At 40.9% G+C, this 576,716-nt stretch overlaps 3 protein-coding genes across 10 annotated transcripts; 1 reads left to right on the forward strand and 2 right to left on the reverse strand.

Annotated features, from left to right (window-relative positions):
• Positions 1-39,942: 39,942 nt before the first annotated feature.
• Positions 39,943-165,434, reverse strand: pygl (phosphorylase, glycogen, liver). Its single transcript, XM_072568688.1, has 20 exons — positions 165,176-165,434; positions 156,561-156,662; positions 149,994-150,072; positions 147,437-147,544; positions 129,863-129,990; positions 115,827-115,938; positions 104,475-104,557; positions 99,108-99,248; positions 97,763-97,855; positions 97,089-97,235; positions 90,820-90,983; positions 82,831-82,945; positions 73,384-73,485; positions 73,140-73,287; positions 71,981-72,039; positions 58,837-58,978; positions 55,555-55,762; positions 51,351-51,485; positions 42,239-42,305; positions 39,943-41,264 (listed from the first exon to the last, which is right to left on the reverse strand). Exons 1-20 carry the CDS (start codon positions 165,425-165,427, stop codon positions 41,109-41,111), a joined length of 2,541 nt encoding a protein of 846 aa, XP_072424789.1. The 5' UTR covers positions 165,428-165,434; the 3' UTR covers positions 39,943-41,108.
• Positions 165,435-178,909: 13,475 nt separating this feature from the next.
• Positions 178,910-281,394, reverse strand: trim9 (tripartite motif containing 9). 7 transcript variants are annotated; one of them, XM_072568691.1, is made up of 11 exons: positions 280,476-281,394; positions 240,833-240,928; positions 236,240-236,362; positions 223,471-223,581; positions 222,472-222,625; positions 215,516-215,661; positions 210,330-210,468; positions 209,837-209,860; positions 195,342-195,645; positions 191,021-191,183; positions 178,910-187,947 (listed from the first exon to the last, which is right to left on the reverse strand). In XM_072568691.1, the coding sequence occupies exons 1-11, from the start codon at positions 281,253-281,255 to the stop codon at positions 187,849-187,851; spliced, it is 2,139 nt and encodes a 712-aa protein (XP_072424792.1). In that variant the 5' UTR covers positions 281,256-281,394; the 3' UTR covers positions 178,910-187,848. The 7 variants fall into 7 exon arrangements, with proteins under 7 accessions (XP_072424792.1, XP_072424791.1, XP_072424794.1 ...); XM_072568690.1 differs by having other exon boundaries at positions 215,516-215,673; positions 280,476-281,393; XM_072568693.1 differs by lacking the exon at positions 209,837-209,860.
• A 135,080-nt stretch (positions 281,395-416,474) lies between these two features.
• Positions 416,475-443,356, forward strand: tmx1 (thioredoxin-related transmembrane protein 1). 2 transcript variants are annotated; one of them, XM_072568698.1, is made up of 9 exons: positions 416,475-416,665; positions 417,047-417,162; positions 417,972-418,017; positions 420,236-420,364; positions 427,862-427,907; positions 429,258-429,359; positions 430,400-430,469; positions 432,443-432,674; positions 437,722-443,356. In XM_072568698.1, exons 1-8 carry the CDS (start codon positions 416,499-416,501, stop codon positions 432,652-432,654), a joined length of 888 nt encoding a protein of 295 aa, XP_072424799.1. In that variant the 5' UTR covers positions 416,475-416,498; the 3' UTR covers positions 432,655-432,674; positions 437,722-443,356. The 2 variants fall into 2 exon arrangements, with proteins under 2 accessions (XP_072424799.1, XP_072424798.1); XM_072568697.1 differs by lacking the exon at positions 437,722-443,356 and having other exon boundaries at positions 432,443-434,942.
• Positions 443,357-576,716: the final 133,360 nt, after the last annotated feature.

A 576,716-nucleotide genomic window follows, 5' to 3' on the forward strand; every position in this document is an offset into this window, starting at 1 on the left:
CAAACGAATGAGAGTGTCAGTGGAAGGATACTGTTGGGGACGTCGGGAAAGGAAGAAATGGAGGGCTTGGAGGCCTTGGTCATGACGGATGGAGGTGTAGAGGGATTGGATATCCATAGTAAAGATGAGGTGTTGGGGGCCGGGGAATTGGAAGTCTTGGAGGAGGTAGAGGGCATGGGTGGTGTCTCGAATGTATGTGGAGTTCGTGGACTGGGGGGGAATAGGACAGTGTCGAGGTAGGTAGAGATGTGTTCAGTGGGGCAGGAGCATGCTGAGACAATGGGTCGGCCAGGTTGGTCTTGTGGATTTTGGGAAAGAGGTAGAACCGGGCAGTGCGGGGTTCCCGGACTATGAGGTTGGAAGCTGTGGGTGGGAGATCTCCTGAGGTGATGAGGTTTTGTATGGTTTGGGAGATGATGGTTTGGTGATGGGGGGTGTGGTCATGGTCAAGGGGGTGGTAGGAGGAGGTGTCCTCGAGTTGACATCTGGCTTCAGTGATGTAGAGGTCAGTGCGCCAGACTACCACTGCACCCCCTTTATCTGCTGGCTTAATGTTGAGGTCGGGATTGGAGCAGAGGGAGTGGAGGGCAGTGCATTGTGAGGGTGAGAGGTTGGAGTGGGGGAGGGGTGTAGATAGATTGAGGCAGTTAATGTCCTGGCGGCTTTTGGAAATGAAGAGGTCGAGGGTGGGTAATAGGCCAGCCCAGGGTGTCCAGGTGGATGGAGTGTGTTGGAGGCGGGTGAAGGGGTCCTCGGAAGGTGGGCGGGAGTCCTGATTGTAAAAGTAAGCTCGGAGGCGGCGGAAGAAGTGTTCGACGTCACGGCGTGTATTAAATTCATTGATGCGTGGATGGAGGGGGATGAAGGTGAGTCCTTTGCTGAGGACTGATCTTTCGTCCTCAGTGAGGGGGAGGTCTGGAGGGATGGTGAAAACTCGGCAGGGCTGGGAGCTGGGATCTGGTGTGGGTGAAGAGCTGGGAGTGGGGGCGGAACCTGTAACTGGAGTGGATGTAGGGGTAGAGTCATGAGCAGGAGTGGTGACAGTGGGATCTGCAGGGGGCATGTCAGCAGAATGCAAGTGAGTGGCGTTGGTGGGGGTGGACGTGGTGGCTGAGCCTTTTCTGGGACAGAGGTGGTGGCCTAGAGCTCGGGTTGTGTGCTGAGCCTGGTCTCGGATAGGGGGCGTGGCCTGGAGCGCGGGTTGAGTGCTGAGCCTGGTCTCGGACAGGGGGCGTGGCCTCTAGCTAACGTTGTGTGCAGAGCCTGGTCTCAGATAGGGGGCGTGGCCTGGAGCTCGGGATGTGTGCTGAGCCTGGTCTTGGGTAAGGGGGCGTGGTCTAGAGCGCGGGTTGCGTGCTGAGCCCGGTCTAGGGTAAGGGGGCGTGGCCTGGAGCTCGGGTTGAGTGCTGAGCCTGGTCTCGGACAGGGGGCACGGCCTGGAGCTCGGGATGTGTGCTTAGCCTGGTCTCGGACAGGGGGCGTGGCCTCTAGCTAACGTTGTGTGCAGAGCCTGGTCTCGGATAGGGGGCGTGGCCTGGAGTTCGGGTTGCGTGCTGAGCCCGGTCTAGGGTAAGGGGGCGTGGTCTAGAGCGCGGGTTGTCTGCGGAGCCTGGTGTCGGAAAGGGGGCGTGGCCTGGTCGGTCTCGGTTAGTGGGCGGTGCAGCTGTCGGACTGCTGGCAGTTTGGTGTGGTCCGGATTCAATCTCGGCGTTCAGTGGTGTTTTGTTTTGAGTTGAAATTATGAATGTGGCGACCAGGTCAGTTTAACAGCGGGATGGAGATAGGATGTTCAACCAGCCTTTGTATTTTCCAATGAAAACCCAGTTTGACTGTTGTGACCAGGCCTCAGCCTGGTCGTGAGGGATTGGGTGGTAACTATCATTATGGTGTTGGGTCCTCTGTTTGTGGGTAATATTTTAAATTCTGAGTTTCCATTTTTAAAGATTGTGGGGCTGAATCTTCGCCTGGAACAAGAAATCCCAACTGGTGCACGTCTATGGCTCACACTCCCAGATAGTATAGTACAGGCGAATTTGCATTGCATTTTGAGGGCCGTGTTGGAACTTTTTCATTAGTTCGTGGGATGTTTATTGCTTAGATTGTCAGCTACGTAGAACAGTCCATCTTGTGTAGTTACAACGGCACCATTCCCCACCTTTTACTCTGCTACATTGATGACTGCATCGGTGCCACCTCATGCTCCCACGAGGAGGTTGAACAGTTCATCAACTTCACCAACACATTCCAACCTGACCTTAAATTCACCAGGATCATCTTTGACTCCTCTCTCCCCTTCCTGGACCTCTCCATCTCCATCAATGACAACCAACTCAACACCGACATTTTCAACAAATCCACCAACTCTCACAGCTACCTGGATTACACCTCCTCCCACCTTGCCTCCTGCAAAAATGTTACCCTGTATTCCCAATTACTCTGCCGCATCTGCTCCCAGGAGGACCAGTTCCACCACAGAACACACCAGATGGCCTCCTCAATTTTGAAGATCAAAATTTCTCCTTCCACATGATTGAAGATGCGTTGGCCGAGTCCTGCACCTCCACCCTTGAACCCCACTCCTCCAACCACAACAAAGACAGAATCCCCCTGGTCCTCACTTTCCACCCCACCAACCTCCGCATAATTCACATTATCTGCCGATGTTTCCACCAACTTCAAATGGACCCCACCACCAGAGATACATTTCCCACCCCACCCCATTCGCTTTCCATAAAGACCGTTCCCCCTGCGACTACCTGGTCAGGTCCACGCCCCCCCCAACAAACCCCCCTCCCTTCCTGGCACCTTCCCTGCCACCACAAGAATTGCAAAACCTGCGCCCACACCACCTCCCTCACCTCTGTCCAAGACCCCAAAGGAGCCTTCCACATCCATCAAAGTTTCACCTGCACTTCCACCAGTGTCATTTATTGTATCCATTGCTCCCAATGTGGTCTTCTCATTGAGAGACCGGACGCTTTCTCGCAGAGCACTTTAGGAAACATCTCCGGGATATCCGCAGCAGTCAACCCCACCGCCCTGTGGCCGAACAGTTCAACTGCCCCTCCCACTCTGCTGAGGACTTGCAGGTTCTGGGCTTCCTCCATCGCCGCTCCCTCACTACCTGACGCGTGGAGGAAGAACGCCTCATCTTCCGCCTCGGGTCCCTTCTACACCAGGGCATCAATGTGGACTTCACCAGTTTCCTCATTTACCCTCCTCCCCCCCCCCCCCCCCCCTTTCCCCAGTTCCAACCTTCCAGCTCAGCACTGTCTTCATTACCTGTCCCACCTGTCAAGATTCATATTCTTTGCGTGCCCAAATTGTCCTTGAACTGAATGTCTTGTTAGGCCATTGTAAAGGGTAGGTAAGATTCAACAGCACTGGTTCTGGAGTCAAATGTAGGTCATATCAGATAAATGAAGGACACATCAAAACATTTTTCTTTAAACGAGAGTTTAATGGTCACCATTATGACATTTCTATTTCAGACTTTTTAATTGATCAATCTATTAACTAATGAAACCAGAAACCATGTCAATAGAACATTAGCCTCTTTGTTACTCCTCTGGTAACATTACTATTAGGTAATTATGACATCGGTTTGTTGATACACTACATACATTTCTCAGGATCCGGTTTGGTGGTGCTGAAAGAGCACAGCAGTTCAGGCAGCATCCAAGGAACTTCGAAATTGACATTTCGGGCAAAAGCCCTTTTGCCCGAAACATCAATTTCGAAGCTCCTTGGATGCTACCTGAACTGCTGTGCTCTTCCAGCATCACTAATCCAGAATCTGGTTTCCAGCATCTGCAGTCATTGTTTTTACCTCATACATTTCTCAGGAGCCATGCAATAAGTATGGGAATAATTTTAAACTCATTGCAATGACATTAAACCTCTTAATCTGAGAAAAAAAAACTTTAAAAAAAATTTAATGATAGTATCTGAACTTGAGTGTAAACACTATTGTGGACAAAAAAGAAAGAAAAACTTTACATTCTTTAAATGTCTATTAGATTTATTTTGCTATATTCCAGTAACTGAGCATTTTGATATAATGTTATTTGGTGCAGTGCACAGTGGACAACGACGAGGCTGGGATGAAATTTTCTTTTATACCTCATTTGAGACACTTAAAACTGAAGGACATTGTGACATGCTTCTGAATTCCCAGAGTTGATATTTCGGAAGTTTGAGCAATTTGTAGGGTTGCTTTATGTGTAATTTGTGTTAATGTAAATGCAAGGTAAAAAGAAAGCAAGAAATATCACATATTATATTTGGGGTCATAGGGGGATTTCATCTTGACAAAGAGGGCAGATGTAATTACAAACAAAAATTTCACTTTTGGCTGAAAGTTATCAAATTAGATGTGAATAACCATTTTCCTTGCTATAATAGCGCCAAATGCTTTTGAAGTTTTTAAATGTTTGAGAGACTCAAGTTCAATGGGGTATTCTAAAATCCTGTAATTCTGGACTCGTATTAGGGAATTGAGATTCAGTTGCATTCCATAAAAGGAAGTAATAGCCAAAAGCTGCAGATTACGTTTTCCAATTAAACAAATACTCTCATAACTGTAGGTATGATCCAAATTTAGTGTGATATTTTTAGGAGGTCTAAAAAAAATGAAGTCCAACTCAAGATTTTAGGCAGAGACAACAAGCTATGTGGAAGAAGGTCTGTGATGAGGACAAAGCTGTGGGAATGACAGAAAAAGATCATTGTAAATTGTAAGGAAGTTATTTTCCTGAATTGGCAGAGGAAGTTCAGCATGATCCAGGCCATATCAGCCAAGTTTGCAGCCTCAGAGTCAGAAAGTTAGCTGCTACCATTGCCACGGTATCCACCAGTCAATTACCTGTCTGTTTCCAGTAAATGTGCTCTGCCACAGGAACATTGACCATATCCAGAGGGCTTGCAGGAGTAGAGGAAACAATAATGTTTGAGGTTGTAGTAAAGCTCCAGCTAATGGCCATGCTATAGATCAATGTCCTAGTACATCTAAAGCTTGTTCAGAAATCTGGAAATTCTCAAATTTGCAGATGATAGAATTGGAAACAGAAGTTGCTGTTATTAAGCAGGAAGATCAAAATTTGTATTTGGAGTGCAGGAAAAAAAAACAGCATGTGGAAGATAAAAGGGCTGAAAATGAAATTCCAGCACACCCATTACAACACAAATAAAATGCTCTTAAAAAAATACAAGTGAGATTCCTAACTTAATTTCATAATTGATGTAACTGCAGAAGTGTGTTATCTTGGAAGGAGATCTAAGTCACATTTTAATTCATTTAAAGCAGAATTTTTTTTTCAATAACAGTATTCCAGAGTTAGGGTGGAATACGTATCCATTTAATTGCCATTAGAAGGATTAGACTGAAAATTACAAATAAACTGGGCTGAATTATTTGCAGTATGAAAGTAATCTGAACCCTACTGGTAATAGGAATTGCAAATAATTGCAAGTTTTGTCATTGAGCAAGTCTTAAGAGAGCACAAAACAGTCTTTCAACATGGAAGACGACATGATAAAAATAGATGTGATGAAGTTGAAGTCAAAATAAATGACAGGGTGGTGTACAGCCAACATGATGTGGAGTTGAGGTCAGTGTCATCTGCACACTTCGAAGCTGTAAGTAGAGTTGGATAGATTAGATACAACTGGGGCAATGAAGCAAGTGTAGAGGTATAAATAGTTGCACCCATTATGTTAGTTCAGAAAGGAGATGAGTCCTTCCGTGTAGCAATTACCTGCCTACCAGTGAATATTTGCATTGTAAATTAGCCAATGGAATGATGGTCAGTAAGAGATTTTTCAAATGCAGTTCAGTGATTAGAAAACTGCTTCTCATTCAGACATACAAGGAGTTGTACCAGAAAGAAGGATTTGCCACATAGGATGGCTACTGCTCCCATGTTGTTCTAGAAGGGAAAGAGTCAGGTATTAAGTCTGATTAAAAGGTATGCTGCTTGTTGGATGATATTCTAATCAGTAGCTAAACATAGAAATAGAACATTACAAGGTTGAACAAAGCCTTAGATTGATTTCTGGAGTAGTGTCTCAAAAGCACAAATGTTGCTTCGTGGTGTCAAGTGTAACATACTTGGACCACCATACCTGAATGATGTAGGTATTACACAATGCAAGAGATGTATGAGGCAATAATGAAAACAGACCAGAAATCAATGAAGAACACAGAATATTCAGAAGGACCATTATTTTGCAAATCTACGGAACCATCAGAGAAGGACAACTGAGAAGCAACATTCTGACCAGCAAAAGAGTCATCTGAGCAATCACTGAACTGCCTATCCAGTTTTTTCATCTGTCCATAACCCACGTTTTATTTTCTTATCTACATCTGTGTGTGTGTGTGTGTGTGTGTGTAAGGGGGTGTATATTAAGGAAGTACAGTTTTAATTAGTAGAATTAAATGCTGACAATTCATAACTTTTACCTGTGGTTAGAGTGTATTTGCTTGCAGTAAATGGTAGTTTTTGTTTAGTTCAGAAACCAGGTATGTGCTTTCTGTCAACATGAGTTTTAAAGATAGGTAATTTGAGGAATTATGCACACATTTTAAAACTTTGTGATGATTCTGGGAATAGTGGAGCTTAAGTTTCCAATGAGGCACAACACCATCAGTTCAACAGTAAGTATAAAGTAGCAAATCATGAATATATGGGCATTCTTTCACAACTTCCCATAAAGAATGGTTCATTTCTAGCCACAAAGTCACCTGTGAATGATTTTAAATACTTTTGACATGTCTGTGTCTGCCAGAGAAATTAGTAAATAAATCCACATTGATATTGTTCTTAGTAAAGTGCTCAATTATGTCATGAATGGATGACCTAAAAAGTATGATGTTGAGAAATTGCAGGAGGATTTGTACAAATTAACTGTTTGTTTCTCAAACTGTCCTAGATTGAGAAATGATCCAACAAAATTCCTTTCATTTTATCAAATAATAGCAAAATACTGCTGATGCTAGTTCTGAAATAAACAGAAAATGCTGGAGAAACTCGGCAGGTCTGGCAGCAGTTTTAATGAAGTCACCAGGGCGCAAAGCATTAACTGTTTCTCTTTTTTAATGCTGCCACAGTTTCTCCAGTTTTTGTTTTTATTCCTAGGTCAACACAAGAAAATAGTAGGAATAAGAAAGCAGCAGGATCACACGGCTAAGTGGTTAGCACTACTCCCTCAGCGCCAGGGACCCAGGTTTGATTCAGCCTTGGGTTTGCGTGGGCTGCTGTTTGGAAGCTCAGTGCAGACTCAATGGGCCAAATGGCCTCTTTCTGCATTTTACATATGAATGAGTACATGGTGCTTTCTATGAATTGGGAAGAAAAGACAACCTTGTTTTGGTCAACAACAATAGAAATAATATTTGGTCAAATAGAATCATAGAGCTATAGAGGTCTACAGCATGTTGATTCAGTGTCCCAGTACTACAGGTGGTAAAACTGTTGAGTTTTGAATAGTTGGTTTTCAATCTATAGATTTTCAGAGGTGCTGGAGTCTTTCCCAGTATACATAAGACAAATTTGAAGTTCTTCTGACTAAGAATGGAGTTAAATGCACACTAATGGTGTCAAGCACATTCTGACAAACTTTACCATGATATAACCCAACATCGAGCAGTGCTGCAGAAAGAAGCATACTGATTGTTTTCAAGAATATTTAACTCATGATTTGTATGTTCAACAACAAAAGAATAGATTAGGAATGTAACTTTTAAGTTGAATGGTGAAAGACTAAATGTAGATATGTGGGCATGTCTGGCTGAGAAGCTGATAAGATGCCCTGAAGTAGATTTAATTCATTCAAATTGATATTATAGTAACTACACATAAAAGCTAATTTTTTTAATCTTGCAATGTCAGAGAAGGCATAAACACTTAACCAATGGATTTCTCCTTCTCAAAGCTGGAGTATAGCTGAAGGGTCTCTACTTACTTTGATAAAAATAGCTATATGATGTACAGAACTTTGAGAAGAAAGCTGAAATAATTTTTTTGTGAGTCAGGTAGTCACTAGTATGGGCAATTACATTCACTAGAAATATAAATTACTTGTATAAATGCCAGAATTGAAGAGTGGTTCACACGCAGGTTATAAACAGAGAAGACTAAAATCTGTTTACTAGTTAAAAGTTTTTAAATTAAGGATAATTAACCTAAAGATCTGATGACATTCCAAAACCCCTCCCATTATTATGGAGATAGACTGTGGGAGATTGGAACTCATTTTATTTAATTCATCTGCGTATTTGCTGCAAAGGGAGTTTAGTTGCTGAAAGGGTGTAAGACTGGTAATTAAATCATTCCTTATGGAATATGGATAGGACCTAATCTCTCAAGTTAGATCTTATGAAGGAAAAGCAGCTGTAAGATTTATTCCTGCTCAAAGCTAGCAGGAGAAATTGACAGTTGATCTGTGGCAAAAAAGCAATGAACCAAATTACCAAATTAACTGGGAAGAATTCAGAAGGCAACTGTAGCGAGGGATTAAAGTATCCATAGTAAGAGATATAAACAAAGGGTCTTACTTTAGAGAATAGCTGGAACCAAGGAGAATAAAAGTAATTTCCAGAGGACTGTGGAATGTTTTTGAGTGGTTCTGACAATATTAAATAACTCTAAGATATGAAATATAAGATTCTCAGGGAATAAGAATCTGAGTGCCTAACATTTGTAACTTTAAAGCATAATGTTATATTAAAGTTTCTGTTGAAAACCATGAAATCTTGTAGCACAATACTAATAATTAAAATAAGCTGTTTGGATTTCTCTTTAAATGTTAATAGTTCTGAAGAGGATCATAATATTGTGATGAGATCTTTGTAGAAGTATTAGTTAGTTAACTGGCTGGGCAGAAATTTCCATGTTTCTCTTCAACACAGGTTTGACAATTTTTTGTTCTCTTGCAGAATAATCCTATAGTCTACAACAGGTTGCTCACTTTAAGAGTTTGTGTTGATCAAACATGCTCACAGGTCAAAGCATAGATTTCTTAAACCTGACACCAACAGCAAAATAAAAACAAACAGAACAACAGTCAGCCATCAGGCATGAAACTTAGAAAGTTCAGTGTTGGTCAGAGTCAGAAAATATGGTGGGAAACCACTGAGGTGATAAGGAAAGTAAGCAATTGAAGGGAATTTAACACATGGAGAGCAGTGCAATTCAAATTCCACTTACTGCCCAAAGTGACAATCAGGAACAAAGTGGAAGTCAAAAAGAAACTGATAATTTTACAGAATCAACTGGTAGAGTGAACTTGAGCCAGTAACTTTGATTAAAATAGTCCCATCCATTAAGTGCAACTGTCTGTCAAAATTCAGACTTGATACAGTTAGATATATTGATAGAACAAACTCACACTAATGGAAATAGAAAATGAAGGAAGTTGAAAGAGGCAGCAAGAACAAAAATAGGTATTTTTATAAATTATTGCTAGAATCTTGTCCATTGTATAATGTTGATAAGCTGCAATTTCCTCCAATTAAGAGTTGTGAAGACTAAAATCACAGGAGTGGCATGGTGAAGAAAGGCCATCCGGCCCACTGCTTCATTAAATGGCCATCATTACCTAGTGCCAATCTTCTACTTTTTGCCCATCGTCCAATGCTCTCTTGAATGCTTCAATTGAACCTGCCTCCACCAGACTTTGAGGGAGTGCATTCCATAAGTCACTGAGTGGAAAGGTTTTTGCTCACTTTACCCTTACTTCATTTTGCAATCACATCAAATCTCTGCCCTTTTAATTTTTTTCCTTTTTGAACAGGGACAGTTTTCTCCCTATCTACTCTACCCAGCCTGCTCATGATTTTGAAAACATCTTTCAGATATCCCCTTAATATTATTCTCTCTGAGGAGAACACTTTTTCAATCTACTGTTATAATTGAATTTCCTCATCCCTAGAACCATTCTTTTAAATTGTAACATTTGTCCCTGAAATTATCTATCCCCATTTTTATCCTTAACAGCTGTTTTAGATTGAACCAGATTATCTATGGAACTCTATTTAACCTTGAACTGAGTTTCCAACTCCTTATGCATTCATTAAAAAAACTGTTAACTTCAGTCTGTCACAATGTATGCCATAACAGAGCTATGACATTTTACTTTAAAGAATGTTAGCTTCAATTGCTTTAATTATCCTCTAATTTTGTGTGATGATGCAAATACAACTTATATCCTGTTCTGGAAAGCATTATTTGTGATGAACACAAATTCAGCTCATGTCAAGTTTATTACTAACTTGGATTTTAATGAAGTATCATGGTTGATGAGTGAAATTTTGTACAAGCTGCCCTTGAATTGTGAACAAAATGGGAAGAAATGTCATTTGACTCTGCATTGAAACCAGAGAGAATATTTTGAGTTGTGTAACATATGGTTACATTTCTAGTGGTTATAGCTGTCACTGATATCAGCAGTGGTGTGAGCACGTAAGGTGTTGTTTTCATTATTACCCATCAATAACAATAAATGCAATATGACTACTGATATAATGTAACTTGTGTGCAAAGATTTTTCTTTTATGCTAACATGTGTTGGAGATCTATGATAAATGTTCTTTTTTGTTGTTAGGATGTAACATTTTTAAATTAACATTATTCCATGTAGCAGTCAAACTTGTTTTAAAATGAATCTCATGTGATCCTGAAAATATCAGATTATATTCATTTTAAATCATGTGAATAATTGAAGATGCTGTTGTTCACATAAGGACTTATCTTTTTAAAACCGGGCACTTCGAAACCGTGGCTCCGAACTGAAATTGATTTTTTTTCACTTTTGCCAGTGTTTATGTCACCATTCTGTTTGCCTTCAAAATGTGTCCCATTATAGTGTCAAAAATCGTATGTCTTAATTTTTGTAAGTATTAATTTCATAAGTTCATCAGTAATCTTTCTACAGTGTAAAATAAAAATGCTATTTTGTATGTACTATTTCTTTCCTAAAAACATTGATGCAAAGCTACATTTTATATAGTGCCTTTAATGCAGAACCATGCCTCAAGGTGTTCCTTGAAGCGCAATCTGATAAAATTTATCACTGCAACAAAGAAGAAAGTATTAGACCAAAAACTGTAGTTTTAAGCACGGTCTTGAGAAAGAAAAAATGAAGTGTAGAGGCAGATTGTTGATGGAGGGAATTTTGCAGTGTAGAACCTTGATTGCTGTGACCCAGAAGTATGAAGAAGGAGAGAGCACAAAGAGCCAAAGAGAGTTTACGGGACAGGATTTTGGAATGCAGTGAAAATTGTCAGAGATTGGAGAAGGTAAGGAGGTCATGAAGGTATTTAAACAAGAAGATGCAACTTTTTAATTTGTTGGGAACTGTGAGGGTTGGGGCAGATAGAAGCAGGTAGAATAAATAAGGAGGAACAGGAAACTGAACTGGACAACCCTTATATATATAGTGGCTTTAAGAGCAGGTCAGAGGTTCAGAATCCTGCTGCAAGTAACTCATCTCTTGACTCCACAAAGCCTGTCCACCAACTACCATAGATAATCTGGTTCCACGATTCAGGAGTGGAATACCCATCTCTTGCCTAGATGAATACAGCTCCAACAACACTCAAGAAACCTGATACAGTCCAGAACAAAACAACCCACTTAATTGACACAGCATCTACTCCCTCCACCACTGACGCTCAGTAGCAGGAATGTGTGTACCATCTTCAAGGTTCATTGTAGAAATTCACTAAGGCTTCGTAACGTTCCACATCTAGAAGGATGAGGGCAGTAGGTCAATGGGAACACAACCACTTGCAAGTACCCCTCCAAAACACCATCTTCACTCGGAAATCTATTGTCCTTCCTTTAGTGTTGCTGGACCAAACTCCTGAAACTCCCTCTCTAATGGCATTCTGAGTCTGTCTGCATCACAGAGATTGCAGCTGTTCAAGAAGCCACCTATTCAGGGGAAATTAGGAATAGTTAATAAACGCTGACCCAGCCAGCAATGCTCTCATCCCATGAATGAATTAAAAAACTGCAGCTGAAAATGGTTAGGCTTAGGATACTACTTGAGGAGTTCTGAGGGTCTTATGGCCCTCTGGTAATATCCCTGCCTCTGAGTCAGAAGGATAGCATTCAAGTCCAACCTGCTTCAGAGGTGTATCATCAAATATTTTAAAAACCTGGGGAACTCGTGCAGTGTTTTTTTCTGGTGAGGACAATAATGATTTTCAACTGCAGCAAGTGTTTTTCTTTATACTAGATATGGCTCCAACCAGTGGAGAGATTTCCCCTAATTCAAAACGACTTTAGTTTTCTTAAGGATCCTTGATTCAATACTTGGTCAAATGCAGCCTCGATGTCAATGACAGTTACTGTCAACTCATCTCTGGAGTTCTGTTTTTTTTTCATGTATGGAGCGACCTGTAATTAGGTCAGGAGCTGAATGACCTTGATAGAACACAAACTGACTCAAGCCAGAAGTTGCCCTTCAAAATGCATACAGTGGAAGGAAAACCAGGGCACTTCTCAGGGCATATATGTGGCATAGCTGACCCTTCATTGCAAATATAAGCACACATTCATAAATATATTGCTATTTTTAAAAAAGCTGCACACTACCCAAGCTTATTGTCATCCCTCTTAGAATCTGTGTAAGGCCATGCTAATCCTCCACAGTGCCCAGGGTAACCTAACATCTTATTATAGTTCATTGTGGGACCATCAGAAAATGGAAAGCATTTAAACAGTTTTATTCAGCAAAAGCAAAAAAAAACAAAAACTGCATTTGCTTAGGGGACCAGGTAGTGACACCTTACCTGATGAACAGCAATAAATTTACAGTCAAGGAGTGATCACTGCACCAAGCTTGCATCTATTGGAATCAGCTGTCAATTAAGTCTGGTCTGGTTTGTTGTACTCAATGCTGCACCATTCTATCATGCCGATGGTTATGTTCCTCTGGTTCAATGTCCTCATCTTTCTCCTTCAATATAATTGCTGCTCTCCCATTCTTTCTGAGGCTATCACATCTCCCGTTTGTTCCAGTTGTGTAGCACACAGCTTGCTAGAATTATATACGACATGTCTGTAGCATCATGCTCCTGTGGGGAGCCAGTTATCCTGGCAAAGTCTCCTGCCCAGGCTGTGGCAATGTACTCATCGTGGGGAAATGAGGTAAAGTTATGTGATTTGGCACAATTGCATGAGTTGCAGCTTTGATACATTTATGGGTTGAGGATTGAGAGATCCTTCACAGATTCCCATAGCTTTGTGAAAGCAGCTAGTTGCATATACATTTAGTGCTACCTTGACAATCGCTGGATAGGGAGATCATTCACCTGTTCAGGTCGCAGGTCCCACTCCAAAATGCAGCATTGAAGTGCAGAACTGTATTGTAAGTGGGTCAGACATGTGCCACAAAAATGTGGTGAAACTGATATGTGTCTAATGTCCACCTTTGTGGGTAGATGAGTGTGCAAGTAATTGTTAGGCAAAAGTGAGGACTGCAGATGCTGGAAACCGGATTTAGATCAGAGTGGTGCTGGAAAAGCACAGCAGGTCAGGCAGCATCTGAGGAGCAGGAAAATCGCATTTCAAGCAAAAGCCCTTCATCAGGAATCAATTGCAAGCAATTGTTGCCCATGGAGCATGCCCTGATACATGATAACTGCTATTCAAGATGGAGGCCTAGAGGAGCAACTAATAAGCAGTAGCTGCCAGGAACCTGCTGTGATTTTCATGTCATGGATTGTCACTGTCTAGTATCTATCTGATTACGAAATTGACTATCAATGAGGTGCGATCATGTACTAATGGAGAATTAAACTTTGTTTTTCCTGACATTGAGAATCTGATTTCTGTGTAGGGTTAGGATATCATCTGTTTTGCCAACTGATTGGCAATGACATGTCACTTCCAGGCCTGTGAAGACTCTACCCATTGTAGAAATTATTTGAAGCTTGAATTCTGGCTGGCAATCTCTGTGGAGAGAGAAACAGTGTTAAATCACTTTGCTTCAAAATATCCTAATCCCAGTCTCAGTGTAGGAACAATATTATTCAGTTTGAATTTTCTTGCTTGTTTGCATCAATCTTGAGTGATTAAATGAAAATAGGGATGACATTCGTTATTTGTTAGAGAAGGGCTGAAGACCACATGCATTGTTTATTAAAATAACTCTCTTTGATTTGGATCTAGGACTCAGAAGTAAAGACAATTTGCACGATCCAATTGTGTTCCTAACACTTAAAAATATTGAATAACAAAATGTCATTAGATAGACCAGTCACTTTCTTCAGTGAACGTGAATCATCTATCTCATTTTACATATACATTTACAGTTTTATAATATTGACTTCCTCTTGGAAGTATAATTCCTGAAGATAATTAAGTGAGAGTTCAGAATATCAATTTGGCACATCATTGTAAGGAAAAATGTTAATGTTGCTTATCCATAAAGCTGGTTAGAGGCTTATAACAGCACATTCTAAAATCAACATTCTTCATTGTTATTGGGATTTTATATTTTTATTATTATAGTGAGGCGACCATTTATTGATTTTAAGCAGCCTTCAAACTATTTGCTGAACCACACTCTAAATTTATATCTCACTCCGGAAGAAAGAATTACAGTAGGGGTTTGGTAAGTTCCAATACTGAAATCCTCCAGTAAAATCTAATAGATCAGTGTACTTGTCAAACAAAATCAACTTGTCTTTAATCCAGTTTTTTTTATTGCTATAGAATATTATTAAAATTGCACAAAAATTATATTTGTAAAGCATTTAATTCATTGATTCTAAAAATATGTTTATTTTAATGTATGAATTATTGTAATGTTGACAATTGTGACAGATATTTTTGTATAGGATCATCCAAAAACCAGGAAGAGTGATCTATCAAATCAAAAGATTTTTATGCTCTATCTCACTTATTATTTTGAATCTTATATTATCAGAACCATTAGAGACTAAAGACATTGGTCTTAATTTTAATATTTTCTCTGACCTTTGGGTTGTTCTTCATTTCATTGAGTACTACTCTGCACCCTATCACTGCAATTCACCCTGACTTTACATCAACGTAAATATCTTTTAAACATTTATCCTTTTTGTGGCAACCTTCAAATGCAGGCAACCTTCGGAAACTGCATGATAGACTTAGTTACCCTGAACTCAGTGGGCCATGCATTTCAGGAAGGGATACTTAAATGGGCATTGGACTCCTTATTTGCATATGCAAAGAGACCTATTCCTGTATTATCCATGGAGCCTGATGTTTATACTTCAGCCTTTTCCAATATGGCAGGTGTTGTATTTCCTGCTTGGAGAATATGACCACTTGTTGTACACTATATTGGGCACTTAACTATCCATTTTATATTTATAAAACTGGTACATTGTCTATAAATTTTTAAACTTTGATCTGTTTAATCTGGAAACAATCAACTTGAATAAAAATATTAAAAACAACTCAGTGTGCAATTCAAAACATAAATTTATGCAATCAGTTGGAAATGAAATCAAATGGAAGCTGATCTCATCATAAATCACAACTGAAATCAATTGTATCCATCTTCATCTTATAGGAAGCAGTATTTGTTTGGATGGATTTGGATAAATTATGAAAAAAACTGTCTTCCCTCTGTCAAGCAGTGCCTAAAAACAGATGCTGGGGTCTTTTATTTCATCATGTTGTTAACATCACCCACAGTGTTTCCAGCATTACAACCATGATTACACTTTTAAAATATACCATTGGATGTGAAACACTTCGGGAAATTTTGGCTTGCAAAACGTGCTACTTAAATACATTTTCTCCCTTCTTTTTTCCTACTACTTTCAATATCCTTATGGCTTCTTTTATGATTATATAATCCTGGTTGTTTCAAAGTTCCACCTTTGACCCCAACCTATTCTTTTCTATGTTGCTTTTATTGATGTTATCCATAAGGGTGGGATATTGTTCCATTGTGTAAACTGAAAACTTTTGAACTTTGCCTTACAACAACCATTCTGGGTTCCACATACCACGGCATATAAGTCAAACTGGTGTATAAAACTATCCTATTTTTCAGTGCAAAAATGCAAGTTTAGGCCCATAGTCAGTGTATAAATTGACCACTCCAAAATATTTTCAGCTAACAAATGCAAATTTAGGGCTATACAGTAGCGCCTCGACATACAAACAACCCCGTTCACGAACAGGATTGTACGTAAAATTTTGCTTCAACGTAAGTACGAAATTCAAGGTATGAACAAATGGAGTGAAGTGCAGGCTTTTGTTGAGAGGCATCACCCTAACAAAACTGTGACCAACAGAGCTGTGAACATTTTAAATGACAATGTGATATCCTGTTTTCAGAAAATTCTGCAACAAAGGAAAAAACAAGTTTCTCTGGATCATTTTCTTGTGGCATCACCAACCTCCAAGAGACAAAAAAGAGAAAAGACTCCGGAAATATCCGAACAATGGAAAAATTGATTCAGTTCGCGCATCAGGTCCCGGAACGAATTAAGTTCGTAAGTCGAGGCACTACTGTACTCAGAAATCATCAACAATTTTTCAGCTTAGAAATAAATGCCTAGGATTACATCCAACTTTTTAAACAGATCAAGCAGATGATATGGGCTGTATTGTCAAGAAATGCATGAGATTTGAATGCAACCATTCATGGTAATTGACAACCAGAAATGCATCTTCCTGCAAAAAAAGTATTGAGTGTGGAGGTAGTTTCCAGCAAAAATTTGTAACATTTATGCTAACTTGTGAAATAACTGCAGTGAGGGAATTTGTGAAAACTGGTGGAATAATGGAGTTACCCTGTTAAGTTTCAAAGAAGTGGTTCACTTACACCCTTAACTACAACCAACCAAACACACACAAGAGAAGCTGCATTAGGACCCAGTTCAAAAGAGCTACAACACACTTCAGCACTACGACCTGCGAAGAGAAGAAGAACGCTTCTACAAAGTCTTTGCCAAGAACGGATACCCCCGCAACTTCATCTGCAGATGCCTAATAGACAAAAAAACGTGATGAGGCAATGCCATGACCTTGCACACTAGCCACACTATCTTATATTAAAAAACCTCTTGGAGCTAACAGCCAGATGTCTGTGACCACTCAGTTTCATGACAGCCCATAAACCGACGGCCACACTCAGATAACAACTCACCAGAACAAAAGACCAAATACCCATCATGTGCAAGACATTTTGTTTACAAGATTCCTTGTAAAGACTGCATGAAACACTATATAGGATAAACTGGCAGATAACTAGCAATCCGCATCCATGAACACCAACTAGCCATAAACACAATAACCAGCTGTCTCTGATAGCCATAAACACAGATGAAAAGGAGCACAAATTAGACTGGGACAACACAAATGATAATGGGACAAGCTAAACACAGAACAGCCACAGAATTTCTAAATGAATAGTACTCATCATTGGACTCCATCAATAAACACATTGACCCAGACCCAGTATACAAACTACTGCAATGAGCAACAGGAAGCAGCAGGAATGAAACCAAATAAATTACAGAAAACATTACAGCAGTGCTTCACAGGAGGCTCCAAAGCACTAAGGATGTCATCTCAAAAGGGGACAACACGTCTGCAAATCAACTTCCCAGCTCAGCAAACGTACCCACAACTATGGCAACTGGCACCTGAGCTACAAATCTTCATGCAAATCCTAAATCTGTCACATTTGCGAGCATTTTCTCTGAGCCCTTCATATTCATATATCCATATAGATGCCTTTTAAATATTCTAATTGTATCAGGCTCCACCACGTCCTCTGGCAGCTCATTCCATTCATGCACCATCCTCTGTGTGAAAAAGTCACCCCATAAGTCTCTTTTAAATCTTTCCCCTCTCACCTTAAACCAATGCCCTCTATTTTTGGATTCCACCATCCTGGGGAAAAAGACCTTGGCTATTCACCTGATCCATTCCTGCACAACAGCCCTAAACAAGAAGACAAAACACGCTTAGATATTCAAGCCATCCTGTCATACATCCAAGACATCTTGGAGATGATGACCAGACTACTCCGGCTGCTAGGCATCATGGTAGCCCACATACCTACCACCACACTGAAACAGCTCTGATGAATTTAAAGGACTCCATACCAACAACTAGCAGAATTAACAAGACAGATAAATAGCAAGCAGGTCTGAATACTAATGTTTTACTGGAGGCTCACTGATGATGATGATACCTAGCATAGTGATGAAAAGCCTGAGAATAAATCTACCAGTTCAGCAAGCAAACTTACAATCTGATACAGAATTTGAGCTACAAATGTTGTCCAAAATCTCATGATACAAATATCTCAGCAAGAGGCCCAGCAATCATTTCCCTAGCTTCTCATAGAGTTCTAGGGTTTACCTGATCAGGTCCCAGGGGTTTATCCAACTTTATGCATTTTAAGTCATCCAGCACCATCTCCTCCGTTATGTGGACATTTTTCATGATGTCACTATTTATTTCCCCACAATCTATATCTTCCATATCCTTCTCCACAGTAAATACTGATGCAAAATACTCATTTAGTATCTTCCCCATCTCCTGCAGTTCCACGCATAGGAGGCCTCACTGATCTTTAGGGGCCCTATTCTCTCCCTAGTTACCCTTTTGTCCTTAATGTATTTGTAGAATCCCTTTGGATTTTCCTTAATCCTATTTGTGTAAGCTATCTCATGTCCACTTTTTGCCCTCCTGACTTTTGTCTTTAGTATACTCCAACTCAGGCTTTTCCTTTATTTGATGTATTTTAGGAGTTGGAGGTGATTTTCTCGACTTCCAGGAGCAGCAATTACAGCATTGTTTTGGAACTTTGGAGAAAAAGAAAGTCAAAACACTTTTAAAAGGGCGAGAAGAGAAAAAGACAGCATATGGTGAGGTTAGTGCAGGAGAGAGAGGGTAAGAAACTCACACTGCTAACTGACACAGCAGTGAATCTGCACAGTTACTCCCTTTGCTTTTGGAATCTATGTATCACTGGACATCGGTGTGCATCTGGGAAAATTAACAAACAGTGAAATTCACAACTGATTTTGGAGGAACCTGTTTGGGAGAGGTCACAGCACAGAGCCAGGTAAGTGAATAGTTTTAAGTGTAACCGTGGGGCCTTGCTGTAAGTCTGCAGTAGTGAATAGAGTGGGATCATTTTTGATTGTATGTTTTATTGATGTATGTCTTTTGATTAAACTTTTTAAAAAGCCATAAGTATTAAGTTAACCTGGAGCAGTGTTTTGTAGAGGAATAAGACAGTGCTATTTTCTGGGTCTGGGATTGGAAGAAGCAAAAATGGCCCAGAGTAGAGTGATGTGCTCTTCTTGTTGGATGTGGGAGTTTATGGACAGTTTACAGGTTACTGAGGATTATACCTGCAATAAATGCCATTGGTTGTGAATCCTATCAGACCGAATGGAATGGTTGGAGCAACAGTTAGAGGCAATGAGGAATCTACAAGACCTAAAGGATGTGATGGATGGCAGTTATAGGAAAGGAGAAAAGTCGCAGATATAGTCACATATGTGGATTAACTCCAGGAAAGGTAAGAGAGGTAGGCAGGTAGTGCAGGAGTCTTCAGTGGCTATCCCCATTTCAAACAAGTATACTGTTTTGGAAAATGTAGGGGATGATGGATTCTCAGGGGAATGTAGCACGAACAGCCAAGTTTCTGGTATTGAGACTGACTCTGATGCAATGAGGGTTATGTCGGGTTTCAAAAGATCGATTGTGTTAGGGGAGTCTCTAGTCTGAAGCTCAAACAGATGTTTTTGTGGCCAGCAGCAAAAGATCAGAATGGTATGTTGTTTCCCTGGTGCCAGGATCAAGGATGTCTCAGAGAGCGTGTAGAATGTTCTCATGGGGGAGAGGGCCCCGCAGGAGGTCATTGTACACATTAGAACCCATGACATAGGAAGAGAAAAGGTTGAGATTCTGAAGGGAGATTGCAGAGAGTTAGGCAGACATTTAAAAAGGAGGTCCTCAAGGGTAGTAATATCTGGATTACTCCTGGTACTATAAGCTAGTGAGGGTAGGAATAGGAGGTTCGAGCAGATGAATGCATGGCTGAAGAGCTGGTGTATGGGAGAAGGATTCACATTTTTGGATCATTGGAATCTCTTCTGGAGTAGAGGTGACCTGTACAAGAAAGGCTGATTGCACCTAATTTGGAAGGGGACTAATATACTGGCAGGGAGATTTGCAAGAGCTGCTTGGGAGGATTTAAACTAGTCAGGTCGGGGGTGAGACCCAGGGAGATGGTGAGGAAAGAGATCAATCTGAGACTGGTACAGTTGAGGAAAGAAGCGAGTCAGTCAGGGCAGGCAGGGTCAAAGCAGAAAACAAGGTAAGACTGATAAATTAAACTGCATTTAGGGGCCTAACAGGGAAGGCAGATGAACTCAGGGCATGGTTAGGAACATGGGACTGGGATATCATAGCGATTACAGAAACATGGCTTAGGGATGGACAGGACTGGCAGCTTCATGTTCCAGGATATAAATGCTACAAGAAGGACAGAAAGGGAGGCAAGAGAGGAAGGGGAGTGGCATTTTTGATAAGGGATAGTATTACAGCTGTACTGAGGGATGATATTCCCGGAAATACATCCAGGGAGGTTAGTTGGATGGAACTGAGGAATAAGAAAAGGATAATCACCTTATTGGGATTTATTATAGACCCCCTCATAGTCAGAGGGAAATTGAGAAACAAATTTGTAAAGACATCTCAGTTCGTTGTAAGAATAATAGTGTGGTTATGGTAGGGGATTTTAACTTTCCAAACATAGACTGGGACTGCCATAGTGTTAAGGGTTTAGATGGAGAAGAATTTGTTAAGCACGTACAAGAAGATTTTCTGATTCAGTTTGTGGATGTACCTACTAGAGAAGGTGCAAAACTTGACCTACTCTTGGGAAATAAGGCAGGGCAGGTGACTGAGGTGTCAGTGGGGGAGCACTTTGGGCCCAGCGACCATAATTTCATTAGATTTAAAATAGTGATGGAAAAGGATAGACAGGATCTAAAAGTTGAAGTTCTAAATTGGAGAAAGGCCAATTTTGATGGTAATAGGCAAGAACTCTCAAAAGCAGATTGGGGGCAGTTGTTCGCAGGTAAAGGGACGGTTGGTAAATGGGAAGCCTTCAGAAATGAAATAACGAGTGTGCAGAGACTATTAGGGTGAAAGGAAAGGTGGAAAGGTTGGTAGGTATAGAGAATGCTGGATGACTAAAGAAATTGAGGGGTTAGTTAAGAAAAAGAAGGAAGTATATGTCAGGTATAGATTGAGTGAATCCTTAGAGTATAAAGGCAATAGGAGTATACTTAAGAGGAAAATCAGGAGGGCAAAACGGGGACATGTGATAGCATTGACAAATAGAGTTAAGGAGAATCCAAACGGCTTTTACAAATATATTAAGGATAAAAGGGTAACTAGAAAGAGAATAGGGCCCTCAAGGAACAGCAAGGTGGCCTTTGTGTGGAGCCGCAGGAGATGGGGGAGATACTAAACAAGTATTTTGCATCAGTGTTTACTGTAGAAAAGGACACGGAAGATATAGAATGTAGGGAAATAGATGGTAACATCTTGAAAAATGTCCATGTTACAGAGGAGGAAGTGCTGGATGGCTTGAAACGCATAAAAGTGGATAAATCCCCAGGATCTGATAAGGTGTACCTGAGAACTCTGTGGGAAGCTGGGGAAGTGATTGCTAGGCCTCTTGCTGAGATATTGTATCATCGATAGTCACAGGTGAGGTGGCGGAAGACTGGAGGTTGGCAAACATGGTCACTGTTTAAGAAAGGTGGTAAGAACAAGCCAGGAACTATAGACCGGTGAGCCTGACCTCAGTGTGGGCAAGTTGTTGGAGGGAATCCTGAGGGACAGGATGTACATATATTTAGAAAGGCAAGGACTGGTTAGGGATAGTCAACATGGCTTTCCTTTCCCAGCAAATGTCTACCCCCACCCCAGTCAATGTATGAACGTTCTTGCCTAATATCATCAAAATTGGCCTTCCTCCAATTTAGTACTTTAAGTTTTAGATCTGTTCTATCCTTTTCTACCACAATTTTAAAACTAAGATAATTATGGTCACTGGCCCCAAAGTGCTCCCTCACTGACACCCCAATCACCAGCCCTGCCATATTTCCCAGAAGTAAGTCAACTTTTTCATTTTTTCGAATAGGTACATCCACATACTGAGTCAGAAATGTTTCTCGTACACATTTAACAAATTCCTCTAGCTCCAAGCCCTTAGCACTGTAACAGTCCCAGTCTATGTTTGGAAAGTTAAAATCCCCTACCATAACCATCCTATTATTCTTACAGATAACTGAGATCTCCTTACAAATTTATTTCTCAGTTCCTGCTGGCTATTGGGGGGCCTATAGTACAATCCTAAGAAGGGGATCATCCCTTTCTTATTTCTCAGCTCCAGCCAAATAACTTCCCTGGACATATTCCTAGGAATATCCTCCCTAAGTACAGCCATAATGTTATCCCTAATCAAAAACATCACTCCCCCTCCTCTCTTGCCCGCATTTCTATTCTTCCTATAATAACTATACCCAGTCCTGTCCATCCCTGAGCCACGTCTGTGCAATTGCTGTGATATCCCAGTACTAGATTAGGTTAGATTACTTACAGTGTGGAAGCAGGCCCTTCGGCCTAACAAGCCCATACCGACCCGCTGAAGCGCAACCCACCCAGACCCATTCCCCTACATTTACCCCTTCACCTAACACTACAGGCAATTTAGCATGGCCAATCCACCTAACCTGCACATTTTTGGACTGTGGGAGGAAACCACGCAGACACAGGGAGAATGTGCAAACTCCACACAGACAGTCGCCTGAGGCGGGAATTGAGCCTGGGTCTCTGGCGCTGTGAGGCAGCAGTGCTAACCACTGTGCTACCATGCCGCCCACCAACCATGCCCTGAGTTCATCTGCCTTCCCTGTTGGGCCTCTTGCATGAAATAAATGCAACTTAATTTATCAGTCTGACCTCATTCTCTGCTTTGTTCCTGCCTGTCCTGATTGTTTGACTTGCTCCTTTTCCCAACTGTACTAGTCTCAGATTGATCTCTTTCCTCACTATCTCCTGGGTTTCGACCATCCTCCTTACTAGTTTGAGTCCTTCCAGTAGCTCAAACAAATCTCCCTGTCAGTATATTAGAATACTTTCAATTCAGATGCAAACCATCCTTCTCATACAGGTCATTCCTATCACCGAAGAGATTCCATTGATCTAAAAATGTGAATCCTTCTCCCTGCACTATCTCTTCAGCCACACATTCATCTGCTCAATTCTCCTATTCCTACTCTGACTAGCTTGTGGCACCGAGAGTAATGCAGATATTACTGCCCTCAAGGATATTATTTTCAAATTCCTGCCTAACTTCCTATATTTTCTTGTTCAAATCTCATCTTTTTCTCTTCGAATGTCATTAGTTCCAATGTGCACAACAACCTCTTACTGGTCACTCTCCCCTTTGAGAATATTCTGCAATTTCTCTGAGATATCCTTGATCCTGGTACAGGGACGAGAGTGTGGCACTGGAAAAGCACAGCAGGCCGGGCAGCATCTGAGGAGAGGAGAATCAAGTTTTGGAAGGAAGCCTGATGAAGGCCTTATGCCCGAAACGTCGATTTTCCTGCTCCTCAGATGCTGCCTGGCCTGCTGTGCTTTTCTAGCATCACACTCTCAACTCTGATCTCCTGCATCTGCAGTCCTTACATTCTACTGCCTGGCACCAAGGAGGCAACATGCCATTCTGATGTCTCGCTGTTGATCACAGGAACATTTGTCTGTGTCTCTGATTAGATAGTCCCCTATCACAGTTGATCGCTTGGGACCTGACGTTCCCCTCCCTATGTTAGAGTTCGTCTTGGTACCAGAAACCTGGCTGTCAGTGCTACAATCCTCTGAGAGTCCATCACCCCCTACATTTTCTAAACCAGCATACTTGTTTGAGATGGGGATAGCCACAGGAGACCCCTGCACTACTGGCCTCCTATCTTTCCTGGAGGTAACCCATCTACCTGTCCATATCTTCAATTTATCTCCATTCCTGCAACTGCCATCCATCACATCTCCGACTTCTGTAAATTCCTCATTGCCTCTAACTGCTACTCCAACTGATTGCGACCTGATAGGATTTGTAACCAAACATGTTTCCTGCAGACATAATCATCAGTAACATGGAAACTCTCCCTCATCTCCTACATCTGACAGAAAGAGCACATCCCTCTACTAAAGGCCATCTTTGCACCTGAACAATTTATAGACCTAGAAAATAGCATAGTCTTACTGCTCTAAAAACTCTGCTCCAGACTAATTTAGAATCAATGCTTTGTATTTTTAAAGTTTAATCAAGAGACAGATCTTAATAAAACATATAATCAAAAAAGAACCCGCTATACTCACTATTGTAGATTTACAAACAAAAGTAAGGTTACACTTTAAAAAGCCACTTAGATTATCCTCTGCTATGAGCTCTCCCACACAGGTTTCTTCAAGGTCAGCTGTGAATTTCGCTGTTTGATTATTTTTCTGAGACAACTCCGATATCCAGCGATACTTGAAATCAAACAGAAGATTCACCCCTGGGTCAGACAACATTGCAGGTTTATTTCTCCATTTGATTCACTTCTCGTGTGGTCACTGCTTTTGTCTCTTTTCCTCATTTTTAAAGTGCTGTTGTTTTTACCCCAAAGTTGCAAAACAATGCTACAGCTTATAAAACAGTAATTACTGCTCCTAGAATTCAAGGAAATCAGCCCCAACACTAAAAATACCCCAAAAAAGAAGCAGCTCTTACAGCCACAATATTTTCCCATCCCTTCATCTTGGATTATCCTAGTCTTCATCTATAAATCAACACCCAAATTTCAGAAGGATATTTGAAACACCAAAGGTCAGCTTTTATGCCAGTCCATGGAATGATACTTGCTGCTTGATTGCCTTCCCACATGATCGAGAATTTCTGCAATTTAACGTACAAAAGATACTGTCTGTTAATTTGCATATTTTCCTCAGTTACATTGCAGTTTTTAGCCACTCACATGCTTATGGTGTACAATTTTGGTGTCCTCTTTGATCCTGACCAGAACTTGAAGGCTCAGTCAATCTATTACTAAAACTGATTCATTCACACCTGGCACAAAATTTTCTGCATTCCCAATTCTATCCTAACCAAATGTTGTGCACCAATTCTCTTGCATTACCCCATCCTAAAACTAAAGACCGTTCACTTATTGTTGTTGTTGCCTGTCTTCACTATCCCTTCCAAAGAATCAATATCAAATCTACTGTCATTATTTATAGGTCCTACCAATATTATATCCCATCCTAATACTGTAAATTTCACGCAGCTTTTCATCCTTCAGCCTCCAATTAACTGTGTTTCCTTACCATTGATAATCAATTTTCTGGCTATTATAATCCTACACCTGCATACCATTCTTCAACCCTACTGCATCTGTGGCCTCTACAACATTTTTCTCAAACCGTATGTCTTTGGCCATATTCTTTGGCTTCATTAAAAGTGCTACAATTATGTGAAAGTAGATGTTGTTGTTGTCATCATCAAGAAAACAGTTGTCTTAACATAATTAATGTATGAATTTTAGCAGAGTTAGATACTTTTTCTTTCATTATGAATAGGATATTCTTTTAGGTTTACAATACCAGATAGGAGATGGCAAGAAGCTAAGGGGAAGGACCAGCAGTGGTATGAAGCTGCACTGGCAGATGATAATCCAGTAATTGTTTATCTTCATGGAAATGGAGGCAGTAGGTAATGCCATTTTTGAAAGTACATATGATTATTTACTAAGTAGACTATCACCAGAACCTGTATCACATTTAATAGTGCTTAGTAGACTCACATATTGATGTTTTCATTTATATTTCTGTGTAATAATTAAACATTTTGTTGATTAAATTTAGAGCTGCAGGACACAGAGTTGAACTGATCGAGGTAAACACTACTTTGCTTTCAGCAGTGCATATTTTCACAGGCGCTCTATCAATTCTGGGAAAAAAAATCTTTGCTTGTTTACGTCACATAATATATACTTTAAATCTTTAGAGTTCTATTGTTAAAAGTCAAACATATTGAGCTAAAAATGTCAGTGTTTTGTAGATGTCTTTATTTCACATAAAATTTCCAGACTTTATTTGACTTAATAACTGTATTGTTAGAAAGAGAAACACATCAGGCTCCAGGTAATGTAGAACTGTACTTTCAAAACTCTCAACTTTATTTTGACTTTATGTTCACTGCAATAACTTGTAGTAATCTGTCTGCTCAACTGCTCCCTCACTTCAATTTTTATGTTCTTGTCCTCATTAAAACCTTTACTCCAAGTCTGCTTGATTCCAAAATATTGGATGCATCTTTGCTTCCTCAAAGCCAAAGTGCATAGGCTGATGATATCAGGGGCTGATTGTCTTAGCCATCTATTATGAGATCTGGCTGGTTCACACTGAATACTATCAGGCCTCACTGTCCTCACTGAAAATTGTTCAATAATCTTAGATCATTTTGATTTGGAGATACTGGTGTTGGACTGGGGTGTACAAAGTTAAAAATCACACAACACCAGGTTATAGTCCAACGGGTTTAATTGGAAGCACACTAGCTTTCGGAGCGACGCTCCTTCATCAGGTGATAGTGGAGGGCTCGATCGTAACACAGAATTCATAGCAAAAATTTAGTGTGATGTAACTGAAATTATACATTGAAAAATTGATTGTCTGTTAAGCCTTTCATCTATTAGAATACAGTGATAGTTTCACTTCTTTCATGTGTAAATCACAAAACTTTTTTTTAAAGTTGTATTCTCGAGTTAGCTGTTAACAATGGTGATAGCTAGACAATATGTTGAAGGTGTTAGCCCCCTGTGTTCTCTGTCTATGCCATGATGTTTAGATTGATTCTAATCTAAAAAGTGAGACAACAGAGTTTTACATAAATTCATGCAGTTTTTGAGCTCAGAATTCTACATGAATGCATGCAGTTTTTGAGCAAAGTACAATGTAACTCTGCAAGTACAAATTCACCCCACAAAATATATGTGTGCATGTGGGTCTTTGTCTGTGTGTGTCTGTCTGTCTGGGGTGGGGGTTGTGAGTGTGAGAAAGTGTGTGTATGTGTGTGTGTGTGTGTAGTGAGTGTAGAGTGCCTTAAGTCTGTGAGGGGGGTGCATGTGTGAGTGTGGGAGTGTGTGTGTCTATAAGGGTGTGTGTGCGTGTCTGTGTGTACCTGTGTCCGTGTGTATGTGAGAGTGTGTGTGTGTATGAATATCTGTGTGTGTGTGTGTCGTTCAATGGTGATCACCTGTAATGTGACATGAACCCAAGGTCCCGGTTGAGGCCCTCCCTATGAATACCGAACTTGGCTATCAGCCTCTGCTCGGCCACTTTTCTCTGCTGCCTGTCCCGAAGTCCACCTTGGAGGATGGTCACCCGAAGGTCCAAGGCTGAAAGTCCTGGATCACTGAAGTGTTCCCCAACTGGGAGGGAACCCTCCTGTCTGTTGATTGTTGTGCGGTGCCCATTCATCCGTTGTCGTAGCCTTTGCTCGGTTTCCCCAATGTACCATGCCTCCGGGCATCCTTGCCTGCAACGTATAAGATAGACAACGTTGGCTGAGTCACAAGAGTACCTGCCATGTACAAGGTGGGAGGTGTTCCTACACGTAATAGTGGCATCTATGTCCACAATCTGACACGTCTTGCAGCGTCCACCATGACAGGGTTGTATGGAGTTGTCCTGAGAGCCGGGCAGTTTGCTACGAACAATGATCTGTTTGAGGTTTGGTGGTTGTTTAAAGGCAAGTAGTGGGAGGTGTGGGGAAGGTCTTGGTGAGGTGCTCATCCTCATTGATAATTTATTGAAGGTCACGAAGAACATGATGTAATTTTTCAACTCCTGGGAAGTACTGAACAACGAAGGGTACCCTGTCAGTTGCAGTACGTGTGTCTATCTCCTGAGGAGGTCATTACGGTTCCTTGCTGTGGCACGTCGGAACCGGCGGTCGATGAGTTGAGCATCGTACCCGTTCTTGTGAGGGCATCCTTGAATACTTCCAGGTGTCCGTCACGTTCCTCCTCATCTGAACAGATCCGGTGTATGTGTAGGGCTTGTCCATAGGGAATGGCTGTTTTAATATGTTTTGGGTGGAAGCTGGAGAAGTGTAGCATTGTGAGGTTGTCTGTGGGTTTGCGGTAGAGTGTGGTGCTGAGGTGTCCATCCTTGATGGAGATGCATGAGTCCAAGAGTGAGACAGATAGTCGAGAGTAGTCCATGGTGAGTTTGATGGTGGGATGAAACTTGTTGATGTGACTGTGTAGTTTTATCAGTGACTCCTCGTCATCGGTCCAGAGGAAGAAAATGTCATCAATGTACCTGGTGTACAATGTTGGTTGGAGATCCTGCATAGAGAAGAAGTCTTATTCGAACCTGTGCATAAAAATGATGGCATATTGGGGTGCAAATTTGGTCCCCATGACTGTTCCATGTGTCTGGATGAAGAACAGGTTGTCAAAGGTGAAGACTTTGTGATCGAGGATAAAGCGGATGAGTTGTAGGATGGTGTTTGGAGACTGGCAGTTGTTGGTGTTGAGTACTGAGACTGTTGCCGTGATGCCATCCTTGTGGGGGATGCTGGTGTAGAGTGCGGAAACGTCCATTGTGACGAGGAATGTTCCCGGTTCGACTGGTCCGTGCGTGCTGAGTTTCTGTAAGAAATCCGTAGTGTCGGGACAGAAGCTGGAGATCCCCTGTACAATAGGTTTCAAGATGCCTTCCACATAGCCGGAGAGATTCTCACATAGGGTCCCATTGCCCGACACGATGGGACGTCCTGTGTGTTGGCTTTGTGTACCTTTGGAAGGCAGTAGAAGTCGCCTACACGAGAAGTACGTGGGATGAGGGCACGTAGGGAACTCTGAAGGACTGGATCCAAAGTTCTGATCAGTGTGTTTAATTCACGGGTATGTTCTTTGGTCGGATCAGCTGGTAGTTGCCTGTAGTGTTCCTGGTTGTTCAGTTGTTGGTACACTTCCTTGCAGTAACCTGTTCTATTCTGAATGACAATGGCTCCTCCGTTATCTGCTGATTTGATGACAATGTTGTGATTGGCTTTGAGAGCCTGTCTGGCATTGCGTTGTGAACGGGTGATGTTTTGCTCTACCTTGTGGGTACGCCTGATGAATCTGGCATTTATATATTTCCTGACAGTTTGAACATACATGTCAAGCCCAGGGCAGCGGCCCTCCGGTGGAGTCCATGTTGACACCTTCTTTGGTCGCTCCTCTACAGATCCCTGTGATGACTGTTCCAGTTCATCAGTGGGCTCACTGGGATCAGTGCAGGCATCTTGAAAGAATTCCCAGAGTCTCATTCGTCTGATGAATTCCTCTATGTCTGCTGCCAGAACCAAAGGGTCCATTTTGGTGGTAGGGCAGAAGTTGAGACCCCCTGCTCAGGACTTCAATCTCTTCCGGTCGAAGGGTGTGGTCCGATAAGTTGACAATAGACTTTCCCGCAGTGTCTTGATACAACTTCTTTTGTGTGTGTTGGGGTGGTTGCTTTCGTAGTTCAGGACTTGGTCTGTGGCTTGTATGTGGCTTTCCTGTAAACCTTTGTGGTGAATTCTCCATTCGGTGTTCTCTGTACCAGCATGTCTAGGAATGGGAGTTGGCTGTCTGTTTCTTCCTCTCTAGTGAATCGGATTCCTGTGAGTGTGTCGTTGATGATCTGGTGTGTGTTCTCTATTTCTGTGTTTTTAATGATTACAAAGGTGTCATCCACATATCTGACCCAGAGTTTGGGTTGAATTTGTGGTAAGACTGTTTGTTCTAATCTTTGCATTACACTATTCAAAAGGGACACAACACACTGCAGTACACCAGAACTGCAAAAAGAAGAAGAAGATCTTTACAATGTATTCGCCAAAAACGGATACCCCCGCAATTTCATCAACAAATGCCTAAGGGAAAGACAACGGAACGAGGACATGCCATAACCCAAAGGACTAGCCACACTACCATACATCAAGAACATTTCTGAACTGACAGCCAGACTACTACGACCACTAGGACTCATGACAGCACACAAACCAACAGCCACGCTCAGACAACAACTCACCAGGACAAAGCACCCGATACCCAGCATGAGCAAAACCAATGTAGTATACAAAATCCCATGCTAGGACTGCACAGAACACTACATAGGACAAACAAGAAGACAGCTAACGATCCGTATCCATGAACACCAACTAGCCACGAAACGACACAACCAGCTATCCTTAGTAGCCACACACGCAGATGACAAGCAACATGAGTTCGACTGGGACAACACCACTATTATAGAGCAAGAGCTGAAAATGTGTTACGGCCAGAAACGTCGATTCTCCTGTTCCTTGGATGCTGCCTGACCTGCTGCGCTTTTCCAGCAACACATTTTCAGCTCTGATCTCCAGCATCTGCAGTCCTCACTTTCTCCTATTATAGAGCAATCCAAACAGAGAACAGCCAGGGAATTCCTAGAGGCATGGCATTCATCCACAGATTCAATCAATAAGCACATCGACCTGGACCCAATATACTGACCACTGCAACGGACAGCTGGAACTGACAACCGGAAGCGGCAGAGACAGGCCACTATAAATGCCGGATGAAATATCACAGAAGTGCTTCACAGGAGGCTCCCAAGCACTGAGGATGTCACCTAGACAGGGAACGAAACGTCTGCAACACAAATTCCCAGCTCGGCAAACAGAACCACAACATGGAAGACAATAGTTAATCTGGTGCAGAAATTACAAGGAATGTAAGTAGAGTTCCAACGCAGTTAATCTTTAGTTATTATCAATAATTCACTTGATCAAATTATAATGTGGGTAAGTCCAACTGCACAGGAAATATTTAACTTCAATGAACAGAATTCATTTTGTTTCCAAAGATAGGGTTTCAAAACATGGATTAAATCAATAGCGCAATTTCCCAATAATCTCTTTTTTTTTGGCAATTGCAGTTTTTGCAATTTTTGCAATTGCTTGCCAGTTATTGAATTGGGGCGGCACGGTCGCACAGTGGTTAGCACTGCTGCCTCACAGCACCAGAGACCGGGGTACAATTCCCGACTCAGGCAACTGTGTGGAGTTTGCACATTCTCCCCGTGTCTGCGTGGGTTTCCTCCGGGTGCTCCGGTTTCCTCCCACAGTCCAAAGTTGTGCAGGTCAGGTGAATTGGCCATGCTAAATTGCCCGTAGTGTTAGGTAAAGGGGTAAATATAGGGGAATGGGTGGGTCGCGCTTCGACGGGTCGGTGTGGACTTGTTGGGCCGAAGGGCCTGTTTCCACACTGTAAATAATCTAATCTAATCTAAATAACAATACTGCATATAAGCAAATCTGCAGTTCAAGAATGTGATTGCTTTTCAAGTTTTGGTGGTTTACTTAAATACAGACCAAACTGATGAAAATCTTTGCTCTGAAAGATTCTCTGTCAATAATTTGTCATAGTTTCAATTCTGCTGCTAATAGGCATGGATCTGCAGCGAAGGCAGTTAATAATTTTATCATAACCTAGTATTAAATAAGGAAGCCATAAAGAATGTTGCAAAGGTGACAGATTTAAGATGGTTGAACTGAGATGCTCTTCTGAGACTGGGTTCAGGCATACAGCAGGGCATAGCATTTACACATGCTGTACTAAAGGTGACAGAAATTGATCACACTGCGTGCTTGATCTGAGTATAGCCCACTACTCATTATTAACATCATAGAACATAGAACATAGAACAATACAGCACAGAACAGGCCCTTCGGCCCACGATGTTGTGCCGAACTTCTATCCTAGATTAAGCACCCATCCATGTACCTATCCAAATGCCGCTTAAAGGTCGCCAATGATTCTGACTCTACCACTCCCACGGGCAGCGCATTCCATGCTCCCACCACTCTCTGGGTAAAGAACCCACTCCTGACATCTCCCCTATACCTTCCACCCTTCACCTTAAATTTATGTCCCCTTGTAACACTCTGTTGTACCCGGGGAAAAAGTTTCTGACTGTCTACTCTATCTATTCCTCTGATCATCTTATAAACCTCTATCAAGTCACCCCTCATCCTTTGCCGTTCCAACGAGAAAAGGCCGAGAACTCTCAACCTATCCTCGTACGACCTATTCTCCATTCCAGGCAACATCCTGGTAAATCTTCTCTGCACCCTCTCCAAAGCTTCCACATCTTTCCTAAAGTGAGGCGGCCAGAACTGCACACAGTACTCCAACTGTGGCCTAACCAAAGTCCTGTACAGCTGCAACATCACTTCACGACTCTTGAATTCAATCCCTCTGCTAATGAACGATAATACACCATAGGCCTTCTTACAAACTCTATCCACCTGAGTGGCAACTTTCAAAGATCTATGTACATTGACCCCAAGATCCCTCTGTTCCTCCACCTGACTAAGAACCCTACCATTAACCCTATATTCCGCATTCTTATTTGTTCTTCCAAAATGGACAACCTCACACTTGGCAGGGTTGAACTCCATCTGCCACTCCTCAGCCCAGCTCTGCATCATATCTAAGTCCCTTTGCAAACGACAAATGCCCTCTTCACTGTCCACAACTCCACCTATCTTCGTATCATCTGCAAATTTACTGACCCACCCTTCGACTCCCTCATCCAAGTCATTAATAAAAATTACAAACAGCAGAGGACCCAGAACTGATCCCTGCGGAACTCCACTTGTAACTGGGCTCCAGGCTGAATATTTACCATCTACCACCACTCTCTGACTTTGACCGGTTAGCCAGTTTTCTATCCAATTGGCCAAATTTCCCTCTATCCCATGCCTCCTGACTTTCCGCATAAGCCTACCATGGGGAACCTTATCAAATGCCTTACTAAAATCCATGTACACTACATCCACTGCTCTACCCTCATCCACATGCTTGGTCACCTCCTCGAAGAATTCAATAAGACTTGTAAGGCAAGACCTACCCTTCACAAATCCGTGCTGGCTGTCCCTAATCAAGCAGTGTCTTTCCAGATACTCATAAATCCTATCCCTCAGTACCCTTTCCATCACTTTGCCTACCACAGAAGTAAGACTAACTGACCTGTAATTCCCGGGGTTATCCCTATTCCCTTTTTTGAACAGGGGCACAACATTCGCTACTCTCCAGTCCCCTGGTACCACCCCCGTTGACAGTGAAGACGAGAAGATCATTGCCAACGGTACTGCAATTTCCTCTCTTGCTTCCCACATAATCCTAGGATATATCCCGTCAGGCCCGGGGGACTTGTCTATCCTCAAGTTGTTCAAAATGTCCAACACATCTTCCTTCCTAACAAGTATCTCTTCTAGCTTACCAGTCCGTTTCACACTCTCCGCTTCAACAATACGGTCCCTCTCGTTCATAAATACTGAAGAGAAGTACTTGTTCAAGACCTCTCCTATCTCTTCCGACTCAATACACAGTCTCCCACCACTGTCCTTGATCGGACCTACCCTCGTTCTCGTCATTCTCAGGTTTCTCACATACGCATAAAATGCCTTGGGGTTATCCTTGATCCTATCCGCCAAGGATTTTTCATGCCCTCTCTTAGCTCTCCTAATCCCTTTCTTCAGGTCCCTTCTGGCTATCCTGTATCCCTCCACTGCTCTGTCTGAACCCTGTTTCCTCAACCTTATGTACGCCTCCTTCTTCCTCTTTACTAGACATTCAACCTCCCTCGTCAACCAAGGCTCCCTCACACGACCATTTCTTTCCTGCCTGATAGGTACATACATATCAAGGACACGTCTTATCTGCTCCTTGAAAAAGTTCCACATTTCCACCACATCCTTCCCTGACAGTCTATGCTCCCAACGTATGCTCCTCAAATCCTGTCTTACAGCATCGTAATTTCCCTTCCCCCAATTGTAAAATCTACCTTGTTGTGCACACCTATCTCTCTCCATAACCAAGGTGAAAGTCACAGAATTGTGGTCACCATCACCAAAATGTTCACCCACTAACAAGCCCAGCACTTGTCCCGGTTCATTACCGAGTACCAAATCCAATATGGCCTCCCCTCTGGTTGGACAATCTACAAACTGAGCTAGAAAAGCTTCCTGGACACACTGCACAAACACCGCCCCATCCAATCTACTTGATCTAAAGAGCTTCCAATCAATATTTGGGAAGTTGAAGTCGCCCATGACTACGACCCTGTGGCTTCTGCACCTTTCCAAAATCTGTTTCCCAATCTGTTTCTCCACATCTCTGCTGCTATTGGGGGGCCTATAGTAAACACCCAACAAGGTGACTGCACCTTTCCTATTTCTGACTTCAGCCCATACTACCTCCAGAGGCAGATCCCCCTCAAACTTCCTTTCTGCAGCCGTTATACCATTTCTAATTAGCAATGCCACTCCCCATCTTTTTTTACCACCCTCCCTAATCTTACTGAAACATCTGTAACCAGGAGCCTCCAACAGCCATTCCTGCCCCTCATCTATCCACGTTTCCGTGATGGCCACAACATCGTAGTCCCAGGTACCGATCCACGCCTTAAGTTCACCCACCTTATTTCTGATACTCCTTGCGTTGAAGTATACGCACATGAGCCCATCTCTGTGTCCGCAAGTATTCCCTGTCAGTGCTACCTTCTCCACAGCCTCCCTACAGTCTTGGACATCCTGACACACAGCTAGCTTACTTGCTGGACTACAAGTCCGGATCCCATCCCCCTGCCAAATTAGTTTAAACCCCCCCGAAGAGTGCTAGCAAACCTACCCCCCAGGATATTGGTGCCCTTCTGGTTCAGGTGCAACCCGTCCTGTTTTTATATCAGAAATATAAAATAAGGGAGTGGGACAATAGAGTTACAAAAGAGAAATTCTTCTAAATTTTCAGGATGGAGAATTGAAGGAGCAAGGAAAATGGTTTGACTGGTTTTGAAAACCTAATCTGTGTTGGATCAAAGCAATTGTAGTGAAGTTAAATTTATTCATGCGCTTTGCTTTTTCAGTTTTTATTACTATTTAAAATTATTCTTTAAGTGGAAATATACCAATTTTACTTCCTAGTTATTTTCTCTCTCATCCTAAGACAGTGAATTGTGGTGATGCATAAAAATAGAAACTTCCTCAATTGTCTGCCCAAATAGCCACTTTTACATTGTATAAGGCAGTCAATATTGACACATATACAAAGTACATATTAAAGCGTCATCAAGGGGCAGCACATATATAAGACTCATAACATTGAACATATTGTAGATGTTAATTATACCAAACATACACTTTTGCTTGGTAATGCATTGACATATTTAAACAAATCCCCGCTAGGTTATGGCTACGATGGGCTTGCTCTCCATCACTGTCCTTATATCTAATCCCACCTTTTACTTCTACCTCCTTAACTTTAAATTGACTTTCACTTTTCAGTTCCAACTTCTGAGGTTCAAAATTTCTCTTTTTCTCCCTTTTTCTCTCTCTCTAACCCTTTCTTCTTTCTTTTTCTTCTGCTTTCAACTGGAAACTCAAACTGTTCCATTTTCTTTTCAAGCTGTCTTAATTCTTTTGCTCATTGTTCTGCAACAGTTGTCTCTCTCTCTTTTGCTTTTACCTTGAATTTAAACTGCTGCATTTGCAATTGAATTTTAGCCATTTCCAAAGATTCTAAATGCATTTCTGGCAATTGTAAAAGCTGAGATATTGCTGCAATTACCTTGCCTTTCCTCACAGACAAAGGCAACCCCAACTCCATTTTGCCTGCCAATTCTGAGAGCTTTACCTTACTCACCTTCTGTAAATCACTCCAAGTGAAAGAGTCATTATTCCACAAGGCATACCCTATTTAAATCAACCAAATGAACACCAACTGTCACCACTCATGTCTTTGAGTCCAATAATCCAAAACTCAAACTGGCGTTAGAGATTTTGACTCCAACAAGAGCCCCAAATTGCTATGGACAAAACCCCCTCAAAATATATCAAAGAGATAACCTAGACCCCAGATTTTATCTTCTTTTAAGGCAAATGGATGATGCTGTGTTCCAGATGAGACTTAATTGGTCACAAATTAGGCTTTAAGCAAAACACTACAGTTAAAAAGAAAATGGCACTTTATTAAAATGCTCAATGAAGTGATGTATTATTTAACTACGGTTCATCCCTTGTTCAAATATTGCAGCAACCCATAAGTACACCCTTGGCAAGACCAAATTTAGCAAATTTTCTCACTTGCTATCTTCTCTAGTCTAGGAAAAAAGGACACTGACAGAAAGAACCTAGCAGTAGAGAGAGAGAGAGCTCCAACTTTTTGCAGCAGCAAAATAAAGCTGCATTTATTAGGTTTCACTCCATAAACTCCCATCTTTAACAACTGAAATCAAAAACTAAAACACTGGGCCTCTGTGAGTCTGACTCCACCCATTCATGCTTCTTTTATCTAAGTTTAAAAGAAACCCAAAGCTATTAACACTACTTTCCTTGGTACAGACAGCTTGGCACCCGGTTGACAACACATCTCTTCAAGAGAACCAGAAGTCTTAAGTGTATTGTACCACTAAAATACAGAATAGTAATCTAATAGGTAGGGTCACAATAAGGGTGTAAACAATAAAGTTTAAATCAGGGTTACTGTGATTGTATTTGAAAGCATGAAGTCTGATATAGTGCGAAAGATGTAGGGGAACAAATCTGCAAAACAAATTGGAGGAGCAAAAATTGTAATGGATATCTTTAATTATCCAAATATAGACTGGGATAAATATTGTAAAGGAAAGAGAGAGACAAAAGTTCTTAGTGTGTGTTCAGGAACATTTTCGATAGTAGAATGTTTGCAGTCCAACAAGAAATGAAGTATTGCTAAACCTAGTTCTTGTAAATGAGATGGACAAGTAGATCAAGTATCAGTGGGAAAATATTGGGGGATAGTTATCACTATATTGTAAGGTTTAGGGTGACTATGGAAATGGATAATTATCAATCCAAATTAAGAGTAATTAATTGACAAAAGCTAATTTCAATGGGGTAAGAAAGGTTCTGGGTTGAAATTGTTCAAGTCAAAGGCTGATCGAAAAAAATGGTGACTAAACAAATGAGAGATGATTTGAGCACAGTTAAGGAATATCCTCTTGAAAGGCAAAGGTAGCACAACCAAATCCAGAGGTTCATGACATAGACCTAACTTAGAAGTGAACCCCAAAATTTTCTACAGACATATAAGTACTAAAACAGTGATAAGAGGAGAATGGGGATGAAAAACAGGATTTTGTATATGGAGACAGAGGCCATTGTTGAAGAATTGAATAAATGAATACTTTGCATCTGTCTTTACCAAGGAAAAAGTTGCTCTCCAGACTATGGTGAAAGAGAAGGAAATTCAGTTATTAGAAGGGTTTAGAATTGATAAGGAGGTGATATTGAATAGGCTATTTGTATTTAATATTGACAAAGTACCAGAGCCAGATGAGATGTATCTAAGAATACGAGGAAATTAAGAATGAAAATTGCAGGGAAATATAGCATTTTCTTTAGTATTCTTTGGCTCAATTAGTGCCAAAGGACTGCGGAATTGTGATTTTACACCCTTGTTCAAATAAAAGTGTAATAATAAACAACTACGGACAAGCCAGTATAACTTTAGTGTTTGGAAACTTCTAGAAAATGTAATTTGAAACCAAATAATCAAATGTGAGTTAATTGAAGAGTGTGAGCCAACAGATCTCTTAAGACCAATTAATATTAATAATGGAGACTTTTGAAAGGGTATCAGAAAGGGTTAATCAGGGCAATACTGGCTGTGACAAGAAACACAGCGGGTTAATGGATATTCTTTGGGCTGAGGGAAGGTTTGTAACTCAGTTCTCAAAGATCAATGTTGGAATCCTTGTTTACTTGATATAACTGAACTTAACATTGGTGTACAGTGCACAGCTTCAGAATCTGTAGATGGTTAGAAGCATGGTAAACTGTGAGCAATGTACCACTTGAAAGGACATGGACAAGTTAGTGGAATCGGCCTGTAGGTGGGAGGTATAGTTCAATGCCAAGTGGTATAACGTGATACATTTTAGTAGAAAAACACAGGGACGCAGTGTCAAATTAAAGGATACAACTCCAAACATCTTGACACCAAAAACAAATACATAAGAATCCTACACATTGACTACAGTTCAGCGTTCAAGACCGATTACTAAACTTAGTGGTTTTGGACTAAGCCCTACTCTCTGCAAATGGATCCTCAGTTTCCTGATCCACAGGCCAAAATCAGTGAAGCTTGGGGACAATATTTCATCCTAACACTCAACACTAGAGCCCCCAGGGGTGCGTACTCAGCCCCCTACTGTACTTACTGTATACCCAGAACTGTGTCACCAAATACCAGACTAAAGCCATTTACAAGTTCGCTGATGACACCACCATAGTCGGTCAAATCTCAGATGGCGACAAAACAGACTGCAGACGGGAGGTGGAGGACCAGAGAACAACCTAGCACTTAATGCTTGCAAAATCAAGGAACTCATTATTGACTTTTGATGGGATGTTACTCATGCCCCCCTACACATTAACAGCACAGAGATGGAACAGGTGGAGAGTATCAAATTCTTGGGAGTGGTCATCCACAACAAGCTTTCTTGGACTCTTCATGTGGACGCACTGGTTACAAAGGCCTAACAACGTCTCTTCTTCCTCAAGCAACTGAGGAAATTTGGCATGATGGCAAAAACCATGCCAACTTTTATAGGTGCGCCATCGAGAACATTCTGTCTGGATGTATCACTACCAGGTATGGCAACTGTACCATTCAAGATTGGAGATGGTTACAGAGAGTGGTGAACTCGGCCCGAACAACCACAAAGGACAATCTCCCATCTATAGAATCCATCTACCAGGCCCACTGTCAGGGAAAGGCAGCCAGCATTCTCAAAGATCCATCCCACCCTGGCATTGCTTTTCTACAACCTCTACCATCAGGGAGAAGGTACAGAAGCCTGAACACACGCATCAGCCAGTTTCAGAACAGTTTTTACCCTACTGTTGTTTGAATACTGAATGGATTCTCACAAACTCTTACCATTCACCTATACCTATGTTTTTGTTTTTGCTGTGGTTTACTTATTATTTACTTCTCTTTACTACTTAACTATGTGATCGGTCTGTATTGCTCGCAAGACAAAGCTTTTCACTGTGCCTCGGTACATGTGACAATAAATTCAATTCAATTCAAGTGTGTCTTCATCTTCAGTCCAGTACCAGGGGACACTCTTTCAAAATTAGGACCTCTCATTTCAAGACAGAGATCAGAATTCCTTTCTCTGAGTTGTCAACTTTGGAACCCTATTTCAGAAGGGGTTGCCTTTTTAAGACAGAGGTGAATAAATTATTTTTGGCAAGGGAGTCAAAGGTTATCAGGGGTAGATGAGAGTGCAGTTTTGAAATACTGACAGATCAGCCAAAGTCTTGCTGAATGGTGGAGCAGACCTGAGAGATCTGAAAGTTCCACCTCTGCTCCTATTTCATATGCTTATACGTTAATTTAAGTGTAATGAATTCAGTTAATATGGAAATTTATGTTTTTGTAAAAGTAGAAATAAGTAAATTTAGCAATGGTCTCTGTACCTAATTTAAAGTTTGAGGCTTACTGTGAATGGTTTAGGCCTCATACTAGTATTCCTAGATGAGTTTCAAGGATTTTGCAAATTGGAAATCTTCCCATAATTTAGATGTGCCCACATGTTCTCCCATAATTTTGGATAAAGCATTGAAAATTACTCCAATGAGATGAGACCAACTATAAGCTGATTTATTTCATATCAAATACACAAATGATTAGAAAACAGTTTTCACAGAGAGATTTAATCAATTAACTATCACTTTGCATATCATAAAATTAACAAAATTTGTGACTGCCATTATTATAAGTTAAACCCATTTTATCTGTTCCTCTATAGAGGCTGTATTTGTTCATATGTAAACCTGTGACTGTCATTTAATTCTGCTTTCAACTCTAGAGCTGACAATTAACTTGCTACTGCTGATGCAAGTAAAGAATGATGGGAAAACTTAAAGCAAGTGGAGTAGCCAATTTTTTTTAGATGTAGGGCTGGAGGATACTCCAAGGCACAGTAGAGTTTGTGGGTCAGGATGAAGCATGAACCTTGATTTTTCTGCTTGAAACCTGGAGTGAGATCGGCACCTTGTGATTCAGATCTGACGATGCTACTGACCGAGCTTTGATAGACAAGCAAATAAGCATGCAGCTAGTCTGCTGTTTCTGTTGAGAACAGAGCAGGATCACTATCCCTAAATTCTGACTCATTCATGATCATAAAGATCTCATCTTTGCCAACCTACTTGTTACACCTGAATGGACATGCTGTAAGGCTGAATATTTCTTCGCAGATGTAAGGTCAATGATTCATTAAATAGACTGTTGAGTATAGACTTCTCAAAATGTATTCAATAGAAAAGATTGAAACATTTTTGCAGTGGAAGACAACACAAATCTTCACTTCAAGAGAAACAAGAACAAAAGGGCAGGAAAGGTCTTCAACAGACAGAATTGAAAATTATCTTTTCAAGGTAAGAATTTCTCAAAGTGATGATAACATCAATTGTTTTACCCCGTGAGATAATGACAATACTCCATGTATATGGCAATTGAAAACTAAATTTAAAAATGTTTTAGGTGTCTATGGAATTATGTTTTGAAAAAAATCACCTTGACCTGGTAATGCTTATGCTTGTAACAAAATTATGGTGTTGCAACAGCAGGTTAAAACAAAATATTCTTTTAGATAAAAATATGGCTGGATACCAATTTTTTGCTATGTTTGAAGTTGAAACTGCATTTTGTAAAAAATATAGAATATGCTTCTTTGGAAATTAAGTCCTGCAATTACTAAATGGTAAATTGTAAACGATCTCAGGCATTGCGAAATATTAAATTATGAACTTAACATGTTTTATTTGGTTGAAACTGAAAAAGGCTAGCCAAAATGCTGCATACTCCCTCTTTACACTTATAATTTTGTAATAATTTTGTACAAAGTAATGTATTTAAAATTCACACTGAAGTTCTAGGTATCCTTTGATTCGGTAGGAGCAGGAATCTTCAAGAATTTGGGTTCAACACCCCAGATATCACGGGCATACTCTGTAATAGCTCGATCGCTGGAGAACTTTCCAGAAGAAGCTATGTTTTTAATTACTATTTTGGTCCATTCTATTGGGTTCTGTAAAAATATACAGATAAAACATAAAATGTGCTGATTTTTTTTCAAACAAAATATTATCCAATTACTTATGAACTTTCATCACAGTTTATCACAGAGGATCCTACTAAATGAAAATATCAATTCTTCTAGTAACCTTAGCTCAGTTTTCAACTTCTGTGAAGGGGAAGTAGCTCACAGGATTACTACATCCCAATTTAGCTGTACCGCTGCAAATGGATGTAACTATGACACATATAGGCCAAGTATTGCATAGGAATTGAGGAGAAGTGGCTATCCTAGGCCTTTTACTTCAATTTCCTCCTCATGTGTTCCAAAAACACTGACACTTCAAAAATTTAATGTTAGGGCAAATATACCTCAGACAGGTGTGGGCCAGGAACAATCCAAAAAACAGAGAAGCTGTTTTTCAAGTGTTTAAAAATGCTGTTCTCTAAGGATGGTGGTGAGATCCACAGTTGCAAGTGTCGCAGTTTAAGCTGACATTTGAAATGCATATTATCTGTACTAATAAATGTAAACTTTAACCGCTGATGTTTCAATTCTTCCCGACACAAGGAAACTGTAGGATGGGTTGTCTGAGTGCCAAAACCTTTGCCTATATTGTAATGGCTGGTAAAGCATATCCAGCTTGCATACTTCCTGTTCCCCATATTAGAAACATAGGCATCTGCTTATTGCTTGAAAAACAGTCATACCTCCATGATATGCTCCTTCCTCCAAACTATCTTTCACTATTAGTTAGATGCCACCTACGTACTTGAAACCAGCACTATTTCTCCTACGCTTTACTTATTTTCAAAAATTAACTTGAATATAAGCTAAAACATAATTTCGAACTGCGAAACGTGCATGTTATACGACTTAATGTGAACAATGCTGAAATAAAGGCTAGGTCTAGATTACTTAAATGCTTTATGTAGAGCTTTACATTAAAATGTTTGAACAGTATTGGAGGAGTACAATATTCTGACCTGGTATAATTGGTTGACATTTTCTTGAATACTGATATAGGATTCAAAATCAGCAAACACTTTGAACCTGGGATAAAAAGTAATGTGAAACATTGTTAAAATATAGAAGAAGGCTATTAGAATTGAATTATAAATTACAAAGTTGAAATTTCTCAGCATTTTAACAATTATTAGGAAATCTGGAAATAGAAAAGCACCCTTTTTAATTCCACTTCTGAAATTGTGTAGAAAGTGGGACAAGATTGTCACTTGCATCTACTTTCCTGTTAAGACATTATTGGTTGAAGCACAGCTGTTGAGATCATATTAAGCATCCCAGAACTTGCCTGTTACTCCTAATATAGGATGTTGGAAGTCCTAAGCAAGACTTAATTGCTCCATAAAACACCTCCGAATAGGGTGATTAGGGAATATCAAGAGTGAATTCCAGGATTGAAATCTGGTGGAGGTGAGGCTCAGAAGCTTAAATATCAGTTCCTATGAACACTGATCATGAACAAAGGATCAAGTTTAGTTTTTGGGCTGTTTAATATTTCCACTTCTAATTTTGTTCAGTTTGGCTGCAAGCAAAATCCCTACCTTTCCCACATTGATACTGGTGCCTCAATTTTGCTAAACATATTGGTGAACTCCACGTGAAATTTGATGACACTGTGAATTCAGACCAAGTCAGCACTGGGGCCAGTCAAGAGGTGAAAGTTTAGTTCTTGCCCAAATTCCAGTGAGGAACTTTTGTGGTCACTTGACTAAATATGTGGTAGTAACTAGAAAATGAAATAACGGCATACATGAAGCTTCAATTATAGTAACACTGTTAACCTGTTATTTGATTATAATGGCCCAAAACTTTCTAGATGTTTGATGTAAGATGCACATCAGAACCTTGTGAAAGTCTTGACATGCTGACCACCGTGGAAAGTGAACTTCTGACAGGCAATTCCTCAGCTCTCTGGGTCCCTCTATAAAACATTCTCATTCAGTAGAGTAATCCTGGCTGACCAGAAATGTTTTCCCTTTAACAACCTCACTATCCGTCTGACTAGACTGGTCCCCAATCTATCATCACATCCATCGACTAACTTTATCCACTTGCGTCACCAACCCTACCTACTGACCTTACCCATCTACGCACCCTTAGTTTACAAGAAATGTTAGACATAATATAGATTACCATGTCTGTGTTGACCATGATCCCATTTGTCTGTACATGGTTTATATCCCTCCATTCCCTGCCTGTTCATGTCTCTGTATAAATGCCTCTTAAAATTTGATGCCTTATCTACTTCTACCACCTCCCTTGAAAGCACATTCCAGGAACCTACCACACTATGTAAAAAAACATTTGGCTCTCACATACATCCCTCTCACCTTAAACATATGCCCCTTAATATTTGACATTCCCACTCTTGGAAAAAAGACTTTGACTGTCCATCCTATCCATGCCTTTCATAATTTTTAATAGACAGGCAGGAGGCAGGAGGCAGGAAGAATACAGCAAGCCAAGGAAGTTGGCGTTTCGAGTGTAACCCTTCTCAGGACTGGGGATAGGTGTGGGGGGCGCTGCAGATAAAGGGGGTGGTGGGGGCAGGGTGGTGAAGTGGGGATAGGTGAAGACAGGCAGAGGGTATGACCTGGTTGGTCAATGGAAGGAATTAATCCGGTTGGTGGCAGAGAATATTGAAAGCGATAGGGAGGGGCTGGGAAGGGAGCCGGGCGTGGGGAGGGAGATTATTTGAAATTGGAGAACTCAATGTTGAGTCCTCTGGGCTACTGGCAGCCCAGGCAGAAGATAAGGTGTTGTTCCTCCAATTTGTGCTATGGTTTGTTTTGGCAATGGAGGAGGCCAAGGATGATCACGTCAGATAGGGAATAGTTGGGCGAATTGAAATGGGCGGTGACTGGGAGGTCCGATTGGCCCCGTGGACCTGGCTGAGATACTTGGTGAACCGTTCCCTAAGGTTATGTTTGGTCTCCCCAATGTAGAGACCACATCAGAAGTACTTGATGCAGTAAACTATGTTGGAAGAGAGACAGGTGAATCTCAGTCTCACCTGGAAGGACTGTTTGGGGCTTTGGATGGAAGTGAGGCGGGGGGGGGGGGTGGTGTACAGGTAGGTTTTGTTTCTTTTCTGATTGCAGTGGGAGGTGTATGGGGTGTTTGCGGGGATTGGTGGGGAGAGTGGCGCAAACCAAAGACTGTCGAAGGGAATGGTTTTTGCAGAGCGGGTTGGGGAGGGGAAGATGTTCTTGGTGATGGGATCTAGTTGGAGTTGGTGGAAGTGTTTAAGGATGATGCGTTGGATGTGGAAAGTGGTGGGGTGGTATGTGAGGACATGGTGTCTTGTCTTTAGTGCATTGGGGGTGGGTTTAGAGCAGTGGAACAGGGTGTGGAGATGGTGTGGCGGAGGGCCATCTGGATGACGGGAAGAAAAGCATGTTGTTCAAAATAGGGGATGCTGGCAAGTGAAATGTCTCCTCATCTGAGCAGATGTGGCAGAGGTGGAGGAACTGGGAGAATGGGATGGGTGGGGGTAATGGAGAAATTGATGCGGCTGATGTCATTTCAGCAGTCTGCAACGAAGAGGTACAAGGCTGTCAGGTCGTGATCAAGTGGAGGAGGAAGGTTGAAGGCATGAGAAGGGGGTCGTCCAAGAGAGGTTGGCAGTTTTTTTCAAAGAGGCATGGAGGCGGAGGCGGTGGAAGAAAAGCTCCATATTGTGGTGGATCTGGAATTCGTTGAGGTGGGGGCGGAGGAGTATGAATGTGAGCCCTTTCCTGAGGAAAGTCACCTCAATTTCTCTACCACTCTCACCCACTGCATCCTTACCCCTCCGAATGTGCAGGACTCCACTTGTTCTGCAACAAACCTCGGTTCACCATCAAACCGCCTCCCCCATACCCACTCCCCACCCCAACAAAGGCAGGATGGTGGTTATCTGGAGAATGGTCATCAATGTTGCAGAGGCCGAATGCCAACTCTCCAACACCATGTCCTACCTCCCCTTTGCCCACAACCCTATTGCAATCCATCAGGCCAAAATCTGTCAGACCACACTGTCAGAGCAAAGACAATTTTGGCTATTGTAAAGCCAAATGGACTGTATCAGTTTAAAGTCATGCCATTTGGTATGAAAAATGCATCAGCCACATTTCAGAGACTAACCAATAAGGTCATTGCCGGATTAGCCAACTGTGTCGTATATACAGGTGACCTAGTGAATTTTAGTCACACATGGAAGGAACATTTGCAACATTTATCAGATTTGTTCATTCGACTTCGGAAGACAGGCTTGGTGATAAACATGGCTAAAAGTGAATTTGCCAAAGCTGAAGTCACCTTCCTGAGCCATGTAATTGGACATGGACAAAGAGCCCCATCTTCTTGTTGTCTTCTTACAAGACTACAGCACCAACATCCACATTACTTGCATCGATAGCCTCCTTGAATGCGTAAATTGGTGTGGCTAATACTGGGGCAGCGGTTAACACAGCTTTCAAATGCCATCTGACAGTCCACTGTCCACTGAAATCTCTTCCCTTTCTTTAGCAATTCAGTGAGCAGAGGAGCCACACTGCTAAAATTTGGTACGAAGTTTTGATAAAATCCACTCAATCCCAGGAATCATGGTACTGCTCATTTTGTCGATGATACGTGATACTCCCCAATTACCTTTGTTTTTGCATCCCGTGGGGCATTTGTCCATGTCCAATAAAATGGCTCAGGAAGGCGACTTTGGCTTTGGCAAATTCACTTTTAGCGAGGTTTATTACCAAGCCTGCCTTCCAAAGTTGATTGAACAAGTCTGATAAATGTTGCAAATGTTCCTTCCATGTGTGACTAAAAATCACCAGGTTATCTAAGTATATGGCACTGTTGTGTAATCCGGCAATGACCTTATCGGTTAGTCTCTGAAATGTGGCTGGTGCATTTTTCATACCAAATGGCATGACTATAAACTGATACAGTCCATCTGAAATTATCTTCACTGTTTCAGACAAAGGTACCTGCCAGTACTCTGTGAACAAGTTCAACTTAGAATTATAAGTTTCTTCTCCCACCTTTTCAACACAGTCTTCCAAACATGGAATTGGATGTGCATCAGTCTTTGTAACTGCATTGACTTTGTGATAGTCCACACACAACCGTTGGGTACATCTGGTTTTGGCACCATTATTATTGGTGAGCTCAAGTCAATTTAACTCAATTCCATAATGTCATCTTGGAGCATGCATTCAATTTCCTTTTGAACCTGTGCCTATAAGAATGTTGATTAATCAGAACAGCATCTCCTATATCTACATCATGCATAATTAGGTTAACACTTCCCAGTTTATTTCTACATATCTCCCTATGTGATAGTAATAACTTTATCAGGTAATTTTGATTTTCCTCTGGAGAGTGCATCGGAGGCTGAGGGGTGACCTTATAGAGGTTTACAAAATTATGAGTGGCTTGGATAGGGTAAATAGGCAAAGTCTTTTCCCTAGGGTCGGGGAGTCCAGAACTAGAGGTTTAGGGTGAAATGGGAAAGATATAAAAGAGACCTACGGGGCAACTTTTCCATGTATGGAATGAGCTGCGAGAGGAAGTGGTGGAGGCTAGTACAATTGCAACATTTAAGTGGCATTTGGATGGGTATATGAATAGAAAGGGTTTGGAGGGATGCTGGAAGGTGGGACTAGATTGGGTTGGGATATCTGGTCGGCATGGACAGGTTGGACCGAAGGGTCTGTTTCCATGCTGTACATCTCTATGACTATGACTATGACTCTATAAGTAACTTAATAATTTATCCCAATATTTGACAAATTCCTCATTGTCCAATTTAATTTGAGGAATGTCCAATTCAGGATCCTCTGAACTTGGTTCTTGGTGTTGTAACCAATAACACAGTTTCCTTTGGATTTCCTTCCCTGTCAAAATACCTTTTGAGCATATTCACATGTTACACTCAGTGAGATTTCTTTCTGTCTGCAGTCCTTACCAAATAGTTCACCTCACTCAATTTCCTTTTTACTTGATAAGGTCTACTAAACCTTGCTTTTAATGGGTCACCTATCATTGGAGGTAACACCTTATCCCCGATAGCAAAATTGTGAAATTTTGATTTCTTGTCTGCTTCCTGTTTCATTGTATGCTGTAATACTTATAAATGCTGTCTAGCCAACTTCCCCACTCATTAAGTCGTTCCTGAAAATTTGACACACAGTTCAAATATGTGGTCTCTGAATTCTGACTTACAAATTTCTCCATTATCAAGTCCTCTCACTTTATGCCCAAAAACTAATTCAAATGGACTGAATTTGGTCAATTCATTTGGTACATTTCTGATCACAAAAAGCACAAGGGGAATTCCCTCATCCCAATCATCTGGATAGTCCTAACTATAAGCCCTCAACGTGGTCTTTAATGTCTGATGCTGCCTTTCTAGCGCTCCCTGCAACCCTTGATAGTACACACTAGATTTGATTTGTTTTATTCCTAAGCTGTCAAATCTCCAAAAACCTCAGAACTCTCATTTGAGACACACTGGTGGAAAATGTAGGGAAACAAACAGGATTAAGAATCAGGATCTGATCACGACAAATGCTCATTACATTTAAATAACTACATCAGAAATTCAACTACCTGCTACTGGGAGAGAATAAGATAGCTCAAACACTGTGAAGTTAACCAAAACAGAGAGCACCTTATGAACCATTTTTGCTGAATTCTTTCCTATAGAATTAATATGTCACTGAAGGGCATCAGCTGGACAAACATAAAATGTGGACATGGACATCTTTCTTCTTCCTCTCCAAATTAAGTTTACAACAAACAGAAAATCTGATGAAATGCATGTAAAATATTATTCAGTCCATCTTTTTTCTGTCCCCTCACTCCCTTCTACTATTTTGCAAAAAAGACATTGTATTCCAGCAACGAGCATTCAATTTAATTTGGTCAAAGATTAGTTCGAAGCAAATGCTTTACCTAGGTAATACGGTCTCCTTTTGGTGGTTATTGGGATTACTTAAAAATTTACACGTGTTCAGACAGTAACACAAGATGGTTTAAACAGAAGACAACAATTTATTTACCTCATTATACACACAAGCATACTGTCCATAACTTTCTTGAATAATTTCGATGTGAAGTTTGACCCTTGATCTGATTGTAACTCTATGGGTAGTCTGTACCTTGTGAAAAATATGAGTAACTCCTCTACAATCCTTTTACTGCATAATGGGACAGCCTCTGGAAATATAGTGACACGTCCATTATTGTTAACAAATACTGATTCCCACTTATTGTTTTAGATAGGGTTCCTACACAATCAATTAAGACTCTTGTAAAAGATTCCTCAAATGCAGTATACATATGAAGGATGTGGATTTTAGTACTGCTGTGGTTTTCCAATGACCTGACATGTATGACATGTCTGGAAAAATTCAACTACATCCTTGTACAGTCTAGGCCAGTAAAAATGTTTTTTTGACTTAGTTTGCGTTTTCTCACTCCTAAATGAGCCCCTAGACATAGCTCATGTGCTACTCACAACACGTTCTTTCTATAACCCACTGGCAAGGTGATTTGATGAACTTCTGCCTATTTCTCATCTGCCTGAATACGTGATGGTGTTCATTTCCTCATTGAGACATTATTTTCAAGATAATGACATTCAGGGATACATTCTGATTCTCTGTGTATGCTTTTTGATACAACTGCTTTAAATTTTTATCTTTCTGCTGTGTCAATTATCTGCTCCTGGTTTATGTCAACCATCTGATGAAACAAGGTGTCTGCTAATTCCACTTCAACTTTCTTATCTCAATTCTTTGAGCTCTCCTGTTTCAACCGGTGACTTTGTAACCTCTTTACCATACAGTCAGGAAAAATCCCAGGATATGTGTCCTGTAATAGTTCAGTTCCTTGAGTTTCCACTGGCTTTTCAACCACAATAGGCAGCACTCCTACCTGTGAACCAGCTATATCATTAGCAAGGAAAAATTGTGTTCTTGGAGCTGAGAGTTTGTCCAGTAGTCCTATCACGACTTCTCCACTCTTCACTGAAATCTCTAACCTCACTTTAGATAACTGAGTGCTTCTTGTCTCACCACAAATTCCTGGTATTAGTACCTTTTCTGGCAATAGTCCTTCAGAGGTACATATCTCCTCATCTTTCAACATCACAGATTGAGAGAATACTGTATCCCTTTTACCTGCTGCTCCTGGCCTATGCGAGTAAACTTACCTTCACAGGCATATGGTTTAAGGAGATCTGGCACTTGCTCCTTAACCAATCTCCAACCAGTTTGTATATTCTGGTGCAGTTTTCTAGCCTCCACTGCGCTTTTCATTACTACTCCAACAAAATTCACTGGCTTATCCTGTTTATCTACATCTGGCTTCCCAGTGCTTTTCCTAACCCACCAACACCGTGATTTTATGTGGCCTACTTTATTGTAGTGAAAACACTGAAGCTTTTCAACTTCTCTGTCACGTTCAAGGATTTCCTTTTTACCCGGCAGTAAGTTATCCTTATGATCTTCACCAAGATCTTTCCCTTACCTTTTCCATGTGAGGATTCCTCTTTTATCAATTTCTGTTCTTTATGGATCGAAACTGATTTTGGAAGCTAAACTTTGATTTCTGACCAATGCATAATCGTCAGCCATTTCTGCTGCTAATCTTGCTGCTTAACTCTCTGCTCTTCCACATGAGTTCTCACTACTTCAGAAAGTGAATTTTTGAACTTCTGTCTAAGTGCCAATTTTTGAAGTTCAAACTCCCTTTCTTTCTTCCTTTCCTCTCTCTCCTTTTCTCTCTCTTCTGTCTTTTTCTTTTTGTTCTGCTAAAGCAATTTGTTCTTTTACTCTTTCCTCTGCTTTTAATTGCAATTCAAACTGTTAAATTTCTATTGCCCTTTCCTTGTCTTTTGCCTCTAATTCAAGCTGCTTCATTTTCAATTGAGCTTTAGTCATATCCAAAGATCCTGATGGTGTTTCCAGCAAATTTAAATGCTGAGCTATTACTGTAATTATCACGGAAGAGGCGGCTCCAGCCCCTGCTTGTCTGCTAATTGCAGCAGCTTGGTCCTAATCATTTTTTGCAAAACTCCCAAAGTCCCTTCTTCCACCCCCAGAAAATTCTTGGTGACTGAAAGAGCCATTGCTATCCCAAACATGGTTTAAACCATCTAAATTCAACACCTAGAACAAAAAACACTAACACTTACCACTTGCTGCTTTCGAGTCCAACAACACTAATCCCAATTTGGAACTACAGAACAAATCCCGCAAAGAGCCCCAATCTGTTATGGACCAGGCCAGACCTCCCTCACCACCCCCAAACACATTTCAAGCAAGTAGCCCAGACCCTAACTTTGCTAGTTGTTTTAAGCAGGTGTAACATGGGTACTCCAGGAATAATGCAGCTGGCCAATCCACTTAGTTTTAAACAAACAGAATTTATTTACAAGATTACCGAATGAAACATAAACAAAAGAGAACAGAATACAGAATAACATAACCTATCTGAAAACCCAACAGATTATCTCAACTTGATGATGCTGTTCCAAATACTTGCATCAATAAACACCCCTTGGCACAAAAGGTAAAATCAAACACAGGGTCTCACAGGAGAGATGTCAGAGAGAGGGTACTAGCATGGACCTGCTTCTTTGGGTCTGCCGCCTCAAATGACTACTGTACTAAAACCAAACCAAACCACAGAAAATCTGAGCTGGGACAACTGGCCATTCCCCTTTCATTGTACAAGTGTTTTCCTTTTAAAACTTAAAAGCCTTTTACCTGAGGCAGTATTTGTTAGCTATAATCAAATTGGCCCTAAAACTCTTCAACTTAGACTTTTTGCAGTCTGTGTCTTTTACAACCTTGCTGAAAAAAAAACAAGGACAGCATAATCTTGTTAAAGGAGCAGCATCGTCACAGAATTCAATCTGCTCCAAAACACGTTAGGAAAGGAGAAGGAGGAGAGCTGGGAATGAGTAAAGAGAATTGGCTAATACTAAATCATTGGGAGAGGTAGAATTGAGTATTCATATTTGGCAGAAACAGATACAAAAGATATAAGACATTAATGACTTCTAAAAGTCATTAGAATTGTTACCTATCATGATGAAAAAGCATATTCAGAATATCTCGGAAAAGTTCAGGTTGATTTGGAGAAAAATATCCACTTGCAATCTGATCGATCGCTTCTTTCAATTCTGGAATTTTTTCATAATATTGGGAAGCATTATATCTGGAAACAATATTAACATAAGTTAACAATGAATAATCTGATATCCTGAAGCAGGATAGACCATCAAATGCAATTGAGTTTGCGGAAATAATAACTTGAGAAATAATAATAGATTTTTAACAAAATATTTTATGAAATTGGTTTCAGGAAGAAAATCACATTTCTCCCATTTAGCAGTTAAATTTTGTAGTGATCTTAGTACAGCATCTTGTGTACTTCTTTTCAAGATTAGCCTTTCGCCATCACTACTTATACTTTCCTGCCAAACTATGATAATAAGTATTTAATTAAATGTTAGGTGTTACTAAGAAAATTAGGTATTAGAAGAGATTCAAAAACTGCCAAACACACTGAGGTTTGAGACAAAGGGGTAAGCTAATCATAAATGACTCTGTCCTCCTCACCATGTTTTCCTTTTATGATTTTAACTATAGTAATACTAAACAAGTCAGACATCAGAATGGCAGGTTTTATTTTTCCTTTTTGATTACTGTGGAGGTCAGTTGTTGAACATATTCACATGAGGCTGTCAATGTACTTTTAACAATAAAACATAAAAGCGTATCACTGAACAAAAACTATATTGTGCTGTACAATAACTATTTGAAACATAGGAGAAAGTGAGGACTGCAGATGCTGGAGATCAGAGCTGAAAATGTGTTGCTGGAAAAGCGCAGCAGGTTAGGCAGCATCCAAGGAGCAGGAGAATCGATGTTTCGGGCATGAGCCCTTCTTCAGGAATGAGGAAGGGCTCATGCCTGAAACGTCGATTCTCCTGCTCCTTGGATGCTGCCTGACCTGCTGCGCTTTTGCAGCAACACATTTTCAGCTATTTGAAAATACCCAATATAAATATTGGAAAGTATTTTGTCCCAGCAATAAGTACAGATACCCAAACCTTAGAGAAGATTCATACCCATTTCCATGCTAATGCTCCCTGTTTAGCTGGCACAGTTGTAATCAGCTTCCTTATTGACAAATATTTTTGCATACAATTGATGGTATTTTCTTCAACCGATATCTTTCTGAGACTTTTAAACAAGCTGCAAACTCAGCTCACTTTTACTGTTGAACATTGGTGCAAGACTCAAGTTTTCAAAAGCCTCGTTGGATGTCTTCCTCTCTGATACTTCCAAAACTTTCTCCATAGACCAGCACTGTGTGATTTGGAAAACTGCTACTATTAACACCACAGCTGTTATGGACCCCTTTGAATGAAACTGTTTCTCTGTTCCCTCGCTTTTGCTTACTCTCTGGATTGCAAAGCTCAGCAACACCTTAGCAATTATCTCCCAGGCAGGAGGGAGGGTAGGGCTTTTTAGTCATTTTGCTGAAATCACATGATTTCTCGGAATTCTCGTTTTATCTCTCTATTCAAAATAATTTTCTGGCCTTGTATTTAAAAAAGGTCTGACATTTACAGAACTGAAAACTTAAATCTAATTTTCCTCTCATTTTACTTTTCTTTCCAAAGAATAATATTATGAGGCTTCATCACAATTTCAAATCTCAGCCTGTGCAGTATTGTTTGAAACACTCCTGTAAATGAAGGGGAAATAAAAGTTTTAGGAATGTACAAAGAACAGGGATATTAAAGAAAGCAAGCAGTGCAGAAAAATTCATTTGCAATTGATGCAAGGAGTATTTTATGCTTTGTTCTTACTCATACTAAGTTATTTTTATGCTCTTTCCAATGCAGTTCTTGAATATGAGACTTCTTACTTTCTCTTGTAGGAGTTGAAGTATTCTCATTTGACCATCTTCAAAACTAGTCATGATAATTTCATAAATGGCAGAGAAGTAGGAAAATAAGGCCATATGGGCAATCTATGGCACACAGCTATTATTTTCTATTTTCTAACAGTTGTCAAGATAAATCTGTTCATCAGTTTATAGCCTAAATCACGATATGCTGAACCATTAATCTTTAAGAGTAAAGACAAGAGTTTTAAAAAGTCCAAAAGGTAATAATTCATTGCTCCTTTCTTTCATTTTGCTTGCCTCTAGATTTTAAGACCTGCTGCCCCTATTAATGGGTATATTTTGACTCAGTTTACAAGTTCAATTTACATCTAACATATCATGTTTTGATCCACTTGTTCCATGTATTTGTCTGTGTTCTGAGCTGAAAATCACTTTTGATTTCCTAGGCCTTTGGACTTGTTGGTTTGATCGGCTTTGGTTACTTTGATTCTATTTCAATGGATTCTAGGCTTTAATGTGAGCTCCAACACTGCTTTCTACTGAGATTGTATTATCTGCCAGACTACTTTAATTACAATACCTGTTCTGATACAGCTTTCTACACCTTCACTGGGATTAAACTCTGTCAGCTTTATGGTTTCCTCCAGATTCCCTGTAGCCACTAACTGCACTGATCCAATGGCACTCTGGATTCCTGCAACATCCTACATTAGACTGGACTAGTTCCTTAAAACCTCAATGCTGTTCTCAATTAATTTCTCTTCCACCCAACTCCCTCATTTGCACTCCTCCCTTCTGGACTGCCATTGATTTTGGTTCCTTTATTTAAATCCCTTTGCTCCTCTGCTATTATAATAGATTTGTGGATCACACTTAATGCTAGATGCTACTATGCACCTCTGCTAGGCATCAACATCATTTATCTTGAAAAATGGTTTATTTTCCAATGTTTTCATGCCCTCTGAACAAATCCCACAAGTATACTGACGACAACTTTGTATCTTGAATACTTCCTGGGTCCATTTACTCTCATAATTCTTCTTGAATATAGGCATTAGTTCAAGCTGATTTCACTCCATCTATAAGTCAACTTCATACCACTACAAAATCTCATACTTGATCTTTATATAAAAGTCATTTCCTTCTTGTCATCTCTTTACAACACTGACTTGACTGCTGTAATTTCTGCCATGCCAATAAATTCTGAAATTGCTCAGTGTTAATTTGCATAGCACATTTTGGTTACTGCTCCATTACTTTTATATCTCCTTTTCCCCTCAGTTCCTTCTCTTCTGCTTCCTACCCTTCCTCTTAGATAGTCATTGCGTCTTTATTTAAACTAACATTGATTGTTGTAAATACCTACCTTGTTCATCCATGCCCTTTAGGAGTGGAAATCTGCCATACCTATAGTCTGGCATACTTGTTATTCCAAACCCACACCAATGCAGTTGACTCTTAACTATTCTCTGCAAAGGGGCAACTTTTTCACAGAGAAGGTGGTACGTGTATGGAATGAGCTGCCAGAGGAAGTGGTGGAGGCTGGTACAATTACAACATTTAAGAGGCATTTGGATGGGTATATGAATAGGAAGGGTTTGGAGGGATATGGGCCAGATGCTGGCAGGTGGGACTAGATTGGGTTGGGATATCTGGTCGACGTGGAAAGGTTGGACCAAAGGATCTGTTTCCATGCTGTACATATCTATGACTCTATGTCACTCAAATGCAACAAACTGGTTCAGAAATGGAATAAAACCAGACAGACCACCAGGCACTGACCTTGGCATTGGAAATGACATTGACACAGCCAGTCTTGTCAACCTTGCAAAGTTCTCCTCACTAAATTTGGAGGCTTGTGCAAGAGCTGTCCCACAGACTAGTCAAGCAATGGCCTAACAGTCATACTCATTGGATTAGACCTCACAGACACTACCACCATTGTAAGCTGGTATGCCCTTACATTGACTGCAGACCTCATGAAGTCCCAAGGCATCACTGAGTCTCATGATGATTAAGTTTAACCACCAGCTTGTAAACAAGACCTACTGTTAATTTCAGCTGATGGCCAATAAATTATTAACAGTGGTACCAGTTTTAAGTAAGCAGTTGCTCAAATGTATCCATTGTGATGTTATTCTTTATATATCAAGATAATTGATTGGAATTAGTAGCAATATAGATCAATAGTAATTTAAAGATAAATATAAATATTAAAGATAAATATTTGTGTTGCATACGTTTGCTGCTCTGCCCACCTTTGTCTTCCATTATTATTTAACATTATAAGTAATTTCTCATGGTCACTAATGTTCTCATGGAACCAAAAGTTAACAATATTTGTTAACTTTTATTACAAACATACCCTTTCTTGTCCAGTTCCTTCACGTCTTGAACCCTCATGCCAAAAATGAACATATTTTTTTCACCAGCTTCCTCAGCCATTTCCACATTTGCTCCATCCATAGTACCAATAGTCAGGGCACCATTCAGCATGAACTTCATATTTCCTGTGCCAGAAGCCTCTGTGCCAGCTGTGGAGATTTGCTGTGACAGGTCTGTTGCTGGAATAACTGTAAATAGATCAGTTAAAATTGATTAATATTGCTATATAGAGCAAAAAGCATCTGAAGAACTCAAAAAGGAAAGGGCTGAAGGAAATAATGGCCTAATAATTTGATGGCACACACTCATTTTTTGGGTTTTATATAACCCAGTCCTTCAATACCAGGAGTAACAATTTACTCATTATGAGCTGGAAGATCTAAGTTCTCTTACAAGGAGTGGAAGGTTATACTGCTAGACTTGCTAGGTATCAACATCCAGTAATGTTAGCTTGTCAGCATTGTAACCTCTAAGATGACTGATGATTGATATTACTTGCACACATCAACACACACATATAATATCAAAACAGTTCACTGGCCTGACAAAGGTTGTCATTGTAAAATCCCCCTGGCACAGTTGGAACTTCTGAATACATTTGTAATTTGACAACTTTTCAAAAATTTATTCATTTATGGAATGTGGGCATCGTTGGCTGACCAGCATTTATTGCCTGTCCCTGGTTGCTCTTGAGAAGGTAGTGGTGAGCTGCCTTCTTGAACTGTTGCAGACCACCTGCTGTGGGCTGATCCACAGTGCTATTAGGGAGGGAATTCCTAGATCTTGACCCATCAACAGTGAAGGAACAGTGATATATTCCCAAGTCAGGTTGATGAATAGCTTGGAGGGGAACTTGAAGATGGTGGTGTTCCCATATTTTTGCTGCCCTTGTCCTTCTAGATGGAAGTAGTCGTAGGTTTAGAAGGTGCTGTTTGATGATCTATGGTGAATTTCTGCAGTGCATTTTGTAGATAGTACTCATTACTGCTACTGAGCTTCGGTGGTGGAGGGAGTGGATGCTTTTGTGGATTTAGTGCTAATCAAGGGCTGCTTTGTCCTGGATGGTATCAAGCTTCTTGAGTGTTGTTGGGGCTGCACCCATCCAAGTGCAACTCCTAACCTTTAATCTTGTGGAGGCATTTAACAATGTACTAACATACTAGAACAGTCTGTTTCAGTCTTCCATTTTAAATGCAAAGCTCCACACTAAAATATTCTTCATACTTTGAAGATACCTTGCTTTTCTACCAAATTATAAAATAGGGAAATTACATAAAGGAATGACTCATTTTATTATATTGTCATACAGGCATTAAGTAATGTCCCTTATATAATTATATATTTGTATGTTCCACGTTTTAATAAATATCCTTATTGGATATGCAAAGGTTAGACTATGTCTGCAAAGCTTATTATGATTGGAAGAATATGTTTGTAAAGTTTGATCAAAACTCGTGCAAGGCATAAACAAGTCTATGTTTTGGAAAATTGATAAATGTACATGTAGACAGTAATACTTAGTGGCATAGGCCTTGGTTAGAAAATTGGGCAAATTAGTTTAGATCGGTGATAAGGAGATTCCTGACATTGAGAACAAAATATCATATTTTTCAACAAATTATTGAACAGCGAGATTCTCACAAGTGACTGTTAAGGCTTATTTTCATGTATTAACATCCTAATTATTACATTGTCTTACTTCATGGATCTGCAGTTTTCCATTTTCCTAACTGCCTAAAAGAAACTAGATGATGCGAATTTCTGACATGCAAGTTGGAGGAATAACCTGGTGACAAGCTTACTGCTTGCTCCTCTGGCCTTCCAGCTTGGACACCAGACACCAATATTTCAAAGCATGTTCTAATGCAGTGACCATACTATATCCACCAGAATGTCCAGATCTCCGTCAGCAAAGCAGGGTGCCATTCTGCTCTCTCTGACATGTCTTGATCAACTGACCAACAGGGACCATGCCGAGAAGCTACAGACTGCCAGTGCTTGACCAGATACATGGCTCAGTTTTAAAGAGAGTGCCAGTGCTAGAAACCCTGGACATCCTGGCAGTAGCCAGTAATTTTGGCTGCGGCAAATAGGGAGGGGAATGCCATAAAGACATGGTGCATAGGTAATATGATTAGTTTGAGAAGACAGCATGAGAAGACTTGTAAGAGCTCATGATGAGAAAGCCTCAATGCCAAAATTGACACTTAGCTGATTTTTGGCAAAATTCAACCTTTTAGTTAAACACATCAATAAAGATGCTGTCATTGAAAAAGCAATAAGTGTCAAATCAAAGATTAACTGTTATGAGTGCAATCAAAACACACATCTTTGACATATTTCAGTAGTCATATTAATAACTTGGTTGATTATACAGAGATTTTTCTGCTTTGCAATTCCCACACATAAAGTAAACATGCTGGGAAATCCCATATTATCAGCTCTTTCTTTTTCTAAATAATTTCTAAAGTACAGGAAATCATGAAGTCAGGAGTTTTAAGTGGAAAATTAACCTTTATATGTTTAAACAATAATACTCATAAAATAAATATTTGAAACCTACAAATAATTAAAGTCATAGAGTTTTTACAGCATGGAAGGAGTCCCTTCAGCCTATTGTGTCTGCACTGGTCATCAAACAGCCAACTGTTCTAATCCCATTTTCCATCATTTGGCTCAAAGATGTGCATGCTATGATGTTCCAACTGCTGTTCTAAGTGGTTCTTAAATTCTTGAGAGTTCCTGCTTCTACCATCCTTTCAGATAGTGAGTTTCAACAACCACCCACAACCCTCTAGGTGATTTTTTTCCCTCAAATCCTCTCTCTAAACCTCTTGCTCCTTACCTTAAAACTGTGCCTCACGACTATTAGCCTTCCTACGAATTCATACAAAAACTTCCCATGTTATTCATTAAATTGTAAAAAGATGAGCTATAAAGAGAACAGAACTAAGATTGGATATGAAAGAAGGATGGATGGAGTTGGAATGAGAAAACAGAAATAAGAATGATAGCAGATTTTGAAAGCGATCAAAATTGATTGTGAGTCTGTTGATAGTGAGTCTATACCAACTGCTCTTAACTCAAGTCTGTGGCTTATTTTCTTTCCCTATGCCCTCTATTCTGCTTTTATTAATATGCTCAATTTGTCTGCACTTTAAAAGCTCAATGATCATTTCTACAGCAAGTCTGCCAGCTTCTACCCTAACCTTTGTGGCAGTGTTAAACAAAGCTATTGTAGTCTTTTGCTTCTTAGCAGTACCTTTTTCAGCCAGTGAGACTCTGTAGTTTTCCAAGAAAATAACCTTTAACTTGTTACCAATTATAGGGTCATTGTTCACTTTTTGTGCCACAGATGTGATGAGTTTAATAATCAATTTAGCCATATAATAACCAGGAGCAGCCTAGGAAAGAAGCATGTTTAAACTTAGAAAAGAAACACTGATAACATTTGAACAGACGTATTTTCATCAGGAATAATAGTAATTGCATCAGTTTAAGACATTCCACAAAAGGAACAGATTTATAGAGTTAAAATTAGATTTTGAATTTTGATTGACTTTTCCATGACACAACTAATTTATAAATGGTACAGACCCATAAGTTTGAATGAAAATAAATCAAATGTTGAAATATTAGGCTGTGTTATGACCAGATGAGCAGGGACGAATCAGATCTCTTTTTAACCCCATCGGTTGGCAATGGCTATTGTTTCAGATTTTTTGATTGCTCGACAGTCATTATTCCAGCATAGGTGGGAGTATTAACATGGGCACCATATAGAATCCCCATCATAGCACACTCCAAAGGAACTGCTTGGGAAATTGAATCTTCCATTTGGCAATTCCTCTATCTCTGAAACTTTCTGAAAGTCTCCATTTACTTTGGTGACTTTGGAGCGTTTTGATGAATTTAAGTATAGTAAATCCTCTGTATCCTTGAAATCGTGAATTGTGAATTCACCTATCTGCACCAAAAAATAAGTAACAATAAAAATCAACATTTGCGGGCAAAAATTGCATATCCGCAATTTTAAATGAGCTTCGCACTCATAATTTTCATCATTGCAGTTTCTCAAGATTGGATCCCTCCCAGATACGGTAGAATGACTAAACTAGTCACTCAGAAGAAGTTAGATATTAAATACATAGTTTAATTCCTGAATAGCTATTTAACAGACCCATTATTATCCCCAAATACATTCCCGCCTCCTATCCTGTACCGGATGCCCCTCCTGCCCAACCGAACTACCGTAAATGTTACATCACTTATCTTGCCACCTTGCATTCTGGCATCCTAGCCACTTGGCACCCTACCCCTCTCACTCTTGACATTCTATTGACATGAAATCCTATTGTCTACCCAACTAGTACTCTACCCCCTCAGCCAACACCCTAATCTGGCTTGCTCCCTATATCCAACTCATAATGTCTCTGGCACCCTACTTAGCTGGTACCTTAATCTCCTGCTGCCTTTCTGACAATCTATTCTTCCCCCATCTCCCCAAACAACAACCTTTACATTTCAGAAAATGCCAGGAAAAGGGATTGTGACTTGCTGTCCTCTGACAGTTGATCACTATGAAAGAACCGTCAGAAAGGAAGTACAATTCTGCATTTATGAAGGAGTCCTGAACAGAATCTACCCTCAGAAAATACGGAGCTCCTTTTTTTTTGTAAAATAAGGGCCAAAGTGACAATTTGCATGAGATTGTCACTCCTTGCAAATACCAGCCCAAAGATTTTAAATTCTTTTTAACATGTAGCTGTATCTCAAATAAAAATTTTGTTTGTTGGTTCATCAGATTCAATTAAAAATCCAATTATAAAGTTTTTGTAACTGAAAAGAAAAGCAATTTTATTTATCGCTAATACTCAAAATAATAAAAATGTGACATCAAACACACAGATGAACTCAGGTATAAAGATTTGCAAAAGGAGAGTGCCCAGTACAAATTAGATGATTTTTAAAATTCGTTACTTGTGGAACATTATTGTCGCTGGCTGGGCTTGTTCCTAGTTGCCCTTAAGAAGTAGTGGTGAGATGCCATCTTGAACTGCTGCAGTCCTTGTGCTGTAGATAGACCTACAACATTGTTAGGGTGGGAATTCCAGGATTCTGACATGGCAAAGATGAAGGTAAGGAGATATATTTCTGAGTCAGGATGGTGAGTGGCTTGGAGGGAAACTTGCATCCAGTGCATCTGCTGCCCTTGTCCTTCTAGAGAGAAGTGGTCATGGGTTTAGAAGTTGCTGTCTAAGGGTCTTTGGCAGTACATCTTGTAAGTAGTACACAAGGCTGCTACTGAGTGTCAGTGGTGGAGGGTGTGGATAACTATGGGGTGTGGTGCCAATCAGGCAGACTGCTTTGCCCTGGATGATGTCAAGCTTCTTGAGTGTTGTTGGAGCTGCACTCATCCAAACAACTAGACAATATTCTATCACACTCTGACTTGTGCTTTGTGATGGTTGACAAACTCTGGGGAGTCAGGAGTTGAGTCACTTGATGTAGTACTCCTATCCTCTAGTTTTTAGATCAGAGTGGTGCTGAAAAAGCAAAGCAGGTCAGGCAGCATCCGAGAAGCAGGAAAATCGATGTTTCGGGCAAAAGCCATTGTATTTATATGGCAAGTTGAGTTGAATTTCTGGTCACTGAGAACCTTCAAGATATTGATTTTGGGGTGGGGGGGATTCATTGATGGAAGTGCTATTGAATATCAAGGTGCAGTGGATATATTGTCTCTTATGGGGATAGTCATTGCCTGCTATTTGTGTGATATGAATACTGTCCAGGTCTCGCTACATTTGGATATGGATTGCTTCAGTAACTGAGGAGTCACAAATGGTGCTGGAGATTATGCAATCATCAGTGAACATCCCTACCTCTGACCTGATCATGGAAGAAAGGTCATTGAAACAGCTAGAGATGGTTTGGCCTAGGACCTATCATTAGGAACTTCTTCAGAGATGTCCTTGAGCTGAGATAAATGACCTCCGAAAACCACGCCCATCCTCCAATGTGCCAGGTATGACTCTAACCAGTGGAGAGATTTGCCCCGATTCCAGTTTTGCTAGGGTTTCCCTGATGTTAAGGGCAGTCACTCTCATCTCATTTCTGGAATTCAGGTCTTTTTTCATGTTTGAACCAAGCTATCTTGAGATCAGAACATAGAACATAGAAGAATACAGCGCAGTACAGGCCCTTCGGCCCTCGATGTTGCGCCGATCAAAGCCCACCTAACCTACACTAACCCACTATCCTCCATATACCTATCCAATGCTCGCTTAAATACCCATAAAGAGGGAGAGTCCACCACTGCTACTGGCAGGGCATTCCATGAACTTACGACTCGCTGAGTAAAGAATCTACCCCTAACATCAGTCCTATATCTACCCCCCCTTAATTTAAAGCTATGCCCCCTTGTAATAGCTGACTCCATACGTGGAAAAAGGTTCTCACTGTCAACCCTATCTAACCCTCTAATCATCTTGTACATCTCTATCAAGTCACCCCTAAACCTTCTTTTCTCCAATGAAAACAACCCCAAGTGCCTCAGCCTTTCCTCATAGGATCTTCCTACCATACCAGGCAACATCCTGGTAAACCTCCTCTGCACCCGTTCCAGTGCCTCCACATCCTTCCTATAGTATGGCGACCAAAACTGCACACAATATTCCAGATGCGGCCGCACCAGAGTCTTATACAACTGCAGCATGACCTCAGGACTCCGGAACTCAATTCCTCTACCAATAAAAGCCAGTACGCCATATGCCTTCTTCACTGCACTATTTACCTGGGTGGCAACTTTCAGAGATCTGTGTACATGGACACCAAGATCTCTCTGCTCTTCCACACTACCAAGTATCCGACCATTAGCCCAGTATCCCATCTTTTTGTTACTCTAACCAAAGTGAATCATCTCACACTTAGCTACATTGAACTCCATTTGCCACCTTTCTGCCCAGCTCTGCAGCTTCTCTATATCCCGCTGTAACCTGCCACATCCTTCCTCACTGTCTACAACTCCTCCGACTTTCGTATCATCCGCAAACTTGCTCACCCAACCTTCTAACCCTTCCTCCAGGTCATTTATAAAAATGACAAACAGCAATGGTCCCAAAACAGATCCTTGCAGAACACCGCTAGTGACGGCACTCCAAGATGAACCTTTGCCATCAACTACTACCCTCTGTCTTCTTCCAGCCAGCCAATTCCTAATCCAAACCTCCAACTCACCCTCAATGCCATATCTCTGTATTTTCTGCAGTAGCCTACCATGGGGGACCTTATCAAATGCCTTACTAAAATCCATATATACCACATCTACCGCTTTCCCCTCATCTACCTCCTTAGTCACCTTCTCAAAGAATTCAATAAGGTTTGTGAGGCACAACCTGCCCTTCACAAAACCATGCTGACTATCCTTGATCACATTATTCTTATCCAGATGTGCATAAATCCTATCCCTTACAATTCTCTCTAAGACTTTGCCCACAACAGAAGTGAGACTCACTGGCCTATAGTTACTAGGATTATCCCTACTCCCCTTCTTGAACAAGGGAACCACGTTTGCTAGCCTCCAGTCCTCTGGCACTACTCCTGTCGACAAAGAGGACACAAAAATCAAGGCCAATGGCTCTGCAATCTCCTCCCTTGCTTCCCAGAGAATCCTAGGACAAATGCCATCAGGCCCAGGGGACTTATCTATTTTCACCCTTGCCAGAATTTCCAACACCTCTTCTCTACATATCTCAAAGCCATCCATTCTACTTATTCGTGCCTCAGTATTCATATCGACAACAATGTCCTGTTCCTGAGTGAATACTGACGAAAAGTATTCATTCAGTGCCTCCCCAATCTCTTTAGCCTCCACACGCAACTTCCCATTACTATCCTTGATTGGACCTATTCCTACCCTAGTCATTCTTTTATTCCTAACATACCTATAGAAAGCCTTAGGGTTTTCCCTAATCCTACCCACTAAGGACCTTTCATGTCCCCGCCTTGCTGCTCTTAGCTCTCTCTTCAGGTCCTTCCGGGCTACCTTATAACTCTCAATCGCCCCTATTGAACCTTCACGCCTCATCTTTACAAAGGCCGCCCTCTTCCATTTAACAAGGGATTCCAATTCCTTATTAAACCACGGCTCCCTCACACGACCCTTTCCTCCCTGCCTGATAGGTACGTACTTATCAAGGACACTCAATAGTTGCTCCTTGAACAAGTTCCACATATCAATTACGCTCTTGCCTTGGAATCTACTTTTCCAATCCACACATCCTAAGTCATGCCTCACCGCATCATAATTTCCCTGCCCCCAGCTGTAACTCTTGCCCTGTAGTACACACTTATCCCTCTCCATCACTAGAGTAAAAATCACCGAATTGTGGTCACTGTCCCCAAAGTGCTCACCTACCTCTAGTTCTAATACCTGGCCTGGTTCGTTACCCAGAACCAAATCCAGTATGGCCTCACCTCTTGTTGGCTTATCTACATATTGTGTCAGGAAACTCTCCTGCACACATTGGACAAACACTGACCCATCTAACGAACTTGAGCTATAGCTTTCCCAATCAATATCAGGAAAGTTAAAGTCCCCCATAACAACCACCCTATTACTATCACTCTTCTCCTGAATCATCTTCGCAATCCTTTCTTCAACGATTCTAGGACTATTAGGAGGCCTGTAAAAGACTCCTAACAGGGTGACCACACCTCTCCTATTCCTAACCTCAACCCAAACTACCTCAGATGGCAAATCTTCGTCCATCGTCCTTTCCACTGCTGTAATACTATCTTTGACAAGCAAAGCCACACCCCCCCCTCTTTTACCCCCACCTCTGACCCTACTAAAACATTTAAACCCTGGAACCTGCAACAGCCAATCCTGTCCCTGATCTAGCCATGTCTCCGTAATAGCCACAACATCGAAGTCCCAGGTACCAACCCACGCTGCAAGTTCACCTACCTTATTTCGTATACTTCTGGCATTAAAGTATACACACTTCAAGCCACTCTTCTGTTTACAGGCACCCTCCTTTAAGATTGATGCCATATTCCTAACCTCCCTACACTCCAGGTCCTGCACCCTAAAGCTACAGTCTGGGTTCCCATGCCCCTGCAGAGTTAGTTTAAATCCCCCCCAAGAGCACTAGCAAACCTCCCCCCAAGGATACTGGTGCCCCTCAGGTTCAGGTGCAGACCATCCTGTTTATAGAGGTCCCACCTTCCCCAGAAAGAACCCCAGTTATCCAAATACCGGAATCCCTCCCTCCTGCACCATCCCTGTAGTGACCCTGGCAGAGTCCAAACTGGTATTAGTGAACAATAATAAGAGGTATTTTAGAAATCCTTATGAGTGTCTTTAAGGTGTTAAGTCTTAACCTGAGACAACAGTTATTTAATTTATGTCTTGTATCCTAAGCAGAAACTTGCAGATACACAGAATTGTAGAAGGAGGCTATTCATTCCATTGTGTCTGCACCAGCTCATTAAATGAGCATCATTACCTAGTAGCAAACTCCTGCTTTTTCCCCATTAAACCCTCCCAGAAGTTTGCCAGTACTAGAATATTTCACTCAGTGGCTGCACTATCTCCGAGCCCATATCCTTTGAAACTCTTAATAGCAGGTCGTCAGGTCACTTGTTTGTATTTAGTCCCAATAGGTTGTCAAGTACTTTGTCCCTTGTTATTCAAACTGTTACAAGATCTTTCCTCCAATTTGCACCTTGCTTATCTGTTATCTTGAGGTGTTTATTGTGTCTTCCACTGTGAAGATTGGTTTAAATCAACTGTCATTTCCCAGTTTTCCATTATTAATTCCTCAGTTTTCATCCAAGGGTGCCATATTTAATTTAGCTACTTGTTATTTTTATATAACCATATAAGTGCTTTTTGTTTGTTTTTATATGGCTTGACAATTTACTTTCATAATCAATTGTCTCCCTTATCAGGTTTTTAGTCATATGCTGTTGGTTCCAAAAACAACCCCAATCCTCTGGATCTAAATAGTTATAATTGGATTTAACTCTGAAATACCAGGAATAAGGGAAATCAGGGCCACATAATAAAGTAATTCAAAGTAGTGTTAATAGAAGGGTAATTTTAATATATGGCAATGCAACTTGGTTGAATGAAAGATGTCATCTCTCATATGTGAGAAGTCATACACCCTACTGGTCTCCTAGATAACCACACCAGCAGTAAATGTTTTCAGCTGCTAAAAACTGAGCTCCGGGTTTTCATAAGACCATAAGGAATAGGAATGGGAGTAGGCTGTATGGCCCCTCAAATTGGATCTTGACTGATCTGACATTCCTGACATCAACTTTCTCGCACTTTCCCCGTAACCCTTGATCTCTCTACTGAACCAGAATCTAGCTATTTCAGCCTTAAATATACACAAGGACATTGCTCCCGTTACTCTTTGCTGCAAAGGGTTCCAAAGATGCATGCATTGGCTAGGATAAACTTGGAGAAAGTGAGGACTGCAGATGCTGGAGATCAGAGCTTAAAAATGTTTTGCTGGAAAAGCGCAGCAGGTCAGGCAGCATCAAAGGAGAAGGAGAATCGCCTGGAGGAAGAGCGACTCATCTTCCACCTAGGAACCCTCCAACCACAAGGGATGAATGCAGATTTCTCCAGCTTCCTCATTTCCCCTCCTTTCACCTCTTCTCAGTCCCAACCCTCAGACTCAGCAGCACCTTCTTGACCTGCAATCTTCTTCCCGACCTCTCCAGCCTATCACCCTCACCTTAACCTCCTTCCACCTATCACATTCCCAACGCCCCTCCCCCAAGTCCCTCCTCCCTACCTTTTATCTTAGCCTGCTTGGCACACCCTCCTCATTTCTGAAGAAGGGCTTATGCCCGAAACGTCGATTCTCCTTCTCCTTTGATGCTGCCTGACCTGCTGCGCTTTTCCAGCAACACATTTTTAAGCTAGGATAAACTTGCCAAGGATACTTAAGGGGTTGATGGTGGATAGGCAATGGCAGACATTTAAAGAACACATGGATGAATTTCAGTAATTGTACCTCCTTCTCTGGCGTAAGATTGAAATAAGGAATTTGGCTCAACCATGGCTTACAAGGGAAATCAAGAACAGGTTAAGCCAACAGGGTTAAGCTAAAGAGGAGGCATAGAAATTGGCCAGAAAAAGCAGCAAATGCAAGGATTAGAAGAAATTTAAAATTCAGCAGAGGAGGACAAAGGGTTTAATTTGGAAAGGAAAAATAGAATATGAAAGTAAGCTTGTGGAAAACATAAAAACTGACTGCAGAATCTTCCACACGTATGTGAAAAGAAAAAGACTGGTAAAGACAAGTATAGGTCCCTTGCTGTTAGAATCAGGTGAATTTATAATGGACAACAAAAAGATGGCAGACCAGTTGAACAAATATTTTGGGTGTGTCTTCACTAAGGAGGACACAAATAATCTTCAGGCAATGCTAGGTGATGGAGGATCAACCATGAAGGAGGAACTGAAGGAAATCCTTATCAGTCAGAAAATGATATTGGGCAAATTGATGGGATTAAAACCTAATAAGTCCCCAGTGCCTATGCTCTGCATCCCAGAGTACTTAAGGAAGTGGTCTTTGGAACAGTGGATGCATTAGTAATCACTTTCCAGCATTCTGTAGATTCTGGAAGAGCTCCAATGGACTGGATGGTAGCTAACATAACTCCACTCTGTAAAACATGGAGAGAGAAAATGGGGAAATGTAGGCTGGTTAGCTGATAGCAGTAGTGAGAAAAATGCTGGAGTCAGTCATTAAGGATGTCATAACTGAGCATTTGGAAAGTGGTGACAAAATTGGTACCTGTCAGCATGGACTCACAAAAGGGAAATTATGCTTGAAAAATCTTCTGGACCTTTTTGGGGATGGGACCAGTTGAGTAGATAATGGTAAATCAGTAGATGTGTATCTGGATTTTCAAAATTTGGAGATGCTGGTGTTGGACTGGGGTGTACAAAGTTAATAATCACACAACACCAGGTTATAGTCCAACAGGTTTAATTGGAAGCACACTAGCTTTCGGAGCGCCGCTCCTTCATCACAACCACCTGATGAAGGAGCGGCGCTCTGAAAGCTAGTGTGCTTCCAATTACACCTGTTGGACTATAACCTGGTGTTGTGTGATTATTAACTTGGATTTTCAAAAGACTTTTGACCAGGTTCCACACAAGAGATTTGTAAGGAAAATTAAAGCTTATAGCATTGGATAAAATGTATAGACATGAATAGAGCACTGATTGCCATGATGTTGAGCTGCCAATGTTGGACTGGGGTAGACAAAGTTAAAAATCACACAACACCAGGTTATAGTCCACCAGGTTTATTTGGAAGTACTATCTTCCAGAGTGCTGCTCCTTTGTCAGGTAGCCAGTGCAGGGATTGGAAGGAAGTTCCCAATGTTGGGGAAGTACAGAACTAGGGAGTCACCATCTAAGAATAAGGGGTAAGCCATTCAGGACTGAGATAAAGAAGAATTTTTTTTTCTCAGAAAGTTGTGAACCTGTGGAATTCTCTCCCAGGAAGCTGTTGGAACCAGTTCATTAGATATATTCACAAGGGAGCTGGATGTGGCCTTTGTGGCTAAAGCCATCAAGGGGTGTGGGGCCAGGGCAGGAATGGGATACTGAGATTGCATGATCAGCCATGATCGCATTGAATGGTGGTGCAGGTTTGAAGGGCCGAATAGCCTACTCCTGCATCTATTTTCTATGTTTCTATGCACAACCCTCCCAGAGAAGAAATTCCTTCTCATCTCAGTTTTAAATTGATGACCCTCTATTCTGAAACTATGCCCCCTAGTCCTAGGCTATCTGAAGAGGGGAAATATCCTATCAGCATTTACCTTGCTAAGCCCCCTAAGAATTCTATATGCTTCAATTAGATCATCTCTTATTCTTCTAAGCTCCAGTGAGTTAAGTTCCAACCTGTTTATTCTTTGCTCATAAGTCATCACTCCATAGGAGAGATCATCCTTATGATCTTCTCTGAACTCCCTCCACTGGAATAAAATCTTTCCTTAATTAAGGGGACCAAAACTGCACACAGATTAGGTTTCACCAGCATCTTGTCCTGCTGCATTAAGATTTCCCTACTCTTATACTCCAGCCCCCTTGAAATAAGGGCCAACATCCCAATAGCTTTTCTGATTACCTGCTGCAGGGATTGGAAGGAAGTTCCCAATGTTGGGGAAGTCCAGAATTAGGGAGTCACCATCTAAGAATAAGGGGTAGTTTTCTATGTTTCAATACAAGAATCCCCAAGCCTCTTTTTGTTGCAGCTTTGTGCACTTTTGTCCTTTAAATAATATCCTGTTCTTTTGTTCTCCTTTCCAAAAACTCTCCATTTGACAAATAATTTTTCCATTTGCTTAAACTATCAATATCTCTCTGTAAAATGTTTGTATCCTTCTTCCAACTGCCTCTCCACCTATTTTTGTCATCTGCAATTCTGGCTACAGTATACTCACTTCCTTCCAAGTCATTAATATATATTGCAAACAGTTGCGGTCACAGCACTGACTCTTATAGAAGGTCACTGTCATGGGTCACCATCATGAGAAAGAACCCTTATCTCCAGACACTATTTCCTGTCCATGAACCAGGTCTCTAATAATGCCAATATACATGCTGACTGTGGAGTTAAAGAATGATCTCAGAGCTGGGATGCAGTGACTGCATTGGCAGTGGCAAATGGGCCCAGCGCGGACTCATACCAGCAGCATTGGAGGCAAATTTGTGTTCCTGGCAGCTTCTTGATTGACGAGGCAATCCTAGCACCAACTCATGGCTGCTGTGGTGGAGGCAAGTTTGGTTCCTGGCAGGGTCTGTATCCAGTGCAGATTCATGGTGGTATCGGCAGTAGCTGGATGGGCCCAAAGCAGACTCATAGCGGTGGTGAGTTTGAGCCAGTGCATTGCTGAAATCCCTCAAGGACTTATAGTGGTAAGGGTGAAAAGGAGGCAAGATGGTGCCAAAGAGTGGCAATTTTCATTCCAGCGGTAGCGGCATGGCAAAGGGGAACAACAGGAGGTGCAAAGATAGTGGAGGCACAAAGTATACTGCTGAATTCTGTGATATCCACTTAATACTGAAGTGTTTTGAAAAGGCACGTGGTAAGGTGGGGCAAAAACCAAAGGTGAGAGAAACTACAGGAGCATGGTAGATAATTAATGAGGTTAAGATTTGAGAGTATGGTGCTGGAAAAGCACAGCAGGTGAGGCAGCATCCAAGGAACAGGAGAATCGATATTTCAGGCAAAAGTCCTTCATCAGGAATTAATGAGGTTAGTTTGCTAAGATCTGGGAAGAGAACATGTTAGGCCTTCCCCTCCAAAACTCTCCAAACGCTCTCTGCAACTCATACTTAGTCAAAAAATAACCATAAGATTCAGCTCAAAGTACGCTACAGGTACATCAATAGTAAAAAGCTGGTTGAATGTGGAGTAGGAATGAATAGCGAGAGGGCAAGGAAACCTCAACGATAGGGGATCTCCGTACTGCTGCAGTTTTAATCTTCCGTCAGGTCTGTTGAGGACTTGTTTTGGCATTGTTTGGTTCCTCCATTTTGACTTTACAATTATGATCACCTTACCAGAAGTTGAAAACTCCTGACAGCATCGTTCTCAGGATCAACGGATCACTTAAACTTCTCCATCCCAGCAAGATGGCAATCATGGAAAAGGGTGATCAAAGGAGATTTAATAAGGAGTTGATTTATAGCTGAAAAGAAAGTTCAATACTTTGGGAGGAGAGAGAAAGGCACTCAGTGAATTGTTCCTTCAAAGAGCCAGCACTGACATAATGGGTTAAATGGCCTCCTTCTATGCTGTGACTATTGTGATTCTACGGTAATACATCATCAAATTTTTGAAAGTTAAAGCCTACAAAAAATTGAATTTACAGCTTTGCTATCAAATCTTAATTTCAAAGCATAACATTTTCCAGGGAGTGCCAATAAAATCAAATGCTCCCTTATTATATCATGCTTTGTGCCAACTAACTTAATTACTCTATCTTTAAGTTAGTATTCCTACAATGTGCTTCCTAAGTTAGATAAGGTTGCCAGGTCCTTTCCTGGCACAAAGGAAGGAAAAGTGATGTCTGATTCTAAGAGACGCCAATTTATCCATTCAGTGTCTTCTTCCTGTTATCTGGAATACTTTGAGCAGAACTGAGTAAAAGTGTTAAAACAATTCCATGGGTAGAATTACACCAGATATACTGGCAAAATAACACAAACTTTCAGAGGTAGCACGCAAAAGAAACTCATCCATGTCATAACTGCATTAGGGATACCTTAAAGCAAATAATTAATCAAGGTAGGTTTGGGACTGAAATGAAGAGCTTAAATGGGATGAAGTGGGATTCTGGCAAGTTTTAATTAAAAATTGACATGTTTGGGGTGGGAGGTTTTGAGAGGTGAATTTTATTTTATGCCATAGATTTGTGATGGCACCCTAAATAATACATTTTATCTTTTTGATTCTCAAAATGAGTGCAAATTCCAAAACAACTATCAGTACCTCTAACATTATAACAATATTTTTCATCAGATACAGTAAACAATCAGTTTTTGAAATTAAACTACAAGCGTACAAGTTGTGGAGGGTACTTAAAGAAGAATATGCATGTCCCAAATTATGTTTCTCCAACAATCTGATAATTTCCACTTAATTTTAACGTTGATGAATTATAAATTCCAGTGCATGACTGAGCCTCATATTTGGACTGATCCAAATATGTCTTTGTCAGCTAGGTGGCTGGAGTCACAACACATTTGTTATTCCCTGATGGGAGGGGAAAAAGGTGGAAAAGGACCAGGGTTCCTTTTATCAGGAAGAGTACTTTTCTGGATCTTGAGTAAAAATGGATCTGAACAGCTGTCCATCAAACAAATGAAACAAAAGACAACTTGCATTTACGCTGTGCATTTCATGTCCACAGGGTAACTGCACCCAAAGTCAATGAAATATCTTTGAAGTGTGATCCATGCTGTTTTGTTATGAAATAAAATAGGCAATTTGTGCACAGTATGACCTCTCAACAGTATTAAGATAAATGGTCTGATTATTTGTTTTAGTGATGTTGGGTCAACTTCTACATTGATAGTGAAGTTTCACCACTGGGGCCAAAAGTGAGAGTCAACATCACTTCAGTGGGTTGCAGGAACCTGAATTAAGGTATCACTGTTCCTACAGCTCTTCCTCAATTCAGCACAGAACTGTGATTCAAGGTGCACTCAATCATCTGATGCAGATTCCAAAACTCATTGTCTGAGCTTGCTCGTAAAGAATTAAAATTTGAACAATGTACAATGCATAACTTAATACACTGCTTCATTTGGAGATAGGGAAGAAGCTGCAGAAATAAGGAAAGGAAATAAATCTTACCTTGCCACCTATCATAACAGTTCTTGGAACAAAACTCTTGTTCGGTTCTTTTCTAATTCCTTACATAAAATGTAAATCAATATTAACAATGTAAATAGAGAAAAACATCACTGTTACGTTTAAGAACTTGTACATGATTGTGTTAGTTATATAGTCATAGTAACCATATCAGGTCTTACAAGTCTTGGAAAATAACATTATTCATATTTTAAAACCATTGCATACACATCTGTTGGTTAGAGGCTGCTCACACATAAAGACAATAGCTGTGAACTGGGGTTACCCGAGCCCTAGCTACTGGCTTGAGACATTTTGAGCTGGTTCAGCTCTGAGGGATGACTCAGCTCATTTGGTGGAAGACTAATGAGGGTAATCCAAAAGGTGTCCTTGCAGTGAGCCTATAGAGGAAAGATACCAGTCTCAGATGAGCTGAGAATCATTAGGAATAAGATGCCACAGTTCAGGAAGATAAGGAAAAAGGATAAAAATGAAGAATTTTGGCGTGCCATCAGCAAAAACTCTGGAAAGCAATGTTTGCAAAGTGTGGAGAGGACCCCAAGACCTAGGAGGAAAACATCTGGCCAGCATAATCTGCTATTCTTGGGTATTAGCTTTTATTTTTGTTGACTGTTCCAGGAATATCAAACTTTGTGGGTTGTGCTTTTGAATTTTAGCCTTGTTTGAATTGCATGCCTGCTGTTAACCTTTTCCTAACCAAATGGTGTGAATTGCACGTCTGTTTTAACGAAACTAATAAACGTGATACAGACTCGACTCTTGTCTTCCTTATGCCAAGTCAATAGTTGTTGTCGAGGGCGGTAACTGGGCAACACATCAATATGGTAAACAGTCCACTTCTGGTGCATTTCAATTGTGTGATTTAGGTCAGAGGTTGAAATGTTCTGCACCTTTTTCATGTCTGAATATTATGGGGAAATTGGATTACATTTCACTACTACAGGATTAAGAGAACCATTCAAATTTGACCATCCTATAGTGTGTGGAAGGTACATAAATTCAGGAAGATATTGACTTCACAATTACATGGAACAAGGGTACTTCCAAGCATGAACGACCCCCTAAGAGCTATTAAGAGCCGAAACCACAACTAACATTTCAACAATAAAGACATAAATTTGGCTAATAAATTAGGACTTACGGTTGTACATAACAATAACATAAAGGCAGTTCATCAACTGCCTTTTATATTCATGGATTCGCTTCACATGCACATCAAACATGGAAGATACATTGATCTGGATTCCATAGTCCTTTTCTAGTAGAGAAGCAAGCTTGACTTTATTCTCCTGTTGACACAGTATGGAAAGTAAAATTATTTCTGTTTATGCAGTTTTTAAAAAATTGTGCAAAACACAGAATTTATAACATTAAAAACACTCTACCTGTTTTACTGAAGCAAGGTCACGAATGAACTGATCATTATTCATATAGGCATGTAACTTCTGCAACTGGCTCAGATCCTTAATATAGTCCCCTCCTATTTTCTGTATGATATTAAAGCTGGTTACTAAGTTGCTTCTAAGTTTATAATACATTCGTATATTCTATACATCCCTAAAAAGACACAATACAATTCATTCAAGCGGTTCCTTTGCTTTAAATATGCTATTATGAGGTAGTGTTATAAACAAAAGTTTAAGTTTATGAATTTAATTTATAATTAATTGGGCTGGAAAGTGATCTTAATATGGACAGCTCTTTTTTTTAAACTGCATTGACATGACAAGCTGAATTGCCATCTTCTGTGCCATAACCTTTCATTTGAAGACTTCCTATTGGTTCTTGTCATGCTCTACCTTTTGCATATGACTGTACAAAAATTGAGTTGGGTGGAAGGAAAAGAAGTTGGCTGTGGGGAGAGAAGAGACTACACCTACTGCCACTGACCTTTCAAAATTAGTTCAAGGAATAATGTTCTTTGGGGGTATGTGCAATGCTGTAAGAAGTGGTGTTTTGTATGTTTCACCTGTGTTTGCTATAAAGATGGCCACCAAGTGTTTTTATACAAGGAGTACTTTGTTAATGGACAGGTAGTTCAGAGGTCTTGACTAATGATGTGAAGGTAATAATGATGTGAAGATCTAAGCTCAAGTCCTACCACAGAACCTGGAGAATTAAAATTCAGTTAACTGAATTAATCTTGAATAAAAAAAAAACTACATCCAGTAATAATGACTACATAACTATCATGATGTTGTATTAACACTACTAGTTCACAGACATTCAATTTGGAAGGAAATCTCACATCACTTAGGGGCACAGAGTACAATGGGTGAGTGGGGGAGGGGATGAAGGAGATAGGCCAAGGAGGAGAGGGTGGAGTGGATAGGTGGAAAAGGAGAGATAAGCAGGTAGGACAAGTCCGGACAAGTCATGGGGACAGTTACTGAGCTGGAAGTTTAGAACTAGGGTGAGGTGGGGGAAGGGGAAATGAGGAAACTGTTGAAGTCCACATTGATGCCCTGGGGTTGAAGTGTTCTGAGGCGGAAGATGAGGCGTTCTTCCTCCAGGCGTCTGGTGGTGAGGGAGCGGCGGTGAAGGAAGCCCAGGACCTCGATATCCTCGGCAGAGTGGGAGGGGGAGTTGAAATGGAGGTCCTGGGCCTTCTTCACTGCCGCTCCCTCACCACCAGACGCCTGGAGGAAGAACGCCTCATCTTCCACCTCGGAACACTTCAACCCCAGGGCATCAATGTGGACTTCAACAGTTTCCTCATTTCCCCTTCCCCCACCTCACCCTAGTTCTAAACTTCCAGCTCAGTAACTGTCCCCATGACTTGTGCGGACTTGTCCTACCTGCCTATCTCCTTTTCCACCTATCCACTCCACCCTCTCCTCCTTGACCAATCACCTTCAGCCCCTCCCCCACTCACCCATTGTACTCTACGCTACTTTCTCCCCACCCCCATCCTCCTCTAGCTTATCTCTCCACGCTTCAGGCTCACTGCCTTTATTCCTGATGAAGGGCTTTTGCCCGAAACGTCAATTTCGAAGCTACTTGGATGCTGTCTGAACTGCTGTGCTCTTCCAGCACCACTAATCCAGAATCTGGTTTCTAGCATCTGCAGTCATTGTTTTTATCTCACATCACTTGTCAGCCTGCATGTAAATGTGACTCCAGTAATGTGATTGACTCTTAACTAAACTCTGAAAATGCCTTGCAAGCCACTCAAGATGGCAACTGCCAGCAACCTACATCCCATGAATAGTGAAAAAAAAATCTTGTTCTCACTCAGTCCTTCGGTTTCTACTGCCAAGTTCAATCTAAAAGATTGCTAAGTGCCACCAGCTACTTAACTAGAATCAATTTGAAACATGTTTATGAAATTAAAAAAGATTCACTGACAATTGAAAAGTTAAATTGCAAAGTATAAAGGGTTAGAAACTATTGAGCTCTGGTTTTTGGCTGCAGAATTTATGATTTGCAACCTACCCACATTGATTTTAAATTAAAAGGGTAGCAGATAAAACCAATGCACCCACTTCAATTTCATGAATCGTTGCCAAGCTGCATTCCTCCCTGTAGCATTGTTGGATGCTATTGAACACTCCAAGGCAGTCTTCCCCCCACCATGAAGCAGCATTACACCAGCTATGCTGCAGTCACTGCTGTAGCACTGCATAGAAGCAGTAGATTATGCACTAGACCATGCCCTCAAGTCATGCATTAAGGAGATAGACATGGGTGATTAATTTTTACTTTATTGCTGATGTGACACTGAATAAAGTTTTTGAGTGAAGGCTTTTTCTATTAACCTTTATAACAAGGGAAGGGGTCATCAGCTAGTGTAAAAATCAACTAGGAGAAAGTGAGGACTGTAGATGCTGGAGATCAGAGCTGAAAAATGTGTTGCTGGAAAAGTGCAGCAGGTCAGGCAGCATCCAAGGAGCAGGAGAATCGAAATTTCGGGCATAAGGCCTTCTTCAGGAATGAGGAGGGTGTGCCAAGCAGACTGAGATAAAAGGTAGGGAGGAGGGACTTGGGGGAGGGGCGTTGGGAATGCGATAGGTGGAAGGAGGTTAAGGTGAGGGTGATAGGCCGGAGAGGGGGTGGGGGCGGAGAAGTTGAGAAAAAGATTGCAGGTCAAGAAGGCGATGCTGAGTCCGAGGGTTGGGACTGAGATAAGGTGGAGGGAGGGGAAATGGAGAAATCTGCATTCATCCCTTGTGGTTGGAGGGTTCCTAGGCAGAAGATGAGGTGCTTTTCCTCCAGGCATCGTGTTGCCATGGTCTGGTGATCGAGGAGGCCAAGGACCTGCATGTCCTTGGCGGAGTGGGAGGGGGAGTTAAAGTGTTCAGCCACGGGGCGGTGGGGTTGGTTGGTGCGGGTGTCCCAGAGGTGTTCTCTGAAACGTTCCGCAAGTAGGCGGCCTGTCTCCCCAATGTAGAGGAGGACACATCGGGTGCAGCGGATGCAGTAAATGATGTGTGTGGAGGTGCAGGTGAATTTGTGATGAATATGGAAGGATTCCTTGGGGCCTTGGAGGGAAGTGAGGGGGGAGGTGTGGGCGCAAGTTTGCATTTCTTGCAGTTGCAGGGGATGGTGCTGGGAGTGGAGGTTAGGTTGGTAGGGTGTGTGGACCTGACGAGGGAGTCGCGGAGGGAGTGATCTTTCCGGAACGCTGAACCCCGAGGTAGCGCGACCACGAGGAGGTTGAACAGTTCATCCACTTTACTAACACTTTCCACCCCGACCTCAAATTTACCTGGACCATCTCAGACTCCTCCCTCCCTTTCCTAGACCTCTCCATTTCTATCTCGGGTGACCGACTCAACACGGACATTTACTATAAACCGACCGACTCACACAGCTACCTAGATTGCACATCTTCTCACCCTGCCCCTGTAAAAACACCATCCCATATTCCGAATTCCTTCACCTCTGTCGCATCTGCTCCCAGGAAGACCAATTCCAATACTGAACAACCCAGATGGCCTCCTTCTTCAAAGACCATAATTTCCCCTCAGACGTGGTTGACGATGCTCTCCACCGCATCTCCTCCACTTCCCGCTCCTCCGCCCTTGAACCCTGCCCCTCCAATCGCCACCAGGACAGAACCCCACTGGTCCTCACCTACCACCAACCAAACTGCAGATACATCGTATCATCCTTTGTCATTTTCGCCACCTCCAAACAGACCCCACCACCAAGGATATATTTCCCTCCCCTCCCCTATCAGCATTCCGGAAAGACCACTCCCTCCGCGACTCCCTCGTCAGGTCCACATCCCCCACCAACCCAGCCTCCACTCCCGGCACCTTCCCCTGCAACCGCAAGAAATGCAAACCTTGCGCCCACACCTCACCCCTCACTTCCCTCCAAGGCCCCAAGGGATCCTTCCATATCTGTCACAAGTTCACCTGCACCTCCACACACATCATTTACTGCATCTGCTGCACCCGATGTGGCTTCCTCTACATTGGGGAGACAGGCCGCCTATTTGTGGAACGTTTCCGAGAACACCTCTGGGACACCCGCATCAACCAAGCCAATTGCCCCGTGGCTGAACACTTTAACTCCCCTCCCACTCCGCCAAGGACATGCAGGTCCTTGGCCTCCTCCATCGCCAGAGCATGGCAACATGACGCCTGGAGGAAAAGCGCCTCATCTTCCGCCTAGGAACCCTCCAACCATAAGGGATGAATGCAGATTTCTCCAGCTTTCTCATTTCCCCTCCCCCCACCTTATCTCAGTCCCAACACTCGGACTCAGCACCACCTTCTTGACCTGCAAACTTCTTCCCGACCTCTCCTCCCCCACCCCCTCTCCGGCCTATTACCCTCACCTTAACCTCCTTCCACCTATCGCATTCCCAACACCCCTCTCCCAAGTCCCTCTTCCCTACCTTTTATCTTAGCCTGCTTGGCACACCCTCCTCATTCCTGAAGAAGGGCTTATGCCCGAAATGTCGATTCTCCTGCTCCTTGGATGCTGCCTAACCTGCTGCGCTTTTCCAGCAACACATTTTTCTGCTCATCAGCTAGTGTGGCAGCCTTGTCGCTGACCAGCAATCCCCAATTTGCCAGACATTAGGTATTGGAGAATGGCTTCAGATAAATACATCCCCGATGCTGTCAAGCTAGCAGGCATTCATCAAGATTACTGTCTTAGTATGGTTACATACCAAGAGGAATGTACAGGACCGTATAATTAGGGGGTAGATACTGTTCTCTACAACCATGAACAGTGTGCCAAGTCTATGTTGCCTGCCCAGAATTAAGGACATTTCCTCAGGGCTGGAGAAGAACTGGAAAGGGTGGGGACGATCCAATAGTTATCATCCATGTTGGTACCAATGACGTTTGTAGGACTAGAAAGGAAATTCTGCTGAAAGTTAGGAGATAAATTACAAAACGGAATCTCTATGGTAATAACCTCTGCATGAATATATGAGCCAAAGGCAAACTGATGTAAGGTAAGTTAAGTGAAGGAGTTAAATACATAGCTGAAAGATTGGAAAGGCCTTGATTTGAACTGTGCCAGGATCAGTGTCCTGGCGAATTCAATAACTAAGGCTGGATACAGAGCTTTAAACTAATTAGTGGGGGAAAGGATTTGGGAGAGAAGAAATGCCAGCTTGCAAAGCAAGAGGATATGGCAGCATTAGAGGGTAGTTATTTATATATAGGGAGAGTTTCCAAGAACAATGTGTTATGGATCCAACCGGAGATCCATACTGTCTTTGTATGTTAATGTGTAATAAAACAGCCTTAATAAATGGTCAGAAGGAAAGATTCCCTCAGAAATAGTGACCATAACATGGTAGAACTTAGCATTCAGTTTGAGGAGGAGGAACTTGAGTCAGAAACAACTGTGCTGAGTTTAAATAAAGATAATTACAAAGAAATGATAGCAGAGCTGGTTAGAATGGACTGGCAAAGGAATTTAATAGTAAAGTTGGTTGAGGAACAATCGCAGAAATTTAAGAAGATAACTTATGACTCACAGCAAAGACATATTCTAATATGGAAGAAAGGTTCTAGGCAACAGGTAAGCCAACTATGGTTAACCAGGGAAGTAAAGGATAGCATCAGATTGAGAGAAAAAACATAAAATGCAGCGTAGATAGATAGAGAATTGGAAACATTTAAAAAACAACTAAAGACAATCAAAAAAAGGGAGAAATTAAGTTTTGAGGGTAAAGTTACAAGGAATGTCAGGATGAATTGCAAGAGCTTCTTTAAATATATAAAAAGGAGAGAAGCCAAAATGAACATATATTTTAAAGGGCCTGAGGCTGGGGAAATTATAATGGGAACCAGGAAATGGTTAAGGAATTGAATAAATACCTTGCATCTAAGTTATTATGGTCAACTGTATGTTCAATAGGAAATACTCCTTGTGGTTTATGTATCACTCCTAACTGACATGGTGGGAGGTGGGGGAGGGATGGTTGTAGAGCCACTTGCATTGAGTGGTGCCCTGCACCATTCGAATGCCTGCTATGTTGAAGAATCAATGTTATTATTGATCCTGCTGCTCCTCCCTCAGGATGATGAAGTTCCGTCTACTTGTGTACAGCATCTTTGTGACCTTTCTGATGCATGTATGAGTGAAGAACAATGAGAGATCACTATTGTCACCTGCCTCTGCTGAGAATCTACTGTGATGTACATATAGGGAGATGTTGACTGTCATGGCCACTGAGAGGGCTAACCTCACACTACTTTGAGACTCAAGATCAGCGTAAAGGAGATGATACAATGCAGTAACGACTCTTTGATGAGGTTTGGTTTCCTCCTCCTTCGTGGCTCATAGCTAATTAGGGATGGCATTCTGGAAGGCTGTTTGTGTTCAAGGCCTTAAATGGAAAGTCATCTTCTCTTCCCTTCACAGAAAGTTCTTCCCTCTGCTGCCTCCTTGCCACATTGCAGACCAATTGGCAGTTCAATAATTATAGTTCACTGTCCCTATTTCCTTTATAAATACAGCAAATACATCCAAATTGCTTCAATAACTCAAAACAGTGCTTTGAGGTTGACATTTTGTTCAGAGGCTCTTTGAAAAGCCCAAAACACGGCTCATCTTGTTTTACAACTAATGAAAATATTGGTCTGCACATGTATTGATCTGATTTAGTATCTTGGTGTTGCATCAGCCCATTAGCCGATATGTCAATGATAGCATTCTTTCGGCATCATCTTGTAAACTCAGGGTACCCACCAGCAATTTAATTCAATAATAGAAAGGCTGTGAGTGCACGTCCCACATAGAACAATTTTACTCAATTTCATGCTTCAAGATTACAAGAAAGTAAACTCTAGATAAAAGTTGAGTTAGCATAGGTAAACTCTTCCCTAGCTTTATGGACTTCACTCTGGAACAAAGTCAAATTAAATATTTGAATTCTCCTATGGAGTTACCACACCCAAAATAATTCAAACAAGTTTAATGACTAGATGCAGAGTTGAGAGTCAAAACGTGTGCTGCTGGAAAAGCACAGCAGTTCAGGCAGCATCTGAGGAGCAGGAGAGTTGATGTTTTGGGCATAAGCCCTTCATCAGGAACGTGGGGGGTGTGGGGTGTGGAAGGGGAGCTAAAAGATAAAAAGGAGGGGGTGGGGTAAGGTAGCTTGGAAGGTGATAGGTGGATTTAGGTGAGGAGGTGATTGTGATAGGTCATTGGGGTGGGCAATGCAGATAGGGTGAAGGAAGACAGACAGGTAGGAAAGGTCAAGAGGATGGTGCTGAGTTGAAGGGTTGGATCTGGGATGAGGTGGGAGGAGGGGAGATTTGGAAACTAATGATGTCGATGTTGATGCAGTGTGGTTGAAGGGTCCCAAGGGGAAGATGAGACGTTCTTCCTTCAGTCATTGGGTGGCTTGCATTTGGCAGAGGTGGCAGCCCAGCATTTGCATGTCCTTGATGGAGTGGGAGGGAGAGTTGAAGTGGTCAGCCATAGGTTGGTGGGGTTCTTTGGTTTATGTGTCACAGAGATGTTCCCTGAAATGTTCTGCAAGTTGATATCCTGCCTCCCTGATGTAGAGAAGACCACATCGAGAGCAACAGACACAGTGGATGAGGTGTTTGGATGTGCAAGAAAATCTCTGCTGGATGTGAAAAGATCCTTTGGGGCCTTGGACGGAGGTGATAGGTGCGGGTGCAGGGTTTATACCTTTTGCAGCAGCAAGAGAAGGTGCTGGGTGTGGAGGATGGGTTGGTGGGGGATGTGGACCTAATGAGGGAATCACGGAGGGAATGGTCTCTGTGAAACGCAGATAGGGTGAGGAGGGAAATATATCTCTAGTGGTGGGGTCTGATTGTAGGTGATGGAAATGGCAGAGGATAATGCAATGCAAACACATTGACTTGGATCGCATTTACCACCTCCTGAAGAAAAGAACAGGAAATGACATCGCCACAGAGAATGACAACACCAATCCAAGGAAACCCAAACATATCAATAGAAAGCAGGCTACACCACAAGTCTACATCTGGAGGTTCACTGAAGATGTTACCTAGTATGGTGATGAAACATCTGAAAATAAACCTTTCAGCTCAGCAAGCAAACCTACATCCAGATAATTCACTGTATCCAGAGATTAGTGGGATGGAAGATAAGAACCAGGGGGTTCTATACTTGTCGCATATGGAGGCTTGGGGTTCAAGGGTGGAGGTGCGGGAGGACATTGTTGATCACATGGGAGGGCAAAATGCGGCCCTTGAAATAGGAGACCCTCTGGGATGTCTTGGGAGCAGATATGGTGGAGGCGGAGGAATTGGGAGTAAGGGATTGCTTTTTTGCAGGAGGAGGGTTGGAAGGAGGTGTAGTCCAGGTAGCTGTGGGAGTTGGTGAGTTTAAAATAGATGTCCGTGTTGAGTCCGTGCAGAGTTGAGACCATTGTATTCTTCTGTGCTAAACAAGGAAATGTCTAAACAATATCTTGTTTGGCAGATAACAGAGCCAAACTTGAGAGTACACAAATGAATCATTTTAGTAGCACTTGGAAGAGTAGCAGATGGATAAAGACTAGGAAGTAGAAGCAGTAAAACTGAAATGATACCTTGTTTCATTCTCATCATCCTGAAAGCCAGCATATTTTATTTTAATTGGGGTTCAGAGACTGTGAGTTATATGCCATGAGCAGTGTTGCTTTGTGGCCATTGTGCCATTACATTAGTAGTAAAGGCGAAGCTGGACTGCCAATGCTTGTCCAGCTGCACAGTCGTGTTTTAAAGATGGAACTGGCACCACTAGCTTCACGGGAGATATCCACTGAGAGATGCATTTGCAGGAACAGTGCACACCCAAATGAGTGCATTGGGTGCTAGAGTGGGATGATAGGGGAACCATGGGGGTGGGGTAGGCAGTTAATGAGGCAAATTTGGTAGGGTACGTGAGAAATGTTGCAAAGCCTCACAGCAAAAATGGTCCAAAAAGCTTGAAGCAACTGTCATTTAGCCACGCAACTGTTAAGATTCAGCCTTTTGTCTCCTAAAAATCCACCATATGAAACTTCAATTTAATATTTGATATAGCACACCTTCTTCACAACAAATATTCTCAAGATTATCTGACCCTGAGTTAACTGCTTTACCAAAGTGACAAATATAGTTAATGGTTTTGCAGCTAATGAGTAATTACCAAGTAGAGAAACGTTCAGCATCTAGTCAAAAAGAGTAGCAACATCGAACATATAAGAAGTAAAAAAAACTAAGTGCCAATCACCTGGCAATTATATTCACCATCTTACTTTCAATTAAGTTCAGTGAAACAGAAAATTGGACAGAGTGCATAATGAGTGGCTAATTCACTGGCATTTCTTGAGATTGAAACTGAAGTTAAAAATAAGTTAAGCTTCTATTGTAGTTGGATGATACACTGCATACCTCAGCTATAAGAGCAGCCAGTCCTGGATTGCAAAGCAAAAGCCAACGTCTTGGTGTGATTCCATTCGTTTTATTCTGAAATTTTGCTGGCTCGATATCACTGAAGTCCTTAAATCTGATTCATGGAGAAAAGAACAGAACATCTAAAAAAATACCAATAACAAAGCAATTTGATTTTCAATTATTTTCAAATGTAATTCTAAGAAAAAGTCACTAATAAAGACAAATAATGGACTAAGTATCAATTAAGGTAATCTCTCAGAGTAAGTACAACATTGATCTTATCCCAAAGCATTGCTTAGAAAAATACAATGACCAAGATATTGTTGGAGTGGGGCACCTTGCAGAATGGCTCGGTAGACATATTCATGTATGTTTAGTTTTTGAAACATTTTTGCTGTAGTTGCTGTAAGTGTATTCCTTGCCCAATTAAAGGATGGTAAATAAACAGAACATCAATTGATATAGGAAGTAAAATAGAAAGACAAAGGAAAATTAGATTCAAGAGGCAATGACAAAAGGAGAGGAAAGCAAAATAAATACATTTTGCAATAATTCAGAACCTGAAAAAAATGGGATCCCACATTTTCTGTGCAAGCGAGGTTCATGAGCAGTCATTAACAACTAATGTGTTGTTAAAAAACTACTGATATTGTTAATACCAGACTTACCTTTCTATGATGAATTAATGGGTAATAAATCTGCAAATACAGGAATGTTATGAACCTCTCAGGTCCAGATGTAATTTTTGCAGGGTGACTGGTTGAGAAAATTGGCCAACAAATTACAACTCATAGGGTACCTCTTCCTCCAATTTTCATTACCAATACTGTATGCTGTTCAAAACTATTACTTTACCCGCAAAGGCACTTAGCACCTGATGGAGGAAGTTGGTATTTGTGAGGGGATTTGCTACTGAGGGCCAATTGCCTGTCTTACTGACAGCTCCTTTCCAAACAGCACCACCCTGCAAATCCTTATAACTCCCCCATGACTTCTGGCATGGATTCTAGGCCTTAGGTTGGTGTTGTTCCACCAGCAGCCACTGCCTTCTTGATAAGGTTGTTCTACAATAGAAGTACTAACCCCCATGGATCTTCCACCCCTGGGGTCTTCATTCATGGGAGGAAGGTCCAATGCTGTCCTGCCAATGGCTGATTAACCTTCAACGCAGTGGACCTGCCAACTGCGACAGGATTCCACCCAAGATATTGTATTCCATTCTTGCATATTTTTAATTAAGTAATTCATATTTTCATATGCCAACTTCCTCAATTGTGTTATTAGTGCTTAACAAGTGATACAAATGTATTAACTATATATAATAACTGGGTGATGCTACAATTCAATTTCATTAATTCTACAATTGTGGTGGAAAATCAGAAGGGGCTTATTCTTCATTTTCATCAATATCCTCTGTTGGAAATCTTTGTATCTGGTGTTCAAGTCAGATTCAACTAAAATATAATTTCTCATCTTGCCACTCCATCCATTCTGTTAAGATGTCTGGCTATGTCAAAGCCTTGTAGGTGAAAATCACATACTTGCTTAGGTAAGGCACCAAAAGATGATAATAACAACAAAATAATCCTTTTTAAGGGATGAGGAGGAAGTCGCAATTGCAGGAAGAGAGAAATGTTTTAAATAAGTGATGCAAAGTCAATTTAATATTTTCATGAAAGAATAGACATGTGGATAGGAAGACTTTAATAATGGATTTCCACCTGGTGAGTTACATCACTCTTTTGGCATTGAACAATGATTTGTGTCTGCCTTTTTTTTCTGAAGAGGAAATTCAATGTGAATTCCCTGCACTAGCTTACTTCTACAATATTGAAGCGTCAATTTACATGACTAACTTAGGAATATAGAAATTACATTTAGATTTAGATTAGATTACATTACAATGTGGAAACAGGCCCTTCGGCCCAACCAGTCCACACCGACCCGCCGAAGCGTAACCCACCCATGCCCCTACATTTACCCCTTACCTAACACTACGGGCAATTTAGCACGGCCAATTCACCTGACCTGCACATCTTTGGATTGTGGGAGGAAACCGGAGCACCCGGAGGAAACCCACGCAGACACGGGGAGAATGTGCAAACTCCACACAGTTAGTCGCCTGAGGCGGGAATTGAACCCGGGTCTCAGGCGCTGTAAGGCAGCAGTGCTAACCACTGTGCCACTGTGCTGCCCATTTCAGCCCTTTAAAAACACAGTTCAGGTTGTGCACACCAGTAACAACTGGGAACCACTAGGTAAGAAAGAAATGATGCTTTGCTCTCATATTTCACTATTAGATAATTTGCTATACTACTTATCAATTTTCACAAACTTTCCAAGAATCATGTCTATATTAGCACTATCTGGAGAGCAAAGGCAGGAAACAGCACAGGAATCTGAGAGACTTAGAACTGTTCTGATGTAGAACTCAAAGCCCTTCATGTGAAGTTGAGAGAAAGCAGGAATAACTGAGTATGGGTATCTGTAAGCTGCCGAGAGATATCATATGTGCTACCTGAATAGAAATGGCACTGAGAATTAGTTCCTTACCCCAAAGATTAAGTAACATGTCTCAAACAGTTCAATGGCATCTTCCTACTCCAAGGCTGGCAACACAATCTACTTGTTACTGTCCCTCCTCATGTACACTTTCCTCCCTCTTAAACATTATGAACAATTCACATTGTATTTAGGTTAAAGGTGGCTCTAAATTGGTATCCTTTACTATGTTCTATTCAATGCTATAGAAAATGAGGTTGGCATCTTTCCAAAACACTACACAGGTATAACTATCAGCCTTTTTGCTGATTCTTTAATTTTAAAGAGGTATTTTTCACTATTTCTTAGCTCCAAACCCCATTTCAATAGGTCTACTATAAGAATGGGAAGGAAATATGGGGAGACAGATGACAATGCTACTTACATTGGTAATCAAGAAGAGAAACAAGGAAGTTATTTCTCTCATCGTTTCTAATAATGATAAAGAGGACGACAATGGGTAGTCACATGTGAAATCCAGCTGTACTACATTTCCCCGTGCTCCTTTGTTCTAAATCTCTGCAAGTCAGTATCTATGACACTTGTTCCCCATTCATAGATATCAGCTTAGATGCTTTCTCCAGAGGTGATTAGGTTGGGATACAGGAACAGACATAGATCATTCAACTTCTTTAGCCTACTTCACCATTTTAGATGTTCATCTAGCTCAATGCCATCCCTTATGCTATATTCTGATGTCAGTAGTATCTAGAAATTTATCTAAACCCCAGTCACAGGAAGCATCCTTTCTGCATTCGAAGTCATGAAAAGAAGGAATCTTGTCCCTACACACTGATTCTGACATCAATCACCGAGGATATGAAACAACTGAGAGGTGTGATTGTTAAGCCGACAAAACATTCTTTCTGGTATCAGCATGGGAGATTCTTTGTTAGAAGCACAAATACAACAAGTAGCAATCAATCATTTTTGTTATCTCCTCAAAAAACTCAATCAAGTTTGTAAGACATGACCTTTTCTGCACAAAACCACCTAGCCTATCACTAATAAATCAATATTTTTTCCAAATGTTAGTAAGTCCTATCCTTAAGAATCTTCTCCAATAATTTCCCTATCACTGACATAAGGCTCACCTGTGGTAACATCCAGGGTTATCCCTGTTGTGCTTTAAACCAAGGAATAATATTGGCTATTCTCCAGTCCTCTGGGAGCTCTTCTGTGACTAAACAGGATACAAAGATTTTGTACAAGGCCCCAGCAATTTCCTCCCCGGCTTTCTCAGTATTTTAGAATAGATTTCATCAGGTCTTGGGGCTTTGTCTAGTTTAATGCTTTTAAAAACAATCAACACCTCCTTTCTTTTTAAATTGACATGTCCTAGAATATCAACATATCCTCCTGAGACTCACCATCCATCATGGCCTTATCCTTTGTGAACACCAATGCAAAGTATTCATTAAGAACCTCACCTACTTCCTCCAGTTATACGGATAAATTCTCTCCTTAGTCCTTGAGTTGACCCATCTTTCCTGAGCTATCCTTTTGCTTCTTTTATACATATAAAACATTTGGAATTTTCCTTAAACCTGTTTGCCAAAGTCAGAAGTCACATGATACCAAGCTATATGCCAACATGTTTATCTGAAATCACAAGCGCATAGGCAGAGAGATCATTGCAAGTTAATTCCAGGTAATTAAGAGTGTCAAAAGTAGTACAAATAGTGTGAGTGGAATGTTGACAGAATGAATAACAAGTCTCTGCAGGTGATCAAAAGTGTCAAATGGTGAGTAAAATGTCAATAGCTGAATAGCAAGTGAAGGGATGAAGTATGATCTGATTAACTGAGGCAGAGAGATAATTTAAAAAATCAAAACTAAAATGGTGTTAGAGACAAACCAAATGACTCGAATAACAATGTATAACCTGTTTGCCAAAGACATTTCATAGCCCCTTTTAGCACTCCTAAGTCCTTGACTGAGTTCTTTCCTGCTACATTGCATTCTTCGAAGACTCTCTCTGTCTTCAGTTTCCTAAACCTTGTGCATGCCTCCTTTTTCTTTTTGACTAAACTCTCAATTTTTCTTCTTATCCAAGGAACTCTAATCAATTGGCCTTTAAAAGATCCCCATGTGCCAATGTGGATTTACCCTCAAACAGCTGCCCCCAGTCTGCATTCCCTCATTCCTAATGTTGTGGTAGCTAGCCTTCCCTCAATTTAATACTTTCACCTGAGGACTAATCTAATCCTTATCCATAAATAACTTAAAAATTCAAAAATTATGGTCACCGTTCCCAAAATGCTCCCCCATTGAAACATTGATCACCTGGCTAGGCTCATTCCACAATACCAGCTCAAGTATGGCTCCTTCTCTAGCTGGACTATTTACATATTGTTTCATTAAGCCATCCTGGAGACACCTAACAAATTCTCCCCAACCCAAGCCCATTTTTCCATAATCTGTCCACATATCTGTTCATCTATCACCTGCTGGCTGTTGGGAGGCCTGCAATACAATCTCAAAGTGACTGCATCCTTCCTAGCCCTGAACTCTAACCACGTGGCCTCACTGGATGAGCTCTCCAAGGTGTCTTCCCTCAGTAGAGCTGTGATATTCTCCCTAAACAGTAATGCAACTCCTCTACCTCTTTTATATCCCTCTCTATCAAGCCTGAAACATCTAAATCATGGAATGTTAACCTGCCACTCTTGACCAAGTCTCTGTAGCAGCTACAACATCATAGTTGTATGTATTAATCCAAGCTTTAAGTTTATCCGCCTTACCTATATTTCTTGCATTAAAACAAATACCCTTCAGACCCCAATCCCACCGTGTTCAGTAACCTTTCCCTGTCTGTTCTTCCTCTTGGTATTACTGGTCTTAGTCTGAGACTCCTCCTTGATCATTTTACTTGCTGACCTACTGCACTTGGTTCCCACCCTCGGTCACACTAGTTTAAACCCTCCTGAGTGGCCCTAGCAAATCTCTCTGCCAGAATATTGATGCCTGTCCACTTTAAGTGCAATTTGTCCTTCTTGTACAGTTCCCACCTGCCCTGGAAAACATCCCAATAATTGAAATATGCCCTTCTATATCAGCTCTTTCACTACTTATTTAACTGTACTTTCTTCATGTACCTTGTGTAATGGCATGTCACACAGGAAATAATCCCGGGATAATAACCCTAGAAATCCTGCTTATCAACTTCCTACATAACTCCTTGAACTCTATTTGCAAGGCATCATCTTTCTTTCTGCCAATGTTGTTAGTACCAATATAGACCACAACCTCTGGCAGCTCACCCTCCCCCTTCAGAATATCCTATGCCTGCTCAGAAATATCTTTGATTTTGACAACAGAGACAAGACACCATCCTGGAGTCTCACTTGCAGCCACAGAAATGCCTGTCTGTCCCCTTGACGACAGAGTCCCGTCACCTCTGCTCGCCTACGTTTCAATCTCAACACTGTGACCTGTATACCTGTTTGAAAGAGAATGGCCACTGGGGACTTCTGCCTGCTCACACTTATTCACCTTCCTGTTGGCACCCAATTCTTCTCTGGTGGAGTGACCAGCTCGTTAAATGTACTATCCAAGACATTCTCAGCCTCATGGCTGCTCCATAGTGAGCCCATTTGCATCTACTGGTGCTCCATCCGACAAATCAGAAGCTGCAACTCAACACACTTCCTGCTTATGTAGTCACTACGGACACTGGAAGTGTCCCTGATTTCCCACATATTACAGGACAAGAACTCTGTATGTTGAGTTCTCCTGCCATTCTGAACTATATCAACTAAATCAACCATATCAACTACAGACAGTCGTCCAGAAACTGATTGCACAACCTAATCCACTAGTCACCAAACTCAGGTCTCTCACTCCAGCTCTCTATTCCTAGCAGACTACAATTACAAAAGGTTAGTACTTTATCCCACACTGTAGGTAATCTAATCTAATCTCTCTCCAGACACTACTCCCTCAGTCTGCAAACTTGATTCCTGAGCAGCCATGTCCAGGTCACATTTTGAATAGTGATGTCACCTTCAAAGCTCTGCCCCTAGATACATTTCCACATTCACTCTGACTGACCCTAATCCTCAGGTATTTGTCCTGCTGCCACTCCTGCTGTTCATCCCAAGGTTCACTCTCTTTCACTCTGCTGTAAGAACATTAATGAACCAGATGGGTTTTTCACGACAATTTCCAATAGATTTTATGGTCATTATTAGACTCTTAGTTCAATCTACTGTGGCAGGATTCAAACCTGTGTCCCCAGAACATTATCTGAGTCTCTGGATTAACAGTCCAGCAATGATACCACTAGGCCATTGCCTCCCCAAATGCATCTGCATCCATCTTCAGTCAGAAATGCCGGGTGATTGGCCCTCTTGGCTTTCTGCTGAGGTCTCCAAAGTTTCAGATGTCAGCCTTTAGCCAAGTGGACACACTATATAAAATCAAGAAACAGTTGGACACAAAGGCTGTGGGCCCTGACAACATTCCTGCAGCAGTACTGAAGGCATGTACTCCAGAAGTAGCCACACCCTAGTCACACACTAATCAAGTTGTTCCAGTCAAAGTACAATATTGGCATCTTCCTCACCATGTAGAAAATTGCCCAGGTATGTCCTGTTCACAGAAAATAGGATAAAGCTAACCGGTCAGTTATCAGCCAATTAATCTAGTCTCAGTCATCAAAGAAAATTCTATAGGTTACACAGTAAAAAGGATCCACCAAAAGTCCAAACAGAAACAAAAAAAGAGAATGCTATTGAACAGTGAAATATGAATTCTGAAATATGCCTTTAAGAAAACAGCAGCACACAGACCAGAAAAAAACTCTTTAAACAGAATGCTAGAATCAGAACTGAATTAGAGTTGAATAACTGTTTCAGCCAACACATGTACAATGGACTCAATAATCTTCTTCTGAACTGAAAAAGTCCTACATTTCTATGGAGGATAAGATCAGGTAGCAAGCAGTTGCAGCATTTTTCTGGGGCCTTTGAGGGTATTTCTGCATCTTGTATGTTCATCTATAGGATTTATCCGATGGGATTTTCTTTGGCTGGACTGTCAGTTGATATTGACGATAAACACAGTCCACGTCATTCTTTGCAACTAGTACTCTCTTAAAATGAGAGTGTTTTCCTGTGTATGTCAATGAGTAGCACACTACTCATGGGAAGGGAGATTGCAGAACCTTCAGCTGCCCATTGAACTGGGAGGATTATCTTGGCTACAGTGTCAGCAAGAATGGGCAGTAAATCATTTTGGGGCAATTTGTTCCACTCCCCTGCGATTGCTAGAAATTAGATCCTGTCATCATGACTTTTGAATGTATTGTTCAGTCAACTTTTATGATATACGAATGGTGGTTCAGTCTCTTGCAAGCAAGAACAATTATATAAAAGTTGGCGAAGATCATTCAGAATTATTATAGGCTAAGAATAATTTAAACACATTCAAATATATTCTTACACTTGATCTTTGATGATCTTGGAATGAATCTTGGCTACGCCATTCACTGTATGAGAACCAACAATACAAAGGTGTGCCATATTTATCTTCTTTTCTCCATCCTCTTCTATGAGTGACATTCTTCTTAAACGTTGGTTATCTTCAGGATAAAAAGTTCGAATTGCCTATGGAAAAGAGCAATTGTATGAAGAATGCAGAATTTTAAAAAATAGACCAGTTAGAGTCATAGAGTCATAGAGATGGTACAGCATGGAAACAAATCCTTCGGTCCAACCCGTCCATGCCGACCAGATATCCCAACATAATCTAGTCCCACCTGCCAGCACCCAGCCCATATCCCTCCAAACCCTTCCTATTCATACACACATCCAAATGCCTCTTAAATGTTGCAATTGTGCCAGCCTCTACCACATCCTCTGGCAGCTCATTCCATACATGTACCCATCCTCTGCGTGAAAACGTTGCCCCTTAGGTCTCTTTTATATCTTTCCCCTCTCACCCTAAACCTCTGCCCTCTAGTTCTGGACTCCCTGACCCTAGGGAAAAGACTTTGTCTATTTATCCTATCCATGCCCCTCATAATTTTGTAAACCTCCATAAGGTCACCCCTCAGCCTCTGACGCTCCAGGAAAAACAGCCCCAGCCTGTTCAGCCTCTCCCTGTAGCTCAGATCCTCCAACCCTGGCAACATCCTTGTATATCTTTTCTGAATCCTTTCAAGTTTCACAACATCTTTCCGATAGGAAGGAGACCAGAATTGCACGCAATATTCCAACAGTGGCCTAACCAATGTCCTGTACAGCTGCAACATGACCTCCCAACTCCTGTACTCAATACTCTGACCAATAAAGGAAAGCATACCAAACGCCTTCTTCACTATCCTATCTACCTGCGACTCCACTTTCAAGGAGTTATGAACCTGTATTGCAAGGTCTCTTTGTTCAGCAACGCTCCCCAGGACCTTACCATTAAATGTATAAGTCCTACTAAGATTTGCTTTCCCAAAATGCAGCACCTCGTATTTATCTGAATTTCAATTTCAATACAACAGAATTTGAGAGTAGGAAGTCATTTTGGTCAAAACAATCGATTAATCCATTCCAAATTGTTACAGCACATTTTTAAAAAAATGAATGCACAATTAATTAATGAAAATAAAGAATAAATTGACCTCACTCCATTTTAGTCCCATATATTAGATGCAATGTCCTATGACTAAACAAGTTAGTATTTCTTTGTCAATATAGACAACTGTTCAGCTACTCGCCTGAAACATAATATGTTCCTTAACTATATGAATGAGGTCTCTTAATCCTGTTTCAAGAACTGCACACTAATGTAGGTTTGCTCGCTGAGCTGACAGGTTCATTTCCATGGAAATGAGCCTTTCAGCTCAGCAAGCAAACCTACATCCAAAACCTCAACCTGGGCTATAAATCTTCTCAAAACGCTCAACTCCACACTAAATTGGTGTAACCATTCAGCACTTTTTAGTGGGCCACTCCTTCATTATCTTATACTCTCACACCATACCACCTTACATAATACTAAAACTTCCTTCCTCTGTTTCCTATTCCTCTTGGAAACAGGCCCTTCAGCCCAACTCATCATTCCAAGCTGTTTACCTCTACAACTCTCTGCCAGTCATTATTAGGAGATAACTGCTCTTCTTTCTGATTGCACTTGCATGGGGAGCTTCTACTGTCCTCAATATTTCTCTCTCTTGCTAAGATTAACAATTTTGTCCTGCTAATTTATACGTTGTGCTATTCTGCTTCAAGTGTCTTTAAAACGTTTCAACAGAGTACAATCTAACCTACTAGAACAATTCTTGGAGAAGTGAGCACAAATTAAATGACAGAATTGCAAGTCCAGGAAAACTCATACTAATGACAGAGGCTACCTTTGCATGATAAACAACACTGTGGATGGTTGTGAGAATATGATGGGGTAATGGATCAAGCACCAGTAAAGAAACACTTAGGAAATTGTGATCTTACTGTTACAATATTTGAGATAGCTTTCGAAAAGAATTATCCAGAGTGAAAAATAATTAACTGGGGAGGAAAAATATCAACAGTGAGAACATATGGGCCAAATTGATTCAAATGAAATTTTAGCTGGAAAAATTGATTTGAAGAATGGCCTGATTGTAAAGAGCAGCCAGTTTGGGCACAGTAGGTATATGTCCCCATGAAGGATGAATAAAGGCAGAACTCTCTGGATGACAGAAAAGATACAATTAGATGAATCAGAAAAATTATCTAGATGACTGATGTCAAATTGATAATTCAAGAAGAACCAGGCTGAATGCAGAAAGTTGAAGGGAAGCAAAAAAAAAGCAAAGGGAAGTATAGACAGATTGGGTAGAGACTGGTAAGCAACACAAAAGGGAATCCAAAAATCCTCTATAGGCACCTAAATAGCAAAGATGTGATGAGAAGAGGAGTTGGACTGATTCGGGATCAAAAAAGGGAATTCGCATATAGACATAGAGGATGTGGCTGAGATAGTACTGATGATACTGTAAATCTGTTTTTATCAAAGAAAATGCTGCCAAAGTCATAATGAAGCAGGAGATAGGTAAAATACTGAATGGGCTAAAGATTCATAGAGAAACATTATATAGAAAGGCTAGCTGGATTCAAAGATGTTGTTATCAGAAACAGATGAAACATCTCTAAGTATGAGGAATAAGAGTAGATGTGGACAAGATGAAAAATCAGAGTGCTAGACTTTATTGTCCCCCATGCTACAAAATAGTATCTGGCCCAGGATCATTGCAGTGGTCCCAACCACCTATTTCACCCTGAATTTTTCTCTTAATCTAAAATAGGTAGAGTCATGTCAAATCCCCTAGCCTACCTCCTTTCTGACCTCCAACTTTTATCATGATTTCTTTAACAGACTGACATTGATAAATTATATGAATGAATATGGTGGGAACAAGTCTGAGGGAAGCAGATGGTACATGAGACCCAGTGATGGATAAGGGCAATCAGCATGTCCTAGCGTTACCTGTTTTTGTGTCGTCTTTTTTAAAGAAAGATGTTGCCATTGTCCAAGCCTCTGGAACCTTTCCATAGAAAGATAAAAATTAGGAGCAGGAATTGACCATTCGGTCCTTTGAGCTTGCTTCACTCATTTGATCATGGCTGATAAAGCAACTCAATATCCTGTTCCCACCTTCTCTCCACACCCTTTGATTTCTTTAGCCCTAAAAACAATATCTAATTTCTTCTGGAAAACATTCAATGTTTGGCCTCAACTGCTTTCTGTGTCAGAGAATTCCACTGTCTCACCACTGAATGAAGAAATTTCTCATCTTAATCATAAAAAGCCTACACTCTATCCTGAGACTGTGCCCCTGTTTCTAGATTCTCTGTTCATTGGGAGCATCCTCGCTGTAATTGCCATGCCTAGTCCTGTTAGAATTCATAGATTTCTATGATATCCCCCCGCACTCTTCTACACTTTAATAAATCAATTTCAACCAATCCAGGCTCTCGTCATATATTAGTCCTGACATTCCAGGAATCAGTTTGTTGCACTCCTTCCATAACCAGAACATCCTTCCTCAGGTAAAGAGACCAAACCTGCAATCAGTACTCCAAGGTGTGCTCTCACCAAGACCCTGTATAATTGCAGCAAGACATCCCTGCCCCTGTATCTCCTTCGATGAAGGTCAACATACCAATTGCATTCTTCACGCCTACTGTGCATGAATGCATACTTTCAACTGTTGCTCTACAAGACACCCAGGTCTTGTTACATCTCTCCCTTTCTCAATTTATCACCATTCAGATACAGATATCCCCCGCTTTTTGATCGTTCGCTTTACACAACTTTGCTTTGAAAGAGCTACATTAGTACCTGTTTTCATGAATCCAAGAAGGATTTTCGCTTTTACGAAAAACAGTGACACTTTTTTCCACATCAATCATGCACCTTTGCTTTACGCCATCTTCGGCTTGCGAAAGGTTTCCTGGGAACCCTCTACTTTCGGATAGCAGGGGCTACCTATAATAATTTGCCCTTAATTTTGCTACCAAAGTGAATAACCTCATAGTTATCCATATTGTACTTCATCTGACATGCATTTTCCCTCTCATAACTTGTCCAAATTACACCGAAACATCTCTGCATCCTCTTCACAGCTCACCCTCTCACCCAGCTTTGTGTCATCTGCAAACTTAGAGATATTATATTTGGTCATTTATTATATTTTATCTAAATCATTAATGTATATTATGAATAGGTGGGGTCCAAACACTGACCTCAAGCATAACCTAAGGATTCTTGGAAGGTTACTACCAGTGCATCCACTATCTTCGTAGCTACTTTGTAAACTTTTCTCTGTACTTGAGCACATGTGATAATAAAAGATATTCTGTTCTTCCATTCTATTTTTCTACTTCTTTTAATACACTACGATGTATCCTATCAGGTCCAGCGGACATATCAGTCTTTAGTTCCATTAGTTTCTCTCATACTTCCTCCCTCGTGATAATCATCATACTTATTTCCTCTCCTTCTTTTACCCCTTGATTATTTCATATTTGTGAATTGGTATTCATGTCTTCTTCTGTGAAGACTGATGCAAACTATTTATTCAATGTCACTGCCATTTCCTGGTTCCCCATTATTATTTCCCCAGCCTTATTCTCCAAAGGACTAACGTTAAGTTTGGCAATTCCCTTCTTTTTCATCTTTTTAAAGAAGCTTATTTTATAATTCAACCATGGGATGTGAGTGTTGCTGGCTGGCCGCATTTACCACCTATCCCTAGTTACCCTTGAGAAGGTGGTGGTGAACTGCCTTCTTAAACCACTGAAGTCCACATACTGGAGGTAGACCACAATGCCCTTGGGGACACAATTCCAAGACTTTGACCCAGTAACTGTGAAGGAACAGCTATTTCCAAATCAGTATAGTGAATAGCTTGGAGGGGTATCTGCAGGTGGTAGTTTTCCCATATATCTGCTGCCTTTGTTCTGGATGAAATTGGTTGTGGGTTTGGAAGGTGCTGCCTAAGGATCTTGGTAAATTTTTACAGTGCAGCTTGTAGATCGTACACACTGCTGCTGCTGAGCATCAGTGGTGGATGTTTGTGTATGTGGCACCACAAAATGTTCCCACAGAAATTTTAAAAATGATTTTAAATACTGGAAAATCAAGAGACATTTTAACACTTTTTAAATTCTGAATGTTTCAAATATATCTTTGATTTAAAAAAGCTAAGTTGTTACTGATGCAGAGTCCCTATAGTGCAGACAGATGTCATTCTGCCCATCGATTCCTTACTGACCCTAAGAACATCCCAGTCAGAAACCCACACAGATACAGGGAGAAGTTGCAACCTTCTCAAAGTCACCCAAGGTTGGAGTTGAAACCAGGTCACTTGTGCTGTGAGGCAGCAGTGATAACCACTGAGCCACAATGAGACCCTTAAAGGAACAAATGTTTTTAAACAAACAAATATTACATTTTAATTAATCTACATAATATCAACTGCGGGGGTTAGCATGTAAAATGGTGACTGCTAAACTCCATTAGTCATACTTTTTTGTATTTTAGTTATCTGTAATGCATTTCCCTCCCTTAGTATTAGATGTGTTACATGTAATGTTAAAGTATTACCGTTCCAGTGTAAGTCGTCAGCAGGGATTCTGCTGCTAGTAAGCTCTTGCTGTCTGTCATAATATTGATTGCAAATTTACCTTGAAGGTTTAACTTCTTTTTTTTTAATCATCTTTTGTTTTTTTTTTCAAACTTTTCCAATCCTCTCACTTATTACTAAACTTCACCACAGTGTATGTTTTTTCATTCAGTTTGATGCTATCCTTAAATTCCTTGATTAACGATGGTTGGCTTATCCCCTTTCTAGAAATCTTCTCTATCACTGGGATATATCTTTATTGGAAGCCATAAATTATTTTCTTAAATGTCTGACATTGTTAGAAATATCATAATGGTAAATTAATACCAAGAAGATTGCAGTAGTTCAAGAGGTTCACAACCAGCTTCTTAGAACAAATGAATGTCATCTTTCCTGGCAATCCCAATATTTCATGAATAAAAGAATATATATGCACTGAATTTATATCATTACCCAAATGTAAAGATAATCTCTCCTGCACTGCACTTTATCATATTCATCTGTGCAATTCATTATGCTCACTTATGTTTCTGCATTTTTCCCATAGCATTTAAAAAACAAAATAAGTGAATAAATATTCCAAAAATGTAGTACTATATTACACACTTACATTTAGATGCCTCTGATTAATCTCATAGATAATCTCCAGATGCCTGGGTAAGAGTTTCTCAAAGAGGCCCACGGGCCAGCGCTCAAGGGCTTCAGGTAGAATTGTGTGATTAGTATATGCAAATGTTTTCTTCGTGATAGTCCAAGCCTGAAAAATGTTAAAAATTGTTATTGCTTAAGATATCATTTCAGCTTCTAATCTGTAGTGTACTCATTTTATGTTCAAAAAAATACTTTTAGCATTTAATGAGCTTTCACCAAAACCTCTATTCTGCACTGCTGTTTCATTTTTGTGACATTAACAAGTGAGATGGTAAATTCACATCAAACATGAACACTTTTGAGCTTTGGAACCAGATTCAAGTTGAAATTGAGTTGACCCTGCAAAGATTCTTTTCCATTCGGTTATTTTTAGTCTGAAGAACTGAGTTCAACATTAGCCACACTTCTGGTTTAGATATTCAAATTCAAAATACGCTTTTCTGTTCTGTACAATTCTTTGTTACTTTTCCCAATTTATCATTATCAAAAGAGATATAAGGGAGTCCAGTTTAACCAAATGGAAATTTTCTGACTGGAAAACAACTGAATACATTGAGATGTTTAAAAGTGCTTTTGTGATTTGTTCTCTTGCATTTCAGAACTGCTATGCTTAGAATAAGTTATTTTCTTTACCTGATCCCAATCAATTTTCTCGATGTCCACTAAAATCCTCATTAATTCTGGAATTGCCAAAGCAGGATGAGTGTCATTCAGTTGAATTGCCACCTACAGGTATAAATGGATTAATTAATATAAAATCATATAGAACAGCATCTTTTTTTCATCATTTTACCTCTTGTATGTCAATTGATTTAAGAACAGTTCACTTCAATTTAGGATTAAAATCAGTCCACTAGACATTTTAATTTTCTGGTTTCAGAGCAAGTTTAATATCTACAGACCTTATCCGTTGTTCTCAGTTAACCCCTACAGTAGATGGTAATGTAGAAGGGATGCACAAAAGAAGCTTGTTATAGGTACAGGCTTGTGCTTAGGATGGGAGATTCTCCACACGACATGGCTGTATGGGTGCTCTGCATTCTGGGTGACTACCTGCCTTTCTTTTTAGACCATAAGAAATAGGAGTGGAAGTAAGGCCATTCGGCCCGTCGAGTCCACTCTGCCATTCAATCATGGCTGATGGGCATTTCAACACCACGTTACCACACTCTCCCCGTATCCATTAATTCCTTGCGAGCTTAAGAATTTATCAATCTCTGTCTTGAAGACATTTAACGTCTCAGCCTCCACTGTGCTCTGTGGCAGTGAATTCCATAGGCCCAGCACTCTCTAGCTGAAGAAATGTCTCCTCATTTCCATTCTAAATTAACCCTCTCTAATTCTAAGGCTGTGCCCACAAGTCCTGACGGAAACAATTTCCCAGAATTCACCCTTTGTAAGCCATGCATTATCTTGTAAGTTTCTATTAGATCTCCCCTTGACCTTCTGAATTGTAATGAATACAATCCTAGGATCCTCAACCATTCATTGTATGTTAGGCCTGCCATTCCAGGGATCATCTGTATGAATCTCCACTGGACATGCTCCAGTGCCACTATGTCTTTCTTGAGGTGTCGGACCCAAAACTGGATACAGTATTCTAAATGGGGCCTAACCAGAGGTTTATAAAGTCTAAGTAGCATCTCACTGCTTTTACATTCCAACCCTCTTGAAATAAATTACAACATTAGATTTGCTTTCTTAACCACGGACTCAACCTGCAAGTCAACCTTTGGAGAATCCTGTACTAGCACTCCCAGATCCCTTTGTACTTTTTGCATTATTTCTGCTGTGACCTATGTGGAATAGGAACTGAAATGGCATTAGTTTCATTGGAAGTAATTAACCTTGTTAAATACATTTTCATCCCACCAATATGAATTGGATTAAAGGATATTGCCCTAAATTGACTGCACCTACCTTTTCCCTCCTAAACAACAAGGTTTTGATGTTTCTGTTCCAAGTTACGCACACTTACCTTGTCAGAGAAGGAATCAAAACAATTCCTAGTGTTCTTGCAACTAAATTTAGAAGACTTGAAGCGACGGATAATGTCTTGAAGTGAGGCAGCAACAACAAAGTATTCCTGCTTTAGTCTCAATTCTTTGCCCTCAAAAAACTGAAGACAAAATATAATTAAGATTATTCGAACCTTTGGAGTAATACAATAAAAGGTATCAATACAATTAAATAAGAAAAGGTTGGTATAGTTTCCAAAGTCAACCCTTTTAATGTAGTCATTGAACAATATTTTGTTTTAGTTTCTTTTAAGATGGAAGTTTAATTTACATGGTGGCAACTCATTAAATTGTTTCAGTCATAGTTTTGAAGAGAATGAAAAAGTGACCACATCTTTGCAATGCTGTTTAATCAGAAGAAACAAATGGGGGAAAAATGGTGGGCCTGGAAGAGATATAGAGGGTGAGGTAATTGAGATATTTGAAGACAGGGATAAGAATTTTACAGCCATGGTGTTGGCCAACTGGGAGATAATGTAGATGAGTGAGCATCAGAGAAATGGGTTAATGAGACTTCCACAAGAATAGATGAAATCAGTACATGATCAGGAGTAGACCAAATGACATGTCATCTCTATTTCACTATTCATTATGGTTATTTGGCTCATGTGTTGGTTTTTTGTTTGTAGAACTGGACATTAGAAAACATCTTGATAAGAAGAAAACCATTCAGGAGTTAAAAACTGAACTAAGTGGTTCAGAGTTTGTTTTGAAAATTGAAAACCCTGTTAGCAATTTATTGCCCAGCTTTAAAGAAGAACAAAAGAAATGTTTGAAGCCGGGGTCAAGAAACATTGTGACGGGATTTCAATTCCTAGCTGTCAGTATCCAAAAGCTAGATGGATTGCCAGCAATGACTGTCTTGACAAAATTAAACAGACCAAAAAATTTGAAAACTGTCATGAATACAAGTATGTCCCAAAGTCTAGACTCTATCCAGTTCAATACAGAGTTTAAAAAAGCAACATGAGAGTTGCAAAACCACAGTTCAATCTTGCAGTCAATGACATGCAAATGGCACAAAGAAAACTTGAAGGAAAAAAGGAGATAATTTACAGTGATTGACAATAAACTGGGGTAGCACACTGGAAATCAAGCCCTGCTATTCCTGGAGCTGTCACAAGAGTTAAAGCCTTTGAAAGAAATACTAAAAAATTCCCAAACCATTTAATTTTCAGACCCCTGTTGATAGAAAGCATGGACCAGTTTTCTCTGAATAAGAATTATTCTTTCTGACAGGTAATTAGATTTTAGCTACAGGAAACCATTAAACTTAGTTAAACTCTATAAATTAAAACACTAAATCAATCTCTTTCTCACTCTTACACACACACACAAACACGTAAATAAAACTAAAGGTTACTAGGAACACTGGAGAAAATTGTTCCATTGTCTTTGTTCACAAGACTTTTCTTGTTGATTTTTACTGATCCGAAGGTTTCTCCTGAACTTTCCTTTTTCCAAATGCTTCCACTGGTTTGCAAGAGACAAAGGGTGCCTTGTTCACTTATGAAAGATCTCTGAGTAATCCAAATCAAAGTCACAACTTTTGGCATCTGCTGAAGGAAAGATACGCTGGTTGTCTCAGGTTTAAGATGACTTAGTGCAGAGAACTGGGGGACAGAGCTTTTTGTCTGCTGCAGACTGTCTGGTTTACTTCTGGTGTGCCTGGCTTCTCTCTGTCTTCTTCATAGCCCAAGCCATTCAGCAACCTTACAAACAATCACATAGCTGTTGGCAGGTAGAGATCTTTGTCATCAATAACTGGTCTCAAGTCCAGAAACCAATCAGTTTCGCTTCTAAACAACCCTACAAGACCAGTTTGTCCACACATTTCTGGAACCACATCTACACAAATGGTCTCACAACAGGTGTTCACAACATGGAGCCAACCTTGTAAATCCCTGATTTTTAAAACGGTTCTTTCATTTTTTTCTTACATTCACTTGTAAGATGTGGGCATTGCTGGCTGGGCCAGCATTTATTGCCCATGTCTGGTTGCCCTCGAGAAGGCAGTGATGAGCTGCCTTCTTGAACCGCTTACAATCCATGTGCTAACTTTAAATGTGTTTCAGTCCAGAGTTATAAAAATCAATTATTACATTTGTTGGTTTTGTAACAGGTAAGCTTAGAATTTTACTAAGATAGAATGTTGAAAAGTGATATGTGACAAAAGGAGAAATGAATGTTACCTCTACTGTGTGTACTATGCTTGTTGTTAAAACATTTACAATGTTCTATTTTGATAGTATTATGAGGAAGTGTGATAGTGTAATTGAGACTGAATCAGGCTGTTCTTATTCAAAAAATAATGTCCAACTATTTACCTGCACCATCACTAAGATCACCTATTTCTTCCTCTGTAACATGGCCTGCCTCCACCCCACCTCAGCTCATTTGCACCTAAAAATCTCATCCCATTGAGATTTAACAAATCAACTGCACTCCTGGCCAATTTGTCATTTTCTGTCCTCTGTAAACTTGGGGTCATCCAAATTCTGTCTGCTGATATTCTGCATCATACCAAATCCTGGTCACATATTACCCCATACATACTGACCTACATAGGCCCTGGTTAAGTAATACTTTTGCTTTAAAATGTTCATCACTATTTTTGAATCCTTACCTGTTATAATAATCTACATCAGCTCAAAAATCTGAGATATCTTAAAGCATCCTTGATTTTAATTGCTGAACCATTAGTGCTTTCAGCTTCCTATGTCCTAAACTAAGGAATTTCCTCCCAAAACCTCTCCTCCTCTCTAGCTCACTTTCCTCTTTTAATTCAGTCTTTAAAGCCTAGCTAATTGATGAAGCTTCTGCAGGTCAGACTTAATCTTATGTTTTTGGGTTGTGTTTATTTTGTCAAGTTTCACAAAGGGTTTCACTTTGTGAGTCCTAGAGTTTTCTCACCATATTGTCCCAGATTTACCACATTAACTATCCAACCCACCCGTATAGCAACACTCTTGTCCAATGCTAGCCCTACTGTACCACTCAATGTACCCAGAAGAACTCTACTGCCAGAATGGACTAGCATCCTACATGCCGATATCATTTGTAAAAGGTTGTAGTGCTACTGGACAAGCACTGTTAGACTGGAGCTGCCCTGCACAGTTTGTGATACTTGTCCTGGACATAACAGATAAAGAGAAATTGGTGCTTCACTTTGTGGACAGGGATCTGGAAGTCCTGGTGGATGCAGAAGAACCCAGCCAATGTGGTCCATGTTTGTCACCAGGTAGTCTCAGTTGTCTGGAGGAATGCCCAAATGTTCAGGAAGGCCAATGACCTTTTATTTTCCATCACCACGAACTACTGCCATCTTCTCTCTGCTTTCTTTTACTGACTCCATTACTCTACCTTCCAATTTCCCACCAAAGTTCATGCTCCACCACTCTCACTATTGCTTGGAACTCCTTCCCTCATTCACTCTCACATGCCTCCCATATCATTAACCCTACATGGCCTCTATGTTGCTTTGGCCAATTGACCATCTCCACCACCCAGGTTTTTGATCTCAAGATGATATTCTTTAGTTAGTGCCATCAAACTTCTTTTGCTATCATTCAGGGAGAAAATGGGATAGAAAGAGCCAAGATGATTGGTGGGCTGTCCAACATTCAGCTCCTCACTCCTTACAAGGAGAGGATCTTATCTCTGACTGCCCCAAGTGACTGACTAACCGTGTTCAAGTCCTGGATGTTTATCAGAGGCTGCCCTTGAATTACCGTATTGGGACCCCTGACTGAAGGCTATTTAATTTGGCTGAGGACTGCTGACAACCACGACCAGTTTCCTGGACCTGTCTGTGATTGTGCTAAATAACAGGATGAGACAGAAATGCTCTAAGCCTGGGTATCTCTGGCTGAATGTGCAAAACACAGAAAGGCAAGACAGGGCTGTGATGCTGTGAGAAACCAGGTAGGCTCAAAATGAGTAAATGCTAAGGAAGCAGTGAATGGCCCAAAATGCTGCCTGATCCAATTTTTAAGCTGGGTGCCTGCCTCTGTACATATAGTATTCTTGCAGTAGCATTGCAACAATAGTTGTCAGTGCACCCCAATGTGCAGTTTTAAAGTGCAAAAGGGTACTGTAAGTGGAACAGAGATGTGCCATGATGACACTGGGAGACTGGCAAGTCTCCAGTACCAAAATCTGTGGATGTAAGTGTGTACATCTGTGCCCATGAACATGCCTTGGATTTTTTTGCCAGGTGTTTTTAGCATCTAATTCTTTTGTTCTTAGTGCCCAGTATGTACCTAGTAGGTGGTAGAATGGGACTGGCAAATTAATATGATTATATTTGGTAATAATGAAGGTAATAGTGAGTAGGTAATCCCTATCAATAGATCTCGCTCCACTAACTAACAAGAATATCATTTGGAGATCAAACACCTAGTTGGAAAATGAGACTTGTTGATCCTGACATCGAGAAAAGCCTCCTTTGATTTTACATATGATTTTCGCAAACTTCACGCCATAGCCCACATCATTCAGAGCCTGGGAAGATTCTGCCAAACAAGAGACTTTTGCTTATTAAAACCTTATAGATTGGAAAACTTCTTTTTCAGCTCACAGATGACCTGGCTGGCTCAGACAGAAGAATAGTTGTTCCTAGAAAAACAGTTACAAAATACGATTTGGAGACGCCAGTGTTGGGCGGGGGTGTACAAAGTTAAAAATCACACAACACCAGGTTATAGTCCAAAAGGTTTATTTGGAAGCACTAGCTTTCGGAGCGCTGCTCCTTCATCAGGTGATTGTGTTGTGTGAGTTACAAAATAGGTCAACTGAGTGTAAGAGTTTAGTTTGATAATTCCAGGCTAGAAGTGTTTGGTTAGAATTCTGAAGGTGTTATTTGAAGCTAAGAAAGTTTTTAAGCTCATTCATGTGAATAATCAAGAAAAAGGTTAGCAACCTCTCTAGATTGGAAATTGAAGGAGATAGTTAGGTCAAGCCAAAAGGTGTGATGGAGAAGGGAACTCTCTCTCTGGTCAGGACACAACGCAGGACAATGTAAAGCAGCCATTTGTAAGTACAGAAAATGTTCATACCGTCTTTAAAATTACAACCCTGTAATGAACTCTGTGTTCATAAGAATGAGCGATCATCAATCAGATGTTTGTAAATTGGAGATCCCATGTAAACTTTTGTTTTCATTTTAAATCAAATTGACAGCATAGCAGGTTTCTGTTTCGTTGAAAGAGCACCACATTAAAAATATCAGCTGGGATTATGACAATTAGCAAAACTAAAATGACCAGTACTTAATTGTATAATCACAGGCACATACAACACTTCTAGAAAATACTTTTAGTGCTTACATTATCATTCGGGTAGAGAACTCTGCTAATATTTTCAGCCAAATTTCTGTCCAACACTGCCTGGATATAGTCCCCAACATTAACTGTTGAAAAATAAACAAGTATGTTTGGTATATAGTGTAACAACATAGACATCTTTGATAGCAATTCCAAAACAAGAATAGAAATGTCAGCCATCAGTAAAACTAAATTGCAGTTACTGTCAAAATTAATGTATAGATGATGTATCACAGTTAAGGATTCTTGATTGTAATGTTTTGGCAGTTTCATTCCCGAAGCAACAACTTTGATTCACTCAACTAAGTAACAAAACATCAAACTCTTTAACTATTACACCAGTAATTGTGTAGACTTGGGAAATCTCCTACACCGAAAAGCCGACTTGTCAAATCACTCAGGACATTATTTAAAATCCTTTCGGCTCCCAATCTTTATCAAGTAGGTGGAAGCTTTGTAACATATAATTTTTCTTTTTCTTTAGTTCTCTGTCCATGGGCAGCCCCCCAGGGAGTCATAATCTCCACCTCAGATAGATCAAGGAGAGAGATCCCAAATCCACCCAGCTGGTATGAGGATTGAACTCCTTGCTGTCAGCACCAATTTAATCTACACTGGCCACCAGGCATTCATACCTATTTAGCAAATGGTTGCAGTGAGGTACAGTACCTTGCTGAATAATTGACTGTAAACACAAGATAAACTTCAAATTTCAAATGTTCTACAACTGCTATAGGAAGGATGTTGTGAAACTTGAAAGGGTTCAGAAAAGATTTATAAGAATGTTGCCAGGGTAGAAGGGTTTAGCTATAAGGAGATGTTGAATAGACTGGGAATATTTTACCTGGAATGTTGGAAGCTGAGAGCTGACCTTATAGAGGTCGATAAAATCATGAAGGGCATAGACAGGCTGAATAGCCAAGGTCTTTTCTCTGGGATAGGGGAGTCCAAAACTCGAGGGCATAGGTTTAAGGTGAGAAGAGAAAGATTTAAAAAGGACTCAGGGCAACCTTTTCACACTGAGGATAGTGCGTGTCTGGGACAAGCTACCAGAAGAAGTGGTGGAGGCTGGTACAACATCAATATTTAAAAGGAATCTGCATGGGTATATGAATAGCAAGAGTTTAGAGGGATATGGGCCAAATACTGGCAAATGGGACTAAATTTAATTTAGGATATCTGGGTTGGCATGGATGAGCTGGACTGAAGGATCTGCTTCTGTGCTGTACAAGTCTATGACTCTACGATTCCAAAATCTTCGGAGGGGTTGCAGGCATTTGCAAAGGAAATCAAACCTTTAAGCCTAGGCAGAGGCTCCTAAAGTGTCCTTAAGGAAGCAAGTGATACCTCTGATTGGATATTCTACTTGCCAATGTGCTGGATGGTGTATAGCTTTGGGAGAAGACCAGAAACATTTGTTGTTCTGATGCTTGTAGACTGGATTGAGGATGCATATCTGGTTATGGCATCCAGGGGCCTCAATACGAATAACCAATTGAACATTTGTGCAGGTAGATCCTCCAGGAAAAACTGGGATGAGGTGCAGAAGTTCAAAGAGGCCTGCAGTGGATCATTGCATACTGACAAAGGTTTTGGGGAGAGTGGTAGCTTGACAGAGACACATTATGAGTATGATAAATGTAAGCAAGCTAAAGGAGAGGACTGATCTCTCATGTTTGTGGAGCTGAAGTTATTCAGCTTCACCCTTAACTGGTCCTCACCCTTAACAATTTCTCCTTTGAATTCTCCCACTTCCTCCAGACCAAAGGGGTAGCCATGGGCACATGTATGGGCCCCAGCTATGCCTTTCTCTTTGTTGGCTACGTAGAGCAGTTGATCTTCCGTAATTACACCATCACCACTCCCCACCTTTTTCTCCACTGCATTGATGACTCCATTGGTGCCACCTCGTGCTCCCGCGAGGAGGTTGAGCAATTCATCAACTTCACCAACACATTCCACCCTGACCTTAAATTTACCTGGACCATCTCTGACACCTCCCTCCCCTTCCTGGACCTCTCCATCTCCATTAATGACGACCAACTTGACACTGACATTTTTTACAAACCCACCGACACCCACAGCTACCTGGATTACACCTCTTCCCACCCTACCTCTTGCAAAAATACCATCCTGTATTCCCAATTCCTCTGCCTCTGCTGTATCTGCTCCCAGGAGGACCAGTTCCACCACAGAACACACCAGATGGCCTCCTTCTTTAGAGACCGCTATTTCCCTTCCCACGTGGTTAAAGATGCCCTCCCAACACATCTCGTCCACATCCTGCACCTCTGACCTCAGACCCCACCCCTCCAAGCGTAACAAGGACAGAACGCCCCTGGTGCTCACCTTCCACCCTACCAACCTTCGCATGAACCAAATCATCCGCCGACATTTCCAAACAGACCCAGTGGTGGAACTGGTCCTCCTGGGAGCAGATACGGTGGAGGCAGAGGAATTGGGAATACGGGATGGCATTTTTGCAAGAGGTAGGGTGGGAAGAGGTGTAATCCAGGTAGCTGTGGGAGTTGGTGGGTTTGTAAAAAATGTCAGTGTCAAGTTGGTTGTCATTAATGGAGATGGAGAGGTCCAGGAATATATTTCCCTCCCCACCCCTTTCCGCCTTCCGCAAAGACCGTTCCCTCCGTGACTACCTGGTCAGGTCCATGCCCCCCTACAACCCACCCTCCCATCCTGGCACTTTCCCCTGCCACCGCAGGAACTGTAAAACCTGTGCCCACACCAACTCCCTCACCTCTATCCAGGGCCCTAAAGGAGCCTTCCACATCCATCAAAATTTTACTTGCACATCCACTAATATCATTTATTGTATCCGTTGCTCCCTATGCGGTCTCCTCTACATTGGGGAGACTGGGCACCTCCTAGCAGAGCGCTTTAGGAAACATCTCCAGGACACCCGCACCAATCAACCACACCGCCCCGTGGCCCAACATTTCAACTCCCCCTCCCAACTCTGCCAAGGACATGGAGGTCCTGGGCCTCCTTCACCGCCGCTCCCTCACCACCAGACGCCTGGAGGAAGAACGCCTCATCTTCCGCCTCGGAACACTTCAACCCCAGGGCATCCATGTGGACTTCAACAGTTTCCTCATTTCCCCTTCCCCCACCTCACCCTAGTTCTAAACTTCCAGCTCAGTAACTGTCCCCATAACTTGTCCGCACTTGTCCTACCTGCCTATCTTCTTTTCCACCTATCCACTCCACCCTCTCCTCCCTGACCTATCACCTTCATCCCCTCCCCCACTCACCCATTGTACTCTATGCTACTTTCTCCCCACCCCCAACCTCCTCTAGCTTATCTCTCCACACTTCAGGCTCACTGCCTTTATTCCTGATGAAGAGCTTTTGCCCGAAACGTCGATTTCGAAGCTCCTTGGATGCTGCCTGAACTGCTGTGCTCTTCCAGCACCACTAATCCAGAATCCACACTTTTCATAACCTAGGGTGATAGTTCATGACCTAATCAATACTCCAGTGGAAATAGGAAAATTCAGAATGTGTGTGATGTTGGGGTTGAAAGTTTAAGATATTTCTGAGTATCCTTGGGAAGCATCTTTAATGGCTAATATAAATAAACAATACATTACGAGGTTGACAGATGGGGCTCAAGGGTTTTTGACCTTGTTCCATGCATTCAAAGTGTACCAGCCTTTAGAGCAAGGTGTCATCCAAACGTCATCAAATCCGTGTACGCCAGCCCATAGTCCTCATAATGAAGAAAAAGGACCTATGTTCATTAACAGCCACTCAATACAAAGGCTGAAAAGGAAGAATCTCCAAGTTCTCAAAAGGTAGTTCTCTGCAGTCTCAATTTGGCCATAAATTAGAAACCAGCTATCTATTGTTTGATAAGATTTTGAAGACGTTCTATTCTGAATAAGCAAAAAGGTACTTTATGAATACATTAGAATTCCATTTGGGACCCTGCCACTTTCATGTGTGTGTCTGGATGAAATATTCACCTTTAGCTCAACGTTTGAACAGACTTTTGGAAGACTAGACATCATCTTAATTTGCTTTTCAAAATTGAAAGTAAAGCCTGTTAAGTGCCAACACTTCCAAACAAAAGTATGGTAGCTCTGACACTTATTTCCGAGTAAGATATTACTCCTGATGAGAAAATCCGACCAGGATAGAAGTGATGGTGAGAACTGCTTGGGTTCCTTGGTCTAGCTGTTCACGACTGGAGTCGAGAGTGTGGTGCTGAAAAAGCACAGCAGGTCAGGCAGCATCTGAGAATCAGGAATCATGAAGGGCTTTTGCCCGAAACATCGATTCTCCTGCTCGTCCGGATTCTGCCTGACCTGCTGTGCTTTGCCAGTTCCACATGCTCGACTCTAATATCCAGCATCTGCAGTCCTCACTTTCACCTTGTTCATGATTGGAGGTTTGCACAAGGCCATCTCTCTCCATGACTTGCAGAAGAAATCAGAAAATGATGAAGGAGCCAGTGGGAATAGATGTACAACACCTGATATGTCATGGAGCATCATGGGCAGGCCCCCAGCATGTGAAGACTCCTTTTGCGCCTTCAAGCAAATGCTGTCTCATCACCTGCTTTGGGTTACACTGTTTTCCATATCCTTTTCATATTAGAAATCAAAGCCAGCTTTCTTGACCTTGAAGTGGTGCTCTCACTTGTTCAAGGTCAGAAAAGAATGGTAATTGCTCATGTCAGTTTGAGTCTCAAGTTGAATGACAGCAATATGCAAAATGACCTCAAGTACGAAACTTAACCTGCTAGCTTTGAGAGGTCTGTTTCCCAGACATTCAGAGACATTCTAATCATTGCAAAGTTTGAACTGTTTATGGACAAGAACCCACTCAGCTATTTCCATATGTCGACCAAGCTTGCAAGAAGAAAGACCAATAGATCAGAGTTTCAAATCTTGATTCAAACAGTGCAGACTGAAGTATTGCACATGCAGATGCACAAAGTCATAAGACTGGCCCTGGGTGAAAACCAATCTCTGCTTAGGTGGAGGGAGCTATTTGCCTTTGCACATGCCCCAGGTGAAAGGGCACATTACAACTTTGATTTCTTATGCCTTTCAGACTAAGATTCATCCAACTCTCACCAATTAACTTATGAGTGAGATCCAAACCAGATCTAGAAAAGTAGAGCCAGGCATGGGTGTTACCTGAGCTATCTATCTTAAAAGAGGACTTTAAACAATTTCAGCTGATTGACACAGGCAGACTACACCAATGGAATTCTCAACACCCACTACCTGGCCCCAACTGATGAGGAGATAAAAACAGGCATGAAAACTGTTGAAATGCTGGAAGAGGACCAGGGAGAGGGATAGAGTACCCTATCAGCTGATTCATGACAATGAGAGAGTTGTACCAACTCATTCTTCCCAAGTGCCGGTAGTGGATCATGATCAGGTGTGACACCAAGCAACATAAAATTTGCCAGTAATGACCAGAGAACAGTATTACAGACCCTGGATAGCTGTTGATATTGATGACTATTATCAAAATTGTGAGAGATGTACTTTGGCCAAAGTAGGAAAGAAACTTTACACCAGCGTGGGATTTCTGGTTGCCATGGGACCTCTAAAGATCTTGCAATGGATACTATGGTCTGAGCCATTTTGAACTTATCATCGAGCTTATGCAGGTCATTCTCACCCCGGCCAAAGGCCTCAGTTATAACCAGAAGGTTAGTACATTATTGGTTTATCTGTTTGGGTGCTCCATGTTGGATTCAGGTGATCAGGGGTGCAACTTTGGAAGCAAGATCCTACAAGACTGTTGTAAAGACTAATGCATTGATGCTGATTGTATGCCTCCTAGAGAACTGACAGATCTAAATCCCAGTGTAGTTTATCATTCACAGAGGCTGGATCCCATGAAAAGTACTGGTGTAGACAAGGAGCTGAGAAAGTGCCTCCCAGCAAATGCTGGAGACCACGTTAATCCTTACCATTTGCTTAGATCAGTGATGCAGGAAGAGAATGTTGTCCAAAGGTTCCAAGCATGGCATAATCAAACCTGTTGAGCACAAATCTGCTTAATAAATGGTCATCTCGCTAAGTGTGTTTCAGGATGGTGATGGTGATAAGGGATGACAAGAGCTAAGGAACTCGAGTAGTCAACTTTTCCTCACTGGAGAGAAGGGTGTCTTCCTCACAAGGAGGCCTGATGTAGAGAGTATGGGACAGCCAAAGAATTTCCTCAACCAGATGTGAGCTACAGAATTATTTCCATGTACTCTTTTTGTTACAGTAACTTTAATTTCCCTTCATGTTTGCAAACTGATGCAAGTAGAATAAAGAATTCTTTCTTCAAGATCTTTGGCTGTGCATGTTGTTGAGGCCTACTGAAAAATGTACTGGAAATCAAGCCCCACTATTTCCAGAATCACCACAAATGTTAAAATTTAATGAAACTACCAACAATCAAATTCGTTTCCAACTGCCGTGTTATTCAGGATAAAAGCAAGCCATAAAAAAACTCTCAACATTGTAACATTCTTACTTTAACAAGAACAGTAAAAAAGACTTCTAAGCTATGTAACTTAAATTTTACCATCTTTTAAAATTCACTCTACATACACAGACACACAAAGAAAAACACCCATACAAGATGCAAATGTTAGGAGTGGAGAGAAATCAATCATAGGAAGAACACAATTCTTTTTTCAATCCTTTTGATTCTTCAAATTATGCCTTAATATTATCTGATGAGTCTGATCTGATTAGTTCACTGGTTACTTGGCCTTTCTTGTTGTTTATGGGCTTTCAAATTAATTCCTCCATCATCTCCAAATGTAGTTTTTTGGCTCTTCTGGCAGAATTTCAAGAGACCAACTTTATTGCTGTTACAACACAGTGGTGAATCCTTCTGTTAATTAAACCAAACACCCAGAGAAGCTCACCTCACCTCATAATCTATTAAAATGAGTGACAGAGAGCTCCCACATTCCACTATTTAAAGAAAATAATATCAATTTATTTTTAACTCTAAAAGTGAACATTAGAGTTCAACAACTATTCACAACTCTAAACCCCCCCTTTCTCTTAACTGCTTATTACCTGCCTCCAACTCTATAACAATTAGTTGTTCCAATAAGACACTTATTAAAATTACATCAACTTAATTTCAAAACTACACAGCCATTGTTGTCTTCGCTATCTGTCTTCTTCCGGCTGAAGATCTCTGTGGATCATCTTTCTTTTTACTGCGAATATGTTTCAAATGAAAAGGTACCTTTGATAGAGTGTTCCCTAATTTCTTGAATCTCTCTCAATGGCAGTTGCTTTTTCTCCAATTTTCAAAACCTCTGTATTTTTATATCCCCAAAAAGGGGCAACACGGTGGCTCAGTGGTTAGCACTGCTGCCTCACAGCGCCAGGGGCCTGGGTTCTATTCCTGCCTCTGGCAACTCTCTGTGTGGAGTTTGCACTTTCTGCGTGGGTTTCATCCGGGTGCTCTGGTTTCCTCCCACAGTCCAAAGATGTGCTGGTCGGGTGAACTGACCATGCTAAGTTGCCCACAGTATTAGATGTCTTAGTCAGGGGTAAATGTATGGGACTGGGTTTGGGTGGGTTGCTCTTCGGAGGGTCAGTGTGGACTTGTTGGGCCAAAGGGTCTGCTTCCATAACATCGGATCATCTCATTGGTTCAATGTTGGCAAATTCAAACTTGATTGGGTTTAGTATTCTGGGGCATAATTTAAACTTATTGGTTAAATTTGAATTTTTGTCAAAACAGCAACCAACTCAGGTATCCATTTCACAACCAAATGTTACACTTTTTCAATTTTCCAGTACATTCTGGGAGTGCCATCATAATCAGGTATACAGGTGCTTGTAATCTTTCAGTTCTGAACAGTATTCACTCTCTCTTAAAGGAACAGTACATACCTTCAACTTCATAACATAGAGGAACAGGGAAAAAAACTGATGCAGCTAGCTTTTTGGAGACTTTCTGCTTCTCTCTTTTTCAAACCCTTCACAGAATCTGTGTTAGATTGCAACTTGCTCAATCAGAGGGTTATTATTATGCTGAACTCTCCTGAGCCCAATAGCAAATGATGCCAATTTGTCTGGGCTCCATGTCCCAAAAAGATAACATGAGGCGGAATCTGAATGACAGATGGCAAGAAATCTAGAATCACATAAGGAATCCAGCAAGGCCTTTCTTGACAACACGAATAACCAGCTGCATTTTCTAAATAAGTCCGGGACATCAAAGTGAGATTCTCAACAGGCAAGAGTGAGATGCCTACTAAGGGGAGTGACTGCTTGTTACAGGCCTCATTAACTGCACAATGAAAAAAAGACTAATTGATTCACAACGATCTTCAGCCAGAGGTGCTGAATGAATGATCCATCTCAGTCTTCAGACACTCACAGCATTACTGATGCCAGTCTTTAGCCAATTTAATTCACTCTGTATAATATTTTAAAAAGTTTGGATGCACAGGATGCTGCAAAGGATATGGCCCAAACAACATTCCAGCAATAGTACTGAACTGGCCGCGCCCTCTGTCAAGTTGTTTCTGAACAGGTATAATACTGTACTTACCAACCATGTAGAAAATTGCCCAGGCATGTCCTTACCCAAAATACAGGACAATTCTTACTTAGCTAATTACCACTCCATCAGTCTAATCATGATCATCAATAAAATGATGGAAGGTGTCATAAACAGTGCCATCAAGCAACACCTACCTATCAATAACTTGCTCACTGACATTTTGTTTGGATTTGATCAGGACCACTCAGTTCCTGGTCCAAACATGGACAAAAAATCTAAATGCCAGTGCTGAGGTGAGAGTGACTGCCCTTGAAGTCAAGGTTGCATTTGATGGGAGTGTGACATCAAGGAACAATAGTAAAACTGGAGTCTATGGAAATTCGGGAACGCTATCCACTGGTTGGAGTCATAATTGACACAATGAAAAATGGCTCTGGTTGTTGGAGGTCAGCTATCTCAGCTGCAGGACATCTCCGCAGGAGTTCCTCATGGTTGTGTCCCTGGCTCAACCATTTTAAGATGCTTTATCAATGGTTTTCTCTTCATTAAAAGGTCAGAGGTGTAGTCACTCATGGATGGCTGCACAATGTAAGCATTATTTGTGACTTCTCAGATACTAAACAGGCCATGCCTAACTGTAGCAACATATTGACAATATCCAATTTTGGGCTGATGTGGCAAGTAACATGTGTTGCACACATGCTGGGTAATGACCATCTTCAACAAGAGACCGATCTAACCATCATCCTTTGATATTCAATTGAATCACTAAATCCCTCAATATCAATATCCTGGGGCTACCATTGATCAGAAACTGAACTGGATTAGTGATCTAAGCACTGTGGCTACAAGAGCAGGTCACAAGCCAGGAACCTGGCTGTGAGTTGCTCACCACCTCCCTCCCCAAAGTCTGTCCACCAACTACAAGGTACAAGTCAGGAACATGATGGAATACTCCCCACTTGCCTGGATGGAGATCCAATAACATTCAAGCAGCTTAATACCAACCAGGACAAAGCAGCCCGTTTGTGTGGCACCACATTCACAAGCATCCACTCCCTCCACCACTAGTGCTCATAATAGCAGTGTGTACTATCTACAAGATGCACTGTAGAAATTCATTGAGGCTTCTTAGCCTGCAACTTCCAAACCTCAATCATTTAGAATGACAAGGGTAACAGTTTCATGAGAACACCACCACCTGCTTGATACTCTGCAAGCCATATATCATCAAGACTTGGAAATATATAATCGGTTCTTCAGTGTTCTGGGTCAAAAATCTTGAAATTGCCTCCCAAATAGCATCATGGATGTACCTAAGCCAAATGGTCTGCAGCAGTTCAAATACTCACTACAACCGTCTAAAGGGCAACAAGGGATAGCTAATAAATACAGACCCAGCCACCAATGCCCCAATCATATGATTGAAAAAGAAATTTATCTCACTAATACCACCCATGAAGAGGAAACCAAACACCTAAATTCCTGACATGAAAGTCCGAACAGGATGTATCTGGCAACTCTAGCTTGCAGACTTGCTCCTCTGAACCAACATCTTAGATAACCGGCAATAAGATCTCAGGACACACTCCAAGGCACTGGCCACACTCTCACCGCTTGACAAATGCTAGCATCCGACATCTGCCAGTCTCTCCGCACCTGCATGGCATCTCTTGAATCTACTCACAGGATGATTTAGAGTGTGTATCAGCTTCCAAAAAAGGAGAGTGCATAGCACGAGAGTGACCAAATAGAGCCCCAAGGCAAAGCAATTTCCTTACTTTAAAACTGTCTTTTGTTTAATTTGGGTCATGATTAATATGATGTGTGATGTCATAGGAAATAGAACCATTAATAGCTGCAGACTGCATTTGGCTGGTGTTTACATGGAAAATGTAGCCCTTGTGTTCCCTAGCCATCCTCTTCCTAGTAATTTGTTCTGAATATGCTTCACTCCCTTCATTTCACCCACACCAGTTCCTCCTACCCTAACATTTTAATCACTCCGGTCATTACCTTTTGCCTTTTCCACTCTAAGATATTGACCCAATTCCTGTGTACCTTCAAGATGTTTGTCATTCACCTTATTCATAGTTGTCTATTCATTGCTTCCCTAATACAACACTTCACCAAGGATAGGTAGAGAGACTAAGGGCTCCTAGTCCTTTATCAATCTTCTTCCCTCCTTATTACTAAGTTTCCTTTGTGTTTCTGCAAAAGTCTTTGTACGATTCCAAAATACAAATTTAGTATTCATTACTTAAAGAAGGAGAGGAAAGATATTTCATTTTGTGTATCTCTTTTTCTTTGTCTCATAGCTCTCAGAAATTGGAACCTCTACTCAGATGTAAAACAGTTACAGAATTTACGTTTTCTTCAAGAAAACATTGATCAGAATTTCAAATAAGGGTCAGAACAGTTACTAAAATATCTTTCTTTAGCTCAACATAATCTTGTTGGTTGGCTTGTTATTACTTACAGTAAAAATACCTAACTGCATTTTTAATTGGAGAGGGGTATAGCCTCTTGCAATAATCAAAATTAAACACTTTGCTATGGTCAACAGAGGAGGTTGTTCAGAAGGAAGCCAATTCACCCCTTTGCACCTGGTGATAACAGTAGACAAAACACAAATGGCTCAACATAGCTTATATTTTGAAGTCGCAGACTTTTAGAAGGTAACAGCACAGAAGTGGACCATTCAAATCATCAAGTCTCTGTCGTGGTTTATCTCCCTGTATTTTAATGCAACTACCAATATTCCTTAATATACTTGTGAATATCTCCTACACATAATGATTACTTTTCTAATATCGGGGCTGTTCACTTTCTAGAAATACTTACAGTGATGCAAGTGGAAGTCATTTGGTGCTTTGGCAGACCACAGCCTCATAGTGTTCACAGTGTTGTTCAGATATCCTGGCACTGGAGTATCATACGGTATGGCAAGAACTACCTGCAGGTTTAGCAGCAGCACAAAAAGCATTGTAATTTCAATACAGGAATTATTATCTTCCTGCTGAAATGAAGAGTACACATGTAAAATGCGAATAATTTATATTTTTCTTTATAGATGTATTTTCAACATTTTCCATTATCAGTCAAATGTATAGATTTTCTATGTTTTCCTTTTTGATTTTGTTTGCTTGTCATAAATTATAACACACAGAAATTAAAATTGCCCTCATATTTATTCTTTCATACTAAAGTCCGGACCTCATACTTCAGCAGAAATAACAACTTTATTTTTGATGAGGAGGTGCTGGTGTGGGGTCTGGGGTGGACAAAGTTAAAAATTACACAACACCTGATTAGCTACCTGACCAAGGAACAGTGCTCCAAAAGCTAGTACCGTACTTCAAAATAAACCTATTGGACTATAAACTGGTGTTGTGTGATTTTTAATTCTATTTTTGTGAAATTAGTCTTAATTCTTGATCTCTATCATAAAAGTTTAAAACATGTACTGTTGTCTCATCAATGTGTCACTGTTTAATTATCTTACAGTGAAAGACTTGTAGCAAGACTTTTTTATTCTTGTGCTCTGATAAAGTAGTTGGTACAAATGATAAATAACATTACTAAATTAAAACTGAACTATATAATTCCAGAAGTTCAGACATAAAATTGATGGGTGCAAAAACCTTTAGGAAACATCTTTTAACCTATAGCTTTAAATTTAAATGACTTAAATCTTTAAATTTTCCAGATGCTCCATGTCCACCTATGTGTATTTAAAGTAATTACATTATAAAGGTGTATGCAATTAACAGTTATCATGGCTAATTCTTCTCTGCCTCAATTCTGCCTACCTTCTACATTTCCCTTGATTCCCTGAGAATAAAAATATAGCCATTCCAATCTTGAATAGATCCAATGATGGATCATTCACCATCCTCTTAATGAAAAACATTCTCCTCATCTCAATTGTAAATGATCAGCCCTTACCTATAGACTTTGCTCGTCCTATATTCCCTAGCCAGATGAAAAATATCGTCAATAGCCACCCCATCGAGTCCATTCAGAATCTTCAATTTTACAGTGAGCTAACCTCGCATGCTTTTAAACCCTAAACAGTAATTGTCTATTTCCAATTTATTCTGCCTCTCATCACACAAGTCTCTTATTGCATGAACTAATCTGGTCAACCTTGGATATATCTTAGATATCTCTTAGATATATCTCTTAGATACAGACCAAAACTATGCACAGGTATTCCAGATGTGATCTTACAAAAGTTCTATACAAATGTAGCAAAACTTTGTCATTCTTGTGCTCTGATAAAATAGTGGGTACATATTATAAATGATATGACAAAGACTCAATAACATGAAAGTTGTAGAACACTGGAAATTTAGACACAAAATACACAGGTACAAAAACCTACAGAAAACATATTTCAAACCATAACTTTCAACTTAAAGTAATGTATTGAAAAACAGGACATTTATCTTTAAATTTTTCAGATGCTCAATATCAACCTACATGTGTAAAAAGTAATTACAGGTAAGTGTCAAATGAGTCAACAATGACAATATAACAGGATTAACCATTAACATCAAGCCACTTTGCATTTTTTATTCATTCATGATTGGCTCCATTTAAGGCAAAATGTATTGCTCAACCTGAAATACCTTTGAAAATGCGGTGCAAAACAGCAACTGTTGCCTTTCATAGGTAGTCACCGGCAGTGCTGTTAGGGAACCAATTTGAGGATTTTTCCCCAACGACAGAGAATGGTGAATAGTCAGGATGGTGTGTGGCTTAAAGCGGAACTTTAGGTGATACTCCCAAGTACATACAAGTCAGGAATCCTTTATCACGAGAGAAGATATTTTCATTTTTTTGGGTCCACTGAAGCTCGTTTGGTTCTATTTGTGCCTTTGGGAGAAAACTTCACTTCGCCTGAATAGGCTTAAACGTAAAATTCTTTTCCAAAGGGGCCCGAACAGACCAACAAGCATGCTGAATTTGGAAACAGAATTTGCTCCACAGTCTGTTAAGGTCAAGGAGTTTTTTCGAACGAATCTAAACTCAGTACGTCAACAAGAATACACTGAAAGACCTTTGATTTTTAAGCCTTTTCAGTTTTCAGATGAATGCATAGGCTATTGACCTTGTCTATCTGAATGATAAAGATTGTTGGTTTGAAAGGTGTTGTCAAATGAGACTCGGTGAGATACTGCAGTGCATCTTTTCGATAGTATGCACTGCTGCCACTGTGTTGGTGGTGAAGGGAAGTGTGAAAAGTAGTGGATAAGGTGCCAGTCAAACAGGCTTCTTTGTACTTAGAAAACTGATTAAGATTAATATTAAAATGGACATTAATAGCATTAGAGAAGTCAAAATATAGATATGAGTACCTTTCCTGAGCGTAATGTGAAATGTAGCCAATACTACAGCAAGGTGGGATATATGGTCAATTCTGTGGGAACTTAGCTAAAAATAGAAATTGTTAAGCTTAACAACCTTCACCAAGTTGAATCCCTTGAGGTGATAAGTGAGCAATCAGGAGGGGCCTCAGAGATAACAACACTTCACTGGGTTAACGAGAGCTAAGTGTCTCTGGTGGAACCTAAACTTGCTAAGAGTTAGCAGAGAGTTTCCAAGCAACTGTTATTTGAAAGCAATATTGACAACTTCTTCCCACTTTGCTGATGATTGAGAGTAGACTGTCAGGGCTTTAATTGGTCAGGTGGATGCATCCTGTGTGTGTGGACAAGTCATACATGACAACTTTCCCCATTGCTGATGCCAGTGTTGTAGCTGTATTGGAACAGCTTGGCTAGGGGTACAGCTAGTTCTAGAGCACAGGTCTTTACTCCTATTGGCAGAATTTTTATCAGGGCCCATAGCTTCACAGTAATTAATGCCTTCAGGTGTCTCCTGAGATCATATGGAGTGAATTAAGTTGGCTGAAGACTGGGATATCTGCTGATGTTGCTTCAGGAGGAGGATAATTCAGTGACCACTTCTGGCTTAAGATGAGCATAAATGCATCAGGCTTGTCTTTTGCACTAATATGGTGGGCTCCCCATCATTGAAGGAGCTATTCATGGAGATTCCTCCTCTTCTTAATTGTTTAATTGTCCACCACCATTCATAACTGTATAGTTTTGACCTCATCCGTTGGTTGTGAGATCTCTTGGCTCTGTCTATTGCTGTCTGGCATTCAAGTTGTTATGTGTTGTAGCTTCAGCAGGTTAACAGCTCATTATTAAGTATGCCACAGCTACTCCTGTTATGCTACCTAACACTCTTCCTTGAACTACAATTAGCGCTTGGCTTGGTGATAGTGATAGTTTGAGAGGAATGCCAAGTTATGAAGTTACAAATTGCAGTTGAATACAAGTTAGCTGCTGCTGCTGGCCTATAGTGCCTCATGGATGCCTAGTTGCTAGATCTATTCAAAATATATCAATTTCAGCATGGTGGTAGTACCACACAACATGATGGTGGGTACCCACAATCAGAAGGTGGGACCTTGTATCCACAAGAAATGTATGATGGTCACACCTACTGATACTTTTCATGGAGAGATGCATGTGTTTGAGGTGTTCAGGACAAGGTGAAGTACATTTTCAACACCTTCAAATTGTGAACCCAGTCCCACGTCTTTCTTTTCTTTTAGCTTTACTTATTACATTCTCTGTTACCACGTCAATCTCCCCTCACCCCATCCTAGTGGGGCTGCCTAGCAGTTCGACACACCATTGTTCTGTCATTCTCACATTCTGATCACTTAATCTGAGCTATCAACATCCTTTCTCCCCCACACTCCACCCTTCCCACCCCCTCCAACAATTGCATAAATACTGCCCACTTCACACTTCACATAAGCTCTGATGAAGAGTCATCTAGATTCGAAATGTTAGCTTGCTTTCTCTCCATGGATGCTGCCTGACCCGCTGTGATCTCCAGCATTTTTTGTCTCCAGTACATTTTCCCTTCTATTGGTTCCCTCACCACCTGCTGCAGATCGGTCTTAGAGTCATACAGAACAGAAATAGGCCCTTTGGCCAAACTGATCCATGCCAACCAGATTTCCCAAACTAAACTCGTTCTATTTGCCTGTGTTTAGCCAATTTCCCTTGAATCACTTCCTCTCCATATACCTATTTCATAATTTTCTCAATACATTACTTTAAGTTGAAAGCTATGGTTTGATTGTTTTCATTCTACCCACTTCCTCTGGTAGCTCATTTTATTTAGGCACCGACATTTTTCCGAAAAAGTTGCCCCTTAGGTCTGTTATGGATCTTTCAAAATACTTTAAGAAGGTAGCCCTGACCCTAACTTTTTCTTATTTCAAAGGCAGATGTGAAGTGGATATTCCAGAAGTAATGCAACTGGTCAAAACATTCAGCTTTAAGCAAACCTGAGTTTATTTACACACTATGAGCAAAAGAAATCAGAATTTAGAACAATTTGAAAACCCAACCGACATGAAATCGCAACTTAACGAAGGAGCTGTTCCAATACCTGCATCGTTGCAAAAACATACCCCTTGATAAAAGGTAAATTCAAACTCAGGTTCTTACAACCAAGAAGATTCCAGAGAGAAAATTCAGGCAAGAAACATTTCTTGAAGCATGGAATGTTTTTTCACAGCAACAGCTTCTTTGCTACCTGCAGTTTCTGACTGCCTGCTAAAAGAAACCAAACTAGAAAAAAAACCTGAACTGGGAGAACTGGTCACTCCCCTGCCATTGTTTAAAGTCGCCACTTCCAGACTTAGCAGCACCTCTGCCTTTACAACCCTTCTTGAAAAAGACCAATGACAAAATAACCTTATTGAAGGGGCAGCGTTGGCACACCCTTAAAAATTTAATTTTGATAAATGCTGCAAATGTTCCTTCCAAGTGCGACTAAAAATTACCAGTTCGTCAATATACACCACAATTGGGTAAGCTAGAAATGACTTTATTAGCTCGTCTTTGAAATGTGGCTGGTACATTTTTCATACCAAATGGCAGGACTTTAAATTGATACGGTCTATCTGGTGTTACGAAAGCCGAAATTATCTTCGCTCTTTCGGATAAAGGTACTTACCAGTATCCTCTGAGTAAGTCCAACTTAGAAATATAAGTTATTTCAATACAGTCTTCCAAAGGTAGAATTGGGTATGAATCAGACTTTGTAACTGCATTGACTTTGCGATAGTCCACACATAACTATTGGGTATCATCTAGTTTTGGTACCATTAGTATGGGTGAGCTTTAGTCACTGCAACTCACTTCAAGATTGTTTCCTTGGAGTATGCGTTCAATCTCTTTTTGAAACTGTGCCAACATTAGCGTGTTGCCTCTATAAGGATGTTGCTTAATTGCAACTGCATTTCTTATACAGGTTTTTCGCTTTACACCAATTCGCTTTTACAAAAGACCTACTTTAGTACCTGTTTTCGCTAACCGAAAGAGGACTTCACTTTAACGAAAAAGCATGTGCAGTGAGAGTGATGCCCCAAGCGCCTTCCCCGGGAACTACACTCAGCATTTCAGTATCAAGCCGCCATAGCTTTGAACTGTGTCTGTGAGCATCTGTACTTTATCTCGATTTATTTTGTGCATCGGTTAGCAAGATGTGTCCTAAGGTATCCTGTACCTCCCACCATCCCAAATTCTGATGTTAGTGCTAGTTTAGCTTTTATATGTTATTTGGTATAATTTTGGTAGGTTATTTTTTGGGCCTGGGAATGCTCAAAAGTTTTTCCCATATAAATTAACGGTAATTGCTTCTTCACTTTAGGCCATTTCGGCTTTTAATGGTTTCATAGAAACGCTCTACTTTCGGATAGCAGGGTACACCTGCATCTACATCATGCATAAATAAATTAGTACTTCGCAGTTTATTCCCACATATTTCCCCATGCGTAGCAATAACTCTTTCAGGTCATTTAGATTTTCCTCTGGGAGGTAACTTAGTATATTATCCCAATTTTTGACAACTTCCTCATTGTCCAATTTAATTTGAGGAACATCCAAATCAGAATCCTCTGAACTTGGTTCTTTACTCTGTGTTGTAACAAGTAATGTATTCTCCTTTTGCTTTCCTTCCCTATCAAAATATCTTTTGAGCATATTCACAAGACATACTCTCTGAGATTTCTTTGTGTCTGGAGTCCTAATCAAATAGTTCACCTCACTCAATCTCCTTTCAACTTGATAAGGTCCATTAAACCAAGCTTTTAAAAGTTCATCTATCACTGGAAGTAACTTTATCTCAATTAGCAAAATTGTGACTTTTTGATTTCTTGCCTGTTTCCTGTTTCATTGCACAGTGTGATATTTTTAAATGCTGTCTAACCAACTCCTCTGCTCTATTTAACCATTCCCTAAAATGTGGTACATAGTCGACATATGTGGTCTCTGAATTCTGCTTACCAATTTTTCCTTAATTAATTTTAGTGGTTCTCCTACTTCATGCCCCAAAACTAATTCAAATGGACTGAATTTGGTCAAATCGTTTGGTGCATCTCCATTAGAAAAAGTACAAACAGAATTCCTTTATCCCAATCATCTGGATAGTCTTGACTATCAGTGCTCAACATGGTCTTTAGCATCTGATGCCACCTTTCTAGCAGTCTCTGTGATTCTGGATGGTTCGCAGTGGATATGAATTGTTTTATTCCCAAATTGTCCAAAACTTCCTTGAATAATTTTGAAGTAAAGTTTGAGCCTTGATCTGACTGTAACCTCTGTTGGTAGTCTGTTTCTCATGAAAAATTTGAATAACTCTTTTACAATCCTTTTAGCTGTGATACTGCATAAAGGAATAGCCTCTGAAAATCTAGTGGACACATCCATTATTGTTAACAAATACCAATTCCCACTTTTTGTTTTGGGTAGGGGTCCTATGCAATCAATTAAGATTCTAGTAAAAGATTCCTCAAATGTAGGAATGGGTCTCAAAGGAGCAGGTTTTATTATTGCCTGCGGTTTACTAAATATCTGACATGTACAACATGTCTGGCAAAATTCAACTACATCCTTATGCAATCCCGGCCTGTCAAAATATTTTTGTATTTTAGCTTAAGTTTTTCTTACCCTTAAATGACCTCTTATTGGAAGTTTGTGCACTACCCGCAAAAACTCTTTTCAATAGCCCACTGGTAATATGACTTCATGAACTTCCTCCCATTTCTCATCTGCCTGAATATGTCTCCATTTTCTAATTAAGACATCATTTATAAGATAATAGCACTCAGGGATATATTTGGATTCTTCTTTTGTGCATGATTTTTGATACAATTGCTTCAGTTTTACATCTTTCTATTGTAACTCAGATATCTACATTGTCCTCCACCTGTTCCTGGTTTGTCTCAACAGATATGGTCTCTGATAGTTCAACTTCAACTTCCTTATCTGTATTCTTTGATTCCCCCTCCTGTTTCAACTGATGACTTTGTGAATTTGTTACCACACAGTCAGGAAAAATCCCAGGGTATGCTTCCTATAGTACCTCAGTTGCCTAATTTTCCACTGGCTTTTCAACCACAGTAGGCAGCTCGTCTACCTGTGACCCAGCTATATCATTAGCAAGGATAAATTGTATTCCTGGAGCTGAGAGTTCTTCCAGTGCTCCAACTACCACTTCTCCATTTTTCACTGGACACTCTAACCTCACTCCACATAATTTAGCAATTCTGGCCTCACCATGAATTCCACATGCTAGTACCTTTTCTGGCAATAGTCCTTCGGAATTACAAACCTCTCATCTCTCACTGTCAAAGATTGGCATCATCCTGTATCTCTTAATACTGTGGGGAGAAAGTGAGGACTGCAGATGCTGGAGATCAGAGCTGAAAATGTGTTGCTGGAAAAGCGCAGCAGGTCAGGCAGCATCCAAGGAACAGGAGAATCGATGTTTCGGGCATCAGCCCTTTTTCAGGAATGATGTGACCTTTTTACCTGCTGCTCCTGACTATGCAAGTAAACCTTACCTTTGCAGGTACAGAGGAACCTTGATTATCTCAATGGGATGGGTGGGCACTATTTTGTTCGGATAATTGATTATTCAGTCAATTGATTTCCTCTGGGGCTCTGAGTTTTCTGTGAAGTCTGCTCCCCATTCAGGAGACTAAGCAGTAGCACACTGTGCGCTATAGATCAAATCCTCCAACCCTGGCAACATCCTTGTAAATCTTTTCTGAACATTTTCAAGTTTTACAACAGCTTTCTGAAAGGAAGGAGACTTACTTCATGGAAAACCTTCAGACTTCGGAACTTTTCGGATTTTGGGATTTCGGATAAAGGGTTGTTTACCTGTACATCCTTCTCATTAAGTTGAGGCAATGCTAGGATATATTTAAACAGATCCCCACCAGGCTACAATGTGTTTGTTCGTCCTTACTACTTTCTTCACTAAGCTTACCTTCTATCTTTACCTCCATCCTTTGAAGCCAATTTTCCTAAGCGCCAATTTAAATGAAGTTCAAACTCTCTCTCTTTCTCCCTTTTCTCTCTTTCCTCTTTCTCCTTTTGTTCTGCTAAAGTGATTCTGTTCCTTTCTTTTTGGCCAACTTCTTTAGGGCAACTTGTTCTTTTTCTCTTTCCTCTGTTTTCAATTGTAATTCAAACAGTTTCATTTCTTTTTCTCTTTCTTTTTCTTTTGCCTCTAACTCAAGCTGCTTAATTTTCAATTGGATTTTAACCATTTCCAAATATTCTGATGGCATTTCCAGCAAATTTAAATGCTGAGCTATTGCTGTAATTATCTCTTCTTTTCTCATGGATGAATGGAACTCCAACCTCAGCTTGTCTGCAGATTCCAGCAGCCTTGCCTTATTCACCTTTTCTAAAGTCCCCAAAGTCACTCCTTCCACTCCCAGAAAACTATTAATGACTGAAAGAGCCATTACTATATCAAATGTACAATATAAATTCTACCAAGAACCCCCAATCTGTTGTGGACCAGGCCAGATCCCCTGAAAACATTTTGAGAGGGTAGCCCAGAACCTAACTTTTTCTTAAGTCAAAGGCAGTTTTCCAGGACTGATGCAACTGGTCAAAACAATCAGCTTTAAGCAAAACTGAATTTACTTACACACTACAGTTGAAACACGAACAAAAGAAAATAGAATTTAGAATAACTTAATTTTTTGAAAACCCAACCGACTCAAAATCGTAACTTAAGAAGGAGTTATTCCAATACCTGCAACATCACAAAAACACATCCCTTGTCAAAATGTAAATTCAAACTCAGGCTTTTACAGGCAGGAGAGATTGCAGAGAGAAGATTCAGGTAAGAAACATCTGTTGAAGCATGGAACCTTTTCTCATAGTAACAGCTTCTCTGTTACCAGCAGTTTCTGACTGACTACTAAAGCAAACCAAACTAGAAAAAAACCTGACCTGGGAGAACTGGTCAGTCCCCTGCCATTATTTAAAGTAGCCACTTACGGACATATTGGCACCTCTGCCTTTACGACCCCTGTTCAAAACAAAAGGACAAAATAACCTTATTGAAGGGACAGCATCACCACAGGTCCCCTTTAAATCTTTCCGCTCTCACCTTAAACCTATGTTCTGTAGTTTTGAACTCCTCTACCCTGGGGGAAAATCCTTGGATATTCACCTTATCTATGCTCCTCATGATTTTATAAAACTCTATCAGGTTACCCCTCAGTCTCCTATGCTCCGGGGGAAAAGTCCCAGTCTTTCCTTATAACCCAAACCTTCCACTCCTGGTAACATGTTTGTAAATTTTTTGCACCCTTGCCTGTTAAATAACATCCTTCTTATAGTAGGGTGATCAACATTGTATGCAGTATTCCAAATGTAGCCTTACCAATGTCTTGCACAGCCAAAAACAAAAACTGTCCTAACTCCTGTACTCAATGCTCTGACCAATGAAGGCAAGCGTGCCAATTACCTTCTATGCCACCTTGTCTATCTGTGGCACCACTTTCAAGGAACTATGAACCTGCACCCCTAGGTCTCTCTGATCAACAATAGGGCCCTACCATTAACTGTGTAAGTCCTGCCCTCACTTCTCTTACCAAATTCAACACTTTGCATTTATCTGAATTAAACTCCATCTGCCATCCCTCGTGAACCTGCTCTTGTTAAAATAGTTGAGGGCTGAAATTCTGCTTGCCCTACTCAGTGGCCAATTTTTATTCTGGTCTCACTTGCTCGTGGTTTATATTTGGGACCATGACAATCAGGGTCAGAGTGTCTACCAGCCAGGGACATTTTACATTCCACCAAACCCATTCTGCTCCACTGGTGTTTCACCATTGTACTGCCACATCTAAGGACTACCAAACTAGAATGGGACTACCCCAAGTTCCCAAAGGTTTGGGATCAGAGTGCAAAAGAAAAATCACAATCTGCCATCTTTGGAAAGAGAAGTCCCACTGTTTGGAATTTCTCAAAGTACAACTAGTGGCTATGGTGTTAACTCTATCCTTTAGGACTTAAGCAAGCTCAGTCAATTGTGCTGCTACCAAGCTATTCTCGGTAATGGACATTGAATCCAGCCACCTAAAGTACATTTTGTGCCCTTGCTACTACCAGTGTTTCTTCCAATTGGGATTCAACATATAGAAATATTGATTCATTAACTAAGGAGGCTCGAGGCAGTAAAGTGGGTCCTTCATAATTTTTGAAATCAATGTTGAGGGCTCCCAAAGCAACATCCTCCTGACTGTCTAGCACTGTGCTGCCACCTCTGCTTATGGAACAGGACATACTAAGGTTGCTGATGGTGGAATCTGAGGTATTGCCTGTAAAGTATGATTATGTTTATGCCAGTCTGTTGCTTGAGTAACTGGCACAACTCTCTCAATTTTGGTATGAACTCCTTAGCAAGCAGGATTTTGCAAGAGTGACAATGCTGGGTGTGTCACTGTAGCTTCAGCTAACTGGGTTACTGCCAACTGGTCTTTCTGGTTTCATTCCTTGATTTAGCCCCTTTAGCAATTTTTGGCACAGTCACCTTCTTAGCCCAATTTTAGAGTCAACAACACTGCTGTGTAACTTCAGTCAGATATAAACCAGACCCAATAATGTAAAGACAATATTTTTTATATAAGCAGATACACTTATAGATCAATGGAAATAAAGCAAGGGAGTGATAAATTTTGGACGATTCTGCTTAAAAATCATCACAAAGGACGAGTGATTTCTTTCTATGTTATCTAATTATTTGGACAGGCTTTTTTGCATCCTGAAGGTTGAGGTAGCCCATGAAGTAGTCTCCCTGTTCCAAGCAAAGCCCTGTTCAGGGTGTCCTGCTAGGTTTCCTGCCTGTTTCTGAATACACTCAGCCAGGCCAAATTGAAACTGGGGGGGATGAAACAACTGTGAAATGAGAAATAATGAATTACTTAAGGCCCTCAACTGAGACAACAGTTGGAAGTTTCTCTCAGTTTTGCCTGCCTTTGGCATCCCAAAAATAATAGATAAGTTGGCGCCAGGCGAACGTTGAGTGGGAAGGCCACAAGGGGAATTTTAAGGGGCACACCTGGCTGAAAACCAAGAGACATGATTGAGAACATACAAATTCTGGCTCTGAACCCAAGACTTTTAATTATTTTGAGAAATTAAATGCAATTTGAATGTATTCTGTCTATTTTCAGTACAACTACATCAACATGCTTGGACAATGGATCTTGCAGCGTTAGCAGCACAACGTAGCATTGAAAGGATTGGAAAATAATGTAAGGAAATGGTTGAATTCTTTCTCCTAATTATTTCAGTTAGCATGTTCAATTAGTAAAATAAATTCCTACCTGATGTTGTTTTAACTAATAAGGAAGTCACAAAACTTTTTGTAAGCTCTGATTTAAAAAAACAGACATGGCTTAGGATCTAGAACATTAGGCAATCTGGCAAAGGTTTGGTGAAGCTAAAGTTCAGCTAATTATGGGTTAATATTTTGCAACATGGTTTCTCACAAAGCAAAAAAAAGGTATAAAGATCTTTTAAAAATAAGAATATGTATTTGAAAACTGAAGAAGGCTTGGGTACCCAATTTGTTCAACTAGTAATCTTGATCTGAAGTGTAACCCTTAATGTATATGTAAATATTATTAGAACTGATGGAAGATCATAAGAATTAGGAGCAAGAATAGGCCATTAATCCTGATCTGCCATTCAACATAGTCAGGGCTGATTACCCTTCCACCTTTACCGAGCTTCCTATTTTTCTTATATGTCATATGCCCCTCAATATTCAGGATTCAATCTTTGTAAACCATCAACCACCTTTCTGTAATGGCTATCAGATCGTATTTGTTTACTTCAAAGTGTGCTGTAAACTTGTTTGCTTTGTTGTGAATGCGACATGTGTCCAAAGACAAAGTCTTTAATAGTCCAGCCTAAAATTAACCTTTGCAGGTTAATTTGAGAAAAACATGTAACTTTAATTTAAATTTAGATTTTGTATGTTAAGATGTGGAAAACATGGTTTGTAATTTTTCTGAATTTCATTGTAAGCTCAGAGCAGGGTTGCCAGAAGTCTGGAGGTTTGTTTACATGCATCTTAGTTTTACAACCTAAACTTGAAGAGTTGGGTGATCGATAGATCCTTGCATTAGTGAAACACAGAAATAGAACAATCCAGAAGATCATTCAGTTTATGTGTCGGTGTGTCCCAGAGTGGAAGCAAGACAGCTGAACAGCTGAATTTGGGGAACTCATGTGCATTTCCTCTAAGTTAAGCATAATTGTGAATTTAGTATGGAGTTTGTTTCAGGTGTCTTGGGGCCAGACATCAGATGAAGGGTAAAAGCATTTAGTGACTGAAGAGAAATTTACAGTAAGGAAGCCAGTTACAACTGTGCTTGCCTGAATCTGACTAAGAGGCTATAATGTGCATGAACGTAGTGAATGTTCACTAAGGTTTTGGGTGTTTTTAAGGAACTTACTGCAGTAAAAATGGATAATGTGTGGTTGAATTCCCCTTCTGAAGACTGTAATGAAGTATTTCTTATTGCCTAATTTAGCATAGTTCTTATTTTTATCATTGTTTAATAATATTTTTAATATTAAAAGCACACTGGCATTCTCTTATGAATGTGTTCAGTAACTGAACTACACAATTTAAAAAAATACAAAGTTAAGATCTAACAAGCCAGATTTTACTCTGGTATCTGAATTGTATCTAGATAACATTCTCCCTTCCTGATGCACCGTAGGATCTGAGTGTGAATGCACTTCATTAACTCCAAGCTCAAGTTCTATCAGCTGACGACATTTCAGATGCAGTTGACATGGATCATTCAATCAATTATACCCAAATGGTACAGTTACAAATATCATCTGCACTGCCATCCCTAACACATGTTACATAATTGAATTTTGACTTGAGAAATATCATTCAACAATTACTTATATTAATATGGTTAACTAGCTAAAATACACAATTAATACAATATTTGTATCTCTGTAATATTCATATAAATTTCTGCCCAATCTAGAGAGGGAAAAATTTCTTCAAAATTCCTCAACCAATCAACTAGTTGTTTAGCTAACTTATGTCTCTCTTCTTCCATTCTAAAGTCTAACTGTCTCTGATTCTCTCTCAGACTACTCCTTGTTTGGGCAATCAGGCCTTTCTATGAATTTTCTTTTTTTTTCACTTCTTTAAACTCGAGTGGTTTTGTGTTCTCTTAAGTTTGTTCCTGCTTCTTCTCAAGTGTGTCCCTGCTCCCAAACCTCCAAGTAAGTGATAGGTTCCAAGTCTAGGTTTCAATTTAACCTGTTCCTTCTGCTCCTCCTTCCTCTCAAGGTATGCTTCTTGTCCTAGCTCTCTCTCCTGATAAGTGACAGTCCAATAGCCTGGAGTTACAACTTGTTAGAAGAACGCTCTGTTTTGATTATGAATAATAAACTAAATTTGATTAGATAAATATCAAATAAAAGAAGTCATACCTCTGCATCAATCCACTTGACACCATCTTTGGTATGCAGTACATGGCCATAGAAGTAAACGGGCAGTACATATTCTGGACGAGCCTTTTCCCAAGGGTTACCATGTCGTAGCCAATCATCAGCTTCCTCTACCTTTAATCATACAGAATAAAACTCACATTTATTAGATTTAATTTATTATTGTCACATGTACTGAGATAGTGAAAAGTATTGTTTTGTGTGCTATCCAGACAAATCATAACTTACATAATTACATCAGGGTAAAACCATCATAAAAGATGTGAGAAGAAAATGTGCTGAGGTCAGCTTGCAAACTGTCACTTGTTCATATATAAATAATCAATCACAGTCCATACAGATGCTGATTTACAGGTTTAGAAGCAAAGTGCAAACAATTTGAGAACAGATCAATTTTATCTGCACACTTCGGTTTTGTTATTGATGGATTTTTATGTTTTGGGTATTCAACTTTATACATGGTTTCCATAAATTATCCCAAGCCCATTGTGAAATGTTGTATTTTTTATTTGCATAAAATCGACATATTTGCAAATCAGATTTTAACTATACCTCCTGTAGTGATGTGAGCTATGGCAAGATCTGTGGCAGAATTAAGTGAGGAGTCCATGAGGCCAATTTTGACATCAAGATCACCTTGCTCCACTTCGTAAATAAAAAGAGGTCCCCAATTTATGAATGTCAGACTGACGAATGCTCATACCTATTAATGCGATCTCATAATTGTTTTTTATATTTAAAGACCCAACCTACAAACATTTCTGTATTTAAGAATAGCTGCTTCAAATTGTCCTGCGTTATGCCCTGACTTGCGAATGGCCTCCAGAAAGCAATCTGAACAGATATGTTATGACACACCTCTGGAGCAGGTGGAAATTGAACTTAGGTCTTCTGGCCACAATTTTCACAAGCAGCATGGCATGATTGATAATTGATAGCAGTTAATGCTTATTTACCTCTTCATTGATAGCCCAGCTCACCTCATTCATATTTTGTTTCCAATCTTCCCAAACTTGCCCAACAAACTAGCCATCAGGAAAACCGAACATGGAAACCAGAGCGGGTGCCTAGCAGATTCAGCTCACCGCTTTCTCCAAGCAACTACTGGCCACACAAACCTTTTCTTCACAGACATTCAGCAAACCCTCGCGAACATCCTAGCATCTCATCAATGCACTAGCAGTGGAACCTGGAAGTATAGACTTGCATATCAAGACATAATGGCAACCAGTAGTGCCTGGTGCATCAGAGAGTTACCATACAGGGACAGGCATCCAGCCACTGGCTTGGACCAGGACTGCTCGCTTGCTCCCTCGGTATGTATTCTTCTGACACCTACCAGCATGCCCAAAGTATTCGCGTCTTGCCTTGCAGTGCTCGTTTGAACATTTACCCAACCAGGCAGCTGGTTGTGCTGTTCAGTAGTCCATGCCATCATAAGACAGTGTGCTATGTCACTGTCACACTTGTACCATGTGGTAGCAGCTTTTGCACCAAACAAAATGCACCTGCCCATCAAGCAGTCAGCTGTGTCTCAATGTTTTCAGGGAATACTCCACAGTGAAGTCTATGGGGATACCCATCAGTTGTGGGTGGGTCTGCATGTTTAGTCTTTGGACCTATCACTGTCATCTACTAATGTAAAGCAAATAGAAATAGCACCACGAGGAAGAAAATGGTCACCACTACACTCGGTATGGGTGATGTAAGTGAACCAATGAGTAAGGGAGATGGCTGAAGTTACCACTGGTTATTGGGCTCCGAGGGGAAGAAAAGGTCGATTCACTGATTGCGACACAGACATGCAGGGTGCCTACTCCATGGCCATCTGATCTTTGATCCTGTGTGTTTATCTCCCTGGCTAGGGATCTCACTGACAGCTACACTCCTAAGCTCACAGACAGCTGAACAGTGGGGAATGTTGAATGGGGTGTGCCTAAGGTGCTGAAATGTCCCAATGCCATGTACATGTAATGTTCCCCACTTTTCTAACATGATGTAGTCAGTGCTCAGTCAACATGCTCATTTATTGCACCTTATTAGTGCTCAATAAGTAGTGCCTGAGGGTGCAATGAAGTTCTTGGGTTCTACAACCCCATAAGAAACAAGCATTTATGATGCATTTCTCAACTGTTTACAGAAGTTTTACCAATGTGACTGCAATCTTCCTCTCCCTCCTGTTGTATTGTATTGAGCTCTCTGGTCCACAGATGGGGTGGAGAGAATGTGTTGACTCTAGAGTTTTGGTGGTTCAACCCTGGGGGAATTTGTATCTGGATGACCTACGTATGCCAAGAGTCCTATTGCCAGAGGCAAGCTGATTCTCCTTGGTCTGAACTTCCAAAGGTTGGAGCACAGACAGGTAGGATTAAGATGGAGGGATATCACCTTTGCACTGCCCTTAATGGAAACTGCTGATGGGCCTGTTTGTGGCTCCTCCTCTGGCTAGGTATCTCTTAGGACAGTCTACTTCCATGTGAGATTGGGGCATCTGGATTGGGTCAAGGTTTCCTGTCCCGACCTACACTGTTAAGGACCCAAAGGCTGGGATGGTGTACAGGTCTTTCATTTCTGCAACATTCCATGAGGGTGCTGGACCTAGCTCTCCATGTCAGCCACCAACCTGTCCATGGAGGTAGATATGCTGTTGCAAGATTTGCTGTATGGCTGCAGCTTTTGGGCAATGAGGACCATTCCATCTCATATGCCTAATGTAATTCCTGATCTGCCTTGTGCATGTGGATGAAGTCCCTCAGTGGTGAGATTACAGACCTCTCCTTCCAGGGACTAGTAATTGTTTGGTGTCCAGCAGTCCACTTAGTGCTAGTTGCTTGGTGTGTTTTTCTCTCTAGGAGAAAGTGAGGACTGGAGATCAGAGTCAAGAAGAGTGGAGCTGGAAAAGTACAGTTGGTCAGACAGCATCCAAGGAGCAGTAGTCACCCTTTCGAGCATAACCTCCTTATCAGGAATGCAGATGTCAAGGAGGCTGAGAGATAAATGGGAGGCTAGTGGGGCTGGGAGATAGGTAGCTGGGAATGTGGTAGGTGATGGTAAGTGAAAGTGGGGGTGATGGTGATAGCTTGGACCGGAGGGTGGAACAGATAGGTGGGAAGGAAGATGGACAGGTAAGATGCTGTTTTTTTCTCTCTCTCATCTACTGTACTGTCATTGTATGGTGCTCACCAATCTGTGATATCACACTGTGCCTATCGAGCTTACAGACGGGTCAGTATAGAAGGTAATGGGGTGGATGAGGTAGCCTTCCTGTTGCTTCCTTTGGAGCCTAAATGCTTCTCAGCAACATTCCCCTAATTTTCTTTCTGGCTGCACAGGCCTCCAAGGTTGGTGTGTGGCATTGACTTCCAAAACCACAAGAAGTTTGGCACACCGTCGACTGCCTTGTGCGTAACCTTGGAGTGGCTGCGCATGAAGATGGTTGCACTCATAAGATAGAAAAGTTGTAAGGCATTGTGGCCAGTGGTTAGAAGTGGAATTCAATGCATGACAGTGATTGCCTGGTTAATGTCACTGTTGTAGTGAAGCAAGAAGTGGTACTCACTCCGTTGCCAGGACAGTGATGTCTCTGCAACCCTGCAGGACAGGTCCTAGTCTTGAACTGCGTGGGCATAAATTCTGTCCTCATAGACGGTGGAGACATGGACACAGGACTTCCCTACCCCAGGCATATAGTATTAATCTGCACTGTTATATGATGTCTTCTCCTGTAACAAAATAAAGAGGACACAAGAGTAAGATGCAAGTTGATAGTACAACTATTAGTGCTGGTGCATGGGGGAATGGTGTGAGTCGTTCTAGGGAAGTGAGGAGACAATGAAGAGAGGATGCAGGGTTAGTTGTGTGAGCATGGACTATAATGAATGTGAATGAGGGAAGGTGTTGCATGCAATAGGAGATGTCACAGCATGAGCAGATAGATTAAGAGTGAAGTAATAGAAAATAGAGTATGGCACAGTTTGAAGCAGCATAGAGCCATTGACTTTCTTTTGGCAATGCAGATGGCCCGCAACACCTTTGAGATGGCACTGACCCAGGTGGCAATGTCCAAGTTAGCTGGCACCAACTGGGATGTTGCAGTCTTCTCTGATGGTCCTCCAGGAAAAAAGATATCTATTCATTGACACCACACTGTTGATCAGGTTCCCATTGGAAAAATGCAATGCTAACTTTCCCTTTTCAGTCATCTCTTCTCACAGATACCAAAAGCAAGCAAGACATCTGCCAATTGTCTGCCCTGCTTCAGGTGAGCAGTCCAGTGGACTTTCAAAAGTTTTGATTTTATTATCAGGTGTATTTTGCAATAAGAATACAAATGCAGTGAAAAGCTTTCATTTGTCGCCTCAAAATGGTGCCATTTTGAATAATTTATGAATAAAGAAAAAAAAAGAAAAATATAGCTTGGAGAGTCCATCAGGCCTGAGCCAACTCATTACCATGAATGACACCTGTGCTGCCATCCCTCTGCCTTGACTTTGCCAGTGCCAGCACTGGACCCAAACAACAACAAAAGTCACCAATCCTCAGGTGCCATCTATTGCCTCTGGGCCTACCTCACCTCTGACGATGTAGCAGCCACTGATTCCAGGTCCTGTGCTTGCTCCAGGAAAGTAAGTAGGGACTTACTGTCCTCTGCGCTGGGTCCACTTGAGGTCCACGTGCTGGCCTTTTGCTGCTGCTGATGCCATCCAAACTCAGGACAAGGTAGATAAGTAAAAGTAAAAGATGAAAAAAAAAGAAAAGCTGTCAGAGAGGACGAGCTCTGGCATAGGAACCCTACACAGTTGCCATTATGGACTGGGAAAGGTGGTATGAATGCAAGGAATGCTGGTCTTAGGGCTGATACCTGCTGAGTGTTGAATTCGTCCTAGACCAGTATGTGGTAAGATGTGGCAGGTATTGGACATGAGAGACACCATAGGGGTAGGGTTGGCGATTATTGCAGCGAGTTTGGTAAGATAAAGTGAGAGAACTCACTAGGTCTCGTGGTGAGATACTGCAAATCCCTGGCAACTCACAAGTAGTCAAAAAGTGTAAGACTCAGCCTTCTGTTTTTAACATTGTTATCCACAACCAGTCACACAATACCAGTATAAGAAAAGCAGCTAAGCTTTATTTGCTTAAGTCTACCACACTAAAAAAAAGAACAATACCATTAAGAACACAAGAAATAGGAGCACGAAACTATACAGTCCATGGGCCTGCTGATGATTAAAAACATAGAAAACAGTAGCAGGACAAGGCCATTCAGCCTTTAAGCCCCATTGACACAAAATGAATTCATGGCCGATCTTCTATCTCAACATAATTTTTCCATATCTTTTGATATTTTAGTTTTGTAGAAATCAATTAACCTCATGCCTAAATATACTCAAAGACTGAGATTCCATAGCTGTCTGGATAGAGAATTGGAAAAATTCTATGAGTAAAGAAATTCCTCCTCATCTCAGTCTGAAGTGGTCTGCTTGTTATCCTTAGATTGTGCCCCTTAGTTCTACATAATCCAATCAGGGAGGAAATAAAACAAATCACAGTATTTCAGGTATAGTTGCACCAACACTCGATATAACTGCAGTAAAACATCTTCTTTGTTCAAATTCTCTTGTAATAGAGGCCAATAAACAATTTACCTTTTTAATTGCTCGCTACCTGCAAGCAAGGAGATTTTACTACATCTCTATAACCATTGGTCAGACTACATTTGGAGTACTGTGTTCAGTTCTGGGCACTTAATTTAAGGAAAGATGTCAAAGCCCTGGAAAAAATGCAAAGAAGATTAACTCAAATGATACCAGGAATGAGGGATTTTAGATTAGGAAAAATTAGAGAAATTCAGCTGATTCTCCTTGGAGTAGAGAAGATTAAGAGATTACCTTATTGAGACATTCAAAATTATGAACAATTTTGACAAGGAAAAGAGGGATTTTCTTTTCCACTAGTTGCTATTTCAGCAACTGGGAGTCACAACTTCAAAACTGTCAGCAAGATGGCTAGGAGTGAGACAAGTGAAACTTGTTTACTCAAGAGAGTTGTTGGGAGTCAAAATGTGCTACCTGGGAGTGGTGGAGATTTTAAAAGAGAGCTGGACATACATTTAAAAGAGGTGAGTTTACAGAGGTAGGGCTGGAGAATGGGACTAGCTGGGTTGTTCTTTTTGGAGCTGGTACAGACACAATGGGTCAAATGTTAGCTATTCTATGTTAACTTTCTTTGGCTCATGAACAAAAGCACCCAGGTCACTTTGAAATTCAACACTGCACAGTCTCTTGCCATTTAAGAAGTTTCTGTATTTTGTTTTTCCCACCAAAGTGGACAATCTCATGTTTCTCAGTGGTCTACTCAATCTGCCAAATCTTTGCCCACTCACTCAACCTCTCCAAATCCCCTCGATGGATCTTTGCATTCTTCTTACAACTAATGTTTTCACTAATTTTGTTTGCAAATTGAAAATGTTACATATAATCCCCACATTCAAATCATATGAAACAGATTGTGAATAGCGTGTACCCCACTAGTCACAGGCTGCCAACCTGGGAATGCCTCATTTATTCCTACTAGACTGAAAGCTGGAATAAGTGAGTTGTCTTATGTGGAAAGGCAGACTAAATGAAACTTGTTTCCATAGACTTTAGAAGAGTAAGGGTTTTTTTTATTTAAGTATATAAGATCCTGAATGGTCTTGACAAGGTAGATGGGGAAAGGATGTTTTCTCATGTGAATGATTCCAGAACTAGGGGCCACTGTTTAAAAATAGTGCATATATGGGACAAATATGAGGAGACTTTTTTTTCTCTCAGAGGGTTGTGCAACTTTGGAACTCTGCCTCAGAAAATGGTGGAGTAGGATCATTGAATGTTTTTAAGGCAGAGATAACTAGATTCTTGTTGAGTCAGAGAATCAAAGGTTACAAGGGGTAGATAGAAATATGATATTGTAAAAACTGACAGATGTGCAATGATCCTACTGAATGGCAGGGCAGGGCCTAGGGGCTGAACAGAGTACTTCTGCTCCCAAATCATATTTATGTGCACTGTATGTATGCTAAGTCTGTTTACTGTCTATTAACCCAGTTCTTGATTAATGGTGGTTTATTCCCCATAATCCCATGCATTTTGATTTCATTTACTAACCTCTTTTATAGGATCTTAAAGCTTTTTGAAAATCTAAATAATATACATCCACTGGTTCTCCCTTATCTATTCTGCTAGTTACATCCTCAAAAACTCCAACAAGCTTTGTTAAACTTAATTTTTCCTTCATAAATCCAAATTAATTATGCCCAATCCTACCATTATTTGCTAAGTGCCCTATTATCACATCCTTTATTATAGATTCTAACATTTTCCCAGAAGTGATGCTAAGCTCACAAGTTCCCAGTTTTCTCTCCCCGTTCCTTTCTTGAAAATGGCATTACATTTTCTATTTTCCATCTGCATGTATTATTCTGGTATGTATAGAACATTTGAAGATGATCACCAACACATCTGCGAACTCTTACGCCATATTTCTCAACACGCTGTTATGTAAGGGTAAAATAATTTATCTACTTTAGCTCTCATTTTTCCTCATGAACATTAATTTCTGGAGTATTTTAGTATTTTCTTTTGAGAACACAGATACAAAGTACTGAGGGCAGCACAGTGGCACAGTGGTTAGCACTGCTGCCTCACAGCGCCAGAGACCCGGGTTCAATTCCTGCCTCAGGCGACTGACTGTGTGGCGTTTGCACATTCTCCCTGTGTCTGCGCGGGTTTCCTCTGGGTGCTCCGGTTTCCTCCCACAGTCCAAAAATGTACAGGTTAGGTGAATTGGCCATGCTAAATTGCCCGTAGTGTTAGGTGAAGAGGTAAATGTAGTGGAATGGGTCTGGGTGGGTTGCGCTTCGGAGGGTCGGTGTGGACTTGTTGGGCCGAAGGGCCTGTTTCCACACTGTAAGTAATCTAATCTAGTTTCTTTGTCAGTTCCTTATTCATCATTATAAATTCTCTTGACTTCACTTGTAATAGATTCAGGTTGGTTTTGCTGATCTTTTCCCTTTTACTTTCCTGTGTAAGCTTTTGCGTCCATTATAAGGTTTTCAACTGACAGTAATAGAGTCATAGAGATGTACAGCATGGAAACAGACCCTTCAGTTCAACTCATCCATGATGACCAGATATCCCAACCCAATCTGGTCCCATCTGCCAGCACCCAGCCCATATCCCTCTAAACCCTTCTTATTCATATACCCATCCAAATGCCTTTTAAATGTTGCAATTGTACCAGCCTCCACCACTTCCTCTGGCAGCTCATTCCATACATGTTCCACCTTCTGTGTGAAATAGTTGCCCCTAAGGTCTCTTTTATGTCTTTCCCCTCTCCCCTAAACCTATGCCCTCGTGTTCTGGACTCCCCGACCCAAGGGAAAAGACTTTGTCTATTTTTCCTATCCATGCCCCTCATGATTTTGTAAACCTCTATAAGGTCACCCCTCAGCCTCTGATGCTCCAAGGGAAACAGCCCCAGCCTGTTCAGCCTCTCCCTATAGCTCAAATCCTCTAACCCTGGCAACATCCTTGGAAATCTTTTCTGAATCCTTTCAAGTTTCACAACATCTTTCCAATAGGAAGGAGACCAGAATTGCACACAATATTCCAACAGTGGCCTAACCAATGTCCTGTACGACCGCAACATGACCTCCCAACTCCTGTACTCAATACTTTGACCAATAAAAGAAACCATACAAAACACCTTCTTCACTGTTCTATCTACCTGCAACTCCATTTTCAAGGAGTTATGAACCCGCACTCCAAGGTCTCATTGTTCAGCTACACTCCCTAGGACCTTAACCATTAAGTCCTGCTAAGATTTGCTTTCCCAAAATGCAGCACCTCGCAGTTATCTGAATTAAACTCCATCTGCCACTTCTCAGCCCATTGGCCCATCTGGTCAAGATCCTGTTGTAATCTGAGGTAACCTTCTTCGCTGTCCACTACACCTCTAATTTTGGTGTCATCTGCAAACTTACTAAGTGGACCTCTTAAGCTTACATCCAAATCATTTATGTAAATGACAAAAAGTAGTGGACCCAACACCGATCCTTGTGGCACTCCACTGGTCACAGGCCTCCAGTCTGAAAAACAACCCTCCACAACCAGCCTCTGTTTTCTACCTTTGAGCCAGTTCTGTATCCAAATGGCTAGTTCTCCCTGTATTCCGTGAGATCTAACCTTGCTAACCAGTCTCCCATGGGGAACCTTGTCGAAAGCCTTTCTGAAGTCCATATAGATCACATCTACCGCTCTGCCCTCATCAATCCTCTTGGTTACTTCTTCAAAAAACTCAATCAAGTTTGTGAGACATGATTTCCCATGCACAAAGCCATGCTGACTATCCCTAATCAGTCCTTGCCTTTCCAAATACATGTACATCCTGTCCATTAGGATTCCCTCCAACAACTTGCCCACCACCGACGTCAGGCTCACTGGTCTATAGTTCCCTGGCTTGTCCTTACCACCCTTCTTAAACAATGGCACCACATTAGCCAACCCCTAATCTTCTGGCACCTCACCTGTGACTATTGATGATACAAATATCTCAGCAAGAGGCCCAGCAATCACTTCCCTAGCTTCCCACAGAGTTCTAGGGTACACCTGATCAGGTCCTGGGGATTTATCCACCTTTATGTGTTTCAAGACATCCAGCACTTCCTCCTCTGCAATAGGGACATTTTGCAAGGTGTCACCAGCTATTTCCGTACATTCTATATCTTCCATATCCTTTTCCACACTAAATACTAATGCAAAATACTCGTTCAGTATCTCCCCTATTTTTTGCGACTCCACACAAAGGCTGTCTTGCTGATCTTTGAGGGGCCCTATTCTTTCCCTAGTTACCCTTTTGTCCTTAACATATTTGTAAAGACCGTTTGGATTCTCCTTAATTCTATTTGCCAAAGCTATCTCATGTCCCCTTTTTGCCCTTCTCATTTCCCTCTTAAGCATACTCCTACTGCCTTTACACACTTCTAAGGATTCACTCAATCTATCCTGTCTATACCTTATATATGCTTCCTTCTTTTTCTGAACCAAACTCTCAATTTCTTTGTCATCCAGCATTCCCTATACCTACCAGCCTTTCTTTTCACCCTAACAGGAATATACTTTCTCTGGACTCTTGTTATCTCATTCTTGAAGGCTTCTCATTTTCCAGCTGTCCCTTTACCTGCGAACATCTGCCCCCAGTCAGCTTTTGAAAGTTTTTGCTTAATACTGTCAAAATTAGCCTTTTTCCAATTTAGAACTTCAACTTTTAGATCTGGTCTATCCTTTTCCATCACTATTTTAAATGTAATGGAATTATGGTCGCTGGCCCCAAAGTGCTCCCCCACTGACACCTCAGTCACCTGTCCTGCCTTATTTCCCAAGAGTAGGTCATGTTTTGCACCTTCTCTAGTAGGTACATTCACATACTGAATCAGAAAATGTTCTTGTACGCACTTAACAAATTCCACTCCATCTAAACCCTCAACATTATGGCAGTTCCAGTCCATGTTTGGAAAGTTAAAATCCCCTATCATAACCACCCTAATACTCTTACAGATAGCTGAGATCTCGTTACAAGTTTGTTTCTCAATTTCCCTTTGACTATTCAGGGGTCTATAATACAATCCCAATAAGGTGATCATCCCTTTCTTATTTCTCAGTTCCACCCAAATAACTTCCCTGGATGTATTTCCAGGAATATCCTCCCTCAGCACAGCTGTAATGCTATCTCTTATCAAAAATGCCACCCCCCTCCTCTCTTGCCTCCCTTTGTATCCTTCCTGTAGCATTTGTATCCTGGAACATTAAGCTGCCAGTTCTGCCCATCCCTGAGCCATGCTTCTGTAATTGCGATGATATCCCAGTCCCAAACCATGCCCTGAGTTCATCTGCCTTCCCCATTAGGCCCCTTGCATTGAAATAAATGCAGTTTAATTTATTAGTCCAACTTGTCCCTGCCTGCTCTGACTGTTTGACTCTCTTCTGTTCTCAACTGTAAAAGTCTCAGATTGATCTCTTTCCTCACCACCCCTCACCTTACTAGCTTAAATCCTCCTGAGCAACTCTAGCAAATCTCCCTGCCAGTATATTTGTCCCCTTCCAATTCAGGTGCAATCCGTACTTTTTGTACAGGTCACTCCTACCCCAAAAGAGATTCCATTGATCCAAAAATGTGAATCCTTCTCCCATACACCAGCTCCTCAGCCATGCATTCATCTGCTCTATCCTCCTATTCCAGCCCTCACTAACTTGTAGCAGTGGGAGTACTCCAGATATTACTACCCTTGAGGACCTCCTCTTTAAATTCCTGCCTAACTCTCTGTAATAACCCTTCAGAATCTCAACCTTTTCTCTTCCTATGTTGTTGGTTCCAATGTGGACAATGACCTCTTGCTGGCCCCTCTTCCCCTTGAGAACATTCTGCACCCTCTCTGAGACATCCTTGATCCTGGCACCAGGGAAACAACACACCATTCTGATTTTTCACTGCTGGCCACAGAAACATCTGTCTGTACCTCGGACTAGAGAATCCCCTAACACAATTGATCTCTTGGAACCCGACGTACCCCTCATAGCATTAGAGTCTGGCTCAATACCAGAAACTTGGCTGTTCGTGCTACGTTCCCCTGAGAATCCATCACCCCCTACATTTTCCAAAACAGCATACTTGTTTGAAATGGGCATAGCCACAGAACACATCTGCACTAGGTGCCTACCTCTCTTACCTTTCCTGGAGTTAACCCATCTATGTGACTGTATCTGAGACATCCCCCCCCTCTGCCTTCCTATAACAGCCATCAATCACATACTGTTGCTGTTGCAAATTCCTCATTGTTTCTAACTGTCTCTCCATATTCTATTTTCCTTTTCTTAATTGTTGTTGTCCTCCTTCGCAGAATTCCAAAATGCTCCCAGTCATCTGATTTACCATTTTTGTTTAGCAACTTCATAGGCATCTTCCGTTAATCTAACACAATCGTTGATTTCTTTATTTAGCCATAGTTGGTACATTCTTCTTGCTGATCTTTTGTGCATTAAATGAATGCATTTTTCTTCTAAACTATATATTGGTTCTTTAAAAGTCAGATATTTCTTGTCTACCATCATACCTTTTAATGTAGTTTCCAAATTCACCACGGCTGACTTTGGGTTTTAACACTAATTATCCATTCGTTCTCCATATTCCTTGTTTACCTAGAGAGTAAAAATCTGTCTTTCTCAGCATTAACTATATTCAATGAGGGGACATCCACAATTCTACAGAAATAAAGAATTCCAAAGATTCACAGCCCTGGGCCAGGCTATTTATTTTAATACAAATTAACATAAAACATGAAACAATACCACAAATCTGACGAGCCTCAAGTAAAGGATTAAAGTAACTGTCAACTAGCAGCAATTCATACTAAATGATTTTTAGGCTGTGCAAGAAACAAAATGTCTGTTAGGTATCACAAAAGACTTTATTAGATGCATAATGGACATAACTATTCCAAAAGCCACAACCATGCATTCAATTTTCTGCTGTATCATGAGTAGTTTTGCACCACTTTTTCTTCTATTTTAAGTCTGACAGCAGAGATGACGCAGACCTTATAGCATTCCCTGGAGAAATCTAATATTAAGCATTCCAGTTACCTTGGTACTTAAAATAAAATAACAGCTTCTAAAATTGATTCATGGCTATCACTGGCAAGGCCAACACTTTATTTCTTTAACACTCTTCTTTATTTGCCCTCAAGAAAGTAGAGCCAATCCACTTTCTTGAATGCAACTAAGTAGTTTAATTGGCTACTTCTAAGGGCAGTTACAGCCAACGATATTTTTTGTGGAGCCACATATAGAAAGGCTTATGCAGCTCCTGTTCGTCGACCGTGACGGTTTGGAGGTCTCCCTCAAGACGCTGCCTGTCTTTTACCAGGACCTGATCACTGTCTGGAACATGGTCAAATTGCGCCGCGCCTACCCTCCAGCTGGAGTAGCGGCTGTTGTCAGGGAGCCGTTGCTCAGGAATCCACACCTCCGTACTCGTGGCTTCGAGTGGCTGTCGGAGGGGAGGGCCGTGGCGGCGAGGGTGACCAGGGTCGGGGACGTGCTGGGTGCCAGGGGCCTGGGCTGGACGCTGCCACAGGACAAAGTGAGCAGGGCAGCGGTAGACGTCCGGTACGTGGCCACCGCCATTGGACGCCTTAAAACGGCGGTGCTCGGACCCGACGTAGTGCACCAGTTGGAGGACGCTCAGGTGTGCAGTGGGATCCCATCCGTGCTCACCCCAGCCCGGACGGAATTTCACATTGGCCCCAAGGTCCCATACTTCCCGCGGGAGCCTGTGCCCCACAACCTGAGCCGCCTCCGCAATTTTAATTTTGTCCCCTTAAGGGATATAAAAAGGAAGGCCCTGTATCGACTGCTGCTGCACACTGTCCACCTCTTCTCCCTTATCCACCGTCCAGACACGCCTTGGCGTGCCCATTTGCCACTGGGCGGTGGGGATCCCCAGTGGAGGGCTCTCTACGCGGGAGTCCTTCCCTTTCTCTCGGGGATCTGGGGTGGAGGGTGCTGCACGCAGCAGTCCCCTGCAACCGCAGATTGCGGTGGTTCATGGACTCCCAGCCCAACTGCTTGTTCTGTGGTGCTGTGGAGTCCGTGGATCACGTGTATATTGGGTGTGGGCGTTTGCACTCCCTTTTTGATTTTCTTAAAAACCTCCTCCTCTGCTTTTGGTTGCACTTCAGTCCCACGCTCCTGATCTTCGGGCACCCGGTACGGAGGAGGGAGGGCAGGTCTGAAGACCTCCTCGTGGGTCTGCTCCTGGGCCTGGCCAAACTGGCCATCAACAGGTCCAGGCAGCGGACGGTGGAGGGGGTAGTTAGGGCCGACTGCCTGCCCCTCTTCTGCGGTTACGTTATAGCCCAGGTGTCCTTGGAGAAGGAGCACGCGGTGTCCACCAACACCCTGGAGTTGTTCAGGGAGAGGTGGGCGCCGCAGGGAGTGGAGTGCATTATTTCCCCCTCCAACTCTATTTTGATTTAGTCCCTACCCTCCCCTTCACTGTTTTGATCACACAGCATTGCCCTTTGATGTGAAGGGCAGTGCTTGTCACTGGCCATTTGGGTGTATTCCTGTCTTCCTGGTGGTGGAAATTGAATAAAGATTCGCACACCTTGTGTCTTTTAAAAAAAAAGGCTTATGCTGAGATTTCACTGAAGTTTGAAAGCAATTTTACCCTTTGCTTTACAGAATTTTCAATATCTAACTTCAACAAACCCTTGTTATGCATATACCACACCTTAAAGGCCCTGCTTTCACACTAATCTGAGTTCTCTAACTGCAAGTGTTTACTATTGCCAGGACCTTCTGTTTCCCATTGCAAGTGCCATAGAAGCAGACAGCGTGGACCCTGGTCCCGGCCTGATGACACCGGAGGGGGCAAATGGACCGAGTGAGGAGCTGGACAGCCACCTCTGCCCTGCGAGGGTCCAACAGTTTGTGTTCTGCGTGGGCATGCAGACAGCTATTCCAAAGGGGCAGGACCAGCGGCAATTGGACACGGGTAACCTCACAACTTGTTAAAAAAATGGGGATAAAAATTGCAAGTATTAATATGCGCAGCATAAAATCTGCTGCGCGATGTGTTTCAACGCTGGCCTTCCTGGCCAACGTCAAAGCCAATGTCCTGTTTCTGCAGGAGTGTGGGATACCGCACCTCCACAGTCACATGAGATAGTCGAGCTTGTGGGCCCATGGGCCGTCAGTGTGGTCGGGGGGCCACGATAACTGCTCCTCAGGCCTGGGTATCCTGTTGTGGGGAGGCAACTTCACCATCTCCGAGGTTAAGGAAGTGGTGGGCGGGCGCCTCCTCATCGTGGATGTTACATACAGAAACGCTCCCATGAGACTAATCAACGTGTATGCCCCAGCGGGTAAGAGTGAACGGTTGGCCATCCTGCAACAGCTTCCACTGTTGCTGGCTACATCCAGGCCGGTCATTCTGGCCGGAGACTTCAACTGTTTAATTGATGCAGATGGACGATCCGGCGGGAGATCAGTAAACTGGATGCTACGTCCAGAGCCCTGATGGAAACAGTCAAAGATGCCAAGCTGCACGATGTCTTCAGCACCCCTGCAGACGGAGCGCAGCGTAGATACACCTGGTCACGGGCAGATGGGTGTATCTGCTCAAGGATAGATTACCTGTTTGTGTCCCGAACGCTCTCAGTCAGAACCACCAATGTCAAGCCGGTGTTCTTCTCTGACCACTGCCTCCTGCTGGCCAACTGTCACCTACAGGACGAGCAGCAAGCTGGTAAGGGAATGTGGAAACTGAACACTAAGCTGTTGACCCCGGGAAACATCGAGAAGCTCAAGAGGGATTACGCAGGTTGGAGAACCGTGAAGCCCCTCTTTGAGTCTCCAGCGGACTGATGGGAACCAGTAAAAGGGAACATCAAGAGGTTCTTCATCCTCAAAGGTGTTCAGGAGGCGAGAGAGAGGCGGGGAAAACTGTCCCAACTCCAGGAAAGTATGCAGAACCTGCTCCTGCTGCAGACGTTGGGGGTCGATGTCACGGAGGACCTCCAGGAATTGAAGGGCCAGCAAGCCTCGCTCTTTGCCTCGGAGGTCTCCAAGATAATCTTCCGGCCTAGAGTCCGCTCCGTGGAGCAGGACGAGACGTGCTCACGTTTCTTCTTCCAGAAGGTGCACAAAGAGAGCTCCGTGCTCAGCAGCCTGAAGGAAGAAGATGGCTCGGTAACGTCATCTCAGGCTGACATCATGAGGATCAGCAAATCCTTCTATGCCAGTCTGTATGACTCAAAGCCAACCGACAGCGCAGCCTCCCAGTCGTTCCTGTCCTCTATCACGGAGATCCTAGACGACGGAACACGAGAGAGGCTGGACCAGCCGCTATCTCTGGATGAGCTGACCAAGGCCCTCGAGTCCTTCGGAAAGAATAAAACTCCCGGAAGCGACGGCTTACCGGTCGGGATCTATTCTGCTCTTTGGGACTTGATTGGCCAGGACCTGCTGGAGGTGTATGTCAGTATGCTTCAGGCAGGTACCATGAGTGAATCCATGAGGAAAGGCATCATCACCCTCATTTACGAGCAGAAGGGGGAGAGGGAGGAAATTAGAAATTAGAGACCGATCTCACTGTTAAACACAGACTACAAAATCTTGTCAAAGGTCATCGCCAACCAGGTCAGGTCTGCTCTGGTATCGGTGATCCACCCTGACCAAACCTGTGCTGTACCGGGCAGGAAGATCACTGAGAGTCACGCACTCCTCAGAGATCTGATTGCCTACGTGCAGGACAGGGGGGTGGACACCTGCCTCATCAGCCTGGACCAGGAGAAAGCCTTTGACAGGGTATCGCATACATATATGAGGGATGTCCTCTCCAAAATGGGCTTTTGGAATGGAATCGGTAATTGGATCAGACTGCTCTACACCAACATTGTCAGTGCAGTCTCAATCAATGGGTGGGAATCAGATAGCTTCCCAGTCAGATCTGGAGTCAGGCAGGGCTGCCCTCTCTCACCCGCTTTGTTTGTGTGTTGCATAGAGCCATTTGCCGAATCCATCAGGAAGGATGCGAGCCTGAGAGGGGTGATTATTCCTGGCAGCGGGAGCCTGCAGGTTAAGGCCTCCCTGTACTTGGATGATGTCGCCGTTTTCTGCTCGGATCTGCTGTCCGTGCACAGACTCATGTGCATCTGTGACCAGTTCAAACGGGCCTCGGAGTCCAAGGTAAACCGAGGCAAGAGCGAGGCCATGCTCTTTGGGAACTGGACCGACCAATCCTCTATCCCCCTTCACCAGCAGGACTGACCACCTGAAGGTGCTGGGTATTTGGTTTGGGGGGGCTGGGACGCGTGCCAAGACCTGGGAGGAGCGGATCAGGAAGATGAGACAGAAACTAGGCAGATGGGAGCAACGGTCGCTCTCCATCGCCGGGAAAAACCTGGTCATCAGGTGTGAGGTACTCTCAGTATTGTTATATGTGGCACAGGTCTGGCCTATCCCCAGAACCTGTGCCGCCGCAGTCACCCGGGCCATCTTCCACTTCATGTGAGATCAAAGATGGACCGGGTCCGAAGAGACACAATGTACAAAGACCGGTGCAACGATTACTCTGTTTCGGTATGCAAAGAAGTGGAATGTTTACATATGTATGGCATGTCCAGTTGTATAGATCATCAAAGTATTTATGAAGTGTTGTGCTATGCATCAGTCAAACAATGCTAGCCAGGAACATTCCTTCTATGATTATAGGAAAAGCCCTTTACAGTAGATGTAATGAGAAGGAGATAAAAAAGGAAAGCTTCTGAGAACACATTAGTGACACTTTGGGGAAAATTCATCCCGTTGTCTTTCTGTTGACAATAAGTGGTCATGGAAACTTCAACACTGTGATTACAAAAACGTTAAGTCTGTGAAACTAATCATGAAACAGAACTAGGTTATAATACATTTGAGAAGACAATGAAAAATGAAGGATATTATTTAATCCAAAAACCTGCCTGCCACCCATCTTTGATCTTCTGATTGAAAATCCCATATTCATATCTTATACCATACCCATAAGCAGCCAAGCCCAGTGTTGCCATGGAATCAAGGAAACAGGCTGTTGGAAGAGTAAAAGCAAAAAATCAATTTAAATCACTTATGAATGGTAATGATTTGATCAGTAAAAATTCACATATGAAAGCCTTGCCCCAACTAAATTGTAAGCATTAACTTCAAATCTTTTCTGTCATGCCTCTATGGTTACTCATTTAAATATGGTATTGTTAATTTACTGATGAAACTAGCACTCATGAACATAAAGTGTTTTCAGATTACAAAACAACACTACAGAGTTCCATAGTTCATGTTAATCAGATACTTACAGCATCAGCCACACATAATGTAAAAGGAAATAATTTGTCATTTTCTTAAAATCTTTTACAGAAATTTGAAATGTTCCATTTCTGTAGAAACTTGTTGTTCTGCATTTGTTTTCCTTTCCAGCCAACCCAGAAATTCTGCTAATTATGCAGAATAGCAATGTGTACTCCAAAACAATTATATAACTTAAAATGGGAATGTACATTTGTACTGGCCTAGGATGCAAACTAGCTGCCATTGTCCCAAATAACCCTTGTATTAAAAAAATACATAGGGTGAAATATTATTGGGGTCTGAATAACATGGGCTGTGGTGAGATTGATGTCAGAATTGGACAAAACGTCTGGCGAGACAGTTGCAATGTCAAGAACATCTTGCTCCATCTTTAATGCTTTTCAGCAAATGGAATAGCTAGCTAATGCAGTCGGGGAAATGTCAGTTAGGGATCTGGGCACTTCTTATCCAGGGCTGTCTAATTAGTTCACTCAAGGGAGTGGACCACAGTCTGTTGGCTATGTCTGCAAAAACTAAGGTGAAAGGAAGGGCAACTGGGGTTAATGCTGGAGGAATGAACCGCACTAGATGTTCTTTAGGACTGGGGGCTGCAGGCTGAGGGTGATGATAATCATGATGTAAGGGGCAGCAGTATCTGCATGGAGGAGGGTAACAGTAAAGCATGAAAAGGAACAGAGTCATGCAGGCGTGGAGCTAATTCATGGTCCAGAGTATTATGATTTCAAGGGAAGATACCGTGAATGACCACACTTGGCATGGTCAACTCAAACAGGCTGGGTGGAAAAGGTGGCCAGTTGCAGACTCATGTAGAATCTTGGGTGGGGACCTGGGGAGGTGTGGTGTCTATTGCATTTACAAGAAGAGTTACCAGGAAAGGGATTTAGATGTTTGGGGGCTCACTGAAATGCTGAAGCAGTGGGTGCAAGATTCTGACCAAGGAGTACTTACTGACTGTTGCTAACCAGCTGGAATCAAAAGTGTGTAATAGTGAAGGAAATGGCTAATACTACATTCAGGTCAGGGTAAGTGACTCAACCTGTGAAGCAGGGGGCCTTCATGTTAGGGCTAATTAATGTTAGGGCTTTTAAAGGGAAATATTATTGCTTACAATCCCTTGTACTTCACAGGACATAGAACTATGACACCCCTAATACCTGGCTATCCTAATGCACGTTCTTGTCCTTGTGTTGTACCTCCCTGCCACAGACATTGCTGAACAATACATTCATGTTTAAATTTTTGATATGAAGGCTGTAAAAAATAGGAATGTTGTACAAGGAAGTCAGGGAGATGAACAACCAGATGTAAGGTGGAATCAGTGAAGTTGATCTTTAAAAGTGCAAAATTATGCAGTGTATTGTTATACATGCCACTAAAGTGGCTTCAATAAGCCTTCTTTTTCCTTTCCCTTGCTCTATGTCTTAGTCATTTCCTGGTTCCACAGCTGGGATAGCCAACTTGTCCATGGAGGTAGCCAGATAGCTACATGATTTGCTACAGTACTGTAGTTTCTGGGCAATGAATGCCACTGGGTTGCACATACTTGTATTCCAGTTTATTTCCACTCTGCGCATGTCAATGAAGTCACTGACTGCCAACACCATAAGCTCTCCCTGTTTCACTGGGTCTTCATATGGCACTGCTGGCCACCCCTGCAGAATTTGGATATGGCACTGACCCAGGTAGTGACCTCAGAACAGGCTTCCAGAGGCTGGTGGTGTGGCCTCCTTTGCTGTTGTTGCTCCTTTTGGAAAGAGGACTGCTCTCCTCTGAACCATCCCCTCAACCAAAAGCTTCAGATCTGTCTGTCAATCATGGTGCCATTTTCACCTTCTTCAACATGTTTAGACCTTTGACTAAGCAGGGCAGGTTTGGAATGCTTGTGCTCGTCCGAGTGGCCTTTTAAAAACGGCAGGGGTGCAAGAAACGATGGTATTTGGTGGATATCTGCTGAATGTTGAGCTATTCTGGGAACAGTGTTTGGTAAAGTGGGGCTGAAATTAGACATGCTGGATGCCATGAGGCAGACTATAATAAGGTGAGCTGGCAGGATGATGCAAGATCATCCCTCCAAAAAACTGGAAGCAACTTGACTTAACCAAATACACACAAGATTCAGCCCTTTGTGACTCCCAAGCTGCAGTATATTTTTCTAGGGTGTGATGTCTTACCTGCAAGCCTTCCTAAACCTCCATTACCAAGCCCAGCATCATCTTCAATTTCCTCTAGTTCTTCAATATCTAAGCCCAGCTGATGTAAACAGAATGCAATAAAATTAAAATTGTTTCCAATTCAAGTTTTCATATTTCAAACTGCATGTTAGCTAACTCTAGCCATGAAATATCAATTACAGGTCTCCCTTCTTTTCATTCTTTATGTTGGATACTCACTTTCAGAATTTTTTCCTTCAAAGATCCAGTTTTATTTCTACCTTCATGGTATGTAACTTACCCAGTTTAGACTTAGTTGAAACTTTCAAATAATTCACTGTTATGTCTTTTGCTCCACGTACCTATTTCTTTGAAAGAGACCTAGAACCTTTTAAATTCAATGAATTCAAATCCATACGAGTGTTTACTTGTTATGATGAAACTACTGGATAAATCAGATGCCAGAAGAAAACTTGGATTGATTGATATTTTAAAAATTTTAATGAACATAGTGGCCAATTACTGAATCACAGTCACACAAACCTAACAGTTTTTATTTTAAACAAAAGAACGAAAGTTTATTACACAAAGGTTAACTTGAGAAAAAAAGGCGAGGAAGAAAAGGAAAAAGAAAAGAAAAAAAGCAGAGAATGAGGACAAACCCAGGCACAGGAGCCTGGACACTGCCTACTCTGCCGCTGTCGTTATAGACAACTGTAACCTCCAGTGGCGACCATGGGATAGCAGGTAAAGATCCCCCAAGGGAGCATACTGAATTACCAGACTCTGAATCCACCAGCTTCGCTGTTATTATCTACAGCTCTTAGAAACAAAACGCAGGCATGGACTAAGAATATCCCAAGTCATCATCACTGAATGTGTCATCTGCTGGAGCAAGACTAGTGTTCAGAAGGAATGACAAAGGGTCCTGGATACAGAGGAAATTGGGGATAGACAGCAATCACTGAGAATGAAAATCAGAACATTGAAGGGAAATCCAAGAAACTATGATAGATCTATGCACCATTATGCATGAGAGGCCAGACAGCACCTAATTGAAACTGGCTTCCAACACAAACGAGGCATATTTGGATTTCTTTTTGTCAGTTTATTTTCTGTTGGTTATACGGTGAGCCTCCTCTGCTCAAACTACAGATCATGTGGGCATCCTTATTTCTGCACTCCTTGAACTTTTCTGCTAGTGAATAATTTATTTATTTAGTTTATTTATTCATATGAATGTATGGGTGGTAACTTTGGCTAATTCTACCTTAAAGTATTACAGGTCCTTTTCCATGCAAGAGAAAGCAGCAGTCAGTGTGACAGGGCAGTAACATCACATGGCATTTAGTTTATGTGGCTTTTAAGGATTCAGTCAGAATGTGATATCAAAGTATTGTACAGTGCACTCCTTCAAGATAGGCAGTAGGTTGGAAGCAATCCTGAGGTGCTTCCTTTTCACCCACCCATCTTCAGTTAATCTTTAACATTTCAGAGGGCACACAGACTGCTGAATTACCCAGAAATGCTTAAGCATCCTTACCCTGAGAGGGTCAAAACTTTTGCAGCCTCTCTCAACAGGTTACAGAGTAATGAGAATGAATAGAGATGTGAACTTCCAACTGTACATGTCCCAGCCTTGAATAGCTGTGTGCTTCCTTGAAAAGCTGAAAGGGAGAATAAAATGTTACCGCTGGAAATGAGTTGAATCATCACTGATGCTGTGCCCTCATTCATAGGCTAGGTGTAAGTCTGAATGACCCTACGTAGGGCAGGGCCCTACCTCAATCCCTGCACATTGATTTTAGCGTCAGTGGTGTCCACATTAATGTACAATACCTTGTTGTGAAACTTGAAAGGGTTCAGAAAATATTTACAAGAGTGTTGCCAGGGTTGGAGGATTTGAGCTATAGGGAGAGGTTGAATAGGCTGGGGCTGTTTTCCCTGGAACATCGGAGGCTGAGTCTTATAAAATCATGAGGGGCATGGATAGGGCGAATAGACAATGTCTTTTCCTTGGGGTGGGGGAGTGCAGAACTAGAGGGAATAGGTTTAGGGTGAGAGGAAAAAGATAAAAGAGACCTAAGGGGCAATTTTTTCATGCAGAAGGTGGTATGTGTATGGAATGGGCTGCCAGAGGAAGTGATGGAGGCAACATTTAAAAAGCATTAGGATGGGTATATGAATAGGGAGGGTTTAGAGGGATATGGGCGGGTGCTGGCAGGTGGGATGAGATTAGGTTGGAATATCTGATCGGCATGGACGAGTTGAACTGAAGGGTCTGTTTCCATGCTGTATGTCTCTATGACTCTATGACTGTAACTATGTGCTCATTCAAGGATCCATGACATTCAAGTCTGAGGTCAAACACCCAGTTGCTTGTGTAAGAGGATCAATGCCTGGCCATTAAACGTCTTTCATCCTTGGCATGTATGAAGTGGATAACCATCTCTTAATGACAAAAGTATTATTGCAGACATTTTCAGAGTGTAAGTGAAGATATATTTACAAAAAGAAATTATTGACAATGTCACTTGTGTCACCTATGTGCACTGAGCGGGTTTTTTTCTTCTTTCTGCATCTAAGTGCAGTCTCAGCTTCTGTTACATGGGTTGACAAACCATGCTCTGTAGTTGGTCCTGTTAACCTGGAAGACTTGACCTGAGTAGTTTGGGCCTAGAGGGTCCAGGCCTGCTGGGAATGACCTGCCCTGATACAGATTTACCATTCCTACTAGGAATGTCCTGTCAGAGTTTACCATTCTTGGCTTGAACTTGTGAAGGTTTTAAACATCACAGGCAGGGGTGAAGTGGAGTGTCCCGAGAGGAAGCTTATTGCAGTTCTGTATATGGCTCTTCCTCCTTCTCAGCAGTTAACATCTACTAAGCACCACTGACTGGAGTGATGGAAGTCAAGTTTATGCATATTTCTGGAAGACATTGCATATGCTGGACCAAGGACTTCATGGTGTTGGTGCGCCTGTCCATGGAGGCAACCACTGCATGATTGCCAAGCCAGCACAGCATTGATAGTGCTGGTGAACTTCTCCATCTGTTGAATCTGACGAACCTGCCTAAGGCTCCTGAGACTCTGTGCTCTGACAAAGTCATTTAATGGTCAAGACCATGGAATAGTCTGTGCATGCATTGCCTGATCTTTGGCAGCCTGCTAAGTGTCAGAGACTTGAGCATTTCTTCCTTGACTACCTGTAGAAACATGCCAGTGATTGGCTCAACAGATTAAATTCCCAATTCTAACACAGAAACAGCACTCACTGAGCAGAAAGTCTGATCTGATGGAGGGTGCAGAACCTTGCTGATACATCCTCTAAGGGTTGAGTGTCTTCCTCCTCAGACATGGAAGTGGAGCTAAGGGTTTCCAGTGCTGGCTTCATTCTCATGGTGGTTATCTGGATCTTACTACTGTCTGCAAAATGGTAAAGAGGGAATTAGTTATGTAAAATGGCTGAAAGCTGACCGGGACAAGAATGAGTTGCACTGGCGAGGTCAGTGAAGCATAGCGCCACAAAGCTTACTCATTTGTTTGCTCATGGAGATTTTGTTGCTTCAAAATGAATGCTCAAACACTTCTCCAGCCAGCTGCAGAATGTTTCTTCATATAAGGCAGTGAGTTTACGGTTTGTTACCCTGCTGCCGATCTTTGCTGTCTCTGCTTGATTATGACACTTTTTTTCTGGCATGAGACAGAGGGAAGACTGATTATGTTAGAAGTGAATGGGGGAGGCTTTAGTGGTGGTGCAGGGGTAAGAGTAACGAGAAAGCTCAGAGGGCAGGAAGGGCTAATATTTTGGGAGGATGAGGTGGCGGAGAATGTGAAGGTTGCAATTCCATGAGCCTTGGTGAGAGATGTTTGCAGTGGCAAAGTTCAAGTGAGTAGTGGTGATCCTGTGAGTATGAAGCAGCAGAGAGAAGATAACAGTATGTAACCTTGTGCGGTGCAGAAGGTCATTCATCTTCTTCCCTCACTACTGGACATTTGTTTTAACCTTAGCAACTGACTGTCCTGGGCATCCACCTCAGACCAGGCTGGCTGTGTCCAGTGGAGAACAACCAGGAGAACAACCAGGAGAAAGTGAGGACTGCAGATCAGAGTTGAGAATGTGGTGCTGGAAAAGCACAGTAGCTTAGGCAGCATCCAAGGAGCAGGAGAATCAACGTTTTGGGCATAAGCCCTTCATCAGGCACTGCCTTTCTTAAAGCCATCCTGTGTATGAACACCTCCTGGTGCCTGTCATTAAATCAAGGAGGTAACTTGCCTTTCTGGGCTATGTTATTTGGGATATGATTGCCGGACTGGAGCAGTAAAAACAGCTCATGGCTTGCAGCATCTGAAGTGCTGTGCAGCTGGGGTTTAAATATGGTGCTAGTGGTAAGAACATCACAAAGTGCCAGCACTTCTGCCTCTTCTTCCACATAATCCACAAGCAGGCACTGTAGAGGCTGGATGCCCAAAAGTAATGAAAGTCAAAAGTGAAGGATTACATGAAAAAGTCAACATGGGCCATTGTAGGATGTCTGTCGTGAAACTCACTAAAAACGAACAGGCAAAAAATGGAAACATGCAGGCTATTGTCTTGAACCAACAACTCAACAGCACGTTTCTTCTTCTCCTAAAGTACATGGACAATCCCAATGCAATATAAATTTGACATGGCTGATGTGATCACCTGATGTACAAGCTGCAACTCAAAATCTCGACTGTTTGTGACTGTGGAAACTCTAGTCAAATCATGGAGCGTATAATAACATTTTGAGGATGACACCTTGGAGTTACACATGTTTTCCAGAAAGGCATTGTACAGGTTAAGGAACATGACAGGAAAAGTATGCCGACAATCATGATCCATTGTTTCACAAATCATCACAAAATGTACAACTGTAAAAACTCCTAATGAATCACTGAAATGCCAATTTGCTTGACTGCCATGCAGAACACAAGCAAATGACATCAGGTTGCTTTAGTAACAGAAAATAACTCTACTTACTGGTATACACTTAACTTTAACAAGAATGTGAAAATAAAGGATTTCTAATTTATGTTACTTGAACTATACCCCTTTGAAATCCCAAATACACACAGTCACAATTAAGACAGCCAAAAGGTTTTAACATCAAAAATTACAGGTGTAAAAATAACATAGACAGAGTAAAAAATCCAAAGATCTAAGGTCCACAGGTTGTCACATCTTGCTGGAAATCAAGCCCTGCTATTGCCTCAGTTGTCACAAAAGTCAAAAATGTTCAAAACTGCACAAACTTTAACAATTTAAATGACTGTTAGATCCGGGTTTATAGAAAGCATGGACTAAGTTTCTATGCTTAAAAAATTCCATTCATTACAAATAATTCAACTCTAGCAACAGGTAAACAAATTAGGAGCCACTGACATATTACTCTGCTGATTAAAACTCTAACCCCATGTAAACTCCCCCTCTTATATGCACGGAGACAAGGAAGCAAAAACATGGGTGTTATGGACAGAGGGAAAGGCTAGGAAGCCAGTTTAGTTATTTCTGTTCACAAAGTTCATATGATTCTGTACAGATCAGAATGTTTCTTTCTTGGTTGTTCTTCTCTAAGGTGCTTACACTGTTTGACCAGGGTGGCTGGTTAACTGAGAAAAGATCTCTGATTTATAGATTGAAAGTCACAGCTCACAGGAACTGCTGAAATGAAGATTAATTGATTTTTTTTGGCTTCAAGTGGCTTTTATTGGAGAGAAGAGAGTGAACTCCTGAGCTGGTGGAGATCTAATATCATTTCTAATTCTTGTTCACAGACCCAAATTATTCAGCTAGGTGAAAACCAATCACAATCTTTCTGTCTTTTCACACTTGGGGAAAGAGATATGAATGCTTTCTGTTTGCAGGTTCTGCAGATTTTTCTCCTCTACTGCTCTTGGCATTTATAGAGTCATAAAGATGTACAACATGGAATCAGACCCTTTGGTCCAACTCATCTATACCGACTAGATATCCTAAATTAATCTAGTCCCATTTGACAACACTTGGCAAACATCCCTCTAAACCCTTCCTATCCATGTACCCATCCAGATGCCATTTTAATGTTGTAATTATACCCATCTCCATCACTTCCCCTAGCAGCTCATTCCATACACATACCACCCTTTGCATGAAAAAGTTGCACCTTAGGTCCCTTTTAAATCTTTTCCCTCTCACTCTAAACCTTTGCCTTCTAGTTCTGGACTCCCACAACCCAAGGAAAAGATCTTGTCTATTTACCCTATCCATGCCTTACAACTTTTTAATACTCTGTAGCTCAATCAATTAAGGGGTTTGGTGAGGAAGAACTTGAAAATCTCTTGGTGCTGCTCGTCTCAAATTCTGCTTCTCATTGCTTCCAAACAGCAACATTGTATTGCATGGATCAAAAATATACAGAGTATTTCATTTTCAAGTTGCAAAACTCTCCTGGTATTTCAGTTACAGCAGTCCAACTTCCCTTTCAGTTTATTGTTCCAAAACAGAAGATATGTTGTCTTGTAACAACTGTGACAATTGCTAGTTCTCAAAACTATACAAGATAAGTAAAAATTAGTCTGACTAACCTGGTACATTGCTTCATCACAAGAACTTTCTATACCTAAATTAATCATCGTATTTTGCAGGGTGCGGCCTATGTAGAACTCCAGAGATAGATAATAAATCCGCTAAGGAAAATAAATCAGCATTTGTTATTCTGCATAGGTAACTTCAAATTGTACAAATTACTAAATAGCAATCAAAAAATCATAAACTTTGCATTATATTTGCAATACATTTCATTGAGTCATACAGGATTGAAGACCATTTATCCATTGTGCTGTACTGATTCTTTGAATGGGCTATCTAATTATTCAGCCAACACTGCTCTTCCCTGTAGCCCTGTCATTTCTTTTTTCCATTCCAAGTATGCATCCAATGATACTGGATGCTACTACTGAATCTGCTTCCACCACCCTTTTAGTAGCGTATTCCATTGCTGAAAAAAGTCCCCCCTCCCCATCACCATCTTCTCATTATAGCTATGTTCTCTTCCATCTAGCTTTGAACATTTCAATTAGACTATAGTCTAAAAATTAGGGTGAGGCCATTCTACAGACATGTTAGGAGGCACTCCTACACATAAAGGATGGTAGAGGTTTAGAACTCTTCCACAAATGGCAAATGATACTAGATCATTTGTTAATTTTAAATCTGAGATAGATAAATTTTTGTTCAGCAAAAGTATTAAGGGATTTGAGCCAAAGTCAGGGATATGGAGTTAGGCAACAATCAGCCACAATCTATTGATTGGCAAAAAAAGGCTCAAGAGGTTGAATGGCCTACTCTTGTATACCTATGTTTCCTGCATAAAGTTCTCTGCTCTGAGAAGAACAATCCCAATTCTCTTGACATAACTGATGCCCATCACCCTTCCAAGCTGGTAAATTAGCTCTGAGGCCTTAACATCTTTCCTCAAACATGGTACGCATAATTGAATATTATACAAAGATTGACTGTAGCTTCATTGCTTCTGTACTCTTTATAAAACCAAGGATTTTATAAACCCTTTTAACAGCCTTGTCACTTTGTCTTGTCATCTTCAAAGATGTGTGCATGTGAAATCCCATTTATTTCATATTGGTTGTCCTTATTTTGTCTTCCATAAAGCACTGTTTCATAACTTTCTCTGCAATGTATTTGATCTTCCATGCGCCTTTACCAATCTATGTCACCTAGTCGCATTCTATTTTCCTCAATACCTATGTTTCCAAGTTTAGTGTCATCTGCAAATTTAGAAAGTATTCTCTCCAAGTACAGGTGAATAATATGTATCAAAGGGTCAATAGTTCTAATATCAAACACTGGGAGACATTTCCACTAGTCTGAGGTACAGTTATTCTCTTTTTCTGTCTTTTGGCCAATTTCATGTACAAAATACCCGTTCAATTCCATAGACTTTAATTTTGCTAACACATTTCACATAATGTTTTTATTCACTGGGGATTGTACTGGACTGGCAGAGTTTGTCAAGTCAGTTCTTTAAAGTCCCATTAATCTGAACTGGGATAACAGAGAAAAACAAATTAAAATAATCAAATCAAAATACAGAGAAATTAAAAATGGCAGAAAGAGATTGATTCCTCATAGGTAGTGTGTGTGTGTGTGTGTTTGTGTGGGGGGGTGGGGGGAGAGGGGAAGAATAATTATAATGTTAGAGTCAGTGGAGGTTACTTCTACCACTACAGATGAAAAAGGAATCAAAAATTGACATGGTAAAGTTGAGAAACAAATATACATTTGTCTTTTTTTAAAGAGATTGCTTCCAGTGTTCATGGTGACAAAGTATGCAGGAAGTGCGTTTAGCTGCAGCTCCTAACTTGCCATATGGAGCACCTGGAGCTGCCGAGGGACACACTATGACACATGCATGAGGCTGAGAATGTTCTGGATAGCACATTTAGTGAGCTGGTTACACCACCAATAAGGACTACACAGAAAGACAATAGTAAGATGACCACCAGGAAGACTAGTTAAGCATAGGCAAGCAATGCAGGAATACCCTGTGGCCATTCTTTTCTCAAACAGGTATACTGTTTTGGATGGGGGGGTGGGGTTGGCCTGTCAAGGGATAACAGCAGCAGCAACCAGTGGCACCACGACTGTCACTGATGTGCAACAGAGAGGGTCGAAGTGTAGGCAAATAGTAGTCAAGGATACAGATAAGCATTTCAGTGGCCATCAGCAAGTCGGGTTGGTTTGTCCTGATATTTATGAATAGGACATACTTGGACAATTTTCCACATCATTGGATAGGTGCTAGTGTTGTAGCTATACTGGAACAACTTGGCTTGGCACAGGAAGTAATATCAAGATTACAACTTCCTATCTAACTCCCTTTGCAGTTCTGAGGAAGAGTTACTGGACCTGAAACATTAACTCTGATTTCTCTCACAGATGGTGCCAGACATGCTGAGCCTTTCCAACAATTTCTATTTTTGTACCTTTGCGGGACCTTATCTTTCTCTCTGCTAATGGTGTTAGTATCAATATGGGCCACAACCTTTGGCTGCTCACCCTCTCTCTTCAGCATATTCTGTGCCCGCTCAGAGACATCTACCAGGGAGGCAACAAACCAACCCAGTATGTTACCATCCCACCAGTTTACACATGCTCATCAATAAAGTGATGGAAGGTATCATTAGCAGTGCTATCCAGCAGCACCTACTCAGCAATAACCTGTTCACTCATGCCATTTTGGCTTTCCCATGACCATCCAGCTTCTCATTACAATCTTGGTTGAAATACCGACAAAAGATCTCAATTCCAGAGCTGAGATGAGATTGGCTGCCCTTGAACATCAAGGCAGCATTTGACCAAGTGTGCCATTCAGTAGTCTCAGCAAAACTTGGTAAAGTTGCCATCGCCCTACCAAATCATTGGGCTGTTCTCTCTTTTGACAGGGATGACTTATGGTGGTTTAACCAGAGGGTCACCACGCCTCAGGAGAGGGAGAAGTTACGAGAGTCCTTCGTGGTGACCTCAGTCAGTACAGGAATTGAACCCAAGTTGTTGTCATCATTCTGCATCGCATATCAGCCATCCAGCCAACTGAGCTCGCCATCCAGGACAAAACAGCCCAACTGATTAGCACCACATACATCTCCATCCACTCGCTTCTGTTCAGAAGCAGCAGTGTGTACCAACTGCAAGATGCACTGCAGAAGTTCACCAAAGTTCTTTAGATAGTACCTTTCAAACCCACAACTACTTCCATTGGCAACACATGCATAGGAGAATCAACCACTTCCAAATTCCCCTTCAAGCTACTCATCATGATGACTTGGAAATATATTGCCATTCCTGTGTCGCAGGGTCAACACCTTGGAACTCCCTTCCTGACAGCAGCATCAGTCTACCCCACCTAAGAAAAAGACCTTGGCTATTCACTTATCTATGGTCCTCAAAATTCAAACCTTTATTAGGCCATCCTTCAATCTCCTACAATCCAGTGATAAAAGTTCCCACCAATGCAGCCTGTTTTCTTTATAACTCCATACCTCCAGATAACATCCTGGTAAATATTTTCTGCACCGTCTCCAATTTAATAATATCCTTCCTATAGCAGGGCAACCAAAACAGTACACAGGACTCAAAAAATGGCCTCACCAGTGTCCCGTACAACCACATGACATCCTAACTCCGATACACAAAGATCTGAGCAATGAATGCAAACGCGCGAAATGCCTTCTTAACCATCCTGTTTACCTGTGACACAAACTTCAAAGAATTACATGCCTGAACCCTAGGTCCCTCTGTTCTGCAAAACTACTCAGGGCCCTACTTTAATTGTTTAAGTACTATCTTTGTTTGTATTCTCATATACAATCACTCACACTTATCCAAATTAAATGCTATCTGCCACTCCTCAGCCCACTGACCCAAATGATCAAAATCTCTTTATGACCTTAGATAACTTTCTTCACTGTCACCAAATTCATCAATGTTGATGTCATCTGCAAACTAACTTATCATACCTCCTATAGTCTCATTCAAATCATTTATATAAATGACAAACAGGCTTCCAATCCAAAAAAAAACAACCTCCCACTACCACTCTCTGTCTCTTAGCATCAAGATTTGGAGATCACGGTGTTAGACTGGGGTGTACAAAGTTACAAATCACAGAACACCAGGTTATAGTCCAACAGGTTTAATTGGAAGCACTAGCTTTTGGAGTGGTGCTCCTTCATCAGGTGACTCTACAACCACTTGATGAAGGAGCAGCGCTCCGAAAGTTAGTGCTTCCAATTAAATCTGTTGGGACTATAACCTGGCGTTGTGTGATTTCCTACCATCAACTCAATTTTGTATCCAATTGGCAAGCTGTCCCTGAATCCCACGTGATCTAACTTTACTGACCAGTCGACCATGCGGAATCTTGCCAAAGGCCTTACTAATGCTAGGCTAAAAGCAGCTATCTAGTCTAACCCCATCTCCTTGTAGGTAAGGGCATCTCAAATATACATTAAAATATTTTTTTAAATGTTTTCAGTGTGTTGGCTTCTGTCAATCTTTCGTGCAATGAATTCTGACCCCAGAACTTTTTGGATGAAAATAACGCAACTCTCTTCAAATCCTTCCACCAATTACTTTAAAAGAAGCTCCTGCTTAATGACTACTCTGCAAACAGAAATAAGTTTCTTTCGATCCATTCTGTCAAGCTACTCAAAAATATATGCATCTCAATTAAACTTCTTCTCAGCCTCTGCTGTTTCAAAGAAAATCTTGGCTATTCAATATTTCTTCATGATGAAAATTCTTAGTTCTAGGCAAATCTTCATAGGTCTGTTAAGTATTCACTATGTGGTCACATTCTGCCTATATTGTAGAATATGCAATACTCCAGCTGTAGTTTACCAGTGTATTATATAATTCTAATGTAACTTCCCTGTTCTTTAAGCTAGGCCTCAGCCAATAAAAGAAAATATCCATATAACTTCTTGACTATTTATCTACCTGTCCTTGTATGTATACTTGCAAAGACCCACTACACTGCACAGAATGCTACCACCTTTAGTTTTTCCCTCACTTTGTTTGCCATTCAAAAATACATTATCATACTTTTCTGGATTAAATCCCATTTGCCACTTTGCTGCCTACTTTACCAGTCCATTGGTATCTTTCAGCAATATACAGCTTTCTTTTTTTTATATTCGTGCCATATGGGCACAACAAAGATGTTGTCAGGAAGAGTGTTCCAGGATTTTGAGTCAAAGACTGAAAGTATTACAATAAATGTCCAAGTTAGCATAGTGTGCAACTTGGAGATGCGGTGATCACATGCATTTTCTGCTGTTCTCTTCTAGGTGCTAGAAGTCACTGGTGTGGACAGACTTGTCAAAAGGTCACTTAGTGACAAGTTGCAGTGTATCTTGTAGATGGAACACATTGCTACAAGTACATGTGGAGGAAGTGAATGTTTATGATAGTCAACTGCATGCCAATCCAATGGGTTGTTTTATCCTGAATAGTGCTGAATGTCTTTAGTGTTGTTACAGCTGCACTCATCCAGGCACAAAACTATTCCATTACAAGTCCCCTGGTTTGTGCTTTGTAGATGGTGGAAAGGCTATGCAGAATCAGGGAGTGAGTTACTTTATGCAAAATTCTTAGCCTTTGATTTGCTCTTGCAGCCACAATGCAAATAAATGGTTGATGTAGTTAAGTTTTCGGTCAGTCATAACCCACAAATTGTTGACTGTGAGGGATTCAGTAATGACAGATACGAACATATAAATCAAAAGCAAAAGATCATTCAGGCCCTCAAGCCTACTCTGCCTTTCAGTAAATCAAGACGTTCTGACTGTAACTTCAAAACCACATTCCCACCACCCCCGATAACTTTTCAATTCCATGCTTAATGAGAATCTATCAACTTCTGCCTTAAAAAATATTCAAGGATGGCATCCACCACTTTTTCACAGACTGTTCCAAAGACTTAGCCCTCAATTTTTTTTTGACTAATTTGTGTTAAATGGGATTTCTAAATCTTTAAATATTCTTTATTGTCACATGCACTGTAGGCGTACAGTGAAAAGCTTTTACAATGTCTGCCTTCTGATAGCGATATCTTAGGTACAAGTACCTAGGTACATTTCTTGGATACAGCAGAGAAATAAAAGTAATTGTATTAGTTTACAGATTCAAAAAGTAAGTTAAAAATAGGACATCATTAAAAGGTTGACGTTACAGTAAAGTTGGAAATTTCAAATAAACATTACATTGTAGCAATTCAGCCCAGGACTTCCACAAGTTGTCTGACCGCCAGCGCCAGACCACAGTCCAAGAGCCATCCGTGCTCCACTCCAAGCCTGCACTCATCTGCTCAAGGTAAGTGCCAGGGCTGCCTCCCCTGTGCCGGTCTCCGCATGGGACTTGCTGCCCATGCGATGTTCCCCCGGGTGCACAGCCCACATGCTGCTCCAGGGCTTGCTGCTCTGGGGATTTGGTGCTGGCACCTGCCGTTGCTCAAGAATTCGCTATCAGCGCTGTTTATTAAAAGGAAATAATTGTTCCAGATTCTCCAGAAGTGGAAACATCCTCTCCACATTTATCATTTCAAGACAATTCAGGATTTTAAATGTTTTGATTAAGGTACCTCTTAACTCTCTGAACTCCTCTGGCTACAAGCCTGCCCATCCTTTTCTTATAAAACAATACCTTTGCAGGTATTAGTCTGCTAAACCTTATTTGAATTGTCTCTAAAACATTTACATTGTTCGTTAATATTGTGTAAGGTAGTCCAGGTGTGGTGTTCTCATATCTGAATATAGTTTCTAGGGTTAAAGGAAGAATATGGAGCAAAAGTGGGAAGAAGGTACTAAGTTGGAAAATCAGTCATGATTATACAAAATAGTGGAACAGAGACAAAGGGCTGAAGGCATACTCCTGTCCTTATTTTCCATTGTTCACACCATTGCCCAGTACAACTGAAGCATAACCTCCCTACTTCTGTATACAATTCATCTCACAATAATATGCTATTATTAGCCTTCTTACTTACTTGCTGTACGTACATACTAACCTTTTGTGATTTATGCATGAGAATAGCCAGATCCCTTTCCATCCCAAAATTCTGCAATCTCAAACCATGTCAATAGTGCTTCCATTTTATTCTTTCTACCAAAATGGACAACTTCACATTTTTCACACATTGTACTCCATTTGCCCTATCTTTGCCCACTCACTTAACTAATCAATACATTTTTGTAACCTCATGTCCTTTGCACAGCTTATTTTCCTGTCTATCTTAGTCTCATCAGCACATTTGGCAACTACACCTTCTATCTCTACATCTAAGTATTTTACAAAAATTATAAACATTTCAGGCTCTAATCCCTGTTGCACCATACTTGTTCCATCTTGTCACCCTGAAAAAGATCCATTTACCCTTACACTATTTCCTGTTAGCCAACCAAACTTCTATTCATGTTAAATGCTAACTTCCACACCACAAATATATTTTTCCAAAGTAATCTTTATCATATGCTTTCAGAAAATCTCAATACAGTACATCCAACATTCCCCTTTATCCACAGCATATGTTACCTCCTCAACAACTGTGGTAAGATTGGTCAAACATGATTTCCTTTACAGAAAATCATATTGACTCTGCCTCATTACCTTAGCACCCAATTATAACTTCTTTAATAATACCCAACGTCTTCCCTACCTTACATGTTAAGCTAACTAGCCTACAATTTATTGCTTTCTATTCCCAATTCTTTTATCTCCTTTCACTTCCACAGCAGCAGGGAGTTAAAATTAAAGTCATTTTGCCTCATTCAATAAATAAAAGTCGCAATTTGCTTTTAAACCTATTATTTGTTGTATTTTAGTAGCTGGCTCTCTTCCTATTCTGACACTCTGCACACTTTCAGTTACACATTCCTTAATGTCTTTTTCCCACTTCTTCAGTTCTGAAAAAGCCCATATTTTCAGCAGTATCATTCCTGACACCATGTTTCAACTGGTCACTTGTTATAGCTCCCACATACTTACTGCAGAGGTATAAGTTGATTACTACAGCAAAACACCCAGAAAATTTAACATAATTGCATTTCTTCAGCCACACTGGATGTTGTTTTCAAGTTGTAGAACTCAATCAAAGGCAAATCCCCATTTACCTGGTTTCCCTTTTTGGTGATGTGGAACTGTTTGCAGGAAGGCTCATCGCCACTATTATCACCTATTGCTATATTTTAAACTTCCATACAGTACTAATAGTTACTGGCAGCCCTTTACATTTCTCCCCAAGATTACGCTCATAATATAAGGAGGATCCCTATCCATTTTTACCTTGAATCCCCTTCTTATTATAATAAAGAATAAGCCCTACTATTTATAACAGAACCTGGTCAAAACAGTGGTCCCTGACATTGTTTTACCTTGGGATCCCATTAAAATGATTAAATCTTATTAAAAGAATGGAAGAGAAAAAGGACATGCACTGAGTATCATGTTGGGCTCTTGCTCGTGAGATTAGTCGTGAGAGCTTTCCCATTTATGTAATGACCCTCTGCCCTGGGCAAAACAACCACGAACCCTCAGGTTTGGGGAAGCTCCAGTTTACAAAGCTTTTGAAGGTTGTTTGTGTAACTTCGGGATGCATGTGCCGTAACGTATGACCCCAATCTACCTTGGGGTCCTTATCGTAATAGTACTGCTGGGTTCGTATCCAGCGGCCCACCAGATGATCACGCACAATGTGTGCTAGCGCCAAGTAATAATCCCTCATGGTAGCCACATTACGGTCTTTCACCAGAGTGAAGTGCAGGTGCCGATTAAATCCTAACTTTAACCCCGGAACATTTTCTAAACCGACTAATCGGCCTAAACCACGAATAGTGATCTGTTTCTTTCGCTCGCTTGCTAAGACTTGTTTTGCCATGTTGCTGCTCACATCACCGGGGGCTCGAGCGCTTTCCGTTTGGCCGTTTTCTTCAAACTGCATCGCTTGGTCCCGCCCCTTTCTGCTGCACCCAATCATTTCAAAGCACGTTCTGACCTCACCCAATCACCACAGCTTTCCTCCCCCCCAGTTATTTTGATAATCACTGCCCTGTTCGAGTGCTCCTGCCTCTGCAGCTCATTAAATAACATTCTCCTATTTTTCCCAAACATTTTTGATATTCTCTTCCTTTGAGGCTCGAGATCAGGTTTGCGATTCTTCCCTACATTCTCGCCATGGTTTCATTATTTACTTTTAGACATTTTAGAGGCACAGAGATGCACAGCATGGAAACAGACCCTTCGGTCCAACTCATCCATGCCAATTAGATATCCGAACCGAATTTAGTGCGATTTGCCAGCACTTGGCCCATAACCCTCGAAACCCTTCCTATTCAAATACCAGCCAGATGCCTATTAAATATTGTACCACCCTCCACCACTTCCTCTGGTAGCTCATTCTATACACTCACCACTTGCTGAGTGAAAAAGTTACCCCTTAGGTCCCTTTTAAATTTTTCCCCTCTTCTCCCACACAAGAGAAAATATCTTGTCTATTTCCCTATCTATGCCTTTCATGATTTTATAAACCTCTCAGGTCACCCCTGCAGCCTCCAATGCTCCTGGGAAAACAACTCCAGTCCATTCGGCTTCATCCTTGTAGTTTTTTTCTGAACACTTTCAATTTTCACAACATCCTTCCACTAGGAGGGAGACCCAGAATTGCACATAATATTCCAAAAGTAGCCTAACCAATTCCCTGTACAGTTGCATCATGACCTCCCAACTCCTATACTCAATGCTGTGACCAATAAAGGAAAGCATATCAAACATCTTCTTCACTATCCTATCTACCTGCAACTCCACTTTCAAGGAACTATGAACCTACACTCCCAAGGTCTCTTTGTTCAGCAACGCTCCCCAGGATCTTACCATCAAGTGGATATGTTTTGCTCTGATTTGCCTTTCCAAAATGTAGCATCTCACGTTTATCTAAATTAAACTCCATCTGGTACTCCTCGACCCATTGGCCCATCTGATCAAGATCCTGTTATACACTGAGTTAACTTTCTTCGCTGTCTACCACACCTTCGATTTTGATGTCATCTGCAAACTGACTAACTATACCTCCTATGTTCACATTAAATCATTTATATAAATGACAAAAAGCAGTGGACCCAGCACCGATCCTTATGGCACACCACTGGTCACAGGCCTCCAATTTAAAATGCAACTCTCCACCACATCCTCTGTTTTCTACCTTTGAACCAGTTCTGTATCTCTCCCTGTATTCCATGAGATCTAACCTTGCTGACATGTTGACTGAATCATTACTCAAGACAGCCCAAATGGGGCACTGTGCAATTTTGTTCTGCCATTTTCAAATTATATCAAATTGTTTATTCAAAAAAAATCATTCACAGGATGACTTGACAAGTGTCCATATTACAGTCAGAAATCACACAACAGCAGAAATCACAAGTTTTCAGAGCGTAGCCCCTTCATCAGAACACAGAATTTATGGCCAAAGAGATCAAGGGCAGAGAGCGGAGTGTCAAATAATAAGTCTCTGCAGGATACCGAGGGTGTTAGATGGTGTGAGTAAAGTCAATAGCTAAATAACAACTGAAGGGATGACCTATAATCCAATTAAATGAGGCAGAGAGAGGTAATTACAAAAAATTAAAAATAAGGTGGTGCCTGAGATAAAGCAAATGATTGGAATAACATGGAACAAAAACAGAAGCTGCTAGAAAAGCCCAGGAGGTCCAGTACATCTGTAAAGAAAAACCAGAGGAAGGGTCACTGGACCCTAAACATTAACTCTGAATTTTTCTTCACAGATGTCACCAGACCCACTGAGCCCCTCAGCAACCCCTACCTCCGATTTACAGCATCTGCAGTTCTTTCAGTTTTTATTCAACAGGAATAACCTGATAGGTATAAGAGTTGATATGTCGAGGTGATGTGTCAAAACAGGACAGTAAGGAAGATTTTACAGATACTGTACACAAGTGTGGTGGGGTCACACGTAGTGTGACATGAAACCAAGATCATGTGAATTTTGGATTGGAGGCCTGTGACCAGCGGTGTGTCAGAAGGATTGATGTTAGGTCCACTGCTTTTCATCATCTATATAAATAATTTGCTCGTGAATATAGGTGGAATGGTTATGAAGTTTGCAGATTATACCAAAATTGGTGATGTAGTGGATAGATAGTAAAAAGGTTATTTCAGAGTACAATGGGATCTTGATCAGGTGCGCTGAAGGGCCGAGGAGTGGCAGATAGATGTTAATTTAGGTAATTGTGAGGTGTTGCATTTTGACAAGGCAAATCAGGACAGGATTTATACACTTAATGGTAGGGTCCTGGGGAATGTTGCTGAATAAAGAGACATTGGAATTGAGGTTCATAGCTGCTTGAAGCTGAAGTTACAGGTCGTCAGGGTAGTGAAGAAGACATTTGGTACACTTGCCTTTATTGGTCAGTGCATTGAGTATGGGAGTTGGGATGTCATGTTGTAAATGCACAGGTTAGGCCACTTTTGAAATACTGCATTCAATTCTGGTCTCCCTTCTTGAGGAAAGATGTTGTTAAACTTGAAAGGGTGCAGAAAAGATTTACAATGGGTTGGAAGGTTTGAGTAATATGAAGAAGCTGAATAGGCTGGGGCTATTTTCTCTGGAGCAATGGAGGCAGAGAGATGATCTTACAGAGGTTCATAAAATCATGAGGGGCATGGATAAAGCCAAGGTCTTTTTCCTAGGTTAGGGGAGTCCAAAACCAGCAGGCAAAGGTGAGAGGGGATAAAAGGGACCAAAGGCGTAACATTTTCATGCAGAGGGTGGTGCATGTATGGAAATGAGCTGCCAGATGAAGTGGTGGAGGTTGGTACAATTACAACATTTAAAAGGCATCTGAAAGGGTTTAGAGGGATATGGGCCAAGTGCTGGCAAATGGGACTAGATTAATTTAGGATATCTACTTGGCATCTACAAGTTGGACGAAAGGGTCTGTTTCTGTGCTGGACAACTCTATGATTCTACATGAGCATCAAAGGTTAGGCCAACAATTTTTGCACATTCCTAATTGCCCTTGAGAAGGTAGCCTGAGCTGTACTTGAATCGCTGCAGCCCATGTGGTGTAGACAGAACCATAAAACCATTAGGGAGGGAATTCCAGGCATTTAGTCAGGCTACAGTGAAAGAATGGCAAGATATTTCCAGTGGAGTGCCGCAAGGATCGGTGCTGGGTCCTCTACTTTTTGTCATTTACATAAATGATTTGGATGCGAGCATAAGAGGTACAGTTAGTAAGTTTGCAGATTACACCAAAATTGGAAGTGTAGTAGACAGCAAAGAGGGTTACCTCAGATTACAACAGGATCTTGATCAGATGGGCCAATGGGCTGAGAAGTGGCAGATGGAGTTTAATTCAGATAAATGCGAGGTGCTGCATTTTGGGAAAGCAAATCTTAGCAGCACTTATACACTTAATGGTAAGGTTCTAGGGAGTGTTGCTGAACAAAGAGGCCTTGGAGTACAGGTTCATAGCTCCTTGAAAGTGGAGTCGCAGGTAGATAAGATAGTGAAGAATGTGTTTGGTATGCTTTCCTTTATTGGTCAGAGTATTGAGTACAGGAGTTGGGAGGTCATGTTGTGGCTGTACAGGACATTGGTTAGGCCACTGTTGGAATATTGCATGCAATTCTGGTCTCCTTCCTATCAGAAAGATGTTGTGAAACTTGAAAGGATTCAGAAAAGATTTACAAGGATGTTGCCATGGTTGGAGGATTTGATAGGGAGAGGCTGAACAGGCTGGGGCTGTTTTCCCTGGAGTGTCTGAGGCTGAGGGGTGACCTTATAGAGGTTTACAAAATTATGAGGGGCATGGATAGGATATATAGACAAAGACTTTTCCCTGGGTTCGGGGAGTCCAGAACTAGAGAGCATAAGTTTAGGGTGAGAGGGGAAAGACATAAAAGAGACCTAAGGGGCAACTTTTTCACGCAGAGGGTGGTACGTGTCTGGAATGAGCTGCCAGAGGATGTGGAGGAGGCTGGTACAATTGCAACATTTAAGAAGCATTTGGATGTGTATATGAATAGGAAGGGTTTGGAGGGATATGGGCCAGGTGCTGGCAGTTGGGACTAGATTGGGTTGGGATATCTGGTCGGCGTGGACAGGTTGGACTGAAGGGTCTATTTCCATGCTGTACATCTCTATGACTCTCAGTCAGGATGTTGCCTGTTATGGTGTCAGCTTAGGTACGAAGTACCTATGTACAAATCTTAGATACAAAAAAAGGTTTAAAACAAAGTTGTATTACTTTACAATGGTTCATAGTGTAAGATGGAAAAAATTAAAAAATTATACATCAGGTTATAGTCCGACATGTTTATTTGAAAGCACTAGCTTTCTGAACACTGCTCCTTTATTAGGTGGTTGTGGGGAAGTAAGACATGGTTAAAAGAATAAATATTACAGTCAGATAAGTAAATTTCAAATAAAATTTACACTGCAGTAGCTCAGCGCAGGGCTTCTACGTGTGGTCTGACCGCCCTTACCAGACCACAATTCAACAACCATCTCTGCTTTGCTGCAAGCCTCCAGTCGGCTCCACACCAGCTCTCAGCTTGCTCCAAGGTAAGTTTTCCCAGGAATTAGTTCCCCACGCTGGCCTCCACTTGGGGACTCCTTCCCTTTGCCAGCCTTGGAGGGGAACTTGCAGGTAGTACTATTCCCATATACCTGTCATTACCTTCTAGATGGTAGTGGTCACAGGTTTCGAAGGTGTTGTGGAAGGAGCCTTGGTGAATATTTCCAGTGCATCTTGTAGATAGCACACACTGTTGCCACTGAGTAGGTGGTGGAGGGAGTAAACGTTCTTGGATGTGGTGCCAATCAAAAAGGCTGCTTTGTCCCGAATAATGTCATGATTCATGAGTGTTATCCAGGCAAGCGGGGAATATTACATCACATTTCTGACTTAAGCCTTGTAGATTGCAGACAGAATTTGAGTCAGGAGGTGAGAAACATGTTGCAAGATTCCTAGCCTCTGACCTGCTCTTGCAGTCACAGTACTTATATGACTAAAACAAAAACAGAAATTGCTGAAGAATCTTAGCAGGTCTGGCATCATCTGTGAAAAGAAAGCAAAAATCAATGTTTCAGGTCTCGTGACCCTTCTTCATAATGGTGGCATATATGCTGAAGACAGGTGCTGAGGGGGAGGGAGTAAATGATAACTGGAGATAGAGCCCAGAGACAACAACAATTAGGCAAAGAGATGGATAATGGTGAGCCGGGGAGAAAAAAAAGCTGGTAATACGGACTTTTGATGGGTGAAATTGGGTTGGTGGTGACAAGAACAACCCGTGTGATGACAAGACTAAGGGTGTGAAGATGGGTAAAGGACATGGAAGGAGGGGTTCAAACTCTAAAATTATTGAACTCAATATTAAGTCCTGAAGGCAACAGGTTCCCAAGTGGAAAATGAAATGCTGAGTGGCATATGTGTTGAAGACCTATGTGAATAGTCCAGTTCAGTTTCTAGTCATTGACAACTCCTCGGTTATTGATGCAGGAGGATTCAGTGATAGGTATGCCATTGGATATCAAGGGGTGATGGTTAGATTCTTTTTTGTTGGAAATGGTCATTGTCTGCTCCTTGAGCAGCACACGGATGTTATTTGCCACTTGTCAGCCTGAACATTATCTCAATCTTGCTGCATTGGGCATGGACTACATCAGTAGCTAAGGAACCCTGAACATTGTGTAGGCATCAGCAAGCATCCCCACTTCTGACCTCATGATGGAGCTAATTCCAGTAGATGTGAACAGAGAGCAGTGATCGCTCATTGACAGTAAAATTGTTGTTGGTCAAAAGCTTCTGTGTGTTCCCAGTGCTTATTTCTGTTTCTTTTTAACCTTTGCTTTTGCTGAATAAAACAGAATAATTTGAACCACTTTTAAGCTTTCCTGTATGTTATGCTCCGACATTGAATAATGAGAAGGTATTGAACACTGGGGAAGCAGTAGCACTCCCTTTGACAGGATTCTAAGATAGGATGAGGTTAAGTTTGGGTAAGCTATGTTGCTCGTATCTTAAATACTAATAGATGTCTGAATGTGAACTTGTCAGTGCAATGATGTTTCAGCCATGTCACCTATGCGTCCTGAGAAACATTTGTTTTTGGTTGCCTCCCACTGTCTACCTGTGAAGGGCAGCTCTGGAGGGACAATGCTCGGCTAGGTGCATGACCAGGCTTTAAAGATGGTATGAAGCCAGGAATCCTTGGATATCCTAGCAGTGGTAAGTATTTCTGTCCAAAGAGAGTGGGATGCCATAGGGATATGGTACATTGGTAAGACAGCATGACAAAACCTGCCAGGCGTCATAGAGGGGAACCCATCATGAAACTTGCTAAAATTAACACTAGACAATTGCTGACAAAATTCAGCCTGCAATCTTTGTTCGGGGTCTCCTCTGCCTTACATCACTGAAATCAGGATCATTATATTGGAAGATACAGTGGAAAAATTATATTCTACTTTAATATAGGGTGCAGCACATTGCAGAACCACTATGCTGTGCTGCTGCCCTATGAGAAATGTGTGATCATACTTTTTAATATTGTAGTGTCATACTTCTTCAAATGTCATACACTTCAATATTTTAACCACCCTAAAAATAAAGCTTATTTTAAATTTATTTCCCTGCTTAGGATTAGATTTTTGAGCAAAGAAAGAAAACACATTGAATCAGACACAATAATCATGCATGAACTTTAGGGCTCTTGTGATGCAGGGCTAGTGCCCCTACCTTTGGGCCAGAGATCCAGGTCCAATTCTCACCTGCTCAAGAGGTGTGAAAAAAATCTCATGAACTTCATATGGACTAGGCTTGATAATCCATCATGGTCTTTGCTCACTAAACTTTATTTTATTCGAAATATATTCATTCATCCATATATCTACATTTAAACTGTTAAGTAATCACTGTTACCTTTATCATATCACATATTAATACCATACAAAAAAACATAAAACTTGCACATATGTGGTGTGCACTTTCACAACCTCAATTTACTGTTATTTGCAAGAAGACTCCTCTGAATGCTGTATTGCAGTTTTAGCCTAGATTTTGGGATTAAGTGTCTGAAGGGGAATTTGAATACCACCTTCTGAGTTAGGGTAGAATGCTGCCACTAAATAAAAATAAACACCACTGTGTCCTCAGTTAATGTCTGAAATTCACTATTAACTAGCCCCTTTTGTGGTAACAATCTGTTATAGCCAATTGAAATACAGTTTGCTGATCCAAGTCTCAGAGTTTCCATGCGACGCTCAAGCAAAGATCAGGAATTTAGCTTAAGTTACAGACTTACTTATGGGACTGCTATGTTTGAGGTAAGCCCTAAAACCTACACTTCACCTTACACAAGAAAGCTCACAACTTAAATGGACATGCCTATTAATACTGTGTTGAAGATGGGGAATGAAGTTGTTTGTCCCAAATGAAATGTAGATGATTAGAAAGGATAATCCTTTGGCCATCTGTTTCTGAGGAGTTGATGAAAAAAATCTGCAACTGTCAACCCTGTTTAGTGCCCAACAATATAATTTCTCTTCCTGCAATAGAAGAATTCAGCTTCGTTATGTAACAATCACCGCAGTTAAAGGACTGATTATATTTGCTATAATTTTTGATAGTAGTGTTAAACTGTGGCTTATTTGAATTTTAGTTGGATTATTTAAAAAAGTTGCACAAAAACTTGCATTTCTGTTGCAATGGAATAAAAAGTTCCTGTGTGTTTCAAAGATCGTTAGCTAAGGAAGTATACAGCTTGCGTTGTGGCTAGTATTTTCTTTGTTAATCAACAACCCCACAATCTGATCACCTTCATAACCCTTGTTGCTTGTGGGAATTTGTGAGCAAATTTAATTTTGCTTCCAGGTAAATCAGAATATTTGTGGCTATTTTGCTGCTTCTCTAAGGCATCAAATGTTGTTTGTCTCACAGGTACTGTAAGCTCTCCAGGATCTTGCCAAGATGCCATTGACAGCAGAGCTCCTGAATTTGGTTTAAACTGATTATCTCTGATATCATCTCTTTTAAGTCCGTTTAAGAAAACCAGTGATATATCAAGTGAACTTTCCTTTTCACTGCCCTTGTGGCAGAATAGTACAATAGATATATTGCTCAATATATATTTTATTGCTTTATTGTTCAATACTTTATTTGATTTCAAAAAAAGAGGTCTTGCAACCTGGTCTTTTATATATGTTGTAGATTGGCTAGTGTCAGGATTATCAAGTAAACTGGCTACTGAATACTGACAACCCCAAATTTTTCTGCTCTTACATCTTTGAAATGAATCATTATTTTTGTCACTTATGATTTTCATTCCAGAGCCACAATCACATTAGACATCATCATGTCATTCTTCCTCTCTCTGGAATGCAGTACTCTCTTTCTACAATCACCTGGCTGTCAAAAGATGTGCACTCAGCCATTCACTTCACCTAATCCGACTGTTGCAACATGTTCCTCCTATTAAATATACTAAAGTGTCAGTTTAGACTGAGCTCCTCATACAATACTACCACCCATACCAGATGATCTGGGTTGAAGTGATGCACTCAGAAACAAATTTAGTTGTTGCCTCTGATTGGGATATATTTTTCAGTGACCTAAGTCTTACCTTCTTCAGTATATGAATGATAGCAATAGAGTTTAAAAACAGTAGCATGTTACTACCTTGTAGTGTTTATACCGAGATCATCTATCTTCTTCTAAAAAGACACTGGATCAAATCTAGAACAGTTAGATCCAGACTGAAAATTAAATAGTTAAATATATTCAACTTTCACCCAATCCCTCCATGCACTTACAATAGAGTAGTTACCATTATGCACTTTTGGTCTTGTTATGCCAAAATGATATTAACAAGAAGATTGCACCTTCTCACCATAACACTTCCACAGGGTATCTGCTCAAATCTAACTCACACAATACGACACAAATTTTTCCTTTCCTGCTTAATCTTAACTCAAGGCTCAGGAATACTCTCAAACCCCAATGACCAATGTATAGTTACTAAAATACACAAAGCTATGCAAGTTCTCAGAATGGATGAGTAAAGATACTGAGGTTCAAGTCAAGAATAAAAAAGAATCATGTATTAGATAAAGACAACTGGGATCATCTGAATCTCTTGAAGAGTATAAAGAGTACAGGGGCATTTGTAAGAAGGAAATCAAGAAAGCAGAGGGAATATGAGATAGCCTTGGAGATAAGGTTAAAGATATTCCAAAAAGTTTCATCATATATGCTAAGAGCAACAGAACAACTAGAGAGAGAGTAGGACCCCTTAAAAATAACAAGGTCATCTTTGTACTGATGGAAGACATATTGAATGAATATTTTGTGTCTTTTTTTTTACTATTGAGAAAGAAATGGAAGCTAAAGAACTCAGGGAAATAAAAATTGATGTTTTGAAAACAGCTCACATTACAGAAGATGAAGTGGTGGAAGTCTTAGAAAACAAAGTTGATAAATCTTCAGGATCTGATCAAGTATACCCCAGCACATTGTGGGGAAGTTAGGGAGAAAATTGCGGGGCACCTGAGCAGAAATACTTGTGTCCTCTATAAACACAGGTGAAGTACTGGAGGACTGGAGGATGGCTAGTGTTGTGCCATTATTTAAGAAAGGCTGTAAGAAGCTTGGAAACTATAGACCTGTGAGTCTGACATCAATGGTGGGTAAGTTGTTGGAGGTGAATTTGAAAGATAGGATTTATATGCATTTGGAGAGGCAAGAATTGATTGAGAAAGTCAGCATGGTTTTATATGAGGAAAATTGTGTCTCACAAACTTGATTGAGTATTTTAAATAAAATAAGCAAAGAGATTAATGAGGACAAAGCAGTAGACATTGTTTACTTAGACTTTAGTAAAGCCTTTGACAAGATTCCACTTGGTAAGCTAATTAGTAAAGTTAGATCACATGGGATTCAGGATTAAGTTGGCTGCCCCTCCCCTGACTACACGGCAGGTACTCGTGTGACATGGCCAACGTTGTCTATCTTATACACTGCAGGCAAGGATGGCCCGGGTCATGGTACATTGGCAAGACTAAGCAAACCTACGTCAATGCACACCCAGCAAAATTGCCAGATAGGGATGTTCCGTCCCAGTTGGGGAACACTTCAGCGGGCAGGGACATCTAGCATCAGCTCTTCGGGTGACCATCCTGCAAAGTGGACTTCGGGATACGCAGTAAATGCAGAGTAGCCGAGCAGAGGCTGATGCCAAATTTGGTAGCCATGAGTGTGGCCTTAACCAGGACCTTGTGTTCATGCCACACTACAGATGGTCCCACTACACTTTACACTCATACACACACACAAACACTCCTTCATGCTCACATACTCATGCAGACCTTCTCTCATACAAATAGACCCCACACTTTCTCTCATGCACATACCCACTCACAGGCTTGGACTCTGTTACACTCACGCACACACTCTGCCAAGCACGCACACTCATGCAGACTCTGTCTCATGCATATGCTGTCTCTCAGACAATGGCATATACATCCCACATCCTCTCACAGGCTTATACTCTGTCACAATCATGCGCGCGCACACACTCATGCATAAATCGATAGGGTGAATTAGCATTTGCAGAATTGTATTTGCAGATAAATCCTTTGTTTTGAAAAAGCACACACTGTGCAGGCAGTCAATCCATGTGACATTTTATAAATTCCTACTTTGGAAATAGAACCAGTCTGACTCAAGATTGGCATACGACAGACTCGAAACTCACATCTTTAATGCATTGTCTGAGCTGAGATGTCACCATTTTTTATATAAAACCTTAAGTTATCTCAGGAATGTGGCTTAAAAGAAGTTCTAGAATTTACATATGAATGAATCATTACCTTCAACCCATTCTAAAAGATGAAAGACTTAACAGCAATCTAAGTTTGTTCAATATAAGGTATCAGTTGCAAGACATTTGGATAAGTTCATGAATAGTAAAGGTTTGGAGAAGAATGGGCCAAGCACAGGCAGGTGGGACTAGTTTAGTTTGTGAATATGGTGGGTATAGACTGGTTGGACCGAAGGGTTGTTTCCATGTTGTATGACGCTACCTAAATGCAAACTTCATGTAAACTACCCATATATCACAATCCAAGGAAGGGTATATTTTGCTGATCAATACAAATAACTTTAAATGAATTAGTGTAAGCAACAAGCTGTACAATTGTATCTTAGCATGTTCTGATTGTGGTCACACGTTATAGGATTTATAGCAGACATATATTTGGTTAAAGTAGCTAGCTTCTACTCAGATTTCCATTTGCTAATTTTTTTATTGTTATTCTTTTTCTCATCTATATGCTCCAGGTTCATAGTGTAATCCATTTTCCACAAAGTAGACACATTGTGTTCAATCTTATATTTTTTGGCTAAGGCCAAGTTGGGCAAGTTTTTTGGAAGGTTTGTCGTTGTAAGGACTAGCAAGTTCACTCATTGTATATTGCTGTACTCACCTCATTAATAACTTACCACCCCATAGCATCTCTCAGGTCTGATTTCACCCCATCTTACCATGCACTGTTCCAAGATCAACTCGCCACTCAGCAGATATCTCAGAATTCTGGCATGCCATGCAGCTGCACCATCTTTTAAAAAACTGCTGTGCACCTGGATAAACATTGTCAGTCTGTAGCTGCGTTGTATGGTTCTTGACATTTGTCCCAGATATGAAAGACAGGAAGAAATCAGCAGGATTTGTGGGCAGGATTCAGGTGGTCCTACTGGATGGAATGATACACACGCAGGACTTCCACTTCCCCCTGAATGAGCAACAAGCCAGCTAGTTTGAGATTGAGACCCAGGTTAAAGCAATCTCAGGCATCTGGAGAAATGCCAACTACAGTAGGAGCAAGCTCAAAGTCCTTCTCTAGTCTGCTAATGTAATTTCCACCACCTTTTCTCTGATACCTCATGCTCACTCTAGCTCTGCTGCTGTAACCCACCTCTCACAAAGGCTCATACTTCACCATGCTTTCTGTTGTCTGCAATATCTTCCCTTCTCACTCACCCCAACTCCTAACACTAATGATCCTGCATAGCTTTTGTACTGTCTACTCATTTTCTCAGGACAGCTTTCCACCTCCATCAATAGTAATCACTGTGTCACCCACTTTCAACTTCTGTAATACCTGCTTCTGTCATTCCAGGATTGCACCCACAACACAGCAGAAAGAGTCAAGATGGGTGGTCTGCTTCCCATTCTTCAACTCCTCACCCCATTTGAGAAAAGGATCCTGATACTGACTACCTGAAGCAGGGCCTGGACTGATGTTCGAAGCTGCCTTTAACTTACTATGTGGAACACCCTGAGCGAAGCCTATTTTTGTTTCTTATATGCAGAAGTGCTCTTACACACAAGTGACCACTTTTTTTTCCATTACCAAATCCCTAAGTGAAATCTATCCCCTTGATTTAACTGAGATTGACTGAAATCTGTGACAAGATTCCTAGCTTTCTGTCTGTGCTAAATGGCACAGCAAAGCAGCAGTAATGAGAGTTTGGTATCTGTGGCTGAGGGGTCAATGTACAAAAAAAAAGCAATGCAAGGCACAGATGCCTTGAGAATTGATATAGGCTCAGAATTGTTAGGTTCTAAGAAGTCCAGTCCATGAGCTGAAAAGTATCCTTGAGCACAAAGTGTCCTTGCTGTAGCATTACAATGATAGCTGCCAATGCAGCTCAAGGTGTGTCATTGAATATTCTGCAAGTGGATCGAAGATGTAAAATTAGTGCTCTTAGAGGCTGTCACATCGGATGCCAATGATTGTGCTCATGGAGTGTGTGTGGTCAATGTGCATAGAATATGTCCTCAGATGTTGGTGCTCTGTGTCCAACATGGAGGTTATTTGGAGCCAGCGTTGAGCCAAGTCTGACAGGTACTCACTGGTTCTTTTGTGAAGCTTTTTCAATGTTGAGCTTATTTGGCGAGTTTGGGAGGATGGGAGGCTGAAAATTAATGAGGTGAGTTGAGCTTTGTAAAACAAAAATCAATGTCAATTGACAAAGCTCCACTGCCTAGTCAGAACCTATCTTGCAGTTTGTGAAAAGCAAAAAAGATGGTACAAGTTGGTCCTGAAGTTCAGATGGGCCTCACTGCACTTTGTCACTCGTTTCTGTCAAGCATCTTGCCACAGTCCATGTTGTTCAGACCCCATTAGAGCCTGTCCATGAATTAACTCTGGATTATTGAAGTTTGTTCAATTTTAGCCCAACCAACTTTTGGAAAAGAAAACTCTTTAAGTGTACAAAAATATGCCTTTTTTAAACTTTATGTACCTTACATCCAAAATCCAGTTATGCAATTTAAATGGAATGGCACAATAACTTATAAAAGTTTATTAGAACAGCAAACATTAGCAATTTCATCATTATCCACAACAGTAAGCAACATAATCAGCTTGCTGTACGGTCATGGGCTCCATATTACAATATACTACAAATCTAACAAGCTTGATGAGCACTATATTGGCCACCAATATCATCACTATGAAAAGTGGGAAATTTGTGGTCCAGCCACTTCAAACTGCTGAATTACAGACTGATGTTGCTCAGCAAAAGTATCAATGAACTTTAGTGATGATCTTAAATGAATCAACATAAATGTAATTAGCAAATAAATTAAGTCAAAATTCCAGAATTTGGCAATGTATCAAAGTTGAACAAATATAACATTCAAAATTATATTGAACACATATTTTCAGTTTCTTTTAGTTAGCACAGTTTTAATGAAGTGATGCTATGACCTCATGTATTGATTTTAAATTCCTGCCCTCCTACAAATAGCTCAAGATTGGCACGTCAAGGATTTTAGCAACTAAACTCATCACCATTTTGTCTATAAAGTCTTTTAAGACAGATAAAAATTAACTACTTAAAATTGTAGCATGCAGCATGCATATGTCATCAACACTTTGATACAAGACTGATTATAATCAAAGTTAAGGTTCTGAAGGTTAAACACAGTATTGCATTGTCCTTTTAAATTGATACCTAGTTGTTTGAATTACCAACAAGTTGACCTGCACCTTTAAAGACTCACTTACTAACACTGTATTGGTAATGATCTGGAATTTCCTGAGCAGACAAGTTGAGTATTTCTTTTAAAAGAAGATGCAATGCAAATCAGCCACTATTGTTCATACAAAGTTATAAAGGAAATTTAGGCTTGTAATTAACCAGGAGAGTGAGCATGAATGAAGCTTGGTATCATTTGAACCCTGAGATTAGAATATTTGAAAAAGGCATTGTCAAAGCAAAATAGTGTAGGACATATAACTTTTTCATTGTCAGATGTCTTCTAAATGACAATAAGAAACTGATTAAGTTTAAAGTCTGAAAACAACGTTGTAAACTTTGTACAATAGCAGATAGAGCACACTTCTGCTACATTGCTGTTAGTGGCCAATCTTATAGAGTATGCCATAAAATAGTAATATGAAAAAATGCTCTTTCGGAAACTAGGCCTTTCTGAAAGTTTCTCGTCAAACCGCCATCATTTTCACAGTTTATCTTTATTACAGCACTTATTCACCCTGTGAGCAGTATGATGACAGGCTGGAGGTCACAATGAATCATAGCTAGATTAGTTACATTGGTGTGGATCCTCACAAAAGCTACAGCTTAGATGGACAAATGAGAATCTGTCCCTTATATCTGGTGCCTTTGAAATATTGGACAGAATCATATTCTTTTGATAAGTACAAGCCACATTGCATTTGATGGAGCAAGACTAGCCATGAGACCTAGTGAGTTTTCTTGCTGTACCTTTACCAAACTCACCACTTTAATTTCTGATCCAATGGCGCTTATTACCTTATATCTCTGTCCCATCCTATCACACCCCATTCCCAGAAGAACACACTACTCACTAAACATCCATCATAAGACAAGCATTCCTTATGGCTGTGTTGTCTTTAAGTACCCACAGTGCATCTGAAATAGTAGTAGTATTAAAATACAGACATTTGCTAGGTGGTCAGTGTGCTGCACCAAGCACTGCCTCTAACCATTGGCTCTGGTGTCTTATGCCATTTTATGTTACAGCTGCAACCAGAGTTGAGTACAGTAGCCAAAACCATCATCTCCCCTGGAGGAGATCACCTTATGGCTGGGGGAAGAAACTGTTCAGGTTGTGGAGGAAACATTGGCAAGGCTGCCCACTGCTCACCTCCAACAACCACCCCCACCCCTGCCATAAGCAGCAACATCGCATAGGTGAACAGAGTGTGGGTTGGGGAACTGCTAAAGACTTCACAGCTACAGTTGCACAGATGGGTGAGGGAGAAACACCCCAGGCCACTGACATTCAAGGAGTACTTGCAACTAGGCACCTGCTCATCCCATGGCAGGAGGAGATGCTGTGGTCCTGTCAATAAGAAACTTCATGGACATGTTCAGAAATAATCAAAATTGGGAAACACGTGTTCAGGAAGTTTTGGAGGTGCTATTGCTCCTACGGAGAAAAAGGACTGACTGTGATCATTCACTGAATCATAATTTGCAAAACCAACCCAGTCCAATGCCTGTCTGTGGTGATGATTGGGACTGGTGTGGAAAGTTGCGATTAACTAACTGTTGCTAACATCCCTGACTGATGGGTGCCCTGACAGAGCTGAGTGCAGACCACTGTCCAAAAACCTTCGGGCATGTCCAAGTGTTTGCTGCATTGCCCCGAGTTTGGTGTAAATGCTGCTGGGGTATAGATAGTAGCCTGATGTTGCTCACTGACATACGCGATGTAGTAGATGCCCTTTAATGAGCACTGCTTACAGCATGGTGACCTGCCTGGTTATGTGTCAAGGCATGGCATCACAACACATGGCAGGCTAAGGGCTCCATGCTATGGGCATGTTTGTAGGCACCAGGTGAATGTGCGCTGAGAGAGAAAGGGAGCAGCCTCAGTTTGCAGCCTGATTCACACTTTCAACCTGGCGTCACTTCCTTAGTGGCCAATGTGTACTTCAGGTTGCCAGTCGTGTACTGCTTCACAAGTGTTGGATTGTAGGATGCAATGCAAGGGCACTTCATTTATGCCAGGATAGTCCAATGGCTCCCTGAAAGTTGGGTGCTACTGCCATTGGTGAAAGGGTGCAAGTGGCGGCTGCTGCTCGTGGGTTACGCCCTGTACTGCAGTTTGACTGTGGGTAGCGTGAAAGTCATTTGGAGCATGTAGCATGTAGCATGTTAAACACTCTAGGTACCCACTCGGATTTCTCTGTTGAGTTTTCCTGGCAGCTAGTTTGTCTTGCTTATTTGGTAAGATTGCAACCTGTGGCTAGTTGAGCTGTTAGCAAGCAATAAAGAGCATTAATCAGGAACATTCTTTCCAAATTCTTGTGCGAGAATCCCACCATGTCATCTGAGCAAAGCAGGGAAGTTGACTTAAGATGATATTAAAATTGAGACAACAATCTCGCCTGTCTGCCACACATCTCACGACAGCCCATACCTTCAGTTGCTTATTAAATTCTACCTGTTGTTTTAATTTGGTAATGGCAGTTTCTTATTAGGTTGGTAAATTATTTGTACTTTGTCCTTTTTTCTCAAGGCCTAATTATTGTGACTATTAGGATTCATATAATGAAAGAAAGTAGTGTTTTAAGTGGTGCTTTTAATTTTATGAATTGTCCCAAGGCACTTTAGAAATAGTCATAATAAATATGGATGTGCACTTAGGGAGAAGTAATTTATATGGGTATTAAACTTTCTCAAAACTCATTTACATTTTTAAAAGGATTGACCTAGGAAAGGGTTTAAAAAAAAACACATTTTGCCTGTTATTTCTGCTATTGCTTGTACAGATGGTTAGAGTTGGAAGAATAGATTATTGAAGATGGAAGAAATTAGAGATAGGAAGAATAAGGCTATGAGGGGCTTTATAAATGAGGATAAGTATTTTAAATAAATTGTATGGAACCATAGAGCCAATGTAAAATAGTATGAACGAGGTTGACAACATCATGGTGGGAAGAATTGACGTAGCCTTAGATGCCTTGAAGAACATTGCACCCTCCAGAAACAAGGGCCAAGAAAAATTAAAACTCTGGAGGTACACAAATATTTTATATTCGGAAGGAAGCTGAGGTAGGAATGGAATAGTTAGTTGGGCCAATGTTGGAGAGGTGAAAGTAAGTGTGTGTGATTGGTTGTAAGAATACAGAAAGATAGTTAAAGATCAGCTCAAATCAAATGATGTCAAAAATATTAATGTCCTGGTTCAGTTCTAGCAAAGCCAGAAATTGTAAAAGAATTATGACCTAAAAATGTAGTTCAATGTAACACACCAAAAATAATGGCCTTTCTCTTCCTCAAGTTGAACTAGAAGAAGGGGACTCACTCAGATCAACAATCAATCAATCTAGTAGCACTGCATTCAGAGTCAAGAAAAATAGCAGAGGTAGAAACTTCTCCTCAGCCTGGCAAGACTGAACTGTAACATTTTAGGCTACCTTATTAAGCAATCATTGATGAGGAATCCTTTCCTTACCCAACTTCTCTCCAAACTGTACAGGTTGAATTTTGGTTACCAGCTTACATTTAAAATTAGTTGTGAATACACCACAATCAAACTAAATCTTGTATTCCAAGGTGTAGTCTAATTAATGCCTCAGTGTAATCTTCATTTTTGGTTGTGTCCAATATTCAAAGAATTTCCAACTGTGATTCCTTTGCTCACAATATAATCTGTACTCTGTTTAAAATGTAATGTTAATTCTTTTGTTAACAGACATGAAAGTGTAGATGGTGGGAGAATGCTTCCTCTGTCAAATTAGGGTGTTACAGTTTCAAAATAATGAGCTGGCCATTCAGGATTGAGGTTTGGAGAAACTTATTCACTCAAGGAGGTGTGAATTTTTATTATTCTGTATCTCAGAGCTGTGAATACTTAATCATTGAGTATATTCAAAGCAGAAATCAAAAGAAATTTGAATACTAAGTGAATCAAGGAATATGGAATAGTATAGAAAATTAGAATTGAGGTATATGATCAGCTATAAGTTTACTGTGTGGCAGAGAGGCCCAAAGAAGTACTCCTGCTTGTATTTTTTACATGCAAAAATTTTATGTCATATACTTTATTCATATCATAATCTGTTCAATGAGACAGATCTCAGTGGAAATAATATTTTTGATAAAAGTACTAATTGTATGTTTATCCACAAAAATATACCAAAGCGTTTGACTCAAGGGAATCGCAGCTTGGTCCAAAATTCTAATTTAAAAAAAAATGATTTCAATTTTGATTTGTTTTTCCAGGAACAACTCTTAAAATTACATCAAAAATAATAAGTGAGCAGTAAAGTCAAAAACCTGGCAACTAATTTCCACTGATCAGATGTTCTATTTGATCCTAATTTATGTCGGAAATTAAAATTTCTCAGTTACTTGTTGGAACTGTTAAATATGGCAGAGATTGCAGCATGATGACTTAAGGGAAAAGAGATTTCAAATGTTTGATTTGAAAGTTTGTAATTGTATTCAAAGCATGAGCATTCCTGCAGACGAATGACTTCCCATTTTATTGTGGAACTGGTTTAAAACAAATATCCAAAACAAGTGGGATACTATTATCTTGCATAAAATTTAATTAATTCTAAATCCCAAATAAAAACATGTCTGCATACCTATTTACAAGTTTAATTTGCATTAAGTGAGCCGAGAATACAAGTGCTTCAATTTTCCAAAAAAGAATGAAAAACAGGAAGCAAAAAAGTAAGAACTTAAGGAAGAGGGACACATGAAATTTAAACACACAGTAAATGCAAAAAAATTTTGTATTTTAAGTGGAAGACTAAACAGAGACAATCTAACCAGAACGGTACAATTTACAGGTCAGAAGAGTGGATGTTTATTAACACAAAACCTTGAAAGTAGCAGGACAAATTAATCAAGCACACAATACTCTGGGCTTGATAGGTAGAGGTAGAGTGCCCAAAAACCAGTAAGTTCATGCTAACTTTATAAATTACTGCTTAGGCTTCAACTGAATTATTGGCTCCAATTTGCCTTTCTAGGTTGGGAGCACAGAGACAGGAACATTCCTGGCTCCACAAACTTAACCTTTAAAAATGGTGGCCTGCAATTTTCATTTTGGTGCACAGTGGTGGACTGCTCACCTTTTTCATCATTGGATGAATGTGAAAGCACTTCTCATTCAGAGATAGCAGGTCTGACCAAGACCTCATCCTCACTTATTTGGATCTTCCACTCCACCATGTATGCTGCATGCGGCATGACAACAGTTATTTATGAACTGTCACAGCGGCATGTCACTTCTGAGCACCCAAGTCTCATTTTTTACAATGCCAATTGTCACTGTATCCTGTTTGTGGTAAAACCGCTGCTGTTCAATTGCACTTTGCATTGGATTGTGGATTTCTAAAGGCTGTCATCAGGCAAGAACTTTGTCCCCTCAAAACTAATCCTGATGTGCATTAGTTACTGAATTATATGAGGGACTTGAGAATTCATTCATATAAAGTAGTCATGGTAGCATTCATAAATGTGAACAAATACATTATTGTGATAACAGGGCCTTTATTGCAAAACGAGTGCAAATCAATAACATTCTGCAGCTGGGGGAGAGCTATACTCAGACAAAACCTGTGGATCTCTGACTTTGAATAGCCAAAAAGAAATTAACGTATTACGGGACATGAGCAAACAGGGTTTACATAATATCCATTGTGCTGCTGAGTGGGAAATAATAGCTAGATCATCTGATATGCTCTAGAAAGAGTCTATAGCACAGAAATGTATTGAGACGGTTAGCTTTACAGTCACTGTCGAGGTATGGTGGTCAGAGGAGTGTGGTTCCATTTGGTGCTATACTATGCGATAATCTCTCTCAACTCTATTCAAGCCTCCTGTGGCATGGGTTTTCCATCAGATTAAAATAGGATATTATACTGTAGACTCTCCCCACAGAAAAAACTTGATTAGCCATCATTCTCCTAGTTCTTGGTGCTGCTGGTGCAAACTCTTCCTCCTGATCTTCGGCCCTCTTTCTTGACTCCAACTACTTATAGTTAATTATTGAATTGGCCTGTATGTGAGACACAAGCCATACATATGTTCTATGCTCCCTTGTATGAAGTTCAATATGCCCTTCAAAAGGAAGAATATTTTCTTTTCACCTGGGTGCAACTGTTACATAGGAACAAAAAATAATTGCCTTGGCAGAGCATCCCAGCCTCACTCTTCATTCATTAGGTCACAATAATACAGTGTGGTTCAAGTTACTGACTTTCCTGATCAGTTATTGCAAGTACCTCTATGGAATTCTCCAAAATATACGGTGGCTATCCAAAGGGAATCCACTGAAACAGACCTGCTCTGGTTTGTTCTGCACAGACCTGCTCTGGTTAGGTTTGAGACAGCAGGGAAACCAAAACCTAGCTTAAGTGGAACAGGTTGAGTATTTAACTGTTCAGCAGTTTCCAGGAACTGTGGCATATCTGCCAAAATAAGAAGTGATCAGTTCTGGGGCAGGACTTCTGATTAGCTGCAATCTCTTAACACTGTGGACAGGGCCTCTGATGCAGTGAAAATTTGGCCCATTATATCCAATTCTAGGTGTCATATTTAAAACATAGGTTAAGACCATGGGAGGGCAAATATGCAGCTTTAGCAGATTGATAGGGATAAGGGATTTCAGTGACGTAGAGAAACCAGAGATACTGGGATTATTCTCCTTACAACAATTAAGGTTAAGGAGAGATTCAGTAACTGCTCAAAACCGTGAGAAATTTTAATATAAAACAATAGGGAGTAAACATTTCCACTAGCTGCAACGTCTGTAAACAAAGGGCATTGATTTAGGATAACTGGTGAAAAAAATGCTGGCAGGGATTGAATACATAGAAATAGATAACAGCACCTTTCAAAAGGGAATGATATATACTTGAAAAATCAAATATCTGCAGAGTTATGCATAGGCTCAATGGGCTAGAAAGCCTCCTGTTGTGCATTTCAATTCTATAATCTATCATATCATTTTCCTATCAGGTAAGGTATCAGGCTTCATAATGAGCATTTATTTTGTTACACAAAACTATATTCAGATTTAAATAAAATGAAGCACGAAGAAAATATTAAAAAATTTTAACTAATTGGTCAAGCAACAGAAAATCTACAAAGATTTTCAAAAATTCTTTGTAAGAATGTTGTGCTTCCAATAACATTTTCTTAATCGCAAATTAAAACAATTCTTAAATCCTTATATCTCTTTCTAAATAATAACCTATTGTTCAATTTTTATCATAAATGTGCGTAAGCTATGTTAAAATTTGAACTGTGTAAATCCTTCCAAAACTATTCTACCATACAACCAATGAAACACATTCACATTTTTGGTTCGATATCAGATACTGCACATACATAGACAAATGCTGAATCAATTATCTCACTAGTTTTGAGAATGCCTTGAAACCTACCCAATTGCGTTTATAAAAGCACGAGATTTATCATCTGAGTCTTGGATTTTGTCAGCACAGACCGAATGGGCTAAGCGGCCTTCTTCTCTGCTGTAAAGACTCTACAACATGTGTTGTAACACATCCCCACTCTTCTTTAGTTCTCATTAAGCCAGCATAGTGCCCAATATTTTTCCAGTTATTGAAACAAGATTAAACAATACCTGACTGAGTATTTCCTAATTCTTGGGTGTTCCAGCTTTGTTACTTATTGCAATCTTTCCCTTTCAATGTCTGAACAGGAATCTTATCAGTTTAGTGAAGATGTGCAGATTACTTTTGGTAATTCAAACAGCTGATTTGGAATGGTGTTGAATATAGATTCAAAGGCAACAGGAAAGAATAAATCCTGGAGGTTAATAGCAACTGTGAATACCTTGCAATGTAATTGATTAGAAATATAACACTTTCTACAATTACGTTGCACTGCAGTTTTTCTTTCTGCGGCAGCTAAACCTGTATGCACGACAATTTTAGTAGCATAAAAAATAAATCAGTAAACAGAAACTATGCTTGACATTAAATTACATTTCAGGCTGCATTGATACTTTTACAATTTTAGTTAGCACGAAGCGTCAAAACGAACACAAATGTTCTGATATCATGACTGTAGAAACTTCAACTATTTTTGGTATTCCTCCAGTCATTAAGCACCAACTAGCAAACTTGTATCAAGAGATGTTGAATCTTTTAAGAATCTTAGCAGCAGGCAGGGATTCCTGTCACTTGGATCCCAAAAGACAATACAGCAGGTTTTTGGAGAATGACCTGGATTAAGATGCTGTTGGGTCTCTTGCTGTAGCACAAGCAGCAGCAGCGGCAGCAGCAGCAGGAGGAGTTTGAGGAATTTCCAAACCAGTGTGGAGTGTCACCTATAGAGAGGTCGAGAATATAACTGATGAAAAATAACTATTTTTCAGTTATTTCTAAGAACCAATTAACACTCCGTGCATCTTCAGTGACACTCAAATTTAGAAAAAAGGTAAATAAATTTGCATATCCCTATAATTCCCTATACTGATTCCTCATTCAACATTGCTGAAAATGTGTTGCTGGAAAAGTGCAGCAGATCAGGCAGCATCCAAGAAGGAGAATCGACATTTCGGGCACGAGCCCTTCTTCGTGAAGATGGGCTCATGCCCGAAATGTCGATTCTCCTGCTCCTTGGATGCTGCCTGACCTGCTGCGCTTTTCCAGCAACACATTTTCAGCTCTGATCTCCAGAATCTGCAGTCCTCACTTTCTCCTCATTCAACATTCCTAATGAAGAGCTTATGCTTGAAACGTCGACTCTCCTGCTCCTCAGATGCTGCCTGACAAACTGTGCTTTTCCAGCACCACATGTTTTGACTCTCCAGCATCTGCAGTCCTCACTTTCTACCTGTGTGTGGTAGCAGCCCATGTGATGACAGGACTGGGTGTGTGGGGATGGGAGAAAGCATGGGGAAAGGTTCTTAAGCTCGGACATTATTGAATTCAGTATCAAGTCCAGAAGGATGAAAGATTCCCAAATTGAAAATTTGAACAATGAAAATGGAATTTGAACCCTGGACCTTGATGGACCCACCATACCAGGTGAAGAATTCAATCAATTCCCTCACCACTGTTTTGGTGGTTATGGAATAGCTTTTAGAAACTGGGTGCCTATGTCTATGATGGTAAGGATATACTGGAAGCCTCTTTTTATTTTGGGCAGAGGTCTCACACAGTCCAGAAACCCTTACAGTCAGAGATTACAGGGCGACATGGTGGCACAGTGGTTAGCACTGCTGCCTCACAGCGCTAGAGACCTGGGTTCAATTCCCGCCTCAGGCGACTGACTGTGTGGAGTTTGCACATTCTCCCCGTGTCTGCGTGGGTTTCCTCCGGGTGCTCCGGTTTCCTCCCACAGTCCAAAGATGTGCAGGGCAGGTGAATTGGCCATGCTAAATTGTCCGTAGCGTTAGGTAAGGGGTAGATGTAGGGGTATGGGTGGGTTGTGCTTCGGCGGGGCGGTGTGGACTTGTTGGGCCGAAGGGCCTGTTTACACACTGTAAGTAATCTAATTTCAGCACGGGAAAAGTCCCTTCAGTTCAACCTGTCCATGCCAACCAGACATCCTAAATAAATCTAGTCCCATTTGCCAGCACTTGGCCCATACCCCCCTATACCCTTCCTATTCATATACCCAAACAGATGCCTTTTAAATGCTGTAATTGTACAAGCCTTCACTACTTCCTCTGGCAATCCATTCCACACATGCACCACCCTCTATGTGAAAAAGTTTGCCCCTTAGGTCCCTCTTATATCTTTCCCCTCTCACCCTAAATCTATACCCTCTAGTTCTGGAGGGAACCTGCATCCCAGGGAAGAGACCTTGTCTATTTATCCTATTCATACCCCTCATGATTTTATAAACCTCTATAACGTCACCCCTCAGCCTCTGACGCTCCAGGGAAAACAGCCCCAGCCTATTTAGCCTCTCCTAATTACTCAAATCCTTCAACGCTGGCAACACCCTTGTAAATCTTTTCTGAACCCTTTCAAGTTTCACAACATCCTTCCGAAAGGAAGAGGATCAGAATTGCACACAATATTCCAACAGTGGCCTAACCAATATCCTGTACAGCTGCAACATGACCTCCCAACTCCTATACTCAAAGCTCTGACCAATAAAGGGTCACTTGCTGAATGGTTTCACAAAAACCGATGTAGGTGCAAGTCTTAGTAGGGTTTTCCTACAACCTGGCAGGTGTGGCATGTTCTGCAAAATATTACCTGTGGAGCTGTGACCAGTAAAAGGATTCCCTAATTTGTGCTTGGGTTTTCACGTATGCAAACTTGCCCAGCTATTGGAATTTAATGAACTAGGCATAATATTTCTCCACAGTGCCTCAGCAATACCACTGCCCGGTGGATCACTGACCACTTTTTCTTGCAGATCTGTAAGAGATCTCCATTTCCTCATCAGGACCTCATTTTGAATTAGAGGATTGCTTTTCCCTCAGTTCAATATGAACAGTCTGAAGTGGTGTTATGTTAAACAGTGGGTCAAGTTTATTAGGCTGCTACCAAGGAAATTCTATTTATTACTTACTTGGGTTCTATTACACTCCCACAATAGGTTTCTGGTAACTAGATCAAAGGGTCTTTCTCAGTTGGTGCTACCTCAGTTGAGTTTGTCTGGCTTTTGTTTGTGTGATCATAGCTCAAACCAACTATTGCAGGAAATGTAACTGGTTGTCTTCAAGTTTAAACAGAGTTTATTTACTGTAGAGAACAGGTAGCTTCTGCTGGGGACAACAATTGCACACACTTCTGTGTCATTCTCTCTCCAATTGTCTGTGTGTCTGTAACCTATTTCCAGTTCCAAATCAGCTGAGAACCAAATCAGGTGCATTTGTTGAGAAAGTCTTAATTCCTCATTGGTTGCATATTGTAGGAACCTCTTGCTACAAAAGCATAGTTCACAATCAATATCCTTGCTGACAAATTATGTAGCCAGTGTAGTAAATCTGATTTTTTAAAACCGTTTTTTCTCATTACAATCCAGCTACTAATGACAAAAATTTAAAAACTTGATTCTTACAAAAGACTCACTTTCGAACTGCACAATAAAAATGACATTATTTGGTCACGGTCAAAAATCACAGAACACCAGGTTATAGTCCAACGGGTTTAAGACTAACATCTGATGAAGGAGCAGCGCTCCGAAAGCTAGTATTTTCAAATAAACTTGTTCAACTATAACTTGGTGTTGTGAGATTTTTGACCTTGTCCAACCCAGTCCAGCACCGGCACCTCCACATCATCATTTGGTCATGACACAGGGAGAATAAAAAAGAATTCAGATACAAATTAAGGGATTATTAGAGTACAAAATCTGAAACATCCAGTAAAACTATCATAGAAGGAACTATGTTTTTTGAAAACGTATAGAATTAAGTATTGTACCACAGAACACACCTGTACGTTTCTATTCAGGCTTACTGCTGGGAACAGGAGACCTTCCATATCTTCAAAGGCAACAGGTCCCTGTTGCTCATCATTAATGGAAAAGTTAAGTGTTCGTCTGTTGAAATCCAAGAGCACACCAACAGTGACTCCTTTGGTAATACCTCCCTCAGTTCTAGAACAAAGAAGTAAGAGTGCTCATTTGTTACATGTATAAAATAATAATCTTAATGTTACAATTTCACATTTTACAGACTACTGTATTTGCCAAACCAGGACCTTTGCTCCATAAGCCTTCAACTCCTTTGAGTTCACTTGATCAGCAAAACTTCTTATTCATTTTTCTCTCATGTACTTGACCAGAATCCACTAAAAAAGTATTCCACTGCCAAATTAGTATATCTTCACTTGAAGGAAGCACTTTGTTTTCAAGGGATATGGGTGTTGCTGACAAGGCCAGCATTTGTTGCACATCTCTAATTACCCCTGAATTTAGTAGCTTGCAAGGCATTTCAGAACCTAGTTAAGGGTCAACCACATTGTATCAAGTCTGTAGTTACATGTAGGCCAGAATGGGTCTGGGTATTTTCTTGCTTTAAGGACATCAGTGAACCAGATAGGTTTTTAGTAATAATCAATACCAGCTTAATGAACACTATAACTAGTCTAGTTTTGCAATTCTAGATTTTTTTCTAATTTCAAATTCCACCAGCTGTCAAGCTAGAATCATAGAATCCTTACAGTGTTGAAGCAGGCCATTCAGCCCATCAAATCCATACTGACCCTCCAAAGAGCATCCCAACCAGACACATCCTCCTACCCTATCTCTGTAACTCCCTATTTCCCATAGCCAATCCACATAACCTGAGCATTTTTGGACAGAGAGGAAACCAGAGCACCTGGAAGAAACCCACACAGACATGGCCAGAATGTGCAACTCAACATAGTTGCCTGAAGAATCAAACCCAAGCCCCTGGTGCTATCAGGCATCAGTGCTAACCACTGAGCCATTGTGCCATTCCAGCTAGGATTTGACCCCATTTCCTCAGAACATTTGTAGGTCAACTTGATTATTAGTCCAGCAACATCAATATTACACTGATATTTTGATACATGCTAAAGATTAAACATAAAATACTGTAAATACTCAGTGGATCAGCTAGCATCTGTAGAGAATGTTTCTAGTCAATAACTCTTCATCAGCACTGCATCAAGTGTCCTCCCAATAACAATTTATCTGCCCAGACGCTGCCTGAAGTGTTGGGATTTAAGATTGTACAGTTAACTCTGGTAAGATTACAATTCATAAATAGAGTTACATAATTAAAAGTTAGTTTAATAAGTGCCGAGAAGGAAACCAACTATGTATACATAGCACCAATGATCTAATGAAACATCTCACGGCACTTGTGTGTCCCTCTCGCTGTGTGCACGTCCGTCCGCGTGTGTGTGTGTGTGTGTGTGTGTGTCCCTCTCACTGTGTGCACGTCCATGTGTGTGTGTGTGTGTGTGTGTGTCCCTCTCACTGTGTGGATCATCAATTAACTTTCACAATTTGACTTTAAAATACCAGAAAATTTCATGGACTTAAATTTAAAAAGGACAAATCTTTAGCTAAAACAGATGGTGTAATCTCCTGAATAGGTTGAGCCAAGCTCAGGAGCCCATCAATAAACAGGGGCACCCTGAAAAGAACATTGAAACTCAATGCATATCTTCCAGTTTATTCAGATCTTTCCGGAAACTTTACATTGGGATGAAAGGTTATATGCAGAGTACTCAGCTTGGGAAAGCCAACAGCAGACTCAGGAAAATAAAGATGGACTGTTATCAAGTTTGAATGAGCATTTTCTTTCATTCAATAACACCTTGGAATTGACTCTTCATTTTTGACCTGGAGAACTAAGTTTAATTGAAGCTTGTCAAGCTCTGTGCTAAAACTGGAAAATAACATGTTTATTGCGACTGATTGCAATTGGATTCTGAGCAATAGGAGAGAGACAAGGAAGAAGAGATTTTTGAACAAGAACTGAAAGCCTCTCTTTAAACCTCAAGTTCAGACACTAGCTGATTAAAAAGAACTTGAGATAATAGCAATGATTCAATTAGGATAGGATTTTGAGACACCTGCAGTTTTATTATTATGGAGAAAATAAAATCACAGCTGAACAGTTGGACTCAGGTCTTTTTATTCTTACCTCACAAAGACTCTAAACCAAATTGCAACTGCCTTTACCTGTTATCTGTACCAAATACCTGCCCCCACCATGCCCATTACTTTGTAAACTGTGTTTTTGTGTTTGCTGTCACATTTTACCTTTTTACTTTCAGGTAATAAAACTGCATTCTCTTTCTTCAATGATACCTTGGAAATGATTCCCCTTCATTTTTGATCTGGCTTACTAAATTTAATTAAAGCGTGTTAGCTCTGTGCTAAAGGGGAAAAAAGAAGACATTTGTTGCAACTGATTGTAATAGGATTTTGAAAAAAAAGACCAGCTGTGATCCCCCCTCAGCTGGTTGAACCATAGGAACATAATAAAACAAAATAGGAAACTGAACTACATCAGGCATTTGGTCAGATGACCAGAAGCACAGATGTCATTGAATCGTAAAGGAGGACTTGTGTGTGTGTGTGTTTGGGAGGTGGGGAGAGAAGAGCTGTAGGAAGGTTATTCCTAGCTTTGGAACTATGCAGCTGAATATCTCTTAAGTTATGGGGCTTAAGGAGGCAATATAGATATACTGGAGCAAGTTGGTGAAGGAATTTAAAATAATGATCAGAATTTTAAAATCAAGATACTGTTTTACTAGGACTTAGCGTAGAGGAATGATAAGGAAATAAATCTCAGGCAGTTAAAATGATGACCACAGAGATTTAGGTAGCCACAAGCTTACTGAGTGTAGACTGTGAAAGACCAGCCAGTAGCAGATTGGAAAAGTCCACTCTAGAGATTACAAAGGCACAAGATGTTCAGAAGCAGACAAACTGAGACAGGGCCAAAGTAGGGCATGGTTACAGAAGTGGAAATAGGCAGACTTAGTGATGGCACAAATGTAAGGTCTGTAGCTAATCTTGCAATCATATGTGACAATCAGGAGCAGGGGTCAAAAGCAGCATCTTGAGCTGTCCCATTATTTAATTGGAGGATATTTCTGCTCATCTAGTTTTGATTGTTAGATAAGCAACCTGATATTTTAGCAACAGTGTGGTGTCATGAGAGAAAGAAATAAACTCAAGGTGGCTTTAGAATCCTCAACAAGTGGGTTGTAGCAGAACTTTACAAAATTGTGTTTTAATAGATAAATAATTTGAGTTATTCTTTTCATTTTTCCATTTCAACAGTTCAAGATCTTCCTAACCTCTTTTCTAATATACCCACTGTACCTCTGGAAAGAATTCAAAACAAATTCTTTGGAATGAGAAACATTTTGCAATGACTTGATGAGTATTGGGTATTTCATATCATTAATGAAATACATGTTATTGCTGAAAAAAAGGCACATATTGTTAAAGTTTTCATCTTGCACTGATCAGGACAATTTACAATCAGCACTGTCATCTCATACAGTATCAATGTTGTTTTTCCTTTAATCTAGCATTTATTATTTAGTCCTGATGCGTGCAAAACAAATCGCTTCAACAAATATATATTTCTTTAGCAATACTCAATTCTGAACTACTGGTCGATAATTTAAAATACGTAATTCAACATGTGTGCACAGTGATTATATATATATAATATTAAAGGAATGCGCTTTACTGGGCTGAATGATAATTTTTCAATCCTACTTTTCAAATTTTTCTAGACAACTCTTAAACATGTTAAAATACATTCTCAAGTTTGTGTACAGGAACTGAAATTCTCACTCTTAATCAGTATTGGAGGGAGGATATGTAGAAAAGATCAAAGAGGGACTGTCACTGCAATGATTGCAATGGGTTCAGCCAGGTGGACCTCATAGAACTTGACTTCCTGACTAGACCAAATTAACAGCCTCAGTCAGGGTTCTCTGGCTGACAGAGATAAACATGAAAGTCAAAGGTTTTGTGCACTCTTGAGACGTGGCTCTGAGGAAGCTGGATTAGTGACAAGGACTTTCCACACGTGAATAATGGGTGACTTGGTGACAGGATGCTGCCTCTATGGAATTATTTCACGGACTCTTCAATTAGACTTGTTAAAAATCAACTGGAAAGAATGAGTATCTAATTTTTGCTTACATAGTGAAGTTTGAATAGGCAGGATAAATTATGCAGTTTTTCTGATGCAAAGGAATTTCAGTTGAGTCCAGCATTGAATAGCTTAATAATCATCATTTTTCACTTTACCTGTTAGTGTGAGAGTTGTTATGCATAAACCAGCTTCGATTGTTGTCAACATACATTGCCCAGGCTTTATCATCCTTTCCTAACATGACATCTTTCAAGACATCTATACGGGCCACACCAAATGCAGGGTCAGGATGGTTGTCATAGCGGTCAATACTCAGCTCCCAGTAATGGATACCTCGGGAAAATCCAGTGTTTCCTAGTACTACTCTGTCATCATAGCTGTTGCAGGTAACAGTGAGGTTGTCATTAGAGAACAGAATGTCAGGATGAGCTGAACCTGAATCAAAACCAAACCAGGCAACTGAAAAAGAAAATAGAATATTATACTTAATATGAATACATCATATAGAATAAGACAAGAGACCTTTTGGTAAATTTGCATACAATCTGACAAAACAAGAATCTCACACTTCTAAAAGAAACTAAAAACCACCAAAAGACCAAGATTGAACCTTTCCTTTATGGAGGTAAATTTAGGCCATTTCTTATTACTAGGACGAAAGTGGTATTGCAAGAGCACAGGAAACCAGTATTATGGTAGTCTTTGTTCTAATTTTCCTAACAAATAATCAAAGCAACCACATACATATTTTCATTACTTCACACACGTCTGATTTGGAATCATATTGCCAGTCTTTCATTCTTGAAGTGCAAAAATCCTGGCACTCTTCATAACAGCACTGTCCTTGTACTCACTGGTTTGCAGTGGTTATGGAGGTGGGAGAGATAGGGCCCAGTCAGACAGAATGACAGGAAGTCATAGGGATGAATAACACTATGCTCAGGAGAAAAATAAAAGAAAAGCTGATAAGGGCAATTAAAGCAACAAAGGCTGGTCTTGTTCCTGACGTCGACATCCCAAAGAAGGTGGCATTCCAACCTGGTTTCAAAACCATCAACTCAACAACTTATCTATTAGCTTTCTGTCTTTGCAATCTACCAGCTACTAGCCCCATAGAAAGTTCTTGACCAAATTGTCAAAAATCTACTGTTATGTTCTTATTCTTTTTTGCACACCAACTTCCTCCATGCAGAGCCCCTATCCCTCCAATCTAGGGTCTATCTTTCTGTATCCTGCCACATTTCCAAACATCCTTCATTCTGACTTTCCCAACAGCCTCTTTCCTGCCTGACCTCTGATCTTTCAATCCCCACACCCTACCCCAGCCTTTCACTTTTCCTAATCCCCATTTAATAATCCTTCTCTTGTCATAACTCCCTCTGTTCCAACTGAATCTATTGTCACACTCCTGAATTCCAGTTTCCTACAATCTAGTCCACTGATCTGGTAGACGTCCACTGGAAGAATTCCCTGGCTGGGAAGTGTAGAAATGGGGTTATAAAAAGTATGGGTGCAAGCACCACCCACAATCAACAATAAAATTAATACAACTGTCCCCACTCAGCTCAGCAAGAACTTATTGGCAAGTTTGGACAGGTCTGTCAGTGAATTACATGCCTCAATATTGGCATCCCAGATTGCCAGAAGCTACAGGCCAATCAAAGCTTCTGATTCCAAAAGTCCTCTGGCTGAGGCCTATTCCTCAGAGGATTAACTTAAAAATCACACAACACCAGGTTATAAGTCCAACAAGGCTATTTGGACGAAGGAGCAGCGCTCCAAAAGCTTGTACTTCCAAAAAACCTGGTGTATTATAACTTGGTGTCATGAGATTCTTAACTTTATCCACCCCAGTCCAACGCGAGCACCTCCACATCATGGCAACCAGTTCTCTATCAATGTCAATACATTACCTCAGATATCATAGCTTTAATTTTCCTTACAAATCTCCTGTGTGGAACCTTGTCAAAAGCCTTTTGAAAGTCCAGATGCACAACATCTACTGATTCACCATTGTCTACTCTACTGGTCACATCCTCAAAAAAGTCCAGAAGATTTGTCAAGTGTAATATCCCTTTAGTGAATCCATGCTGACTAGGACCAATTTTGTCACCGCTTTCCAAATACTTAGTTATTACATCCTTAATGACTGACTCCAGCATTTTCCCCATCACCGATGTCAGGTTAACCAGCCTATATTTTATCCCATCTCTGGTATAATTCTGAAACAGCTTTATCCAGAACCACAAAGGAGATGCTCTGTAACAAACACAAGGGGAACTCTGAAGAAAAGTCACAATGGACTCAAAACTATTAAGTTTTTTCCTCCACACATGCTGTCAGATCCACTGAGTTTCTCAAATATTTTCTGAGTTTGTTTCAGATTTCTAGTATTTGCAGTATTTTTATTTTATTCAAATGGCATCTTTTGTAGCTGGGATTGTGATGATATATCCCTTCTTGTCACCTCTGCAGCCTTTGACGAAGTCCACCATTCTATTCCAACATGTGTTCTCTGTTATACAGCTGCTGTCATTTGACTCCATTTTTACAGCCACAGGATTGCTAGCAAAAATACATATTCTTATCTCTGCCCAATTTCCTCTAGAATACCCCAGTTATCCTTGACCTTTTCCTCTTTGTACAAGTTTCTACAAGTTTCCTCTTCACAAAATGTGATGAAATAGGGCAAAATGTTTACTGATTGGACCTGCATGGACGTTTCCCCGTATGGTGGAATTTTCAACTCCACTGCAGTGCCAATGATGACTTGACAGTCACCTCAGCAGGTAACTATATGACAGGAATGTTAGTGCCAATGAGAATTAGGCATGGTTAGATCAGGGAAGATGATCACAAAGGAACATACTGTCTTCATTAAAAGAAAATTGAGAGCTCATAAAGCTAAGTTCTCACATTATGCTTAATCGGAAAATATGACTAATACTTCACAATACACAGAATTATGACATTTCATGGAGATAATCCTTTACTAAAGACTGCATCAATATATATACAATGTTTAAACTGAATATCACAAAATAAACATAATATGTACACTTTATGACCAGAGGTTGTCAAATATTTTACATATTTTCTTTAATTATTGACTACTTCCTATAATTGACTTAGAATTATGAAGCAAAAACACTATTTTCTCCAGCAAACCACTTCCTTCAAGAGATTTTTTGGCTCGTCCAAGTGATTTTTGCTTATGACAATGACAAGATGATGAAGGAGAATATATGATGCTTTGTAAAGGGCAGATCACATTTCCTTGTTGTAACAATTATAGATGTTATGATTAATTTTGGTGTTTTAGATCAGTATCATTTTGACCTTCCTTGTATTCTAAAACTGACATAACATGGAATGACAGGCTGTTTCCACAATTAGTATTATAAGTTTTAGCATACATCTCACACTTGAATTAAATATTTGTAAAAACGTATGGAATACAAAACAGAAATCTGAAGCCCACAAATTAAAAATATATCAGTTTTGTACAAAAGGTGGCTAATTAGACTAATCCAGGAAATTGAAATGATACAAAGGCAGTATTTCTAGTGCGAGGGGGTAAAATAAGGCCATGTAATAGAATATAAATTAGCTTAAAAATTAGATGTATCTTGAAAATCCCTAGAGATGTTACATTTCTCAACATGGAGAGAGAGAACAAGAAGTGAAAAGAATCACACATGGAACTCAGAATACCAGGAGTGTGGATGAGAATGGAGGATATTTCTTTCCTCAATAAGCAAATTATCTACTTTTATGCGCAATAGAAAGTATAAAGTGAAACAACTTAGATTTTCATTGCCCGTTTAATGTAGTAAAACATTTTAATGTGCTTAACAAGATTCATTATCAATAAAAATATTTTTTAACCAAGCCACATGAGAACAAGGAATACTGAATACACTTTTATGTATTCTCATTTTTCCTCACCACAAACCCTTACATTTTCCACAGCAAATAAATTAGTTTATCTCCCAATGTTGCTCTGTTTGGAATTAGCTTTTTTTATTCCGAAAGTACCAATCCATTAACTGTGATTCTCCTAATACCATGTAAATTACTGGTGTGAATCTGAAATCCTACAGATTCACCATAAAACACTAATTTGTGTTGCGCTGCTGCATCTGTCTTACAGTTCTATGCTGAGATGCTTCCAGTTAGTTTATGTTTTAGATTCCAAAACAGTTATCTTAAGTTTTATGTCTCATTAAGCAAGTGACTGATCACAAATGTTATGCCACAAAAGATATTTAAGACTTACATTTCAGCTTAACAATTTAACATTTTTTTATTTGTTCATGGGATCTAGGCTAAGCCAGCATTTATTGCCAATTCCTACTTAGGATTGAGAAAGTGGTGGTGAGCTTTTCCTGAATTGCTGCAGTCTTTTGGATGTGGGGACACCCTACGATACTGCTCAGAAGGAAGTTTAGGATTTTGACCCAGTGACAGTGAAGGAACAGCAAGATAGTTCCAAGTCAGCTTGGAACTCAATTGTTAACAACACAGTGAGTTTTGAGAAGATTTATAGCTCAGGTTGAGGTTCTGGATGTAGGTTTGCTCGCTGAGCTGGAAGTTTCAGTTTCAGACAATTTGTCACCATACTAGGTAACATCATCAGTGAGCCCCCGGATGAAGCACTGTGGTATGGCCCACTTTTTATTTATGTGTTTAGGCTTCCTTGGGTTGGTGACGTTATTTCCTGTGGCAACATCATTTCTTGCGGTGACATAATTTCCTGTTCTTTTTCTCAGGAGGCAGTAAATCCTAGGACAAGCCAAACAGAGACACACGCGAGAACTCCTTGAAGCATGGCATTCCAACTGGAACTCTATCAACAAACATAATGACTTGAATCCCATTTACCGACCCTGAGAAAAAGAACAGGAAATGACGTCACCACAAGAAATGACGTCACCACAAGAAATGACGTCACCAACCCAAGGAAACCTAAACACAAATAAAAGGTGGGCCATACCACCGATGCTTCATCCAGAGGCTCACTGATGATGTTACCTAGTATGGTGGCAAATCGTCTGAAACCGAAACTTTGCTCGCTGAGCTGGAAGGTAACAACACAGCTAAAATTAGCCAACTTTAACTTAGAATTCTACTAACTGAGTGGAATTAAAATAAATATTCACATAACTAAAATAATCATAATCAAATAAAATAATCATGGCATTGATGCCTGATATCACAAGTAGTTCCTTGGGTTTTAAGTCATATAGATACAAGGGCAAAGGACAATAAGCTGTACATTTTACAACCAGCTATCAGAATAAGTTTAATATCAGGTTTGAAAGATGCTCTGTTTTAACAGCAAAATCCACCCACAGATTAAATTTATAACAGAACACAATGCTTCTTTACTGATGTGACACCATCTGTAGAAATCTTGCCTGCAGGAAAAGTTTTAATGAATATATAAAATGGAAAAGGTGGGCTAAAGTGGACGTAGGTTCCTTGCAGGATGAGTAAGGGTAATTAATATCGGCTAATGCTAAAATGGCTGAGGCCTTGAATAATTATTTTATATCAGTCTTCACAATGGAAGATGTGTCTAACATGCCAAAGAATGATGTTAAGGATACAATGTGAGGTGAGGACCTCAATTCAATTGTTATCACTAAAGGGGTAATGTTGAGCAAATCTGAGGGGCTAAAGGTATATAAATCCCCTGGTCCTGATGGAATGCACCCCAGGGTGCCTGTGCAGAGGACGTGGAGGGTCTGCAGAGAGATTTAGATAGGTTAAGTGAGTGACCCAGGATCTGGAAGATGGGAGTACAATGTTGGTAAATGTGAAGTTATCTACTTTGGAAGGAAAAATAGCAGGTCAGAGTATTATTTAAATGATGAACGATTGCAGCATTCTGTTGTGCAGAGGGACTTAGGCGTGCTCGTTCATGAATCACTAAAAGTTGATTTGCAGGTGAAACAGGTAACCAGGAAGGCAAACAGAACATTGGCTTTCATTGCTGGAGAGATTGAATATAAGAGCAGGGAGATTCTGCTGCAAATGTACAAGGTGTTGGTGAGGCCGCATCTGAAGTATTGTGCGCTGTTCTGGTCTCCTTATTTGAGGAAGGATATACTGGCTTTGAGTGATACAGAGGTGGTTCACCAGGTTGACTTTGGAGATGAAACATATAAAATTATGAAAGGGATAGGTAAGATAGAGGCAAGCAAGTTATTTCTGCTAGTGGGTGAGACTAGGGCTAGGGGACATGGCCTCGAGCTTAAGGGGAGTAGATTTAGGACAGAGATGAGGAGGAAACGGCTTTCCCCAGAGAGTAGTGAATCTACGGAATTCTCTGCCCAAGGAAGCAGTAGAGGCAGCTTCACTAATATATTTAAGACACAGTTAGATGGGGTTTTGCATATTAGGGGAATTTCAAGTTACGAGGATAATGCAGGCAGGAGGAGCTGAGGCGATGGATAGATCAGCCATAATCTTAATGAATTGCGGAGCAGGCTCAACAGGTCAAATAGCCTACTCCTGCTTCTATTACTATGAAACGATGAAATCTGGCAGATTACCAACCTCCCATCAGTACACTGGCTCAGAAAGACAAAGTAAATATTGTTCTTCAGGAATTGAATCCATAGTTAGTTTCTTTGTATACAGTGTAAAGGAGGCAGTTATTGGCAAGTTATGCAACCATATTTTAGCTACGAGTTTTGTGGCAACTGAGGATCAACAATTTGCACATTGTAGAGCTAAAAGACAAGAAGCCTCCAGAGGTCGTTAGTGCTTAAACTGCTGCTCTGTCACAAGCCAATGCTAAAATCATTTTGAAAAGCTTCTTCCTTCTTCTGTTGAATCATTAAATATTATTTTTTGCACCCAATGTTTATACCAACCAATTTTACATCAAACAAATCGGAGTAAAACACTTCAAATATTGTATGATGAACCTCAAACTAACCTGAGAAAATCATACAATTTTAATATTTCTAGTTCCCAATTTCTACCCTGATCAGAGAGAACAGCTAGGTGGTAGACAGTATGTACCAGAGTTCAGAAAGACATGCAATACTGTCACAAAACATTACACAGGATACTCCCATATGATTAATGGCAAACAGTTAGGTAAGCCTGAATTGTCATTGGAATATTTCTTTGCTTCTACAATGTTTGTTTCTTGCATATCTCCAATTTTCATTGCTCCATCTTTCAGGGCCACGCCTTTAGCAGACAATGGTCTAAGCTCTGGAATTTTAAATATGATTTATCCTCACCTTTACAGATTTGATAAGAACGATTGTATACATTATAATGGCATAAAATGTTCTACTGTAACACTGCAGTAAAGGATATTCATTTTTACAATGTTTGAAGTTAGTTTCTTATGATTTATTTGACCAACAAACTACATTGATTAATTTTCAGATTTACTTACAGGTTGCAAATACATTTACAATTTCTTGACGGTTACATGCCGAAACAAAAAACAATTAATCAATCTTTCACTTTACTCACTTTTAGAAACAAAAACAGTTGAATTCATGCTTAGTCTCTCGGTGCAGCTACGTAAAAATATACTTAGTAGTTCTTTGTAAGGAACTCATCTAATACATAGCTTTTGTTTTATGAAGCCAATAGCAAAGAATAAATCATAACAACACCTTCATATGCAATATACACCATGACCACAGCTTTTACTTTGCATAAGTACTATTCTTGAATAAAATAAGTCTTTTTTCAGAACAGTCTCTATAATCAAACAATGATATGAACTGGAAAAGTGACTGTAGATTACTGTTCAATAACAACTTAGTAGCAACAACAACAACTGTCCATGCATTTTAAGAGTAATGATATTAAAAATATTCTAAACATCTTCATATTTCTCTTTAAAAAATTTAAACAAAAAATTATTAAGCAATGAAAACATGTAATGATTTCACAAGTGAACACTGAGGAATGTAGTTAAAACCTGCAGTTTCACCTTATGATGCCTATTAATAATGTGACAAAGTTTTGACAAAAATAAACAGCAAAACCTAATTGTAAAAATCATGAATAGTCTGTCTTCTATATCCTGAAATTACTGCTTACCTTCTGGATTTAACGTAAGCATGAGAATCAATGCAAAACTTGAATTATTCTAGTACACGGCAGATAAATTTGGTATCCAAGAAAAGCCGAAACAAAATGCTATCTTTAAAAAAAGAGCATAACATGTCAGAAAGTAAATGATATAAAATAAAAGATCCCCTTTTCAGGATATACTTTAGATTGACAGTGTTTTTCAGGTATTGCATTTATTGAGTGATGCGACATAGGCTATTTTATATTTGGTCACAACATTTCAAGTCAAACACATACAGGCAACAATACTATGGGATAGTGTAAATGCCTAAGCATTTTTGGAAGTCATATAACATAATTTGCACTCCTAAAGCACAGGAGAATCAAAAACAAGGAATGTATAGTGTTTTGTTTGCAATTTGTTCTTGGAATGGGAGTGGCTGGGCAGGTAGCATAGTTTGAAACAGCAAAATTCTAGAGATCAGATAAGGTAGGGATGGCAAATTTTGAGTGTGCGTGTTTGTTTATTTATTTGTGTACGCACACATAGGGAGGGGAATGTCTAGGGTTTAGTCGTTGGACTCTTAATCCAGAACTCAAGTAATGTTGTGGGTGCCTGGGTTCAAATCCTGCCATGATAAATGGTGGAATTTGAATTCAATTTTAAAAATCTGAAATTAAGAATTTAGTAATGATCCTGAAACCATTATCGAATGTCTGAAAAAAACCATCTGGCTCCATTAATGTCCTCTGGGGAAAGAAACTGTCATCTTTACCTGATCTTATCAATACCTTGGTGGCAAGGTGGCTCAATAGTTAGCACAGCTGCCTCATAGCCAGGGACCCAGGTTCAATTCTACCCTTGGATGACTATATGGAGTTGCACATTCTCCCATGTCTGCGTGGGTTTCCTCTGGGTGCTCCAGTTTCCTTCTCAGAATCCAAAAACGTGCAGATTGGGTGGATTGACCATGCTAAATTGCCCATAGTATCTAGGGATGGGCAGGCTAGGTGGATTAGCCATAGGAAATACAGGGTTACAGGGATTGGGGAGTTGCTGTGTGGGTATCCTTGGAGGGTTGGTGTGGACTCGATGAGTTGAATGGCCTGCTTCCACATTGTAGGGATTCTATTTCATGATTCTGTATGTGACTTCAGGACCACAGCAAGGTGGTTGACTCTTAACTACCCTCTGGGCAATTAGGGATGAGCAATTAATGCTGGCCTAGCCAGCAAGACCCATATCATGCAAATTAAGTTTTAAAAAGTTGGGTTTACAATCTTGGCTTTTGCTTTCGGACAATGCATGTTGGTCAGTCCATTTAAACATCCAAATGTCAATATTGTATTGCAACGCAATGCACAATAAATACTGTGGAGCCTACAATGGCTAGTTGTAGCCTTTCTTAGTTAAAGGATTTTAATCTAACTTCTATTTTTAGGGTCTGTCATAGTTGTGTTTTAATCACTGGCTGTAGTAACCTGGATACAGAAGGGCTTATGTCTGAAACGTCAATTCTCCTGCTCCTCGGATGCTGCCTGACCTGTTGTGCTTTTCCAGCACCACACTCTCAACTACATAGTGATCTGTTTGCTTCACAACATAGTTTTGTTCTTTTTGGCATAAGTGTTAAAAACCGTCTCATGTAGACTAGCACTCATAGTATCAACATAGTCCATGGCAGAACTTTCCATCTTACTTGGTTTCCAGTGTGACAATACTATGGCTTTGAGAGGTGTATTTTGTCCTGTTCTTTTTTTTAAATGAAGTTGAGACAGAGATTATGAGTGGTCTGTTCCAAGCTAATAAACAAGCTTGGGGTTTTAGAAAAAGCTGGAACAATAGAAGCAGCTTGAATAGGTGAAATCAGGTTCCCACAGAACCAAGGTTTTAGTTCAGCTTTTGGAGGATGTTAGATTTTTTTGGAAGCTCATTGTCAAAGCTGCTACATCTGTCTCTCTTTGCTATAACTAAAAGCTGGAGTTCTCTGTTGCCAGAATTACATGTGAGACAATCTCTTTTACTGAATTTGCCTTTGTCAAAAGTGGTGTTTATGGGATGTTGCTGTTTAGTAGTTAAATAATCTATTATTCTGTTAAGTTTTCTAATAGAGTTAAGGTATTCCAAATTCTTCTTTGTTTTGTTTGCATTTTAATTAGAAGGTAAGAATAAACTATGTTTTGCTTAAAGCCACATAGTGCAATTAATCAAATTACATCTGGATATACAGCACCTTACACTTGCCTTTAAATAAACTAAATATTAGGGCCTAGGCTATCTCTTTGATATATTTGAGGGGCGTCCATAACACCAGATGTTGTAAATTAGTTTTTCCTTTATCATCACAAGGAAAAAAAACTAAAATCCATGTGGCAGTACCCTAGAGTAGTTACACCATGTGGATATACTTTTGGAAAGCTTTGCATATGCAAAGATTATTTGACAGAATATTTATGAAAGTTGTCTTATTTCATTTCTTACTTCAAGTGTGTATGCTATTTTCAAGATGACACGAAGATACAGTCCACAAATGTCTCCACTGTCAATTAACTGACCAATGTCAACAAGCATTATTTTTACATATAACTTGTGAAAACACTTTCTCGAGAGGGGCAGAAGAGAGGCTTATTGGAAGTAAGGAATTGCCAGGCAGGAGAAGACCAAAATTTGCTGGTTATCTAACATCCTGTAGTCATCGTGTATAATAATTGGGTTCCGTTGATCAGATCAATCAAAGAATCTGCAGAGGACTTAAACATAAGTTGAGGAAACACCCCCAAGTTGTGGCAAGCTCTGGGAATCATATGTACAAAGTTGTCTCTTTCTCGTATGTACATTATCATCTTGAACTTGAAATCAGTAGTTGTGCATCAAATTTTAAAAAATGTAATACTCTACATACACAAGCAACTTAGATTTCTGTATGGACTCTGGAGGCAAGACTCTCCAGAAAGCTTACTTTAATTTGAAAATTTCAACTTTTTTTGGACTATCCATTTTTACATACATAAAATATGTACACAAAAAAACATGCTCCTACAATGATTGAGCTCATCCAATGAGTAGCTAAGCCATACAGACTAAGACACTCAGTTAAACTGCCACTCTGCAGTCAGCTCACAGCTAGCCAAAACCAGTCAGCCAGTAACCAGAAGCTAACAATCTGCCACAAGCCAAAATGCAGTCAGCCATCATACACCACCAGTCAACGAAAGCCATAAATCAGACAGCTTGTAGCCAGCACCAGGAATTACCCAATCATTCTAGAAGCCAGTTAGTCATCTACCAGTAGTCATTTGCTACGCTACAGCCAGCAGCTAGTTAATCCATGATCAGACTCTTACTATTTTGCCTCAGGCATGGGGAATCACTGGAATTCAAATGCCCATGTCACTGAAGGACTGAGGAAGATTCACAACCAAAGATCTGAGTGCATTGCCAATTCTTGCATTTTATATATTGTCTTTCATAACATCAATAAGTCCCTAAATACTTGACAGTCAATGAAGTACTTTTGAAATTCAGTCAGTTTTAATGTGGAAAAAGCAGAACCACGAAATGCTGCCACATCCATTTCAAGCCCCCATCCAATCAACACTTTAGCACAAACCAAAAGAGAAAATGCTGGAAAATCAAAGTAGCTTTGACAAAGGGTTAGTTAGACTCGAATCGTCAGCTCTTTTCTCTTCTTACAGATGCTGCCAGACCTGCTGAGATTTTCCAGCATTTTCTCTTTTGGTTCCAGATTCCAGCATCCGCAGTAATTTGCTTTTATCCAACACTTTAGCACATATGAGCAATTTATTTGGTTAGCTTTGTTGTCCTCGTAGTCTAAATGGTTATCACACTTCTGAGAGGTTAATAGCTCTCTAATACTGGCAGTACCATTGGGAATGGTCCAGTTCTGGTACTGCAGGGAGCCTGAGCTATAAGATGTCTGGCAGGCACATTGCAGTCAGTCAGTGAAGTCCTATTTGTGGTTGGGGAAAAATTGTTAATATTACGAACAGATGAGTCTCTTCATCAGTTTGCAGCACTTGCCTCCAAGGTTTTTCTCATAAGCATGGCTACCCTTGTAGGAGAGGGTCACCTCACAAAAAGACCACAGGTATACCTGCTGGTTTCTCGCATGATAGTAGCTACATGCATACTGGGAATGGTAGAATGAGGCCCTTATGTGACCATTTATGGATCTCAATTGACTTTTAGGCAGGAAACCAGCCTTGATACTTCTAATTCTGGATTTAATCAGGGGAGTCACCACTCCACAGTTTTGTGCCTGATTAAACATCAATTTATTTGCTAAAGGCTCTAGAATAGGACTCGAAGCTCAGAACCTTCAGACCTCAAAGGGGGCAACAAAAATGCAAATGAAAACCAGGCTTTTCTGATTTTGCTTCAAAGCCAATCATCTCAGTTTCATTTTATCCGGCTGCTTTTGAAAACCTGTTCCTTGTTTTGGCTGCATTCAAACAGCATAAAATATGACATTTTAATCTGCTTGTTGCTTTCGCTGTGGTATAGCTTTTGGCCATAAAGTACTTAATTCCAGCACATTTGCATTTAATTCTTTTCATCACCCATTGCTGATGGTGGTATATGTGTTGAGCTTGGTTATAAATCTGTTGTCATACGTGGTGGGCTGCAGTCCTCTAGGGAAGATGCCTTGACCTGCAGAACAGGGCTAACCTCCGCAAATCCACCTTCTTCCCATCAATTAGTTGGTCAGGGTTTGCATCTCCATTGTGATTCTGCAGCACAGCTTTGTTTTTCTCTGAGTGGGGATCCTTTGACTTTCTTTTTATTGGAATTTTCTCCTTCTTCCCTTCCCTGTCTTGGCAAAGGTATACAAACATTTAAGAATAGTTTTGAAAGCATTTTAAGACAGTATTGTTTGTGTAAGAGTTAGCATGCTACTTTAATTTAAAGGTGATGAAAAGAGCCAGCCTGCTGTTTAAATAAACATTTGGTTGGTTAACCTCAAACATTTGTTTGCTCCCAAGAATACAAATGGAAAACAGATAGAGAACAGACGAAAGTCATAACTTAGACAACAGTCAAGAAAAAATTACTTTGGCAGACACTACTCCAGGATAATGGTGTTGTTAACTTGCATTTTGAATGGTATTCTTCAGTTGTTAATATTATTTAGCTATGTTATTTAGCATGGAATTAAATGCTTAGCAAATCTGGGACTGGACTTATGAGTATTTGTTACTCAAATCTTGCTGTTGCAAGACCAATAAAGAAAGTTCAGTTTGGTGCTCACAAAAGGCTGGACGGCCCCATAACTGGCAGGACCAAAGTTGTGATTGCATGTTGGTTCGATAGGTAACAGTACCCATGTTAATTTTATATTGTGAAGCTTCTGTTCATTTTGTTCTGAACAGATAATTTAAACATCTTTAATTTCTCTAAATTTCAACTGGCGTTTTTGCAGCATGTGCTTTATGCAAATAGGAAACAGTATTATGTTTAGGAATATATATTTCTTCATTATATTTAAAAATCTCATCTGCAAGAAGTGCTTACATTTAATATTTTCTTTGCTCCTTTGTGGACCTCCTTGGTCCAAATAACAACAATCATTGTATTTCAAAAGTACTTTATCACATTAAACATGGGCAAAATTTTGAACAATGTGTTAAGACAATTCATAAATGCAAGATGTGTATGCTTATGGATATTCATGAACATACTTAAAAAAGCATTAGCTAGCTATTTCGTTGCAAGGGCAATCTATAAAATCAAATTTTTCCTTACTTGATATCCACATGACTAGTTTCCAGTAAGGATCATAAAACTGCAATTAAGAATAGAAATCCTGACTCAATTTCCTACTTCTTACTATTTCTTAATTGGAATACATTAAGAGTAACTGCACCATCCTTATTGCTAGCCTGGCTGCAGCTAACTGAGTCAGCACAGATCACAGTCAAGCTTGAAACCCTTCAGCACAGTAACACCACTGAATCATCAGGAGTATTCCCAGAGAAACAACTTTCTCAATGCATTGTTAATTAAGATTGTATTAACTCCATTCTCATCTTAGTTCTGATCACAAAAATGAGCAATCATTCCTGCATTTGAAAACTTGGCTAAAGATATTTTTAATCATCCCATTCAGCCACACCTCTGGAGCAGGTGGGACTTGAACCCGGGAGTGTTGGCTCAGAGGTAGGGATATTACCACTGCTCCATAAAAGCTTTAAGACTTGGCTTATATGCTAACTACATAACATTTGATACATTTATTCTTAATGTGTCACAAGATGGCTTACAACATTTCTAGCTACCTGCACAGTTTGGTCATAGAAAGCCTGCAAACAAAATGCTTAGTATAATCTAACAAGTTATTAACAAAGGAATGAAACACACAATTCAGGATCGCTATGCACTTGCAAGCTCCAAAACAGTACAATCTTGGAATTATACAATATTTTATTTTTCTATTCCACTACACGTTTGATTAACAATATTCCTATGTCCTTTTCACATTTAATACCTGTAATTACAATTCAACAGCAGACAAACAAACAAATAAGCAGTGACCAGGCCACTGAAGCAAGACATTTAGAATAGTGACTAACTTACACTGATTGTATGGACAGGTGGTATCTGCAAAATACAACAGGGATTTCTTTAGAAAAAAGTCTTCCAACGCTTAGCAAATCAAATACACGAAACTAATACATTTAGCTTTGCAGAGAGTTTAAGAAAAGATGTTGTAATGTTAAGTGTCCGTAGCATAAAATACATAATGCAACTGGTTTCATTACACAGTTTAACTTTAAAAATATTTTACATTTGCAAATACAATCAAACCTACAGGCTAACATTCCTTAAGTACAAGGCATTAACTTTCTAAAACTTTACAAAGCTTTCTATACAATCCATGAATACCTGGGAAACTGTATATGATAATTTATCATAACCTATATTTTGCAAAGATGTGTATTTTAATAATTTTATACATTAATATTTGACTTTATAAAACACAGCTTCCTATTTATTTTAGAGTGCATGTGTCTACAAATAAAAACATAATGTTTAAGATATTCTTAAAGTATCTGTGATGAAGCCTCACCCTCTGAAGTCTGCAGGACAAGTGTCTTGCTGTAAGGACCCACTCCTGACTTGTTGAAAGCTTTCACTCGGGAACTGTAAGTGCTGTTGAAATGTAGCCCATCAACAGTGCACATGGTTTCTTTTCCTACATACACCTCCTGTTCATGAAAATCAGAAACAAATTAATTTTGGCCTGTGTACGAAGAAAACTTAATTACCGATTGTGTGTGTCTTGTTCTCTGCCCATTATGTACAATGAGTGGATAAAGTTAGAAATATGTTTTTGAGAAATTTCAGTAACCCAATGTATATCATTAACCATGATTTTGAATTTTGTACCTATATCTGCTATATTCTTTCTCATGCTGTCAGCAGCTTTATTCCGTGTACAAATAAGTAACAGCTCTACAATACAGACATATTTAAATTCAAATGTTACATTTCAATGGATCCATTAAAAAAGAAAAACTGTCATAAGTTCAAGTACAACTTTCAATTGCCTTTGCCATCGTGATTTTAAAACCTTCCTAATACAAACGAAAGAGTAGAAATATGAATGTGCGGTACTACAATATAAAGCAGTTCATATCCTAAAGATATTTGAGTGCATAAGCTCCAAATTAAAGTGAGGTAACTTTCCAGAAAAGCAACAAACGGTACTTACCTGATCTCAATAAGAACATTCAGTAGACTTTTGATAAGGTCCCACATAAGAAATTAATATGTAAAATTAAAGCACATGTGTTTGGGATAATGTACTGACACAAGTAGAGAACCGGTTGACAGACAGGAAAGAGTAGGAATAAACGGGTCTTTTTCCCAATGGCAGACAGTGGCCAGTGAGGTACTGCAGTGGGCAGTGGTTGAATCCCAGCTATTCATAACAATCATTTAGAGAAGGGCAGTTAATGTAATATCTCCAAGTTTGCAGACGAGATGGAGGGGTGAGCGGTGTGCAGGATTCAGTATGATTTTGACAAATTGAGTAAGTGAGCAAATGCATGGCAGATGAAGTATGTGGATAAATGAGGTTTATCAATTTTGGTAGCAAAAACAGGAAGACAGATTATTATGTGTATGGCTGTAGATTGGGAAAGATGGCAATGCACTGAAATCTGGGTGTCCTTGTATACCAGTCTCTGAAAGCAAGTGGTGAAGAAGGCAAATGGGCTTTCATTTGAGAGGAATTAGGGATGTATTGCTGCAATTATACAGGGCCTTGGTGAGACCATGCCTGAAATATTGCGTGTAGTTTGGTCCCATTATCTGAGGAAAGATGTTCTAGCTATGGACAGAGTGCAACAAAGGTTTATCAAACTGATTCCTGGGATGATCAAACTGAATTATGGAGATACTGGATCCTCTAGACTTTAGAAGAATGATTGGGGAATGTCATACAAGCCTATAAAATTCAAACAGGACTAGACAGGGTAAATACAGGAAGGATGTCCCTGATGACCAGGGAGTCCAACACCCAGGGGTCACAGTTCAAGGATATGGGTAGGCCATTTAGGACTGAGATAAAGAGAAATTCATTCACGCACAGAATGGTGAGCCAGTGGAATAATCTGTTACAGAAAGCGGTTGAAGCCAAAGCATTGAATATTTTGAAGAAGGGTTTTGAATGGCCCTTTGCCATTCCTAGTTTCTATGTTTCAATGTAATTTTTATGGTAAATATTATCTGATCAGTTTTAATTGGTAATTAATGTCTCTTTAGTTACATCTAATTTCACATTAGTTGTAGTTATGGTACGAATACAAAATTACAATATGTTGGATTTTAATTCAGAAAATGCCTTGCTTAGTATAACTATAGTATGGCATACATAGAGAATCTACCCATAATCATTCCCAACAAAAAAGAAATTCAACCATTCAGAAATCGAAATGTCTGGACTTTTGCCAAACAAATAAACAAAATCAATAATTCAACAGTAATCGACTATCTAAATGTTATAAGAAAACGATACATAAAAAATACAAATGAATAGAGAAATTATTTGCAACTGGTTGTAGAAAGCAATTACAGGTTTCAGTTCTGAGACTGAAAAGTGGTTACATGTGGAATGTAAATAAAAATCAGTGATTGCTGTTAAGACAAGGTTGTTTAAAAAAAAAGACTGTTTCTCTCTCCACAAAGTTTGCCAGATTTTCTGAGTATTTCAGGTAATTAGTTCTTTTTTCAAAAAACACCTTGCCTCTATTGCTATACAATACCTAATTAAGAACTGTATTGATTTGTTGGCCTTTTAGAGAAAAGCAACTAAAACCATCATCTAGTAAAGTCTGCATACAAACCAAAGACTAAAGCTTTTATGAAAAATCTTCAGTTTGTCCCTCTGATTCCATATTCCCTCTGTAACTTTTATTGCATGTGTTCTGCATTATAACAATTCACACAAACTCAAACAAGGACTGAGCATGGAGTAAGATGAGAATAAAAGATAGCCCAAAGCAAGGTTGTCTACTGTACTATACTGCATACACTGAAGCTACAAATCTTTACACAACCTTTCATCTGTATTATCCTACTGATCAATTAGTATTCATTTAAAGCCTGAGAGATTTCCTTTTAACATAGTTTATTTAAATAAAATGCTGAACCAAGTCCTTTCTCAGCCATATTTTAATTTAGTAATGATTGCTGTTTGCATCACAAGAATTACTGAAGGACATATCCCTTTGAGTTTTGCATTTTTATTCAACAGGTACCTTTTCACAGTGGAGAACATAGAATCCCTATACTGTGGAAACAGACCCTTCAGCCCAGCAAGTCCACACCGAGCCTCCGAACAGTATCCCACCCAGATCCATTCCTCTATTACTGTACATTTACTCCTGACTAATGCACCTAACCTACAGAACCCTGAACACTATGGGCAGTTTAGCATAGTCAATTCACCTGACCTGCACATCTTTGGACTGTGAAAAAAGATTGGCGCACCTGGGAGGAAAGCCACGCAGACATGGGGAGAATGTGTAGACTCCACACAGACAGTCACCCAAGGTTGGGATCAAACCCAGGTCCCCGGCGCTGTGCGACTGCAGTGCTAACCACTGTGCCGCCGTGGTAATATTTACATTGCACAGAACATATATGTGTTGTGTTAATGGAAAGAGTTTGGCATATTAATTTTGGAGAAAATTGCATGCTTACTAAAAAGAAAAGCTTAAACACATTTACCTTGTTAAATTTAATTTATGCTTTGCATGCTTTAGGAGAAGGAGCATATTTAGTATGAATTCTGAAGAGATATGTAATCCTGATTAATTTTTGAATGCAGCACTAGTTTGGCATTGCTGCTAATCTATAAAAATCACTGGTTATTTTCTGGAGTCATGAAGATATACAGCAAGGAAACAGACCGTTTAGTCCAACTTGTCCATGCCAACCAGATATCCGAAGTAAATCTAGCCACATTTGTCAGCATTTGGCCCATATGTTTCTAAATCCTTCCTATTTGTATACTCATCCAGATGCCTCTTAAACGTTATGATTGTACCAGCCTTCACCACTTCCTCTGGCAGCTTATTCCATTCACTCACTACCCTCAGCATGAAAAAGGTGCTTCTTAGATCCCTTTTGAATCTTTCCCCATTCACTTTAAACCCATGCCTGCTAGTTTTGGACTCCCCCACTCGAGGAACAGACCTTGTCTATTTATCCTATCCATGCCCCTCATGACTGTATAAACATCTAAAAGGTCACCCCTCAGTCTGACGCTCCAGGAAAAATGATCCCAGTCAATTTAGACTCTCCCCAGCCCCAGCCTGTTCAGCCTCTCCCTATAGCTCAAACCCTCCAACCCTGGCAATATCCTTGTAAATCTTTTCTGAACCCTTTCAAGTTTCACAACATCTTTCCTATAGAAGAGTCCGTAGAATTGTATGCAGTATTTTAAAAGTGGTATCACCAATGATCTGAACAGCTGCAATATGACATCCCAACTCTTGTACTCAGTGGACTGACCAATGAAGGCAAGCATGCTAAACATTGCCCTCACTATTCTAACCAGCTGCAACTCCACTTTCAAGGAACTATGCCCCTGCACTCCAAGGTCTCTTTGTTCAGCAACACACCCCCAAAGCCTTACCACTAAGTGTATAAGTCCTGCCCTGATTTGCCTTTCCAAAATACAGCACCTTACATTTATCTAAATTAAACCTCATCTGCCACTTCTCAGCCCATTGGTCCATCTGATCAAGATCCCATTGTACTCTGAGATAACCTTCTTTGCTGTCTACTACACCTCTAATTTTGGTGTTGTCTACAAACTTACTAACTCTACCTCTTATGCTCACATCCAAATAATTTCTATAAATTACAAAAAGCAGTGGATCCTGCATCGAACCTTGTGTCACAGCGCTAGTTACAGGCCTCCAGTCTGAAAAGCAACCCTCCAGCACCACCCTCTGTCTTCTATATTCGAGCCAGTTCTGTATCCAAATAGCTAGTTGTTCCTTTATTCCATAGTGATCTAACTTTGCTGACCAGTCTACCATGAGGAACCTTGACAAACACTTTACTGAAGTCCATATAGATCATATCCACTGCTCTGCCTTCATCAACTTTCTTTGTTACTTCTTCAAAAAAACTCAAATCAAGTTTGTAAGACAATTCCCCACACACAAAACCATGTTGACTATTCCTTGCCTTTCCAAATGCATGTTAATCCTGTCCCTCAGGATTTCCCATCAACAACTTGCCCACCATAGAGTTCTAAAGTACACCAGATCAGGTCCCAGGGATTTATCCATTTCTTTGCATTTTAAGACATCCAGCATGACCTCCACTGTAATATAGTCATTTTTCAAGAGGTTGCTATTTATTCTCCTATGTTCTCTATCTTCCATATCCTTCTCCACTGTAAACACTGATGCAAAATACTCATTTAGTATCTCCCCATCTCCTGCAGTTCCATACAGGTGGCCTTAAGAAAAGCAGTAAATAATTACAGTCCAAATTCTTTGCTCGGCTTTAATTCAACAGCATCATTAGCAAAAGGCCTCACCATGTAACTTTATAATGACGAGGGCAAAGTGAAAATAGTTATTCACTGGAAGTACTACCTCACACTTGAATACAACTCCTCTGCAGGCAGGTGGTCAGGAAAGCACTTTGGCTTATTCGAAAGAAAAAGGATATCACAAGCTTTTTGGTTCTTAATTACTTTCATCCATTAGTACCTTTGACAATACTTACTCTAAATTGACCTCCATTTCCATCATCTAGTTCCAGTATGTAACCTTCTGCTTGAACCAACGAGAGTGGTGGCTGCTTCCATGACAACGTAACACTGTTGTTGCGAGTACAACATTCCTCCAGCTGCAGGATTGGGGCTGATGGCACTGGAGAGGGAACTAAGTATAAATGAGTATAACTGGTGCTTCTAGAAAGCTACAATGTGCTTCTCAACTTAAAATATAAACGTAATTGAAATAAGTGCACCAAGGTCAGTATCCTGTCACCAAGTCACTCTTTATTTACTTGTGCACAATACACTGGCTCTCCTAGCCAGCTTGGAAAGTGTCCCCTGAACTGAGGAGATCTAATCTCCTGGTTATATTGATCAGCTAGCGCTTTCATAATCAATAACTCCAATCAAACAACCTCGTAGTCAATGAGGTCAATCTGGTTTCAATCACTATATCTCTTGCTCACCCCCCAGCCCCCAAAGTCCAGGGATGTAGGCCTGGTCTTTGACTTGTAGCTTTTTGCCCCAAGTCTGGTTCCTCTGATTCAGACTCTGGCACGGGCGGTATGTATCAGACCATAGCCCGGCTCTTGCGTTCGGAGTGTCTCAGGAGAGTTTCCTCCTCTTCTTCCGGCGGTAATGGTATCGAGGCCGCATCCATCTCAGACTCTGAGGTTTACTTGTCACTAAACAGAGAGGGAGAACCCAAGGTTTCTGGCAAGTCTTCTGGCTGTTCTGAGGGGCCAGGTATGTTTTGCTCCTGCCCTGTTTGCGAGGTAATAGCTTTCAGGTGATCCACATGTTTGTTCAGAAGTGTATCACCTACCTGAACTTTGTAAATGACAGGTGTCACAAAGCTAGTACCTTTTTCTTCTAAAAGTTGTTCCTTGGCTCAAGGAGACTCTGTCCTTGATTTCTTTCAGAGGTGTAATAAACTGGGCCAGGCTCTGATCAGTCTGGTTTGGTACAGAGATGGAAAGGATCTTTACATATAAACAAAAGGCCTCTAAACAGATGAGACTTCAGGCCAAAGTGGTCATATTTTAGAAGTGACCTGTATAATAAAAGGAGTGGTCAGCTCTCTAGCTAGCTGAGCAGTTTTAGTTCAGTCTTGAACTGGTTGGAAGTTCAACAGGGAGCTGTGTGGAATCACTCTCTCTCTTTTCTGCCCTTCAACTTCAACCTGTCAGCATGTGTTGCATTTATACTGGATTTTAAAGGGAGTTTGTTTATTGGGACTGTTGTGTATATTCAGAACAGCATAATTAAGTCTAGTTGGATAGATTGAGTTCTGTAGGGGTTTTTTATTCTGTTCTTTGTGTTTCATTGTGTAATTTTGTGAATAAATGTTTGTCTGTTTTAAAATCTATTAGTCAACCTAGCTAACTTAATCCGGGTAATTTTCACTGTACACTCACTGAAACAAATTGCAAAGTTATGGTCTGAGCTGCCTGCTCAAGAATGTTTTGAGTGGTCTGGCTTAGTCCATTACACAGGACCTGACCTTGCATCAACCTTCACTCGTACCTATGCAGGGCCATTTCCATAGTTCCAGCACAAAATTTTGTCCCCTGAATTAAATTGTCTCTCTTGCTTAGAGTCAGCATGTGGCTGGCATTGGTGTTCCTGCTGCTATTTCACATCCCCCTTCCAAAAATATCAGGTATAACCTGGTGCGGAATCTTTTCCCAATCAGCAACTCTTTGGGAGCTATCTCTGTTCTTGTGTGTAGGGTGATCCTATAATCAAACAGTAACTGGGACAGTTTGGTATCAATTGACATTGTAGGCTGCTTCATTAAGCCTGCTTTCAACATTTGGACCGCTCTTTCTGCTAGACATTGGATGAGGTGTGGTTTGGAGTTGTCCTTATGTGCTGAATGCCATTGGACTTTAGGAAGTTTTCAAATTCCCAGCTGGTAAAGGACATCCCATTATCCATGGCCAATATTTCAGCGGCTCAGTGTATTTTGAACGATGCTCACAGCTTCACAATCGTCATCTGAGTTTGCCAAATGAACTTTATGCACGTCCAACCACTTTGAATGGGTGTCCACAATGACCAGAAACATTGAGCCTGAGAAAGGACCAGCATAGTCAACATGCAAATGAGTCCAGGGTTTTCCCAGTCTTTCCCACAAATGTGGGGGTTTTGCTGGGCGGCAGTTTTTGTCTATGTTGGCACTCTGGGCACTGCCCCACCAACGCAGCTAAGTCATCATCCAACCCCGGCCACCAGACATAGCCTATTACTAGCATCTTCATCTTGAAAATTCCTGGATGACCCTGATGGAGTTCAGACAGTATCTGACCTTTACTCAGGCCAATCACCCATTTTTACCCCACAGTAATATGTCGTCCTTGATGATGATCTGATCTCACCGGATCCAGAATGTTCCAATCTGTTTCCCTGCTGTTTCCACGATTACCACCAGCTACTTATCGTTTCGCTGGGACCGGATCTTTTTGTGTCCACCGTCAGGTATTGTCAGCGGTGACTGGAAGGGTGTCCAGGAAGTTCAAAACCAAAACGGGGAGGGAACACTAGTTGAATAACTGCCGACAGGGTGCGGCTCAAGGCATCTGCATTTGCTACTTGGCTTCCTGGATGGTGTTCTAATTTGTATGCGCTGAGAAAAAAGGGCACAACACTGAATTCGACCAGAAGCTATGGACTGCATCAGTAGCCTTAGCAAAGATAATTGATCTGTTACTAATGACAAATTCCTGTCCATTAAGGCACTGGTGAAACGTCCTCACACCAAAGATGATCACCAAACTTTCCTTCTCTATCTAGGCATATTTGCATTGGCATTAGACAAAGTCCGAGAAGCATACACTGTTGTGCGTTCCTTTCTACTGGTTCACCAGTGAGCTAACATTATCTCAATTCTGAGCTGGGAGGCATTGCATGTCAGCACTACCCCTCTCTTTGGATTGTAGTTGGCCAGTACCTTAGATGACAATAGCTGCTTTTTCAATTCCCTAAAGGCTGTTTCTTGGCTATGCAACCATTTCCAAGACTGACACTTTTTCAATAGCAGGTGTATGGGTGCCAAGATGGCAGCCCAGGCCATGCATGAATTTTCTGTAATAATTCACTAACCCAAGGAAAGGCCTAAGCTCTGGTACAGACATGTACCGGGGCTCTTTCCATCACACTCTCTTTCTCTTCCAATGGGTGTAACCTGGTTTTGTTGACTCTGTAATCCAGGTAGGTCACTGTGTGTTTGTCTGAAACAAGTATTTTTTCCTTCTAAGGCTTATACCTGCTGGAGAAATATTTAAGCACTATGTCCAAGTTCTCCAAGTACACGTTATTGGTCTTCCCTGTCATTAATACGTCATCAAGATAGATGGCAACCTGAGGTAGCCCCTGTAAAATGCTCTCCGTGGTCTGCTGGAAAAGGGCACAGGCTGATGATACCCAGTCTTGCATATTGATATAAACCCTTCTGGGTATTAATTGCAGCATACTTCTGGGACTTGTCATCCAGTCACAATTGCAGGGAGGCGTGGCTCATGTCCTGCTTCGTAAAGGATAACCTTCCTGGCAACTTTGTGCATCATGCGAGGGATCGGGTACTTATCCAGCAAGTAGTTTACCATTTGCCTGAAGCCCCCACAAAGACGAACTGAGCCATTAGCTTCACAATTGGTTCAACCAGTGCTGCCCATTCTGTAAACTGGACTGGTTTGATGATTCCTGCACTCTCCAGACTCTTGATTTCTGCCTCTACTTTTGCCCACAAGGCAAATGGCACTGGGCAGCCCTGCAAAATCGTGGAATTGCCTACTAGTCGACATAAAGTGGCTTTGGTTCTTTTGATAGTCACAAGCTCTTCCTGAAATACTCCTGGGTATTTCACAAGGACTTCATTGAGGCAGCCATTTTCTAATCAAAAAATGTTGAGACAATCAGATGAATCTTTCTCAATCAATTCTGCCCCAACAGGCTTGGGCTCGAGCCTTTGCTACTACCAGTGGTAACTGCACCAACTGCTTCTCATGGGAGACTGGAACCAAAATCGCACATTTAATCTGCAATGAGTCCCCAATGTATTGTCACAGTCTAGCTGACGTCTTGTGCAAACTTAAGGGTTGGAATCCTGAGCGAATCTTGTTAAAGACTAATTTCGCAACCACATACAGTTGCGCTAGCATCGACCTCCTTAAGAGCAGGGTGACCATTTAAATAAACATTCATTTTAATCGGCTCAGATTTGGATGCCACTAAGCAATTTAATTATTCCAAGCCACATGAAGCGGGACATTGCATGGTTCGCATTCTCCTGGGTACTGGCTGACAAATTTTCTTTCTCAAGTCAGGCTTTGTAGGACTCCTTTGGTGTCCACATATGATGGCTTGCCGGCCCAAATTCTGAAGAATTTTTTAGCCACTTGGCTGAGGCTCAGCTTTCTTGTGGGGTTCTGCTTTGAGCTGGCCAAAGGTCCCTCTACCAGGATATGCCCTATGTGAGGCTCTGCGATTGTCTACACTGAAATGGTGTTTCCCAAGCTCAGAAGGAGGTGAGGGAATCCACTTCTATTGGGACGCCCTATAGCTCCCATGCTCCACTGCCACAGTTTTTTTAATGACAACACTAGTCGTAGCGCCAGTTTGAAGTCCAGGTGGGCTTCAGCCAGTAAGCTTTACACATGGTTACATCAATAATCCCACATACCAAATGGTCTCTCAGCATCTCATTCAGTGTTAACCCAAAATCATGTCTCTGCCGGTCATCTCAACCTCGTCAAAAATCCCAATACGGATTCCCCGAGTTCTGTAACAGCTGAATGAAGTCTTTGAATTAGTGGAGTTTTGGGGTCGTAATATTCTTTAAATAACTCAATCAATTCTGGAAGGTTTTAGTGTCCAGTGCCTCTGGGAAAGTTAAGCCCCTTATAAGTGGAGAATGCCGCGGGTCTGCAAGCAGCCAAAATAATTGCTCATTACTTTTCATCTGCCCCAATGCTATTTGCATGGAAAATGTATTGCATTCTTTCCACATACTGGGCCCAGTCTTTGGCAGCAGGATTAAATGAACCTAGCTTCCTAAATAAAGGCATGATGCCAGAAATGTTTACCCCAACTCCAAGATGACTGTAGCAAGCAAATGATCTTCAGGCACATCTTATTTTCTTTCGCCGCTACTGAAATGACTGCACCGAGGCTGGTATCCTGTGGCCAGCCAGCTTGAAGTCAGTCAGTTGAACTGAGGAGATCTCAACTCCTAGTTATATTGGTCAGCCAGGGTTTTCCTGATTAACAACCCCAATCAACGACCTTGTAGTCAGTAAGGTCAATCTGGTTCCAATCACTACAGTAATTTAATGTTCACCTCTATATATACACTCAATTATGCGGAGCTAGTAGGCAGAACTGTCACATTTTGTGAAATTGTCCTTTGTTACTGAACCTACATAAGAACTATGCAAAAAAGTCAAATACTTCTTCTCCTTTCCCTTGGAAACACAGCTCATTACTCAAGCACATTGGTGGAAATAAAAGTACATCAAAACTGACCCAAGAGAAGTGTTTGTGGCACTATTCCCTCATGTGTTGATCTCATGTATCTCAGACTTTAGCTAGACTGTGAGCATACACTAGGGACCCATTGCAGATTAAAGGTGAGATTTTGGTTCCAGTCTCCCATGAGAAGCAGTTGGTTCAGTTACCACTGGTAGTAGCAAAGGCTCGAGCCCAAGCCTGTTGGGGCAGAACTGATTGAGAAAAATTCATCTGATTGTCTCAACATTTTTTTGATTAGAAAGTGGCTGCCTCTGTGAAGTCCTTGTGAAATACCCAGGAGTATTTCAGGAAGAGCTTGTGACTATCAAAAGGATCAAAGCCACTTTATGTTGACCAGGAGGCAATTCCATGATTTTGCAAGGCTGCCCAATGCCAGCTTCAAATATAACATTTACAGGATTAGCTGAGAGAAGCTACCAGGAAGAATCAGGGAACACAGTCTTCCTGATGACTGATCCTAATAAAATCAATGAAAATTACACTAGGTTACTGTAGATGCAATGTAGGAAGCTTAATTTTGATAACTGAATTTCTTATTCATACTCACATTCTGTACTACGATGTATTACTTCAAAATAGCAACTACATTTCCACATGCTAATGCAGAGAGATTGCTTTTATTTTTGTCTGCAGCTACAATTCTAGTTATACTCCTTCACTAAAGGAGGAAAAGTGTCAAATTAGCTGCTGCATTAACTTTCAGCATTAAGTATAACTTATAATAATTTTATTACCCATCCAGCAAAAATTAAACCAAAGGAAACACTTTATTTTATTACAGCTATTGACTATTCAAATATATTGAAACTTTTATGACTTTGTAACATTAGAACATTTTTCATCAAGTTTTAATGCTATTGCAAAAGTAAAGATCATTGAATATATTTAAGGTTGCGATAGATTTTTTGATATCTCAGGAAGTTAAAGCATGTCAGGAGTGGACTGGAAGTTGGAACTAAAACCCAAGGTCACCACAATAATAGCAAATGGGGGAGAAAGGTTGCTAGGCCATGTGGCCTACTCTTGCTGTTATTTCTTGTATTTTTGTACAGATTGTCATAAAACTAGAAAGACAATTGTGAACTCTTAGCAAACTGTAAATCGTAATCTGCAAAAACTGCTTTACGGTTTATTTATTACCATGAAGCAAGAGATCCCAAGTTTAGGAGGGCTTGTAAATTAATTACGGCAGCTTTCAAAGGCTGAGAAGTCATGCCAAAACATAGATAAGACTGTTTACGTTCTCCAGAGAAAACAAAAATTGAAAATGTCATTCAATGGGCCTAGCAATTAACAAGCTCCTTAAGGAGCTTCAGGCATCAAAAATTCCCTGTATTCTGCCACACAATCTCTGGTGTCATAATTTTTTAAAACCTGCCCATTCCTCATCCTTTGAAAGTTCTGGGTCAAATCTCTGTGGACCAATCCCTACCTTTCATTTGTACAAAGTCCAACTGAAGAATGGTTTGTAGCAGTGATGCATTATCCAGTGTTAAATCAAAATCAGTATTCATGCGAGGTTGAAGTATTCCTTTACCCCATTGTTCATCAGTAAAATGCACACGCCTTATTAAAGCATCCGATATCTGAAAACAAGAATTTAGATTAGATTACTTACAGTGTGGAAACAGGCCCTTCGGCCCAACAAGTCCACCCCGACCCGCCGAAGCGCAACCCACCCCCCTACATTTACCCCTTCACCTACCACTATGGGCAACTTAGCGTGGCCAATTCACCTGACCTGCACATCTTTGGACTGTGGGAGGAAACCGGAGCACCCGGAGGAAACCCACACAGACACGGGGAGAATGTGCAAACTCCACACACAGAGTCGCCTGAGGAGGGAAATGAACCCGGATCTCTGGCGCTGTGAGGCAGCAGTGCTAACCACTGTGCCACCATGCCGTCTTTAACAAGTCAGAAATACACATCATTAGAGACACAATAGCAGGCTTTAAAACTAATGACTGACAACCTCGGAAAGTATATGGTAATTATGATTCTCATCTAGCATAATACAGTATATTTTTAAAACATTACCATAGGTTGAAGTTGCATGGAGAACTGTGCCTTTCAAGATAACTTTTTTTAGACATGGACACCCTTTTGTTCCATCTGTGGTTACTGTCAATAATCTATTTGGGATTTGTCAGTAATATGGCTAGAATTAAATCAAAGAGACTGAATATGCACTTTGCAAGGTTTTAAAAAAAAAAGGGGTAAACAATGGGCCCACATTTCGCTACACAAATAAATGGAATTATTTCTACATATTAGTTTAAACATAGTCCACAATCAAGAACAATTCTCCAAGCACTTGCTTTATCTAGCTACCAGAGACCGAGCCAAGAATAAAATCAGGGGAATGCATGCAAATTGTTGAAAATCATTAAACAGTACAATTAGTAAGTGATATGAGTTCTGCACTGACCTGTAAAAAACCACTGGGGTCATTCTCCTTAATTACTTCCAAACAATATTCCATCAGGCCAGTAGTTTGGCGCAGTTTAACTGTGCAATGACTGATTTGATCTCTGACCACCTGAAGTAACAAATATCAAAAAATCTTAGGATACAGTATCAAACATTTGCAGAATGGACAATCCAACAAGAGCGACATATCAAATGTTATAATGTGCTCAGATATGCAGCTGCAGAAATGAAGGCTTGACAGATCTCCTGAGAAACAGTTTTGACAGAAAATGTTTTAGGATTGGGATTGCAAGGATGGAGTGGTAAGTTTGCATTTCATTGGTGATTTGATGTCAAGTGGAGATGCATGGGTCATGCAGCATAAGGTTTAGAGCCGATTGGTTTCCAAAGGTATTATGTTTGCTGAAGGGGTGGCACGGTAGCAAAGTGGTTAGCACAGCACCTGGAACCTGGGTTCCATTCCACCCTCACCCCGCCCCGCCAACCATAACAAGGACAGAATGCCCCTGGTGCTCACCTTCCACCCTACCAACCTTCACATAAACCAAATCATTCGCCGACATTTCCGCCACCTCCAAAAAGACCCCACCACCAGGGATATATTTCCCATCCCACCCCTTTCCGCCTTCTGCAAAGACCGTTCCCTCTGTGACTACCTGGTCAGGTCCACGCCCCCCTACAACCTACCCTCCCATCCTGGCACCTTCCCTTGCCACCGCAGGAATTGCAAAACCTGCGCCTATACCTCCTCCCTCACCTCCATCCAAGGCCCTAATGGAGCCTTCCACATCCAATGTTTTACCTCCACATCCACCAATATTAGTTATTGTATCCGTTGCTCCCGATGCGGTCTCTACATTGGGGAGACTGGGTGCCTCCTAGCATAGCGCTTTAGGGAACATCTCTGGGACACCTGCACCAATCAACCACACCGCCCTGTGGTCCAACATTTCAACTCCCCCTCCCACTCTGCCAAGGACATGGAGGTCCTGGGCCTCCCTCGCCACCAAACGCCTGGAAGAAGAATGCATCATCTTCCGCCTCGGAACACTTCAAACCCAGGGCATCAATGTGGACTTCAACAGTTTCCTAATTTCCCCTTCCCCCACCTCACCCTAGTTCTAAACTTCCAGTTCAGCACTCTCCCCATGACTTGTCCTACCTGCCTATCTTCTTTTCCACCTATCCACTCCATCCTCCTCCCTGACCTATCACCTTCATCCCCTCCCCCACTCACCTATTGTACTCTATGCTACTTTCTCCCCACCCCCACCCTCCTCTAGCTTATCCCTCCACCCTTCAAGCTCTCTGTCTTTATTCCTGATGAAGGGCTTTTGCGCGAAATGTCGATTTTACTGCTCCTCAGATGCTGCCTGAACTGCTGTGCTCTTCCAGCACCACTAATCCAGAATCTGGTTTCCAGCATCTGCAGTCATTGTTTTTTTCTTTTTACAAAGAAAACAGGCATTCAGTTTAGAAGGTCAGATTTTGATTGTTTTTCTTTTGATTCGAATGAACACCCATAGCTTGAAAAAATAAAATTAGGTTCTGTTTAGGAGTTTTGCTGAAGTCATGGCTAGAGCTGGATAAGTAAAACAGTTTCTCCTGATAAAAACAAATTGGCTTAGAACTGTTAAGAAATAGATTACCTCAGTGTAAACTGTTTAATATGGAAGTTCCAAGCCAGAAGTGTTTGGTTATAACACTGAAGGAGTTATTTGAAGCTGAGAAAGTCTAAATTCAGTTCTATGAAGCTTCTATAAAGAAGCCATCAGGATCCCAGTAAGGGGAATTGAAGTAACTGTTAAGTTAGCTCTAGAGGGGGTAAAAGGGAAGGTAATTCTCTCTGGTGTGAGTGCTGTGAAGTAGTATTTTTGGGGTAAATGGGATTACATTTTCCTGGGTGTTTTAAAGTCTTTGAACTTGTGTTATATATAAGTAGTTTGGTGTATTTATATTTTATCTTTTTTTAGGCATAACAAAATTTTGTTTTTATTGTTAAACCCAAATCTGTAGCATTGCATGCTTGTGTTTCAGTGAAAGGCCACTTAATTAAAAAGACATATCTATCAAGGCAGATGTGAGTCGACAATTGACTATTCAGTGAAGACATGAGCTGACACTAACAACTTTAGCAGGTTTGAGCATTTTGGGAACTGTAAGCACAGATACAGTTCAAAAATTCCATGAGATGACAATGAGTATTTTTTGATGATCAAGACTATTTAAACCAAAACCCTCATCTGAGAAAGCCCGATGTATCAATTAACAAAAGTAGTCAAAGATATTAAATATATTTTGTCTTCTCTTAAACAAATCTTAATATTATGAATTTTAGTTAATATGATAAAATAAATCAGCATTCCTAGGAAATATAAACAAACTATTTCAGTTTATGTACTTAGATTGCCAGCACTTCAGTCAGAAGTTTTGATTTGCAATCAAATGGATTGATGTTTTTCTCCATTTTTAATAATTGTAATTGGATTGTTAAGATTTTTCTTTGAGCACTGAATAGGAATCTGAATAGGAAACTGATGCCATTAGGCATGAGTTTTTGCTTCCAGATGAGGTGAGGAGAATGACAAATATGAGAGTTTATATGGTGGGAGTCCAAAAATCAGATTCTGCATCAAAATAAAATTTAACAATTAACTTCAAGAGGAAGAAGAAGGTTTGTGAGGATGAGGCATGAAGGCTCAGTTAGGGGGCTTCAGAGCTATAAGTTAGCCAGAAAAGATCTAAAGAGAGGGCTAAAAAGAGCCAGCAGGGGACATGAGAAGTTGTTGGTAGATAGGATCAAGCCTCAAACCCTTCTATAGGTATATCAGGAATAAAAGAACGATTAGAGTAAGATTAGGGCCAAAGGTAGCAGTGGAAAGTTGTGTGTGGAATCTGAGGATACAATGGAAGCGCTTAATGAATACTTTTCGTCAGTATTTACATTGGAAAAGGGCAATGTTAATGTCAATATGGAGATACAGGCTATTAGATTAGATGGGATGGAGGTTGACAAAGAGGAGGTTTTCGCAATTTTGGAAGATCTTAAAATAGATAAAACCCCTGAGCTGGATGGGATTCATCCTTGGACTCTCTGGGAAGCCAGGGAGGAGATTGCAGAGTCTTTGGCTTTGATCTTTATGTCATAATTGTCGGCAAGGATAGTGCCAGAAGACTATTGGATAGCAAATGTTGTTCCCTTGTTTAAGAAGGGGAGTCGAGACAACCCTGGTAATTATAGGCCAGTGAGCCTTACTTCGATTGTTGGTAAGGTGTTGGAAAAGGTTATAGGAAAGATTTAGGATTTCTAATCATCTGGAAAGGAATAATTTGATTAGAGATAGTCAACACAGTTTTGTGAAGGGTAGGTCGTGCCTAACTAACGTTATTGAGTTCTTCGAAGATGACAAAACAGGTGGATGAACGTAAAGTAGTTGATGTGGTGTATATGGACTTCGTTAAGGCGTTTGATAAGGTTCCACACAGTAAGCTATTGCACAAAATACGGAGTTTCTGGATTGAAGGTGATTTAGCAATTAGATCATAAATTGGCTAGACGAAAGAAGACAGAGGGTGGTGATTGATAGGAAATGTTCATCCTGGAGCTCAGTTACCAGTGGTGTGCCACAAGGATCTGTTTTGGGGCCACTGCTGTTTGTCATTTTTATAAATGATTTGGATGTGGGTGTAGAAGGATGGGTTAGTAAATTTGTGGATGACACTAAGGTAGGCAGAGTTGTAGATAGTGCCGAAGGATGTTGTGGGTTACAGAGGGACATAGATAATATGCAGAGCTGGGCAAATGGAATTTAATGCAGAAAAGTGTGAGGAAATTAACTTTGGAGGAAGTAACAGGAATGCAAAATACTGGGCTAATGGTAAAATTCTTGGCAGTGTAGATGAACAAAGAGATTTTGGTATCCAGGTACATAAACCCCTGAAAGTTGCCACCCAGCTTGATAGGGTTGTTAAGAAGGTATATGGTGTGTTGGCGTTTATTGGTAGGGGGATTGAGTTTCGGAGCCACGAGGTCATGCTTCAACTGTACAAGACGCTGGTAAGGCCGCACATGGAGTATTTCGTACAGTTCTGGTCATCGCATTATAGGAAGGATCTGGAAGCTTTGGAAAGAGTTCAGACGAGATTTACTAGGATGTTGCCTGGTATGGAAGGAAGGTCTTACGAGGAAAGGCTGAGGGAACTGAGGTTGTTTTCGTTGGAGAGAAGGCGGCTGAGAGGTGACTTAATCAAGACAGAAACATAACCAGAGGGTTAGATAGGGTGTACAGTGAGAGCCTTTTTCCTCAGATGGTGAAGGCTAACACAAGGGGACATAGCTTTAAGTTAAAGGGTGAAAGAGTTTGGAGAGATATCGGGGTAGTTTCTTTACTCAGAGAGTAGTTGGGGCATGGAACGACCTAACAGCAACAGCAGTAGACTCGCCAATGTTAAAGACATTTAAATGAGCATTGAACATACAAATGGATAATAATGGAATGGTGTAGGTTAGATGAGCATCAAATTAACTACACAGGTCGGCGCAACATCGAGAGCCAGAGGGCCTTGACCGCACTGTAACGTTAAATGTCCTAACTACTATCTCCTCAGAAGGCAAGCTGATCTTTGACTATTCTGATGGAATTTCACATTGGGCTGGTACTGAAACCTCCATTGGAATCCTGCTCCCCACAATTTGAACAGTCTGGCAGAAACTCCATCCGTAGCATGGAGGGCTTGTATGCTGCTGCATATCCTCCACTTTCTCAATCAAGTCAATAGTCTGTTACATTCCATCTGTCATCTAGAGGTGGCAGGGAACTTCAGCAAGAGGCTCTCTGCATGCAAGTCCTCCCTACTTTATCAGGGTTTTGGCAAGGACAGTGATGAACACAACAGTCACATGCAATAAATATTTAAGGTCATTTATGGAATCGAAGGCTGCCTGTGGGTTTTTTTTTGTGGCCTTGAGAAGTCAGTGTTCCACATGTACATTGGTAAATTGCACCTCTTTTTCACTTTAAAAGGGTTTCTCCTTAATTTTTGTTTTAACTGTTCAGCCCCACACTTAGTTGTTTAGCTACCAATGCAGAGATGAGGTAGGCAGATCAGAGGCCCTGCTCATGAGTCAGCTCCTGGCCCTTGCCACAATGGTCATGAACTGGTCCAGGCAGCAGATGGTTGAGGGGTTACTCTGTCTGACAGCCTTCCCCTCTTTGTTGTCGTCATGTACAAGTCTGGGCATCACAAAATCACAGAAGTCTCACATTTGAACTTTTGTGTTCTTCAGAAAAGCATTATTACTCAGTGCCAATCACCTTCTTTATCTACATACCTTTGCACATTCTTTTTATCCAAATAATCATCCAATGGCCTCTTGAATATCTCAGTTGTATATACACTTACACACAATGCATTCTGTCCCCCAATTACTCGTTGAGTGAATCTGGTGGGTGTTTTCATATCACTCTTGCCTCTTGCAAATCACTTCAAATCTATGTCCTCTTATTCTTATTTCATTCACAGATAAGAACTGTTTATCCATAGCTGCTCTATTCAATCTGCTCAAGGTGTTGAAAACCTCTCTCATATCTCTGTTTAGCTTTTTTAGCTCTAACCTTATAACTGAAGTTCGTCATCCTTGGAAATGTTCTTGTAGCGTGTTAGGAGAGGACTGGCATGGTAGAGAAGGGGATGGGCAGGGGTGCTTATGGTAGCTGTTTCACGCAAGGGTCAGAATGACTTTTTTTTGAGACAATGTAAATTTGGTCAGAATGACTACTGTGAAAGGCCAGGTGTAATGCCATGCTGAAAAGTACTCCAGTAGCTATAGAGTTGTATTGGTGGCAAAGAGCTATCCTCTCAAGCCACACAGCAGAACAGAATCATATAAAGCACATGCCAGTGGGGGACAAAGAGAGGTGCTTGAAACTAATCTCTGAGGACATAACCTGCAGTTTTGGGGCAGGATATCAAGAGTGAAGCATCCCAATATTACAGCTGTGTGCTTTCACTTACTGTTCTCAGATTCCTGAAAATGGAATGCTCAAAGTGAATTGGCCAAGTCCAGAACATTGTTCAATGGAAAGAGACAGAAAGGGTGGAACAGTAAGTAAGCAGAAATTGATGCAGAAGCAAAATAGGATCAGATATTACAAGTGCATGACAATCAATTTTCCTCTTTCCACCCCCACTGATATATGTTTCTGATTAACTTCCATAGCTAAATTTTCTTGAAATAGATCTTTAGCCTGTTACAAGAGGCGATGCCAAAATCTGTATCAAGCATGGCTGAACAGGAGGCTCTCCCACTCTTCCCATCTGCCATAGATATACTGGAAGGAATTATAATTTAATAGTCAACCTGTTTATCCACAAAATGAACACTTTCTATAGCCATCAAATCCTGGAGGGGGACTTGGAGCTTCTAAATCAGAGGAGAACGCTACCACTGTGCCACAAAACTTCCTTATCCTACACACTAGCAGAGAGTAAAAGCTTAACTAAATCTTTCTTAATTCGAAAGATTGATTTATTTCACAAGTGAGAAGTTTGAGTTTTGGATTAAGCAATCTGGGAATGTGTTACAGTTTTTTCCTCTGAAAATTCCAGCAGTTAATTGGAGTAAAGATACGTTAATTAATATCTCCCTCTACAGATGCAACTTCAACTGTTAAGAGTGGTTCTACCATAACACAAAGACCAAATTGTGGATTCATGAATGAAAATGTGGTAGTCTTCTGGAATGATTTCATGAATTGGAACAGGATAACTTTTATGCATCATTCCCTGCTAATCTGGAGACAATATCAGACTTACACCAGAAATAGTTGCCCTCCACTACACTTAGCAATGCCATCATTTTTCATATCCAAGTCTAATGGGGATATGTAAGTAAGTCTTAAAAATCTGCACTTAAAATGGAGAGGAAAAATGTACATCTTTACTTCATTATAGTAACAACTTTCTGTTAGTTAACGAAACCAGATGATGATAATGAATCATTGTGTTCAAAAATTCAGATACTCACTTGCATAAGACATCAACTTTCAACAAATGGGAATTTTTGTTTACCTTGTGTGCACTTTTTTCTTGATTCAAATGTCCAATTTAGCAATAAATTATGAGTTTATGTTGCGCACTAAAATGCATTTGTCTAAACCTGTAATTATTTCATTGCGCTGCATCAGTAATTCTTATTTGCTTTTACTTTTTCGAAAACAAAGATTGTAGCAAAGAGAGTTTTGTAATTGTCTCCAATTTTTATGACAATTCTGGGACAGTTACTAAATTGGAGAAAGGTCATCCCTGATGAAAACTGGCCTGTGAACAGTGGAGTGCCACAAGGATCAGTGCTGGGCCTCTACTTTTTGTCATTTACATAAATGATTTGGATGCGAGCATAAGAGGTACAGTTAGTAAGTTTGCAGATGACACCAAAATTGGAGGTGTAGTGGACAGCGAAGAGGGTTAGCTCAGATTACAACAGGATCTGGACCAGATTGGCCAATAGGCTGAGAAGTGGCAGATGGCGTTTAATTCAGATAAATGCGAGGTGCTGCATTTTGGGAAAGCAAATCTTAGCAGGACTTATACACTTAATGGTAAGGTTCTAGGGAGTGTTGCTGAACAAAGAGACTTTGCAGTGCAGGTTCATAGCTCCTTGAAAGTGGAGTTGCAGGTAGATAGGATAGTGAAGAAGCTGTTTGGTATGCTTTCCTTTATTGGTCAGAGTATTGAGTACAGGAGTTGGGAGGTCACGTTGCAGCTGTACAGGACATTGGTTAGGCCACTGTTGGAATATTGTGTGCAATTCTGGTCTCCTTCCTATCGGAAAGATGTTGTGAAACTTGAAAGGGTTCAGAAAAGATTCACGAGGATGTTGCCAGGGTTGGAGGATCTGAGCTATGGGGAGAGGCTGAACAGGCTGGGGCTGTTTTCCCTGGAGTATCTGAGGCTGAGGGGTGACCTTATAGAGGTTTACAAAATTATGAGGGGCATGGATAGGATAAATAGGATAAAATTTTGCCCTGGGGTCAGGGAGTCCAGAACTAGAGGGCATAGGTTTAGGGTGAGAGGGGAAAGATATAAAAGAGACCTAAGGGGCAACTTTTTCACACAGAGGGTGGTACATGTATGGAATGAGCTGCCAGAGGATGTGGTGGAGGCTGGTACAATTGCAACATTTAAGAGGCATTTGGATGTGTATATGAATAGGAAGGGTTTGGAGGGATATGGGCCAGATGCTGGCAGGTGGGACTAGATTGGGTTGGATATCTGGTCGGCATGGACGGGTTGGACGGAAGGGTCTGTTTCCATGCTGTACATCTCTATGACTCTATATTAACATTCCCCGCGAGCTTCCAACAGGAAAAAAAAATTGCTGTCACAAATTAGGTCAGGTTCTCCCAGGCACAACTAATGTGACAGGTCTGCAGATTTCTATTTATATGTGGGTCTCTGAACACCACTTCCAGTAAAGATATCACGAACAGAAGTTAGCCTATATGAGAAGAAAGCAATCATTCAACCTGTAGAAATAAAGTGGGGAAAATCAATTATGTTGACTTTTTAACAAATCATTTGGAAAATCTGTTCAGAGATGGAACGTTTCATTGTGTGGAACATATAAAGGCAAGGACTATCACACATCAGTGGTGTTTAAGTGAACTGTGTTACAACCTGTAAAGTCACATTTCAGAAATAACATTTCCACTTATTGTGTTACTGGATTAGTGACTTCTTACACGATTGGATATGAAGTTGAAATTATGGGTTCAATTTCTTCCTGATTACAAACTAGATTTGTGTGTCCTGTGGTTTGGACTTGCTGTATCACTATCCATAGAACATAGAACAATACAGCGCAGATGTTGCGCTGACCTGCGAACTAATCAACACTATCACTATCCCATCATCATCCATGTGCTTATCCAAGGATTGTTTAAAATCAACCTAATATGGCTGAGTTAACTACATTGGCAGGTAGGGCATTTCATGCCCTTGCCACTCTCTGAGTAAAGAACCTGCCTCTGACATCTGTCTTAAATCGATCACCCCTCAATTTGTAATTATGCCCCCTCATACAAGTTGACATCATCATCCTAGGAAAATGTCTTTCACTGTCTACCCGAGCTAATTCTCTGATCATCTTGTATGTCTCTATCAAATCCCACCTTAGCCTTCTTCTTTCCAATGAGAACAGACCCAAGTCTCTCAGCCTTTCCTCATAAGACTTTCCCTCCAGACCAGGCAACATCCTGGTAAATCTCCTCTGTACCTTTTCCAATGCTTCCACATCCTTCCTGTAATGGGGCGACCAGAACTGTACACAATATTCCAAGTTTGGCCGCACCAGCGCTTTGTATAGTTGCAGCATGACATTGCGGCTCCGGAAACCAATCCCTCTACCAATGAAACCTAACACACCATATGCCTTCTCAACAGCACTGTCATCCTGGGTGGCAACTTTCAGGGATCTATTTACATGGTGGTACGGTGGCTCAGTGGTTAACACAGCTACCTCATAGCATGAAGGACCCTGGTTCGATTCCAGCCTCGGCTGATTGTCTGTGTGGAGTTTGCTTTGGTTTCCTCCCATAATCCAAAAAGGGTAGGTGCATTAGTCAGGGGTAATTATAGGGCAGGGGAATGGGAATGGGTCTGGGTGGGTTACTCTTCAGAGGGCTGAAGGGCCTGTTTCCATACAGTAGGGAATCTAATCTTTATGGGTGGCACAGTGGTTAGCACGGCGGCCTCACAGGACTAGAGACCCGGGTTCAATTCCCGCCTCAGGCAACTGTCTGTGTGGAGTTTGCACATTCTCCCAGTGTCTGCGTGGGTTTCCTCCGGGTGCTCCAGTTTCCTCCCACAGTCCAAAAATGTGCAGGTTAGGTGAATTAGCCATGCTAAATTGCTCATAGTGTTAGGTGTATGGGAATGGGTCTGGGTGGGTGCACTTCAGCAGGTCGGTGTGGACTTGTTGGGCCAAAGGGCCTGTTTTCACGCTGTATGTAATCTAATCCCTCTGTACATCCACACCACCAAGAATCTTTCCATTGACCCAGTACTCTGCCTTCCTGTTATTCTTCCCAAAGTGAATCATCTCACATTTAGCTGCATTGAACTCCATCTTCCACCTCTCAGCACAATTCTGCAGTTTATCCAGTTCCCCTGCAACCTGTAACATTCTTCCACACTGTCCATTACTCCACCGACTTTAGATTAGATTAGATTAGATCCCCTACAGTGTGGAAACAGGCCCTTCGGCCCAACAAGTCCACACCAACCCTCCAAAGAGCAACCCACCCACACCAATTCCCCTACATTTACCCCTGCCTAATGTACCTAACACTATGGGCAATTTAGCATGGCCAATTCACCTAACCTGCACATCTTTGTGATTGTGGGAGGAAACCGGAGCACCCGGAGGAAACCCATGCAGACACGGGGAGATTGTGCAAACTCCACACAGACAGTTGCCCAAGGCAGGAATTGAACCTGGTGCTGTGAGGCAACAGTGCTAACCACTGGTGTCATCTGCAAATTTACTAATCTAGCCACCTATGCCTGCATCAAAGTCATTTATAAAAATGACAAACAGCAGTGGTCCCAAAACAGATCCTTGTGGCACTCCAATAGTAACTGGACTCCAGGCTGAATATTTTCCATCAACCACCACTCACTGCCTTCTTTCAGAAAGCCAGTTTCTAATCCAAACTGTGAAATCACCCTCAATCCCATGCCTTTGCATTTTCTCCAACAGCCTACCATGTGGAACCTTATCAAAGGTTTTACTGAAGTAGATGTACACCACGTCAACTGCCCTACCCTCATCTACATGCTTCGTAACCTTCTCAAAAAACTCAATGAGGTTTGTGAGACATGACCTACACTTGACGAAACCATGTTGACTATCTGAAATCAAATTGCCGCTTGCTAGATGATAATAAGTCCTATCTCTTATAATCCTTTCCAAAACCTTTCTGACAACAGAAGAAAGACTCACTGGTCTATAATTACCTGAGTTATCTCTACTGCCCTTCTTGAGCAAGGGCACAACATTTGCAATCTTGAGACAATGACGACTCAAATATCAAAGCCAACAGCTCTGCTATCTCCTTCCTAGCTTCCCAGAGAATCTCCTGACAAACCCCATCCAGCCCAGGGGACTTGTCTACTTTCACTCCTTCTAGAATTGATAACACCTCTTTGTAACTAACCTCGATCCTTTCTAGTCTAATATCTCATATCTCATTCTTCTCCTCCTACAATAGTCTCCTTTTCCTGAGTGAAAACCAATGAGAAATGTTCGTTTAGCACCTCTCCGATCTCCACAAGGTCCATACTCGACTTCCCACTTCTGTCTTTGATTGGCCCTATTCCTACCCTAGTCATCCTTTTATTCCTCACATACTGAAAAGTCATTAATAAATAATGTGAATGATTCAGGTCCTAACACAGATCCTTGAGGGACACCACTGGTCATATTCTGCCAATTTGAGTACATACGCATTATCTCCACTTTCTACTTCCTGTCACTGAACAAATTTCCCAGTCATACTTGTAATTTAACGGTAATACAGTGGGCATCTACTTAGTTAAAAGTCTCTTATCAAATGCTTTCTGGAAGTCCATATAAACAAGATCTGCAGACCCCTGTCTGCTACTTCAAACACCTCTTCAAGTGATTCAAAGAGGTTTGTCAGGTATGATCTACGTATCACGAATCCATGTTGGTTCTCCATGATTAACGGAACATTTTCAAGATGTTCAAGTACTCCATCTAGGATTATAGACTCCAACAGTTACTCCACCACAAATGTGTTGGACTGGGGTGGACAATGTTAAAAATCACACAACCCCAGGTTATAGACCAACAGGTTAATTTGGAGGTATGAGCTTTCGTAGCTCCTTCATCAGGTGGTTGTAATTCATAAGACAGAATTTATCGCAAAAGATTAGTGTCAAGCAACTGAAATGATATGCTGAACAAACCTGGATTGTTAAGTCTTTAATCTTTTAGAATTGGTGGCATTAATATGTAAATGGGTTGTATTAATATATTAATCCCAAAACTTCTTTTAACTCACTTCTTGAGATAACTTAAGGGTTTATAATAAGAAGTGACATCTCAGCTCAGACATTAAAGGTGTGAGAGGTCAGAGTCTGTCTGTATCTTTTTTTTTAACAAGGCTGTAACATTTGCAATTCTCCAGTCCTCTGAAGCCACTTGAGTGAATACTGTGAAGTTATTGCCTATGTCTCTACAATTTCCACTCACTTCTCTCAGTTTTCTCAGATGCATATCATCCAGTCCTGGATGTTCATGACCTGTGCAGAACTTTCTACTTCTTGGTGCAAAATATTCATCTAGTGCTTCAACTTACACCCCCACCTCAAATTGTAAATCCCTTTACTAGTCCATAACTGGCCCAAGTGCAACCACATTTTTGCCATTTATATACTTAACTAAAACATGGACATGCAAAATTTATTCAATTGTATGGAAATTGCCCACTACAATATCGAAGTATAATGGCCTGATGCTTAGTGGCACTAAGTGAGATTATCAATGCTCACTGTTATTATGGACTTCAATCAAATAGCAATCGTGGAAATGACTCAATATAGTAATGTATAGAAGGATGTGCAGTTGTGGTATTTCGCTACTAAACATGGAAGAAAAAGATATCCACTTATTACTATATTGTGCGAGCATTAATTGGACAACACTAAGTTTGGAACACTGCAGAAAACTGAGAACTAACCTTAAGTTTATGTTCATGTTCTTTGGTCACCCGTGAAAGCAACTGTCCCTTCCTTCTGTTCAAAGCTTCAATGAGGGCATCACACTGGGCAACAAGACAAGCTTCAAACTCAACACTGTTTTCCTGTATACAATAAAGAAATACAAACTGATGGAATCAGGCAAAGATAAACAAAGCATAACAGAGGCCTGCTGGAAAAGCATTCATAGCAGAATCAAGCTAAAATCCTTCACTACCCAAAACCGAACATATCCCAAATTAATACCGTGTTGCAGATGTGGGAGATCTGAAATAAAAACAAATAGATAAAGTTCCATCAACACTTCCAGTTTCCACTTCTTTGGGGGTGTCAATAATGGAGCCCCAATGAGGTGCTGCACAGCATCTTGCAGATGCTACAAACTGCTGCTGTATGTTGTTGAAGTAGAGTGTGAAGGTAGTGGTGTGGTGCCAATCAAGCAGGCTGCTTTGGCTTGGACACTGTCGAACTTCTTGACTTGTTGGAGCAACACCTACTCAGACAAGTGGAGAGTATTTCATTACACACCTGATGTGTGCCTTGTAGATGAAGCATGAGTGTGGAGGAAACAGGAGTCATATCTCATATTTTTCAGTAATTAGATTACTTACAGTATGGAAACAGGCCCTTCAGCCCACCCAGACCCATTCTCCTACGTTTACCCCTTCACCTAACACTATGGGCAATTTTGCATGGCCAATTCACCTAACCTGCACATTTTTGGACTGTGAGAGGAAACCCACGCAGACACGGGGAGAACGTGCAAACTTCACACAGACAGTTGCCTGAGGCGGGAATTGAACCCGGGTCTCTGGTGCTGTAAGCCTGCAGTGCTAACCACTGTGCCACAGTACCGCCCACAGTTATATTGTCAGTGTGCAGCTTCATTACTTCTGCAAAACTGACAGTAATGTTTGAAGCCTGACTTGGAAAAATTTAATTTTAGGTGCTGCAGTTAGCGATTCATACTTCTCCATTGGGTGTTCAGCTAAAACCCTTACAAACTGCAGTAAAATAGAAATCACTGAACGGAGGAGAACTTGTGCTTTTAAACTATTAACTCTCAATGGAAAGTTACACAACGAAGCTGCTTTTCAAATGGACATTAAGTTCATGAGCACTGCTGAACATCCTTACTGCACTCAAAAAAACTCAAGATTTAAAAATCTACATTAAATAAAATGAAGTTTGTGAAAACATTGCTTCTATCTTCAGCCTAGGAAATACCCTGATCATTTATTTTATCTCTTGTAAAATTTAATTAGAAAGATAAGAACCAATCAGGACATTTTACTATTTGGTTTGCTGCTGAACCTATTTGGTTTTGAAGTGATTGGTGACGTACCCTGCTTGGTTGTCAGAAACTTGGAGCTCCCCCTGTCATTGCACCAGATTCATACCAACATTGAACAGAAGGAAAGATATAGATCATAGAATAAAAGGAACAGTAGCAATATGGAAACAACATTGTTGAGGAATAGCAATCATGGTTGGATATTTTTTGGACTGAAGGACTCTGAAATACAGTGTCTAGAAGTGTATCAGACCCTGTTTAATTGAAGCATTCGTGGAGTGGCGGCGGGGGGGGGGGGGGTCAGATGACTATTTAAATAGAAGCAATGTTCTGAGGTACAGGGAAAAGGCAGGACACTGGCATTAGGTCGTGTAAATAAGAAGGACCAATTAGAAAACCGAGACAGAGAAAGATTGCTGGAATATTTGGGGCCAATTTCTTAAAAGTTGGTGGTGAATGTAGTAGCCTCAATGTTGGACATGAATTGAGGCCATAAAACCCAAATAATTATCTTTGAAGATAGAATTTCTAATACAAAATCCAGACCTAATTATATCTACAGTGAGTATAGTCTCAGTGGCTCACAAGTCCCAGTTAGGAAATTAAAATCTAAAGGATTTTGTTTTCCTTGGAGAAAACCTTCACTAAAACTGAATTCTGGGTAGATTAGTCAGAAATTTCACAAAGTAATTGTTATCCAGCTGGTGCCAAGCAGTATAGACTTGATAGGCTGAAGGGCCTCTGTACTATATGATTCTATGATACATATCATGTGAGATTTATGGAAGGAGAAATTGAGTATTACAGATGCTGGAGATCAGAGTCGAGAGTTTGGTGCTGGAAAAGCAAAGGAGGTCAGGCAGCATCCGAGAAGCAAGAGAGTCGACGTTTCGGGCAAAAGCCCTTCATCAGGAAGAATATATGTAAGCAATGGATGCTGACACTTTGTTAATGCACACATCTCAGACAGTTTGTTGAATGTCTCAGCAATATTTTTCCTACAGTGACCTAAAAGGAACAGGAATTCTGAGTAATAAAGACATTTAAACCAAAATAAAAATATTGACAAAAGTCCATGCTTTGTGCTATTTTTACTGACTCTCTGCTTTGATTCAGTGCAGTAAATATCTGTTTCAACTTTCAACTGCTGTGTTTGTAAGAATACACTACAGAGCTACAGAGCAAGGCTGGGACAAGCTATAATACGTAATTTGTTAAAAAAAAGGATGGATAATGAGAAGCTTTGAGTTGGGGTGTGCCCAGGCATAAGTAACATTAGGAGGAAAGAGAAGGAAAAAAAAGTAGAAATGACAATGAAAAGCAAACAAGCATAAAAGTCATGAGATTACATATGTTCTAGAATTCAAATGGCCTGAAAACTAAGCTGAAGTTGTACATATCCCCTGGAGACAGGTGGAAGGCAGAGGCTGGTATTATGATGGTGGGTAGGTTTCAGAAGGGAAGCCTGATGTCTTCCTACTGCCATAGGATGTATCAAGAGGCGAGAACAGCTGTGGCTGAACTACTGATGGGTTTTAAAAATTCATTTGTGGGACGGGGGCATGACTGGCTGGCCAGCATTTGTCGCCTGTCGCTAGCTGCCCTTGACAAAGTAGTGGAAAGATGCTTTCTTAAACTGTTGCAGTCCACTTGCAGTGGGCTGACTCAAGTGCCCTCAGGGAGGGAATTCCAAGATGCTGACCAAGTGACAATGAAGGAACAGCAATATATTTCCAAATCAGGATGGCGAGTGTCTTGGAGGGGAATTGAAGATGGTGGTTTCCCATATCTGCTGCCCTTGACCTTTTGATGGAAGTGGTCCTGAGTTTCAAAGATGCTGTTTGAGGATCATATAGGCCATAAGTTAATCAGCTTTTTAATGGGTTTTTAAAAATGTTAGAACACCACTTACTATATGGAGAAACTACAAGTCACATCAAGGCTAGCTCACAACATCTTTCTGAGGACTGGTTCCTTTCTAGAGACTCCCCATCTCGTGGAGGAGTTCCCGGATATCAATGGGCATGTCCGCAGCACCAGCACTACCACTGGAAGGTTCATCCCTCTAACTGTCAGCCTATTTGCTTGGTCCTGACATTTAAAAATAAACTTCTTATTGGCCCCTTGAGTATGCCTTCACATCTCAGCAGCAAGCACCTCTACTGGTAGTCTTGCTGGCCTAGATTCAGGCCACCATCCTTAAGTGGACAAAAAAAACCAAGCAGAGGCCTCTTAATTTACTACTTTAGGTAAAATACCCTCTATGTCCTGTGATTCAGTTGCACGCTGCCACCTGTATTTGGTGTCAACAGTAAGACCTACAGTGGGTCAGTAAAACTAAGACCAATGGACGGCATGGTGGCACAGTGGTTAGCACTGCTGCCTCACAGCGCCAGAGACCGGGGTTCATTTCCCGCCTCAGGTGACTCTCTGTGTGGAGTTTGCACATTCTCCCCGTGTCTGTGTAGGTTTCCTCCGGGTGCTCCGGTTTCCTCCCACAGTCCAAAGATGTGCAGGTCAGGTGAATTGGCCATGCTAAATTGCCCGTAGTGTTAGGTAGGGGGTAGATGTAGATGTAGGGGTATGGGTGGGTTGCGCTTTGGTGGGGCGGTGTGGACTTGTTGGGCCAAAGGGCCTGTTTCCACACTGTAAGTAATCTAATCTAATCAATGTTTCTGTGTACACCAATGTTGCCAGATCTGAATACTTTCAGCATTGTCTCTTATTATTTCATATTTCCAGCATCTGCATTTATTTGGTTTTTGAATTCACCTTGATTATTAGTTAGAATTTTGGAACATTAGGATAGAAAACCAGAGTCTGGTTTCAAAATTCTTGATTAGGAATTCTAGCATTACTTCAAAAGATTTCCAGAAGTATGAAAAACTTAGCCTGAGTGACAGTACAATGAATTTTCAGTAGCCAAACCAGAGTATTTCTTTTTCCATAAGAAAAGATCTCAGACTGAGTGGTTTAATAAACCATAACAGAAAACAGAAAATGCATCTAAGAATGAATATTATTCTTGAAGTGCACCATGTAAATTTTGAGTTTCTTTTGTTTATTATCTCCTGACCAGAAATACCGAGTAGCTTTTGCAGTTCCCTTACAGTTTACAATAACAAAACAAACATTCCATACTTACTTCTTAGATATTAAATACATTAAAGGTAATTAAGTAAACATCTGAAGTAATACATGAAGTAATAAAAAAAATCTATACCAAAGTGAGTTTAATCACAGGCAAATCAAATAGTAATTCAGACCATAAGACTTATACCTGGATTTGCTGCACCATACTCCTTAGCAATGACAAGAACTCTTTGGCATCCTTTGCCTTTTCTGACAACCCATTCAATGCTTGAGAAAGCTGATTCTAAAATCAAACATAAAAATCAGCATAAGCAAATGAATTATTTTTAAAAACAAAACATAACAGCCAAAATAAACTGACCATAGAGCACTCTTAATAACTTTACTGATATATAATTTTAAGTAAATCTGAAATATGATGCTGAAGTTTACTTTGTTAGATTTTATATACTGCAAAGCAACTATTTCTATTTTTAAAACAAACATCAGAAGTTTCTTTCAAGTATTTTAAATAAAATTCATTTTTGTACTATAAAGCCAAAATATATATTTTTAAAATTTTTTAGTCTTCAGAAATTGTATTATTGATTTAAGGTGAAAGTTAAGCCTATTTCGTTTCTGCAAACATACTTAAAGAACCATTAAATATCTATGAGGCTCCTTCACCCACTTAATTGTATATAGGTTCAATGGTGCGCAAGGACAAATGAGAACTATGAGGTTACTCATAGATTACAGGAAGAATCAGAACGATCCTTGCAACTTTTCTCCAATTTCAGGCTCACAAAGCTACCAGCTGGAGATATGGCAATTAGCCATGTCAATGGAAATAGAAGTGATTTATATGATGAATCCAATAGCTGAAGAAAAAGAAAACGAATAATAGGTTGCCTGAACACTGCTGTGCAGACCATTTTAATCAATAAGACTCCCTCAGGAAGGGAGTAGTTTATACTGGACAATCACTCCAATATTCAATCTTTGTTTATTTCTCTAACAACTATGTGAATTAACAGACTAAATGAGTCTGTTGCTGATGAGTAGAATTTTCTAATCATTATTGTCACTGCTTACAAAAAGTCACATGGTTTTTTTTTGCAAATTACATCCTCCACATTGCCACTTTCCTGGTTGTTGGAATCAAAAAGCTTCTCAAAGTGTTGCCCACACATCCATTTACTCTCAAGATTTTATGTTCATTCTGAGTAACAGGATGAGAACACTAGTAGCAGATGATAAGGAACCAGTTTCAATCAAGGTGGAATCTTCCAGACATTCATTTGATGTGGGCTACAGCAAGATGTGTAACAGACCTGGGCGACAAATGTTGTGTGGCTGGGAAGCTTTGTGCACACTAGTCATTGTACCAATGTACTGCTTCCACTTCCAAGAAGCCCTAGAACGCATGAGCTTACAAGTCCACAAAGCAGCAAGAAAAACTGCAGGGATCATCTCAGCATCAAGATCATCTTGCTCCAACCCTGATCCTTTCCACAAGTGGGTTGGCGAGATATCAACAGACAGGGAATAATGCTTGTGAAATGTCTCACTAATAGCACAACTTGCCTCATTAATATTCACCCTCCCATTTTATCAAATTTGCCAAACAATCTAGACTTGGGAAAACTCACCAAAGAAACCAGAGTAGGATATTCTGGAATTAACCAGCATCCCTAGTGATGGCACTATCTTTGAAAGGTCCTTGTGTACTTGGACAAGCATGATTCAGTTCCTGAGTCATCCTGAAATGTAGTGTTACATCTGCCAGAATACTCTCCACCTTTAGTGGAAATGAGTGGAACAAACCACCAGTGGACTGCTCCACTATCAGAACTTGAATGCTAAATTTAGTCATTTTAACACCTCTGAGCAAATTCAATTATGGTGATCAGCAATTAAGTCCAAACATTGTACATGAAATCCAGACTTTCAATCAGGAAGATCTAATAAGCACAATGTGTACTCAGCATCTAATTTCATCTCTTCACTAAAATAACCCCATAAAATTCAGCAGAGAAAGAACTCAAGCCTTGAACCTCTTGTTCAGTGAGACCCCTGCACCCTAGTTAACATTCGGCTCCTACCTTCACTTGTCCCAAAATTCATTCTTCCCCTCATTCCCAAATTTTATAATACGTACAGCTGAAAGAAACATATCAATGAGCAGATATGGTGACTGATTGGAGTACTAAAAAAGATTTGATATTATGCATTAGTATTTTATATGCGTGTAAAATTGGTGTTTTACTGTGAGCTGAATGACGTCAACTTAAAAGCATAATCAATATATTACTCAATGGTTTTAGTATGACAGTTGAAAGGATGTAAGTATCAAGAATAAAACTGTTAGATGGTACACAAATCAAGATGAGCAGTTATTGTGATCATAATATCTGTGTAAAAAATCATTCAAGTGCTGGAAAAATATCAAAGGCAGCTATCAGGCAATACCTACAGCCAGAGATTTATACTGGATCTCAATATTTTGTACCATAAATACTAATGAAAGCGCATTAAAAATATCAATTGAAGTAAAAATAATCATGGTCAGAATACATTGTAATTGCTCAGTCATGTTAAAGTGATGACAGTCTAATCAATGGATTGATTCAAGGCTTCATATTCATGGAAGATTTCATCTTCAATTGGACAGTGCTGATTACAACCCTGCAATCAGTTAGAATATGAAAATAGCACAGGTAGAAAGAAAACCTTAATTTTTATTCTTTACACACTCTGCTTTTCTAATTTTTTACAACTTAAATTAGAAAGGAGGTGAAAGTGTTCGAATGCCTCCAAATTTATTCCACTGCAATTGACTGTAGGAAATGCACTACAATAGACAGGATTCGCACCTTTCAATTTTCTCTCTTTCCCTATTTGAGACAGCTATATAGCACAACAATGAACAATAGTACATAAGACTTTGGTAGGAACATGCCAGGCATGCATATTGAAGTCAGTGGTCCCAGTAATTCCCTACTGTTAATTTTAACAGATGGAATTCCTGATTTGTTCTCAACATATACCTGGAGAAAAATATTAATTGTCTATGCTAAATGTTTAAACTAATTTGGCAGGGGAATGGGATCCGGACTTGTAGTCCAGCAAGTAAGCTAGCTGTGTGTCAGGATGTCCAAGACTGTAGGGAGGCTGTGGAGAAGGTAGCACTGACAGGGACTACTTGCGGACACAGAGATGGGCTCAAGTGCGTATACTTCAATGCAAGGAGCATCAGAAATAAGGTGGGTGAATTTAAGGCGTGGATCGGTACCTGGGACTACGATGTTGTGGCCATCACGGAAACATGGATAGATGAGGGACAGGAATGGCTGTTGGAGGTTCCTGGTTACAGATGTTTCAGTAAGATTAGGGAGGGTGGTAAAAAAGGAGGGGGGGTGGCATTGCTAATTAGAAATGGTATAACGGCTGCAGAAAGGAAGTTTGAGGGGGATCTGCCTCTGGAGGTAGTATGGGCTGAAGTCAGAAATAGGAAAGGTGCAGTCACCTTGTTGGGTATTTACTATAGGCCCCCCAATAGCAGCAGAGATGTGGAGAAACAGATTGGGAAACAGATTTTGGAAAGGTGCAGAAGCCACAGGGTCGTAGTCATGGGCGACTTCAACTTCCCAAATATTGATTGGAAGCTCTTTAGATCAAGTAGATTGGATGGGGCGGTGTTTGTGCAGTGTGTCCAGGAAGCTTTTCTAACGCAGTATGTAGAGTGTCCAACCAGAGGGGAGGCCATCTTGGATTTGGTACTCGGTAATGAACCGGGACAAGTGGTGGGCTTGTTAGTGGGTGAACATTTTGGTGATGGTGACCACAATTCTGTGACTTTCACCTTGGTTATGGAGAGAGATAGGTGCGCACAACAAGGAAGTTTTTACAATTGGGGGAAGGGAAATTACGATGCTGTAAGACAGGATTTGAGGAGCATACGTTGGGAGCATAGGCTGTCAGGGAAGGATGTGGTGGAAATGTGGAACTTTTTCAAGGAGCAGATACGACGTGTCCTTGATATGTATGTACCGATCAGGCAGGAAAGAAATGGTCGTGTGAGGGAGCCTTGGTTGACGAGGGAGGTTGAATGTCTAGTAAAGAGGAAGAAGGAGGCGTACATAAGGTTGAGGAAACAAGGTTCAGACAGAGCAGTGGAGGGATACAGGATAGCCAGAAGGGACCTGAAGAAAGGGATTAGGAGAGCTAAGAGAGGGCATGAAAAATCCTTGGCGGATAGGATCAAGGATAACCCCAAGGCATTCTATGCGTATGTGAGAAACCTGAGAATGACGAGAACGAGGGTAGGTCCGATCAAGGACAGTGGTGGGAGACTGTGTATTGAGTCGGAAGAGATAGGAGAGGTCTTGAACAAGTACTTCTCTTCAGTATTTACGAACGAGAGGGACCGTATTGTTGAAGAGGAGAGTGTGAAACGGACTGATAAGCTAGAAGAGATACCTGTTAGGAAGGAAGATGTGTTGGACATTTGGAACAACTTAAGGATAGACAAGTCCCCCGGGCCTGACGGGATATATCCTAGGATTATGTGGGAAGCAAGAGAGGAAATTGCAGTACCGTTGGCAATGATCTTCTCGTCTTCGCTGGCAACTGGGGTGGTACCAGGGGACTGGAGAGTAGCGAATGTTGTGCCCCTGTTCAAAAAAGGGAATAGGGATAACCCCGGGAATTACAGGCCAGTTAGTCTTACTTCTGTGGTAGGCAAAGTAATGGAAAGGGTACTGAGGGATAGGATTTACGAGTATCTGGAAAGACACTGCTTGATTAGGGACAGCCAGCACGGATTTGTGAAGGGTAGGTCTTGCCTTACAAGTCTTATTGAATTCTTCGAGGAGGTGACCAAGCATGTGGATGAGGGTAGAGCAGTGGATGTAGTGTACATGGTTTTTAGTAAGGCATTTGATAAGGTTCCCCATGGTAGGCTTATGCGGAAAGTCAGGAGGCATGGGATAGAGGGAAATTTGGCCAATTGGATAGAAAACTGGCTAACCGGTCGAAGTCAGAGAGTGGTGGTAGATGGTAAATATTCAGCATGGAGCCCAGTTACAAGTGGAGTTCCGCAGGGATCAGTTCTGGGTCCTCTGCTGTTTGTAATTTTTATTAATGACTTAGATGAGGGAGTCGAAGGGTGGGTCAGTAAATTTGCAGATGATACAGAGATAGGTGGAGTTGTGGACAGTGAGGAGGGCTGTTGTCGGCTGCAGAGGGACTTAGATATGATGCAGAGCTGGGCTGAGGAGTGGCAGATGGAGTTCAACCCTGCCAAGTGTGAGGTTGTCCATTTTGGAAGAACAAATAAGAATGCGGAATACAGGGTTAATGGTAGGGTTCTTGGTCAGGTGGAGGAACAGAGGGATCTCGGGGTCTATGTACATAGATCTTTGAAGGTTGCCACTCAGGTGGATAGAGTTTGTAAGAAGGCCTATGGAGTATTATCATTAATTAGCAGAGGGATTGAATTCAAGAGTCGTGAAGTGATGTTGCAGCTGTACAGGACTTTGGTTAGGCCACAGTTGGAGTACTGTGTGCAGTTCTGGTCGCCTCACTTTAGGAAAGATGTGGAAGCTTTGGAGAGGGTGCAGAGAAGATTTACCAGGATGTTGCCTGGAATGGAGAGTAGGTCGTACGAGGATAGGTTGAGAGTTCTCAGCCTTTTCTCGTTGGAACGGCGAAGGATGAGGGGTGACTTGATAGAGGTTTATAAGATGATCAGAGGAATAGGTAGAGTAGACAGTCAGAAACTTTTTCCCCGGGTACAACAGAGTGTTACAAGGGGACATAAATTTAAGGTGAAGGGTGGAAGGTATAGGGGAGATGTCAGGGGTGGGTTCTTTACCCAGAGAGTGGTGGGGGCATGGAATGCGCTGCCTGTGGGAGTGGTAGAGTCAGAATCATTGGCGACCTTTAAGCGGCATTTGGATAGGTACATGGATGGGTGCTTAATCTAGGATAGAAGTTCGGCACAACATCGTGGGCCGAAGGGCCTGTTCTGTGCTGTATTGTTCTATGTTCTATGTTCTATGTTCTATATTCAAACTTTGCATCAAGGCTCATAATCCATTTCTGTATTATGGGATTAATTTGGTTTTGCTCAAGATGCAAGCTATGTCCAAAGATGTGCAGGTTAAGTGGATTGCTAAATTGCCAACAGTGTTCAGGGATGTCCTGTCTAGGTGGATTAGCCATGGAAAATGCAGGGTTTCAGGAATTTGGTAGGGGGTTGGATCTGGGTGGGATGCTGTTTGGAGGGTCAGTATGGATTTTGACAGGCTGAATGGCCTGCTTCAACACTGAAGGAATTCTATGGTAAACCCAAGTGTAATTTAAATCAGAGCTTCTGGCCTTCAAACAGTGCAGTTTACATGTATACTGCATGATTTGCAAGCTCTCTCACTATTCCAGTCATTCTACTCAGCTACTTTATATTTCTAAATCTTTGACATATTTCTGCAGAGCTCACAATAACCTAGGACAGTTAAACCATGCATTTTGTCTTTGTTGAGAAAAAAATGCAAATTCCATGTTAAAAAGCAATGATTAAACAGGCTGAAAATTATGCTGCATTAGAATGTACAGATTGAGAAATACCTATCAAATTCTTTTTACCATTACAATTTTCCCAACTTATTTTTAATCCCTTGAGGCCATAGGATGCTGAAGCAGAGGTAGGCTATTCAGCCCATTGAATCTGATCCAACGTTCATAAGGTTATGGTCGTTATGGATATCCTCAGCTCCATTTTGCTGCCTTATCCCCATACACTTGATTCTATTATTGCTTAAAAAACCTGCCTGTCTATCTCAGCCTTAAACATAATTAATGACACAGCGTTGACAACCCTCTGCAGTAAAGAACTTGTAGATTTACTACCCTCTAGGAGAAGAAACACCTCCTCACCTCTGCCTTAAATGGATGACCACTACTCTTAGATTATTTTCTCTGATCCTTGACTCTTTCATGAGAGGAAACAACCTTTCCACATTTACAGTGTCAAACTCGCTAAGACTTTTCTACATTTTGAATGGATTAGATTACTTACAGTGGAAACAGGCCCGTCAGCCCAACAAGTCCACACCAACCCGCTGAAGCGCAACGCACCCAGACCCATTCCCCCACATTTACCCCTTCACCTAACACTATGGGTGATTTAGCATGGCCAATTCACCTAACCTGCACATTTCTGGATTGTGGGAGGAAACCAAAGCACCCGGAGAAAACCTACGCAGACATGGGGAGAATGTGCAAACTCCACACAGAGAGTCGCCTGAGGCGGGAATTGAACCTGGGTCTCTAACGCTGTGAGGCAGCACTGTGCCATCGTGCTGCCCATAAGGTTTCCTCTCATTCTGATAAACCTCAATGAATACAAATCCAATCCATCAGTATCTCATTAGAAAATCTCTCCTTCCCCAGAATCAACCTAGCAATCCTTCTCTGGACTACCTCCAATGCCAGTGCATCGTTCCTTAGATAAAGAAACCATTATGATTCAGAGTATTTAGGTATGGTCTGACTAGTACCTTGCATAGTTTTAGGAAAATCTCCCCATTTTCAAACTCCATTCCTATTGTAAGGCCAATAATCTATTTGGCTGCCCAATTACCTCATGAACGTGAATGTGTTTTATGACTCATGCACAAGAACTCCTTCTAACCCTGCGCTGCAACGTATTTGCAGTATTCTACCATTTAAATGACATTCAGCTGTTCTGTTCTTCCTAGCCTCACTTTTTCCCCACATTATGTTCCATCTGTCAAGTTTTCCTCCACCCTCCTAAACTGTCTGCATCCCTCTGCAGACTCTGCGTTATCCTCAATACTTTCCACCTAACCCTTCAGTGATTTTCACTACTGCCTCAACCTTTATTGGACTGCGGTAAATGTGAAGGAGATGATGTGTGCTGTTGAATTTCCCAATCGTTCATGAAATAACAAATTCTTCATCTGCGATCTGAGGGGAAATCCGTCACTCATGACAATGCTGAGAATGCCATTGTAGCTCAAGTGTGATTTTAGGCATTTAAAAATCTTAGTGATAGCCACTGAATTCAAATCAGTCAGCTGTTGTAATAGTAGTCTCCTGCAACAAGATATGAAGTTCCTTCAAGGGTGAAGAGGTCTACTCCCCACGTCATCAGTGGTCTATCTGGGATGTGATGCATCATCAGCAGGTCTCCAGCTTGTTTGGCTTGATACTCATTATAAAGCACAGCTCTGGCTAATGACTGGTTATTCATGTTTGACCAGCCCAGCACATTTCTTGCCTTCTTTAGGTTTGATTCGATTTGTTGGTGATTTAGCTTCTCTGCTCTCAACTCCTTCAGGATGATTCTATTTCCTTTGTATGATATGCCATGTCAACTCACCTTTATATGCTTATTATGCTCTTATATCCTCAACACAGCACAGACGTGTCCTTGATGTTCTTTGGCCATCTGAGGAAGGATTGCTCGACCTGAAATGTTAACTCTTGAGTTCTCTCTGCAAATGCTGCCAGACCTGCTGAGCTTTTACAGCAATCTCTGCTTTTGTTTCTCAGCTTTTCATGTTGCTTCACTACCACCATGTTACTAACCTAAGCAGTAGGAGTTGTCACTTTTTTGATTACCCCCTTCTTTTTCAAGCTGGTCTTGTCATTCTCATCTATTTCAGATCATACTCTCTTGGAAATCATCCTAACCTTGTGAACACATCTTTGTACTCAGCCATGGTCAATCATTTAGTGTGCTGTGACACAATGCAAATCTCTTTTGGCACATTGAGGGTTACTAGTCCAAGACTTGTTCCTGACTATATAAGGAATTCTAAATATTTGCTCATCTTATTGCAATTGATTTGCAGTGTGATCTGTCCTCTCGTCATATAGCCTTAACCTTACTTTTGAGACCTTTATTTTAGGATCATCATACTGTGCCATTTTGCACAGGTCTATGATAGTCATGATGTTGCATGGCACACCAGTGTTTGATATTTTATATTGACCTGATGTTATCCTTCTGCAATCCTCATCTCAACAGACACAAACCATGTTTTACCTATTGACTGAACAATGCTGAGGGTTGGATCCTCACCTCCAGGCTGCATGCCAACACTGGAATTCTCTAACTCTCTGCTAAATGACTTGGTGCAAACCTGGAATCACCAGCTCATTTCTTTTACAATGTTCTCCTGGGACGGAGATCCTTAAAATGAATCACTTATTTTTAAAAGGTCATTTGTGCATTGCCTGCAGTCAATTTACAAGCACTTCTTATTTCTCAATAGAAAGATGATTTTGTCAAAATGCTCTACAGATTGCTTTGAAAGGTTTAATAAATTCCTTATAAATTACGTAATACAATCAGTAATCAAACAGTAACCAGTTGTGATTAAATCAATGTATATAAAGGTACAACCAAATTGCAGCAATTATCCATCACTTTTGCATCGAATGAGCACCCTGCAAGTAATTTCAGTCTCCTGTTGCGTTAAAAGAAAATCAGTGAAACTGAAAACAGTTCTTTGTGATGCCCATATGAATCTTATACTTAGTTAAAGTACATAAGCTAGCTCACTATTTTCTAGCAATAGTGTCCAACCCTGGCCTGAATTAGAACATAAACCACATAGGCTTCACTGTTCCCAAAATCAATAATAAAGGTTCTAAGATTAGATTAGATTAGATTAGATTACTTACAGTGTGGAAACAGGCCCTTCAGCCCAACAAGTCCACACCGACCCGCCAAAGCGCAACCCACCCATTCCCCTACATTTACCCCTTACCTAACACTACGGGCAATTTAGCATGGCCAATTCACCTGACCTGCACATCTTTGGACTGTGGGAGGAAACCGGAGCACCCGGAGGAAACCCACGCAGACACGGGGAGAACGTGCAAACTCCACATAGTCAGTCGCCTGAGTCGGGAATTAAACCCGGATCTCTGGCGCTGTGATTGTTTCAATCAGAAGATTAAATGCAAAATGCTGGAGTTTCAGAGTGCAATCATCCATGGATGGAACTTTACCCTCCCTGGTGTAGGGTCAGCAATGTCTGCATGTATATTGTTTGGAAATACAGTCCAGAAAATGCAAATTTGGATGATCAGATATTGCTTTCACAACTCAAAGGCAAGGTGGAATTTTGGTCACTTAAATGATTACACAACAGCATATACCATTGCTGAAAGTTAGATTTTAATACTTTTGTGGAATACATTGACAGAGGTCTTAGGGAGGCAATGTAACTGCTCAGTAACAGGGTTTGAATTGGCTGCAAGTAGCAGCTGGACACTAAACTGACATATATGCTATCAGCATCTTTTAGCAGAGAGGGTTATCATGTTCAGTTAGAGGCTGCCAGACCCTGTGGCTTGCATTATGTATAGAGGGAGAGACAGGCAGTATGTCATACTAGGAAGAACTGAATAGTCACTGTGCTGCACCATACAACGTTAAGCACATTCCAGGAGCTTATATGCCAAGCACACTGCATATGCTTCAAGGAAACTGTGTAATTTGAAGGGACAGTCCTTAGTGGAGTCAAGGAAGCGATGGTTAATCGGGGGTAGCACCACAGTCAGTCACAGGTCTTGTCCAATTTCAGTCCCGGAGGCTGTCTACGGTCAGTCAGGTGTGTGGTGCCAGCAGAGTCCAAGGATCAACATCTTTGCAGTCCAGGGATTCAACCCCACTCAGTTCTGCAGTGTAACCTGTCAGGGATTGCAGGTAGGTAATTTGGATTGCTGTGGAGACACTGGTCTAGGGCTGGGCAATGCTCAGTTGGAACTGTCTTCCCAAGTTAGACAGGGCTGGGGAAGAGAGCTTGCACATATCTGGGGGCTTTGGTTCATAATGCATTTATCAGAAAGTCCATGGATTTCTTGGGAAGGCAGGTTACTCAAGTATAAGGATAGACTTAACTGTATTTGGTCGCAAAGGGAATGGTGATAATTTTAGTTGGAGGGTGGGATCTCAGTCAATGAGCAGAGGGTGTGAGCTCTGAGAGTTCAGGGCGGGGGTGCAATTTGCAGAGGTCATAGTCAATCTGACCTCTACATGGGGTGGGTTTTGAGTCAACAAGAAATGGGAATTAACAATATCATGGGCTCAGGGAGGTAAAGTAACTATTATATGATGATAATTGTCATATGAAAGCACAAGTGGAAATGGGGTGGGAGAGGAAGGCTAAAATGTCATTGGGGCCACGGGGAAAGCAACACAAAAGGGAACATGAAGGATAAGAGAAAATGATCTGATGGAGACTGCAACTCACAAATACACTCAGTTAAAACAGTGCCATGCCAGATCTGAAGTTAACTGCACAATTACTACACAAAATGGTTGACACAGCATGCAAGGAGGTTGTTTGGGAGCGGAGTAAAACTCTTGGAATTGGAGGCCCTGCTTGGGACACTGTAGCAATGATACATCCATTGATTCAACAATGTCACCTATCTGGCTTCCATTTTAACTTTATCAGCAGGCTATTCATTGCCCAAGGATGTGCTTTCAAAAGCTTGGCCTCAGGAGCATCACATTGTCAGATTAATTGTCTCTGTTTTACATTAGCAAGGTTACTGTAATCAGTCAAAGGCACTTAAAAGCCGACTGAATGTTCCTATTTCACAGTAACCTGGGATGTTTCATCCCTGTTCATCCATGTTGATATGACAGTGATGTGCTCAGAGTGTGTTCCTGAATTGAATCTAGAGAACATATTCACTGAAGTGTCTCTCAAAATTGGTGGAGCAAGGGTCTGCATTTTACCATGGATTTGAAATCGTTAAACTTGTGTTCTATGTAAATAATTAGGTTTATTCTATTTTGCATTTGTTTTGCAAAGTAAACTTGCTTTATTTTAAAACCAAGTTATCAGTAATGCATGGTTGTGTTTTATTAAAAGATTGCATCATTAAAACGAAATAAAATACAACAAAACATGGTCTATCAAGTCAGATTTCAATCTAGAGACTGGCTTGTCGAGTAATAACATCAACTGGAATCATAACATACTGAAGTCTTGTGCTCCAGAATTAGCTATACCCCTATCCCAAGCAGTTCTAGCACAGCCATAACACTGGCATCTACCCGACAATATGGAAAATTGCCCAGATATGTCATGGATAGAAAAGGAGGATAGATGTAACTGCTCCTTCAATTGGCAGGAAGGTGATGGAAGGGGTCATTAACAGTAACCTGCTCAATGATGCTCAGTTTGGGATCTTGTCAAGTCCATTCAGCTCCTGTCCTCATAACAGCCCTATTCGAAACAGGGAGAAAAGATGTGAACTCAAGTTGACCGTCCTTGACATCAAAACAGCATTTGACTGAGTATGGCATGAATGAGTCCTAGAAAAACTAGAATAATGGAAAACAAAAGGAGAAAATTCTCTGCTGACTGAAATCACACCGGGCAGAGACAATGGTTATGGTTGCTAGAGGTCAATCATCTCACCCCAGGATGTCACTATACACACTACGCAGTGGCCCTAAAGAAAGCTTTGGGCAACCGGTGAAGGCAGCTCTTTCCCACTGCTAACTGTGTGATAATTGATGGAGAATGGAGTGTACATGGGGAATAAGTAATCAGTGTGCTGGAGTTGTGCGCTTTGTGAGTTGAAATAAAACTCTGACTAAAAAAATATGCCTGGAGTCAGTGATCTCAGGGGATATTTAGCTGTTTTTCAGTCAAAGATTATGAAACAAGCACTATTCTAAGCAAAGAGCAATTTGGAGAAAACATCAGAGAGTTGGCTGTTCAAAAACTAAAGAATTGGGCATGATTACCTACCAGTTCTCTGAATACAAACATTATATCCAGTAGAATAATGAAGTAGCTGTATGTTACTTCTTTGACAATAAAGAGACAAAACAGGTTTTTTGCTCTCCCACTGCCAGAAAAAAAACAGGATAAGAAGCAACGTTTTTTTTTAAAACCCGAACTGGAGACTGATGATCTGGACATAATAATTTGTCCAAACCTTCAATTAACGTTCATGGATGAAATTTATCAAAAAGGTATTTTATTAACTGCCTTGGAGGTATGGTCACATTTTGACAAATTCAAAAAGATGAAGATTGTTCTACTGAAGACTGCATAATGGAATTCAATAAATTATAATAAGACTGCAGAAATACTTGTTGGAAATTAGCTTTTGTGTTCACCTTTAGGTCATTATTGTGTTCCAAAACATCAACTTTAGATAAACTTCTAAGGCCTATTTAGTGCAGTTTTAGTGTCCCTGCCTTTGAGCCAGAAGACCTACACATTCAAGTTTCACAAGCTCCAGATATGTGCAATACCATCTCTCAACAGGTTGAATAGAAAATGTCTGGACAGATTTGTAATTGTGAAAGGAGTTAAGTTTGTAGATAAACCCACACTGTTACAACAAACTTCAGAAGCACTATAAAAAACCTGAAAGCATATCAGCAGTGTTTGTGGAGCAAACGGACAATCCACTTTGGGCTGAAACTGGAGGACACAATGTTATCATTGTTAAACTGTCTAGAAAAAGGATGCAGACAACAGTGAGAAAAAATAATTTTAACTAAGAGATATTAGGCCACGAAACCTTCCAATGAGTTTGAGAAGTGAAGAGAATTTGGGGTTTACAATAAAAGAGCTGACCCCAGAAATGCCCAGGATATAACAATTGATTGTTCTGGTTTAATTCTAAGTACACTGTGCCACAAACTGTTGCAAAGACGAGAGTATTTGAGACCAAACATGAAAAGGTTCAGAAGAAGAAGATAGAGTTATGGATCTAAGGGGTCATTGTGCTGGTCATGAGAAATTTCAGCCTAATGCTGAATGCAGTGAGAGTATCTTTAATTGTGCAGTATTAGTCATTGGTTGCAGACACTGGGTGCACATCTACAGTGTATGGAATAGAATCACTAAGATAGCTAGGCTCTGAGTAATAGGATTGGGACAGAGATCCTAACATTATTGAAGGGAAATTTGAAAACTCCAGTTTCAGATCTGGGGATAAAAGCAGTAGTCATTCATGCATGAATAAGTGAATGGTTCATAAAAATTTGAAAGATCAACCTTTGCACTTGCATGTGCTGTTCATGCTAAGAATTTGCTGCAAATGGCAGATGTAGTCCATGTTAACGAGTTTTTTGGTAGGTATCCTAAATTTCTTTCAGTAATTAGTGATCAGTCAACAATTTGGAAAGGGAGCATAATAAGCATTCCATTTTTCGAACATTTGAATGCACTGCACGCAGGCAGAAAAGCCTTTCATTAAAGCCCAAGTATCCAATACAATTTTGGTGAGCCTCAAAACATTTTGCAAGGCCAATAGAAATCAGTTTCATCAAGAAGATATTATTGTTATAAAACAGAGGGGAAGCCCAGGAAAGGGTATTGATAAATACAGAAAAATAATAATTGTACAATAAAGATACTAGATTGATTGAGTATACACTTCAAAGTTGCTTGGTATTGATTACAAATTGGTAGATTCTAAAAAAAGAGTTACTGAAAGTAACAAAGGAATCAGGTACTTTGCATAACCTAATAAATAGCTATGAAGATCAGACTGTCACAGTTGACACGTTTTCTGATGAAGGGCAGATTCAATCTAAAGATCAAAATTAAACCATTGGTTCCAAAAGACATTTACAGCAGCAGCAACTTGAAGGGCGGGAGCTTGCACCAGGGGTACCAGGAGTCACTGATTTGAGCATTTAAGAACTTACCACGAGCGCGGGAGTCCTCCATTTCTGGTTTTCAGCGGCAGCAGCAACTCGAAGGTCGGGAGTGAGCACAAGGGGCCTGCCGGGAGTGGTGAGTCACTGATTTGTGCTTTTAAATTTGAAGTCAGACAGCAGAGGTTTCTGGGAGAGGAGGAAATTCTTATTTTTATTTCCATCCTGCTAAATAAATCAGTGTTTTCTCAACCAGAGACCCTACCTTTATAGGGCCTCCCACCCAACCACCCCCTCTAACCTTAAAGACCAGGGACATATTAGGTAAGCGTCTCTTTTTTACTTTATGACTAGGGGACTAGCAGAGATGACAATGCAGGGAGAGCAATGTTCCACCTGCATGATGTTTGAGGTCAGGGACGCCATTTGTGTCCCATCCAAGTACATCTGCAGGAAGTGCACCCAACTCTCACTCCTCCAAGACTGCGTTAGGGAACTGGAGCGGGAGGTGGATGAACTTTGGATCATTTGGGAGGCAGAGGCTGTGATAGATAGGAGTTACAAGGAGGTAGTTACTCCTAGGCACGAAGAAAGCTGGGTGACTGTTCGAGAGGGGAAAAAAAAAATCAGTGGAGGGATCCCCTGTGGTCGTTCCCCTGAAAAACATGTGTATCGTTTTGGATACCGTTGGGGGAGACGACTTACTAGGGATATGCAGTGGGGCCCAGGTCTCTGGCACAGAGCCTGTCCCTTTTGCACAGAAGAGAAGGAGGGAAAGGAGGAGAGTGTTAGTCATTGAGGTCTCAATAATTAGAGGCTCAGATAGAAAGTTTGTTAGGAACGAACGAGACTCACGGTTGGTGTGTTGCCTCTCAGGAGCCAAAGTTCGTGATGTCTCTGATCGTATCTTTGGGGTTCTGAAGGGAGAGGGTGACCAGCCTAAAGTTGTTGTCCATGTAGGTACCAACGACATAGGTAGAAAGAGGGATGGGGATGTAAGGCAGGATTTCAGGGAGCTAGGGTAGAATCTGAGAGCTAGAACAAACACAAACACAGAGTTCTTATCTCTGGTTTGTTACCCATGCCATGTGATAGCGAGGCAAGGAATCGGGAGAGATATCAGCTGAACACGTGGCTGCAAGGATGGTGCAGGAGGGAGGGTTTCAGGTTTTTGGATAATTGGGGCGCATTCTGGGGAAGGTGGGAACTGTACAAACAGGACAGTCTTCACTTGAACCAAAGGGGTACTAATATCCTGGGTGGTAAATTTGCTGGCACTATTTGGGTGGGATGGGAACCAGAGGTGTAGTTGCAGTGCACAGGAGGATGAAAGTAGGAAGGACAGGGACAGGACTTCAGGGTCAGAGGAATGTGCTGGCAGACAGCAAACTGCTTTGAAGTGTGTCTACTTCAACGCCAGAAGTATCCGAAATAAGGTTGGTGAGCTTGCAGCATGGATAGGTACCTGGGACTTCAATGTTGTGGCCATTTCAGAGACATGGATAGAGCAGGGTGAGGAATGGATGTTGCAGGTTCCAGGATTTAGATCTTTCATTAAAAACAGGCAAGGCGGTAAAAGAGGGGGAGGTGTGGCCTTGTTAGTCAAAGATAGTATAACAGTGGCTGAGAGAATTTTTGATGAGGACTTGTCTACTGAGGTAGTGTGTGCTGAGGTTAGAAATAGGAGAGGAAAGGTCGCACTGCTTGGAGTTTTTTGTAGGCCTCCGCAGAGTTCCAGGGAGGTGGAAGAGATGATTAGCAAAATTAGTCTGAGTAGGAGTGAAAGGAACAAGGTGGCCATTATCGGGGATTTTAACTTCCCCAACATTGACTGGAAACGTTATAGCCCTAGTACGTCAGATGGATCAGTTTTTGTCCAATGTGTACAGGAGGGTATCCTGACAATATGTCGAAGGGCCAACAGGGGGAAGGGAGGCCACACTGGATCTGGTGTTTGGCAATGAACCAGGCCAGGTGTTTGATTTAGTTGTAGGTGAGCACTTTGGAGAGGCTGACCATAATTCAGTTACGTTTAGTTTAGCGATGCAAAGGGATAGGTCCATGCCACAGGTCAAGAGCTATCGATGGGGCATGGGCAATTATAATGCGATTAGGCAAGAATTAGATGCATAGAACGGGGTAGCAAAATGTAGGGGATGCAGACAATTGAAATGTGGAACTGGTTTAAGGAACAGATATTGCATGTCCTTGATAGGTATGTTCCTGTCAAGCAGGAATGATAAGGTAAGGGAACTGTGGTTTACTACAGAAATTGCATCTCTTGATAAGAAGAAGAAGGAGGCTTATGTGTTGATGAGGCAAGATGATTCAAATGAGGCGATGGAGAGTTACAGATCAGCTAGGAAAGATTTAAAGAGAGAGTTAAGAAGAGCAAAGAGAGGACACGGGCAATCTTTAGCAAGTAGAATAAAGGAGAACCCTAAAGCTTTCTCTAGGTGTGTGAGGAATAAAAGGATGACTAGGGTAGGAATAGGGCCAGTCAAAGACAGAAGTGGGAAGTTGAGTGTGGACCCTGTAGAGATCAGAAAGGTGCTAAATGAACATTTCTCATCTTGTTCTCACCTTTCACCCCAACAGCCTTCACATGCAAAGAATAATCCTCTGCCATTTTCACCAACTCCAACACGACGCCACCACTAAATACATCTTTCGTTCCCTCCCCGTCTGCATTCTGCAGAGATTGTTCCCTCCGGGACAACCTAGTCCACTCCTCCATCACACCTAACACCTCTCCCATCACACACGGCACCTTCCCATGCAATCACAGAAGGTGCAACACCTGCCCCTTTACCTCTTCCATGCTCACCATCCAAGGCCCCAAACACTCATTTCAGATTAAGCAGCGTTTCACTTGTACCTCTTTCAATTTGGTCTATTGCATTTGTTGTTCCCAATGTGGTCTCCTCTATATTGGAGAGACAAAATGCCGACTGGGTGATTGCATACAGACCAAAGGTGCTCAGCAAAGCAATCAGCTCCTGGACCTTCCCGTGGCTTGCCACTTCAACACACAATCCTGTTCCTATGCCCACATGTCTGTCCTTGGCCTGCTACAATGTTCCAGTGAAGCTCAATGCAAACTGGAGGAACAGCATCTCATCTTCCGACTAGGCATGTTACAGCCTGCCGGTTTCAACATTGAATTCAACAACTTCAGATGATTATCCCAACTCGACTCCTCTGTTTTCATTCTGCTCCGTAATTTTATTTCATTTATTTTATTTCTTTTTTAAATATTTTTTTCACTGTTCTGTACCTCTTATTTCTTGATTGTCTCTCTTTCTCTCGCTCCCCACTCTCTCATCACCTTTTGCCTCTCCTCTTCCCCTTTTGCTACCCTTCTCCCATGTTTTCCATTTTGCCTCTGCTTCACCCATCCCCCACATATTTTGTCACAAAGCACTGGCTTCAGGTTTGGTCATTCACAGCTCCTGATCTCCCTATAATCTCACTATGCACTGTCATTATCACTTCTTTATTGCTACCTTTGCTTCTGGAGCCATGACTCACCTTCTCTCAGCCGAGTATAACTACCTCCATATTTCTCCCTTTTTTTAGCTTTAACAAAGGGTCAGTTAGACTCGAAACATCAGCTCTTTTCTCTCCTTACAGATGTTGCCAGACGTGTTGAGAATTTCCAGCATTTTCTCTTTTGATTTCTCATCTGTGTTCACTCAGGAAAAGGAGTATATTGTAGAGGAGAAGAATGAGGTATGAGATATTAGACTAGAAACGATTGAGGTTAGTATCAATTCTAGAACTTCTGTTGTAGGAAAGGTTTTGGAAAGGATTATAAAGAGATAAGATTTATAATCATCTAGCAAGCAACAATTTGATTTCAGATAGTCAATGTGGTTTTGTCAAGGGCAGGTTGTGTCTCACAAACCTGAGTTTTTTGAGAAGGTGACCAAGCATGTAGATGAGGGTAGGGCAGTTGACGTGGCATTCATGGATTTCAGTGAAGCCTTTGATAAGGTTCCAAATGATAGGCTGATGGAGAAAATGCAGAGGCATGAGATTGAGGGTGATTTAGCAGTTTGGATTAGAAACTGGATTAGAGTCTGGAGTCCAGTTACTAGTGGTGTGCCACAAGGATCTGTTTTGGGACCACCGCTGTTTGTCATTTTTATAAATTACTTTGATGCAGGCACAGGTGGATGGATTAGTAAATTTGTAGACGACACTAAGGTCGGTAGAATAGTGGACAGTTGGAAGAATGTTACAGGTTGCAGGGGTACTCGGATAAACTGCAGAATTGGGCTGAGAGGTGGTAAATGGAGTTCAATGCAGCTAAATGGGAGGTGATGCACTTTGGGAAGAATAACAGGAAGGCAGAATACTGGGTCAATAGAAAGATTCTTGATAGTGTGGATGTGCAGAGGGATCTTGGAGTCCACATGCATAGATCTCTGAATGTTGTCACCAAGGAGGATAGTGCTGTTAAGAAGGCATACGGTGTGTTAGATTTCATTGGTAGAGGGATTGAGTTCTGGAACTGCAATATCATGCTGCAACTATACAAAACGCTGGTGCGGCCACACTTGGAATATTGTGTACAGTTCTGGTCGCCCCATTACAGGAAGGATGTGGAAGCAGTGGAAAAGGTGCAGAGGAGATTTACCAGGATGTTGCCTGGTCTGGAGGGAAGGTCTTATGAGGAAAGGCTGAGAAACTTGTGTCTGTTCTCATTGGAAAGAAGAAGGCTAAAGGGGGATTTGATAGAGACATACAAGATGATCAGAGGATTAGATAGGGTAGACAGTGAAAGACATTTTCCTAGGATGATGACGTCAGCTTGTACGAGAGGGCATAACTACAAATTGAGGGATGCTTGATTTAAGACAGATGTCAGAAGCAGGTTCTTTAGGGAGAGAGATGTAAGGGTGTGGAGTGCCCTACCTGCTAATGTAGTCAACTCAGCCACATTAGGGAGATTTAAACAATCCTTAGATAAGATCATGGATGATGATGGGATAGTGGTGTAGGGGATGAGCCGAGAATAGTTTACAGGTCGGCGCAACATCGAGGGCCGAAGGGCCTGTTCTGCGCTGTATTGTTCTATGCTCTATGTCAAGTGGATATCTCCACAGTCAAACTTTTACTAAGAATTACTTAATGGAGAAATGCTATTATAAGTAGAGCAGCAAAAGCACTGGAAAGTATAACAAGTGGCTGAATGTACAGGATGAGGGGCAGGAAGTTAGGTCCATGGATTGGGAACGTGACATATAAAAATGGAAGGAAAGAAAATGCACTGCAAACCAGAACATCGGCTCTGGGAGCGAACTTGCCTGTGGAAAGAGATCACAAATTGTTGAAAGGAATCTTATTATTTAATATCTGACTTCTGTTAATTAGAGTCCAGAAAGAGGCTGAAAACAAGATGGCAAGCATACCTTAACAACAACGAGGAAGATTGTCCAGAGCAGGAATGGCTGCAGGTTTAGAAGCCCATTTGCTCAAGAAATCTAAGTGACTATGAAAAAGTCGAAGACAAACTCAGAAAAGCTGTCAAAGATAAAGAATTACAAAGCTAGAGAGAATTTCAGGTGTACACAAAGATGCCACCTAGGGAACAGCCACCCCCATTAGATAGGTGAACATACACAGAATCAGTAACTGATGTTGGGACTTACTTGGCTAAAGCAAGGCTGCTGAATTATAGAATATAATAGAATTAGGTTTATTGTCACGTGTACTCAAGTACAGGGATATAGGAGTACAGTGAAAAGTGTACAAAGTCCATTCCCGGTGCCATCTTTAGGTACAAAATAGAAAAATAAAGAAATAAGTTAAAAGTTCAACATTACACTCTTTCTATAGCCATGGGCCTGCAGTCACTCCACGGTGGGCTTTCCCTACAAGGGCTCATTGTCCTCTGTGCTGTGCCCACACTTCCACGATGGCATGCTATCCGTGTGCTGGGCTGAACCCTTCACCATCTGAACACAATCCAGGCTTGTCAGCCACCTCACCACTGATTGTCAAAGTGCTGCCAGCCCCAGCCACTGCCACGCTCCGGACTCTGAAACCCATTGCCACCATAGCCTCCACAACTGAGCTCTCTCTCCAGCAGGTAAGTAAAAAAAACTTGAAAAGCAAAAAAAAAGGAAAAGTGGATGTAATGGATGAGCCTCGGGCTCGGGAGCAGAGATGTTGTCTACTCCATTGCCACCAACTTGCTTTTGGCATGAGGTTTTGAAATTAAAACTGGGGAAAGTCAAGACATGAGTAGATTCATGCCTTGAAGATTTTCTTGGCTTCGATTGCAACAAATACACGGAAATGTTGATCAACTGATATTAAAGCTGCATTTCTGCAGGATCAAAAGAGTGTGGAACCATTCTGGAAGTTAATTAAATGCATATATGGCCTAAATGAAGCCTGTAAGGATTGGTATCTCCCTGTAAGGTACATCTTACTAAAACTGCGTTGTCTCCAGTTGAAAGAAAACCTTGTCTTGTTTACTGGCACCATGGGGTGCAGCTTTCAGACATCTTTGTAATACAAATAGATGAATCTTTGTTAGTTGGAAGCAATGGATTTAAAACAGAATTCAAATTTGAACCTCAGGCTTCTGGGACTTTTGAGTACACGTGAGTGCATCAGCAATCTTATTAGGAAAATATTATATCTATTACACAGTTTGTTCAAGTAGGCCCTCATAAAAAGATGCAGCAACTTCTAAAGTTGAAATGGAAAAGCTGAGAAGTTTACTTGCACATGTGAATTGGTTGGGCACCCAATAGGGGCCATACGTTTCAAAGTCTGGAATTTGAATATGATGGTGGAAGATAACATTTGGTGGGAAAAAACACTGATAAAATTAAAATAGAGCAAAGCGTTTGGAATTGCCATCATTGGGAGATTCCACAGCATGAAACTTATTTTTAGTGTTGCTTCTTATGCAAAACCCTACTATGGGTTCTCAAGTGCAGGAGAGTTTATCATTTTTCTTTCGGGAATGAGAGGGGTAAAATGGCTAGGAAGTTAAAAAGATTTGAAGAGTAGTAAAAAAACTCACTTCTGTTGTGGGGCAGATATGTCATTTTTCTTGACAAACATACTGTAAGAAATTTTACAGGAGATTCAACAGCAATACCTGTTGAGTGCTATGTTGCTGATATATTACTGCAGATATTCCAAAAAAAAAATTTTTAAATGCTTGAATGACAATGATTGAGGATTGATACTATACTTTTAACTCAGATGCTGAAATTCTCAAAACTGAAATGAGTGGATTTTTTGTTACTATTGTATGTATTGATTTAGTTTAAAGAAAAAAAAACAGAGGCCATAGAGAAGGCAAATGGAATGTGGGTTTTTACTTAAAAAGGTATGCAGAATAAAACTAGATATGTTTTGTTACAGCTATCCAAGGCACTATTCAGATCACAGCTGAAATACTGTGAATAGTTTTAGGCTCTTTATCGAAGCAAAGATGTACTGGCATTGGAGGCAGTCCAGGGAAGGTTCACTAGACTGATGCCAGGTGTGGAGAGACTGTCTTGAGGAGAGGTTGAGGGGTTGGGCTTGTAGTCATTAGAATTTAGAACCCGAGAGGCAAACCTATTGAAACAAAAAAGATTCTTACGGGACTTGACAAGGTAGATGTGAAGAGGTTGTTTCCCCTTGTGGCAGAGTCTAGGACCTGAGAGCTTAATCTCAGAATAAGGGATCAGACATTTCAGATAGAGACAGGAGTAATTTCTTCCCTCAGAGTAGCGAATCTGGGGAAGTCTTTACCACAAAAGGCTGTTAAGGCTGGGTCATTAGATATATTCAAGGCTAAGATAAACAGATTTTAGGGAATCAAGTTTGTTAGGGAAAAGATAGGAAAGCAGTGTTGAGGATTGTCAGGCCAGTGATGATCTAAGTGAAACTGGAGCTGACTCATTAGGCTGAAAGGCCTGCTTCTGTGTCCACATCTTATGGTTTTATAGGTGTCTGTATGATTTAGTGTGGTCTAACAAGGAACTAGGGAACAGGTAATTGTTATGTCTTAATCAAGATAATAGGCTACCCATTACATGTATGTAAAAATATGGGGAACATGCAATCAATAGTGTTGGGCTTTTAAATTTGCGTGAGCTCAAATAAAACTAACTAGAAATATATCTGCACTTTGTCTAACCAAACCTTTAATCTCTAGTGTCTATGCAGAACAATGCAGCCCACTTAATTGGTACTCCATGCAACACCTTCAATACTCTGTGCCCTATACTCCTAATGCACAGTGACAACAGTGTGTACTATCAACTAGACACACTGCAACAACACACCAAGATTTCCTGGGACGGCACCTCACTAATCTGTGATTTCCATCACCAGAAAGGATGACAGCAGCAGATACATGGGAACATCACCATGTGCAATTTTCCAACTAAGCAAGTGACCATCCTGATTTGGAACAAGATCACTCATTCCTTGCTGCACCAAAGTCCTAGAACTCCTTTCCTAGAAGCACTGTGGTGTACCTGCACCACGTGGACTGGAGCGATTCAAAAGGCAGCTCATCAGCACCTTCTCGAGGACAAGTGGGATGTGCAATAAATGTTGATCTGGCAAGCAATATCCACATCCCACGAATGAATTAAAAACAAACAATCTCAGAAACCATTAGCTCATGCTGAAACTACACTGGCTCAAATTCATGTACAGGATGAAAATGCAATATCTGAGATTCTAACCACATCCAGTCCTACTAAAAGCTTAAATTAATAATTGGAATTAAAAAGGTTGACAGTTGATATATAGGAACTAGATTTAAAATTATTTGACAAATGAGCCTTCTCAACATAAATAATGATGCTATTATATTAGAGTCCTATTAATAAATCAGCCATATTTCTGTAGTTGTAGGTAATGATAACATCTCCAAATTTATACTAACATACATTAACTGAATTGCATATTTCAATTACCATAAACCGATTTGCTAGTCACTGTAATCCATTAATTCTGACCAGCTGAATGAGAATCTCTCAAGATAGTGAAATATTTAAATTAGTATCAAACAAACAAAACCTTACCTAGTTTAACATCAACCTGTATTCTCTAGCTCTAATTACTAGACCTTTTCACTATTATTGCCAAATGCACAAGCATTGATTTGATTTTAGAAACTAACTTTGCTGTTGAACATTTAAGCTACTGCATTAAATGCAATTATTTCAGAAATATTATTCATCTTATTTTTACAAATATAGTGCCAGCTGCAGAGCCATAAAATTAAAGAATACCAAAAGTATTTCTAAGAAACAAAAATACCAAATCGAAAGCTTTTTCAGTCACTATGAATACATCAATTATTTCCAGATTCAGTACAGCCAATGGATTTATAAAATTTACAATTGAAATAGAACGTCAAAGCAATGTTTGCCTCTTTTGTTGGATGGGGGTAGGGTGCAAATTATTGCTGGGGAGGTGGAAAAGAGAAAAAATTTGTAATATTGCCTTACTTTCAATAGTTCAGTTTCAATAAAGGGCTTCATTTAAAATGAAATAAGATGACACAGAGGATCAGATGGCATATTAACCTAACCGATTAGTATAAAGTTATTGTGTAAGTACTGGAATTTCAATTTATTTCCAATTTTACAAAAAGTAGGATCATGATGTTAGGATTCTCCCTCAGCTGGTTTTGAAATCATGCAGCATTTATTTGCTATAAAGCTTGGCATGAGCCTAATGCTGCAATTCTCATTTGACGTAACCTTGAATGAAACTACAAATCTTACCATCAATTATATTTAAGAGTCACAAAGTCAACTGTAATTACCAAGTTACACACAGCAGCTGCCATTGCATTCAATATAAAAATTCCAATGGTTAGCCTTATGTTTCTGCTGGAGAGATAAGAGTTGTGCATTGGCACCATGCGGAAATGTTGATGCAGCTGACTTTACGGGAATTGCCTAGAAATTGAAATTCCCTTGGAGCAATTACACCACAGAATCCCAACCAATCATGCCAACAAAGGTAGCAAAGAAGCTGCATGACAAAAAAAAATTAAGAACCTCCATCTCTCTGCTTCCCTATTAAACAAAGCATCATCATAAAAAGAACACCACATCCAAAGCTTGAGCAATGATGTTCAGCAATCACTTATGATCCATCATATACAGCATTTTAAAAGTAACATACTGCTGCTGCAGTAGTTAATTATCAGAATCAATCCAGAATTTCACATGGCATCCATCAAGATTACTTAAAAGTCCCCATCAAGACTATTTGATAATAAGTGTTAAAGAGGTGTATAACTGCATAAAATTATTTTAATAAAACATGTACAAATTTCAGACTGGAAGTCAAATTTAGCCACAAATTGTTCAATGCAAATTTAGTTGAGTAAAGAAATTGTATTGATATAGCTTCCAAGATATACCAAAGTACTGCAGCTCTGCAACTGCAGATAAACCCAGCAGTCATTTCCAATATCGCCACGATGCACCAACAGCAATGAAGTAAATAACCAGGTAAAATGTGCAAGATTACTAACTAATATAACAATGATGATGCGCCTAGAAAAAAACGAACAAAAGAAATGTGATCTGCATATCCAGAGAGTAGTTAATTAATTAAATTGTTTTATTTGAATGCTAGGCTATAGTTTTATCCATTCAATGGCTACTTTCATGCTGCATAACTGTAGTTTGTTTTGCCCAGCTGAAAGTGGCAAACAAAATACTCTGCAAAATAAATTACATCAAAATTCTTAGTTCAAACTGTTTTCAAACAGATTGCTGCAATTGATTGCACGCTAAAATACCCTTGATTAAACACAGGGTTACCATATACATGAAGTTAATTTCAAATCTGTTAGTTAAATGGCCCAAGTCACAGATCCCTTGCATTCGACACAGAAATGCCAATGGCTAGACAGCAGTGTGTGCAGGGTAGATTTGAGTTGTACATTGGTACCATATGGAAATGCTGATGCAACTGACTCTACGGGAATTGCCCGGAAATTGCTCCGAAATTGAAATTCCCTTGGAGCAATTACACTATGTCTGGAACCTACTGAAGTAGAGCCATTGATTTTGGAGGGTTCCAAATCTCTTAAGCTTAATAGTTATTCAAGAAAAGTTTGTGGATTACTCTAACCCTGGGCACCTGATAAACTGATCCCCTGACTTACACCAAAAGCTACAACCTCTGACACCACAGACTCCTCAAATAAATCACTCATCCGCTTACCTAGTACCATAACCCCATCACTCACCTTACATACCTTTTCACAATGGCTATGTTTATGGTAGCATCACTGCTAGGCAGAGGATGAACACATGAGCAGAAAGGCAGTGTTGCAGTTGACGTTAACTGAAAATTAATTTAGTTAATTCTTGCTTCAAATTAAATGCTGAAAATATTTAGCAATGCATCACAGCTGTTTGATTTGAAATTTGAAGCCACAAAATTTTAAACAAAGCTCTCTTTCCCTCATCTATCATATTTATGCAAGTAATAAATAACAATTGCCTCAGCTCACATGTTCCACCCTATCTGTAAATATCTTGAAACTCTGTTCTTTTATTTTGCTTTTGTTGCCAGCCTGCTGACTATTCTGCTGTATTTTGTGAGGTTAGCTCATCACCTCAGTGTCTGTTCCTCAGATCTTGGAGCTGAAAACAATATACAGTATAATGTTATGCTGGTGTAATGTCACAATGCAACTGCACTGTGCAGATGGATTACAGTGGGCATTTTTGCATTGGGAATGTGCACTCCATTTCACATTAACTGTCAAAGTGACTGCTGGTCACTTAAACGAGAGAAGGCAGCACTCTCAGAGCTGAAAATGAATAAGGTTTCCAGATTGAGCCAGATTGCTCCTGGCTGTGATATTTCCTTGATTAGTTTCCACTGTTTTGTAACAAGAGACCCATGTCCATGAAATTCAATAGCAGAACCAATCAAGCTACCTATCATATTTAGACCCATCAGGCTTGGGAATGAGGTTTCCAAACCCAGTAAGAATTTCTAGGCTCTTGGATATTGAAGGAAGCTTTTTGTTGAACTATGTAGTTTATTTTGAATATTTTACTGAATGTCTGAAACCAAGTTTTAATTTGAATGGCTAATTTGAATCATAATATGACCAAGCAATTTGGCCTTGCAATAGGCTAACTCCAACAAAATGGGCTCATTTTCGTACTCTGGTGTTGAAACCATTCTATGATATGTTAAATTTAATTTTCTACTTCTGCTGAGGATCACATTTACTTTCCAAATACGTGCTTGTACTGTTTTCATTTGATCCAAGTGGTTAATGGAATTCCCAGAGGCTCTGTTTTAAACGAGGGTTAGGAAATGACTAATATCGCAAATCCAAAAGACTCAAATAACTAATTCTCTTAAGTGGTTTTCCTTCTTCAATATGCATTTCCTCTCTTAGGATTTTTTTTAAAAAACATAACCAAATATTGCATTCCTATCCATGTACTCCAATGTTTTACTGTCCAATTGTCAAGACAAAGAATACACAATTAATGGGACAATACTCAGTGGTATAGAGGAAGTGAATAACCATTGAGTGAATGTACACAGCCCCCTAAAAGGTAGGAGGACAGGTTGATAAGGTGATTAGGAATGTGTATGAAATCATTTCCTTTTTCACCAAGGTATAGAATATTAGAGCAGGGTAGTTATGTTGCAATTGTATAAATCATTACTTAAGCCAAACCTTAAGACTTTGTGCAATCGGATCACTTCATTTCAAAAAAGACATAATTGTATTAGAGAAGGTATGGAGGAGATTCAGGAGGTCATGCCAGGATGGAAAGATGCAGATAGGAGGAAAGATTAAATAGGTTGAGTTTGTTCTTCTTGGAAGAGAGGCTGAGGAGAGTTGATTGAAATGCAAAAAACTGGCAAGATATACACTTTGGATAGAATAGATGAGAAGCCTATTTACCACAGAGAGGGTTAGTGACTAGGGGCATAGATTTAAAGTGATTGGTTGAAGTTGAGAAAATATCTATTTTATCCAGTGGATGTTTGGGGTCTGGAACTTATTTCCTGAATGGTAATACAGGGAAAACTGCCAACTCCTTTAAATAAGATATCTGGATACATACCTCAGGTGCTGTGACCTGCAGAGCTATGAACCAAATGCTGGAAAGTGTGAATGAGACTGGATGGTTCATTTCACAGCTGGTGTAGATATGAAGACCAACTGACCTACTTCTGTCCCATAAAATTTCTGTGACTCTAAGACAATGAAAAATTAGTACCTAGTAAGAAAATAGTCTGTTAAGTGCTGAATAAAACTACTTTATTCAAATAATTCTTAGTATTGCCATACTGGCAATGTACAAGGTTTACATTAACATGCTTGGGTAAAGACCCAAAGAAACAAAGATAACAAAGAATCATTAAACTGAAGCTTCAAAATTTTCAAAGATTTTCCCTTTTGAATTAAAATACTTATTAGCTGTCAAGTGAAAATATACTCTTTTCAAATAACCTAATGCATTAGTGTGGTAAGGGTGCCCACTTTAAACTATAGGGAGGTCGTGAAAAACTTCAGGCAATGCTCTATGAGTAAAAACAAAACAAGAATACATTAACTTTAGCCTCGAAATCAGTTTCCACCTTCACATTCTTGTCAAATATAAATGTCAAAGCCCAAAAAAAAATGCTCTCTCAATAGTGGTTGCTGAACTCATTAGGTCTTAGGTTAACAATTTCCATTAAGGTAGATCAATAGTGTTTGTTAGTAACTACGATTATTATCGTTTGACCTTGTGGGTATGAAGAGATAATCCAATGTTGGAAAGAGAAAGCTTGTATGCAAAGGGGTATGTGCCAAATTGCCATTCAATCACTGCCTATCCCTCCTTTAGGAATAGGTAACTGCTGGCAATTTCAACCATGAAAAGCAAATTAAAAGCAGTATGATTTATTCATGAACTTTAGGAATGTATAATTGCTTTCAATAAAATAAGATTTAAATTATTAAAAATGTGGTAGTAGTTTTGCATTTAATAAAATGTTTAGGTAAATGATTACACATTTGAATTTTCATATTAATTCAATGAGCCGAAATCCATTGCAAATAAATGCAAAAGCCACACCTTTGGCTCGATGTCATTACCTTCTCAAGGTACACACCACCCTCCCAAGGGCAACTTGGAACATGGGCAATAAAGGCTGGCCCAACCAGTGATGCTCATATCCCAGGACAGACAGTTTTAAAACAAAACATTAACTATCAGTTGCAGCCTCAACTAGTGCAGATACCAAATAAATCCCGGGGTTATGCTGCCCCTCAAGTATAAATCTTACTACCATCAATAAAGTGCAAAGTGTTCCTCAGTCCTCAGTGACAATATTTCACTTGAATGATCTCGCTGTATCAGAAGCATCAGTGGGAGCTAAACAGATGTTACATCTTGATGTGCATTTTTTGAAAATTAGTGAATGCTCCAAGATGTTTCCACAATATGAAATTTTCAAAATGTTGAAAGATACAGAACATCACTAATATCACCAAACATCTGTTGGCAGTCCGCATTTTAGCTATATTTTAATTAGAAACCGTATCAAAACCATTTACTAATGTGTTGGAATTTTTAAATAATTCATAACAAATGAAGATGACACCCTTCCATTTGCCATTCCTCACATACTGAAGCTTATATGCAGCAAGATCTGCAACATCAAGGCTAAAGTTAGGGTGGCCAGTAACATTTGCATCACACAAATGCTAGGCAACAACCATCTCCAACAAAAGAGAATCCAGGTATCACCCCTGACATTGATTGGAATTACCATTGCGAGAGTTACCATTGACTATAAATTGAACTGAATCAGCCATATACTGTAGCAATAAGAACAGATCAAGATTAAGAATTCTGCAGTGAGTAAGCCATCTCATGTCTTTCCATTGCCACTTATGAGGCACAAGTCGGAAGTCTGACTCTCTGCTTGCCTGGATGGCCACAGCTCCTAAACATTCAAAAAGCTCAATACCATCCAAGTCAAAACATCCCACTTGATTATTGTCCCAATGCCCAATCATTTCAATATTCAGTTGGCTTCACCATTGATCCATTAGGCTGCGGTGTATATTATCTCTCAAGATGTACTGTAGCAACTTACTTTGGTTCCTTTAGCAGCACCTAACAAACTTATAACTACCCAAAAGCATAAGGGATGAAGATGGATGGGATCACTACCACCTGCATGTTCCCCTCCAAGCCACACATCATGACTTGCAACAGCAATGTAGTCCCCTCACTGTTGCTGGACCAAAATCTTGCAACTTCCAGCTTAATAGCACTGCTGGAATATTGAAAGGATAACAATGCTGCAACAGGACTACTTCTCAAAGGTTATGAAGGATGACCTAGTCTGCACTACCTATCTCTCAAGCATGAATCCAAATACCTCCACATACTCTTAACCTTAATGTTATTACAATTATGAAGCTCTTCCTTTTCCTTGCCTGGTTATGTTCTGTAATTACAAAGTTGAAAAAAGATCTTTTGTTACAAACAGTTACCATTTCACTGATGAGGCATCAGGAAAATCTGCATCCAACAACCTGCTCTAAAAATGCTGTTCAAAGTTCGACAGTTGTGATAAATTGCACAACAGAAGCTGGGGTAACCTACAATATTCAAAAACAAGTCAACCACAGTTCAAACAAAACAACTCAATCTTTTTTTTAAAACTCAATAAAAACAAATCCAAGATCTGAACAGACATCTTCATCAAAACTATTCCGTTCTTCCTTGGGTCATACCCTATCAGTGTACCATGTTTCAGTGAAACCTGCCCATTAATTTTTGAGAGATTTTGTTTACATACAAACAAAGGGTAAAACCATTTACTTCACACACTTTCAATTGTGGCAGTAATAATATTTCTTGGCAGCAAACATCACTGTGTTAAACTGGCTTAAAAAGTACGTAACTAAGATAGAGTTAATGTAACCTTGAAAGTCTCTGGTCAACTGCACAAAGTCAGCAACATTTAATCATCTGACAACACATCACCTGACTTACATAGTCAGTTATACAACATAGAAACAGACTCTTCTCTCCAACGTGTCCGTGTCAACCAAATACCGTATACCGACGTTATAATTGTACCTACCTCCACAACCTCCTCTGGCAGCTTGTTCCATACACGCACCACCCCCTGCATGAAACAGTTGCCCTTTAAATCTTTCCCCTCTCACCTTACACCTATGCCTACAATTATGTCACTGATGATAATAATCTTGCTCTTTGTTAGATGGGTGTCTCACAAGCTGTTTGCAAAGCACCAAGACACACATGCTCACACTTAGAAGGAAGGCCTGCTGGATCTTCAGCCCATCAAATCGCTTTCCTCCCAAATGCAGACTCTTGGACTGACAATGCCTGGAGATTCTGACCAATTAGAGGCCAGCAGCTCCACCACTTAGCAGAACCACTGAGGCAGCGTGGTTGCTACTGGTAAAGCAGCCCTCAGTTACAGAATATGGAGGAGTGACGTAGGGACAAAAAGGTAGATGTTGTTGGGAGGTCAAGTAGGGGAAATCAGAAGAAAGAGGAGGAGGTGGTTGTCAACAACCTGCCCATGACTTCAATCATGCAGAGATTATTGCACATTGAGGGCATCACCACTTGACGAGCAGTGAGCACAGTTTTACCTGTGTGCAGGCCAATTGTTATTTGTCCCAACTTGTCAAGGAATTTTATTTAACATATACTCAATATTATATAAAATTGTCAATACACATGACACACTATCAGTGAACAGTCAATAAAAGAAATACAAAGAAACAGGGTCTTGAAAACAAACGCCCCAAGTCCCTCTACAACCAACAGGAAAAGCAGTACACAGAACCAACAAAATAAACCACATCGCTATCCTCCAAATAAAAACAGTGAACTGAAAAACAGCAGATAAAAGGAACCCACATGCCAGCAGCCCCAGCCAAATTAACTGTCCCCAGAGATTCACAAAACTCAATGCACATATGGAAACACGATTCAATCATAACCTACACAAGGTACAGTGCAAACATGATATACACAAAAGAGTAATTGCAAACTGCGAGGGGCAGAGTCCACTCACAAAACAGGAGCTGCCCCTGACACAGGGGCCACTCCCAGAGTCCGCCATCTGACCCAGAATCCACTTTCCAAACCAGAACCTGCCTCAGACAGCAGGGTTCGCTCCCAAGGGCAGGTACTCCTCCTATCGGCAGGTTGTACACAATGTGCACGAGAGCTCAGCTTCCCCATGAGGTCTGGTCCACTCACACTTCCACAATCTGCGCCTGGAGGCCCAGCCCCATATAATGAACCAGCCTACTCAATAAAGTCGGGCCCACCAAGAAGTTCAGTCTATGCACTGGAAGCAAGGCATGGCAGATAAGAAGTTCGGTCCAAACAGCTAACTGTGGACAAAGAATAAGTTCCACTACCAAACCTTGTCAAGGTATATTGCAGTCAGATGGCAATTGGCAATAGACATTAATTGACCACTTATCGGTTTTAAGTGGAGATGGAGCTGGAAGGTGGCCCACGCCCTTTCCCACTCAGAACGTATTTGGGTGGAGGAATAAAGGCATCAGGTATTGGAATGACATCCACCTAGTTTTACAGGACTCTTGGCTCATTCCTCACCTACAGGCACATTGTGGATCAATAAATTCTACACAGCAGGGGAGCTGTCAGTGGTTCTGATTTAATAGTTTGCACTATTTAGTCAATCAAAGCAAATTCAATCAGACTTTTATAAAAATTATAAACACATTATTATTAAAATTCTTGGTTTTCACATTTATCTTCTTAAGTGATTTAAACAATTGTTTGAAAATAATACATGAAGTCAAATAGAGAGGGAACATGACATCGCCTCAAGATGACCTCTTTTTGACCTATTTTTGCTTTTTCCACAATAAAGTAATTAAGAACGTCAATTTTACAAGAGATTGACATCAGTTGACAATGATTGCCCTTCTATTTTAAACACGAAAATTAAATCAGCACTTAAAAGCAAATTTTGTGTTAATCAGCAAACTGACAGGGCTCTGTGCTGAAGAAAGCTGCCCACAAAAGACAGCAAGTTTTGTGACCTAGATTTCACATTTTTTGGCATTATTTTAATGTGTATGTCAGTTTGTGAAGACCTCCGGCATCAGGCAACAATGATGCATTCAAGAAAAGAAGGCAATCACAATGATGATTTCTCAGACAGCAAATCAGGTATTAACAAATAATTTATTCATGTGTGCCTTAACAGAAAAGTTAAAATAAATGTCAGGACAAACACAGAATTAAATGTGAGAGTAGAATTATTGTAAGCAGATATTTAAAAATCTATGAAATTATTATGGAGTAAAGAAATTTGATATTCCACAATAACAAAATTAGTAATTAAAAGGCAAATACATTTTTCAGCAGTAATACTTAATTTGTATAAGGCTAACAAAGAAAAAGTTAAAACTCATATGCCTGCATGGATTTCCAATTGATTTCCATTTGTGAAGTTCAAAGTGACCTTGTGGTGAACAGCCAACTTATGGATTTTTGCATTTCGTTCTTCATGTGCAGATGCCACTAGGTGCTGTCAATTTCACAGTGTAATGACCACCAATGTCAACACAGTCATTCCAGTAAGAAGATCAATGATGTTTTAAAAAAAGTTACCAGCAACGAGGATAACAAGGCAGAGTAATGGTCATGAAACAAACAGGTTTGGGAATGCAGAATGGAAATTGTTAACCACGTGAGGAAAAGTAGGCTGGGGGTTTGACTGTGCAAAAGGAGTTAAGTGGCTGTAAGGGTTCCATGTTTCCAAGCCTAGTCCGTTCCAATTGTAGTATGCCTCTGCTTCTCTTCTAAAACTGAATTTTAGCAATTCATTCTGGTCAACTTCCCTGATCCCCAATTCTAGATCATCTCAGCAGGGAATATAAATCCCTATAATCAAATTCTTGGCTCCCTGATCCCAGAACTACTCGCAAATTTCCTAGGTCCAGAAAGCCACCCCCACAAGTATTCCGGATTCTACGAACAGTAATCCCAAACCTATTATTGTTATGTTCCAAGAACACTTTAAATTTCCTACTGAGTTTACACTCAAAATTTCACCAGATCTTTCCAGTTACTCCTTGGTTCAATGGTTACCCCAACAGTTTATAATTTACTGTCCCTTATAATATTTCACAAAATCCCTTTACTTAAAATTCATTTGTGGGATGTGGGCATCACTGGCTACTCCAGCATTACTTGCCTATCACGAAGTGCCTTTAAGAATGTGATCAGCAGTCTTCTTGCACTGCTCCATTCCACAGAATGTACAGACATCCGCAATGCTATTAGGGAAGTGAGATCCAAGAACTTGATATAAGAGCTGCCAGGTTCAGTGATTTGGTGCCAAATTAGGATGATGCGTGACTTAGAGGAAAATGTGCAGGGGATGTGTTTCCATCCTGTATGACTCTATAAATGATGCATCTATGACTAGTGGCCAGGTGATGTGGTAAAGTGGGATTTTTCTCCCTCACCACATTCCACCGACCCAGTCCAGCAGCTATGCTCTTTAGGATTTGGCCAGCAGTGGTGCTAATGAGCCACAAGATGATGGAATTTAAGATCTTCCAGTGCCCAGGTCAATTTGGGATGGTCTCACGACATCCGATTCCATTCCTTTTAGCAGTTATTGATTCTCCAGCAATTTTGATTTTGTTTATTGGCTTGCTAGGTCTGACATTACATGTCGATCAGATCTAGCAAGAATAGCAAATTTCCTTCCCTAAAGGGGATCAAGGTTGAACCAGATGGGTTTTTACGACAATTGGCAATGGCTTTCACAATCACCATTATTAAGACTAACATTAATTCCAAATTACTTAATTTAATTCAAATTCATTCATGGTAGCATTTAAACCCTTGAACCCAAAGCTTTAACTGAGCTCTTTGACATGATCCACTGCATTCCCTAGAAGTTAAACTAAAAACGACAAGCTCAAGAGTCTGATTATTTTTTAAAAGCATCAGAGACCAATGCATGATGGTAAACTTCAGGTCAGTTTAGAACTGCATACTTTTTTTTTAAAAACACACTAAAAGTAGAACAGCTTACTGAAGAAAGATGAACCCACACCTTAAGTGGTTCATATGTGGAAGAGACATCTTTAAAAAGAACAAAGCTGCAGACCCAAAGATTCAGCTGTTTATAATGGAATTGCACTACCCTCCAACTTAATCTTAAGATGTGCTGAAACATGATAAAAACCATAGAATGTCTTCAAATCAGCTCAAACCTTAAGCCTACAGCAGATGGTATAATACAAGATTGAATTGGATGATAACATGCTTTCAAAGAATGGGCCCCTCTTTTGGCACAGTTGTCGTGTCCATACCCTGAACCAGGAGTCCTGGGTTCAAGTCCCATCTGCTCCACAGGTGTGCAATAACACCTCTGAACAAGTTGATTAGAATAAAATATTGTCAAAGACCATACTGTTTGGAGTGTATTAACCATTTGCTGTACATAGATGACAGCTTCAATTAGGAGACATGTTCTAAATTGCTAAGCTGATGCAATGATGTGGAGGAGCCGGTGTTGGTCTGGGACAGACAAAGTTAAAAATCACACACCACCAGGTTTTAGTCCAACAGATTTATTTGGAAGCACTAGCTCTCGGAGCACTACTCCTTCATCAGGTGGTTGTGCAGCAGCACCATGAGACACAGAATTTACAGCAAAAGATTAGTGTCATGCAACTGAAATGATATATTGAATAAATCTAGATTGCTGTGAAGTCTTTCAACTTTTAGAATGGGTTGCGGGTTTCAATTCATTCATATGTAAATCCCAGAATTTCTTTTAAATGACATTCTTGAGATAAACTAAAGTTTTATAAAAAAAAGTGACATCTCAATCAGACAAAGTGTTAAAGGTATGAGGTTAGAATCTGTCTGTATCCCAATCTTGAGTCAGACTGGTTCTATTTCCAAAGTGGAATTTATAAAATATTACATGGATTGACTACCTGCATACTGTGCACTTTTTGAGCAAAATAGAATGTATCTGCAAATATAATCCTGCAAATGCAAATTCACCCCATAGACTTGTGTGTGTGCATGAGAGAGAGTGTGTTTGTGTGCGTACATGTTTGGTAAATTGTGTTTGCGTGCGAGTGTATTGGAGTATAAGCCTGAGAGAGTGTGGGGGGTATATATGTGCATGTACGAGAGAGAGTATGTGTATGAGAGAGGGTCTGTGTGAGTGTGTGAGTATAAAAGAGTGTGTGTGTATCTGTATGTGTTCGAGAGTATGTAGTGTAGTGGTGTCACCTGTAGTATGACATGAATACAAGGTCCCTGTTGAGGCCACCCTAATGGGTACTGAACTTGGCTACCAGCCTCTGTGTTGTTGCATTTCCCAAAGTCTGCCTTGGAGGATGGTCAACCGAAGATCTGAGGCTGAATGCCCCTGACTGCTGAAGCAAGGCAGTGTACAAATCAAGAATAATGGTCATGAAAATGGGATAATTGAATGACCTGTCAGCTGACTTGTAAAGAGAGACCATTGTTAGGAAGCAAGGGGTAATCCAGAGGACCGATTACCCTGCAAATCACTCAGCAACTGCATTCTCACTGACCTTTGCATCACTGTTTCTGACTGACAGCATCATGCCTTGTAATGAAATCTGTAAAATGTTAACTCTGCATTTAAAAGCTTAACTATGGCACAGAGACAACATCTAGTCTCTCGAGCAGTAGCAACCAACACTTGCACCCAACATAACCGTTATATTACAGACCCTATTCATATAATCCAAACACACCAGTGGTTAGTTGATGAGGCAATTTACAATCATGGGCAAGTACCCTGACCTCATATCAGAAGAAATTCTGTTACAATACCACTGCTGGAATTTGGTGTTTGTAGTCTATAATTAATTCTAGACTAATTTCTATGGTTTGCAAACCAGCAGGAAAACAAGTGCATTAAAAGAGAATGCATATGCCCAGGCTATTCAGCCACTGCAATTACCAAACAATTATTGTTCCAGATAATGACAGCTGAAACTCTCAAAAGATATTATTGAAAATATTCAGTAATTTTAAAACTGAAATACTACATGAGTTATGATCTTGCACAGCAGTATAATAGTTTTCCTTCCAGAATATAACTTGACAGATCAGGCATGAAGTCAAATAAAATGCTCGAAGCAGAAATGAAATACAAAAATGCACACTTAAAAGATGGTACTTACACAATGACAGCAAGAAATATTGTTCCTTCTGTCTATTGGGTTCACACAAAGTTGGTTTCAACCAGTAATACAGAGGCCACATAATTCAATAGTGCCTTAGTTCAAATCCCACCAATGGAATTTAAATAGAATGAATTCTCAAATCTGAAATGACAAGCTATTCTTAGTAATAATGACCCATTGACCTCATAAGCAACAGATGACCAGTGGTGATTTAACCCAAGGCTCACTATGCCTCAGGCAAGGGAAGACACTGAGAAAGTGAGTCTTTTTTGGTAACCACAACTGGTGTGGGAAAGCTGTTGTTGTTACTCATCCAGCTAAATGAGCTAATCAGCCACTTGGTTAATAATGACAATGAAGCCACCGAATCACATCACTTTTTTAAATTTCATTTAGAGGATGAGGGTGTCACTGGCCAGGGCAGCTTAAGAGTCAACCACATTGCTGTGGGTCTGGAGTCACATATAGGTCAAAACAGGTAAGGACGGCAGTTTCCTCCCATAAAAGACATTAGCAAATCAGATGAGTTTTTTTTCAATATTCGACAATGGATTCATGGTCATTATTAAACTCTTAATTCCAGATTTGTATTGAATTTAAATTTCACCCTCTGCCATGGCAGAATTTCAACTCAGGTCCCCAGGACAGAACCTGGGTCACTGGATTAATAGTCTAGCGATAATACCACTAGGCCATCACATCTGCAATGAGGAAAGAAATGTGCTGCCCTTGTGGTCAAGCTAACACGTGAGCCTAACAAACCACTTAGTTGTATTATTCTATGACAGGGATCTTACAGTGCTGTTGTATTGTCCTTATCTCTGAGCCAGGAGGGCCAGGTTCAAGTTCTACCTGCTCCAAAGTATATAATAATATTTCTGAACATGTTGATTGGAAAATATAAAAGCTATTGCTACAACTACAAAAAAAAACATGAATAAAATTGGACAGATCTTCCAGCATCTGGAAATACAAGGGCAAACTGTGCCCTGTCAACCCTGCAAAGCCCTCCTTACTAAGACCAAAAGGGACTTGAGCCAAAAGTGAGTGAGCTGTTGCACATACTAGTCAAGTAACAGTCTGACGTAGTTGTACTAACCAAATGACACAACGTTCCAAACCCACAACTTTACCACTTAGAAGGACAAGGGATGGAAATGCCAACACACGAAAATTCCCATGTTAAACATCATTCTAATTTAGAACTATATTCCCATTGCTTCAGTGTCCCTGGGTCTAAATTCTGGAACCTCTTTCTGAACAGCACTGTGGGAATACCTATATCCTAGATGGACTGCAGTGGTTCACCACCATCTTCTCAACAACAATTAGAGATGAGAAAGTATGACAAGTATGAAATGCTCACAAACCATGAAACAACACAAAAATCAAAGCATCACTAAAATAATTACAAACTAACCACAAAGACTAAAATTTATATTTAATTAATTATGCCTTTATCGATTATATTTTAAGTGTATTAACATTTAAATTAGAATAAAAAGCAATGGTAAACATTGAAGTAGTAAGAAATATTTTGAAATGAAAATATTTAACAAAAATCTTGCACTTTGTGCTTCTTAATGGTATGGAGACGTTGTCTTCTACCCAATGCTATGTGAGATGAATAGCAACAGGAGGCTGATGGAATGAAACCAATCGCTTCAGAGCCCGCAAGAATGAAAGAAAATTAAATTCTTCTCATTAGCTTACAGCTGATGGCTGTGAACAATATGGGTCAGGAGGTGTAGAGGGGGTTGGGAAAGCAGGACTGCACTTGCTTTGCTGCGCTCTAACATATGTTGGTAACAGCAACTAACAGAAATGACACCATCTGCTAAGTTACATATAGAGACACTAAGTGATTTCAATAACACAAAAAATAAGGCTACCACAAATGGAAAAAAGTAGTGAACAGAACTGCCTTTTGTTTTAAATTGTTATGAAAATATCGATTCACCATTAAATAAAATGAACACTATTAACAGTTTTTCCAAGCACTTCAATTCTGACAAAAAGTAAAAGGCTGTAGTTTTATAGTGGAATTGTAGGTAGTTAATATATTTCCTCCAATGTAAATGACGTTTGAGCTCCTGAGCCCACCCACTCTAGGTCAACCGCATCTTTCTCTTTCCTTTTCATCTTCTTTATTTTTCTTCATATTTTTGCTATGTGGGTTTCCTCAGATTCCAATGATGTGCAGGTTGGGTAGATTGGCCGTGCTAAATTGCCCACAGTGTCTACGGATGTGCAGGCAAAGTGGACTAGTCATGGGAAATGCAGGGTTACAGGGACAGGGTATAGAATTAGAATCCCTACACTGTGGAAACAGGCCAACAAGTCCACGCCGACCCTCCGAAGAGTAACTGTCGCTAGAAGACGCAAATAGATAAACATTATAGCTAGATGCGTTAATTAGGAGTGCAAATGGCAAAACATTTGAACTCGAACTAGCTAGTGCATGTGGCTTTTACAAGAGCCAAGGAGATCGACATCGGTACAACTTGCGCTACTTGCAAGGGATTCAAAATGAAAACTACATTGATTTTAGGGAAACAATAAGCAAAACTCTTTCCAGTTAGCCGGCAGATACTTGACTGGGTTCCGTAAAACTGACAAACCTAACGAAAATGCAGTATTTACGTGCCCGTCGCCAACTTTGACAGAAACGCCAAGGCAATAAAACCTTCACTGCAGTGCACAGTCCTAAATGTGTACCACAAGTGAATCAAGTATCCATTCTGCAAACAAATTGCTACACATCGCTGATGATTTCTGACTGCGCGTGGTATGTAAGATGTGACTGAGAGGGAATACAGGCGCCATCATCAATTCGGAGTCACCAAACTGATGGAGCTTTTGCATATCAATGACCCGAATCGGGAGGGTTGTTACTGCCATTTGAGCGCTCACCTTATGAAGTTTCCACATGGCTCCGAGTGCCTTCACTTCATGACTGGAGTGTTTACCTTCCTCCAGGCATTGGTAACAGACTGGGGTCTTGCAGTTGACACAGTACATGCTGTGATTCTCCAGCTCGTGGTCGGTGCAGGTGGAGATTTTGCGCGGGCTCAGCCTCCGGCAGATTCTGCCTTGGGCGGGAGGGAGAAGGCGATGCTTGACGAGCGGGCCGCGGGGGGGATGGCACCTCAGCCGGCAAGCCTCGCAGTAGAAGACGTCGCACTGCTCGCACATGACCGTGGCCTCCTTGGGCGCCTTCTCGCACAGCTGGCACTTGAGGGCCACGGCCCGGCCCTGCTGGTAGCGGTCGATGATCCCTTCGAGCACTCGGTTCTTGGGGAAGCCGCGGAGCCCCCGCTCGTCCAGGATCAGGCTGCGGTGGCACTGCGGGCAAGTGATGCACGAGTTGCGGGGGGGCACCGCCGGCGATGGCGGGAAGACCCTCACCCCATTCGGGGACCGCTGACACGGGGTGGTCGGGGCGCTCGCGAAGCCGGCGTAGGAGCCGTAGCCGCTGTCGGCTTCGCTGTACAGGCTCATCTTGTCCAGGTCCAGGTAGTCGTAGTCGGAGCCTGAAGCGCGGCTTGGAGGAGACTCGGCTTCAGGCGTCTGGACCAGGATGTTGCGAGCGCAAGCCATGCACAGGTTGTGGGAGCAGGGCAAAATGATGGGCTCCCGGTAAAAAGCCCCGCACACCGGGCACTTCAGCTCTTCCTCCATCTCCTCCATCATGGGGTATCGGAGGAAGGAAAAAGATCGAGCGCGCCGCTCACCAGCCGGATTGCCGAGTGAGGATGTTCTCTGCTTCCCCCTCCAACCCCGGTTTTCAGCAGCTTCCCTCCCGCTGCAGCCGCGGCTCCAGAGCAGGCGGATCCGGCGCTCCGCCCACTCCCCATCCTCAGCAAACCCCGCTCTCCGCCGCTCCCATTGGTCACTCCATCCGGGCCACGTTCGATCCGGGCTGGCGAGCTCAACCTGTCAATCACGGAGACACTGCAGCCGGCCTGTGGCAGGATTGGAGGTGGGTGCGGGGGTGCTGTTAGATAAGCATCCTGCGGTTCACGTATATAATTGGAGATTGCGAGGATGCTAAGGTTTTAGCGAGTACAGCAAATTCATGACTGTTGTCTCCCTTGTTTGGATGTGATGTACATCAAATGATGATCAATAACTAAGATGTGTTATTAAAACGCGTGAAATTTACTAGTGTTGAACATTCCATTTTCCCCATTTTCTGCATTTGGAATTAGCCATTATAGATTTTTCACCTGGATTTGCGTTCGATTACAAGAGCAGAGAAACATATAACCCATATATAGTCTGATATTTGATAAAGAATTTTACATCGGAAAAACGGTTTTCTTGACGGCAATGAAATAAATCTTTGTAGAAATGGATGTTTGTGTGTGAACAATGTGCACTATCAGTATACAATACAAAATGGGTTTGTCCACATATCAAGCTGCATTAATGATACACCTCAACTGTCAAGGCTTCTCCAGCTTTCTGCTTCTAAAAGAAAAAAAAGATCTGTATTCACTGGGTTTGGATTTTGTCAAGAGTAGTCAACCAAATCTTTGGGAAGGCATGACTGGAAGCTGCCAGAACTAATAAGAATCAGGTCACATCGAAAAAGAAATGGGGGTAAACAAATTGTTCTCCGCCTCCCACCCTCAACCAACTTCAATCCCTCACCATTGTAATTTGCTCAAAAACCTGTGACAGTGGGGTTTTAAGGTGAGCTGATGTAAGATTCAATCATGGACGTTTTGTAGTTTTATAAAAAAAATAATTGTACACAACAAGGGAACTTCTAAAAAGATTCTCAAAGGAAGCAATTTTGGGGGATGCTCTTGGTTGCCTTTTATGAAAGTCTATTCTCCTCAGGACTATTGGGAGTTGTAAAATGAACAGCTTAAATGGCTTGTGCCTTCCGATCACTGCACTCAGGGAATTAACATTGTGAGAGACACTTCTATAATATTGTTTCAGCGTGCTGTTACAGTTAACCCTACAGATTCACAGAATCAAGTATTACCGTTGAAGGAGGCCATTCGGCCCATTATACCTACTCCAGGATCGCTAAACGAGCGTTATGACCGAGTGATATCTCCTGCTTTTTGCTGTACCTTTGCTCATTATTTATTCTAAATAATAATCCTATGTCCCATTGAATGTCTCAATTGAACCTGTCTCCAACACACCTCCAGACAGTGTATTCCATATCCTGACTATTCACTGACTGAAAAGATTTTTCTTTACTGCACCCTTGCTTCTTTTGCAGATCACGTTTAACCTGTTCCATATCTGGGCAAAATCAGTTTCTCTCTAACTAACTTTACCCAACCTGTTCATGGTTTTTAAAATCTCTATCAGATCTCCTCTTAGCCTTCTTCTCTCGAAGGAGAACAGTACCAGTTTCTTCAATCTATTGTCATAAGTGAAGTTCCTCATCCCTGGAACCATTCTTGTAAACCACCTCTGCAGATCCCCAATGTGTTCACATCTTTCCTATGATGTGGCATCAGGAACTGCAACTAATACTCCAGCTGATGTCTAACAAGTATCTTATACAAGTTTAATGTCACCTCATTGCTGTTGTACACTATTGTTATAGAGTCATTGAGTCATAGAGTCATAAAGCATGGAAACAGGTCATTCTAAACAGAACTAGTCCCATTTCCCTGGCTTTGGCACATATCCCTCCAAGCCCTTCCTATTCATGTATCTGTTCAATTGTCCTACATGTTGTAGTTGTACCCACCTTTACCATTTCCTCTGGCTGCTCACTCCATACATGCACAACTCTCTATGTGAAAACGTTACTCCTCAGGTTCCTTTTAAATCTTTCCCCTCTTGCTTTAAACCTATGCTCTCTAGTTTTGCACTCCCCTACATCTGAAAAACAAGCTTGGCTATTCACCTTATCTATGCCCCTCATGATTTTGTAAACCTCCGTAAGATTACCCCTCAGCCTCCAATTCTTTTGGGAAAAATGTCCCAGTCGATCAAACCTCTCCTTCTCACTCCAGTCCTCGCAACATCCTTGTAATTCTTTTCTCTACTCTTTCTAGTTTAACAAGATCTTTCCTATAGCATGCTGTCTCTCCATATTCTCTGTACTAAAACGTACCACCTCAAACTTCACTCCATTGAGCTTATTTGACACATATCCACCCACTTGTCAATGTCCCTCAGAAGTTCCATCTGTCCTCATCACAGTTTTCAATACTTCCAAGTTGTGAGTCATCTGTAAACTTTGAAATTGTCTCCTTTATGAGATCTGGATCACTATATATATATCAGAAAAAGCAAGAGTCCCAATACCAATCACTAGGAAACTTAACTACAAACATTCTGCCATGTCAAAAAGTACCCTTTAACAATACTCTATGTTTGCTGTACTCAGCCAATTTTGATCCATTCTGTTCCTGTTCCTTTTACCCATGACCAATTAATTTCTTCACAAGTCTGATGCTGATTTAATTTGATTCATATGAATTTGATGCCTATTCTGGAAATTATTTAACATGCTGTATTGTGAGGTTAAACAAGTAAAATCACCACAATCCCATTCTCTCGTTAGGGAGAGACAACTTATGGCAGTTTAACCTGAGGGTTACCACACCTCAGGTGAGGTGGGAGGTTAAAAATGAGAGCCCTTCATGGTAACTTCAACTGAGGCAGGAATTGAGTCCATGTTATTGGTGTTGCTGTGTGCTGCAAGCCAGCTGACTAAGCTAACTGGCACCCATAATTGTAAGGTAATTCATCTCCAACTGGTACAGTCTGTGCTTTTGTCTTCTGAGAATCAAGTGCATTACTATGGATGTCATTGTCACTTCATATAAATCACAACTTCATTATTCCATTCACTAGTTACAGTCTAGCTAAAAATGATCTATTTATCCATACTGCCTGTATTCTGTTAATTTGGCGATCCACCATCCATTCTATATATTACCATAACATCATGAACTCTTTACTTGTAACTTGTTATCTTGTTTTCTGTATTTGATACTTGAGGGAACATTAAGCTTCCAGGGCTCATAGGTACAGTTCATGTTGGAACATCAAAAAATGCTGGTGTTTTGGAAACCACTAACTTATGCCTTTAACTAGACCCTGTTGATCTGCATGCCAGTTTCTCAGGCTTCCACCAGGTTGAACAAGGTGAGAGATTTGTGAACTTTTGAGAAGCTGGAAGGCCTTTAAGTACTGAAATAAGATGACTGTTTCTTTGCCTAGTTATAAGTATTTGCCACCAGGAGAATGTCTGTCCACTGCAATTCAGATGGTTTCCACTACTTTAATGATCATTTCTGTGACCTTAGCACTTGTTGATTTTGGTCTTCTCAATTGTCAGTCTTCTCAGCAGTGCAGAAGCAGCTCATGCAGATCTACCTTGGACCTTGGAGCAAAATGGGCAACACCAGCATCATCAGCAGCAATAAGAGCAACAACAGCAGCTGCCTTCTTCTTAACCATCTGCTACTCTGCAGCACAGAGTGGTACACACAGAAATCCAGTTTGCAATAGGTCATACCTCAAACATAGGGTTTACAGGCAGAGAATAAAGTTCCTCAGCAAATTTTTTTTAATTCACCCATAGGATGTGGGCATCATTGGCTGCCCAGCATTTATTGCTGTCCCTAGTTGCGCATGAGAAGGTGGTGTTATGCTGCCTTCTTGAACTGCTACAGTCCATATGTTGTAAGCTGACCAAATATACCGTTAGGGAGGGAGTTCCAGGATTTTGGCCCTGTGACCGTGAAGGAATGGTGATATACTTCTAAGGCAGGATGATGGAGGAGAATTTGTAGCTGTTGATTTTTCCATGTATCTACTGCCTTTGTCCTTCTAGATGGAAGTGGCCAAAGATTTAGAAGGTACTGTGTAAGGATCTTTGGTGAATTACAGCAGTGTATCTACACTGCAGAAAGTTGTGTGCACAGCCCATACCATCGCAGATGCCAACCTCCCATTCAAGGACTCCACCTACACCTTTGTTGATAGTGTTGGTGTTGCTAGTGGGGAGTTCAGTGATGGTAGCAGCATTGAATGTCAAAGGGTGGGTAGTTTATCTCTTATTGGAGATGGTCATTGCCTAATATTTGTGTGGCATGAATATTACTTGCTACTTGTTAGCCCAAGTCTGGATATTGTCTAGTTCTTGTTTTTTTTGAACATAGACTAATTCAGTGTCTGAGGAATTGCAGATAGTACTGAACATGATGCAATTTTCGACAAACACGCTACCTTCTGACCTTATGATAGAGGGAAGGTTATTAATGAAGTGGTTGAAGATGGTTGGACCTAGTACACTATCCTGAGGAAGTCCAGCAGAGATGTCCTGGAATTGAGATGACTGACTTCCAACAACCGCGACAAACTTACTTTGTGTCAGATATGATTCCACTAAGTGAAGCATTGCTCCCTGACGCACACAGATTCCAGTTTTGCTAGGGCTCCTTAATGTCAGACTCGGTCAAATGCAGCCTTGATGTCAAATCACTCTCACTTCACCTCTGGAATTCACCTCTTTTGTCCATGTTTGAACTAAGGCTGTAGTGAGGTCAGAAGTTGAGTGGCCCTGCCAGAACCAAACTGGGGCATCACTGAGGAGGTTATTGCTAAGCAAATGCTATTTGATAGCACTGTTGATGATACCTTCCATCGTTTTACTAATGATCAAGAGTAGACTGATTGGCAATAATTAGCTGTAAGTAGTCCTGTTTGGTAGTTTCAACAGGTTGATACTTCATTTTTAGATATGTCCAGTGCTGCTCCTGGCATGCCCTTCTGTACTTTCCATTGAACCTGAATCAATCCCCTGACTTAATGGTAATGGTGGCGGACATTGAAATCTCCCACCCAGATTACATTTTGTACTCTTGCCACCCTCCATGCCTTCTCTAAGTGTTGTTCACCATGGATAAGTACTGATTCATCAGCCAAGGAAGGGCTGTACATGGTAATAGAGTTATAGAGTCAAAGAGATGTACAGCACAGAAACAGACTCTTCAGTCCAACGCATTCATGTCGACCAGATATCCCAACCCAATCTAGTCCCACCTGCCAGCACCCGGCCCATATCCCTCCAAATCCTTTCTATTCATATACGCATCCAGATGCCTTTTAAATGTTGCTATTGTACCAGTCTCCACCAATTCCTCTGGCAGCTCATGCCATACACATACCACCATCGGTGTGAAACATTTGCCCCTTAGGTCTCTTTTATATCATTCTCCTCTCACCCTAAACCTATGCCCTCTTGTTCTGGACTCGCTACCCCAAGGAAAAGACCTTGTCTATTTATCCTATCCATGCCACTCATGATTTTATAAACCTTTATAAGGTCACCCCTCAGCCTCTGACACTCCAGGGAAAACAGCCCTAGCCTATTCAACCTGTCCCTATAGCTCAAATCCTTCAATCCTGGCAACATCCTTGTAAATCTTTTCAAGGTTTCACTACATATTTCTGATAAGAAGGAGACCAGAATTGCACACAATATTCCAACAGTGGCCTAACCAATGTCCTGAACAGCCGCAACATGATCTCCCAACTCCTGTACTCAATACTCTGACCAATAAAAGAAAGCATAACCAAACGCCTTCTTCACTATCCTGTCTACCTGTGACTCCACTTTCAAGGAGCTATGAACCTGCTCCAAGTTCTCTTTGTTCAGCCACACTCCCTAGGACCTTACCATTAAGTGTATAAGTCCTGCTAAGATTTGCTTTCCCAAAATGCAGCACCTCGCACTTATCTAAATTGAACTCCATCTGCCACTTCTCAGCCCATTGGCCCATCTGATCAAGATACCGTTGTAATCTGAGGTAACCTTCTTCGCCGTCCACTACACCTCCAATTTTGGTGTCATCTGCAAACTTACTAGCTGTAATACCTCTTAAGCTCACATCCAAATCATTTATATAAATGATGAAAAGTGGTGGACCCAGCACTAATCCTTGTGGCACTCCACTGGCCACAGGCTTCCAGTCTGAAAAACAACCCTCCACTACCACCCTCTGTCTTCTACCTTTGAGCCAGATCTGTATCCAAATGGCTAGTTCTCCCTGTATTCCATGGGATCTAACCTTGCTAACCAGTCTCCCATGGGGAACTTTATCGAATACCCTACTAAAGTCCATATAGATCACATCTACCTCTCTGCCCTCATCAATCCTCTTTGTTACTTCTTTAAAAAACTCAATCAAATTTGTGAGACATGATTTCCCACGCACAAAGGAGGTTTCTGTTTATCCTGAAGCTATGATACTTCATGGGGTCTGAAGGCAATATTGAGGACTCCCAGGTCAATTGCCCCTCGACTGTGGGATACAACAGCATTGCTGCCTCTGCCAGTTGGGAAAGGACACATCCATGGATGGTGATGGTACTGTATGCGATAGAGTAGCAGTGGCTCAGAAGACTTTGACTTTCCCATTTAGTCATTGTTGATATTTGCAGCCTCCTGAAGTAGACTTCTTGCCAGGTGAGCAAGGTGAACACACATTGGAGCAGAGGTCAGAAGTCTTGAATCTCTTCATCACTGGCTTCTTCCTGAAATATGCAGGTGACATTTACAGAATCTCACAATCTCTACATGTAGGTGCATCTTCCAAGTGGTGATACCATATTTGTTAGGGCCATCACTACCATCCACTGTGAATCTAATTGAGACTTGGTGCTTTTGCTGGGTTCCCATAGGAACAGGGACTCATTGACTATACCCATTTAGCAATTAAGCCATCAAGCACCAGTATTCATAAATCAAAAACTACTTCAAACCATTAACATTTAGCTGATATGTAACTGCTGCAAGATTACTTTGCATGTCTATGCCATGATTTTCTCATTCTTCAGTGGGCATACTTTCCACAGATACTCACATCTCCAAGCAAAGTCAATGGATGTCTCTATGGATGTGGCTGCTGACAACTGTGAGAAGCCCTATTACTGAAATACACAGCTAAAGCCAAATGAAAACAAGAGTAATAATTGAGCAAGCCATTGGTACCTGAAGATGTTTTCAGTGCTGTACAGATCTGGGGTCACTTCAATTTATCCTAGCAGGGGCATCCAGCATTATAGTGATGTGCTGCACTTTGCATAAAATACTGTAGCAGAGAGAAGTGAGGTCCACTCCACGCCATTAGAGATGGAAGAAAAGGAAGAATAGGTCGAGGAAGAAGCTGATGCAGCCATAGAACCTGCAACCGGCAACTACTTAGCTGCAACCGAAGCCCAGGATCGACTCATTCAGTCATGGTTCAGTATATCATTTGGTACAACAATGCTGAATGTACAAAATATTCTTATGGTCAACAATTATCCCTCCCACAAACACTCATTGTTCATCCCTATTCTTAACATAATAGTTTTTGCAACACTGCCAAGCAACAGATAACAATGGGCATAATTAGTCAATGGAGCTTTGAAATAAAGTTAATACATAAAACTGTCACGAAAAATTACAAATTTAATAAACCTTTGAATACTCACAATTCCCTTTGTGAAACTACAATAATTTGCTGTTCCTTTTCCGACACACTCTCAAAATACAAGCTTGGGTGGCTTCAGCAGAGATAGAAGCAGGATGTTCCCCTGCTCCTTAAACTAAGGTGCTCGTCACAGACATTGCTTAGGTTTCAGGGAAGGTGAGAGGCCCACCAGATACAGCCTCAACAACTTGGCAATTCTAACAGGAGGCATCATGAAGAAGTCTGTCTGAGGGAAATTCAAGGGGGAGAAGTGACCCAGTTCCTTGTGTCCTTTCTTTACCTTCCCCATTGTAACCAACCTGAACTTTCCTGCTAACCAAGAATTGAAGGGCACTTTGCTGCACCTCAGTGAGACTACATTTTCTTTCATGCTTTTATAACTGGTAGACTGAGTGAGCAGGCTATTGATCATACTTCTTTAACAGGTAGAGTGAGTGTGCAGGCCATTGGTCATGCTTTTTTAATTGGTAGACTGAGTGTGCAGGCCATCGTGTCTGAATGTTCCATGCAGGCAGCCACTCCTTCCATGGAGACAAACACAGTGCAAAAATCTGAGACATTATGTCACCAATATGAGAGACAAAGTCTTCCAATCTTGCTCCAATTTTGAGCAGTTCCCCTGGAAATGCTTTGCTGTTTTTCTGCTGCTACTTCAGCATAGTCTTCTTCATATCCTCAAGTGTCAGCATCTTCAGCCTGCTGACCAGAACTTGCAATGTCCATAATCGTCTGTTGGGATTTCTCCAGTGCTGTTTCTGCTACTTCTTGATGATGTGCCTGTAACAGGTGACAAACTAAATTTCTTCCTTGAAAGCCCCACTGAGGTATTTATATAAGTACCTGAGCTAATAGAGAGTATACATAAACCAGGTGACAGTGCTTCCTCAGTCTCATGACCACTTCAGAGGCATCTCCCTCCAGCACTAATTGGCATGGTGAAAGCACTCTAATCATGCAGATCATCACTTCTCATGAATTGTTTATATGAAATTAATATGAGTAAGTGTTATATACCTTGGCGTTTGCTATATCTAATGTCATCAGGTAGTTGGGAGACACACATCTTTCCCCTGCCAATGGCCATTCATGCCATGATTTTACTTTATGTCACATGCTAGTCACTAGTGAAGAAAGCAAGGTGTTTGACAAATGAATCTGTTGAGAGGACAGAATAACAATATTTGTAGAGGGCGGCTGTGAGAGATGAGAGAGAGATGACGATCAGATAATGATATGGTTAGATAGGAGTAACAGTAAGTACCTTGACCGAGTGGAATGTGTCAACCTGCAAGGCATGTTCATCTGAGGAGCTTTGTGAAAGAGAAGGCTGGAGAAGTCAGAGTAGGACCATACTATCCTGCCCTGATGAAGTCATTGGAACACTTTCTGCACTGTGTCCATGAGTGAATGATCACATCTTTGCTGTTAACCTACTCAGCTACTTCCAGCCAAACTTGCTTGATTTCCAAGCTAAGCTTCTTCCTTCCATCCTCTGGGATCAAAATGTCTCTGTAGATCCCAATCAGGATGATGTTAAGGGTGGCCTCGGAAAACTGCTGGACTGTCTTCCCTCATTGAGATTCCATCATTTCAGGTTGCATTTGTCACTTGTTATTTGTAGAATGGGTTATGAAATCTCCTGCTGGAGTCAATTTAAATATAAAAGCTTTGTCAATTGGTTGGTAAACCTGGAAGCAGGATGCCAAAGTAGAGTTAAAGAACCACTGAAAAAAACCCATTCCTCAAACTTGCAGATTCCTAATCCACTGACTGCCTGCCCCACTGAGACTATGTTCAAATATTAAAATTCAGACCTTTGTATCTTTCAAAGTATAATTATTTTTGATATTAATTAACTTAAAAGCAATGTTGGGCTGTGTCTTAAGTGCAGAACAATCTGTATAAAAAATCTCATATGCCTATCACTGACATAATTTAGCAGTAAGTCTACAAGCTGAAAAGAAAGAATTCAGCTGCCTGGGAGTGAAAGTCTTACCCTTATTTTCTGTATTACTCAAACCCCACATGAAACAGGCAGTCAGTTTTGGCAAGATTCAATATTTGAGATATGAATGACTTTGATGTCCAGAGAGGAAGAGATAGACCTGTAGGAACAAAAAAGTAAACTTGTCCTGAGCAAATGTCCAGAATGGTTTTAACTTCTCAACACCAATTATAGAATGGAAAGTAGTCTGTGAATGGAGGAGACAAAATAAAACATGGTGTATTAACATGGAGCTATGAGGGTTTTCTCTGTGTTCTTGTGAAACAAGTGACACAGGTGTCATCAGTGGGCATGCAGATGGTGGACGCAGTTGGAACACTTTTAAAGATGTAACCTATGATGATGGTGGGCTCTAAAATCTGAATAAAGCTCAAACATAAATATAAACAAATGCTCAACATGTTAAAGTCTGGATTCTCTTTTTTATTAACAAAATCAACTTGTACTTATATAGCAGCTTAACATACAGGTAAAAATGACACAGGGTGGTTTGATGTTAATGTCACTGGGCTAGTCATTCAAAGGCCTTGGTGAATGCTGTGGGACATAGATTTAAACCCCAGCATTATAGATAGTGCAATTTGAATTCAATGGAAAAAAATCTGGAATTCAAAGTTTCAGAGTGCCCATGATTGTTGTGAAAATTCTTCTACTTCAGCAATGTCCCTCACGGAATAAAATCTGCTGTTTTTACCTGTCCTGGTCTACATGTGACTCCAAACCTACAGCAATGTAATTGATTCCCCTTTGAAATGTCCTGACAAGCTGCTCAATTCAAGGATAATTCACTTTGTGCAGCAAACGTTGGCCTTGCCAGCAATGCCCACATCCGATCAAAGATTATATTAAACAAAAGACCCAAGGGTATCCTCGGGGCATTTATAAGACAAGACAGGACATCAAGTCACATAAGGAAATATGAAAGAAGATGATCAAGACTTTGGTCAAGATGATAAGTTTTAAGGACTGACTAAAAGGTTAAATAAATTGAAGAAGTTCCAGTGCTTGGGGCACATGCAGCTGATGGCATAGCTACTGGTGGGGGAAGAATTAAAACTGGGATGCTCAAGGGGTCAGAACACATACAGCACAGCTATCTAGGACTCAGAGAATGCAGCGATAGGGAGAGTTGAAGCCATGGAGGAATCAGTAAATAGTGATGAGATTTTCAAGTCGAGGTATTGTTATCTGGGAGCCAACATCAGTAATCACATGGGTTTTAGGTGACTAGGACTTGGTATGAGTTTAGAGTACAGTAGAATTTGGATGACTTTATGCTTAGAGAGAAAACAGTAAAGGATGCTGAGAGGAGAGCATTGGAATAGTCAAATCTAGAGGTAACAAAGGCATAAATAAAGTTTTTAACAACATGTGAGCTGGGCAGAAGTAAAACTGGGCAATATCCTGGAGGTGGAAAGAGGGATTCTTTGTGATAGTGCAAATATGTAGTTAGAAATTTAGCTTGGGGCTAAATATGACGCTAAATTTGCAAACAGTTTGGTTCAGTTTCAGATAGTTGCCAAGAAGAAGGATGAAGTCAGTGGTGAAAGGTAAAGTTTCACATGGGGATTGATAACAATGTCTCTTGCTGTAAATTAACTCTGAATGCTGAAAACCCTCACTTAAAGTTGTAGAGCCACACAGTCATAGAGATGTACAGCTTGGAAACAGACCCTTCAGTCCAACCCGTCCATGCCGACTAGATATCCCAACCCAATCTAGTACCACCTGCTAGCAACTGGCCCATATCCCTCCAAACCCTTCCTATTCATATACCCGTCCAAATGCCTTTTAAATGTTGCAATTGTACCAGCCCCCACCACTTCCTCCGGCAGCTCATTCAATACCCGTACCACCCTCTGTGTGAAAAAGTTGACCCTTAGGTCTCTTTTATGTCTTTCTCCTCTCATCCTCTAATTATGAACTCTCCCACCACGGGAAAAGACTTTGTCTATTTACCCTATCCATGCCACTCATGATTTTATAAACCTCTACAAGGGCACCCCTCAGCCTCCCACGCTCTAGGGAAAACAGCCCTAGCCTATTCAATCTCTCACTAGGCTCAAAACCTCCAGCCCTGTCAACATCCTTGAAAATCTTTTCTGAACCCGTTCAAGTTTCACAACACCATTCCGAAAGGAAGGAGTCCAGAATTGCACACAATATTCCAACAGTGGCCTACCCAGTATCCTGCACAGCCGCATCATGACCTCCCAACTCCTGTACTCAATGCTGACCAATAAAGGAAAGCATACCAAATGCCTTCTTCACTATCCTGTCCACCTGCGACTCCACTTTCAAGGAGCTATGAACCTGCTCCAAGTTCTCTTTGTTTAGCAACACTCCCTAGGACCTTACCATTAAGTGTATAAGTCCTGCTAAGATTTGCTTTCCCAAAATGCAGCACCTCTCATTTATCTGAATTGAACTCCATCTGCCACTTCTCAGCCCATTGGCTCATCTGATCAAGATCCTGTTGTAATCTGAGGTAACCTTTTTTACTGTTCACTGCATCTCCAATTTTGGTGTCATCTGCAAACTTACTAACTATACCTCTTATGGTCACATCCAAATCATTTATATAAATGATGAAAAGTAGTGGACCCAGTACTGATCCTTGTGGCACTCCACTGGTCACCGGCCTCCAGTCTGAAAAACAACCCTCCACCACCACCCTCTGTCTTCTACCCTTGAGCCAGATCTGTATCCAAATGGCTAGTTCTCCCTGTATTCCATGAGATCTATCCTTGCTAACCAGTCTCCCATGGGGAACCTTATCGAATGCCTTACTGAAGTCCATATAGATCACATCTACCTCTCTGCCCTCATCAATCCTCTTTGTTACTTCTTCAAAAAACTCAATCAAGTTTGTGAGACATGATTTCCCATGCATAAAGCCATGTTCACTATCTCTAATCAGTCCTTGCCTTTCTAAATACATGTACATCCTGCCAATCAGGATGCCTTCCAACAACCTGACCACCACCAATGTCAGGCTTACTGGTCTATAGTTCCCTGTACTTACCACCTTTCTTAAACAGTGGCACTACATCAGCCAACCTCCAGTCTTCCGGCACCTCACCTGTGACTATCGATGATACAAATATCCCACTAAGCAGCCCAGCAATCACTTCCCTTTCTTCTCACAGAGTTCTAGGGTCCACCTGATCAGGTCCTGGGGATTTATCCACTTTTATGCGTTTCAAGACATCCAGTATTTCCTTCTCTGTAATATGGACATTTTTTGAGATGTCACACCATCTATTTCCCTACATTCTATATCTTCCATGCATCAGTAAATACTGATGCAAAATACCCATTTAGTATATGCCCCATCTCCTGCAGCTCCACAAAAAGACTGCCTTGCTGATCTTTAAAAATTTTACTACTTTTCTTGTTCTTGTGTTCTTTCTGCTACTGTGGTACACCATGGTTTGATGATCCAGCTGTGGAGAGATTCCCAGACTGACTCCTGGGATGACAGGACTGACGTATAAAGACAGACTGAATTGGTAAGGACTATGTTCATTGGCATTTAGAAGATTTGGGGGGGCATGAGGGGGGAGAGCAGCGGGGTGTGTGCAGGGAAGGATCTCATAGAAATCTGTAAAATTTTAACAGCACTAGACAGGTTAAACACAAGAGGGATGTTCCTGATGGAGAGGAATCCAGAACCAGCGGTCGCAGCTTAAGGATACAGGCTAGGCCACTTAAGACTAAGATGAGGAGTTTCGTCAACCAGAGATTGGTGAGCCTGTGTAAATCTCTGCCACAGAAAGCAGTTCAGGTCAAAACATTGCATATTTTCAAGGAGTGAGATATAGTTCTTAGGCTGAAGGGATCAAAGTGTATGGGGAGAAAGCAGGAACAGAGTACTGAGTTGAATGATCAACCATGATCATAATGAATAACCTACACCTGTTCCTATTTTCTATATTTAGTTTTGGTCCTGCTTGAATCCAGTTCAGTGTCCTGAACCTCCTGCCCATCCTATATCTTGCTGTCCATTTTCCTGGGTTGCCATGGACTCTCCCTTCCATACTCATGGTGTCAAATCCACATTTGGCAGGAACCAAGTTTACATTTTCTTTCACATTCAAGCAGGTTCTAGGTCTGAGGCATTCAAGTCTGCTGTCCCTGACCTATACAGGAAATCTAAGTATGATAGTCATAAAGCCATCAGGGACACCAATAGACATTACCAGACTAACCTAGAGTCCCAGACTAACTACACAAACATACATCATGGGAAGCTTATAACTGACTGCAAAGTGAAGTAGAATTGCTGAAAACAACGATTAGCTCAATGCATTCTCTGCTCGTTTTGAACAGAAGTTTAGTCAAATTATGTCACCTGCCCTGACAACCTCGGGTGCTCCTGTACCCACAGTCACTGCCTCCAGTGTCAGACCAGCCTTCTTCTGAGTGAACCCCCAGAATGCGACTGGTCCAGATGGAATCGCCTGGCTGTGCACTCAGATCCTGCACGGAGCAGTCAGCAAGAATGCTTGCAGACATCTTTAACCTCTCCTAACTATGATGTGAAGTTCCTACTTGCTTCAACAAAACCACTTTCATCCTGATGCCAAAGAAAAATAAACCAACGTGCCTTAATGACTACTGCCCAGTGCCTCTGACATCATCATTAGGAAGTGGCTCGAGAGGTTAGTAATTGTACACATCAACTGTAAACTACCATATTGCCTTGATCCACTACAATTCGTTTATTGTCACAGTAGACGCCAGCTCCCTGGCTCTATAGTCATCCCTGAAACATTTAGATAACAAAGATATTTGTTGACTTTGGCTCTGCCTTCAACACCATAACTCCAACAAAACTCGTGTCCAAAGTCTGAGACCTAGGACTCTGCTCCCCTTTCTGCAATTGGATCCTTGACTTCCTGACCTGCAGACCACAATCAGTAAGAATAGGCAACAACACCTTCTCCATGATAATCCTCAACACTGACACCCTGTTGGCTGCTTATTCAGCCTCCAACTATACTCCTTATACACTCACAACTGTGTGGCCAAATTCAGCTCTAACTGCATTTACAAATTTGCTGGTGACACCATCATAGTGGGTCAGATATCAAACAACAATGACCAGAGAACAGGAAAGAGATAGACAGCTTAGTGGCATGGTGTAAAGACTACAACCTTTCCCTTAACGTCAATAAAGTGAAAGAGATGGTCATCGGCTTCTGGAAGTGAAGTGAGGGACATGTTTGTATCAATGATGCTGAGAGACAGCTTTAAATTCCTTGGAGTACATATCACCAACACTCTATCCTGGTCTATCCACATCAACATTACAGTCAAAAAAGCACACTAATGCCTTTACTTCCTCAGAAGTCTATGGAAATTTGGCATGCTGACAATGACTCTTACCAATTTCTATAGTTGTACCACAGAAAGCATCCTTTCTGAATGCATCACAACTTTGTATCCCAACTGCTGTGCCCAAGATTGCAAGATATTATAGAAAGTTGTGAACACAGCCCAGACCATTATGAAAACCAGCTTTGCTCCCATTGACTCTGCCTACACTCCTGCTGCCTCAGGAAAACATCTAACATAATCAAAGGCCCCTCCCACCCCAGTTATACTCTCTTCCACCTTCTTCCATCGGGCAGAAGATACAAAAGTTTGAAAACAAGTACCAACAAATTTAAGAACAGCTTCTTCCCTGCTGTTATTAGATTTAAGAGTGTACCTCTCATATGTTAGAGTTGATTTTTCTCTGCACCTTCTTTGTAACTGTAACGCTATCTTCTGCATTCTGTTCTATTATCCTGATGTACTTATGTAAGGTATGATTTGTCTGGTTAGCATGAAATACAATACTTTTCACTGTGTCACTGTGAGTAATAAATCAAATCAAATCAAAAATTATACAACATATCCAGGAAAATTAATTTATTTGCTATTGGGCACATATCATTTAGACAATAATGGTGTATAACACCTGTTTTTGATTAAAAAAAAACAGCATTACTACAGGTGCACAAAGTGTCAGATTTTCTTTTATTTGTTCATAAATGTATGCATTTGATGGCAAGGCCAACATTTATTGTCTATACATATTTGCCCTTAAGAAGGTCATGGGTGAATATAATCATTGGTAGCATATTCCCTGAGAATACTGCATGTACAACATTGGGCTGTCTCTTCAATGTCAGAAAATAGATCTCTCATGCTATTTTTCTTGTTACCTTTGTATTAACCTCATATTTTCATTTAATAACAGGATCTTTTTTGGGAGAACCTTTCAGAAACCTTTTTCGTCTGATGCTTCATCTTAAAAACAGAATTGCTTGATATATCTTATAAATGTACAAAATGTCCTCCCATAAAATGTGAAGAATTATGGTTAAACTTGACTGTTCCCTGTAAAGTTTAAACTGGTCAGGTAATGAAAAATAATAGAGACATAAATGATTTAAACATGCATTTCAATTAGTATTTAAATTAAACCAAAGAAGAAAGCAATGCTCAAATCTAATTCTATGTAATTAAAGAGTTACAGTCACCACAAAGTAGAAGAACCCAATTTCCTAATTAGACTTAGAACAAAGAACAAAGAAAATTACAGCACAGGAGCAGGCCCTTCGGCCCACTAAGCCTGACTCAATTTAGATCCTCTATCTAAACCTGTCGCCTATTATCTAAGTATCTGTATCCCTTTGCTCCCTGCCCGTTCATGTATTTGTCTAGATACATCTTAAATGACGCATATGAAAATGTAGTGAAAATAAAGAAGAGGAATCAAAGATAAAAACGTTTGATTGGAAATGAGTTAGTTTCAGCTGGATAAAACAGCATTGATCTTAGCGGTCTCAAACAAAATTGATAGACTAACGAACAGGCGAACATGATATCATCAAACAGATCAGGTACAAATTAAATGCATTTCAAGCAGAAACAAAAAGATTTGTCAAAGATTCTGGTTTAATTGGATAAATAGAGATTCAAGAGAAAAAGGTATACATTTCAATTGGGCCTTTTACAACAACTGGACATCTCCATATACATCACAGCCGACAAAATACTTTTGAAGTGTGCAATTCCAATATAGCAATTGTAGCATCAAATGTTTACACAGGTAACCCCCATGAACAGCAATATGAAAATGACAACAACATTTGTTTTTCTAATGCTGATTGAGGGATGAATTTTGGGCAGTATGTTGAGAAATAGTCCTCTGCTGTTCTTCAAATTTGGGATTTTTATCTACCTGAAAGGACAGGTGAGATCTTAGTTCAATGTATTATCTAAAAGACAATACCGCCAACAATGCAGCACTCCTCCAGTGTGTAATGGAGTGTCAGCCTTAACACTTATGCTCATATTCTGCAAACAGACTTGAATCCAAAAATGTATGTCCTGAAGTATAGTACAGTGGCATTACAGTGTAACCTGGATGGGGCTATAACTCTTAAGCTTCACTGATGAAGCACTCACTACTGTGCACTTGCCTGTTTGACCCTCGTGATGTATATACTGCTTGGAGAGGACATGTGCCTTTTTATTTTATTCACTTGTAGGACGTGGGTGTCACTGGCTAAGCCATCCCAAGTTGCCTTTGAGAAGGTGATGTTGAGCTGCCTTCTTGACCAGCTACAGTCCACTTGCTGTGGTTGACCCACAATGCCCTTAGGGAGGGAATCCCAGGATTTTGATCCAACTACAATGAAAGGATAGCAGTATATTTCCAAGTCATGATGATGAGTGGCTTAGAGGGGGTCTTCAGGTGGTGGTAATCTCATGTTTTTTTTTCAATATATTTTTATTGGAAAAATAGTTTTTTAATATTACAAGTTAAAAAAAATACAATTCAAAACAGTATAAAAAAACCCAAGTAAAACATAACCCCAACCCACCCTCATGTACAAATGTATAAACATATATAGAAAAGTATAGAATAAAAAAAACCCAAACTGGCTATTTAACTAAATAAATAATAACCAACAACAAACTAATAAATAGTAATCACTCAGCCCAGCCAAACAAAACACTCATATGTTCACAGTTCCTCCTCCCTAGATGTTGAACTCGTAAAACACAATCGTTACGGCTATTGTTAATGTGTCCTTGTTAATGTGGCAGAGAAATCTGTGTCAAGGTATTCCAAAAAGGGGTGCCATGTCTTATAAAAATTCTCAGTTTTGTGGTGTACATATTTGTGAGAAAATCCAAGGGAATATGCTCCATAACAATCTTCCGCCAACCCAACAGGCCCGGGGGGTTTTTTGGATATCCAACCTAGCAAGATATTCTCTTTTTGAATAAAATCCTTAACTTGAAAAAAATGAAAGAGGTCTCTATTAGATAACTCGTACTTCCGTACTAACTGATCAAAGGACATCATTACGTCTCCCTCAAATAAATTGCCAATGCAAGACACACCCCTAGCTGCTCGACGTTCAAATCCTGAATCTATCATCCCTGGTTGAAAACCTGGCATACCCACTGAAGGTATAAACAAAGATGTTTTGCCAATATGGCATTCCTTTTGCCGAATTGCCCTCCATGCTTCAACAGTATTGATAACTATTGGGTTATAGCAATGTTACCTAACTGTCCTCATTTTGTCCACGAAACAGCAAACTGGTAAGGGGGCATCTTGCCTGGGAGACTTCGCTATCTAGCCCAATCACTCACATAGGCCAAAAAGCGAGCTTAATTGGTCATTTTTAATGTCTGGAAGGTCCACTCCCCAATCTGTGAGGCAGTTGCAGTTTAGCTCATTTAGTGAGGGGCTGCTTACGTTGCCAAATAAAGGAACTGAACCAGCCGTTCAGCCTCCTGAGAATTTGCTTATTGAAAATCGGGGGAGCATCCGTATAGGGTATAGCAAACGGGGGAGAATATTCATCTTAATAAGCGCTATCCGACCCGACCATGCGACTAGAGGTGCCTGGTTTGAAGATCTTGTTTAATTTTTTTCAAATAATTGGATAAAAGTGGCTTTGATCAGCCGATCCAGAACTGGAGCAATGAATGTGCCCAAATACACAAAACCTCCCTGTGACCACCTAAATGGGAATTGATAGTCACCCTCAAGACCTAGCCCCTTCGTAAGACCACCCATAGACATTGCCTCCGATTTCACAAAATGAATCTTGCACCCTGAAAAGCACCAAACGCACGAATGCATTTTATCAGGCGAGGCACTGAAACTGCTGGATTTGTCACAAAAATTAGGACATCGTCTGCATACAATGAAATTTTATGTAATTTTTACCCCACTTCTGGAGCTGATGTATTGGGATCCCCACGAATGGCCTCCGCCAATGGTTCAAACACCAACGTAAAAAGCAGTGGTGAAAGGGGACAGCCCTGCCGGCTGCCCCTAAAAACATTAAAATTGCTTGATCGTACCCCGTTGGTGATGACCGCCATGAGAGGGCCATCGTAGAGAACCTTTACCCATCTTATAAAGTCTTCGCCTAAACCAAACCGCTCCAGAGTATAGAAAAGCTATGGCCACTCAGCTCGGTCAAATGCCTTTTCTGCAACAAGAGAAATCACCAATCCCTGTATTGACTGTTGTTGACATGTTTGAATTATACTAAATGGCCTCCTAACATTACTGGAGGATCTATGGCTCTTTATGAAGCCCATCTGATCCTCTTTAATAATATAAGGTAACACAGTCTCCAGCCTTAATGCAAGAGTCTTAGAGAGGATTTTAAAGTCCACATTTAAGAGTGAGATGAGCCTGTATGAAGCTCAGTCTTCTGGGTCCTTCCCTTATTTAAGGATAAATGAAATATTGGCCTGTCTCAGAGATAGTGGTAGACAACCATAACTGTATGAATCATTAAACATATTGAGCATCGGGCCTGACAGTATACTTATAAATTCCTTACAGAATTCACTGGGAAGTCTGTCAGGACTGGGCACCTTTCCACTCTGAAGCTGCCTCATAGCTTCCTGTATCTCTTGCTCTGATACGGGGGCATTGAGAAAGGACTTTGTTCAGGAGTCATGCCCGGGAGCTTCAGTTCCCTAAAAAAAAATTTCATTTTGGCCTGCCCCTCCTCACAATCCTCAGATTGGTATAATTTAGAGTAAAATCTCTGGAATACCACATTAATCATTTTAGAATCATGTTAGGTTCCCAAACCCTTCCCTAATCACTGTAATGGCTTGTCGGGCACTCCTTTGTCATGTGAGATACGCTAAGTATTTGCCTGGCTTGTCACCATGCTCAGAAAATCTTTGCTTTGGAAACACCAGCTCCTTCTTTGCTGTCTGCATGAGCACGGAATTTAATGCAGACCGCAGTGCCGTAATCCTCTGTAGTTTAGCCAATGAGAGTCTGTCAAAGTCAGCCTTCTTGGCTGCCTTCAACCGTGCTTCAAGGAGACATTGCTGCTCACCCTTCTGTCGCTTCCTACTGGTGGAATATGAAATAACTAACCCCCGGCATAGGCTTTGGCAGTTTCCCAAAGATTGGATGAGCTACCAACTGAGCATAAGCTGATGACTAGGAACACGCAAAATTCCCTCGAGAATTACTCCACAAATGTATTATTCTTGAGGATGAAGGGATCCATTCACCAGTATCTCGAACCCACTGTGACATCCTTAATCTTAACCATAAGGTATACTGGAGCATGATCAGAGATAGTAATGTTACCAATTGTACAAGATGCCACCAAACCCAGCGTTACCGCAGGAGTCAGAAAAAAATTAATTCTAGTGTAACATCTGTGCAGATTGGAGAAAAACGTAAAATCCCTGCCTGTAGGGTGGAGGCGCCTCCAGATATTCACCAACCCTAACTCCCCAAACAGACCCATTAACTGTTTAGTTTTTATAGAGGGTATTGAGGGACCTTTGGGCAACCTGTCTACTGTGGGATCCATGAGACAGTTAGAAGCTCCTCCTATAATGATGTGCCGGAACTCGAGACCTTTCAATTTAGAAAAAAGCATCTACCAAACATTTAAGGGGATGAGCTGGAGGGCAATAAATATTTAAAACACCAAAATTCTAGAAACAATTAAGGATGAGAGTTCTAAATTCTTGGAAGTGCAGGGTTGGATTAGAACAAGTCAGCATGGATTTAGTAAGGGAAGGTCGTGCCTGACAAACCTGTTAGAATTCTTTGATGAGGTAACAAATAGGTTAGACCAGGGACACCTAGTGGATGTTATCTATCTAAACTTCCAAAAGACCTTTGATAAGGTGCCTCATGGGAGGCTGCTGAGTAAGGTGAGTGCCCATGGCGTTTGAGGTGAGCTACTGGCATGGATTGGGGATTCACTGTCTGACAGAAGGCAGAGAATTAGGATAAAAGGTTCCTTTTCAGAATGGCAGCCAGTGACAAGTTGTGCCCCCAGGGTTCAGTGTTGGGGTCGCAGCTGTTTACTTTATGTATTAATGATCTGGATGAAGTAACTGGGGGATTTGTGGTGAAGCTCACCGATGAGACATAGAACATAGAAAAATACAGCGCAGTACAGGCCCTTTGGCCCTCGATGTTGCACCGATCCAAGCCCACCTAACCTACACTAGCCCATTATCCTCCATATGCCTATCCAATGCCCTTTTAAATGCCCATAAAGAGGGAGAGTCCACCACTGCTATTGGCAGGGCATTCCATGAACTCACAACTTGCTGAGTAAAGAATCTACCCCTAACATCTGTCCTATACCTACCACCCCTTAATTTAAAGCTATGCCCCCTCGTAATAGCTGACTCCATACATGGAAAAAGGTTCTCATGGTCAACCCTATCTAAACCCCTAATCATCTTGTACACCTCTATCAAGTCACCCCTAAACCTTCTTTTCTCCAATGAAAACAGCCTCAAGTGCCTCAACCTTTCCTCATACGATCTTCCTACCATACCAGGCAACATCCTGGTAAACCTCCTCTGCACCCGTTCCAGTGCCTCCACCTCCTTCCTATAGTATGGTGACCAAAACTGCACACAATACTCCAGGTGCGGCCGCACCAGAGTCTTATACAACTGCAACATGACCTCAAGACTCCGGAACTCAATTCCTCTACCAATAAAAGCCAGTACGCCATATGCCTTCTTCACAGCACTAATTACCTGGGTGGCAACTTTCAGAGATCTGTGTACATGGACACCAAGATCCCTCTGCTCATCCACACTACTAAGTATCCGACCATTAGTCCAGTACCCCATCTTCTTGTTACTCTTACCAAAGTGAATCACTTCACACTTACCTACATTGAACTCCATTTGCCACCTTTCTGCCCAGCTTTGCAGCTTATCTATATCCCGCTGTAACCTGCCACATCCTTCCTCACTGTCAACAACTCCACCGACTTTCGTATCATCCGCAAACTTGTTCACCCAACCTTCTAGCCCCTCCTCCAGGTCATTTATAAAAATGACAAACAGCAATGGTCCCAAAATAGATCCTTGCGGAACACCGCTAGTAACTGCACTCCAAGATGAACCTTTACCATCAACTACTACCCTCTGTCTTCTTCCAGCCAGCCAATTCCTAATCCAAACCTCCAACTCACCCTCAATGCCATACCTTCGTATTTGTTGCAGTAGCCTACCATGGGGAACCTTATCAAACGCCTTACTAAAATCCATATACACCACATCTACTGCTTTACCCTCGCCCACCTCCTTAGTCACCTTCTCAAAGAATTCAATAAGGTTTGTGAGGCACGACCTGCCCTTCACAAAACCATGCTGACTATCCTTGATCAAATTATTCCTATCCAGATGTTCATAAATCCTATCCCTTACAATTCTCTCTAAGACTTTGCCCACAACAGAAGTGAGACTCACCAGCCTATAGTTACTAGGGTTATCCCTACTCCCCATCTTGAACAAGGGAACCACATTTGCTATCCTCCAGTCTTCTGGCACTATTCCTGTAGACAACAAGGACATAAAAATCAAGGCCAATGGCTCTGCAATCTATTGCAGAAGTTAGCCAGACAGGCAGTTAGTTCTGAGGAGGTGGGGAGGCTGCAGAAAGGTTTAGACCTTTTAGGAGAGTGGTCCAGGAAATGGCTGATGAAATTCAATATGAGCAAATACGAGGTCTTGCACTCTGGAAAAAAGAATACAGGCATGGACTATTTTCTAAATGGTGAGAAAACTCAAAAAGCCAAAGTACAAAGGAATCTGGGAGTGCTAGGTTAACTTGCAGGTTGAGTCCGTGAATAAGAAAGCAAATGTAATGTTATTTATCTCAAGAGGGTTGCAATATAAAAGCAGTGATGTACTTCTGAGACTTTATAAAGCTCTAGTTAGGCCCCATTTAGAATACTGAGTCCAATTTTGGGCCCCATACCTCAGGAAGTTATGGCACTGGAGCATGTCCAGCGGAGATTCGCATGGATCATCCCTGGAATAGTAGGCCTAACATATGATGATTGGCTGAGGATCCTGGGATTGTATTCATTAGAATTTAGAAGGTTGAGGGAAGATCTAATAGAAACTTACAAGATAATGAATGGCTTAGAAAGGATGGATGCTGGGAAGTTGTTTCTGTTAGGCGGGGAGACTAGGACTCATGGGCACAGCCTTAGAATTAGAGGGGGTCAATTTAGAATGGAAATGAGGAGGCAGTTCTTCAGCCAGAGAGTGGTAGGCCTGTGGAATTCATTGCCACAAAGCACAGTGGAGGCCAGAACATTAAATGTCTTCAAGGCAGAGACTGATAAATTCTTGATCTCGCAAGGAATTAAGGGCTACAGGAGAGTGTGGGTAAGTGGAATTAAAATGCCATCAGCCATGATTAAATGGTGGAGTGGACTCCATGGGCCGAATGGCCTTACTTTCACTCCTATGTCTTACGGTCTTATGGAAATTCATTTACCCATTTCATGTGGAAATTGTATATTTTTTACATTGGTCCAGATTCATCACATTATTATTTCTTCACCTTGTAGTTTTGTGATGTAATTTCTACCACTGGTCAACCTGTGGATAGGTAGATCTCTGAATTCATGCATCTGGAATGCCTGAAATATTGATGGCTGCTTTCAAGTGTGGAGATGTAGGAGTTCACTTCTGTGGTAGCAATTTGTTTTTGGGGCCCCAGTCAGTTTCTGATTTTTACATATTGGACATTGGCATGGCAGTGTTTCCTATAATTTTTCATTGTCCTGCCTGAACCTATTAGACAAGCAGCAGAAGAAAGCAAAGTAGGTCTACGGAGAATGGACAAATGAATAGGATTAGCTGAGCTGCTGTTGCAAGGGTTGCTGTTGCATGGACATGATGGGCTGAATAGCCTCCTATATAACAGCTTCAAACATCAGTTCGTAGTATAGTTCTTACACATTTGCTTGTACTGCCACCACAAAACCTATTTTATCCTGTAATGATAGTCCATCTGGAACACGTTGTAACAACCTGGCAAAGCCTGTTAAGAACATACACTTTTGTCTAACTGTATGATTTCCTGAAGTTGTAGTGATGTTGCAGCATGATGAGCGATGTGCTCATCTCATGAGAAGGTGGTTGGATGGTGAGGTCAACTGTCAGACATGCAGATGATGAGGGTTTAATAGTGAGTGGTGGGATCAAATGCTAATTAGTCATTTGCAATCTATATATTGGAGACCTTAGTCTTAGATTGAGGTAATAAAACTATTTGGCATATAAAATTTGAACCCATGTGTCATATCCATGCAACCCTCCCCCCACCCCATCAATCCACAACACCAAACAGTCCCATAGTGAACAATCCATCCTTTTCTCCACCATCCATTATTGATTCCTAACTCTTGTTTTGCCATTATTCACAAAGCAAAAACTAATTTACCAGGCAGCAGGAAGACATGGGCAAGATAGGAAAATGGAAAAAACAAATAAATTTTATGCTGCACAAAAAGTAAGGATATATGTAACAGTGATAAATAATTGTGTATACTCTTTGTGCAACTACAAATCCTGATCCTTCTTTTCTCTCTTAGAACTACCTGGTGTTACCCTGTGGCTTCAGCAGGGATCAAGGCAGACTTCTTGTTCTTCTCCTTGATTCTTAATGCTAACCTGTTTCTCCTGTCAGCAAGGAACAGAACCTCCCTTACAGTCTGCAGCAGCGGTTTTAGAGTCATAGAGATGTACAGCACGAAACAGACCCTTCAATCCAACTCATTCATGCCGGCCAGATATCCTAACTTAATCTAGTTCTATTTGCCAGCACTTGGCCCATATTCTTCTAAACTCTTCCTATTCATATACCCAACCAGATGACTTTTAAATATCGTAATTGTACCAGCCTCCACCACTTCCTCTGGCAACTCATTCCATACACACACCCGTCCTGTGTAAAAAAGTTGCCCCTTATGTCCCTTTTAAAGTTTTCCCCTCTCATCCTAAACCTATGCCCTCTAATTGAAGGAAAATACCTTGTCTATTTATCCTATCCATGCCCCTCATGATTTTATAAACCTTTACAAGGTCACTCCTCAGCCTCTGACGCTCCAGGGAAAACAGCCCCAGCCTATTCAGCCTTTCCCTGTAGCTCAAATCCTCCAACCCTGGCAATATCCTTGTAAATCTTTTCTGAACCCTTTCAAGTTTCATTCTTCTGAGAAGGAGGGAGACCAGAATTGCACACAATATTCCAAAAGTGGCCTAACCAATGACCTGTACAGCCACAACTCTAGAGATGGATCATTAACACCTTGCAATGTTTTGCATCTGTTGATCCAGGTTTTGGCTTTGTCTAAGCACCAATGTAATAGGAGTAACCTCATCTGAGGAGTCTTCATTGTCTTCATGCATCACTTTCTGTGGGACACATGAAGGGCCAGAAATATACCTGAATTAGAATTGTCAAGTTATGGGGCCGCTCCTGCAGACTGTCAATACAGTCATGAAAGGCTGGAACCATTCTAGGATTCTATGACAAGTCATCATTGTGTGTATTATCATCTGTCATCAAGTCAACATGAGTGAGTGTTATATATCATACAAATGAGTGATACATAATTCTAACACTCTGCATCTTGCAGAACCCCATCTCAGATAATTAGGCATGCTAAGACTCACTTTATCTCCAGCACATCTTCCTCTGCAGCTGTTGGTATGTAAATTGCTGGAGGGCCATATCAAGTTTCCTGCTTCTCCCTTGTGTTCTTTACTATATTCTCCTGTTCAATTTTTTAAAAATTAATGTATATATGCAAAAAATGGAATGCTGTCAGAGAATAAATGGAAACGTGTGGAGTGGCACTGTGTGGGATATGTATGACATTGCATTATGATAACGGTTATGATGAGCAGTATCTAATCAAATGAGGATAAGAGTTGATTCCTCATCAGAGACAGATGGATACACCAGCAGAGTTTGTTGTTATAAAATGTGCACTGAAGGCTGGGGAAAGTAGTCCAAAGATTAGGTTAAGTGGATTGGCTATACTAAATTACCCCATTGTGTCCAGGAATGTGCAGACTGAGAGGATTACCTATGGTAAATGTGGGGTTATGGGGTTAGATTGGTGGATGTGGGTCTTGGTGGGATGTTCATTGGAGGATTAGTGCAGATTCAATGGGCTGAATGGCCTCTATCTGCACTATAGGGATTCTATAATTCTATTTTATGATTCCAGGTAGAGTTAGTGGGTTTGGGGTAAAAGAAAATCTAGTTAAATGTAAATGATCCTTGCCCCTGGCCTTCCCTGTCCTTGTTACCTCTACAAGTATTTCATTCAGGAGTATAACAAGACACTGTCAATGTTGACCTCCTTAGTCAATTCCAGTCAATCTTTCTTGGTCTGAGGTAGGCTTTTTCTTCATAGTCAGCAGTGGAGCAACATCTCACCTCCCTTACATCCTGGCAGCCTGCAGCATCATACCTACAGAGGCACCATTTAAGAGTAGTGCTGTGTTGTCATGTTTTGTATCCATGGTTCCGGATTCTGGCTTTCTCTAAACACATCTACAATGCATCAATTCCCATTCTCACAAAATCCTTAAGATGGTTCCGATCATATGAGTTGTTATTTATTACATCTATTTGTTCTAATGAGTCATGAAACTGAAACTCACTTGAAAAGGCAGTAATTGAGTTAAGAAACCACAGATAAATGCACTCCTGGAATTTCTGGGATGTTCACACACTGCCAGTGTATATTCACAATGGTTCAGAAAGTTAAAATACATGTGTCTATATTACATGGTGGCAGAATAGCAGAGTGTAATTTGAAGCACTACGCTCAGTTCATCCTACATATTTGAACTTGATAGTTGTTAGAATCACAAGGATACTTACAATGAAACTGAATTTACTGAATTTAGAGAATTAAGTTTGTCTATTTCTTTATTGCTGTGTTTTAAATACCATGTTATGTTTCAGTAGACTAATTTCTCCTACTGCTTTAGGTCCTCCCACACAGCAATATACAGCAAGGTTTTGCTGCTGTGACTCAGAGCTGCTATCGTCAAGGCCAACTAAAAAAAAACTGAAAAATGCCAGATGTTCCAGAGAGTTAAGTAAATGCAACCATGACAACAGTGTCCAAGTGCGTCAGATATTCCTTAGGAATTCTAACTTTTATTTCTTACCATTCTTACCAGTGGATTAGGTATTTATAAATTGACAGGAGTAACAGGAAAATTATGATCTGGTTTGTAATATTATGCAGATTTTGCCAGCAATAAATTAATAGGAAATAAAGTATTTGTTATAACTCCACATTTCCTCGGCAGTTCCACTTTATTCATTCTGTAAATCTGGCCGGAGAGTGCAGTCTCCTGGTAAATACCAGAAACCTAATTACCCTGGCACAGCCCTACATTTCTACCCTCTCTTCTCACTGTGTGGGAGGTGAATTGTCAGAAATGGAGGTGAACCCAGTTTTGGATTCAGGTCTCTAAATGTTTTGAGGCCAAGATTTGTTGGGGTTTGTGCTTGTATCAATTTATTCAAAAAATATTTTTAGAGCAATCACAGCAGATATTAGTTGTGCTATTGGAGACATGTTTGGTGTTGGTCATCTGGGGAGAAGCAGGGTTGACTGCTTTTTGATAGTGAGAAATCTTGTTGCTTTGGACAGACCTTTCTTGAGCTGAAATCAGCTTTGGATATACTAGAGTTTTGGCCAATAAATTTGACAGAAAACAGAAGACTCTACCAATGGAAGAGACACTGTAAAGAATGAGATGCAAATTTCATAAGAAATGTAATGATCTCAAAAATTAGGGCTAGGTAAGAAGTGGTGGGTTGGGTAAGCACTGTTATATTACTGTTACTGTCATCAACTTTTTTTTATCTATAAATTCATTCACTTTGTCTCTTTCTTCCCATGGGGGTTCATTATGGTGCACTGTGTACTTTATAGTTTCTCCCTTGTTTAGAACCTTCAATAGATATCTGTACACAATAATTAATTGCTAACTGTTTCCATGACTAGCATGTATATGTGGATATTTGTGAGTGCAATAGTTATAGAGAATGTCCTAACATGGGCGTTAGGAACTTGAGTGATATGAAATAGACAGTGATGGCTAGTGGGTATTTTCAGATAGGAGGAAATTTCATAGAGTAGTTCCCCAATGGTTGAAATTGGGTTGCTTGCTTTTCCTGATATATGTAGGTGATTATTTAAAACAACATGCGGAACTATGGGGATAAGGCTGAAGATTAGCAGTAAGTCAAAATGCTTAGAGAGCAGACAACTTTGGCAAAGTGGCCTTCTCATATACCATTACAAATCTATGATCTGCAAACAACTTACGTTAGTCCACCAGTGCATATATCTACTTTTGTTGGAGAAGATATATATAACAAGCAGAAACAGATGACTACTAGAGAGGAATTGAGGAGGTGTTGGCATTGTGATATTGTCACTGGATTAGTAACCCAAAATCCCAAGTAATGCCCCACCAAGGCAGATGGTTGAATATAAATTTAAAACAAAAATTCTGAAACTAAAGTCTCATGATGGCCATTGTTGATTATAGTAAAAATACACCTGGTTTACTAATGTCTTTCAGGGAACCGACAACACTGCAATGTAGTTGATTTTCTAAAATGCCTTGAGAGGGTCAGTCAGTTGTGTGTAGAAAGTCTCAAAAAATGACTGAAACAGGACCACATGATATCAACTTAGGTACCAGGTCCTTATGAGGTTGGACCAGAAATATGCAATTCAGCTCACTGAGTCTGCTCACCATTCAATGAGATCTAATAATTCTCAATACCACTTTATGCCTTTCTCATACCTCTGCATACCCTTACTATTTAACAATATATCTATCTCATCCTTGAGTAGTCTTAATGACCCAGCCTTGACAACTCTTAGTGGTAAAGAATCCCACAGATTCCCCACCCACTGAGAGAAGACACTCATCCTCAACTGTGTCTTAGAAGACTGATACCTTACTCTGAGCCTATGCTTAAAGTCTTCCACAAAGGGGAACAACCTCACCACATCTACCATGTTAAGTCCCCTAAGAATCATGTGTGTTTTAACATGGTCACCTCTCATTGTTCCAAATTTCAATGAGTACACGCCCAACCTACTCAACCTCCTCTCATAAGAAAATCGCTCCACACCCAAGATCAAACTAGTGAACCTCCTCTGGATTGCCTTCAATGCCAATATACCTTCCCTTAGAAAAGGGGCCAAAACTGTTCACAGTATTCCAGCTGCGATCTGATAAATGCTTATATAGTTTTATCAAGATTTCCTTCTTTCATACTTCATTCCATTTGAAATAAAAAAATCACTATTCCATCTACCTTCCTGTTACCTGCTGAACTCGGATGCTAACTTTCTGTGTTTCAAATATGAGGACATCCAAATCCCTCTGTGCTGCAGCTTTCTGCTGTCTTTCTCCATTTAAACAATATTCTGTTCATCTATTCTTTCTGCCCAAGTGCATAACCTCACATTTCCCACATTACATTCTATCTGCCAAACTTTTGCTCACTTGCTTGACCTTTCTATATCCCTCTGTAGATGTCATCCTCATCAATTTTCTCCACATTTATTTGTGTCATCCATAACCTTGGTGATAGTACAGCCAATTTACACATTCCAGTTAATAATATGGATTGTAAATAATTATGATCCCAGGACTGATCACTGTTGCACCCCACTAGTTACAATTTTCTTTCGATGCATCATGCAATTGTCCCCTGTATCTCAACTCTGTCTTCTAATAGTTGCCATTTTTTGTATCTATGTAAACACACAACCTCCACAAAGAGTCATAGAGTGATACAGCACGGAAACAGACCCTTTGGTCCAACCAGTCCATGCAGAACATAATCCCAAACTAAACTAGTCCTACTTACCTGCTCCTGGCCCATATCCTTCCAAATCTTGCCTCTTCATGATCTATCCAAATGTCTATTAAGTGTTGTGATTGTACCCACATCCATCACTTCCTCAGGAAGTTCATTCCACACGTGTAAAAAAATTGTCTTTTTTAAAATCTCTCTCCTTTCAACTTAAAAATGTGCCCCCTAGTCTTCAAATCCTCCATCCCAGGAAAAAAAAACTATCACTAACTCTATCAATACTTCCCATTATTTTATAAACTTTTATAAGGTTGCCTCTCAACCTCCTTCACTCCAGTGAAAGAAGTCCTATTGAGCCTTTCTTTATAACTCAAGCCTTCCATATCCAGTAACATCCTGGTAAATCTCTTCTGAACCCTCTACAGCTTAATAATATCCTCCCTATAACTGGGTGACCGGAACTGGACACAATATTCCAGAAGAGGCCTCACCAATGACCTGTACAACCTCAACATGACTTCTCAACTTCTATATTCAAAGGGCTGAGCAATGAATGCAAGTGTGCCAAATGCCTTTTTAATCACATTCTCTACATGTGATGCAAACTTGAAAGAATAATGTACCTGCACTGTTAGGTCCTCCTGTTCTACAACACTACCCAAGGTATGTTGTAACAAAATGCATAACCTCGCCTTTATCCAAATTGAACTCCATCTACCATTTTTCAGCTCATTAATCCATTTGATCTAGATCCTTTTGTAACCTTAGAAAACATTCTTCATTTCATAGGTTTTTATCGAATTAAGTGTTACCTTGTTGAATGCCTTATAAAAATCCAAATATATTACATGTACCGGTTCCATGTTATCTATCCTGTCTGTTACGTCCACAAAAAGTGCTAAAAAATTTAGAACCATACGGTATTGAGGTCTACAGCATAGAAAAATGTCCTTCAGTCCATCAGGTCTGCACTGGTTAAAAATAAGCACCTAACTATTCTAATCCCAATTTCCCAACACTTGTCTTATAGCTTTGTATGCCTTGGCATTTCAAATGCACATATAAACCCTTTAATGTTATGAGGGTTTCTGCCTCTACCACCCTTATAGAGGTTTACAAAATCATGAGGGGCATAGATAGGATAAATAGAAAGTTTTTTCCCTGGGGTGGGAGAGTCCAGAACTAAAGGGCATAGGTTTAGGGTGAGAGGGGAAAGATATAAAAGAGACCTAAGAGGCAACCTTTTCACTCAGAGGGTTGTACGTGTACGTAATGAGCTGTCAGATAAAGTGGTGGAGGCTGGTACAATTGCAACATTTAAAAGGCATCTGGATGGGTATATGAATAGGAAGGGTTTGGAGGGATATGGGCTAGGTGCTGGCAAGTGGGATTAGATTGGGTTGGGATATCTGGTCATCATGGATGAGTTGGACCAAAGGGTCTGTTTCCGTGCTGCACATCTCTATGACTCTATTTTCCCGATGACGGATGTGAAGCTAAGTGGTTTGTAATTGCCTGTTATTTTTTACCTTTTTGAATATGAGTTTTGTATCAGCAGATTTCCATCCTCTCAGACCTTTCCAGAATCTATGGATTGTTGGAAGATTATTACCGGTGCATCCATTATTTCTGTAACTACTTCCTTTAGTATCCAGGATGCAACCCATTATATCGAGGGGATTTATTGGCCTTTAGCCCCATTGGTTTGCCCAGTATCTTTTCTCTAATGATAATGAATGTATTTATTTCCTCCCCATCATTTTCATCATGATTTAGTATTTTTGGAGTCCCATTAACCTTCAGCCAATGATGCCCACCCCCAATTAATGATTTAAGAACAGCACATCCCTTTGGCTGTTCACAGAAAGCAATGTAGTGACAACTTCATCGGCTCATGATTGAAAAACTGAGCACAGTGTCCAACATTGGTGTGATTCTGCAACTGGAGAACACTTATTACATAATCTTGAGTCGGCAAAGAATTATTGTGATAACCAATTTAGCATTGTCACTCAGGCTTGCTGCATGGCACACTTGCACATATTGGAGGTTACATATATTAATTCACAGGGTTTTTTTTAGCATGCCCACATTTGTACCTACTTCAGTGCAACTAAATAACTAACAGCTATTCTCTGGTTCATTTCTCAGGACAATGCCTTGATCAATCACAGTTTATATGCCTGGGTTAAAATTTAAACAAAGCTAGGCAGATAATTGTCAGTCATTATTCACAAGTTAATTGTCTAGGGTAACTTCTCTTCCATGAGAGCATGTGCCAACCAACCAACACTCTCTTCTCACACAGTATAAATATTGTTTCCCTCTATATCGATATTTCTTAAGAACTGTTCTGATGATTGCAAAATGGAGGGCTTTGACAATGTCCGAATTTTTTCAGCAATACTCAATGTCATTTCACACATTTTGCATCTCAAGTTCTGCTCAGAATATTATCAATTTTCTACAGCATTAACTTTGCTGATTTAAAAGCATCAGCAATTTTTAAATCACATTTTCAGTTGGAACACAGCTGTAGGTATTTTCTTAGAAGGCTGCAGAGATGTGCTCCCAAGCTGTTTAAAGCAGGTCTTCAAAACATTATTTATTTCATTTGGTGTGAACTGCTTGTATAGCCTGAATGTCCTTTCCTCCACTGTTTATCAGCAATATTCATCATTTCAGCTGTTCACGCACCAGATGATAATTATTAAGGTAAATGTTTAACTATTGATCTGGAAAGATAGATGTTGGATATGGATAAGAGGCACAATGTCCCCTGTAAAGGACTGGTACCTAGGTCCAGTAACAGACCTAAAGTCCGGGTGCTGCAACTCACCTTCATGGACATTGTAATCGTGCCGGTGTAATCTCACTGCATTCACAAGACCTGCAGCTATTCAGCTGTGGAAGGTACATCACTGAAACACAGTACAGTACAGCACACTCGCTGACATCTGCCCCTTTCTCTAGCTGGACAGAGTTAGAACGTAGGAGGTTTCATAGGTGTTATTCTAACAGCTGGAGTGCATTATCAGTGATGTCAGAGGACATGGAACTGGGACCTGAGCGAGTAGAGTCGGAAACAACATTCCCTGTAAGTTGTGTGCGTTGATGTAATGGAAAAAAGCCCCATGCAAATACCCCGTGCACCCCATGGACATGAAGCCCAGGTCCTCTGAACAATCGGTCAGTACTTGCTACTTGCCCACATGCTTCCATGCCATTGGAGCTCCGTCTTCTGCACAAGCACAAGTCCAGTACACGGAAGGAGTGGGAAGTTGGCTTGTGGAGAGGGAAGGGCCAGGCCTGAACTCGCAAGTTCCAGGAGTGGGGAGTTTACAGTTTACAGTCTGCAGTTACCGGTAGGATCAGTCAGCACAAGGTCTGGGAAGCAGGTGCCAGTCCGGAAGGACGTAACACATGTAGCAAGTTAGACTTCCATTTCATTATTTTTAAACTTACATTAAAATGACCTGATCAAGAAAACAATACGTAAAGAAATGCAAAGAACCTTCAAGCTCTATTAAAAAAAGAAATCCTGCAAACATTTCAAAAAGGAATGACTTTTGAGATCATTGAAACCAAATTGACATCTTCAAGGCGCAAAGAGGAGGTTCAAACTGGTGAGATTTCCATCTATCGTGAAATTGAGAAGTCCGATACAGTATTGTTTGAAATGCAAATCCTGAAGGCAAATTCAGTGCTGGGTAAAGGTGGTTTAGTGGAGACTGAGCTATCTAAAGCAGAATTTAAGCAAAAGGAGAGCTCATTGGTTTAAAACTATAAAAACTATAACAAATGTGGAATTTTATGAATGCTTACCAAACAGCAGGAGACCGTGAGATGAGAGTCAATGTTCCCCTTAATTATTTTTCTTTCTATACGGACTTCCAAGTTCTGAATGCTCAGTATAAAGTGGAAGTCATACAACAGAGGATACAGCCCTTCCACAGCTGAATAGCTGCAGGTCTAATGAGTGCAGTGAGATTACACTGGCACGATTACAATGTCCATGAAGGTGAGTTGCAGCACCCGGATTTTAGATCTGTTATTGGACCTAGGTACCAGTCCCTTTACAGGGGACATTGTGCCTTCTATCCACACCCAACATCTTATTTTTCCAGATCAACAGTTAAACGTTTACAGGCTTTCCCAGTGACCGCACAGCTGCTTAGTGGGAACATTGATAAGGATGGACAGTTCAGGCACAAACATTCTAATCCCAATATGGTGAAAGTTCTAATAGATAATGTTGTACTTGCAATGAAGATGAATACATCTAAACTTTTGTGCGAGACATTCATGGTCATGTAGTGAAGTATACAGCATTTACTGATAGCTGGTTTGAAGGAATTTGTGGAGTACACTAACTTCACCACATGGAAACTGTTTCTGAATAAATTATTGTGAGAAACAAAGCTCACTCACTTCAATAATTTCAGTCCGAGACAAGATCTGAAGCAATCAGTATGTTTATTATACACTTGCAAGCGTGGTGCCTAAAATAGACGCACAGAGTTTAGCAAGTACATATCTTATATAGGATTCACTACTCCAAACCCAGTGCCCATTACTATTGTTTATCTCTTGCCCTATCCGGCCTTGTGCATAACAAAGTACAAGTTTTACTTGGCCATTTCACCACATCCTGCTGTGGCCCATTGTTAGGTATATCCTTCTTCACTATTATCTACTTCCCCCACATGTGCAATTTCCTCCCTTTCCCTAACCATATTGATCCTTATGACCTTTTAATTGGGGTTTGTTTTTGTGTTTTTGCAAAAGTGGGAAACAGATGCTTATAACTACTGCTTGCACAAGCATATCTGGCTTAACCTATATCCTCACAGCACCTTATCTATTCGTCTACCATTGTTAGCAGGCACGTTTCATTCTTGCATTCACATTTTAGCTAATACAAAAACAATTATATATTTCCTCCACATAGTTTTCATTCTTATTGACTCAGCTCTTGGGTTGAAACAATTATACACTGGTGTGAGTGCATTTACCTTGCAAAAGTAATTATGATTGCAGAAGTAACACTACTTTACCTATATCCCACAATCATACAAACTGCTTTTGCATAGGTTGATAGTAGATGGAAGTACAGACATTTCTGAGCAAAAAATATTGATTTTTCTTTGTCAAGGTTTGACCAAAGCTTGATACTGTTTACAAGACTGTCATTCCGGAAATTTTGAAATGGACCGCATGAGCGATCAAGCAATTGGTAACTCTGACCTTGATTTACAGAAGTTGGTGATATTTACAGATCTTCTGTTATGCTTGGAAAGAAAATTAGAACAGTGGCAGTTTTATAAAGTGAAATCAACATTTGCATTGCATTGCTTACAGAGAAGATCTTAGAATAGTTGATGCTTGGAAACAATTCTCAAGTATGTCTAATATTGAAATGTTTCTCAGAACAGAAAATGCCAGAAACCCAGTAGGTGTGGCAGCGACTGTGGAAAGAGGAGCAGAGTTAATGTTTCAAGTTCAAAATGACTTCTTCAGAACCTCAGCATGTCTGGCCGTGCAGATACAAACCTGGGGCCTTCCTGACCAAACCTCCAGGACCAATAAGCTCCACAGTAGATCAAGCTCCATCCTCTGCAGAACAGGGGAGCATGCAACAATGCAAAGGGAAGGAGAGAAAGAGTAAAATATAATGAGGGCATGTTGGTGGCACAGGTGAGACTGTTTTGTAAGTAGTTGAGATATATATATTTACTATTCATGGGTTGCTCATGTTGTTGTGTAGGGGCCAGAAAGTTCTTGGTACTCTTCAGCATCACTTCATCAGCACTAACTAAAGAAAGGGCTGTCCAGTGAGCACCTACATTTAGAGAAATGGGAACAATACATGTACATGGCATTGGATCATTTCAGCACCCCATTCAACATTCCCCATTGTTTACATAAGACTGTAGTTCTCAGTGAGTTCCCCAGCAGTGAATGTCCTGGGGAGATACAACATACAGAGAGGATCAAAGCTGTAGGTGATCAGGGATTAGGCATGTCTCTCTCACAATCAATGAGTCTCTGCTCTCTCCCTGCAAGATCCCAATGATCAGTGATAGCTGCAGCAGCCTCCATCACACATTGGTTCATACTCCAGCCATTCCAAGTGTAGTGGCAGCTGTTTTCTTCCTCATTGTATGCTTTCTAATTGCTTCATGCTAGACAGCGAGTAGTCCTCTGCCAATGGCCTACAACCTCAGCCTCTGTGCCAGAGAACCCCAAAACATCACTATCCCTTTCCTAAGTGCCCATCCTATCAAGGAGGAGAAAGTGAGGACTGCAGATGCTGGAGATCAGAGATGAAAATGTGTTGCTGGAAAAGTGCAGCAGGTCAGGCAGCATCAAAGGAGCAGGAGAATCGACCTTCTTCAGGAATGAGGAAAGTATGTCCAGCAGGCTAAGATAAAAGGTAGGGAGGAGGGACTTGGGGGAGGGGTGTTGGGAATGCAATAGGTGGAGGGAGGTCAAGGTGAGGGTGATAGGCTGGAGTGGGGTGGGGGCAGAGAGGTCAGGAAGAAGATTGCAGGTTAGGAAGGCGGTGCTGAGTTCGAGGGATTTGACTGAGACAAGGTGGGGGGAGGGGAAATGAGGAAACTGGAGAAATCTGAGTTCATTCCTTGTGGTTGGAAGGTTTCCAGGCGGAAGATGAGCTCTTCCTACAACCGTCATGTTGCCATGGTCTGGTGATGGAGGAGTCCAAGGACCTGCATGTCCTTGGTGGAGTGGGAGGGGGAGTTGAAGTGTTGGGCTACGGGTGGTTGGGTTGGTTGGTCCGGGTGTCCCAGAGGTGTTCTCTGAAACGTTCCGCAAGTAGGCGGCCTGTCTCCCCAATATAGAGGAGGCCACATCGGGTGCAGCGGATACAATAGATGATGTGTGTGGAGGTGCAGGTGAATTTGTGGCAGATATGGAAGTGTCCCTTGGGGCCTTGGAGGGAGGTAAGGGGGAGGTGTGGGCGCAAGTTTTGCATTTCTTGCGGTTGCAGGGGAAGGTGCCGGGAGTGGAGGTTGGGTTGGTGGGGGGGTGTGGACCTGACGAGGGAGTCACGGAGGGAGTGGTCTTTCCGGAACGCTGATAGGGGAGGGGAGGGAAATATGTCCCTGGTGGTGGGGTCCATTTGGAGGTAGTGGAAATGACGGCGGATGATACGTTGGACCCATCCTATCAACCCCACAGGCTTCCACTTGTTCAGGTACTCACATGAGCCAGATACATGTGTCTTGATGTGCCTACTTCTGAAATCCCTCCCCTCACCAACCATCACCCTTTATTCACCACTTCATATTAGTGCAATATATCACAGGTGAATTGTGCAATGGCAAGGTCGCCTTGATTCAAGACTTGTCATGTACACAAGTGGCACATCTGCATGTGTTCTTTTGCCTACAAATGGCACGTGGCCTGCACTGGGAGCAGCTAGTGGTACAAGGCATAAGACAAATAATGTCAGCTCTAGCACACGTCGCAAGGGACTTTCATGTCTGAGATCCCTTCCAGACCAAAAAGGTAAAAGTCACATCATACTACATCTCTATAATATTAAAATAGATTGAATTAATTTGTTGAGCAATCAGATTAAAGACTTTGCTTATCGAAATTTCAGAAAAAATAGAACAAACAAAAAAAAGAGTTCATCTGCAATGTTTGAATTTTCAGTATTATGTAATAAATATGTATAAATAAAATTGACTGTCTATGGGTTCATTTTACCTATAGTCAGTTCATGTGAATATTGTAGTGACTTGTACATATTTATATAAGTCAATAGCTTGATGTTAGTTAATGAATGTTGGATTAATCGACTAACATTTGCCATATAACTAAGGCAACATTTCCCAATATCAGCTGTATTTAACTTATTTGAATTCTTCAATGATACATCTTGCATATAAATGATCCAATAGATTACAGTAATGATATTCAGTACAAATCCAACCCTTTTTGGCTCTCGTTGAAAGATAAGCACATAACAAAACTCTATACAAAAAAAAGATACCACTTGCACATTAAGCTCATTTAGTGCATATACACTAGCAGTCTTCTGCTACACTCCTCCACAGCAGTAATTTGTGACCATGGTAACAGAGATATTCAAAGCTTCATCCTTTTATTTCAGACCATTTGCTCTGCTTTATTATTGCAGGTTCTATAATGGATAATCAACATTATCACGATTATGCAAAAAAGTGGCCAATGATGTTTTGCACATTACTTATGCACTAATGAATAGCTTATGCCTGAAATGTTGATTCTCCTGCTCCTCGGATGCTGCCTGACCGGCTGTGCTTTTTCCAGCACCACCCTCTTCAACTCTGATCTCCAGCATCTGCAGTCCTCACTTTCTCCTAATGAATGTATATTCCATTTTGTAGCAGAGTTTACAATTGGTGAAGGCTGGAATTTTCCTTTCTAAAGGAAAAGAATTGCATGGTACATATTAAAAGTCATCAGTTCTGGCATGGTCTGGGATGGGTTATCACATATAATTACATGTATTTCACATTATCATCTGTGCAAACAGGAAATTGCACAGATGAGCTACTGAATCACGTTGGAGTCAAGGAACCCTAGCAAAACAGGAATTACTGGGTATCGGGGACAAACTTGCCATTTGGTTGGAGTCATACCTGGCACAAAGGATACTGTTTATAGTTATTTGAGGTTAGTCATCTCATCTCACGGGCATCTCTGTCGGAGTTCCTCAGGGTAATGTCCTAGGCCCAACTGTCTTCAGCTGCTTCATCAATGACGGTCCCTCCATTATAAGGTCAGAAGTGGTGATGTTGGTCGATGATTGCACAATGCTCATCACAATTCGTAACTTTTCTAATACTGAAGCAGTCCATGTTCGAATGCAACAAGATTGGGCTGAGAAGTGGCAAGTAGCATTTGTGCCACACAAATGCCAGGCAATGACCATCTCCAATAAGAGACAATCTAATCACTGCCCCTTGACATTCAATGATGTTACCATTGCTGGATCCCCACTGTCAACATTCTTGGGGTTGCCATTGACCAGAAACTCATCTGGACTCATAACATAAATACAGTAACTACAACAGTGGGTCAGAGGGTAGGAATACTGCGACTCGGAATACTAGGGCTAACTCATCTCTTACTCCCCAAACCTGTTTACCATCTACAAGACAGAAGTTAGGGTTGTCATGAAATACTCCCACCTACCTGGATGAGTGCAGCTCCAACAACACTCAAGAAGCTTGACAGTGTCCAGGAAAAAGCAGCCCATCTGAATAGTATCACATCTACAAATATCCATTCCCTCCACCACCAACACTCAGTAGCTGTAGTGTGTACTATCTACAAAATGCACACGGAAATTCACCAAAGATCCTTCGACAGCAAGTTACAAACCCATGACTACTTCCATCTAGAAGGGCAAGGGCAGCAGAAATATGGGGAAACCACCACCTGCCAGTTCTTCTCTGAGCCACTCACCACCTTGATTTGGGAATGTATCGTCATTCCTTCACTGTAGTTGGATCAAAATCCTGGAATTCCCTCCCTAAATACATTGTGGAACAACCCACAGCAAGTGGACTGCAGCTGTTCAAGAAGGAAGCTCACCATCATCTTCTGAAGGGCAGCAAGGATGGGCAATAAAATGCTGGCCAGTGAACAATGTCCATGTCCACAAGTGAAGAAAAAAAAATGGGCTAAGTGGGCAAGATGTTCTCAAGGGATGTTCCAGGATGATAGATTCCAACACCTCAATTAAAGGCTAGCTGGACACTACTGCTCACTGCAAGATTCCCTGGAGCATGTGAAGGATGCCCAAAACTCCATTGAGGATGTCACCAAAGAAGCAGCACTCACCCCTTGGTTCAGTGACACCTGTGGAGAGGTTCTGTTGGATACTGTCCAGCAAAACATGCAGGTCCTCTTCATGGGGAATTGCATTTGCAGGCCCAACCATCAGACCAATACAATCTGTTTCTAGGTAGAAACAAAGGTCAGTATGAATGGACTTCAATAACAAGTTTGGTTTCAGTCCAGGGAAAAAAATAAGTGATCTGCTGCAAGGATGAGTGATGCCATCGTTTCTCTGCTAGCTCATACGAACAGGGGCATCTCTCAATCTAACTGTGCCACTGCACAGACATCTGACAAAGGGTCACTTGCCATGATGCACACTGAAGGGCTCACAGCCACCTCATGCTCCACTTCCTACATACTTACTGAGGAGTGTTCACCACCTGGCATGGTTATGTATTCTTGTATACCATAACCCCTCACGTCTATACCAGTGCTCCAAATGAACATCATGACTTGGTGCCACTCTCCTGCCTTTTCCCTGTAGACAATAGACAATAGACAATAGATGCAGGAGTAGGCCATTCTGCCCTTTGAGCCTGCACCGCCATTCAATATGATCATGGCTGATCATTCCTAATCAGTATCCTGTTCCAGCCTTATCTCCATACCCCTTGACTCCACTATCTTTAAGAGCTCTATCCAATTCTTTCTTAAAAGAATCCAGAGACTGGGCCTCCACTGCCCTCTGGGGCAGAGCATTCCACACAGCCACCACTCTCTGGGTGAAGTAGTTTCTCCTCATCTCTGTCCTAAATGGTCTACCCCATATTTTTAAGTTGTGTCCTCTGGTTCGGCACTCCCCCATCAACGGAAATATGTTCCCTCCTGCCAGAGTGTCCAGTCCTTTCATAATCCTATACGTTTCAATCAGATCCCCTCTCAGTCTTCTAAACTCAAGGGTATACAAGCCCAGTCGCTTCAGTCTTTCCGTGTAAGGCAATCCTGCCATTCCAGGAATTGACCTCGTGAACCTACGCTGCACTCCCTCAATAGCCAGAATGTCTTTCCTCAAATTTGGAGACCAGAACTGTACACAGTACTCCAGGTGTGGTCTCACCAGGGCCCTGTACAGCTGCAGAAGCACCTCTTTGCTTCTATACTCAATCCCTCTTGTTATGAAGGCCAGCATGCTATTAGCCTTCTTCACGACCTGCTGTACTTGCATGCTTGCCTTCATTGACTGGTGGACAAGAACACCCAGATCTCTCTGAACAGCCCCTTTACCTAATTTGATACCATTGAGGTAGTAATCTGCCTTCCTGTTCTTGCCACCAAAGTGGATAACCAGACATTTATCCACATTAAACTGCATCTGCCATGCATCTGCCCACTCACCTAACTTGTCCAGGTCACCCTGTAATCCCCTAACATCCTCATCACATTTCACCCTACCACCTAGCTTTGTGTCATCAGCAAATTTGCTAATGTTATTGCTGATACCATCTTCTATATCATTTACATATATTGTAAAAAGCTGCGGTCCCAGCACGGATCCCTGCGGTACCCCACTGGTCACTGCCTGCCATTTCAAAATGGAGCCGTTAATCACTACCCTTTGTTTCCTATTAGCCAACCAATTCTCTATCCAATCTAGTACTTTGCCCCCAATCCCGTGCGCCCTAATTTTACTCACTAACCTCTTGTGTGGGACTTTATCAAAAGCTTTCTGAAAGTCCAGGTACACTACATCCACTGGATCTCCCTCGTCCATCTTCCGAGTTACATCCTCAAAAAATTCAAGAAGATTAGTCAAGCATGATTTCCCCTTCATAAATCCATGCTGACTCTGTCCTATCCTGTTACTATTATCCAGATGTGTCGTAATTTCATCCTTTATAATAGACTCCAGCATCTTTCCCACCACTGAGGTCAGACTAACTGGTCTATAATTTCCTGCTTTCTCCCGCCCACCCTTCTTAAAAAGTGGCACAACATTAGCCGCCCTCCAATCCTCAGGAACCAACCCCGATTCTATTGAACTCTGGAAAATAATCACCAGCGCATCCACGATTTCCCGAGCCACCTCCTTTAGTACCCTGGGATGCAGGCCATCAGGTCCCGGAGACTTATCAACCTTCAGACCTAACAGTCTCTCCAACACCAAATCCTGGCAAATAGAAATTCCCTTAAGTTCAGGTCCTTCAGCCACTGTTACCTCAGGGAGATTGCTTGTGTCTTCCCCAGTGAACACTGATCTGAAGTACCCATTTAATTCCTCTGCCATTTCTTCGTTCCCAGTAATATATTCCCCTGCTTCTGTCTTCAAGGGCCCAATTTTTGTCCTAACCATTTTTTTGCCTTGGACATACCTAAAAAAGCTTTTACTATCCTCCTTTATATTCTTGGCCAGTTTACCTTCGTACCTCATTTTTTCTCTGCGTATTTCCTTCTTACTAATCCTCTGTTGTTCTTTAAAAGCTTCCCAGTCCTCCGTTTTCCCGCTTATCTTCGCTAAGTTATACTTTTTCTCTTTTAACCTTATATGTTTCTTTACTTCCCTTGTCAGCCACGGCTGCCCATGTCTCCTCCTGGGATCTTTCTTCCTTTTAGGAATGAACTGATCCTGCATCTTCTGCATTATACACAGAAATATCCGCCATTGTTCCTCCACGGTCTTCCCTGTTAAGGTATTGAACCATTGAACTTTGGCCAGTTGCTCCCTCATAGCTCCATATTTCCCTTTATTCAACTGAAATATTGTCACTTCAGATTGTACCCACTCCCTCTCAAATTGCAGATTGAAGCTTATTGTATTATGGTCACTACTTCCCAATGGCTCCTTCACTTCGAGGTCACTGACCAATTCTGGTTCGTTACACAATACCAGATCCAGAATCGCCTTATCCCTGGTCGGCTCCAGCACCAGCTGCTCTAAAAATCCATCTCTGAGGCACTCCACAAAGTCTCTTTCTTGAGGCCCGATACCATCCTGATTCTCCCAGTCTACCTGCATGTTAAAATCCCCCATAACAACTGTAGTAACATCTTTGCGACAAGCCAATTTCAGCTCCTGATTCAACTTACCTCCAACATCCAGACTACTGTTTGGGGGCCTGTAGATGACTCCCATGAGGGTCTTTTTACCCTTAGTGTTTCGAAGCTCTATCCACACTGACTCTACATCCCCTGACTCTAGGTCCGCCCGCGCAAGGGACTGAATATCCTCCCTTACCAACAAGGCCACCCCACCCCCTCTGCCCGTCAGTCTATCCTTACGATAACACGTGTAGCCTTGAATATTCATTTCCCAGGCCCTGTCCCCATGAAGCCACGTCTCAGTTATCCCCACAATATCGTATCTGCCAATTTCCAAAAGAGCCTCAAGCTCATCAACCTTGTGTCTAATGCTTCGTGCATTCATATATAGAATTTTTAATTTGTTACTGCTCTCACCCTTCCCCTCAACCCTTATTTCACTCAACTTTACAGCATGATGCCTTTTCCAGTTTTCTGCCTCCTTGATACAGTTGTCTTTCTTGACTTCTCTTGTTCTAACTACCCCTTCAATTTCCTTTTTAAGCATCCAGCTTGTCCCCTCCCCCCCGCTACTTAGTTTAAATGTAGCGGTGTTGCAGCAGAAAACCTGCCTGCCAGAATGCCGATCCCTGTTCTATTAAGGTGCAAGCTGTCTCTCTTGTAGAATTTATGGTTACCATAAAATATACCCCAGTGATCCAAGAACTTGAAACCTTGCTTCCTGCACCAGTTCCCCAACCACACGTTCAAGTCCATTATCTCCCGGTTTCTGGCCACACTAGCCCGAGGAACTGGAAGCAAACTGGAGATAACCACCTTGGACGTCCTGCTTTTTAGCCTTCTTCCTAGTTCTGCGAAGTCTCGCTGTAGTATGTTCCTCCTCTTCTTCCCGACATCATTTGTGCCGACGTGTACCACCACCTCGGGCTCTTCACCCTCGTCCTTGAGGATGTCCTGCACTCTGTCCGCGATGTCTTTCACTCTAGCACCAGGAAAGCAACACACCATCCTTAAATCCCGTCTGCTGCCACAAAAACCCCGGTCAGTTCCTCTCACGATGGAGTCCCCTATTACCACGGCTCTATGCGATGTCCGACTCTTCCGCTCTGCTTCTGCGGCAACTTTTGATTGACAAACATGGCCGCCTTGCGAACTGGTAGTGTCATCAGACTCTACTGTTTCCAAAAGCTTCAACTTGTTCCTGACAGGTACTTCTCCCGGCGTCTCTTGCACCTGTAATCCTGCACATTATTTCTAATTAAATAATTATCTAATAATCATCCTGATTGTCTCAATGGAACCTGCGTCCACTACAATTCCAAGCAGTGTAATCCAGATCTGAACCATTTGATGCATGAAAAAGTTATTTTTTCACCTCTCATTTGCTTCTTTTACAAATCACTTTAAATCTGTTGCTCACTTAAAACTTATCACTGTAATTTATGATTGTTGTTTCAGGAGATGACAGCCCTTTAATAGGTTTCTTCAGCTTGAACTTGACTTAAACCTGAAACTTTAGGATAAGGTTATCCCAAACTACTCGTCACAGTACCCAGTGTTATCACCATGTCAAAACTTTGCACTTGTAGGTTTTGATGCAGACATTCACTGCTGTTGAGTACTGACCAAGTGTCCCTTTAAATCTCACAGTTTTTTAATCCCGGGTGTAACCAAATGCCTTACCTTGTAGACATGAATGGTTTTGTCCAAAAACAATCTAAGAGGAAAGATAATTGCATTTAGTTAAAAACCCAGGATTAAACAACATTTTTCCCCTGCCAGTCTCTCAGATCTCTCACCACCTCTAGCTACTCTCATTATCTTTCACCTCCCAACCTCTCTCCCCACCCCACAGAAGTCAGGGGCCTTTCCCCCTGCTCTCATAACCCCGGAGTCTCTGCAACTTTGGACCACTAGAATGAGGTTACATGAGAAATATTTGGGAAGCATCATCATTGGACAAGTATTCACTGACAATGGAGACAGCCAAAATTACCTTTTTTTTAATTTCAAAATTATACTTTATTCATAAAATATTTTGATGATCTGTACAATTGGTCATGCCATACATCCGTAAACATTCCATTTCTTGGTATGCAGGGACAGAGAAATCATTCATATATACAGGTCTGTACGACTACATATTTAGCTGGGGGGGGGGGGGGGGGGGTGTCAGCGGAGCCCCCTTACTGCATCTTACAGCCCCCTTACCTGTGTTTAGGCAGACAGACCTTATACAGTGCTCTTTCCCCACTGCGCCTTGGCGGCAGCTGCCCCGAGCTTCAGTGTGTCCGTCAACACGTAGTCCTGGACCTTGGAATGTGCCAGTCTGCAACACTCAGTCGGGGTCAACTCCTTCAGCTGGAAGATCAACAGGTTTCGGACCGCCCAGAGAATGTCCTTCACTGAGTTGATGATCCTCCAGGCGCAGTTGATGTTCGTCTCGGTGTGCGTCCCGGGGAACAGGCCGTAGAGCATGGAGTCCCACGTCATGGCGCTGCTCGGGACGAACCTCGACAAACACCACTGCATTCCTCTCCAGACTTCTTCTGCATAGGCGCATTCCAGAAGGTGTGTGACAGTCTCGTCCCCCCCGCAGCCACTTTGAGGGCAGCGTGTGATGTGGCTGAGAGTCCGGGCGTGCATAAAGGATCTCACCGGCAGACCCCTTCTCACCACCAGCCAAGCCATGTCATGGTGCTTGTTGGAAAGTTCTGGCAATGAGGTATTCTGCCAAATGACTGACAGTCTGCCCAGTGAACCGCTCGATAGGATCCGCCCTCTCCTTTTCCCGAAGGGTCTCAAGGACACTACGTGCTGACCACTTCCTGATGGACTTGTGGTCAAAGGTGTTTTTCTTCAAAAACTTCTCCACGAAGGACAGGTGATACAGAACGGTCCAACTACTCAGAGCGTTCTGCGGCAGCGTGGCCAGACCCATCCTTTGCAACACTGGGGACAGGTAGAACCTCAGTACATAGTGACACTTGGTGTTTGCGTACCAGGGATCCACACACAGCTTGATGCAGCCACACACAAAGGTGGCCATCAGGGTGAGGGTGGCATTGGGTGTATTTTTTTCCCTGTTGCCCAGATCTTTATACATTGAGTCCCTTCGGACCCGGTCCATCTTTGATCTCCATAAAAATTGGAAGATGGCCCAGGTGATTGGGAATAGGCCAGACCTGTGCCACGTATAATAGCAATGACAGTGCCTCACACCTGATGACCAGGTTTTTTCCTGCGATGGAGAGCGACCATAGCTTCCATCTGCCCAGTTTCTGCCTCACTTTGCTGATATGCTCCTGCCAAGACTTGGCGCATGCCCCAGCCCCCCTGAGCCAAATACCCAGCACCTTCAGATGGTTGGCCCTGACGGTGAAGGGGAGCGAGGATTGGTCGGTCCAGTTCCCGAAGAGCATGGTCTCACTCTTGCCTCGGTTTACCTTGGCCCCCAAGGCTCGTTTGAACTGGTCACATATGCACATGAGTCTGCGCACAGACAGCGGATCCAAGCAGAAAACGACGACGTCATCCATGTACAGGGAGGTCTTAACCTGCAGGCTCCCACTGCCAGGAATAGTCACCCCTCTCAGGCTCGCATCCTTCCTGATGGACTCGGCAAATGGCTCTATGCAGCACACAAACAAGGCAGGAGAGAGAGAGAAGCCATGCTGATTCCAGATCTGACTGGGAAGCTATCTGATTCCCACCCATTGATTGAGACTGCACTGACAATGTTGGTGTAGAGCAGTCTGATCCAATTGCAGATTCCCTTCCCAAAGCCCATTTTGGAGAGAACATCTCTCATATACGTGTGTGATATCCTGTCAAAGGCTTTCTCCTGGTCCAGACTGATCAGGCAGGTGTCCAAACCTCTGTCCTGCATGTAGGCGATCATGTCCCTGAGGAGTGCGAGACTCTCAGAAATCTTCCTGCCCAGTACACACAGGTTTGGTCAGGGTGAATCACCAACCCCAGAGCAGACCTGACCCGGTTGGCGATTACCTTTGACAGAATTTTGTAATCCGCATTCAACAGTGAGATTGGTCTCCAATTTCTGAGCTCCTCCCTCTGCCCCTTTCGCTTGTAGATGAGGGTGATGATGCCTTTCCTCATGGATTCACTCATGGTACCTGCCTGAAGCATACTGACATACACCTCCAGCAGGTCCTGGCCAATCAAGTCCCAAAGAGCAGAATAGAGCTCAACCGGTAAGCCGTCGCTTCCGGGAGTTTTATTCTTTCCGAAGGACTCGAGGGCCTTGGTCAGCTCATCCAGAGATAGCAGCTGGTCCAGCCTCTCTCGTGTTCCGTCGTCTAGGATCTCCGTGATAGAGGACAGGAACGACTGGGAGGCTGCGCTGTCGGTTGGCTTTGAGTCATACAGACTGGCATAGAAGGATTTGCTGATCCTCATGATGTCAGCCTGAGATGACGTTACCAAGCCATCTTCTTCCTTCAGGCTGCTGAGCACGGAGCTCTCTTTGTGCACCTTCTGGAAGAAGAAACGTGATCACATCTCGTCCTGCTCCACGGAGCGGACTCTGGACTGGAAAATTATCTTGGAGGCCTCTGAGGCAAAGAGCGAGGCTTGCTAGCCCTTCACCTCCTTGAGGTCCTCCATGACATTGACCCCCATCGTCTGCAGCAGGAGCAGGTTCTGCATACTTTCCTGGAGTTGGGACAGTTTTCCCCGCATCTCTCTCGCCTCCTGAACACCTTTGAGGATGAAGAGCCTCTTGATGTTCCCTTTTACTGGTTCCTATCAGTCCGCTGGAGACTCAAAGAGGAGCTTCACAGTTCCCTAACCTGCGTAGTCCCTCTTGAGCTCCTCAATGTTTCCCGGGGTCAACAGCTATGTGTTCAGCTTCCACGTTCCCTTACCAGCCTGCTGCTCATCCTGTAGGCGACAGTCAGCCAGCAGGAGGCAGTGGTCAGAGAAGAACACTGGCTTGACGTCGGTGGATCTGACCGAGAGTGTTCGGGACACAAACAGGTAATCTATCCTTGAGCGGATAGACCCGTCTGCCCATGACCAGGTGTATCTACGCTGCGCTCCGTCTGCAGGGGTGCTGAAGACTTTGTGCAGCTTGGCATCTTTTACCGTGTCCATCAGGGCTCTGGTCGTGGCGTCCAGTTTACTGTCCCCTCCCGCTGGATCGTCCATCTGCATCAATTTTACAGTTGAAGTCTCTGGCCAGAATGACCGGCCAGAATGACGTAGCCAGCAACAGTGGAAGCTGCTGCAGGATGGCCAACTGTTCAGTCTTTCCCACTGGGGCGTACACATTAATCAGTTTCAGGGGAGCATTCCTGTACATGATGTCAGTGACGAGGAGGCGCCCGCCCACCACCTCCTTAACCTCTGAGATGGTGAAGTTGCCTCCTCGCAATAGGATATCCAGGCGGAGGCGCGGCTATCGTTACCCCCGACCAAACTGACGGCCCATGGGCCCACAAGCTCGACCATCTCCTGTAGCTGCTGAGGTGCGGTATCTCACACTCCTGCAGAAACAGGACGTCGGCTTTAATGTTGGCGAGGAAGGCCATCGTAGAAACACATCGCGTAGCCGATTTGATGCTACGCACATTGATGCTGGCAACTCTTATCCCCATTTTAACAGTTTACGAGGTTACCAGTGTCCATTTGCTGGTGGTCTTGCCTCTCTGGGGTAGCTGTGTGCACGTCCGTAGTGACGGCAAACTGTTGGACACTCTCAGGGCTGAGGTAGCTGTCCGCCTCCACACTGGGGCCATTTCCCCGCTCTGGTGTCTTTGGGTCGGGCCCAGGGTCCGTACAGTCCAGTTCTCTGTCTGACAGCGGGGCTGTCACAGGACCGCTGCTCCCAGTTACTTGGAGCTGTGGGCCGGTGGGTACCTCGTGGTTCTCACCAGGTACCTGTCCCCTCAGAAAGATCACCTTTTCCTGTTTAGGCGGTGCTGCCCTCCTCGATGTGTAGGTGTCATTTCCCCCTTTGCTGGGTGGCTTTGGGGGCCTGGTAAGGTTTCCTCTTCCTGCTTTTGACAGTAATCCAATCCTCTGCCTCCTTTGTTCCCTCCTCTTCCATTTCGTCCATCTGTCTTGAAGGAGCTTGGATTGGCTGCTGCACCTCCCCGCTGTCTGTCAGTCAAAATCACGTACAGTGTTGGTTCAGAAATATAATTGATGGCCCAGCTCACTGAATAGTTCATTCATCCTACTCACAGGAGCTGCTACCTCTTACAGGTCAGAGTCACTGTGATAGGTGAACGAAAAATGATCCATTATTGCCTGACAGTATTGGTGAATCCCCTGCACTGCTACTGGCCCACTGATCTTTTTCTTTCATTGCAAAAGAAATTGGCAATTGCAAGACTGGCTCCTGATTTCCATTTAAATTGGATCCACAATGCTTCTCCCCCATCTACTCCGCGCCTTTGCTGTCGCTGATTATATTGAGAACCTAACTGTTGGCTTCTGATCAGCCTGCTTTTTTGAAATCACATTGGGCGTCATGAACAACGCACTGGGGGTTTGGGACCCAGAATATCCTGATTTCAGGGTCCCAACTGAGAAATAAAAATTGAACCCAAAGTATTTATTCAGAACCATGCCCATCTCTTCCGCCTTTGCATTGAGGTGATCTTGCTTATTTCTTAGCGTCATACACCCTGGAAACTGGCCCTATGGCCCAACTCGTCCGTGCTGACCACATTTCCTAAACTGAACTAGTCCCATTTGCCAGTGTTTGGCCCATAACCCTTTAAACCTTTCCTATCCATGTACTTGTCCTAATGTCTTTCAAATGTTGTAACTGCACCTGCCTCTACCACTTTCCCTGGCAGCTCATTTCAAATACACACCACTCTTTATCTGAAAAGGTTTCTCCTCAGGTCCCTTTTAAATCTTTCACCTCTCACCTTAAACTTATGCCCTCTAGCTTTGGACTCCCCTACCCTGGGCAAAAGAATCTGGCTATTCACCTTATCCACACCCCTCATGATTTTATAAACGTCTATAAGGTCACCCTTCAGCCTCTGACACTCCAGGGAAAAATATCCCAGCCTATTCAGCCTTTCCTTATAACTCAAATCTTCTCATCTCGGTAATACCTTTGCAAATATTTTTTGCACCCTTTCCAGTTTAACAAAATCCTTCCTGTAGCAGGGAAAACAGAATTGTGCACAGTACTCCAAATGTGGCCTCACCAATATCTTGTACAGCTATAACATGATGTCCCAACTCCTGCACTTAATTCTTTGACCAATGAAGGGCAGTACGCCAAATGCCTTCTTCACCACCCTGTCTACCTGTAATGCCACTTTTAAGGAACTATATACCAGTACCTCTAGGTCTCTCTGTTTGACAACACTCCCTAGGGCCCTACCATGAACTGTATTAGTCCTGCCCTGGTTTGTCTTACCAAAATGCAATACCTCACATTTATCAGAATTAAACTCCATCTGTTATTCCTCGCTCACTGGCCCATTTGATCAAGATCCCGTTGTAATCTTAGATAACCTTCTTCACTGTCCACTATGCCACCAATTTTGGTGTCATCCACAAACTTACTCACCATACCTCCTATATTCTCATCCAAACTGTTTATGTAAATGACGAACAACAGTGGACTCAGCACTGATGCTTGCGGCACACTGCTGGTCACAGACCGCCAACCTGAAAAACAACCCTCTACCATCAACAATGCCAAACCCTTACTACCCGATGCCTTGAGGAAGAATGCCTCATATTCTGCCTTGGGACCCTGCCGCATAGGATCAATGTAGATTTCACCATTTCCTCATTTCTCCTCCCCTCACTTTAGCTCAATCCCAAGCCTCCAACTCTGCACCGCCCTCCTGACCTGTCCGTCACCTTTCCCATCTATCCACGCCACCCTCCTCACCAACCTATCACTTTCATCCCCACCTTCATCTACCTATCATATTCCCAGCTACCTTCCCCACAACCCCACCCCCGTCCCATTTATCTCTCACCCCCCCAAGTCCACAAGCCTCATTCCTGATGAAGGGCTTATGCCTGACATGCTGATTCTCCTGCTTCTCAGATGCTGCCTGACCTGTTGTGCTATTCCAGCACCACACTCTCGCCTCTACCACCACTCTCTATCTCCTATAATCAAACCTGACAGCTCTCCCTGCATCCCATATGATCCAACCTTACTAAGCAGTCTACCATATGAAAACTTATTGATGGCCTTGCTAAAGTCCATGTAGATAATGTTTACCACTCTATCTTCATCTATCTTCTTGGTCACTTCTTCAACAAACTCAATCAAATTTGTGCGATATGATTTCTCATGCAACAAGCGATGCTGACTATCCCTAATCAGTCCTTGCTTTTTCAAATGCATGTGGATCCTGTCTCTCAGAATCCCCTCCAACAACTTACTCAACACTGGCGTTAGGCTCACCGATCTGTAGTTCCCTGCATTTCTCTGGTCTTCTGGCACCTCATCTGTAGTTGTCAATGACAGAAATATCTCCATTAGGGGCCCTGCAATTTCATCCTTAGCTTCCCACAATGTCTTGAAATAGACCCGATCAGGTCCCGGGGATTTATTGATCTTTAATCTTTTTAAGATTTCCAAACTTCTTTTTATGTAATGTAGTTTCTTTCAAGACATCACTGCGTATTTTCCCAAGTTCTCTAGCATCCATGTCTTTCCCCACAGTTAAATACTGAAGTAAAATATTCATTTAGTATCTCACGCATCTCCTGTGGTTCCACACACAGATAACTGGGTTGATCTTTAAGGGGCCCTATTCTCTGCTTAGTCACTCTTTTGCCCTTAATAGTCCTGTGGAATGTTTTTGGATTCTTCTTTTATCTTATCTGCCAAAGCTATTGTGGGCGGCACAGTGGCACAGTGATTAGCACTGCTGCCTCACAGCGCCAGAGACCTGGGTTCAATTCCTGCCTCAGATGACTGTCTGTGTGGAGTTTGCACATTCTCCCTGTGTCTGTGTGGGTTTGCTCTGGTTTCCTCCCACAGTCTAAAGATGTGCAGGTTAGGTGAACTGGCCATGCTAAATTGCCCATAGTGTTAGGTATAGGGAATTGGGTCTGGGTGGGTGGTGGGTCGGTGATGGACTTGTTTGGCCGAAGGGCCTGTTTCCACACTATAGGTAATATAATCTATCTCATGTCCCTTTATTTCCCTCTTAAAAGTTCTCTTACTGTCCCTGTACTCAAGGGATTAATTTGATTCCAGCTACCTATACCTGACATATGCCTCCTTCTTTTACTCTTCATACCCCTACTGTTTCTTTAATTATTTACATTTTCTCTATGCATTCATATCTTGGGGGGGGGGGGGGGGGGGGGTTCTTGAGTTTACTTGTCATTTTTCTTTCCATTATCTCTTTGCTTTTCAAATTCACTTTTAAATTTCACCATTGTACGTTCCATACTCCTGTGAGCTTTTTGTTGTATTGAGTTCTTGATATCAGCTTCCCACTTTTGCCTTAGCCCATGCTGAATGCTTTTTGATATCCAGAAATATCTGGAGTCAGGAGTACTATTTTATTTCTTTATGAAAAGAACATATTTGTTCTGAATACTCTCAATCTTTTATTGATTGCCTCTCACTGGTCTGATATTGATTTACCTTCAAGAAGCTGTCTCTGGTCCATGTTTCTTAGATCACATCAACTTAGTAAAATTGATCTTTCCCAATTGAGAACCTATACTCTGGTATCGTCTTTGTCATTTTCCATAGCAACTTGAATTATGATTACTTTATTGTGTAATTTGAAGCCACACTACAAGTTTACAGTCTTTATAGATTGATCAATGTGAATACAGTTAACAACTGTATTTAGGCTTAGACATCAATGTAACACTAATTATTTTGCATGAGTACTAAATATTGCCGTATATGGTATTCATATCAAGCTCAGATTTTATAGTTAAATTTGGCACAGACTACTCCCTTTTCTTTTTGTGTTAATCACCATGTGCTCCCAGAAGCTTTCCGGTCTAAAGTTCCAGAGTGTTGAGTGTGCAGTCTGTTTCCAGAATGTTTTAACTTTGACCACACTGTGCCATTTATTTTCAATGATAAGCAGCTCATTGATATTATCACAACGTCGCTCTAGGGACTTGAATGCTGATCCACTGATCCCCCTTCCACATACACAGCTTCATGCCTTGAACCTAAATCTAAAATGATTCTACTCTTGTGGGCATATTATATATTAGCCAAGAAATCTCCCTGAATGCATTTTAAGAATTCTACAACATTTGTAAACTGACTTTATCTGACAGGAACCATATTGTCAGTTACATTTTGTGACCATATACTGTTGAGAATATGGGCTGTCATAAAATAAAATGTTATACTGATGGCCAAAAATATATTTAATATTCAGAATAAAATCAGTTCCTATTCATGTAGATCTTGGTGTTCTCCGAGGGGGTGGCAATAGTATTATCACTGGACTGTTAACCCAGAGACCCAACTAATGTTCTGGGGACCTGGATTTGAATCCTTCCATGTCAGATGCTGGAATAAAGAATCTAATGATGACTGTGAATAGATTGTAGGGAAAAACACATCTGGTTCACTAATGCCCGTTAGGAAAGGAGACCTGTCCTTACCCTGGTCTACACGTGACTCCAAGCCCACAGCTATGTGATTGACTCTTAACTGCTGTATTCTAGGCAATTAGGGATGAGCAATAAGTGATGCCCTCATCCTGTGAATGAATAAAAGAAAAAAAAACAGAATGTTGATTCTCAACCTGCCTCCAGACAACTTTTGGAATTCCTGCTTCAAGGCAGAATTTCTCAGCCATCTTATTAACTTGTTTTGCACACCTGATTGGCTTATGTTTCTCATAGTCACAGTAATAGCTTGAAATCATCCCAAAACATATAGACTGAAGACAATTGCAACTGTGGACTCTCTTGCAGTGTTTTGCATGTGGGGTTTGGCTGTACATCAATTCGTTAGAGTTTTTTGAGGAAGTCTCAACTAGTATGGAGAGACAGGAACCAGTAGATGTGCTGTATTTGGACTTCCAAAAGGAGCTCAACAAAGTACCTCACAAAAGGCTAAGTTAGAAGATAAGAGCACATCATGTTGGAGGTAGTACAGGTGCACAATTCTTTATCTGAAATGCTCGGAACCAGCTGGCTTTCAGAATTCAGAATTTTTCGAGTTTCAGAATAACTTACAGTTTGATGGTGAATTTTTAAAAAAATCTTACCAGAGGAGCAGACTCACTGAGTAAATCAGGGCCTTGAAACAGAATTGAGGCTACCAGTGCTGGACCACGCCATCCACATCGCTTCTGAGTGACACATATTGAGTGGGTGTGGACTTGGGTTAACTGTTTGCATGCCAAAAACCTTGTTAATGGGGAAAAAAAACTTTAAAAAACACTTTAGGACTTTGAAGCTTTTCAGATTTCGGGATTTCAGATAAAAGGTTGTCTACCTGTATATTGGTGTGAATAGAGAATTGGCTAACAGGCAGGATAAGGGGTTCTTTCTCAGGTTTGGGACCCATGACCAGTGGGGCTCCACAGGGGTCAGTGCTGGGAATGCAATTGTTTGCAGTATATATTAATGACTTGAAAGAAGGAGGCAAATGTAGTGTAGACAAATTTGCAGATGACACAAAAATAGATGGAAAGGCAGAAAAAAAATGCTGGGAAAGCTCAGCATTTCTGGCAGCGTCTGTGAAGAGAAAGCAGTGTTAATGTTTAGGGTGCAGTGACTCTTTCAAACGGTTCTGAAGAAGGGTCACGGGATGTGAAATGTTAGCAGTGCATTCTCTCTGAAGATGCTGCCAGTCTTGCTGAGTTTTCCCAGCAAATTTTGTTTTTGTTTTTGATTTCCAGCATTCACAGTTCTTTGTTTATTTTGTTTAGACTGAAAGGCAGGTTGTGATAGCAGTTTGAACAGTTTACAGAGAGATATCGATAGTTTGTGTAAGTGGGCAAAATGTTGATAAATTGAGTATAATGTGAGAAATTGTGATATTCATTTTGGAAGGAAGAACAAAATCAAAACATTATTATTCAAATGGAGAAAACTGCAGAAAACCTTAATACAAAGGGACCTGGGAGTGCTTGTACATGAAATACAGAAAGCTAGCACACAGATGCAGCAGGTAATCAGGAAGGATAATGGAACATTAGTCCTTATTTAAAGGTGGTTGGACTATAAGACTAGGGCAGTCTTACTGCAATTGTGCAGGGTGCTGGTGAGACCACATCTGGAGTATGGAGCAAATTTTTGTCTCCTTATTTAAGAAAATATATTATTTCATTGCAGGCTATTCAGAGAAGGTTCTCTTGGATGATCTCCAGTATGGAGAGATTGGTTTATGAGCAATGGCTAAACAGGCTGGGACTCTACTGATTGGAGTTTAGAAGAATGAGAGGTGTTCTCATTTTAAAACATTTAAGGTTCTTAAGGGGTTTGATAGGGTAAATGCTAAGAGGATGTTTCCCCTCAAGGGAAAGTTTTGAACTAGAGAACACATTCTCAGAGTTAAGGGGCGCGAATTTAAGAATGAGATGAGCCACAAGGATTGATGCTGGGTCCACTGCTTTTTGTCATTTACATAAATGATTTGATTAGTAGGTTTGCAGGTAACACCAGAATTGATGGTGTAGTGGACATCGAAGAAGGCTACCTCACAGTATAATGGGACTTTAATCAGATAGGCAAATGGGCCAAGGAGTGGCAGATGGTGTTTAATTTAAATACATGTGAGGTACTGCATTTTGGTAGGGCAAATCAGGGTAGGACTTATACACCTAATGGTAAGGTCCAGGGAATGTTGCCATACAAAGAGACCTTGGATGCAGGTTCATAGTTCCTTGAAAATGGAGTTGTGGGCATATAGGGTAGTGAAGAAGGCATTTGATACACTTGCCTTTATTGGTCAGTGCATTGAGTATAGGAGTTGGAAGGTCATTTTGCGGCTGTACAGGACATTAGTTAGGCCACTTTTGGAATTGTGCATTCAATTCTCGTCTCCCTGCTATAGGAAAGATGTTCTGAAATTTGAAAGGGTTCAGGAGGATTTGAGCTATAGAGAGAGAGGCTTAATAGACTGGGGTTATTTTCTCTGAAAATCGAAGGCTGAAGGGTGACTTTATAGAAGTTTGTAAAATCATGGGGGGCATGGAAAGCATAAATAACTAAGGTCCTTTTCCCTGGGATGGGGGAATCTAAAGCTAGAAGGCTTTGGTTTAAGGTGAGAGGGGAAACATTTAAAAGGCACCTAATGGGCAACTTTTTCACTCATAAGGTGGTGTGTGTTATGGAATGAGCTGCCAGAGGAAGTAGTGGAGGCTGGTCCAATACAACATTTAAAAGGCATCTGGATGGGTTTACAAATAGGAAGGATTTAGAGGGATATGGGCCAAATACCAGTAAATGGGACGAGACTAATTTAGGATATCTGGTCGGCATGGATGAGTTGGACCGAAGGGTCTGAATCCATGCTGTATATCTATATGACTCTATGACGAAGGAGGAATTTCTTCTCTCAGAGAGTTGTGAGTCTTTGGAACTCCTTGCCACAGAGAGCTCTGGGGACAGAGTTCTTGTGCATTTTTAAGGCTGAGATAGATAAACCCTTGATCAGTAGGAGGATTCAAAGCTTTTGGGGAAAGTGTATATGATGAATGTTGGATTAGCCATGATCCTGTTGAATAACAGAGCAGACTTGAGGGGCCCAGCCTACGCCTATTTCCATTTTACATGGTCTTATGGAGGAAGCACATTATAATCTGTGAAGGCCTCCCTTAAAGATCTACATTTTTTCCAAATTATTTTCCAAAGGCTTTTTTCTTCAGTTTGTAAATGCATGTGTTGAAGTATTGATGAGTAGACAGAGCATGTACTTATTACAGTCTGATCTGTCCACTAAAATTCCTTTATAGCTCCTCCCTTTCCAGAAATCACAAAAAAATTTGCATTTCCAGTAATTAAGTCAAAAGTACCTGTCCGAACTCTCTATTAAATAACTGAAGCAATAGACCTAGCCTATATATTTGAAAATTTTGAAAATTTCTTCTGATAAATATTAAAAACTGGAAATGGTAAATTCATTCTTTTTTACTTGGTGTGGAACACCATTCGTTTGATCTGCTCAGTTTGTTCTCTTAAAATAGATTTCTAAAGTACCAATCTGAGGGAGTTGTTTTGCGTTTCTATAGTTACTGGTGACTGAAACAAAATGCTGCCAATAAAGCTTTATGTCTGCTCTCCAAACAATTTTCTGCATGCAGCATCGCAACCCTCTTCTTTACAAATTAAATTTTGTATACCTTACATTCCTCCTAGAATCCTTTAAACTTTTATAATTTGGGTATTGTAAATACTTTAAAACATGCCTTGTAATGTGACATGAATATGTTCTCATTGTAATTTAGGGCAGTATGTTTTTAGTGTGGATAAAAATGTCATAAGTAATTGCATACAGAGTACATAATGCCAAACCTTTGTCAAATTCAAATGGGATAACAATTACCTGGTTTGTATTGTGTCTAGTTTGTTGGGTGAATTAAGCAAGACCACAACTGGAATACTAATGAAGCGAGTCAGGCCAGCAGCCTCACAGTACCAGGGTCCCAGGTTCGATTCCAGCCTCGGGTGACTGTCTGTGTGGAGTTTGCACATTCTCCCCGTGTCTGCATGGGTTTACTCCGGGTGCTTCAGTTTCCTCCCACAGTCCAAAGATGTGCAGGTTAGGTGAATTGGCCATGCTAAATTGTCCATAGTGTTAGGCGCATTAGTCAGAGGGAAATGGGACTGGGTGGGTTACTCTTCAGAGGGTCGGTGTGGACTTGTTGGGACGAAGGGCCTGTTTTCACACTGTAGGGAATCTATAAGGACCTTGACAAGTCTTAATTGCTATCAATTTATACTTCCCCACTGCCAGGCGAGAATCTGGCCTTCCACAGTCCTCACCCACTTCCAACACATATATTGCCATAGTCTATACTCCCTATAAGATTAGATTACCTACAGTATGGAAACAGGCCCTTCGGCCCCATACCGACTCTCTGAAGAGTAACCCACCCAGATTCACTCTCCATATATACCCCTGACTAATGCACCTATCACAATGGGCAATTTAGCATGGCCAATTCACCTGACCTGCACATCTTTGGATTGTGGGAGGAAACTGGAGCACCCGAAGGAAACTCACGCAATCACGGGGAGAATGTGCAAACTCCACAAAGACAGTCGCCCGAGGCTGGAATCGAACCTGGGACCCTAGTGGTGTGAGGCAGCAGAGCCACCGTACCGCCCCTTATGATTCTAAATGGGGAAAGAGTAGCCAACATACCTGCCGCACCATTCCATTTACCTTGTTTGGATGATGGCTATATTCTTCTTTCATTTCAGTATTTCATTATGATTCTGTCCTCAGAATTTACAGTGCTATGCTTCCCAGTTGGAATTGCTGTAGTTTACATGTTTTCTACATGTTAATGTGATCTTAAAATATACCGACTGCAGCTTTTATAAATAATTGAATGATCATCCTATCTGGATGTTGGACCTGATTTTGTCAATTTTTCAGCCATAATATCAGGCAGGTTAACCTTTGACTCATTCTTGCCGGCTGCTCAAAATAGGCATTAGGCATAAACAGCACTTTGCAAGATGCAACCTATGGGTCATTCACGAAAAAAATGTCATCCTATTAGGTGGATTGATAGCTCTGTATAATGATTTAAAGAAACAGTGATTCCATGTATTACTTCACTGGTAAGAGCAGTGCCAGTTAGTGAAATTTAGTGTGTTCTTTTGAAACTTTATTGTACATTAAAATTTGAAGTCCACCAAATACAATTATATAGAAATAAATATTATGATGTGCAGACTAGTTGAACTGTAAGTGAAAAATGATTATAAATTTGTATCTGTACAATTTCTAAATGAGGAAAGAGTAGCCAACATACCTGTCACAAAATTTCATTTACCTAATTTGGGCGATGGCTATATTCTTCTTTCATTTCAGTATTTTATCCCATTAAGTTTTTGTTGGAATCAATAGTCTACTGTCCTAAAAGTAAGTTTACTTCTTAACATTTTTAAATCCTGCTTTTGTTCTCAGTGTTCTCAGTGTTCTCATTTGCAAATGGCTATTGATTTTCATAAAGCCTTTTTGGAGTGAGCAAGCATTCAATGCCTTTCATTTTCCAGATAGGTCAAAACTCTATTTTTCTCTTATTCTCATGGCTTTTGAAAACATTACTTTATTGACCTGCTTTGGCCTAAAACCAAAACCAACTGATGGATTACCATGGTAACAGTGAAAGAAATGCAGAACCTGCCACTCACAGGGAATGGAATTTAACCTCTTAATCTTTCTGAACTGAAACCTGACCCGATGTAATAACAGTAAGAGCAATTTAACTTTATAATGCAAATAAAAATGTAATCATTGTCATTGCTTTAAGGTAATGAGAATATGATAAACATTATTGATTAGAAATGTTGCTTCTCTCTCAACATGTAGCCAGACATGTTGAGTGTTACTGTTTTGTTTCAGATTTCTGGCATCCAACGTATTTTACTTTTAATTTTGTCTGCATGCTGTGGAGTAAGAAAGGCAACCTGAAGAATGTTTATAACTCTTTCTTCTTTCTCTGCAGTCAGAGCAATTCTGAAACAAACATTACTTTTCCCTAGGGCATTGCAAGGAAGAGGAAGAGCAAGACAGTTAATGAAAAGGGAATGCAACCTTTAACATACGGTAGTACATTTTACGAAATTAGAAATTAGCAGCAGTCTCATAACTGAAGGATGATGGTTGAAGTCATTCTCCAAAAAACAATAAACTGGACTCCAGTGTGATACACAGGACATGTTACATTGCCAGTGGTACTATTTTTCCAATGTAATATTAAACCAAAGTCACATTCTCCCTCTCAGAGAGATATAAAAAATCCTATAAGACTATTTCCAAGAAGAACAGTGGATGTTATAGAAGCTCAATATTCTTTGAAAGCTGGAGCCCTGCCCACTGCCCTCTAAAAATATAACACACTGAAGAGATCATAATACTGTCTAAGAATGACCAAAATCTTTGTAAGACACACAGCATCACCAATCTAGGCAAATAGTACGTGTTGGGAAAATTTCTAGCATCTGCTTGAGAGGTGCTTCGTCCGGAGGCTCACTGAAGGTGTTGCCTAATGTGGTGATGAAACGTCTGAAAGTGAACCTTCCAGCTCAGTGAGCAAACCTACATTCACAATTACAACATGTAAAAGGCATCTGGGTGGGCATGTGAATAGAAAAGTTTCGAGGGATATGGACCAGGTGCTGCCAAATGGGACTAGATTAATTTAGGATATCTGGTTGGCATGGACAAGTTAGACTGAATGATCTGTACATCTTTATAACTCTATGACTCTAAGACTTTCTCAGCCTTTCATTATCTGGTACCTTCCAACTCATCGATACTTTGTAGCAGATTACCCATTTTGGGATCTAGCCTGTGCAGGTATCTAGGACTCTTCTGTTGGCAGCAATTGTTGTTTCAGTTTCTGTCATTTTCCAAGGCAGTGGTAGGGCTCCCTATACAAGATGTACCCTGGATTCACAACACACTGGTCATTCCAGATCCCGTCATTGCTTTCTGATCCCATTTCACTCAAGCCAATCACACACTGGTACTTCAGGCTCCCTAATGCCACTGTTTACCTCTACATCTTCCATCAGAGTCCTAACCTCAAGCAGTACCTCTATGCAAACCATTTTCTGAGGCTGAACACCAGCTATTGGTTCAAAAACAAAGGCATGGCCACTTGTATCTAGCGTTTGATTAATTTGTGGGGTTCATGTTTCTAGATATCCTATATTTTATTGCGACCATTGATATTCTGATTTTGGTGGAATACCTTTGCAGTAATTTAAAGATCAATCCTGACAGTCTTGTATTCATTTAATATTTTTTCTTCTCAGTATTGCGCACTCATCCCTCTTGGATGCCAACTGAATTCCTGGCTTAGTCTCTTGTGATGCTGGCTCTCCATTCTTTGACTTGGCTATCCCTGTCAGAAGGTGTGGTAATCCTCAGGAGGTGGAAGAATTAGATCTCAGCCAAAGGAGAGATAGCATGGAGGATAGCCTGTTGTTGAGTGCAGGGTGCCACTATAATTATAAACCAGCTTTGGAAAGTACTTAGGCAACATTTGTTTATTCTCAGGAACCAAAGTATGCAAATATTGATGCAGAGTATGGTTGAATCGTCCCTCCCTGTCCATTACTGTCTGGAAGGGAGGGGGTAGTGCAGCTCTTGGCAATGCTAAAGACCTTGCGAAGTTCTTGTAGAATCTTCTTTTAAAGTTGCATCGCTGATCACTCTGAACCCAACAGAGAGCACTTAAGTCGATAAACCAATCATGTATTAACACTTGGATCACAAATAAACTTGGTGAAGGCATCAATGAGTATGACAACATGCTCAGTCTCATTACCAATCAGGTCAAGAACCATTACAAATACCTCTAGATACCTCTTGGCGTGAAATATTCCATGCTGGTGAAGTCACTTCCCTGTTTTGGACAAATTACACTTCTCACAATTTTAACATCAAAATCAGCAGCCGTTCTGGGTGAGGAACACAATTCCCTGTCAGGGCAATCATTTCTTCTAGCAAGCCATGATGTAGGCCAGTTGCTAGACAGCTGACATGATTCTGCAAGAATTGTAATGGTGCGGGTAATTAAAGGAACAAACTACTTCCCTGCTACTTGAACAATTCCAAGGTCGTCTACGGGTTGATGAAGTCAATGACCCTGACCCCCATTTGCCAATCTTTTACACAGTGGTCACTGTACATTGCTTTTCAAGAACAGTCAGATCCCTCTCTCGACCTCAGCACCATGGGTATTCTGTTCCTTTCATTGAAGTGTCAATTGGATCATTCCCAGAAACCTCAGGCTAAGAAAAGCATTATTCAGGACAGATAGGGTGAGTTCAATGTAGCCATGATAGGGAATGTCCATACCCTGCAAAGCTTGCAACAGTGAAATCTCCCTGACAATGTAGAAAGTTCCCCAGGTATGTCTAACCTGGCCTATAACTATCTCGTCAGTCTACTCTTGATCATCAATGAAGTGATGGAAGGTGTCATCAACAGTGCTGTTAAGTGGCATTTATACAATGCTAACTTGTCCACTGATATTCAATTTTGATTCTGCCAGGCCTAATTAGGTCCTGACCTCATTACAACATTGGTCCAAACATGGACAAAATCAATAGGGCAGTTAAGAAAACAAATCCAATGTTAACATTCATTTCAAAAGGACTAGAATTACAAGAGCAGAGATGTACTGTTGAGCCTGTGTAAGACTCTGGTGAGACCACATTTGGAATATTGTGAACAATTTTAGGCTCCATATCTAAGGATGTGTTGGCCTTGGAGAGGATCCTGAGGAAGTGTACCAGCATGACCTTGGGGTGAAAGGCTTGTCCTATGAGGAACTCTTGAAGACTTTGGATCTGTACTCAATGGAGTTTAGAAGAATGGGGTGTGGGTGGGCAGGTTGAGGGGTGGTGGGGGGAACTCATTGAAATTGAGAGGCATGGATAGAGGGAGGTGGAGAAGTTGTTTCCACAAGTAGGAGACACTAGGACGTGAGGACATAGCCTCAGAATGAAGGGATGATCCTTTAGAACAGCCAAAGGGTGGTGAATCTGTGGAACTCATTGCCACAGAAGGCTGTGAAGGTCAAATCATTGAATACATTTAAAACAGAGATAGGTTCTTGATTGGTAAGGCGATCAAGGGTTATGGGGAAGTGGCAGGAGAAAGGGGTTGAAAAACGTATCAATCATAATCAAATATTAGAACAGGCTCGATGGGCTGAATGCCTAATTCTGCTCCTATATCTTATTGTCTTATCATCCTGTGGCAAAGCAAGGATGACTGCCCTTGACATCAATGTAGCATTTGACTGAATGTGACAACAAGGAGCCCAAGGAAAACTAGATTCAGGGACAAAACTTTCTGCTGGTTAGAATCATGTCCAGCACAAAGGAAGACTGTTGTACTTGTTGGACGTCAATCATCTTAGCCACAGGTCCTCCAACAGCAGTTCTTCAAGGTAGCATCCTGGGTCCAACCATCTTTGGCTGCTTCATCAATGACCTTTGCTCCATCATAAGGTGAGAGGTGGAGGTGTTCATTGATAATTGCACTATGCGCAGCATCACTCATGACTTCTTATACTTAAGCAGTCTGTATCCAAATGCAGCAAGTCCTGGACAATATTCAGGCTTAGCTGATAAGAGGTAAGTAAAATTTGTGCCACACAATGGCCAGAAAATTATCAATTCCAAAAAGGAAAAAAACATCCATTGCTTCTTGACATTCAATAGCATCACCATCACTGAATCCTCCACTATCAACATCCTATGCATTACCATTGAAAAAAGCTGAACTGGTCTTAATTCTGTGGGTGTGAGAGCAGGTCAGAGGCTGGGAATTCTGTGGTGAATAACTCACCTCCTGACTCTTAAAAACTTATCCACTATCTACAAAGTATAACAGAGGACTGTGATGGAATACTTCCCATTTGCCTGGATGTATGTAATTCCAACAACACTTAAGAAGCTTAATACCATCAAGGGAAAAGAAACCTGCTTGTCTGACATCACATCAAACACTTTCAACATACTCTCCCTTGACCTCTGATGCACCCGGAGCAGTCTATACCTTCCATGATATACACTGCAGCAATTCATAAAGACTGTACCTTCCAAGCTTACAGCCTCTACCAGCTAGAAGAACAAGGGCAGGAGATACATTGGAACACTACCACTTGCAAATTCCCCTCCAAGACACACACCATCCTGACGGAGTTAAATCAGCATTCTGATACTGATATTGAGTCAAGATCTTGGAACACCCTCCCTCATAGCACTGTGGGTTTACCTAAACCAAATGGACTGTAGCAGGTCAAGAAGACACCTCAGCTTCTCAAAGGCAATTAGGGATGGGCAATAAATATTGGTTGAATGAGTAATGCCTACATCTGTGAATGAATAAAAAGAAGTGACAAATATTATGATGCAATTTTGTAAAAAGAAAAGCAAACTACATCAATGGGAGTAAATTGATAATACATTTTGCACTAGTTTTTAAAGCCAGACTTGTTTTTTTTTGCCAGTTGGAAGGCTTCAATGTTTCTGCCATTGTCTTGACTTATAGATTTAAAAAATCAACTTGGATCAAGTACCCAACAGTTGGTATTAGCAAATATGATGTGAACCCATTTAAACCTATATCAGTTCTTGTCAATAAGCTTGTGGTCATCATTTATTTGTGAATTTTAATAAAAGAACTGTAATTTGAATGAAGACTAGTTGGTGCTGGAATAATACCAGTGTGATAGCCAAGAAAGTAATGAGAACATGGAGAATTGTGACTGTGTCGGAGTTGGTTGTACTAAATTGTAGATCAAAAGAGAACCCTAGAAGTGCAGAGGTCAAAACTGATACTACCACAAGGATTAAGCACATAATTACAATCAAATAAATTAACTGATGTCAAATATATTTTGAAAATTTGTTCTATGTAGGAATACTCCCCATCATTTTAACCAGTATAATATGAATCACTTATGTTCTGAAATGTTGGTGAAGGAGAATGAATAATTAGCCTCATCTATGGTGCATTGATGCCTTTTGAGTCATAATGGAGGTACCAAATTTGAGATTCTTGTCAATCTTGTCCCTATAAAGTAGATTGCACCCAAAGTAAAATACTCACCCTTTGATGTACCATACAATCTTCAAAAAGGTGCAGGGTCTTTTCAGTACTGGCCTTTGTCAAGGTTTAACAATTGCCTTTTCAAGAGATAATTTTTACTCCCATCTTGAGGGATATGAATATGCAAAGCAGTTTGAGAATACATAATTTATCACTGGCATTGTATCTGCCACCTATCAGCCTTCACTCATAACTTTTGTTTTGCTAAGATTCACAGGGAACTGTTAAACATAAGATTATTTATAAATTAATTTATAAAAAGCATAAAGTAAGTGCTTTCTACTTCTATGCATTTCAACAATTGTTTAATATTTCCATTGCTAATCACTATTCTCTGAAAGTAATCTCAAATATGTTCATTAGGAACACATTTATTTTAACCCAACAATTGTACACCCTTCCAGCTGTACAGAATGACATTTGCATCTTTTTGACTTCTAGTATTAAAAGGAGGATCTGTTAGCAACTAAGTGTGATGGTGACTCAGAACGCTGTTCTTTCATCTCATTGGCCTGGGCTTGAATCCAACTCAGAGAAAGTGACGACTGCAGATGCTGGAGATCAGAGCTTAAAAACGTGTTGCTGGAAAAGCGCAGCAGGATTCCTGAAGAAGAGCTTATGCCCGAAACGTTGATTCTCCTGTTCCTTTGATGCTGCCTGACCTGCTGCGCTTTTCCAGCAACATATTTTTAAGCTTGAATCCAACTCAGTTTAGTAGTATAAAAATCTCCTTCATGTCAAAGTTCCAATGCCCAAAACTGACAATCGGTCATCAGAAATGTATTTGAATCAAAAAGATGAATGATGTGGCAAGTGTGAATGTCACATATCTTATAACCTCCTTCCCTAAGGTTGAGGGTGAGGCACATTGTTGAAGCTGAAAGAGGAAGTTTTATTCTTGTGTCACTCGTATGACATGACCTGGGGTCAATACTGGAATTAGGTGCAGAAAATGTTGCACTGTCTCAGGATATACATATTCAGTTTTACTGAATTACAAAACAAAATCTTTGAGACAATTAAACATTTCAGTTTCCTTGTCATTGCCTTATGAATAGCAAAAAGCTTTGAAAGGTTTCCATTCATTTCTGTGATTTGGGGTTCACATTAGTGCAGATTGATTCATGAGTCTGTTCAAAAGCATCATACTGAAATCCTATGAAAATGTTTGTCAACTCTAAATGTCAGTTTTTTTATAATGAAACAGGAAAGTTAAAAACATGTTTTAAAATGTAATACTTTAGTTTCTAAGACACCCAGAGAAAATGGATGGCAAATGAACAAAAGTTGAAAAGATAATTACTAAGCTTTCTTTGATAATTACTAGCTTTTATCAAATAATAGCCACCTACTTCTATTCCTGTTTTAATTGGAGCTCATTACCTCTGAAACATGTTTTTCAGTTTCAAGTTACATTCTGTATTGAGGTCAACTGTTCTGAGGGGAAAGAGGGGATTGAATACTAAAGCAACTGCAACCTGTTCTAATTGGCATATTTTTCAGAATGCTGACTATAATGACATTCAGATTTATGTTTACTTAATCCTCAGAGAAATCTCAGGAAGTTACATCTATGTTAAATATATAAATTACATATTATTCAGCAACACATACCTCAAATGGCTTATTGTTAATGGAGGCTTTTATTTCTTTATGATGTTCTGTTGTAATACCCATTGTTATATAAATGATCCCAGAAATAATGACTGTAATGTACAAGAGAATCTCACTTCCAGGCTGATTTCAACATTTACTTACACTCAACCATATGCTTTCCAAAAATGAGTTTTATTTTAGGGTTAATTTTTATAAACACTTAGGTCGCTTAATTAACCTTAATTTATGTTACAGTTTAAAGCATTGCATTTGCTCTACAAATTATGCAGGAATATCGAGTAATGACTACTTAGAAACATGAAATATATATAATAGGCTGACTCCTACAAGTACTTCACCATAATGGCATATTCTAAGACTTTTAGATTCTACATTAGTCAATTGGTTTGCATTGTTCTTGCAATACCTTGCTATAATTCCAAGATCATTATACTGTCAACAACTTTGCTTAATTTGATATAGAGAAAATGCACAAAAGTTGAACAGGTTAACTTGAATTTCTACTAAATGAAGGTTCTGAAAGACAATACATTAACCATGATTCACAGCAAAACAATATATAAAGTATTATATGAGCTAACAATTCAAAGCTCTGAGAAAAGAAAGAACATTCCTGTTTTATTCTATTCATTTTTCTAATTTTCTCCTTTCCTCCCTTGAAGATAATAAGTGGTATTAGGGTAGATTTCCACAGATAGTGCTATGCATCAGTGACTCAGTGGTTAGCACTAATGCCTCACAGCACCAGGGAACCGGGTTCAATTCCCACTTTGGGCGACTGTCTGTGTGGAGTTTGCATGTTCTCCCCATGTCTGTGTCGGTGTGCTCCGGTTTGCTCCCACAGTCCAAATATGTGCAGGTTAGGTGAATTGGCCATGGTAAATTGCCTGTAGTGTTAGGTATGTTAGTCAGGGATAAATATAGGGTAGGGAATGGATCTGGGTGGGTTGCTCTTCAGAGGGTTGGTGTGGACTTGTTGGGCCGAAGGGCCTGTTTCCACACTGTAGGGAATGGAATCTAATCTAATCATTGATGCCCTATTTAAGTTGTAATTCTGTACATTAGAGCTGATATATTGAATGGTGACAGGTTATTCAGCTGTACTGGCCATCATGGTTAAGCTCTATTTATTCTGTTTCATTCAAGATCCATACGTCAAAGCTTTTCTGCATGAATCTCTGAGAAATTATTTTCCTCTCTAGCTCACCTCTGCTGTGGCTAATTATAGCTGCTCCACTGATGATTCAGTTGAGATCACTAAAGTCAGCACGGGTTGGAAATTGAATGGGATCTAATAAAAATGCCCGGTGGAATCTTACCCTGATGCATTGTTGGAAAAGTTTATATTAATGTTTTAAAATGATCATAAAGGTTGAGCATTCCTTGTTTTATTTTAAATTAGTGTGAGATGGTCTTAGTTCTAAAGTTCATGAGATAGGATCAGTTAGGTCAGATTTAGAAACAACAAGGAGCAGACAAAATTGGTGGGACACAAAAACAGAAGCTGCTGGAAAAGCTCAGCAGGTCTGGCAGCATCTGTGAAGAAAAATCAGAGTTAATGTGTCAAATCTGGTGACCTTCCTCAGAACTGATGGTAGCTGGGAAAATGTTGGTTTATGTGCAGAAGATAGGATGGGGGGAAGAGGTAAGGATGAAATGATAGGTGATAATAGAGCCCGAAGAGAGAGAAGAAAAGTTGGACAGACGAAGGACTGGTAGCCGATCTGGATAGGAGGGTTAATAGCCATTAATGGAGACTGTTAGTGGTTAAAAATCTCCCACATCCTAGACCCCTACTCCCACATCAGGTCTTGTTATCACATACTCTGCCATTACACACACGCGCGCTATTGTTAGCCACTAACAATTTCCATTAACAGCTATTCACCCTCCCAGCCAGATCATTATCCACTCCTTTGCCTGTCCAACTGTTCTCTCTCTTTGGGCTCTCTTCCCATCTATTGTTTACTTATTTTCTCCTCCCCCCCCCCCCCACCCTATCTTCTGCATATAAACCAACATTTAACTAGCCACTGTTAGTTCTGAGGAAGGGTCACTGGACCCGAAAGGTTAACTTCGATTTCTTTTTACAGATGCTGCCAGACCTGATGAGCTTTTCCAGCAACTTCTGCTTTTGTTCCTGATTTACAGCATTCAAAGTTTTTTCGGTGTTTATTTAACATTGGTGGAAGTTGCTTATAGGTGACCAAGTAGCAGCAATAATGTAAATCACACAATAAGTCAGAAAGTTTGATGTGCGCACCACAAGGATAATTCAGTAATCATGGGGTATTTCACTCAACCTATGGACCATGTAAACCTAATTAGTGCTAATATTGTGGTGATTGAATTGTTAGAATGTAGGTAAGGTTTTTTTTAGGGTACTGCATTGAGGAGCCAACTAGGGAATGGGTTAAACAATTGGATCTAGTATTGTACATTGAAAAAGCAATCACTGATAATCTTGTTGCGAAGCCTTTGGGAAAGTGTCATCATAGTCTGATAGAATTTTACATTAAGTGAAAGTGATATTTTACAATCAGAAACAAGTGTCTTAAATTGAAACAAAAGAAACAATGACAGTATCAAGGCACATTGGCTATGGTGGCTTGGCAAACTATATTAAAAGTAGTTGGACTGGCATTGGCTAACATTTAAGGAACCAATACATAGTTCACATCAAAAATTCATTCTTTGAATGAACAGAAACCTAATAAGGAATATGTTCTAGGTGTGGCCACTGAAATAATCAAGGATTATGTTGGTTTTAAGGAAAATATCTATGAAGTTGCCAAAAAAAGTAAGGCTGAGGATTTGAAACATTTTGCAATTTTGCAAAGGGAACTCAAGTAAAAGCTTCAGGAACAATATGATATTCAATTAAGCTAGCAGAAAGCATAAAACCGGGTTGTGAAAAGCTTCTATGGGTATGTAAAGAACAAAAGAATAACAAAATCAAGTGGAGGTCAATGACACACAAGCCAGATAATTTATAATGGTGAATAAGGAAATATCACAGAGACTAAACTGGGTAAAATATGAAGAAAAACAAAGAATGACTATAAATTGTTACTAAACAAGAGAGATACTTTATGAAAGTTTTTCACGTTGAATTCATCGTGACAATTGACAAGAAATGTCAATGTAAAAGGAAAACATCATTTATACTGTAAGGGACGAGGGTGTTGATTGGGTGACATGTTGATCCTGACTGTTAGAGCCATTTCATAGAAAATACATTAGTTAATGATGACTAACAATTAACTACCAAATATTATTTAAATTTTAAACAAAACAGGTTGATTCTGCTTCAGAAAAGCATTGTCCTGAGAAATAAACCAGGGAATGATTATCACATAAAAATTAAACAAAGAGCTACAGATGCTGGAACCCTAAATGAAAACCTGAAATTGCTGGAAAAACTCAGGATATCTAGCAGCATCTATGGAGAGAAAGTGGTGTGTGTCCACAAGTCTAGCAGCAGCCATGACTCCCACATCCTAGAGCACTTTCATGTCCCTGCGGTGTATGAGGGCCCATGTACCTTAGAAGGCTCATTACTGGGGGACAAGGAATACCTGCTGCAATTATGACTCAAAACACAACTGCGGAATCTCCTAGCTGAAGTGGAGCTCAGATACAAGGCTGCCATGCTTCAACCCAGGGGCATGGTTGAGCATGTGATAAGGTTAAAGATGCAGTTCTGTTGCTTGGACTGGTCTGGGGTGGTGGGGAGGTGTAGCCCATTAGTGTAGTCCGGATAAGTATGTCACATTATCCTGGCATGCTGTGCTGTGCACAATTGGAGTAGACAACAAAGTGATGCAATAGATTCTGAAGAACTAGGAGAATGGGAAGAGTCTGCTGAGAAGATTGAAGATATTGGGGAGAAGGAAGCTCTCCTTGGAGGCAGATCATTTATGACTGAGGTAAGGAGGAATTTTTTTCTTAGAGACTGGTGCTTCTTTAGAATTCTCTGGACCAGACAGCCATGGAGACTTGGTTGCTGTGTATATTCCAGACTGAGACTGATGGATTTCTACACGCCAAAAACCTCAAGAGATGTGAAGATCATGGAGGGGAATGTTGTTAAAGTAGAATATCAGATATGATCCTTTTGAACAGTAGAGTGGGTTCAAATGAATGAATGACCTACTCCTGCTCCTGTTGTTTATATTTTTGAGCTCTAATGACTCAAGACATGCACAGTATTAGTTCCATGATAGTGAAGTCTCAAAAGGATTGGAGATAAAATTATTGAAAAACTACAGCATTTAGTACCAGTCAAACACAGCAGGTATTTGACATTTAGTCAAATAATAATGTGCTTCAGAAGATTTTGAACAATTTTTGAGCCCAAAATTTAAATGGCAAATTCTTGAATCAGAGTTGGCATGGCAACAAAATGTACTTACATACTTATGATTTTGTAAGCATAGTGTATGTCTATTCTTGGTCACAACATTTGCCTTAAAGGAACCTTGTGTGAATTTATTACAATCGGAAATTTTCTTTGATCATAAGAGCGTCAACATATACAGGATCTCATCGACATTATAAATGTGCTCAGAAATCCATGGTGATAACATATCTATTTGTGCTAAAATGATCTCAAAGTGTTGGAATACATTCAGCTGAACATCAGAGTATCCAACGGCAACAGTTTAGACATTGGCAAATTCCAATTGAAATCAGGGAATTTGCAGGTTTTTAAGCAAGGAAAACAAGCGTTTCTCCTAACTCATCTGTTCCTATTATAACATTGGCTTTCAGGTTATAGTTAGTTAAGTAAGTAAAATCACACCTTCAATTCATGGGTCTATTGGTTCTAGTTGATCAACCAATAATGCTCTCAACTATCATGCACTGATAATTCAAATAATGGATTATTTAGTCTGTTGGCAAGGTCTCCTTGGGCTCCAATCTTTAATAGGCAGGTAGAATATAGTACTCTTTTTATTTGTTCATCAGTTATGGGCATTGTTAACAATGTCAACATTTATTGTCAACCCCTATTTGACCTTGAGTAATGGTGATGTGTCTTCTTGGACTGCTATAGTCCACAGTGGATATGTATATCCATGGTGCCGTGAGAAAGGGAATTACAGAATTTTGACTCAGCAATAGCACTGGAACGATGATATGGTTTGCAGTCAGGATGTTGCGTAGTTCAGAATAAAACCTGTAGCTCATGGTGTTTGCACGTACAGATAGTTCTTCTATAATACAATGGTTGCATTCTTATGCCACATTATAGAACAATCATGCTTTAGAAACAGTCCTTAAAATCTTGGTGATGTAATTGCGTTACAGCCAATGCATGTTTTAAAAGTTTGCACTTTAGAAACTGTGTCTCCAATTTGTCAATCGCATTACAGTGAATTCATGCTAACAAAATGCACGTTATAGCAAATGACCTGTATTTGCAACCATGTTCTTCTTGATGGCAGAGGTCATGGTGCTGTTGAAGGAGCTGGAAGGAGTTGCTGCAGTGTATCTTGTAGATGGAACGTACCGTTAACCCTGTGCATCAGGGAATGAATGTCAAGGCAATAGTTGGAGTATCAATCCAGTGAATTGCTTGGTCCTGAATGGTGTTGAGCTCCTTGTGTGCTGTTGCAGCTGCTCTCATCCAGGCCAACTGAAAGTCAAAGAGATTCTGCTTATTTGTTCTTGCAAAAGGAGGAAGTCATTATTTGATGATTAAACATGATGATATGAACTGATATAACACCTGAGAAACATAGAGAGGCATCTTACAGGGGTGTGAATGATGCAACCTGTGGCAAGATTTTGTGGCAGAAGGGTGATAAGTTTGATGAGGCCCATCTCAGTGTTGAGATCAGCATACTCCATCATATATACTTTTCACAAATGGCATGGTGAGATTCTCAGTAGGCAGCAGTGAGACATCAATCGATGCTCATGACTGATTGTTAAACATCTTGTTTATGCCACAGGGTGTCATTCATATTCAAGCTCCCATGTTACCATACTTGCTGAAAAAGCTCAGTGCTAAAAAACAAGGAAACCAAAGCAGGCACTTGGCAAATTCAGCTCACTACGTGGTATGAGCAATCTCCATGTTGGACAGCAGCAACATTTCAGGGTCTGCTGCATGGGCACCAGCCATGTACAACTCATGCCCACAGGCTTTGATACCTGACATCTGCCAGCTTCTAAAAATCCTCCTGGTACCTCTCCAGTCAATTACAAGAAGCGTCTACACATCAGTACTGCATCTTGGGCTTCACTGAGAACCATCATCGTAAAGCTGCAGCAAGGACACTATGCACTCAGTGGCCTTAGTGGGAGGTGGATACAGTAGCAGACATTGGGTAAGTATGAGTCATTCAAAGAAAAGATGATGCCACTTACATTAGCAGAATGGAAAAGGATATTGACCTTTTTCCTATAGTGTAGGGCATTTCTCTAGATGGCTGAGACTGATTTAAGCTGATTGATGACTTCGGATTATGTAGGCATGGTTGGGTTTAATGACGTCCACTGTTGGATCTTCAGGACAACAAAGTCTCACCCGTTGTCCCATCCAATTGGTGCAGGGTACAGGCAGCAAAGCAAGTGAGTGGCACTCAACGGATATGTCCCTTTTGATGCTGAGTCTGGCATGTCGAGTGTCTTTGTACATGGGTTCCCTCCTCCTTCCTACAGAGGCTCCATAAATAAATGTGTTGGAGTTTGCTCACTATGCTCCCCACTAAGGAGCCTAAACTGGTGTTGGGCAGATACCTGCCACTGACCAAGGTGGGGTGGAGGCAGGAAAGTGGAGATGACCAAACCCATCACAGTCCCTCTAATAATGTGACATCCCTTGCCACCAAACTCACCCTAAGATGGAACTAAATTCTGACACTAGAGATTAGTCCAGCTAAGATCAGCAGATTATTTTTGAACGATAAACAAATGGTTATGTGGTCACCATTGCAGATGCTAACCTATTTAATTCCAGGTTTATTTTGTTAAATAAAGTTAAATTCCCTCTCTACCATAGTGAGATATGAATTCATATCTCTGAATCTTTTTTCCAGGCCTCGGGATTGTGAGTCAAAATGTGGTGCTGGAAAAGCATTCCTGATGAAGAGCTTACGCTTGAAACGTCGACTCTCCTGCTCCTCAGATGCTGCCTGACTGGCTGTGCTTTTCCAGCACTACATTTTTTGACTCTGATCTCCAGCATCTGCAGTCCTTACTTTCTTGTCCTTGGGATTGTGAGTCCAGTTCCAAAAAAAACCCCACTATGTCATCATTTCCTTTATTTCTGAATGTTGCACTACAAATGTAGAATTAGTTTTGCAAACTCTCTTTTATGTTTCTGATGAATAACCTTATCTAACACTTTCTTTCAAATTTGATTCATACCTCTTTACATTTGCACAGTTGCTGGTTTATTTTTGATCACCACTTCTTGAATATTTATCTTCACACATTCACATTACTGAATTCTGTCAATGGCAGATCTGGAATACAGGTAGAAGTACTGGGTTGTTTAGCTCAGTTGGGTGGATAAGTAGTTTTCGAAGCACAGTAATGCCAACAGCGCAGGTTTAATTCCTGCAACTGGCTGAGATTATTCTGAAGGTCCTGTCTTCTCAATCTTACCCCTTGTCTGAGTTATGATTGCCCTAAGGTTAAACTCATGGAGTTTATGGAGACTTTACCTTTACTGCAGAACTCAGTATACCATATAAATAGGATAGTTTCTACGGCAACATCAGCTTCAGCCAATAATGCAGAATAATTCACAAAGCAGAATTCTGTTATAAAAGCAGCATTAGCTTTTTAGCTCACAGGAAACTGTAACTGTGCGCCCCCACACTCTACATAGATTGTGACGATGTGAGGTGATGGATAAATTAACAACAGCAAAATGTACAAAATAAAGGGAAGCAGAAGAGGGGTTTCAGAGGATTAGCTTCAATAGTTATGTAGTGTTAATCATAGGCAATGCATCTTTCATTATTTTGTCTCTTACGCAATCTGCTGAGTGTTATGTTAGGTTGAGTTGGATATGATACCCTGGTATGTGTCATGGGTTGACACATCTCCATACAGTCTGCAGTGCAAGTTAGAACTATATGCAACAGATCCATTAAAATATGAATATACACGTGATCCCAATGTCCATATAAGGCACTTCTGAAAGTAGATACTGAAGCATGTTCTCTCCACCAGTTTCTCACTGCCCAAAACAGATACAAAAATCCAAGTATTTAAAATGGCATTGGAATTTTATTTTATGAAAATACTTTCTTACACACTGACATGGCATGCAATGAATAGTATGTTCATGGATATTTAGTCTGGGAAATAGTTTTAATGCAGGAAAGCAGTGAGAAGAGGGCAATGTGCCGGGAACACACAACTGACCACCCTGAAGACAGCAAGCCCTGGAAGCTAATAGGATGCATGATGCAGCACATTGGTTGGGATCCTAGGAAATTCAGCTCTCTCTGCAGGTAATACCTGGGATTGGACTTAACTCACTCCACCTGGTGGATTTGAAGACAGGATAGGCATGTTAAATCCAGCAGGCACTGTGCTTGCTGGCCGCGTGCATTTCTCTGCCCCTTGCCACAGTTTTATGAGCAGTGGTGTGGTGGCCGGGCTCCCAACCATCTTCTATTTGTCGGCCATTATTCTGCCATTGTCAGCAGTGGGAGGGGCTCACACTAAATGCCCTGTCTAGCAGCACATCCAGTGTGAGCTTATTTTGGGCATGGGGCCGGGTCTCAAATTGACGCCTCTGGACTTGTGACGTTTATCCCAAGATGTAAACCACCTCCTTCCAATCCTTTTTCCTAAGGCTTCCTTCCCTCTGCTGGCCTTATTAAATCAGATCCCATTTTCTATCCTTACCAGACCTTGGCCCTGGCGAATGTCAGATTCACCTGACATATTGGATCCAGAAGTACAAGTCTTCCTTTCAGCCTGACTGAAATGCAAGTAATGGTTATCACTCCCCCTGGTGCTATTGGTAATGGAGAGCTACTGGGTACTAATTGGCCTGCAGTCTCTGGACAGGGATTCCCTGTTGCTAAAGTTCTTCCTCAAGTCAATGAATAGTCAATCAATATTTTAATTTTGTAGAGCAGATGGTGGGCGTGAATTATATTACCCTGTTACATCCAGCCCCTGGTGATGCTATGGAGAGGTTCAGGGATGTGAATGGTTTGGGGGTAAATTTGCTCTGGTAGCAGCACACAGTATAAATACATTAACATAACTTTTAAAAGTGACTAAAGCAAAATACTGCCAATTCTGGTAATCTGAAATAATCATAAAAAATGCTGTAAATTATCATTTTTTATTAGACTAAAAGAGCCTTGATTTTGTGTTTAGGTCTTGAGTCCTCCTTTTATGGAACTAATTCAATCACCGAAGATCTGGTTAAATTAAGTGCAACATTTGCAGTGAATGGTCTGCCTAGTTTTACTGTGGACTCCTAGTCAAGGCGTCAAGCTCAAAATATTGGTTTCAGTATTCATTTCCATTGCATCTGTTCAGTAGATGTGTGAATATATTATTAGATCGAAGACGTATTCCTGACTGTAAGTTTTTTTTTAATAATGATAGTTGATATTAACTTGTTGATATCAATGCATGAGAATCTTGACTGTCCTCAAAATGGAGAAGATGGAATTACTGCCTAATAATTCTAACTATCAGCTAGCTATTATTTTCACAGGGACCTGCTGCTGGATGTTGGAGGTCCCAATCTGCTTCAGCTTATAACCAAACCCAATGTGCCAGAATGTAAAAATCCAGTGCTTTTGCTCCATGCTTTCCTCTAGAGCCTTGGGACTCAGTCTGTGTGCTTCCCTGAATGATGAACATTTATCTCCAGCAGGCTATTTTACCAAATGTTTCAATGATGCTTATGTTATCTCCCAATACTGAGAACCAGGACATAGATATTATGGTATTGAGGAATTCAACAGTCACTTATTGCAACTAGCTATTATGGATAAACACTACATTCATTGACATATCATTGTTAACATTGAGCTATTAGATTGCAACCAGTCTGTATGCTTTCGATACTATGTCATGCTTCAAGTGTTATCTGAGTAAGATAAAATATGAGACCTTTGACCTCTCAGATCACATGCTGTGATAGTGAGGATATCATGACCCCATTCTTAAAGATATACTTGACATACTGACCATGAAACATAAGACAACTTTCGCATTTTATCCGAACATATATCTTATCTCAAACTGGCTTTTTCAGTTGTGTAAAGACGCATGTTGTCAATTCAAGAATTATACAAATAGCAAAACAGAGTTTATAAGATTAACAGTTTAATCTTCAAGGTATTACTTCACAGATTTGACAACTCATCCTGATCTCTTAATTGAATACCCATTCGGAGGGCCAAGGGGTTAGCTCTGTGCTGCTATTGTTTGTCAAAAAGGCACTCTTGCTGCTAGTTGCTGTCACTTAATACCATTGCACAATCTTCATCATTGGAGTGTTTTTCATCAGTCTCATAGCACATGATTTGTTTATTGTACATTAGTCTAAGCTGGCTTCTGTTCCTTTGCAATGCAATACCAGGACCAGTAATGACTTTGTATAATCTGAGCTGGTTGCATGATTTAGAAATTTCTGGTTAACAAGTAAATGAATTTGTATTAAATTCACATCCTCATATTGGAGGTCTCAATCTGCTTCAGCTCATACAGTACGGGAGCCGTGGTTTACGAAGGAAGTGGAATCTCTGGTCAAGAGGAAGAAGAAGGCTTATGTTAGGATGAGATGTGAAGGCTCAGTTAGGGCGCTTGAGGGTTACAAGGTAGCCAGGACAGACCTAAAGAGAGAGCTCAGAAGAGCCAGGAGGAGACATGAGAAGTTGTTTGTGGATAGGATCAGGGTAAACCCTAAGGCTTTCTATAGGTATTTAAGGAATAAAAGAATGACAAGAGTAAGATTAGGGCCAACCAAGGATAGTAGTGGGAAGTTGTGTGTGGAGTCAGAGGAGATAGGGGAAGCACTAAATGAATATTTTTCGACATTTTTCATTCTAGAAAACGATAATGTTGTCGAGGAGATTACTGAGATACAGGCTACTAGACTAGGTGTGATTGAGGTTCACAAGGAAGAGGTATTAGAAATCCTGCAGAGTGTGAAAATAGATAAGTCCCCTGGGCCCGACGGGATTTATCCAAGGATCCTCTGGGAAGCTAGGGAGGAGATTGCCGAGCCTTTGGCATTGACCTTTAAATCGTCATTGTCTACAGGAATAGTGCCAGAAGACTGGAGGATAGCAAATGTGGTTCCCCTGTTTAAGAAGGGGAGTAGAGACAATCCTGGTAATTATAGACCAGTGAGCCTTATTTCAGTTGCTGGTAAATTGTTGGAAAAGGTTATAAGAGATAGGATTTATAATCATCTAGAAAAGAGTAATTTGATTAGGGATAGTCAGCACGGTTTTATGAAGGGTAGGTCGTGCCTCACAAACCTTATTGAGTTCTTTGAGAAGGTGACCAACCAGGTAGATGAGAGTAAACCGGTTGATGTGGTGTATATGGATTTCAGCAAGGCGTTCGATAAGATAGGCTATTGTACAAAATGCGGAGGAATGGGATTGTGGGAGATATAGCAGTTTGGATCAGTAATTGGCTTGCTGAAAGAAGACAGAGGGTGGTGGTTGAAGGGAGATGTTCATCCTGGAGTCCAGTTACCAGTGGTGTACCACAAAGATCGGTGTTGGGTCCACTGCTGTTCGTCATTTTTATAAACGACCTGAATGAGGGCATAGAAGGGTGGGTTAATAAATTTGCAGATGACACTAAGGTCGGTGGAGTTGTGGAAGGTGACAAAGGATGTTATAGGTTATAGAGAGACATAGATAAGCTGCAGAGCTGGGCTGAGAGGTGGCAAATGGAGTTTAATGCGGACAAGTAGATTAGATTAGATTAGATTACTTACAGTGTGGAAACAGGCCCTTCGGCCCAACAAGTCCACACCGCCCCGCCGAAGCGCAACCCACCCATACCCCTACATCTACCCCTTACCTAATACTACAGGCAATTTAGCATGGCCAATTCACCTGACCTGCACATCTTTGGAGTGTGGGAGGAAACTGGAGCACCCGAAGGAAACCCACGCAGACATGTGTGAGGTGATTCACTTTGGTCGGAGTAACCGTAATGCAAAGTACTGTGCTAATGGTAAGATTCTTGGTAGTGTAGATGAGCAGAGAGATCTCGGTGTCCAGGTACACAGATCCTTGAAAGTTGCCACCCAGGTTGACACTTTATTCCTGATGAAGGGCTTTTGCCCGAAACGTCGATTTCGCTGCTCGTTGGATGCTGCCTGAACTGCTGTGCTCTTCCAGCACCACTAATCCAGTATTTTAACCCAGGTTGACAGGGCTGTTAAGAAGGCATACAGTGTTTCAGCTTTTATTAATAGAGGGATCGCGTTCCGGAACCACGAGGTTATGCTACAGCTGTACAAAACTCTGGTGCGGCTGCACTTGGAGTATTGTGTACAGTTCTGGTCACCGCATTATAAGAAGGATGTGGAAGCTTTGGAAAGGGTGCAGAGGAGATTTACTAGGATATTGCCTAGTATGGAGGGAAGGTCTTGCGAGGAAAGGCTGAGGGAGTTGAGGCTGTTTTCATTACAGAGAAGAAGGTTGAGAAGTGACTTAATAGAGACATATAAGGTAATCAGAGAGTTAGATAGGGTGGACAGGGAGAGCCTTTTTCCAAGTATGGTGACGGCGAGCACGAGGGGGCATAGCTTTAAATTGAAGGGTGATAGATATAGGACAGATGTCAGAGGTAGTTTCTTTACTCAGGGAGTAGTAAGGGTATGGAATGCTTTGCCTACAATTGTAGTAGATTCACCAACTTTAAGTACATTTATGTTGTCATTGGATAAGCATATGGACTTACATGGAATAGTGCAGGTTAGATGGGCTTAAGATTGGTATGACAGGTTGGTGCAACATCGAGGGCGAAGGGCCTGTACTGTGCTGTAATGTACTATGTTCTATGTTCTATAACCAAACCCAGTGTTGCAGAATGTGAAAATCCAGTGCTGTTGCTCCATGCTTTCCTCTAGAGCCTTGGGTCTCAGTCTGTGTGCTTCCCTGAATGATGGACGTTTATCTCCAGCAGACTATTTTACCAAATGTGACAATGATGTATTTGTTATCTCTCAACACTAAGAACCAGGACATGGATATCATGGTATTGAGGAATTCAACAGTCATTTATTGCAACTAGCCATTATGGACAAACACTACATCTCAGTTTTGGTAGTTCTCTATCTGCTCACTGGTCATGTATCTCTTTCATTCTGCTCTGTCTTTGAAGAAGAATGTCTCAGAATGGGTAGCCAAATAATTGCTTTGCAAGGTCAATCACACATGCCTTCTGAGCATAAGTCGTGCTGGAAATGGTAATCTATTCTGCAATTGTGTTGCTTGAAAATGCAACAATGCGACGGAAAGCCCTTGTTTTGTTGTTCAACACTGAATGAACATTAAATTGATCATATATAGCATGTATCTTATCAGGACATAATGGGAAATGATGTGATATGGCTCACTTTGAACTTAGTACACAGGTCTTGAAATTCGCAATGAACTGTGGTCTATTGTCCACCATTATCTTTGTCTGGGTACTGAATAAACTGTGCTCATTGCATCAATAATGGTTACACTTGTGATGTTGCTAATTTGTGAAGAATGGGAAATTTAGAGAACTAATCCATTGTAAGATATAATCTTCCCCATGGATGTGACTAGATCTGTTGCACTTTTGTCCAATGAATGGATGGAACATCATGAGTATCTTGATCCATGTGTGATTGGGTAATCTGCTCAATGTGTTAGACATAAACATCCTGGAACCTGACTTACATTCACTTCAAAGTCACATCCTTGGAAATTGTTGAAAGATTTAACTGTGTCATGTTGGCCTGTTCTGCCACAGGCATGGCATGGCACAGCACAGATATCTGTATCAAGATCTGTGGAAGTTGACACAGTCATAGGGGCCATGCCTCAGGTAAGGGGTGAGGTTGAGAAGGGAGGGCCTTTACACTGGCAGGAATTGAACTAGTGCTGCCACTGTCACTCTGCATTTGTAAACTAGCCATTCCCTATATACCTGCAGATCTAGTACTCCTGTACTGTGGTATCTATAAGGTAGAAGGCTTTATGAAGCCAAGATTAACTTGTGTATTGGGTCTGCAATGTGACTCTGTCAATGGAATTAATTATCCATTACACCCTGTGAGTTGTTCTCTCATGAGTTCTATCATGAAGCAACATTTGCTGTGATTATATCTTTGAGGTTGAATAATGATAATACGTTGACACTAATTCTCATGTCAAAATTATCTTTTGGGTGAGTTGTCTTGTATTTTCAGGACTTACGATTTTGCAAAGCTTTTTAAAGGTTGTATAATGTTGATATTTGAGGTAACAAAGAAAGCTTGGTTATTTTCTAAAATTTGCCTTTTGTTTGGTTGACTCAGAAACTCTTAAATCAGACTGTGTTTGTGCGCCTTCTAAACATTTTCCTTGTTGTCAGTACTCTGGTGTTGCACCATATAGTTGGTCACCTGTGTATTTTTCTAGAGTCAGACTCCACCTTTGGAACTGAATCCCTTGCATAATACGTCTCAGTGTTCCTTAAGAGGGTACAATTTAAAAATAAAGGGCATGCCATTTAGGACTGAGATAAGGAGAAATGTTTTTAGTCAGAGTATCATAAATCTTTGGAATTCTCGACCCTGGAGGACTATGGAAATTCACTGAGTTTCTCCTACAGTTGCTCTTCAGAAATGTCACACTCGTGCCCTTTGTGTTGGCATCTTCCGACAAACAGGTCAATATACTCTTGATACTGCTGTCTGTGTGACTGACTTGGAGTTAGTTATGACAGACTTGTTAATCCTGAAGTTATTTCTCACCATGAGTTTAATTTTGTAAGCTATCCAGTTGTTTTCTGGATCTTTCAAATGTACACGAAGACCAGATCTGTTAATTCTGCAACCCTCCTCACCAATGGCAAGGCAATATTTTTGGAGCTCTTCTCTCAGAATCAATTATTACTTTAGCTGTAATAAAGAACTGCGTATGTTGCTTGAATATCTGTAATCAGTGGATGGCCAAGTCATAATTAAGTATTTGCCTACGTTCTCCTTGCAGGTCTTTGTTTTTTTTTAAGAGGTCAAGTGCAGTGTTTGTTTATTCCTTTTACTGGTTTTGCTTTTCTCTCCTTTTATTTTTGCCTTTTTCCTTCTGCTTGCTTTTATTTTTTTCCTCTGTTACTTCTCCTTTATATGTCTACATTCCATTAAGACTACCTTTTAAAGACTACTTGCTTGAAATTTAAGAATTGCAGGCTTATTTTTGCAGGTTTCTGCCTGTAGATGACATTAATGTCAAAATGGGAATGATTATGTCAAATGTACATTCCTATTTTTGCATCGACGTGGAGAAAGGAAATGGTGGAAATCACCAAGGTTCAGACACAGGGGAAGCTTTTAATATATTAAATCACTTTTCCATGTTCTTAAAGCTATATTTTGCTTCAGGAATGGTTTGGAGTGATGTGGTCAGGAATATTTAATTGCAAAATTTAAAATTGGATCAACAGGTTTTCAGGGTTTTTTTTATAGTGAGGGATGGTAGAATGCTCACTGTGTAGCCTTTAGCTTTGCTTGCATTTGTAACTTAAGCCTTTTTAACTTTTAAGTAAAGGAACTCTTTGAAACTTCTTCTATCTGAAAAGAACTTAGAGTTTTATTCAAACAAAATTCATTCTGCCTTCTGGCTGATCATTGCAGATCGGTAAAGCTGTCTGTATTCAGAGAAACTGATTCTGCTGATTGGTGAATTATCTGATGTTCACAACTGTTGGACAGTTGGTCTTCAATTAGTTTTCCAATTATTAGTCAATGAGATCTTAGTTTTTTTGAAAGAGATGGCCACCTTTGCTCACAATGGATGGGTTTTGTCTCCAGCAGGGCATTCTACCTAATGTGGCAATGCTTATTCTTTTTCCCATAACAACACATATTGTACTGTCGAAGAATCCAACATATTTATTGCTCCAAACTATTGTATATAAAAATTACATTCACAGGAAAATCAGTATCTGGGCTAACATCAAACTTTTAGAGTCAACCGATCAGCATGCTTTTAGTAATGTGTCATGTTTCAAGTGATCCCATAGTCAGATTCAATTGGGATGTGAGAATTTTATGTCCTCAAGTCACATGCTACAATACATTGATGATATTAGGGGCATATCTCCAAAACATACACTGACATACTGATCATGAGACTTAAAACAATGTGCTATGTGAAGGAGCAACAAAGCCTGGAACACTTCCGAGATAAAGAATGTTGGAAGTGAAGTTCTAACACGATGATTTGCTTTCTACATGGTAAATGATTCCATGATCTTATTGCACTTGTAATATTAATAAACTTTGTTCAATTTCTCCTCATCATCTGCTGTGACTCAATGGAACACTTTGTGAAAAACAACAGTATGAACTGTTGATGATCAGGAGATCCACCAACCTTACCATCACGCACCTCCCTTCGGTTAATGAACTTCACAGCTATTTTTGCCATTTATGTACCTATCCTAAGACAGTGGCTGTAGTACCTGGTCATAGTCAATAATATTCCTCTATCATTTTTCTTCTCAGCTCTAGCCTTATAATTTGAGTTCAATGGCTCCGTAGGCAAGTGTCTGCAGTCATTATTAGGCAATAAGCATATTCTGATCCACTTCTGCTGGCTGTCTTGTAGTCTGCAAGCCACCCATTGCTAATTTCTTACTTAAAATATCTATAATACTCCTTACCCAGCCACTCCACCCACTTAGATGAATGTAAGTTAGCTAATGCATGGCAATAAGAAAGCAAGTGATGTAGGAGTTACATCAAAAGTGTTGAGGGAGGTATGCATTGATTAGGATACCACAGCCAAAGCTCAGTGTTTTTCCAACAGCTTTATTTTAACATTCTTATCGTTGATTTTAAATCTCTCCATGGATTTTCCCCTCACCTTTGTAATCTCCTCCAGCCTTACAATCCTCTGAAATGATTGTACTCCTCCAATTTTGGTGTTTTGATTTTAATTGCTTTGCAATGGTAGCCTTACCTTTAGTAGCCAAAGCCATAAGCTTTGGAATTCCCTTCTTAAACCTCTTCACCTCTCAATCTTTCTTTCTTCCTTGAAGATGCTTTTCAAAATATATCTCTTTGACCAAATTTTGAATCATGTGATGTAATATCTCAGTATGTGGCTGTGTCAAATTTATTTGATAATGCTTCTGTGAAGCAGCTTGAGAAATAAAGGTGCTATATAATTATAATTTATTGCTTCTCTTTCTGATATCCAGGATGCAGTTTATGTCCTCATTCTGAATAAACATTGTCAGAGTTTTTCCTAAATATAACTGAAATGCATTGGATGAAGCCACCAAGTGAAGGATTTCTCCCTGATAGCATCAGAGCTTTCATGTAATAGATCTTCTGTTCGGACCCTAAAATGGATGACTGATTTTTAAGTAGCATGTCTTCCAATGTGAAGAGTTATAGAAGCTTTGATCCACAATGCAATGGGCATGCCATATATTATTTCAAAGTATTTAGCTCCAATCAAAGTGAGCAATGGGACAAAGTTTGTTATTTTGTCTTTCCTTCCCTTACAAGATCATTTTCTTTTCCTGCACTAGTCTGCAACATTGATTTCACTTAATGCCACTGCAAATTTGCTCCACATACTCCTAGACACTTGTCTGTGAGTTTTCTACCAGGATTGGACCACAGACATTGCTTTCAAACATCATGTTTTTGGGGTTCTGAAGCTCAAATACATATCAGCTCTTTGTCTAGACTGTTGTCTCCTTTTGGACTCCTTAATATGGTTGTTTCTGAAGTCAATTCCTGTGCTCTGAACACATTATACCACAAAGTCCAAACTGTCAGAGCTTTCACTTTCTAGTTTGTCCTTCAGTTACTTTGCTATTTACAATTCTATCCACAGAACATTCTCATATTTTGTATGACTGCTGCATGGCCTTGTTATCAATGGATATGCAGATAATTGGGATCCAGTAATTAATACAAAGTGGATTGTAATTTATTGATAGCCCTGTTTCTGGTATACAAGAACTATGTAAATGTCCCCATTAATGATCAGGTATAATATATATTTTGCTTATATTTTATATTTCAATGAAAGTACTTTTAGGTTTTACATTTTCTTATCAGTACAGAAGGATACATAAACATTTAATTGGTTATGATTGCTGACACAATATTTTTATAAGCATAATCTCCAACACAAATGAGACAGTCCTAGTTAATTCCTTGATATGTTCACCTCTGAGTAGTTGGTGAAATTTGTTATTTTTCATGGTAATGTTGGTAACAGCGGTGCACGATGCAACTTAATTCTTATTGCATCAAATGGAAGAAGTAAATAGAACTCCATTTCTATCCCAAGAGAAAGCATCAGTTTTAATATAGAAATGTTCACAATTACACACCCACATTGTGGATGCATTTTTTTTCCGACTCCACTTTGATTGGGTAAATGAATTGAACTTTCTAGTCAGTATGAAATCGAAATATCACCTACTTTCTTCTAACTAACTCCATGTGGATATAAATAATGCATAAATGATATATCCTCTGTGAGCAATTTAGACTCTTAAAACAAAAACAAATTAAATTTACAATTGTTGTGAAATTTCTGATACTTTCAATTTAATGAACCCTTTCAAAGACTCTTCAAATGCCATCTAGACATATCTGATTTGCTAAAGAGTTTTGGTGAATTGCATTGCTTTTCACTCCTCTGTAAAAGAATAAAAGTTCTGTTTTCTTGATTATTCAAAGTTATGAGAAGAGGTTTTCTCTTTGTTTGAATTATTGATAGTGGGCAAGACAGCACGTCTGGTTGGCTGGCCTTCACACTGACCCCAGAGTCTTTGTGGGTCAGCTTAATGACAATAATAAAAAAGCTTTCCAGCTGGGTTGCTGCCTTTGATTAAGAGACAGTGGAATTGAAAGGAAGTTAGTATGCTGCTCCAATGACAGTCATTAGCAAAGAAATATGTACAATTCGAAATCTGTACAGTATGTTTGAGAAGCTAACCAAAGTGCAGGGTATCTTACATTTTTGAAAACTTTGGTTGAATTCCTGTCTAATATTAGAAAGAATAGAGAGATGCTCTTGAGAATGAATAAAGAAATAATCAAGCACTGTGACAAGGTGGTCTTGGCAATAATTGCTGCTCCTACCACTCTACTCATGACAAAGCATTGTTGTGAATAGTTTAATTACCTCACCAGTTCATGCAGGAGATGGAACCATACTTAATAATAACACTGTAATAAAATCTGACACAACCATCTTTTCCTCGCTGTATTATAGTGCTATTAATGTCCAGATGGCGTCAAAGGACTCTTAACTCACCAGTTTCATATATGGAGTCTACTAAAAGTGAATTGTATTATGTGTTTTCTAGCCTCATGTAGATATTTTTTGCTTGTTTTGACACTTGGGTTAATTTAGTCTCATGGTATCCACAGGATTTTCATTCTCTTTTTATTCTTCCTATTCTAGATGCCTACTTTTTCTCCTCTGTTTGGTGTACATGACAAGAAGATACTGAGGAGGATGTCAAACATTTCAGCAGACCCTTTAATTTTACTCTGTCAACATATCAGTACACATGCCGTCATTCACTGTCTCTGGCTCAAACTGACTAGTGGTCTTTAACCTGAGGGGCAGTAAATGGTGGTTTGTGAGATGATGATTGTGAGAGGTAATTTCGGTTTAAACTTTAAGATGTGCCTGGACCACAGACTGATCTATAATAAAAGACAAAACTTTTGTTTCTTTTCTAAAACATTTTGTATACTCAAAGTAGAATAGTTTAAATTGTGCAGAATGCTGACAATTTGTGAGCAGAGTAAAAGCAAACAGGCCCTTGATTGATGAAACCATTAACACAGGCAGGGAAGGATGAGTCCTTGACTGATAATACTGCAGGGTGAGAGAAACAACTTTGGAGACTCTGAAGACTTTGTGATAAGGGTGCAAATCAAAGAATAATGATGTTTTTAAGAATGTGAACCTCATGGCTCGTTAGAGCCAGGGAGGGGAGGGTCTGGAGGCATTTGTTGCAGACTTTGTGATAAGGGTGTAAATCGAAGAATAATGATGTTTTTAAGAATGTGAACCTCATGGCTTGTTAGAGCCAAGGAGGGGAGGGATTTGTACTGTATATAATGAGAAACTTTGTAAGCCTCAGCGCGCCTTTTACTCAGAAGGCTGCCCGACTCTGCAGACTTGCTAATAAAACTTTGTTTTCCTGAATTTGTCTAGAGCGATTATTAAGAAGCGATTTTCGTTTCTAACAACTTGGGGGCTCGTTGTCCGGGATCAACACTCCGGCCGCGGGGGGAGCTGAGGAAGGACATCGGAGAAGGTGCACCCTGCTGATTTCAGCAGTCCCTGATTCCTTGCTTGTCGCCCCGCGCGGCTTGAGCGAGTGATATCCGGGAGGCTCAGGAAAACAAAGGAGGGGTGTAACCGAGGCAGTGGGGACGGTTAACGATCGAGTAATTTTGGTGCACCGAACCCAGGTAAGAAAAACTTGCGGGGACCGTGTTTCCGGACGCCTGGGGACCTACGGGGTGCCTGTGGATTTTTCTACAGAGACGTAGGACTCAGGTATCTAGAGACCGGGGCTGGCCTGTGAGGGATTTTGCAGAGACCGTGTTTGCGGAGGAACGTGTACCTACGGGGTGCCTGTGATCTGTGTCACAGAGACGTAGGACACAGGAATCCAAAGACCGGGGGTGCCTGCAAAGGAACCTGGGCGATCACGGGACTGAAGGTCCGGGAATTGGCTACATTGTGATAGATTATCACGGGAGAAATATGAAGTCCTCGGAAATGGGAAATAAGGGATCTAAGGCGATTAAGGGATGGGCTGGGGTATGTTTTGTTATTTGTAGATAGAATAAGTATAAGTAGCAGGAAATGATCTTGGAAACATATGTTGTAAAATCCATATAAGTGGGAGCTTATAAAAATAATGGGTAAAGATGCTGCTGGGAGTTGTCCACAGACCCATCAACAGTAGCTTTCTTTGGGACAGAATAGTTCAGGGAGAAAATAAGGTGTGTAAAAAAAAACAGGCAGTATATTTATCACTGGTGATTTTAATTTTCATGTAGATTGGGAAAATCAAGTTGCCTAAGGAAGTCAGAAGGACACTTTTCTAGAATCATATGTTCTACATCCAAATGGGAATCAAGCTATTTTGCGTCTGATAATATATACTGAGGAAGGTTTGATACGTGATCACAAAGTAAAAATAAACTCTAAAGGTTACAGTGACCATAATATGATAGAAGTTAGCATTCATGTTAAGAGTAAGAAACTTGGGTTGAAAACAACTGTGCTATAAACTCGAAGAAGGTAGGCATTGTGCAGAGTTAACTGGAGTGGACTCAGAAAGAAGTTTAATAGAAAAGACAACTAATGAACAACTGCACACTTTTATGAAAATAGTTCATGACTCCCAGTTTCCTCAGTGAGGAAAAATGATTCCAGGAAGGGAATATCAAAGAATGATTAACCAAGGAAAAAAACAGACAGAGTTGAAAGAAAAGTCATAAAAATGGAAAAGATTGTGAGAGAATCAATGTCTGGAAGGTATCAAAAAAAAAACTTAAATTTTGCTGCAAACAAAAAAACATTTATGACAGCAACAGACACACAATGCATGAAAATTGGTCCTATCCACTTAATGATTCAAATGGTTAAACAAGCTTTTGGAGAACACAAAGGACATCATCTGAAAATTGGTTGTGCACGGAGAGAAATTGTATTATTGATAGCCACTGCTCGGATGTTATGCATTTTCCACCAAAGATATTTAATTGTGATTACTTTCCCCAATAATTGCATACAAATTAAGTCTGCAAAGGCTGCCAATTGTTATAACACCACCTTCTTGTGGTCTGTATGAAAATAGAATCTCTGTTGTATACTATTTATTATAAGGGAACACTGTTCCAACTACATGACAGAAAGAATAGCTGGCTTGCTTAACTGTAAGTATAACCTGTCTAAACAATAACTTCTCAGGATTAGTGACAACTGACTGAATTTCTGAATCATACGGTGCATTCTTGTAGTGTGCAGAAAACTGAGAAAGAACTCCATTAGCAGCTAAAAGGGTGTAAACTACTCAATGTATAAAACATACAGGAAACAGTTTGCAGAAAAATTCACCATTGACACGTTTAATTGCTACCATTCAAACACCCAAACTTCAGAAATGTAGGCCATCATTTACCTAACTGTGCAAATGTCCAAATCAACTGGGTTTACAGAAGCCCCGAGAAATTCTAAAGGACTGTTGCAATTTCAGGGAGGTGGGGGGATGGAATGGTGGAGAAGAGAGACCAACTGAAAATGATATTACTTTGAAGAGAGTTAAAGTTTCAATCAACCTCTTCAATTGTTGGTCCACCAGAAGGGTCCTTTCTGACTTGTTCTGAGAATGGCCCTTCGGGCATACCTCCCTGGTAAAGTTTGGCAATGATGGGCTTGCATTTTTTTTTTTTTCAAATCTTTCAACTGCTGCTCAAAGTCCTCCTTCTCTGCTGTTTGGTTTGCCTCCAGCCAGGAGATGGCCTGGTTACACGTTTCAATGACTTTGTTCTTATCTTCCTCACTGATCTTGCCTTTCGTTTTCTCTTCCTCCACTGAACTCTTCATGTTAAATGCGTACGACTCCAGGGAATTCTTGGCTGTAATTTTCTCACGCTGCATATCATCCTGACCTTTGTACCTCTCCGCTTCCTGCACTATCCTCTCGATCTCCTCCTTACTCAACCTGCCCTTGTTATTGGTGATGGTGATTTTGCTCTCTTTGCCAGTGCTCTTGTCCACAGCAGAGACATTCAAGATGCCATTTGCGTCAATATCAAAGGTGACCTCAATCTGTGGTACACCACGTGGCGCAGGAGGGATCCCACTGAGGTCAAATTTGCCCAAGAGAACTCCGGAAGAAAGGTCTCCTGGCTCACACTCCGCCGCTCGACTTCCTCTTGCATAAGGTGGAGCCCGGAGACTGGGTACTTGTTAAGACCTGGAAGGCCGAAAAGCTCCAGCCGCGGTGGGAAGGACCGTTCCTGGTTCTGTTAACAACTGAAGCAGCTGTTCGGACGAAAGAGAAAGGGTGGGTCCACGCATCGAGGATAAAGGGGCCTGTTCCATCTGAAGAAGAAAGCACTTGGACATGCGAGCAAGGGGACAAGCCGTTGGTGGTAAAACTGAAAAGACAGCAATAATGAACTCTACTTGGACTGTATTGGTGGGGATATTGATCAATTTACTCCTGTATGTGGGGGAGGGTGAGGGGAGATGTGACAAATGTCGAACTATAGTAAGACTTGGGATTTGAATCTACTCGGGAACATTGTGTCCCATTCCTATGTGGACGATAGGTGTTACGATGTGAGTGCACGGCAAGAATGTCGGGAGGGTGGAAGACCCTATTATCAGGTGTATAATAAAGGATACGGTGGCAAAGTCCGTGGATGCCCTAAAAATGACCACTGGGTGTGTGTTAACAAAGCTGGGCAGTGGGGCCTACCCTCCATGTTGCTCAAGGAACATGTGGACAGAGTCAGGGAGACCAGAGTACAGAATACTGTACGGAAGTTAGAGAAAGAGCAGGACCGTCAAAGGACGGTCGTTGTCTCCAAGGTGCCGTCTATATACAAGGAGGTAGAAGAGGAGATCAAACTTCCCGATGTAACACAGAACCTGTTTATTGATCTTACGTCTAGGATAGCCACCGTGTTAAATATTAGCAATTGCTGGGTTTGTGGGGGGCCGCATATGACTGAACAATGGCCGTGGTCTGGTCATAGCTTAGATATATGGGAGTTACATCAGTATAATTGGACACATGTCAACGAAAGAAAAGGACAGAGGTGGAGACTGACTAACAGCCCGGAAGGCCAGTTGTGTGTTGAAGGGAAAGGGAAGATTGAGGTGGGTATCAGCCCCTGTCAGAGTGTGTTGAATGCAACCACACAAGTCTGGTGGCCTAAGGATATCACATGGTACATTGCAAAACAGGAGAACCGCAATTGTGTGAGGCTGGGTGATGACTCTCGGTTTTGGAATTGTAGCGGCTCCGGCCCTTATGAGGGCATTCCTGGGGTAAAAGAGGTGTGGAATAAAGTTGCGAAACAGGGGGGGCCTGCTCCAGATGGCCTATTTTGGATATGCGGTAATCAGGCATATTCCAAACTCCCCATGGGATGGGCTGGAGTATGCTTCCTGGGTCTAATACGACCTGAATTCTTCCTATTACCCCGGGAGGAAGGCGATGATTTGGGAATTAAACTATTTGACTCCCTGCGTAGGTCGCCAAGAGGTATCCAAGTCGGTGATTGGGGGGATGAGTGGCCACCGGCCCGGATTATTGAATACTACGGGCCGGCTACATGGGCACAGGACGGATCATGGGGATATCGTACTCCTATCTATATGTTAAATCGAATTATCAGGCTCCAAGCAGTCGTAGAGGTCATTACTAACCAGACCGCTCTGGCCCTGGAGTTGCTGGCTAAGCAGCAGGATCAGATGAGGGCTGCTATATATCAAAACCGACTTGCCTTGGATTATCTGTTGGCCTCGGAGGGGGGCGTGTGCGGAAAGTTTAACCTGACTAACTGCTGCCTAGAAATTGACGATAATGGTAAAGCGGTTTTGAAAATTTCCGATGAAATTCGGAAATTGGCCCATGTGCCAGTACAATCTTGGCGTCCTCTTAGTGGCATCGGATGGTGGGATGGTCTCCTAGGTGGTAGCTGGTGGCGCACGGCGTTGCTGGTGGTTGGGGGGGGCATGATTCTTCTTCTCGTATTACCCTGCCTAACTCCCTGTATTCAGTTTTTAATTCAGAAAAATATTTCCCGACTCCAGGCAGTGGTGGTTCCACAACATGGGACGCGTGAACTTAAAGTGATGTTGCTGCGAAAGACCAAGGATTTCCCGGGCCCTTGAGGAGGGGGGGCTATCTTGGTCAGGCACATCTTAAAAAAAAGAAAAGGGTGGAATTGTGAGAGGTAATTTCGGTTTAAACTTTAAGATGTGCCTGGACCACAGACTGATCTATAATAAAAGACAAAACTTTTGTTTCTTTTCTAAAACATTTTGTATACTCAAAGTAGAATAGTTTAAATTGTGCAGAATGCTGACAATTTGTGAGCAGAGTAAAAACAAACAGGCCCTTGATTGATGAAACCATTAACACAGGCAGGGAAGGATGAGTCCTTGACTGATAATACTGCAGGGTGAGAGAAACAACTTTGGAGACTCTGAAGACTTTGTGATAAGGGTGCAAATCAAAGAATAATGATGTTTTTAAGAATGTGAACCTCATGGCTCGTTAGAGCCAGGGAGGGGAGGGTCTGGAGGCATTTGTTGCAGACTTTGTGATAAGGGTGTAAATCGAAGAATAATGATGTTTTTAAGAATGTGAACCTCATGGCTTGTTAGAGCCAAGGAGGGGAGGGATTTGTACTGTATATAATGAGAAACTTTGTAAGCCTCAGCGCGCCTTTTACTCAGAAGGCTGCCCGACTCTGCAGACTTGCTAATAAAACTTTGTTTTCCTGAATTTGTCTAGAGCGATTATTAAGAAGCGATTTTCGTTTCTAACAATGATGCACAGAACTTCAGGTAGTTGGAGAAGCTACATCAGAAACTGAGGTGGATAGTCAGGAAAATCAGGAGGTATTATTCTGGGCAAAGTATAGAAGAGACTTACTAGCCATCATGAATTGGAGTCTTGTAAATTTATGGTTTATCTGTTACAATATCTTGGGAGATCCCTTACTAATTATTGCATTGGTTATAAAGGAAACTTAAAGTCATATGGCTGACAAACCCAAAGAGGAGGCATAAAAAGCATGTTAAACATTCATAAACAGTGATCCTACAATATAAATTTCATGACAGTTTAGTAAATTTCATCAGTTAGCAGCTATAAATGTTCATAACTTGCTCTTAATTAAATCTAAATATAGTTAGATTAACAAATCATAATGTTAGTAATTTATGAGAAATAAGCTGCCTTGTACATCAAACAGTTGCTTGTTGAATGGGGTGTCTGCCATTTATGTAAATTCATGTATATAAAATTTGATATGCCAATTCTGGTTGGAATAATGAGTAGATGGATTGCCCATGAGAATCACATAACAAATTTTGGCAAGCTTTTCAAGTATAGTTGATTGCAAAGTATTTTGATATAAATTTATTAACTCAAAAACCTTTTAAGAAATGTTTTAATGATCTGCACTGTAAGTAAATGCTAAATAATAAGTTACTCTTTTTCATAAGTTATGAATGAAATTGATTCAGATTTTCTCCTTAAGATAATGAGATAAGTGCTCTTTGCATAAACACATAAATGGTCTACAGTAAATAGCAGCATGAGTATTTAGTGGTGTAGACTGTAAGCTTTTTCCCTTTGAGCGGCCTCAATTTGAGTCTACAATTTGGGAAGAGAGGAGGCTTTCTGTGGAATATTTTGATAAAATGTGGAACTAAACAAAGATTAAATATGGCAGGTGGCTGGCTCCTTTTTAGTGCTATGTGATATTTGTTAAAGTTAAAACTTGTGTTTCAATACTACTTTAAGTTGAAGACTGCAGAAGTTAAATTTTATCTCCATTGTTATTTAATACAGAATTTACTAAAATTTAAATTATTGCAGATGTTCTGATGAGGTATAGCAGCCTGTGCAGCCAGTCAGCGTATTGCAATAAATAGATATTGGTACAAATGATTTAATGCATTAATACTCACATTTCCTTCCCAAGAAGAAGAACATGGGAAACATTTTCCAAATGGTAAGCTGTACTGATATTATACTGTTAAAAATTAATTCTGCAGTTTGCTGGTGAGGAGAAAAATTTACTTGAGGGTTTCTGGGAAAGTCAATTTTCCTACTGGAATAATGTTTAGAATAAATCGTGTGTAAAATAGATGCAATTAGCTGGACTGTAAACTAGTTTAACTTGCATATCTAATCTCAGTCTGCACCGTTAATGCATTGAAACAGTGAAGAATTTCATTCCCTCCACAATTGTCACTGAAAGGAAAATTGTGTGAAGATTCAGATTGTATGAAGATATGATCAGATAACCGATGCCGTTATTGACTGAGAAACATGAATTGAGAAGAACATTCGGGATGATTAAATGATGGAATTAGAGAATTTACAGACAGAAGGAAGCCATTCAACCCAATGTGTGTGTGTGTGTCACTTTTTGAAAGAGTGATCCAGTTTGGATCCGAGCATTTTTTCACATAAACCTTACAGTTAGTCTTCTTCACATATCTCGAGTACTTTCTATTTTTATCTTAGATTTGTATTGTTCATGGGATTTTGCTTTTGTATTGGATAATTTGCAACTATTTTGCTTCCAGGAATGCCTACCTTTAAGAAGTTCTGCGACTCTCCCTAATGTGTTTTCTATTTCTTATCTTACATGAAAATAAAACAAAACTGCAAAGGAACACCACTGCATTCCTTCACCAACATTTCTGTCACAGATTTGCTGTAGCATTCCAGCGAGCCTCAGTACATCCTTGAAGAACAACACCTCATTTTCTATTTGGAGACCCTGCAGCCTCTAAGGCTCAACACTGAGTTCAATAACTTTAGAGCCTGGTTCCACCCTTCCATGTTTTTTGACCCACCCAGACCTGTTATGATGTGGGTTGCTTTTTAGTACAGTCACCCATTCCCATGTACTCCTAGGCCCATTATCACATTGTATGGTTTGCATTCAGCAGAGCTAACCAATTTTCTCTTTTAGCACGTATTATCACTTATTCAGCTTTTCTTCTATCTTGGCAGCTATCCATAATCTCCTGTTTACTTACTCCTTTTGTATCCTTCTGTCTGGCCTCCATCTCCCCCTGTCCGGTCACCTCTACCCTTACCCCAAACTTCCCCTTTCAGATTCAGCATAAATATCACATTTTCCTAGCTACTAACAATTCTGGACTCGAAACGTTCAATTTGCTTTCTTCCTACAGATGCTGGCAGACCTGCTGAGTTTCTCAAAAAGTTTGGTTTTTGTATTTGTTTCATCTTATATGTTTTGAAACCAGGAGAAAGGGAGGACTGCAGATGCTGGAGATCAGAGTCAAAAAGTGCGGTGGTGGAAAAGCACAGCCGGTCAGGCAGCATCTGAGGAGCAAGAGAGTTATGTTTTGAGCATGAGGAATGAGGGCCCAGGATTATAGGTATATCCTGGCCATTCAGAAACCCTCAAATTGTTGATCTCCTGAGATCCACTTTTGATGCCCTGCATCACCACATGCATACTCTTCAAAAAAAAATCAGTTTTTCTCACTCATTTTTTGTGGATATGCCACAACATCCACAGGTACTGGGTCAGCGTAGCGAATGCCTAGGCGAAGATCTTGGGAACTGAGATTTGGTTGGATCCGGTGTCTCTGCTTTTGGGTTTTCTAAATTTTATCTCTCTAGATGCACATGGGAAGGAACTGTTTACTCTTTTTATGTGAGGAGAAACATTTTAGTGAGCTGGATATCAGAAAATCCCCCAGGACTCTTGAACTGGCATAGGAACACATTGCCCTGGACCTCCTTATGAATATGGTACACCAGAAAACTGAATTGTTTTATAGAACATAGATGCCCTTCTTGAATTATACCGATGTAAATGTATTGGCCATATTGTCTAGGACCATTGTCTGGCCATGAGGATGATGTCTGTCGTTTCGGCGACTCCTGGGAGGAAGAATCCCATACAAATACAGGTCTACTCACTAATGCTCCCATCGATTGCGAGCTGTGATGAGAGTGCGTTGAGTGTTGTAACTTTATTGAATGTAAATTAAGCTATCTTGTTATAACTTGGTACAATTCTATTTTGAATGTTTATTTTTTTTTGTTAGGTTTTTACTGAACTGCAGTTTTTTTATATATAGAACTTTTTTCTTTTATATCCTCTTATGTGTTTTGGTAGTTTGTAGAGATTAGATTTCCAACAGTATGGAAACAGGCCCTTCAGCCCAACAAGTCCACACTGGCAAGTAACCCATTCAGACGCATTTTTCTCTGAGTGGAAATTTTCCACCTTGTGCTATGGGCAATTTAGCATGGCCAATTCACCTAACCTGCACATCTTTGGACCGTGGGAGAAAACCAGAGCAAACCCATGCAGACACAGGGAGAATGTGCAAGCTCCACACAGAGAGTCACCCAAGGCTAGAATCAAACCTGGGACCCTGGTGCTGTGAGGCAGCAGTGCTAACCACTGAGCCACCATGCCACCCATGCCATGTCAAGTAGATTAGTAGCCTGTTTTCTTTATTTATATTGTTGTTGCTCTATTGTAAAGTGGCTGCACTATTTTGTATTAGTTTTGTAATTTTGAAAAAAACCTAAAAGCTTTCTTCTTTTCAATAAAAATGTTTACAAAATAAAAGTCAGTTTTGATGAAAGGTGCTGAAACATTGGGTTGGGTTTTATGGTCCCACACTGGATGTGTTTTCAGTAGACGGGCAGGTAAAATATGATGGGTGGATTGGCTACTGCCTTCACTTCCAGTCTAAACTGGTCATAACATGATTAACGTGAAGGCACAGAAATTATCAGCACACTGCAGTTTAAAACATAATTACTGGGAAATTGAACTTGTTATCAAGCCAATACACCTGAATAATGCATTGCCCATGTCATAAAATGATTGCATGTGCAGGTAAGTTTCAGACCATTTCTAAATAACATGATGGAAAAAGTGGGAAGGATTGGGATGCATCTTTTGGGGAGTGTCCTGTGTGCATCATGAACACCCCACCAAGATGTTACTCCCCACTTGCTTTGTCCCAACTTGACCCTCAAACCCAACTGAAATACTCTTTGACTCTCCTTATCCCTTCCCATCCTAAAAGCTCATCCTGTTCCAACGTCCACAGTCTATTGCTCTTCTTCCATGAGCCTGAGAACTGGAATTCTGGCTGTACTGGGAATTCTAGAGTTGCAATCCAATCAGGTTGGCTGGCAGTTCTCAAGGGCAGAAGCCTTACTGAGTGTCAGTATTGAGTATTGAGTGCAGCACCAACTCTCCCTCCTGGGGTGTGAACAATGTACTATTCTGCTTATAAAATTCAATCCATTAGCTTTGTTCCTCCCTCCACAGATGCTGCCTGATTTGTTGAGATTTCTAAGTTTCTTTTTGTGTTTCAGATTTCCAGCACCAGTTATGCTTTTGCATAACTCTTTTAATAAATCTCTATTTACTTTTAAAAGTTCCCAAGGCACCTAATTCCATTACCCTTTTGGGAACCTTCATGTCTACTTACAGTTTGAGATTCTGCCCATCCTGGGGAGGCCATTGCCCTTCATTGCTACTGCTCCCCAAATCTGACAGTTGTACCTCCATGCCAGCTGCGGCCTTCCTTGTAGGCAGATGACCAATTAATTGTGAGTGGCTGTTTTGTTCCCTGCTCTTTTGCTCCTGCAATGTCAGATACTGAAGATCCCTTTCAATGCTAAAGCATTGGGATACATCTTTTGGAGAGTGTCCTGTGTGCATCATGATGTTACTCCCCACTTGCTTTGTCCCAACTTGACCCTCGAATCCCTTTCAATGCCAAAGCATCAAGTGTCCTTTCTCCACCTCACCTGTGCAGCATCACAGGCAACTCTCCACCAAACGGCAACTCACCTGCTGTACCAGTGACCCTCCTATGAGGCTGGGTGATTGTCTGGGACAATCATGACAGGGTCTGCACTCTTGTACCCACTTCCTTTCAGATGACATGCAACAATGGTTGGCAGTGCTACATCACAGCACCTCAGGGACCTGGGTTCACTTCCACCCTTGGGCGACTGTGTGGAGTTTGCACATTTTCCCTGTGTTTGCATGGGTTTCCGCTGGGTGCTCTGGTTTCCTCCCATAGTCTAAGGGTTAGGTGAATTGGCCATGTTAAATTGCCCGTGGTGTCTAGGAAGGCAGGCTAGGCAGGTTAGCCATGGTAAATACAGGTTTAAACAGCCCTTGGATAAGCATACGGATGGTGATGGGATAGTGTAGGGGGATGGGCTTAGATTAGTTCACAGGTTGGCGCAACATTGAGGGCTGAAGGGCCTGTTCTGTACTGTATTGTTCTATGTTCTATGTTTCAGGGATGGTCTTTGGTAGATCGGTGTGGACTTGTTGGGCCAAATAGCTTTATCCCACACTGTAGGGATTCTATAATTCTATGCAGTGCATGTAATCCATATGCTTCCTTCTGAATTTCTAGCAAGCTTGTAACAAGCTTTAAAATTACTTTAATATGCCTCAATACGGAGGAGAGTGGGATCCATGTCCTGCATTGTCTCCATCGTTACTGAAACTGATAAGGCAACCAACAGCAATATTTTTGAAGCTCCCTCGTGTATGTTCTCATCTCCAGGGAAACACTACAAATTTAGCCTGATGCTCCCATCTATTTGATGCAAAAACAGGAAATAAAATTTTAAAAATTAAATCTGAAATGTATGTACAACAAGTAGTCATAGAAGCAAAGAAAAATTGAACAGAATAAATATTAAAAACAAACTGCTTTTGAAATGAGCCACCAACTATTGCAATAAGGGCAAAGGTTGAAGATTTGTGAAAAGAATATTTATGGAAATTGTTGAAGATGAATGTCCAAAAGTCAGGAGAAATTTAATGTTTAGAGTGAAAGAGATACAAAGAAAATAATGGGCGAGGGCACACCCTAGTACCACTGAGATTCAAGGACTAGACTTAATAAGCTAGAATGCTTTTGCTCAACCATTAATTTTTACATGCCCTTGGAAGAAATTAAGATAAAACAGAATAAACTAAGTTATTTACATAGAACACAATTTGTGTGATTACAACACACACTGGTTTAAAATCATGGCTCCAGAAAGACTAAAATGTTAACTATTAAGCCCCTTCATACACATAGGCCAAAACCACATGCCACTAGTTCAATATCCAAACATTAAAGCATATTGTATTAATATTTATTAATTCAACTATGTTGTTGTGGTTCTGTTCGCCGAGCTGGGAATCTGTGTTGCAGACGTTTCGTCCCCTGTCTAGGTGACATCCTCAGTGCTTGGGAGCCTCCTGTGAAGTGCTTCTGTGATCTTTCCTCTGGCATTTGTAGTGGTTTGAATCTGCCGCTTCCGGTTGTCCGCTGCAGTGGTCGGTATATTGGGTCCAGGCCGATGTGCTTATTGATTGAATCTTTCCTCTTTTTGCAGTTCTGGTGTACTGCAATGTGTTGTGGCCCTTTTGAATAGTGTCTTGCTGCAACTTCTTTTATGTGTGTTGGGGTGGTTGCTTTCGTAGTTTAGGACTTGATCTGTGTGTGTGGCTTTCCTGTATGGAACACACTGCAGTACACCAGAACTGCAAAAAGAGGAAAAAGAACACCTATACAATGTATTTGCCAAAAACTTCATCAACAGATGCCTAAGGGAAAGACAACAGAATGAGGACATGCCGCAACCCAAAGGACTAGCCACACTCCCATACATCAAGAGCATTTCCAAACTGACAGCCAGACTACTGCGACCACTAGGACTCATAACAGCACACAAAACAACAACCACTCTCAGACAACAACTCACCAGAACGAAGGACCCAATACCCAGCATGAGCAAAACCAATGTAGTGTACAAAATCCCATGCAAGGACTGCACAAAACACTCCATAGGACAAACAGGAAGACAGCTAACGATCCGTATCCATGAACACCAGCTAGCCACGAAACGACACGACCAGTTATCCTTAGTAGCCACACACACAGATGACAAGCAACATGAATTCGACTGGGACAACACTACTATTATAGGACAAGCCAAACAGAGAACAGCCAGGGAATTCCTAGAGGCATGGCACTCATCCACAGATTCAATCAATAAGCACATCGGCCTGGACCCAATATACCGACCACTGCAGCGGACAGCTGGAACTGACAACCGGAAGCGGCAGATTCAAACCACTACAAATGCCAGAGGAAAGATCACAGAAGCGCTTCACAGGAGGCTCCCAAGCACTGAGGATGTCACCTAGACAGGGGACGAAACGTCTGCAACACAAATTCCCAGCTCGGCGAACAGAACCACAACAACGAGCACCCGAGCTACAAATCTTCTCACAGACTTTAATTCAACTATTTATATTATAAAATCAATTTGACCATAATCTAAACTAACTCAAGCAAACATTGTAGCAAACTACTGTCACAATAATGTGTATAAGCCAGATATTTCTTTTATTGTTGAGAAACCAAAGTTCAGTTTTGTATCCTAGCAAGCTTTATTGGTAAGAAACTAATATTCCATATGTATTTACAAAGTATTTACAAAATAGAACTCAGTAGAGATGTGAAGGGTTGAGGACAACAGCTACTTTGGCTGAAACCATTCACTAATAAATTCAAATCATAGTAATAAGGTTAATAATAAATCCTGTAGAGTTTAGATAATCAAGTTCTATAAGAGATGTGAAATCTTCTTATTCTTTTTTTATAAATGGAATGAATTGTAATTGCTACATATTGTAAGGTTGTGTAGTTATTTTACATAATAACAATGATTATGAAAGGGCACAAGGAAAAAATCTGTAGACCAGGGTGCATTTACAGTTCATTTAAAATAATGATATCTAACAGCAGCCTGTGTAGTGATGCGATAACACTTTTCACTCTATATATAATTAACAGTTTCGACTACATGTATGTGAAAATAGCAGTAAATTGCAAGCACAGGTGATTCTGATAATACTATTTTCTTTGCATTCCAACAGGCATGTCGTCAAGTGTATGATACATATGTGATGGCAGACCAGTAATAATCATTCAAGTTAGATGCATTTTTATTTCCACTTTGATGATATATCTATGGGTGGGCTATAAGATAACAAGTGATAACTGAAGAATGCAGGTCACTAGTTTTATGTCTAAATGCAATGTTATGTACATTGTTTTCAACTCTAAGATTAGATCAGTGCAAATATGTATTAAAAGGTTTTGTGTCATTCTGGTGTTGTATTTATTCATCAGTTGTGAGTTGTTTGTCCTCCTTAAATAAAGGTGAAATCCAGATGCTTAATAGAACTGTATTAAGATACCTTTTGATTGATTATGATTGTACGAAATATTAAAATAAAGCAATGCAAACACCAAGGCATTATACTTTTGTAAAATACCAATTAGTAGAGATTATTCATTGAATTACGATGCACAAAGAAACCCAGTCCAATAGACCCTGCAAAATCTTCCTTACTAATATCAGGAGACTGGGGCAAAATTCAAGAGACCTATTTTACAAATCTGTCAAAGATCTATGTATATCAAGCAACACACTAGAGGTTTCTAACACCATCCCTATGTATGCCCTGTTACACTGACAGGACAAATTATCCAAAAAGGGGAATATGTGATATACATCTGGGAAGGAATGGCTTTGGGAGTCCTCAGAATTGTAATCAGATCTTATATAATTTATGACTTCAGATGAAATGACTACTGTCTTCCTTCACATGATCAATCAGTACTCCATGGTAATGTAACCTAAATAAATACGAAGTTGGCAAGGTCACTGAAAGTACAATGGATGGGGGTCTTGATATCTGTAACTTTGACTTGATTAAGCAAGTGAGGAACTAAAATATGATTGAATGTGGTTAGTTGCAAATGTTTTCTGTAAGGAGAAAGCCATATGTTTTAGGCCAAATTAATGTCACGGGTTTATGGTTTGATAGTTGTTTAATGGCTCAAGCTAACATAAATAGTTAAAATGCTTTGAGGTAAAATCCTTTTATTTCATTGTATGGCTATGTTTTAAAATGGCTGTTTTATTGCTTGAAGTATGTGATAGGCCTATGTATATTAGTTTTGCTTATTTTGACCTTTAACTTGTGTTACATATCAACAGTTGTTGTGGAGTCACACATAACTGAGTTTTATCAAAATTGGCTAAGCATCAATTTTGAGGATGTTCATGGAGGGATTGTCTCCTTGAACTCTAGTGAGTTACACTCACAATTCTCTACTGTTCAAATTATTATATATTCTTCACACCTCTCTGGTGCCACCCTCATGCAATTTGGATTAGCACTTGAAATGTGGGCCAATGTTACCTGTGTAGACTCGATGAGCCAAAGAATCTCTTCTATAATGTATGATCTTATGCTATGTTTGGATTTCTGGACAGCTGTGCAGCTTAGAGGGAACCAACACATAGTAGTAATGTATTTCACTTTGTACTCATCAATTTTCTTGTTGCAGATGTGGATGTACATAGTAGCACTTGTGAGGTTTGACATCCACTTTTACTCTGAGGTCAATCTTCAGTGTGCTGTGTTGCACTACTTCTCTGCTAAATCGATGGATTCAGAATAGACTAAGGAAGATGCAATTAGGTTTGCCTGAACTGCAGTGACCATTAATCCCAGCAGAGTTGTATATCACCAGAATTTACAACATCATGCCCCAACATATTACTCATTTCTCCATCATCAAGCCAGATGACCAAACTTGCTTCTATTTTTTCCCCTTTTTATTCATTCATGGGATGAGAGTGTCACTGGATAGGCCAGTATTTATTGACCATCCCTAATTGCTCAGGAGGCAATTAAGAATCAATCAGTTGCTGTGGGTTTGGACTCACATGTAGGCCAGACCTAGTAAGAATGGTAGTTTCTTTCCCTAAAGAACATTTGTGAACCAGATGGGTGTCCGGCAATTGACAGTGGTTTCATGGTCATCATTAAACTCTTAATTCCAGATCTTTTTTATTATTGAATTCAAATTCTGCCCTCTGCTGTAGCAAGATTCAAATCTGGGTCTCCAGAACATTATTTGAGTTTCTATTAACAGTCCAAAATAAAGCTACTAGGCCGTCACCTCCCCCTTTAAATGTGAAGTGTAAAAGTGTATGACAGCACTACCTCACTCAGAAAATAGAAACATGTGATTAAAGGAATGGTTGTAATTTGTATGGATGATTGATTAAGGGATGGTGGGGAATGGATGTTTTACTTACTGGAAAGAATTATGCAATGGTGATCCCCAGAGGTCTGCTCTTCATTGCTTTATGTAAATGTTCTGAACTCTGATATCATGAGTATAATTTTGAAATTTATGAGGGATATAAAATTTGACAACACAATAAAGAAATGGACAGGATATTGCTGGACATCAGCAGGACATAGACTGCTGTAATGGGCAGGTATATTGCGGGGGTAATTTAATGGCAGCAAGTGTGAAGTGATGCATTGTGAAAAAAACATAGTGAGGCACAATGATCTCAATGGTGTACTTTGAGAGTCTTGGGGATGCGCATTCATAAATACTTGGAGATGACACAGCAAGTTAACACCAGTTAAGGAAAAGGTGACATAAATGTAATGTCACTGGACTTGCAATCCAGAAGTTTAGGCTAATACCCTGAGGTCAAGAATTCAAATCGCACCGTGGCAATTTGAAGAATTTAAATCAATTAATTTAACTTGTTTATTTAAAACATCTGGAATTTAAACATCTGTTATAAATTCCTGTAAAAAATCAATTTGTTTCACCAGTACCCTATAACAAAGGATATCTTTGATCATTATCAAGTCTGGCCTAGTTAGTATTGCTCCAGATTTGCAGCAATGTGGTTGACTGTTAAGAAGTTTGTACCAAGCCACTGGAGAAAAGCTACAGAGGAATAAAACTGGATGAACTACCTGACATTGATGTAGGGACAGGAAATAACAATGACAGATCCTGCAAAGTCCTCATTACTAACATTTGGGGACTTGAGACAGTTGTCTTAACAATCTACAGACTGCAACAGCAGCCTGACATCACCAGATGACATCGTATAGCTAACACCCTGGACACCACCATCACCATCTCTAGATAGATCCAGTCCCCTTAGCAGGATACAGTAACACAGCAGCATACGGCCAGGAGGGAATTTCCTTTGGAAGGCCTCAACAGTCCTTCTGAACCCCATGAAATTTCACAGCATCAGGTCAAACATGGACAAGGAAATCTCCTGCTGATATGACTGACTACTCCCCATCAGGTGATGAATCAATACTTCTTCATGTTGAATATCAAGAAATCAACACACTGATTTCATGAAGAATGCTTAGCAGCATCTAAGAGGTAGCACTAGGCACAGGTAAAACAAAGATGTCAACCTGATGAAGATACTGCTGGATTACTTGCATGCCAAATAACAGAAGCAGCATTAGTTGACAGAGCTAAGCAATCCGGCAATCAATGTTGCAGAATGAATTATCAACTTATTGTTATTGGATCAAAATCCTAGAACTCCCTTCTTAACAGCATTATTGGTCTACCTGCACTAAATTGGCTGCAACAGTTCAAGAAAGCGATCCCTGCCACCTTCTCAAGGGCAGTTAAGGATGGGTAATAAAATATCCACTTTGACACCAACATCCACAGAGAACAAAATATTCAGAAAACAGTTGTGAGATTGGGCTTTGTAAATAAAGGTAATAAGCAGAAAAAGAAGAATTACCTAGAAACACTTTGCAAATCATTGCTTAGATCTCGGGGCAATATTGTTTGGTAGCAGCACACTCAGGGAAGATTGTCATGGACTTGGAGAGTGTACGTAAGAGATTTACCAGAGGAAGATACCACTGAGTAAGTTCTTCAATTACAAACACTAACTCACAAATACACTGCTCACTGATGCTCAGTTTGGGTTCTGCTCAAACTGCTTGATTCCAGATCTCGCTATAGTTTTAGTCTAAACATGGACACCAAACATGAATTCCAGGGTGAAATGAGACTGATTGATTTTGACATCAATACAACATTCAGCTGCTTATGGCATCAAGAGAGGCTGGTAATATTGACGCCATTGTAGGTCAGCAAATACTTCTCCAGTGATTGGAGTCATATTTGACTCAAAGTAAAGTAGTTGCAGTTATTGGAGTTCCAGAACATCACTGGAACACTTCCTCAGAATAGAGTCTTATGGTCAATTGTTTTCAGCTCCATCATTAGTCCCTATCATCCATCATCATTATGATTACATACTGCTCAACTCTGTTCATATTACTCTAGATAATGAAACAGTCAATGCACACATACCACAAGACTTAGACAACAATGTACTATGAAATGCCAACTAATATTTGCACACGTAAGTGCCAGACAATGATAATTTTGAACAAGAGCCTCCTTAACCATCTTGCCTTGAGATTCAATTACATTGCTATCAGCAAGTTTCTCCACTGTCACTACTGACCTGAAACTCAACTGGGCAAGCTGCATGAACTCAATGAGATCAGTACCTGGTTATTCTATGGGCATTGGTCACTTTGACTCCTAAAAACCTTTCAATTACCTTGATCATCTGCCCCTCGCAGATTTGTAGCCTTCATTACCAAAGAGTCCAAGGACAGATGCTGCATTAGAGCATCAGCACCTCAAAGTTCCCCACTGAATCACAAAATACCCTGATTTTGACATATATTAAAACTCCTTCACCATTGCTGAATCAGAATATTTTATTTCCTTATGTAGCAGTAATGCAGGTACAGTTTCACCACAAAGGCTGCAGTTACAAAGCAATTTTTTTAGAGGATCAACTACCTTCTGATATCCACAATTAACTATGTTAGTACAATCACCAGATGTTGTTGTCTAACTTATCCTTTAATGGTGTGAACACTGGTAGCCTTACTATTGTTTTAACTGCAAAATTCATACCTTTACATTTTGGATAGAATTGGAAAACAATAAGGGTGATTTCAATGCAATTATAGGGCCAAGGTAACAAGGCAACTGAATTTACTTGACTTTTGGTACATGATACCATTTATTATTTTGTAATTATTTGCTTCAGTCCACCATTTGCAATTTGACTTTGAGATTTGAGTCTGTGTTATATACTCAATAACTTTCTCCATTCCTACAACCTACTGAGACCTTCAGAGTCTGGCCGTTTGTACATCCATGCTTTTTAACCATTACATCATTAATTGCCATGCTTTCAAAGCAGTTGTCATTTCGATCCACCTATATGGCTCAAAACTTCGAATGACATATATGCCACCTCAAGGCACTTGATAAGTACAATTAACTCTACTGAGATGGAGTCTCTCTATTAGGTTGGAGGTCTTGTGCTTTAGAATTTTCTGCCGAAAATTCTCTGCATCTGTAGCTCTCTCCCTTCTGTTTTGAGACACTCCTTAAACCATATTTTATTTGTCTTAATATTTTTTCTGTGGTTATATCAAATTTAATTTTAAAACTTCTCTGTCATATTAATTTCACTGCATTAAAGAATGTATCTAAGGTTTACTAGATTGATTCCTGCATTTCGAAGGTTGTGCTGTGTCACGGTTGTCAAGAATCACTTGCTAACAAAGTATGATTGTCCACCTAGGAAAGCTCATGTCACTGATCCTGGCTTCTATGGGTCCTTGTGTGGTTGATAAGCCTGATCCAGCTGTCATCTCCACCCACACATTTGGCTGGTGTTTTCGGGAGATGGAAGTAGTACTTGGCCTTCAGATCATTGGCATTCCTTTCTCTGGATTTTTTTTTCCATACTTCCTCTTACCAAGAGGTGTTCTCAAAACATTGTGTCTCTTCATGCAGAAGAGTCCTCTATGTCAGTTTTTTCTGAAGAATCCCCCTTCGTTCCCCCCACACATTGCATTTCTTGTAGGAAGCCTTCAGGAAGTCTTTGAAATGCTTCTTGTATTCTCCTCATGTTCAAGTACCTCCCATTGAAATGGGTGAAAAATATTGTTTCGATATTCCAGACTCAGGAATCCTAAGCATGTAGCCAGCTCAGTGAAGTTGGTTTTGGATGATTAGGGCCTTGATGCTAGTGCATATTTCTTGCTTCAAGGACATTTGGTGTTATTATGCCTGTCTTCCCACCTGATAGAGAGACTCTATCTCAGTAGAGTTAATGGTACTTATCAAGGGCCTTGAGGTGGCATATACGTCATTCGAAGTTTTGAGCCATATAGGTGGATCGAAATGATAACTGCCTTAAACACAAAGATCTTGGTATCAACATGGATGTAATGGCCATTGACAACTACATCCTTAGGTGCCTGAAAACAGTGCTCATGGATTGGTTGTAGCGTTGCATCTCTGCACTGATGTCGGCCTTTCATATGAGATTTGGCTCCACAGCTAAGGGAAATGTTCCATGTTTGAGAGGATTTCTCTACTAATCTTAATGAAGGAATGGACCAGGACTTGACCTGGGGAAGGTTGGTAAAGTATTTGAGTCTTCTTGAGATTCAGGCTTAGACTAACTCTTCAGTATGCTTACATAAAGATGTTAAATGACGTTTGAAGATTCTCTTCTGAAAGAGCAGTAATGACTCGTCACCTGCATTCTGAAATTTCACAGGTAAGGTCAGTGCTGTTTTCTTCTTGGATTTTGACTGATTGAGATTGTTTTCCATCCAATGTCTAAACCACAGGGATGTTGTTCTTGACAAGATAGAGAATGATAGTGGTGAAGATGGAAAAAGTGGGGTGATCCCTGCTTGACTTGTGTCTTGAATTCAAACATATTCTGTCTTTTACCATCAGCAATGAGCATTGTTGGCATTTTGTTATGGAGCGGACAGAGAATGTTGATGAATTTTGCCGGTCTTTGACAGGGTCTTCCACATCGCTCCTTAATTGACTGAGTTGAAAACCATGGTCAGATTGGTGGAAAAGCACAGCTGGTCACGCAGCATCCAAGGAGCAGGAGAGTCAACGTTTTGAGCATAGGCTCTTCATCAAGAATGTGGGTGGGGTGGGGGGGCTCAAGGGGGCTGAGAGATAAATGGGAGCGGGGGGTGGGACTTGGGGAAAGTACCTAGGAATATGATAGGTAGATGAAGGTGGGGGTTGATGGTGATAGGTCAAAGAGGAAGGTGGAGTGGAGAGGTGCGAAGGAAGATGGACAGGTAGGACGGTTCAAGAGGGTAGCGCCGAGTTGGAAGTTTAGATCTGGGGTAAGGGTTGGGGAGGGGAGATGAGAAAACTGGTAAAATCTACATTGATTCAATGAGGTCGAAGGGTCCCAAGGCGGAAGATGAAGTATTCTTCCTCTAGTCATCAGGTGGCTAGGATTTGGTGGTGGAAGAGGCCCAGGACCTGCATGTCCTTAGCAGAATGGGAGGGGGAGTTGAAGTGATCAGCTACAGGGCAGTAGGATTGTTTAGTGCAAGTGTCCCAGAGATGTTCTCTGAATCGTTCTGCAAGTTGGCGTCCTGTCACCCCAATGTAAAGGAGATCATATCAAGGGCAACGGTTACAGTAGATGAGGTGAAAGTGATGACTGCAGATACTGGAGATTAGAGTTGAGAGTGTGCTGCTGGAAAAGCACAGCAGGTCAGGCAGCATCTGAAGAGCAGGACAATCGACATTTCAGGCAAAAGCCCTTAATCAGGAATGAGGCTGGAAGCCTAGGGGGTGGAGAGATAAATGGGAGAGGGATGGGGCTGCGGGAAGTGTAGAGCAGATAGGTGGGGAAGGAAGATGGACAGGTAGGATGGACAGATAAACCAGCAGACAAGGGGTGTGCAGTGGTAGTTTGGCGCACTGATCTCTACACTGCTGAAGCCAGACGCCAGCTTGAAGCCACCTGTGCCTACCGCCCCCTCGACCAAGACCTCACCTACCATTACCAAACCATCATCTCCCAGGTCATAAACAACCTCATCACCTCAGGGGATCTCCCACCCATAACTTCCAACCTCACAGTTTGGGAACCCCGCACCTCTCGGGTCTACCTCCTACCCAAGATCCACAAGCCGGACTACTCTGATGGACCTATCGTCTCGGCCTGCTCCTGCCCCACCAAATCCATCTCCACCTACCTGAATACTGTCCTTTCTCTCTCAGTCCAAGAACTCCTCATATGCATTTGGGACATCATCCACACCCTCCACGTCCTCCAAGATTTCCGTTTCCCCAGCCCCCAATGCCTCATCTTCACCATGGACATCCAGTCCCTCTACACCTCCATCTGCCATGACCAGGGCCTCCAAGCCCTCCGTATCTTCCTCTCCTGATGTCCCCACCAGTACCATTCCACTGACACTCTAATTCGTTTGGCTGAACTGGTCCTCACCTTCAATAATTTCTCCTTTGAATTCTCCCACTTTTTCCAAATGAAAGGGGTAGCCATGGGCACCCACATGGGCCCCAGCTATGTCTGTCTCTTTGTTGGCTGCGTGGAACAGTCCATCTTCCATAGTTACACTGGCACGATTCTCCACCTTTTCCTCCGCTACATTGATGACTGCATCGGCGCCACCTCCTGCTCCCATGAGGAGGTTGAACAGTTCATCAACTTCGCCAACACATTCCACTCCAACCTAAATTCACCTGACCTATCTCAGACACCTCCCTTCCCATCCTGGACCTCTCCATCTCTATCAACGGTGACCGACTCAACATTGACATCTTCTACAAACCCACCGACTCCCACAGCAACCTGGACTACATCTCCTCCTACCCTGCCTCCTGTAAAAATGCTGTGCCTTATTCCCAATTTCTCCGCTTCCACCGCATCTGCTCCCAGGAGGACCAGTTCACCACAGAACACACCAGATGGCCTCCTTCTTTAAAGACTGCAATTTCCCTTCAACATGGTTGATGATGCCCTCCAGTGCATCTCATCCACTTCCAGCATCTGCACCCTCGAACCCCACCCCTCCAACAGCAATAAGGACAGAAGCAAGAACCCCACCAACCTCCATATACATTTCATCATCCTCCATCATTTCCGCCACCTACAAATGCTACCCCACCACTAGAGACATATTTCCCTCCCCATCCCTATCCACTTTCCATAAAGACCGTTCCCTCCGCGACTCCCTCATCGGGTTCACCAACCCACCCTCACCTGCCTACACCTTCTCCTGTCACCGCAGGAATTGCAAACCCTGTGCCCACACCTTCCCCCTCATCTCCATCCAAGGCCCAAAGGAGCCTTCCACATCCATCATTTTACCTGCACTTCCACACATGTCATTTACTGTACCTGTTGCTCCCGATGCAGTCTTCTCTACATTGGGGAGACAGGACGTCTACTCACAGAGTGCTTCAGAGAACATCTCCGGGGCACCTGCACCAATCAACCTCACCAGCCCGTGGCCAAACGTTTCAACTCCCCCTCCCACTCTGCCAAGGACATGCATTTCTGGGCCTCCTTCATCACCACTCCCTAACCACCCGACGCCTGGAGGAAGAACGCCTCATCTTCTACTTCGGGACCCTGCAACCCCATGGCATCAATGTGGATTTCACCAGTTTCCTCATTTCTCCTCCCCCCACCTTATCCCAGATCCAAACTTCCAACTCGGCACCACCCTTATGATTTGTCCAACCTGTCCATCTTCCTTCCCACCTATCAGCTCCACCCACCACTCTGACCTATCACCATTACCCCCAGTGATTGCACTCTCAGCTACCTTACCCCAACCCCACCCCCTCCCATTTTTCTCTCCACCCACTAGGCTCCCAGTCTCATTCCTGAGGAAGGGCAATTTCCCAAGATGTCGATTCTTCTGCTCCTCGGATGTTGCCTGCCTTGCTGTGCTTTTCCAGCACCACACTCTCGACAGTAAAGTCATAGACTCATACAGATGTACAGCATGGAAACAGACCAATCAGTCCAACCCATCCATGCCGACCAGATATCCCAACCCAATTTAAACCCTTCCTATTCATATACCCATCAAAATGCCTTTTAAGTGTTGCAATTGTATCAGCCTCCACCACATCCTCTGGCTGTTCATTCCATACACGTACCACCCTCTGCGTGAAAAACTTGCCCCTTAGGTCACTTTTATATCTTTCCCCTCTCACCCTAAACCTATGCCCTCTAGTTCTGGACTCCCCGACCCCAGGGAAAAGGCTTTGTCTATTTATTCTATCCATGCCCCTCATAATTTTGCAAACCTCTATAAGGTCACCCCTCAGCCTCCGATGTTCCAGGGAAAACAGCCCTAGCCTGTTCAACCTCTCCTTATAGCTCAAATCCTCCAACCCTGGCCACTTCCTTGTAAATCTTTTCTGAACCCTTTCAAGTTTCACAACATCTTTCCGATAGGAAGGAGACCAGAATTGCACGCAATATTCCAACAGTGGCTTAACCAATGTCCTGTACAGCCGCAACATGATCGCCCAACTCCTGTACTCAATACTCTGACCAATAAAGGAAAGCATACCAAGGAAAGCCTTCTTCGCTATCCTATTTACCTGCGACTCCACTTTCAAGGAGCTATGAACCTGCACTCCAAGGTCTCTTTGTTCAGCTACACTCCCTAGGATCTTACCATTACGTGTATAAGTCCTGCTAAGATTTGTTTTCCCAAAATGCAGCACATCGCATTTATCTGAATTAAACTCCATCTACCACGTCTCAGCCCATTGGTCCACCTGATCAAGATCCTGTTATAATCTGAGATAACCTTCTTCCCTGTCCACCACACCACCAATTTTCGTGTCATCTGCAAACTTACTAACTTATTTACATCGTATGCTTGCATCCAAATAATTTATAAAAATGACAAAATGTAGAGGACCCAGCACCGATCCTTGTGGCTTTCCACTGGTCACAGGTCTCCAGTCTGAAAAACAACCCTCCACCACCACCCTCTATCTTCTACCTTTGAGTCAGTTCTGTTTCCACATGGCTAGTTCTCCCTGTATTCCGTGAGATCTATCCTTGCTAACTAGTCTCCCATGGGGAACCTTGTCAAATGCCTTACTGAAGTCCATATAGATCACATCTACCACTCTGCCCTCCTCAATCCTCTTTGTTACTTCCTCAAAAAAAAATGAGGTGTTTGGATGTACAGGAAAATCTCTGCTGGATGTGGAAGAATCCTATTGGCCCTTGGATGGAGGTGAGGTGGGAGGTGTGGTGCAGGTGTTACACCTCTTGCAGTGGCAAAGGAGGGTGCTGGGAGTGGAGGGTGGGTTGGTGGGTGCTGTGGTCCTAACAAGGGAGTCACAGAGGGTCTCTGCAGAATGTTGAAAGGGGTGGAGACGGAAATATATCTCTGGTGGTGGGTTCGACTGTAGGTGGCAGAAATGGCAGAGAATGATGCATTGTATCCAGAGGTTGGTAGGGTGGAAAGTGAGAACCAGGAGTCTCTCTCCTTGTTGTGGTTGGAGGGATGGGGTTCAAGTGCAGAGCTGCGGGAAGTGAAAGAGATGCACTGGAGGGCATCGTTGACCACGTGGTAGGGGAAATTGCAATCCTTAAAATAGGAGGCCATTTGGCATGTCCTGGAGTGGAATTGCTCCTCCTGGGCGCAGATGCAGCAGATGTGGCGGAATTGAGAGTAAGGGGTAACGTTTTTACAGGAAAGTGGTGGGAAGAGGTGTAGTCCAGGTAGCTATGGGAGTCGATGGGTTTGAAGTAGATCTCCATGTTGAGTCAGTCGCTGGAAAGAGGTCCAGGAAGGGGAGGGAGATGTCTGAGATGGTCCAGGTGAACTTGAGGTCAGAGTGGAAGGTGTTTCTGAAGGAAATTCAGACCAAAAGTGTAGCCATGAGTACCTGCATGGACCCCAGCTATGCCAGCCTCTTCATCAGGTATGTGGTACAAATCAACCAGGTAAAAGTGAGGACTGCAGATGTTGGAAACCAGAGTTTAGATCAGGGTGAAGCTGGAAAAGCACAGCAGGTCAGGCAGCATCCGAGAAGCAGGAAAATCGAAATTTTGGGCAAAAGCCCTTCATCAGGAATAGAGGCAGGGAGCCTCCAGGGTGGAGAGGTATGTAGTACAGTCTATCTTCCGCAATTACACCTGCACCATTCCCCACCTTTTCCTCTGTTACATCGATGACTGTATCAGCACCACCTTGTGCTCCCATGAGGAGATGGAACAGTTTGTCAACTTCACAAACACCTTCGAGAAGAAAGAGATGTAATTGCAATTGAATGCCTGACATTTTTGGATTGGACCAGAAAGATTACTTCCTCCAGCTTGGTAGTCTAGATTTAGAGAACATAATCTCAGGATGAAGGTTTGAAAATTAACTCAGTTGGTTGTGAATCTTTGTAATTCTCTGCTCAGAGGTTGGCAGGTACTCATTTAATGTGTTTATTCAAGATTGACAAATTTGGGGACACAAAGGTAATCATGCAATATCGGATTAAGATAGGAAAGCAGAGTTGGTGTACTTGTTCAGCCATGATTCTATTAAAAGACAAATCAAATTCAATAGGTTGCCTGGCTTACTCCTGCTTCTACTCCTTACATTCTTATATTTTTAATTTGTTGCGTAAAATACTTAAAATGTGGAAAATGCACAAGTAGGATTTCTTCATTGAGAGCACTGCACACATTTATTCTATGAAGCCATTTATGTTAGTGTGGAGGGGGTAGAAATGATACGAGGCATAGGTTAATTGTAATTGACATCAAAGTTATCATTGAACCAGTGAGGATTGTTGAAAGCAGGCATTACTGGTACAGCTCTGAGCTGATCACAGAAGCTTATCTGTGGATCTGGACTGCGAGAGGAGAAGCCGGTGCATTTGTACATAAATGATCTGCCTACTTCTGTTGCATAAGGTTGGTATAAACTACTTCCTGAAGATTTTTTTTTGAAAAATCTGTTTTGTGGATTATTGTGATTGAGCAGAACATGGAAGGTTTAGTTTGAAGCAGACTAACTGTGAGATTTATTTTCACAATGCAGTAGGTTTTGGGAGTGGGTGACTGGTGGAGGTGGAAAATGTCTAATACACTGACACATGATAAATTTATGTGATCTGCTTAGTGACAGAGTGGGAGCTGTGATGTGGAAGATTCTAATTAAAGAACAGTGTGTTGGATGTCTGATTGCTTGGCAAGGTGCTGCTTGGATAACTAGAACTAATTATGCAAGCAACGAAGGGAAAAATTGCATTTATTCCATACTTTTGCACTTACATATGAGATAAAAAATGTTGCTTCTCAATAAAGAGCATTAATTTATGTAAAGTATTGAAAATTCCATTGAGATATATTGCTATACTTTCCAACCCATTTCTTATCTGTAGCGTCATCTAGTGTTGACAACATAACAATCACACATTGCAAATTCTTTATCTATTTGCATTGATGTAACAGATGAGCTGTCGTTCAAATAGCTAGTAATTTAAACATCTCAATAAGCATTTTAAAACAAAAGATATATAATGTATATTTGCATAATTCAAAGATAATTACAAAAACCGCAAATTGGATAACAAATACTAAATTGAAATAATTGAGGTAAGAATAAGTAGTTGGTAACTGTAAGCACATTTTAGAAAACGCGCAGGAAGATTTATGTTAAATTTTCTGAAGGTGTAATTTCCCTTCTGCTGTTTTTGAAAGAACTGAAACAATTACAGATCATTTTCTGTGAAAGTGACAAACTGAAGATTGAGACATTTCCTGGTGTGATGGTGGGCTGCTAATAATTTCCTGTGGTTCTGCAGCAGATGGACAAGCTTTCTGGCAAATGCATCTGTTCTGAGCTTGTGTTGTGTTTGGCATCAACTATTCCTGCAAAGTAGCTGAATTTTTTAAAAAAAAAGCTTCATGAAAAAGCTACATTTTATGATCAAAAAATTATTAACTTCATGCATTCCATGAGTTGGTCTACAAAAATAGCTTTTGTTCTGTGTTATGCTCACCACAGTTGCAGAATCTAGAGACAGAAAACTTTTAATGGGAAAAAGACAACTATGGGGCTACACATAATCTGGAAAATAAAGCAGACTGCATTAAAATTCTGTACATTATTTATTTGTAGAACTCGCTATGGATATTTTTAGTCAACCTGTTCAGAGATGGTATGACACATTTCTGGAGTAGGTGGGACCTGAACCCAGACGTCCTGGATCAGAAGTAGAACTCACTATAGGCTTTTTGTGAAACATGTATGCTATTATTCTAACAATAGCACCACAAATAGCTCATGTTAACAGGAGCAAAAAGGTACCACATCTTGCAAGCAATGAAAGCTGTGGCTGGAAATTGTATCCATATAAAAGGCCTTGGATGTAATTTTCCCCTTTCTGAGGTGGCACAAAATAATGAGGAGTGAGATGACAATTTAATTTGATTCAAAAAATCGGGTTTTCACTGTCAAGTTAAAAATCTTGCAATTAAGTCCTCACACCTGAGATGGCAAACTCAAAATCTCACTGCCGGATATTGACAAACCTATGTGCATGCATTTGTATCTCATTTATAGTTTAACTCACTGTATTAAGATCATAGCTATTGAGACAATTGGAAATTTAGATAGATGCAAAAATTGAACCAGGAAAACATGGTTTCCTGCCAGTGCCTATTGCAGCTTGTGTGATGCCTGCATCAGTCACCTAACTTCCCTTCACAAGGAGAAGCTTCATCTGCAGAAGCTGCCTCAATGGTCAATGGGCATATTCCTCCAAAGCTCTTCATTCATTCATTAACTCAGCATTGGCAAAGCAGCATAGAGTCATAGAGATGTACAGCATTGAAACAGACCCCTCGGTCAACTCATCCATGCTGTCCAGATATTCTAAATTAATCTAGTTCCATTTGTCAGCATTTGGCCATATCCCTCTAAACCCTTCCTATTCATATACCCATCCAGATGTCTTTTAAATGTTGTAATTATACCAGCCTCCATCAGTTCCTCTGGCAGCTCATTCCATACACAAATCACTTTCTGTATGAAAACGTTGCCCCTTAGGTCCCTGTTAAATCTTTCCCCTCTCACCTTAAACCTGTGCCCTCTAGTTTTGCTCTCATAATATAATCTTGCTTGTCCTTGGGCCAGTCTAGTTATGGCTTGAGGGCTTCAAGTAACTACTTTGGAGCTGAATACGAACTGGGACTTGGATGTTTGTGCCAGTTTCTTTTATATTGAGGGAAAGCCAGGCATCTTATGAACATCTTCATAACTTTTAGTGCTGACATGGAGTCAGGCTTCTTCTGCTTCTTAGCTCACATTTTAGCATAGGCGGTTACTTAGTCTGATTTGGGGGTATTCTGTTTCTAATTTAGCGTGATTCTTTGAGAAGAAGGAGAAGCAGGTGTGTTGTGGCAGTGGAGAGTACCACAGATTACATGTTTCAGTCAGAGCAGGGGTGGAGATGTCACTGTATGGTGTGGTGCTGTATCAACTTCAGAACTGCAGCAAGGTGCCAGGAGCTGATGTAGCACATACACTGCATGGGCTTGTAGAAAATGGCAATGTGTGAAAATTATAGTGGAGAAATGTTTAAGGATAGACTCCAGTCAGTCAGGGTGAATCTCCACAGTCAGCCCAGTCTGAGACCAGTCCAGGAGTTGGCCATGGTCAGTCAGGTGCATGACCCTACAAATCCAGGGATTCATTCTATTGTAGGCTAGGAGGTCCTCAAGGTCAAGTGAAGCAGTGTGAAGATCACAGGCAAGTCAGCCAGGGTGCTGTTGTGAGATCAATCCCAGGGATGGGCCATAGTCACTTCTCAACATTATGTTGTTAATTGTCAAGAGGCTTATCAAGGTGGAGCCAATAGTGTATTAGGGCAGCTCAAATCCTTGGATAGGCCTCATTATATTGGGTCACTGAGGAAATGGTGATAGAGATTGGGAATAATTGGAAACAGGGTAGAACATGATCAAGTGTCAGAGGGAACTGAAAGTTCTCAAAGCGAGGGAGGGGGGAAATCAAGCAGAGAATAATTATTCCGGTCACTATATGGGGATGGTGTAATGGCATTGGGGTATCCAGAGTCATGGGCTCTTGAAGTAAAGGTCTCATACTAATAATGAGGTAAAGGGGCTGAACTGAAATGGAGAGAGGCTTATCGGGTCACAAACACTGTTTCCTAAGCGTGGCTGCATACACAGCTGCTTCGATGTTCCGCGCACGATGGTATCATCAATCCTTATCTCATCTGTCGGACAGCACTGGTCAACTAGTCCATGAAAATTCATATAATCATCGAATCTCAACAATACAGAAAGAGGACTTTCGGCCATCAAGCCTGCACTAATCATCTGAAGAGCATCCCATCCCGACCCAACTCCCCCCTCATCCTAAGCCTGCAACCCCACATTTAACATGGTAATCCATCTAACCTGCATATCTTTGGGCTGTGGGAGGAAAGCAGACTACCCAGCAGAAACCCACGCAAACATGGGGAGAATGTGCAAACTCCACACAGACAGTCACTCTGAAGATCTGGACCCACGGAATGAGGGGGGGGGGGGGGGGGGGTGGTCTCTCTGCTCCATTATTGGTCAATAAACACTAGCAATCAGTCTGGTTCTGTAAGATTTCACACTTTATTCAATCTTGGCAGGACTCAGGTTGTCCAGTAACACAGAGGGTAATCACTTCTGTGTTCCTCGGAGAAACTGCGCGCACGGCTTAGGACAAAGACATTTTTATACCATTTTTGAGAGAAGTACAGGGCATCATTACAGAACACATTCAGACAATTACCAGTTAATTTTAATGAAACGGCTTTATTGACAGCACCTCAGCCCAATGATATTTCCTGGGAACCAACCTTGTTTTCCAACATTCAAGTACTCCTATCTCATGAACCCAGTCTCGGCACCTGAACTTGCAAGGTCAGTTAGGATGGCTAGTAATATCTTACCTAGTCTAGTTATTTCTATGCTGTAAAGGAAACATTGCTAATCTTTGTTGAGACAAACTATGGTTAATTCAGCTTTTAGCAGTGTTAAAAGCCATTTTGTGCAGCTTTAAGCAGAATTGTCCATTTGCAATCTAGAAGTAATTTCATCATGTTATTTGCATTAATAAGCCATTTTACTGCTGTCTATTATGTAAGAGCATGTATTAAATGGTTGTTTCTGACTACAACTAGTTTCTTCAGCCTGTATTCAGATTTCTGATACTCATCTCCCCACTTTGGTCATTCCATGACCACACCCCTATAGGATGGGAGGACAGAGATTAGATCAGTCCATTTGAATGGACATTAGAGACCGCCATACTTTCCTTTCCTTTGGGGAGGAAGTAGGGGTAGGCAATCTCATCTCCTCATCATCATTTGGGTGGAAAAGAAGCATTTTCTGGGGGATCCGATGCTGTTAAAGAAGTTATTAGCTTAGCAATAATACATTTAACAATAGCAATACCAGCAAAGAGACAACCTAAAACAATACCAATCTACATGGCCAGATTTATCAAACATTTGTGCCATGAGGCAAAGCCCCAATCTCCCCATCCCGCGCCTTCTGTCATTTGACTGAAGAAGGTGCGGATGTTATCTACATCCCTGGTAATATTCCTGGTGAGGTCAGTAACCCCCATCATACACTTGCCCTTTACTGTGGCACAAACCCCACCCTCTTTTGCGAGTCGGTAGTCACGTGCATACTGGTTTGTTGGGAAAATAGGAGTAATTCTGAGAGCATGTCCTTAACTCCTGCTAAGGCCTCGCCATCTTGTTGCCCAAGAGGGTGAGGCTGCAAATGAGATAATTTCAGTTTTGATGGCTAATAATTCCTCAGACCCTCCTAAGGAAAATGTACTAAGAAATGCTTACCCCACAGACTGAGCTTTAGTGGTGCCCAAAGCCTTAGCATCCCTCCATTGTGCACAGAATTCAGGTGATACCGAACGTTTGACAGGGAAACCCCAATCCCATTCCCAGGTAATTGGACAGGGAACAGTAGTTCCCTACAGCTACAGCACAGGGAGTACATATTTCATTAAGGACAAGGAAGTTGGTTGCTTTGCCTTGGCTGAAAAATAGAAATCAGGTTAAATATAGATAATGGAGGGAGCTTCCCAATAAGAAGCAAGCCTATCTTTGTGACTTCCCCGAACATACGGGTAGTCCATGGCTACAAAGTATGGTTGTCCTGAGCATTTATGGTGAAAGCTGCTCAATAAAAAGACGTGGGTCTTTCGGTAAGTGATGCGGTTATTATCCCAGAATGGTTTCTTCCATCCCACAATTGAGAAGATGGAGGTGCCGTTAGGGGTCTCACAGTGAAGGGGGTGGTGCTGTTACCCATACCACAAAGAGCCTGAATACCAACAACAACAGAAACACACTCCTCCAAGATGCAGTCACATGAGATGCAAGGCCCCACAGGGGAGCAGTAGCAGTTGCGACATTTGATCATAGCACATGGAAAGTTCCGTATCACCTGTCCTTCGTGGAGAAATTTATGAGGAAAAACACCTTTGACCACAAGTCCATCAGGAAGTGGTCAGCACGTAGCGTCCTTGAGACCCTTCGGGAAAAGGAGAGGGCGGATCCTGTCGAGCGGTTCCCTGAGCAGACTGTCAAAGCCATTTGGCAGAATGCCTCATCGCCAGAACTTTCCAACAAGCACCAAGACGTGACTTGGCTGGTGGTGAGAAGGGCTCTGCCTGTGAGATCCTTCATGCACGCCCGGAATCTCAGCCGCACCGCACGCTGCGGGGGGGGACGAGACTGTCACACACCTCCTTCTGGAATGTGCCTATGCAGAGGAAGTCTGGAGAGGAATGCAGTGGTGCTTGTCGAGGTTCGTCCCGAGCAGCGCCGTGACGCGGGACTCCGTGCTCTACGGCCTGTTCCCCGGGACTCACACCGAGACGAACATTAACTGCGCCTGGAGGATCATCAACACGGTGAAGGATGCTCTCTGGGCGGTCCGAAACCTGTTGATCTTCCAGCTGAAGGAGTTGACCCCGACCGAGTGTTGCAGACTGGCACATTCCAAGGTCCAAGACTATGTGCTGAGGGACGCGCTGAAGCTTTGGGCAGCTGCCGCCAAGGCGCGGTGGGGAAAGACCACCGTGTAAGATCGGCCTGCCTAAAGAAGAACAGGGGGCCCATGCGGACGTTTTTTTTGGGCTCTGCTGATGCCTCAGCCAAATATATGTATATGTACAAGATTGAAAAATGCACAGGATTGTAAATGACAAGGATAAATTCGAATCTGTGTTTGTAAATATGGACATATGTATGGCGTGATCAAATGTACAGACCATCAAATCATTTTATGAATAAAGTATATTTTTGAAATAAAAAAAAAACATGGAATAGTCTTGGTCACATTCACATATGTGCACCCCCATCCCTTCCCATTGTAATAATTTGGATAGGCTACCCCGGACCTGTTGGAGGGAGTCCACAAGCAGCTAACAGGTAACAGTCAAAAGAAATATTAGGTCCGGTAAACGCCTTAGAAACATTCCATACTCCTTTGTTGGGATTCGGGAGGGGGAAAGGGGTCACAGAGTCTTTTGCTGATGTAAGGGCGTAACAGACCACTTCATCCCGGCTGAATATTTTATTATGACTCTGAAGAAACAGATTGTTAGTGAAAGATAACATTCCCCCTTTTCTCTTTTGCAGAGTGCAGATTTAGCCCTCTTTGAATAGGGGCAAAGCTTACCAGGGCAGCCCATAGCACAACTGAAATCAAACTGGCACATAACACCCTGACAGGGTAAAGACCATTCGCTGCTCGTTGGATGCTGCCTGAACTGCTGTGCTCTTCCAGCACCACTAATCCAGTATTTGATTTTCAGCATCTGCAGTCATTGTTTTTACCTTAAAGACCATTGAGACTTGTCCTGTAAGTGAACTGTCCAATCTTCTTGATACAGTTGACTATTGCGACAGTCAGTCTTGGTAACGTTCTATGCATCAAAGGAATCAATACACTTAATGGTAAGGTCCTAGGGTGTGTTGCTGAACAAAGAGACCTTGGAGTGCAGGTCCATAGCTCCTTGAAAGTGGAGTCGCAGGTAGATAGGATAGTGAAGAAGGCATTTGGTATGCTTTCCTTTATTGATCAGGATATTGAGTACAGGAGTTGGGAGGTCATGTTGCGGCTGTAGAGGACATTGGTTAGGCCACTGTTGGAATATTGCATGCAATTCTGGTCTCTTTCCTATCGGAAAGATGTTGTGAAACTTGAAAGGGTGCAGAAAAGATTTCCAAGGATGTTGCCAGGGTTGGAGGATTTGAGTTATAGGGAGAGGCTGAACAGGCTAGGGCTGTTTTCCCTGGAGCATTAGAGGCTGATGGGTGACCTTACAGAGGTTTACAAAATTATGAGGGGTATGAATAGGATAAATAGACAAAGTCTTTTCCCTGGGTTGGGGAGTCCAAAACTAGAGGGCATAGGTTTAGGGTGAGAGGGGAAAGATATAAAAGAGACCTAAGGGGCAGCTTTTTCATGCAGAGGGTGGAATGAGCTGCTAGAGGAAGTGGTGGAGGCTGGTCCAATTGCAACATTTAAAAGGCATCTGGATGGGTATATGAATAGGAAGGGTTTGGAGGTTATGGCAGGTGGGACTAGATTGGGTTAGGATATCTGGTCAGCATGAACTAGTTGGACTGTTTCCATGCTGTACATCTCTATGACTCTATGACTCTCGGCACACAGGACATCTTTTCAGCATAAATGCTACACAGTCTCTGATGGTTCAGGATCACACAGGTAAACAGTCCCTTCTTGAGCACCAATGCCGGCGATGACAAGTCCATTTGGAGGGTAATTTCTATCTTCATCGTCTCTCCCCTTGCAAGGGGCTCATCTGATGACCTTACAATGATGGAGGTGCCCGGCGACGTTATCAGCAGTAGGCGTGGTGAGGCGAACCTCCAATCAAGGTTAGAAGCCACAGCTTGTCTGTTGTAATAGAGTATAAACCATTCGCTCTTGTCCAAGTGTGTACAAAATGCACATAATCAACTAAAATAGGCAGCAGCAAAGAAAGACCACAAACTTGTCCAGAAGGGGTCACCCACATTTTGGTTTGAGTATTGAGGGAATAAGCGCTGAAAGATATGTTGCTGGAAAAGCGCAGCAAGTCAGGCAGCATCCAAGGAGCAGGAGAATCGACGTTTCGAGCATAAGTCCTTCTTTAGGAATGAGGAGGGTGTGCCAAGCAGGCTAAGATAAAGGAGGGACTTGGGGGCGGGGCTTTGGGAATGCGATAGGTGAAAGGAGGTTAAGGTGAGGGTGATAGGCCGGAGAGGGGGTGGGGGCGGAGAGGTCGGGAAGAAGATTGCAGGTTAAGAAGGCGGTGCTGAATCCGAGGGTTGGGACTGAGATAAGGTGGGGGGAGGGGAAATAGAGAAATCTGCATTCATCCCCTGTGGTTGGAGGGTTCCTAGGCGGAAGATGAGGTGCTCTTCCTCCAGGCGTCGTGTTGCCATGGTCTGGTGATGGAGGAGGCCAAGAACCTGCATGTCCTTGGTGGAGTGGGAGGGGGAGTTAAAGTGTTCAGCCACGGGGCGGTGGGGTTGGTTGGTGCGGGTGTCCCAGAGGTGTTCTCTGAAACGTTCCGCAAGTAGGCGGCCTGTCTCCCCAATATAGAGGAGACCACATCGGGTGCAGTGGATGCAGTAAATGATGTGTGTGGAGGTGCAGCTGAATTTGTGATGGATATGGAAGGATCCCTTTGGGCCTTGAAGGGAAGTGAGGGGGGAGGTGTGGGCGCAAGTTTTGCATTTCTTGCGGTTGCAGGGGAAGGTGCCGGGAGTGGAGGTTGGGTTGGTGGGGGGTGTGGACCTGACGAGGGAGTTGTGGAGGGAGTGGTCTTAGCAGAATGCTGATAGTGGAGGGGAGGGAAATATATCCTTGGTGGTGGGGTCTGTTTGGAGGTGGCGGAAATGACGAAGGATGATACAATGTATCTGGAGGTTGGTGGGGTAGTAGGTGAGGACCAGTGGGGTTCTGTCCTGGTGGCGATTGGAGGGGTGGGGTTCGGGGCGGAGGAGCAGGAAGTGAAGGAGATGCGATGGAGAGCATCGTCAACCACGTCTGAGGGGAAATTGCAGTCTTTGAAGAAGGAGGCCATCTGGGTTGTTTGGTATTGGAACTGGTTCTCCTGGGAGCAGATGCGGCGGAGGCGAAGGAATTGGGAATATGGGATGGGTTTTTACAGGGGGCAGGGTGGGAGGAGGTGTAATCTAGGTCGCTGTGCGAGTCAGTCGGTATCGAGGGAATACCCTATTTGAGGCCATAGTTTGAGTTCTTCAGCAGGGACCTTCCCCTGTGACTTCTGTACCTTACCCAGGTCTGGTATACTTATCCCATATTGTCTCTATCCAGGTTTTGCTGGGGGCCCAATGGAACCAGAAGTTTGGGTGTAAGGCTGCCTGTTTCCATTGCTTTGGAAACTGTATCAGTTGCCTCAGCATGAGCCAAACACCTTGATAACTGCCAATTCAATTGGACTAAAACAGCATTACTACAATGCCATACCATGTGGATTAAAACTCCTTTATGTTCCCACAAGGCTCCAAAATTGTGGATTAAATCAAGAGAACAATGAAAAGTCCGTGTATATTAGCAGATTTCCCTTTTGGTAGGATGCAAGCATGTTGATTGCCTACGTTAGCTCCAGGGTAACATTAAAGACACATCACTCCCCAGTGGCTACATTTCCACAGTTAAAGCAAGGGCCAGCCATTTGTCCCTGGGGGATTTTGCTGTCTTGTTCTCAGTCTCAAAGGTATAATACTGGGGCCTACCTGTCCCCATTTTCAGAGTCCCTTTGGGAAAAGCTTATAGCATAGCCACAGCATAATCTTAAATCATTGTAGGTGTAAATACTCTTAAAAAGTATTAATTGTCCTAATCTGAAGTTTTTTTTAAATCCACTGCTCTTTAAATGTGAAAGAAGCAGGCTTAAACCCTCAATGCGGATTAAAACAAAGCCTTTGCATTAATTGATGGGGTATTTGCATAGGTTTAATAAAATCTGGTGACCCAGGCTTAATAGAGTTCTTTGTTGCCATTTCTCCACTGACTACTATTATTTAATTATGAATACTTGGCTGAGTTTCAAAAGCCACAATCATCTCAGCTGTAGATTCTCAGTTTGCAGTTTGATGGAGAGTTTAATGTGAATGTTAGATAAGTGTCTGTCTTTGTGGGGTCTGAATAAACATATTTTGATTATAATCACTTCAGATTTAAAAGCTTTGCATGGATTTATTAATTGAAAATTTCCTTTCTGTGCAAAATGTGAAGGAGTAAGGGTTATATTAGACTGAGAGGATTTCTTTTCCATCCACCATGGTTCCTGTGGTGTAGTCATATTGGGTAGTGGATGAATGACTATGGAGATCTCATGAGAGTGTGAAGGGGCATTTTGAGTGAGTGAGACTCATTAGGTGCCAATGAGGTGGTTTGACATGAGACTTGAAGTGTGAAGGCTGAGGGTGAAGTGCCTATCAGCTTCTAAAACAGTAGGGATGAAGTCCCAGAAAACTGAAATATGCCCTCTTATCAGTCCGACTTGGCACTCAGCTATCCCAATGACGACCTAGAACTGTTGTTTGCACTGAAGCAGGTCTTCAACGCACCCCTTCCGCTACACAGCACAAATTGAATTGGCACATCTGCAAGCAAGTCAAACTGAGTATATCCATCTCATTAGTGAATAATAATTAGCTTTTGTTTGGCCTCAAGATATATCTATTATGGTTAAGTTTTTCTACAGCAAGAGTAGCTGAACAGTGATGCTTAAGCACAATCCAGGTTTAGCAAAGCTCTACATCAGTAGCTAAAAATTACAATTCTGCTCTAGTCAATGTGAATAAATATATTACATATTGTTAATTGATTAAATTGTTTGTAAATTGTCTCCAAATTGTTGTTTCGAATCTTAATTATGTTCCAAATGCAGAGTGCACCTCATTAACAGCTATGATTATCTGGACAATGGGTTAAAGTTATTGTCTGGTACAATACAAAATCAAGTGTACCAGACTTAAAATACAATTATAAAGTGCTCAAAACATACAGAAAATTTGGCAGAATCTATGGAGGCAGCAAGAGTTAAATGTTTCTGATTAATTATTTTTCAGTAACTCAAGCATAGTTTCTAATGAACATGTTATAAATGTTTCTGAAAAAGATAGGACTTGAACCATCCCTAGCTCAAGCAAAGGGATTCTACCACAGCACCACATAATTTCCCAGGCATCATGTTGATACTTTGTTTCCTGATATCTTGTGAGGCAATTAGGATGTTACTACTGGTTTGCACTAAAGAGCATTAGGATGAGGAAAATGTAACCATAACTCTCATGTTCTGATTTTTATTCAAGTAATAAGTGCACATCTTGGACCAGGAAATTTTAGATATTAGCCTGATTCAGAGATGTCAGTTCCCACCTCAGCAGCAGGTAGGACTTGAATCTTGTGCCTCCTCACTTAGAAGGAGACTATCATTGCACCACAAGAGCCAAACATATGAGAACTGCCAATTTAAGGCATTTTCTAATCAACCTGTTCAGAGATGTTATTATATACCTCTAAAGCAAGTGGGACTAGAATCTTGGCCTCAGACTCAGAGGTAGGGACACTACCACAGCAACCCCAAACATGTGGGACATGCAGCTTAGAACTGAATTAGTCTCAGCTGTGAAGACTACTACAGTCAATTAAACAAGTGTCACTATTGAGAGTAATGTACATGAGATTGACCATGTGTTTTTGGGCATAATATCTGCAGTGCTCACTGAACTGAAACAAAATGCTTTCAGATGAGGGCAAAAATTGGCAGCAAATCTAGGAAACAAGTGAACTACAAGGATGTAACTGAGAAAATAACATCATGACAGAGGTTTTAATTATGCAGAGGCATGACTTGCATGCAAATGTTTAAAGTGCTTATTTATGTTGCTTCTGTTTCGAGTGGCAGTGTTTTATCCTTTAGAGTTATAGAGTTGTACAACATGGAAACAGACCTTCAGTCCAACCAGTCCATGCCGAAAATAATCCCAAACTAAACTTATCCCACCTGCCTGTTCCTGGCCCATATCCCTCCAAACTTTTCCTATTCACGTTTCTATCCAAATGTCTTTTAAACATTGTAATTGTACCCACATCCACCACTTTCACAGGAAGTTCTTTCCACATGCGAACCACCCTCTTTGTAAAAACATTGCATCTTATATCTTTTTAAAATCTCTCTTCACTCACCTTAAAAATGTGCACCCAGTCTTGAAATACCACACTGTAGGGAAAAGACAACTACCATTAACTCTATTTATATATCTTGTTATTTTATAAACTTCTTTCAGATCACCTCTCAACCTCCTGTGCTCCAGTGAAAAAAGTCCCATCCTATCCAGACTTTCTTTATAACTCAAACATTCTATACCCAACAACATCCTGGTAAATCTCTTCTGAACCCTCTCCAGCTTGACAATAACTGGGTGACCAGAACTAAACACAGTATTCCAGAAGAGGCCTCATCAATGTCCTATATCACTTCAACATGACTTCCCAACTCCTATACTCAAAAGACTGAGCAATGAAGACAAGTGTACCAAAACCCTTTTTAACCACCCTATATATGTGATGTAAACTTCAAAGAATTATGTACCTGCACCCCTAGGTCCCTCTGTTCTGCAACACTACCAGTTGGTGCATTTCTGCTCTTGGAGCAGCGATTGATAATATTAAATTGCTTTTGCTACAGACTCGTTCTTCAGTCTGCTGTGGATACTCCCTGTTAGCATCAGCTATAGGTGTAGATTACCATTAATATTTGCTAAATATTTTGATTTGATTAGCTTTTATTCCTTTTAGAGTGGCAAAAATAGGCATGTGTCTCCTCCCTCATTAATACCATTATCTGAGGGCCATGCATGTAAGATTTGTCCTCAATTTGCTTGTCATTGTTTTAGCTTTTGTTTTCAGTATCTAAGCCTTGCTTCTGAATACTTGGATATCATACTGCAGTAAGTCAATGCTTCTATTATTAACAAAAATAATTTGCAATTTAAAGGTAAAATTGATCACATCTTGCCTTGAAAAGAAAACATTGGGGGGTCCATTTGAGCTGTACTAGTTTAGAAGGAATGTATGTATTATTTCATAAACAATGATGCCACAGAACAAGATCTAACAGAGGGCTTTCTCTCTCTCTCCCAGAGTGATACTAAAAATAGTAATCAACTGAGAAGCATCAACAAGCTGTAAAGAATGAAAGGAAAGAAAATTAAGAAATTTTCTTCTTGTACTTTCAGTTTTTACTTTAGTGCTACATTGAAAATTTGCTAATAATGCATGGCAACCAGTTAATAAAACATTTTGATATATGATTAAATGTTTTCTTTCTAAGAGAGAAAGGGAGATTCCTGTTGCTGACTGTAAAAAATTGTTTTTTTTTTAATTTTTATTTTACTCCAGCAGAATCCAAATAGTTATCATCAAAGATGCATTCTTTGCTAGTTTATTCAATAATAGACCACATCTGATGTAATATGAAGTGCGTAAAGCTTTCCATCAGCAAAATGAAACAAATATTAATATACCATTGAGAATATAATCAAAAGGCTTACAACAATTGAAAGCTATAAGCTGAAAATGTTTTATGTACTAAATAAATTACTCATTAAAGCCTAGAATTTCACTTTGACGGTCTGACATCTTTATTCGAAACCTGGTTGGTTTAGAAATTGGTCCTGACTAAGTCCATTACATAAGTAAAATGCAAGGGTAACAACCAGATTTGCAATGTGCTCAAAGGCTGTTTGATAAACATCCAATACCATATTGGCCCAGAATGATTCTCAGAAGGCCTGGGCAGTTGGTTAACAGTTGGCTATGGCAGGCATCAACTGCTTGCCTGTGTGATTAAAATGAAGCCTGAGGCCCAACTTCAGGTAAACCCCAAGCCTCTGGCATACACTTGAAGCCGTTTTATATTTTGGGCCTGAAAATGAGCCAGAACCTGTTTCTACCCGATTATGTTCAATTTGACAAAATTATCCTTAATGCTGTGGTACAGATGACTCACTGACTGGAGTAAATTAGACATGAAAGCCAATATTGTCAACCAAAAAGACAACAGAATTGGTAAACCATATGTATTTTGATTCTTTAAGGCCTACACTGAGATATTTCACAGGCACAGGCATGAAGGGCTAAATCGTCTCCTTCTGTGCTGTAAATTTCTGAGTCTATGAATAAAAGTGATTCATACTGTATTACAGTAGAGTTTTCTTAAAACTTTCTTCACTAAATTTATGGGTGGCATGGTGGCACAGTGGTTAGCACTGCTGCCTCACAGCACTAGAAACCCGGGTTCAATTCCTGCCTCAGGCGACTGTCTGTGTGGAGTTTGCACATTGTCTGTGTGGGCTTCCTCCAGATGCTCCGGTTTCCTCCCACAATCCAAAAATGTGCAGGTTAGGTGAATTGGCCATGCTAAACTGCCTGTAGTGTAGGGGAATGGGTCTGGGTGGGTTGCGCTTCGGCAGGTCAGTGTGGACTTGTTGGGCCGTAGGGCCTGTTTCCACACTGTAAGTAATCTAATCTAAATTTTTATCCATTGTCAATTGATTGAAAAGAGATGAGTAAGGATAATGCTGGTTTGTTTTTACACCCAGTGTCACCAAAGTATCACTCGAAGGACAAATAGGTTTGATGCAGAAGCATATCTTCTTTTAGTCTTTTCTCAATAATGTGATTAAATGTTGACCTCAAAACACTCATCAGTGTTACATTTTTGGTTCTGATACTACACTACTTTCTGGGCATGCATTAAGTTAGATAAAACATGAGGGTTTTGATGTTGCCTGGCCTCTGTAATACTGTCTGGATGAAAATCCAATCAAGATGTTTCACATAGTAGGTAAAACCAAGGGGCAAATTTACTAAGCATGGAATCATATTTTTGCTGCTTCCTGATTATATTCTGTCAATATATTTGAAGTTTTGTACATAATATGCACTTCATATAACACACTCTGCTCATCACTTTTTTCTGAGCGAGCTTCAGCCATTTCAATCTTCAGGGATGAATTTGTAGATGCCATTGTTTATCAAATCAGCTCAGCAACAAGAGAAAAATACTAATTGTACATTGCATATAGATATTAATACATTAAAACAAAACGATTTTAATGCAATCTGGAAATATTCAGTGACTGTTTTAAAAACATATTAAGCAGCCCAACAAAGGTGACCACACCTGTAATCATGTGATTAAACTTAGCAGTAACTTTCCAGATACTGCTCAGAAATCAAAGTAAGCAGAATAATCAACTCCTCTTGTACTTCCTGATGGGACTGGAATGCTAACTATTGTGTTATAAGCTGCCACAGATACAAACTGTCTCCAAGTCTCTTAAGCCATAAAATTAGAAGCTAGTCAAATAATTTAAAGTGCGTTAATGATTTTTCACTTAACATCGGAGATGGGTCATGGACACTTATCTATCCACAATGCAAGCCCTGTTTCAATGATAACTGCTGTGGTTGTGGGTTCGCTGAGCTGGGAAATTGATTTGCAGACATTTCGTCCCCAGTCTGGGTGACATCTTCAGTACTTCGAAGCCTCCTGTGAAGCGCTGCTGCTTCCGGTTGCTCGTTCCGGTAGTTCATTGCAATGGTTGGTATATTAGGTCTAGGTCTATGTGTTTGTTGATGGAGTCAGTAGATGAGTGCGATGCTTCTAGAAATTCTCTGGTTTAGCTTGCCTTATGATTGTTGTGTTGTCCCAGTGTCGGATTTCTGGTATTTGTCACCTGTGTGTATGGCTACTAGGGACAGCTGGTTGTGGCATTTAGTGGCTAGCTAGTGTTCATGGATGCAGATTGCTAGTTGATTGCCTGTTTGCCCTCTATAGTGTTTCATGCAGTCATTGCATGGAATCTTGTAAATTAAGTCAGTGATGTACATGGTAGGTGTAGTCTTTTGTCATAGTGAGTTGTCTGAGTGTGGCTGTCAGTTTATGGGCTGTCATGAATTTGAGTGGTTGGAGGAGTCTGTCTGTTATTTCTGAGGGTTTTTTATATAAGGTAGTGTGGCGAGTGTGTCAAGTCATGGCATGTCCTCATCACGTTGTTTGTCTGCTAGGCATCTGCAAATAAAGTTGCAGAGGTATCCGCTCTTGATGAAGACTCTGTAGAGATGTTCTTCTTCTTTTCACAGGTCTGGGGTGCTGCAGTGTGTTGTATCTGTTTTGAACAGGGTTCTAATGCATCTTCTGTTGTGTGTGTTGCAGTTCAGGTTCTGGTCCATGTGTGTTACTTTTCTGTACACTTCTGTGGTGCATTCACTGTTCTGTGTTCTTTCTACCATCATGTTTCAGGAATGGGAGTTGATTGTTGGTTTCCTCCTTTCTCATAAATCTGATCCCTGTGAGCATGGTGTTGATAATCCGGTGTGTGTTCTCGATTTCCATTCTCTGAATAATTACAAAAGTGTCATCCACTTATCTGATCCAGAGTTTTGGCTGGATTTGTGGGAGGGCTTTTGTTCCAGTCTTTGCATCATTGCTTCTGCTATGAGCTTGGAGATGGTTAAGCCCATAGGTGTCCAATTGATCTGTTCACATATTTGGTTGTTGAATGTGAAGTTTGTCGTCAAGCACAGGTCTAGTAGCTTGAGTATGCAGTCTTGTTGATAGGTTCCTCTTCATGTTGTCTGTTCTGTTTGTCTAGGAAGTTGGCAATTGTGTCACTGATCAGAGTTTTGTCAATTGAAGTGAACAGTGCCATTGCATTAAATGAGACCATTGTTTCGACCTTGTCTATGTTTATGTTCTTGATGTTGTCTAGGAATTCCTGTGATGATTGTTTGGAGTGTTTGGATCTGCTGATAAGATTTTTCAGTTTTTGTTGAAGTTCTTTTGCCAGTTTATGTGATGAAGTTCCAGAGTGTGCCGCAATGGATCTAAGGCTGGTTTGTGTACCTTGGGTAATCAGTAAAATATTGGGGTGTTGTTGCTTTCTGGTTTCATCCTTTGTAGATCAGACCTGGTTAGCAACCTTTTTTTGTAGGTTCCGCAGTGTGTTGTTTATTCCATTGGTTAGCTGTGGTGTGGGATCATACTCCCTCTGTAGGTAGGTGTCAGTATCTGCAAGTAGTTTCTCTGCTTTCTGAATATATTTGGTCTTGTCCATAATGACCATCATTTTGCCTTTATCCGCTGGTACTATGATATGTTCTTATCCTTTTTGAGTGTGTTGAGGATTTCTCTCCTTAGTGTTGAGATTGTTCATTTGTCTTTTCTTTGTGAGTACAATGCTTGCTGTGTCTCTTAGGTTAGTCCGTTAGTCTTGAGCATACATTCCAGTGCAGCTAGGAAGTCTGTAATTTTTATGGCCTTGTGGTTGTAGTTGGGTCCCTTGGCTAGAATGGCTTTTTCTGTGTCTGTGAGCTGTCTGTTGGAGAGGTTTCTAACCCAGGTGTCTGTCATGTTGTTTTTTCTGCTGTTGGTTAGTATCGTCATTTTGTCTTGTAGTGCTGTTCTCTTTTTATATGTGTTCCGTTCTGTCCTATGGTGATGACCTGTAGGATTGTTGTGGTCCCCTTATGATTGGTTGTTTTTAAAACTAACAATTTTTGGCACGCAGTTTCTTGTCTGTACCTGTGTAGTTTGTTGTGTGTCCGTAAATCACTGTCCCTAGTAGCCATACACACAGAGGACAAAGATCACAAATTTGACTGGGACAACATATTGATCATAGGACAAGCTAAACAGAGGACAGCCAGAGAATTTCCAGAAGTATGGCACTCGTCTATGGACTCCATCGACAAACGCATAGGCCTAGACTCAATATACTGGCCACTACAACAAACTACCAGAACCAGCAAACGGAAACAGCAGGAACGGAACTAAATAAAGTCCAGAAGACACAGCATGGCAGCACTTCACAGGAGGCTTCAAGGCACTGAAGATGTCACCTAGACAGGGGATGAAACATCTGCAAATCAATCTCCCAGCTCAGCAAACGTACCCACAACCATGGCAATTGGCACCAGAGCTACAAGTCTTGACGTAAACCTTCAATGACAACTCTTCACCACAATGCTTGGGTAATTGACTCCCACGATGCTGAACCCAACTTCCTTTTAAGCATAAAATTTAAATATTGCAATTATTTAAAAGGTCAGGGCTGCTTCATTAACTGACAATATCAAAATCATAACTTTGAGCTAAAAATGTGAAGTCTGCAGTATGTAGAAAGCAAGCCAATAACCTTTATTTAAGCTCTCTGGAAGTAATAAACCTTCTTTGGTCAAAACAGCAAAGCAATATTCCTTAGAAGATGTTCCAAGGAATTTCAAACAGAACAAACTGTCTTATACTCCATTGACTGAATGTTGGACAACCAATTGATCCCTGACACAATGGAATTTTGGTTGCCAAGCAAGAATATTGATAAATAGATATCCTTTAGTTATTTTGTACTCAAGTTGTTGCTAATTGAATAATCTTTTTATCCCTTTAGATTTGGTCTCCACTTACATGTTTATGAGTGTGCCTGTGATGTGAAGCATATCCCCCATTGCATCGATAAGTGTTTAACACTGTTCCAGTGTTGTTGCGATTCTTATAAACTTAGAGCCCACAAACAGGGAACAGATGAAATACGCCACATTGTTCATAAGCATAACTTTCTTACACACCGGTGATGACAAAAAGAGAGATTTGTTTTATAACGTGCAATCTATTCACAACACTTTAAACATTGTACCAAACTCTGATAAGAAGAGTCATTAGACCTTCTATAATGACCATTTTCATTGTGCTAGTGAAAGGAAGTAATTTAAATGTATTTAGTGCTTTATAGATTCATAGATTGTCTCAAAAGTATTTCATGCCAATAAACACTTTTTAATGACTGAAATATAGGCTATATAAGAACCATTTTCAAAGATGAACAAATTAAAAATAATAATGAGATAAATGACCAATTTGTGTTAGCTGTTTAATGGTCACGGAGCGCCAAATATTAGTTCTTTGATCATCTTTACGGAAGTGTCTTGATGTAGAGTCATAGAGTTATACAGCTTGGAAACAGACCTCTTAGTCCAACTCATCCATGCTGACCAGATATCCAGAACTGATCTAGTCCCATTTGTCAGCGTTTGATTCATTTCCCTCCAGATCCTTCCTATTCATGTATTCATCCAAATGCCTGTTGTGATTGTACACCCCCCCCCCCCCCAGCCCACCCTTCACCAGCTCTTCTGGCAGCTCGTTCCACATAGACTACCTTCTGCATGAAAACGTTGCCCCTTCTAAATCTTCCCCCACCCCCCTCACCTTAAACTTATGCCCTCTAGTTTTGGACTCCCCTACACTTTGACTATTCACCCTATCCATGCCCCTCATGATTTTATAAGCCTCTGTAAGATCAGCCCTCAGCCTCTGATGTTTCAGGAAAAGTTGCTCCAATCTATTCAGCCTCTACCCATAATGCAAACTCTCCAGTCTCAGCAACATCCTTTAAATCCATTCTGAACCCTTTTAAGCTTAATAATATCTTTCTTATAGCAGGGAGACCAGAATTGAATGCAGCATTCTAAAAGTGGCCTCACCAATGTCTTGTACAGCCGCAACATGACGTCTCAAGTTATACTCAATACACTGACCAATCAAGGCAAGTATCGATATATCTTGCACTTTCAACTAAACAATCAAATATTTAATTTGACACCTCATCCAAAAGACAACATACTCTACTTCCTCCCCATTGGTAGTACTCCTTCAACAGCAACAATCATTTCAAATGTATGTGCTTTCCAAAAGGAGAATTGAGGGGGTGGAGGTGGGGAATCTACAATTGGATCCAACTGCTCTACACAAATGATTGGGAATCATAAAACTTCTCAAATTTCTCTCCCTTGGCTTATTTGCGTATTGTATAGAACCTTTTGCCAAGCCCATCTGGAAGACTGAGGGGTTGAGAGAGGTAGCTATCCTAGGTAGCAAAGGCATGCACGACAAAGCCTCCCTGTACATGGAAAAGCATTGCTGGCTTCTGCTCAGACGTGTTGGCATGCACTCATGAGAGTCTGCGAGTATGAACTGGCCTAGGAGCCAAGATCACTCAAGATGAGAGCAATTGGGCTGATTGATGCTTTGCTCCATCACCATCAGGTCAGACTGCATGAAGACACTGGCGATAGGAAGGAAGCACTAGTGCATGTACTAAAAATGGGTCTGATCCACTAATGTCCTTTAGGGTTGGAAATCTGCCATCCTTACCTAGTCTGGTCTATATGTGATTCCAGACTCAAAGCAATGTGGTTGATGGGAAACCATAGACCCGAGTCTGACTTCAGTTGTGCTTAAATTGTTAGAAGTCATTATAAAAGATAAGATTTATGGACATTTAGAGAGGCAAAAAATGATTAAGGATAGTCAGTATGGTTTTGTGCGAGGATAATTGTGTCTCACAAATTTGAGTTTTTTTGAGGAAGTTACCAAAAGGCTTGATGATGGCAGGGCAGTAGGTGTTGTTTATTTGGATTTTAGTAAAGCCTTCGATAAGGTTTTGCATGGTAGACTAATTAGTAAAGGTAGGGATGGGATTCAGGATGAACCTGCCAATTGGATACATAATTGGCTGAACAACAGGAGACAGAGCGTATTGGTGTCTGGTTGCTTTTCACACTGGAGGCCTGTAACCAGTGGTGTTCCACAGAGATCAGTTTTGAGTCCTTTTTTGTTTGTCATTTGTATAAAATGACTTGGATGAAAATATAGAAGGCATGGTTAGTAAGTTTGTGGACAACACCAAAATTGGTGACATTGTAGACAATGAAGAAGGTTTTCTAAGATTACAAAGAGATCTTGATCAAATGGGTTAATGGGCTGAAAAATGGCTGATGGAGTTCAATTTGGATAAATGCAAGGTATTGCATTTTGGTACAACAAACAAGGGTAGGGCTTATACAATTAATGGTAGGGCCTTGAGTAGTGTAAAAGAGGTACCTAGGGTTGCAGGTACATAATTCTTTGAAGTCTGTGTCACATATATATAGGGTGGTTAAAAAAGTCATTTGGCACGCTTGTCTTCAATGCTCAGTCCTTTGAGTAGAGGAGTTGCCAAGTCATGTTGAGGTTATTCAGGACATTGGTGAGGACTCTTCTGGAATACTGTGTCCACTTAAAGGAAGAATTTATCAAGCTGGAGAGGATTCAGAAGAGATTCACCAGGATGTAGCCGGATATGGAAGGTTTGAGTTATAAAGAAAGGCTGAATAGGCTGAGACCTTTTTCACTGGAGTGTAAGAGGTTAAGAGGTGATCTGAAAGAGGTTTTTAAAATATTAAGAGGTATAGATAGAGTTAATGGTAGTTGTCTTTTCCCTAGGATGGGGTATTACAAGACTATGGGATACATTTTAAGGTGAGAGAGATGTAAAAAGACATATGAGGCCATTTTTTACACAGAGGGCAGTTTGTGCGTGGAATGAACTTCCTGAGAAAGTGGTGGATGCGGGTGGATGCCGGTCTCATTCCTGAAAAAGGGCTTATGCCTGAAACGTCAATTCTCCTGCTCCTTGGTGCTGCCTGGCCTGCTGTGTTTTTCCAGCATCACATTTTTCAACTCAACGATGCAGGTACAATTTCAACATTTAGAACACATTTGGATAAATCCACAAATTGAAATGGATTGAATGGATACGGGCCAGGAGCAGGCAGGTGGGACCAGTTTAGTTTGGGATCATGTTTAGCATAGACTGGTTAGATCGAAGGGTCTGTTTCCATGCTGTATGACTCAGAACTGTCCGTTGGGCAATGAATGCTTGCTGAACGAATGCTTGCAACCCATGATGAAGAATGAACATACATTGTGTCCATTCTGATGGGCCTTGAATCATGCATAATTCTGAATGTCTCTGATTTATGGCACGACTACACCTAGGCATTCTGTCCATCACCCTGCATTCTTCCCAATGCCTTCTAGATCTGCCAAATCCAATTCTGCCCTGTCGTTGTCCTGTGGTGTGTGTACCCCCTGTCACGTGTCCATTGCATGGTTATATTACATTCAGGGAGTCTGCTCGACCCTTCCCTCCCCCACCCCACAATAACAACACCTGGAAATTACTGTGACTGCGCATGTCCCGCCTGGGTGACATGCGCAGTGCGTGGCGGATGTGTCGGGAAGATGGCGGCGGCCGGGTTCCCGCGGCGGCCAGAGCTCGGTTTGTTAACGCTGTTACTGTTGACCGTGTGGGCTTCAGTACTGGCCGTACAGGCCCAGAGGAGTCCAGTCAAAGTCATCACTGACCACAACTGGAGGGAGATCCTGGAAGGAGAATGGATGGTGAAGTTGTGAGTGACGGGAGGTGGGATGGGGATGGGGATGGGGATGGGAAGTGCGCCTCCGGGACTGGGCGGTTCTCCCACGTGCTGTTTGCAGCAAGTTGTGTTCCTGAGACTGAGTCAGTGAAGGTTACAAAAAATTACCGAAATTGAACCACATCAGGACCAGTAACCATCACCCAGGAAGGGCTGTCACTTTTAACAATCACATCCCTACCTCCTTTAAACTTTTCTGAGTTACGATGTCTAAAATAATTTACAGATGTTTTGCTACCCATAGGATTTCTAAAAGTAAGAGTAATTTAAAACAAATAAAAGGGGTTGGGTTGCAGTGATTCTAGTAAGTAACTATGCTCTTGTGTTAATCTGTATGTCCACTTTAATCTCCAGCTATGCCCCCTGGTGTCCTGCCTGCCAGCAGCTACAATCTGAATGGAATGAGTTTGCAGAGTGGAGTGATGATCTGGGTGTTAACGTAGCCAAAGTGGATGTAACTGAACAGCCAGGTAATTTTCTGCAGTAGTGTCATTGCACTCAAATAATATTTTGTTGTGGGGAACAAAACCTGACTAAAATTTCCTGTAAAGAATGAATCTTCAGAAGTGTGTGCAAACTAGAAGGACTGATTATTATTTCCACTCTTGAGAAGAATGTGATAGATTTTCACACTTGAGGGAGGTTTTTTATTCTGCCAGTGTCAAACCAATAATTGCAAAAGCATTTCAGCTGAATGGAATATTTTGTTATTGCCAGTTCTCTGCACAAATGTTTCAAATCTGTATAATTGTACCCTTCTGATTTTATGGCTGCATGCTTTATTCTTGATGTAATTGTAATAATCTATATGAGGAGTATTTGTGCATTGCATATGGAGGTAGTTGCTACATAAAGTGACAGGGATGTAGTTTTTATTCATTTTGTACTGGGACAAGTGCCTAGGTTTCATAAGCATTGTTTTTGTCAGAAGTCTGAACTATAAATCAGCATGTGGTCTTTGAAATATTGTGCCTGTTTGTCACTTCAGAAATATCAATTTTAGTATTGCTCATCTGCAGAATCCAACTTGGAGTCATAAATACCTTCCAATCTGTATAAGTCATGTTGAAATAAAATTTTCAGTTTATCTGCTGAAAAATAAGAAATATATAGTAAGCTCTGCTTGCCTGGACAAACTGACGGGCGACAGTTAAAGACCCCTTTCTTAAGTGATATTTAGTACTTTTTTAAAATCAACCCATTGTTTTGTTCATAATTGATACAAAGGTTTCTTAATTATTTTGTTTTAACTGAGAATCCATTTTGCATTTTAAAATAGGTTTGAGTGGCCGTTTCATTATTACTGCTCTTCCTACGATATACCAGTGAGTATATAATACTTAGCTACAAATAGCACTGAACAAAATTACAACGTACAGTATATTTACTTGTATCTAAGTTATTTTTATATCATTTTAATATCCACAAATACATAAATCTTTAAATATCATGCTGATCCTGTAGAACACATGATTGAGACTTTTGCCTTTTTCAAAACCATTTAAAATCACTTTGATAATGAGTTTACACTCCTTATGAATAAGAATGTGATTTGTCATACACACCTTGTGGTAATGTAGCATTGCCTGAAACTGTAATTACAATTCTTTCCCTTTTCTTAGGATATCAGATACGTGTCTTTAATATAGACCACAAATCAACTTTTTTACAAGTAAAAATTAGACATTTGCAGGAAATCAATACAGATCCAAAGGGTGTAAGCATCTTGGTAACTCTCAATGCAGAATTTGGGCTAGTGCATCTGTAATATGTTTAATCCACAATCTTTGTACTATGAAGCCTTTAAATAACCTTCTTTATTCAATGAATTATGTATAACTTGCCAAAAATGCATCTACATCTCATTGTCTGGGAAATATGCTCTGAGGCATTCTCCTGTACCCAGAGATGATCTTTTGAGATCTGTTCCAGTCAACTGACCTAGAAAATAGAAGATTCATAAATCCCTACAGTGCCACAAGAGGCCATTAGGCCCTTCGACTCTGTACTGACTTTCGAAGAACATCTCAACCAGATCCACCCTGTTCCATAACTACACATTTCGCATGGCTAATCTCTCTAACCTACTTCCCTGGACACTGTGGGCAATTTAACTTGCTCAGTCACCTAATTTGCACATCTTTGGACTGTGGGAGGAAACCAGAGCACCCGGAGGAAACCCAGCCATACACTGGGAGGCTGTGCAAACTGCACACTGACAGTCATCCAAAGATGGAATTGAACCCAGATCCCTGGTTCCATGAGGCAGCAGTGGAAACTACTAATGAAGGAAATATTTTGGGAGTGGTGGTCAATGTTTGAAAGATGCAAATGTATTGATGGTCTTTTGAGTAGCTGACTCTGATAGCCTTGCCACAAAGAATGGGGTAGGTATTTGAAACAACCCTTCTGGTTCCAAACAACTGTATGCTTGTAGAGATTTAGTAGTCAGAATAGCTGAGATTATTGTTTATAGTCACCTGAGGTAAGAAAATCTGAAAGATCTTTGTTATGTCATTCCAACCATAGAATAGGACTTTGGATTAATTGCTGTCCAGATGATTAGTCTGCAGTAAACAAAATGAAAATAAAAAGATCTCCTAAATGGATGATTAGAAATACATAGCTGATATTTACTTTGACAAAACTATTCATTAAAGGATCTTCTGAAGTAAGATTTGCTTAAGTATCTCAACAGAACTGTGATCATATTCATTGCCTATTAATGTTAAATGTTTTATCATTTCCTGTCCAGCTTGTAGCTATTCCTACAAGGAAATCTGCTTTGCCATGACCAAGTATGGGGTTTATATTGTATGTGGTCCCAGGCTCCTCACAGGTGACTGTCCACATTGCTTTACTAAGTATAATAGCTGCACCCTAAATGTGTTACAAACATTACTCATCTGTGCCTTCTGACTTGTTAGCATCATCTATGTTACCTGCCATTCCTTGTGTTCATTCACTTTGATGGGCTGGTATCCTGACATCACAACAGCTAGGAATGATGGGCTGCTCATTTTGTTTTCTATGACTGCTGAATTGAGATGCCTAGGTATGGCCACAAGTGTACACAACCAGTTATTTGGAGTCAAAAATATGTGTTGTGCAGCAGCAGTTTCCACGACCCACATTCTTTCTGATTGCGTTGCTTATCAGGGGGATCAAGGGTATTAGCCCTTTCAAACACTTCTGAGATGTCTCAACATGACGTTACCATAAAAATCAAAAGAAAATTGCTTTTGCTACCATAATACCAAAAAAAACTTTTAATATTACAAGTATGGTATGGCTAATTACAATGATTTAACTTTCATTGTAATTATAAACCAACGTGTATGTTCACAAATAAAATGCAACTTCTTTCATACAAATGTTTGAGAGCAGGGTTAAAAATAAAATTCAGATTCTTGGATTATAGCTGTTTTAAATGGCATTTAATTTGCTTAACTTTAACAGTTGTATTAGTTTTGTTCATGTACAGATTAGTGAAAAGGTTTTTTTACTTAAGTGTTTATAGTTGCTTTTTGTTTTATTTTTCAGCTGTAAGGATGGAGAGTTTAGAAAATATCAAGGCCCTAGAATGAAGAACGACTTTATTGACTTTATAGATGGAAAGAAATGGGAATCCATCGAACCAATGTATTCTTGGTTACGACCTTCCTCATTTTTGTAAGTTTAAGTAATCCAGATTACAAAGTAGTATTAGTTTTCTAATTCTGAGTAAGTTATATTTCTTAGTTTTAGTATTATTTATTATTTCTTAATATTGTAAGTTACTTTACAAAATATTATTTAAAAAGTTTGACACCAATTAAAACTACTGAGGTCTATTTTATTGTTTCCCAGGGTCCAATCAGTATTTGAACATGTTCCGAAACACTGGTTTTATTGTGATTGATTAGCATTTATTATCATTCCTTAACTGTGCTTGAGAAAGTGGCGGTGAGCTGACTTCTTGAACCCATGTAGTCCTTGGGATGTTAGGAAGTGAGGATTTGGAACCAACACAGTGAAGGTATGGATGGCTTGAAGGGAAATTACAGGTGATGGTGTTCCCATATATTTGCTGCCCTGATCCTTAAGTGTTGGTGGAGAAACCTTGGTAATCTACTGCATCTTGCAGATGACACACACTGTTGCTACTGACCATTGGCTGTGAAAGAAATTAACGCCAAAAGTGATGGTTGAGGTAACGTTAAGCAGGTTCTTTATTCTGGATGTTGTCAAGTTTGTTGTGATTACCACTGCATCCATCCAGTGGAGAGCTTTGTATCATACTCCTAACTTCTACCTTGTAGATGGTGGAAAGATGTTGGGAAAGCAGCAGATGGATTACCTGCTATAGAATTTCTAGACCCTAACTTGATCTAGTACATTTAGTGTTTTTTTTGACTGGTCTAAATTCAGTTTCTTTTAACTTGTACCCTCCTCCAGGATGTTGATAATGGGATTTTCAGTGGTAGTAGGTACTTACCATTTTCCAGTCCTTGTCTGGATGTTTCCTGATATTGCTGCATACAAACACTGGCTTCTTTGGTATCTGAGGTGTTTGTAATGGTGCTGTAGATTTATGCAACCATTAATGAACATCTCCAATACTGACTCTATGATGGAATGAAGATCATTGATGATGGAGCTGAAGATGATTCGGCCTAGCACACTACCCTGTGAAGCTCCTGCAGTGATGATCTGGGCTTTGATGTTTGACCTTCAACAAGCATAGCCATCTTCCTTTTTGCTATGTATGATTCCACCCACCCGAGACGCTTTCCCCAGATTCCTCCAGTTTTGGCAGGCTCCGTGGAGTGCAACTATTTTATCCATGTTTGGACCAAGGTTGTAATGAGGCCAGGAACTGAATGGGCCTTGTGGAACTTATTGTTCCTTTTGCAAATGGTACTTGATGGCATTGTTGATGAGGAAGAGTAGACTGCTAAGATGGTGATTGGCTAGTTGGTTTTTGCTTGCTTTTTGAGCATAGCACATTTCTGGACAATTTACTACATTGTTGGGTAGACACTGGTGTTGCAGCTTTACTGGAACAGTTTATCTCAGTTGTGGCTAGTTCTGGAGCACAAGTGTTTAGTCCTATTGCTGGAATATTGTCAGGGCCCATAGTCTTTGTAATATCTAGTGCCTTCAGCTATCTCTCGTGATCATGAAACTGACTTCACCATGTGCTGCCTTTGCCTGTTCCTCACCCTTTTAAAAGTGCCAGATGGAGGATGGGAAACATTTCTGCCTGTAACAGGCTGCTCTTTTTTTTTGAGGTATTTTAGGTGTTGGAAGTGATTTTCTTGAATTCTAGGAGCAGCAATTACTGTTTTACATGCTATTGCATTACTTTGGAACTTCGAGGAAAAAAAAAGTCAAAACAATGGCACTTTTTAAACGGGTGAGGAACAGACAAAGGCAGCACGATGGTGAGGTCAGTGCAGGAGAGAGACAGAATGAAAGAAAGAAACCCACATTGCTAACTGACACAGCAGTGAACCTGCGCAGTTACTGCCTTTGCTGTTGAATTCATGTATCGCTGGACATTGGAGTGCATCTGGGACAATTAACAAACAGTGAAATTCACAACTGATTTGGAGGAACGTGTTTGGGAGAGTCACAGCACAGAAACAGATATGTGAATGATTTTAAGTGTCTTGCTGTAAGTCTGCAGTAGTGAATAGAGTGGGTTCTTTCTTGATTATATATTTTATTGAGATATGTCTCGATTAAACTTAAAAATATGAGCCATTAGTATTAAGTTAACCTGGAACAGTGTTTTATAGAGGAATAAGACAGTGCTATTTTCTGCTTCTGCAGATTGGAAGAAGCAAAAACGGCCCTTGGTATAGTGATATGCTCTTTTTGTCAGGTATGGGAGTTTACGGAGAGTTACAGGTTACTGAGGATTATATCGGCAATAAATGCCGTTGGTTGCGAATCCTATCAGATCAAATTGAATGGTTAGAGCGACAGTTAGAGGCAATGAGGAATTTACAAGACCTGGGGGGGTGTGATGGATGGCAGTTATAGGAAGGGAGAAAAGTTGCAGATACAGTCACATAGATGGGTTAACTCCAGGAAAGGTAAGAGAGGTAGGCAGGTAGTGCAGGAGTCTTCAGTGGCTATCGACCTTTCAAACAAGTAGCTGTTTTGGGAAATACAGGGGGTGATGAATTCTCAGGGGAATGTAGCATGAACAGCCAAGTTTCAAGTATTGAGACAGGCTCTAATGCAATGATGGGTATGTTGGGTTCCAAGAGATTGATTGTATTAGGGGACTGTCTAGTCCGAGGACTGACAGGTGTTTCTGTGGCCAGCAGCAAAAAAATCAGAATAGTATGTTGCTTCCCTGGTGCCAGGATCAAGGATGTCTGAGAGGGTCCAACAGGAGGTCATTGTACATTGGAACCAACGACATAGGAAGGGAAAAGTTTGAGATTCTGAAGGGAGAATATGGAGTTAGGCAGGAATTTAAAAAGGAGGTCCTCGAGAGTAGTAATATCTGGATTACTCCCAGTGCTACGACCTAGTGAGGGCAGAAATAGGAGGATAGAGCAGATGAATGTATGGCTGAGGAGCTGCAATATGGGAGAAAGATTCACATTTTGGGATCGTTTGGAATCTTCTGGGGTAGACGTTACCTGTACAAGAAGGTCAGATTGCACCTAAATTGGAAAGGGACTAATATACTGGCAGGGAGATTTGCAAGAGCTGCTCGGGAGGATTTAAATTAGTAAGGTTGGTGGGGTGGGATCCAGGGAGATAGTGAGGAAAGAGATCAATCTGAGACTAGTACAGTTGAGAAAAGAAGTGAGTCAAACCGTCAGGGCAGACAGGGACAAGGCAGAGAATAAGGTAGGACTGATAAACTAAACTGTGTTTATTTCAATGCAAGAGCCATAACAGGGAAGGCAGATGACCTCAGGGCATGGTTAGGAACATGGGTCTGGGATATCATAGCAATTACAGGAACATGGCTCAGGGATGGACAGGACTGCTAGCTTAATATTCCAGGATACAAATGCTACAGGAAGGACAAAAAGGGAGACGAGAGGAGTGGGAGCGGTGTTTTTGATAAGGCATAGCATTACAGCTGTGCTGAGAGAGGATATTCCTGGAAATAATCCAGGGAAGTTATTTGTGTGGAACTGAGAAATACGAAAGGGATGATCACCTTTTATTGGGATTGTTTAATAGACCCCCTAATAGTCAGAGGGAAATTGAGAAACAAATTTGTTAGGAGATCTCCGTTATCTGTAAGAATAATAGGGTGGTTATGGTAGGGGATTTTAACTTTCCAAACATAGACTGGGACTGTTACAGTGTTAAGTGTTTAGATGGAGAGAAATTTGTCAAGCATGTACAAGAAACTTTTCTGATTCAGTATGTGGACGTACTTACTAGAGAATGTGCAAACTTGACCTACTCTTGGGAAGTAAGGCAGGGCAGGTGAATGAGGTGTCAGTGGGGGAGCACTTTGGGGCCAGCGATCATAATTCTATTTGTTTTAAAATAGTGATGGAAGAAGTTAGACCACTCCTAAAAGTTGAAGTTCTAAATTGGAGAAAGGTCAATTTTGATGGTATTAGGCAAGAACTTTCAAAAGCTGATTGGGGGCAGATGTTTGCAGGTAAAGGGACGGTTGGAAAATGAGAAGCCTTCATAAATGAGATAATGAGAGTCCAGAGACAGTATATTCTTGTTAGGGTGAAAGAAAAGGCTGGTAAGTATAAGGATTGTTGAAAGACTAAGAAAATTGAGGGTTTGATTAAGAAAAAGAAGGAAGCATATGTCACGTATGGACAAGATGATATATAGAGTGAATCCTTAGATATAAATGCAGTAGCAATATACTTAGGGAAATCAGGAGGGCAAAAAGGGAACATGAGATAGCTTTGGCAAATAGAGTTAAGGAAAATCCAAAGGTATTTTACAAATATATAAAGGACAAAAGAGTAACGAGGGAGAGAATAGGGCCCCTCAAAGATCAGCAAAAGGCCTTTGTGTGAAGCTGCAGGAGATTGGGGAGATTCTAAATGAGTATTTTGCATTAGTGTTTACTGTGGGGAAGGACATGGAAGATATAGAATATGGGGAAATAGATGGTGACATCTTGAAAAATGTCCGTATTACAGAGGAGGAAGTCCTGGCTCTCTTGAAAGGCATAAAAGTGGATAAATCCCCAGGATAGGATCAGGTGTGCCCTAGAACGCTGTGGGAAGCTAGGGAAGTGATTACTGGGCCTCTTACTGAGAGATTTGTATCATCGATAGTCACAGGTAAGGTGCCGGAAGACTGGAGGTTGGCTAATGTGATGCCACTATTTAAGAAAGGTAGTAAGGACAAGCCAGAGAACAATAGACCAGTGACCCTGATGTCGGTGTAGGGCAAGTTGTTGGAGGGAATCCTGAGGAACAGGATGTACCTGTATTTGGAAAGGCAAGGACTGATTTGGGATAGTCAAAATTGCTTTGTGCATGGGAAATCATATCTCACAAACTTGATTGAATTTTTTGAAGAAGTAACAAAGGATTGATGAGGGTTGAAAAATGTGGTGCTGGAAAAACACAGCAGGCCAGGCAGTATCCGAGGAGCAGGAGAATCAATGTTTTGGGCATAAGCCCTTCTTCAGGAATGAAGCTTATGCCCGAAATGTCGATTCTCCTGCTCCTTGGATGCTGCCTGGCCTGCTGCGTTTTCCAGCACCACATTTTTCAACTCAGGTACTCCAGCATCTGCAGTCCTCACTTTCTCCTAAGGATTGATGAGGGCAGAGCAGTAGATGTGATCAATATGGACTTCAGTAAGCCATTCAACAAGGTTCCCCATGGGAGACTGGTGAGCAAGGTTAGTTCTCATGGAATAGCAGGAGAACTAGCCATTTGCATACAGAACTGGCTCAAAGGTAGAAGACAGAGTATGGTTGTGGAGGGTTGTTTTTCAAATTGGAGGCCTGTGACTAGTGGAGTGCCACTAGGATCAATGCTGAGTCCACTATTTTTCATCACTTGCATAAATGATTTGCAGATGACTCCCAAAATTGGAGGTGTAGTGGACAGCGAAGAAGATTACTTCGGATTACAATGGGTTCTTGATCAGATGAGCCAATGGGCTGAGGAATGGCAGATGGAGTTTAATCTGGATAAATGTGAGGTACTGGATTTTGGGAAAGCAAATCTTAGCAGGACATATACACTCAAGGTCCTATGGAGTGGTGCTGAACAAAGAAATCTTGGAGTGCAGATTTATACTTCCTTGAAAGTAGAGTTGCAGGCAGGTAAGATAGTGAAGGCGTTTGGTATGCTTTCCTTTATTGGTCAGAGTATTGAGTAAATGAGTTGGAAGGTCAAGTTGCGGCTGTACAGGACATTGGTTTGGCCACTTTTGGAATATTGTTTGCAATTCTGATTTTCTTCCTATCAGAAGGATGTTGTAAAACTTGAAAGGGTTCAGAAAATATTTACAAGGATGTTGCCAGGGTTGGAGGATTTGAGCTGTAGGCAGAGGTTGAATAGGTTGGGCTTTTTTCCCTGGAGCGTCAGAGGCTGAGGGGTGACCTTCCAGAGGTTTGTAAAATCATGAGCACGGATAGGATAAATAGACAATGCCTTTTCCCTGGGGTGAGGGAGTCCAGAATTCAAGGGCATAGGTTTAGAGTGAGAGGGGAAAGATATAAAAGAGACCTAAGGGACAACTTTTTCACACAGTGGTGTGTGTGGGGAATGGGCTGCCAGAGGAAGTGGTGGAGGCTGGTACAATTTCAACATTTAAAAGGCATCTGGATGGGTATATGAATAGGAAGGGTTTGGAGGGATATGGACCGGGTGCTGGCAGATGGGGCTAGATTGGGTTGGGATATCTGGTCGCCATGGACAGGTTGGATCGAAGGGTCTTTTTCTGTGCTGTACATCTCTGACTATGTGGAGTGAATTGAATTGGTTGGATACTATAATCTGTAATACAAGGACCTCCAGAGGAGTGGATCCACTTGTCCATTCTGACTGAAGGTGGATCAAAATATTTCAGCCTGGTCTTTTCCAGTGATGTGCTGGGTCCTCTCATTGTTGTGACTTGGGATATTTATGGACCCTTAACCTATTATTAGTTTAATTTTCCATCAGCATTTACAACCGAATGTGTCAGGACTGCATACACTTGATCCATTGGCTGTGGTATGCTGAGCTCTGATTATTGCAACTCTTAATTCATTGTGTGTGATTCTTTCTTACAGTAGAGAACAAAAATGTTTGAGTGCAATCCTGAATGGTGGGTAAGCTTCCAAAAGCCAGAATGTGGCATATGCGTTGCACTCATCTGGAAAAAAGTGAATGTAATGTACTTGGGGATAAGAAAGCAACTTTATAAAGTTTCCCTTTAAATTTATTTTGTGGTATGCTGTCATTACATCCACATATCTGATTTGTAATTAGGTAAGAGCATTGATTGTTTAATGAAATTTGATGGGAGGTATTGTTTTGCCAGATGCTGTTCCTTGTAAACGTTGGTGTCTTCAGCTACTTTCAGATGTTGGTTTGGAGCTTGTGCATAATATTGAATGGTTTATTGTTCTCAGCATTTGCCAATTGATAGCTTTCCTCTGGTAGAATTCAAAACAAATGTTATCACGAATAGAATTTCTGTTACTATATGAATGTAGAAGGACTAAAAGAATATTTTGGTTCTGAACAAGAGTCACTGGACCAGAAGTGTTGACTCTGATTTCTCTTCAGAGATGTTACCAATCCTTCTGAGTTTTCTAGCAATTTCTGTTTTTGTTCCTGATGTCTAGCATCTGCAGTTCTTTCTGTTTTTTTTTTACTTAATTCTGTTCACCTAATTTATTAATCTCAGCCTTTTCCAAGGTGAGATGTGTTTGGTAATTGGCCTACATTCCTTCCTGAAAAAGGGCTTATGCCCAAAACGTCAATTCTCCTGCTCCTTGGATGCTGCCTGACCTGCTGCGCTTTTCCAGCAACACATTTTTCAGCCACGTTCCTTTTACCAATTTATAGCCCACAAGCGGTTAATGCTACTGGAACTTGATGTTAATCTTTCAGACTTGTGTATTTTTTCTAAATTTGTTCAAGTTGAATGACTAGCTATTTCTTTCTAAAATGTTTTAATCCTAATTGAGTATTACTGATATCCTTGCTTTGATTTCCATTGCAGGATGACTGGCATGTCAGCATTATTTCAGTTGTCTATGTGGATTCGTGTAAGTTTTTTAAATTTTTGATTCTACTATTAACAGCTGTATTGTTTAATGCTGAATCACGGTTCTTACAGTTTGGATATCTTTATTCCTGTGAATTACATTATTATGATTTGTGTGCATGGAGAGCTCAAATCTCTTCTCTCCTTCTGGTACCTTGCCATTTAAAAAATATTTCCATTTTTTGTTAAAGGATCTGAAGTCGATAATCTTGTACTTCTACATTATAAGCATACGTTATGTTGCCAAAGCCATTGTTAAAGCACATATAGTGTAATGCTAGACCCTGGTGCGGATTTGAGGAATAGCACTTGTCAGAGAATATTCCCCTTTATTATACCTCAACATTCTTCTCTCAACCTTCTACCAATTTATTATCATTATTGGTATAAAAGATTTCAGTTGAAGGCTAAAATAGTAATTGTATATTTTAAGAAATACAGAGGAACCTCGATTATCCGAATACCAATTATCTGAAAATCAGATTATCCGAAGGAGATCTCGATGTCCTGATAGAAACATTACATCAAAGACTTGTTTCCAACAGATTGCATCTTTTGTTTACAGTGATTAAACAGGCACCGTCTCCAAATGACTGACTGCCCACTCTCACTCTCTCCCCAAACCTTCCCTGGAGTGGTTGGAGACTTATCCCACAAAGGCAGCTGCAGCAGTCTTTTTGTTGGTGTCCAGTCCAGCTGCCCTGGAGAGGGGGTGGGGGTGGTGCTGGACAGGGATGGGGGCGGGTGGGGGAGGTTCCAAGGGGCGGTGTTGGGTTGGGCAGGTGTGGGTGGGGTTGGGGAGCAGGGATTGGCGGGCCAGACTTGGGGCGGGGCCTCGTGCGCTGTGTGCTGCTGTAGTCTCCTGAACGGGGAGCAGACTATTTAAAAACTCCAAGCCCCGGAAGAAAGGCATTTAATCGATTAACCGAATGATCGATTATCTGAACGAAATAGTGCCTGCCCATCTCGTTCAGATAATTCAGGTTCCCCTGTATTTTGGTGAACTGCAGTTGATATTTATATACAGTTGGCCTCTCCCAATTTTGTTAACTCATTAACAGGAGCGATCAAGACTACAACTGAAATGATTGTGTTTTTGTGTGTAAAAATGCAAGGCCCCTTTTGATATTTTGCTCTTTAGCAATTCAAATAATTTTAAAAGTAACTCCATAGTTATGGGAAATAAATCCAGGCATCCTCCTACTTTTGTGTACTATATTGATGTATTTGGGGGCCTTATTTTCTATGTCATGTTTGGCCTCTGTCATTGCCACTAACTGATTTAGTTATATGCTTTGATGGATTGTGGTTGCAATTCAAAATTGCATTGGCATGTTTGTTTATTTTCTAGCATTGTCACAATTACTTCACGGAAGTTATCGGCATACCAGTTTGGGGATCATATAGCATTTTTGCTTTGATAACACTTATTTCTGGTCTTGCACTTGGCTTGGTAAGATTTACTAATTTGATTTTTATAGATAATTCCTCTAAGTCATAATTCAGATATGCAAAACATTTTCAAATTATTGCTGAAAATTATGTCAGTAAATGAAATTGTCCACAGAACTGAAGTGAAAAAGTTGATAAACATATTATGTTTCTGCTTTGTTCCTATGGTTTCACAGGTTTTCAACTTATGAATGGTAGCATCATATTTATATATCAGAAATAAGCATCTTACCATTAAAGAGTTTAATTGTCCTGTTGTCACAATTGAACTGATGTCAGACTTGCATTAGTTTGATTTTTGGCTGTGACTGGAATTGAGAGGAGGTTGATTTTCAGTATTTCCTTTATCATGCAAACTGCTTCACCTCACTGGGAAAAAAAACTGTTCATCCTGAAATAGTATTTAAATAATTTGGAATCTACTTTCAACTCCATTTGCTTCATATAGTTGTCTCTGATGGCAACTATATAAAGTAGACTTAGTGATGCTTGTTTAATTAGAGGTACTTTATCTTGATGCCAATGACCGTTGGCTACTGTGTGTGCAATTTATCAAAGGTTGCCAATTTCAGTACGGTCAAGCTACAAATGACTGAAATTGTGGGCTGTCTGTGTATTCCCATAAAAATGGGGCAGGTCATACCCCGATTGTAAGAAACAAGTATCTCTGCATTCATGCATAGGCAGGCAATTATCATTCTAAATTGTGACATGGACAGAGGATATTAGTCAACAAACCAGTTATATGGCAGAAGCAGGCCTGTCTTGGATAGCAATACTTCAGCAATGCAAATGAACACTTGAATATCATTTAATGCAGTTAAGTTATGGCATACCATAGAATTGTTAGCCGTTATCCTATAAGGAAATAGTCAAACAAATTTGTGCAAACTCCATATCATAGAGTGCTATCTTGACTAAGAGAAACTGAACTACGTAATTTAAAAAGTGAGTAACTTTTGTTATGGTTCACCAATGTAATTATTTGACGATAATTGGTTATTAGATTGAATTTTGTAAAAAAAATCTGCTTTATTTTAGGTTCTGGTCTTCGTGGCAGACTGTGTGTTGCCATCGCGACGATATAGGCAACAACCACATTGTACCCAAAGTGAGTTTATCTTTTCTGTTTAACATACTTGCAGTAATGTTTGTGAATTTGAAGTAGCTGACTGTATGGTAAAGTCTCAAGTTCATAATGTTTGTGTAAGTTCACTAAAGGAGATTGGTTTTTGAAAATTGGTTATCTTTCAGATCTGGTTATCTTTTGGTTCCATTATGAATATTGTTCAAGATTCTCTAATAGTAGCATTTAGATTTACGCATCCAAGATGATTGTATTTTGCCTACCACTTCAGATCTGAACCTATTGCGCTTGTCTAATTACCATCATCTCCCCTTGTTGTTACTCAGTCTTTGTGCCCTTCATTTTATTTCCCCCTCATGCACTTTGTTCCCAGTCCCTATCCCAATGAAGGCCTTGTGGCTATTTGGTATAATTCTTGCATCTAGACCAGAAGCCTGGGGCTATGGTCTCACCCCTTGATTTCTTGGTGTAGCAGGAGTGGTTGTGACATGGTTCAACAGTTTGATATCTGCCTCGTCATCCTTCCTGCTCTTTCGCATGATATTCCAAAGGAGGGAAAAGTGCATGTGTCTCATCTTTGTAAGCACACAAACTAACAACAAGCAGTTTTTTAAATCTCACATCAGCCATGATCATATTGAATGGCGGTGCAGGCTTGAAGGGCTGAATGGCCTACTCCTGCACCTATTGTCTATTATTGAGAATTTAGTACAATACAGTGTTTTTGACTACAAGAATTTCGAAATCCATTGTTGAGGTTAACTGAATGTGACAGCAGCAGCCATAACAAGAGTTTTTTTTTACAACAGACTTATTCTTGTCTTAAAACCACTTGCAGCTTTTTGACTTAGCAGAGATGGTTGAAGGGAATGCAGAATTAGGGATGCAATTACAATGAACCTTGGGGTAGAGGGAAGTGAGAATGCAGCAGAAGTAAATTATTGGGTAACCTTAGCAAGTCTGGCTGCATCTGTGGACAGTGAAAGAGTTAATATTTCAAGTCCAGTGTGACTCTTCTTTAGAACTCCATACAGAAGCAGAGGCATATCGGACTCAAAACATTAATTGTGTTTCTTTATCCACAGATTCTACCAGGCCTGAGTTTCTCCAACATTTCCTGGATTTCTTATAAATTTCCAGCATCTGCAGTATTTTGCTTTTATTGGCTAGCCTCAATTTAAATCTTAAGTCACTCTCTTTGCATTTATGGAGAATACAGAAGCGAAGGAGTTAAAGAATGAGGTGGTAGTGAAGGAAAGAAGCCAGATTTGTCTTTGCTCTCCAGGATGATCCCACAGTGATGATCAGTTTTGATGAGAAAAATAAGGTCCATGTGGCACTTCATCTAGTCACATATACAGAATGAAGCACCCTTTGTACTTGAAGGAGTGAAGTTGATGGATATAACAGGGTGGTGGAAAGTAAATATTCTGTGCAAGAACATCAAAGGTAATTATGAGTGAGTTGATCAAATGCAGTTTTGAGAAATATACGGTAGTTCTTGTTGGGCCGAAGGGCCTGTTTCCACACTGTAGGGAGTCTAGTCTAATCTAATGAAAGTTTCAATCATAGATAAGGATATGGGATTAGGGAGCACACTTAAGATGGCAGAGAGAGGGGTGGCTGTGAAAATTAAGAAAATTAAAAATGGAAGAATGAGGAAGTGGTAGTGAAATCAAAGAGAAATAAAAACCATGGTGAGTTGAAGTGAAGATCGCAGTGAATGAGGAATTGCTCAGTGCAGCGGCTAAGTGAAGAAAAGGAGAAGGAAACCTCCAAACAAAACTAAGGATAGGTCAAGGAGAATGGAGTCATGTGGGATTATTGCAAGAAAGCAATAATATTTACTTATAAGAAATATTAAATAGCTTTGAACAATATATTGGATGCAATCTATGGTTATATTATAATCAAACACAACTTTTGTCATCTCTTAGTACCATGATTTTGTTTCGTCAATTTTTTCTGAATGAAAATTTAACATTTTTTTTTGTTAGAAGGAAAAATGCCACCAACCAAGCTATTGAAGCCAAAGGATTGGCGGTTTCAGGAGGAGGATGATGAAACTGAAGATGATCTGTGCTCACAAGCAGATGAAAGCAGTAGTAAAACATTTGAGAAGGCTGTGGTGAATGATTGCGGAGATTACTTGAAGCAGCATATCAGAAAACGTACTAAAGAGCACACTGAAAGAGCTGATGACTCCTGATTTTAACAACAGACTAAAATGTAAGATGACTGAAGCTGCAGTGCTTTTGTAAGGCATTGACAACACTTGTTTAAGCAGTGGATTTATGAGCCAGGGCAACTGTACATTAAAAACTTGAGATCAGCTGAGATGGGTAATAATATTGTACTAAGATTGCTTTTACTGCTGCAGGCTTTACCACAAAATTGAGAAGCTTAAATTGTGAAAACAAGTTTTGCATGCTCTTTTGAGTCTTCCACACTTTCTTGGTTGTACAGCCAATTTGGTATTGAGTCCTTTGTACATTGTTGGGGAAGGCTTGAAGTGGAGCAATTATAAAATTACTATTATGGCAGTATCCTTGATGTAAATCTCAAAATGCACATCTCCCAAGCTGCTTGCTAAATGGTTTTATTTTCCAAAATGGCAGTTTAAAGTGTGACCTAGTAACTAATTATACTTGCTCATGTAGCAACTGATTTCTGCCTTATTACTGAAAGTAGTTATACTATATGTTCCAGAACAATGCTATGTTTTTTCTGTTAATTTTGCTTTCTTTTATTTCAAACGCTAAGCTGGTTTTTTTTTTAAAAACTCAAAAACAGCTATTGATAAAATTTTTGGAATTTCTGCTTATTAACCAATAATTGGATTAAAAAATCCTATAATCTTGTATTTCAGTTGGGTCTAAACCCTTTATCTGTCACTGCCTCACATTTATTTAAATTTGCTATCCTAGGTTCAAAGTTTCTGTTCGTCAGTCGTTAACTGTATTGAAATTTCTTTCTCTTGAACCTTTTATTAATCAAATCTTTGTCATAATATAAACACTTGGTAAACAAACCAGTGTTTGTTAATGTATGTTCAAATTTATTAATGTCTGTTCAAATCTTGAAGCAATTGGGCATGAAAAGATTAGTTGGTTCATCATACCTAATTGTAAACATATGACTTTTTTTTAGAAATTGTGTGAAAATAATCATTGGCCTAAATTTCACTGAATTCTTGACGTGCTGGTTATAAGGGGCAGGATTTTTAATTTTAAAAAAAAGAGTAATAGCCCTTATTTTACAATGAGCAAATAGCCAAAATTGCACAGCAATGAGCTCTTTCAATCAAGAAGGACCCTGGTCTTTGGTGAGTGGCCTGACCTGTGTGGGATTTGAGGTTTTGGTTTGATTAAGCACCATAATAAGCTTCAGTGTTCCTTAGTTAGGGAGGATAAAAATTAGCCCAGCTTTCTCTCATGACTGCTACCAATGATTCCAATATATCTAGACTAATGTGGACTTTTATCCTAATGGCCTATGCTATCAAGTATTTCCATGATACTCAGGGTTCAACCTCAGATGTGGAAATTGGCCACAAATAAAATTTTAGTTGAATGCTGAGGCCAGTAGAAATATATTGAGCATGTTACTGAAAGTCATAACGAAAGAACCTTTTGACTAGGTAAAAAGTGCTGCATTTTACTCTACTATTTAATAAGAGATGGGATGCATAAAGATCAAAGATTTCAGGTATTTGTACTCCCATTGCCTGTTTATAAATAGTACCTTCTCGTGTGGGAACTCATCAGTAATTTTAAAAAAAACGTAATTTGAAGAGGGCTTGTGGTTTCAACTAGGAACTTGAGGTTCGCCATCAAAAGCACCAACTAGTTTACAGTGTTTTATTTATGTACAGAAATATTTTCAATGGGCATAGAATTTGCTCTTAAAATGTTCTTTTTCTGTAAAATAGGTGAAAAATATGCCTTTTTGTATTTTTGGTTTAGAGTTAAAACTCTTTAATAGTGTCATTAAAATCTGGTACATTAGTGCTGTAGTTTTGAATGCCAGAAAGTAAATTCTGTTGCTAAAATTACACACTCAGTATGCAGACAATAAACATCTGTATGAATGTGATACATACACTAGATTTACTGTAAGTTTTGTTTGCTATGGTATGACTTTCTTTAACCACGTCAGATGTATTTAGCTGTCAGAGGTGTGTGTGATACTTTTGAATTAATTATTAGACATAGTCGAATAACAGACTAATTCCAAAATTCATTTATTATTTACAACTTTGAGAGTATACCTGAACGCATGTTCCAGACTCTCGAGCAGATTTTTCTTTTTGTTGGGAAACTTATGTTTGAAAAGGGATGGAGAATAAAATTGAAGAAAAACATTTTGTAAATAGCTTTGTTCTGACAATATTGTACGTTTATAGGAAGTGCCTGACAACCATTTGGTTATGTTAGGCTGACATATCTTGTAAGGTCTTTTTTGTCTTAATTTGTATAAAGCTATTTCTTCCAATGATATTGGTTTGTTTTTCCTTTTTTCTTTAAATTCTCAAAAGTTTATAAAAACAAAATCAAAAAGTGTTAAATGATTTTACATTTAGTAACCACAAGTGAGTTGCAGTTAATATTCAGTTGAAAACTTCTACTAGTTCAAAGTGGATTATTTGCAGTCTAATTGTAATTATAAAATATTAGTGATATGTATAGTGGAAGAGTCCCTTGTGGAATCTCACTTAGGTTTGGATTGTACTCTGGATATGAGGAATGGATGACTCAATACCAAATAGTATGTTTAAACAACAATTTTATTAAATAGTTATTGAAAGTTATAAACATTTAAAATAAATGAGAAGAAAACTGTTTGTGTGTGTCTATATGTAAATAAATTAAAAGGATGTAAAAAAGAGACAACTCTATTATGGCATAAATAATTTCGAGTTGTACATGATAGCTCCCCAAAATTGTACAATTCCTCTTGGTATATATCTGCTTAGACCTATCTGCTCAGTGACATCGTTGATATTCCTTCCGCTGTTGCCTTCAATGGTTGAGGAGATTAGTCCAGCTGTAGCCCTGAATACTAGAGGCTGTACACTCTTTAATTCCAATTTCTGGCTCTTCTAAACTTTTGATACCTTTATCCAGACCTTGTCAAAACAAAAGTCTGAAAGCTACAAGTCATTTTAAAATTCACTCCACAGGATATGCAAACTTTCAGTCTTTGCTGAACTCCGACTGCTTTTCTATAGTTTAGTTGAAAGAGACATTTTTGTTGAAGTTTTTTTTACTTATCAGGGCAATTTGCAAGAACACAAAGGAAAAATGATTTATAATGCAAGAAAGGAGACTGCTGTTTGGGTGGCAAGTGGGATCTGATTGGTAGTGCTATTGCTATGAAGAATCCACATGTTAATTCTGGTTCTCAAAGAACTGCCAGTCTTTATTTGAGTAGGGTTCTTCATATTCTGTGGTGGTGTCTCTAATTTTGAGCCAGGTTGCCTGGTTCAAGTCCTGCTTGCTCCAGTGGTCTGTAATAACATCTCTGAACACACAAATTAGAAAATGTGTGTTTTAAATCAGGTGGGTTGACTGTGTTCAGGGCACTGCCTTGAGAAATGACCCACTGGTAGGCCATCTGGGTCATATCAGTGAGTTAATGTAGAGTAACCCATTGGGAGATCTAGCTTGTCCCGTAAGCTTTACATTTAAAATATAGAATCTAAGAAAGAAATCAGATCAAATATTTCTCAAAATAACAATAATTGCTGGAGAAACTCAGCAGGTCTGGCAGCATCTGGGAGGGGGATTTAAAAAAAAAAGTAAACTTTTTGAATTCAGTGAGTCTTCACACCTTAGGTAGCTAAGAAAAATTGGTATTAATGTTGAAACTGAAATGGGGAAAGGGAGAGGTGAGTAGATAGGTGAAGGCGGAGCTGAGAGTTATGAAAGGGGTAAGTAAACGAGATTATAGGTTGCAGGTTGGAGCAGAAGAAAAGCTGAACAAGTGATAAGCAATTTGTTGAACTCGCAAGAGAAAAAATACTGAGAGATCAGTGCTTTCAATCACTGAAGTTAGAGAAAAATTTTGAAAATGTGAGGGAAAGTATGACTCCAGAAGAATGACAGAATAGTATTCTGGGAGCTCTTAAAACATATTTAGATTTTTGATACTTTATCCATATCTAAACAGCAACAGTTTTGGCAGATAGCCTTGACATCCAAGACAGTCATGTACTGGTAGGGAAATAGTGATTATGGGAATGAACATTGGAGGAATAGAAAATCTGGAGATGGAAACAGCATTTGTTTTAGGTAGCAAGCAGAAGAACACCAATGCAATAAGACAGATACTAGCATCTAAAAGTGATGTGAAGAAAATGATATGCTATTATTACAATAATACTGGGCATGCTAAAGTTAATTGCTTATTTTAAACCAATAGAGATATTGCAAGTCAGTCATTGATGCTGAATGACAGGACCAAGAACTAGGAGCAGGAGTACGCCTTCTGGCCCTTCGCAGGGAATTCCATAGACTTACAACCCTCTGGGTGAAGAAGTTCCTTCTCAATTCAGTCCTAAATCTGCTCCCCCTAATTTTGAGACCATGATCTGGTTCCAGATCAGTTCAGGTAGAGACTGCCCCATCAGTACAGACACTCCTGTTCCAAAACTGATGCCCATACTGCTCCCTTAGCCACGTGTTTACTTCTCTGATTTTCTTATCCCTAAGCCAATTTGCACATGGCTCAGGTAGTAATCAGAGATTATGACCCTTAATGACCAGTACCATAAATTTGTTACTTGATAATCCCAAAACATGTCCTCCTTCCTAGCCTTTCCCATGTTGTTTGTTCCAATTTGGACCACAACAACTGGATCCTTCTCCCTGTTCTCTTCTCCCCCCCCCCCCCCCACCCCCCGCTCCAATATCCTTTCAAGCCGGTCAGAAATGTCCTGCACGCTGGCACCGGGCAGGCCATGTGTGACTCCCAATCCAACTTGCAAGGGATATTATCTGTCTCCCTAATTATAAATCCCTAAAAACTACAACTTGTCTTTTTGCTCCCCCCTTTTGAATGGCTTTCTGCGTCATGGTGCCGTGGTCAGCTGGCTCATCCTCCCCGCAACCCTTTTCCTCATCAACACAGGGAGCAAGCATCTAGTACCTGTTGGACAAAGTCAAGAGCTGAGGCTCCTCCATTCTTGAACTCGGAATTCCCCAACCTGCCTCACTTAGCATCACACCCTGTTGTTCCTGATTGCTAACTGAATTTCAATTCCTTAATCCTCCAGGTGTGTCTGACTCCTGAAACAAAGCATCCAGGTAACTCTTTCCCTTTCCGGATGTGCCACAGTGCTTGAAGCTCCGATTCCAGATTATCAACTCTCTGAGCCAAAGTTTCTCAAGCAACAAACACTAGCTGCAGATATGGTCACTGCAGTTCACAATGGGATCAGCCAGCTCCCACGTCATACAGCTACAGCACATCAGCTGCACAGCCATCTCTGCTTAGTTAATTACTTTACTAATTTATATAAATTTATGAGTTAATTTCTAATGCTTCTCTGCTATACCTTTTTTCAAACTTACTGCAGATGTTACAATTTGTTTTCCAGAGGGGTTAATAATGGAGAAAAATATTAATTGGAAGCAAACACTGGGGTTTCAAATCAATCCCAAAATATATACTTGGATTAAAGGATTTAGTAAATGGAGGAGTTGGAGTCAAAGTAATGCAACAAACCACTGTAGAAGAAATAGAGCAGGTGCATCCTGAATTTAGAGTTATGCCATGCAATGTACTCATATACTTAACTAAAGCCAAACTTGTATGTTATCAGTTTTATTAACAGTATTGTAACAGATAATCAGAATCATTTAACAGTTGAGGATGTTTTAACAAGTTTTCCTGAAGGCATATATTTGGGGGGAAATGCAACAGAAATGACAGTGGAAAAGTTAATCTCATCTTTTACAGGACATGGATTACCAAAAAAAATACAATCAGGTCAAGGTTACAAATATTTAAAGAAATTATGTATAGTCTGGGGAAAAAGCAATTCACATCTTCAGTTTATCATCTACAATCTCACAGAATATTGGAAAGATGACATCAAAATTTAAGATTCAGGATCAGAACTTCTTGTCAAAAACATCCTAATGATTGAGATAAGGGAATTTCTTTTCAACTGTTTGCCATCAGGGATGCCCCAAATGATTACATAATATTCGGTCCTTTTAAATTGACATTCTAACCTGTGTTGCGAGGAAATGTAAACAAAAGAGACATTTGTAAACCAAACCTTAAAGATCTGTGTCAAGTTTCTGAAATGATTTAGAGGTGCTGGTGTTGAACTGGGGTGGACAAAGTTAAAATTCACATAACATCAGTTATAGTCCAACAGGTTTATTTGGAAGTACAAGCTCCGAAAGGTTGTACTTGCAAATAAACCTGTTAGATTATAACCTGGTTTGTGTGATTTTTAAATTTCTGAGAAACCAACCAAAGCATAAGTTAGCCAAAAAAATGGAAAAATCAGTGAGTGTGTCATGTTAATGTATTAATGTTATTTCATGACAGGGATGACAGCCACTACAAAATCATATTTGCAGTAGTGAAGGAAGTAGCGAGTGAGATTTAAATGAGTGATTGGAGAGTGAATCAGAAATTGAAAATTCCGAAATCAATACTCCAGTAATCAGTTTGGATAAAACAAGATGCATTTGAAATATTCAGTTGAATATTACGCCATGTCCTAGTAAGCTATTGAAATGACTTATAAAAGCTACTACATACTCATAAATTGATTTATTTAAATAGAACAGAAGCATGAGTTTTGTTATACATAATGTTATTGTAAAGGGTACTTTACGCATGAATCAATATCCTTGCAGATTAAACCCAAGGAAATTGGCTCAAGTGAACAAAGAGATTAGGTTTCTGATGGATAATGATATTACTGAACTGAGTCATAGTTGCAGGAGCTCACTTATTTTGTCAAAACGAGACATTACAAGGATTATGTATAGTTTATCATAAATTCAATATTGTACTAAATGAGGCTTCCTTTTTGACTCCATGATTGGAGAATTGCATTGAGAGGATTCTAAAAGCATAGTTCACAACAAAAATTGACATGTTACAGGGATAGTGGCTTTTATAGCACTGGCTGGACTTTATCATGGACAATAAACTGGCATTAAAAAATTCACCAGCAATCTTTTAATGATTAGTCAACAAGGTCATCAAAGGATTATGCAACGGTGTTGTAAGTTAGATGACTATATTGTGCTCTGCACTTGATTGAACAGTTTCATTGATTACAAAGAGCAATTTTTTGGTCAGACATTTGGCGAAATGAATTGTCAATGCAATGGTGGCTTATTTTGGATACACTGACAGACAAGGTTAAGTAGCACCCAAAGAAGCAAAAGAAGCTATCTTGATTTTTCCTGTGCCTGAAATAGAACAAAATTCGGTGGTAATTTAGTATGAGTGGGCTTTATAAAACGTTTCTTTGCGTTTCAGCATTGTGTTGGCTCCTTTGACAACTTTATTATAAAAAGGCAAGACATTTGAATGATCAAAAGGTTTTTTTTGACAATTTGATAGTTATACTGGTGACTGCCACACCAGTTTTAGTAACCTCAAAATATGCTAAGCTAATAAGAACTAGCAGATAGTGCCACTGACATTGCGGTTGGCACAGTAGTGGGACAAAATGGCGATCAAACAGTTACAGTAGTCTGTTATTTCTGTGGAAAATTGAATTCATGTCAAGAGACATATTCAATGATTGAGAGAGAGAGAGAGAGACTGAGTTACAGGAAGATTTAGATGGATTGGTCAGAAGGGCAGATCAGTGGTAGATGAAATTAGCCCCGATAAATGTGAGGTGATGCATTTTGGAAGAAGTGACACGACAAGGGAAACTCAGAGAAATAGAGGGATCTTGGGTGCTTGTTCACAAATCCTTGAATGTGGCTAGACAGGTTAATACAATGCGAAAGTGAATACTGCAGATGCTGGAGATGAGAGTCAGAGTGTGGAGCTGGAAAAGAACAGCAGGTCAGACATCATCCAAGGAGCAAGAGAATCAACATTGAAAGCATACGGCATGCATGCCTTCATCATTTGAGGTATAAGTTATGAGAGCAGGAAGATTATGTTGGAGTTGTACAGAACTTTGGTTAGGGCACTGCAGTTTAAATCACCTTACTATAGGAAGGATATGATTGCACTTGAGGGGGTGCAGAGGATATACATAAAGCTGTTGTTTGGGATGGAGTATTTTAGCTATGAGGAGAGGCTGGATAAGCTTAGGCTGTTTTCTTTGGAGCAAAATAGGCTGAAGGGGAAACTTGATTGTGGTATATATGATTATGAGGGGTATGGACAGGGTGAATAGAAAGAAGTTGTTCTTCTTAGTTGAACCATCAAGAACAAAGAAGCATACTTCTAAAATGACAGACAGAAGGTTCGCAGGAGATTGAGAAAAACATTTTGCACCCAGAGGGTGGTGAGGGTCTGGAATGCACTGCCTGAGAAGGTCCTTGAGGCAGATAACGTTCTAACCATTAAAACGTACTTGGATGAACACTTGAAGTGTCATAACATTCAAAGCTATGGCCTAGAGTGGGTAAGTGGGACTAGTATAGGTAGTAGTGTATTTCTGGCAGTACAGGCTTGATGGGCTGAAGGGCCTCTTCTGTACTGTATGATTCTATGAGTCTGGTGTTAGCTTTGTAACATTTTGAAACCTGCATATCCAACAACTCTGTAGAAGCATTATTTTAATAGGGAGCATAATCTTTCAGATTTTTTAAAGCAAGATTTCACACTAAAATTGTTTTGTGGAAGTTTAATGCCACTACCATTTAATTTGAAAATCATTCATATTCCAGGAAAAGACAATTTTAAAGTAAATCCTTAATCAAAAGGATATATGAAAGCAAATGAGTATCATGATCAAAATGGACTCTTATAGAATAAGCTTTGTTATGGAAGCCATGTTAATGAAAATATTATTACTGTCCAAATGAAATAGAAATAACAATAAGATAACATTTTCACTTGAAAGGAATATGCATTTTAAAGATATCTTTTCAGTTTTTTTCTGGAGGGGTGGCAAGGTGAAATGAAAGTTCATAAATTATTATTTAGGAACTTGGGTTAGAAAGTGAAAGTAGATGGGGTTTTCATTTTTTGGTTCGATGGAGTGTGACTCATCAAGAATCAGCAACTAATTTTTTTTTAGCTGGGGATCAATATAGCATTTCCAAGAAATTATGTGAATTAGACTAAGTGACAAGATTAGCTACTTGGTGGGATAATTCTGAAGTGTTTATTTAGTTTTACTTTTATGATGTACAGAAGTAGAGATGCTAGAAGTCAGAAACCTGTTAAGTTCTGTTTAAAAAGATCCATTCTAGTAGACGAGCAAACACAGAAATTGCTGGAAAAGCTCCGCAAGTCTGGTGGCATATATGGAGAGAAATCAGAGTTAATGTTTTGGGTTGAGTGACCCTTCCTCAAAACTATCAAAAGGGTAGTTTAATTTTGGCAATCTCCAGGTCATCAGAGTTGGAAAGAAGTCTTAAGCCATTTTAACAGTCCAAATAGACAGGGCTACAAAAAAATCTGAGTTTTTTTTAAGAGTTCGGGGGAATAAGTCACGGAGTTAGTCTGCATCTGTGTTTCTTGGAGAGTGACAGTAACAGAGAATCACATTTAGTGAATGTACACAAAGTAATCAAAAGAAAAAGCTTGAAAATTACTTAAGGGATTAGGAAGTTTTAAAGTGAAGCTAGGGGTGATACTTCACTGAGGTCAGGTGTTTGTAAAGGATGTAAAGATTTCTTTTTACATTTATGATGAGATCTTTCCAAATTATAAATAGCTTTGTTTTGATTCCTGTTCTTTTATGTAATAAACTAATGTTCTTTTGTTACAAGTACATTGGTAGCAACTATGAATATGTTCAGTGGCCGATAACCACAGGAACAAAATTACAAAAATAAAACATAGGGTCTATCATACCAGGTTTCGCTCTGGAATCTGATTTGTCCACTGTTGTAACACTTCAATAACTTAAGATTTTCTATCCGTTTTTCAATCAATATTAAGGCTGCAAAGTTCCTAATAGAACGATACAATGTGTTTGCCCTGTTTAATTGAACTTGAGTGCAACAATGCAGGAGGCTGAGAACAGAGAAGATAAACTGGGAAAGATTTTTTTTCTAATTACAGACAGAATGGTGATGTTAGGAGAGCAGTTCTTGGTCTTGAAAGGTGCAAGACTCTGCACTATTTATTTCAAACGCGATGTCCATAATTAGAGAAAGGACACACAAAATTACTGTCTCACTGCTTGCCAATTTTCGTGATTGCATATAATAAAATCATTAAAAATATTCTTGTCTAATGTAGATCCATTCTTTTCTAGTTTTCTTTGTAAAAAGTGCTGTTACACGTTGAGGCAATGTGGGTAATGATCCTCTAGAGGGCACTGGTGTGTTGCAGAGTCCAAACATTTTCTTCCTCCTGATGTAAAGGTAGAATGTAAGGAATTCTCATTATAGCTATTAGAAGCTGGCAATAACTGGGGACAGGGTCTAATTAATATCTCACATCATTACTAAATAAAAATACATGTTCTTTAACAAATGCTATTGAAATCATGGTATGGACATGTCTGTTCTGACTATCAGTCTGAGTTATGCCGTTTTCATTGTCAACTAGATTTGTAGGGTGGAAGCAGACCTGAACATTTTTAAATATACCGTCCAATACTGATTAAAGTAGTGAAATTTATAAACAATGTTGAGCATTTTCTGTTCTGTAAACTATTAAGGCAGGGACTGTTGTTTGAGATTGTCATCCAGGTGATTGTGATGGTTATAATTTATCATAGTTAAAGGTTTTCATATTTTTAAACCTATTTACAGGTTCTTCTGAGGACTTGGTGAGTTTACCCAATAAGCAGCTGGAATATACAGATCAGGATGATCTCTGATTTCGCCCCGGGCTGTGTTGAATTAGGAAATCTGAAATAAAGTGGTCTAGGAGCGCTACAACTAGCCTATCTATCTCCAGTAAGCTGATGTTTCTGCTCTTGATTCCTATTCAGAGAGCCTTGCTGGAAATGCTTATGTAAGGCCATTGGATACATACAGAGTTCAGTTCAACTAGGAATGAACAGCCCGCTAACATTTCCTGTCAACTTTTGTATCTGGGAATTCTCTGTGTCAAAGTCATTACCTTCAGGAAAGAAAGACAGAAAAATAAATTAAGCAATTTGTGGTATTTATTCCTCTTGTCTTCAGCCCTTGACAGAAATTCCACTCCTTAGCCACCAATGCCATCACTTCCTTGAGCATTGTCTCAGGATGAACATGCCTGTTTGCAAACTGGTTGTTTTGTTTCTGAATTTAAAACTCCACATTCTAGCCATCATAAAGATTCTATGTTTAACATAGTTCAATTCACCTCTGCCTCAATCTATCTCCTGCTGAAAACCTCAACTGTGCTTTTGTTACCTCCGGTCTCAACTCTAATACCTCTTGGCCAGTCTCTCATTTTCCATCCTTCATAAATTTGAGCTCATACAAAACTCTGTTCCTGTAACCCAACTCTCACCAAATCCTATTCACTTGTTACCCTGTGCTTGCTGATCTAGATTGGTTCCATCAAGGGCTTAATTTTAAAAGCTTGCATCTTGTATTTTTAAGATCTGTCCAATGCCTAACACTCCCTATTACTATAACTAAGAACACTGCGTTCCTCCAACTCTTGCAAATGTCCTTCACCAAACAATTGGTGGTCATACCTTCAGCTGTCTGTCCCTTTTTCTTTGAAATTCCTTCATTGATTATTTCTATCTCTCCTCCCATAAAGTTCTTCTTAAATAGGTACCCCTTTATACAAGTTATCAGTCACGTTTCCCACTGTTTGTTTTGTGGCTCATTGTTAATAATTGTCTGTACTTCTGTGAAAGACCATGAACATTTTACCATGGCAAAGGCACTATATAGATTTGAGCTGTTGTAATAATGCTGATGTTGCTTTCTGTTAACCAAGTTATTTTGTAAATTGCAGCTTCAAGTGTTTCTCTTCAAGATCATATTCTGTTGTGATAACTCAACTTTTGATGCTATATGCACTTGTTGTAAAATTATTTGGGTCATTTGCATTCCAAGTCCATTTAGTTTTTATATAATGCTGAAGCCATTCACTGCCTCCTTCTGCAGCTGGAGAGCTGGGATCATCAAATTCTCAGAACAGCTTGGTTATTACTTGGTGACACATTGGCTATGCATCCCTTAATCATTCATCCCTGGAATGAACTATGTTGGCATTCATACAAAAGACTGGCAAAAAAAAGTCCCCATTGGTTGGTTTAATTACAGTTCAAGAGACTTGACAAGTGTTCTGAGTAAAATTGGAAAATTTGCAGCTGGCAATTGATCCATTGTTGTTTGTTTTCAATTCTGTTTGAGTTCAATAAGTGAAATTATTGGCATGAGTGATATAATCATTATTTCAGTTCAATAATTTTTAAATGTTTAATTACTCCCTGAACCACTTAACATTGTTGTGAAACAAATGTATTATAAAATGTATTTTATTTAAATAAATTGCAGTGTTATTGTTCTTAATAAAATGTGTAGATATATTTTAAATGGTAAAGGAACTCTATCATGCCTTCAGCTCAATAGTGCACCTTCTTATCTTCAAATGCCACTAACTATTCTCACTTCAGAATAGTAATCCAAACAAAGGCACTTGTGATCGGTTCAAAGAAAAGCTAGGAAATTCCTTTCTAACCTTGTGTTTGAGAAGACTGCAGTTATCATTGCCTTATTATAATCCCACTTAACCCCATTTTCACCACGTCTTAGGCAGTATGCTCAACAGGTGAAGTAATAAATTATTTTCTAGTTGAGTACAATACTCTTCCTTTTGTACTTACAAAGTTTAGCAATGTAATATAAAAATATATTTATTTTCTATAGGCACTCCACACAATGTACATACTGTCAATTATTAACCTAGCTTTCTTTCAAGACCCATGTATGTCAATCTACTTATTTGTAAATTAAAATGTGAGAGTTACTCAAATGTAAAAGCATTATTCACCTACAAATGGGATAAAGAACAATAATATGAAAAACTACTATTGCAGAATTGTTTAAAGACTTGTCACTGCACTTCGCACATTTAGCAGAGCATAACAGCAACAACAGCTGTAAATCTTCTACTTCTTTGACCTGTGATCTGTGATGACGGATATATTTTGGCTTAAACCACGAGATACATAGCTTTGAAAGTAAGTAAAGTAATTACATTTATTCAGATCAATTGGGTTCTAACCCTAACAATGGATTTGAATTTCTGCAGGGCCATTTGCACTGATATTGCACTGCCGTGTTGGGGATAATTCCTATCACTGCTTTTTAGTGCTGATTCTGTTGTAACATGCAGGTCAGTCTATGTGCGTATTTATTTATTTATTGGCATTTTAGAAGCAGAATTCCTGTGTAACACTGGAGAAGTTTGTCGGAGAAGGGGGTGTGGAAATAAAGATTGTAGAGATTTAAAAGATAAGAATGGTTGAAGATTGGGTTTGTAACTCCAGTTAACGGCATGTGAACTTTTGTGGTACTTTTGTAAAGAATGCCTTTAAATAGTGGAACAGACTTAGGCTCCCAAAGAAAGGAGCGAAGAATTGATCGAGGGGAAGCTGTGGCACAATGGCAATGTACTGGATTACGTACTGGACAAGTAATCCAGAATCCCAGGCTAATATTCTGGGGACATGGGTTTGAATCCCACTGTAGCAGCTGGCAGATTTTTAATTCAATATAAGAAGTTTGGGATTTTAAAAAGCTATACTAATGACAACTATGTAATGATTTTTGTATAAAACCACCTGATTCACTAATGTCCTTTAGGGAAGGAAATCTGCTGTCCTTATCTGATCTGGCCGCATGTGACACCAAACTCAAAACAGTGTGGTTGACTCTTAAATGCTCTGTTGGCAATGCTGGTTGAACCAGTCGTACTCTTACCTCATGAAAGAATAAAGAAATTCTTGGCAAAGAAGCAGTGAAGGGGAGAAAGGCAGCCATGTGCCCTTTTTGAGAAAACTATTTTGGGAAAACTTTTCCATACCATTTGGAGAGAGTTGACAAGGTGTCACTTCCTGTGCTTCCAGAACTACACGACCAGTACTGAAAAAACCTCCCACAGCCCGAGGATGACAGTTGAGGTGACAGCCTGGTGACTACCTCTTCCTTCTTGGGCATGAACACACAGTTCACCTAAATTTAATAGCTTCACAAGTAGGTACACAACAGAAACCCTTCATATACCAAAAGGGAATCAATAACTCACTATCTTTAGTGTGTCATTGCATTGTCTCTTAACTGGAATAATCTTACTTTCAATGTACAATTTCAAACCAGCAAATTCATTACATTGAATGTTTGATTCCACCTGGGAGACATTCATTAAATGGCAAAGTTGAGCTAAATTGTAAAATTATTGCAGGCAATATCTGCACATACCTGGATGGGTGCCGCTCCAACACCATCCAAGAAACTTAACACCATCCAAGACAAAACAGCCAGCTTGGTCCACATCCACAAGCATTCACTCTCTCCACCACTGACACTCAGTAGCAGCAATGTGTACTGTCTACATGATGCATGGCAGAAACTCAGCAAAGATCCTTAGACAGCACCTTCCAAACCCCCGACTACTTCCACCTAGAAGGACAATGGGAACAGGTACATGGGAACACCACCACCTTCCAAGGCACTCATCGTCCTGACATGGAAAAACATCATCGTACCTTCATGGTTGCTGGTTCAAAATCCTATTATGTCCTCCCTAAGGGCCTTGTGGGTCAACCACATGGACTGCAGCAGTTTAAGAAGGCAGCTCACTACCACCTTCTCAAGGGCAACTAGGGACGGCAATCAAAATACTGACCAGCGGTGTCAACGTCCCACAAATGAATGAGAAAAATAATATCAATGAAAGACATCAGAAATCTCACACTTTAGATTATATATCTACTGTGTGGTCATTGTAATTTAGCTGTAGCCATTGTTTTCATTATTTGCTCCCAATTCTTTTCCTGGCTACTAACTCCATTTTTCTCCCTAGCACATGGCAACAATCTGAGGTTAAACTATCTGTTCACAACGTTAATGTCATATTTGACCCTGAGAAATACTTTCAACAATATATTCACATTATGACTAAGATTTTCATTGCTATGACATTGCCTATTTTTGCTCCTATCCTTTGTTATCTCTAGACTTATTCTAATATACACCTGGTGGTCTTCAAAAATCCACCTTGTGTAAAACTTTGTTGCTGTATGTTAACTTGCTCTAAGTCTCATTTACCTATAACATTTGTGGTCAGTGTCCTGCATTGACTTTCAGCCAAGAAGCAGCTTCTGGTCATTTGAACCAATTATATGGCTCAGAACCATAGTTTGTTTTATAATGCTTCTGTAAAGTGCCTTAGAACCTTCAACTATACTAAAGGTACTCCATAGATATAGATTGTTGTTATACTTAGCAAACATTTAATTTTTACTATCATTTGACACTCACAGAGTTGATCTCAATTGAGTCATATTGCATTTAATTTGAAGTGACAAATGTCTCCTTTAAAGCATTTTGATATTGAATAAAAATGTCATGATGTCAAGCTTGACTCTTAGCAATGTAGCAATACCTATATTCACTGTTCATGAAATTGTAAGGAAAGTGTGGCAGCCATGATCCTCAGGTCAATTGTATTTTATATGGAAGACCCTTCCTCTTTGCTTACACTGCTGATACAAAGTCGTTTGTTTCTTTATTGAATAAATCTGAAGTAAAATATAGCTGTACATTGGTAAAAATATTTCTTATGTCCTGACAGATATATGACTTATGTTGAATGATATTTGAATGCATCAATGGGCAATCTGAAAGCCCTGAGTGAGTCATCTTGGTTCTGACATAAATTGCTGTCGCAGCTCAGTTTAGATTTGGGACACTAGAAATTTAGCTAAATATTGGAAAGGTCCTAGGAAGCCAGTCCAGGCAGCCTGTATTAAGACAGATCTAATGTCAGAAATTGCCTTTCCTCCTTCTAGTGCTTTCTTCTCTGGAGTAAAGAGCATATATTATAGGATGAGACTTCGCATTGTTTAAATTGTGTGAAGATGAAAAACAAATTCCACATACCCACACCTTGTTTCCTGTATATGCGCTTATCAGCATAGCAACTTTTCAAACAATTATAATTAGCTGTTATGAATTGCATTTCACTCAGTAGGCTGCAGCTTCCTAATTATCTTGTGTACATTCAAACGATTTCAACTGTAAAATTGATCCTGGTGTTCATGCAAAAAGAAAATGTTATGCATAATAATAATTTTGCAACATAAATAATGTAACAGATTTTTACTAAATACAAATGAAGGGGAAACATAACCTCTCAACCATTTAAAAAGATATTTCAGTGTTAACACAAGTGAAATGATTCACTGATAGATGCTCAATAACATTTGAACATGCCAACGACACAGTCTTCCTCTTTAAGGTTGATTTAAATCACTGTTATCAGCTCTTGAGGTTATCCAAGTTACAAGGCAAAGCTCAAGCATGCATTCTATCAGGAGCTACAGAAAATAGAAGCATCTCTTTCTCCAGACATCAAGGAGTTAGGATCAGACAAAATCTGTGGTATACCAGAAGCTGAATGTTCTCAGCTCTGTATTTAATAAACTGACTTTCTCATTAGTGAATTTAATGGTACCTTAGCTTCATTAGAAGGACCAATAAATATCACAAAAGCCATTATGAAATAGTGGCAAGAAGAACAAAGCAATTTGGCAATTAAAGATTATGTAATGGTCTTATTACTGAAGTAATGATCTGGAGAATGTGAGATCTAAACCCAGGTGGGAATTTTGAAATTTGAATTGCTTAAAACATGTCATGAATTATAAAACACCTTACATCAGTAAATGTGGAACGAGTCTGCCAGATTAGTGTGAACAAGCTGCTGGTTCATGACTGTCATTTTGGGAAGTAAATCTGTTGCCCTTTCCAGGTCAGGATTATATATGATGCCAATCCCACACTAAAGTGGGTTGGCTCAATTGCCCTGCAAGACTGGAACGGGGTCAAGTTGTAAGAGAAACAACATGGCGTGGTACTCAAGTTAAAGATTCATGTAGCATGGAAACAGACTTTTCAGTCCAACCAGACCATGCCGATCATTTGCCCAAACTAAACTAGTCCCACCTTCCTGTGCTTGGCCCATATCCCTGCAAACCTCTCCTATTCATGAACTAATCCAAATGTCTTCCAAATGTTGTAGTCGTACCTGCATCTGTCACTTTCTTTGACAGTTAATTCTACACACGAGCCACTCTGCATAAAAAGGTTGCCACTCATGCCCTTTTAAATCTTTCTCCTCTCACCTTAAAAATATGCTGCCTAGTTTTAAGCCCCCATATTGTTCAGATTGCTGAACAACACATTTACATTTACAGTTTTTAATACAAAGGCCGCAAAAGAATAGGGATGTTGTATGAGGAAGGCCAAAGGTGTCAGCAGCACCCATTGCTCTCATTCCTTTTGCTTCCATTGATGCAGCAGCCTCCCAGTATAGATTTCTATGCATGGAACATCGTCTGTAACCAGGAGTGATACTTCATACTGTAACAATGACATTCAGGGCTCTGCAGAGAGACTGAAAACCAAATGTAAAGTGGATTCAATGAGATTTACAGAAAAAAGTGCAAACTCATGTAGCGTGCATTGTTTTCCAAGCCACCAAACCGCCTGAACAAATCTCCTTCCTCTCTTGGCCACCATGTCTTGGTGCATTTTCCTGGTTTTGCAGTTGCCTTAGATGGAACCTGTTCAGCAATGGAGCCCATTGGCCCTGTAACCTTCACTTAATGACTCTGAGGGTATTTGTGTTTGGACAGGCTAGATATACCAAGATGGAGTCCAATGTGCACCAAATGACAATAGACTCCAGCAGAGGTGCAATGTGATAAGCTACAACATGCACTGTGCCACAAAAGGAGGATTGAGAATTCAGTTAGGGCTGAAATACATTACAACAAGAGGGTTGATTATTTATGGTCATTTCAAAAGTTTTTTGGGGCCATCTGTAAGTCCAGGACAAATATGTTGTTGCTGGGAGGAAGGGTGACTGTGTGAAAGCACTAGTTGTCAACTTCCTAAAGGATGTTTGCACTCATTATATTTTGTGTTTCTGATTGACTCCTGATCCTGAATATGGATTTTCATATCTGTTTTTGAGTGTCTCCGTTTTTTTTTCTCTTTACCTCATGGTTACAAACTCATTAGCTTATTTTATCCAAAATATTGGATCAATCAGAAGTGGAAAGTCATATGGAGCAGAACATGGTGCAAGGCATGAAGTTAAGCAAGAATAGAATTGGCCACATTTTAAATTACTTGGCAACAGGGAATGGGAATACTTGGAGCCCGAAATGGGAACAGGCTGAAACCAAAAATAATGGTGTTTCTCAAATGGCGGCTCAGACTGCATTCTGGGATTTTTCTTTCTTCCTTATCTTCATTAATCTTTTTGAAGCGGGTAGTTTATTTTCCACCATTTTGACTTCACTTTTCTGGGCTTTTCTTAAATTATTTTGATTGTTTTGTTTTCTGTTTTTAGCTGTTTCTTTATATCCTATACACTTTGTTTTCTGTTACCCTCGCTTTCCTTCCTCATTTATCTTTCCATTGCTGTTCGTACACTACTTTTGCAGTTTTACATCTGAAGTTTGTTTTCCCTAAATATTGGGAAATGAGGGACAAACAATGTGGATTGCAGGTCAGGTTAATGCACAGGGGCCAATGCAATAGTTCTGACAGGAAAACATTTGATTTTTATTGTTGTCACGTACTGCGACGCAGCAAGGAAATAATCAAAGCAGGCAGCCTGTGAAACACTTAGATTTAAAGTTCACTTGTGAACTAACTGTGGCAAGAAGCAGCAAATATCTCAGCCAAGCAGCTGGCAAGACTGGAGTAGAAAGGTGATGACCAGTAAGTTACACTTTGGTGGTTGGCAAAGCCTACAGAGGCAGTGGGCTCGTGACATTTTATTTTCCTCTGTTTGTCTGGTATGTAGAATATGTCTCAAGGAGAATGGGAGCAGGTTTCTCTTTAAAGACAACTAAAGAGTCTTGCATGGCTCTGGTCAGTACTGTACTAGGTCAGTTACAGGCAAACTCAAACTTTAGGTAGAAATCACTTATAACAGAAAATTAATTCTACAGGTGAGTTTAGAATTCTACATTTTCCTTTTTCTATCCATGTTTGTCTTTGTTTGTATGCATTTATCTGACTGAGAAGCCAAGATAGCAACAAAAGATTTTTATGAAGGATTTGAACCTTGTCTCAATGATTCAGCATCTGTTTCTTGCTGCTAGTAGTAATGATTTATAGTTGCAAATTTTATTCTGGCTTCCTATGTGGTGATAGCTACATTTGATACTTGTCATAGCAGAATTCTGTCACAGCTTTACACATACAACGTTTCCAGCAGTGTGACACAGGTGTTTATATGAGCTGCACAGAGTGACAGAGGAAGTGTGACAGTGAAAAACAAAGTAGGTGTCACTTCTGTTGGTCATGGTGAATCAGAGTGTTTGATGTTTCCTATTAATCTGAGTAATGTAACATACATCCATACATTCGTCAGTTTAAAATCTAAAATGAGTTTGTTTTTTTTCTAAATCTGAATAACTGAGACATGATAAAGCAGATAAAAACCAGAGCCCAAATGATCTATGTAATTTCAAATACCATCACTAAACCTCAAGAAAACAAACAAGCAAATAAGCCTGGTTAGATAAGGTAGATGAGAGCACATAACGGCCCTCATCTCCTCTTGCAGGGTTTAACCTTTCCTTAAATCTTTGGGCAAAGGTTTCCTTAAACCTTTGGGCAGCATGGTGGCTCAGTGGTTAGCACTGCTTCCTCACAGAGCCAGGGACGCCGGGTTCAATTCCCGCCTCAGGCGACTGACTGTGTGGAGTTTGCACATTCTCCCCGTGTCTGCGTGGATTTCCTCCGGGTGCTCGGGTTTCCTCCCACAGTCCAAAGATGTGCAGGTCAGGTGAATTGGCCATGCTAAATTGTCCGTAGTATTAGGTGCATTAGTCAGGGGTAAATATAGGGAAATGGGTCTGGATGGATTGCTATTTGGAGGGTCGGTGTGCCCATGTTGGGCCAAAGGGTCTGTTTCCACACTGTAGGGAATCTAATCTAAATAATTTTGGGACTTCAGACTCTTATGCACTTCCTGGATGATATTCACCTTGCGCTTGAGACATATCTTCTGCCCCAGTCTGAAATTGGAAATGGCACCTTGATCTAGTTTGCTGGAGCTGCAGGAGTTGGAGGAGGGAGAGAGAAAAAGTGTGTGCACGCGTGTTTGTATATGTATGAATGTATATATACATGTGTGTGTGGGGGGTGCATGTGTACATGTATATGTGTGTACATGTGTATATGTGGATAAGTATATGTGTGTGCTGTGTGAGTGTGTATGTGTGCATATGTAGGTGTGTATTTGTGTGTGTACATATGCGTGTTTGAGTGTGATGAGCATGTAATCTAATAAATAAATAAATCTAGAAATAAACAGAAAAATCACTCTTAAATGGGAATAAAGTTATCATGTTACCTCAGGGAAGACTGCAAATCTTACTCCCCCAAATGTTAGAGGCCATATTGTTGTACAGAAATGATTACTGGGGAAAATTTTGCTGCACCATTTGTAAGAAACTGTATCTGCTAAGTGAGCTGCATTGTTCAAAGTAGAAGGATGAAGCTACAAGGATCTCACTACAAAACATAAATTCTAGTTATCTTACCAGTTTAAAATTTTGGTATCACAAAAACTAGTACATTGCGAAGAAATGTCCACAGTCTACTTGTGTCCTTAGCTGTCAAGAATATATTCTTTGGGGGAAAGGTGATGGCGCTGTAGTGGTAATATCACTGGACTTGTAATTCAGAACCTCAGCATCTACAGTCCTCACTTTCTCCTTGTATTTCAGAACCTCAGACTAATATCCTGGGACATGAGTTTATATTCCTCCTTGGCAAATAGCAAAATTTAAATTCAATAGTCAGTTCACCATGTAATAGAATCAGAGTCATTAACTCATACAGCATGGAAACAGATACTTCAATCCAACTCGTCCATGCCGACCAAATTTCCCAAAATACACTAGTTCCACTTGCCTGCATTTGGCCCATATCCCTCTAAACCTTACCGCTCCAAATGTCTTTTAAGTGTTTGAACTGTATCTGCATTTACCACTTCCTCTGACAGTTCATTCCTACGAATCACCCTCTGTGAAAATCACCCTCCGGTCCCTTTTAAATCTTTCTCCTCTCACCTTAAAAAATGCCCCCGGTTTTGAACTCTTCTATCCTGGGGAAAAAGACCTTTGCTATTCATCATCTCTATACCTCTCATGGCTTTATAAACCTCCATAAGGTCACCCTCCTATGCTCCAATGAAAAGCGTCCCAGCCTATCCGGCCTCTCCTTATAACCAAAAACCTCCAGTCCCACAACATTCTGGTAAATTGTTTCTTAACCCTCTCTAATTTAAAATCTCCTTCCTACAGTAGGGTGACCAAAACTGCATAAAGTATTCCAAAAATGGCCTCACCAATGTCCTGCATAATCTCAAAATGATGTCCCAAATGACCTGATTAATGAAGGCAAGCATGCTAAAAGTCTTCTTAACCACCCTATCTATCTTTGACACAACTTTCACAGATCTATGTACCTGAACCCATAGGTCTCTTTGTTCAACAACAGTATCCAAGGCCCTACCATTAACCGTATGAGGTGTACCCTTGTTTGTTTTACCACAATATAGCACCTTGCATTTATCCAAATTAAACTCCATCTGCTACTCCTCAGCCCATTGGTCCAATTGATCACAGTCACTTCATAATGTTAGATAACCTTCTTCAATGTTCACTATGCCACCAATTTTGGTGTCACCTGCAAACTTACTAATCATGCCTCCTAAATTCCCATCCAAATTGTTTATATAAATAACAGACAAAAGTGGACCCTGTCAATTGTTATAAAAACCCACCCAGTTCACTTATGTCTACAGGAAAGGACATCTGACATGCTTACCTGGTCTGGCCTATATGTGATTCCAGACTGACAGGAATTATTGACTCTGGAAAATTAGTGATGGGTAATAAATGTTGACCCAGACCCCCACATTCTATGAAAGAATAAAAACAAAATATTTACAAATAACATAATTTTATATCACATTGTATGTTAGTAATTAACTTCAATCATGCTAATGCACAAAGAATTATAAACAGCAGTTATTTGTATAACTCTTACCTCCCTGTACTTTCATGGATTAATAATTTTAATCACACCAAGATAATAAAAGGTGAAATACCTCACATCACAAAAAAATTAGCATGTCTATAAGTGTAAATGAAACAAAACTATATAACTAAAAATAGTAGTCAACAGATACTATAGGTCAAATAACTAGATAAACTATTTTTTGCTTTATACTTCTGATTTATGATGTTACAGCCTTATAACTGTTACCTCGATGCCTTTGTACAAGCACGCTGTATCAAAAGGTCACACATCAAGAGCAGGCATTTCAACAATACTGATAAAAGTCAGATCATGTTGAAGCATCTTTCCAGCATGACATGAAACAGGTACTGAACATTTATCTGTTACAAATCAGCTTTGATTGAATCCATGACAAGTCTATCTCAGCAATTAGGACAGCTGAAACTGGACACCTACTCAGATCTTGATTTCACTTAGCAGGCATCCTCCTGCACATGTTGAGATGAATGAGAGATCTCCCCTCAATTCATTTTATTTGTAACAGATTCATTTTGCTGTTAGTGCTGCAGACTTCCTTTCTCAATTTGTTCATTTCATTGTGTTTGAGGTGTGGTAATAAAAGTGAACATAATTGGTAAGGAATATGTCATGTCTTCTGGTTCCCTTCAGCTAGAAATAATCACACTTTGGAGTCTAAATGCTGGACTGTTGAATATATTTCTTGTTGCTTTCTGTGTGACTAATGGACTGATACATTATTATTCACCACATGACCATAGTGCAACAGTGAGTATGGCACCTGTAATGTATATTCACTTAACAAATCATTCTCACCTTATCACAAATAATGTATCAATATAAAATCCCTCCATTTCTTAAAAAAAGCTTCTTTTTTATGTATATATTTTTATTGAAAAGTTTTTTAAAAATATTGCAACAAATCCAAAATAAGACAATTCAAAACAGTACAAAGAAAAAGCACAGAACTACATTCATGTATAAATATATGTATATATAAGAAAAAAAGAAAAGGACTCACTGAATACATAAATAAATAATAACCAACAACTAACCACTAGCTAACTAATAAATAATAATAATAATAATACAGCTCAGCAAGACAAAACAATAGCTCTCGACCATCGAGAGCATTAATTTATGCATATTCATATGTTCATAATTCTTCCTCTCTGGGTATTAGATTTATTACTCACAATCAGCATGGCTATATAAAAGCCCTTTAAAAAGCTTCTTTATCAGTATTATCGTTCCAATCATTAATTTTCAACTTATAAATATATAACATAAAAAATGATATTTACAGCATGTTTCCTTTTCTTGAAAGTGGTGTGCTCGGTTGTGTGCCTCCATCTTGTAGATTTGGCATTCATTGCTCTCAGTGATGAGTTTGAACACAGCAAGGGTGATGTGTGTGTGTGTTGCAGCAGTCATACTTGATGTTGCTGACATTGTGTCACTTGCTGATGACATTGTGAATGTTGCACTGTATGGCGATGATTCTGTTGATAATGACTGGCTTGTTATAGTGATGTTGTTTGAAGGTCTTTGACACTTTTCCAACTCAGATGGTAGAATAAGAACTCTGTTCCTTCTCAATTGTTTACTGCGTTTGCTCTCAGTGACGTTTGATCATGGGGTCTCATCTTCAGCAGCTATCTGGGTTGGGCTGGATTTCAATTTTTCGTGATTTGATCCTACACATGTATAGTTTCAACAGCTCAGGCAGGGATTTAACATGCTTGGCAACATTGTCTTACACTTTCTTCAATTCAACAGCCATGAAGGCAATTTTGTATCAGCCTGGAGAGGTGCATGTTGTAATGACAATAGGACGCAGTTTGTATCTTCCTGTGACTCTCTGAGCATGTTGTTTTCACTGTCTGGACATGTGATGATGGGATGACGATGTTGAATCCCATATTTTTTGGTAAATCCCCTAAATTCTTTCAAAATGAACTGGTCTTCCATTGTCACATATTATTCTTCCAGGAATCCCTTGCTCTGGAAACAGAACCACTACTGCTGAGAAAAAAGCTGTAAAATCTTACCTTTGGAATAAAAGGGAATTTTGAATATTAAACTCCAACTATGAATTACTATTCTTGATTGTGTGTGAATATACTAACTCAACAAGCAACAATTAAAGGTTCAGTTGTTGATGATTTGGAGCTGAGGAATAGTTCAGCTGCAGTTTTGCTAGCAGCAAGAAGTTGATCGGTGTATGGACTAGACTAGTTATCAATGATTGGTTCTTTTGTAACTGAACAGTTTTGAGCAGAGAGCATTTTAGAGAGAGGGAGAGAAAGCAGCATACAGTTCTTCTCCAGCTCAAGGTTGGTCTCTTTATTCTCTTTATTATAAGCAAACCTCACAGTAAACCTGAAGAAAATCAGCTTATCGTTTCTGCATCAATTGTTGCATGTTGTGAATTTCGACTGATAAATCAGAGTACTTTCACAAGCAAACCAGTCAACTTGTGTCTCTCACCAACTAGTGGAAGCATCTGGAGAATGATGACTGAACCAATGTGCTGATCAGCAGAAGAATCATTACAATCAGCTTAACAACAGAGCCTGAGAACAAAGACTACTGAACAGTCTTTCCAGATTTTTCCCATTTACACAGTCTGTTTCTCCGTCTGTATTTATAAGGGAACAGATATTTTAATTTATAATGTTATATGCTGATGCTTTATAACTTTTAACCTGTAGTTAAAGTCTAATTACTTGTAATAAATAGTAATCATTGTTCAACACAGAAATCTGGCTCATACTTTTTATTAATCTGTGTCTGAACATCAAGTAAATTGGGGAATATTGCATCCTTTATAAGCTCTTTAACTTTGAAAGAATTCCCCAGTGAGGTGCAACAACTGTGGGCACCATTCTGTTGGTATTTTTTCTGGATGATTACCCGGTACACAGCTGATGTGGCTCTGAGGTCACACTTTTCCATCCCCATGTGTCCTTCACTATTCTATTAGAGAAATCTTTGCTGCATATTTTTGGGTCTGACGATTCTGCAAGCAACTGAACTCTGTCTTTCAGTGAGAAGTCTCCTCTAAAAACCCAGTTCTGTTGTATTACTGACTGTGACTGTTGCATCCTGCCAGATCATCTCTGGATCACTTGCTGAATAAGTACCTGTAACTTTTTTTGTTGGCTTCGTCTTTAATATGACACAGATTTGGTGGAATTACACTCACTAGGTGTTGAAACTAAGACAGGGCACCTGCTAGCACTATTTTATATTCCTGTCTTGTATTTCAGAGTGAAATCAAAACCCTGAAGCCGCAGGAGTAATCTGTGTACTCCAGCTGGTGTCTCCATTCAGATTCTGTTTGTAACTCTCCTCCAGTGGCTATAATCACTCTTCACTTTCTCCAATGAAAATATGTATGTAATTTCTCAGACCTATATAAGACTGTCAAATGTTTTCCTTCTTTGCTGCCATATCTGGCCTCAGTTGATTTTAGAGCTTTGGGTGTGAATGGTATTGACATACCCTCTTGTATTAGAGGTATTCCTAGTCCTTTTGTAGAAGCATCTTTTTGCACAATGATAGGCTCTTTTTGGTCACAGTATGACAGAGTTTTCTCCTTGCATTTTACTTCCTTGAGTTTGTGTGCCTTTGACCACTGGTATGCCACACATCCTTTAAAAACGGTGTCATAGTTTCACTATATGTTGATTCATGTGAAGTTTGAAAGAATTCACGTACTGGATCAAGTCAAGGAAAATTCTCAACTTTTGATCCTCTGTCTCAGAGATGGCTGTGACATTTTCTGGACTTAGCTTGACACTGGTGGATAGGTACACCATCCCCTAAGATCTGGAATTCTGGCAACTTCACAATGCATTTATATGTGTTTAGCTTGATCCCAGCTTTCCTAAATCTCTTCATGCCTTCATGTAGATGGTGGCGCCATGAAAACATGCCTTATGTCAGATAATAATTTTTCACCCTCCAGCTAGGAATATAAATTGAACTCTGAGAAAAGACTTTTTTTAAAACTGAAGTTAGAGATGGCTATCCTAATTTGGATCACTCCACATTCCTCATTTTAGTAAATGGAACTGGTGACAGTATGTCTGCAAAATCCCCAAAGAAAATGTCCTCTTGGGAATATGAGAGGCCCATATCTCCTGTCCCAATAACAAGACATTGAGGCAAACACCAAAGGTGTTTCAACTGTTGAAGAAGATTTGTAAAGGCTAATCACTTGGACAATGGAGCCCCGGCTAAGTAAGCTTCCAAGACATGATTTAATGTTGGAACACATGCACAATTTAATTATTTAAATCTAATAAATATTTGGAGACAGAATGTCATGTAACAACCCTAGTGTAGCTGTACTTTACGCATTTGTTTTGTCTAAATGGCTAAGGATGAAGAGCTGAGAAACTGTGAGAGGGGACTCAAATGGGGGGTCATTCCTGTTACCCTCGCTCCCTCCAAACCACCTGGCAAGCTGCAATCTCTGCCTGCTGCCTGTGACCATTCAGAAACGCTCCCATGGCAGGCAGACACTTCTGAATTTAACTCAGCAGAACTGGCTCCAGAAGAACATCCAAATCAGCTGTCTGCAGATTTTGAAAAAAATTCAGGAAACCTCAAAACTATCAAAGGAAACCTGCAGGACCATCAAATTCAGCCAAAAGTCAGATGAGCCACTACTGTACAGATTGTGGTTACTTCCCTGGACTTTAAGTTGACCAACCAGTACTCTCCCACTCTGTAATCAATATTCATGTCTGTGAGTTGGTGTGCCCATGTGCAAAAGTTGGAATGTATTTTATTTGTTTAGATAAACTGGCTCAAATGTTTTAAAGTTAACTTTCTTTTTGTTAAACTGAAGAAAACCTGTATGGTAACTTCATGATCAGAGCACGCGAATAGTTAAGTACTCACTATGTATATGTTATTCTGATTTCTATGGTCAAACAAAAAGAGAGGAAACAAGCAAATCACTCAAATTCTTCTCATTTTGCTGTAAGAGTGGTCAGAGTCCTTTTCATCAACATCACAGGTGTGGATATCATCAGCTTTCCTGATTGCTCTTTCACATCCTCGGTATGTCTTGTCTGCCTTCTGCTGAACACATCGCAATTTTGGCTAAACGGTATCCACATGAATTTGTGCCAGTCAAAGGGAGTCTTGGGTATTGTCAACAGTGAAGATTGCTTGTCATGCATCATGTTGCAGTAGCCAGTCCTGGCATCAAGAGTGCTGACAACCTTTGCTCCTGCCGGTGTATTTATGATCTGTTATATTATTGGAGTAGGATAGTGATTCCACTTTATTGTTTGATTAAGATCTTTAAAGAGTCTTGTAATGCAGTTGGTCACATCCTAGACTTTGGGCCAGAAGGTCTGGTTTCAAGTCCCAGTCCGGGACTTCATGGCCAAGAAAGGTGCTTTCAGAATATGACTAAGCAGATCAGGTAGTAACTTGTAAATGATTCCAACATGCATCATAGGGAGGTGATGGCCTAGTGATACTATCACTAAACTATTAATCCAGAAACCCAGGTAATGTTCTGCCAGTCTGGGTTCAAATCCCTCCATGGCAGATGGAATATAGATTCAATAAAAATCTGGAATTAAGAGTCTGATGATGACTATGAATCCATTGTCAATTGTTGTAAAAATCCATCTGGTTCACTAATATCCTTCAGGGAAGGAAACAGCCATCCTTAACTGGTCTGGCCTTCATGTGACTCCAGATCCACTGACTCTTAACTGCCATCTGGGATTGGCAATAAATACTGCCTGGCCAGTGATACCCTCATCCCATGAATGAATTTTAAAAAAACTTAAATAGGCAATAAAAGTGAGAGCAATTCCCAGTTATCTATGGAAACAAAATTGGAAAATTGGTCTGTACCATCACAGTCATAGCTGTGGACTATCATACGCATGTTGCCATAGCAATTCAGACTCCTTGAGTGGGGTATAATGGCCAGACAGTCAATGTAGATCAGCTTGATGTTAATAGCATTGGATTTGATCCTCATTCCAGCTGGAATAGATTTGGAACATGCCAGCATACCCAGAGTGGAGATTCTGGTGTTTCGGGTCAGACATGCTTGCAGGCAGAGAACTACTGATGAAGGAAGATCTTCAGAATTCAATAAATTTCTTAACAGTTTATTTGGCTTATCAGTGGAATTTAACCAAAGTATAGGTTCTGTATCTCTGGTATTCACCTTCTTTTCTTCCAAATCCTGAAATTACTTTTCAAGCTTTGTTTTTAGTTCTATGACTAATTTTCATAGGGGCAAATCATTGATCTTATTGCTGAGCCAAAATCTTCAAACCATCCAACAGTCTTACCATAACATGTTGGGTATATTTTGAACAGATCTTCCTGGCTTCAAATCTGAAGTCATTTTTCAATGAATGTGCTATTTCCTCCTCAGTGTCACCTACTTCACCTCATATTTTAAGGAGATAGGTAATTGCAACCTATCATACGCATGTCGGAAAGTGGGGCCATATGTTTTATGCATCTCTCTGATTTGGCTTGTTTGTAGCTTTGACCTGAATGATGTTGCGTTCTTGCATGTTGTTGGAACTGAACCAATCCAGGCATGTGGGGAATATGTCATCACATTCTTGACTTGTGTCTTGTAGATGATGGACAGGCTTTGGGGTGTGAGGGGGTCAGTTACACATCACCAAATTTTAGCTTCTGATTGGTTCTTGTAGCCACAGTATTTATATAGAGAGTCCAGTTAATTTTGGTGTATAAGGATGTTGATTGCAGGGAATTCAGCAATGGTAATTCTATTCAAAAGTGGATGGTTAGATTCTTTCTTGTTCAATGTGGTCTTGTGTGGCTCAGATGTTACTTGCTACATATCAGCATAAACCTGGATAATATCCAAATCTTACTCATTTTGATGCTGGCTGTTTCAGTACCTGACAAAACCATGCAATTTTGTGATATTTCTGTGTATGACAGTTCCCAGAGAAAAGGAAGTCATATGACTATTTAATTCAGTAAGAAAGTGAAAAATAAGCAGACAGCCATAAATCTGAAGCTGAAACTTGATACCAAAGCACAGAGTAATATCGTCCCTCTCAAACTGTACTGGAAAATATTGAAAATGTGAAAGAAACTGGTTATCCAAGGAAAGGTGCTCTGATACCAAAAACCATCATGCTAACAGCATATGGGAGAACTGAGATTGGACAGCTCCTGCAATGCATCTTCTAGATGGTACACACAACTACCACTATGCATCAGAGATGAGGAGGTGAGCGCTGAAGGCAGTATGAGGGGCTCAAATCAAACAAGCTACTTTGTTCTGCACATATTTACCAAGTAAGGTGGCTTCCCACAAGTTCTGCAGCTTAGTATGAATATGGAATATTTCCTTCTGTCTGTGAACTTGAGGTTGTCCACAGGTTTTGGATATCTATTACTCTGTCTGGTTTGCAATCTTTTGTTGCTGTTCATTGCATTAACTGGTGATGAGGAGGTAGTGTCCCAGGATACCCGCTTGATACTATTGCATAAATGCTGCCTCTTCCACAATTTAGGTCAGCTCTGATGAAGAAATTCCTAGACTGGAAAGGTTAGCTTGCTTTCTCTTCATAGATGCTGCCTGACCCATTGTGATCTCCATTTTTTGTTTTCAGTACAGCTTTCAGAATCCTTAGTAATTTGCTCTGACAGGGTGTCAAATAGGTTGGGTATGAGGGTGCCAGAAAAGGAGGGTGTCATCTGAGTAGGACTAGGACACAAGGTGGATAGGATACTAAGTGGGATGCTAATGGGGTAGGGGATACGATGCTAGGTTAGGAGGCTAGCAACTGAGTAGGGTGCCAGATTACCAAGTAAGTAGCATGCCAAATAGATGGAAGAGAGGGCACAAGCTGGATAGGATGCCAAGTGGGAAGAATGTAGGTGCCAGATAGGTAGTATACCTGCATGTAAGATGTCACTGATACAGTGTGTAGAGTAAGTCAAGTTGGGTGGGAGAAATCAGGTCCATTTGCAAGTGTGAGTGTCAGGCCTGAGGGATTCAAGTCCAAGAGTGTTGGGAAAATGTGATTGGATTGGGTCTAGCAGATGTAGGTAGATTGAGTTGGATTGTGTCCGGTGTGAAGAGTCGGGGTTTTTGGGTTGGGTCTGACAGCGGAGGAGAGGTGGTGGTGGCGGGCAGTGGGTTTTGGGTACCAGAAGGATGAGTGTCAGTGGGTTGTCTATTCAGGGTCTGAGAGTGGAATAGGGTGGTGTGGTTGGGATTTTGTGACGAACTGCATGACAAATGTCCTCCATTCATTCAAATTCCTGCTTCTTTATGTTTATATTATTCAGAAGCATCTTGCTACTTGTTGAACTCAACCTTTCAATTGAAATAATGAAATGCCCCAAACCTCTGCTGTTGTTGCAAATTTACATGTTGCTTTTGTAAGGTCTGTTGTCATTTAGCTTCAGAATTTAATTTTTTTAAAAAATTGAACATGACAGAGTAGCACACATCTTTACATATTATAGGTGGGTGTTATATTTCAAATTTGACATTGTTTTAAGGACTATCAGCAACTTATCTTTAACAGGACTCCGGCAATTGGCAAGGACAATGCGTTGTATTCAGTACTCATATTGAAAGAGGATGAGACATAAGATTTGTAATTTCTCTAGATATTAACATGGGAAGAGACAATTTAGTATCTCTGAGGTCTCTCCTGAGGTCTTTGTCAAGAGATGGGAAAACAAAGGTTATGTTGTCTTTACGTTAAGGAGACCCATCTCTGCTGATCTTTCTCCAGTTCTATGTATGGGCTGTCTAATGCTTGACTGGTTTACCAAATATTTTTCAGTTGTTTTGTCCACATTTTATTCAGTGCTGCCTGTCCCCAGACGTTCTTATTAGGTACCCCTTCTCAGAACTACTTTTACTAATTTAGTTAATGTTTTTCCTCATATAAACAAAATATGAAATAAAAGAACTCTGAGCTCATGAAAAAGTAATGATAATAGTCATAAATCTGAAAGGTCAATGATTTTTTTCTGCTTTCTCACACTCACCCCACCTCTTCTCAGCTCCCATTAAATCTCAAGGTCTATTACTTTCACTAGCCCTCCCTTGCTGTAACACTTCCCAACCCCACCCATCACATCTAATCCTGCATGGCCTCTGTGCTGCCTTCTCATTTATTCAGGATGACTCAACCCATTTCCTCTCTCTGCACCAGCACTAACATTAGTTCCAACTACTTTCATCTCACTTGATTCCACATTTTCTCTTATTTCAGAAGAAAATGGCTCTCATTAGTGCAGAAAGAGTACAAGATGGGGGTGTTAGGTGTCTAACATTTGGCTCCCCAGCCTCCATGTGGAGAGGAACTGACTGAAGGCTGCCTCCCTTGAGTTGACCAAGGATATCCCCCCTTAGAGTTGAGACATGCCCATTTGGCAAAGCACAAGCAGTGTGGTTGCCATGTACACTGCTGGTATGTATTACAGATGTGAGGTTGATGTAACATTGTGACAGACAGCAACATGTCCACTCTCTTGATTCATCACTGCTGAGAATCCACCTGGCTTTGTGTCTGCACTAAAAGGCAATTCACAACAAAGCTACTGTGAGACTTTAACTTCTCGATGAGGGGGCAAAGTGTAAAAATGCAAGTCAAGGCATGGTCTGGCAAGCAAAACAGGGTAGGGCAGACATGCAGTGAGCATCCAAGTAGGTGTAAAGTCAGTGAGCACAAAGCGACCAATCAAGGAGCTCTGAAGGGGGGAATCTAAGATGGTGGCGATCTGAGAAGATCACACTGCAGAGCTTCGCATCGCAGCAGGAGCAGGACGGTCCTTTAACCCACCCAACCCAGGTCATCAGGATTTCTTGGGGCATTGGAAAGATTGTGGAGCCCCAAAAAACATTTAAAAATTGACTTACCTGTATTTTCAGCTGTCCAGAAATGCCTAAAAAGGGAGGAGGAGCAAGTGAGGCCGGGCCTGCAGCTCAGCCTGCAGCAGCCTCAGAGCCGATTACTCTCCAGGACCTGGTGAACCAGCTCTCGAAATCTCGCGAGATGTTGGGGAAACAGATCGAAGATAAGCTGGCTCCAGTCTCTCTCATGCTGCAGAAGCATGAGCAGCAGCTGGGAGACCTGGAGAAAAGGACGGATAAGGTGGAGCACAGGGTCACAGCGATGGAATCTGATGCCAGTTCATTCAAGGAAGAGATCCAAGCCCTGAAGATGCAGGTTCGTAATTTGCGTGACCAAGTGGATGATCTTGAAAACAGGGGCAAAAAAAAACATTCGGATCATCGGTCTGCCTGAGGGTAAGGAAGGTGAGCGGCCTGCAGAATTTGTTGAAGATTGGCTTCCGAAATTCCTTGACTTGGAGACTGGCATGAGAAGATTGAAGATAGAGAGGGCTCACCAGTTCACAGGACGGAGGTTGGGTCTGGGTCAATGCCCGCGTCCTTTCCTGGTGTAGTTCCATCATTACCGGGATAAGGAGAGAGTCATGGAGGCTTCCAGACTCCAGGGGAAGGATCCAAAGGCCCTAATTTACGAGGGGTCTAAGATCATGTTTTTTCAGGACTTTTCAGCGGCAGTGATCCAGAAACGAAAATCGTATGATGGTGTCAAGAGAAGATTGAAGGAGTTTGGGATTCAATACTCCCTGAGATATCCGGCAGTGCTTCGGATCAGCTTAGATGGATCCATACATCTCTTTGACAGATCGGAGAAGGCAAGAGACTTTGTGGACAAACTAACCTAATTTAAACAATTGTAGTATGTATAAATATTGTTGCTTGGGTATGTGTTTATCATTCTGTAAAAGAAATGGAGGAAATCCGGTTGGAGCTTTACTTTTCCCCTTTATTTTCCTCTATTGATAATAATTTGGTTTAAACTATGTCTGGCGGTGGTTAAGATGTACATTTTAAATTCTAGGTTAGGACATACCAAAGGATGGGTGGGGTATTTATTCCCCCTTTTTTTAATAAAAGAATGTTTTTTTTTATTCATATTGATATTCTATGGGATGTTTATTCTTTTTAGCTTGTGCTTGCGATGCGGCTCTAGCTGGGAGAAGTGAAGGTGGTTGAGATGGTTAGATGTCTATTTATGGGCAGTTCAGGACGGGTAGTTGACCCTCTGAGCAGGGGATGAGTTCCCCTACTCAGTGCTATTGGCGCTTTATATGTTGGTTTGTTTTCTGGTTTTTGTTGTTTTTTTATTTTTAATAATTTTGTACGTTTGTTAAATGTAGTGGTTTTAGTTTATGTAGTTTTTATATTCGATGGACCATGCGACACTAAGGCTCAGCAATTTATGGTTTGGGTTCCTCCTCTCTGGAATTTAAATGTAATTGCAGAAGATTATGGCTAATGATTTGATTAAATGGTGTACCTGGAATATCAAGGGAAGTCACTCACCAATTAAGAGGAAGAAGGTACTCTTGAGTCTTAGAAAGGAGAAGGTGGATATTGCTTTGTTACAGGAGACACACTTGGATGAGAAGGAGCATCTGAAATTACAGCAGAATGGCTTTGACCGAGTTTATTTTTCATCATTTAGTACCAGAAGTAGGGGAGTGGCTATATTGGTAAGGAAAAATCTCTCATTTAAATTGTTGGACTGTGTTAAAGACACATACGGGAGGTTTGTAATTCTTAAAGCCTTGATAAATGGGGAAGAATATGGCATTTTAAATGTTTATTGTCCCCCAGCTCATCCTCTTAAATTCTTGGTAGATGCTTTTTCTAAACTGATAAGTCTCAAGTCTCAGCACATCATTATAGGGGGAGATTTTAACTGCCTCATGGACCCCACAGTAGACAGGTCCCTCGATACCCTCAGCATAAACTAAACAGTTATTGGGTTTGTGTGGGGAATTAGGATTGATGGACATCTGGAGGTGTCTCCACCCTACAGGTAGGGATTTCACGTTTTTCTCCAATCCGCACAGATGTCACACAAGGATTGATTTTTTTCTGACCCCTGCGGTAACCCTGGATCTGGTGGCATCCTGTCCAATTGGTAATATTGCCATCTCTGATCATGCTCCAGTGTACCTCATGGTTAAAATTAAGGATGTTACAGTGGATTCAAGGTACTGGCGAATGGACCCCTTTATTTTCAATTTTGTGGAGTATTTCTCTAGGGAATTTCAGGCATTCCTAGATATCAACATAGGCTCAGTTGATAGCTCATCTGTTCTCTGGGAAACTGCCAAAGCTATGCCAGAGGGTTAGTTATTTCATATTCCACAAGTAGGAAGCGGCAGAAGGGTGAGCAGCAACGTCTCGTTGAAGCACTGTTGAAGGCAGCCGAGAAGGCCTATTTTGACATACCCTCGTTGGTCAAACTACAGAGGATTACGGCACTGCGGTCTGCACTAAATTCCATGCTCACACAGACGGCAAAGAAGGAGCTGGCTTTTGCAAAGCAAAGGTTATACGAGCATGGTGACAAGCCAGGCAAATACTTAGCATACCTTGCCAGAAAGAGAAGTGCCCCACAAACCATTACAGTGATTAGGGAAGGGTCTGGGAACCTAACATGTGATTCTAAAAAGATTAATGTGGTGTTCCAGAGATTCTACTGAGTCTGAGAATTGTGGGGAGGGGCAGGCCAAAATGGAGTCCTGTTTTAGAGATCTGAAGCTCCTGGGTGTGACTTCCGAACAACAGTCCTTTCTCAATGCCCCATTATCAGAGCAAGAAGTGCAGGAAACTGTGAGGCAGCTTCAGAGTGGAAATACGCCCGGTCCTGATGGACTTCCCAGTGAATTCTATAAGGAATTTATAAGTATACTGTCAGGCCCGATGCTGAATATGTTTAATGATTCATACAGTCATGTTTGTCTCCCACCATCTCTGAGAGAGGCCAATATTTCACTTATCCTTAAAAAATGGAAGGATCCGGAAGACCGTGCTTCATACAGGCTCATCTCGCTCTTAAATGTGGACTTTAAGGTCCTCTCTAAGGCTCTTGCGTTAAGGCTGGAGACTGTGTTACCCTCTATTATTAAAGAGGATCAGACGGGCTTCATAAAGGGTCGCAGATCCTCCAATAACGTTAGGAGGCTGCTTAACGTAATTCAAGCATGCAGTCAATACAGGGATTGGTGATTTATTTAGATGCAGAGAAGGCATTTGACCGAGTTGAGTGGCCGTACATTTTCTATACTCTAGAGCGGTTTGGTCTGGGCGGAGTTTTCATAAAATGGGTAAAGGTTCTCTAAAGTGTACCTCTCGCTGCGGTCATTACCAACGGGGTACGATCAAGCAGTTTTAATATTTCTAGGGGCAGCCGGCAGGGCTGTCCCCTTTCACCATTACTTTTTATGTTGGCAGAGGCCTTTCATGGGGATCTCAATATATCAGCTCCAGAGGTGGGGTCAAAATTACATAAGATCTCGCTGTATGCAGATGATGTTCTAATTTTCTTGACAAATCCAGCAATCTCAGTACCTTGCCTGATACAATGCATTCACGCGTTTGGTGCTTTTTCAGGGTATAAGATTAATTTTGCTAAATCAGAGGCTGTGTCTATGGGTGGTCTTACGAAAGAGTTGGCTCTTGAGAGTGACTATAGATTCCCATTTAGATGGTCACAGGGGGCTTTTGGGTATTTGGGCATATTCATTACTCCAGTTCTGGATTGGCTGTTCAAAGCCAATTTTACTCAATTATTTGAAAAAATTAAACAAGATCTCCAAAGATGGGAGGCACTTCCAGTCTCATGGTTGGGTCGGATAGCACTTATTAAGATGAATATTCTCCCCTGTTTGCTATATGCTCTACGGATGCTCCCCCTGATTTTCAATAAACAAACACTTAGGAGACTGAACAGTTGGTTCAGCTCCTTTATCTGGCACCGTAAACGGCCCCTCATTAAATTATCCAAACTGCAGTTGCCTCACAGATTGGGGGGAATAGATCTTCCGGACATTAAAAATGACCAATTAAGCTCACTTTTGACCTATGTAAGTGATTGGGTTTGTGGGGACCCTCTTTCAATATGGCTAGATATCGAAGTCTCCCAGGCAAGGTGCCCCCTTACCAGTTTGCTGTTTTTGGACAAGGTGAGGACAGAATATTGCCATAACTCAATAGTCATCAATACTGTTAAAGCACGGAGGGCAATTCGGCAGAGGGAAGGTAATCTTGGCAAAACATCTTTGTTTACGCCTTTAGTGGGTATGCCGAGTTTTCAACCAGGTATGATAGATTCAGTATTTAAACGTTGGGCAGCCAGGGGTATATGTTGCATGGGTGATTTATTTGAGGTAGATGTAATGATGTCCTTCGATCAGTTAGTACAGAAGTACGAGTTACCTAATAGAGACCTCTTTTGTTTTTTACAAGTTAGGGATTTTATTCAAAAAAGGACCACACTTTTGACTGATCCCTACAAATCTGACATAGAAAGTGGGGTACTAAGGGCTAAGTGCACACTCTCTGTCAGTACTCTATATCACCAACTGGGGAGTGCCACCTCAGATGAGTCTGATCGACTCTGCAAGATGTGGGAAAGAGAGCTGGGTGTTGAAGTTTCTTCAAAGGCATGGGAGGATATTTGGGAGAATGCAAGGAAGATATCAATTTGCAATAGGACCCATGCTTTACAGTTGAAGATTCTTCACAGGGTCCACTTAGCCCCAGACCATTTGTCAAAATTTAAACCAGGGGTATCTTCAGCATGTCCCAAGTACAAGGTCTGTACAGGTACTCTTACCCATTGTCTTCGGTCTTGTGACAGGCTTCAAACATATTGGAGCACTGTGGTGGGTGCAATGGAGAGGATTTTAGGTGTAGGGGTGGAGAAGGACCCTATTTTGCTCCTTTTGGGCCTACCCATTGTATTTCCTGCAGACTTACATAAAGCAAAACTTTTCAATATTCTTACATTCTGTGCAAGGAAGAATATCTTGCTAGGTTGGATATCAGAAAACCCCCCAGGCCTGTCGGGTTGGCGGAAGATTGTTATGGAACATATTCCCCTGGATTTTCTCACAAATATGGTACACCACAAAACTGAGAATTTTTACAAGACATGGCAACCCTTTTTGAAATACCTGGACACAGATTTATCTGCCACACGTACAAGGACTTTTATATAGCTGTAATGATTGTTTCATGAGTCCAATATCCAGGGAGGAGGAACTGTGAATGTATGAGTGTTTTGTTTGGCTGGGCAGAGTTATTACTATTTATTTGTTTGTTGTTAGGTATTTATTTAGTTAGTTAAATAGCTAGTTTAGGGTTTTTTAAAATTTTGTACTTCTCTATATATGTTTATACATTCATATAGGAGGGTGGGTTGGGGATTTTTTTTATTATTTGGGTTTAGTTTTGTACTATTTTTGTTATGTTTTGAATCGCATTGTTTTGTATTTGTTGTAATATTTAAAAATCTATTTTTCTTAATAAAAATATATTATTAAAAAAAGGAGCTCTGAAGGATGTTGTGGTCGAATCCATGATTTGGGTGCTTGTCTCTGAACACAATGTGTCCTTACAGCAGCATTACAATGACAGGTGCTTGTACACTCCAATATGTAACATTGAGGTACAGACCCATTCTGTACATGGATTAGAAATGAGCCATGAAGGTGCAGGGAGGCTGGTGCATGTCTAAAGCCAATGTTTATGGATGGGGGGATATGGGGGGTCAGTGTCGATAGAACATCACCTGAGATGTTGGTATCCAAGATGGAGGGCTGAGGAGCAAGTGATCAGTTGGAGTCACCAAGTAACTGCTCTGACTTGCATGTCAGGAATTATCACTGTCTGTATTCATATGGTGGGTGTGAGAATGGGAAACTGCATATCACTGAGGTGAGATTAGGTAATAAATAAATGTTAATGCATGCAAATCCATGCATGCAAATAGTCTCTCATTGCTCACTAGCAAGCAATATTTTTTACTGTTCAAGTTCAACCAACTTGGTTGTTTAATGAGACTTTTTGCTCCTGACATTGAGAATCATCCCCACTTTAGTGTCAATGCTCCTGTCATTCAGTGTCTGTGAAGACTTTTCCCATTAATTCTGCTTCATTCCTGACTTTCTGAGTGTTTCCTGAATTTTCAATTTTTATGTCAGATTTTCAATATCCACAGTATCTATTGTCTCTTGTTTAAATTTTTGGAATCCAGACATTGCAGATAAAGGCCACTCAGCCCATCAATTCTGCATCGACCTTCTAAGAGAATCTTGCCCAGACTCAACTCCCCCATCCTATCCCCATAACCCTGTAGTTACCATGGCCAACTCACCTCGCCTATGCATCCCAGAACATGGCGGGACAATTCACCACAGCCAACCCACCCAGCTTGCACATCTTTGGACAGTGGCAGAAAACTGGAGTACTTGATGTCTCCACGCAGACACAGGAAGTACATGTAAACTCTACACAGACAGTCATCTAAGGTTGGAATTGAACCCAGGTCTCTGGTGCTGTGAGGCAGCAAGTGCTAACCACTGAGTCACCATGCCTCAATGGAATTATAATTCTTCATTTTCTCCATTGTGGATGGTGTTGGATTTTCCCATGATTCCAAAAGTATTTTCTCACTGGTGGAAGTGAAAGCTAGGTAAATATATGAACTGCAGGAAACTGTTCTCTTATTAGACACAGAGCAGTTAGGTATTAGTTGGGATATAGAGGGACATTAAGGACAGTTATTGTTTCCAATAGCTTCCATGATTTTTTGATCAAAGAACAAAGAAAATTTACAGTCCAGGAACAGGCCCTTCGGCCACCAAGCCTGAACTGATCCAAATGTGCTGTGTAAACCTGTCAGTCAATCTGTAACCCTCTGTTCCCCACCTACTCAAGCATCTGTCCAGACGCATCTTAATTGAATCTACCATGCCTGCCTCTACCACCTCTGCTGGCAACGCATTCCAAACGCCCACCACCCTCTGTGTGAAGTACTTGCCGCGTGTATCCCCCTTAAACTTTCCACCTCTCACCTTGAAAGCATGACCTCTCATTATTGAATCCTTCACCCTGGGAAAAAGCTTGTCTCTATCCACCCTGTCTATACCCTTCATGATTTTGTAAACCTCAAACAGGTCCCCTCTCAATCTCCTTTTTTCTAATGAAAATAAACCTTACCTACTCAACCTCTCCTCATAGCTAGCACCTTCCATACAGGGCAACATCCTCGTAAACCTTTTCTGCACCCTCTCCAAAGCGTCCACATCCTTTTGGTAATGTGGCAACCAGAACTGTACACAGTATTCTAAATGCGGCCAAATCAATGTCTTGTACAATTTTAACATGACTTGCCAGCCCTTATACTCAATACCCCGTCCAATGAAGGCAAGCATACTATATGCCTTCTTGACCACTCTATCCACCTGTGAGCAAACTTCAGAGTACAATGGGTGGCACGGTGGCTCAGTGGTTAGCACTGCTGCCTCACAGCATCAGGGTCTCAGGTTCTATTCCGGCCTTGGGCGACTGTCTGTGTTTCCCTGTTTCCTCCCACGGTCCAAAGATGTGCATATCAGTTGAATTGGCCATGCTAAATTGCCCATTGTGATAGGTGCATTAGTCAGAGGGAAATGGGTCTGGGTAGGTTACTCTTCAGAGGGTCAGTGTGGGCTGGTTGGGCCGAAGGGCCTGTTTCCACCCTGTAGGAATCTAATCTAAATGGACCTGCACTACGAGATTCCTGCCTGTCAACTTTTCCCAAGGCTCTTCTGTTCATTGTATAATTCGCTCTAGAATTAGTCTTGCCTAAATGCATCACCTCACATTTGTCTGGATTGAAAACCATCTGCCACTTTTCCACCCAACTCTCCAGTCTATCTATATCCTCCTGTATTCTCTGACAGTCCCTCATGCTTTCTGCTACTCCACCAATCTTCGTGTCATCTGCAAACTTGCTGATCATACCAACAGTGTCCTCTACCAGATCATTTATGTATATTACAAACAACAGTGGCCCCAACACTGACCCCTGTGGAACACCACTAGTCACCTTTCTCCATTTTGAGAAACTCCCTTCAACTACTACTCTCTGTCTCCTGTTGCTCAACCAGTTTTTTTTATCCACCTAGCTAGAATGCCCTGCACACCATGTAACTTCACTTTCTCCATTAGTCTACAATGGGGAATCTTATCAAACACCTTCCTAAAGTCCATGTATATGACATCAACAGCCCTTCCTCCGCCTATCAACTTGGTCACTTCCTCCAAGAACTCTATTAATTTGGTAAGGAATGATCTCCCCTGCACAAAACCATGTTGCTTACCACTGATAAGTCCATTCTTTTCTAAATATAAATAGATCCTATCCCTCAGTACCTTTTAAATAGATCCTATCCCTCAGTACCTTATAAATAGATCCTATCCCTCAGTACCTTTTATGCAGAAACTTGGGAGTAGAGTCACAGCCAGCCAGTTTGCGTTGAGACACATGTTTGCTCTCAGTTCTACAAGTATCTAATGTTGTGAAGGGAGGAAGAAATGGGTGCTCAAGATGTTTGTCAGATTCTGAACTGCTAGTTATCCATTTTTGAGGCACGAGAAGGATGTTTGTCAATATTGCAACTAGCAGTTTCTCAAGATAATGAAGCAGTCCAACAAGCATGCAGCAACTTTCACACCTGAGCTGATTTACATTACATTTATGTACATTACAAACAACAGTGGCCCCAACATTGACCCCTGTGGAACACCACTGGTCACCTTTCTCCATTTTGAGAAACTCCCTTCAACCACTACTCGCTGTCTCCTGTTGCTCAACCAGTTTTTTATCCACCTAGCTAGAATGCCATTCACACCATACAAGTGTCAGGCAATGCCCATCCCCAACAAAACAAAGGCTAATTATATCCCCCCTTGACACCAATGTCATTACCATTGCTAAATCACCACTATCAACATTCTGGAGAGGGGGGAGGGAGGGGGGGAAGGGGGTATCATTGATCAAAAGTGTAACTGAACCAGTTATGTAAACACAGTGACTACAAGACCAGGCTGGGTATTTTGTGAAAGGTAATTCACTTCTTCATTCCCTAAATTATTTCCAACATTTCCAAGGTATATTTCAGAGTATGATATACTATCTCCCACCTCTCTGGCTGACTGTACCTTCAAAAATGTTCATGAAGCCTGACACCATACATAACAAAAGATTCTTGCTTACTTTGACACCCCGTCCAGTGTTCAACAATTACTCTCTATAAAATTGGCAACCCATTGTTGCTATGTGTTTCCATTTACAAGGTGCACTACAGCAACGCATGCAGGCTCCTTCAAAAGCGCCGTCCAAATCCGCAACCTCCACCACCTAGAAGGACAGTGGCAACAGGAAAATGGGAAACTGCACCATCTGCAAGTGCTCCTCAAAGTCACACATCTTCCTGATGTGGAATTACATCATTGTTCCTTCATTGCTGTGGGCTCTATAACCTGGAACTTCCTCCCAACAGCATTGTGCATGTAACTATATCACATGAACTGCAGCAGTTCAAGAAGGCAGCTCATTGCTACCTTCTCAAGTTCACTTAGATATGGGCAATAAATGCATCCTTGCTAGCATTATCCATAGCCAATGAACAAATATAATATGCAGTATTTTACAACTGTAGTTTTTTTTATATATGAACGTGAATGTTGACAGCAACAAGCTAAGGGAGAATACTTCTTTCCTGTTAAAAGTGGAAGTGTAAGAATGCTTCAATTTCACAGAATTTTGTCAAGCAGAATCCGATGTGTTGGGAATGCAAACTTCCCATGGGGAACTGTTTGAATGAGTTAGATAGTAGCATCAGTTTTTGGATCTGCATCTTGTTATTTGGTAATTTGTCATGTCATTTTGATTAGTGTGTGTAATCTTATGATAGATACTGCAATAAATCAAGATAAATGTGACTGTATTTTCATTAACAAAACATATCAATCGCTCTCTGAGTCCAGGTCATCTTTACACCAGAAATATTGCATGTGTTTAGCAATATACATTCAAATAAACTCCAGTTAAATTTTGTTGCTTTACAAAGTTTAAGATTCTAATACCAGTTGTTTTGTGAATCTAGAAGCAAGCAAAAAGAAAACTCTACTTACATGCCACTTTCCTTGGCCAAAACATATGAAATAATTTGGCATTTAATGATTCTGTATGTAAGTTACAAAAAATGTTGCCTTTTCTCCAATTTGAAATATGTTTCCAGTTAGTGAATATCACCCCATGACTCGCTATTATCAGTACATTGTTGATTATAGTCCACCCCATAAAACAAATTCAGTCATATCTATTAAACACTATTTATTATTTTAAAATGTTATATATAAATTATTTATACATAAATTATTCTAAGAAGTTATTTTTATACACAATTTCAATTCAAATTAACAGATGATTGAATTGAACAATTGAATGAAGTGCACTGTCTGAGTTGATTTGAACCCTGAGTAGGTGATCAATGGGGCAATTGTGAAACGCACTCACAAATGTAAAGTTGAAGATGGCATCCTGGTTTTAATTCACAATGCTTATCAGTTGCTCACTTGAAACAGGCAGAAATCCAAGTTGGTTGATAGGCAGCAGAAGAGAATGTTTGGGCAGGCAATGTTTGATATTAAGGGGGAAGGTTTACCAGTCTGTAGGCAAGGTGCAGGACAGGGAATTTAAAAGGCTGCATAGGGTCCATAGGAGGGCCCTGTGTCTACTGTTGCTACTTAATTTGGACTCACAAAGGAACATTTTTCACTTGTCTTGGAGGGCTTCTGTTCTGTGCAGCATCTACTTCAGTGGATGTAACTTGCCAGTTATTGTCCCAGTTAAATAAGCTCCTTTTAGTGCAGTTAGAACTCAGTTTATAATAAATTCATGACCCTTCTGGACTAAGTGGGTACAGAACCCTACAGGTTAAAATCAACAACGTCAGGGAAGAGTTAAATTTTGAGTGAATCACTAGTCCTTTCAATATGAACTGCATACAACTCATGGTTTCTGCCAGGTGGACGGTGTTAGAATTGACTCCTCTGTTTCAATGCATGTTCATGCTAATTTAGTGAACCATTTTACAATTCAGAAGTTAACAAAATCATCAAGCAACTATACAAAGTAAAATTAGAAGGGAACAGATATTCATGTTGTATTCCAAATTAGATAATAAAAGGCACCCTGATAGAAATTACAACCAGGTTGCGCAATAAATGGGAAAAAATTAGATCAGAAGTGTCTGTTAATGCATCTGTTAATCTTCAATTCCTATAGATATCATATAGTTCTGTTTGATTCCACATACTCCTAAATACAATAAATGATAGCTTTGTGTAATAATCTTCCCAATTTTCCATCCATCCTTACTGCAATTATCAGCTTAGCATCTTGTTGTCTTGTGGGACATAAGTTCTAGCTTCCGTCTTTTGTGCTAGACCACTTTTAATTATATTAATGTATATTAATTTCCTTTTGGAAATAAGTGCCCAAATGAATAGAATATTGGGTTACATGTGTTTAGAATTAAATTCAGCATAGGAGGATACCAACTGGCTTTCTACACAATGAAGCAGATTAGGAAGGAGATAGTGGAAGTATAAATTTTAATTTTACAAATATATTTGGAAACAGGGATAATACCAAAAGACTATAAAGTCAACAAAATGGAAATAAATAAGTCGAGACTATCACCAGTTGATTTTATCTTGGCTGTGGATAAAAGTTGAGTCTATAAAACAAGTAAAAGTTAGTAAGCATTAAGAACAAAATGGGCTAATTGGGGATAGATTGTGGATTTGTAAAAAAACTGCCCATAGTTGACTGAATTATTAGAGCATTGGAGATAATAAGTGCAGTCTCGATAGAAGTGAAGGATTCATCCCTAATATCTGCAATGGGACATCCCATTGTAACAAGAGGAAGATTGGGATTTCTTTGATGCAAAAGGCTAATTTAGTCTACAAGGAAGATGGGAAGTATGTCAGAGAATTAACCAATACTTAAAAGGGTGGATGATTAGCTAAGTTCAACTGTTATTGAAGCATTGCTCATGTGACTATTGGAATGGGGGAAAATGAGCACTCCAGATCAGAGTCAAAACGTGTGGCGCTGGAAAAGCACAGCAGTTCAGACAGCATCCAAGGAGCAGGAGAATCGACGTTTCAGACATAAGCCCTTCATCAGGAATGGCGGGGGGAGCCCAAGGAGGCTCAGAGATAAATGGGAGTGTTGTGGGGATGGGGGGGATGTTAGCTTGGAAGGCGAAAGGTAGATGAAGGTGTAGCGAGATGGTGATAGGTCATATCGGAGGGTGGAGCAGATAGATGGGAAGGAAGATGGACAGGTAGGACAGTTCAAGAGGGCGGTGCCAAGTTGAAGGGTTGGATGTGGGATAAGTTGAGGGAGGGGAGATGAGGAAATTGGTGAAATTGACATTGATGCCGGGTGGTTGGAGTGTTTGTTGCTTGTTGGCTGTCAAAGGTTTGTAGATGGAGAAGTGAACGCGATGCTACATGTTCCCTGACATGATGGTGATTGCTGACCAGGATGGAGGTTGTAGGAGCAGGCAGTGAGCTAGAGTTGTTGGGTAACTGCTCTGACTTTCATGTTGGTTATTCTCAGCATCTTGTTTCTATTCCGCCAATGAGAGAATGGGAAACTGCATGTCAATGAGGTGAGATTAAGAATAGTTAGACAGGAATGCATGTTAATGCATACAAATAGGCCTCTCATACTCACCAGCGAGAACCTCTTCTCACTGTAAAAACATTGACTGGAAAATGAGACTTCGTGTTCTCAATATTGAAAAGTTCGTTGGTGGACATGTCACTTGATGTTTCTAACTTTCTTGCCATGGTCCAAGTTGTTCAGGGTCTAGGAAGATTCTGCACAAAATGTATGAGAGGTAAGGATTGGATGAATGGTAGAAAACATATATCGGCAATTGTGTCTTCCTTTACTTTGACTATTTGTTTAGGTCACTGACCTTTATGCATTGGTTGTAGTTTTTAGGATGGTATAAGTTGCACTTATTGCCTCTGTCGGCTCATGGTCAAATGCATGTACCATACTTACACTGTATTGTGCTTCTACTGAAACTCTTGCCTTTACTGTCCAAGATTATGCCTCTTCAGGTATTAAGTGAACTTACCAGCCCCTCCAGAGAGCCATCTGAGAGTCAAATCTTACGACTACTGCAGTAAAATATACCATTCTCATTCTTCTTGATGTCATCCTCTGACTGGCTGCAGGGCTCTGACTGGTCATTTTAGTAGGATATTTGCAAATTTATCTGGGTGGGAGGGATTCATGGTCTACTTCTAAATGGTAGAATAACTCAGTACAATGTGCCAGGAGAAACAACTTATTGCACAGAAGGTAGCCAGTGTGGACTCTTTTGTCGTTGCCAGCAGAGCTCAGGAGGTTGGTGCTGAATATAGAAGAAGCCAGGTTGGAAGGGATTGAAGAGAGCTGAAACTGAGAGTTTCAAAATGGAGTCAAAACAAATGGTCAGAGAGAGTGAGACTGGAAGCCTGAACAAAACAATCACAGCTCCAAGTTTTTTGAAGTCAGTGTGGGAGTTCAGTTTGGGAAGAATACATGAAATACGAGCAGGAGGAGGTCATTTAGCCCATTAAGCCTGCTCTACAATTCCACCAGGTCGTGATCAATCTCCTATGTCAGTACTGCTTTCCTGCATTACCTCCCTATCTCTTGATATCTGTAATATTTAGAAATTTTGTTAAAATCTTGTTGAAATCTTGAACACAGGGCAACTCACGTATCCGCAGAATCATTTTCCACGGTTTATCATGGCCCGAACATATTTTAGGGAACCTGCAGAACCAGGACTAAGGTGCTGCCGGGTAGGTAAATTTCCCATTAAAGGGAATGGGTTCGCTCCTATCCGTGGTTTTGGGCTTCTGCAGTAGCTGTTGGAATATGTTTCCCATGGATATGGGGAGACTACGGTATACTCAATGAGTGAGCCACCACAGAAGTATGACAAGGCAGGCGAAGTCATAGAGTCACAGAGATGTACTGCTTGGAGACAGACTCTTCGGTCCAACTCGTCCATGCTGACCAGATATCCGAACCCAATCTAATCGCACCTGCCAGCACCCGGCCCATATCCCTCCAAACCCTGACTATTCATATACCCATCTAAATGCCTCTTAAATGTTGCAATTGTACCAGCCTCCACCACTTCCGCTGGCAGCTCATTCCATACACGTACCACCCTCTGCGTGAAAAACTTGCCCCGTAGGTCTCTTTTATATCTTTCCCCTCTCACCCTAAACCTACGCCCTCTAGTTCTGGACTCCCCGACCACAGGGAAAAGACTTTGCCTATTTATCCTATCCATGCCCCTCCTAATTTTGTAAACCTCTATAAGGTCACCCCTCAGCATCCGACGCTCCAGGGAAAACAGCCCCAGCCTGTTCAGCCTCTCCATGTAGCTCAGATCCTCCAACCCTGGCAACATCCTTGTAAATCTTTTCTTAACCCTTTCAAGTTTCACAACATATTTCCGTGTCTGAGAATAAGCACGATTTTTCGCATCTTCTTTCTGAATGCATTTTTCACTTCAGAACTTTAACCTGTAATCTGTACTGACATTTCATTATCCAGGGATTGCTGCTCTGAGACTGTACTATGTAAATACAGGCTGCAAGAGACAGCAATTTTCTGTTCACCTTTTTTTAAATAGTGCACTAATGAATAAGGGAATAAAAATATCTTTACAAAAATCAGTACAAAGACATTAAAACTCTTTTAAACTTTTCTATTGTTTTGTTTTTGGTTTTGTCAATGACCTCAGCAGGTCATTAGGAATCAGAAGTGACAAACTAGTGTTTTGTTTAGATAAAAGTTTTTCTGAAAGATTGTAACCGCTGAGTGTAACCAGACCTTGGTTCAATGTTTATTCAGCAGCCTGCAGCAAGTACAGATATCTGATAGATCACTTCTCAGTAAGGTCACAGGATAAATGCGTAAGTAATGACACACAGATGTTTATTTCCTGCTGTTTAAATGCCTTCAAGTCACAGACACTGTATTAAAAATATTTGAATATGTATTAACAATGATAGGAGTGTACTGTGCATTCAATTATTAAGTAAGAGTACAAATTAATTCCAAATGGCTACAACTGTAAGATGCTTATAATAACACATTCAATTATTTATCTTACAGCTCTCCACTGTGTGTGAACCAATTGGAATAAGGGATAGCAACTGCATTAAAATAATAGAGAAAATCTGCTGAAATGTATGTTTAGCCAGATCTTATTTTAAATTTATCCAAAATCGAACAAAAACAAACTAGGCTAAACTTTTAAAAAGTTTTATTATTCAAAAAACATCAGGTGTAATCCAGATTTCTGTTCTTGTTTTTAATTAGGAATATAAGTATTATGTAATAATACCTCCTATGTTATATGTTGAAAAATTGGGAACACCGTTGATTAGAATTGAAATAATGCTCTCTCTCTCTTTCTTAACCACTGAATGTTGAAAAGAACAGAACTTTAATAGTAATAAGCATGTGATTTGGGATTTGAGATAATTGTTACATTTGCCAAAAATTGTAACATCGCTGGAAGTCAGCTCCAAGGCACTTGCCTTGTTTTGGATTTAACTCAGGGTGTGTGGGTGTGTGTGTGCATGTGTGTAACCCTCTCTGTTTATAATACTTACATTAAGGAAGGAGGTTGTCACCAACATTTAACTTCCAGACCACAATCTGTTGAATGTGTGCAAAATATTTTTTTGTGTGAAATTTGGATCAGTTTAAAATGAGAGATGTATAAGGGTGAGGTTAATGCTGTGGAAATCTTTTTAATAAAATGATCAGAATGTCATTCTGGAACAGTGACCTAAATGCATAATTTCCAAGAAGACGTGTGACAGTATCTCATGGTGATAATGGAATAAGACACATGCTTTTGAGTTGATGGCTGGCAGTGTAAACATATTAACCCATTGGCTTTTGTTTTTAGTTAAGTTCAGAAAAAGTTTTGGTTGGATGAATTAAGAAGTTCAGAAGCAAGTTTTCCGATTCTCTCCCAGCAGGTCTTACATCATTTCATAAGAAATTAGTCACTGCAGCAGCAGTGTTTTTTTCTCTCTTTCTGAAGTTTCCAAACCAGGAGAGAATGGGATAACAATATTTGTTTTAAAATGAAGATTTTGAGGCCATCCAAATTTTGAAACGTTCATGCCATCAGATGTAGAGCAGAATTGTAAAATTATCTCAACAAGTTCAAGAATGAGAAACTGGAAAAAGTCAGTGAAGTAGAAACTTTAAGAGTTTAGTCTCTGAAATGGATGGAGTTGGTGAACAAGTTGAAACATTATTTTAATGTCTGTATTAAGGTGTTTCTTATACATATGTGGGTGGCATGGTGGCACAGTGGTTAGCACTGCTGCCTCACAGAGCCAGAGACCTGGGTTCAATTCCCACCTCAGGCGACTGACTGTGTGGAGTTTGCACATGCTCCCCGTGTCTGCATGGGTTTCCTCCGGTTTCCTCCCCCAGTCCAAAAATGTGCAGGTTAGGTGAATTGGCCAGGCTAAATTGCCCGCAGTGTTAGGTGAAGGGGTAAATATAGGGGAATGGGTCTGGGTGGGTTGTGCTTTGGTGGGTTGGTGTGGACTTGTTGGGCCAAAGGGCCTGTTTCCACACTGTCAGTAATCTAGTATGTGTGTGTATGTATGTGTGTTTGTAACATACACACACGTCCACGTGCTTCATTTGTTTTCTTTCTTTTGTGGAATAAACTTATGTCAGTTTTTATAGAACAACTGCAGCCTCATGTGCATATATTTCAATGGCTAATGACAATGGGAACAAAACAAACAAGAAATCAAACATATTTTCTTTAAACCTAGATTTCATTCTGAGATCTGGCTTGTCCAGTTGTACCATCAACTGCAATCATGAAAAGTTGGAGGTTATTTGGGCTCAAAATTTACTAAATTTAAGAAATCTCTGTCTCTTTTAAAGAAACAGATACAGATAGGTATTGGACACAAACAGGAGTGTTGTGATGAAATTTATTGCATTGATTAGACTTTCAACATAGCTTGAGTAGATGTACCAGTGGGCTAAGGAATGGCAAATGGAGTTTAATTTAGACAAATGTGAGGTGCTACATTTTGGAAAGACAAATAAGGACAGGACTTATACACTTAATGGGAAGGTCCTAGGAAGTGTTGCTGAATAAAAAGACCTTGAAATGCAGGTTCATAGTTCCTTGAAAGTGGAGTCGCAGGTAGAAAGGATAGTGAACAAGGCATTTGGTATGCTTGCCTTTCTTGGTAAGAGCATTGAGTTCATAGGAGTTAGGAGATCATGTTGCAGCTGTACAGGACATTGGTTAGGCCACTTCTGGAATACTGTATGTAATTCTGGTCTCACTCCTAATGGAAGGATGTTGTGAAACTTGAAAGGGTTCAGAAAAGATCTATAGAATGTTGCCAGGGTTGGAGGGTTTGAATTGAATTGAATTTATTGTCACATGTACCCAGATACAGTGAAAAGCTTTGTCTTGTGAACAATACAGGCAGATCACATAGTTAAATAGCATAGATAAGTAAATAGTAGGTAAACAGTGGCAAACACCAAACACAGGTACAGGTGAATGTTAAGAGTTTGTGAGTCCATTCAGTATTCTAACAACAGTAGAGTAGAAACTGTTTTGAAACTGGCTGGTGTGCGTGTTCAGGCTTCTGTACCTTCTCCCTGATGGTAGAGGTTGTAGAAAAGCAATGCCAGGGTGGGGTGGATCTTTGAGAATGCTGGCAGCCTTTCCTTGACAGTGGGCCTGATAGATGGATTCTATAGATGGGAGGTTGGCTTTTGTGATTGTCCAGGTCACTCTCTGTAACCATCTCGGATCTTGAGTGGTACAGTTGCCATACCAGGTAGTGATACATCCAGACAGAATGCTCTCAATGGCGCACCTATACAAGTTGGCTAGGGTACTCGCTGTCATACCAAATTTTCTCAGCTGCCTGAGGAAGAGGAGATGTTATTGGGCCTTTGTAACCAGTGCATCCACATGAAAGGTCCAAGAACGCTTGATGTTGATGACCACTCCCAGGACCTTGACACTCTCCACTCATTCCACCTCCAAGCTGTTAATGTATAGGGGTCATGAGTAACATCGCGCCGAAAGTCAATAATGAATTTCTTGGTTTTGCCAGCATTGAGAGCTAGGTTGTTATCATTGCACCGTTTTTCAAGGTTTTCCACCTCCCGTCAGTAGTGTGTTTCATCGCCATCTGAGTTTCAATTGACTATGATGGTGTCATCAGCGAACTTGTAAATGGCATTAGTCTGGTATTTGGCAACACAGACATGGATATACAGTGAGTCCAGTAGGGGATTGAGTACACAGTGTTATTGTTCCCAATTTTCCCTGATTGTGGACCATGGATCAGGAAACTGAGGATCCAGTTGCAGAGAATGGGGCTCAGTCCAAGATCAATAAGATTAATAATCTGTCTCGAGGTGATAATAGTGTTGAAGGCTGAACTGTAGTCATAGATTCATAGAAATGTACAGAATGGAACCAGACTTTTCAGTCCAACTCATCCATGTCGACTAGATATCCCCAACTCAATCTGGTCCCACCTGCCAGCACCCAGCCCATATCCCTCCAAACCCTTCCTATTCATATACTCATCCAAATCCCTTTTAAATGTTGCAATTGTATCAGCCTCCACCAATTCCTCTGTCAGCTCATTCCATACACAGACCATGCTCTGCGTGAACAAGTTGCCCCTTAGGTCTCCTTTATATCTTTCCCGTCTCACCCTAAACCTAAGCCCTCTAGTTCTGGACGCCCCCACCCCAGAGAAAAGACTTTGTCTGTTTACCCTATCCATGCCCCTCATAATTTTGTAAACCTCTATAAGGTCACCCCTCTGCTTTTGATACTCCAGGGAAAACACCCCCAGCCTGTTCAGCATCTCCCTAAAACTCAAATCCTCCAACCCTGGCAACATCCTTGTAAATCTTTTCTGAACCCTTTCAAGTTTCACAACATCTTTTCAATAGGAAGGAGACCAAAATTGCACGCAATATTCCAACAGTGGCCTAACTGATGTCCTGTAGAGCCGCAACATGACCTCCCAACTCCTGTACTCAATACTCTGACCAATAAAGGAAAGCATACCAAACACCTTCTTCACTATCCTATCTACCTGCAACTCCACTTTCAAGGAGCTATGAACCTGCATTCCAAGGTCTCTTTGTTCAGCAATGCTCCCTAGGATCTTACCATTAAGTATATAAGTCCTGCTAATATTTGCTTTCCCAAAATGCAGCACCTCGCATTTATCTGAATTAAACTCCATCTGCCACTTCTCAACCCACTGGCCCATCTGATCAAGATCCTGTTGTAATCTGAGGTAACCCTCTTCGCTATCCACTACACCTCCAATTTTGGTGTCATCTGCAAACTTACTACCTGTACCTCTTATGCTCGTATCCAAATCATTTATGTAAATGACGAAATGTAGAGGATCCAGCACCGATCCTTGTGGCACTCCACTGGTCACAGGCCTCCAGTCTGAAAAACAACCCTCCACAACCACCCTCTGTCTTCTACCTTTGAGCCAGTTCTGTATCCAAATGGCTAGTTCTCCCTGTATTTCATGAGATCTAACCTTGCTAACCAGTCTCCCTACTCCCAACGCCTTACTGAAGTCCATATAGATCACATCTACCACTCTGCCCTCATCAATCCTCTTTGTTACTTCTTCAAAAAACTCAATCAAGTTTGTGAGACATGATTTCCCACACACAAAACCATGCTGACTATCCCTAAGTGGTCTTTGCCTTTCCAAATATAGTACATCCTGTCCCTCAGGGTTCCCTCCAATAACTTGCCCATCACCGACATCAGGCTCACTGGTCTATAGCTACCTGGCTTTTCCTTACCGCTCTTCTTAAAACAGTGGCACCATGTTAGCCAACCTCCAGTCTTCCGGCACTTCACCTGTGACTACTGATGATACAAATATCTCAGCAAGAGGCCCAGCAATCACTTCTCTAGCTTCCCACAGAATTCTAGGATACACATGATCAGGTCCTGGGGATTTATCAACTTTTATGCAACTTTCAAGACATCCAGCACTTCCTCCTCTGTAATATGGACATTTTTCAAGATGTCAACATCTATTTCCCTACATTCTGTATTTTCCATGTCCTTCTCAAAAGTAAATACTGATGTAAAATACTCACTTAGTATCTCCCCCATCTCCTGCGGCTCCACACAAAGGCTGCCTTGCTGATCTTTGAGGGGCCCTATTGTCTCCCCAGTTACCCTTTTGTCCTTAATGTATTTGTAAAAGTCCTTTGGACTTTCCTTAATTCTATTTGCCAAAGCTATCTCATGTCCCTTTTTTGCCCTCCTGATTTCCCTCTTAAGTATACTCCTACTGCCTTTATACTCTTCTAAGGATTCACTCGATCTATCCTGTCTATACCTGACATATGCTTTCTTCTTTTTCTTAATCAAACTCTGAATATGATTCTTACATAGCTGTTCTTGGTGTCAAGATGTTCTAGGGAGGAGTGAAGGACAAGTGATATGGCATCTGATGTGGCTCTGTTTGTCTGATAGGCAAATTGGAGTGGGTCAAGCGGAGTGGGGAGGCTGGAGCTGATTAATGTCTTGACCAGCCTTTCAAAGCACTTCATGATCACTGAAGTTAGGGCTACTGGGTGGTAGTCATTGAGCTATAGTGAGAGGATGAATAGGGTAAAGCTGTTTTCCTGGAGCATCAGAGGCTGAGGGGTGATCTTATGGATGTTTATAAAATCATGAGGGCCATGGTTAGGGTAAATAAACAAGGTCTTTTCCCTAGGATGGAGGAGTCCACAACTAGAGGGCATAGGTTTAGGGCGAGAGGGGAAAATTTAAATGGAACCTAAGGGGCAACCTTTTAATGCAGAGCGTGGTGTGTGTATGGAATGAGCTGCCAGTGAAAATGGTGGAGGCTGGCACAATTATAACAATTAAAAGGCATCTGAATGTGTATCTGAATAGGAGGTATTTGGAGGGATATGGTCCAAGTGCTGGCAAATGGGACTAGATTAATCTGGGATATCTGGTCGGCATGGACGAGTTGGACAGAAGGGTGTGTTTTCGTGCTGTACAGCTCTGTGACTCTATGAGTATTGCTGGAACTTTTCTTGGAGTAGAAGACATGACAATGGATTATTTGAAATTGTTGTGGTTCTGTTTGCCGAGCTGGGAATTTGTGTTGCAGACGTTTCGTCCCCTGTCTAGGTGACATCCTCAGTGCTTGGGAGCCTCCTGTGAAGCGCTTCTGTGATGTTTCCTCCAGCATTTATAGTGATTTGAATCTGCCGCTTCCGGTTGTCAGTTCCAGCTGTCCGTTGCAGTGGCCGGTATATTGGGTCCAGGTCGATGTGCTTATTGATTGAATCTGTGGATGAGTGCCATGCCTCTAGGAATTCCCTGGCTGTTCTCTGTTTGGCTTGTCCTATAATAGTAGTGTTGTCCCAGTCAAATTCATGTCGCTTGTCATCTGAGTGCGTGGCTACTAAGGATGTCATGTCGTTTCGTGGCTAGTTGGTGTTCATGGATGCGGATTGTTAGCTGTCTTCCTGTTTGTCCTATGTAGTGTTTTGTGCAGTCCTTGCATGGGATTTTGTGCACTATTTGAAATCGTTAACTAAGGGGAAACTGAGAAGTTAGCAGTTAAATTGAAGATAGAAATAAAAGCAGGATCTCATAAAAATGAGATACTTAAACTGATTGCCCAGCATGGAGAATTAGGAAGGAAACATTAAATTGAGATGTCACAGCTAGAATTAGTTAAGATTCAGTTAGAAATGAAAAATAAAACTATTAAGAGAGAAAAGAGAATGAAAATACCAATAAAAATGGAAACAAAATCAAGAAAGCTTGATCTTCAAAGTGAAATGAGAAGTCAAATATTGTAAACTGAATGAATTCAGTTCATTCATTTGAGAATGTATATGAATGTTAGTCTTTATTACAAGGGAAAAAGACTTGGCGAGGCATGTTGTCAAAGGTCTTTAGGATCTTGGAGCAACTTGGTGATAATGTCACAGAGCTGCTCCTAACTGGGCATAAATACCTCAGTGTATATGCAGAGTTAGATAGGAGCTTAACATGCATCGATTTGAATGATAGTAATATGCTGAGAAGCCTGTGGTGTAGACTAACTAGTAATAGGCAATAAAGTTCATGGAATAGTCTTGCAATAATGAAACAAAAAATTAGAGTCTGGTATATCTCTCAGTACTATATATTGTTGTATTCTGCCTTAATATATAATAAGGAGTCTTTTGAAGATACCCAAGCCTGAAGGCAATTCTTGACCTTATTTTTTCTTGGCCAGTCTGTCATGAACCTAAACTAATGCTACAGCAGATTTGCTATAATAACCTTTGTAGAGTCAAATATTCCAGAATGGATTTTAATTTTTTGAATGGGCTAAGTGAAAAAAAAGAAACAATTACTGCAATTTCTACTTATGGAAAAACCTTTAAAAGCTCTACTTACAACAATATGATTAAGTCACTGTATGGTTTGTTTTGTCATGATATCATACAGAATATCTCAGTATTCCCTGTGCTACTAAATGGTAAAGTCAACATGATCTTACCAGACTGTAGGGCTGCGGTCTAATTAATAAGAGATAACTAGCGGTGGTTTAACCTGAAGGTCACCATACCTCAGGGAAGGAGAGAGATTGAGAAGGAGACTCCTTCATGGTCACCTTAACCAATACAGGAATTGAACGCACAATGTTGGCATGACTCCCTCATTGCTAACCAGCCAGCTATTTCTGAAGTGTCATCAGTCTAGTAATGTAGGAAATGCAGCAGACAATTTGCACAGAGCATACTGCATTATGATAATGAGCACATTATGTGTAATATTGGTTGAGGAACAAATGTTGCTCAGGAGGCTAGGCAATTCTCCCCTGCATTTCTTTGAAAGAGTAGCATGGGATCTTTTACATTCTCCTGAGAGGACAAAAGAGGCTTTGATTTAATATTGCATCTGAAAGATGCTACCTTTGACTCTCAGTATTCTATCAGATGTGTACTGAAGTGTTTGCATAGATTTTGTGCTCAAGCCTCTGGAGTGGAGCTTAAACCAATCTTCTGACTAAGAGATGAGAATACCATTGAATCAAGTCTGAACAATGTGAAAGGAAACATTTTGTATATTAGTGAGGGAGTGAAAATGTAAGTATGCATATGCAGAATTCAATCTTGGTAGGGAGAATATGATTGATATTAGCGGCAGCTTCCACTGTAACATGGGTTTTGTTGGATCTTCTTTGTAATTTTCAGGCATTTATTTGTTTCATTAATAGGTCTTAATGCAAACGTGTAAAAGGTAAAGTTGCCACAATCTGACTCTCCTATTAGAGTATTGAGTACAGGAGTTGGGAGATCATGTTGCGACTATACAGGACATTGGTTAGGCCAATTTTGGAAGTTTGCGTGCAATTCTGGTCGCCTTCCTATCGGAAGGATGTTGTGAAACTTGTAATAGTTCAGAAAAGATTTACAAGGATGTTGCACAGGGTTGGAGGATTTGAGCTATAGGAAGAGGCTGAATAGGCTAGGGCTGTTTTCCCTGGAACATTGGAGACTGAGACCTTATAGAGGTTTACAAAATCATGAGGGGCTAGCACTCTGTATTGCAAACCAACTGTCCAGGAGAAGGTGAGGGCTGCAGATCCTGGAGAGACAGAGTTGAAAGTGTGGTACTGGAAAAGCACAGCAGGTCAAGCAGCATCAGGAATCTGATGAAGGGCTTATGTTACATTGAATTCCTGATGAAGGGCTTTTGTCTGAAACGTCGACTCTCCTGCTCCTCGGATGCGGCCTGATTTGCTGTGCTTTACCAGTGCCACACTTTTCAACTCAAAACCAATTGTCCAGCCAACTGATCTAACCAATCTGTTTTGTGAATTGTATACAACGTGGAAATAGCTGGGGCCCATAACCATTTCTGAATTTAATTTGTGAGAATTTTTGTTTCTTAGACAGGCCTAAGCTCATCCTGAATGCTAACATATTGTAGTATTGTGTACTGATAATTATATCTATTTGCAATCAGGATTGCAAAATGTTATGTTGAATTTTACTTTCCTCTTTTCTATTTTAATAACTTAATATTGCATCGCTAAGTGTATTTTTTAATACAATGGGCTAGGTTTTACACTGAGATCTAGGCCTCTGGCTTTGGATGGCAGCTAGGTTTGAGCGAATTTTGAGAAGATTTGTAGCTCCGGTTGAGGTTCTGGATGTAGGTTTGCTCACTGAGCTGGAAGGTTCGCTTTCTTCCAGTTCAGAGAGCAAACCTACATCCAGTTAGGTTTGAGCCTGCCACTAGCTCGGCTGGCTCACCCACAGCCGCTTCATGGTTTTCCAGTTGTAAATTGGCTTGAAGTGAGTATTCCACTCCCCCTGCAATGTAAGTCCAAGCAGCATCACAATGGGACCAAGCTTGGCGTCAGTGGGCACTTGGCTGGATGGGGGGGTGGGGCAGGGAAAGATGTGAAGGAGGATACTTTGGTGAGGGTAGTTCTGATGGCACAGAAGCTCATAAAGGGTACCGTGCCTTGTACGGTCACCAGCTCAAATTCACTGGGTGGGCTGGACATTTGGTGCCAGACTCCCAGGCATGCAGATAAAACCCTGTGGCAGTAGGAAGAGGCCCTTAGTTGCCTATTAATTGGACTTACCAACATTCCCTTCAACTGGCACCCTTCCATCTAAAGACTAAAAGTGTGAATGCTCACTGGTTGATTACAGTGTTCTACTCCATTTATAACTCCTCAGATAATTAAACTGTCAAGGCGTGCATGCAGTAAAACCTAGAACATCATTCAGATTGATCTGATAAATGGCATGTAATTACAAATTATTCAAGCATCAGGCAATGACTATTGACAAGAGAAAGTCTAAACACAATGTGATGGAAGACTCTCCAGTTGCCTGGAAGGACACAGATCCAAGCTCAACGCCATTGAAGGCAAAGTAGCTGATGTGATTTTCAGTCTGTTCTCCACCACCTTTAAGACTGCATTTTCTCGACTGTAGACACACCATTCCTGTGATGTATCTGCTTATGAGATGCAGTAATTTTCCAGGTCTTCCAGCCAAACCTGAGATCTTGATCAACTGGAAGGTTAATGCAGCAGGAGGCATAAGGGAACATCTACATCTGCAAGTTTCTCTCCAGGAACACACCATCTTGACTTGAAATTATTGGCAGAAACTATGGGGTGGTAGACTACTCATCCTCCCAGAAGAAAAGCTGATCAATCAGAAAAAAGCCCACTGTGCAGCCTGTACTCTGTGCGGGCAGGCTACATTGCCTAATTCTGGGACTTGTGCCTCTCGTTTGGGAGGGAGCCTTCCCCTAAGAGCTGCTGGCCAATCTGACTGGTAAGCTGTGCCGTCACACCTGGCAGTGCCAGGTGTCAGCAGTGGACACTGTCATGAGTGCAAGAAGAGGCTCCAGGGGCTCATGGCAGCCTGGGATGGCTGGGCGTTAGAGTAGGAGAAGTCCTTAGAGTCCAGGGAGGAGTGTAGAATGTTGAGGTGGAGGGACAAGTTCTGTTGGCCAGGTAGGATGATAGAATCCCCACAGTGCTGCCGCAGTGATGGGACGTCTTGGTGGGGACATGCCTCTGATGAAGTACTCCCTCCTTCCATCCTGCTTTGTGCATGGAGGCCTTTGAAAATGGCCCACGCAAGGCTGTCTGACTGCCCACAGCATCTTTATTTTGGTGTTGGCAGTGTATTATCAGGGTCAATCAACCCAAAACGATTTATTTACATTTGGTGGGCAGGCTGCCAATTTCATCACTTACCCAACCTCTATATCATGGGATTGATTTTGATTTTGTGGTTTTTAATTTTATTGTCATGTCTATTTTACAGCAAGACGACAATAAAATACAGTGAAAAGCTTTCATTTGTTGTCACGAAACAGCATCATTTTGAATAAGTTAAGAATAAGAGAAAAAGAAAAATAGAGCCTGAGTCATGAGCCAGCTCATCACCATCAATGATGCCTGTGATACCATCCCTTTTCAACCGCTCCGCTGTCATCTACACCAGACCCAACCAACATTGAAGTTGCCAATCCTCCTCTGCTATCTTTGCTGCTGGGCCAATTCTCCTCCAGCAATGCCTCACCACTGCCCGCACCGGACCAACCAACTGCAGAGCTGCATCTCTCACCACTGGGCTCACCTCATAATATTGCCAAGATGCCCTTCCACCACCACTTCGCTGCCCACAACCAACAACAAGATTACCGATCCTGACGCACCACCTTTTGTTGCTGGATTTACTGTGCCGATGTTGCCTCTGCCGATGTAACAGCCACCAATTCCAGGTCCAGTGCTTGCTCTGGAAAAGTAAGTAGGCACTCACCCTCCTGCGTCTTGGATCCATGCGAGACCCGTGTCCTAGTCCTGCTCGAAATCCAAACCCTGGGTGTGCTTGAGCTCCGTGCCATGGGCCCACTCAAAGTCTATGCCCTGGGCTCACTTGAGGTCTGTGGCCTGGGCCTGCTCAAAATCCATACCCTGGACCTGCTTGAGGTCTGTGCCCTGTGCCTGCTCAAGGCCGGTACCCTGGGCTCTTGTCTCTGCCGATGCCATCCATACTCAGGACAAGGTCAGTTAGTAAGAAAGGAAAGAAATGGAAAAAAAAAGAGAAAAAGCAAAAGCAAAGCAGTCAGAGTGGAGTAGCTCTGTCATAGGAGCCCTACTACTCCACCATCTTGGACAGGATTGTGCTCAGGTCAAGTGGTGGGCTAGCATCTTAACCTATCTTAATTGCTCTCATGCCTGTGGGTACCCCTCACATCCCTGACAACACTGTTGGCTTACACGCCACATGACTGTAGTCATTGAGGAAGGTAACCGCATCACCTTCACAAGGGCATTTAGGGATGGGCAAGGAATGCCAGCAAAACCAGTAAATGAATGAATGAGAAGAAAGTGAATATGATACTAATGGAAAGCACACGAATCTGAAAATAATCAAAATCTACAAAAAGGCTCTTTTGTTAGTTGTTTCTGTTAAAAAGAACAGCTGCTGAAATGAGTTGGTAATAAAGAACAGATTTAGATAACAATCTGAAATAAAAAGGAACTTAACTGCTATAGGCTCAGTTTGGGAAAAGTACATTAACTGTAAGAAATCTTTTCCCAAAGGCCATGAATGCTTCAGTACTGCTATGAATAGCATCTTCTCTATTACATCTTGTTGGGCCATTTATTCTGAAAACCAAGGAACACATTAAATGTGTTTGCGATAATAGTTGTTTGCCAGTAACGCTAGCTGTAACAACAAACAGACAAATAGGATAAGGTTTTCTGACCTCAGATCACTTGCCGAATGTAAGCACAAGTATATTGAATTACTTCTTGATTACACCATTAAACTAAGACCTTTCCTTATTGGGAAAGCTTCTAAGCGCAAATGGGTGTTGTGGCCCTTATGAAGGATCCATTTTAAACCTGCCCACCCAGGGGTTGGCTGGAAGGTGTGATCACTCCACTGACTGACCCATTCTAAATATGTTGAGCTGCATCTTTCCAGAAATCGGGTAAGTATTATTTTTGGCTAGTTATGTGGAAGTTATTTCTCCATGTCCCATGTGAGATTTGTCACATTAACTTCCCAAACACACCTCATTAGCTGTGCACCACACCACAGTAGCATCCCGCTTTCCCACTCACCACAGGCAGATATACTGACCATTGCTGGGGCCTCCTAGGATTCCTAGAATTAGTGCCATCTTTAAAGGTCAGCCACGGACCCGATCAAGTGCTGCCATCCTTTGCTGCCCTGCATTATTCATTCAATTTGCCCTGTTTTATTAGTCAGGCAGAGGGTAATTGATACCCTGTATTGCCAACAGGAACTGGGAGGAGTGACAGCGAGGACCCGGCGCCTGCCAGGAAGGTAAATTTAAATTATATAAACTTACTTCGTGTACAGACAGAGCACACGCTGAGCAGGAGTGAACATGGAACTGTTGAGTAAGTGAGGTAATATATTTGGGTGGTTGCTTTACCTAAAACACTAGAGTCACAGAGTCATAGAGATGTAGAGCATGGAAACAGACTGTTCGGTTCAACCTGTCCATGCCGACAAGATATCCCAACCTAATCTAGTCCCACCTGCCAGCACCCGGCCCATATCCCTCCAAACCCTTCCTATTCATATACACATCCAAATGCCTTTTAAATGTTGCAATTGTACCAGCTTCCACCACTTCCTCTGGCAGCTCATTCTATACCTGTACCACCCTCTGTGTGTAAAAGTTGCCCCTTAGGTCTCTTTTATGTCTTTCCCCTCTCACCCTAAACCGACTCTACTTGAATAGTGTCTCCCATCTGTCCTCCTCCTCTAACCAAATCAAAAGGTTTTGTGCGCCAGATTGGTAAAGTAATTAGTTCTTAAATTTTTTTTAATGGTCTCTGGAAATTTAGAATAGTGTGAATGGAGGTTAGGGCAGTTGAATGTTCCTCCTGCAGAATGTGGGAGGTAAGGGTCACCACTACTGTCCCTGTTGACTTCCTCTGCAGGAAGTGCACCCAACTGCAGCTCCTCGGAAACCGTGTTAGGGAACTGGAGCTGGATGAACTTTGGATCATTTGGGAGGTGGACGGGATTATTGAGAAGAGTTACAGGGAGGTAGTCACACCTCAGGTACAAGGAAAACGTAGATGGGTTCTCATCGGGGACGGAAAGGGAACCGGCAGACAGTGCAGGGATCCCCTGTGGCCATTTTCCTCAGTAACAAGCATACCGTTTTGGATACCATTGGGAGGACCACTTACCAGGGGTAAGCCATGAGGTACAGCTCTCTGGCACAGAGTCTGTCCCTGTTGCTCAGAAGGGAAGGTGGAGTGGAGCAGAGCATTAGTCATTGGGGACTCAATAGTTAGGGGGACAGACAGGAGGTTCTGTGGGAATGAGAGAGACTCATGGTTGGGTGTATTACCTCCCAGGTGCCAGGGCTCGTGATGTCTTGGATGATCCTTTAGGGGAGTGGGAGCAACCCCAAGTCATGGTCCACATAGGCACTAATGACATAGGTAGGAAAAGGGATGGGGATTGAAGGCAGAAATTCGGGGAGCTAGCGTGAAAGCTTAGTGCTAGAACAGAGTTATTATATCTGGTTTGCTGCCCATGCCATGTGCTAGTGAGGTGAGGAATGGGGAGAGAGAGAAGAGTTGAATACGTGGCTACAGGGATGGTGCAGGAGGGAGGTATTCAGATACCTGGATAATTGGGCCTCATTCTGAGGTAGGTGGGATCTCTTCAAACACCTGAACCAGAGGGGTACCAATATCCTGGGGTGGTCGGGGGTGTTGGAATTTACTAATGCTCTTCACGAGAGTTTAAACTAATTCATTAGGGGGATGGGAAACTAAATTGAAGTTCTAGCATCCAGGTGGTTGAGAGTAGTGAGGTCAGAAATAAGGTTTCAAGGTCGCAAGAGTACACCCACAGCCATGAAGATGGTTTGAAATGTGTCTACTTCAATGCCTGGAACATCCAGAATAAAGTGGGTGAATTCGCAGCATGGATTGGCACCTGGGACTTGGATGTTATGGCCATTTCAGAGACATGGATAGAGCAGGAACAGGAATGGTTGTTGCAGGTTCCAGGGTTTAGATATTTAAGTAAGAACAGGGAAGGTGATAAAAGAGAGAGGTATGTGGCATTGTTAGTCAAGGACAGTATTACAGTGGCAGAAAGGACATTTGAGGACTCGTATACTAAGGTAGTATGGGCTGAGGTTAGAACCTGGAAAGGAGATGTCACCCTGTTGGGAGTTTTCTATAGGTCTCTGAATAGTTCCAGAGGAAAGGATAGCAAAGATGATTCTGGATAGGAGCGAGAGTAGTTGTTATGGGGGACTTCAACTTTCCAAATATTGACTGAAAATGCTATAATTTGAGTACTTTAGATGGGTCAGTTTTTGTCCAATGTGTGCAGGAGTGACGCAGTATGTAGACAGGCCAACAAGGGGTGAGGCCACATTGGATTTGGTACTGGGTAATGAACCCAGGCCAGGTGTTAGATTTGCAGGTAAGTGAGCACTTTGGTGATAGTGATCACAATTCGGTTATGTTTACTTTAGTGATGGAACGGGATAGGTATATACTGCAGGGCAAGTGTTATAGCTGTGGGAAAGGCAATTATGATGCAATTATGCAAGATTTAGGATGCGTTGGATGGGGAAGGAAACTTCAGAAGGTGGGCACAACTGAAATGTGGAGCTTATTCAAGGAACAGCTACTACGTGTCCTTGATAAGTATGTTTCTGTCAGGCAGGGAGGAAGTGGTCAAGCGAGGGAGCCATGGTTTACTACAGAAGTTGAATCTCTTGACAAGAGGAAGAAGGAGGCTTGTGGAAGGATGAGACTCAATTAGAGTGCTTGAGAGTTACGAGTTAGCCAAGAAAGACCTAAAGAGAGAGCTAAGAAGAACCAGGAGGGGACACGAGAAGTCATTGGCAGGTGGGATCAAGAAAAACCCTAAAGCTTTCTATAGGCATATCAGGAATGACTAGATTAAGATTAGGGCCAATCAAGGACAGCTGTGGGAAATTGTGCGTGGTGTATGAGGAGATAAGAGAGGCGCTAAATGGAGATTTTTGTCAGTATTCACACTGGAAAAAGACAATGCTGTTGAGGAGAATACTGAGATACAGGCTACTAGACTAGACAGGATTGAGGTTCACAAGGAGGAGGTGTTAGCAATTCTGGGAAGTGTGAAAATAGGTCAGTCCCCTGGGCTGCCTGGGATTTATCCTAGGATTCTCTGGGAAGCCAGGGAGGCAATTGCAGAGCCTTTGGCTTTGGTCTTTATGTCATCATTTTCTACAGGAGTAGTGCCAGAAGACTGAAGGATAGCAAATGTTGTCCCCTTGTTCATGAAAAGGAGTAGAGACAACCCTGGTAATTATAGACCAGTGAGCCGTACTTCGGTTGGGGGTAAAGCATTGGAAAGAGTTATAAGATTGAGGATTTATAATCAACCAGAAAGGAATAATTTGATTAGAGATAGTCAACATGGTTTTGTGAAAGATACGTCGTGCTTCACAAGCCTTACTGAGTTCTTTGAGAAGGTGACCAAACAGGTCGATGAGGGTAAAGTGGTTGATATGGTGTATATGGATTTCAGTAAGGCATTTGATAAGGTCCCCCACAGTAAGCTATTGCACAAAATACAGGGGCATGGGATTGTGGGTGATTTGGCGGTTTGGATAAGAAATTGGCTAGCTGAAAGAACACAGAGGGTGGTGCTTCATCCTGGAGTTCAGTAACTACTGCAAGGATCTGTATTGGAGCCACTGCTATTTGTCGTTTTTTTTTAAATGACCTGGATGAGGGTGTAGAAGGATGAGTTAGTAAATTTGCAGATTACACTGAGGTCGGTGGAGTTGTGGATAGTGCTGAAGGATGTTGCAGTTTATAGGGGATATAGATAAGTTGCAGAGCTGGGCTAAGAGGTGACAAATGAAGTTTAATGCAGAAAAGTGTGAGGTGATTCACTTTGGTTGGAGCAACAGGAATAAAGAGTACTGGGCTAATAGTAAGATTCTTCGTAGTGGATGAGCAGAGAGATCTTGGTGTCCATGCACATAGATCCTGAAAGTTGCCACCCAGGTTGATAGGGTTATTCTGAAGGCATAAGGTATGCTAGCTTTTACTGGCAGAGGGATTGAGTTTCAGAGCCATGAGGTCATGTTACGAAACTCTGGTGCGGCCACACTTGGAGTATTGCATACAGTTCTGGTCACCAAATTATAGGAAAGACGTGGAAGCTTTGGAAAGGGTGCAAAGGAGATTTACTGGTTGTCTGGTATGGAGGAAAGGTCTTATGAGGAGAAGCTGAGGGATTTGAGACTGTTTTCATTAGAGAGAAGAAGGTTGAGAGGTGACTTAATTCGACATATAAAATGAGCAGAGGATTAGATAGGGTGGACAGTGAGAGCCTTTTTCCTTGGATGGTGATGGCTAGCACGAGGGGATATAGCTTTAAATTGAGGGGTGATAGATATAGGACAGATGTCAGAGGTAGTTTCTTTACTCAGAGAGTAGTAGGGGCACGGAACGCCCTGCCTGCAACAGTAGTAGACTCACCAAATTTAAGGGCATTTAAATGGTCATTGGATAAACATATAGATGAGAATGGAATAGTGTAGGTTAGGTGGGCTTCAGAATGGTTCCACAGGACGGCGTGACATCGAGGGCTGAAGAGCCTGTACTGTGCTGTAATGTTCTATGTTCGATGTTCAACGTCCTGTGAGCTGGGGTGCATGCAATTGTCAATGGAGTGTCCTCTGAAATATTCATGACTGATTTGGTGTTGCCAGGTTATCACTTTGACTTTCATGTCAGAATTTGTCAATGTTTGGTTGCTATCTGTTAGGTGAGAGGATTGGAAATTGCAAGTCAATAAGATGAGGTAATGTAATATTGGGAATGTTAATACATACTAATTGGCCTCTCACTCCTCACTAGCAGGAATCTTGTTGGAAAATAGCACCCTTCTCACCCTAATATAATTCTGTCAACTTTCTTGCAAACCCCAATGACAGGCAGCATCTGGGAAGCTTCTGCCAACTATCTTCTTCTTGGTTGAATTTTTTGTTTGGTGAAAAAGCCTCTAGGCAGAAGAAAATGATTTTCCATTTTCCAAGTTTGAAACCAAGTTAAGTGCTAGTACTGCATTATGTGGACCAGACAGATTGTTAGAGGGCATTGTTAATGATTGACTAACAACTCTGGCACGGTCTTGGAAGCTGCAATATTTAACTTTTCATTAAGAGGCTGCTGATTCTGATTCAGATAGTACTGCAAGCATAGCCTTAAAGACTAGTTTGACCTGAGATGGAATCTATGCTGGAAGTCTAGACAGTTTCAGCTGGCTAAACTTCAATAACACACCTTTGAGTAATCAGAAATTTAAAAATATTCAGAATTCAGGGATTCTAATCTATTTGAATTCAGGTATGCTTATGTCCCAAAGAGGGAGAGCAGTATCTGTTGGAGCAAATAAAAATACATCTTTCCCAGATATTTTAACTAACCTGTCCAGAGATGTTATTGTGTGTCCCTGGAGCTTGTACGACTCAAATCTGGGGCTCCTGCCTCAGAGGTCAGGACATTACCACTATCCCTCTAGAGCCATAAGGACGGCACATGTGAAGGGCAGCAACAGATTTAACAACTTGAAGGCTTCTGGGGATGGGGAGGGGAGGGGGGAAGGGAAGGGGGTGCCCTTGTGGTGCAGTGGTAGTATCACTACCTCTGAGCCAGGTGGCATGGTTTCAAGTCCAATCTGATCCAGAGGTGTGTAACACCATCTCTGAACAGGTTGATTACACAATAGATACAATTTTTAAAAAAGACTTGAATATTGCCTTGTGTTTTCTGTGGCCTAGAGGAGTCCATGTTTGATGTGTACACTGGATACGAGAAGGCATTGCATCTGAAGATTTGCTTGCACTTCAGCCCCATGATCTTTGGACATCTGTTGCAGACGAGGAGAGACTCCTCCTGGTCTGCCCTGGACCTCACCAAGATGGATATTAATGGCTCGGGCAGCAGGTCGTCATGGGAGTTGTTAGACCTGATTGTCTGCCTCACTTCTGGGATGAAAGCCACACCCAAGTGACCTTGTTTGGCGAGTGTATGGTGCCCACTCTCACCTGAGGTTTTCCATGGGCACTGGAATGCAGCGTTCCATTCAGAATAATATTTTAATTTAAGTTTAATTTTGCTTTGAATATACAATTTTCATCACAATATGCCTTTAATGGATGTTTTCCTTCTAATGTCATTTCATTTTATTTAGTTGCATTAATTTAAATTACTTTAACAAATCAGCACAAGAAAGACTTCTAACACACTGGATGTTGGTTTGGGAGGAGGCAGATATATATATATAATGTTGCATTCTGTAATTGAATCTTGCATTAAATAAAGGATTAGAATCTGGTTTACGATTTCACGATTAGGTTTTCTAATTAATTTACATAGTTTTCAGTAGTTTGATGTGAAGATGTGATGGAGTTTTGATTGGCTCACTGGTTAGAGAAGGATGGAATGCTTAAGATGAAAATATTCCATTTGTGCAGTGTCAAGATTTGAAAAATATGATACATGCTGAATCTCATATAACCTTTGATCATTTTTATTCATTTGTATTGTTCTTTGTTCTTTCCAGAGGAGGTGGTGGAAGCAAACACAATAGCAGCATTCAAGAAACACCTGGACAAATACACGAATAGGAAGAGAATAGAGGCATCTGGATCCTGTAAGGAAAGACAGTTTTAGTAATAGAATGGCAAAACGTGGCAGTGCAGGCTTGGAGAGCCGGAGGGCCTGTTCCCTGTGCTGTATTGTTCTTTGTTCATTCCCCTTTCAAATTACTGATCTAAATGTCCTGGTATTGTTTCAGTGACTGCACTATTGTGGAGAAGAGTCATACTGGACAAGAAATGTCAACTCTGTTTCTTTCGCCACACATACTTACAGGCCTGCTGAGTTTCTTCAGAATTCTGTGTGTTTGTTATAGGGAAGGCCTACTCCCTGAGCCTTGTTTAATTCAGGTTGTTGAATTGATCTGGTGGCATGTCTGAATACAACATATAATAAATCATACAAATATGAAAATCTGTTTATATTTTAAAGTACTTTGTAAATATGTTACTAGTTTCTAGGCTAACCAGGTCATTACTGATCTGAGCCATGACACCTTATGGACCTTTGCTTGGAAGTGGTAGATTCATAGGTTGAGGGTCTTGAGGTGGCTAATGTTGGAGCACAGGTCATTCTGCTGTATCAGGATGACAGGTTTGGACACACACAATCTGCCGCTCAGCAACAGATGCACCATTGTTAGGTTCATGGCAGGGAATGGGCTTGATGACGAATGTCCAAGAGTTTCTGAACTGCAGAGAACATCATGTGAAGCTGTTACTGGTCACTGTGATTTCATTCAAACTCTCCACAATTTCTAGTGATGAAAAACACATTGAACTCCCATGGCAGGAGATCATGGCCCAGAAATAAAGAGAAAGCTGCAGAAAGTTAGGGAACAAGAGGATTTGGGGAATCCTTGACAATGAATGTCAAAAAGCTGGCACCCTAGTTCAGTGACTAATAGGGAAGGCAAATGGAATGTTGGCTTTTATTTCAAAGGGGTGTAAATGTAGAGAGGTTTTGTTCAAACTTTACAAGGCACCATCTGAACAATGGAATAATGTGAACAGTTTTCGACTCTTTATGTAAGGAAAGAAACAGCGATGTTGGAGGCAGTTCAGAGATAGTTCACTCAGCTGAGGGTGTAGAGGGACTGTCTTATAAGGAAAGATTATATAGGTTAGACCCATACTTGCTGGAATATAGAAGAGTGAGAGGCAACCTTATTGAAAAATGCAAGATTCTTAGGGGACTTGACAAGGTAAATACAGAAAGGATGTTTTCCCTAACGGGAGAGTCCAGGCCCAGAAGGCATAATCTTAGAATAAGAGGATGCACATTTAAGGCAGAGATTAGGAAAATTTCATTTCTCAGAGGGTAATGAATCTGTGGAACTCTTTACCATGGAAAGTTGTCGAGCCTGGTTCATTAAGTATATTCAAGGTTGAGATAGATAGATTTTTAATCAGTCAAGGAATCAAGGGTTATGGGGAAAAGGCAGGAAAGTGGAGTTGAGGATTATCAGATCAACCATGACCTCCTTGAATGTTGAAGCGGATTTGATGGGCTGAATGGCCTGCTTCTATTCTTATGTCTTGTGGCCTTATGGTGAAAGCCTGAGAAAACAACAGGCTGAACATAGTCAGGGTCTTGGTGCTGGTGAGGGGCACAAGTTCAGAGAAGAGGGAACTTGCTGACGGTTTCTATGACTCCATAGCTTGACAACCATTGATTTAGATCTTCTGTTTGAAGATTATTGCAGTTTATACATTTCTCCAAAACATATAGACATTTAAACCATTTATAAGGAAGTAAAATCAAATTTCTTCTGCAATCATATCTACAAATATTACTTTCTTAAAATTTGAATCAGGAATATTACTTTCCATTTAAAGCATTTTTAAAAAATTTGTTATAATATTTGAGTGAGATTAAAGCTTTGGTACAGACTACATTGAATCAATGTGAATCACGTATGAATCACTGTGAAAAATTACAATGTTGTTGAGTAACAAGCAAGTATTAGTTTAGTAAGCAAGGAACCAAAAGTATATGTTTTTATCTATTAAATATATGTTACATAATGACTTTAAAAGAAAATAATACATTACTATATTTTTCTTCCAGAATGCCAATTGCATGACATTATTATAACCAGCATTGTCTGGTATGAACGTTAATAAAAGTAATTTTTAAAATTTTTGCAAATCAGATTCTCTCCTAATGCATATTATACAGAATAGTTCATTGAATTTAATTTTCTTTACTAACTGCCCTTGATATTTCATATTTATTTCCTTAGTTTTCTCTATTATTCTTGTAGCATGTAATGTTAACATGTTATAGTTATTACTTATCAGTGAAATAAACTCAATCTTTGCATCTTAACTATCTGCAACTGGATCTAACCTGACAATCTCAAGTTTTACACCAATCCCTTTCAACTATTAAATCATTATGCTCCACATTTATTACCCCAGTAAGTAGGACCACTAAGCACCTTTACAGCTGCTCTAACTTCCTTAAGTTACCCTTTCAATCTATGTTTTGAATGTATTGAAATCTTCTGTGACTAAATGGGTAATTGTTTCAGGAAACTGGCTCAGGCATAATGAGCCATCTGTTCTGTAAGACTCAATGATTCGGTCTTAATGTTGGCAGTACTGAGCCATCCTCTTTAGCTTTGCTATCATCAACAAATAAATATGGTTCTGTCCTTGACTCCATCAACCTCTTGGGCCTAATTCTCAAATTCAATGCATAATTGCTAAGCCATGAAGTAAGCTTCCTTCTCCATTTGACCTACTATCAAGATTATTCCTCTCTGTTTACTAAACAAGGCCCTGAAGATTATAACCTCCATGCTGCATCCACATTGGTCATCTCAACACCATCTCTCTGTCCCTCCTTTCAGTTTCCACTGTCTACAAATAATACTTACCTCGGTATGCCTTCCCTGTAACCATACCCAAAGTTCCACTACATTATAGACATCATTATTGCTAAACCTAAGGCTCATTTTGTCAGAACCTTTATACTTGTACTTATCAGGACAATTCACAAGAATACAATATAAAGGGGAATAACATTTATACTATATAAGAAGAGCATACTGAGTGCATTCTGGTAAAGGCATTGCCATGAAGAGTACACCAATTAGATTACGACAGTTAACTACCATTGTTTAAATTTAAATCTGGCAGTTTGCATCTGATTGGTCTGAATATTTCGCTGAGGAATGAATCAAAAAATACTGTCACTTATTTTGTTCAGTTGCATAGTGTGTGTACGTGTTCTTTCTATCTGCAAAGAAAAACATACTTTTCTCATGCTGTAGAAACATGGTGTTTGCCTTTATATTGTTTTTCTTGCAAATTGACCTGATGTGTATAAAGTGAGAAGCTTAGACAAAATGTGCACTTTTGCAGTCATACTCAAAATCTTAATGGCTGTATATGCATTTTTTTGTGCAAAACACTGCAATGTTTTCCCAAACGCTCTCGGTCAGATCCACCGATGTCAAGCCGGTGTTCTTCTCTGACCACTGCCTCCTGCTGGCCGACTGTCACCTACAGGACGAACAGCGGGCGGGCAAGGGAACGTGGAAACTGAACACTAAGCTGTTGACCCCGGGAAACATCGAAGAGCTCAAGAGGGATTACACAGGTTGGAGAACCGTGAAGCCCCTCTTTGAGTCTCCAGCGGACTGGTGGGAAACGGTAAAAGGGAACATCAAGAGGTTCTTTATCCTCAAAGGTGTCCAGGAGGCGAGAGAGAGGTGGGGAAAACTGTCCCAGCTCCATGAAAGTATGCAGAACCTGCTCCTGCTGCAGACGATGGGGGTCGATGTCACGGAGGACCTCAAGGAGGTGAAGGGCCAGCAAGCCTCGCTCTTTGCCTCGGAGGCCTCCAAGATAATCTTCCGGTCCAGGGTCCGCTCGGTGGAGCAGGACGAGACGTGCTCACGTTTCTTCTTCCAGAAGGTGCACAAAGAGAGCTCCGTGCTCAGCAGCCTGAAGAAAGAAGATGGCTCGGTAACGTCATCTCAGGCTGACGTCATGAGGATCAGCAAATCCTTCTACGCCAGCCTGTATGACTCGAAGCCAACTGACAGCGCGGCCTCCCAGTCGTTCCTGTCCTCTATCACGGAGGTCCTAGATGACGGAACACGAGAGAGGCTGGACCAGCCGCTATCTCTGGATGAACTGACCAAGGCCCTCGAGTCCTTCGAAAAGAATAAAACTCCCGGAAGCAACGGCTTACCGGTCGAGGTTTATTCCGCTCTTTGGGACTTGATCGGCCAGGACCTGCTGGAGGTGTATGTCAGTATGCTTCGGGCAGGTACCATGAGTGAATCCATGAGGAAAGGCATCATCACCCTCATCTACAAGCGGAAGGGGGAGAGGGAGGAAATTAGAAATTGGAGACCGATCTCACTGTTAAATGCAGACTACAAAATCTTGTCAAAGGTCATCGCCAACCGGGTCAGGTCTGCTCTGGGATCGGTGATCCACCCGGACCAAACCTGTGCTGTACCGGGCAGGAAGATCTCTGAGAGTCTCGCACTCCTCAGGGATACGATCGCCTACGTGCAGGACAGGGGGGTGGACACCTGCCTCATCAGCCTGGACCAGGAGAAAGCCTTTGACAGGATATCGCATACATATATGAGGGATGTCCTCTCCAAAATGGGCTTTGGGGAGGGAATCGGAAATTGGATCAGACTGCTCTACACCAACATTGTCAGTGCAGTCTCAATCAATGGGTGGGAATCAGATAGCTTCCCTGTAAGATCTGGAGTCAGGCAGGGATGCCCCCTCTCACCCGCCTTGTTTGTGTGTTGCATAGAGCCATTTGCCGAATCCATCAGGAAGGATGCGAGCCTGAGAGGGGTGACTATTCCTGGCAGCGGGGGCCTGCAGGTTAAGGGCTCCCTGTACATGGATGTGGTCGCTGTTTTCTGCTCGGATCCGCTGTCCGTGCACAGACTCGTGTGCATCTGTGACCAGTTCGAACGGGCCTCGGGGGCCAAGGTAAACCGAGGCAAGAGCGAGGCCATGCTCTTCGGGAACTGGGCCGACCAATCCTCTATCCCCTTCACCGTCAGGACTGACCACCTGAAGGTGCTGGGTATTTGGTTCGGGGGGGCTGGGGCGTGCACCAAGACCTGGGAGGAGCGGATCAGGAAGATGAGACAGAAACTAGGCAGATGGGGGCAACGGTCGCTCTCCATTGCGGGAAAAAACCTGGTCATCAGGTGTGAGGTACTCTCAGTATTGCTATATGTGGCACAGGTCTGGCCTATCCCCAGGACCTGTGCCGCCGCAGTCACCCGGACCATCTTCCAATTCATTTGGAGATCAAAGATGGACCGGGTCCGAAGAGACTCTATGTACAAAGACCGGTGCAATGGGGGAAAAAACACGCCCAATGCCACCCTCACCCTGATGGCCACCTTTGTGTGTGGCTGCATCAAGCTGTGCGTGGATCCCCGGTACGCAAACACCAAGTGTCACTACGTACTGAGGTTCTACCTGTCCCCGGTGTTGCGAAGGATGGGCCTGGCCTCGCTGCCGCGGAACTCTCCGAGTAGTTGGACCGTTCCGTATCACCTGTCCTTCGTGGAGAAATTTATGAGGAAAAACACCTTTGACCACAAGTCCATCAGGAAGTGGTCAGCACGTAGCGTCCTTGAGACCCTTCGGGAAAAGGAGAGGGCGGATCCTGTCGAGCGGTTCCCTGAGCAGACTGTCAAAGCCATTTGGCAGAATGCCTCATCGCCAGAACTTTCCAACAAGCACCAAGACGTGGCTTGGCTGGTGGTGAGAAGGGCTCTGCCTGTGAGATCCTTTATGCACGCCCGGACTCTCTGCCGCACCGCACGCTGCCCTCGAAGTGGCTCCAGGGGGGACGAGACTGTCACACACCTCCTTCTGGAATGTGCCTATGCAGAGGAAGTCTGGAGAGGAATGCAGTGGTGCTTGTCGAGGTTCGTCTCGAGCAGCGCCGTGACGCGGGACTCCGTGCTCTACGGCCTGTTCCCCGGGACTCACACCGAGACAAACATTAACTGCGCCTGGAGGATCATCAACTCGGTGAAGGACGCTCTCTGGGCGGTCCGAAACCTGTTGATCTTCCAGCTGAAGGAGTTGACCCCGACCGAGTGTTGCAGACTGGCACATTCCAAGGTCCAAGACTACGTGTTGAGGGACGCGCTGAAGCTTGGGGCAGCTGCCGCCAAGGCGCGGTGGGCAAAGACCACCGTGTAAGATCGGCCTGCCTAAAGAAGAACAGGGGGCCCATGCGGACGTTTTTTTGGGCTCTGCTGATGCCTCAGCCAAATATATGTATATGTACAAGATTGAAAAATGCACAGGATTGTAAATGACAAGGATAAAGTCGAATCTGTGTTTGTAAATGTGGACATATGTATGGCATGATCCAATGTACAGACCATCAAATCATTTTATGAATAAAGTATATTTTTGAAATAAAAAAAAGTTTTTCTGTAATGTTGTACCCAATCATCACTATCATGGAGTGATTGACATTGAACAAAAGCTCAGTTATATAATACTCCACATTCTGCTGACCTATCTCTAATGCTATCTTTTGTTTAGAATAAAAATAAAAGTGATGGGTATCTAAAATGTAACGACTAAAAGGTAGAAATGCATTGTAGGTTGATAAAAGCAAAACCCTACATTCATATTTAAGCTGAAACAAAAAGCTTTATGTTATATATTTTTGTCTGGCTGCAATTCACAGTTGCCTTGGCCACAAGATATTCATTTCTCACAACTTAGGTCTTTGAATGTGCAAAGTGACCTTGGTCCCAATGTATGATGTATACAAAGCAATCTGGAATGATAATCTAGTTATATATAAAGGCAGATTTGTCATTCCTTCTGCATTCATGTTAAGAGGTTAAATGTCAAAGAAACTGAATAAAACACAAACTTATGACATTCCTTATGACAAAGGTATTTGTAAAATTTTTGCAGTCTAATCACAACTTTGTCCCAAACAAGTAAGCTCCAGTATTGCCTTCAGTGCATTAGATTAGTTAATAAAATGGCAGAAAACCAAAGTGGCTTACCCCTGACAGCTTTATGATGGCCATTCCTTAGATTGTGTTAAGTGAATCAGGCAGTAAAACTAATGAACCCTTTGTTCCTGCATGTCTTCCTAAACCACAAAACTCTGAAGAATTTATTGAAAATCGTTGCTGTGCTTCAAGGTTGCAGATAATCGGTGACTGTCATCATACTTTTACTAATTAACGTCAGCAATGAATTGTGTTAAAAGTGGAAACATGTATGTTACAAGAATTTTATTTTTGATAAACCTGTTTTTGATGTTTGGAAAGGATGTAATTGGCAACATTCTACATTAAGTTTTGTCTGGATTACAGCATTGAAACAGGCCATTTAGCCCAACTGATAAATGCTCCACATGAGCCTCCTCTCAGACCTTTTCATCTAAGTCTTATTAGCTTATCTTTCTCCTCCATTCTCCTTCAAATGCTCCTTTAGTTTCCTTTGAGCATACATTTATGCTATTCACCTAAATTACATCTTCTGATAGCAAATTCTTGATTTATTTGTGGTATCTTAGATTTGTGATCTCTGGTTTAGATTCCACAATAATTAGAAACATCTTCTTTACATCTCCTCTATCAAACCCTTTCATTAATTTAAAGATATCTATCAGGTTGTTTTTCAGCCTTTGCTTCAGCACTCAGCCCCAGCCTTGTCAGACTTTCCTGATGGGTACAGTGCAGACTGAGTTTATTCTGCCCATTGTGGCTGCATCGACTCTCTCAATGAACAATTCATTTCAAGTTGTGTTCCCGCCTTCTCTCTATAAACCTTTATTCTTCCCTTTTCAGATCTCAATCTAATTCCATTGTTAATAGTCCAATTGAACCTGGCACCACTCTAAGGTATTGCATTCCAGACCTTAACCAATCACTGAGGGAACTTTTCTTTTCTGTTATCATGTTTTCTTCTTTTGCCAATAATTTTAACCTCTGCCCCCTTATTCTCAATCTTTTCATGAGTGAGAACAGGTTCTCACGATCGATTCTGTTGATCTCTTGATTTTTGAATGTTAATTATATCTTCTTTTGGCCTCCTTTTCTGCAAAAAGCCCTAACTTCTCCAATCGATCTTCCTAACTGTAGTTCTTCATCCTCAGAATCCTCAGAATCATAAGTCTTTTCTACAGGTCTGAATCAGTTCTGGTATAATCTCGTAAATGTTTATAACCTGGACATCCTTTACTGTAGGGTGCAAATCAGAAATGTGCACAATTCTCTATTGTGTGCAGTCTTAAGTTTGTGATTTTGTCCTCCAGAATGAATTTTATTCTCATTTGATTGTATTAACATATCTGAGTATATTTCTTATAACTGTAGGTTTGATGGAGGGAGTGGCTCATAAAATGTAACATGTGGCCTGCATGCTGCTGACCTGCCCATCGTGACCTCTTTTATTAATTGGACACTCATGTCCCCCTCCTCTGGGTTGCTAATTTACCTGCAGGTGTGTTGTCTGACAGAGTTTACTGTCAGGCAGTGAGAGAAGTCAGGCAAGATGGATTGACTTCTTTTGTTTGCACCTCCACAAGGTTATACTCCCCATTTAACCCTCCCTTTAATCTTCCCAAACAGCCTCTCAACACCACCACCCTCACTGTAGCCTGCTAGCCAAGGTATACCAATGCCCTGACCTACCCTGACCATAGCCTTCTTTCTGGGGACTGATTGTAGTCCCAGCAGAGGGCACCACTTCAACCTGACACTGTAGGGACTGCAGAACTGTGGCAATTTTCTAAGGCAGGACTTGCTTCCAACATTGGGATTGAAATTTCAATCTTAGATAATTAATGTTCTGTCCCAAACATTATTTAGATTAGATTTGATTCCCTACAGTGTGGAAACAGGCCCTTCAGCCCAACAAGTCCACACCGACCCTCTGAAGAGCTGCGGGGTAGCTGGGTTCCCTGGGAAATGCATTCTCTGTCAATACTTTACTGGGATGGGGTAGCAAGGTATGCCATTTGAATACTCCTGCCCTTCAATTTGGATGGGCTGAGGCAGGTGGCAATCCATTCTGACCTTGGCAGTGTGAGGCCTTGTAGATTTTAAACTCCTGTGTGTCCCAGTCAGCTGAACACCATGCGTGAGATTAATGTTGGGTGACAGGTGCCAAACCTTTAGAATAGATTTCCTACAGTATGGAAACAGGCCCTTTGGCCCAACAAGTCCACACTGACATTCCAAAGAGTAATGCACCCAAACCCATTCCTCTATCTTATATTTACCCCCTAAACTAATGCACCTAACACTATGGGCAATTTAGCATGGCCAATTCACCTGACCGGCACATCTTTAGATTGTGGGAGGAAACTGGAGCACCTGAAGGAAACACACGCAGACAGACAGTCGCCTGAGGCAGGAATCGAACCCTGGTCCCTGGCACTATGAGGCAGCAGTGCTAACCACTGAGCCACCATGCTGCCCCAAAACCTCATAACAAAGAAATGAGAAACAGTACTTAAAGAATACCTCATAATCAAAGGAAGAGATACTCAGAGGCCTATCCTTTCATTGTCAAGTTTGAACACCATCCCTGATGCTCCGGGCACTGTGATGAAAATAAATAATAAATCAAAAACAGCTGTTTGGGCTTCTTTTGGTTCCATAATTTGTTATTGCTCAGCCAACTTAGCATGAAAGCCACAACCCTTTCACCACTCAAATCCACCGTTAATATCACAGTCAGATCACAATGCTATAATTGAAGTCCGATCTGAATATCTAAGTGAAGACCATGCCTAATTTCTAATGGATACCAGCTCAGAAATGCCTGCTCTTACCTGCTCAGAAGTGCAGGTTAATGCTAGAGGCTGGGGAATGGAGATTGGTGAGTGCTTCCCACTGACAATTCAAAATGTGTAGATTGACTATTTTCTGCCAAACAGGCAGAATTAAAACCATTCTTCCTGTTTTGTATATTTCATCACAAGAGGAATCGCTTCATGACCTGTAAACTTATATACTAGTTTAATACTAACTGGATTTTGTGGTCAGTGGCAAACAAGAGCATTTGACTCTGACATCAAAGAAAGCTGCCTACCGAGATCGACAGATGGATCTGGGATCTGAAGTAAGGTTTTCCCCTTTCCTGGTGCCAAGTCAAAGTGATGTCTTGGTGTGGAGCAAAAGTGATGGCAGTAGATGGCTTGGCAACCAAACACACTGAAGTATTCACATGAAGAACAATTTATGAAACTAAAATCTCATAAAAGCTTTTTTTTTAAAATTTAAAATTTCAATAAGCAAAATAAATGATGTAATTTGATTTAAATGGAGGCTATAAACATCCTTTTAAAATATATTTTAAACGTTTATGTTTCACCATTATGGAAAAGTTTGACGTTTCACAAATATAAAATTAGCTTTACAGGGCTAATGTGCATCTTTATGAAGTTAGTATAAAATTAAACACTAAGTCACACTTCATTCAACAAGGCGTAATCGTTTTCATGGATTTTTATAGAGAGGCAAATAAAAGTGGAAATTTTCATGAGTTTGCTGATTGCTTGAATATTGCATGGAGATCTCAACAGTACACCCTCTGGAGAGGCACAGAATCAGTAACAGCTGTCTCCAGCTTTCTGATATTCTGTGCATGTGCATGCTGCAGATGTTGTGGTCAGTTTCAGTGAAGTAATGATGGCAAGTGCTGACAGCTTCACCATCATTACCACAGCAAAATCAGAGCCAGTGTTGCCTTGAAAACCAGACAACTGTGAGATTAATTATCAATGCTACCTGTCCACTTTATCCTTGGGAAGACTAAGGAGCTTTTGTTCAAATTGTTAGTCATTTTCCCCATAGCTAACTTCTTTCTGGTAAATCATTAATGTTAACATAGGTACGCCTTTATTCATTTTTTTTAGACTGGTTCAATTTATTCTGAATACTGCAAATCCAGGTCTGAAGTTAAATATAATACTTGTCTTTGTTCCTCTTGTGCCGAGGTCACCTGGTGGGAAATGTTTAAGAACTTGCCAGTGCTGTATCCTATTAAAATGGTTCAAATGGCCTCTTTTGTTTTTCATATTTGAAGAAGAAACCAAAATGCTTCTAATGGGCATTCTCACCTGCCTAATGTAGCATGTTAAAATCATAATACATCTAAGATGATGGGGGAGATGCAGGTGAGACCCATGGATATTGCCTATCCAGTTTTCACCAGGTAGGCAATGTTAAAAATTTGTCCTATTATTTCTTAAATTATGTTCATTGTTTTTATTCTAAAAGAAATGACAAACAATGAAGTTTTGGAAGGTTTGGAAAGATTTACCACATGAAATATCCTTCATTGAATGTCAGCCTGGATATTGTGGCATACAAGCCACAGTGGAATCTAATTCTATCCTCACAACTGCAGGAGATTTGCCTTCACAGCATCTGGCAAAGCTGAGAAGGTTGTTTTCTGCTGGTCCCTGATCAATCTGGCAAGCTAATCCACCATTACCCAACAATCCTGCAAACCATGCTGAGGCAAATTGCATATTATTTTGTAATATTGTTATATGGCTGTATATCTAGCTGAACCCATTCTATTGTCTAAGACCGTAAAACCATGTCATTGGAGTAGAAATAGCTAATTTGGCCTATCAAGTCTGCTTCATCATTCAATGAAAGTATGACTGATCTGATCATTCTCAACTCCACTTTCATGTATTTTTGCCATAACCTTTGATTCTTTTAATGATTAGGAATCTGTATTTATTGACATAGCCTCGATAGCCCTCTGCAGTAAAGAATTTGACAGATTCACTACTTGCTGAGAGAATAAATTCCTCCTCGTCACTGCCTGTAATGGGTGCTATTTTTCTGGATTATGCCCTCTGATTCTAGACTCTCTCATAAAGGGAAACAACTTCACCGCATCTACCCTGTCAAGCCCCTTAAGAATTTTACACTTTTCAATAAGGTCTCCTCTCATTCTTCTAAACCCAAATGACCACAGACCCAACCTACGAAACCTCTCCTTGTATGAAAGATCCCTTTGTACCTGCAATTAACCTAGTAAACTTTCTTTGGACCTCTCCAATGCCAGCTTATCTCTCCTTAAACAAGGAAACCAACATTATTCTCGGTGTGGTTTTGCTGGTGTCTTGCAAATTTTAGCAAGATATCCCTATTTTTATATTCCATTCCCATTGAAATAAAGGCCAACGTTCCTTTTGACTTCCCTGTTGCACACTGCTCTCCATCATTGCCTTTATTTGTCCAGCTGTAAACACTACTCCCATTTACCTGCACTCGTTCCATAGCCTGCTGTGCCATAGCACTTTAAATGCTCAGCCAGATGTCTCTTAAATGTTGTGTGAGTACCTTCCCCCATTACCCCCACATTCCATATTTCTACCTCTGGGCAAAACAGAATTTTCTCATATCTCGTCTAAGCTACTGACTCCTCATCAGAAACTTGTGCCCTCTGGTCTTACACATGTCTGTCCCGGGAAAAATATTCTCATGATCTACTCTGTCTATGCCTCTCAAAATCTTGTACACTTCAATCAGATCTCCCCCAGTCTCTTCTGCTGTAAGGAAAACAAACAGTCTATCCAGGAAACCCAGTCTCTTCTCATAACTGAAAGTTTCCATCCCAGGCAACATCCTGGTGAATCTTCTCTGTAACCCCTACAGTGCAATCATGTCATTCCAAATGTGTGACGACTACAACTGCACACAGTATTCCATCTGTGTTCCAACCAATGTTTAATAAAGTTTTAACAAGACTTTCTTACTCCTATATTCTATACTCTGACTAATGAAGGCAAGTATCCCATATGCCTTCTTCACCATCCTGTCTACCTGTGTTGGTTCTTTCAGGGATCTATTGAATTGTAGACCAAGGTCCCTTTGTTCCTCAGTACTCTCTAGGGGCCTAACATTTATTGTGTAAATCCTCCCATCAATAGACCTCCCAAAATGCAACACCTCACACCAGCAGCATTAAATCCTTATCTAAATTTGGGACAAGTGAGTCATTTCTATGCTCCAATGAAATGTTAATTGAATAAAATGTTTCTGGAAATCTGGAATTGTTCAGAAACCTTGAGATTTGTGAATAGGCAATAGGTGCAGGAGTAGGCCATTCTGCCCTTCGAGCCTGCACCACCATTCAATATGATCATGCTGATCATCCTTAATCAGTATCCTGTCTCTGCCTTATCTCCATAACCCTTGATTCCACAATCCTTGAGAGCTCTATCCAACTCTTTCTTAAATGAATCCAGAGACTGGGCCTCCACTGCCCTCTGGGGCAGAGCATTCCACACAGCCACAAAAAAGGTTGACACAAAAAAAGTTCTGGATAAATATATTAAGGCTGAAAAACCAAATCTTTGTGTGTGGTCCAAAATTCCCTCAGTACATTTCTGGCATTCAGGCTTTTTTTGTAGCTTGCTACATTTGTAAACCTTCTTGGGATGACTGCTTTTTCTGTAGGAGTAAGAATGAGACCCAAAGAACAACGAGAATTTCTGGCAAGAACAGTCTGACCGATTGAGTATCAAATTTAATTTGAAAACAACAGACTTTACAGGAAAGCGAAATGAAAAAATTTATGCAGTAAAACCTAGTACGTGCTTCTCAGAGTTAACAGTGATGTTCTGCCTCCAACATTACATTTTTTGTAATCCATTCAGAGCACGAGTTTAGTTGGCTGGATATTGTCCATGCCTTGCTACATTTGGACAATTCTGTACCTGAGGTGTTATGAATGGTGCTGAAGATTGTGCAATCATCAGTGAACATTCCCACTTCTGAATTTATGATGCAGGCAAAGTCATTGATGAGTCAGTTGAAGATGGTTGGGCCGAGGACACTAGCTTGAGAAACTCCTGCAGTTTTCATGTCTGATATTATTCACATTGGACTCCATTTTGGCATCATTTTTTAATTGTTTTGCTTAACGCCTACAGGATGTCCAATAAGAGGTATACAGAATACACAGGTCATGATATCAATCAATGTTTAGCATTGATGTGAAGCCAATACTGGCAACTATCACCAATAGATGAAGACATATTCAGCTACAGCAAAGATCCCATATTAACATTATTTAAAGTGATATTCAACTACTGAAATATTACATCCTGACTGATTTTTCCTGGTGCTTACAGCATTAATGTTGAGCATCAACTCATGCACGGTTTGAGTGTAGTGTGTTGAACATTCCATTGGATACTTTGTCTATCTGAGGCTTTCATAACATGTACATCAGCAAAGAAAGTTAAATAGGAAGGATTGATAGTAAAGGATCTATTTTTAAAAGCTTGGTAGTACTGATGCTGAAAAGGACTTCACAACAGCAGTGAGGATGGTGAAAAATAGAAAATCGGTCAATAAGAAATTTGTGAAGGTATTTCACATTGAGGTTGTGTTAGAGGTACACATAAGGGACACTCCATTTTAGGATAGCAACAGGAAAGCCTACATTGTATACCGAAACAGACAAATACACACAGATCTTACTAAAATAACTATAATATCAGAAAAAACGTCATCAACAATTTTAGGAACATTTCATTCCTGTGTTGTTGATGGTATGTTATTGTCCATGGTCAATTGACACCTTCCAGTGAACATTTGGATCTGCTACCTGTATTTCCAGTAACTGTGACAATTTGAAAGTACAATTGCAGATTTTGCAATCACAGATGACAAACAAGGCCCTATCATGTAAGTGAAGAATTGCAAGATTTTTTTGCAGCACTTCCATCGAAATAAAATTACACTGACTCAGATTGTTAAACAAAGCAGTTGTCTTCCAATGCACTAGGGAAGAAGGAAATGAATTTACCAACACTGTATTTGATTAGGCAATTCACAAAAACTACAACTTTGGTGATGTTGAACATGTCAAATAGGGATTCAAAACATTCATAATCAAAGGTTGTTACACTAGGTCTGAAGCCAGTCACTCAACTCAAAAAGTTCATTCTGCTTTCTCTCCACAGATACTAAAAGAGACCTGCTGAGTTTCACCTGCAATTTCTGTTTTTGTGTGTCACTCTAACTGAAAGCACTCAACAAAAACCAGGAGTTAGACAGGCCATTGTTACTTTCAGACTTCAGAGTTACTGAATTTGAGGGGTCAACAGTAACTACCATACTCCAAGTTTGACACTTGTGATCAATGGTCGTTGTCGAGACCGTGGTACTGGAAAAGCACAGTAGGTCAGGCAGTATCCGAGGAGCAGGAGAATCAATGATTTGGTCATAATTCCTTCACCAGGAAAGGCCAACAAAGCTCATTGTCCTAGTAACAGGAGACCACTTGTGAAGCAGCAATGGGAGTCTCACAAACAGAGTTGTGGCTTGTCCAATATGACTATGGAGCTGCAAGTCATCTCGTTTCATCCTCTCCCAGTCACCAAAGATCTTCCCTCCACCAAACTTGACCATCCCCCAACACTGTTGCTTTGAGCCACCCACCGTCCCTCTTGATCAACTGTCAACCTAGAACTGCCAACCATCACCTCACTCAGTTCCCCCATCAAATTTGACCTGCTAGCTGTCACTCTAGATCCTCCCCTCATCGCCAATGACTTACCCTTGGTTCCTATTGGGTCTCCTGTCCTCCAGACTGACCTCGCCCCAGTCACACTTGATCCCCCCCTCTTTATCATACTTGATTACCTTTGGTAGAGACTGGACTTCTCTGTGTCATTCAGCTCCCTTCATCTGCCCCACAAACCCTCTTAGGCCCACCATGCCCCAATCACTGTCTCAGAGGCAGCCAAGCTTGACCACTCGAGATAGCTGCCACACCCTGTCCCTCGCTCAGCCACGTCCTGAGAGTCTGCCACAGCCCAGCCTCCTTTTACGTGGTGCAAAGCAGTGTTCAAGAAAGAAAAATAGCAGAAATCCACCAGGAAGACCATCTCACCTTCTATAACCCACCTTTAACTAGTTATGAATCTGAAACCATTTGTTTCTTGTTTACTGCTGGATTTGTCATACAGGTACAATCTAATCTGATAACCATGTGTTTTAATGACTGCATGACATGATAATACATTAAAAATAGGTTTCTGCCACTTTCTATCAGAATCTGCAATCTGCCTTTAATCCACCACCAACTTAATATCCAACTTTCATCCTGGTGTTGGAAAGCTATAACACTATTAAAAACTCCCACTGTCTCTTTTCCTGTTTCAAGACACAGCATAAGGTTTCTTCCCATGAGTCAATTGATAACATTTTTATCTGTGAGTTAAAAAGTTGTAGTTTGAAGTGCTATTCTATAATTCAGACTAACATTTCACTGCAATGTTGAAGGTGTTATTTCTGTCAAGAAGCAGAGACCCTTCTACTAGCTTAGCTGATGTAAAATATTTCATGCTACTCATTGAAGATGATCATGCAGAAGCTCCAGCTAACACTTCTCATCAACGACAAGAATAATTAACTTACCGTCCATTTCGTTTCTCTGTACAAATGGACTGCTGTATTTGCTTGAATAACGAGAGTGAATGCACTTCAAAAATAACTTATTAGTTGCAAACTGTTTTGAAATGTCACTGAAGCCTAAGATACAATGTAAATCAAAGTTCTTTCTCTTAAAACAAAACATTGGTAAAACCATGAGATACAAAACTAAATTAGAAGGGATTTAACTATAAATAAATACAGAATAAGTTAACAGCTAGAGAAACAAATTACACAGCTGACCAAAAGGAGAAGCCAACACGGGTAAACAGAACATAACAAATTAGGAATAGATGTGTCAGTAAAAAGTGATTGAAAAAGATAAATGAAAGATAGTGGAAGTAGGGAGTAGTACCAAATTCCCGAGAGTTAGACTAGTGAGAAGGTGTTATTGAAATCGAGGAGGTCCTAGCTTTGCTGGCAGAGTGATTGATTTTTAGTACAATGCACTATCACCAGCACAAGTTCAATTCCAGTACAGCCTGTGATCATCATCATCATCTCCAGTTGTGTTTGTGTAATGGGAGAGCAGCCTCTCTGGTTATTGAAATTTTCATTTTTCTCCTCCAGTTATCAGCCTTGCAACAATTTTTTGATACTCAGATTTCACAGGTAATGTGTATTCTAGCCTGACATTCTTGACAAGCTCATATTAATGTGAACTTAAATTTACCTGAAAGTTGGTGGAAACAAAGCTTTCTTTCAAAATCATATTACTTATAATTGGTTCATATTGCAAAGCATGTAAATATGAGGAACTTCCTTCTCAATTCTTCAGCAAGTGAGATAAGACCAATGTACCTGGTTTAAATCTAGACGAGTAATTGGTCTGACAAACAGGTATATCATTCTGTCAGTCTGTATAGTAATTTATCTTGTTAAATAGACAGCCAGTTTGCCAGTGAGAACATTTCATTTATGGTCAGATTACCCAGGCACCTTGCATGATTCTGATTTATATTTGCCTGCTATCTTCAACATTATTAATAGGCATAACAATTGTGTCTTCAAATTAATTCTGAAAATGTCACATTCCTGTGACAATGAGCTTTTTTCCTCTTACACTGATATTTCTTTCTTCTTCCCCGAACTTCTGAACATGAAGAAATGTTTATAAAATACTTCTGATTTTCTGTCCCATTTGGGAAACAATTTACTCTGCCTATTGAAAGAGCAGCTGATGGGATTGTGTGCTTTGTGGGTTATGTGCCCTCCTGTGTGATATCCTGCCTCTTCCCTGAAAAGGCCATGCAGGGAAAGGCCTGCAAATTATTTTCCTGTCCTGTCACCAAATAAAGCTCTTAAATGGCAATGACTGTCCTTTAAAGGGTCTCATTTCATTGTCAATAGGTACTAACTTGGTACCGGGTAGGAGATTTGCTGTGATGAAAGTATGACTGGCAAACCTGTGGGTGCTGGATCAGGTTCCTGACTGGTGGGGAGCAGTGCCTTGTTCAGAGGCACTTCCAGGGAAGTGGCATTGGGAGAGGGAGGGTGATTGTGACTGGTGCCTTTAATGCCAACCCCTTCCCTGTGATCCAGCAACATTCTCACACCTCAGACATGAGCAATACTGGCAGCAGCCACTGCCTACTCAGTGGCAGGGCCATTCAATAGAGTTGCTAGCCTCTGATTGGCCAGCAGTTATTGGTAGACAAGACACCTGTCCCCCAGAGACTTTGATCCCAGAAAAGGCCCACTACTGTCCAGTAAAATGCTTGTTGGCACTTAATAAGGAAGGTTTCCCTAAAGAGACAGAGCAAGTTCTATGCAAGACCACCATTGCCATTTTTAAGTACTGCAATGGGTGTGTGTGTGTGTGAGTGTGTGTGAGGCATGTGTGTGTGGGAGTGTGTGTGTGAGGGAGTGTGTGTTTGTGTGTGGAGGGGGAGTGTGTGTGTGGGGGAGTGTGTGTGTGTGTGTGTGTGTGTGTGGAGGGGAAGTGTGTGTGTGGGAGTGTGTGTGTGTGTTGAGGGAGAGTGTGTATGTGTGTGGGGGGTAGTGTGTGTGAGTGTGTGAGTGTGTGTGTGGGGGAGTGTGTGTGTGTGGGAGAGTATGTGTGTGTGGGGGGCAGTGTGTGTGTGTGGGGGAGGGGACTGTGTGTGTGTGTGTGTGTGTGTGTATATATGGGGGGGCAGTGTGTGTGTGGAGGGGCGGTGTGTGTGTGTGGAAGTGTGTGTGTGGGGTGTGTGTGTGGGAGTGTGTGTGGGAGGGGAATGTGTGTGTGGGGGGGAGTGTGTGTGTGTGGGGGAGTGTGTGTGTGGGGGGGGAGTGTGTGTGTGTGGGGGGGGAGTGTGTGTAATCTGAGGCATCAATCCTGACGTCACAACTAGTAAATGCAGGGACTTCTGCTGACACCAGAGTAATGATTCTCACCTGTTATTTCACTGTTGAAGTGCACAACATTAACCCTATTTCAATTCCTCCTTCCCAAGCTCCTAATGAAAGGATTAAAAAGATTTTGAAATGTAGCTGTTTGTGCCTTTTTTTAATTCTCTTTGCACTACCTTTACCTAGAGGTGAGAAGAGAACAATGATTTCCCCACTTGGGTCTGTTACACGTGCACTCAGGGCCTGATTAAAAATGTTGATTCAGTTTGAAGATGTCAAAAACAGCACTGCCAGCTGCTGTTGTAGGTAGCTGGGATGTGGAAGATGTTGGAGAGTTGGCAACGTGCACAGAGCCATCTCATGGCTGATTTTAGCTGTTCACCTAACCAGCTCCATTGACTAAAATTATCCCTTAAATTGCCGTTGTAGTCTTATCATTGATCTTGATGTTAAATCTGTCACCTTTTCCAAAAATATCGCCTACCTCCTGAACATTTGCAGTTTTTCTGTCATGTGACCTTGACATCCACCAGCTGTGTCATTCAGAATGCAGAGTTCAGATGTTGACTGGATGAAAGTGAGGACTGCAGATGCTGGAGATCAGAGTCAAGATTAGAGTGGTGCTAGGAAAGCACAGTAGGTCAGGCAGCATCTGTGGATCAGGAAAATCGACGTTTCAGGCAGGAGCCCTTCATCAGCCCTTCATCAATCCTATGGTAGATGGCACCATGTAATTCCTTATTCTTTGCTCACCCAATATTTGCTATATCTGATCTTCCTTCATCCTTGGGTAACTTTTCTGAAGGCATTCTACCAGAGTGCAGGGTGTTCACCTTATACCTTTGATTTGATTCTGACATGCCTGCTCTTATTTGTCTTCCTTAACTGGCTCCAGTGCTAAAGCAGTGCTACATGTAACATTGAATAATTAATTTTGGTCTGCCTTGCAAAATTGATCCAATTGAAAATTATCTTAAGAAATATTTCTCTGACTACAGCTGGTTAGATACAATGGCAAAGAAGCCACAGTTTTTTTTTAGATACGAGTTCGATTTGTGAAAACATTCTCATATTATATATGTTACAATCTCAATGTATTTTGATGACAGCCTATCATTTAAATTGAAATGTTGTGATGTTTCTTTCGACTAAAAATAAAATTACCATTCTACATAATGTCTGTTTGAACATGGCTGTTAGAACAAATATGCAATGTTAGTAGAACTTTACAAAAATGCATTGAAATATATAATACAAAATCTGATTCGCAATCAATGGTGCAATCCTCTAAGGGTCTGAGTGATATGGACTATGGCGAAATGCAACAAATGTGCCAAGGCTCATCTTGATGTTGAAATTATTTTGATTCATCTTTTAATCTTCTCACAAGTGATGCATGAGATTCTAGCTAGGCCGTGAGCAGCTGCCAATTGAAGGGATTTAGTGCTTGTTAAATGCCTCATTACTGCCACAACTCATCTTATTAATATTCAAACTTTAGTCATGCCCAAGTTGCCAAACAAATTAGACATTAGGAAAACAAGAGTGGGTACCTAGCGGATTGAGCTCACCACTTGCTCGAAAAAGACCTTCATGCTAGATATTGTGCAACAACAATTCAGGGCATGATCCAAGGGCATTGGCCACATATAGTCCTCATCTGTGGCCAATGGTATTTGGCATCTGCTAACCCATCATGATCATCCTGGCACTTGGATGCACTGGCAGTATGTTCTATGTTGTGAACAAGGCCAGACCCCCTCAAAACACTTTAAGAAGGTAGCCCAGACCCTAACTTTTTCTTATTTTAAAGACAGATGTGAAGTGGATAATCTAGAGTGATGCAGTTGGTCAAACCACTCAGCTTTAAGCAAAATAGAATTTATTTAAACACTACAGTTGAAATATTGACAAAAGAAAGCAGAATTTAGAATAACTTTACGTGAAAACCCATCCGACTCAATACCACAACTTAATGAAGGAACTGTTCCAATTCCCGTAACATCCCATAAACACACCCCTTGGCAAGAGACAAATTCAAACTCGGGTTCTTCCAGGCAGGAGAGTTATCAGAGAGAAAGCCAGTCTGCTGAAGGTTGGAACCTTTCTCCACTGCAAGCAGCGCTGATTGTTACAGCTAAACCAGAATGGAAAAATCCTGAACTGGGAGAACTGGCCACTCCCTTGCCATTGTTGAACTAGGCTCTTCCCAAACATTTCGGCACCCTGCCTTTACAACTGAAAGTGACAGCACAATCACATCTGGAAGCACAGGTTTGCAACGTAGGGTGCAGCAGTAATTAGCATTGGAAAGCTGCACTTTGAGGACAGGCACAGGTCTCCAGCTTGTAAACTGGACTAGGCTGCATCTCAGGGCTGATCTCTTACTTAATGCCTACCTGCATACTCATAACATCTCTACCTCATTGTGCAGTGCCAGTTTATGAAGTTACAGAACCAGGCAGCTAAGCTTACTGGTCAGCAGTCTTCAGTCTAGGGAGTGTGCATCTTGCTTTATGGCAGTGTGCTACATCAATCTCCCATATATCTGCACAAAGAGGCAGCAGCTTACCAAACACACAGCATATTCTGCAACCATGCAGCCATCTCTTCGAAGGTTAGTCCTTAATGAAGTGCATGGAGGCACCCTTCAATCGGGGGTCCTGACACAGTAAATCAAGGGTACCCTCTGACACATATATCCAGGGAGTGTGTCAGGCAGCCAGTCAGAGGGTCTGTGCCTCTGCAGTCTAGAAAGTAGATCATGGCAAGTCGTTTGCCTCTGTAACAACCTGTTTGGGAAATAGGGTAGTTGGGGAAATAAGCATTCATCAGTCAGATATCTGAGCACATTTTGCTCAGGACTGTCCAATTATGTTGATCAGGGTGTTGGGTCAAAGTCAGTTAATTGGGTTCATCCACAGATATTAAAGGATAGCGTGCTGTGAATTAGACTGACAGTAGGGTTAACATGGGACCTGGAGTAGAATGGAGAATGATGTTTACTCGGTTGGCAGGACATGGATGTCTCAGCACACTCACAGGACTTGTCTCCTGTGATGACCTGGATTCTCTCCTCATAAGGGTGAAGACATAGATCCTGGGTACTTCTCCACCTGTCTTTGCTTTCTCTGTTATGGGCTGCCTTCTCCTGTAATGGGAAAAGTTGGGCACGGGGGAGGGTGAAATGAATGAGATTGCAGTGGGTGCATGGCTGTTAGTGTCGGTCCATGTGGGAGAAAGGTGATAAAGTCTAACAAAGTACTGAGAAGGCAGGACAGAAGGCACACAGCTTTAGTGATGTGGGATGTTTGTTGGAGTGGTGGAAAACAAAAGCAAGTGAGGGAAAATGTTGCATGAAATAATAAGTGTGGCGAGCATATTCTTTGGTGTTAGCAAAGAGGGATAGAGTGTGAGGTAGCAGAGAGATAGATGCGTCACTTACAATTGTACAACAGAAAAGGTCAATGACTTTCTTTCTACACTGAAAGCCATTCCTCCCCTATGGCACTGACCTGGTGGTGACCTCAAGCTGGCAATGTCTGGTGTCATGCCATGCTCTGCCAGTCCCCTGGCAAAAGGATGTCCACCCTGTACACTAGGGCCGTCAGGGCCCTATCAGAGACTCGCATTATCATGTTCCAATTCTTTGACATGTTGAGACTCTACTTGTCAATGAACTAGCCAGCTTTGGAATGCCAGTGCTTGTCAGGGTGTGCAGTGGCCTTGTCAAGATGGTGCAGCTGCAAGGGATGCCAGTCTTTGGGCAGATATTTACTGAGTGATGAGTTCTTACTGGGATGGTGTAAGGTGGGGCAAAATTTGAGTGTGCAAGAAGTCGTAGAGGTGTGATTGTTGATCAATGTGGTGAGTTTCATAAAATGGACTGAGAAATCTTGCTAGGCGCTGTGGCAAAAAAACTCCTCCAAATGCAACTTGGACTTAGGCAAACAAAACATAAGATTCAGGGTTAAATGAAATTGGGATTAGTGAATATGGAAGTGAAACTTTATTGTACTTCAGTCTGGAATTTTTCAGGTGAAAATAACTATGTATAACATAAAATACGTACAATGTTATATTTTATAAAAGCAAAACATTGTGCATGCTGTCAAACTAAAATAAAGAAAAGCAGAACGTGCTGGAGAAAGTCAAAACATTCTGAAACGGAATCTTATTAGATTAAAAATGTTAATTCTGTTTTTCTCTCCACAGATGCTGGCGGAACCGCTGAGTTTGTCTAGCACCGTCTGTTTCACTGTTTTATTTTCGAATTGATTTCAATTAATCGAACAGCTGGCAAAGACGTTTGCCACCAATGGGGAAGTTGAGGGGGGAGCGGGGGGAGAATGGTGGAGAAGTCCAGAAGTTAGCTGTTTGCAATGTCATCATATGTTTGTTCCCAGTTGAAATGCGGAATGGAATCTGTGTTTTTTTAATCCCTCAATTCAGCTTTCACCTTGTTAATCCTTTACACCTCTGTCGACTATACTTTTGTATTTGTTATTGCTACAAAAGCCACTGTTCTGTAATAACTTTGAATTCAAATCTCTATCGTGGTCAAAGAGGTTTCCATTCTAAAGTGCTTAATCTAAACAGACTGTGGCTGATAAGATACATGTCAGGGAATGTTTTGCAGGTCTGGTGTTTGTTCCAGTTACATGGGTATACATTGTATCTGGTTAACTGTTTATTTTGATCTGGTTTATAGGTAATGTTAGAATGGATCTGCTGCCACCCATTAAGAACTTCAAAGATAGAGGTTAACTCCAACATTTGGTGATAAAGTAAATCATTGTTGGCTGAGGAAAGGCACTTACACTACAACAAGATGTGTTTATTTCATTGATCTGTATTCATTGAATGTAATCATTTACAGTGCCAGAACTACATAAGTCTTGTACGTCTGACACTTCTACAGTTCCCAAAGCTTTAATATAATATTAGTGGCCTGTTTGGTCAGAGACATTGAATTGTATGTTTATTCATGCTTGGGTGCAACCTTGCCAGTGGACCATTTTCCGTCAACTAAACATAATAATATTTATGATATACAAAGTGTTTGCTTGATGATTTATCTTTGTGGTGATGATTTGGATGATGGTTTCTGAAAAGGTTATCATTCACCTAGCTACCAGTCATGACGCAGTGGGAGTACTTTTGACTCTAAGACTTGTACTTCAAGTCCCGGTTCAAGGACTTGGGCTGAATCTTACTTTTTTTTGAGTAATTGTGAGTTGTGTCACTTTTTTTTGGAAGGAGCAAAGTTTTTCACCACATCTTATCAAACTCGCCTCTTTATTTGTCCCATGGCACCCATCTCATCCAATTCTAGCCCCAGTTTACCATGTCATGTTGCCAGAACAATTTGGCACTGTTAGAATATCCAGAATTGCCTGGTATTCCTGCATCTGGCTCCATTTTTAAAAGGCTGTTGCACATCCAGACAAGGACTGTCAGTCCTGACATGCCTCAATCAGTTCCTGACATTCACCCTGGCAAGGAAGAGAAACTGGTGCTTTGAGGGCAGGGTCTTAGATGAATGGGGCATTGCACTGCTGGGACATCCTCTTGCCTCAGCAGACAAGGTGTTGACACTAGACCATGTCGAGGTTAAAACAATGACTGCAGATGCTAGAAACCAGATTCTGGATTAGTGGTGCTGGAAGAGCACAGCAGTTCAGGCACCATCCAAGGAGCTTCGAAATCAACGTTTCGGGCAAAAGCCCTTCATCAGGAATAAAGGCAGTGAGCCTGAAGCGTGGAGAGATAAGCTAGAGGAGGGTGGGGGTGGGGAGAAAGTAGCATAGAGTACAATGGGTGAGTGGGGGAGGGGATGAAGGTGATAGGTCAGGGACCATGTCAGCCTGGTCCAAGCTTGCCACCCCAGCTAAAGAAGTCTCAGCTGTCTGGATGAATGCATAGCACTGTTGGATGTTGCTCAATCATCTTCTTCACTCTACCAACAGAAGTGCCACCATCTTCTCTCTGATACATCACACTCATTCTATCTCTGCTATTGTATCCATCTACCATCAACACTCTTGCTCTATCACTCTCATTACTGTCTGCAATGGGGCAGGAAGAGTCAAGATGGGTGGGGGACTGTCTGACATTCAGATCCTTACCCCTCCTGAACAGAGATTCCTGACTCTGTCCACCCTGAGCTGACCTTGTTCAAGCCGTTGGATTGGTGTTAGATTCCCTCCTTGACTTACGATGCTGGAAACCCTGATCAAAGGCTTTCTCCCTGACCTTGACTGAGCACTGCTAGCAACCATGACAAGATTCCTGGCTTTGTGCCTGTGCTAAATGACATGGCAATACAGCAATACTGTGAGCCTGGTACCTCTGGCTGAGGAGAAAAAATGCAAAAAGACAAGGCAATGCAGGGACTCTGAGAGCTCCAGTTAGGCTCTAAGTGATTGAGAGCAAGACAACAAATGGTTCAGAAATGTGCCATGACAGTTCCTAGAGGCTGAATGTGTTGGTTGTAATTGTCCATATATGTGCATCTGGCCAGTATCCACGTTGTTGTTGTTGCCCAGTGTCCAACATGGAAGTCCTTTTGGAGAAGACATCATATTGAAGGGCTATTTCCACATCTCAGGTGGATGTGAAGATGATATAGCACCATTTCAAAAGGGGCAGAATGGTATCCCCAGTGTCGTTACTAATATTTAGTCCCTAACAAATATGATAAAGTATATTATCTCATCATCTTACTATTCATGAAAGCATGCTATGTACAAATTGGACATTGCATTTTCTACATTACATTACTGAACAAACTTAAAAGAAAAACCTTCATTGGCTATAAAGTTTTTTCTGATGTCATGGAAGACACTATATGCATGCAAAACTTGTCTTACTTATAATTCGAGGGGAAATTATTTATTATTGTTTTTAAATTGTACACACAGTCTACAGTTTAGCAACATTGCAGTCAAAGCTTTTCATTTTGCATTCGTCAACCAAACCTTAAAGGGAATAATAACTTTACTGATTGAGTGGCAATTGAAAAGAAAAAAATAAAGAAAAATAAGGAGAAGCATGTTCTACTAATAAAGATTTGTCAGTGGCTGTGCAATTCTCTATTGGAGAATTACTGAAGTTTAATCAAAAACAGGTATTAAAAAATGCAATCTGAGACATCTATTTATTGTTGACCATTTTGTTGACCTAATTTTTTTGTGACTTTTGTTTTTTTTTAAATTCTCGGTTCATAAATATGCTTTAATTGGAAATCTGTCACAACTTTGTGCAACTACATGATATTGTTTGTTCTTGTCACTTAGGGTAGATACAACTGCTTGTGTTTCCTTGGAAATAAGCAGCATAATACTTCACAAATTTGCAATGGTAATTGCATCAAAGACAGTGGATGTGATCCACAGGGAGCTTCCTGCACCTTTTTTTGAATGTCTCTCTGATGGGAAATAACACTGTAACTAAAGCCATATTATGTCTATTGCAGCATTTCCAGTTTTAAATTGATGACAACCTAGCAAAATTATTTGAAGTCTCTAAATATAACTTGTGACACATTTGTCTTGTGTTTAATCTACAAGATATACTGCAGCAACTCTCCAAGGATTTATGAACAGCATGTCCCAAACCTGGAATCTCTATCATCAAGAGAGACAAGGACAGAGTGTCTATGGTAAGATCAGCCCCCACACACCACCCCTCACTCCCGCCATATCAAATTATCTGAGTGATACACAAAATTCTTTGGAAATGCATCACCATTCCTTTGTCAAAATGCCATCACAGCCCAACAGGAATGTGAGAGTAACTTCACTACATGACTGAAAAGGTCCAAGAAATCAGCTGACCAAGCATCATTTGACAGTTAGGGATGCCAACTTTGTTAATGACACTATTGTCCCAAGAATGAAGAAAAATATGTCTTGAAGATGAGTTGTGATTAAAAACAACTCAAGGAACATTCTGTTCTTGGTCAGGAAATCAGTAATGAATCAACAATGATTTCAGCCTGTGATTGCTTTCGCTTGTATCCATTGAGAAATTACTATTGCTGCCTTTTTTGAGAAAAAAATATAATATTATAGCAGAATAAAGGAGCCATCAGAAACAGGTGGGGGAAAAACTGTAAAGCACAGTGAGAGAGCAGAACCTTTATAAATAGAGAAGAAATTACTGCAAGTGGAGACAGAATAGCGAAGCACTATGGGAGAAAGCAGAGTTAGCGAGGGGGGTGGTTATGTTGAGAAAGGATGTCACAGGATTCAGAGACACATGAGTTGAATACACTGGAACGCTTTTAAATTTCATTATAACTTATTTAAATTTTACTATACAGTATTCTCTAAAGTAAAGTTATTATCAATTAAGCTAAAACTAAATCCAACTTGACAGCTCAACGAATCAGTGTTCAATAATTTAACCAAGTCTAAAGATAAAGTTAAAATTAATTTAACCTTGGGTTTGGGATCCTGCTCCTGAAATACTGCTTTCCTCAGAGAACTTGGAGACGTGGGAGGATAATGTTGTGGCCACTGGTGGAGACCTGGCTTCGAAAATGACATGACAGCATATAAAGAAATCAGAGGACTGATGGCAGTGTAATTGAGAAGAGTAATACAGCATTGGAAAGAAGGGTGCTCCAGAGGGAATAATAAAAGGAATCTGTTTGATTAGAGCTAAGAAACAGTGGGTAAAGCATTGCGCTCAATAGACCACGAACTAATGGGAATGATATACCAGAACAAACTTGCAAGGAAATTATAGAGTTGCAAAAACTATTGAGTGGAGGTAATTGAGAAGGAAATATTGCTGGATTTGATGGTATATTTATGAGGTTTATAAGATTTTTTGGATCTGTGCATGTAAATTTAGGGCAAATTAATAGGGTCAGGTAACATATTTTGAAGTCTGTCTGACAATAGGTCTAGGTGCTTGATTTTTGAAGATCCATCTCAGTCTTAATGGTAGGTCATCAACCTAAAGTATTAACTCTGTTTTTCTCCACAGACGCTGCATGACCTGCTGAGTCCTTTTCCCAGCATTTTGTGTTCTTGTTTCAGATTTCCAGCAGCTGTAATAATTTTGTTTTGTACAGGAAAGGTGTGAATTGTTTTATTGAGAAGAAGGTGCAAGATGTTTACACTTGAAGCCAATGATAGCAGACTCTGACCTTACAATGCAAGGACTGTGTCTCCAAAGTGCCAGAAAGATTCTGAGAACATCAAGTTGTAAACAGTTGTGCTTTGAACTGTCCAGTTATTCCTAAGATTAAAAGGAGTTTCTGGTGAAGAACTGCTAATTATTGTTTCTATCTAGATACAAGACGATTGTGCTTCATCTTGCCATAGGGATGAGAATGGAAGAAGCCATTTTTGAAATCAGTATATAGGCTTCCTTACAAATAAATAAATATAGTGGATAGACAGCGGAGCTTCCATAAAGCTCAGCAGGGAGAAAAGGCTGCTTGACTTTGCGAGCTACAAGAGCTGGATGCAGGAGGGAAATGGTCTCTAGGCCAAGAGATAATTTTATGATCCAAGCTGATATTAACATTGGACTAATCAGATTCCATATTGAAGCTCCGATTTACAGACACTAATTTGGCATTTGTTTTAACTGTGGAGATAAATTACTGAACACAGTTGCCCAGATCTGTGCTTTTCCATGGTCCAATTGAATGCACAGCAAATGCAGGAAAATCGATCAAAGACTTTCTAGGTTCTGCAAGGCTAGGTGCTACCATTTTCTCTCTGCTACATCACCCTCTAAGTCTGCCATTGCACACAATCCTGAGCAACATTCATGAACTGCAAACTTCAGAGTTGCATGCAGCAACTCTACTCAGCACCTCTTCTCCACCTCATCCTCTACAACTACTAAACCTTCCTGCTCTCTGGCTAAAAACGTTATGCATTCCAGAACAGTTGGCAGACTCCAAGTAAGTGCAAAGTGAGTGAGCTGTAAAAAAAGGACGCTTTTTAAAGTGCCATAAGATGCATCCATACGTGAGCTGGCTGTGTGTCCGTGTGCACGAAGTGACCTGGCAGGAGCATGCATGTCAAATGTATCACTGAGTCCCAAACGGAAGTTGAGAAGGGCTGAGGTAGATTCTGAGTTGCTCCAAGATCAGCCAAAGCAATATGGGGAGGCAAATGGTTTTCCGATTTCGTAAATGAAAAGTGAGGAGGACACTCTCTAGGGAGCATTCCGGGACATGTTGGTGAAGGGCGATTATGATGAGCGATGTCTGCCAGGCATTTCTGGGAATGATCACATCTGGTTTCTGAGAAGATGAGGACAGAATTGCAAGCTGCATGTAAAATGAGGTGAGTCGGGGTATTAATGTGATGCCAACGTAGAAAAATAAAATAGTTGCTGCTTATCAGTGACATTCTGCTCTCACCATTGAGATTTTCAAGGGAAAATTGAAAATTCTTTTCTTGATGTGGAGAATCACATTTTTAAAATTCTCATTGAATTTTCACACCTTTCTCACTGTTGCCCACATCACATAAGACATGGGAAAATTCAGCCCCCATTTTCTAACAGGATTCCTTACGAGACAGTTTAACACTTCAGCCTTCATTTTCGGGCATGCCCACATACAGGCTGACTACCTCCTTTTTAGATTGGTCTGACTCTCTGAGTCCCTGTTGCTAGGCAACAGCACAGAGCTTTTCTCTACCTGTTTTTCTGCATTAACCCTCATCTCTTGCATTCAAGGGTTATTGAGCCTCATTGAAAATGTATAAAGAACAAAGAAAATTTACAGCCCAGGAACAGGCCCTTCGGCCCTCCAAGCCTGAGCCGATCCAAATCTATTGTCTAAACTTGTCGTCCATTTCATAAGCATCTCTACCCCTCTCCTTCCCACCTACTCATGCATCTGTCCTGACGCATCTCAGATCAATCTACCATGCCTGCCTCTACTACCTCAGCTGGCAACGTGTTCCAGGCACCTAGCACTTGCCGCGTGTATGCCCCTTAAACTTTTCACCTCTCACCTTGAAAGCATGACCCTGTATGAAAACATACAGTTCACCAAACATCCCAGCAACTGAAATGAAACTAAAGTCAACAACACACAAAATGCAAAACATAAGTTAAGTTTTACATTGCTCCTAACAATATATCCTGCCACCTTCTACAGGTTTCAGGCAATCTGTTCTGGTATAGCCACGGGAAATGTCAAAACCTTTACTGTGGATGATGGTGATTTTATGAAACTCTCCAAAAACTGAGCAAACTACCAGGAGACGATCATTTGAAGCTACTATTCAGTAAAAATGAGATATGGGATTCCATTGGTATCTGGGAACAACTATGAACTGTTTGCAAAAGGCACTGTACTTCCATGGAGAATGTGATTGGTGATTTATACAAGAAGACTGTTCCAATCTCAAAGTTTACAGGTGGACATGGGTTCATAACATTGGTTATGGGTAATGAGGTAGGTCAAATGAAGCAAGTGTCAGTTCAGGGTTTAGATGACAGTGATCACAGTATCAAAGGCTTAATTTCGCTGTGGAAAAGAATGAGGAACAATCCAAAGCAAAGTAAAAGGAATTGAAGGGATATCAATTTCAATGAGGTGAGAACAAAGAAGATGGACTAGTAACAAAGACTGTCGAGCAAAACTTAGTTGAACAAAGGGCTGCCTTCAAAAAGGAAATTGTTTGGTACAGTCAAGGTACATTCACACAGCAAGAATAATAGGATGAGCAAATTTGCAATACTGTGGATGATGAAAGATCCAGAGGGTGAGATTAAAAGTAAAATGGGTGTATATGATGCAAATGTGAACAAACTCATATGCAGAAAGTTCAAGGAGGAGGAAAAATGGAATGAGAAGCAAAAGCTGGTACTGGAGTAGACTGGCAACTGACATAGAAGAGTGTCCAAAAGACTTCTATAGACTTATGAATAGTGAAAAAAAAACAGGTATAGGGAGGAATAAAACTGATTAGAGACCAAAAACGGTATTTATGCATAGTGTCAAAGAGTGAGAGAGAGGCGGGAAGTCACAAGGTCAGGGAGTGGTGGAGAAATGGGGGGTTGATGATTTGGGCAGCTGAAGATGCAATAAACTGGAGGGTTGGAATATAGGAGACGTGGTGAGCTGAAAGGTCAGGTAATGGGAGAGATAGTGAGCCAGTCAGGTAATGGGCAAAGCAGTGAGGTAGAAGCTCAGGGAATGGGAGAGGTGTTGACCTGTAGGGTTGGTGAGTGGGAGAGATAGTGAACATGGATGTTTTGGGACTTGGAGAGATGGTGAACTGGATGTTTTGGGACTTGGAGAGATGGTGAACTGGATGTTCGGGGAGTTGGAGAGATGGTGAACTGGATATTTGGGGAGTTAGAGAGATGATGAACTTGAAGTTTGGGGAGTTGGAGAGATAGTGAACTGGAAGTTTGGGGAGTTGGAGAGATGGTGAACTGGAAGTTTGGGGAGTGGAAGAGATGGTGAACTGGATGTTCGGGGAGTTGGAGGGATGGTGAACTGGATATTTGGGGAGTTAGAGAGATGATGAACTTGAAGTTTGGGGAGTTGGAGAGATGGTGAACTGGAAGTTTGGGGAGTTGGAGAGATGGTGAACTGGATGTTTGAGGAGTGGAAGAGATGGTGAACTGGATGTTTGGGGAGAGGGGGAGATAGTGAACTGGATGTTTGGGGAATGGGACAGGCAGTGAGCTAATGCATCAGGGAATTGGTAAGATGTGAGTTTATGAAGTGGGAGAGACAAGGAGCTGAAAGTTTTGTGAATAGGAGGGGAAGACAGTTGGAGAAACAGGGAGTGAGAAGGTTGACGAATAGATAAGATAGTGAGTCAGAGATTTGGACTGGAGGAGAGCTGAATGGTTGGGGAGTGAAAGAGGTGCTGAGCTGAAGAGGCGGTTAGCTGGAGGTAGGCCAGAAAGTGATTTTTTATATATACACAAATTATTGACAGTTGTGTTGTGGTTAATGAAAGTGGTTAAAAAAGAAGCATATAACATTCTCGGTCTTGAAAAGTGTACAGAAAAGATTTATGAGAAATATTCCAGGAATGAGGGACTTTTAGATAGGAGAGCTGGGGCTGTTTTTTCCTTAGTAAAAAGGGTTAATACAGGTGTTTAAAATCAGGAGGGTACTCTCCAGAGTAACAAGTATGACGTGATTATGAAGAGATATGATATGAAAGTGACCAGGGTTTGGAACTGAATATCCAAGGGTATTCAACATTTAGGAAGGATGAACAAAAAGGAAAAGGAAGTGAAAAAAAGTGAAGTGAAGCATTGTTAATAAAGGATTAACTCAGTGCAATAGTGAGAAAGGCAATTGCCTCAGAAAGTCTATATATAGGATCAGTCTGAATGAAGAAATAAAAGGTGGTGGAAAACATTAGTGAGTGCAACCTATAGACTTCCAAACAGCAGTGGTAACATAGGGATGGCATTAAATAGGAATTAGAGATTCATGCAGCCAGAATCCTTTTCTTCATTTATATAATGCGGGCATCAACAGCTAGGTCAGCATTTATTGTGTATCCTTATTTTCCCAGAGGGCAGTTAAGAGTCAACCACACTGCTGTGTGTCTGGAGTCACATGTAGGCCATAAGAATGGCAAACCTGTTGGACTATAGCCTGGTGTTGTATGATTTTTAACTTTGTCCACACCAGTTCAACGCTAGCACCTCCACATCATGGCGATCATTTCAAGGTCATTAGAAGACTCAACTCTTGATTGTTAATGAACTCAAACTCCAACATCTGCCATGGTGGGATTTGAACCCAGGTCCCCAGAACATCATGTAGGTCTCTGGATTAATACACTAGTGATAATAGGGTGAGGCAATCATCTCCCCTGGGAATTGGTGGGAATAAACTGACATGGATTCAGAACTGATTAGCAGATAAGAAACAATTGGAATAAACTGATCTTTTACAGGTGGAAGGCAATGATGAGGGGTGCATCAGCTGGATCAGAACTTAGGCCTTCACAAAATACATCAACAGTTTGGATGAGGGCATTAAAGCAATATTTCCAAGTTTGCATGCAACAGAACTAAGTGGAATTATGAGCGTTGAGGAGAAATTAAAGAGGCTTCAAGGTGATTTTGACAAGTTGAGTGAGTGGGAAAACATCTAGCAGATGCAGTATAATATGGATAAGTATGAAGCAATCCACGTCAGGAGGAAATGCAGAATGCTAGAACTATTATTTAAACTGGGATAGATTCAGAAATGTTAATGCACAAAATAACCTACGTGTCCTTGCACACTAGTTACTGAAAGCAAACATGTACATGCAGCAAGCAGTGAGGATGGGAAATGCTATGTTAGCCTTCTTTGCAAGGGGATTTGAGCACAGGCATGAAGCTGTCCTTCTTGGTGAGGCCACACCTGGAGTGTTAAATTCAGTCTCAGTTTCCTTACCTAAGAAAACACTTACTTGCATTTGAGGGAGTGCAGCAAAGGTCCACTAGACTTTATTCCCGGATAGCAGGTCTGTTGTATGTGGAGAGTTCAGGTTGACTAGGCCTGAAATTTAGAAATATTAAATTGAATTGCATTGAAACGCATAAAATCCTGACTGAATGCAGGGTTAATGTTTCCCTTGCTGGGGGTATCCAGAACAAGAAAATCTGGTCTCCAGATGGAGGGTAAACCATTTAGAATTGAAATGAGAAGAAATTTCTTCTCTCAGAGTAGTGAACCTGTAAAATTCTCTTCCATAGAATGCTGTAGAGGCCACGCCTGACCAGCAGAGGACTGTGACAACATGGGTTGGCTTTTGGGGTGAAGATTTGCATTCGTGCCATCACCACTACCAGAGGGAGGACCTCAGCAAGACACCCTCCAAGCTTAGGTGAAGAGGAACAACCAGCAGAGGACTGTGACAATGTGGATTGGCTGTCAGAGTGAAGATTTGTGTCAGTGCAGTCGCCTTTACCAGAAGAAGGACCTCAGCAAGATGTCCTCTGAGCACTGAAGAACAGTTTGTTGTCAAGGAGTGGACTCTGACAAGGAGTAGGGAGATATGCAAAATTTGTTGGTAGCAGAGTAAGAAGTAAGGCTGTGGCTTGAGAAGCTTTGCAGAACAGCAGCTCAGCAAAAAGTACAGGTAAGCTCAGGTAAAGTCATTTTAACTTCCCTTTTTAGTGTTAGAGTAGTTGCATGTTCCTCCTGCAGGATGTGGGCGCTCAGGGAGACTTCTATCATCCCTGATGACTACACCTGTGGGAGGTGCACCCAGCTGCAGCTCCTGGGAGACTATGTTTGGGAGCTGGATGCACTCAGGATCATCTGAGTTGCTGAGCACTTCATAAATAGAGTTTTAGTGCAATGGTCACAGCTAAGGTGTAGGCAGAGAGTAGCTGGGTGACCACCAGAAAAGGCATGAATCCCCTGTGGCCATTCCCCTCAAAAAACAAGTATACCATTTTGGATACTGCTGGAGGTGATGACTGTTCAGGGGAAAGCAGCAGTAGCTAGGTTGGTGGCACTACGACTGGCTCTGGGCCACAGTGGGAATGGGTGAAGGTAAACAGGACCTTAATGACAGACTCGATAGTTAGGGGACAGATAGGAGATTCTATGGCCACAAATGGGAATCCAGGATGGTGTATTGCCTCCCAGGTGCCAGGGTCCAGGATATCTCCAGGTGGCTGCAGAATGTTCTTAAGGGGGAGAGGGAACAATGACATGCAGTCATTGTGCACATTGACACAAATGACATAGGGCGAAATAGGGATGAGGCCTGCCAGTGTGATTATAGAGAGCTAGGAAAAATGTTAAAAACCAGGACCGTTGTTAGTGATTAATCTCTGGATTGCTTCCAGTACCATGTGCTAGTGAGGGTAAGGACAGGAGCATATGGCAGATGAATGTATGGTTAAAGCATTGATCTAGGGGGCAAGAATTTATATTTTTAGATCATTGGGATCTTTTCTGGGGCAGAGGTGACCATATCAAAAGGGACAGGTTGCACCCAAACTGGAGGAGTCCAATAACTTGATGGTCAGATTTGCTAGTTCTGCAAAGAAAAGTTTAAACTAGATTGGCTTGGGGGTTGGGATTGTCACCAGCAGGGAGGCATGTGCGAGGTTCAGGGGAGATCAGTAATCAAAAATAGTAAGTTGAAGAGACAGGTCAGGCTGGAACAGAACAGGGAGCAGGGAATGTCTGTTGGATTAAAATGCATTTATTTCAATGCAAGAGGGCTGACAGGTAAGGTTGATGAACTCAGGGTGTGGATAGGTACATGGGATTGGGATATTATAATCATTATAGAAACATGGCTAAGGGAGGAATAGGACTGGCAGTTTAATGTGCCAGGGTACAGGTGCTTTAGGTGGGACAGAGGTGGTGGAAGGAGGGGAGGGGGAGTTGCATTTTTGATTTAAGGTGAGTATCACAGCAATAGTCAGAGACAAAATAACTGAAGGATCATCCAGTGAGGCTTTGTTGGTGAAGCTAAGTAGTAAGAAGGGGATAGTGATGCTATTGGGGTTGTACTATAGGCCCCCAAATCATCAATGGAAATAGAGGAACAAATATGGAGGGAGATTGGGGAGACTTGCAGGAACAATAGGATTGTCATAGGGGATTTTAATTTTCCTAACATAGACTGGCACTGCCAGAGTGTTAGGGCTTAGATGGAGTGGAATTTGTTAAGTACATTCAGGAATGTTTCCTCAAGCACATATAGACGGCCCTACTCAGGAAGGGGCAAAACTTGACTTACTCTTGGGAATTAGGGCAGGACAGGTGACAGAGGTGATGTTGGGGGAGCACTTTGGGACCAGTGATCATAGTTCTATTAATTTTAAAATAGTTATGGAGAGGGACAAAACTGGTCAACAGGTTCAAGTTCTAAATTGGGGCAAGGTGAATTTTGATGGAATTAGACAAGAGCTTGCAGGGCTGAATTGAAATAGTTTGTTTGTAGGGAAAGGGACCTTTGGCAAGTGGGAGCCCTTTAAAAGTGAGATAACTAGAGTTCAAGGCTATATGTTCCTGTGACGGTGAAAGCCAAGATTGGCAGGAATAGGGAACCCTGGACAACAAAACATATTGAGGTTTTGGCCAGAAAGATGGCAGGGCATGGCTCAGGTACAGGCAGCTGGGATCACGGGAATCCCTGCAGGTATACAGGGATACAGGAGTTTATTGAAGAAAGAAATCAGGAGGACGAAAAGAGGGCACGAGATAGCCTTGGCTGAGAAGGTTAGGCAAATTCAAAGAGGTACTTTAAGCATATTAAAGGACAAAGAATAACTAGTGAAAGAATAGGACCCCTCCAGGAACAAAATGGACATGTATATGTAGAACCGCAGGGTGAGTGTTTACCATTAGAGAAAGACATGAAGAGTTGGGAACTTAGGGAAGGTAATGGTGATATCTTGGGGATAGTCGATGTCACAATAAAGGAAGTGTTGGGTGTATTAGAATGTACGAAGGTTGATAAATCTCCTGGACCTGACCAGATATATATACGAATACTACAAGAGGCTAGAGAGGAAATTACAGGGACCCTGGCTGATATGTTTCCATCATTATTAGCCACTGGAGAGGTCCCGGAAGACTGGAAGGTAGCAAATGTTGTGCCCTTATTCAAGAAAGGCTGCAAAGAAAAACCTGGGAACTATAGACCAGTAAGCCTAACATCTGTGGTGGGTAATTTATTTGAGAAGATTCTGAGGGATACACATACATTTGGAAAGACAGGGTTTGATTAGGAGTAGTTCGCATAGCTTGGTGAGTTGGAGATCATGCCTCACAAGTTTGTTAAAGTTCTTTGATGAAGTGACCAGGAAGGTTGACAAGGGCAGGGCAGTAGACGTAGTCTATTTCGATTTGTTTGATAAGGTTCCACATGGTAGGCTGCTCTGGAAGGTTAAATCACATGGAATCCAGGACAAACTGGCAAATTGGATACAAAATTGGCTTGATGGTAGAATGTGGAGAGTAATCGTGGAAGGATGCTTGTTAGATTGGAGGCTGTGACTAGTGGAGTGCCTCAGGGGTTGGTGCTGGGCCCTTTACTGTCTGTTATCTATATCAATAATGTGGATGAGAATGTACAAGGCATGATTGGTAAGTTTGCAGATGACACTAAAATAGGTGTTATTGTGGATAGTCAGGTAAGTTATCAGAAATTGCAACAGGACCTTTGATCAGCTAGGGAAGTGTCAAGAAATGGCTAATGGCGTTTCATATAGGTAAGTGTGATGTCTTGCAATTTGGAAAGTCAAGTCAAGGTAGGAGTTTCATGGTGAATGGTAGGGCCTTAAGGAGTGTAGTGGAACAGAGGGATCATGGAGTATAGGTGCACAAGGTCTCTGAAAGTGGAGTTACAGGTAGACAGGGCAGTGAAGAAGGTTTTTGGCACACTGGCCTTCATCAGTCAGGGCACTGAATATGAAAGTTGGGAAGTTATGTTATACAGGACATTGGTGAGGCTGCATTTGGAGTATTGTGTTCAGTTTTGGTCACCTTGTTATAGAAAGTATGTTATTGTGATGTGGAGGCACTGGTATTGGGCTGGGGTGGACAAAGTTAAAATCACACATGACCAGGTTATAGTCCAACAAGTTTTGTTTGGAAGTACCAGCTTTTAGAGCACTGCTTCATCAGATAGCTGTGGAATAAGATCATTAGACACAGAATTTATTGCAAAAAATCAGTGTCATGCAACTGATATAATATATTGAACACGCCTCACTGCTGTTAAGTCTTTCATCTCTTAGAATGGGTTGTAGGTTTTGGTTCATTTAATATGTAAATCCCAGAATTACTTTCAAGTCACATTCTCAAGATGACCTATGGTTTTATTTTTAAAAACCTGATGTCACCTATATATGGAATGAGCTGCCAGCGGAAGTGGTTGAGGCAGGTACATTAACAACATTTAAAAGGCATTTGGACAAATACATGGAGAAGAAGGATTAGAAGGATATAGGCCAAGTGCATGGAAACGGGGTTAGTGTGGATTGACATTTTGGTTGGCATGGACTAATTTGGGCCAAAAGACCTGTCTCAGTGTTGTAGGACTCTATGACTCTAAATCCCTGAATATATTTAAGAAATGAAAAATAGATTTCTAGATGCTAAAAGGGCCAAGGCTTATAGGGAGGCATCAGGAGGGTAGTGTTCAACAAAGGATCAACCATGATCATATTGAAAACCAGAGAATTAGGGGGACTAAATGGCCTACTCCTGTTCCTTTGTTTATGTTTTTATGTTTCTAAATGTGGGGAAATAGTTCTCATTGATAGAAGTTTTGAGAACTAAAAGATGCTGATTTGAGGTGATCTGCAAAAGAGCTACAGCCAACTTGAGGAACCATGTTACTATACAGCCAGTAGTTAGGATCTGGAATGTGCTGTCTGAGAATGTAGTGGTGCCAGGATCAATTGTGGTTTTCAAAGGGAAATGAATTGCAAAACCCTATGGAATAAAGAGAGCAGTGAGACTAGCTGAATTATTCTACCAGCTAGTAGAAATATTCAAAATCATGAGGGGTCTGTTCAGCATAGATAGGGATACATTGCCCAATTGATTGTAGGGCCAAGAAGCAGGGGATTTCAATTTAAGATCTTCAGCAAAACAACCAAGAATGACATGAGAAAGAAATTTTTTACTTACATTGTACGTGGTAACACCTGGAACACAGTGCAATGCAGGCAGATTTGAAATTAAACTGGATAGTTACCTAAGGAGAGAAAAACACAAAGCAGCAATGAAAAGACAGAAAAGTAGGATTGTTCAGTACCTGATTCAGAGACCCAGCACAGACAGGGCTGAACAGTCATCTACTGTGCTGTGACCTTTCTGTAATTCTATGATGGAAAGAACACCAATTTTAAATGGATGTCCAGGGTTGCTAGGCAGCAATAAATATTCAGAAGATAGGACTCAGCAATGTTAAGCCTTTTTGGAATTGCTGAACTTTTCCCAATTGGTTTTCTCTGGCCGGTACTCAAGTTATGTGTATTTCCCTCCATTGATGAAATGTCTATGTTTCAGCCTACTTATCACCAATAAATTTTGGAATTGTTGCCTTTAACTGGTGATATACCTTTATTTACATATTTATAGGTCTGTACATTGCCTTCACAAATTGACAATGAATTTACTTGTCAAGCTGACACTCCACAGCATCCATCCCAAAAACTGAATTGGTAAGCTTGTAACTATTTTACGCTTTAAATCTCTACTCCACGTCATTCAAATACATTATTTCCTGAAAGTGCATTTGCTGGTTCATAAAGCAGTTTAAAGGGTCAAGATAAAAGCAGGTTTGAAAAAGGAGCATTAATAAATTAAAAACCAAAAGACAAGCAGAGCCTGCTTCCAACATGACAATGAATAACATTATGCATGAAACACAAGATGATAAAGTTTCTAATCCATATGAATATTTGTTTAGTAGTACAGAACCTGAATATTGCCCAAAAAAGACACATTTTGTCAAAGCTTTTCATCTTACACTCATAAGGACAATTCTCAAGAATGCTAATGTAAACGAAAAACAACATTTATATTGTGTGAGAGAAGACTGTGATTGATTGGCAAGTTGACTTTAATTGATAGAGGTGTTGCTCTGGAGAATGCACCAGTTAGATGTTAACTGACAATTAACTGTCAAGCTCTTCTTAAATTTTAAACCAGGCAGGCTGACTGATTAGTTGAGGCATTGCCTTGAGAAATGAAACAGAATATCTGTCATCTACTTTGTGCCTGTTCTCACTCAGCAATGTGTATACATCGTCTTTCTGACTGCAAAGACTTCACCACTCTGTATTAATATGTATAAAATCCAGTACATGCAAGTGTGCTACACTGTCTGCCCGAGTGAAAATCTTAAATTGGTTGTCAGCATAATTCTTCACACACTCAGAATTATTTAGCAAATGTAGTCCATTTGCATCTCCTATTGAATCTAGCTTCTCATTTAAGTTGTTAGTAGAACTGAATGTCTTTTTTTACAATAATAATTTGATGAAGATCAAAATAGGAAATTATTCTGGATAAATCAACAGTCTTCGCTCTCTCAATATGAATGTAACAGTTGCTATGGATACCATAACAAATGGTATATTGCCTGACTGCTATTTTTGTATTTCAACATGAAGTACCACTAACAAATAAGCTAAAAATAAAAGACCATCTTTTATACAGGCAGTAAATGAGTCACAATTTTGAATACATTTCAGAGAACTGGCATTAGATTCGAAAGCTTGGCATACAGATAGTAAATGAGCATCGATATCTGGCTTTGAAAACTCTAAAAATCTTGATTAATACTAATTTCTGAGATTTAAGATCAAGAGGATTAAGTCTGATAGCTTTGGAATTGTAATGCAGGATTAATCCTGTCCATAGATTCCAGTGCAGGCTTCATGCTAACATTATCTGCCTGTTAATTCACTTGATTACAGCATGCAGAAAATGCCATTGTTATAAGTCACTGCAGCCTCAGCAGTGGATCCCAAGTTGCGGGTTAAAGTCAGTCTGCACTACTTAAAGGGAGGAGCAATGTGACTGGAGCAGCTGGTAAAAGTCATTGAGGAGCTAATTTTAACACACAAAAAGATGAAATAACAATTCATGATGGTTTCAAGATTTATCACACCACACTGAAGGCCTTAGTCAAAGAGGTGAGATGTGTTCACCCGCAAGTGACCAGGAACAAATGTTTACCATCAATTTCTATCAATCAAAATTCATACTTAGCGCTTCACCTCAACCTCAAACTCTTTGCACTGCTGCAAATCTCATGCTCACATCTCACCTTGCAGTCACAGCCAGCTATCCAATTACATCATACTATCTAACACACTTTCTTCTCTTTTTTTGCAGGGCAATTGGAGGCAAGTGTTAATTGGAGAGGGATGGGCATGACTTATCCTGAGAGAGGAGACAATGCTCGCTAGCACTAGATCAACCATAGCTAAGACCTTGGCCAGCATTAGAATTAGAATTAGGTTTGTTATCACATACACTCCCGTGAATACATTGAAAATTTTACAAAGTCACCACTTTACAGTTCCATCTTAGATACAGGTACCTAGGTACAAAATCTTGGGAACAAATTTAAAAAATAAAGAAACAAAAGGTTCAGTATTACAGGGTTGAATAGGGCTGAAATTGTCGTAAAATCAGGTAGACACTCATGTGAATGAACATTAATAGACTTAATTAAACCTAACTATATAGAAGGGATAGTAAGAGAAGATGTCTTTTGAAACCTTACAGACTTAAGCTCCAATTCAGGTGATCTGCTGTCACTATGATGCAGCTCAGTCACTGTTGTGTTATGATGAGATCCATGTAGATTCTGACTCCGTAACTAATCAGATGAGTCTGACATCTGTACAATAAGTTCACCAGTCTAGAATGACCTTGTGAAGAGGAAGGTCTTACACACTAGAGAGCTGCATTTGAGAACTTAGTATGTGCAGAAGTAAATAAAGAACTATTACAACTCATAAGGAATTAAGGAGCATTACTTAGAGATAAGAATTAAGCATCCTTTGAGTGAGTATATTTGTATATACACACACACACACACACACACACACACACACACACAGCCTGAGATAAAGTGATGTCTCTATATGCAGAAATGTCTTAAAACAGAGATAAACCATGGTGGTAGCTAAGGCAAAAAAAAACTCCAGAGCCAGGACCTGAAGTTAAAACAATCCGAAAACAGGGCAAGACCTTGGAAAACTTTGAACTTATGGCTCAGAGAAACATGGGAAGACTCCAATGGTAGGCAAAGACCATGGAAGGTTTTGATTACAGTGCTACAGAATAAGGATGACTTTAAAACCCAGGAAAAAGAACCACAGAAGGCTTTGATGACTAGCTATAAAACACCAATACTCTGGAGCAGTAAAACACAAGATTGGAACATTTTGACATCAAGTAGTAAAAACATAAGTACTCACCCAGCTCAGTGAGTCTTGATAATTCTCAGGGATGGTCGCTTCAGTAGAGCCCTTGCCTTTATCTCAACAACTTGATAATATAGAAGGTCCAAAATGAGGCAGAAATGCGAGCTCTGGAAGCAGCAGTTTCATTACTATAGAATGGCTTCTGGCTTACATCCAAATCAGTTCTTATACGCTATAGGTCCAATAGCTGATGATATTCTGGTAAGACAAAGTATGGATCAAAGTACTATGGAGTATAATGCATTGATTAAAGTATACATTGAATAGCGATAGAATGAGCAAGATTTATTCAGCAATCTTTGCATTTCAGAAAATCAATAGTAACTTTAATAACAGATTTATATCAGTATAAATGCAAGTAAAGGACTTGCAATGTGAATTAATTAGAGACTCTACAGTCATGGTAGTTAGGAAGTTACCAGACTCTCTTTAATCCAAGTAAGACTTGACATTGAACAGGAAATGCAATTCACAACATCGGCAGAAATGAGGCCCTAACTACAGTTAGTGTTTTGAGGAAACATCAGAATCCCATCTGACATGGGTCAAATGGACAGGCCCCCACATAGTTCCCAAAAGCCCATCAAAATGTCAAAACAGTGGGAATCAATGTCATTGACCAAACTATGCTGTACAAGACATGGGTCCAAACAGAAATAATAGCACATTGAATATCCAGCTAAATGCAATAATTGTGGTCAACTGAGAAACTTCAGAAAATATTCTAAGTTATCAGCATCTGCATTTCTTCAACAATAAAGGAAATGTTCCGTCAAAGGAAAACATGCAACAAGAAAATGTTCAAGGGTCGAGTTATACCAAATGTTGTAAACTATAAAATATGTCAAGTATCATGGAGGGCTTCTTTCCCTGAGGCCTAGTCGGTTTTCTTGCACTGTCATCTCAAACTTGCCTTATTAATTGGTCACATCACTTATCTGATGCCAGCTTGTTTCTCCCACTTAAAACATAGAGGGCTGAAGGGCCTGTACTGCAACGTAGTGTTCTATGTTGCGCTGACCTGTTAAATTAATCTGATGCCCATCTAACCTACACCATTCCATTATTATCCATATGTATGTCCAAAGCCCATTTAAATGCTCTTAACATCTGAGAGTCTACTACTATTGCAGGCAGGCCGTTTCATGCTGCTACTATTCTGAGTACAGAAACTACCCTTGATATGTGTCCTTAATCTATCGCCCCTCAATTTAAAGCTATGTGCCCTCACATTAGCCTTCACCATCCGAGAGAAAAAGGCTTTCACTGTCCACGCTATCTAACCCTCTGATTATCTTATACATCTCGATTAAGTCACGTCTCAACCTTCTTCTCTCCAACGAAAACAGCCTCAGTTCCCTCAGCCTTTCCTCTCAGACCTTCCTTCGATACCAGGCAACATCCTAGTAAATCTCCTCTGAACCCTTTTCAAAACTTGCACATCCTTCCTATAATGTGGTGACCAAAACTGCATTAAATATGCAGCCTTACCAGTGTCTTGTACTGCTGAAGCATGACCTCGTGGCTCCGAAACCCAATCTCCCTACCAATAAATGCAAATATGCCATAGGCCTTCTTAATAACCCTATCAACCTAGGTGGCAACTTTCAGGAGTTTATGTACCTGGACACCGAGATCTCTCCGTTCATCTACACTGCCAAGAATTTTACCATTAGCCCAGTACTCTGCATTCCTGTTACTTCTTCTGAAGTGAACTACCTCACACTTTTCCACATTAAACTTCATTTGCCATTTCTCAGCCCAGCTCTGCATCTTATCTACGTCCCTCTGTAACCCACAACATCCTTTGGCACTATTCACAACTCTGCCTACCTTTAGCGCCATCCGCAAATTTACTAACCCATCCTTCTTTCCCTACATTCAGATCATTTATAAAAATGACAAGCAGCAGCAGCCCCAAACAGATCCTTGCACACCGCTGGTAACTGAGCTCCAAGATGAACATTTCCCATCAACCACCACTCTGTCTTCTTTCAGCTAGCCAATCTCTGATCCAAACCGCTAAATCACCTTCAATCCCGAAACTCCGTATTCTGTGCAATAGCCTACCATGTGGAACCTTATCAAACACCTTACTGAAGTCCATACACACCACATCAACCACTTTACCCTCATCCACCTGTTTGGTCACCTTCCCAAAGAACTCAATAAAGTTTGTGAGGCATGACCTGCCCTTCACAAAACTATGTTGACTATCCCTCATCAAATCATTCCTTTCCGGATGATTATAAATCCTCTTGTAACCTTAATCCATTAGCTGATAAGATTTAATTTCCTTTGCTTGTGCACTTTTGTTGAGCCATTTATTTCAAATAGATAAATAATTGAAGGTTTGTGAAATGATAAATAGATAAATAATTCATTAGTGGTTCCTAAGAATTGGTAATCAGTATCCCAGGAGTTGGTTATGAAGATTCATGACTTCCCATGGAAATGATCCAGAGTTAGCTACTGCTTGCCTTAGGTCAAAGTTTTTGCCGCTGTTGGGATATCCTGGGATCCCAGGTGCCAGCTTTGAAACCTAACCATTCACACAGCCAACCAGTGGCAGTTTGGAGTTGCCCCTCACCATCGTATGTAGAGTGACAGCATCCACAAATGTTACCTCTCAGGGCACATACATGGCATGGCTGATAATTCCTTGCACATACAATTGTGCATATCTATTTCTATCACTGTTTAATCGCCAAGCCACACAGCAGCTGTCCTTAGCCTCAACACTACTTACAATCCTCTGTCACTACTACTCTTTCATTAGAGATCATTGACTGATTGTACATATATGGCTATTCCACCATAGTGGGTGAAAGTTTGAAGCTCTGTCTATATTGACATGCCAAAAAAAAAAGAAAAATAGTAGAATTGACCAACATCTGGACCCAGGTAAGACTCCTTAATGTGACAACTTACTTTTTCCTGTTTTCTCTTCTAAGTGTGCTTTGGAGCTGTACTGTCAGGACCATTTAATTGCCATTTCTTTTTACATCAGATCAGCTTTCTCTTGTACTTGTTTATTTTAAGAGTTAGGGAGGGGCAGAGTGCTCATTATGCTTCAGTACAGAACTGTAACCTTTACTATGGTTATATTTGTAACAACAGCCTTTTCATTTTTAAGTAAGACAATCCTGGAAATTTGTCTTGGAAAATATTTATATTCTAATGAAAGGAAATTACTTCTGTTTTCTTGGTGGTCAGTGCCCTATCTGCTGATCTGTATGGCTGTCTATACTCACTGAAACTGAAGAGTGCATTTGCATTTGCATTGTGTGCATTTGCTACTGTTCAAATCTGTTATCTGATTGGTCTCTAATTTGTTGTCACCAAGATGTTGGAGTTTTTATAAACAGCCACCACTGTTTTAAAGAAGTGAATTTCTCGCCAAGCTTCTCTTGGCTTGATGTGACCATGCCTATGATGTCTCCTGTAACATAAGTTATAGTAACCATGGTATTGAAGAATCCAACAAATATTTATCACAGATCGCTATTATGTAAAATAATTAAATCTTTCAAATGCATAAGTGTCTGGGTTAACACTAAGCTAATAAGTTACAGCTGCCTTCAGTAGAGTGTCGTAATTCAAGTGATTCAAAATAAAATGGAGCATGGGACCATTGTATCCTCAGACCACATGTTATGATGTAATCATGACATCATGAGCGTGTCTCTTAAAGGTATACTAAAATATTGACTGTGGGTAATAACACAACAGCATATAGATACGACCATGAATCTCGACGTGCTTTCTGTTGAGTATTGCGTGGCTTCACCATGACAGTTCAGAAACTGGAAATACTATTCAATGTGTCAATGGTCAGCTCGATCATGTGGCAGTATGGCTTCAGTTGTCTTTGTGCTATCCTTGCATGGGTGGATTGTGCGCAGGACTTATCAGCCATGTCATTAACAAATGCTCTTGTTGTCCAGTAGCCATTCGCTTGTCATTATAACTCAAATGTAGCTGGCACTGCAGAATGAGGTCAAACACGATCACTGCCAAGATATTGGAAACTGACCTGCATGATTTGCTGTGTATGATCATGCAACAGCTAAAGAAGTGAACTCTCTTTCAGTTTTAGATTAGATTTAGATTCCCTACAATGTGGAAACAGGCCCTTCGGCCCAACATGTCCACACCGATCTTCCGAAGATTAACCCACCCAGACCCTTTTCCTTCTGACTAATGCACTTAACACTATGGGTAATTTAGTAAGGTCAATTCACCTAACCTGCACATCGTTAACTGTGGGAGGAAACTGGAGTGCCCAGAGGAAATGCACGCTGACACAGGGTGAATGTGCAAACGCTACACAGACAGTCACCGTGTCTGAGCGATATGTACCCTCTACAAAGTCGTGTTGTGTGTATACCCACGCACAATTAATGATACCCGTGTCCCAGAGAAGTCTGCAATCTTCGGTAATCAGTGTGCTTGCTCTGTCTGTTGCCTTCTGGTAGAAAGAGTGCAATGTAATGAGCTGTAATTGATTGAAATGCCTCAGTGACCTCCCTAAAGCAACAGTGAACGGCACACTGGGAGATGCTACAGAAATCTTCAGCTCCAGCCTGGAAGGATCCAGACTTCTCACAGCTTATTGCTTTAGTCCCCTTCCCTACTACTGGCAATGATATTCCTGCCCTGCCGTGGCTGTGGTGGTAGATGCAACAGCTAGCAAATTACAGTAACAAATCACTGTAGCACAAACATCCCCTAGATTACTGCTCACTGAAGTTCCTCACTGAATGTCTCGGGTAGATGTGGACTCCTATTGAAAGTCCTTGTTCATCTTTTCCCACTTCTTCAACAGCTGGCCCTGCTCTTTCCCAACCCTGCAGATTTTCCCAATCGTGCACCTATGTTTGGGACCAATCTGGTTTGTTTAGAAAATAATAGTCAGCTCCGAATTTTTCAGTACCATTACACCACTCCCTGTAAGCATTAGTCATTTTTAAAGATTTTTGGAAAGCACCAAACACTTATACAATTATAAGAACAGGCAGCGAAATCAATCAGCAACTAACCTGAGAGTGCTTGATGATCCCTTTAAACAGAGTTGGCAGAGGCAGTGTCTTTCCAGCTGCTGACAATTAACACATCAGAGGGAGAAATGAGATTGTTAGACAGAGTTCAGCTCCTTTAATATCAGCATTGGTGCCAAATCAGTTTTAACAGGAGTCATAAACTAGCGGGCATAGGTTTAGTTTGAGAGGGGAAAAATATAAAAGGGACAGAAAAGGCAATGTTTTTACGCAGAGGGTGGTACGTGTATGGAATGAGCTGCCAGAGGATGTGGTGGAGGCTGGTACAATTGCAACATTTAAGAGGCATTTGGTTGGGTATATGAATAGGAAGGGTTTGGAGGGATATGGGCCAGATGCTGGCAAGTGGGAATAGATTGGGTTGGGATATCGAGTTGGCATGGACGGGTTGGACCGAGGGGGTCTGTTTCCATGCTGTACATCTCTATGACTATGAACACTGACTCCAAAATGTGCCGACTCTATTTCTCACAGTTGATTCCAGTCCTTCCTGCAACTCCCCCACCAATATAACCTTTGTACATTGCATTGTATATTTGCTATTTCAGATCTGTAAGGCTACTAAGTGTCCAAAAAAAAGCAATTCATCTGAATTTTGCCCCACATTTATTTCATATTGTCTTACTTCAGAATTTGAGAGTATTTGTTTTATTATTTTGTGCTTTTGTCAGGATTTGTAATTTTAAGCTTGTATTTGTAACAAAAGTTTATTGGGATTTATTGTAGTTGATGCAAACTACTCAGTGTTTAGAATGACAAATGTGACTTTACTTTGTAGTAGTGTGCACTTACTGAATTTTTAAAAATTGGATCAAATTCTGACTGTTTCAGTGGTTTCCAGTGCTATTTGATTATTGAAAACAGTAACTCATTATATCATTCAAAACATATGGTATTTCACCTTTTTTGCATTCATTGATTCATAGAGATATACAGCATGGAAACAGATCCTTCAGTCCAACTGGTCCTTACCAATCTTACATTAATCTAGTCGCATTTGCCCATTATCCCTCTGAACCCTTCCTATTCATAAACCTATCCAGATGCCTTTTAAATGTTGTAAATGTACCAGTCTCCATCACTTCCTCTGGCATCTTATTCCATACATGCAGCACCCTTTGTGTGAAAATGTTGCCCCACACCAAGGAAAAGACGTTGTTTATTTACCCTATCCATGCCCCTCATGATTTGAATCCCATTTTCTTCATAATTTCACAAAAGGGAGCAATTTTTGGGAATTACAGTTGATATTTAATGCTCAGGAATAAAAATATTAAAGTTACTTGTATTATATACTTTCTGTAGTTCAATAGCCTGTGAATAATAAAACAGGGAAGAATAACATTTTATCAGCATGCTGGGGGTTGCCATTGATGAGAATCTGAACTGGATTAGCCATACAAATCAAAAACAGATCTTGCTGGTGAAACTCAGCAAGACTAGCAGCATCTGTGGAGAGGAAACAGAATTAATGTTTCAAATCCAGTAATTCTTCTTTGGGATCTTCTATTCTGAAGAATGGTCACTGGACTCGAAACGTTAACTCTGTTTTCTCTCCACAGATGCTGCCAAGTCTGCTGAGTTTCTTCAGTAATTTCTGCTTTTGTTTCAGATTTCCAGCATCCACAGTTCTCTGCTCTGTTTTAGCCATAGAATAACTGTGGCTACACGTGCAAGTCAGAGGCTAGAAATCCTGCTGCACGTAACTCACATTTTGATTTCCCAAAGTATGTCCGTTATATACAAGGCAATGTCAGGAGTGTGATGGAACTCTCCCCATATACCTGGTTCTAATAACATTCAAGAAGCTTGACATCATCCAGGACAAAGCAGCCTGTCTCATTGGCAGTATGTCAACATATATTTATTCCCTGCACCACTAACGGTCAGTAGCGGCAGAGTGTCCCATCTACATGAAGCAGCATGGATGTTCACCAGTGCTCCCTAAATAGCACTTTCCAAATCAAAGCCCACCAACATCTCAGAAGGACAAGAGCAACAGATACCTGGGAACACCATGACTTGCAAGATCCCTTCCGAGCCATTCATCATTCTGACTTGGAAATATATTGCTGCTCCTTCAGTGTCACTGGGTCAAAATCCTGGAATCTCTTCCCTAAAGATTTTGTGAACCACACTGGAATTACAGTGGTTGAAGGAGGTAGCTTACCATCACTTTCTTAATAGCAGCTGGGGATGGGCAAAAAAAGTTGGCAGTGACATTGCATCCTATAAATTAATATCAAAACTATTACCATGAAGTGTAACTTGTGCTGCATGGTGTGGCATATTTATTAAAATAAATTTTATGTTGTTAATTTGGTTATGCAGATCTGCTTTAGTAGGAATTATGAATTTAAATTATTATCTCAGAGTAAGATCAACCTAGGCAAATGAACAAAAGAATGCCCCACCCAGTTGTCCCCACGTACTAGTGAAAGCGATCTTGCAGGTACGTGTACCAAAATTGGGACAACTGCCTCACAGACTACACAAGTCTTATTGTACTCCACAGTCGATATCCCAAATTCCTCCATCACCATTCCTGGTTCTGGACAACAGAACTATCAAAGATGGCAACACAATGGATTACAATTGAGTGGCTGCAGGTCTCCTCAACATTGACTCTGGACTCCATGAGGTATCATAGTATCAGCAAGGACACTTTCTTCTACTACCACATACTCCCTCTGCTAATTCATCTATATTAAAGACCAATCAAAAGAAATCTTCAGGATAACAAGAGCACAGAATGTACTATGGATGGGGATTTGAATGTTTATCATCATAAGTAACCCATTTGCACTGCTATTGACTAAGGGACCTTGACTTAAAGAATTTTGTAGGCGAAAGTGAGGACTGCAGATGTTGGAGATCAGAGTCAAGATGAGGACATGGTCAAACAGGGCTTTCCCTCTTGTTGGTGTTCTTACTGCCCGCTGCAGACTCAAACTAGTCAAGAAATCCTTCAGAGTCAAGATGACAGTGGTGCTAGAATAGCACATCAGGTCAGGCAGCATCTGAGGAGCAGGAAAATCGATGTTTCGCACAGGAGTCCGAAAAATTCCTGATGAAAGGCTCCTGCCTGAAACGTCAATCTGTTTTCTCTCCACAAATGCTGCTGGACTTGCTGAGCTTCACCAACAATTTTTGTTTGTGCTACAAATATTCAATCCTCAGTGTTGGAGGACCCCAGCACACCAGTGTGAAAGGCAAGGCTAGAGTATTTGCATCCATTTTCAGTAAGAAGTGCCAAGCAGATGATCCATTCCAGCCTCCTCCCAAGGTCCCTAGCATCACAGATACCAGTCTTCAGCAATTCCATTCACATAATGTCAAGAAACAGCTGAAGGCACTGGATATGGAAAGACAATTAGCCCTGATAGCCTCCGGGCTGCAGGTATTTTTAATTAACTTGATCAAATATACTATAGCAAACATCTGAGGCAGATGTGACTTAAACCCAAGCCTTCTAGCTCAGATTTAGGGATATCACCATTGTACCACAAGAGTTCCAACCACTTGGACAACATTCTAGCTGTAATACTGAAAGCTTGTGCTTCACAGTTAGTTGCAGCCTGAACTGGGTGATAGAGCTACCACAGGGTGGAAAATTTCACAGATGTGTGCTGTCCACTGAAGAAAAACTATATTCCAGTCAACTACTGTCCCAACATCTCCTCCCAATTGTCAAGAAAGTGACACATGGTGTTATCAGCAGCACATTAAGTGGTACTTACTCGGGAATAATCTGCTCAATAATGCTCAGTTTTGTTTCTGTCAGGCACTTTCAGAAGAGCATTTGACTGAGTGTGGCAATAAAGGAACACCAGCAAAGTTGAACTCAATGGGAATCAATGGAAAATTCATCATACCTGATACAAGGTGGTTGGAGTTAAAGAGTCATAGAGTCATACAGCACAGAAGGAGACACTTTGATCCAACTCATCCCCGCTGACCGGACATTCTCATCTGATCTAGTCCCATTTGGCCTGTATCCCTCTAAATATTCATATATCAAGCTCGATGTCTTTTAAATTTTGTAACTGTACCTGCATTCACCACTTTCTCTGGCAACTCGTTCCATACACACTCCACCCTCTGCGTGAAAAAGTTACCCCTCAGGTCCTTTTTAAATATTTCCCTCTTGCCTTAAACCTATGCCCTCTAGTTTTGGACTCCCAAACCACTCCCCCCACCCCACTGCCCCCCCCAACCACCCACCTAATGAGAAAGACTATTCACCCTATTCATGCCCCTCATGATTTTAAGATTATAAGATCACCCATCAACCTCCAATGGTCCAGGGAAAAAAGCCCCACTCATTCAGCCTGTCCGTATAACTCAAACCCTCCAGTCCAGTATTTTCTACACCCTCAAGTTTAATAACATGTTCCCGATAGAACGGCAATCAGAATTGTTCACAATAAAGTGGCCTCACCAATGTCCTATACAGCTGCAACATGACCTCCCAACTCCTTTACTCAATGCTCTGACCAATGCAGGCAAGTGTGTCAAACATCTCTTTCACCACCCTGTCTATCTGTAATTCCACTTTCAAGGAACTATACACTTGCACCCTTTTGTCCCTGGGAACTCTTCCCATGGCCCTACATTCGCTGTCTATGTCCTGCTCTGATAATCTATTGTGGCCTGGAAATTTTCACCAAAGGTGCAAGCATTTTCCAAGTTTGAGGTGCTGAGTACACATCTTGTTCCATATGACCTTGTGTAGCTCTAAGGATGGCTACGCTCTGCAACTTCAATGTTGTAGTTGCTACTAGACAGACATGTGCTCACACAGTATATGATGAATAGTGAAGATATATTTCCAAATGGGACAATTTATTTTATGATGAATTGTCCTCATAAGGACATCTTTGGCCTTATCCTCCCATTATGTTTAAGTCCAGTCATGGAGTCTGTACATGATGTGGAGGGAATCGGCCCTACATTGGAGCCTGCTGGCCTTGACCTTTCAGTCAGGCGATTCAGTGTGCATTTGTGTCCAGAGGGTCCTGCAGGTGCACCATCGTCAGTTTGAACTCCTCCAGGGCTGAAGGTAGGGAGGGTGGACTGAAAAAGGCTGAGCCCCCTCTGGAATGTCAGGAAAGGAGACTTCTGGAACACATGTATATGGTTTCTCCTCCATTGGGTGCATTTTGACATTGTGAAGAACCATTGCCTCCAGGCATGGATTGCAGGTCTCATGCAGACCCTGAGACTGGGGAATCTGGTTCTCTATGACAGCCACTGACCTGTCCATGGTGGCAGCCAGATGATTGCGTGCCTGAGGCAACAGCATGGAGGCAGTCCTTAAACTTTGTGCCAATTTGTCCAGTACCTCCAACAAACCTGCCTGTTGGTCACATGTTAGCTTGTACAACTCCATGATGGTTTTAATTGCTAACACCACAGAACCCTCTCCTATCTGGGGGGGTGGGGGGGGTTGGAGAGGTGAGGCAGAGAACACCCGGTGGGACTGTGGCCCCTTTCTCAGAAGGGGAGGAGAAGACTCTTGTTGGGTTGGCCTCTTTGCTGACAAGACTGTGCAGATGCTACTTATACCTACAGGATACAAAAGACAGAATGCAATACAAATAAGGCAGTGATGATGATGCTGTCACATTTAAAAGGTTATTTTGTCCTGTTTTTTTTAAGGGAAACTGTAAGACAGAGGTGCCAAAGTGGCTACGGTGAACGGCCTAAGTCAGCAATCAGTGGAGACCTTTAGGATTTTTGAGCAAAATACAATTTGTTTAAACACTTCAGTTAAAATACAAACAAAAGAAAGAGGAATATAGAATAACTTAACTATTGGAAAACTTAACTGAATAATAGATACAGTGCTTTTACTAATTAACTCTTCCAATATAGTAACATCTTATACACACGCCCCTTGGCAAAAAGGTAAATTGAGACATAGATTCTTACAAGCAATTCTCCAATCCAGGGGGAAACAACATTAAGAGAGATTTCAGAGAATGTAATAGCTAGGAATCATTTCAATGAAATTCCAACTATTCTGGAATCTAAATAGCTTCTGACTACTACAGCTAAAAAAATTAGAAAGCTTGACCTGTGAGAACTGGCCACTCCCCTTCCATTGCTATAACTATTTTGAAAAAAACCTGAAAGGTCTCCTCTGATTGTTGACTTAGGCTGACTCCAGCAGCCACTTCGGCACCTCTGCTTTTACAAACTCTATTTAAAAAATACCCAGAAGAAAATAACCTTTTTAAAGTGGCAGTATTATTCCAGGGCATAGAAGGTTGGGCATGCTAACAATACATTTATATTGGCAGTAATGGGAGAATACTGCAGCAATTGACAATACTTCTTACTTCATTGCCGGGACATGGATGTTTTAGCATTAATCTGTATCTCTACTGGTCAGGACCAGAATCCTTTCCACATTTGGATGAAGAGCCAAATGTCAGGCATCCCACCTCCATCCTGGCTCTCTCTGCCCTATTGCAGTATTTTCTCCTGAAATGGGGCAATGGGAGGAATTGTATGGAAAGTGAAAGTAACTGGGATGGAAAGTTATGCTGGTGCAGGTGGTAGAAATGTGGTGAGGTGTCCCAAGTGACTGAGTGGGCATTGCTGAGGGCTTGCAGGTCAATGACATTGGGTTTTCAGATGGGTAAGAGCTACAGAGGGAAGATGTTGCATGTAATGAGAGTGGTACACCTTGAACCTCAGGAATAGAGAGAAGATGATGGCATTTACTCTGTCAGAGTGAAGAAGGTCATTGAACTTCTTCCTGCAATGCTGAATCTTTCTCTGGGTTGTGGACACCTTACTGATCCCACTGGCAGCATTGCACTAGGCTGGCAGAGTCTGGGCATCTCCTCTGCCAATCCTGGCTGGGAAGGTGGTCCTCTCTTCATCAACCTCTCAACCAAGATCTCCACGACTCTGTCTACAAAGCTGACTTTTTCTTATCAGACATGCTTGGAACAAGCAACATGAACTGTACAGGGCAGCTCTGGACTGCCAGCACTTAACCAAGTGGACAATGGTCTTTTAAATACTGTGCCAGTGCCAGGGATGCCAGGATATCCCGGCAGCGATGGGCACTTCATCTGTGGTGAGTGGAAGAAAACACGGTGGGTACCATAGGGGCACGTTGCATAGGTAATGAAGTGAGTTTGGAGAAAAAACATGGGGAAAGCCACTTGGTCTGATGGAGAGAAACACTACATGAAACTCATCAAAATTGACAATCAGAGATTATCATTACACAGAATGCACGGGTTTGTTTCCAGTCAGTTCCCGAAGTCCTAAGCAGCTCATGGAATTCATCATTGTCATCACAATAGGCCTTGAGAGATTCAATACAGAGATAAAGGACAGTCTGAAAGCTATGTGAACACATTCTTTTTGACTACAAAGAACAGGTGTGTGCGTTTGTGTCTCTAAATAAATGTAGTTTTGAGCATGCATCCATGAATCATACTGACATGTGATTGCAGCTATTTTTAACTGGAAGTACTCAAGAGCTTAATGAACCAGTATTCATACCCTTGAGAAACTACCTTTTCTTAGTCATTCATGGGATGCAGGTATTGGTGGGCCAGAATTAATTCCTAATTCTTAATTGCTCATGAGAAGGGATGGTGAGCTGCCTTCTTGAACCAGTACAGTCCTTTGGTATACATACACCCACAATGCAGTTGGGGAGGAAGTTCTCGGACTTTGATCCAGTGACACCGAAGGAACAATGTTTTAGTTCCGATTCAAGAAGGTGTGCAGCTTGGTGGGAAACTAGCAGGCAGTGCTGTTCCCATTGCATAAGCTGTCCCATTGATTGAAAGGTCATGATGGGGGATCCTTGGTGAGTTGCTGCAGTGTATTTTGTAGATAGTGCACGTTCCTGTGACTAGATGTTGGTGGCGAGGTGTGTGAATGTTGATGGTGGTGGTTGGGGGTGACAATCAAGCTAGTTGCTTTACCATGGATGGTGTTGAGCCTCTTGAATATTATTGGAGCTGCAACATTCCAGGCAAATGGAGACCACATCATCACACCCCTTATTTGTATATTGTAGATGGCAAACAGGCCATGGGGAGACAGAAGGCGAGGCACTCGGCACACAATTCCAAAGCTCTGATAAGCTTCTGTAGCCATCATACTTATGACGGTAAAAACAATGACTGCAGATGCTGGAAACCAGATTCTGGATTAGTGGTGCTGGAAGAGCACAGCAGTTCAGGCAGCATCGAAGCTACTTGGATGCTGCCTGAACTGCTGTGCTCTTCCAGCACCACTAATCCAGAATCATACTTATGACATCCAGTTCAGTTTCCAGTCAATGCTACTCCCCAGGATATTGATAGTGGGGGGTTCAGTAGTGGTAATGATGAATATCACTGGGATTACTCCTGTATTATTATTGTATTTAAATATCGTCAGAGATGGTCATTGTCTGACACTTATATGGCACGAAGGTTACTCGATTGTAGTCAGTCCAAGCTGGATATTTTCCAGGTCTTGCTGCATAAAGACGTGCACAGCTTCAGTGTCTGAGAATGGTCACAAATGGTGTTGAAAAATGTGCAATTATCACTGAACCTCCCCTGCTCTGTCCTCAGGCTGAGTTCAATCATTCAAATTGTGCTGCTTGCTGCTCCTGTAATCACACTAATTCTCTCCCACATTTGCTCATTATTGAACATATCAGAAGTAAATGGAGGAGGGAACCAGCCTCTGATTAGAAGAACATTTCCTTTCAACATCTTCCAGTACACTCACTTGTACTTTGAACAAAGGCTTAAGGGCCACACAGGGCAGCTTTGCAGTTAGCCTTTTGGACAAGCCTGACCTGAACCATCAATATGGATTGTCTATTTATTTTCAGTCATTGGGGATTAACTAAATTAGGAAAAGATTTTTGGTCTGCACAGAGATCCATTAATCCCTTAGCAGCCAGTTCAAAGAAAAGAGACATTCTTGGTATACAACCCTAAACAATCAATTTGTTGGTATTTTGCATGTAATGATCATATTTGTCATGCAGAGTGCTTTCACTTTATTTTCCATAAAGAATGGAAAACATTAATGTAGCATAAGAGATCAGATTATCTGTGAACACAACGTGGGTTCTATTTTTTGACCTCAAGATCAAACTATTATTCAACGTGTTGTCGGGTAATAATTGTAGACATTGGATTGTAATGGATTTACAATCTGATTGTGGGAGTGCCCAGTGACAGAGTGTGAGCTGTTAATGCATAATTATTGAAATTTGTAATTGAGTCCAAATCTGTGGAACATTATAAGCGGAAGCAAGTATCCAGCTGTGTGGAGATTACCACGTTGGTAATTGCTTTCACCTTATACAGAAAATTATCACCACATTGAAGTTAATAGTAAGCACACTGAAAAATATAACAGAAACATAGCGGAAGTTGTAGAATGAAAATAGATAGCTTCTGAGGTGTAAGAAGTGAATTCATAAAAGAAAGCTGGCTGGTAATTAAATCTAATTAAGTAAAGCCTTGCTGGCTTGTCTTTGTTTGATGAAGTTGTTTACATCTGTGATTTGCTTTTTTTCACTAAAGGAAGTATTTCAGACAACTTTGATGGATAACTTTTATGTGCCATTGTATCAGCTTGTACTTCAACAAAATTGTGTAATCAGGCCAGTGCCCTTTGTTCTTCTGTTTTCCGACTTATTTTGCTGCTGTATGCATTGAGGGCTGGTCAGACTTTACTGGAAAGAATGTCTTCTTTTAAAAGTTTCTTTTAGATACTGAAAAGAAACATAATGGTACAGTATATTTTATTTTTTGAATGAAATTTAAGTAAGCATTAATATATTTATCTGCTGTGCAACTGTTTGAGATGGTTTGCTTTAATAAACAATTCAAAGTTAAGTTTGAAATATATGTAGGAACAATACGGCAGTTACCTACCTAATCAGGATAGTCATTTGTACCATCTCCATCATATACACTACCAAAGTAAATGTAAATTGTTTATCCCACAGGGCATTATATTTACAATCAAAATCAAGTACATGGGAGAATACATTTGACTGGAAGTTGATGAATTTATCCTGTTGAATTAATTAATTGACTATGTAAGGCATTGGTGTTTTATGGATGATAACACGAATGTTATGTTTTTGAATGAAACCTTTCTCACAGGTGCACTTGCCCGCACCCCTTCCCCCTTAAGCAATACACCTAGTTCCTCTGCATTCAGTGACATCTCACTTTTGATGTTCTCAATCCCTATCCCAGGGCTCTTTACCATTACTCCTCACTGCTCACTGTCCTCCATTTTGTTTCTTGAACGAATTCTTCCTAAATCTTCAACTTTCAACTCCATTAACTCTTTCTTCAGTTTTGATCCTATTTTGTTTTCTTTTTGGAGAAATGTTTATTTATTGTAAATTCCCAACCCGGTTTCTCATCTGAAAAATCCTGACTGCCTTCCCAAATAGAAAATAGCACGACTTCTAAAGTTTTGTTAAGCATCCTGTGTGGTGAATCATTATTGAAACCCTACTTATATATGTGAAATCTATTTCAATGAACATACACAATGAATGGTTAATTTCCTTCTTAGGTTATTTAGTCACAAAATTCATTAGTTAGAATTGCTGAAGACTGTAGGATAGCTGCTGCTAATAAATCTGACTGACTTAATTTAAATGTTAATGGACATCATTACAAACCATTGAATCCAACTTATGTGTCTGGTGTCTCATTACTGCATAAGTCTTGTTTCATGTCTAATTACCTAGGAACTATGGAAACATTTTAATTTATAAAACTTTGTTACAATAGCTTTCAAGTTTCTTTTTGTGTCTGCCAGGCAGACTCATTTGGTGCTCCCCTCTGAGTTAGATGATTATGGGTTTGAGGCCCATTCCAGGACTTGAGCACAAAATCTAAGCTGGCAATTTAACACAATACTGAGGAAGTACTGCACTGTTATAACTATCATCATTCATTTGAGACTGCACAGCCAAACCATGGAGAGCAATTTTTCCTGCTTTTGTAAATATAAGGTGAACATGTTAGGGGGTGACTAACACACTATTTCCACTAGTGAGATAATCCACAGGATGATTCTCCTATTCCCACTGGTGAGATAACCCATAGGATTATTCTCCAGTCAGCTCATTGAGGGCTCAGTGGAGAGTGAAGATGTACATCTCAATAATCAGAAGCTGCTAATGTCTGGATCTGAAAGTTTCGTGGTCAAGGTTACTCTTTGTGGTATGCAGTGGCATGCAGGTAAGCATTTTTCTTCTTCTTCTAGTGGGGTAGGGATCTTGAAGACAGGGGCATCAACGGGGTAACAGGCAAGGACAGGGAGTGGTTTTCAGAGACCATTCCATTGCCCACATCCATGCCTCCAATTTCCCCAGTACTGTGTTAATTGCAGATAAACTCCAACTCCCTAACTTGGAAGGCAGACTGTGTGTTTTGCCAATCAAACTGGCCTCCTTTCTCATCATCAGGGAGGCAGTGATTGAGGGAGGTGGCTGATTAAAGGCATTTTATGGCCATTCATTGAGCACTTAATTGCTAGCGAGTCAATACAGTCACTCATAGCCCAAGCACTTAGTTGCAGAAATGTTGGAAAGGGATGAATTTCTCTCCGGGCAAATTCACCCAATTATTTCCCTTCCTCACTGGCTCTCTCACAAGGGAGAGGAAAATTCCACCAACAGGCCTGATGTTCCTTGAACATTTTTCTTTTCAGATATGGTCCTCTCCTCAATATCTTCTGGAAAAATGGTACATGCTTACTCACTTCCAAGTTCTCCAGCCACACATTCTCTGTACTTGGTATCTTGTGCTGCTATTGGCATTGGGAAACAGGGGAGGCAGGCTGTACTTAATGATGTGGGAGTGGAATGTTAGCTTCACAATAGCAAGATGAAAGGAGAGAGTTACAATTATAATTGAAGGCAGATCAAGCTTTCCCACGCAAATAGTGGAAGCCTATTTCTAATGCATTAGTCTACCAGTTTCGCTCAGTAAAACACCACTTAGTCAGATTGTGGTACCTTAACAATTCTATCCATAATGAATGAGAAACCTGCATCTTCAGATTCACGTTTGGTTAAATGTGCTGTGCAGCAAGTAAGTTTGTTTTCCTGGTGGATTTGTACAGAATAGTAGCTGCTTTTCTTTCATGAGAAATTTTGTTGGAACTTAAAAAAGGAGGCATTTATACATTGTGACTGGATGGTGGAAATGCTAGGAGACAATACAAGGACATAATTGCTTGTGGGAAAGATGTTTGGTTGTTCCAGATGAAAAAATAAAAAACAAGTTGAGGATCACTGTCTGGATCTCTTTTCTGGAGCTCTGCAGTATGCTGCACAGAGGCAGCATGGTGGCTCAGTGGTTAGCACTACTGCCTCATAGCGCCAGGGACCTGGGTTCGATTCGCACCTCGGGCGACTGTCTATGTGGAGTTTTCACATTCTCCCCATGTCTGCGTGGGTTTCCTCCAGGTGCTCTGGTTTCCTCCCACAGTCCAGAACTCTGCAGGTTAGATGAATTGACCATGCTAAATTGCCCAGAGTGTTCAAAGATGTGTAGATTAGATGCATTAGTCAGGGGTAAATGTAGAGTAATGGGGAATGGGTTTGGGTGGGATACTCTTCAGAGGGTTGATGTGGACTGATTGGGCTGAGGTGCCTGTTTCCACATTGTAGGAATTTTATAAATGAATAATGTCTGGATCATTGTTATCTGCTACAGCCTACACTCATGCACAACAAAGGAATGAGGGACTGTCAGGTGTGGAAATGGAGGAGTCTGTCTTCCTCAGCCAAGGAAATACCTAATGATCTTGAGCGAGTGGATGATCAAATTAAAGGTGCAGGTGTCAGGGTGATGGAGTGGTGTGCCAAACAGGCCTGTGACACTCTTATAGAAAATACATTCCTCTACAAGCGAGCTCTCTGTGAGATGTCTTGGTCTTCTCAATAAGTAAAATAATGGAAGTATCAGCAGAATAAGAAGACCAACCTACCCTCCTGTAACTCCTGGCACTTACAAGATGGAGTGTGATTTGGAAGGAAATTGCATCAACCTCATTCTGCAAATTCTGGTAGTGCCTTGCTATGAATTTTATTGTGTTCATCTGCAGAATGGGGGATGCCATTTCCACAGACCTGATTTAGACATCAGTTTCTGATGAATAAGAAGGGGATAAGCACCATATATTGTTTTGTCAGTGAGTTCCAAACTCCCTAGCTTACAGAAAAACCTTCTTATCAAAAGACTTGGAGATTCCACTATTTCCAAAGCCTCACAATAAATAATGACTCCACTAGCTCACATTGTCAAATAAAACAATTAGCCTGAAACTTGGAAACTTTGGAATAGCTCCCCTCATTGATATATTAATGACAGTTTATCAGAGGACTTAGTCAGATTGTATTAGTTGTTAGTTCTGTAGTCTCTGGCTTTGTGCATGAGAAATCATGTCTCACAAACTTGATTAAGTTTTTTTGAAGAAATAACAAAGAGGATTGATGAGGGCAGAGTGGTAGATGTGATCTATATAGACTTCAGTAAGGCGTTCGACAAGATTCCCCATGGGACACTGATTAGCAAGGTTAGATCTCATGGAATGCAGGGAGAACTAGCCATCTGGATACAGAACTGGCTCAAAGGTGGATGACAGTGGGTGGTGGTAGAGGGTTGTTTTTCAGACTGGAGGCCTGTGACCAGTGGAGTGCCACAAGGATTAGTGCTGGGTCCTCTACTTTCTGTCATTTACATAAATGATTTGGATACGAGCATAAGAGGGACAGTTAGTACGTTTGCAGATGACACCAAAATTGGAGGTGTAGTGGACAGCGAAGAGGGTTGCTTCAGATTACACCAGGATCTGGACCAGATAGGCCAATGGGCTGAGAAATGGCAGATGGAGTTTAATTCAGATAAATGCGAGGTGCTGCATTTTGAGAAAGCAAATCTTAGTAGGACTTATACACCTAATGGTAGGGTTCTAGGGAGTCTTGCTGAACAAAGAGACCTTGGAGTGCACGTTCATAGCCCTTGAAAGTGGAGTCGCAGGTAGATAGGATAGTGAAGAAGGCGTTTGGTATGCTTTCCTTTATTGGTCAGTGTTTTGGGTACAGGAGTTGGGAGGTCATGTTACGGCTGTACAGGACATTGGTTAGCCCACTGTTGGAATATTGCGTGCAATTCTGGTCTCATTCCTGTCGGAAAGATGCTGTGAAACTTGAAAGGGTTCAGAAAAGATTCACAAGGATGTTGCCAGGGTTGGAGGATTTGAGCTATTGGGAGAGGCTGAACAGGCTGGGGCTGTTTTCCCTGGAGTGTCTGAGGCTGAGGGGTGACCTTATAGAGGTTTACAAAATTATGAGGGGCATGGATAGGGTAAATATGCAAAGACTTTTCCCTGGGGTTGGGGAGTCCAGAACTAGAGGGCATAGGTTTAGGGTGAGAGGGGAAAGATATAAAAGAGACTTAAGGGGCAACTTTTTCACACAGAAGGTGGTACGGGTATGGAATGAGCTGCCAGAGGAAGTGGTGGAGGCTGGTACAATTGCAACATTTAAGAGGCATTTGGATGGGTATATGAATAGGAAGGGTTTGGAGGGATATGGGTCGGGTGCTGGCAGGTGGGACTAGATTGGGTTGGGATATCTAGTTGGCCTGGATGGGTTAGACTGAAGTGTCTGTTTCCATGCTGTACATCTCTATGACTCTACAGACATATAGTATAGACCTAGGCACTACCTGTTAGGAGATATTAGTGTCTTTACCCTGGTGTTAATTTAGTTAAGTGGTCTAAAGTTAATGTAACTTTTTATCTTACTATTCTGTAATAAACTACTTCTTGTTATGCAAGTATATCTTCTATTAAAGGCTTATTGGTGGTTAAACCTTCACCAACTGAGCCAACTATTCAAGTCCCACCTGCTCTGGAGCTGTGTCATAGCATGTCTGAACATGTTGATTCCAAGAACAATTGGTGGTATTAAACCTACCCAAAGAAGCTCCCAGCATGAGGGCTTTTGCCCGAAACATCGATTTTCCTGCTCCTTGGATCTGCCTGACCTGCTGTGCTTTTCCAGCACTGCTCTAATTTAAACTCTGGTTTCCAGCATCTGCAGTCCTCACTTTTGCCCATGCAGTAAACATTAACACTCATGAATGAAGTGATCTAACCATGTATTTACATGTGACTTATAATAGTGATGGCTGAATGACCTGCTACTGTTTCTGTGCATGCTCAAAACTGCATCAGGATTTGAACACACAATCTTTTGACTTTGAGGCAATCGGTGCAGATTAATCCTTCTTTACTTTGTTGTGCAGCTGTTGAAGGTTGAGCTCCCCATATATATACACAAACAAGGATTTCTTCTACTCTCTTAATACATGTGCATCACTTTCCACAGTTATTATTAAAAAAAATTAATTACTCAACATACTTAAAATTTTCGCCAATATTGACATTTGAAGAAAACATTCAGATTGAAACTCCAAGAGGTTGGTCCTGCTGGTCTATGAAACAAATACAGTTTGTTGTCCTCGACACTTTGGTTACGTATAATCGTGCCTTGCAATTGATAATCCCTGGATTTTTCCCTTTGTTGACAGCTGCTGTCAGTGTCTTTGGGAAATTGGTGAGTTATCCATACTACCAGTAACCCAGTAGTACCCAGCAGTTCACAATATGTTTGTTCCTTGTAATATTTTGCTGTAACATCACCAAAACATAAAGAAACCTGTTATTTGCAACTCAAAACAATACAAATATTAGTAATATGAGTGAAATCATATAAGTCATAAAATCATTTTTATAAAGAGACTGTAGATTCATTTATTGCAGCATCTACCACAGAATGTTTGGACAGATGTTCAGAGATCACAATGAAACAGGTAAAACAGCCTTTTTAGTAAGTATAATTAAGGCTTAACAAATAATTAAGGTAGATCAGAGGCGTCTAATTTGGATCTTAGACTTGGTATTTATGATGGGTTTTTTCTTGTTTTTTCACCTGTGGTCTAATTAAAAGCTTGAGATTTTTATATGTTTAGAAAATATATAGATTTCTACCACACCACAAACATTTTTTTGACCTGGTTCAGTAGTAGTGTCAAAAATATTAGTTAGTAAAAAATATGAAAAAGGAGGCACAATGAGTAAGCTTTCCAAATTAAATTTATGTTTGGATGGGATTGATAGGTTTGGAGAATTCAAAATCATCAGTGCCACTGTCTTGCAACATTAAGACATATATAAAATTTTATTTCAGAGACAAATTTTCCTGCTGTCCACCACTCCATATCTCCAGCCCACTGTACCCTTACTCTATCAAATGCTACTATGATATCAAGGACGGTCACTATCAGTTCTTTTCTGTTCATGTTTGGAGCAAAGCAGTTACAAGCAGTTGGAAACCCTTGGCAGAACACAGTGAGAAACATTGATAAATGGGCTGTTGCTGAGTAAGTGCCGTTTGATAGCACTGTCCATCTTCCATCATTTTGCTGATTACTGTCAATGGACTGTTGGGCCACTAATTGGCAAGATTGAATTTGCTTTTTGTGGATAGGACATATCTGGGTAATTATCTGCATTGTTCAGCAGATACTGGAGCAGCTTGGCCAGGGCATGGCGAATTCTGGAGAATAACTGCTTAGTCTACAGCTGGTGCCTTTTGCCTTTGCTGCAGCCAGTGCTTTGAACTATTCCTTGATATCACATTGAGTGAACTGAACCGTTTAAAGATCATCCACTTGGCATATAGGCTTGAAGATGGATATGAATGCATCAGCCTTGCCCTGATGTACTGGGCTCCCCTATCATTGAGAATGGGGATGGTATTGGAACCTTCAGCTCAATGAGTTTCACTGTTCACTAACCTGCATGATTGGGTAAGGCAGGATTGCAAAACATTGATCTGCTTCATTGGTTGCAGGATTGCTGAACTCTGTCAATAGCATGCTACTTCCACTGTCCAGCATGCACATTTTGATTTGATTTGATTTATTGTAGTCATATGTACCCAAGTACAGTGAAAAGCTTTGTTTTGTGAACAGTACAGACGGATTATAGCAAACAAGGATATAAAGATCATATGGAGCTCAGAAAGAGCTGGGAATACAAGGTTATAGCTCCACAGGAGGTGCACAAAGCAAGATCACCATTAGCAAGATTAGCACTATTTGAAGTTAGAGCAGTCCATTCATCAGTCTAATAATCGCAGGGAAGAAGCTGCTCTTGAACTTGTTGGTCCATGTGTTCAAGCTTCTGTATCTTCTGCCTGATAGAAGAGATTGGTAGAGAGCATTACCAGGGTGGGAGGGCTCTTTGATTTTGGCAGCCTTTCTGCAGCAACATGAAGTGTAAATGGAGTCCATGGATGGAAAGTTGGCTTCCACGATGGACTGGGCGGTGCACACCACTTTCTGTAGTTTCTTATGATCCTGGGCAGAATGGTTTGCATATGGTATTGTAGTTTCACCAGGCATGTCTGATGCTGCTCCTAGCATGCTAGTACTTTGTAATGAGCCAGACTTTATAAAAGATTTTAAAGTAAGGGAATACTTAGGAGGCAGTGATCATAATATGGTAGTGTCCAGTCCGCAGTTTGAAAGAGAGAAGGCAAAAATTGGATGTAATGGTGTCACAGCTAAATGAAGGTAATTACAGGGGCATGAGAGAGGAACTGATGAAAATTGACTGGAAGCAGAGCCTAGTGGGGAAGACAGTAAAGCAACAATGACAGGAGTTTCTGGGTATAATTGAAGACACATTACAGAGGTTCATTCCAAAGAAAAGAAAGATTATCCAGGGCAGGGGGGATTAAATAGCCATGCCTGACAAAGGAAATCAGGAAATGTATCAAAGAAAAAGAGACAGCCTTTAAAGTGGCCAAGAGCACTGGGAAATCAGAAGATTGGGAAGACTACAAAAACAAACAGAGGATAACAAAGAGAGAAATAAGGAAGGAGAGGATCAAATATGAAGGTAAGCTAGCCAGTAATATTAGAAATGATAGTAAAAGTTTCTTTCAATACATAAGAAACAAATGAGAGGCAAAAGTAGAAATTTGGCTGCTCCAAATTGATGCAGGAAGGCTAGTGATAGGAGATAAGGAAATAGCTGAAGAACTTAATAAGTCCTTTGTGTCAATCTTCACAGTAGAAGACATGAGTAATATCCCAACAATCAAGGAGAGTCAGGGGCAGAATTGAGTATGGTAGCCATTACAAAAGAGAAAGCGCTAGAAAAGCTAAAAATTATAAAAATTGATAAATCTCCTCGCCCCAATGGGCTAAATCCTTGAGTTCTGAGGGAGGTGGCTGAGGAAATAGCAGAGGCATTGGTTGTGATTTTGAGTCAGGGAAAGTCCCAGATGATTGGAAAATCGCTGTTGTAACCCCCTTGTTCAAGAAAGGATCAAGACAAAAGATGAACAATTATAGGCCAATTTGCCTAATCTCGGTTGTAGGTAAAATTCTAGAATCCATCATTAAGGATGAGATTTCTAAATTCTTGGAAGTGCAGGGTCGGATTAGTCCAAATCAGCATGGATTTAGTAAGGGGAAGTTGTGCTTGACAAACCTGTTAGAATTCTTTGAAGAGGTAACAAGGAGGTAAGACCAGGGAAACCCAGTGGATGTTAGGTACCCTGACTTCCAAAAGGCCTTTTATAAGGAGCCTCACGGGAGGCTGCTGAGTAAGGTCAGGGATCTGGTGTTCAAAGTGAGCTACTGGCATGGATTGAGGATTGGCTGTCTGACAGAAGGCAGAGAGTTGGGATAAAAATTTCTTTTTTGGAATGGCAGCTGGTGACAAGTGGTGTCCCGCAGGGTTCAGATTTGGGGCTGCAGCTGTTCACTTTAGAACAAGAAGAACAAAGAACAAAGCAAATTTACAGCCCAGGAACAGGCCCTCTGGTCCTCCAAGCCTGAGCCGATCCAAATGTACTGCCTAAACCTGTCGGTCAATTCCTAAGCATCTGTATCCCTCTGTTCCCCACCTACTCATGCATCTGTCCAGACGCATCTTAAGTGAATCTACCGTGCCTGCCTCTACCACCATTGCTGGCAATGCATTCCGAACACCCACCACTCTCTGTGTGAAGTACTTGCCGCGTGTATCCCCCTTAAACTTTCCACCTCTAACCTTGAAAGCATGACCTCTGGTTATTGAATCCTCCACCCTGGAAAAAAGCTTGTCTCTATCTATCCTGTCTATACCCTTCATGATTTTGTAAACCTTAATCAGGTCCCCCCTCAATCTTCTTTTTTTCTAGTGAAAATAAACCTAACCTACTCAACCTCTCTTCATAGCTAGCACCTTCCATACCAGGCAACATCCTTGTAAACCTTCTCTGCACCCTCTTCAAAGCGTCCACATCCTTTTGGTAATGTGGCGACCAGAACTGTACACAGTATTCCAAATGCGGCCAAACCACTGTCTTGTACAATTTTAACATGACTTGCCAGCTCTTGTACTCAACACCCCGTCCAATGAAGGTAAGCATACTATATGCCTTCTTGACCACTCTATCCACCTGTGCAGCAACCTTCAAGGTACAATGGACCTGCACTCCCAGATCTCTCTGCCCATCAACTTTTCCCAAGGCTCTTCCATTCATTGTATAATTCACTCTTGAGTTAGACTTGCCTAAATGCATCACCTCACATTTGTCTGAATTGAAAGCCATCTGCCACTTTTCTGCCCAACTCTCCAGTCTATCTATATCCTCCTATATTCTTTAACAGTCCCTTATGTTTCTGTTACTCCACCCATCTTCATCTCATCTTCAAACTTGCTGATCATACCAGATCATTTATGTACATTACAAACAATAGTGGCCCAACACTGACCCCTGTGGAACACCACTGGTCACCTTTCTCCATTTTGAGAAACTCCCTTCAACTACTACTCTTTGTTTCCTGTTGCTCAACCAGTTCTTTATCCACCTAGCTAGAACACCCTGCACACCATGTGACTTCACTTTCTCCATTAGTCTACCATGGGGAACCTTATCAAACACCTTACTAAAGTCCGTGCATATGACATTAACAGCCCTTCCTTCATCTATCAACTTGGTCACTTCCTCGAAGAACTCTATTAAGTTGGTAAGGCATGATCTCCCCCGCACAAAACCATATTGCCTCTCACCGATAAATCCATTCTTTTCTAAATATAAATAGATGCTATTCCTCAGTACCCTCTCCAGCAACTTTCCCACCACTGACATCAGGCTCACTGGTCTGTAGTTACCCGGAATATCCCCACTACCTTTCTTATACAGGAGGACAACATGAGCAACCTTCCAGTCCTCTGGCAGCTCACCTATATTTAAGGATGCCACAAAGGTATCTGTTAGGGCCCAGCTATTTCCTCTCTCGCCTCCCTTAGCAACCTGGGATGGATCTCAACCAGTCCTGGGGATTTGTCCACCTTAATAACCTCTAGCTTACCCAACACATCTTCCCTACTTATGCCAACGTTATCCAGACTAATCAAAATTCTATCTCTAATCTCAAGATTCATGTTCCTCTCCTCAGTGAACACTGATGCAAAGTAATCATTCAGAATCTCACCCATTCTCTCAGGTTCAACACACAGCCTTCCTTCATTATTCTTTAGTGGACCAATCCTTTCTCTAGTTACCCGCTTGCTTCTTATATAAGAATAAAATGGGATTTTCCTTAATTCTACTTGCTGAAGCTATTTCATGACCCCTTTTAGCCCGCTTGATTCTCGTTTAAGACTTGTCCTACTCTTCCGATATTCCTTCAGGGCCTGTTCTGTTCTTCGCTGCCTAGACCTTATGTACGCTTCCCTTATCCTCTTGGCTAGTTGTACAATTTCTCCTGTCATCCACGGTTCAGGAATGAACTATCCTGCACTACTGTTAACCTATCTTTGAAAGCCTCCCACATCTCAAATGTGGATTTTCCTTCAAATAGCTGTGTCCAATCCATATTTCAGAGCTCCTGCCTAATTTTGATATAATTGGCCTTGGCCCAGTTTAGTACTCTTCCCTTAAGACCACTCTCATTTTTATCCACTAGTATTCTAAAACTTAGAGAATTGTGATCACTGTTCCCAAAGAAATCCTCCACCGCAACTTCTACCAACTGTCCTGGCTTCCCCAGTACCAGGTCCAATATGGCTCCTTCCCTCAATGGACTATTGACATACTGCTCTAGAAAACTCTCCTGGACGCTTCTTACAAGTTCTACCCCATCCAGACCTCTGACGCTAAGTGTATGCCAGTCAATGTTGGGAAAATTAAAATCTCCCATCACCATTACCTTAATGCCTCTACATCTTTCCATAATCTGTTTACCTATTTGTTCTTCTACCTCACGCTCACTGTTGGGAGGTCTGTAATACAGCCCCAACAATGTAACTGCACCCTTCTCATTTCTCAGCTCCACCCATAATGCCTCACTACCCTTGACCTCCATAGTGTCCTCCTTTAGCACAGCCGTGATATCATCCCTGACCAGCAATGCAACTCCACCCCCCCCCCCCCCCCCACCTTTTACTTCCCTCCCTGTCCTGTCTGAAGGCATCTATATCTTGGAACATTTAGTTGCCAATTATCATGCCCTTCCTTCAACCAAGTCACTGTGATGGCAATAATTTCATACTCCAAGGCACCAATCCAAGCCCTAAGTTCATCTGCTTTACACACTATATTCCTTGCATTAAAGTAGATGCATTTCAGGCCACCAGTTCTTTTGCGCTTATCCGCTCTCTGCCTACTCTTCCCTTTATTAATGCTATCTTCATGATTCTTACGGTCTCCAGTCACCACCTCACTGCCTACTTGTTTTCTCTTCTGGTTCCCAGTCCCCTGGCACATTAATTTAAAACCTCCTCAACAGCAGTTGCAAAAATTCCCCAAGGACATTGGTTCTGGTCTGGTTCAGAATTAGACCATCCAGTTTGTAATAGTCCCACCTTCCCCAGAACCAGTCCCAATGTCCAACAAATCTGAACCCCTCCCTCCGACACCACCTCTCAAGCCATGTGTTCATCCTGCCTATTTTTTCATTTCTACGCTGGCTAGCACATGGCACTGGTAGTAATCCCGAGATCACTACCTTTGAGGTCCTCCTCTTTAGCTTCTCTCCTAGCTCCCTGAATTCTTCTTTCAGGACCTCATCTCGTTTTCTACTTATATCGTTGGTGCCCATATGCAGCAAGACAACTGGCTGTTCACCCTCCCCTTTTAGAACACTCTGCAGCCGATCAGTGACATCCCTGACCCGAGCATCTGGGAGGCAACATACCATCTGGGAGTCCCGTTGTTGGCCACAGAACCACCTATTTACTCCCCTCACAATAGAGTCCCCTAGGACTATGGCCCTACAAGTCTTTTTCCCGCCCTGCTGAACAGTAGTGCCTGCCACAGTGCCATGATCTTGATGACCAAAACGGTATACCTGTTTTGGAGGGAGATGACCGCAGGGGACACCTGCACTGCCTTCCTACTCTTTTTTCTGTCTTTTGGTTACCCATTCACTGTCACCGTCAGCAATTCTAACCTGCGGTGTGACCAGTTCACTAAATGTGCTATCCACGACCTCCTCAGCATCGCGGATGCTCCACAGTGAGTCCAACCACAGCTCCAGAGACGTCATGCGGTCAAACAAGACCTGCAGCTGGACACACTTCTTGCAAATGCAAGAGTCAGGTACATCAGACTTTATATATTAATGATCTGGATGAAGGGACTGGGGGCATTCTGGTGAAGTTTGTTGATGATACAAAGTTAGGTGGACAGGCAGGTAGTTCTGAGGAGGTGGGGAGGCTGCAGAAAGATTTAAACAGTTTAGGAAAGTGGTCCAGGAAATGGCTGATGAAATTCAATGTGAGCAAATGCGAGGTCTTGCACTTTGGAAAAAACAATACAGGCATGGACTATTTCCTAATAGGTGAGAAAATTCATAAAGCCAAAGTACAAAGGGATCTGGAAGTGCTAATCCAGGATTCTCTAAAGGTTGCCTTGCAGGTTGAGTCTGTGATTTACAAACCAAATGTAATGTTGTCATTTATCTCAAGAGGGTTGGAATATAAAAGCAGTGTTGTGCTTCTGAGACTTTATAAAGCTCCAGTTGGGTCCCATTTAGAATATTGTGTCCAATTGTGGGGCCCACATCTCAGTAAGAACATATTGGCACTGGAGCATGTCCAACAGAGATTCACATGGATGATCACTGGAATAGTAGGCCCAACAAACAATGAACAGCTGAGGATCCTGGGATTGTATTCATTGGAGTTTAGAAGGTTGAGGGGAGAACTAATAGAAACTTACAAGATAATGCATAGCTTAGAAAGGGTGGACACTGGGTAGTTGTTTCCATTAGGTGGGGAGACTACGTCCCGTGGGCACAGCCTTAGAATTAGAGGGGGTCAATTTAGAACAGAAATGAGGAGACATGTCTTCAGCCAGAGAGTGATGGGCCTGTGAAATTCATTGCCACGGAGTGCAGAGGAGGCTGGGACATTAAATGTCTTCAGGGCAGAGATTGATAAATTCTTGATCTCGTAAGGAATTAAGGGATACGGGGAGAGTGCGGGTAAGTGGAGTTGAAATGCCCATCAGCCATGATTAAATGGCGGAGTGGACTCAATGGGCCCAATGGCCTTATTTCCAATCCTGTGTCTTATGGTCTTATGTTCTTCTGCACTCATTATGCCAGGGTTATTCTGCTCACTTGACCATAATGGTAGAGGATAGGCTGGGCCATGAAGTTACAAATTTGGTTGAAAACAATTCTGCTTATACTAGTGATTCGCAGCACCTCATGGATGGCCACCTTCGAGCTGCTGTTTTAGTTTGAGTATTCAGTGCTTCAGAAATTTCAGAGTCGGCAGGGTTTTGCATCAGTTCTGTAAATTGCTTTTCTTCCAGCAGATCCTTTGCAGCAATGTCCATTTCTCCTGTTCCTTGAAACTAGCTTTTCCCCATTCCGTGATGTAAAGAATAAACAATTTACTTTAACCTCCCAGTAACAGCAGAAAAGTGTAACTGACTCTGATTTGCAGTTCGCAGCGGTTTTAGAGGATTGGCGTTGCTCGGCATTTCTGCGCATTTTACCCAAATGACTGAAAAAAACAAACAGTGCGTAAAAGAAGTAAATTCTCCCGGATATTGTCACTACCACAGCTAACCCTGAATAGGTTAAGCTTGAATATATTTCTAGATTATATACACAAGACACACACTTTACACATTATATTTCGGATTGACAAACATTTGCCAACCAGAATGCAATGAGTAAATTACTGAAAGATAAAAAAAGGGTTATGCAAATAATTTCAAATACCCTGTGATTTCAATTAATTTCAATTGATTTGTTGCTCTGTCCCAATCTGATGTATTCTGGAGGGCAGGCAACCTAATTAGGATTGGTCATTGTATGACTCCAAAATCTTTTGATTGTTTTTCCAGCAGCATCGGGAAGTATGCTAATTGCGTGCTTTACATATGATTAACTCCCTCTCTGAATGGCAATTCAAGGTTCATGTTCTCTTTCCCATTCCACAGATTTCATGTGTTTTCTATCAGAGCCTTACAGGTTCTGAACAAATAGCTTACAAATGGCCTTTTAGTTTCTTTTAATTAGTTTCTTGTACATATTGTAGACTGTAAACAAGTCTGAAATGACTTGAAGGAGTGAAAGCAAGGTTTCTCACTTGTACAGTCATGTGACTCCTTTGGTCCTATTCACACTTGGACAAAATATTCATATATGAACTTGTTTGGACAACAGCCTCTAGCTCACTTTTCCTGTTTAGAGAATACTAGTTGCAACATGATTCTATTTAGTGTTTTTTTTGTAGTGTTAGATAAGTAAACTAGCCAGTAAAAATAACACCCATTCCACAAAACCATGCTCTAGATAGGCATAGAGATGTACAGCATGGAAACAGACCCTTTGGTCCAACATGTCCAGATATCCTAACCTAATCTAGTCCCATTTTCCAGCACTTGGCCCATATCCCTCTAAACTCTTCTTATTCATATACCCATCCAGATGCCTTTTAAATGCTGCAATTGTACCAGCCTCCACCACTTCCCTCAGCAGCTATTTCCATACACGTATCACCCTCTGAGTGAAAAGGTTGCCCCTTCGGTCTCTTTTATATCTTTCCCCTCTCACCATAAATCTATGCCCTCTAGTTCTGGACTCCCCCACCCCAGGTAAGAGACTTCATCTATTTATCTTATCCATGCTCCTCATGATTTTATAAACCTCAATGAGGTCACCCTTCAGTCTCAGACGCTTCAGGGAAATCAGTCACAGCCTATTCGACCTCTCCCTATAGCGCAAATCCTCCAACACTGGCAACATCCTTGTAAATATTTTCTGAACTCTTTCAGGTTTCACAACATCTTTCCGATAGGAAGGAGACCAGAACTGCACGCAATATTCCAGGGTCCTTCTGCAAGTATGTCTATCCCAAAGCACTGTTAATAGGAAAATGGGTTAAGTTCACCAACATATTCTGGCTCAAAAAGGGCAACAAATATATTCTTCTTTGTCCCCTTGCCTTATCATTTTTGTCACCTGTGACCTGGCGAACTCTCTTAACTTTGAGTCAGATAGTTCTGGGATCAGGTTCCACTCGAGGATGTGAGCACAAACATCTCGCTGACATATCAGTACAGGAGTGAGAGAGTGCTGCACTGTTGCCATCTCAGACCAATGTTACACTAATGCCCTGCCAGTCCTCTCAGGTGAAAGTAAAGGAATCCAGAACATTAGCAAAGAAGAGCAGGGGAGTTATCACTAATGTCTTGGCCTGTACTTCTCATTCAGTCAACATCACCAAAAAAAAATTATCTGATCATTATTACAAAATTACTTGTGGGAGCTTGTAGAGTGCAAACTGACTGATGCATTTCATCACATGGTAATGGGGACTACACTTCAAATGGACTCATTAGGTATTGAGGTGCTAACTGGTGGTAAAAGATGATATATAAGTGCAAATCATTCTTTCTTTTTCAGTCACTAATTTCACACAGCCTGTCTTTGTCTTGGTCACTCTCTGCAAATAATGGCAAAAGAGTGGAGCTATGTACTTCCCTTTCTTCCTGAGTCTGTACCACTGATGGAGAGAAAGACTTATGCTAAGGGAGGCAGTGCAGTGCGGCTTCCCAAACTGTGGATTGTAACCTCAATTGGGGTCAGAGGAACTGTGCTTGGAGTGGTTGGCTACCCCTCCTTTGACACTGTGCCCAATAACCTAGCTCAGGTAGGGTCTGGCCCTACTGTTGCCTTGTTTAATTTTCGGTGTTAGAATGTTTTTCTTCTGACATTTAGAAATGTCAGGAGCCACATTGGCTGAGGCTTCAGCTATCAGAGCTGCCACAGCTTCCTACTGGTTACCATCAGTTGGCTGACCCATATGACTAGGGGAGGGGCTGAATTTATTGTATGTGAGTGTGTTGCGAGGACTGGGGCTGATCACAGTTTTGTCTGTGTGGGAGAATAGGGAGGTAGAGGGACCCCAGTGAATCTTCAAGCATTGTGGAATATGGACAGCTTGGCTGAAAGCTCATTTGCCAGTTGAGGTTTATGTGAAGTAGCACTTCACTTTCCCTGGATTAGGAGGAGCATGGATCCACATAAGTTAGTTAACTTGTGAAATAAATCCATTTAATTTTAAAGCTGTGCAGCAGAATCCACAGTGAAGCTGCAACCTCTGGGACTATAAATATTATGTTATACCATGATATTCTCGGCAGAAAATTAAATATTTATTGGATCATCTCACATTCGAATCATCAATGTTTAGACAGCCTTTAGGAAATCTTGGTGTTATGTTGTTATAGATCAATAAGTATCAATTGTATCCATTGCTTTACTGTCAAGGTCATGAGCTGGAGAGGCTCAGATCAAGGAATGAACTGGTGAATATATGAAGTAATCGCATTTTAACAAAGTAATTAAAAAAAAAGTTTAATATTTGTATATTGATCTAATAATCCATGAATTTTAATAATTGTGTCCTGAATATTGTTATGATGTTTTATTGCTTTGTTGGTGTCTGGGGACACATTAATTTAGAAATGTTAAAATGGAGTCACGATAGAAAGTTGTTTACGAAGCACGTCAGTAAGGGACTGTTATTGGGGGAATTCGACCCTCACAAAAGAATTAAAAGGATGACAATTTGGCCATCGTTTTGTCTCACATTAACTTCAAACTTTTGCCAATAGTAGCTTTCAGAGTGAAACTATTCAGTCAAACTAATGCATTACTTAACTGTGTAGCACATATTTAAAGTGGTTGCCCAATTCCACTGCTATAGCAAGTATACCAAATTTTCCCTCTACAGATTCTCTACACAATGCAGAGATACTGTATTGGCCTGCCCAGCAATTAAAATGACAATGTCCAGTAAAAAGGGTCAGTTATTTGATGAGGCATGACCATTGGCTGAATTCCACTGCTAATGTTGCTCTGGCACCAAATCCAGGCCTATGTGGATGTGTGTGAATGTCTAGATCTGTAGCATATTAAAAATCAGGAGTGAGTTTTCTTCACTATTTTGTAATTCAAGGTTAAGCTGATGGGTTGGGCTAAGATGAAGTAATCAAATATTTTGAGACTTTAGTGTCTTTGCCATTACATGTCGCTGAACAAGAACTATAATCAACTGAACACGTTAGAACTAGAATTTTCAAACAGTTACTTAAAAGCCTGTTCATCGCCAGTACATAGAAGACTTTTGTGCAATTTAAATGTGAGTAATTAAGTACAGAAACAGAAATGATGAAGGTTTATATTTTTACACCAATTATAATGCATTCATCCTAGCTGCAAACCAACAGCTGTCCCGGCCGCCTGTAAAATGATTTAAATAACATAGCAAACAAGTTATTCTATAACTTGCGTACTTCAAAGGGTTACAGAGCTATTTCTGCAAAAGAACGTCTCTGCTTTTAATGTGAACAAAGACTTATTAGATCAAGCAATGCTTTGTTGACATCAGTTACAAAAGTAGAGCCACCACCTTCTTAGAAACCTGCAGGAATTCCCCAGATTTGTAAGTCAACACGGGCAACTGCAAGCATGTGCGAGAATATTTTCTTGAAGAGGTGCAGATTTATTCTGTAAATAACCACCTACCTATGTTTTCAATACATTTTTATTTGGTATGTGTGAAAGGCACATGGTTGAGTAGAAGAGGGGGAGCATCCGAAATTGCACAACCCCAGCACTGACATCAGATTGACATGTTCAATGAGCATTACACAGAATCAAGAATAATCAAAGATGTTGAAATCAGATACGTGGTTAATAAGTAGTCATGTGAGAAAAATGGCTGTTTATAAATGTCTTCATGTTTCAGAGGCTCTACTGCATTAGTGAGGCTAATTTGCAAAGTTTAGACAATTTAATCCCAAATAAATTAGGAATAGTATTAACTCAGGCAAACTGTACACTTGATGTGTCATTTAAAAGATAACTATTTTCTACATTAAAGTTCTCAGCATCAGCATTCAGGACCTATGTTCTGTTTACCCTCTGACTATGTTTCCTAATGATATCAATCCATTATATACAATGATTATACACACTTTACTCTTGAATAACCAAATATTCAATTTAATGTTTAAAAGAGGGAGAAAGTTCTGGAAATCCAAAACAATACCAGAAAATGGTAGGAAACCACAGGTCAATCCTGCCTAGAAAAGATTAACACTTTGGATGGAAATTCATAATAATTTAAAAATATAGTTTTATTTGTAATGCTAATGAGTTAGAGAAATTTAAGTAAGCGACATAACAAAGAATCAAACAAACTGTTCTTTAAAAAATTGAATTAAGTAGCTCTGGGGAATTAGGAATTATGGACAAGCTCTCTAATACATTCTGCAAATGGAAAACTAATTACTTAAGAACATAAGAAGATAAGAACAGAAGTAGGCCATTTGGCCCACTGAGTCTGCTCCTCTATTCAACGCAATCATGGCTGCTCTGATGTTCCTCAACTCCACTTTCCTGCCTTATCTCCATAGCCCTTGATTCCCTTATAGATTAAAAATCTGTCTGTCTCAAGCTTGTATATTATTAATGACCCAGCCTTCACAGCTCTCTGCAGCAGAGAATTATATTGATTCACCACTCTCTTGAGAGAAGAACTTAGAACATTATAGTGCAGTACAGGCCCTTTGGCCCTTGATGTTATGCCGACTTGTGGAACCAATCTGAAGCCTATCTATCCTAAACTATTCTATTCTCATCTATATGTTCATCCAATGACCTTTTAAATGCCCTTACAGTTGGCGAGTCTACTGCTGTTGCAGGCTGGGCATTCCATGCCCTTACTAATCTCTGAGTAATGAAACTACCTCTGACATCTGTCCTATATCTATCACCCCTCAATTTAAAGCTATGTTCTCTCATGCTAGCTATCACCATCCGAGGAAAAAGGCTCCCACTAAAAAGGCACCCTATCTAAACATCTGATTATCTTATATGCCTGAATTAAGTCACCTCTCAACTTTCTTCGCTATACGACCTTCCCTCAATACCAGGCAACATCCGAGTAAATATCCTTTGAACTCTTTCCAAATCTTCCACATCTTTCCTATAATGTGGTGACCAGAACTGCTTGCAATACCCAAAGTGCGGCCACACAAGAGTTTTCACAGCTACAGCATGACCTCGTAATTCCAAAACTCAATCCCTCTACCAATAAAAGCTAACAAACAGTATGCCTTCTTGACAATCTTATCAACCTGGGTCGCAACTTTAAGGGATCTATCTACGTAGACACTGAGATCTCTCTGCTCATCTCCACTACCAAGAATCTTACCATTAGCCTAGAACTCTTTATTCCTGTTGCTCCTTCCAAAGTCAACACCTCACACTTCTCTCTATTAAACTCCATTTGTCACCTCTCAGCCAATCTCTGCAATTTATCTATGTCCCTCTGAAATCTGCAACATCCTTCAGCACTATCCACAACTCCACTGACCTTAAAGATTTACTAACCCATCTTCCTACGCCTTCATCTGGGTCATTTATAAAAATGACAAACAGTAGTGGCCCCAAAACAGATCCTTGTGGTACACCACTAGTAACTGAACTCCAGGATGAACGTTTCCCATCAATCACCACAGTCTGTATTTTTTTCAGCTAGCCAATTCCTGATCCAAATGCTAAATCACCCTCAATCCCATACCTCTGTACTTTGTACAATAGCATACTGTGTGGAACCTTATCAAACGCCTTACTATAATTCATATATACCACATCAACCGCTTTACTCTCATCCACCTGTTTGGTCACCATCTCAAAGAATTCAATAAGGTTTATGAGACACGACCTACCCTTCATGAAACTGTGTTGACTATCTCTAATCAACGTATTCCTCTCTAGATGATTGTAAATCCTATCTCTTATAACGTTTTCCAACACTTTAACCCCAACTGAAGTAAGGCTTACTGGTCTATAATTACTCCTCTTCTTGAATAAGGGGACAACATTTGCTATCCTCCAATCTTATGGCACTATTCCTGTAGACAATGACAACGTAAAGATCAAAGCCAAAGTCTCTACAATCTCCTGCCTGGCTTCCCAGAGAATCCTGGGATAAATCCCATCCACCTCAGTGGACTTATTTATTTTCACACTTTCCAGAATTGCTAACACCTCCTCCTTTTGAACCTCAATCCCGTCTAGTCTAGTAGCCTGTATCTCAGTATTCTCAACAACATTGTCTTTTTCCACT

This window comes from Chiloscyllium punctatum, chromosome 4 (genome assembly GCF_047496795.1).
Source record: "Chiloscyllium punctatum isolate Juve2018m chromosome 4, sChiPun1.3, whole genome shotgun sequence".
Classification (NCBI taxonomy): Eukaryota; Metazoa; Chordata; class Chondrichthyes; order Orectolobiformes; family Hemiscylliidae; genus Chiloscyllium; species Chiloscyllium punctatum.

Bases quoted from the DNA above. Each gene is read 5' to 3' on its own strand.
- tmx1 (XM_072568698.1), top strand. From the start codon at position 416,499: ATGGCGGCGGCCGGGTTCCCGCGGCGGCCAGAGCTCGGTTTGTTAACG. The intron at 416,666-417,046 runs GTGAGTGACGGG...TTTAATCTCCAG, and splicing joins GGAGAATGGATGGTGAAGTT to CTATGCCCCCTGGTGTCCTG. The intron at 417,163-417,971 runs GTAATTTTCTGC...ATTTTAAAATAG, and splicing joins GGATGTAACTGAACAGCCAG to GTTTGAGTGGCCGTTTCATT.
- pygl (XM_072568688.1), bottom strand. From the start codon at position 165,427: ATGGCAAAACAAGTCTTAGCAAGCGAGCGAAAGAAACAGATCACTATT. The intron at 90,984-97,088 runs GTAAGTGTGTAA...TCTTTTCCATAG, and splicing joins TTAATCAGAGGCATCTAAAT to GCAATTCGAACTTTTTATCC. The intron at 72,040-73,139 runs GTAAGTCCTAAT...ATTTTATGTAAG, and splicing joins TGTTATTGTTATGTACAACC to GAATTAGAAAAGAACCGAAC.
- trim9 (XM_072568690.1), bottom strand. From the start codon at position 281,255: ATGATGGAGGAGATGGAGGAAGAGCTGAAGTGCCCGGTGTGCGGGGCT. The intron at 236,363-240,832 runs GTATAAGTCTTA...TATTGTATACAG, and splicing joins GTATGGTGCAGCAAATCCAG to GAAAACAGTGTTGAGTTTGA. The intron at 209,861-210,329 runs GTGAGGCTTCAT...TGTATTTTGCAG, and splicing joins TGTCCTGCAGACTTCAGAGG to ATACCACCTGTCCATACAAT.